Here is a 576716-nt window from a genome sequence, read left to right as displayed (position 1 = left end):
ACATACAGTGGTCTCAGAATCACCCTATAGCATTCACAGCAGGCTGAAACACTACAACAACAAGATTCTGCGATTGTGACTCCTTGAGAAACGGTCTACAAATGCATCAAGGTTCAAAGCCTTGGACCTTCTGGATTCAATGCTGAGCACACCAAGATTGCTTAGACGCTCCTCACTAATGGTGAATCGGAGGTAGGTCTTCACCAGTTTCAAAGTGGAGAAACTCCACTCACAAGAGGCAGATCTCACTGGGAGTGCCACAGCTATTTTGCATAGTCTAAAGAGCTCAAAAAATACTTCTTTATATGGCTCAGTGAAACGTGTCAACGCTACTGTATCTGATGGCTTTTCAATCAAAAAACTTCAGACGTGACAGCTGTTATCACTCACGTCCGAAGTTTACAATTCGCGCTGCTGCTGGTCTTTCTGCTGCAGGTAACAGTGTGCGTGTAGCGCTTTAAGGAGTCCGTGTAGAACACTCCGTCATGTCAGTTCCGATCTTCGAGCCAGCGCACGTCGAAATTAATAAATCTTATTATCTGTTCAGCACAGGGGCCACAACAGGGGCCAGGAGCAATTTTACAGGGGCACTGGCCCCCTCTGGCCCCCGTTTAAAACCGCCTATGGACCCCAAACTTTTGAACGGTAGTGTAAGCTCAGCAGTCACAAACACACCTCACGAAGTATTGTTCTGTGTCCTGTGCCTGACTATACTGAGCTGTTTGGTTTCCTGAGACCACTGGTTTTGTTACTTTTTGACCTCATTTCCTTGTCTCTCCTGCATTGCCCTGTTTACTGATTAATCAACTTCTGCCTGTTTCCTGACTACAATTTCTGCCTCACGATTTGGCTACAGCTGCAGTTTGTGCTGCACCCGCTCTCCGCTGCACCTGTAAATGCCTGCACTTTGACGCTTATCATCTTAATAATATCATCTCTGTGTTGGATCCCAGTCTAGACTCAACTTCCCAAAACACATCACGGCCTACAGACATGACCACCCTGGACTACAACTCCTACATGATTTCATATCAGATTTACAGTAACTTCCCTTGGTCCAATTTCACTTTGGTTTGTATTTCCTGCATATACAGGCTTGATAGTGTAATGCAGCAGGTAGAACTCAAAATCCATAATCTGAGCATCTGGTTGTCAGTAACGACCAGTGGCGGCTGGTAGTCTTTCAAACAGGGGAGGCTGGTCGGTTACGATATTTCCAGATTTTAAAAGAAAAAACATCAATTTTGCCCATACTCTTGCCTCTGATCTGGCTGATTGTTGGCAGGGTCACAAACTGTGAAATAACAGGTTCTTTTGGCCCATTAGCCTACTGTCCAATATACATGATGGTGGTGTTGGGGGGGGTATATTTTAACATTTTATATTTTAAAATTGTGGCATGTTGTTTAAAAATTTATCATTATTGAAAGCAGCTCTTTGTCAGGAACCTCAGCAGTAGAGCTGGATGCCACACATTTCATTCAATGACACTTTCCCTATATTTTACTTATTTTGGCTGAGAAATGTTTTATTGACAATTTTGATAACCCTTCACTTTTAATCCAGGTCTGTAGTGTGAAATGTTCTCGGCTGTGTTTTTGTTTAAAAATGTTTTCCAAATTGTAGCTGTGTTTAATTCATATCCAGAAAAATATATATTCCAATATAATATACTCAGCATAAACATTTTAAATAGATTCTATATTTTTGGTCCATCCATGACATATTACTAAAGTAGCCTATTTACTGTTGTTGATGTGGGTCACTTGCTGTTAGCCAATTCACTTTCTCGTACCAGGAGAGCTGAAAGGAACGAGTATTATTCCCTACCTTTTTCACCAAGTCAATTTGAGGTGTTGGTCTACCCTGTTCTTTAATTTTAATTTTTTCCTCGAAAGGAAGACTGGCAAATGGTTTCGCCAAAATTAAATCAGCAATGCTTGGCATCCGTGCGCAGCTTTCTTGCTAGCTGACTAGCCCCCTCAAGTTCAAGTTCAGTCACTCAAATAAATGAAATTTCTGGAACTAAGATAGCAAACTTGACAACACTATATTTACACTTTATTTACAATGAAAATATCTCATCTCATTATCTCTAGCCGCTTTATCCTTCTACAGGGTCGCAGGCAAGCTGGAGCCTATCCCAGCTGACTACGGGCGAAAGGCGGGGTACACCCTGGACAAGTCGCCAGGTCATCACAGGGCTGACACATAGACACAGACAACCATTCACACTCACACCTATGGTCAATTTAGAGTCACCAGTTAACCTAACCTGCATGTCTTTGGACTGTGGGGGAAACCGGAGCACCCGGAGGAAACCCACGCGGACACGGGGAGAACATGCAAACTCCACACAGAAAGGCCCTCGCCGGCCCCGGGGCTCGAACCCGGACCTTCTTGCTGTGAGGCGACAGCGCTAACCACTACACCACCGTGCCACCCACAATGAAAATATATACAAACTAAAAAAGCTGGTAGAAACCGTATGTAATGAATGAAATCGAAATGTAAGCTGATCTCTTACAATACACCACAGCACTTGCGAATCCGCATGGGACTGAACTGAAATTCACCACTGCCTGTCTATAGTTGAAACGAGCTGTCAATCCAAGAAAATATCCGGCCGCTTTCACCAATCACCAGTCTCCTCGCGGAAACTGCCATGTCCCTCCCATGTGAGGCTGGGAGTCCGTGGGCGGGCATTTTCGCAGTATTTGTCCAATAACCGTCTTGCATTTTGAGATTGAAAAGCGCATAGCTCCCAAATGCCATTGAAGTCCACTGAGGCTGGGCTGCATCGCGCTGTCACGAGGGGGAAAAACTCACGCACACATTAAAGTTATAAGGGAATGATTTCGCACTGTAGTTGGGTTGAGCACATATATTTCTATGATTCTGGATCTGAAATAGCAATGTTATAAGGTCGGCTATAACATAAGCCTAGCGCAATTCATCCTACATGATGTTCATCATTTTTAGAGGAGGCTGAGCCTCCCTCGTTGTCTTAGAGCAATCGCCCGTGGTAACGACGCTGAAAGCATGAGTTCGGAGTAGTCTCCAAACATGGCTGCTCCGGACTACACTTCCTAAGAGCCACAGCGCCCCCCCCTCCCGTCACCAGAATTCTAATTCGAATTCTAATTCATCACCTGTCATCAATCTGCCTGCAATCGCCGCGCATGCATATATATATATATATATATATATATATATATATATATATATATATATATATATATATATATGCTCTGTCAGAGCAAAGTATCATTCTGTGTCACTGTACCTGACTTTACTGAGCCATTTGATTACTGCCTGACTTCCAGTTAAGATCCCTGTTTACGTTTAGTTCCAACTGTGTCTTCTCGTCTTTCCGGCATTATCCTGTTTGCCAATCGCCTGACTTCTGCCCGTCCCTGACTGTGATTCTAGTTTCCCTGATTTGGCTCAGTTTGCAGTTTGCGACGTAATCGGTCTCCCCTGTGATTGCATCCGTAAGTGCCCACACCCTGACACTGGTATGAAAATCTGGTGGACTGACACATATTTAAGTGTTGCAAAATGTTTATTAAAGGCAGGTACTGTATAAAGCTAGACACAGTTTCCATTGTTCAATGTATTTTTACATTTTATGTCATCTATCCATCCATTATATATCATAGTTGGCTGTCCATCGCTAGCAATGATGACTGCTTCATTAGGATGCGCCGAAATGCAGATGGGCTGCAAGGCCTGCAACAGAGTCACCCGCAGCGGCGGCATGAATGGCCTGGCCCATACTCGCATACTATTCTCCTCTCTTAATGATGCACCTTGCACAGTAAGGTAAGACAAACAATGTTGTGCCCCCATCGTGTTCCCTCTCTGGACCTCTAGACCTGATGCCAAGTGGTTCACAAAAATGCCACAGACCTGATGGGTATGGAAGTTGCCCTGCAGTGACAACTGACTTGCTGAGTGATGCCATCCATTGGCCATTTGAGTGGCTCTTCCACATGCCATCTGGTGGTGCGCCATTGACCCTGTTGAGTTCATCTGCCACATTGCACAGAAAAGTGCCCTGCTGCCAGTGCCTTATTGGTAATGTACTATTTAACCCATAGCTGGAACCCAGGCAGGTGCTACCACTCCGGGTCAGAGCGGACCTGGGAGCAATGATGATTAAAGGGTAACTCCACTTTCCCCAATACTCAAGTCCTCCCAGACCTGAGACTCTTCACCGGTTGCAGTTTAAAGTCATACCAGGACCATATCACTTATATTGCTGGGTTTCAGTCACGCAATTTTTCTTAGAGGTTTTACCGGAAGTGAAATAGCTGATGGCCTAAATGGCTGCCGTAGTGCAAACAACTAGCGATAACTTATCAGAGTATGCTCATAATCTAGAAGCCACTGCTCGCTTTAGATATATTCAGAAGATTGCTATGTGCAATGGAATTGACCCCTACAGTCTGGGAAAGAAGGATTTGTCATACGATCTCGAAAACTACCCTTCAGTTAAGTTCCCCGACATCTCTAAATATCTGGTGTTGCAGACATCCTTCTACACCATAAAACAGATGAAAGCGTGGAAGAGTATAGAGGCGTACAACTTTTTTCTATGTGGCTGGGTAAAGGACCTCGGTATCAAGTCGCTGCCGAATGAATCCTGGATTGGTTTTGCCGGTGTAAGTATGTGTGTTTTTTTTTTTTTTTATAAAAGCTTTTTGTTCATCTTTACAATGAAGTGCTGCAAGTTGAAGTGTAAAACAAACAGTTGGCTTGATTTCTCACTTGTATTGGCTCTTATCTCTCAGGTAAATCATTCACAAAGATCATCAGGAACCCCTTTAAAGACCTGGATTTTAGTTAAACGAGATGGAGAAGTGATCACGGTGCATTGTACCGGTAACTGTACGGCTGGGGAAGAATTTTGTCGCGACCTTCATGCATATGGACTTTGTGAGGAGTAAACAAAGAAACAGCTGGGGACTTTAACGCTTCGTGACTAAAAAAAAAGTACTGTAAAATAACAACACATAGCAATAAAAGTACTTGGAAAACACTAAGGACGTAGCTGAGAGGGAGATACAAACCTTTCACCAAGTGATCACTGCAAACTCAAGCATGCTTCGACTTGGCTCCCTTCGATTTCAGTGAGGGGTTCAAAAGCCACCTTTCTCGACGTCTTTTTGTGAAATCCTGTGTTCATTCACCCTTTTTTATTAGTTCACGGTGAACCCTGAAGGAACTTTTATCAGTTTCATGGTTTGATCGATTCGAACAGCCTAAAACAATACACACGTAAGGCATTTTCATGCGAGCAATGTACCTTCTCCGTACAAATGCTTTGTCAACTAAACTTTGGTTGACCACCAGCTAAAGTTTTGAGTAACTAATGAGGCGGATGTGACGTCCTGTGAAACCCAGCTGGTGCCAATCCCACTTGACTTTGGGCGAGAGGTGGGGTTCATCCTGGGAAGGTCACCAATCCATCACAGGACCAATACAGAGATGAGCAACCATTCACACACTCATTCACACCCATGGGCAATTTAGAGTAGCCAGTTGACTGAATCCACATGTTTTTGGACTGTAGAAGGAAACCAGAGCCCCAGGAGGAAACCCATGCAGGCATGAGGAGAACATGAAAACTCCACATAGAAGTTGGCTGTGAGCTTCGAACCCAGAACCTTCTCACTGTGAGGTGACAGTGCTAACCACTGCACCACCATGTTCAAAAAAATGGAAAAAGTGAAGGTTTTTCTCAGGCCATTTCACAAACTGTTTATGGATGCACAGAAGGTTTTGGCGGGGGGATAAATAAATAAAGTTCCCTGATGTGACCAAGAACTTTTCCACTCCTGGTTTGCTACAGCACCTGAAAGCACAATGCCCTGGTCCATACCGGTATGTAGTGCATATAATAGTTTCATTTTTTTGAAGAATCTTTATCTGTTTGATTTGACATCAGATCTGTTTTTTTTTCTTTTAAATAGTGTCCCTTTGAAAGGATTTCCATGCCATTAATTAAAGTGTATATTCATTACCCAGATTTTAATCAACTATTAAAGGGAACTGAAGTCATTTTTAAACTTGCTTTATTTCTTAATTAACGTGTTATTCAATGACGTTTTTGGTTTTGGTAACCTTATACTGTGACTTGTATTGACAACTAATTGCAATTAAATATGATACTTATCGGCCTATTCGGTTTTTAGCCGTGTTGAATTTAGTTAATTTGGTCCACGGCAGGCGTCGCTTATCTGCGCAATCTTCATGAGACTTGTGCGAGACTTCGAAATGTGAAGTGTCAGCCAGGTGTCGGTGCCGCCATTTTGAAAACTGCTTTCCAAATGAAATATTGCACAAAAACGAGTTTAAATGACGATTACTGCCTACTTTTTTTTCAAACTTTCCTGATTGCTATCAAAACAAACAAAACTTCCAGCTTGATTACGTCAGCATTCGAAAGAGGGCGCGTGCATCTTTTGACAGCGTTGGCAGATGTTGGTCACTTTTGATTTCCGCTGTCCGTTTTACTTCCGTCCTACGATGTCTCGCACAGGTCTCGACGAATCTCGTTTACGGCCATTGCTTTGACATATGGACTGATATATTCCATAGCATATTTCAAACACTCATAACTTGCTATAGCAGCGACAAAATAGCGATCAAAAATGCATTCCTATATTTAATAAAATGAGAAATAGAATTTTGATGAGGCGGCACAGTGGTGTAGTGGTTAGCACTGTCGCCTCACAGCAAGAAGGTCCTGGGTTCGAGCCCCATGGCCGGCGAGGGCCTTTCTGTGCGGAGTTTGCATGTTCTCCCCGTGTCCGCGTGGGTTTCCTCCGGGTGCTCCAGTTTCCCCCACAGTCCAAAGACATGCAGGTTAGGTTAACTGGTGACTCTAAATTGACCGTAGGTGTGAATGTGAGTGTGAATGGTTGTCTGTGTCTATGTGTCAGCCCTGTGATGACCTGGCGACTTGTCCAGGGTGTACCCCGCCTTTCGTCTGTAGTCAGCTGGGATAGGCTCCAGCTTGCCTGCGACCCTGTAGAACAGGATAAAGCGGCTAGAGATAATGAGATGAGATGAGAATTTTGATGATAAACTTTGCCTTCAGTTCTCCTTTAATGAATCAGTCCTGTTTATTCATGTTTTACAAAAGCATAAAAGACAGTGCATGATTACAATTTGTCTAAAAGTTAAAAGCCCAGCAGATATTTTTTCACTCTTCAGTTATGATTCTCAGTCCTGACTTCCCTCAGTGTCTGTCTTTCTCATTCATGAATTCTCATTTCAGTGCACAGTAATACAGACAGCATGACCAGGAGCCCAAATTTGATCAGTTCAGCATAGGGCCAGATCTAATTTAATCATTTCATCCTACACTGTACCATATCGATGGCAGAAACACACAGAAGTCCCAAACACTGTAAATAATATGCTTGAGGCAAAATGAAAAACTCCGAAATTAAATTCTGAAAGTCCCTGCAGTTTTTGATCCCTGTTTTTGTACAGCTGATGCACAAGTTTGCATGCCTTTACTTTGAAATGATGAAACCATCAAGAAATTTCATGCAAGTTATTGTAAATTTTATAGAACATATATGGGATTATGTGGTAAACAAAGTGTGATCCAAATTATATTTCATATTTTAGATTCTTCAAAGTAGCCAGTGTTTACCAGTAGCCAGTTCTTTTTTTCTTTTTTTACCTTGATAACGCGGTGGCACGGTGGTGTAGTGGTTAGCGCTGTCGCCTCACAGCAAGAAGGTCCAGGTTCGAGCCCCATGGCCGGCGAGGGCCTTTCTGTGCGGAGTTTGCATGTTCTCCCCGTGTCCGCGTGGGTTTCCTCTGGGTGCTCCGGTTTCCCCCACAGTCCAAAGACATGCAGGTTAGGTTAACTGGTGACTCTAATGCCGCTTTTCCACTACAAACGCGGCTGTGCCGTGCTGAGTCGAGCTGAGCGGGGCTATTGAAGTTGCATTTCGACTACAACCGCGCTGAACCGTGCTGGCTGGAAGTGGGTGGACACATTGGGTGGAGTTAGCGAAAGTGGGTGGACATCACGTGATGTCGTTAAGCAGCGCAAACAGTGACATCAGTGATCTTTTAAGCGGTAGTCTCACGACCCGAATAGTAAACAATAAACATGGAGGACATGGAGTCGTTAGTGTTGCTGGTCTTGGTGCTGTGGCTTGTTGTCACCGACAACGCCAACAGACACTGGCAAGAGCGTATAGATGAGGCGAGGCGCATAAGGCTTCAGAAATTCTCGTAATTCGTAATTCTTCTTCTTCTGGGTTTGCGGTGTTTACAGATCCCAGCGTGCTCGCGGGGCGTGTGTGGGCATGTGAGGACACTCCTCCTCATCAATCAGTGCACAGGGGAGTGTCTGCTCACGCCCCCAGCCTCACTCGGCTCGGTTGGGCTCGCTTCAGCCCCACTCCAAAACGGTTCGAGTTTTAGGGGCTAAGCAGGGCTGAAGCGAGCTGAGTCGTGCTGTTTTTTGGTAGTCGAAACGCGAGCCGTGTTGGGCTGAAGTGAGCTGAAGCGAGCTGAAGTGAGCTGAAAAAGGGTAGTGGAAAAGGGCCATAAATTGAGCGTAGGTGTGAATGTGAGTGTGAATGGTTGTCTGTGTCTATGTGTCAGCCCTGTGATGACCTGGCGACTTGTCCAGGGTGTACCCCGCCTTTCGCCCGTAGTCAGCTGGGATAGGCTCCAGCTTGCCTGCGACCCTGTAGAACAGGATAAAGCGGCTAGAGATGATGAGATGAGACCTTGATAATGCTTTGTATACAACTGCCATTATCTTAACCAGCTTCATAAGGTCGTCACCTGGAACGCGTTTCAATTAACAGTTGTGCCTCGTCAAAAGTTAATTAGTGCAATTTCTTGCCTCCTTAATGCGTTTGAGATCAAATAGTAAATAATAAAATACAGCAAACAGCCCTAGTCCACACCACAACTGTAGTAATCCATCGTATGTCACCTAAGTAAAGAGAAACAACATCCATCATTACTTTAAGACATGAAGTGTCTTTTTAAATTAATAAAAATAAAGAAAAACACTGAATTAGAAGTTGGCCAAATGTTTGATTGGTACTATCTTCTTTTTCCGGCTGCTCCCAACAAGGGTCATCACAGCAGACCTGTATCGCATAGGTTTTACACCAGGTGCCCTTCCTGACGCAACCCTCCCCGATCTATCCAGGCTTGGGACCGGTACTAAATATGCACTGGCTTGTACAACCTCACTGGCTGGGTAGTTTCCCTAATCTGCATGTCTTTGAACTGTGGAGGAAACCCATGCAGACATGGGGAGAACATGCAAACTCCACACGGAAAGGCTTCTATCAGCCATGAGGTTAAAACCCAGAACCTTCTTACTGTGAGGTGACAGTGCTAACCACTACACCACCATGCCACCCTTTTGACTGGTACTATATGTTAAGATCTTAGTCATGACAAAGGACATATTATTAATAATAATCACCATGATCATTGTCAATTTAAATTTAGAAAGAATACCCTTTCTTTTTAACTTTTGCTGGCTGTTAACTGTAAATAATACATTGTCACTTTGATCACAGTTCAAAATGGGAATTTCAGTGTAATACATAAGGTTAGAAAATATCCAGTATGAAGAGGTACATCACTTATTAGTGTAGACAATTAATAGTACTGTATGTTAACTGTAATCATAATTGTTGGCTTCCCTACTTAAAGCTAGACGGCCTTTCGATTTCATAAAATCAGTGAAATTTAGTTCGGTCTGAAATTTGGTCATTGTGATACATGTTTATTTCTGTAATATCACAAAAAAAACAGGCCATTCTGTGGCTGGGAAGTTATTTAATTTGAGGGGATTAAAGAAAATAATGTGCATGAAATCGCTCGCTTCAAGCAGACAGAGGAAGTCCATGTGCACATGTGCAGGTTTACATTTTTCTTTTGGGTTTTACAGCAGCTGGCATCCACAGGTTTACCTTTGACTATGCACTGACGGTTACACTGATATTCTGTCACTAAACGAACAGCTGATCACACCGAGGTGCTTGCTGACCGCCGATATTTATTAGTTTGGTCCTGCGTTTCCTTTCCTTCGTATATAACATAACATCTTTTCTTCTCGCTTTCCGTTACTGTAGTCGGTCTTTCACGTTTCATTTGCACACTCACATCCTCCATTTTTCTCTCCTGTTTCAAATTTGTATCCCACAATGCCTTGTGCAAATGGGGAAAGCCCACCACGTGATGCATGACGTAGTATCTTGAATTGGGTCATGGTGAAGCAGGAAAAAATAGCGGAGAATTTAGGGCCACGTGGCCTTAAATTCATTCATTGTTCAATTAAAAAAAAAAACTAAACTAAAAATTGGAAGTCTGTGACTTGAATTCAGTAGCTTTTGGTCCACTAAACAAAAATAATCGGGTATCAGGGAAAATTCTTTTTATGACCTACACTTGAAAAATCTGAAACGCAGTCTACAGTACCTTTAACTGTAACCAACTGCATGACTGGTGTCATGAGCAACAGCGAAGTGGCAAAAATGAAATATAATTTCATAATTATGGCACCAAATTTAATATCCCTTCAAAATGAAAGTTTATTCTAAAATAATTTTTCAACATAGAATTTAAGAAAACGTGCATTTAAACATTTAGAAATTTTCCTCAGACACATTATTCGATTTACCTCTAATTTTCTCTGCTGACAGGGTGTATGTGGCTCTTAAATGTATAACGGGGTCAAGTAAACTAGCATCTATACTAATAGCATGAGGATATTGAGGATTTTCTAATAATTTACTGAAAATAAGGTGTGGTTTCTCATCTCATCTCATTATCTCTAGCCACTTTATCCTGTTCTACAGGGTCACAGGCAAGCTGGAGCCTATCCCAGCTGACTACGAGCGAAAGGCGGGGTACACCCTGGACAAGTCGCCAGGTCATCACAGGGCTGACACATAGACACAGACAACCATTCACACTCACATTCACACCTACGGTCAATTTAGAGTCACCAGTTAACCTAACCTGCATGTCTTTGGACTGTGGGGGAAACCGGAGCACCCGGAGGAAACCCACACGGACACGGGGAGAACATGCAAACTCCACACAGAAAGGCCCTCGCCGGCCCCGGGGCTCGAACCCAGGACCTTCTTGCTGTGAGGCGACAGCGCTAACCACTACACCACCGTGCCGCCCAAGGTGTGTTTTTTTTTTATTTAATTTAAATCAGCTACTTTCAGTCTATATAATTAGGTAAGAAGGTTGTAATTTGAAAATGACCTCATCAGTCAATATCACAAAATAAATTAAAAAAACAAGAGCGCGAACACAATTTTCTTGTTCCCATGACCTTCAGGAAATTCAGACTTTCTGTTGAACATGTGACTTGAGAAATCATCCAGATATTTCACATGGGTGACTGTGTTCATTCAAGTTAAAGTTGTGGGACATAAATGCATTTTGAAATAGATTATATTTCAAGATTATAAAAGTGTACTTGTATTGTGCTGGGACAGGAAAAAAAGTACTGCAGAGGATTTATTAATGTTTTAAGTTATTTATCTGAAATACACACATACAGTACTGCAGGCAGCACGGTGTTGTAGTGGTTAGCACTGTCGCCTCACAGCAAGAAGGTTCTGGGTTCAAGTCGAGTGGTTGACGGGGGCCTTCCTGTGTGGAGTTTGCATGTTCTCGCCGTGTCTGTGTGGGTTTCCTCCGGGGGCTCCAGTTTCCCCTACAGTCCAAAGACATGCAGGTTAGGTTAACTGGTGACTCTAAATTGACCGTAGGTGTGAATGTGAGTGTGAATGGTTGGTTTTCTCTGTGTCAGCCCTGCGATGATCTGTTGACTTGCCCAGGGTGTACCCCGTCTTTCGCCCGTAGTCAGCTGGGATCCCGCTTACAACCCTGCACAGGATAAGTGGTTGCAGATTATGGATAGACTTCTACATTATCGAGTCAGTACAAACACATTTTAGAGTTCCAAACGTTTGTTTCCCAGCACAAAATTAAATGTTACAGAAAGTTTGTATCTGAGCGGTACATTACATGAGAGCACTTTTCAGATTAAAAAAAGTGTCCAGAAGAACTGTGGTTGGTTCTGTAAGATGCTCAGTAAAATCTACAGCTCATTACCTTATAAAACTGCACTCATTGGACCTGAGACGACAATTTTTATTTTATTTATTTATTTATTTATTTATTTAAAGCAAAGGGTCGTGTCACACCAAATATTGACTGTTTCATTTATTATGGCTTACTGATTTACTGTTTTGTGTGTGTGTGTGTGTGTGTTTTTAATGTTTTCATTTCATTATTTTTTAGCCATTTTTGGTCTCCAGCAATCCTTTTATATATGTACATACATACAATATGTATAGTACCACTTCAGCCACTTTAGTATCTGATTTGGGTTAAAGTCTCGACGGATTTGTGACGTGACCTCATTCCACTCCCATCTCTCCACGGCTGTATTGTGTAACTCCTCCAGCTTAAATAGTGGAGGGATTTGAATCAAGTTGAGAGGCTGAAACTGAAACCAGAGAAAGAAAGAGAACACGGCCGGTCAGTCCAGGTGTCCACTCGCAGTATAGTGTGTGTGTTTGAATAGGAAATGGAGCTCTGTGAAAATAGCCAGTGAAACAGTAGAGCTCAGGCTTCCGTTCGTCTGCGTTCTCACACTTAGCCCATGGGACTGCAACGATTGTGGGGTTTCTGCTTGAGTTTGCTCTCGGATCAGCACCAAAAACAAGGACAGAAAAGAGAAATTAAAGGAATGCTTCAGGAATTTTTAACCTGGGCCATATTTTCCCATCTCTTTGGGGTCACATATTTATTTGGGATGAAAATGATTGAAATCGGTACAGTATTGAGTTGGAACACTGTAACCAGCAAGCACAAAATGGCTGTAATCCTATCGGGCAAACATCTGTGTCAGAGTAAACATTTCCATGTTCCACTTATAACAACGTTGAGCCTGTCAGTGGCAAAAACAAGCGGTTTACTTTTACACAGATGTTTGCCTTATAGGGGCCTTTCACATGACATCATGACTGCAGGCTTGTTTATGTGGCCATATTGCTGGCTTTGTGTTTGACAATGACTGGCATAGTAGTGCCACAAGTGTACGTGAGTGATTGTAAGCCCAATTCAGTAAACATCTACAGATAAATGTGTAGAAGTTACATCTAAAAGAACAATGCCAGAGACCTGTAGTGCTTTTGGATGTAATAACAGACGTGGAGATAAGGCTGGTTTCACTTTTCACCGCTTCCCGGAGAACTGGGAAAAATGGTGAGCTGCAGTTAAACTGGAAGATCGGATCTCAACAAAACATCCACATGTGTGTGGAGAACATTTTATATCAGGTTAATATGAAAGCCCTGTGCCCCTGTTATTTCTCCTAACACTCTTTCTAGCTCAAAGCCATTCTTTTATTAAAATCCCATACAGTGCCTTGCAAAAGTATTCATCCCCCTTGGTGTTTGTCCTGTTTTGTTGCATTACAAGCTGGAATTACAGTAGGTTTTTGGGAGGTTAGCATCATTTGTTTTACACAACATGCCTACCACTTTAAAGGTGCACTTTTTTATTTTATTTAAATTTTTTTTTTTTATTGTGACACAAACAATAATTAAGATGAATAAACAGAAATCTGGAGTGTGCATAAGTATTCCCCCAAAAGTCAGTACTTTATAAAGCCACCTTTTGCTACAATTATAGCTGCAAGTCTCTTGGGGTGTGTCTCTATTAGCTTAGCACATCTAGCCACTGGGATTTTTGCCCATTCCTCAAGGCAAAACTGCTCTAACTCCTTCAAATGTACAGCAATCTTCAAGTTATGCCACAGATTCTCAATTGGATTGTGGTCTGGGCTTTGATTAGGCCATTCCAAGACATTTAAATGTTTCCCTTTACTGCACTCCAGTGAAGCTTTAGCAGTATGTTTAGGGTCATTGTTCTGCTGGAACGTGAACCTTTGACCGAGTCTCAAACCTCTGGCTGACTCAAACAGGTTTTCCTCCAGAATTGCCCTTTATTTAGTGCCATCCATCTTTCCTTTAGTCCTGACCAGCTTTCCTGTCCCTGTAGATGAAAAACATCCCCACAGCATGATGCTGCCACCACCATGCTTCACCGTAGGGATGGTGTTCTCAGGGTGTTGGGTTTGCACCACACATGGCATTTCCCATGATGGCTAAAAACTTCAGTCTCATTTTTGTCAACTTTCAATTTTTGTTTCATTGTCTCAGATAATCATCTTCCATGTGTTTGGGGAGTCTGCCACATGCTGTTGGGCAAACTCCAAACGTGATTTATTTTTTTTAAGCAATTGCTTTTTTTCTGGCCACTCTTCCATAAAGCCCTGCTCTGTGGAGTGTACGGCTTAAAGTGGTCCTATGGACAGATACTCCCCTCTCCACTGTGGGTCTCTGCAGCTCCTTCAGTGTTATCTTTGGTGTCTTTGTTGCATCTCTGATTAATGCCCTCCTTGCCCAGTCTGTGAGTTTTGGTGGGCGGCCTTCTCTTGTCAGGTTTGTAGTGATGCCATATTCTTTCCATTGTGCTATAATGAATTTAATGATGCTCCATGGGGTATTCAAAGTTTGGGATATTTTTTATAACCCAACCCTGATCTATACTTCTCCACAACTTTTTTAGTCTGACCTGTTTGGAGGCTACTTGGTCCTCATGTTGCTTGTTTAGTAGTGTAGCAGAGTCGGGGTCCTTCCAGAACAGGTTGATTTATACAGACATCATGTGACAGATCATGTGACACTTTGATTGCACACAGGTGGATCTTAACCAACTAATTATGTGACTTATGAAGTGAATTGGGGCGGCACGGTGGTGTAGTGGTTAGCGCTGTCACCTCACAGCAAGAAGGTCCGGGTTCGAGCCCCGTGGCCGACGAGGGCCTTTCTGTGTGGAGTTTGCATGTTCTCCCCGTGGGTTTCCTCCGGGTGCTCCGGTTTCCCCCACAGTCCAAAGACATGCAGGTTAGGTTAACTGGTGACTCTAAATTGACCGTAGGTGTGAATGGTTGTCTATGTGTCAGCCCTGCGATGACCTGGCAACTTGTCCAGGGTGTACCCCGCCTTTCGCCCGTAGTCAGCTGGGATAGGCTCCAGCTTGCCTGCGACCCTGTAGAACAGGATAAAGCAGCTAGAGATAATGAGATGAGATGAAGTGAATTGGTTGGACCAGCTCTTATTTAGGAGTTTTATATGAAAGGGGGTGAATACCTATGCACACTCCAGATTTCTGTTTTTTTCATCTTATTGTTTGTGTCACAATAAAAAACAATGTGCACCTTTAAAGTGATAGTCATGTTGTGTAAATCAAATGGTGCTCACCCCCCCAAAAAAAAATCCATTTTAATTACAGCTTGTAATGTGACAAAACAGGATAAACACCAAGGGAGATGAATACTTTTGCAAGTTATTGTAGATCTAGATATAGCCTCAGCCTACTCAAACTTTCAGCAAGTCTGTAAATTGGTGTAACATGGACAGAACTTTGCTCTAGATAGTAAGGCTTTTAACAGGTTGCATGGTCTGGTACATACACAAGCGTGTCATACTTAGCAGCTCTACTGCACTACAAACATATGCCAATTGTATGAATGTTAAATGTCTGTCTGGATGTGGACTTTGGACACAGTATATTTAAATAATATTGGCTGGCTTTGAGTGGTATATCAGATATATTCCATTCAGTTAGCATGATATTGAACCAGTCGAAGATGAGTAGCTGAATGGAAAATATTTGATATACCACAAAAAAAGCCAACCATTAATAATTAATATTATATGCTCTCTTCATATCAGCATACTCGAAGGCCAACACTAGCTTACCCATGACTTGGGGCTGTTAGCGCAGCAATGAAGTCACCTTCCAGCCAGTGTAGCGTTCATCAGTAGTGTTAGCGAAGGCCAATAAAGTGGTCAAGCCAATGCTATCGAGAGCAAGTAGCACAGGCTAACGGCCAAGAAACTAAGATTTCTGTCTCCAGACTCTTCTTCCACACTGCACGCTTGCTACAGTATTTTTCACTCAGACTTAAGTATTAATCTCATCTCATCTCATTATCTCTAGCCGCTTTATCCTTCTACAGGGTCACAGGCAAGCTGGAGCCTATCCCAGCTGACTACGGGCGAAAGGCAGGGTACACCCTGGACAAGTCACTTAAGTATTAATTTCCCTATAATTTACTTAGTTACTTTTAAAATCAACATCGACAGCTACACACAATGGAGCAACCTGCCAGCCAAAATTCTCTCAAAATCTTCCGTATTTAACAAAGCAAACCTGGTGGCCATGTTTTGTTTTGCTAATTGTCAGTCGCTTGCTAGCACAGAAGTCTTACATCTCCTACGTCTCTCTTCCAGTTTTTTGATATCCTTTAGTTTGTTTTCCTCTTGTAAATATGCGTGACTATCTAATGAAGTTCTAGTAGCCTTTTGAGTGATCAACGCATCTTTCTCTTTCCCGGCAAACACAGAAATGATTGTGCGCATGCACAGCAGAAAAGTTTCTCATTGGATATTCGCATCAGCTTCGATGTGTGACGTTGTGTTGTCTTGAAAATGTGCAATATCGTAACAATACTGCACGCTCATTCTCCACTGGGTAGAATGATGTAATACAGTGGGGCAAAAAAGTATTTAGTCAGTCACCAATTGTGCAAGTTCTCCCACTTAAAAAGATGAGAGAGGCCTATAATTTTCATCATAGGTACACTTCAACTATGAGAGACAGAATGGGGGGGGGAAAGAATCCAGGAAATCACATTGTAGGATTTTTAATGAATTTATTTGGAAATTATGGTGGAAAATAAGTATTTGGTCAATAACAAAAGTTCATCTCAATACTTTGTTATATACCCTTTGTTGGCAATGACAGAGGTCAAACGTTTTCTGTAAGTCTTCGCAAGGTTTTCACACACTGTTGCTGGTATTTTGGCCCATTCCTCCATGCAGATCTCCTCTAGAGCGGTGATGTTTTGGGGCTGTCGCTGGGCAACACGGACTTTCAACTCCCTCCAAAGATTTTCTATGGGGTTGAGATCTGGAGACTGGCTAGGCCACTCCAGGACCTTGAAATGCTTCTTATGAAGCCACTCCTTCGTTGCCCGGGCGGTGTGTTTGGGATCATTGTCATGCTGAAAGACCCAGCCATGTTTCATCTTCAATGCCCTTGCAGATGGAAGGAGGTTTTCACTCAAAATCTCACGATACATGGCCTCATTCATTCTTTCCTTTACACGGATCAGTCGTCCTGGTCCCTTTGCAGAAAAACAGCCCCAAAGCATGATGTTTCCACCCCCATGCTTCACAGTAGGTATGGTGTTCTTTGGATGCAACTCAGCATTCTTTCTCCTCCAAACACGACAAGTTGAGTTTTTACCAAAAAGTTCTATTTTGCTTTCATCTGACCATATGACATTCTCCCAATCCTCTTCTGGATCATCCAAATGCTCTCTAGCAAACTTCAGACGGGCCTGGACATGTACTGGCTTAAGCAGGGGGACACGTCTGGCACTGCAGGATTTGAGTTCCTGGCGGCGTAGTGTGTTACTGATGGTAGCCTTTGTTACTTTGGTCCCAGCTCTCTGCAGGTCATTCACTAGGTCCCCCCATGTGGTTCTGGGATTTTTGCTCACTGTTCTTGTGATCATTTTGACCCCACGGGGTGAGATCTTGCGTGGAGCCCCAGATCGAGGGAGATTATCAGTGGTCTTGTATGTCTTCCATTTTCTAATAATTGCTCCCACAGTTGATTTCTTCACACCAAGCTGCTTACCTATTGCAGATTCAGTCTTCCCAGCCTGGTGCAGGTCTACAATTTTGTTTCTGGTGTCCTTTGACAGCTCTTTGGTCTTGGCCATAGTGGAGTTTGGAGTGTGACTGTTTGAGGTTGTGGACAGGTGTCTTTTATACTGATAACGAGTTCAATCAGGTGCCATTAATACAGGTAACGAGTGGAGGACAGAGGAGCCTCTTAAAGAAGTTACAGGTCTGTGAGAGCCAGAAATCTTGCTTGTTTGTAGGTGACCAAATACTTATTTTACCGAGGAATTTACCAATTAATTCATTAAAAATCCTACAATGTGATTTCCTGGATTCTTTCCCCCCATTCTGTCTCTCATAGTTGAAGTGTACCTATGATGAAAATTACAGGCCTCTCTCATCTTTTTAAGTGGGAGAACTTGCACAATTGGTGGCTGACTAAATACTTTTTTGCCCCACTGTACATGAAGGATAAGCGATATGATAACAATATTGCATGCTATGAAACCCGCTAGAAGGGAATAGAATACATATTTTTATTCCATGGAAAAAGTGTCCTATCTGTATAATTTATTAGACCTAATGCTTGGCGAGACTAGCAGCATGTTTTTATGTACTGATAATGTAGATGAGGTTAAAGACCATAAAATATGCTATATCTAGGCCCTGGCTTGTTCACAAGTCCACATTTGAGATTACCTTTATCATAATAAGGTATTTTTTTTTATTGGGAATTTCGCATTACAATCCGGCATGAACCGTGCATCAGAATATTAGTCGGCATCTGTATTTTTGGATACCTTTAGCATCTCCGGTGTATTTAGAAGTCTCAAATATTAAATAGTTCAGGATGTCATAGTGTCCCAAATCTGGTAGCTGGTTTGCTGTACACTTTTCAAGTGAAATAAATACATTTTGTAGGTAAATTATATGGATCTGTGATGCCTGCATGTTTCAGCATTTGGATGTAATGCAATCTGCTGGTATAATTAAAAAAAAAAATCATTTCAGAGATATTGTACTGACTGCAGTCATCTCGATTTTCATTATTAACCGTCACAGTCGTGTTTCTTTGTTTGCCCGGCAATATGGTGGACGCTGCATGATAAATAAAAATCTGTGATGTCAATGAAAAGCCCCCATAGGACTGTATGGCCATTTTGCAGTAGCTGGTTATAGTGTACCAACTCAATACTGAACCAGTTTCAATCGTTTTGTCCCTAGTAAATACTTAGACCCAAAGAGATGGGAAAATAGGGCCCAGGTTAAAAAATCCCAGCGCTTTCCTTTAAGCCTTCGATTGTCTCAATGTTGGGATGAAAATGAAATTCAGTAAACTGAATGCTTGAAAGCTCAGGCATTTAGATGCGGTTAAATCAAGTGCACCATCTGTGACAGCTCTGAAAGCAATTATGTACCATCACATGCACAGGCACAGATCTGTAATAAAAAAAAAAAAAAAAGCCTCCACAGTGCCTGAGATTGAGCTTTGCGTCCACACCCATAACCCTGTCCTTTATGCAAGACTTCTACAGTGTGCAGTACCCAGTGGTCGAGTTGTAAAATCAAACCAGGGGGGATGGTGAAATTTTTAGTCGCGTGTCGACCCATCGGTCGGGCCGTCGGTGGGAAACTGGTTTGCTTTTAGGAGGGTTTGCACACACAATGGACCTTGTTCATTTACCAGACATACAGTATTTTGTGCTGATAAAGTGTGTAGTACACACTGTGTACCCTTTTTATTGTTGTAAAAAAACATAATACACTGGTATTTTACTGTAAAACATGCACAGTGTGGATGTCATGTGTCATATTTAGTCAGTCTCCTGGCTGACATACCGACCACATTCTCCATATTAGGGTGAAATGCAAATGACAAATTTGAAGTGTAACTTCATAGTCATGGTAGGCTCCTTTTAAATCGTTTGGTAAATAATTTATTAAAACCTCAGCAGGCAATGTAAATGAACAACTGAATCTTTTCATATCAGGTCAGTAGAATTTTTATTCAAAGCTGAACATTGGGAACATTGAGTTAAATACAGAGGTAGGTAGGGAACCAATAAGCTAAAACAAGCAACAGTAAATTGTAAATCAGACTAAACTTCCTAAAAGATGTTTGAGGCATTATGCATTTTTTTTTTTTTTTTCCTTTGTTATTATTATTATTATTATTGTGTTTATTCTTATGAGTAATGCAAATTATACATGTCCATACCGGTTATTATTTTAATGGAAAGAAAAGTACTTATTGTTTCTGATTTATTTATTATCTGAACGAGGATTTGAGCTTTGAAAAATGACCGGATTCTTTCTGTAACGTTGATTCCCGCTGTTATCTAGGTCACGTGACACCTTAACGTTGACGGTTACCAAGGAGCTGCCTTGGATACTTTGATACTTTGCTTCGATACATAGCAGCACTTTGATACATACTGGATACAAGCTAGCAAAATGAGTTAAAAGCAGGCATCTTTGGAAAGTTTCTTTGGAAAGGAGAAAAGGCCCATTGAGGAGACAGAAGAAGAGCCTATGATGAAGAAAAAGAAAGCTGCATTTTAGCAGACACTTTGTCGAGTCCTACACCAATCCTGCTCTGCCTTACATGTTGTGACCGGCTCTCTAATGAGGCAGTGAAGCCTTCAAAACTGCCAGTGTCGTTTATTTTAGCCTTCCTGTCTTGAATAACACTTTTTGTTGCCTGAAGAATAACAAACAAACGTCCAGGCTGATTAAATTAATGGCCTTATACAAGAAATCAAAGCTAACATGAACCTGAGTAAGCTATCGATAGCTGGCTAGACTCCAAACTAACATTCATTATGATAGCTGTGTTGTTATCCGCCGCCCACAAATTAGGCTACATATCGGTAACTTTACAGCATGATAGTGGGCTCACAGAAAGTGTGACTGATATTCGTAACTCTTGACTTACCTCCTGAAATGTTTTTTCTTGCGATCTTAAATCCGAACTTGCTTAGGTCTTGCTGTCCACTCCGCTTGGCCATGATGCTGCAATCCGCTGCTGTCACTGACGCCGAATGAAATAAAAAATAACAGAACCCCAACTGAATGTCACCTCCTCAAACGCTTCGCTTGCGTGTGCCCTCTCTCGCGGTAGCTTATTGTATGCTCAGTTTCAGCAAAGCTACGTGGAATGGCATTTCTAATTCCAATGTTAAATAGAAGTAATGTCCACATTTATTGATAAAATTGCTCAGGGGAAGGGAGGGGGGATGCCCGTTTTAGAGGGGGGATGATTTTGACCATTTTTTATTCCAGGGGGGATGGCATCCCCCTCATCCCCCCTCAACTCAAGTACAGGCAGTACCAGTCCAGGGTCAGATCCCTTCATGTCGTAGGGTGCTAGTAACTCGTCCTCAGTCAAGGGAGTGAAGCTTGTAAAGACAAACGCTGAATGCTGGCTATCAGCTGCAGGATGACAAGCAGAGCCACACACAAGCTGTAAATGTGTCACAGCTGGCCACACAGTGTAGAAGGTCAGGAAAGGCTTGTTCTTACTTTCTCACTTCTTCTTCTCTATATGAAATAAAACAAAGGTAGCGATCATTAATTGCGAGCTAAATTGCTTTTGAGATTCCTTTTTGATGGAAGTATATGTTTATGGTCAGTGAATGGCTAGCGTTTGTTCTTTGTTGGCATTAACGGGGCTGTCGATCACCTCTGACCTCATGGCAGCTGTGAATGTTGCTGTCACTGCTTTAGTGAACTCAGTAGTTTAAAGGTGAAGCTAAGGACATTGCATGGAGAAGATGAATGAATATATTGCATCAATACAGCATGCCATAAAACCTTTTTTTTTTTTTAATTCCGTTGTCCATTTACACATTACAAGGTTGTCTAGATTGGTCCATTGGCCATAGAAGAAATCCTATTCTGAGTTTCAGCTTAAATAAGGCTGTGGTTGGGCATAAATAAACATACACCAACTGTCTGAGTCTATACTACTTTGGGTGAGGAGAACTGGGGCAAACTGAAACATTCAAGGTGTATTGGAGATCAAGCAAGTGGGAAGTAACCTGATATGAGAATAAAACTGTTCCTGTGGGATTTTTATCATTTAACTTTGGAACAACTTAATTTCCTTTCTTACCTTTTTAGACATAAAGGCTCAGAGTTGTCCCTTTAGACGTCATAGCCTTAGGTCGATGGCTCAGTGAGTATTATAAAAAAGTGAACGAACTGAGCTGAACATACTGCCTCCTTGGTGGTAATTGTACCAGGCGTGAATTTAGAAAGCTAAGTTTAAATATGTTATAACGACTCTCTCTGTCCTGCTAGTCTTGTGCTACACGTTTCCCTCTGTAAAGGGCCATTAAGCTATCAGGGACGAGGCCTGCGCGAAGTGAAACACTGTCCAGAGCTGATGGATTCCTTGGAGCTGTGGGAGGCCTGAGGGAGGGCAGTGGGGTGGGCTGATGAGGGACAGACATGGGTGAAGCATCCTATCAAAGTCAGAGGAATGCAGGAGCAGACAATGGCCATGTGGAGTGCCATCTGACCTTCATATACTTAATTACAACCAGAAAAACAGACACAGAGAGACTGAACAGCGCTTAGAAATGATGGCGTGGATGCAGCAGATGTGAATATGTGTATATAATATGTATATAAGCATAACCTAAAACACCAATGGCTTTTTGTCATGGCTGAAAATGTTTTTTGCCTTATGTTGAGGTTACAATAGCCAAATATTTATTGTCTTTCTACCCATGGGGGAAGAAGGGGGAAGGTATTTACAGGGAATGTTTGTCTTTTTATCATGCCCACTCTAGTTTGGATAAGTATGGTCACTAAACATGACATTACATTAATGGCATTTAGTAGACACTCTTATCCAGAGCAACTTACAACATACGCAGAGCAGCCTGGGAAGCGGTTGGGGGTTAGGTGCCTTGCTCAAGGGCACTTTAGCCATTCCTGATGGTCCAAGGAATCAAACCAGCGACCTTTTGGTCCCAAAGCTGCTTCTTTAATCATTAGTCCATGGCATAAGGTTTATATGGCTTGTCCAAGACATCATGGTACATCACTATAGTGTTATGTTCAGGCTTAGCTGGTCTTCAAACATCCTTTGCTTATTCTTCTTGGAAAAAGCCATGCTCTTCAAATCAGAAAAAGTTGAGATAGTATGGAAAATGCAAATAAAGAAAGCAATCATTGATAAATTGACTTTGACTTAAGATATTTCATGTTTTTTACTGGTCGACTTCATTTCATTTGTTAATATACATCCATTCCTGCATTTCAGGTCTGCAACACATTCCAAAAAATGATGAGACGAGGGCAATTTAGGGTTAGTAATGAGGTAAAACAATTAAATAATGATGTGATTTGAAACAGGTGACTGTAATCATGATTTGGTATAAAATCAGGGTCCTGGGTATGACTTTAAACTGCAACTGGTGGTGAGTCTCAGGTCCAGGAGGACTTGAGTACTGGAGAAAGTGGAGTTACCCCTTAATCACCATTGTTCCCAGGTCCTCTCTGACCCACAGTGGTAGCACCTGCCTGGGTTCCAGCTATGGGTTAAATAGTACATCACCAATAAGGCGCTGGCAGCAGAGTGCTTTTCAGTGCAATGTGGCAGATGAACCCAACAGGGTCAGTGGCGGACCGCCTGATGGCATACGGAAGAGCCACTCAAATGGCCAACGGATGGCATCACTCAGCAAGTCAGTTGTCACTGCAGGGCAACTTCCATACCCATCAGATCTGTGGCACTTTTGTGCACCACTTGGTATCAGGTCTGGAGGTCCAGAGAGACAACACAATAGGGTCACATCACTTGTCTTACCTTACTGTGCACAGCACTTCGTTAGAAGAGATGAGTCGTTTGTGCCAGTGCTGTGGACGACTCTGTCGCTCTGGTGCAGGCCTTGTGGTCCATCTACGTTTCTGTGCATCCTCGTGAAGCAATCATCATCACTAGCAAGTATCCAGGAAAGGCCTAGTCTTTGAGGAGCAGAGATGGGCCGAGGATCTCCAGTTTGTCAACAAGTGCATGATAAAATTATTGAAACATTGTTTTCAAATGTTCCTTAAAGAAAGATAGGAAGGAATTTGGATATTTCACCATCTCCAGTGCATAATATCATTAAACAATTCAAGGAATCTGAAGGACGTTTGGTGTGTAAAGGGCAAGGGTGCAAACCTAAGCTGAACACCCATGATCTCCAATCCCTGCATCAAGAACCGTGGATTGGCTCCAGCTTCCCCTATTACCCTGATGGATATGTAGAATAGATGATAGATGGGTGGATTGGGAGAGGGAAAAGTTGAACAAAGGTACATTTGAAACAAGTTGCTGGACTGGATGTTGAATGACTGTATGCTGTTGAGTTATAACTGCCAATTATGGGATTATTCTAAAAATTCACTAAATAGTAGTCCGAGTCAAATGTAATAGCTTCTTGACTCAAAGTCCCTCTCACGCCAGAATCTGGTCTTCCCAGGCAGTCTCCTGTGCCAGTACTAACCAACTCTTTAAGGCACACTGGTGCGGCACCGATCTCCATTTCAACAGCCCTCAGCCTCTCGCCTATACAGCTAAGGTTACAATGGGGGACTGGTCCTCTGGTAACCGCGAGAGTTTGACTTCCCCACTTGCATCTGTATTGCAGCATGTCTTGCCAGATGGTAGTAGCTACAATTTTTATGACTGTCTTTGGTATGACCTGACCACGAGTAGAACTCACGATTTCCCAGTCAAGAGATGGACACGCTAACCACTAGGCCAACTCGTGGTCAGCCACTTGACTATGTTGCTATTAATGTTGTCCTTCCCCAACAAAAGCCATGGTCATGAACCAGTGCTGAGAACAGTGTAGAGAAGGTTCAGCTTTTTAGACTGACATTGGGTAATTTGTTGTATAATGATGCCTAAATAATTGGGCATAATTAGATCCCTAATTGAGCTGGCAGACCACATTTCTGTCATTAGTGGATTTAGTTCATAGCTGTTCATTAATTTTATTATTTCTATTTCCATCTTGCACTGAGGAATTCCAATAGTAAACCGTATTTCTGCTTAGCTTTGCTCATACACCTTATTGCCTGCTAATAGGCAAGTGAGAATTTTTGGCCTTTTCTTCCCTCGTTTTTTTTGTGGTACAAGGAGGAAAAACATTCAATAATTATTGATCAGCAGACATTCAACTTTTACTACAGCCCCTATTTAATCACAAAAGCTGATTTATTGTTGCTTCTCCAACAATCCCATTACATTGCTGTCTAGCTAATCAAGTCTATTCACTCTCCTGGAGGACTAATCTTTTACAAGGCTAGCAGAACAAATCCCTGTGGTAACAGGATTGCCGTGGAGCCAGGAGGCCTGTTCTCCTGCCTCGGCCCATAAATGAGGACCCAAGTTTACAAGACTTTCTGATTCCGCGGCAAATCCATGAGGTGATTTGTCTTCATGACAAACGCGTTCAGTGGGACTTGGATGATTTTAGTAAACACCTTTTAATAGATGACCATTTCTTCTTTTCCTCTGTACATGGGGTCTGGATGAGGGCTCATCATCCGAATTTGCGCTTTGGTGTGTGTGTGTGTGTGTGTGTGTGTGTGTGTGTGTGTGTGTGTTTTCAGAAGCATAGTGAACAGGTCACTGTTGTGCAGAGTATCTGAGATGCCTGAGATGAGGCAAATACCACCCCACACATACATATCTACACCCTGTACATTCTTTCAGGAGAATTTAGTACTTTACTATCTGAGCTATGTGACTGGAGGTAATATTTGCAAAGTAACCTTAAAAATCAGCAGTGTGCATCTATGTGGGTGGTTTTCTGTTTATATGCCTGTGTAATATATGCACGCACAAGCACGTATGGTCACATTTTCATAACAGGCGTCTGTTTTGAGGGAAAATAAATTGATCCCAGTGCAGCCATGGAAAGCCTTAAACCCAGCCGTAATGAAATTGTACTATTAAAAGCCTTCAGTTTTCTCCTCACTGGGCATATTTGAGGGGAAGGCCAGCTTTATGAGGTTTTCATAGTGTGTGGGGGTTCCATCCACTAAATGAAATGAGAAGCCTGTATAGATGATGAAACTGGAGGTACTCAGTGAGCTTTATGACTTGGTAGGAGCGGTTCTTGCTGTTTTCACATACAGAATCCTTGTATTTCTTCATTGTGCTCTTAAAACGGATCAGGATTGGAAATGTGGAATGTCTGCACATTAAATGTGGCCTCTTTGAAATTGAAACTCTGGCTTCCTGGTTAGAAAAATATGTAAGGATTAAAATAAAACTGGGGGGGGGGAGGGGAGATCGCAGACAGGCCTGCTTAACTCCAGTTGCAACAGAAACTTTGTTAGCTTATCTAAGTGCTATCCCCCTTCTTATTCCTGTTGGCAATTGATTGGATCATGAGGAAAACAACACAAGGAAAGAGGAATGGAATACAATGGACCATTTGGCATCGATTGGGTGACTTGGTCTTAATTTCTAGTAACAACAAACAAATGCAGGACAAGTCATCTCTCCTGTCGACCACGTCAATAAAACTTGGCCTAAAGCCAAATACAGTGGAAACTAAATTGCTGAAGGTAAATTGTTAGGACAGACGGCCAATAACAATGATGGACAACACCATGGAAGAAGGGAACTCCTTTGTGCATCTTGGAAGTGTGGTAAGTGTAGCTGGAGGAATGGACAAGGATGTTAAAACAAGGGTTAACAAAGCCAGAATGGTCTCCAAGAATCTGGGGAACATCTGGGCGTCAAAGGTGCTGTCTAAGATTACCAAGTTAAAGATTTTTGAATCGAATGTTAAATCCATCCTCTTGTATGGAACAGAGACTTGGAGAACAACAAAAGCTATGCTTAGGAAAATTCAAACATTCCTTAATTACTGTCTGAGGAGAATAATGAATGTTAGATGGTCAGATAAAATGAAGAACTATGGGAATTAACCAACCAACAACCAGTAGAGATGCAAGTCCAGAAGAAGTGGTGGAGCTGGATAGGACGTACACTCAGGAAGTCACCAAAGAACAACAGTAAGCAAGCTTTAAAATGGACCCCACAAGGAAAAGAATTCATCTGAAAAGCACCTGGAGGAGAGGCGTTGAAGGCGAAATGAAAGCCAGGGGGTATTCATGGTCAACACTGGAGAAACCGGCACGGAATAGAATGAGATAGAAAGCTCTTGTTGGTGGCCTGTGCTTCTAGGGAGCTAAGGGCTTAAGAAAATAAAACAAGATGGGGTGTGCCGTTATAGAAGAATAATCAATGATGGGGTGTTGTGATGGCACTATGTGATCCTGTGATTTTTGCCAATGATTGCATTTTTATTTATTTATTAATTATGCACTTTTTGCTATCAGTTTATAATTAATGTTTAACATTGTGGAACTTTCACAAAACAACTTGGGCTACGATCACACTGTCCTGTCTTGTATCTTGCCACGTAAGCAGCATGTGGGTCAAATGCCAAGAAATGAGGCGTATTTTGTCCAAAATTAAAGTCCTGTGATGCCACACATATGCCGTGTACGTTACTGTGGTGTATCTGGGGTTTGTATGGGGTTCAAGGGACGTAAAGTTATGGCATACTGAGGTGTATATGTGGCGTATGATGCGTTGCTGCGGTGTAACCGTTTCATTGGCGTGGCGTTTTGTTCTTACATGTGACGTTACTGCTGAGTATCTGGCATTCACAGGTGGGTATAAAAGGGGGCCCCATGCTGCGTTTGTCATTTGTCACAGTCAAGAAAGCATCATACCAGTGAAGGAGTCAAGACCCAAGAAGGGCAAGGGAAGAGGGAAGATGCCAGCCCCGGAGCCACCTTCAACTAAAGCGTTCGCATGGTGTAATAGGTGTTCAAGCAAAGTTCCTGCTGCGTCGCTGCATCACTGCTGCGTAGCTTTCGTTTTTATGGCGTACACATGACATACAGTGGTGCTTGAAAGTTTGTGAACCCTTTAGAATTTTCTATATTTCTGCATAAATATGACCTAAAACATCATCAGATTTTCACACAAGTCCTAAAAGTAGATAAAGAGAACCCAGTTAAACAAACGAGACAAAAATATAATACTTGGTCATTTATTTATTGAGGAAAATCATCCAGTGTTACATATCTGTGCGTGGCAAAAGTATGTGAACCTCTAGGATTAGCAGTTAATTTGAAGGTGAAATTAGAGTCAGGTGTTTTCAATCAATGGGATGACAATGAGGAGTGAGTGGGCACCCTGTTTTATTTAAAGAACAGGGATCTATCAAAGTCTGATCTTCACAACACATGTTTGTGGAAGTGTATCATGGCACGAACAAAGGAGATTTCTGAGGACCTCAGAAAAAAGTGTTGTTGATGCTCATCAGGCTGAAAAAGGTTATAAAAGCATCTCTAAAGAGTTTGGACTCCACCAATCCACAGTCAGAGAGACTGTGTACAAATGGAGGAAATTCAAGACCATTGTTACCCTCCCCAGGAGTGGTAGACCAACAAAGATCACTCCAAGAACAAGGCATGTAATAGTCGGTGAGGTCACAAAGGACCCCAGGGTAACTTCTAAGCAACTGAAGGCCTCTCTCACATTGGCTAATGTTAATGTTCATGAGTCCAACATCAGGAGAACACTGAACAACAATGGTGTGCATGGCAGGGTTGCAAGGAGAAAGCCACTGCTCCCCAAAAAGAACATTGCTGCTCATCTGCAGTTTGCTAAAGATCATGTGGACAAGCCAGAAGGCTATTGGAAAAATGTTTTGTGGATGGATGAGACCAAAACAGAACTTTTTGGTTTAAATGAGAAGTGTTATGTTTGGAGAAAGGAAAACACTGCATTCCAGCAGAAGAACCTTATCCCATCTGTGAAACATGGTGGTGGTAGTATCATGGTTTGGGCCTGTTTTGCTGCATCTGGGTCAGGACGGCTTGCCATCATTGATGGAACAATGAATTCTGAATTATACCAGCGAATTCTAAAGGAAAATGTCAGGACATCTGTCCATGAACTGAATCTCAAGAGAAGGTGGGTCATGCAGTAAGACAATGACCCTAAGCACACAAGTCGTTCTACCAAAGAATGGTTAAAGAAGAATAAAGTTAATGTTTTGGAATGGCCAAGTCAAAGTCCTGACCTTAATCCAATGGAAATGTTGTGGAAGGACCTGAAGTGAGCAGTTCATGTGAGGAAACCCACCAACATCCCAGAGTTGAAGCTGTTCTCTATGGAGGAATAGGCTAAAATTCCTCCAAGCCAGTGTGCAGGACTGATCAACAGTTACCGGAAATGTTTAGTTGCAGTTATTGCTGCACAAGGGGGTCACACCAGATACTGAAAGCAAAGGTTCACATACTTTTGGCCCTCACAGATATGTAATATTGGCTCATTTTCCTCAATAAATAAATGACCAAGTATAATATTTTTGTCTCATTTATTTAATTGGGTTCTCTTTATCTACTTTTAGGACTTGTGTGAAATCTGATGATGTTTTAGGTCATATTTATACAGAAATATAGAAAATTCTAAAGGGTTCACCCCTCCTAGAACTGCCACCTTATTGTGGTGGAGGGGTTTGTGTGCTTGAATGATCCTAGGAGCTATGTTGTCGGGGGCATTATGCCCCTGTTAGGGTTTCCCAAGGCAGACAGGTCCTAGGTGACAGGCCAGACCAAGAGCAGTTCACCAAAAAACCCCTATGGAGAAAAAATCCAGGACCGTGACGTCGCCCGGTAGGACGCAGCCGGGGCCCCACCCTGGAGCCAGGCCTGGGGTTGGGGCTCGTATGCGAGCGCTTGGTGGTCGGGCCTTTGCCCATGGGGCCCGGCCGGGCTCAGCCCGAAGAGGCGACGTGGGCCCGACCTCCTGTGGGTTCACCACCCACAGAGGTAGCAGTAGGGGTTTGGTGCAGTGTGGATTGGGTGGCAGTCGAAGGCAGGGGCCTCGACGACCTGATCCCCGGACACAGCGGCTGGCTGTTGGGACATGGAATGTCACTTCGCTGGGGGGGAAGGAGCCTGAGCTTGTGTGGGAGGTTGAGAGGTACCGGCTAGAGATAGTCGGGCTCACCTCCACGCACAGCTTGGGCTCTGGAACCCAGCTCCTCGAGAGGGGCTGGACTTTCCACTTCTCTGGAGTCGCCCGTGGTGAGCGGCGGTGGGCTGGTGTGGGCTTCCTTATAGCTCCCCAGCTCAGCCGCCATGTGTTGGAGTTTACCCCAGTGAACGAGAGGGTCGCCTCTCTGCGCCTTCGGATTGGGGAGAGGGCTCTTGCTGTTGTTTGTGCCTACGGGCCAAATAGCAGTATAGAGTATCCGGCCTTCTTGGAGTCCCTGGGAGAGGTACTGAGGGGTGCTCAGACTGGGGACTCCATTGTGCTACTGGGGGACTTCAATGCTCACGTGGGCGATGACAGTGACACCTGGAGGGGCGTGGTTGGGAGGAACGGCCTCCCCGATCTGAACCCGAGTGGTGTTTTGTTATTGGACTTCTGTGCTAGTCACAGTTTGTCCATAACGAACACCATGTTCGAGCATAGGGGTGTCCATAAGTGCACGTGGCACCAGGACACCTTAGGTCGGAGGTCGATGATCGACTTTGTAGTCGTGTCATCTGATCTCCGACCCTATGTCTTGGACACTCGGGTGAAGAGAGGGGCTGAGTTGTCAACTGATCACCACCTGGTGGTGAGTTGGATCCGCTGGCGGAGGAGGAAGCTGGACAGACCTGGCAGGCCCAAACGTATGGTGAGGGTCTGCTGGGAACGTCTGGCCGAGCACTCTGTTGGGGAGGTCTTTAACTCCCACCTCCGGGAGAGCTTTTCCCAGCTTCCGAGGGAGGCGGGGGACATTGAGTCTGAGTGGACCATGTTCTCTACCTCCATTGTGGACGCAGCTGTTCGGAGCTGTGGCCGCAAGGTCTCCGGTGCCTGTCGTGGCGGCAATCCCCGAACCCGGTGGTGGACACCGGAAGTAAGGGATGCCGTCAAGCTGAAGAAGGAGTCCTATCGGGCCATGTTGACCTCCGGGACTCCTGAGGCAGCCGACGGGTATCGGCAGGCCAGGCGTGCTGCAGCTCGGGCAGTTGCGGAGGCAAAAACTCGGAACTGGGAGGAGTTCGGGGAGGCCATGGAGAAGAACTATCGGTCGGCCTCGAAGAAATTCTGGCAAACCGTCCGGCGCCTCAGGAGGGGGAAGCAGTACTCTGCCAACACTGTTTACAGTGCGGGTGGGGAGCTGTTGACCTCAACTGGGGACATTGTCGGGCAGTGGAAGGAATACTTTGAGGATCTCCTCAATCCCACCGTCATGTCTTCCACTGAGGAGACTGAGGCTGATGACTCAGAGGTGGACTCGTCCATTACCCAAGCCGAAGTCACTGAGGTGGTTTGCAAGCTCCTCGGTGGCAAGGCACCGGGGGTGGATGAGATCCGCCCTGAGTATCTCAAGTCTCTGGATGTTGTGGGGCTGTCTTGGTTGACACGCCTCTGCAACATCGCGTGGCGGTCGGGGACAGTGCCTCTGGAGTGGCAGACTGGGGTGGTGGTCCCTCTTTTTAAGAAAGGGGACCGGAGAGTGTGCTCCAATTATAGGGGAATCACACTTCTCAGCCTCCCAGGGAAAGTTTACTCCAGGGTACTGGAGAGGAGAATTCGACCAATAGTCGAACCTCGGATCCAGGAGGAACAATGCGGTTTTCGTCCTGGTCGCGGAACACTGGACCAGCTCTATACCCTTCATAGGGTGCTCGAGGGTTCATGGGAGTTTGCCCAACCAGTCCACATGTGCTTTGTGGATCTGGAGAAGGCATTCGACCGTGTCCCCCGTGGTATTCTGTGGGGGGTGCTTCGGGAGTATGGGGTTCGGGGCTCTTTGCTAAGGGCTGTCCGGTCCCTGTACGAACGGAGCAGGAGTCTGGTTCGCATTGCCGGCAGTAAGTCAGACCTGTTCCCAGTGCATGTTGGACTCCGTCAGGGCTGCCCTTTGTCACCGGTTCTGTTCATAATTTTTATGGACAGAATTTCTAGGCGCAGCCAGGGGCCGGAAGGAATCCTGTTTGGGAACCACAGGATTTCATCTCTGCTTTTTGCGGATGATGTTGTCCTGTTGGCTTCTTCAAACCAGGACCTTCAGCATGCACTGGGGCGGTTTGCAGTTGAGTGTGAAGCGGCTGGGATGAGAATCAGCACCTCCAAGTCCAAGGCCATGGTTCTCGACCGGAAAAGGGTGGCTTGCCCTCTCCAGGTTGGTGGAGAAGTCCTGCCTCAAGTGGAGGAGTTTAAGTATCTCGGGATCTTGTTCACGAGTGAGGGAAGGATGGAGCGTGAGATCGACAGGCGGATCAGTGCAGCCTCCGCAGTGATGCGGTCGCTTTACCGGTCCGTCGTGGTGAAGAAGGAGCTGAGCCAAAAGGCGAAGCTCTCAATTTACCGGTCGATCTACGTTCCGACTCTCACCTATAGTCATGAGCTTTGGGTAATGACAGAAAGAACAAGATCGCGGATACAAGCGGCTGAAATGAGTTTCCTTCGCAGGGTGGCTGGGCGCTCCCTTAGAGATAGGGTGAGAAGCACAGTCACTCGGGAGGAGCTCGGAGTAGAGCCGCTGCTCCTCCACATCGAGAGGAACCAGCTGAGGTGGCTCGGGCATCTTTTTCGGATGCCTCCTGGACGCCTCCCTGGGGAGGTGTTCCAGGCATGTCCCCCCGGGAGGAGGCCCCGGGGAAGACCCAGGACACGCTGGAGGGACTATGTCTCTCGGCTGGCCTGGGAACGCCTCGGTGTTCTTCCCGAGGAGCTGGCCGAGGTGTCTGGGGAAAGGGAAGTTTGGGCTTCCATGCTTAGACTGCTGCCTGCGCGACCCGGTCCTGGATAAGCGGAAGAAGACGAGACGAGACTAAAGGGTTCACAAACTTTCAAGCACCATTGTATGTGTGACGTATCAAAGCTGCTACATATGTGCTACAGATTTTTAAGTGCGGACTTAAAAATACGCCGCACCCTGGCATACAAGGAAATCGTGTTACGCATCCTAGAGTATTAGCTACGCAAGCTGGCGATGCTGTGATGTTCCTTTCTTACTGCCACATATCCTGATATGCCATACATACGCAAGGCTGAAACGCCAATGTGTGAACCAAGCATTAGTTCCTGCATCACTACTGTTACAGCAGCTAGTGGCACAATGGGGCACGTTAGAGGAAAATAATCCATGAAAGAATAACAAACCTTTTATTTGTCACATGCACACTTCAAGCACAGTGAGATTTCATCCTCTGCATTTAACCCATCAGAAGCAGTGAACACACGCGCATGCGCACGCACACACCCAGAGCAGTGGGCAGCTACACTACAGGGCTCGGGGAGAAGTTAGGTACTTTTGCTCAAGGGCACTTCAGCCCAAGGCCGCCCCATGTCAACCTACAGTAACTGCATGTCTTTGGACTGTGGGGGAAACCGGAGCACCTGGAGGAAGCCCACACAGACACGGGGAGAACATGCAAACTCCACACAGAAAGGCCTCCACCAGCTGCTGGGCTCAAACCCAGAACCTTCTTGCTGTGAGGCAACCGTGCTAACCACTACATCACCGTGAAAGGCTGGGGTGGTGTGGTGTGGCCTGACACGAAGCAGAGTTACTGTTATGATCCCAAAATTGATTGATTATTTTCCTGTAAGAGCATGTCCTGAAGTGTGAAATTCAGTGAGAGAGTGAAAAGGCCCATAAATGCTAGTGGAGTGTGGAGATGGTGTATCTTCATGCACATTTTGTTTTATATGAGGCACTCTCTAATTGTGATGGTGTCCTTTTCTTTACCTCACTAGCCATCTAATATGCCGATGGAGCTCATATCCAGTTTAAGCACTGTAGAGATTTCTATTCAAGTTATATCTGATTTGTTCAATACCTCTGGCGGTGTGTGTGTGTGTGTGTGTGTGTGTGTGTGTGTGTGTGTGTGTGTGTAGGACTATTATTAAATTGTGTTTGGAGTCTTTCAGTCAGTTTGAGAATAGGAGAGTGCACTGCTGCCTCATAATCAATGCTTGTTATAGGAAGAGGTATTGATTTCCTGCTTATTGGCATCAGATACTCAGATGATTGTTCCTCTGCTCTGCCTGAGATAGAAACATTGCTACTCACCCTGCAGTAACATGCCACAACACTCAACACAGTGGTGCAGTGGTTAGTGTTGTCATCTCACAGCAAGAAGGTTCCGAGTTCAAGCCCAGGGGGCCTTTCTGTGTGGAGTTTGAATGCTCTCCCCGTGTCTGCATGGGTTTCCTCCGAGTGCTCCGGTTTCCCCCACAGTCCAAGGACATGTAGGTTAGGCTAACTGGCTACTTTAAATTGTCTATGACCAAAAGCAGTGCATCAGAGGAATGGCTAGCTGGCTGCACTTACTTAGCCAAGAAACCCTAGGAAAGGAACCCAACACATTGGATGGGCGAAGAAGAACATGAGAGAGGATGTTACATGTTTTCATGAAGATATGAAGTTTATCTTCGAGTGGTGAATATATTCATGAGTAAGCAAAAGAGTGAAATTATTTTCAGCATGAGAAGATAACTTCATATCTTTGCGTAACCATAGATTATATGGACACATCCACACAAAAAAATACGTAAGTTAATCAAAAGGATGTTAATTTTGAACCAGTTTGCCATTTTGACAATGCCTGTCCAGTCAGCAAGAAAACACTGGGAGTGACGTCATTGGAGAGAAATATCGGGATTATTATACATACAGGACCCTTTTTTCTCCGTCAAATAAAAACCTGTAATTCTATTCCTTTCTAGTGGGTTTATTGATGGCATGCAATATCATATTGCTTATCCTCCATGTATTACGCCACTCTCCCCAATGGAGAATGAGCGTGTAATATTATAATATTGCATGTTGTGAAGACAACACGATGTCACACGTCGGAGCTCGTGATGATCCAATAACAATTTTTCTGCTGTACGTGTGCACAATCATTTCTTTGTCGGCTGGGAAAGAGAGAAGATCCAGTGCTAGGTTTAAGCACTAAATAAATAAACTGAAAACTGAAACTAAAGACGTGTTGAGCACCTGAAAGGCTACCAAAACTTCATGGCATATTCTTCATGCATATTTAAAAGAGAAACATATCAACGGACATCGAAAAACTGGAAAAGAGACACGTCGGAGATATTAAACTTCTCTGCTAGCTTTTGACTGTGACAGTTTGTATACGATCATAGCCATGAGGTTTGCTTCATTAAAAGCAGAAGAGATATTTTGAAAGTGAAAGATGCGCTGAACACCTGAAAGGCTCCCAAAACTTCACTGGATATTCATGTATATTTACAAGAGAAAAACATACCAATGGACATCGAAAAACTGGAAAAGAAGGCAATAGCGGAAATATTGCCAAAGTTCTACTTAGAGGTGAGGAAAGGTGACGGAGACTTTTACAAGAGAACTTCACTCATGGACTTCACTCAGCAAAGCCCTTTTGTTTTGAACAACTGCAATGTAGCAATTAACTACGACTAAAAGTAACTCTGAACTTGAACTGTCAGCCTGGATACAACTTTTATATATATATATATATATATATATATATATATATATATATATATATATATATATATATATATATATATATATATATATATAGATAGATAGATAGATAGATAGATAGATAGATAGATAGATAGATAGATAGAGTGGTTGTTCAGGCTTTTTGGACTTGTATCATTTTTGTTAGAACTTTCACTTTGTACATGTAAATTGGATTGACAGAACATTGAATTACATTCGATCAGCATTCAATATTTGGTCATTAACCCCCCCCCCCCCCCCCCCCATTCTTATCTTTTTGTAAAATATATAATTGTTCCATCGACAGTGTATTATTAATAATAATGGCTTTTTTCATGGTATATTAGATATATATTCCATTCAGCTACTCGTCTTTGACTTGTTCAATATCATGCTAGCTGAATGGAATAGATATTTGATAGACCACTCCATGCCAGCCAATATTATTTAAATATGTCACTCAGATCTGCAATGTATTTCATATGAAAAATTAGTTTTCCAAAATGTGAAGATAAACTTCATATCTTCAAGATAAACTTCATATCTTGTGTTTTTTTATTTATTATTATATATTTTTAATTATATCGACACATTCACAAACAAAGTACCCAAATTTATCAAAAAAATTCATCTATTTCCTCATGAGTGGCAGAGATTTAGGTCATGGTTTTGAATCTCCATGTCCCGGATGAAGCTTGAATGAAAAATACGAGTGGTGTATTTCCCAATAAAACACTCGTGTCCATATTGTTATTGCTCATCTCTGCAAAAGAAGCTTGATAACCAGATTTACACAATTCAGAAAGTACAATGCAAAGAGAATTTCAAATCCTTACAGGTAAAAGTCTGAAAAAAAAAAAGAAACAGTTAGGACTCTCATCACCTTCCCAATTAAAAGCTTTTTCAAATCATGGATTACATTTTAAATAAGCCATTCATGTCACTGAACTTAAAGTTCAGTCTTATGTGACGCCCAATGATTTATTTTCCCTGAAAGCACATCTCCGTTATTATTTTTATACCACAGTGCTGTTGAGTTCCTGAATCTGATTGGTCAGAAGGTTTTGATTCATTTTCTATAACAGTAGCTCTGATTATGATGCTGGATAAGAAGCAAATCAAAGGTTTATGTTAATGCACATAGCCTAAGATAATACGGTTCCTATATTAACAGCTCATTCACAGGGACTTTTCATATGTTGGATGCTCTACGTAATCTAAGAATAACAAACTTTTTTTTAAATAAAATGCTGTTATTTAACAAGGAACAAATGTATAATCATTAATATGGTTAAGCTTTCTGTAAAGAGACATCTATTTAACATTTTATGGAAGAACTCTCCAGTGTCAGTGCTTTGTAACAGTCACTTTGTAACAGTGCTTTTTAACTTTTAAGCTTTATGATTATAGGAAAGTCAAGATGAAGGGCTTGGAGTTTTTTGGTAACATGACTCCTGTGTCCATTGTCAGTGGTTTATAACAGCAAGTTTTCCACCATGGGGGAGGCTCCAGGACAGAGGACTTGCACTTTCTGGTTTCTCTGTAGCACAAAAACACAGGCTGGTGAGGGGGTGACTGTTTTTTTGCTGCTGTAATGTAAGTGACAATAGAAATGAACTTGTTTTGTAGATGTAGCACATTAAACACAAGAGTGCTCTGAGAGCACAATATCCCCTGCTGGAAACTCTGCCATAACTCTGGTAAAATGTGACTGAATTGAACGAAATTGCAATATGTGTATTACCGAAATATAACAAAGAATACTGTCAAGTTTTGTGAAATTCCTCCAAAAACTGTGAGAGGAGTTGATTTCAGAAGGTGAGCACCTTTCCTGGGATGGACGAATGGACATCGCCACGACATAATCCCCCTTCGGGCCTTTCGGCCAGCAGGGGATAATAAAAATTGTGAGGGAAGTTGATTCCAGAAAGCAAGCACACCTTGATGAAATTGCCAAAGTACAAGTTTATTAATAATCAAGGGCATAACTCTGGTAAAATTTGCCCAAATTAAACAAAATTTCAATATGCGTATAACTGTCATATAACAAAGCCTTTTGCCAAGTTTGGTGAAATTCCTCCACAAATTGTGAGAGGAGTTGATTTCAGAAGGAAAACACACACTCATGAAATTGTCAAGTTATAATTTTGTTAAATCAAGGGCTTTAACTCTGGTACAATTTTCACAAACAAAATTAAATTGCAATATGTGTATTACCATCATATAACAAGGTCTTTTGCCAAGTTTCAAGAAATTCATCCAAAAATTGTGAGAGGAGTTGAGGAAGGCGAGCACACCTTCATGAAAATGTGAAAGTACAAGGTTGTTAACCAAGGGCTGTAACTCTGGTAAAATGCAACTGAATTGAACAAAATAACAATATGTGTACTACCGACATATAACAATGCCTTTTGCTAAGTTTGGTGAAATTCCTTCAAAAATTGTGGGATGAGTTGATTCCAGAAGGAAAACACACTTTCATGAAATTTGTCAAATTATAATTTTGATAATCAAGGGCTGTAACTCTGGTAAAATGTGACCCAATTTAACGAAATTGCAATATGCATATTACCAACATAGAATCCTGCCAAGTTTCATGAAATTCCTCCAAAAATTGTGAAAGGAGTTGATTTCAGAAGGTGAGCACCCTTCCCGGGATGGATGGACAGACAGAAATCACCATAACCTAATCCCTGTTCGGGCCTTTCAGCCAGCAGGGGACAATAACTATAAATGGTTAAAACAAGACGTTATTTAAACAATAAAAATGTAATCATTGGGAAATTGCTGTGGTATAAAAGAAATAAAACACTTCTGTTTTATTTTTGTTCTAAAACACAGTCACTCTCATGCCAGAATCTGGTCTTCCCAGGCAGTCTCCTGTCCCAGTACTAACCAACTCTTTAAGGCATATGGGTGCGGCGCCAATCTCTATTTCGATAGCCCTCGGTCTCTCGCCTATACAGCTAGGGTTACAGTGGGGGGCTGGTCCTCTGGTAACCGCGAGAGTTTGACTTCCCCACTTGCATCTATATTGCAGCGTGCCTTGCCAGACGGTAGTAGGTACCATTTTTTTATGATGATCTTTGGTATGACCTGACCGCAAGTAGAAATCTCAATCTCCCAGTCGAGAGGTGGAGACGCTAACCACAAGGCCAACTCGCGATTTATTCTTGTCCTATAGCACTTAATATTGAAGAGACAATTCCTTGACCTTTGAAACATCATTGCTCTCAGAGAAGATCTGGGAGCCATTACAGATTTGTATATCGATAAAGAGTGCGCAGAAATTTCTAAATTGGTTTCATTCAGAGTGTACTGCACCGCAGCATGGACATGTTCGCTGTAGTTCTGGTTTAATTTTACTCCATCTCTACTTGTATCAAATGTATAACGATGGCCATCTTATTTTCCCTGGATGTGTGTTTTTGTTAAATTTCTTGCCTTCTCCATGTGACAAATACAATGCCTGTATGAATGCAAAGACTGCAAGCATTGAAATCTAATCTAATAGGAATGGATGGCATTGCCCAGATATTCCTGCATGAATAGTCCTAGATGTAATTATTACATTAATCACTGCAAATTTGGGTTAATTTAAAAATATGGCTTCCATCCTCATTAATCAGTCGCTTATAAAATAGCACAGGATCCAGCTTATTATTATTATTATTATCCATTATCCATAGCCGCTTATCATGTGCAGGGTCGCAGGCAAGTTGGAGCCTATCCCAGCTGACTATGGGCAAGAGGCGGGGTATACCCTGGACAAGTCGCCACATCATCACAGGGCTGACACATAGAGACAAACAACCATTCACACCTACAGTCAATTTAGAGCCACCAATTAGCCTAACCTGCATGTCTTTGGACTGTGGGGGAAACTGGAGCACCCGGAGGAAGCCCATGCAGACACGGGGAGAACATGCAAACTCCACACAGAAAGGCCGCCATTGGCCACTGGGCTTGAACCCAGAACCTACTTGCCAGGAGGCGACAGTGCTAACCACTACACCACATTGTTGTTGTTTATTAGGGCCTGAGCCCTATGGGCGAAGGCCCTATTGTTCTTGTAAGAGTTCACTATTATTATTCTTCCGTCTTCTTCTTCTTCTTCTTCTTCTTTATTTTTCTCCGCTGTTGGGCCATTTTCGGGGCGCTTGCCATCGGCGAAAACGCACGAAATTTGGCACCACTTCCGAGAATTGCCACCGCTACTCAGAACCAAAAGCCCAAACTTGGCCGGGGCTCAGGGCCTCTATAGCGCCCCCTAAGTCGTTGTGATTTTGGCCTCCCGCATTAAGGTGCCTGGTTGCCATATAGTTTGTAGTAGTGGCATGCCTTTTGGTACGCATATGTATCTCACTACGCCGGACAAAAATGTAATGCCAATGCATTAGCCACGCCCAACAGGAAGTGAGGTAATTTCACTTTTGTGCGAAATGCATGGCCACGAAGACGGCGCAACTCCTCCTAGACCGTTCATAGGAATGTCGCCAAAATTGATACACATCATCTACAGACATGGCTGACAAAAGTTACTAAATACGTTTCACGTAGGATAAACCGTTCAGAAGTTATACGTCAATCAATTTTCACTTCAAAATTTTACATACTAAAAAATTCATAACAAATCTTCTAATTGCTCAAAACTGCTCATACTTCACACGCTAATCACTCATTGGGCTTCTGACATGTTACCCAATTTCTGCGATATTTCGCCACTGGGGGCGCTATTTTTGGGCAAAAAATCCAATCTTTCCTCAAATTTGGTCAAACTTCACGGCCACCCTCTTTCTACCTCCCATGTCATGTATACCACATTCTGGGAATTTTCGTCCATGGGGGGCGCTGTTTTTGGCCGACGCAATTTCTCCAAAATGGGTTTTTGGTTAATAATTCCATAATGCTTTTCCTTCACACCACTACCTTGTGAAAGGACGTTGCTGTTGTAGACACTTATTTTTCCAACTCATAATCGCTCATGTACAGCATAGCGCCACCTACTGACATGGGAAAAACCAAAAAATTTATTCTTCAAAAATCTATATCTCATCTTCTATTTACTCAATTGTCATCAAACTTCATACGCAAACTCTTCATAGCTCACCTGATATATACGCCAAATTTTGTGCACTTTTGCCCCCGGGGGTTCTGGTTATGGCAGAAATGATATTGCAGCTTCTGATTTGTCAACCTTGGCAAGCAAACTCTTTACAAGACCCTTATTGGGGCGCTTGCCATGGTCGACAACGCTCGAAATTTGGCACCTTTTTCTTAGACTGCCACCGCTACGGAGAACCAGAAGCCCAGATCCAGGCGGGCCTCAAGGCCTCTATAGCGCCCCCTAACGTGTTGTGATTTTTGCCTCTCGCATTAAGGTGCCTGGTTGCCTTGTAGTTTGTAGTAGTGGCATGCCCTTTGGTACGCCTATGTATCTCACCAAGCCGGACAAAAATGTAATGCCAATGCATTAGCCACGCCCTACAGGAAGTGAGGTAATTTCATTTTTGTGCGAAATGCATGGCCACGAAGACGGCGCAACTCCTCCTAGACCGTTCATAGGAACGTCACCAAAATTGATACGCATCATCTACAGACATGGCTGACTAAAGTTGCTAAATACGTTTCACGTAGCGTAAACCGTTCAGAGGTTATACGTCAATCATTTTTCAATGCAGAATTTTACATGCTTAAAAATTCATAACAAATCTTCTAATTGCTCAACACTGCTCATACTTCACACGCAAATCACTCATTGGGCTTCTGACATGTTACCCAATTTCTGTGATGTTTCGCCACTGGGGGCGCTATTTTTGGGCAAAAAATCCAATCTTTCCTCAAATTTGGTCAAACTTCACGGCCACCCTCTTACTACCTCCCATGTCATGTATACCACATTTTGGGAATTTTCGTCCATGGGGGGCGCTGTTTTTGGCCCACGCAATTGCTCCAAAACGGGTTTTTGGTAAATAATTCCATAATGCTTTTCCTTCACACCACTACCTTGTGATTGTACGTTGCTGTTGTAGACACTTATTTTTCCAACTCATAATCGCTCATGTACAGCATAGCGCCACCTACTGACATGGGAAAAACCAAAAAATTTATTCTTCAAAAATCTATATCTCATCTTCTACTTACTCAATTGTCATCAAACTTCATACGCAAACTCTTCATAGCTCACCTGACATATAGGCCAAATTTTGTGCACTTTCGCCCCTGGGGGTGCTGAATATAGCAAAAATGATATTGCAGCTTCTGATTTGTCAAACTTGGCAAGCAAACTCTTTTCAAGACCCTTATTGAGGCGCTTGCCATGGTCGACAACGCACGAAGTGCGAGACCCTATTGTTGCCATGTGTCCAATTCTGTGCTTTGTCGCCATTGTGGGAGTAATGTCTCTTGCCAAAGAAGCTGTGGAAGGTATTTCGCGGGGACGCATGCCCCCGCCCCCCTTGGCCGCTGGCGCGAGGGCCCGTCGAGGCCGCTTGCGGCTTTAATTATTATTATTATTATTAGGGCCCGAGCCCTATGGGCGAAGGCCCTATTGTTCTTGTAAGAGTTCACTATTATTATTCTTCCGTCTTCTTCTTCTTCTTCTTCTTCTTCCGTCTTCTTCTTCTTCTTTATTTTTCTCCGCTGTTGGGCCATTTTCGGGGCACTTGCCATGGGCGAAAACGCACGAAATTTGGCGCCAGTTCCGAGAATTGCCACCGCTACTCAGAACCAGAAGCCCAAACTTGGCCGGGGCTCAGGGCCTCTATAGCGCCCCCTAAGTCATTGTGATTTTGGCCTCCCGCATTTAGGTGCCTGGGTGCCATGTAGTTTGTAGTAGTGCCATGCCATTTGGTACGCATATGTATCTCACTAAGCCGGACAAAAATGTAATGCCAATGCATTAGCCACGCCCAACAGGAAGTGAGGTAATTTCACTTTTGTGCGAAATGCATGGCCACGAAAACGGCGCAACTCCTCCTAGACCGTTCATAGGAATGTCACCAAAATTGATACACATCATCTACAGACATGGCTGACAAAAGTTACTAAATACGTTTCACGTAGGATAAACCGTTCAGAAGTTATACGTCAATCAATTTTCGATGCAAAATTTTACATGCTTAAAAATTCATAACAAATCTTCTGATTGCTCAAAACTGCTCATACTTCACACGCAAATCACTCATTGGGCTTCTGACATGTTACCCAATTTCTGTGATATTTCGCCACTGGGGGCGCTATTTTTGGGCAAAAGTTCCAATCTTTCCTCAAATTTGGTCAAACTTCACGGCCACCCTCTTTCTACCTCCCATGTCATGTATACCACATTTTGGAAATTTTCGTCCATGGGGGGCGCTGTTTTTGGCCGACGCAATTGCTCCAAAACGGGTTTTTGGTTAATAATTCCATAATGCTTTTCCTTCACGCCACTACCTTGTGATAGTACGTTGCTGTTGTAGACACTTATTTTTCCAACTCATTTTCGCTCATGTACAGCATAGCGCCACCTACTGACATGCCAAAAACCAAAAAATTTATTCTTCAAAAATCTATATCTCATCTTCTATTTGCTCAATTATCATCAAACTTCATAAGCAAACTCTTCATAGCTCACCTGACATATACGCCAAATTTTGTGCACTTTCGCCACTGGGGGCGCTATTTTTGGGCAAAAAATACAATCTTTCCTCAAATTTGGTCAAACTTCACGGCCACCCTCTTCCTACCTCCCATGTCATGTACACCACATTTTGGGAATTTTCGTCCATGGGGGGCACTGTTTTTGGCCGACGCAATTGCTCCAAAACGGGTTTTTGGTACATAATTCCATAATGCTTTTCCTTCACACCACTACATTGTGAAAGTACGTTGCTGTTGTAGACACTTATTTTTCCAACTCATAATCGCTCATGTACAGCATAGCGCCACCTACTGACATGGCAAAAACCCAAAAATTTATTCTTCAAAAATCTATATCTCATCTTCTATTTGCTCAATTGTCATCAAACTTCATAAGCAAACTCTTCATAGCTCACCTGACATATACGCCAAATTTTGTGCACTTTCGCCACTGGGGGCGCTATTTTTGGGCAAAAAATACAATCTTTCCTCAAATTTGGTCAAACTTCACGGCCACCCTCTTCCTACCTCCCATGTCATGTATACCATATTTTGGGAATTTTCGTCCATGGGGGGCGCTGTTTTTGGCCGACGCAATTGCTCCAAAACGGGTTTTTGGTAAATAATTCCATAATGCTTTTCCTTCACACCACTACCTTGTGAAATTACGTTGCTGTTGTAGACACTTATTTTTCCAACTCATAATCGCTCATGTACAGCATAGCGCCACCTACTGACATGGGAAAAACCAAAAAATTTATTCTTCAAAAATCTATATCTCATCTTCTATTTACTCAATTGTCATCAAACTTCATACGCAATCTCTTCATAGCTCACCTGACATATACGCCAAATTTTGTGCACTTTCGCCCCTGGGGGTGCAGGTTATGGCAAAAATGATATTGCAGCTTCTGATTTGTCAAACTTGGCAAGCAAACTCTTTACAAGACCCTTATTGGGGCGCTTGCCATGGTCGACAACGCACGAAATTTGGCTCCTTTTTCTTAGACTGCCACCGCTACTGAGAACCAGAAGCCCAGATCCAGGCGGGCCTCAGGGCCTCTATAGCGCCCCCCGAGCACTGTTCAGTGCGAGACCCTATTGTTGCCATGTGTCCATTTCTGTGGTTTGTTGCCATTGTGGGAATAATGTCTCTTGCCGAAGAAGCTGTGGAAGGTATTTCGCGGGGACGCATGCCCCCGCCCCCCTTGGCCGCTGGCGCGAGGGCCCGTCGAGGCCGCTAGTTATTATTATTATTATTATTTTAAACTATTTCATTTTTATAGGTAAATGTGCTATGTGATACTAAATTGAGGTTGTGAAATCATAATAATAATAACAATAATGACTGTGCAGGATGTGGGTTAAGGTGGCAAGGTGTTGTAGTGGTTAGCACTGTCACCTCACAGCAAGAAGGTTCTTGGTTTGAGCCCAGTGGCAGACAGGGGCCTTTCTGTCTGGCGTCTGCATGGGTTTCCTCCGGGTGCTCCGGTTTCCCTCACAGTCCAAAGACATGCAGGTTAGGTTAACTGGTGACTCTAAATTGACCGTAGGTGTGAATGTGAGTGTGAATGGTTGTTTGTCTCTATGTGTCAGCCCTGCAATCATGTGGCGACTTGTCCAGGGTGTACCCCGCCTTTCGCCCATAGTCAGCTGGGATAGGCTCCAGCTTGCCTGCGACCCTGTGCAGGATAAGCAGTTACAGATAATGGATGGAGGATGTGGGTTATTTTATGATGCTTTTAATTTTTTTAGTTGTTAAAATGTTATATCATAAAATAATTTGGTGGTACTGTGGTGTAGGGGTTAGCACTGTCACCTGACAGCAAGAAGGCTCTGGGTTCAAGCCCAGTGGTCGACGGGGGCCTTTCTGTGTGGAGTTTGCATGTTCTCCCCGTGTCTGTGCGAGTTTCCTCCAGGTGCTCCGGTTTCCCCCAAAGACATGAGGTTAGGTTAACGTGGGGTGGCCTTGGGCCGAAGTGCCCTTGCGCAAGGCACCTAAACCCCAACTGCTCCCCGGGTGCTGTAGCATAGCTGCCCACTGCTCTGGGTACGTGTGTGTGCTCATTGCTCACTTGTGTGTGTTCACTACTTCAGATGGGTTAAATGCAGAGGACGAATTTCACTGTGTTTGAGTGTGCATGTGACCACGGGCGCAGATAGAGGGGGGGACAGGGGGGATTCGTCCCACCCAGATTTAAATTCACCTCGTTCGGTCCTCCCCCCCCACTTATAGGGAGGAAAAAACGTCTATGCTGTCTTTCTTTGCATAAGGCAAACCTCACGGAAAAATCAAAAGACTAATTACCATTCGGTTTATTGAGGTGCACAGCAGTACATACATAGTTGCAACTGCGCAGACTGCACAGGTTGCGAGCTCGAGCTTGGTTGCTATGGTTACCCACAACAAGTTTGACAGGCATATCGGGGACAGCTCCTCCTAGTTCAGGACCCCAACACGGCATGATGAAGGGTGCCAAAAGGCAGAAAACGATTGCATCGTTTTTTTTTCAAAAAAAAAAAACAACGACTGTAAGTAAACTGTGCCTTACTTTATCATATCACCTTGCAATTTTTTGATAGTCTGTTCAAAGTAATGTCGTAGTGAAAGTAAAATCGTGCAGAGTAGAGAAGCCTTTCTGGTAGCCTCCTTCTTTCGGTGGTAGCCTGTAGATACAGTGCTCAGAAGGCAGTTTTAATGTTTAATCTGGCGTTCCCTGCTATAATTTCAGCGAGCATATTGTTTCATAATGAAACTTTGCGAAGAGTTGTTGACTGACTGCCGCTCACGCAACACACAGGCATAGTTAGAAAGTCAGGATGCACTGGTTTACACCTTACACACACACACGTAGCCCAGCCTCTCGCTATGTTTAACAGTTGGAACTTAGCAGTTTTAAAACTGGTTTTGCAATTTCTGTGCGTGATGATAATGTGTAAACTTTGGATTTCCATAGGCTATGTTAAAATGTTATCATTGTCCTGGCCTGCAGGTAGTTCCTGGTGATGGCAGTGAGGGAGGTGAAATAACATGTATACACACTACCGTTCAAAAGTTTGGGGTCACCCAGACAATTTTGTGTTTTCCATGAAAAGTCACACTTTTATTTACCACCATAAGTTGTAAACTGAATAGAAAATATAGTCAAGACATTTTTCTGGCCATTTTGAGCATTTAATCGACCCCACAAATGTGATGCTCCAGAAACTCAATCTGCTCAAAGGAAGGTCAGTTTTATAGCTTCTCTAAAGAGCTCAACTGTTTTCAGCTGTGCTAACATGATTGTACAAGGGTTTTCTAATCATCCATTAGCCTTCTGAGGCAATGAGCAAACACATTGTACCATTAGAACACTGGAGTGAGAGTTGCTGGAAATGGGCCTCTATACACCTATGGAGATATTGCACCAAAAACCAGACATTTGCAGCTAGAATAGTCATTTAGCACATTAGCAATGTATAGAGTGGATTTCTGATTAGTTTAAAGTGACCTTCATTGAAAAGAACAGTGCTTTTCTTTCAGAAATATATATATATATATATATATATATATATATACACACACTATATATATATCTATCTATCTCATCTCATCTCATCTCTCATTATCTCTAGCCGCTTTATCCTTCTACAGGGTCGCAGGCAAGCTGGAGCCTATCCCAGCTGACTACAGGCGAAAGGCGGGGTACACCCTGGACAAGTCGCCAGGTCATCACAGGGCTGACACATAGACACAGACAACCATTCACACTCACATTCACACCTACGGTCAATTTAGAGTCACCAGTTAACCTAACCTGCATGTCTTTGGACTGTGGGGGAAACCGGAGCACCCGGAGGAAACCCACGCGGACACGGGGAGAACATGCAAACTCCGCACAGAAAGGCCCTCGCCGGCCCCGGGGCTCGAACCCAGGACCTTCTTGCTGTGAGGCGACAGCGCTAACCACTACACCACCGTGCCGCCTTTTATATATATATATATATATATATATATATACACAGAATGGAATCATTTGCTGACAGCTCAGTCCCCCCCAGTTCAAAAATCCTATCTGTGCCCCTACATGTGACAAAGGCTTCTTCTTCTAGTTTCTTTTTTTTGTTGTTAATTTCTTGCACTCTCCAGTAAAGGAAACATGCCCATGGTTTGAAGGATAAGCTGACAGAGTAGGTTATCTATAAGAAATTCAGTCTTTGACATAAACAATGTCTCCAATTAAGATGTCCTTAACTTAATGGATGATGATACTATAATTCATTAATGACTGGTTTGCAGTGAGACAGACTGCTTAACCCTGGTGTGACATCAGTGCCTGCAAACAAAAGCCTTCCCCATTCCATTAAAAGTGGGGAAAGATGTTTGTCATTACCCTTATTGAAAACTGTACAGTCAATACTGTGATTTATTCGACAGGGACAAGCGAAGCTTTAGTCACAAGTTTAAATGTGACTTAATCAATAGCATACAACGAACAAAGCTAACACACATGAAGTGAAAGAAACAGAAGGAGCCTTTCAATACCAGAAATCACTGGATTGGGTCTTAATTATCTTAATTGCTTTTCTGTTCTGCTTTATGAAACATTGTAATCTGTAATTATAACAGATTTCACTACATAACTGTTCAGATGCCTTGATACACTGATTTATGAGAACACTCGACTTACTGCCAATTTCTAGCGTGTTACACAATCCAAATGTGTGAAAAGACAACAATGTGTGCAACATAAAGGTTAGGGCAAGAGTAGGAGCTTGGAGTAGAAATCCTATTAAAATTACCCTTACATAAGCTAACAATGTGTGCTAATTCGTTGTATTGATTGGTTCAGAGAAAAATTACTTCAGCTATGGTTGTTTTAACCCAAATGAGTGAGGTTAAAATACTTCCTGTTCACCCTTACATTTGTGTAATACAGAATATATGTTTAAAGGTAGACCGCCTTTCAGTTTTTTCAAGTGTAGGTCATAAAAAGAATTTTCCCTGACACCTAATTATTTTTGTTTAGTGAACTGAAAGCTACTAAATTCAAATCACTGACTTCCAATTTTATTAGGTTTTTAAAAAAAAATAGAACAATTAATGAATTTAAGGCCATGTGGCCCTAAATTTTCCATTATTTTTTCCTGCTTCACCATGACCCAATTCAAGATACTACATCATGCATCATGTGGTGGGCTTTCCCTGACTACAGTAATGGAAAGCGAGAAGAAAAGACGTTGTTATATACGAAGGAAAGGAAACGCAGGACCAAACTAATAAATATCGGCGGTCAGCGAGCACCTCGGTGTGATCAGCTGTTCGTTTAGCGACAGAATGATAGAACTGTCAGTGCATGGTAAAGGTAAACCTGTAGATGGCAGTAATGCAACACTGTGGATGCCAGCTGCTGTAAAATCCAAAAGAAGGTAAGCCTGCGCATGCGCACACGGACTTCCTCTGTCTGCTTGACTGTGCGAAGCAAGCGATTTCATGCACTTCATTTGCTTTAATCCCCTCAAATTAAATAACTTCCCAGTCACAGAATGGCTGTTTAAAAAAAAAAAAAGATATTGCAGAAATAAACATATCACAATGACAAAATTTCAGAGGAAACTAAATTTCATAGATTTCATGAAATCGAAAGGCCGTCTGGCTTTAAAAAATGTTTCAATTTTCGTCAGCCCAATCCCAGCGTGTGCTAGCATTAGTGTTGTTCATATGTGTTGTATTTATTGATTAGGTTGTAGATGTCCAAAAATGGACAAAGTTTCAACACACACAGGTATGAAGAAATAGTTTAGCGGACATATTAGTTTTGCTAATGAATAAACATAACCAGCAGTTAGTCATGCAAACAATCCATGCTAACTGATGGTTGTTAGCCATTATTAATGCTAAGATTTTCAGTTAAATTATGTCCATAAAACAAAATGAGACCTGAAGTTCGATGAAAATATCTCTCAACGACATCCTAGTCCTCCAGAAAACACATATATATGTATATTACACAACAGATACATTACACAAGTTGTCCATCCATCTATTCATTATCTGTAGCCGCTTATCCTGTGCAGGGTCGCGGGCAAGCTGGAGCCTATCCCAGCTGACTATGGGCAAGAGGCGGGGTACACCCTTGACAAGTCACCAGGTCATCGCAGGGCTGACACACATACCCCTTTTCCACCAAATCAGTTCCAGGGCTGGTTCGGGGCCAGTGCTGGTGCTGGTTCACAACTCGTTCAACTTGCGAGCCAGCTGAGAACCAGTTTGCTTTTCCATAGCTCGCGGTGCTAAGGGGAGCCACGTCATTACGTCACTGTATACGTCAGTTACGTCGTTGTATACGTCAGTTACGTCGCTACGTTTGCATAAACCTTGGCGCAAATATCGAAGCAAAAACTGCACTGAAGAAGCAGCAGCAGCAGCAACAACAATAACAATAATAATGGATGACTTCGCGTTTGTACAGCTGCTGCTTCTCATCGCTTAAAAATGGCGATCTTTCGCAGTCTTGTTATTGTTGTTGGTCTTAACAACTCCGCCCCCCTGCTGACGTAAGCGGTTCTTTCCTCTGGCCCAGCAGAGAGTTGGTGCTAGCCTGGAACCGGTTTTTCTGGCCCCAGAGCCAGTTCTTTGTCAGTGGAAACAGAAAACCCGGTTCCAAACTAAGCACTGGCCCCGAACCAGCCCTGGAACTGCTTTGGTGGAAAAGGGGCAATAGAGACACAACCATTCACACTCACATTCACACCTACGGTCAATTTAGAGCCACCAATTAGCCTAACCGCATGCTTTTGAACTGTGGAGGAAACTGAAGCACCCGGAGGAAACCTACGCAGAGAACATGCAGACTTCACACGGAAAGGCTCCCCAGCAGCCGGTGGGCTTGAACCCAGAACCTCCTTGCTGTGAGGCGACAGTGCTAACCACTACACCACCGTCCTGCCATTACACAAGTTGTGACAGCGATAATTGCAGTGCTACTTCACAGAGGTCCATTACCTGCCAGTGCTGCACGTTCCAGAAATAGAACCTCTAGGCACCCTGCTTTTTAGGTCACTGACAATGACTTCGGTATGTAATTGGCTCTAAGTGAACTCATTTTCTTAAAGTACTTGTTAAAAAAAAAGACAGTTGCAGGTTTGATGGCAGAACTGAAACAAATGAGATGTATAGATATGAACAGTACTGGTGAACTGGAAAACATTTTGAAATCTAACAATTTCATGACTTCCTGTTTTTTACCTCATGAATGTTTTGTTAATTATTGAGGATGTACCGGAGTAGCAATATTTCTATGGAAACCATAAACTCTTGTGCTGAGAAGAGACTGTGAGCACAACGTAATTACTGAGGACTCAGTGTCATGGAGAATAAGGAAGTGAGTGGATTTAATTTCACTGTGGCAGCACTGCTGACCCATGGAATAGGAAATTCATCTCCACTGTGCAGGCTACAAGGTGGCACGGTGGTGTAGTGGTTAGCACTGTCTCCTCACAGTAAGAAGGTTCGAGCCCAGCAGCCGATGAGGGCCTTTCTGTGTGGAGTTTGCATGGTCTCGCCGTGTCTGTGTGGGTTTCCTCCGGGTGCTCTGGTTTCCCCCACAGTCTAAAGACATGCAAGTTAGGCTAATTGGTGGCTCTAAATTGATCGTAGATGTGAATGGCTGTTTGTCTGTGTGTTAGCCCTGTGATAGATTGGTGACCTGTCAAGGGTGTACCCCGCCTCTTGCCCATAGTCAGCTGGGATAGGCTCCAGCTTGCCTGCGACCCTGCATAGGATAAGTTACAGATAATGGATGGATGGATATACCGTATAGGCTACAACATCCATCCATTGTCTAAACCGTTTATCCTACTGAGGATTGTGGGTGAGCTGGAGCCAATTCCAACTGACTTTGGGCAAGAAGTGGGGTACACCCTGGACAGGTCACCAATCTATCACAGGGCTAACAAACAGTCATTCACTCTCACTTTCATACCTATGGGCAATTTAGAGTAGTGAGTCGACCTTATCTGCATGTCTTTGGACTGTGGGAGGAAACCGGAGCATCCGGAGGAAATCTACACAGGCATGGAGAGAACCTGCAAGCTCCACACAGAAAGGTCCTGCCTGGTTGACTGGCATGTTCAAACCCAGAACCTGCTTGCTGTGAGGCAACAATGATAACAACTGTCCTGCTGTGCTAGACAGTATTCCTAGGCTATAAGAATAATATATAAATACAGTACTGTATAGCTTCAAGTGTCAATCTGCTTGGTCCCTTGCACTACATGCAAATAGTGCCCCCACTGGCCAGTTCTTTCAAAGATACTGTACTTAGAAACATAAAGAGACAATACATGAAAATACTTGACTTGCCTGAGAGTGGTGATGTCCATCCATTATCCTTAACCGCTTATCCTGTGCAGGGTCGTGGACAAGCTGGAGCCTATCCCAGCTGTCTATGGGCGAGAGGCAGGGTACACTCTGGACAAGTTGCCAGGTCTTCGCAGGGCTGACACATATGGCCCTTTTCCACTACCCTTTTTCAGCTCACTTCAGCTTGCTTCAGTTCACTTCAGCCCGACACGGCTCGCGTTTCGACTACCAAAAAACAGCACAACTCAGCTCGCTTCAGCCCTGCTTAGCCCCTAAAACTCGCACCGTTTTGGAGTAGGGCTGAAGCGAGCCAAACCGAGCCGAGTGAGACTGGGGGCGTGAGCAGACACTCCCCTGTGCACTGATTGGTGAGGAGGAGTGTCCTCACATGCCCACACACGCCCCGCGAGCACGCTGGGATCTGTAAACACCGCAAACCCGGAAGAAGAAGAATTACGAATTACGAGAATTTCTGAAGCCTTATGCGCCTCGCCTCATCTATACGCTCTTGCCAGTATCTGTTGGCGTTGTCGGTGACAACAAGCCACAGCACCAAGACCAGCAACACTAACGACTCCATGTCCTCCATGTTTATTGTTTACTATTCGGGTCGTGAGACTACCGCTTAAAAGCTCACTGATGTCACTGTTTGCGCTGCTTAACGACATCACGTGACGTCCACCCACTTTCGCTAACTCCACCCAATGTGTCCACCCACTTCCAGCCAGCACGGTTCAGCGCGGTTGTAGTCGAAATGCAACTCCAACAGCCCCGCTCAGCTCGACTCAGCTCGACTCAGCACGGCACGGCTCAGCCGCGTTTGTAGTGGAAAAGCAGCAAGAGAGATAAACAAACAGGATTTTTTTTTAACTTCCATGCAGGTGAGCATTAGATATGAACAAAGACCACATTCATTAACATGGATATACAGCATCCATTCATACATCTTTAGTAACCGCCTGGTCAGGGTTGGAGTGGTTTAATTTAGGTTACTGGTTTGTTTATCCATCCATCCATTCATTATCCATAACCGCTTATCCTGTGCAGGGTCGTGGGCTAGCTGGAGCCTATCCCAGCTGACTATGGGCGAGAGGCAGCTACATGCAACGGAGCGACCTGGCAGCCTGCCTTACAAAATCCTTTGCCCTGTTGCTTTTTTTGGTGTGTCTGGCTAAGTTTTGGCTGAGCTCAAGTCCCAGCTCTAATAGCTGGGTTCACCACTGAATACTGCTATATGCATAGACAGTGTTGTGTACACTGTAAAAATACACTGTATTTACAGATAGTGTTTTGAGTAAACTACATTCCATTCATGTATTGCTTGCTACAAATACACTATTCAATTTATCTTTATGTCCTAATTAAGTTACAACAGTCCGAAACATCATCTTTAAAAGAAGCAGACTATAGCTATGAACTATTTTTGCATTTTATTTTCCACTTTTTGTATGCTTTTAGAAAGAAAATAAAATCATAATTCATAACCAGGTAATTTGGGATATTAATGTTATTAAGGTTATTCAATTTCCAAAGGTTGTAGTCAAGTCACCAAACCTTGAGTCCCCAGTGTTCATGTCCAAGTCATTAAAGAAAATTTTCGAGTCGAGTCAGCGAACAAGACTCCAACCGTACCATTTGACAATGTCTGTTGCTGTCTTTATGTGAAAGCATCTCTGCTTATTGTGTTAGACTAATGTTACTGCTCGACTGCGCCATTTTAGTTAACAGGCTACAAATAAAAAGCTTGTTCATCGCTCAGCAAGCCCCGCCCACTATCAACAGGCCAAATAACATGAGAGGGTTAACACTAGCTAGTTCATCGCTCAGCAAGCCCCGCTATCAACAGAGCAATGAACATAACGTGTCACTTCCTTCTCTGGGTGGAGTCTTAGCAAATGACAGTTGAAGTTCGAGGTTGTCCCCGTTGTCTCCTCGATAGTTCTTCTACATAGCTGTGCATTTTTTCCCACTGCACGAGAAGTCTGTATAAGCAAAGCGGACAATCCTAGGGATGTTCTCTGCAGGCATTTTAGCACCATTAACGTTAGTTTGTTCCTGAACATGACGTATGAACAGGTGAATGTGCTTCTCTTGGACAAAATTAGCATAAAAATTAACCTCCTAAGGCCCAAGCTGTTCTTTTACATGCATTTTTTTATTTCTCTTTGCTATTTGGGCTTATTAGAACCTGATTAGAATAAAAACTAAGCATCATCTTTTGATAATATGTACTTTTAGAGAAAAAGTATGTCCACATATGTGGATTTTTGTTCCGAATTTCCATAAAGTGCTGTCCACGCATGTGACCGCTAAGCCCTAGGAGGTTAATGTAAATATAAATATCTCATGCCAAATTATGACATGTTAGAAAAAATAAAGAAAAAATCCAAGTCCTCGTCTCCAATTTATGAGTCCGAATGTAGTTAATGCAAGAGTCCAAGTCATCAGTGCTAGAGTCCAAGTCGAGTCACGAGTCCTTAAAATTAGGACACGAGTTGGACTCGAGTCTGAGTCCTGGACTTGAGTACTACAGTACAAGCCTGGCATACTGTGCTGTTCAGAGGTGTACAGTAACAAAGTACATTTACTTGAGTACTATACTTAAGTACACTTTTGAGTACCTGTACTTTACTTGAGTATATATATTTTTGGAAACTTATGACTTTAACTTCACTACATTTGAAAGGCAAATATCGTACTTTTTACTCCACTACATTTCTGTCAAGGTCCTCGTTACTATGAAGCAGCTTTGAAAATGGATGTTTTTTCTTTTCTTTTCTTAAACATAATTGTTTTTTTCACAGGTGACACTGAGGCAGCCTATCAGTAATCACTAGGGTCAGGTCATGTCCATAGACTGTATAAAATCAAGTTCATTTATTTTTCAACAACATTATTTGAACACCTGTGATGACCTGGCGACTTGTCCAGGGTGTACCCCGCCTTTCGCCCGTAGTCAGCTGGGATAGGCTCCAGCTTGCCTGCGACCCTGTAGAAGGATAAAGCGGCTAGAGATAATGAGATGAGATGAGATTATTTGAACACAGTTAGTTGATGGCAGAATGGAAGGAGGTGAATCTTCTGGGGAATGCATACAACCATGGCTTTACCTAAAACCCATGTTTCAGTTTTCTGAAAGGATTAAAGATACGTTTCATTTGAAATGTTTGCTTTGTTTGTCGATAACAAACCACATCACGGCCGACAAAAACTTGCCATCCAACCTGCGGAAGCATATCGAGGTATATAAACTTTTATTCCAAGAGAAAGCTTGCAATGAAGCTAGCGATCACGTTGCAAATGTAGCTATGCAGTCTGGTTAGTCAAATTACTTTCTATGGATTTGCCCGCCAAGTTGCCACAGTCTTGTCCACGGCTAACGTTAACACATAGCTAGTTAACTTGAACACTGTTAGTTCATCTCATCTCATCTCATTATCTCTAGCTGCTTTATCCTGTTCTACAGGGTCGCAGGCAAGCTGGAGCCTATCCCAGCTGACTACGGGCGAAAGGCGGGGTACACCCTGGACAAGTCGCCAGGTCATCACAGGGCTGACACATAGACACAGACAACCATTCACACTCACATTCACACCTACGGTCAATTTAGAGTCACCAGTTAACCTAACCTGCACGTCTTTGGACTGTGGGGGAAACCGGAGCACCCGGAGGAAACCCACGCGGACACCATGCAAACTCCACACAGAAAGGCCCTCGCCGGCCACGGGGCTCGAACCCAGACCTTCTTGCTGTGAGGCGACAGTGCTAACCACTACACCACCGTGCCGCCCACACTGTTAGTTAGCATGTAAAAACAGAGTTAGGCTAACATGAATAATGTTAACTTATCTGAAGTGCTTTCAGAAATATGATTCAGCATAATCTTGTCAAATAAACAGAACGTAGAAATTTTTCTTTTCTAGTAACATTAGCTACCCAATATGATTTTGAGTTTGAAAAGAGTTTGCTAGCATGTCAGGTGGAGCTTCACTGACTAGCTAGCTTAACATTAAACCACCATGATGGCACAGCATGCGTTCATTTTGTGAATTCACATTTCTGTCTTTGGTAACAGCATTAGGTTTTGTAAGCGTTGTGGCAATAATACAACCATGCGTTGACAGAAAATGTACTTTTAATACTTAAGTATTTTTAAAAGCAAGTACTTCAATACTTCGGCACGGTGGTGTAGTGGTTAGTGCTGTCGCCTCACAGCAAGAAGGTCCTGGGTTCGAGCCCCGGGGCCGGCGAGGGCCTTTCTGTGCGGAGTTTGCATGTTCTCCCCGTGTCCGTGTGGGTTTCCTCCGGGTGCTCCGGTTTCCCCCACAGTCCAAAGACATGCAGGTTAGGTTAACTGGTGACTCTAAATTGAGCGTAGGTGTGAATGTGAGTGTGAATGGTTGTCTGTGTCTATGTGTCAGCCCTGTGATGACCTGGCGACTTGTCCAGGGTGTACCCCGCCTTTCGCCCGTAGTCAGCTGGGATAGGCTCCAGCTTGCCTGCGACCCTGTAGAAGGATAAAGCGGCTAGAGATAATGAGATGAGATGAGACTTCAATACTTTAACTTAAGTAAAAATTTGACTGGACAACTTTCACTTGTATTGGAATAACATTTGACCAGTGGGATCTGTACTTTGACTTAAGTAATGAAGTTGGGTACTTTGTCCACCTCTGGTGCTGTTTACCTTCACAATTTGCTTTTATTATGAACACTGAACTAAGAGCCATTCTTTGATAGATAAAGTAAATCAAGGAACAGCTTGAAATGTCTGCAGGATAGTAAATAACTGACTATACTGAATAACCCTTTGCAGCTCTATAGCAGTGTCTGTATGTCTGTAATTGAAAATCATTCACACAACTGTACAGTTTAACCTTGAAACTGCCTCGCTTTTAAACTAATCGAAGACATGACAATGGAAAATAACAATAGTATAGATGTTGACAGATACAAAGAGAAAAAAAACTACAGTTCATTTTTTTTCAGTTTGTCTTCTTTATGATGGACTCTTTCAGCCTTGCATTTGTTTCTTCCACTCTATAAAGAAAAGAAATCCTTAGAATTAAGTAATCTGTCCATATATTTAAGCATCAATTTATAGCAGTTTTTCTGTTTTGTTGCAACTGCAATTGTTGCATCTGTAATTCCTGTAAGTGGGCTGCAATTATTGGAAGCCAGAACGTGTTTCAGTACAAACGATGGTCCTTTTGGACACTGATCATCAGAGTTCACCACAATATGGATCTTGCAGACCACCGTGCTGTCACTGTAACTGTGGATCAGATTAATCACTGATGGATGACTTATTCAGAACTCAATTAAAGACAAATGATTGGGGAAGAAGGACACTGGGAAACTGAAAGGGTGATTGATTTGCTTGAAGTAGAAGGGGGGGGGGGTATGTACTTCTGAGCAGTCCCGTCCCTCCAGGATCAACCAGGGGTTTGAGACACTTCCATTCATTTCTCGACAGTATTGTGATTTCAGTTCAAGTTGAAGAACTGAGAAACTCACCATGTGATTTTGTGCAAACTGAAGAAATAATAAAACCCTTTAATTTTTTTTAGAAATAATGTGATACAATATTCTTTGATAATTGATTTTATTCACTCTTTGCTGCTGTACAACATTCAGTACATCGTAGAGCAGTGGCGTCCGTGAAGCATAACCGACAGGGGGGGACTGTGATTTGTCATCGGAATGAAATCCCAAAGGATGCACACACAAAAAAAGTTGCACGAGTGGCAGATTTTTACTTTCATAGTTCATAGTGGAGAGGGTGAGCAGCACCAAGTTTCTGGGTGTGCACATCTCTGAAGACCTGTCCTGGAACAACAACACCGCATCACTGGCCAGAAAAGCCCAACAGCGTCTGTACTTCCTCCGCAAACTGAGGAGAGCAAGAGCCCCGGCCCCCATCATGCACACATTCTACAGAGGCACCATCGAGAACATCCTGACCAGCTGCATCACCGTGTGGTACAGCGCCTGCACCGTGTCCTGCTGCAAGACTCTGCAGCGCATCGTGAGAGCAGCTGAGAGGATCATTGGTGTCTCTCTCCCTTCTCTTATGGATATCTATAACTCCCGCCTCACCCGCAAAGCCATCAGGATTGCAGGTGACCCCACCCACCCATCTCACAGCCTCTTCAGCCTGCTGCCGTCGGGGAGGAGACTGCGGAGTCTCCGGGCCAAAACCAGCAGGCTCAAGGACAGTTTCTTTCACCAGGCGGTCAGGAGGCTCAACTCCCTCCCTGTTCTGCCCCTCCTCCCCCCTCTGCCCCCTGCCACAGATTCTGCTCGCACACCCCCCTTCAGCATCTGACATGTCATCCTCGCAGTCCCCCCCCCAACACACACACACACACATACATACATCTCATCGTACATTAACACACTGAACTCAGGGACCGCACATCTCACTTTACCTCGCCCATTTGCACTATTCCGCACTACCTCACCTTAACAGCTGCTAGTTTGTTTATACTGCTTATTTCATGTTTCATGTTTACCTGCGGGCGGCACGGTGGTGTAGTGGTTAGCGCTGTCGCCTCACAGCAAGAAGGTCCTGGGTTCGAGCCCCGGGGCCGGCGGGGGCCTTTCTGTGTGGAGTTTGCATGTTCTCCCCATGTCCGCGTGGGTTTCCTCCGGGTGCTCCGGTTTCCCCCACAGTCCAAAGACATGCAGGTTAGGTTAACTGGTGACTCTAAATTGACCGTAGGTGTGAATGTGGGTGTGAATGGTTGTCTGTGTCTATGTGTCAGCCCTGTGATGACCTGGCGACTTGTCCAGGGTGTACCCCGCCTTTCGCCCGTAGTCAGCTGGGATAGGCTCCAGCTTGCCTGCGACCCTGTAGAAGGATAAAGCGGCTAGAGATAATGAGATGAGATGAGATGTTTACCTGCTATACCTCAAGTGCCCTTGACTGTTTGGTTATTTGTACCAATTTATATGTGTGTGTGTGTGTGTTTAGTCTAGTTAATATCTAGTGTGTTTATACTGTTTATATTGTCTGAGTGTTTAGTCTGTCTTGTTCTTATCTAGTGTTTATACTGTTTATTTATTCTGTTTATATTGTTTGAGTGTTTAGTCTATCACTACGTTCAGGCTACGTTTACATTAGACCGTATCTGTCTCGTTTTCTTCGCGGATGCACTGTCCGTTTACATTAAACCGCCTGGAAACGCCGGGAAACGGGAATCCGCCAGCGTCCACGTATTCAATCCAGATCATGTCAGCTCCGGTGCTGTGTAAACATTCAGAATACGTGGATACGCTGTGCTGAGCTCTAGCTGGCGTCTCATTGGACAACGTCACTGTGACATCCACCTTCCTGATTCGCTGGCGTTGGTCATGTGACGCGACTGCTGAAAAACGGCGCGGACTTCCGCCTTGTATCACCTTTCATTAAAGAGTATAAAAGTATGAAAATACTGCAAATACTGATGCAAATACTGCCCATTGTGTAGTTATGATTGTCTTTAGGCTTGCCATCCTTCCACTTGCAAGTGTTGAGTGATATGCGCTGGGATCACACACACAGCGGCTCAGTCCCGAATCACAGCTTGTTCACTTCACTCGCGTGCTCTGTGAGCTGCGCAAGGCCGGAGTGCGCACCCTCCAGAGGGCACTCGCTGTTCAGGGCGGAGTGATTTGGAGCGCAGGATGCCTGCGGAGCCGAGCGTATCCGTGTATTGGTATGGCTGTGTGCACGCAAATCGTGTATTGGTGTTGCTGTGTGCACACTAATCGTTTTAAAAACGTTAATCTGATGATCCGCTGATACGGTCTAATGTAAACATGGGCTCAGACTACAACCTGAAACGACCCATATCCGATTTGTTGTGAAATCCGATTTCTTTGTTAGGCCGTTCACATTACCAATTCTATGAGACTTGTATGCGATCTCCAATATGAACGGAAAACGACCCAAAAGTGTCCCGCATGCGCAAATTGACACGTAATAAGCACATCTACGTAATACGTAAACAAAAAAAAGCGCACTCTTCATGTTTAATGATTTCTTTTTTTTTTGTTTAATTATCTGGTTAGTGTTAAAGTGTGAGGTCTCGTGTGTGTTTTTGTTTCTGAACTGAAATGAAAACGTGTAGCCTGGTAACGAGGGTTGACTCCTAAATGTCTCTCTAATTTCTATATAAGTGCACTACATGTTACTAGGAAGTAATGGATTTTTAAACTCTATATAGTGCACTCGAGCTTCAGTAGGCAGTCATTTGGGATACGGCCGCTATATTACCAAACTCTTAATTCAGGCTTAATAATTTGCACATATTTATTTCGTCATATTAATAAACTTTTTTTCTACATTTTTATAAATATTTATTTAGATTGTTTGTTTAGATTGGCTCAAGGTGCAGAAACACCAGTGCAGTTTGCTATGGAGATGAGGCAAGACCTTGTGATGTGGTTTTTGTGGCGGAACTCACACAATAATCTGATTAATGTGGGCAGCAGACTAATGAGACCGAAGGTGTCAAATTACTGGAAATTTCCAGAACAATCTTATAATCTTGTAATACAGGATGGTTTAAGTTATAAATCAGTTATAGAAACTGTTTTATTTAATCAGGCTAACAGATCAACATCCAGGTCCCTACCAAATCCACCATTAGCTTAACCAATTCTATAAAAGTCTATTTAAATTCTGAAAACTGTACAAATGTTGTTGTTTTCCACCAAAGAGGCGGGATTAGCCAACGCAGAATAATGACGTTTGTCTCTTGTTGATGACGTGTAGGTCGCATGAATGCGACCTGTCCGGTCAGACTGCAGTCGCATGTGAAAATAACGGATATGCATCGGATTTAGGACCACATATCCAAGCGGCCTGGGTCGCATGTGAAAAAATCGGATCTGTGTCATTCAGATTGTCAATAACAAATCGGATACAGGTGCATATGGGCAAAAAAATCGGATATGGGTCTTTTCAGGGTGCAGTCTGAACGTAGTCCATGTCTAGTTCCTATCTAGAGTGTTTATACTGTTTATATTGTTTTTTTTTTCAATTATTCTATTCTATTTTTATTTATTGCATTGCCTGTTTGCAGCGTGGGTCAGAGAGGACTGATATTTCATCTGTGCTGTATGTCGAGCATGTATAGCATATTTGACAATAAAGTTGACTTGACTTGATAGTTAATATTCGCTAAGGGATGAAGAGTTCATAGGACAAGGATAACATTCATTTACAAACAGGAGGTGCACAAATTTTTTGTGTGTCTCTCTCAGCTGTGTTTTCCTCAATAGCCTGTGCTAAATAGTACCATATTTCTGTACAAACTAAGCTGAAATTCACAAAATAAATATTTTTTAAATTATTTTTTAAAATAATTTTAAAACATTGAATTGTATGTTGGGTGGCATGGTAGTGTAGTGATTAACACTGTCACCTCCTGGCAAGAAGGTCCTGGGTTCAAGCTCAGTGACTGACAGGGGCCTTTCTGTGTGGAGTTTGCATCTTGTCTGCGTGGGTTTCCTCCGGGTGCTCCGGTTTCCCCCACAGTCCAAAGACATGCAGGTTAGGTTAATTGGTGACTCTAAATTGACCGTAGGTGTGAATGTGAGTGTGAATGGTTATTTGACTCTATGTGTCAACCCTGTGATGATCTGGCGACTTGTCCAGGGTGTACCCCGCCTCTCACCCATAGTCAGCTGGGATAGGCTCCAGCTTGCCCGCAACCCTGCACAGGATAAGTGGTTGCAGAGAATGGATGAATGGATGAATTGTATGTTCCTTCTGCGTGTTTTCTGGTGATCGTTCTAGAACTTAGAAAACCCCAAAATTAAAGTGAATCCATAAAAATATTATTAGGTGGCAGTTCCCTTATTTGGTAAAGACGCCATTGTAGCTCCTTAGTTCATTCAGTCACACTAAAAAAGAAAGGTTGCCATAAAGTTTCACAGAGCATTTGATTGAGACAAATTATGAAAGTAAGTGATGCAGCTGAGGTTGAAGTTGAAATCCAAGAGTTGTATAAGCTTATGAATGGCAAATTTCGATTTGTTAATATAATTTTCAGTTTTTGCAGGGGCATGGTGGTAAGATTTACATTTAAAAAATAAACATCCATCCATTATCTGTAGCCGCTTATCCTGCACAGGGTCGCAGGCAAGCTGGAGCCTATCCCAGCTGACTACGGGCGAAAGGCGGGGTACACCCTGGACAAGTCGCCAGGTCATCACAGGGCTGACACATAGACACAGACAACCATTCACACTCACATTCACACCTACGGTCAATTTAGAGTCACCAGTTAACCTAACCTGCATGTCTTTGGACTGTGGGGGAAACCGGAGCACCCGGAGGAAACCCACACAGACACTGGGAGAACATGCAAACGTCACACAGAAAGGCTCCTGTCGGCCACTGGGCTTGAACCCAGAACCTTCTTGCTGTGAGGCTACAGTGCTAACCACTACACCACTGTGCCACCAAGTGGTGATGTTTATGTAATTTGGCTCTTATTAAAAATCCAGCTCCAGATTCATAGATCAATGCAGCACACAAAATTTCAGCTCAGCTGGACTTTTGGTTCCTGAGAAACAGCTAATTGAACTTCCAACCCCTATGGGTATGAATAGCGCTCAGCTTTTTGCGTCTGCACTGCAGGGACTGAGGACGATTATGGCCCGTGCGAGCGGAGCACCATACCTAAGAAAAAATGGTAAACCCATCGAGTCGATTTTTTTGTGGTGTGTACATGTACGTGTACCACCACTCATACACACCGCCTAGTGGCCAGTGTTAGTAATTACCAGTCATACACACCGCCTAGTGGCCAGTGTTAGTAATTACCAGTCATACACACCGCCTAGTGGTCAGTGTTAGTAATTACCAGTCATACACACCGCCTAGTGGCCAGTGTTAGTACTTACCAGTCATACACACCGCCTAGGTCAGCACTGTCGCCTCACAGCAAGAAGGTCCGGGTTCGAGCCCCGTGGCCGGCGAGGGCCTTTCTGTGTGGAGTTTGCATGTTCTTCCCGTGTCTGCGTGGGTTTCCTCCGGGTGCTCCGGTTTCCCCCATAGTCCAAAGACATGCAGGTTAGGTTAACTGGTGACTCTAAATTGACCGTAGGTGTGAATGTGAGTGTGAATGGTTGTCTGTGTCTATGTGTCAGCCCTGTGATGACCTGGCAACTTGTCCAGGGTGTACCCCGCCTTTCGCCCGTAGTCAGCTGGGATAGGCTCCAGCTTGCCTGTGACCCTGTAGAACAGGATAAAGCGGCTAGAGATAATGAGATGAGATGAGATGAGATAATGAGATGAGATGAGACACACCGCCTAGTGGCCAGTGTTAGTAATTACCAGTCATACACACCGCCTAGTGGCCAGTGCTAGCCAGTAAAGAAATAAAATAAAAGAGACTGGCTATGATATAAGAAAATTCTACAACCCAGAAACAGATGGGAGCTCTGCTTTTAGGCAGTGCCTAAATCTATATATTAGTTCTTTAAATGCTGTTTTGAGGGACTTTATACCTCCTACTTCAGGGTAGGTACTCTCCCAGCACATGAGGAACCATGAGTGACATATATGTATGGTGATTGGTCCAGATGTAAGTGTATGTTGATTGGTTCATATTTGACCAATGTGGCACCAGCAGCCACCATTGCCAACTGCATATCTTTGGACTGTGGGGGAAACCGGAGCACCCGGAGGAAACCCATGCAGACATGGGGAGAACATGCAAACTCCACACAGGAAGGCCCCCGTTGGCCGTTGGGCTCAAACCCAGAACCTTCTTGCTGTGAGGCTACAGTGCTAACCACTACACCACCGTGCTGCCAACAAACAAAAACCTTCCACTCTAGATGACACCCACTTACGTTTTAAATCTAAATGCAGATCAGGATACAAATAGTTGGAGCACAAGCCACCATTATCAAAGTTATTATTCTTAAAATAATTACTGAATCTTTTTAGCTTTTTTTTTTAACTATTTGATTCATCACTTGAATTGAAGGGCTTTAACCCAAATCTCAAAAACTTGAATGAATGAATGAATGAATGAATGTAGGACTATAAATAATGTCTACTTGGATCTAATGTATTCTGGCAGTAGAAATTCAGGAATAAAAAGCTCTAATGAATAGATAAAATATTATTGTATACATTTAAATAACGTTCAGGAAACAAATTTCTTCTGAAGGGGTCAGTGGAATTTAATTTACATTTAAAGGCTTCTCTAGATTTAAAAAAAAAAAAAAAGACATTTGAGAATGCCTGCTATATCCAAATAACGTATTCAGAGTAAACATGGAAATTGAGACTTCATGACACGAGCCAACACCTTGATCAAATGTATTAATATTCCATGTAGGTACAGACTGTGTGTGTGTGTCTGCAGATTTGGAAATATTTCCTGAATATCTGTCAGTAGCAACTGGTTCATCCTCGAAAGCAGAACATGTGCAATAATGCTACACAGTCAGAATGTATGTGCATAAATATTGGCATTTGTGGAAAACTCATTCATATAACATGGCTCACTGAATTGGAATTATGCCTTGCAGGGCTGGAAGCTATTACAGGTTTAATGTGGCGATCAGGTCTGAGTGCAACACTGGAGAGAGCGGGCTGACTGAATTGGAGACATTTATCTTTTTTTTTTCTATTGGGCAGCAATTGAGGAGGGGAAAAAGGTTGCTGATTATGAGGAAAAGCTTTATTGAACAAATCTATTTCAGTCAGACGTCAAACACCTGCTGCACATTCTCAGAGATAGAGAAAACGAATGCCAAGTACTTGTGTTGACCAGATCTGTTGGCTTGGGACAGGTTTTTGGAGGACAAACCTCATATTGCCTCAGCTCATCTGCCTCAGTCATTTAAACTCATTGCATTTTATACCTATGGATGATTTAATTATCACAGAGCAAATTTATAGCAACTACAGACCTCTTTTATCATAAACATTTGTTATAGGATCCATTTTCCACAGCAGCAGTCTTTCTTCTGTCTTTTCTGATCATTTCTCAGGATGTGACAAGAAAGTGAGCCCTGAAACAGGATGCCTGTTTGAGCGCCGTCAATGGAAACAATGACTGAGATGGACCAAATGAGCTCGAGCTTTTGTTGTTGTTTTTTTTAACTCTTCTAGAATGTTCCTTTCTGATTCCAACCAAATCATCCATTCTTCATCATGCAGTCATGTGTATATGCTTCATGTTGATATGCATGGAAGAGTAATATTTCCAATATATGCATATGAAACATTTATATTTTTTGCAATATTTTATTTTTGTATACAGGCTATATAGCCTGTACACAAACCATGATACTACCACCACCATGTTTCACAGATGGGATAAGGTTCTTATGCTGGAATGCAGTGTTTTCCTTTCTCCAAACATAACGCTTCTCATTTAAACCAAAAAGTTCTATTTTGGTCTCATCTGTCCACAAAACATTATTCCAGTAGCCTTCTGGCTTGTCCACGGGATCTTTAGCAAACTGCAGACGAGCAGCAATGTTCTTTTTGGAGGGCAGTGGCTTTCTCCTTGCAATCCTGCCATGCACACCATTGTTGTTCAGTGTTCTCCTGATGGTAGACTCATGAACATTAACATTAGCCAATGTGAGAGAGGCCTTCAGTTGCTTAGAAATTACCCTGGGCTCCTTTGTGACCTCGCCGACTATTACACGCCTTGCTCTTGGAGTGATCTTTGTTGGTCGACCACTCTTGGGGAGGGTAACAATGGTCATGAATTTCCTCAATTTGTACACAATCCAAACTCTTTAGGGATGGTTTTGTAACCTTTTCCAGCCTGATGAGCATCAGCAACACTTTTTCTGAGGTCCTCAGAAATCTCCTTTGTTCGTGCCATGATACACTTCCACAAACATGTGTTGTGAAGATCAGACTTTGAGAGATCCCTGTTCTTTAAGTAAAACAGGGTGCCCACTCACACCAGATTGTCATCCCATTGACTGAAAACACACCTGACTCTAATTTCACCTTCAAATTAACTGCTAATCCTAGAGGTTCGCATAGTTTTGCCATTCACAGATACGGTATGTCATATTGGATCATTTTCCTCAATAAATAAATGACCAAGTATAATATTTTTGTCTCATTTGTTTAACTGGGTTCTCTTTATCTACTTTTAGGACTTGTGTGAAAATTTGATGTTGTTTTAGGTCATATTTATGCAGAAATACAGAAAATTTGTAAACGCTTCACAAACTTTCAAGCACCACTGTATGTGTGAGATATATATACTGTGTATAAACTGTGTGTATATGTATTAGTAATTGTAATAGCAGTAATAGTATTGATGTGTAAAATGTGATTTGTATGCTTGTATTTTCTGTATTTTTATATATTTTTTTTATATTTAGATATTTTTTAATGCTGTCAATATGCTGAAAATACTGTGCAACATCATTGAAACTGTGACTTATGTTATTCTGGTGTATTTTTAAGTAGGTACGCACACTGCTGTTTCTCTACAGCACAAATGATTTTGGTAGCTAATCTGGATTTCAGTTTGCATTTTTGTCAGGGAAAAAAAACATACTTTTCATCTTTTTTTCATTAGTTATTGTTAGTTTTAGTTTATGTTGAGTTAGTTAACAATTTCGTCAGCTAACACAGCACTGTACGATTATTGAGCTGCAAGAAAAATAATAAAAGTAAATAAACATGCTTGACTGTGGTGATTTATGCTAGTTGCAGTTAGTTATTATATTAGCTTAACAGGCCACTAAAAAAAAGCAGAATTAAAACAGCAGAGATAAAACTGTCTGTCTAAAAAACCAGACAGTTTATCGTTTAAAGAAAAAAAAACCTATCCCCAGTGTATAGTTATAAATTCTCTCTCATCAGTGCAACAACAGCTTAGCAGCTTCCAGACCTGAGGGGGGGAAAGGGCAGACTGTAACTCTGTCAAACACGTTTCAGAAATTATGAAATGATGTTACTGCTTGATGTTTTAAAATATTAGAGTGTTCAAAATGTTTCAGATGTTTAGCAATGTTTATTAGTCATATTCTTTATTTGCTTTTTGTTAACTAGCAAGTCAGATGCTAGTTAGTGGGCTGGAGGCTAGCTAACAGGTCATGCTGCTACAACATTTTAGCTGTATTAAGTTGACAAAAAAAAAGCCCCATATATAACAACAAATTAACAACAATGGTGCAGTAGCACTTTAGAAACCAAAGTAATGGTATAATGCTTCGGAGTATGGCTTATGAAGGATAGTGCTAGCATTAGCTAGCATATTCAGAATGCTAACATTGCATTTACAGTGGATATAAAGTGTACGCACCCCGTTAAAATGACTGGTTTTTCTGATGAAAAAAAAATGAGACAATGATAAATAATTTCAAAACTTTTGCCACCTTTAATGTGACCTACCGTATAACCTGTACAATTCAACTGAAAAACAAACAAATATGTTAGGGGAAAAAACATTAAAAATAAAAAGCGTAATACATCAACTCTCCCAAAAGCATGTGGGAAAATGTGTTATGGTCGGATGAAACCAAGGTTGAACTTTTTGGCCACAATTCCAAAAGGTATGTTTGGCGCAAAAACAACACTGCGCATCACCAAAAGAACCCCATACCCACGGTGAAGCATGGTGGTGGTGGTGGCGGCATCATGCTTTGGGGTTGCTTTTCTTCAGCTGGAACAGGGGCTTTAGTCAAGGTGGAGTGAATTATGAACAGTTCTAAATACCAGTCGATTTTGACCCAAAACCTTCAGGTGTCTGCTAGAAAGATGAAGATGAAGAGGAATTTCATCTTTCAGCATGACAATGACCCTATAAAAGTTTTGGAACGGCCCAGCCAGAGCCCAGACCTAAACCCAATTGAAAATCTTTGGGGTGACCTGAAGAGGGCTGTGCATAAGAGACGCCCTCGCAATCTGACAGATTTGGAGCGCTTTTGCAAGGAAGAGTGGGCAAATATTGCCAAGTCTAGATGTGGCAGGCTGATAGACTCCGACCCAAAAAGACTGAATGCTGTAATTAAATCAAAAGGTACTTCAACAAAGTATTAGTTTAAGGGTGTGCACACTTATGCAACCAGCTTATTGCACTTTAAAAAAAAAAAAATGTTTTCCCCCTAACAGATTTGTTTGTTTTTCAATTGAATTGTACAGGTCACATTAAAGGTGGGAAAAGTTTTTTTGAAATTATTTATCATGGTCTCTGTTTTTTCTGATGTAAAAAAAATTATCATTTTAATGGGGTGTGTACACTTTTTTTTTTATATCCACTGTATAACTGAAATAAAACTCCTGGCCTTTTGTGGCTCTGACAAAATGATTTCTGTATTTCTAGAATTCAAATTTTTATTTGTTTGTTTGTTTGTTTATTTTAACCTTTGGACTCCTTTGTGTTGCATGTGGATATATTTTCAGTTATTTTTTCCATGCCTATTAATTGGCTTTAGGACTCTATTCTCCTAATCTAAACGCTTGTAGTTATTGATAAACCACTGTTAAGTTGCCGATATAGGCTCAGCACAGAGCCCTCGGCAAGATCAGCTCCATTCCTCGGTTTCCTCAGCACTGTGGCTTTCACAGTGCCGTCTCTGTGTCTTTTTCCAGCCGGCTGTATAGGCCCCTGTGTCTCACAGCTTCAGGCTCCGTCCTGAAGAGCGATGGCTCTCCACGTCATCGATCTCTGCTTGTTAGTGCCATTCATCAGATAAAATCCTGACAGATGAATTGTCTTTTGTGAAACGGAATCTATCCCTGATCAATATGTCAGTAGCGTACCTCCTCGGCTATCCGTCATGGAGAAATGGAGAGAAAATCGACAGCACTTGACTTGATGGCACGTGATTTTGCTCATTTTCTTCAAATAGCACATGAATCTTGAGATAACATATGCTTTCCAGGAACGTTCACCATGATTGGATGTGTGGCACACTTAATTAAGGTAATGTATTCAATATGAAAATGTCAGTAAAGTGAAGGAATAAGCACAAATTATTTGTTCATTTTCGTTTATGAGTACCTGTGACTCTGGATAAGATAGATATGCACTAGATATAAATATACGGCAGTGCCATTCTTTAGTAAATATTCCTCTGTCCCCTGCTGTCTTATGTCAGCTCATATGGACAGCTATATTTAGAGTTCCTGCCATCAGGTGCTGCGATGAGAGCGGTAACTCAACGGCCCAGATGAAGTTCCAATAGTCAGCACGTCTCAAATAACACACAGGCAACTGCGACGCTGGAGTCGGTCCTCACTCTTTGGTTTATTGGGGAGAAAAAAAACTTGTGGAGAATCAAAATGTAAAAATGATTTCTTCCTTTTTATTTTGACTACTTAGGCAGCATTAATTCTATCCCATAATTTCAACATAGACTAGACCTTAAAACCTACAGGACCTGTCTGTTTCTTATCTTTTCTCTCTGTTCACTGTACTTACTGAATAATTCATAGTAGTTCCTGAATAATATGCTTTCATATGAATAACAGAAGAGATAGGAGTTTATGGGATTAATGATTCATTAGTTAGATAGATTGTCTAGCTAATTTTATAATTATTACCTTCTACCATATTCCATTGCCATAGGCAGAATAAAAATAATCATGAAATTGTGATAAGATTTTTTTCTGTACTCTACTTTCAGAAATGTATGACTAAATGAAACAGTGCCTGTTTTTCTTTTCTTCATTCTATCCCTTTCTTACACACCCTGACCCACAATGTGATACTTATTGTTGAGCTAAACCTTTTGCTAATGGTAATAGTGGGAATGGTTAGCTAGAGTAACTGGAGTCGAGCCCTGGAGCTGGTGGATTAGGCCACCTCTGTCTTTAATTAGAGCTTTAAAGCCGCCTGATCTGACTCCTCTTTCAGCTCGACGAGGAGCTCTGCCACTTCAATCACCGGACATTCAACTCTGCCTGAAACACTTTGGGAGGGAATAACCCCGAGCTTTGCTTCACGTTTTCCATTAAAGAGATCTCGATTTCAGTTTGATGGAGTGATAAGAGCAGCAGCTTTATGCCTAATACTACAACCACACCAAATGAATGCATTCACATGCACTGAAAAAAGTGATCAAATGAACGTTTGAATTCATTTAAACATGTATAAAAAATATTGTGTATTTACATTGCAAAAAAGCATCATTTTGTTGATTTTACTAATGTGGAAATGTGCATAATTGAATCAAGTAAATTTAATGTATAGTTTAGTTTGAAATATCCGGCAAAACCATCTCCGGATTCTGGGGTATTTTGTACAGTGCTTGCTCTCCTGTGTGGAAAAAAAACTACCGATCTTCTGTTTTATTTAAGATCTAGACACGCTAACTGTTTACATATACACTTTTGGGTGGCACGATGGTGTAGTGGTTAGCGCTGTCACCTCACAGCAAGAAGGTTCTGGGTTTGAGCCCAGTGGCCAATGTGGACCTTTCTGTCTGGAGTTTGCATGTTCTTTCCGTGTCTGTGTGGGTTTCCTCTGGGTGCTCCGGTTTCCCCTACAGTTCAAAGACATGCAGGTTAGGCTAATTGGTGATTCTTTAAATTGACCGTAGGTGTGAATGTGAATGGCCCTTTTCCACTACCCTTTTTCAGCTCACTTCAGCTCGCTTCAGCTCACTTCAGCCCGACACGGCTCGCGTTTCGACTACCAAAGAACAGCACGACTCAGCTCGCTTCAGCCCTGCTTAGCCCCTAAAACTCGCACCGTTTTGAAGTGGGGCTGAAGCGAGCCAAAGCGAGCCGAGTGAGACTGGGGGCGTGAGCAGACACTCCCCTGTGCACTGATTGGTGAGGAGGAGTGTCCTCACATGCCCACACACGCCCCACGAGCACGCTGGGATCTGTAAACACTGTAAACCCGGAAGAAGAATAATTACGAATTACGAGAATTTCTGAAGCCTTATGCGCCTTGCCTCATCTATACGCTCTTGCCAGTGTCTGTTGGCGTTGTCGGTGACAACAAGCCACAGCACCAAGACCAGCAACACTAACGACTCCATGTCCTCCATGTTTATTGTTTACTATCCGGGTCGTGAGACTACCGCTTAAAAGATCACTGATGTCACTGTTTGCGCTGCTTAACGACATCACGTGATGTCCACCCACTTTCGCTAACTCCACCCAATGTGTCCACCCACTTCCAGCCAGCACGGTTCAGCACGGTTGTAGTCGAAATGCAACTCCAACAGCCCTGCTCAGCTCGACTCAGCACGGCACGGCTCAGCCCGACTCAGTCGCGTTTGTAGTGGAAAAGCGGCATATGTGTCACCTGATGACCTGTTGACTTGTCCAGGGTGTACCCCGCCTCTTGCCCATAGTCAGCTGGGATAGGCTCCAGCTTGCCCGTGACCCTGCACAGGATAAGTGGCTACGGACAATGGATGGATATACACTTTTGTACTGATTACTCCATGTAACATCTTTCTCTTCGAATAGAATGTGTGCTTGTATAAAGCCCAGTTTCTACCTTAGAAAAATTGTCAATAGACTATATTGAAAATGTACTACTGGGAAAAGTTTCGAAAATAATGAAAAGCAATTTCTTTTGGATGGATTTTTCAAATATTCTAAAATCCTGTTCTACATCAGCAGTAGCTGTTGGTATGGGCAATAATAATGGTATGGACAATCATATCTTGTTGACACTGGAAAGCTCCATTGTCTTTATTAGCAATGAGCTTATTAGCTTTAGGTGCCTCCATGAATGTGAGTGGAATTAGTGGAGAGGGTCCTGTAGATTCATGGCAGCGCTCCTTCCATCTCTATGGTCAATATGGGAGCTGTGATCGAAACATAGGGAATAAATGGGAAAAAAAGACCCTAACGTTTGATCCTTTTATCCTTTAGAACCCCTTAACAGAGGTGGACAGTACCGAAGTACATTTACTTGAGTACTGTACTTAAGTACACTTTTTGAGTATTTGTACTTTATCTGAGGTTTTTTTTTTTGGAAACTCATGACTTTAACTTCACTACATTTGAAAGGCAAATAACGTACTTTTCACTCCACTACATTCCTGTCAAGGTCCTCGTTACTCGTTACTATGAAGCAGATTTGAAAGTGGATGTTTTTTTCTTTTCTTTTCTAAAATGTGATTGCTTTTTTTCACAGGTGACACTGAGACAGTCGATCAGTAATCACTAGGGTCACGCCACATCTATAGACTGTATAAAATCAAGCTCAATTATTTCTCAACAGTATTATTTAAACAAAATCAGTTGATGGCAGAATGGAAGGAGGCGGTTCTTCTGGGGAATGCATGCACCCATGGCTATACCTAGAACCCATGTTTCAGTTTTCTGAAAGGATTAAAGATTTGTTTTGTTTTAAATGTTTGCTTTGTTTGCCGAAAATGTACCACATCACGGCCTACAAAAACTCATCGTCCAACCTGCGGGAGCATATTGAGCAACGTAAATGTTCTATTCCAAGAGAAAGTGCGCAATGAAGTGGTCTGTGCTTTTAGAGCTAGCGATAATGTTGCAAACGTAGCTATACAGTCTGGTTAGTCAAATGACTTTCTATGGATTTTCCCACCAAGTTGCTGTAGCCTTATCCACGGCTAACGTTTACACATAGCTAGTTAACTTGGACACTGTTAGTTAGCATGTAAACACGGAGTTACGCTAAAATGAATAACTTATCTGAAGTCCTTTCAGAAATATGTTTTAGCATAATCTTGCCAAGTAAACAGAATGTCGAAATCTTTCTTTTTCTAGTAGTGTTAGCTACCCAAAATGATTTTGAGTTTGAAAAGAGTTTGCTAGCATGTCAGGTGGAGCTTCACTGACTAGCTAGCTTAACGTTAAACCACCATGATGCACAGCGTGCGTTTATTTTGTGAATTCACATTTCTGTCTTTGGTAACAGCATTAGGTTTTGTAAGCGTTGTGGCAATAATACAATGATGCGTTGACAGAAAATGTACTTTTAATACATAAGTATTTTTAAAAGCAAGTACTTCAGTATTTTAACTTAAGTAAAAATTTGACTGGACAACTTTCACTTGTATCAGAGTAACATTTGACCAGTGAGACTGTACTTTGACTTCAGTAATGAAGTTGGGTACTTTGTCCACCTCTGTCCCATAACCTATAGTTCTGTACATTAGTAATTACAAATCATCCTCTTTCTGTGGTGTGCGGCTCCGAGTTGCTGCACAATGGTTCAATTTTCAGCTATTCAAGATGAAATTGGAATAATAAACAGCTGAAACACCTAGTAATAATCTGGCTGACCCTTCTCTCCCCTTGCCCCTCAGAACAGCCCCAATGGCCAGGGCAACTGGTGCCGGGTTTGGATTTCAGCCAGGGCTAATCTCCACCACGGCCCCCGACACTCGCTCAGCTCCACTAATGAAATCATATCACCACACTGGTGCTGCCTGCAAATGATTATCACCCCAAAGTCACACACACACGCTTACTTTCGCACATGCTTTGGATAAACACTGACAGATTACTTCTGTTTGTGCACGTTTGCTGCTGGGAAAATGGGGAAAAAAAAATAACTCAAGCCCACAAAACCAATAAAACTCCACCTCACAGCATGACTGCAAAGACAAATATGGTTACACCTCCAGGATCTTGTGTTCGATCCTGAGCTCAGATTACTGCTGTATGGAGTATTGCATGTTCTTCCATGTCTGTGGGTTTCCTTCAGGTTCTCCGATTTCTTTTCATGTCCCCCCAAAAAAAAAAAAATTACAGTAGGTTGACTGACTAATATAATTGCCCCTAGATGTGAATGTGTCTGCATGATGCCATGCGATGAACTAGCATTGAATTCTGAATGCATTTATCCGCCCCATGTTTGGTGTTTTGGGGATACACTTCCTATCCACAGAGTAACTGTGACCAAGATAAATTGGTTCCTGAAGATAAATGAATGAATGAATGAATGACAGAGCTGTTATCTGTTATTTAGCACCATTTTGAACAAAGCAAGAACAAGAGCATGGTCAACACGTGTCTCTATTTCTAAGCAGAAGTCTTTCAGGCTTTTTGTTTTTAGTTTTAAAAATACATCCCCTCTCTCTCTCTCTCTCTCTCTGCAGACATTATATATTTAACAGTTATTCCACAAAATCGAGTCGTACATGTACTGTAAAAAAAAATCCGTTGTTTTTACGGAAAAACACTGGCAGCTGTGGTTGCCAGAATAATCCTGTTAAAAATACAGTGAAATGTAAACAACATTACAGAATAACTTGTACATTTCACTGGGATTCCATGTACAATTAATGATAACTAAATGTAAATTTTACAGGTATTCAATGTACAATAATCAATACATAACTGTTAATTTTACGGATATTCATTGTAAAATAAACAATGATTCAAAATGGTTACAAGCAATGATCTACTAGACAGATATTTTTGGGGGGGCTTTTTTCACCTTTATTGGATAGGACAGTGTAGAGACAGGAAATGAGCTGGAGAGAGATCGGGAAATGACCTTGGGTCAGAATCGAACCCAGGTCCCCGGATTCATGGTACAGCGCCTTAGTCGACTGAGCCACAATGGTGGCCATTTTTAAATTTTTTTAACAGGGCAATGATGTAATTTTAACTATCACATTCTGTTTTAGTATTACAGTTTGTCTGTGAGGGCGGCACGGTGGTGTAGTGGTTAGCACTGTCGCCTCACAGCAAGAAGGTCCGGGTTCGAGCCCCATAGCCGGCGAGGGCCTTTCTGTGCGGAGTTTGCATGTTCTCCCCGTGTCCGCGTGGGTTTCCTCCGGGTGCTCCGGTTTCCCCCACAGTCCAAAGACATGCAGGTTAGGTTAACTGGTGACTCTAAATTGACCGTAGGTGTGAATGTGAGTGTGAATGGTTGTGTCTATGTGTCAGCCCTGTGATGACCTGGCGACTTGTCCAGGGTGTACCCCGCCTTTCACCCGTAGTCAGCTGGGATAGGCTCCAGCTTGCCTGCAACCCTGTAGAAGGATAAAGCGGCTACAGATAATGAGATGAGATGAGTTTGTCTGTGTTTAAACTACAACAATTTGTAAATTCTACAAAAAAAATGATCAATTCAACATATTCTTACTGTTAAATTAACAGTGGTATTTGGTTAGGAGTTTTACAGTATATTGATGTAAATTACACACTGCTTCATTGGTTTGTATTTACAGTTTTTTTATGTCATGATTTTACATAAAGTCACTGTTAATTCTACAGACATTTTTTACAGTGTGAGCTGATTGCTGACATGCCAAGTAGCGCCGAGTTGGCTATAATCCATGTACGAATAGACTGAGTGGAATAACTGTTTTATTCTATCCGCATTCATTGGATTTTGAGAAACAGCTTTTGAACCAGTCTAAAAAAAATTCAACAAATTTTAATGCTTAAAGATGAACAATGTAAACAAACCAGCGAAATGACACTAGCAGTTTGTGAAAAATGCTATGATGATTATTCTTTACAAATAAAAAAAGATGTTCTTACCATCCATACCATCTTCATCTCATTATCTCTAGCCGCTTTATCCTTCTACAGGGTCGCAGGCAAGCTGGAGCCTATCCCAGCTGACTACAGGCGAAAGGCAGGGTACACCCTGGACAAGTCGCCAGGTCATCACAGGGCTGACACATAGACACAGACAACCATTCACACTCACACCTACGGTCAATTTAGAGTCACCAGTTAACCTAACCTGCATGTCTTTGGACTGTGGGGGAAACCGGAGCACCCGGAGGAAACCCACGCGGACAACATGCAAACTCCACACAGAAAGGCCCTCGCCGGCCCCGGGGCTTGAACCCAGAACCTTCTTGCTGTGAGGCGACAGCGCTAACCACTACACCACCGTGCCGCCCCCATACCATCTTACCATCAATATTTTGTTGCTTTCTTTAGGGTTTTGTTTTCGAGTCAAGTTTTTATTTCGTCCTCAGTTGGTTCAGCAACATGCTCGGCCATTTTGTTTTTCTCTACTCACAGTATATGAGCTGATAGTCTAGTAGTAGAGTAGCCAATCAGAGCATGTGATTGCTCATATTCAGTGAATGTGGGTAGAATAAAAGTGATTGTTTGAATAAATAAAATCAATTTATATAAGTTATTCCACAAAATCGAGTCGTACATGAGCTGATAATTGGTTATAATGCATGTACAACGAGATTGAGTGGAATAACTGTTTTTTATTCTATCCACATTCACTACATTTTGAGAAACAGCATTTTTAATTTTATTTTTTTGCAAATTCAATCAATAAAACCTTTATACAAAACGTCCGACAAAATCATTTCCGCTTAGAATGTAAACAAACCGGCGAAATGACAGGAGTGATTTGTGAAAAATGTGATAATTCTTGGGAAAAAAAAGATATGCTCTTACCATCAAATACTTTTATTCCATATTTTGTTGCTTTTTGTATTTTGGGGGGTTTAGTTTTCAAATAGTTTTTTTGATCCTCGGTTGGTTCAGCAACACGCTCTACCATTTTGTTTTTCTCTACTCGCGGTATATAAGCTGATAGCTTAGTAGTAGAGTAGACAATCAGAGCGCGCGCTTGCTTATATCCAGTGAATGTGGATAGAAATACATTATATACATATATAATATAATATAGGCGGCACGGTGGTGTAGTGGTTAGCGCTGTCGCCTCACAGCAAGAAGGTCCTGGGTTCAAGCCCCATGGCCAGCGAGGGCCTTTCTGTGCGGAGTTTGCATGTTCTCCCCGTGTCCGCGTGGGTTTCCTCCGGGTGCTCTGGTTTCCCCCACAGTCCAAAGACATGCAGGTTAGGTTAACTGGTGACTCTAAATTGACCGTAGGTGTGAGTGTGAATGGTTGCCTGTGTCTATGTGTCAGCCCTGTGATGACCTGGCGACTTGTCCAGGGTGTACCCCGCCTTTCGCCCATAGTCAGCTGGGATAGGCTCCAGCTTGCCTGCGACCCTGTAGAAGGATAAAGCGGCTAGAGATAATGAGATGAGATAATATAATATATGTGTGTGTGTGTAATGTCAACTTCCAGGTTGTGGCCTCTTTGCATGACCAAGTGTGTTAGTCCTATTTTTGAACTCTCAACCTTGATTCAGATCGAGCTGTTTATAGTTCGAGCACATCTCAGGCACACAGAGAGAGAGAGAGAGAGAGCAAGCGCTCATGTCTTCAGCAGGGACATTCTCTCCAGAATGGTTTGACCTAATAATAGACTCCTTATTTTCAGATCAAGCCAAGCCAAGCAAAAGAAAAAAAAAAAACAGCTTGACATTATTTCCTAAACCTAGCAAACTGTGTGCAGCTGTCACCCAGGGGCTGCGGTCTAAAAGGAAACCAAGTCTGACACGTTCTCTTGGAATTTCAGACAGCAGCACCTATGCTGCTAAAACACAGAGAACATAAATAAAATAGAGAGTACGTCAGCATGGCTGTGTCTTCATTGAGGGGGTTGTCTGAAAAGCTTGGTTCATCTGGCTAGCTAATGAGTAGCAGTGGGGGGTGATCACAGAGCACGGATGAGCTCACTCTGCCAAATGAATTATTAGCCTGATTCATCATGAGGCCATTATCAGAGCAGCCCAACCCAGGCACTGTACGGCAGGCGGCACAGAAACCTGACAAACACCGAGTGCAGAATGACCAAGGTCATGCTCCGATCATTGTCAGTCATGACCTACAAGCCTGGCTGTGCTGTGGGTCAGTAAGCCAGTTCTGTTTGATCCTTCACACTCCTAAGCTTCCCGTGCAGCCCTGGATATAGTGTTCGGCGCCTTCGAGGAAATGTTCACAAAACAAATTTCAGCAATCTCAAACATAACGATAACGTTCAGGTTTTGCTGTTAGCTCTGAGAAACAAGAGGAAGGGTTTTTTTTTCTCATCATTTTTCAGTAATGTTCAATGTCCATATTAAAGGGGGACTGAAGTCATTTTTAAACTTGCTTTATTTCTTAATTAACGTGTTATTCAATGACGTTTTCGGTTTTAGTAACCTTGTATCGTGACTCGTATTGGCAATTAAATATTATACTTATCGGCTTATTTGGTTTTTAGCCATGTTGAATTTAGTTCGTTTGGTCCACAGCAGGCGTCACTTATCCGTGCGATCTTCACAAGACTTGTGTGAGACTTCGAAACGTGAAGTGTCAGCCAGGTGTCAGTGCCGCCATTTTGAAAACTGTTTTCCAAATGAAATATTGCACAAAAACGAGTTTAAATGACGATTACTGCCTACTTTTTTCAAACTTTCCTGATTGCTATCAAAACAAACAAAACTTCCAGCTTGATTACATCAGCATTCGAAAGAGAGCGCGCGCGTCTTTTGACAACGTTAACAGATGTTGCCCTGTGTCTGAAATCGTTCCCTCCTCACAATACAGGGCACTATAGTGGGGATGCCATTTTGTAGTGCTGTCCGAAACCTTAGTGAGGATTATTTACACCCTATATAGTGCACTCAAAGTATCCCACAATGCATCACGGAAAGTAGTGTACAATGATGGCTACGAACCAAAACAATATATCCCATCATGCACTGCGGTCGCGCTGAAAGAAATCAAATTAAAAGTCTCAAATTTGATTTAATAAAAGGCAGCGGCAAAGAAGAAAGTATTCAGCCTTGATTTAAAAAGAACTGAAAGATGCAGGGACTTTGTATTGATTAATGTGGGAAATACGCTCAGGATAATATGGATTTATCACAAAAATACATGCATGTATTTATTATTTTGAAACCCACCAGCCGACTGATCTGGCATGTTTTAAGTCAAGTTTATTTGTACAGCGCTTTTAACAATAAACATTGTTGCAAAGCAGCTTTACAGAATTTGAACGACTTAAAATATGAGCTAATTTTATCCCTACTCTATCCCCAATGAGCAAGCCTGTGGCGACAGTAGCAAGGAAAAACTCCCTCAGACGACATGAGGAAGAAACCTCGAGAGGAACCAGACTCAAAAGGGAACCCATCCTCATTTGGGCAACAACAGACATGACTATAACATTAGCAGTCCTAACATAAAGTCAGCTTCGTTGATGCTATAAAAAACCCCACTGACGGAAACCCGAGCGCAAAACCGTTCATGACAACTGCAGCCCTAAAGTCAGCAAGTCAACTGCAGTCCCCAGCCACAAAAGCACCACTGCAAGAGTCCAGAGCGTCCTCCAGGCGTGACCCCCAACTGTCCACATGGGGCCGCCCTCCACAGGAGCGATGCAATGAGATTCCAACCAGATGCAGGGCACCAGGATGGATCAGGCAGGTCTGAGGAGCAGAAGAGGTCAGCATCTTGATCCCAGGACTGACATGTAACTCAGAGGGGCAGATTTGGGGGGGGGGGGGGAACACAGGTTGTTAGGTATGCCCAATGTCACCTGAATAAGTAGGAACAGTATACATATTGCACTGAGCACAAGCAGGGACTCCAGCAACTAACTATGACAGCCAGAAAGGGGAGAGCCAGAAGGTAACACAGGCATGAGGGAGCTCCGGGACATAAAGCAGCAGCCACTACACCATCAACAAACTCGAGTGAGCAAGCGAATGGGGACTGACAGCATCCATACATCCCAGTTTACCAAAACACTCTGTCTGAGGACCCTCCAGATCTACACCTTTACCTCATAAACAGCATTAACAAAAGGCTTGATGAAACAGATGTGTTTTCAGCCGAGACTTAAATGCTGAGACTGTGTCTGATTCCTGAACACTACTTGGAAGGCTGTTCCATAGCTGTGGGGCTTTGTGAGAAAAGGCTCTGCCCCCTGATGTCACCTTCACTATACGAGGTACCAGCAGATAGCCTGCACCTTTTGATCTAAGTAGGCATGGTGGGTCATAGAGGACCAGAAGTTCACTCAGGTACTGTGGTGCGAGACCATTCAGTGCTTTAAAGGTCAATAGTAATATTTTATAATCAATACAAAATTTGATTGGAAGCCAATGCAGTGTGGATAAGACAGGGGTGATGTGGTCATATTTTCTAGTTCTAGTAAGGACTCTTGCTGCTGCATTTTGAACTAACTGGAGCTTGTTTATGCACTTATTGGAACATCCAGACAGTAAGGCATTACAATAATCCAACCTGGAGGTAACGAAAGCATGAACTAGTTTTTCTGCGTCGTGTAGTGACATTAAATTTCTTATCTTAGCAATATTTCTGAGATGAAAGAAAGCTATCTGGGTGATGTTATCAATGTGAGTTTCGAATGAAAGCCTGGGGTCAATAATCACCCCGAGGTCTTTTACTGCTGCACGTGAAGAAACAGAAAGGCCATCCAGAGTTACTGTGTAATCAGAAAACCTACTTCTAGCTGCATGTGGTCCTAGTACAAGTACTTCAGTCTTGTCAGAGTTAAGCAGAAGGAAGTTAATAAGCATCCAGTGTCTAATGTCCTTTACACATTCCTCAATTCTATTAAGCTGGTGTCTCTCATCAGGTTTTGCAGAAACGTACAACTGTGTGTCATCAGCATAACAGTGGAAACTAATACAATGTTTATGAATAATATCACCCAGAGGTAACATGTATAAAGAGAAAAGCAGTGGACCCAAGACAGAACCTTGTGGAACACCAAACTTTACCTCAGTATGTCTAGAAAAATCACCATTTACGTCAACATACTGATGGCGATCAGTTAAATAAGAGCTGAGCCAGGAGAGGGCCGTTCCCTTAACTCCCACAACATTTTCTAGTCTATCCAGAAGAATGGAATGATCAGTGGTATCAAATGCTGCACTAAGGTCAAGCAACACAAGCAGCAAGACACAGCCCGGATCAGACGCCAGCAGTAGGTCGTTTACTACTTTAACCAGAGCTGTATCTGTGCTATGATGAGGTCTAAATCCTGACTGATACATTTCATGGATGTTATTCCGATGTAAATATGAGCATAACATGCTGTGCCGCAGCTTTTTCAAGGATCTTGGAGATAAAGGGGAGGTTTGATATTGGCCGATAATTGGACAGCTGACAGGGATCAAGGTCAGGTTTTTTAATCAGGGGTTTGATAACTGCTAGTTTAAAGGATTTGGGTACATAGCCAATCGTAAGAGAAGAATTTATTATTTTTAGAAGCGGTTCAATTACTTCAGGTATTATCTGTTTGAATAGACGTGTAGGTAAGGGATCTAGTACGCAAGTTGAGGCTTTTGATGCCGAGATTAATGAAAGTAATTCAGTTTCTCTAAGGGGAGTAAAGCGTTCTAATTGCTGATCTGATACAGTTATATTGTTAACTACAGGGTCACTTATATTGTCTGACCTTAAATTAGTAGTTTGAATTTTTTTGTCAGATATTCTCAATTTTGTCATTAAAAAAATTCATGAAATCGTTGCTACTACATACTGCAGATGTGCATGTGTCTATAGTGGACTTATTCCTGGTTATTTTTGCTACAGTCTTAAATAGGAATCTAGGATTATTTTTGTTATCTTCTATTAGGGAGGAGAAATATGTTGATCTCGCAGCACTAAGAGCTTTTCTATACTTCAGGAAGCTCTCCTTCCACGCTAATTTGAACACTACCAATTTTGTTTGACGCCATTTACGTTCCAATTTTCGAGTGGTCTGTTTTAAAGTGCGAGTGTCATCATTATACCAGGGTGCTAATTTTTTGTCTCTGACCATTTTCCTTTTAAGAGGAGCTACATTATCTAAAGTATAGCGGAACGTTGACTCTAAGCATTCAGTTGCCTGATCAAGTTCTGCAGGGGCTGACAGTGACCCAATCAAAGTTGATAACTCTGGGAGATCATTTATAAAGCTCTGTGCAGTAGTTGACGTGAATGTACGTTTAATACAGTAGCGTGGTGAGGTGCATATATTATTACTCAGACATATTATGAATGAGATGAGATAATGATCTGAGAACTTCAGACTGTGGAAGTATGACTGACTATATTTTCTACGTTTAACCTGAATGTTAGTATTAGATCGAGAGTTTGACCACCATTATGGGTCGGTTCTATGACATTCTGATTAATCCCTACTGAATCTAAAATGGACACAAACGCTGTTTTCAAAGGGTCTTTTAATTTAATTGTACGATAGTAATGACGTAAATACCAGTGCGACGGACAAGTGTCTGAAAGTGTTTTTTCATTTTACCAATGAGCTCACTATATAGTCCTCTATATAGTAATTCCCTATATAGGGTGTAGGGAGTCATGAACGAGTGAGCGATTTCGGACACAGGGTTGGTCACTTTGATTTCTGCTGTATGTTTTACTTCCATCCTACGATGTCTCGCACAGGTCTCAACGAATCTCGTTTACGGCCATTGCTTTGACATATGGACTGATATATCTCATCTCATCATCTCTAGCCACTTTATCCTGTTCTACAGGGTCGCAGGCAAGCTGGAGCCTATCCCAGCTGACTACGGGCGAAAAGCGGGGTACACCCTGGACAAGTCGCCAGGTCATCACAGGGCTGACACATAGACACAGACAACCATTCACACTCACATTCACACCTACGCTCAATTTAGAGTCACCAGTTAACCTAACCTGCATGTCTTTGGACTGTGGGGGAAACCGGAGCACCCGGAGGAAACTCACACGGACATGGGGAGAACATGCAAACTCCGCACAGAAAGGCCCTCGCCGGCCACGGGGCTCGAACCCGGACCTTCTTGCTGTGAGGCGACAGCGCTAACCACTACACCACCGTGCTGCCCCGGACTGATATATTACATAGCATATTTCAAACACTCATAACTTGCTATAGCACTGACAAAATAGCTATCAAAATGCATTCCTACATTTAATAAAATGAGAGAAATAGAATTTTGATAATAAAAAAAATTTGCCTTCAGTTCTCCTTTAAAGAGAAATGCAGCAGAGAAGTCATGGAGATGGCAAATGTTTGACTCAAAGTTCCACAAAGCAATGCAGCAATACAACACAGTCATGCTGAGTTCCAGAAGAGATTCGACTCCACGAGTTAGAAATCTACAGCACGACAAGCACAATGGCGCTGATGGTGGTCTTTGTGTTAAAGTCGATGCTTTGCAAGCCGATCTGTTTGAGCAGAGTGTCAGGTGACAAAGCTGGACAGACTGAAGGACTAAAGTGCTGCTGCATCACACTCTACAGATAGAGATGAAGCAAAGGCTCAATCCCACTGACACCACTACCAGCAGGTAGTCGAATGGCATTGTGGGTACTACAGGAAACCGTTAACCAAAGTGAAACCAAATCATCATTTCACAAAAAAAGTGAATCATAAAATAAATTCACAGAATATCGATTCTAAATATTGATATGTGGGTCACCGAGGGTGGATTTTTACTTTAAGAGCTTGTTTTAAGTCCCGTGCTTTTGTGTTGCACTGCTGGGTGATGTGGTGGAGTGACACCTGTCACACTCACTCACACTAGCTGAAGCTTCTCTCTGTGTCTTTCTCTGATCTCTCCTCGGCTGTAGTGCTGCGCTCAGCAAGCTTGCAGTTGTCAGACTGCTTGGCTCAGCACAAATGGCAGATTTTGGGGGTTTTTTTTCTCCTCTGGTCTGTGATACACATCTTCATGCAACCCTGCTAACATGCCACTAAACACTCACAATCATCCGTGTATTACACTCAGCCTGGGGAAACAAAACTGCATGACTAATCACTAATGCAGAATAAAGCCCAGCTCTCGAATCACTGTGCTGATAACATTCATGTAAGGCAAATTGGATATTACCTGACCGAGCATGTCTTCTCGGAGCTGTGGTAAAAAAAAAAAAAAGAGTACCCCTTTTTATCCAAGTGAATTGGGCCTGAAAATTTGTTTTGAGTTTGCAAAATATTGGCATGTTGGTTTTTAACAAAAAAAAAAAGAAAAAAAACCCTGAAAACTTTCTTCATATTAGCTTAATAGCATTTTACTTTAAAACATATAATTGTAATTTATCACAATATTTTACATTAGCTTTTCTCTCAGTCTCTTTTCTCTTGTTATATCCTTTCATATTTTTGAGCATTTTCAAATGAAAGTTAATTTTATTGTATTTTGTTAACGCTCTTATTTTTGGTATGCATAATTCCCTCACACAAATCTTTTATTATTATTATTATTATTATTATTATTATTATTATTTTTTAGACTCGATATTAGATGTTTGTTACTTTTATATGGTTCTTCCCTTATATGCTGTTTTCAGTTGTTATTGTTTTTCATTCTGAGTCATCTCATCTCATCTCATCTCATCTCATTATCTCTAGCCGCTTTATCCTGTTCTACAGGGTCGCAGGCAAGCTGGAGCCTATCCCAGCTGACTACAGGCGAAAGGCGGGGTACACCCTGGACAAGTCGCCAGGTCATCACAGGGCTATTATTATTACTATTATTATTGCTGTTGTTGTTGTTGCTTACTTACTGTCCACATTGTACTAAACCCATTAATGGTGTGCCCCAGGTGCTAAATATGCTCGTTTTGTTTTTTTTTTCATCAAGGAAATATAATTGATTGATGCAGGAAAACACTGTGCCACAAAGCAGAGTTGCTACAACAAAGAACATCATAAGTTCAGTAGGTGGCTAGTAGGCTAACTAGCAGTTAACTAGCCTTACTAGAGTTAACTAGAGCTAGCGCTCAAGATGAATTGGTACACTCATCAGCTGAATACTGACCGAGGAGCCAGAGATCTCGCATTACACTTTATTTCATTCCTGAGTTCATGTGATTTTAACACTTGTAAAAAAATTTCTGGGTTAAAACCGATATGCACACATTGCATTATGGGTAATACACAGGTTCCTTGGCCACCAAAACTATGTGACCTGAATAATAATAATAAAATTAATTACTATCAAGATATTTTGTTTGTATATTCCAGCATTTAGGACATTTCTTAAAGGGTTGCGTTAGAACACTAAGTAGAAATGAGAGTGTAGTGTTTGCGGAGCTGGAGCAGAGTGGAGAATAGTGCCGACTAAGTCTTTTTGTGCGGAACTTTCTTTTGAATTGGAGCAGTGCTGAATAGAGGCATCTGAATAAAAGGCCTGGGTTAGACAAAGGGCTAGTTTTTATAGATGCTGATGAAGCGAGTTGCTGTGTGGAGTTGGCGTGGAAACTGACCATGTGCTCACTCTGTACCTCGCTTGGGGGTAGAACACCAAACACTAAACATCAAACACCAAATGCCAAAAACCAAGCACCAAACACTAAAACCCAAACACCTAGCACCAAACACCTAAGTATCAAATACCAAACACCTAACACCAAACACTAAGCCTCAAATACCAGAAACCAATCACCTAGCACCAAACGCTAAGCATCAAACACCAAAACCAAACACCTAGCATCAAACATCAAATACCAAAAACCAAACACTAAACATGAAACACAAATAGCAAAAACTACACACCTATGGGACGGCCTTGGGCTGAGGTGCCCTTGAGCGAGGCACCTAACTCCCAACTGCTCCCCGGGCTCTGTTAGCATGGCTGCCCACTGCTCTGGTTATGTGTGAGCGCTCATTGCTCACATGTGTGTGCATGTGTGTGTTCACTGCTTTAAATGCAGAGAGGAATTTCACAAGTGTGTGATGAATAAAGTTGTGCTTCTTTCTTTCTTTCTTTCTTTCTTTCTTTCTTTCTTTCTTTCTTTCTTTCTTTCTTTCTTTCTTTCTAACACTAAACAACAAACACTAAACAAACACCAAATGCCAACAACCAAACACCTAACAGCAAGCAACAAACACTAAACATCAAACACCAAATGGCAGAAACTGAACACATAAAACCAAACATCAAAGACTAAACATCAAACACCAAAAAGTCAACACCTACGGTAACATCAAACAATAAACATCAAACACAAATACCAAAAACCAAACACTAAACATCAAACAACAAATGCTAAAAAAACACTAAATGCCAAAAATCAACCATCTAACATCAAACATGGAACACAAATACCAAACACCAAACATCAAACACCAAAATCCAAACACATAACACCAAACAACAAACAATAAATGCCAAACATCAAACTCCAAACACCTTACGCCAAACACTAAACATCAAAACACTGAACAAATCACAACTAATCACTGAACCTTAAACCCCCAAAACCAAACTCCTAACACCAAACATCAAACGCTAAACATTAAATTGAACATCAAACAAACACCAAAATTTTTTTTTCTATATGTTATTGTCTGGCGGCATGGTGGTGTAGTGGTTAGCGTTGTCGCCTCACAGCAAGAAGGTCCTGGGTTCGAGCCCCAGGGCCGGCGAGGGCCTTTCTGTGCGGAGTTTGCATGTTCTCCCCGTGTCCGCGTGGGTTTTCTCCGGGTGCTCCGGTTTCCCCCAAAGACATGCAGGTTAGGTTAACTGGTGACTCTAAATTGACCGTGAATGTGAGTGTGAATGGTTGTCTGTGTCTATGTGTCAGCCCTGTGATGACCTGGCGACTTGTCCAGGGTGTACCCCGCCTTTCGCCCGTAGTCAGCTGGGATAGGCTCCAGCTTGCCTGCGACCCTGTAGAACAGGATAAAGCGGCTAGAGATAATGAGATGAGATGTTATTGTCCCATCCATTTAGGTGGAAATCAGTCTTGACATTGAGAAGGTGCGAGTAAAGTAACGAGCCTGATTTGAAAACGTAGGAATGGATGTATAAGTACTGATATTCATGTTCAAACATAGTGGATAAAAGTAAAAAGTTGTCAGAAAAATAAATGCTTAGGTAAAGTACAGATACCTGAAAACTACTTAAGTACAGTCATGAAGTATTTGTACTTAGCTACTTCCCACATCTATCTATCTATCTGTCTACACTACCGTTCAAAAGTTTTGGGTCACTTTGAAATGTCCTTATTTTTGAAAGAAAAGCACTGTTCTTTTCAATGAAGATCACTTTAAACTAATCAGAAATCCACTCTATACATTGCTAATGTGCTAAATGACTATTCTAGCTGCAAATGTCTGGTTTTTGGTGCAATATCTCCATAGGTGTATAGAGGCCCATTTCCAGCAACTCTCACTCCAGTGTTCTAATGGTACAATGTGTTTGCTCATTGCCTCAGAAGGCTAATGGATGATTAGAAAACCCTTGTACAATCATGTTAGCACAGCTGAAAACAGTTGAGCTCTTTAGAGAAGCTATAAAACTGACCTTCCTTTGAGCAGATTGAGTTTCTGGAGCATCACATTTGTGGGGTCGATTAAATGCTCTAAATGGCCAGAAAAATGTCTCGACTATATTTTCTATTCATTTTACAACTTATGGTGGTAAATAAAAGTGTGACTTTTCATGGAAAACACAAAATTGTCTGGGTGACCCCAAACTTTTGAACGGTAGTGTGTCTATCTATCTATCTATCTATCTATCTATCTATCTATCTATCTATCTATCTATCTATCTATCTATCTATCTATCTATCTCTTTTTTCTGTCCCTATCCTTTTTAGAATGTGTGTGTGTGCGTGCGTGCCCAGGTTTGAAGTGTTCAGGCATGTGTGTAACAGGATCAGTAGAAGTAGTAAGATATACAGCAGAGTGTTCCAAAAACAGACTTTCAGCTGTGCTACAGTGACACACACACACACACACACACACACACACACACACACACACACAAAATGCTAAAGACTCCAAATAAATTTCAGAGCATAGATCTCAGCCCATGTGGAAATCCTTCCACACTGAGTGGCATGCAGAGGTAGTTCTGTCTCACACACACACGCACACGTATAGGTAGGTTCATGCTCTTGGATACATGGGAAGCCATAGCCATGGTTTTATGCATTTGAAGAGGAAAACCTCAAACCAAAGCAATAATCCTGGAGTTATAAAACACTTTGCATGACTGTTAGAGCGGCTCGCTGAAGTTGCACCATTTACCGTCAGGAGAAAGTGCTGCACATGAAATAATTTACATTTATTTGGTCCGTTATTGTAGAGTTACATTTCTGTCACACACTGAATGTTTTGTGTCAGGAAGAATACACACTGCTCTGGTGTCAGTGGAAATCATGGATGATATTCTTCAGCTCAAAACTAAACCTCTCTGAAGTAAGGACACTTTCAATCCTGGCGTCTCTTTAAAAATTTAATGCAATTAATGAATATTGATATTGTTTATCAAACATAATTTGATACTAAACTGTACATTCCTTGTTGCTGGGGTGGTTTCCTCAAGGGAACGTCTTTTTGTACCTTTAATATGTATATTTCACTGGGGATATAGTGTACCTTTAAAACGATCTGAAATAGTTTTAATTCGAATAAAACTTTAAAGGTACACTATGTAAACTTTTCTATCTATAAAAAATTAAATACATGCTAAAAGTAAAAACAGGTGTACACTTGATGGTGCCACCACAGCAAGAAGGACGTGTATAGTTTTGTAGGCATGCAACGATTCACCAAATTCACGATTCGGTTCGATTCACGAGCTTGGCTTCATGATTTGATTTTCCAGCAATATTTTTGAAAAAAAATTTAATTGACACCCCCCCCCCCCCCCCCAAAAAAAAAAAAAACAGCCCTTGTTCTTTGTCAACTGAAATATTCCTTTTGTTCAATTTAAAAAAAAAAAAACTTTTGTTTTATTTTCTTAATAACCAACAATAATTACTGACAAACATTCAAAAAATTTGGAGTAAAATATAATCGCCTATTAACTAAAATATTCCTTTTATTAAAAATGAAAGAAAAAAGTGAATAACTGGCTGGAGCTTGTTGTTCTGATGGCGTTTTAAGTGCTGAAATGTATTTGTAGCAGGGCTTTGAACCAGAATTTTTTTCCTATTGGTTTGTTCCAAACAGAAACGGAATTTTAACGTTTCTGGTTTTGGGTTCCACCATTAAATAGACGTTCCCGAACCGGTTAGAACAAAAAAAAATTCGTTCCCGGAACGGTTAATTACGTTCCCTGTCAGCTGTTTAACAAATGGCTATAAAATTATGTCTCTGTCTCATCCAGCTTAAGCCAAATGTAGGCTAATTCTATTACAACCTTCATTAAATAAGACAAGAAATAATTCAAAACAATTATTATTTCAAATGTTGGCGATTTGGATTCTCAGTATGTCTTCCCATCTACACAAACAGAAAAAGTGCCAAAAATGAAAGATAATTCGTTTAGTGTGTTACCAAAGGCTAGTCAGGCCCTATAGAGGGCTACCGCATGACGTCACCGTGCCGCGAGATTTTGTTAGGCGCCATATTGGAAGACCAAGTACACATCTATGCTAGTACATACATACATAAAACAAACTACACCTGAAATGTAGCCAGGGCCGATTCTGCCCTAATCTGGACCTGGGCGCAACCCCCCCCCCCCAAAAAAAAAAACAGTCTAAATCAGGACAACCATCACATAACTGTAACTATAAACATTTTTTATCAACAATTTTAACTAAATGGGCTATAATAAATAAGCCTGCAGGCAGCCACGGCGGGCTGCCTCAGAAAAGTAACCATTCAATGACCCAACTGGAAGCCTGCAGCCACGGCGGGCTGCCTCAGAAAAGTAACCATTTGTCCTACCTTAAAACTCGTTTTGCATTTTCTGCCTCCTTTTTTGTATTTTCGACCCTCCGTTTATTTTCTTTCCTTTTCTGAAAACCTGATTTGTGTCCAGACATTTTGTTCTGCTACCAACGAACTAACTCGTCAGGTCTCATCCCTCGAGTCCGCGATGATTCCCGTGGGAAGGGCAACAATTGATACATTTTTACAAACAGCCAATAGGGAGGTTGCAACGTTCAGGCTCTTCTTTGCTCAGACACTCAGTAATGCACTTACTCACTTATTATCACGTGGAGACATGATAGTAGTCCACCTTCCCGCTCTCTCCATTCAGTCAGCGAACGTCACACAGGAAGTGAACCCCAGCGGGTCATAGAAACTTGCGCAGGAGAAGAATGACTTTTTTATTTGTAGGCTACGGAAACTTTGAGGAACGAAATAAAAACCGGTATTAACCGTTACCATTATTTTTAATAAGCGTTTCTGTTCCGGAACATAAAAAATAATAAAGTTTCTGGTTTCGTTTCTGTTCCATGTGAAATAGAAAAAGTTCCCGGTTTTCGTTCCTTGAACCGGTTCAAAGCCCTGATTTGTAGTGTTCGGAGAATTGTATGTCAGCGTTGTCTTGAAATATTTGTAAATGCTTTTTGTTTTGTCCATCACCTTGTCTCTTTTGTCATTTCTTGACATTGGGAAATTAAAATGTGTCCAGATTTAAATGAGGATGGTGTCAGGAATGCAGGCGACAGACGGATGTAAAAGAGGCAGGTAAACTGGCAAACAAGTCCTAATCATGAAGCAAAGTCAGAGTCAAAAAACAGGCAATGGTCAGACAAGGCACAAACTGGATATCACAGGCAAAGATAAAAATCGCACACCAAAATACAAACATCAATATAAACAACCAGGAAGTCAAAACGAGTATAAAAGCGGGTGCAGACGTGACAGATATGGCATCTTCAGTTTCATTTTGGTCACTATCTTCGCTCGCCATCCTGTAGTGTTTTGTCTGCAGGCTTCATTAGCTGGTTGCTGGTAGGGTGGAAGGGGGGGGGAGGTCTAGTTATTGTGCCTTCTGCTGTCTAAACAACATAATTACAGCTAAGAAAAACTAAGAGCTGAATAATAACGTGAGCTATTTCATGGTTCATTGTTTATTTCCACAATTTGAATCATAAAGTTGTACCGTGATTTATCATCACACGATATATCAGTTCAGTTCAGTTTTATTTGTCATATATATGTTAGGGATCAAGGTCAACTTTGCAATAAAATGTGTTGGATGAGAGAAACAAGTCTCTTAGCATTGGACCTCTACAGGAGTTTAACAATATATCAATATTAAAATTCAAAGTCCTAAATATAAAACAGAAGTAAAATTAAAGTAAAAATAGAGATAGAAATAAATAAGAAATGTGCATGCATTATCTCAGGGGGTAGTGTGGGGAGGGGGTGTAGCACAAGCACCAGTATGGCACCAGTATCGTAACATATCAACAAGCGCCAGTATTCTAACAGACCAACAAGCACCAGGATCGTAACATACTGACAAGCAGCAGGATCATAACATACTGACAAGCACCAGGATCATAACATACAATCAAGTGGCAGTATCATAACGTACCATCAAGCGCCAGTATCGTAACATACCATCAAGCGCCAGGATCGTAACATACCATCAAGCAACAGTATCGTAACATACCATCAAGCGCCAGGATCGTAATATACCTTCAAGCGCCAGGATTGTAACATACCATCAAGTGCCAGTATCACAACATACCGACAAGCGCCGGTATTGCAACATACCGACAAGCGCTGGTATCGCAACATACCGACAAGCGCCAGCATCGCAACATACCGACAAGCGCCAGTATCGTAATATACTGACAAGCGCCAGTATCATAACATACCAACAAGTGCTAGTATTGTAACATATCAACGAGCGCCAGGATCGTAAAATACCATCAAGCGCCAGGATCGTAAAATACCATCAAGCGCCAGGATCGTAAAATACAATCAAGTGCCAGGACTGTAAGATACCATCAAGCGCCAGTATCATAACATACCGACAAGCACCAGTATCGTAACATATCAAGAAGCAGCAGTATCGTAACATACTATCAAGCGCCAGGATCGTAAAATACCATCAAGCTCCAGGATCGTAACATACCGACAAGCGCCAGGATTGTAACATACCATCAAGCGCCAGGATCGTAATATACCGACAAGAGCCAGTATCATAACATACCAACAAGCGCTAGTATTGTAACATATCAACGAGCGCCAGGATCGTAAAATACCATCAAGCGCCAGGATCGTAAAATACCATCAAGCGCCAGGATCGTAAAATACAATCAAGCGCCAGGACTGTAAGATACCGACAAACAACAGTATCATAACATACCGACAAGCACCAGTATCGTAACATATCAACAAGCAGCAGTATCATAACATACTATCAAGCGCCAGGATCATAACATACCGACAAGCGCCAGTATTGTAACCTATCTACAAGCGCCAGTACTGTAACATGCCGACAAGCGCCAGTATCGTAACATACCACCAAGTGCCAGTATCGTAACATACCATCAAGCACCAGGATCGTAACATACCATCAAGCAACAGTATCGTAACATACCATCAAGTGCCAGGATCGTAACATACCATCAAGCACCAGTATCGTAATATGCCATCAAGTGCCAGTATCGCAACATACCGACAAGCACCAGTATCACAACATACCGACAAGCGCCAGTATCGCAACATACTGACAAGCGCCAGTATCGCAACATACCGACAAGCGCCAGTATTGTAACATATCTACAAGCGCCAGTATTGTAACATACCGACAATTGCCAGGATCGTAATATACCATCAAGCGCCAGGATCGTAATATGCCATCAAGTGCCAGTATCGCAACATACCGACAAGCACCAGTATTGCAACATACTGACAAGCACCAGTATCGCAACATACCGACAAGCACCAGTATCGCAACATACCGACAAGCGCCAGTATCGCAACATACCGACAAGCGCCAGTATTGTAACATATCTACAAGCGCCAGTATTGTAAAATACCGACAAGCGCCAGTATTGTAACATATCTACAAGCGCCAGTATCGCAACATACCATCAAGCGCCAGTATCGTAACATATCGACAAGCGCGAGGATCGTAACATACCATCAAGCAACAGTATCGTAACATACCATCAAGTGCCAGGATCGTAATATACCATCAAGCGCCAGGATCGTAATATACCATCAAGTGCCAGTATCGCAACATACCAACAAGCGCCAGTATCGCAACATACCGACAAGCGCCAGTATCGCAACATACCGACAAGCACCAGTATCGCAACATACCGACAAGCGCCAGTATTACAACATACTGACAAGCACCAGTATCGTAACATACTGACAAGCGCTAGTATCGTAACATACCATCAAGCGCCAGGATCGTAAAATACAATCAAGCGCCAGGATCGTAACATACCGACAAGCACCAGTATCATAACATACCGACAAGCACCAGTATCGTAACATATCAACAAGCAGCAGTATCATAACATACCATCAAGCGCCAGTATCGTAACATATCTACAAGCGCCAGTATCGTAACATTCCGTCAAGCGCCAAGATCGTAACATACCATCAAGCAACAGTATCGTAACATACCATCAAGCACCAGTATTGTAACATATCTACAAGCGCCAGTATTGTAACATACCATCAAGCAACAGTATCGTAACATACCATCAAGCGCCAGGATCGTAACATACCATCAAGCGCCATTATCGTAACATACCGACAAGCACCAGTACCGTAACATACCAACAAGTGCCAGTATCGTAACCTACCAACAAGCAGCAGTATCGTAACATACCAACAAGTGGCAGTATCATAACATACCAACAAGTGCCAGTTTCGTAACATACCAACAAGCAGCAGTATCGTAACATACCAACAAGTGGCAGTATCGTAACATACAAGCGCCAGTATCGTAACATACTGACAAGCACCAGTATCGTAACATATCAACAAGCACCAGTATCGTAACATACCAACAAGTGCCAGGATTGTAACATACCATCAAGCGCCAGGATCGTAACATACCAACAAGTGCCATTATCATAACATAACAATAGCAGTATCCTAACATATTAACAAGCACCAGTATCGTAACATATTAACAAGCATCACTATCGCAACAGACCAACAAGCAGCAGTATCATAACATATCGACAAGCGCCAGTATCGTAACATATCGACAAGCGCCAGCATCGTAACATACCATCAAGCGCCAGTATCATAACATACCATCAAGCACCAGGATTGTAACATACCATCAAGCAACAGTATCGTAACATACCATCAAGTGCCAGGATCGTAACATACCATCAAGTGCCAGGATCGTAATATGCCATCAAGTGCCAGTATCGCAACATACCGACAAGCACCAGTATCGCAACATACCGACAAGCGCCAGTATCGCAACATACTGACAAGCGCCAGTATCGCAACATACCGACAAGCGCCAGGATCGTAACATACCATCAAGCACCAGGATCGTAAAAAACAATCAAGTGCCAGGATCGTAACATACCATCAAGCGCCAGGATCGTAAAATACAATCAAGCGCCAGGATCGTAACATACCGACAAGCGCCAGTATCATAACATACCGACAAGCACCAGTATCGTAACATATCAACAAGCAGCAGTATCATAACATACCATCAAGCGCCAGTATCGTAACATATCTACAAGCGCCAGTATCGTAACATACCATCAAGCGCCAGGATCGTAACATACCATCAAGCAACAGTATCGTAACATACCATCAAGCACCAGTATTGTAACATATCTACAAGCGCCAGTATCGTAACATACCATCAAGCAACAGTATCGTAACATACCATCAAGCGCCAGGATCGTAACATACCATCAAGCGCCATTATCGTAACATACTGACAAGCGCCAGTACCGTAACATACCGACAAGCGCCAGTATCGTAACATACCGACAAGCACCAGTATCGTAACATACCGGCAAGCGCCAGTATTGCAATATACTGACAAGTGCCAGTATCGCAACATACCGACAAGCGCCAGTATCGCACCATACCGACAAGCGCCAGTATCGCAACATACCATCAAGCGCCAGGATCATAAAATACCATCAAGCACCAGGATCGTAAAATACGATCAAGCGCCAGGATCATAACATACCGACAAGCGTCAGGATCGTAACATACCATCAAGCGCCAGAATCGTAACATACCATCAAGCGCCAGGATCGTAAAATACAATCAAGCGCCAGGATCGTAACATACCGACAAGCGCCAGTATCATAACATACCGACAAGCACCAGTATCGTAACATATCAACAAGCGCCAGTATCGTAACATACCATCAAGCGCCAGGATCGTAACATACCAACAAGCGCCATTATCGTAACATAACAATAGCAGTATCATAACATATTAACGAGCCCCAGTATTGTAACATATCTACAAGCGCCAGTATCGTACCATATCGACAAGCGCCAGTATCGTAACGTATCTACAAGCGCCAGTATCGTAACATACGTGACATGTAAGTGACACAGATAATTACTGTAATTAAACAAGAGTTAAAAAGTCTCAAATGGTTGATTTTGTTGTACAATTCTTGAAATCCAAGTTTCTGTAGAAATGGCACATTTCCTTTTGTGTATGTGCGAGAAAACTTTTCAAAGCAGCGATATCAGGATATGAGGATGATATTACTGGGACTTGGATCGAAAATAAAACCAATACTACCATCCATCCTTACTCTGATGGCAAACTGAGCCTTGGTGCTTTCTCTGTGATTGGTTAGCGTCCCCCACTCTGCTGCCCACCTCTCTCTCTCTCTCTCTCTCTCTCTCTCTGCTTAAATACTTTTAACAAAAAGGACTGAAGGAGGTTGGAGAGGGGGTTGGGAATGGTGGGGGAAGGGAATTGTGTGTGTGTGTGTGTGTGTGTGTGTGTGTGTGTTGTCACTAGAGAGAGAGAGAGAGAGAGAGTGTGGCATTGAGTCCGTACTTGGAAAAACGTAGCCGTGTATACACACACACACACACACACACACTAACAGGGATTATCTGTCTGTTCTGAATCTGATAGAGAAATGCAGGCATGAATAGGTAAGTCAGGTTCTCTCCATCCTCCATTCTCTCTCTTTTTCTTTACCTGATAGATTGATTGATTCAGGTTGCATTGAAAGAAAGCATGCTCTGAGCTTTGGGTTGGTTCGAAAATATGCCGTGTTGTGTGAGTTCTTCTCGCACCTCCTCACCTTCTGGTTTCTGAATTTGACTGTTTTTCTCCTTTCCTGAACACAGGTACAGTTTATGCACTCTCTCACGAGCACTGTTTAAAGTTCCTCAGCTTGAAGAAGTCTGCATTTGTGTTTCAGGAGTTGGAGAGACCAGATAGAACAGTGTCAGGGCTCAAGCTTCTGAACTTTCTCCCAGACGTCTGAGAAAATGAGCCAAAGTCGAAATTATGTCAAAATTTTTGCCACGTGTGCATGGATGTTTCCTGTAGTATTTGCATGATGCAAGGTTTTTACTTTAGTTTAGAGTTTATTGCCATTTGCGCAAATACACTGTAGTACAGGTACATTGGAATTCTTGAGCGTTTTCCATGAGTCAGCTTCATAGACATTTTTTTTTTAAAGGGGGGGTTACAAATATATGAAACAACATACATTCTAAAATAAAAAACACACTATAATACAAAATTATAACAATATCAAATAAACAGTGAGAGTACTAGATAGAGCTATGTAAGGCTGTCATTAAACTGAGTGCAACTGTATAGCAATAAATATAGAAAAAAGTAATAAATATCTATGTGAAGTGGTATTGCACATATTGACATTTTCAATGCAATTTGCACACACAAAAAAGTTGGATCAATTTAAAAAAATGTTCGCAAGTGATTGTATGTTGTACGACGTTGACATAAATGTTAATTTAGATTACAGGTTAAGCTACATAAATTATTTGCATTGAGTCAATGTCAAATATTTTGTGTGATATATCACACAAAATATTTGAACACAAAATATGTGAACTTTGAACGCAAAATATTTGACACTTTGGTGATTCCAGTCCCTTTCATATATATATATATATATATATATATATATATATATATATATATATATATATATATATATGAAAGGGACTGGAATCACCAAAGTGCAAACTAAAGATCCATCTATATTTCTGAGTTCATCGATAAACAGTGCTTTATGATCCAACAGTCCTGACTGATTGAATGTTTTAATGCCAGAGGAAGTGTGTGTTGTCCTGTATAGCGTGTCAGAGCGGAGCGAGTGGCTTCCAGAAGCAGCGTGAGAAGCCACATTGTTTGACTGGCACGATTATGTAATATTTTTCATTCATGTGTGAGCTCTTCTGCGCTCTCACTTGAAAGGGAACCGCATTCCTCCCTGAGATCCACAAGACGAGCTGCTCGAGTGTAGCGTTTCACAAAAGTACTGGTTTCGCCCTCTGTGTTTTTGTTTTTTGTTTTAAGTATTAAGACTGTTACTTACACTACATACTACTTACACTGTTACTTAAGGACTCCGTAATTATGGTTCCATGATTATTTGCTGATTTGACTATTTGATGTAGTTGTGATTTAAGCATGACATTCAACATTCAGACATTTCTATGTCAGTAAAATGTTTCATTTATTATTCTTGGTTTATTATTATTGCGATATAAAGGAGTGTTTAATGGAGTAATAATATCAGGAAAGTACAAGACGTTTTGTTTTCTCAGGTATTTAGCTGCTAGGACCTTGTTTATTGTACCACGCTTACATATTTACTGTCTGGTAAAGAGTTCAAACACAATTCATTCATCACAGTTCTGTGTTTGATGATCACAAACCCATATTTTATCATCATGACAGGCACAATTTCAGTGTTTTAGATGTCAGTGTTTCAAATTTTGGTCCTTTAGAGTGTTGTGTTCTGAAGCTTAGTGTTTAAGTTCAATGTTTTATAATTTTGTGTTTGAGGTATTTGTTTATACTCAAGGCTTTAAATTTTAGTGTTTGAAGTTCAGTGTTTTATATTCGAGTGTTTTATATTTCAGTCTTTAATCTCAGTGGTTTATATCACAGTGTTTATATTTATTGTTTGAGTTCAGTGTTTATATTTTAGTGTTTAAGTTCAGTGTTTTATAATTTTGTGTTTGAGGTATGTGTTTATAGTCAAGGCTTTACATTTTAGTGTTTGAAGTTCAGTGTTTTATATTTGAGTGTTTTATATTTTAGTCTCTGAGCTTGGTGGTTTAGATCTAAATGTTTATATTTATTGTTTGAGTTCAGTGTTTATATTTTAGTGTTTGAGTTCAGTGTTTTATATTTTAGTCTTTGAGCTCGGTGGTTTAGATCTAAGTATTTATATTTGTTGTTTGAGTTCAATGTTTATATTTTAGTTTTTGAGTTCACTGTTTTATATTTGAATGTTTTATATTTTAGTCTTTGAGCTCGGTGGTTTAGATCTAAGTATTTATATTTATTGTTTGAGTTCAGTGTTTATATTTGAGTGTTTTATATTTTAGTCTCTGAGCTCAGTGGTTTAGATCTAAGTATTTATATTTATTGTTTGAGTTCAGTGTTTATATTTTAGTTTTTGAGTTCAATGTTTTATATTTAAATGTTTTATATTTCAGTCTTTGAGCTCAGTGGTTTAAATCTAAGTATTTATATTTATTGTTTGAGTTCAGTGTTTATATTTTAGTCTTTGAGCTCAGTGGTTTAGATCTAAGTGTTTATTTCTTCTTTTTCAGTGTTTATATTTTAGTCTTTTAAGTTTTATATTTGAGTGTTTCATATTTTAGTTTTTGAGCAGAGTGGTTTAGATCTAAGTGTTTATATTTATTGTTTGAGTTCAGTATTGATATTTTAGTGCTTGAGTTCAGTGTTTTATATTTGAGTGTTTTATATTTTAGTCTTTGAGCTCAGTAGTTTAGATCGCAGTGTTTATATTTTAGTACTCAAGCTTTGTATTATGCTTTAGTGTTTCGGTTCAGTGTTTTGGTGTTTGAGTGTAATGCTTAATATTTTTGTGTTTAAGTTCTGTTTTCGATTTATTATCCTTTAAGTTCAGTGTTTTATATTGTAGCATTTGAGTTCAGTGTTTTATTTTAGTGTGTGAGGTTCCTGCTTTAGATCTTAGCGTTTCTATTTTTCTGTTTGAGTTCAATGTTTCATATTTTAGTGTTTAAGCTCAGTTTTGAATTATTTTTAGTCTTTGAGCAGTGTTCTATATTTTAGTGTTAAAGTTCAGTGTTTTATATTGTAATGTTTGGGCTTTTTTTTATTTGAGCATTTGAGTAGTGTTTTTATATTTTAGTGTTTGAGTTAATTGTTGTGTATTTTTAGTGTTTTACAGGGGAATTTCAGTGTCAGTTTCTCAGAGCTCAGTGTTTTAGACTGTCTTGTTGTAAAATAATAGTCTTTTAATTCTCAGTATATTATCTCAGTCTTTCAGTGTTATAGAGCTTTTATTATTATTATTATTATTATTATTATTATTATTATTTCGTGGACACAGGACAATCACTTTTAATTTGCTTGCTTTTTTAATAACATGATATAAATGTGAAAAGTGTCAGTAAATCAGAAATGAGAACTTTTTCCTTTGTAAGTGATGCTTATATACATTTCTCTATTTATAGCTTCATCAGTACCTTGATGAGAATTGATCAATTTGGGTTATTTGTTGATGTTTAAAACCCATTAAAGTTTTCTTTAATTACTTTTGTTTAAAAAATTAAAGATTTTTTAAATGTTCTTAAAATTACACATTATCTGCATTTTTAACAAAATTCAAAACACTTAAATTTCAGGGAAATACAAATTAGAGCTTCAGTTTTCTCAGCATTATGTTTATATCGGATCCCTTCAAGTCAGTTGGATTCATATGAATGAATCATTTATTAATATTAATAACCTTTATTTATTAGTTGCATATTATTATTATTATTATTATTTTTCATTTATTGAATGTGTTTGTCTTTATTACACTTAGGTGTTTTAGGGGGAAAAATGTGTTACTGTGTTGAAGTGAAAATGTGGGTTGTAAAGCGAGTGGTGAGATGTGTGAACAGCGTGGTTCGAAATGTGCGCAGTCTTGCGATAGTGCTCTCTTTATTGCGGTTGGCTGCTGCACTGTGGTATGCATGGGGCTTTTTGTGAGGCAGATTTAGAAAGGCCTCTTTAGAGGCTGGACACAGCCATACAATCAGCTTAATGCCTACGTGCAGGCTCTTAATGAATACCCCCTGTGTGTGTCCAGCCCACAGAGGGAGCGAGTCCGAGTGCAAGTCTCCATGACTATCAGATTCCGTTTGGAGTCGGATTTGTTGATTAAACATTGGTCATTTTGCGTAGTAGCGTAATACACACCGGTGTTTGAGTGCATTAGATCTCTTTTGTCGCTAAACCGTGTCTCGTCCTGTCCCAGGAAGTGGATCTGGATGTGTAATGTCCTAGCACAAGCCGGTGATGGACTACAGACACACAGACGCTAATCTGGCTTTCTCTGCAGAAGTGTCACCTTAAACCAGACCACGTCCGCAGAATGCTGAGTCCTATTGTTCCCTATAGTAAGTTCACGCATGCTTTATATTTAACATCATTTCCATATGTTGCTTGTAGTGAGAAGTTTGGACTGAGGTCCTGCTGCTGCTGCTGCGACACTCCAGGTGGAAAATCAATAACACAGAACAAATAAGATGAATACGCCGTATAGGATTAATTTACTATTTAAGAGTTATTCCACTAAATCGAGTGTACATGAGCTGATACTCGACGAGGCGCGTAGCACCGAGTCAGCTATAATCCATGTACGACGAGGTCGAGTAGAATAACTGTTTTTATTCTATCCATGTTCACTGGATGTTGAGAAAGAGAGCATTTTTATTGTTACTTTTTGCAAATTCAATAAATGAAAACTTTATACAAAACATCCGACAAAATCATTTCCACTTAGAATGTAAACAAACCGGCGAAATGACACGAGCAGTTTGTGAAAAATGCAATAATAATAATAATAATAATAATAATAATAATAATAATTCTTGAAAATAAAAAAGATATGTTCTTACTATCAAATACTTTTATTCCATAATTTGTTGCTTTTTTAGATATATTTTTTTGGAGTTTTGTTTTCGAGTAGAGTATTTATTTCATCCTCGGTTGGTTCAGCAACACGCTCCGCCATTTTCTTTTCTTCTTTTTTCAGCGGTTGGCAAACCAACTTATAGGTGCATTACCGCCCCCGACTGTGCTGGAGTGTGGAACAGGAGATATTGGGGGGGGGGGGGGGGGGACGGGACACCTATATTCTTTTATTTAGCTCTTTCTGTTTCTTTTAAATACTTGATAACTAAGTGACTTGATGTGCTCCGCCATTTTTTTCTCTACTCACGGTATATGAGCTGATAGCCTAGTAGTAGAGTAGCCAATCAGAGCGCACGGTTGCTCATATTCAGTGAATGTGGATAGAATAATTTTGCGTATCTTTAATCTGACAAAGTGTGCATGCTGGAGGGAAAAAGCAAAGGGTGTATAGTTGTGTGTCTCTGTGTATCCGTGTGTGTGTGTGTGGGAGGTAAGGAGGGGGGTTCGTTGATGACTTTAGCAGTAGAATCCCTGCAGTTCTGACAGTGTCATCTCACAAATCCCTCTCACCCTCCCAGTTTCCCCTGCTCTGTCCACTCGGTCGACCTAATAACTTACATGTCCAGTTTTAGTCCCTGTTCCACATCTCCACAACCCCCTCCCTCTGTGCCGCTCTTCATTTGAGCTCCCTCACCAAAACAGCATTGTTTGTTCGCCAGCATGGTGCTTTTTTTTCTCAGCGAGCAGCCTGAGGAGCCGCTTTAACCCGACTCTCCGGCTCACCTCCTCTGCGCTTTATCGGAGTGACAGCTACATGAAAAGAGGGAGAGAAATCCAACCGCCACGCCACATCTGATCAATTGGAGATGTAATTCCATAATAATGAACAGAGGCCTTTGGATGCTTGGATGGGATGTGTGTCCTGGAGCTGTTTGTCGTGCTCACGTTGTGAAGAGTTTGGTTCCAAAACGCGATAAATGGCAAATTTGAAAAATTGAAACTCCCGCCACCAAACCATCGGCAATTATCATATCTTACTCGGACCATATTCAGTTTTCGCCAAAACATGATATCTGCCATTGATTTACACACTGCATTACAGCCTTTCATTCCAAAACGCAACAAGCACCATCACTGATTTTTCTCAAAACCAGACATATCCATTTGTCCAATCAGAGGCTGCTATTGGCGTGAAGTCTTCTAAGATGGCTGCGCCCATGAAGTAGGAAATCGATTAATCACTTCTCGCATTTACTGGACAATTTCATGCTGAAATATGAATAATTTTGATAAAATAATCTATAAAATAAAATAATCTGTCATGAAAGAACACAGTTAAATACACTTTAAATAGAAAGGGATATGTAGCATTTTGGGGAAAAATGCCACGGTGTGGATATGTAGCGACTTGACAAAAAAAATTAATGACTTGGTTCAGTTAAAAGCTGTTAATTAGTTCTGGATTTCATTTTTTAAGTTTATTATCATTAAGGAGTTGGTCAATAAATTTTAAAACAGGATACAGTGGTTTTCCTTTTATCACGTCCCGTAATCAGAAAAAGTGATTTTTCTTGAAACAATGGAACTGGATATATTGCGTTTTGGAACCAAACTCTTCTTATATTGTTTAATTGAAATACTGTACTTTTCACTTACTGGAGAATGACATGCACACAGGATTGTGTTGTATGTTAATTCAAAGAAGCATGGCATCAGACAAGGTGTGTGTTGCATTTATCAGTCCTAGTAATTATCAGCTCGTTTTTGTTTTTAAAACTTAGCGAGGCTGTAATTGCTCAGAGCATCTTTTACGCTGGAATTCACTTACTGGCGTCAGCCCAGACTTGTCATTTTAGTCATTCTGATGGATGGTTCTTTACTGAACGGTTCTCGACAGGCCACATTTTTCTCTCGCCCAGAATGACATAATTGCAATGGAAGCATTCTTTTTCCTCCTCGTTATAATGCCATAAACACAGCAGGATGTCACAAATATATTTCATATATTCAATAAATCAAAGCTCTCACTTTTTACTTCACAAGCCGTCTCAGTTTGGGTATTGATTTGTAAGAATGTCACAAACGCTTGGTGGAATAGCTTGCATTCCTCAGAGAGGCATCATATTTGAGCCTTTTAGCCCACTCTGAATTGACCTGTGGACTCGGACAGAGCCTGCTCGTCCTGTGTTGCCATGCGCTGATGAGAACAGGCTGTTCTTGTGCGCGTGCGTTGTGTGTGTGTGTGTGTGTGTGTGTGTGTGTGTGTGTGTGCTCTTGAGCATGTAGTGTGAATGTTAGGACTGCACATGCAGGTGTTATATATCCCTCATGTTTACACTCTAACCACTTAAACACATGCAGATTCCTTCCTTAAGACATTAGGCTAGGACTAAACGGTCATTTATTTTTCACGCCACCTGATATGTTCTGATTATAACTCAACAGTTTACATATAATTTAATGAGAGAGAGAGAGAGAGAGAGAGAGAGAGAGAGAGAATTGTAACCGATTGCATAGTAAAATTGATTTTTGTGTTCTAGTTTTTTTCTCCTCCTCTCCTGTTTAATGACCACAGACAAGAATTTCTACACATTTCCACATCCTGAAGCTTGTTTCATCACAAAATCACTTTTATTCTATCCACATTCACCGGATATGAGCAATCGTGCGCTCTGATTGGCTACTCTATTACTATTCCTACTACTACTACTACTACTACTACTACTACTAGGATATCAGCTCATATACTGTGAGTAGAGAAAAACAAAATGGCAGAACGTCTTGCTGAACCAACCGAGGATGAAATAAAAACTCTACTCAAAAACAAAACCCCAAAAAATACAAAATAAAAAAGCAACAAAATATGTAATAAAAGTAGTTGATAGTAAGAACGTATCTTTTTTAAAGAATTATTATTATTATTATTATTATTATTATTATTATTGCATTTTTCACAAATTGCTCCTGTCATTTCGCCGGTTTGCTTACATTCTAAGCGGAAATGATTTTATCGGACGTTTTGTATAAAGTTTTTATTGATCGAATTTGCAAAAAATAAAAATGCTCCATTTCTCAAAATCCAGTAATGTGGACAGAATAACAGTTATTCCACTCAATCTCGTCGTACACGGCTTATAGCCGATAGCGATCAGCTCATGTACGACTTGATTTTATGGAATAACTTAAATAAACAATGTCTAAGGGAAGCTGTTGTGACACAAAATAAACTTTTATGGACGTTTTATAGAGCATGGTCACAAATTTTTCATGCAAATATATGTGTAATTCGTTCTTTCGAGGTTTATAGATGGAGAATTTGTGCGAAAGGCGGATATTTCATTACCGTGTAAAAGTGATGTGTTTAAAAATGTGTTTTTCAAAAAAAAATTAATTTCACAACTACCCTTAAGGTGATGATACACGGAGCAATTGTGCTTCGACACTTTCCCATTGAGATCGGGCAACGTCATTTCTGAACGATCTGAACGATTCTGATCGTTTTGGGCAACTTTTTAAGATCATCCAATCAGAGTGCTAGCAGCGAATCACATGACCATCTGAGAGCTTCTGAAATTTTCAACAAAGATGGTGGCATCTCCAGCAGTGGAGCAAGGAAAAAGACAGACGACTTGTATCTTTTTATGACGGTAAGTTGTTCTGTGTAAACCCAAAGTGGTGACTTTACCTCATGAAATGTTTAACCAACAGATTTTTATTTTTATGGCTCAGGTTGTAATTAAGGCATTGATTTTTTTTTCAGCTAAGTGTAAAATGCCGTTAGCTAACCACCACTCAACAGAGATTGAATGGGATTTAGTGAACTAGCGGTGATTTTTGCTAACATAGTTAGCTGAAAGTTAGCAAAAGCTAGCTATGTCAGGATAACGTTAGCTCTCTTGCGTCAAGTTAAAGTGCCATTCCACCATTGGATGTATTCTTTGGCATAAGACGTGGCACATATTATCAGCAATGGCGGATAGAACGCGATAAAAATAATACCAATAAATCTAGCTAATACCAATAAATCTAGCTAACTGAAAGATTAACTCAAAATTTTTCGCAATTTTTTTGGCCCCCATATACAAGGAGAAATGACTCTCTCACTTTGGGGGTTTCCTGGTCTAAAAATAGACCGACACGTGGTACACAAGAAGGGGAACCTGCCGATGACATCACGTTTCACTACCGCGCGGAAATTAAAAGGGTAGGTGACTTTGGTCGCAAAATTAATATACTTGTCGTTGTCAAAAAATTATGTTTGATATATCATTTTGAAGCTAAAAGATTTCTCTGTCTAGTCATGTTGTCATAAAATATATTGTATTTTATGCCAAAGAATACATCCAATGGTGGAATGGCACTTTAAAAGTGATGGGCAGCTCATAATTTTTTTTTTTTGAGTTGCTCTTATCTGATTGGTTGTTGTCAATTGTCTGTTGCTCTAGTTAGTCTCACCTGGTTGCACGTTGTCGGCAACATTGTCCAAAAAATTGCCCCGTGTATCATCACCTTTAGATTTTCATAATTAGTAACTTCCAAGGAAATGAATTTTCTTTCTTTCTTTCTTTCTTTCTTTCTTTCTTTCTTTCTTTCTTTCTTTCTTTTTTCTCAATACAGAGAATTCTTGCCTTTGCTATTCCTTTGGTGTTCAAACTGAAACACGCTGGAGTATTTCTTAAAATCTTGCGACGTGCTATATCCACCTGTAAGCTACACATGAGAAAGCCCAGCCCGTGTGGTACACATGTGAATAGTGTCACATCCTTGCTTGAATTTTCTTTGTGGCCCAGTTGAACATTCCCACCATCAGGATTTGTTCCTGACCACATATCACAGACATTAGTGGTTTCCACATACACACCCTTGCATGCATGGACACTCTCTCTCTCTCTCTCTCTCTCTCTCTCTCTCTCTCTCTCTCTCTCACACATACACACATTCAGTTTCTTTTCCAGCCATTTCTACACATTGTCTCCTCACACCGCCCATGTGCATTACCTCTACTTACACTTTTAAACAGACAAACCTGAAGGAAATCTGAGAGCGATTCCTGGGGCCACGGATACTCCTGTAGGGATTTGGTGCAAAGAATCTGTAATCTGCACTTCAAACACGCTCCTAAATCAGTCCCAGGCCAGCAGCTCACAAGTGCCCTAACTCTTGTTGCTCAGAGGCCCGCTGTCCAGCAGATCCTTTTTGCTTTTGAAGAGCGAAACGAATACAGCCGCCACCTCTTCTTCACAATGACCTCATTTCTTTTCTGCCTTACACACACACACACACATGCACACACACAAAAAAAAATGCCAGGCCTGTCGAAGCACTCTGATTACATCTGTTAAGTCATTAAAGCTCTGAAACTCTGAGGAAAGGGGGCATGCTGGGTACTTCTGGATGAGTGGTACATCTCAGATGCCTCCAACAACCCTAACGAGAGCGACCGAGAGCTGAATACGGCTCTGGAGGGGCCCTTGAGTAAACAGGCGCCATGCTGAAGTGTCTGTGTGAATGAGCGCAGGGTCATTAGTGGCGAGTGTGAATGGGGTTTAATTAGCCCTCACGGAGGTGCGTGCGATGTGGGATGGGGAGCTAACAGGGTGACGGGAGGGGGAAAGAAGAGAAGCTCTCCTTCCTTCTACTCTCCTTCGCACTTCTCTCATCAACTCACTGTCATGCCGGAGAGCTCATTAAGGCCCAGCGCTGTTGCAATTACGCTCCTAATTAAGGCTCTGACTCATTTGGGTGGCCTGCCTGCCTGCCTCATCTCTGTAGAGCTGCAGTTTCACCCCCATACGTTGAGCTCCTAATTACGGCATAGACATCAAGTCGACTACTTCTTCACGTAGTGCCTCGGGGATCCAATTTTAGGGCCGCTCACATTTCGTTTTGTTGCCGCGCAAACAGAAAAATCCCCCCTCGGTTGTAGAGTCAATAAATAAACAAAGAGAGCGAAAGAGAGGGCAGAGGATTTAGCCAAGTGGGAATGAAGCATGCAGGGTGGGATTGGAAGCGGAGGGGGCAAGAAGGATTCAGATAAGGGGATGAAGGAAGAAAAGGGGGAGATGGAGGAGAGATTTGGTGGTAGGGAGACAGATGGAGGGGGGTGATTGGTCATCACCGAGCCTTAGGACAGCTGTTCTTTGATATATTAGTGGACACAATGACCTAAACCTAGCCTGCAGCCACACAAAATAGGGACCCTGTTTTTCTTAAAGGGGAGGGGTTGCCTGGCTTTTGGCCATTTGTGGACACAAATTAGCAGATTGAAGTTGGGGGGGGTCTAAAATTATGAGCATCTATCAATGCATCTAGCTGTTTCATGCAGCTGAGCACTAATCATCAGCTACAAGGTGGCACATACAGAATCATCAACATTAAAGCATGTACATTCAATCCCTCATTTTGTTAAAAAAAACATAAGTCGATGATGTAATTTTATTCAAATGCAGGACGTGTGAAGATTCTCAATATGTACAACGTACAAAATCCATACAGAATTTTTTTTTTTTCTGAAAGCACTCTAGTTCTCAAAATGGGGTTCAATGGACTGGACTGTAATGTGTCCATACTGTATCCTCCAGGCCTCCGGTTTCATTTATTTATATTTCACAATGTTATGATGGCGATAAATATCAACGACTATCAAAGTTACTATAAAATAGTTATTATTATTCTATCCACATTCACTGGATATGAGCAATCGCACGCTCTGATTGGCTACTCTACTACCAGGATATCAGCTCATATACCGTGAGTAGAGAAAAACAAAATGGCGGCTTTGTTATCAAGAATTTAAAAGAAACAGAAATAGCTAAAAGAATATAGTTGTTTTTTTCCTCCCCAGTATCGCCTGTTCCACACTCCAGCCCAGTCGGTGGCAGTAATGCACCTTTAAGTTGGTTTGCCTACCGCCAAAGAATGTGAAAGAAGGAGAAAAAACAAAATAGTGGAGCATGTTGCTGAACTAACTGAAGACGAAATAAAAACTCTACTCGAAAACAAATCCCAAAAAAATACAACAAAAAACTGCAACAAAATATGGAATAAAAGTATTTGATGGTAAGAGCATATCTTTTTTTCATTTTTCAAGAATTATTATTATAGCATTTTTCACAAATTGCTACTGTCATATATTTATATTCTATCCACATTCGCTGGATATGAGCAGTCACGCACTCTGATTGGCTACTCCACTACCAGGATATCAGCTCATATATTGTGAGTAGAGAAAAACAAAATGGTGGAGCGTGTTGCTAAACCAACCGAGGACGAAATAAAAAATCTACTTGAAAACAAAACCCCAAAAAATACAAAGCAACAAAATATGAAATGAAAGTATTTGATAGTCAGAACACATCTTTTTTAAATTTTTATTTATCAAGGATTACATATTATTATTATTATTATTATTATTATAGCAAAGTTTTTATTTATCGAATTTGCAAAAAATAAAAATGCTGTGTTTTCTCAAAATCCGGTGAATGTGGATAGAATAAAACAGTTATTCCACTCAATCTTGTCGTACATGGATTATAGCCAACTCGGTGCAACATGCTTCGTCGGCTATCAGCTCATGTACGACTCGATTTTGTGGAATAACTGTTAAATATATACACTCACTGGACACTTTATTAGGAACACCCATACAGCCACCTTCTGTTTGATGCAGTTCTGTAATCAGCCAATCCCTCGACAGCAGCACAATACATCAAATCATGCAGATACAAATAAATCAAGAACTTCAGTTAATGTTCACGATGTTCAAACATCAGAACGGGAAAAATTGTGATCTCAAAGTGTGACTTACTTTCTTTCACTGTGGCATGGGTGTTGGTTTGAGCCAGATGGACTGCTGGTTTGTTTGAGTATTTCAGAAACTGCTGATCTCCTGGGGTTTTCACACACAACCATCTCTAGAGTTTAGACAGAATGATACGAAAAACAAAAAACATCAACCGAGTGGGTGACAGTTCTGTGGGTGGAAACAAATGCCTTGTTGATAAGAGAGATCAGAGGAAAATGGCCAGATTGGTTCGAGCTCTTTTGCCAGGAAGGACATAGCAACTCATAGCAACTCTTTACAACCGTGGTGAGCAGAAAAGCATCTCAGCATGCAACAGCAGAAAGAAGAACACATTGGGTTCCACTCCTGCAGCCAAGAACAGGAATCTTAGAATCAAGAACAAGTTCCTATTAAAGTGGCCAGTGAGTGTAGATATATATTTTTCAATCAGTGATTTTCCCAATGTCAACTTGAAATTAATAATAACTTTCAAAAGGTTAAAACTAGAAAAAATGACATTGATATGATACAAATCACATGCAAATACGGTTAGTTCTGTGGGTTCAGGAATAATAATAATAATAGCTTCAATAAATAAATATAATTGCCTGATATTTAAATATTTTAAATGGATCTTAATGGGTGCTGTGATCATATGCTACGCCGCAAAATGCTCCAGGAGTGCACTTATCATTCTGTGTTCCTCTCAGAGCAAGTCGCTTACATCATGGTTTTGTGGTTCTAGTAGCTAATCAGGAATGATCTAACATGCCTGCATGCACTTACAGTGCGACCTACGGAGGAGTGATAATGCCTTCAAAAGCTACGAGATTACAGAGAGCTGGCAGAGGGAGGGAGGGGTGGGGCGAGAGTGAGGATAGAGAAGCTCCTTCACTGCCACTTCAGTAGATAGGCTCCCTCCTCTAGGGATCTCACATGGGTTGTGTGAATAGATGCATGCACGTCTGGGAGGGCGCTGGGCAGCAGGTGTGAAAACTCGTAAGAGCCCTCCAACTCTTCTGTTATTACATCTTTTTAGGGCCATGAAAAGAAAGAGCAGATGAGCTCCGGGGAGAAAGCGTGAACGCTGCCCAGGGATTGGGTTTCCCTTGATTGATCACATCGCTGTGACTAATGCATAGATTTATAATAATTTTCTCAGCAATGCTCAATTAGACATGGCCTATAAGTAATGACTGGGTATTGTGTGAGGTGCGTTTGCTTGGACTTTGGGATTATTTTCCAGCCTGCCTTACAACCTTACGAGCTGCTGTATTTAGCCAAGAAATACATGTAAAATAATCACATATTCTGAATGTTACTTGAAGAATGGTGAAATTTGCTGCTATATAGTGTATTTATTTATTTATTTATTTATTTATTTTAAATACAGCTTGTCCTGAACTGAAATGCTTCTCTTTTGAACATCTCAATCACAAGTCCTTGCATTTTTTAATCTGGTTACCGGCAAAAGACACACAAACACCGTCTAAAACCAGTTACTATTTATTGATTTAACATGCATTGTATTAGATCGGTGTTTGCCTGCTTTTAGACTGGATTCTTACTGACCTAACATAATCTTTATAAATAACCTTGCATAAGTTATAAAATATTTCTAAATTATTTTTAGTGAAACATATTTCTTTTCTTGTATTTGAGGTCCCAGAGTACCGTATTTCTGCAGAAGCCTCCAATTTTGGTCAAAAACCCAACATCTCTGAATACAAGTCAAAATTAAAAGCAGATGTGCAACATTCCTTCGTACACACTTACTCAAATCTGATTTTATTAAAATTCGCTTAAATTTGTGTGAATTTAAATGAATAATGACAGTGTGATGACCGTCAACTGTAGACAAAGTTCTGAATTTGCAGATGTTAGACTGCGTCGGTTTGAATGTAGCTGTAGCCTAATCCTCCATTTTGCACCCTACAAACATTATACACTACCGTTCAAAAGTTTGGGGTCACCCAGACAATTTTGTGTTTTCCATGAAAAGTCACACTTTTATTTACCACCATAAGTTGTAAAATGAACAGAAAATATAGTCGAGACATTTTTCTGGCCATTTTGAGCATTTAATCGACCCCACAAATGTGATGCTCCAGAAACTCAATCTGCTCAAAGGAAGGTCAGTTTTATAGCTTCTCTAAAGAGCTCAACTGTTTTCAGCTGTGCTAACATGATTGTACAAGGGTTTTCTAATCATCCATTAGCCTTCTGAGGCAATGAGCAAACACATTGTACCATTAGAACACTGGAGTGATAGTTGCTGGAAATGGGCCTCTATACACCTATGGAGATATTGCACCAAAAACCAGACATTTGCAGCTAGAATAGTCATTTACCACATTAGCAATGTATAGAGTGGATTTCTGATTAGTTTAAAGTGAGCTTCATTGAAAAGAACAGTGCTTTTCTTTCAAAAATAAGGACATTTCAAAGTGACCCCAAACTTTTGAACGGTAGTGTAATGGATTCTAGGTGTGACTTGGTATCATCTATAAACCATAAAAGAATTAAACAAGGTAGGCAAAATGATCTAATTGGATATACCAGTGCAACCAGCATCATATAAGATAAACAATATGAGAGAGAGCGGGGAGACTTGGGATGAGGGAGACTTGGGACAGTTTGTATTCTCATAAATTAATTTCAACCAATCAGGTTTTAGATGACATCAGAAGTTAGATGTTGCCCCTGAGAGTAACCTACCTCCTTTGGAGCCATGAAGTTGGACACTGCAGTAAGGTTTGTGCAGTTCAATATTTTCATCAACCAAAACTTGTATTTTCTACTTCACAATCCACCTCCATTCTATGGTGTAATGTATGCTGGTGAATTGGTGATTTGTTAGGAATTAAAGCTAGTCGGCCTTTCGATTTCATAAAATCGGTGAAATTTAATTTCCTCTGAATTATTTGGTCATTGTGATGTATGTTTATTTCTGTAATATCTCACAAAAAAAAAAAAACAGGCCATTTTGTGGCCGGGAAGTTATTTAATTTGAGGGGATTAAAGCAAATAATGTGCATGAAATCGCTCGCTTCGCGCAGTCAAGCAGACAGAGGAAGTCTGTGTGCGCATGCGCAGGTTTACCTTTGAGTGTGCACTGACAGTTACACTGACATTCTGGCGCTAAACGAACAGCTGATCACACCGAGGTGCTCGCTGAGCGCCGATATTTATTAGTTTGGTCCTGCGTTTCCTTTCCTTCGTATATAACATAACGTCTTTTCTTCTCGCTTTCTTTCCGTTACTGTAGTCGGTCTTTCACGTTTCATTCGCACACTCACGTCCTCCATTTTTCTCTCCTGTTTCAAATTTGTATCCCACAATGCCTTGTGCAAACAGGGAAAGCCCACCATGTGATGCATGACGTAGTATCTTGTATTGCGTCATGGTGAAGCAGGAAAAAATAGCAGTGAATTTAGGGCCACGTGGCCTTAAATTAATTAATTGTTCTATTTTTAAAAAACAAATAAAATTGGAAGTCTGTGATTTGAGTTCAGTAGCGTTCGGTTTACTAAACAAAAATAATTGCGTGTTGGGGGAAAATTCTTTTTATGACCTGCGCTTAAAAAATCTGAAAGGCAGTCTAGCTTTTTCCTTCTTAAGAATGGGACTGTTTTGTCCCATCAGGTTTTCCGTAAACTGACATTTTTCTATCACTGTGTATTCATATAGTTCATATGTTACAAGTTTATAAGATAATAAATAAAAATTAAACATGTAGGACTAGGTATTTTATTTTTGTCCCGTCTCCCACCATAACGTCCCATGTCTCCTGTCAATGTCTCATGTCTCTCCATAAAACATAATGACAGAAAAAGTGAAGCCTGAAGGCCAGTATATGTGACAAGCTGAGAAACTAATGTTGTGGTAAGAGGGTACAGTACATACTCTTTAATGCAATGCGTGTGTGACACGACCTGCGAAGAATTTCGTGCGATCTACAAAAGCTGAAAACTTGTCGCAAGTCTCCCTGCTCTCCACTAGGGCTTTTTTTTTTTTTAATAGATATTAAATATGCCTTTTCATTTTGGTCAGAAAGCAAAGTTGATGTAAATCCTAAAAAATACTTGTACTTTCATTCCACACTCTCGCTTCATACTTAAAAGTCCTGTAGAGTCTTTTTTGCCTACATCATTGATTCTCCAACATCTGAACTGAATATAAATCAGCTAATGATTGGAGCTCAGGCTCTTGTCTTATCTTTCGAGCTCTGAAATGATCAATTCATGTAAACAACCCAACCTCCCTCTGTTTTCTTCTTCTTCTCTTTTACTATTTGCAACTTTTTTTTCCATATTGCTTCTAATCCCTGTTTCTGAACTCTTTGTCCAAAAAAGGGCTTCCTGTATGACATTTAGGAACTGTATTCCACAAGGAGAGCTGCAAACATGTGGAAAATTTGACTTCATTCAAGCATTTTCACTCAGATACTGTTCTCTTGGGGTCTCTTGAGGTTAAATTATAATTAGTGCTGTTTAAAAACTGACATACGGATTTTAAATAAAATTTGGTTTTATATATATATATATATGAGTGATTCCACGCTTATGGGTACTGAAATGGGGACATGAACTTATTTTTAAAAATTCACCTAAAACCATTTCTTTTTTTCACCATCAGGTCACAAAACATGTAATCTTTAATGAATGATATGTTAAAAGATAACTTTAATTTTCTGAGATGTAATAAAAACATATTTATATGCCAAAGTCAGAACGTAACAGAAGTGTTGTGGACATATATATTCTCAATTTTAACAATGTAGAATTACTTTTTGAAACATAGGAAGGTGATGTTTTAGCAAATATAATTAATAAACATGTGTAGTAGAATAAACATACACATTCTTTCAATAAGATTAACATGGTATATAGCTAGATTGTAATTAATTTGTAACAGACGCGAGATGGACAATCGTAACAGAAGTAATGTAACAGACATCATTTTGGAACTCATAGGCTTGACTTTGGCATATAAATATGTTTTTATTACATCTCAGAAAATTAAAGTTATCTTTTAACATATCATTCATTAAAGATTACATGTTTTGTGACCTGATGGTAAAAAAAGAAATGGTTTTAGGTGAATTTTTAAAAATAAGTTCATGTCCCCATTTCAGTACCCATAAGCGTGGAATCACTCATATATATATATATATATATATATATATATATATATATATATATATATATATATATATATATATATATATATATATATGTGTGTCTCCATCTTTAGGGTGGTTTATGAGGACATGTGGGGGAAGGAGTGTGTGGAGTGTGTGAGCGATCCTGTTTGATTGGATTGATTCTTCCTGCTCGCACTCAAAGCAGCTCTCTCCACACTCTGCCAACTTTAATGGTCGCCTATCCCAGAAGGCATGTCGCATGTAAGCAGGTTTTGTTCCTTGAGACAGGAAAACAAAAGCAGACAGAGAGAAAGAGGGAGAGAGAGATGGCTTGTGGACCCCTCGGGAGCTGTGAAACTGCTTCTGGCCTGCTCTTCTCACGTTACAGAAAACTAGAGTTGCTTGTACACACACGTTCTGCTGCAAGAGTAACATTGTTATGGGTAAAAAAAAGGGCTTAGTTTATCACAGTGGGAAATTTGACTGAGGTGGAATTAATTCCAAGTGGTAAAGCTAGACGGCCTTTCGATTGCATAAAATCGGTGAAATTTAGTTCCCTCTGAAATTTGGTCATTGTGATATATTTATTTCTATAATATCTTACAAAATATCAGACTATTCTGTGGCTGGGAAGTTATTTAATTTGGGGGGATTAAAGCAAATAATGTGCATGAAATTGTTCGCTTCGTGCAGTCAAGCAGACAGGGGAAGTCCGTGTGTGTGTGTGTGTGTGTGTGTGTGTGTGTGTGCGCATGCGCAGGTTTATCTTTGACCGTGCACTGACAGTTCCATCATTCTGTCGCTAAACGAACAGCTGATCACACCGAGGTGCTCGCTGACCGCCGATATTTATTAGTTTGGTTCTGCGTTTCCTTTCCTTCGTATATAACATAACGTCTTTTCTTCTCGCTTTCTTTCCGTTACTGTAGTCGGTCTTTCACGTTTCATTCGCACACTCACGTCCCCTGTTTTTCTCTCCTGTTTCAAATTTGTATCCCACAATGCCTTGTGCGAACGGAGAAAGCCCAACACGTGACGCATGACATAGTATCTTGTATTGCGTCATGGTGAAGCAGGAAAAAATAGCAGAGAATTTAGGGCCACTTGGCCTTAAATTCATTAATTGTTCTTTTTTTTTTTAAATAATAAAATTGGAAGTCTGTGATTCAAATTCAGTAGCTTTCAGTCCACTAAACAAAATAATTGGGTGTCGGGGAAAATTCTTTTTATGACCTACACTTGAAAAATCTGAAAGGCAGTCTAGCTTTAAGCATTTGAAGATGATGTGACTAAGTTGTTTTTCCATACAACAGGGCAAATCTGGTTTCTTCCTTAAATCAGATTTTTAGAGTTTTAGTTTCCAAATTGCAAATGAACGAATCTGAGCCGTAATCGCATCTGTATATCAACATGTTAGTTGTCATAGTAACTACGTATCCATATGTATGATGAGTACCACAGTGCAGGTACATTTTAGACAAAAAAAATTCTTCTTTTTTTTTAACAATGTAAGGGAACAGGCAACATTCATTGCTTTCCACCCTTTACTTACTAATTTTTGATTTTAGGAAAAAAAAAGAGAAATAAATTTAGTTTGATTGGTTAAACTAAGTCACATGTTTGGAAAATCAGATACTGATTTGAAAACGCACATGTGGCTAGAGTTTCACTGGGAAAAAAAAAATCTTGTCTTTATTTGCTGTTGAGTTTGCAGAAAATATCTGCCTTTTACCAACTGCCGAACAGCAAGGGCAAAATAATCTAGAGACTGTGACTAAAGTCACAGTAATTTGCGCTAGCCATTATAAACCGGGACGTCTGATCACCGTAGTCTATAGATCCGGAATGGTAAGATATAGAGAACGACACTTAGTGAGGAAAAGTTGCACCCTGCTGCCCTGAACAAAATTCAGAGAACTGATTGAAAAAATCCTGTTTTTCATGGATCACTCCGGATCAGTGATCCAGATCAGCACCAAAAGTTATAGCAGCGTAATTCAGCCCAGAGTTATTCTTCATGTGAAATTTGGTGATTGGCTGAAAACTGAGGGAGAAATAGCATCCTAAAAGACATTAGGAGGAGGAGAAGAAGAAGAAAGTAGAAAGATCCTGAGGGAGCGTAATAATTTGCGCCAGTGCCGCTAGCGCAAATTAATTATGGTAAGAACAGAAGGAACAGCAACTAAACACAATAACTGGAGAAAGAGAGTAAGAGTGAGTACATAGGAATGCTACAAACATGAGTCAGGAAGCTGTCGATGAAGAAATGATTTCTCTAATAGTACACACAAATAAAACAAACTGAAAGAGGAACCACAAAGTGCTTAGGTTTATTTTAAAAAGGGAAGAACTTCAGCATTGGTGAACAGCCTTCAGAGTGATGAGTCTTGAAGGCAAGACTTCTGCTTTACTAAAAGCAGTGGCATTGACTTCTATCTAAAATTGGACAGCAGGTGGTTTGACTGTGGGCTTGTGGTTCACACCTCCCCAACACATTCCACGCTGAACTCGAACACTGTCAGCCCCAAAATAGTGCTCGTGCACTATCTTCATTACACACTCCTTAGAAAGAAAAAAAAGAGACGCAATACGAAGTGCACACACAACACACCCCGAACTCCCTCAATAAATCCCAGAGCACCACAAAAGCTGTCGGTGGACCTCGGTTGAATAGATTAATAAGATTTCCATAATTAGGCAGGCTTCTGACAATAGGATCCCTCTCCTTTGTCTCAGAACCAACAGAATTGTCAGGCTAAGGGGACGTCTGCTGGACTGGACATTGCAACAATGGACACCGAGACAGTAAGGCGGTCAGTGGAAACATCTGTCTCTCTACCCGGCCTGGAGTCTTGTGCAGAGTGGCTGCGTCAGGCCCTCAGAGTCTGCTTCCCACAAAGCGGCGGCTGCAAGGGTCCATGTGGACAATAGGGCCTGGTGGCGAGAGAACCCTTCTTTTCTTAATCCAACTGCTACGCCTGTGTTTACTCGCCAGCTTCCCATGTTGATTGCCGCTACAGAGGGTGACATGTAAGCCAGAGATGGTCATATGGATATCGCTGTGTTTGGAATGGCATACATGGAACGAGATTAAGAGTTTTTCCATCTCTGTTAGCGAATCTAACCGCAATGAGAGTCGCTGAGGTATGCTTGAGCTTTATTAATGTAGTGTTTTACAATTATGAAAGCTGCACTACAGGACACTGCATAACATTTAATCTAATAATACATCTCAATGTATAGTTGCCAGAAATGAAATCTACACAGCTTTCCTTAAAGCTAGATGGCCTTGCGATTTCATAAAATCGGTGAAATTTAGTTCCCTCTGAAATTTGGTCATTGTGATATATGTTTATTTCTGTAATATCTGAGAAAAACAGGCCATTCTCTGGCTGGGAAGTTATTTAATTTGAGGGGATTCCTGGGCAAATAATGTGCATGAAATCACTTGCTTCGCGCAGTCAAGCAGACAGAGGAAGTCCGTGTGCGCATGTGCAGGTTTACCTTCTTCTTCTTTTGGGTTTTACGGCAGCTGGCATCCACAGTGTTACATTACTGCCATCTACTGTACAGGTTTACCTTTGACCGTGCACTGACAGTTCCATCATTCTATCGCTAAACAAACAGCTGATCGCACCAAGGTGCTTGCTGAGCGCCAATATTTATTAGTTTGGTCCTGCGTTTCCTTTCCTTCGTCTATAACATAACGTCTTTTCTTCTCGCTTTCTTTCCGTTACTGTAGTCGGTCTTTCACGTTTCATTCGCACACTCACGTCCTCTATTTTTCTCTCCTGTTTCAAATTTGTATCCCACAATGCCTTGCACGAACGGGGAAAACCCACCACGTAATGCATGACATAGTATCTTGTATTGCGTCATGGTGAAACAGGAAAAAATAGCAGAGAATTTAGGGCGACATGGCCTTAAATTCATTAATTGTTCTATTTTTTTTTTTTTAAATAATAAAATTGAAAGTCTGTGATTTGAATTCAGTGGCTTTCGGTCCAGTAAACAAAAATAATTGGGTGTCGGGGAAAATTCTTTTTTTGACCTACACTTGAAAAATCTGAAAGGCAGTCTAGCTTTAAACAATTTAGTTTGGTGTCCAAGATTCGTCACAACTGACTTTGCTAATAATGTAATGCTAATCTTACTTTAAAGCCTTTTTAGCTATATTTGTAGCTTAAATTAAAATAGAAGCAAATTTCAGACACCATACTTTGAAGTAAACCATCTCCATTTCATTTATGCTGATCACGTTAGCTGTTTGCTCTTTGACAAAACGATTTTGTTGTCTAAAATCCACCATACTGTACTCACGAGTAGTTCTCCAGGGCTAGAATAAATGAATCTTCAGCACACCTATGACTGAATCATGAGCATGGATTAAACCCCAGTCAGATTACAGCAGGGTCTAAGCACACGCCGAGGTGTAATTGCGAGCTGCAGCTTGTGTCCGGTTCATTTAATGCTGGATGGAATAGTGTTCAGTGAGGTTAGAGGACAAAAGGTGGAGGTGCTCTGGATGAAGGTCAGTGCCTGGTCTTTATCATACGCTTCATGGGAGAAGGTATATATCCTTCCATCCCAAATGGCTCATCCGTGAGATTGTGTCTGGGGAAGGGAGGGGTTCGTGGGGGGCGGGGGGAGTGGAGAGCAGGCGCTCTGGCCGGAGAGCGTGTCCGTGTGTGAGTGTGCATGCATATGGGATCCGGTGTGCACAACCTCGTGTATATTGATGGAGTGGACAGCAGTTTGGCTGCTCGGCTGAGTTGCTTAATGTCAAGGCTTGTCCGCACACACACACACACACACACACACACACACACACACTGGCCAGTGTGCCTGCTGTCCACTCTCTCCCCTCCCCTCCCCTCCCCTCCTCTCCCTGCTGCAGGTTTTATGAGCTCCCCTGGGCTGCCATCCATCTCTGTCACACACTGGCCCCATTATTGGGCTCCACACAGCTCTGCTTCTACCAGCCTGCAGATGGGAATGTCCTGCAGGACGTCTACTGTTTCTGCAGTCTGGACAATGACCTCCAACTCCAAGCCCCAAACCCACTTCATGCTCTCTTTCTCATTTTTTTTTTTTAATAGTTAGACATATAGTGTATATATATATAATTCAGGACTTCTTTGCAATGTGGGAAAGATGAAGCCCTTGGCATTACCATGAAGCACAAGGTAATGCACTGACCATCTGGAGAAAAGAGAAAGAAAGAAAGAAAGAAAGAAAGAAAGAAAGAAAGAAAGAGAGAGAGAGAGAGGAACGGGGGAGGGCAAAGTTTAGGAGAAAGCCTGAAGGAGAACGCACGCAGCATATTAGCCTGAGGTTTGATTTAAATGGCAATAAAGCAGGGGGCGCCCCCCCCCCCCACACACACACACACATACGCACACACACTTGCAGAAGTATGAATAATGAATCATAACTTTCTGAATAAAAAATTAAATAAAAAATTCCACCTGTAATAAAGGCTCACAGACTTTATTCTTTTACTTCTACATTTTCCTGTTGTAGGTCTCACCTCGGGCCGGTTTGTGACAGTTCAATAATGCTGAGTTATGCAAGGAATTTCAAGCTATTATCTCTGCAAAGAGAAGTAAATCACTTTCCAATATGGGCTTCAATGTGGTTTCTTTCAACTTGCTGAAAATGCATACACCACAGAAACACACTGATCAATGGTTTATAATAAAAATTGTATCCAAGGACAAAACTTGGAGTTTCACCGAGATGGAGTGTAGAGAGAAATTTCTCTTTTGTTTTTCACCCCAGTCATTATTCTATCGGTCTCTCTTTCATCCCTTCAACATTAAGGCAGCGTAATGAATCACAGGGTCCAGAGCCGCAGATAGCCAGAGGAAAAGACATTCCACGCTCCCAGTGTTTCATGGGAAGCAGTCGATGAATAGCACAACTATTCTGTGCCGCTTGCCCATCCCCCCCCCCATTTTTTTTTCTTTACTCCGCCGTCTCCCTCCCCATTCTCTCTCCAGCTCTGTCCTGGCTGCACAGGGCTTTTAGAGAATTGCTTTGTGGACAAGCCGATGTGGCGCAGGGGATGGACAGCAGGCGTTCAGTCAAACATACACTGGGTGATAACAATGGCTCCTCAGGGAGGGCTGCAGATGCTAGCACATGGCAGCTATGCACTCTAAGTGGGGAAAGAACAAGTCCACCCCTTTTACACTCAGGGGAATACAAATATATTATTTCTTTCTTTCTTCCTTTCTTTCTGTGTTTGTGTTTGTGTAAGTTTGGTCCCATCGACTAGCAATGACAAAACGCAACCTTCAATAGCCACTAGAGCTGGGCAAAATTCTAGTACTTAATATATAATACCTCCATATACAGATGATGCATAAATATATAGTTCATAATAGTTGAATTATCAAAATTTAAAGGAATATGCAATGATTTTTTTTGGTCTAATCTCTACCCACTGTATTTGTAATGCATGAATAATGACCACAGACCAAAAGAATGGACACATATTAACTCAAAACAATCATCATGGGCAGTTGCTGAATAACGAAATGCCTTACAAAACTGTACTCTTATTCAACTTTTGAACACTAAAAAGAATAAAAAGTAATACAGTACACTGGAGCAGCACAGTAAAAATAATTTCCTACTCTTTTTATAAGGTTTTGTGGTGTTTATTTGCAACTAGGTTTTACCATGTTTAAGTTAAACGAGGTTGACTACTATGGGGCAAAGCAATGAGTCAGTACCTTTGTCTGATCTACAGCTTTCACGTCATTCAAAAGATTAAAATGGATTTGAAAATGGGCTTAACTTTAGTTAAAATATTATTTTAGCATCTCAGAGCCACCTAGTAACAACCGCCCAGAATTCCCAACATATAATTTTGCCCCTTCAGTGTTCTGTGTTGTGACATGGGTTGTTTGTATCCAACAGGTCTATTGAAGATGCACTGGAACCCGGAGCATGCCCAGCCCCTGAGCCAGTGGCCCGAGCAGCATTTGGATGTGTCCTCCACCACCTCCTCACCCGCCCACAAACCTGACCTGTATTCGGCACGTGGCCGTGGCTCCTACAGCTATGCCTGGGCCAATGATGATATCTCAGCCCTCACTGCCTCCAACCTGCTTAAGCGCTATGCTGAAAAGTACTCAGGTGTGCTGGACTCAGCCTACGAGCGCCCTACTGTGGGTGCCTACCCCGACCCTGGCGCCTTTGGGGCTCTCAGTGGCAGCCAGAAGAGTGAACTGGAGCCCTGGCCCCTTTCACACAGCACTGATTCAACTTACCCTTTGGTTCCACCCTCTACCCACGATGGTCTGAAGGTGGCACCAGCACCCACGATGCCACCTGGCTCAGGCAGTGTATCTGCAGGCAGCAGTAACCTGTCAGACTCAGGCTACAGTGGGAGCAGTTCATGCAGTGGTCCCCACTCCAGTGACTACCCGCCCAGCTACAATGGCACCTACCTCTCGTCAGGATACTGCCCCCAAGGCAGCTCAGCACTTCCCCCAGCACCACTTCATGCCCTGCAGTCTGGTCCCACCCTCTTGCCCAGCTACACACCCTCTGCACCTGTCTATAACTACCCCCCTGCCACCTACCCCCACCAGACCAGCCTTGCGCCCACCTATGGCCACCCAACTCCCCCTTACCTTCCCTCTGGTATAGCAGCTCCAACCCCCATCACTTCACGGCCCACGGTGGTAGGAGGCAGCTACAGTTACCAGAACAGTAGCCTGGGTAGCTCAGAGACAGGAGGTTCACTGAAGAGGAAGGCATTTGAAATGACCCCTGAAGAGGAAGAGGGGGACGGGAGTTCACGCTATAGGAAATATAGCTATGAAGCCTTAAAGTCTGGTGGAGACTCGCCATATAGTGTGGGTGACAAAGCAGAATGTAGAGGGAATGGGTTTGTTGCTACAAATGCAGACCCACAAGCATTCAAGCCCAACAAACCTGGGTCACAGCCAGGCATTGCAAGTGATGAGGTGGGCAAATACAGTGGCCTGAAGCCCCTGCTTTCGCCAGCATATGGAACAGCTGGTGACTACAGCCCTCCAACAGCCATAACAGGAGAGAGCGGAGGAGCCGAGCATGGTTTTCCACAGCAACAACGTTCACTAAAGCACTCTGAACCACTGAAAAGTACAGAGCAGCACCTGCTGGAGGTGGTAAATAATGAGCTACAGGACTGCACGTTGCCTCCACTGTGGTCAGATCTAGTTGGCCATGCTCGTCTTAAAGCAGTTCTGGAAGAGGAACTGCTGTGGCCAGTACTGCGCTCTGACAGCTCTGTTCGTCCGCCACGAACTGTGCTACTGTTTGGTCCACGAGGGGGTGGCAAGACCACACTGGCGCACTCCATGGCCACCCAGCTTGGTGCCACTTTCTTCAGACTGAGCGGCGCCACGTTGGTATCCAAGTGGAAGGCTGAAGCTGAGCAGCTTCTTGGCATGCTATTCTCTGTGGCTGCAGCACGCCAGCCAGCAGTGGTGCTACTAAGTGAGTTAGAGGCCTTTGAGGATGATGAGGGTCTCAGACAGCAGCTACAGGTCCAGTTGGAGAAGGTACAGCGTGGATTGGTACTGGTGATGTGTTCCACACGCCACCCAGAGCTTCTGAAAGAGCCTCTGCTACGCTGCATGGCCAAGCGCTACCATGTCAGCCTACCGGACGGAAGTGGGCGCAGGCAGCTGCTGCTGCAAGCTCTTGGGCCTCATGGCTGCAGTCTGAGTGAACAGGAGCTGGCTGCTGTCTTGCAGCGTTGCGATGGATTCTCTGTATGTGAGCTGCTGCAACTCGGTCAGCAAGCCCTGGCTTCAGCATCAGCTTCAGGCACTGGTCAGATGCATGGCCTTGGCGCACCCCTCTCCTCACCAGCCTTCAAAGACTTCGAGAGCGCTTTCTGTAAGGTGCGACCACATGGGGCCCCCAAAGAAATGGACACTTGTATGGAATGGAGCAAGGTGTATAGCCACTAAGAGACAGTTCAGCCACTGGAATCAGGACTGCTTATGTTTGTGCAGAGGTAAAAAGCCTCATGGATACTTTTTTTGCTTTTATTCTTTCTGTTTTCTTTTTGTAGCTACATACTTCGCAGCCAAAAAGGGGGGTTATTTTGGGAGATTACATTTTACGGTGAAAAGGCATTTTAGAATGAACACCTTTTTGTCTTGGAAACATGCCATGGTGTGCTGTTTTTCTATAAATAAACATATACTTTATTTTTTTCCCCAAAGAAATTAAAAATATTAGGCATTTATCAGAAGGGGAAATTGTTAGCTGTTTGCTGTTAGAAAATCTGAAATATTTTCTGGAATTTCACTCGAATTCCGATCAGCCTTGATCCTGGAATGACCCTGGATTATATGAATAATGCCCCATTAACTGTAATTCTCAGGATGCTATTTATTGCCTCTCTGCTCCAATGGCATTATATTTTTTATTATTTTGATTGACTCTAAATTGATGTTTTGGAGTTTCTGATTTCTGATCTTGGGACATATTGGAGCAAATGAATTAATTGTTTTTGACCAAAAAAGATAAAAGAGCACCATATCCCTTTTTTAAAAGATACCTGCCCTATTGACAGCATTTTACCAAAAGGCAACCACCGTTATGCAACCTGCTTGAAACCAACAATATTGTGCAAAACGAGTTCATTGTTAGACCGTGCTCATATTGTGTGCACTTTGTCAAAGCACGGTCTTTTCATGAAAGGTGTATGCATCGCTACCCAAATAGTATTAAGACATAAGAAGTAAGAGAGAAAGAGAGAGAGAGAGAGAGAAACTGGCCCTTACTGTCTGCACAATCTGCTCTGTACACTGTACAAACCAAACACACACGGAAAATAGAGTCCACAGTCTTCTGGGGCGTTAAACACACAACCTCTAACCACCAATCCCCGTAGTCCATCTCACATTCCTCATCCAGATTTCTGATTTCCTGACACAGTGTTTTTGGACCCTGGAAATGCAAGAGCAAAAAAAGTCTAATATTCTCTTCTGCTTACTATTTTTTTTCTTAGTATATGTAGTCTTGTTTGAAATACTCAGGAAGAAGTTCTTTACCTCAGAAATGATAACGAATGTATGTAACCTTAGGGTCTTAGTAGTGAATATTGAGGTGGTTCAGAGTTGTGTGTGTGTGTATGTGTGTGTGTGTGTGTGTGTGTGAGAGAGAGAGAGAGAGAGAGAGACCTGTACACACACTGCAGCTATGGTATTACCTCATAGAAGAAAACTTGAAAATGCTACAAAGACTAACATTGAATGTAATTCAGGTATTTCAGGGGATATCTGATGCCATAAAAATCCACAATTTTTTTGTAATTCTATATAAAAACATATTTCCTTCATCCTTTCCATTTATATTGGATGTAGATTTTGATCGCGTGATGATTGTCTTCATGGAACGTTCTTATAGATGGCAGATTGGATGCTTGATTTTGTTGGACAAACTGTTTAGAACCTGATCATTTTTTTTTTCACATTCAATTTACGGATAGTTTTTATAAACACGCTACATACGTAATGCATTATGACTCTTCAGATAATAGAAACCAGCCCAAAGATTAATCGGCGCAGATTTGTATGCAACTGGCAGCTAATCATGTCTAATAACTGATTGTGTCATGCAGATTCTTGTACACACACTGCTGATACACTCGACATGTAGACAATCCAGAAGCTTGTACCAATGTTAATGACTTTGGCTTTTACTCCACGCCAAATGCTACTGATTGCGCCAATGCCATCTCATCTCATCTGATCTCATCTCATCTCATCTCATTATCTCTAGCCGCTTTATCCTGTTCTACAGGGTCACAGGCAAGCTGGAGCCCATCCCAGCTGACTACGGGCGAAAAGCGGGGTACACCCTGGACAAGTCGCCAGGTCATCACAGGGCTGACACATAGACACAGACAACCATTCACACTCACATTCACACCTACGGTCAATTTAGAGTCACCAGTTAACCTAACCTGCATGTCTTTGGACTGTGGGGGAAACCGGAGCACCCGGAGGAAACCCACGCGGACACGGGGAGAACATGCAAACTCCGCACAGAAAGGCCCTCGCCGGCCACGGGGCTCGAACCCGGACCTTCTTGCTGCAAGGCAACAGCGCTAACCACTACACCACCGTGCCGCCCCGCCAATGCCATTGTTCTGCAAAAGTTACACAATTTTTGAACATACATATAATAATATACAGTGCTGTGCAAAAGTCTTAGGCATATGTAAAGAAATGCTGTCGACCAAAAATGGCTTAAAAGTAATGAAATGAAATGTTTCAACATTAAAAAAATACTATAGTCAGCAGTAAGCCATAATAAATGAAACAAAGTCAATATTTGATGTGAGACGAGTCGACCCTTTGCTTTAAAAAAAAAAATTGTAGTCTCAGGTACAATGAGTGCAGTTTTATGCGGAAATGAGCTGTAGGTTTTACTGAGCGTCTTACAGAACCAGCCACAGTTCTTCTGGACATTTTGACTGTCACACTCGCTTCTTCATTTCACACCAAAACCCAACAGCCTTCATTATGTTTTCTTTTTTAATCTGAAATGTGCTCTCTTATGTAATACTCTGCTCAGATTTTTTTTTTTCCTGTAACGTTTAATTTTGTGCTGGAAAAAAAACGAACGTTTGGAACCGTAAAATGTTTTTGTACTGACTCGATAATGTAGAAGTCATAAAATAGAAATCGATAACAAAGTTTGTATGAAAAAATAGGGTGCCTAAAACTTTTGCACAGTTTTATATATATACAGGGTGTTTAAAAAAAAAAATTTATATCATTTTTGCAATCCAATAACTTTGCCAATTTTCATTCAGTTGACCTCAAATTTTAACAGCATGTGTGGAAACAGGTCAAAATTTTAAGTTTAATGTTTTTTGTTTTTGTCTTTTTAGGTATAGAAATGCCATTCACTGGAAAAGAAAAGGCGTTTTGTGTGTTAGAGTACGCTCGAACACAGTCGAACAAGTCGAAAATTTGTGAAATCGTTCATGGATTCCACATACCTTTGAATTTCTCATTCAAATTTTGCGGAATAAATCTTATACTGCTCAACCTTAAGCCTGTTCAGTTTCATTTGCCAAGACTATGAAGTTTCTGGGATATTTACATGTCAAATAATATCACATTTTTTTGAAACACCCTGTATATATACAGTACATATATATATACAAGGGTACGTCAAAAAGTTCTAAGACAGATGTTGTTATAATTTCGAAAGGTGTGAAAGAGATCCCCCAGAGTTCTACAAAGAAGGAATTCTCTGTTGGAAACACCGCTTGCAGAAGTGTTTAGATTTAAATGGAGGATATGTAGAGAAATAGCTTTGTTATTTTCATAAATAAAGATTTTTTTTTCAATTTGTCTTAGAACTTTTTGACTTACCCTCGTGTGTGTGTGTACACAAATAGCACTCTTTAGTACTTGTAGTACTCTTTCCTTCCCATCCTCTTTTTTTTTTTTTTTGCATTTGGTCATCATTCAAGCTTAATTGGTGGCTTCTGACATGACACCGAATGCAGGTCAACCATAATGATCTTCTGCATACACATTGATTGGGACATACGTTAAAGTACAAAACCCAGACGTCTGGCACTCTGACTACACACGTTATAGTGTAGACACAATACAGAGCACTGCCCGCTTCTAGTCACACAATCTGAGAGACGACGTTTTATACAAGACTCGTGAGATTTGTATCCTTTTTGCTCCAAATACACGCATACCAAATCTTCACTTTCCAAAGGTATTCAGGCATGTTCAGCTCGCAGTTTGTTCAACAAAATTAGCATTTATTAGCTGTTTTGACTCTATTAGTACAGTAACTTTGATCTAGGTTCTTGTTCTTGTACATTTTCTGTAACCATTTCTACCTCATTTTTTTTTGCAACATATTGTACATGAAAGTATTTATTTCATGTCTTTTTTGATGTCTGTTTTGAAAATGATAATGTTCTTGAACTGTAATAGTCTACCTCAAAAAAGGCTGTATTTTAAGAGAAAATATCACACATTATTAAAGAGAATATGTCAACCTTTTGACCCAGGTTTATTTCTCACGCTGTGTGTGGTGAAGGAGCTTACATCACTGCAGCTGGCAGGCTACCAAGATAGGCGGCCTGACCTTGTTCAGCACTTCTATCCTCAATTGACCTCGGCGTACGGAGCAGGGGAAAACCATCTAGATTTATTAAGAAAAGATTTACAGAAAACAAGGATTAGTTTCAGGAGTTTCAGGCATTTGATTAGGTCAGTAGGGAAATAATAGCTGTAATTCCTGTAATAGTTGGACATGCTGAATGTCTGTATATAAAGTACCACAGTATTGCTACAGGGTTTTTGTGCTAAAAAGCAGAAAATCTCGTGTATTATTTTTTTATCCAGCTGTCTACGGAAAGTCAAAGCATTTATCTATCTGCATTAGTGAGTAGATTCCAGCTTATAGAAGAAATGCTGCATTGTGCAGAAATGGCTTGTTATACATTACTGGATAATGTAAAAGCGGCAGCTACAGTTACACTGGGGAACACAATTTTTGTTGAGTTTGGTCTGACAGCTGTTTTTAACTAATTTTTGGGTGCGGAATCCAAAACTGGTCTCAGTTTTTCTCTATCACGTCAAGTTTTTGAACTATAGGGTCCCCGTTTTCTTAAAGAATATGAAAAATACTGTACTTAACAGATATGTGCTTGTTTTATAAAAATTTACAAATATTGACATACAATGAAATATGAAAGAAACAGGCATGACTGCAATGTTTATTTAACATTATTATGTTTTTACAAAGGATATGGCTACTGTAATTATAATTGTGTGCAAGAAGAAGAAACCTTTATTCGTCACATGCACACTTCAAGCACAGTGAAATTCATTCTCTGCATTTAACCCATCTGGGGCAGTGAACACGCACGCACACACTCAGAGCAGTGGGCAGCCACACCAGAGCGCCCAGGGAGCAGGTACCTTGCTCAAGGGCACCTCAGCCCAAGGCCAACCCACCTGCATGTCTTTGGATTGTGGGGAAAACCGGAGCATGCAGAGGAAACCCATGCAGAACATGCAAACTCCACACAGAAAGGCCCTTGCCGACCACTGGGTTTGAACCCAGAACCTTCTTGCTGTGAGGCAACCGTGCTAACCACTACACCACCGTGCCACCTGTGCAAGTAGTTAAGGTAAAAATTTACGTTTATAGCTCTTTCTGGAGTGTTCAACTTGAGGACTATCGCGTTTGATGCTCCAACAATAGTCAGCCATCATATGTACATCCCATCTACCCTGATAACGTTCTTCCATAACCTTCAAATAGTCTTACTACAGTGGAATTTTGCTTATCTGGAGGGTAAGCTGTGGAGAAAAAACTTGACGTGCTAGAAAAAAACTGACTGCAATTTTGGAATCAGCATGCTAATTTTAGTTTTAATCAGCATAAAAATCTAACTCAACAGAAAAAATTTTTAAAATTGTTCCCCAGTGTTATCGACAGCTTAACGATCTTTTGGCCGTTGCAAAAGTAGAAAAGACTTTCAATACGTAAATTGTGCATGAATAATTACTCAAACTTCCACTGGAAAAAACAACAACAACGAGTTGATTCCCGATTACTTAGCGTATCAGATCACATGACACCATTCCACAAGTATCGACACCTTGGTTCACAGTTATCGACACCATTCCACAATTTTCGACATCCAGATGATTATTAATAAAAAATAATAATCGGTATGTGGTATTAAGTTAACAAAACAGTTTTTATTTAAAATTTGTTTTACATAGACTTACATTTAGTCCAAAATATGTTTTATATAAATATATGGATGTCGGTGTTTACGTAAATGAGGAAGTAATTCTAATGTTTGTAAACAAATGAACTGATAATGTTTAACCTGCATCAGAAAATCTTTTTGTTCCGCTTTCTAAGTATTTTCGTAGATCGTATTTTGTTAATCATTTGTTGTTGTTTGTATTAATTTCTAGTTTTGTAGTTTACCCATAAATGTCAACAGGCAATTGATATTGTAACCACATGAAAATCCAGGTCAAAGGTCACATGTCATTCCTCGAACCAAAATATAAAACGTCCACTGATATTGTAGTATGTGGTAGATATTTACAACAAACTGCAAAAAATACTTTCTGAATGGAATAGAAACATCTCAGTATTTCAAGCATGTAATTTTTTCTATACTAGGAATTTAATTCTGGTCTAATTCTATTTATTGCAATCGGATTCCACATACCCTATAAACATTCCATCCTGTTATGAATCAGAAAAAAATTATTATAAATCACAGCACTTTTATTTTTTTAAAGTACTTCATCTATGTTACACAAAGATCGATCCATAACAGTTGTAAATGTCACTTAATTCTACAGGGTGTCGATAATGGTGGACACCGGTGAAAGTGATCACTATTATCGACACCTCACATGACTTCTCAAACACGCGTTTAGATACAAAATGGCGACTGTCAAATGTAAGAAACAAAGTAGGTTTCGATGAGGAGATCATGAAATATCGGTGAATTTGATCAGTAAAAACATGTCCATGATCTTTCCACCATGCTTACTTGCGATGATAACGAACGGGCTTTCCTGAAATTGCTGATCGTGCTGAAAAATACTCCATCTCCGGTAACGAGCTGTGTCATCAGACGACAAGATCAAAGGGCGAGGGGGGGGGGGTCTTCTGGTTGATTACTTAACCAATAATAACTGTTGTAACTGAAACTCACCTTTGTAAAATAGTTTTTATTGGTAAATCTGAAAAGGTGTCGATAATTATGAACTGTCGATAATTGTAGCTGCCGCTTTAGCTGTTTAAAACTTTTTTGATGGAAATTAGTTTAATTGAGGTCAAAATCTTTGTTAAAAAATCACAAAGGACTTTGAAGGCTCCAGGCTTTTTCATAATAGTATCTGTTCTCTATTAGATTAAAAATAATAGCCATAATAGCCAAAAAAAAAAAACAAGTCACATCTACGGTACAAATCGTGGCATATTAGTATACAATCTCAATATGTTGCTCATGTAAATTAACACAAAACAGGATTGTCAGTTCTTGGCCAACCTCTGAGGCTGCCTTTTGTGTTTCATGTCCAGATGACGCACTGACATTTTTCATAATGACTGTTAGGTTGCTTTGGGCCAAATCTGTATGTTTGACAAGTACAAGAACACAGTCTCATCGAAAACGTCCACACTGAAGTATCCAGTTTGAATTACTGTTAATGTTAAAGAAACATGGTTTGAAGAATATAACACAATAGTAAGGCAAATCTCAAATATTTATTGTATAAATAATGTACCATTTGGCAAAGAGTGTCTACAGTTTGACCAGCTGTGCCAAGCCGGTAGCTTGCCAAACCAAGCTGGATTATTCAGCAGGATTGACACTGTTACCAAAGCAAGGGAAGCAGGGGCGTGGCCACCGGGGTGGCCGGGGGTGTCATTGGCTACCCCTGAAATTTGGTTGGCCACCCTAAGTGGCCCCCCCTCCCCACCTCAGTAAGGGAGAAAAAAGGAGGGTTTAATTAATTGCAAAATTTATTTTTCCACGCATATGTATAAAAGTACAATTTAAAAGTGTTTTGATGTTGGGCAATATTATTTTTAATTATTTTGTACGCAACAGTATAACTGCTTTTGCGAATAGGTTATTAGCCGCACAGGAAGAACGTCAATTTCATCCAATCACAACAGAAGAAGTTGGACCTCTTTCATAATCCGGCCCGCGGAAGACAATCATATAAACGCGATTGAGCAGATCTATAAACTATAAGCGTCAGTGTTATCACGTAGACAGGTGTTCTAGAGATCCGTCTTTCCAGTCAGTCGTATTCACGCGAGATTACATTTGCAGAGTGGTGCAGCGCGTGCCATGGAAGTCATTCTGGCGCCCGTGCCACTGATGATCTCGAGAACACAGGATAAAACTTTACAGTGAGTGGCCCTAAAAAAAGAAAAGTGGACAGTGAGTGCAGGGTGTTCAATAAAGAATGGACAACTAAGTATTTTTTTGCTGAAGTCCGATCAAAGGCTGTATGCCTTATTTGCAAAGAAACCGTTGCAGTTTTAAAGGAATATAAAATCAAACGGCACTTTTCCTCCAAGCATGCTAATTATGCTAACAACCAGTCAGCGCAAGAACGGACGAATACAGCTCAGCGGTTGCTGAGTGAATGTGAGTATTAACACTTTCTCTTTTTAAAACTATGTTGGAGCTGTAATAAGATGGTAGTCACATGTTTACAGACATAATAATATAAAAAGTATAAATTATATAAAAAGTATAAATTTTGGTTGTCGTGGGTGGCTGCTGTAGTGCTGGGGTTTGTTTTTAAAGCCTAGGTCACAACCAGCCGTACGCGCTCCTACGGCCGGTCTATGTGCAAAAAATGCAAGAAATGCACAGAGGGCGCGCGTGATGTGCTGATTTTCGAGCCGTAGACTGGCCGCAGACCGTCTGCAGAGGTTCTTTGTCATGTCAAACAAACTCTACGGGCGCTTACGTTTTTTTCAGGTTGCAAGACAAACTTACGGCCAACGCGCTTCTTTCTCCATGAACAAAAAAAAATCGCATGCCCAAAAAATCGTACGTCCGGTTGTGACCTAGGCTTAAGTACCATGTGCTTTTGGGTGTCTGCTCCGCCCCTCATTTATGTCCCTGTCTGCTATTATAGGTGTATTATGAGCAGCTGACCTTGCTTCTGCTTATATCTGTTCCTGGACTTTTGCCTGTGGAGGTTATTCTGATCTATGAGTGGCCTTTTGGAATATGAAAACCTGTTTGGAACCTGTGTTTTGATTTTTTGAGGACTGGAAATATTTCAGTGAGTGACTTTGAACCTGAAAACCAGTTTGGAATTTTTTGCTTTCTTGAGCTGTTTTGTTTGATTTTGTGGGCTGGATGGATCCAGTGCCAAACCACTGAACTGCAAACATGTTGGCATGGTGTGGTACCCAAACTGTTGAACTGCAAACATTTTGGAATGGTGTGGTGCCTCTCCTACTAATGGTGGTTGGTTGTACTGGCAGGCTGGAAGTGGATGGTTAAAAAAAAAAAAACACTCAGGTGTAAATCTACGAGTTCAGTGAAATGTACAAAAATGATATGTACTGATATGTAATTTAGTTCAATTTAATGATATGCAATTTAGTTGTATGTATAAAATGATACAAATATACAAATACACTGGCATCCTACTCATCCTGGCAGCTCAAAGATATAATTTAAGAATTAAGTGTGCTACTTTTCTTACTGTCACGTGTGTGTGTGTGTGTGTGTGTGTGTGTGTGTGTGTGTGTGTGTTACTTTTCTGGATGGATCCATTGCCAATCTATTGAACTGCAAGCATTTTTCTGCTCTGCCTTTGTTGACTGAAAACTAAAATAAATGTCAATCTGATCTGCATTTGGGTCTCTGTCAGTGAAGGCCTTACAATAACACTTAAGCTTTTCCAGTTTATGTTTGATATGTATGAATTTGGTGCTGGCCCAGCCCGCCTGGCAAATTTCAAAAGTCAATGTGGCCCCTGAGCCAAAAAGTTTGCCCACCCCTGGTTTAACATGTTATTCCTATACTGTACCGAAACGAATCGTGACCCCAAAACCGAGGTAATCGTGATTTTTGTGTATCGTTACACCCCTACAATACAATATGCCACCCCTCTACAGATTGTGACCCTATTTGGCCCCCCCAAGAAAAAAATCCTAGACACGCCCCTGAAGGGAAGGTGTAGCCAAGTGTTAAAGCAGAAATGACACGTTACTATTATCCTGTCATAAATATGCTGGCTCGTTCACCTTATGGAGGCTGTGATGAAAGAAAACCACCAGTTTCTCCATAACAGGATTTCCTCATCAAGACTTTCTCAGCATTTTGAGTTGGCATGAAGTGTTGCTTAACACACTGAATATTTCAGAAGTATTCAAGGTAAGACATGCTTGATCTAGAGCTCGGTGAGTTTTTTTTTTCTCGTTATATCCTGTAGCAGTGAATTATTTAGACTTCTCAAAGGGGGGCTGGGTACATCCAGTGGGTGTGTGATTTTTGTTTTTTAATGTAAGCTGCTCTTACAGATGTGGAAATTCCAACCTATCATTATCAAAGTTATTATTATACATATGGCCCACTTTTTCCATGGAATAAAAACATGTATTCTATTCCCTTCTAGTGGGTTTATTGATGAAATGCAATATTGTTATCATATCGCTTATCCTCCGTGTATTACGCCACTCTCCTCCATGGAGAATGAGCGTGCAATATTGTTATAATATTGCACGTTGTCAAGACAACACAACATCACACATCGGAGCTCATGTGAAGATCTAATGACAAAACTTTTCTGCTGTGCATGCGCAGAATCATTTCTTTGTTGGCTGAGACAGAGAGAAGACGAGGCTAATCCAGTGCTAGGTTTAAAGTGCCATTCCACCATTGGATGTATTCTTTGGCATAAAATACAATATATTTTATGACAACATGACTAGACAGAGAAATCTTTTAGCTTCAAAATGATATATCAAACATAATTTTTTGACAATGACAAGTATATTAATTTTGCGACCAAAGTCACCTACCCTTTTAATTTCCGCGCGGTAGTGAAACGTGATGTCATCGGCAGGTCCCCCTTCTTGTGTACCATGTCACGTGTGACGTGGCACAGATTATCAGCAATGGCGGATAGAACACGATTTCCACTTGTTGACTGCTGTGCCGATATTCACCATCGACCGTCTCCTTTGGGCATCACTTGCTATTTTCCTTCGCTTCTTTTCTGAAGCTGACAATCGCGTTCTATCCGCCATTGCTGATGATCTGTGCCACGTCACACGTGACGTGGTACACAAGAAGGGGAACCTGCCGATGACATCACGTTTCACTACCGCGCGGAAATTAAAAGGGTAGGTGACTTTGGTCGCAAAATTAATATACTTGTCGTTGTCAAAAAATTATGTCTGATATATCATTTTGAAGCTAAAAGATTTCTCTGTCTAGTCATGTTGTCATAAAATATATTGTATTTTATGCCAAAAAAATACATCCAATGGTGGAATGGCACTTTAAGCACTAAATAAATAAACTGAAAACTGAAACTAAAGACGCGCCGAACACCCGAAAGGCTACCAGAACTTCATTATATATTCTTCACACATATTTACAAGCGAAAAACATACCAATAGACACTGAAATACTGGAAAAGAGACATGTCGGAGATGTAAAACTTCTGCATTAGCAAGTGACTGTGACAGTTTGTAAACAAAAATGGCCATGAGATTTGCTTCATTAAAAGCAGAAGATTTAGAGAGAATTTTGAAAGTGAAAGATGCGCTGAACACTCGAAAGGCTACCAAAACTTCACTGGATATTCTTCACGCATATTTACAAGAGAAAAACATGCCAACGGACATCGAAAAACTGGAAAAGATAGCAATAGCGGAAATATTGTCAACGTTCTAATTGGAGGTGAGGAAACGTGATGGAGACTTTTACAAGTGGACTTCACTCGTGGACTTCACTCAGCAAAGCCCTTTTGTTTTGAACAACTGCAATGTAACAATTAACTACAACCAAAAGTAAATCTGAACTTGAACCGTTAACCTGTATATAGCTTGTATATAACTTGGGTTGTTGTTCAGGCTTTTTGGACTTGTACCATTTTTATTGTGTGAACTTTGACTTTGTACAGCACATTGAATTGACAGAACATTGAATTACATTCAATCAGAATCAGCATTCAATATTGGTAAGTTACCGCCCTGTTCTTAACTTTTTGTAAAATCTATAATTGTTCCATCAAATTTGTATGTATAATAATAAAATTGGCTGGCTTTTTTTTCATGGTATTATCAGATATATTCCATTCAGCTACTTGTCTTCGACTCATTCATTATCATGCTAGTTGAATGGAGTATATGTGATATACCATGAAAAAAGCCAGCCAATATTATTTATTTATTCTATCTACATTCACTGGATATGAGCAATCGTGCGCTCTGATTGGCTACTCTACTACTAGGATATCAGCTCATATACTATGAGTAGAGAAAAACAAAATGGTGGAGCGTGTTGCTGAACCAACCGAGGACGAAATAAAAACTACTCAAAAACAAAACCCCAAAAAATACAAAAAAAGCAACAAAATATGGAATGGAAGTATTTGATGGTAAGAACGTACCTTTTTTATTTTTCAATAATTATTATCATTATAGCATTTTTCACAAATTGCTCCTGTCATTTCTCTGGTTTGTTAAGCGGAAACGATTTTGTCAGACGTTTTGTGTAAAGTTTTTATTTATCGAATTTGCAAAAAATAAAAATTAAAAAATGCTCTGTTTCTCAAAATCCAGTGAATGTGGCTAGGATTATTTATCAATCTCGTTGTACATGGTTTACAGCCAACTTGGAGCTACGCGCCTCATCGGCTATCAGCTCATGTACGACTCGATTTTGTGGAATAACTGTTAGTGTTTTTATAGCTATTCGCCTGTTTGACTGCTCACTCAAATTGAAGGGCTTGAATCCAGATCTCAGTAACTCAAAAGCTAGTCAGCCTGTTTAGAAATTCAACTTGGACCTAGTATGTTCTGTTGGAGAAAAGATCTGGAATACCAGCCTAAAGAGACAAAATATTATTGTCCACTTTGAAATTATGTGACATGAAATAAATGTATTGGAATTTATATGATAGTTAGAAATTAAAGATGTGATGATGCTGGCATTTTATTAACACATTTACAAAAACAAAAATATCATACAGTAGGTGAGATTGAATCGATACAGGTTTTCATGAGCATCATGGTTTATCATTATTAGGAAAGATAAGCTGCAAGAAGATAGAAAAAAACCAGCACATTTAATTCTTTGCATATGTTTTTGCAGATTGCTGTCTGTATCTAATATCTAATAACATTGGAGGATGACATGCATACATCTAGGACATACATCTGTATCCTTCTTTTGTATCTCCAAAAGTTGAAACCGTACTATTACATGAATCTAAATTGAAATTTATCTAATAAGCATGAAGCATTTGTGTATCTGCTACACCATAACCCTTTTCGTCATGGTAACCATTTGTGCCAGTGTATTATGATGAATATCTGTCCTGTTCAGCATGAACTCGACCTTCTGAACCTCTGAGCTGATTTATATGATGATGCACTCAGCAATTTTCAGCTGAAATCACAATTCACTGACGCGGAAGGAAGGAATTAAATCAGCATTTAAAGGCATACTACAAGAGCAGGAAAGGGAAAGAAAGACAATGGGAGTCACAGATGAATCAGGTTATTTGGTTTTTAACAAAAATGCACTGGATTTACTCTATGGCACTCTCTTCCTGTACTTTTTTTTTTAATGAGAAATGACAGAGAGCATGGGCTTAGCAACTGCTCATTTGCTCCTGGTGTACATATTTTCTAATCATGCAGAATAAAGTCCATATTTTATGCCCTTTTGCATAATCAAATGATTTCATATCTTTTACCAAGCATTCGGTAGATCTTAGAACATGCTGTTTTTTTTTCTACTTTAGTAAAATAGGAAATCATGGAAATGTGCTGAAAAATGAGTGCTGAAGAATACTTATAATGAACTATGAACACATTCATAGTATGACATTCATGATATGACATTCATCTCATTATCTCTAGCCGCTTTATCCTGTTCTACAGGGTCGCAGGCAAGCTGGAGCCTATCCCAGCTGACTACGGGCGAAAGGTGGGGTACACCCTGGACAAGTCGCCAGGTCATCACAGGGCTGACACATAGACACAGACAACCATTCACACTCACATTCACACCTACGCTCAATTTAGAGTCACCAGTTAACCTAACCTGCATGTCTTTGGACTGTGGGGGAAACCGGAGCACCCGGAGGAAACCCACGCGGACACGGGGAGAACATGCAAACTCCACACAGAAAGGCCCTCGCCGGCCACGGGGCTCGAACCCGGACCTTCTTGCTGTGAGGCGACAGCGCTAACCACTACACCACCGTGCCGCCTATGACATTCATATCATGTCATAATGCATTCATATCTTTATTACGTATTTAGCAGTTATTCCACGAAATCGAGTCGTACGTGAGCTGATAGCCGACAAGCCATATACGACGAGATTGAGTGGAGTTGCTGTTTTATTCTATCCAAATTCACTGTATTTTGAGAAACAGAGCATTTTTATTTTTATTTTTTTTGCAAATTTGAGAAATAAAAACTTTATACAAAACGTCCGACAAAATCATTTCTGCTTAGAATGTAAACAAACCGGCGAAATGACAGGAGCAATTTGTGAAAAATGCTATAATGATAATAATTCTTGAAAAAAAAAAAGATATGTTCTTACCACCTGGCGACTTGTCCAGGGTGTACCCCGCCTTTCGCCCGTAGTCAGCTGGGATAGGCTCCAGCTTGCCTGCGACCCTGTAGAACAGGATAAAGCAGCTAGAGATGATGAGATGAGATGAGATGAGATGAGATGAGATGAGATGATGAGATGAGATGTTCTTACCATCAAATACTTTAATTCTATATTTTGTTCCTTTTTTGGGGGGAGGTTGCTTCTTTTTCTTCTTCTTCTTTTGGATTTTTTGGCAGTTAAACTTAAAGGTGCATTACCGCCACTGACTGGGCTGGAGTGTGGAACAGCAGATGGGGGGGACGACAAAAATCTATATTCTTTTAGCTATTTATGTTTCTTTTAAATACTTGATAATTTCTGGGGTTTTGTTTTCGAGTAGAGTTTTTATTTCGTCCTCGGTTGGTTCATCAACACGCTCCACCATTTTGTTTTTCTCTCCTCATGGTATATGAGCTGATGCCCTCATAGTAGAGTAGCCAATCAGAGCGTGCGATTGCTCATATCCAGTGAATGTCAATAGAATAAACAGTATTATAAGTGCTGTTCATGACACATTACAAAACCACTACCAAGGAAGCTGAACCCTTTAGTACAATGCATTCTGAGACCTGTTTTTTATTCAATAAATTGATTACACTAGAGAGTTTATAAGGAAATCATACTACATACGGTAAGTCTTGTTAAAAACTTTACCAAGAACTTGTTGGTGTATCTACACTGCCTGGCTACTTTAATAGGAACTTGCTCTTGATTCTAAGGTTCCTGTTCTTGGCTGCAGGACTGGAACCCAGTGTGGTCTTGATGCAGCTGCTGTTGCATGCTGAGATGCTTTTCTGCTCACCACGGTTGTAAAGAGTGATTATATGAGTTGCTATATCCTTCCTGGCAGCTCGAACTGCTCAATCTGGCCATTTTCCTCTGACCTCTCTTATCAACAAGGCGTTTGTTTCCACCCACAGAACTGTTGCTCACTCACTCAATGTTTTTTGCACCATTCTGTGTAAACTCTAGAGACTGTCATGTGTGAAAACCCCATGAGATCAGCAATTTCTGAAATACTCAAACCAACACCCATGCCACAGTGAAAGAAAGTCACACTTTGAGATCGCAATTTTTCCTATTCAGACGTTTGAGCATTGTGAACATTAACTGAAGCTCTTGATTTGTACAGTATCTGCATGATTCCACTGTGCTGCTGTCAAGAGATTGGCTGATTACAGAACTGCATTAAACAGAATAGCAGGTGTATGGTTGTTCCAAATGAAGTGGCTGGTGAGTGTATGACTAAACATAATGCGTTAATAAACTGGGGCGGAATTGATTTGGTATTGGTAATATAGCGTGTTATAAACACTGCTTATAATGCATCATGTTAGCAGTTTATAAATATATTATAAAGATCACTATGAACTGTGATGCCTTTTCAGAAATAATTCCAAGGATGTACAGTATATAATGATTTATGGAGGCATTAGAGCAAGCTATAAATATATTCATAGATCAGTATATGTGTGGGCTTGACACAAAGTGTTACCGAATTACCTCCTCAACAATTAGTAGGCTATAAATGTAATTTGGAGACTTTTATTACGTACTACGTAGTAAGAAGCACTTTGGTGCATAAATAATACTGATCAACTGTAATGAAAGAGAAGCATTTTGTGCATCTTTGCTTATCAGATTTGTTTCATTGTCTCCTGTATTATGTAACGATACTGTTTGTGGACGTAGACTATCATTCAGAGTAGCTGTCTGAAAATTTAGAGCCTGAGAGTTATCCTATCATTTTGAACAAAGGGAGGGAATTGATACGAAGTCCAACCCTGAAGTTTTCCCTCCAATAATATACCGCAGCCAAAAAAAAAAAAAAAAAACGTATCTCTGCACATATGTCTCCATATTGCTGTTTTGTCTCTGGTTCTACATTGTCCTGTCTAGCCTTGATACTGACAAGGTTGACATCAGAGGAGAGCTCTGACACCGAGTGAGTTAGGGCTGCCAGCTGGGAGCAATCAAGTCTATTTTGAAGTCAGGGACATACGGACCCCCAGGGCCAAAGCTGTAACTAGCCTAACCTGTAGACCCTTCTCCCCCCAAAACCTCTAGTTACCCAGCCTAGCGCTATTGATTCCAGATGTGCTAACCCCTCCGTAAAGGGACTTTACCTAAGAGGACCCTGAAATAATCACAGCTTCACAAGCGCTGATGAAGGGGCCAAAGAATGTAACAGAGCCAGCTTTAACATAAATAAGCCTACTTCTGCCCACTTCATTAGTGTGGTAAAGGACCCCAAATGGTCAATTAACCCTACTGCATGGTTTATGGTTGACCAAAATAATATCTTTCCGCAAATTTTCCCGTCTGTGAAAATCATTATTCGGGTTATTGATTATTTATTTATGTAAGTAAAGGATTTCTAAAAGGCTGGGATTTGAACATTATTTTTTTAAATGAACTCATGCCCCAGGATGTCCATCCAACATATTTACAAGTCGTAAAAATAAAATTGTGTCCTTACTAAAGGCTGTAGTTATGCATCCTGGGAAAAAAAATAAATAAATCTGATGTTTACCAACTGTGTAACCTGATGTGGGATCCTGTCACAACCCATCAGTGAGAGATTGATCAGGTTAACCACTGGTTTTGTTTAAGTTTGCATGGGACATGAAAAACATCTCATGAAGGTTGCGTTCGGTTCTGCTGACCTATCCCAACACGCAGGCCAAAGTCATCACGATGCTATCAGGAAATGAGCAGTGATATGAGGAATGCCCTCAAACGGACCTCTTCAACCTTACACCCCCAACAAAACACACACACACACACACACACACACACACACACACACACACACACACACACACACACACACAGAGGATATTTTACTCCCAAAACTTTTACTAAATTTGGATAAAGATATGTCTAAAAAAATCAACAGTGTATTGTCAGATTTTTCACTACACTATTAAAGTCATTTTCATTTCTGGCTTTTTAAAATATCTTAGTGATCCATGAAACCTTTTTTAGTAAGTTTTACAGGCTACTGGATTGTATTTCTTGGACATTCCCACAGTTTTTTTTTTTTACAGATGACCTGACTGAAAGCTCTGTGTACCAGATGTAGGCAGTGGATGATTCATCCAATTTCTCATCATCTGATAAATCACTCCCAAACGTTAAATATCAGTGAACCAACACACCATTTTAGGTCAATGTATCCATTCAGGCTTTATTTATTTATATATTTATTTATTTAAATTCCTAAACTTTCCACTTTTTTCCCCGAAACCATATCCTGTACACTGTGTTGTTAACAGCACCTTTCCCAGGTTGATTAAAATGGTTTAGATTCAAGCTGAAATTATGCGTACTTCCTTTTTATTGTGGTTTAAATTCTCATCTCATTATCTCTAGCCGCTTTATCCTGTTCTACAGGGTCGCAGGCAAGCTGGAGCCTATCCCAGCTGACTACGGGCGAAAGGCGGGGTACACCCTGGACAAGTCGCCAGGTCATCACAGGGCCGACACATAGACACAGACAACCATTCACACTCACATTCACACCTACGGTCAACTTAGAGTCACCAGTTAACCTAACCTGCATGTCTTTGGACTGTGGGGGAAACCGGAGCACCCGGAGGAAACCCACGCAGACACGGGGAGAACATGCAAACTCCGCACAGAAAGGCCCTCGCCGGCCACGGGGCTCGAACCCGGACCTTCTTGCTGTGAGGCGACAGCACTAACCACTACACCACCGTGCCGCCCCCATTTCAGGTCATGGGCCTGAAATTACACTTAATCCAATGTTCAATGGGCTGTATCAAAATAAAATCAGTTTAGTGACCAATAGCGCATATAAATACTGTAAAGTATTCACCCCTGTCATATTCATATACAGTGAGGTCCAAAAATCTGAGACCACATTGAAAACCTGGCAGAATCAATATAGTTCAAAATTATTTACCCCTTAAAAAACAACAACATCAAAAAGGTGACTGCATAAGTATTCATCCCCAGTGTCAGTAGCTAAGGTCATGGCCCTGAGTTTATTGCTCTATTTTCCTCTCTAGTTATATATGAGACCCACTGTTGTTGTTGTTTTCAATTCACAAAATGATTTTAATTTAGACCTTTTTTTTGGATAGGACAGTGTAGAGAGACAGGAAATGAGCAGGAGAGAGACGGGGAGGGATTGGGAAATGACCTCGGGCCGGAATCGAACCCAGGTCCCCGGATTTATGGTATGGTGCCTTAGCCATCTGAGCCACAACACCCCATGATTTTAATTTAGGAAAAGGATTCTAAATTTATTTGGTGGCCCAGATTATTGGACCAATCGGTGGCATGGTGGTGTAGTGGTTAGCACGGTCGCCTCACAGCAAGAAGGTTCAGGGTTCGAGCTTAGCGGCCGGTGGGGACCTTTCTGTGTAGAGTTTGTTCCGCATGTTCCCCTGTGTCTGTGTGGGTTTCCTCTGGGTGCTCCCCCACAGCACAAAGACATGCAGTTAGGTTAATATGGGACGACCTTGGGCTGAGGTGCCCTTGAGCGAGACACCGAACTCCTAACTGCTCCCTAGGCACTATTAGCATGGTTGCCCACTGCTCTGGGTATGTATGTGTGTGTGCTCATTGCTCACGTGTGTCTTCACTGCTTCAGATGGGTTAAATGCAGAGAGGAATTTCACAAGCATGTGATGAATAAAGTCATACTTCTTCTTCAGTCCCAGCCAAAAGGCTGTATATTTTGACACCCCTTCTATAACCAATAATATATACACTAATAATTATTGAGGTGGCATAGTTGGGACCCTTACAGCACCTCTGAGTTCTCAGGTTCGCGCCACATCATGGGTTACTGTCTGTGTACTCTTGCAGTGGTGCTTTTGTGGCTGGGGACTGCAGTTGACATGCTGACTTTGGAACTACGGTCGTCGTGAACGGTTTTGCGCTCGGGTTTCTGTCGGTGGGGGGTTTATAGCATCAACGAAGCTGACTTTATGTCAGGACTGTTAATGTTATAGTCAGGTTGTCTGTTGTTGCCCGGATGAGGATGGGTTCCCTTTTGAGTCTGGTTCCTCTCGAGGTTTCTTCCTCATGTCGTCTGAGGGAGTTTTTCCTTGCCACGGTCGCCACAGGCTTGCTCATTGGGGATAGATTAGGGATAGAATTAGCTCATATTTTAAGTCGTTCAAATTCCGTAAAGCTGCTTTGCGACAGTGTTTATTGTTAAAAGCGCTATACAAATAAACTTCACTTGTGTGGAGTTACACTACTGTTCAAAGGTTTGGGGTCACCCAGACAATTTTGTGTTTTCCATGAAAAGTCACACTTTTATTTACCACCATAAGTTGTAAAATGAATAGAAAATATAGTCAAGACATTTTTCTGGCCATTTTGAGCATTTAATCGACCCCACAAACGTGATGCTCCAGAAACTCAATCTGCTCAAAGGAAGGTCAGTTTTATAGCTTCTCTAAAGAGCTAAACTGTTTTCAGCTGTGCTAACATGATTGTACAAGGGTTTTCTAATCATCCATTAGCCTTCTGAGGCAATGAGCAAACACATTGTACCATTAGAACACTGGAGTGAGAGTTGCTGGAAATGGGCCTCTATACACCTATGGAGATATTGCACCAAAAACCAGACATTTGCAGCTAGAATAGTCATTTACCACATTAGCAACGTATAGAGTGGATTTCTGATTAGTTTAAAGTGATCTTCATTGAAAAGAACAGTGCTTTTCTTTCAAAAATAAGGACATTTCAAAGTGACCCCAAACTGTTCTCTTTGTGCTCGTGTGGGTTTCCTCAAGGTTCTCTGGTTTCCTCCCAGACATGTTGGTAAATTGGTTCGACTAAAATTCTCCAGAGGTGTGAACGGGTGTGTGGGTTTGTGTTCATGTCCCTGCAATGGGGCGAATTGTCCAACCTTGCTCAGTGTTCCTGAGATCCACTTCAACCCTGCGGCTGAATGAACTCGCCTCGTATTTAACACATGATCTGCTGCCCTCTTTCGGAACTGATAGGATATTGCATCTGGATCACACACTCATCCCATTTTTTACTTTCGCTCTCTTCATTTTTAGGATATTAAATACTTGCAAATTTCACGCACTTACTCATGCTGAAGGGGAAACGTGAAATGTGATCAACAGTAAGGGCTTCTTATAAAGTATAAACCGACATTTCAGTAATTTCTGAACTGTTTGTAGTAGAAGAAGAAGAAAAGGGGAGAAAAAAGTAAGGCGTATGTATGTATGCTCTCTCTCTCATGCTCTCACTTCGAGTCTGAAGTGGGCATTTCCGACAGAAAGGGGGAAAAGAGTGAACAAACAAACAAACAAACAAACAAACCAGAAATACTTCGAAACAACCCTCTTACTGGAAATGGTTGAGCTGAAAATGGTTTCTCGCTCCGCCCACACAATGACGTCAGAGTCAGTACTTTAATCAGTTCTAATATTACAGACATTCCGGTAATGTGACTGTAGTTACTGTAGTTTGGTTTGCTGGAACACTGTGCCAGCTCAGACTTCCGGTCAATTATTTCATGATGTGTTAGGAGCAACAAAACGAAGTGTTTTTTTGACTGGGTGTTTAAAACCTTTTCAGGGTCTTTAAAAAGACAAGGAATGTTTTATCTGTCTGAATAACTTGCTTTTATTCTGTTATGGATGTACAGATATTAATATTAAACATATTAATGTCTCAAATAGATAGGGGTTGTTTTACAATCAGGGTACAAAGTTTGTGTCACAGGGGTCCAAAATTCAAATTGATTCAAACTGGTTCTTGTACCAGTTTTTAAGTGAAGGACAAGTTAAAGAACAGATAGGCATGTGTAGATAATAGTTTGTATTATAACAAGATTAAGTGTAGCTTTAAGCAGGGCTGAGAGAAACAAATGAAGTGATTCTCGGAGAGGACTTTTTTTTTTTTTTTGACAATTCAGAATCCACTACTTCCACAGTGCTTTTAAATATAAGGCTGTAAGCTTTGTGTTAGTTGTCTCTAATATTTATGTCCCAATATCTTGACCACATTTTAGGATGAAAATCATCATTTTAGATATGTTATTTTATATTGAAAAATTAGCTGTCTCGGAGAGGACATTTTTTTTTGACACGATTACATACTAATTTGATCAAAATAGTCTGAAAACTTACTGGCATTCAACATTAAAACTTAACTATGTTTCCAATGATATATGGAACCAAATATTTGTTTTATGGTATAAAGAATGATTTAAGTGCATCCCTTTTGGAGCTACCTGTGGTCAAAAAAGCACTTTTTCTAAATGATACGAGTAATTTTGCTAAATATGACATATGCCATACATTCACCAAAAATAACGTTATCACCTTTTTTTTTTTTTTGCATGGTAACTAGAGCTATCACAGGGCTACAATAAACAGACAAGTTTACACTACCGTTCAAAAGTTTGGGGTCACTTTGAAATGTCCTTATTTTTGAAAGAAAAGCACTGTTCTTTTCAATGAAGGTCACTTTAAACTAATCAGAAATCCACTCTATACATTGCTAATGTGCTAAATGACTATTCTAGCTGCAAATGTCTGATTTTTGGTGCAATATCTCCGTAGGTGTATAGAGGCCCATTTCCAGCAACTCTCACTCCAGTGTTCTAATGGTACAATGTGTTTGCTCATTGCCTCAGAAGGCTAATGGATGATTAGAAAACCCTTGTACAATCATGTTAGCACAGCTGAAAACAGTTGAGCTCTTTAGAGAAGCTATAAAACTGACCTTCCTTTGAGCAGATTGAGTTTCTGGAGCATCACGTTTGTGGGGTCGATTAAATGCTCAAAATGTCCAGAAAAATGTCTTGACTATATCTCATCTCACCTCATCTCATTATCTCTAGCCGCTTTATCCTTCTACAGGGTCGCAGGCAAGCTGGAGCCTATCCCAGCTGACTACGGGCGAAAGGCGGGGTACACCCTGGACAAGTCGCCAGGTCATCACAGGGCTGACACATAGACACAGACAACCATTCACACTCACATTCACACCTACGCTCAATTTAGAGTCACCAGTTAACCTAACCTGCATGTCTTTGGACTGTGGGGGAAACCGGAGCACCCGGAGGAAACCCACACGGACACGGGGAGAACATGCAAACTCCACACAGAAAGGCCCTCACCGGCCACGGGGCTCGAACCCAGGACCTTCTTGCTGTGAGGCGACAGCGCTCACCGTGCCGCCCATTTTACAACTTATGGTGGTAAATAAAAGTGTGACTTTTCATGGAAAACACAAAATTGTCTGGGTGACCCCAAACTTTTGAACGGTAGTGTATTTAGTCAAGCCTTTTGATATTGAAGATAATAAGTGTTAAATGTGATTTTTAGCTTGCGTACCCTGATTGTAAAACAACCCATAGGTGTGTGTGTGTGTGTGTGTGTCCTGTGGGTGGCAGAATGAGCTCTTGAATGTGCCATTGACAGGAAAGTGAAAGTAGAGCCTAGTTGGAAAGGGAAACAACACACACACACACACACGGAAGGAGCTCTCTCACTCACACACACACACACACACACACACACACTTCTTATTTCTCTTACATGCTTTTAAGAACTGGCGACAACCAAAGGTAAGTTTAACAAGGACACAATTTTCTCTTCATTTTCTCTTTGCAGAATATCCAGGCATTTATTTCACTCTGTACAGTAAAAACAGACTCCATAATAAAGGGGAAAAAGCTAAAACACGGACCTACCGACGCGTTTTGCTCGTATTAAAGCTCGACTGGTTTTATAAGAGCGATGACACCAGCGACAAACACTCACAACACTGATAAACACGTGTTTATTTTGCTGTATTGCAGTTATGTAAGTTCAGCTTGTTTACATTAAAGCGACTTCACTTTAACTAAACCCTTTGAGATGACGCTGATGAGAAAGACAGGCCTCAAAAAACAGGCCGTTTTCGGAATGATGATCTTTTCGTGAAATGGAAACCTGACAGATCTTTACACTAAACGGCTGTGAAGTTTACTGAACTGTCACCAGTTTACTGTAACAGGGCCTGAAGTCGGAGCGTTAGGGAGTCATTTGTACCTTACCATGAAACAAGTCGTTTTTAGAGAAACTGACAGCACTGACTACTTTCTGTTCCCTCTCAACTACATGTGCTGTAGGTTCTCTGTATTTCTTTCTCTCCGAGTCCCACCCAGCTTTTATACAGGACTTTGTTTATCCTGCATTTCAGGATGTTGTTTAGCACAGCAAAAAATAGACTGTTTTCAGTATTGAACGCTGCATTAGTAGGATACATGACGAGTCGTTTATTCAGTATAGTCAGAGGAAAAAATAATTTAAAAAAAGCTTATAAAAAGGCACAAGGTCTGAGAGCTTTACCTGACTTGAGGTCAGTTTATTAAGTGTACTTTAGATAAACCATGATTTGGTTTATCCTGCACTTCATACTACACATCTGTACAGCAAAAATAGACTGTTTTCGGTATTGAACACTGCATTAGTAGGATACATGACTAGTCATTTATTCAGTATAGTCAGAGGAAAAAATAAAAGAAAAGCTTATAAAAAGGCACAAGGTCTGAGACTTTTACCTGACTTGAGGTCAGTTTATTAAGTGTACTTTAGATAAACCATGATTTGGTTTATCCTGCACTTCATACTACACATCTGTACAGCAAAAAATAGACCATTTTCAGTATTGAACACTGCATTAGTAGGATACATGATGAGTCATTTATTCAGTACAGTCAGAGTAAAAGCTTATAAAAAGGCACAAGGTCTGAGACTTTTACCTGACTTGAGGTCAGTTTATTAAGTGTACTTTAGATAAGCCATAATCTGGTTTATCCTGCACTTCATACTGCACATCTGTACAGCAAAAATAGACTGTTTTCAGTATTGAATGCTGCATTAGTAGGATACATGACTAGTCATTTATTCAGTATAGTCAGAGGAAAAAATAAAAAAAAAAGCTTATAAAAAGGCACAAGGTCTGAGACTTTTACCTGACTTGGGATCAGTTTATTAAGTGTACTTTAGATAAACCATGATTTGGTTTATCCTGCACTTCATGCTACACATCTGTACAGCAAAAATAGACTGTTTTCAGTATTGAACGCTGCATTAGTAGGATACATGACTAGTCATTTATTCAGTATAGTCAGAGGAAAAAATAAAAATAAAGCTTATAAAAAGGCACAAGGTCTGAGACTTTTACCTGACTTGAGATCAGTTTATTAAGTGTACTTTAGATAAACTGGACAATGTGCAATATCTCTCCTGCCGCCCCCCAGGGCCATAACCAGGATTTTTCAAATACCAAGGTCAAACATTGCAAAACATCTTATTTGCCAAAAAAAAAAAATGTCCTAATATGGTGACTTTTCATACATTTTAGAAACGAGTCAAAATCACAAGCCCAACAAGATGAACATGTAGGTGAACATGTTTATTTTAACAATTTCAAAACTGCACGATCACAAAAGTATTCTGTGTGTGTGAGTGAGAGAGAGAGAGTGAGAGAGAGTGAGTGAGTGAGTGAGTGAGTGAGTGAGAGTGACAACGCAATCTAGCCGAGCCTGAATGGACTTCAATTGCTTTTTAAAAAATATATGCCCTTTTCAATAGCAAAATACTAGACGGTTATTGGACAAAACCGACTAAAACGCTACATTCGGAGACTGAGCCTCACTGGAGATGGGAGTCAATAAGAGGGGCGGGACAAGACTTCCCGAGAGGAGGCTCATCTCCAGCTGCTGATCGGAGGAGGAGCTGTGAACGCGGCTGGGCTGTTCATGATTGACAGAAAGCAGTCAGAGGCGGTACATCATGTTGTAAATAAAATGTGAACATAATAAGTTTGCTACCCGTTTTCATTTCCGTTCGAGAATACAACCAATGATCAAAACAATAGTGTCTTGTGTTCACGTTAGCCTATAGTCTGGTAAGTTAGCAAAATAGCTCAAGTCTCGTCAGCACCCAATAACTTCATAAACAACAGGTCACGACTGTCCAGCCTTTTCTGATCTGAAACGCACCAAATCAAATCGAAAGAGAGAATAAAAAAGTTTGTGCCGCCTGGAAAACGAAAATCCTATCTAGCTAAGTGGCTTCGACTGTTATTGCTTGAAATGCTAATTAAAATTGCACTGTTAATGATCATAAGCCTTCCGGACAGGCCCGGCGCCAGGAACAGTTTACTAAGGGGGCAATTAGAAATCTCAAGGGGGCAAATATTTTTTCATATAGTGTGTAGTAGTGATGGCGGTCTGACAACGTGTTTCAAACAATTAACTGCGCCAACCACAAAACCACGGCCCCGAAGGTTGCTTTAGTCCGGGAAAATCATGTGGCATATTACCAGGGCAGTTGCGCTTTATCAACCCCCGTGCCCACCTGTTAACCCTCCCCTCCAATTTTCTCACAGACACGCGTTACAACCAGAAAGATGCCAAACATAAAACAACACACACAAACCTACAGGCAAGTCCTTTACATTTAAAATACATACAAATAGCTCCGCGGCATGAAAACAAAACGTCAATGCAAGTCTAAGGTACTTGGCTCGGCGGCCAAAATCATAATTTAAAAAAATCAACAGACCCCGCGGCTGCACCAGTAATAGCCTTCCTGACTCGCACCGAGTCAACGCTAACCACTTAATCCGCGATCCCAGTTTAGGCATGTAGGGGACTAAACACTCTGAAGTGATGAATTTTCACCCCCGCTGCATGGGGGGTGACGTCAACGACACATATTCTTACGCTATTTGCGCACAAAGCGGACCATATATGAACACATACACCAACATAAACGGAGATAAACTTAGCCTACAAAGAAAGAAAATGGATTCACAATATTGTGATTGAATTCGTTTAATTCAGTGGGGGAAAGACTACTCCTGTAAACTGACTGCATATTGCAGAGACAGTGCACTTGTAAGTGTGCATGTAAAACCCCCGCCCGCCCGCACGACCCTTGTCCTTATCACAGGTCTGTGTGTGCGCGGCTGTGTCAGCATTTCACACATACACCCACAATAACTAGTCCCCAGTAGTTAGGATTGATACATATGTCTAAAACAGGGTTAATATTAAATTCAGGCTTTTTGAAATAATCCTACCTTAATACAGTTGAATTCTATGATTGCAACGTAAGAATCATAACAACCAATCAGATTTGTTCTACTGTGCCAGTTTTAGTAGTGATTTATGTGAAATGTATTTTTGTGCAATGCGCAACCACTTAATATTTCGTATTTGATAATACAAATTATTAATACGTCTATAATACATTATATTTTCATAAGAAAACAATTAAGTGATCTGAGTCTCCGTTGAGGGGGCGGGGCTGTAGCCACGAGGGGGCGACGCCCCCTTTCGCCCCCCCCATGGCGCCGGGCCTGATTCCGGACTGGCAAAATTAACTCACCTTCTTCCCTCTTTCTTTTTCTCTCACTTGTTGACTTTCCAAAGCTGAGTTTGGTTTGTTTTAGTGTAGTAGACTTCTTCATCTTATGCCAATTTTCAGATTCCACGACTAATTGACAAACTGACTGGCTGCGGAGTCGGACCTTGATGAGAACATGTCTCAGCTCTTGTATATCCCGTGGTGCTTAGCTGACTATCGCGAGGCTGCCTAATATGAAATGTTTCCAATGTCGGATATTTCAGCTTCGTTTAAAAATGATTATGTGGACTTTATTTTTAGACAAACAAATGAGAACAGGGGGATGCAAGCTGAATTTAGAATTTTCCACCGATCAAAGTCAGAACGATTTTCATCATATATTAATTTCACATTTCTGAGTGAAAAAAAAAATACCGTGGGAAAAAATGCCGAGGACATGACCTCGGTGTCCTCAATGGTAGTTACAGCCCTGCCGCCCCCCCCTTTTTTCTCCTTCTCCTCTTCCCCCCTTCCTCTCTTCCCCATATCTTATTCTTTTTATATTTGTATATGTAAATACTTAATTTATTTTAATTTATCTAGAAGTTTTCCTCTATTTCTTTTCTCTGTTTATCTGTAATGATGCTGCTGGAATCTTAATTTCCCTGAGGGAACCCTCCCAAAGGGATCAATAAAGTTTTATCTAATCTAATCTAATCTAATCTAATCTAATCTAATCTAATCTAATCTAATCTAATCTAATCTAATCTAATCTAATCTCTAAACCATGATCTGGTTTATCCTGCACTTCATACTACACATCTGTACAGCAAAAAACAGACTGTTTTCAATATTGAACGCTGCATTATTAGGATACATGACTGCTCAGAGGACTAGCTTTTATAAAGACACAAAGCCTGCCAGCTTTGCCTGACTTGAGGTCAGTTTATTCAGTGTACTTGAGACTTTTTTTGTGGTGAACAGAAAGCACCTTTAATGCCAACAACTGACCAAGAATTGTCCAATAAAGGTCACAGAACTTAAGCCCAAATATAGTGGGTTGGTATCAGGACCTGATCTAACTGTTTTGACTCTTTATCAAAGTATATCTGTGGACATGAAATGTCATGTAGCATTAAGATAGCAGTTTATACATTTCAGTCACCAGTTTGGGAAAGTATCCACTTCGAGTATTTCTGATCTGATATTTGCTCTTATGACTGGATCCACTCCACAATCACACGATGTTTTTGGCTTTCACAACGGTCACCATGTCAGATTCGGCAATCCTATCAGTGCCATAAGTTCTTGCCATCCATGTCTTGGTCAGGAGACTGGCAACAAGACAAGTTTGATTCCGACCAGTCGTTGTTCACGTCCTCACATGTCGTCAAGTATGAGCTTGTCAATCAAAGCAACAGAGCGTAGGAGTCGTCAAACTTATGCCCCTTTTCCACCAAATCAGTTCCAGGGCTGGTTCGGGGCCAGTGCTGGTGCTGGTTCACAACTCGTTCAACTTGCGAGCCAGCTGAGAACCAGTTTGCTTTTCCATAGCTCGCGGTGCTAAGGGAAGCCACATCATTACGTCGCTGTATACGTCAGTTACGTCGTTATATACGTCAGTTACGTCGCTACGTTTGCATAAACCTTGGCGCGAATATCGAAGCAAAAACAACACAGAAGAAGCAGCAGCAGCAACAACAACAGCAATAATAATAATGGATGACTTCGCATTTGTACAGCTGCTGCTTCTCGTCGCTTAAAAATGGCGATCTTTCACGGTCTTGTTATTGTTGTTGGTCTCAACAACTCCGCCCCCCCACTGACGTAAGCGGGTCTTTCCTCTGGCCCAGCAGAGAGTTGGTGCTAGTCTGGAACCGGTTTTTCTGGCCCCAGAGCCAGTTCTTTGTCAGTGGAAACAGAAAACCCGGTTCCAAACTAAGCACTGGCCCCGAACCAGCCCTGGAACTGCTTTGGTGGAAAAGGGGTATTAGTGAGAAAATACAAAAGCAAAACATTCTGACATACTCGACTGTTCCTCATGGTGTCTCTGGGTGTCCCATATACAGTACCATATCTCTGTTATCTGATTATGTCACACTACAAGGCTTATTTGTTCTTCCTGATGTTCATTCATGCCCGACGCTCAAAATTTGTCAACTGTAACAACTTCGTGCCAAATTTGGGCAAAGCATCTGCAGTTGTTTGTAATAATAACGTTTTGGGTGTAATACAATATGAGTGCATGTTAAATGTTATATAACATGATGGCATTTCAAACATTTTAAGCACGTCTTTGGGAGCATACTAGAATATTGATTAAGTCCAACTTACTCTCAGGTTTCCATAATTTATAAAAAAAAAAAAATTCCTTCTGCTTTCTTTTTTCTGCTATTTATTCATCAAAACCCTGAGCATATTTTAAGTGGTTCAGCTTGACTAAGAACAAACTCATCATTATCTATATAGCATCATGCATCACATTACATGTACTTTCACATTGCAAAAAATCCTAAATATACTACTATACGTTGTACAGAAATGTGGATGATAGTAGATGATTACCCCATACTGTACATTCCTTTTTTCTATACGCGTTCACATTATGGATTCTATTAAATATGTTTATGCTGAGATTCAGCAAACTGTTCTATTCAAATAACTTTAAAACTCTAAAACAGGTGCTTATATTGAAACAACATATGTACAGTGGTGCTTGAAAGTTTGTGAACCCTTTAGAATTGTCTATATTTCTGCATAAATATGACCTAAAACATCATCAGATTTTCACACAAGTCCTAAAAGTAGATAAAGAGAACCCAGTTAAACAAATGAGACAAAAATATTACACTTGGTCATTTATTTACTGAGGAAAATGATCCAATATTACATATCTGTGAATAGCAAAAGTATGTGAACCTCTAGGATTAGCAGTTAATTTGAAGGTGAAATTAGAGTCAGGTGTTTTCAATCAATGGGATGACAATCAGGTGTGAGTGGGCACCCTGTTTTATTTAAAGAACAGGGATCTATCAAAGTCTGATCTTCACAACACATGTTTGTGGAAGTGTATCATGGCACGGACAAAGGAGATTTCTGAGGACCTCAGAAAAAGCGTTGTTGATGCTCATCAGGCTGGAAAAGGTTACAGAACCATCTCTAAAGAGTTTGGACTCCACCAATCCACAGTCAGACAGATTGTGTACAAATGGGGGAAATTCAAGACCATTGTTACCCTCCCCAGGAGTGGTCGACCAACAAAGATCACTCCAAGAGCAAGGCGTGTAATAGTCGGTGAGGTCACAAAGGACCCCAGGGTAACTTCTAAGCAACTGAAGGTCTCTCTCACATTGACTAATGTTAATGTTCATGAGTCCACCATCAGGAGAACACCGAACAACAATGGTGTGCATGGCAAGGTTGCCAGGAGAAAGCCACTGCTCTCCAAAAAGAACATTGCTGTTCATCTGCAGTTTGCGAAAGATCACGTGGACAAGCCAGAAGGCTATTGGAAAAATGTTTTGTGGATGGATGAGACCAAAATAGAACTTTTTGGTTTAAATGAGAAGCATTATGTTTGGAGAAAGGAAAACACTGCATTCCAGCATAAGAACCTTATCCAATCTGTGAAACATGGTGGTGGTAGTATCATGGTTTGGGCCTGTTTTGCTGCATCTGGGCCAGGACGGCTTGCCATCATTGATGGAACAATGAATTCTGTATTATACCAGCGAATTCTAAAGGAAAATGTCAGGACATCTGTCCATGAACTGAAGCTCAAGAGAAGGTGGGTCATGCAGCAAGACAACAACCCTAAGCACTCAAGTCGTTCTACCAAAGGATGGTTAAAGAAGAATAAAGTTAATGTTTTGGAATGGCCAAGTCAAAGTCCTGACCTTAATCCAATGGAAACGTTGTGGAAGGACCTGAAGCGAGCAGTTCATGTGAGGAAACCCACCAACATCCCAGAGTTGAAGCTGTTCTGTACGGAGGAATGGGCTAAAATTCCTCCAAGCTGGTGTGCAGGACTGATCAACAGTTACCGGAAACGTTTAGTTGCAGTTATTGCTGCACAAGGGGGTCACACCAGATACTGAAAGCAAAGGTTCACATACTTTTGCCACTCACAGATATGTAATATTGGCTCATTTTCCTCAATAAATAAATGATGAAGTATAATATTTTTGTCTCATTTGTTTAACTGGGCTCTCTTTATCTACTTTTAGAACTTGAGTGAAAATCTGATGTTTTAGGTCATATTTATGCAGAAATATAGAAAATTTAAAGGGTTCACAAACTTTCAAGCACCACTGTATGCAAAGTTGAATGCATGTAAGGCAGCTATGTCAGGTGTGGACCTTGGGATTTGCATCTATCAGTTATCGTTTCTGCTTTTCATGTGGTACAACATGGAACAACAGTATAGAATTTCATCACAACATGTGTTTTGCATTGCAACTAGGACTGGGTGATGTGAAAAAACAAATCCTGATATTTGAAGACACTTCTGAGATATATGAAGATCCGGTACAAAATGTTAACATCAAATAAGCTGCTTTAAACCTTCAAATCTGATTGTAATATTATGTGAAAGAAACTGTATTGGGATACAGCATTATCTCAGAAAACTGTAATGATTGTGATGATTTCTAGCAATGTTTTAATATTGTGTCATCATTTTTCCCAGCTTTGAATGCAACTAATGACAAAGCAAAGCTATAACATGTGATTAATATACACTCAGAGGCATGCAACCAAGTGCTAATGCTGCACCTTTGGCATCTCTCTGGGACTCCCCTCACTAAAAGCATCTGTTGATGATTCATCCGAGATACGTTCTTGTGTGCTTTGCTTTTGCTATGCTGCTAACATTACTGCCACGTCATACGAATGATGGAAAACAAAGCAGTTGTGTGGTGTAGTTGAGATTTGGTTTATTGAAGCAGAATTTACCATTGAATTTTTGCCATGTGTTTACTTCACATAAAAAAAAAAAGGATGGTTTGTGGGCCTCTAATTTCTACCAATGTTCAGTTTAGCTGCAATGTAATCAACCATGCAGGACATTTTCCCCTGTCATATTATACCTCCTCAATTTGGTCACATACCAGTTCCCACCCATGAACCTGATCACCCATATCATATGACAGTTAACAACCGAGGAGGGCGAAGGCTAAAGGCCAATTTATGCTGACAACGCAGTCCTCGCAGATGGCGTCTGCGTAGCCCCCCCCTTCGCAGACGCTCTGCGCGCACCTCCCAAAAATTGTGACCACCGCAGAAGCCTCGCAGACAGCGTCGCAGACAAGAGGGCTCTGATTGGTCCACTCTACATCCGCTGTACATGCACTTCCGCTTCCCTACTTTCCCGGTTTGGTTTGTTTTCACTACCGCCATTTTTAAAAACACGAGCAAAGATGGAGCAGCATGAAGAGCGGTTGATCGTGGAAGTGAGGAAGTACGTACATCTATACGACTCCAGTTCTAGTCATTATAAGTAACCGGAGGATAAACACTCCACTAACCACACCCACCAACTACTCCTAGCGATTTCGCGACTTCGCGCCCCCTTGCGTTGTGGCGGTGAATAACATCGCGCACGCCTATTACTCCCCGCTCAACGATAAATTACAACTGTCTGCGAAAAGCTATCTGCGAAAGCCTTGTCGCAAGAGCATGCAGAGGCCCTTAGATATGCTTCCTCCAACACACTTGAAGTCCACCACTCTACCACATACAGTGGATATAATTCTAACATGGTCCTGTAAACATGGTAGGATTCTGTGATATATAACCCCAATTCCAAAAAAAGTTGGGACGCTGTGCAAACTGTAAATAAAAACAGAATGCGATAATTTGCAAATCATGGAAACCTGACATTTCATTGAAAATAGTACAAAGACAACATATCAAATGTTGAAACTGAGAAATTTTTTTGTTTTTTGAAAAATACTTGTTCCTTTTGAATTTGATGTCAGCAACACGTTTCAGAAAAAGTTGGGACGGGGCCCACTTTTTACCACTGTGTTTCATTTCATCACCTCTACTTTTAACAACACTGTAAACATTTGGGAACTGAGGAGACCAATTACTGTAGTTTTGAAAGAGAAATGTCGTCCCATTCTTGCCTGATATACAATTTCAGTTGCTCAACAGGTCGGGGTCTCCTTTGTTGTATTTTGTGCCAAATGTTTTAAATAGGAGACAGGTCTGGACTGCAGGCAGGCCAGTTTAGCACCCGGACTCTTTTACTATGGAGCCATGCAGTTTTAATATGCGCAGAAAGCGGTTTGGGATTGTCTTGGTGAAAGAAGGAAGGCCTTCCCTGAAAAAGATTTTGTCTGGATGGTAGCTCTGAAACGTGTATATATCATTCAGCATTAATGATGCTTTCCCAGATGTACAAGCTACCCATGTCATGTTTACTAATGCACCGTCATACCATCACAGATGCTGGCTTTTGAACTGTGCACTGATAACAAGCCGGATGGTCGCTCTCCTCTTTAGCCTGGAGGACGTGGTGTCCATGATTTCTAAAAAGAATTTCTACTTTTGATTAGTCAGACCTCGGGACAGTTTTCCACTTCGCCTCAGTCCATCGTAAAAGAGCTCGGGCTAAGAGAAAGTGGCGGTGTTTCTGGATATTGTTTATATCTGGTTTTAACTTGCATTTGTGGATGCAGTAATGAACTGTTTTCACAGACGATGGTTTTCTGAAGTGTTCCTGAGCCTATACAGCGATTTCCACTACAGACACATGTCTGCTTTTAATGCAGTGTCTCCTGAGGGCCTGAAGATCACAGGCATCCAATGTCAGTTTTCAGCCTTGTCTCTTGCATGCAGAGATTTCTCCAGATTCTCTGAATCTTTTAATGATATTATGGACCATAGATGATATGATCCCCAAATTCTTTGCAGTTTTACATTTGAGGAACGTTATTCTTAAATTGTTGCACTGTTTGCCCACGCAGTCTTTCACAGAGCGATGAACTCCTCCCCGTCTTTACTTCTGAGAGACTCCGCCTCTCTGGGATGCTCTTTTTATACCCAATCATGTTATTGACCTGTTGCCAATTAACCAAATTAGTTATTTTTAGCATGACACAACTTTTTCAGTCTTTCGTTGCCCCGTCCCAACTTTTCTGAAACATGTTGCTGACATCAAATTCAAAATGAGTATACAAAAAACAATAACATTTTTCAGGTTCAATATTTGATATGTTGTCTTTGAACTATTTTCAATGCAATATAGGCTTTCCGTGATTTGTAAATTATCATATTTTGTTTTTATTTACAGTTTGCACAGCATTCTGATTTTTTTTTTTTGAATTGGGGTTGTAAAAAACGAAACCAAGATAAATTATTTCAGATCATTTCTTGGTGCAGCAGTCAACGAAATTCTGGGAAAAAAAAATCAAAAGATTTTAAGGAAAGAAAAAGAACATGCTTACATCAACTAGGCTGCATAACTATGTACACCCTTTTACTTATAATTTTAAAACATGTTTTTCGTCTATTACAGCACTCAGAATTTTCAGGTAAGAGTCTACCAACTTGATGCATCTTGATTTAGCAGTTTTATTCCATTGTTCCTTGAAAAAAAAATGCTCCAGATCTGTCAAATTGCAAGGAGATGTCCTCTGCACAGCCCTCTTCAAGTCATTCAACAGATTTTCAAGAGAATTAAATTCTAGGCTATTCCAAAACATTAATCTCCTTCGTCTAAAGCCATTCCTTTGTTGACTTGGATTTGTGCTTTAGGTTGTTATCCTGTTGGAAGGTGAAATCATTAGCTCATACATGTCAGCCTTTGGTCAATCAAACCTGTATAACCAACCTCCAAAATCCTTATTTCCCTTATAAAATCCTTATAAGATGCAAATTAAAGTAATTTACCTAAAATTTGAATGATAATTAACAATGATATATCCCAGTTACTTTTTATTCAATATTAATAACAATAAACCTTCAGAATGAATACAAAGCTCCAATGTTTGACAAAAACACAAAGTGTCACTCTGATGTTCTGAATTGTACTCCATGACAGCTTTTTTAGCACTCTGCACCAATACCTCACTAGGCTGCATGTCACAGCAAGTGTCTAGCTGTGTTGATCTTACACTGCAGTAGGCCAGGTTAGTGTGTCTGCATTCAGGTTCTTTCTGCTCTCTGTGTGTATCTTCCTGACTTGAGAGAAAACTCTCTCACAGTCAGCATTACTGTGGGGTAAACAGAGCACTGCCTAACTTGAACTAAAACTCCCACTACCTTGTGTTTTCTGTCTTTTCCAGTTGTTGGCATATCAGTTTTTGAGCACGCAAATACTGTCATCAGTGGCTGATTTTGCCTTTGGCTTGCATTCCACTGATGTTTAGTTTCGATTTGAAATGTTCTTTCACATCATACACTCCCGATGCTGCAACTTTGATGTCACGCACACACAGTGTGCAGTGTGCGTATTCGTCGTTTTTGGAGGCTGCCAGTTGGATTATGCCATTGAAAAGGTCCTTCTATTCAGGGAGAAACCTATCGCTGTATTGTGTTTTGAATTTCTTTGCCGGAGTGCCCATTCAGAATCTTTTCAGTCGCTATTGAAAGTCGCTCAGGTGGAAATACGCTTTTCAAACAAAATGTTACTTCACGGTTGGCGGGATTCTCGCAATGCGGTGTGCGCATGATCAGAAGTGGAACGAAGTCTCGCTACCACAAGATAACGCGCAATTTCATAAGACTCTTTACTGGCTGGCTGTACTTTCTGTGGTGTACAGTACATTTGTAAATGTTATGCGCTCTTTTATCATCGTGGGAATTGATTATAGCTCTAAATAAATATTTAAGTTTTTTTAAAGAATCCGTATAACTTTATTTGCACGCCCGTATACTACGTTTATTGAATCAAATCCGTATAAAATACGGACATTCCGTATAGGTTGACATATGTTAGCTGTCTAACAGAAGGCTGCAGATTTTGTGCCAAAATAGATTAGTATCTGTGTGTGTCTCTCACTTGACTAGAGCCCCAGCCCCAGTTGAAAGGAAACAAATCCAGAGCATGATGGTACCACCCCCATGCTTCACCATGGGTATGGTGTTCTTGGGCAATAATTGGTCTCATCAGACCATAATTCATAACACACTGCAATGTAAATATTTAGGCAGGTGTGGATGTTTTGTGTGTGTGTGTGTGTGTGTGTGTGTGTAAACCACCAGATCCCCATATCCCACACATGTTGCAAACACATGAGATTGTTGACATGTGCATGGATTGAGCAGTACTTGCCAGATATTCTTCCCATAGTCTCTTCTCAGCCTACCTGATAAGTTTTTGTACTGTTATTTTGTCTATTTTGTCTGGGCTTTCTGTTCTTGGTCTTGTCACTGTGAAAAAAGGATCTGACATGCTCGATCTTGTTTTCAAACTGCACTTCTAACATGGGCGTGTAGACTTTTTACATCCATTATGTATGAGCCCACCGAGGCTCACAATTGGCTATTGTCAACATTTAAGTTGTTTAAAATATATGATCCATGGCACTAGTTTGCTGTTAAGCTTCTGTTACTTTTTAATGACATTAGCATCTGAATTGCACTATAAAACAAACAAACAAACAAACAAACAAACACAATTGATTCATTGACTACATTTAAGGTTCAAATCTGAATTCCTACTTTTTTTTTCTTTTTTTCTTTAATAGACCAGCCAGTGTACTTGGTCTGAACATGTCATGTGTACCAGACACTAGTCTGGCTTGGTTCTTAATGATGAATGGTTGCCTATTCTTAAAATAAACACCTATAAACTGGTATTATACAAAAAATCCTGCCAGCCAACATTCAATTTGGCAGGGACAAGCTAAAAAAGGAAACATTCTTGTTGCTTGATGTTTTTGTTTGCGTGCATGCCATCAGAGAGCACACTCTTTTAAGATGGACGAATACCCTTTCTTTCACGCCTGCACACTGAAGACATAAACGCTTAGTTTTATGTTGCCGAGAAACATGGTCAAGGCAACATGTAAAGAAGATTTGCTTAGTTAAAAAAAAAAACTTTTTACGATTTGATCACTTGCCGATTCTCACTACCAGCCAGCTCTCCTTTAACCTCCTAGGGCTTAGCGGTCACATGCGTGGACAGCACTTTTTAGAAATTCGGAACAAGAATCCACATATGTGGACATACTTTTTCTCTAAAAGTACATCTTATTAAAAGATGATGCTTAGTTTTTATTCTAATCAGGTTCTAATAAGCCCAAATAGCAAAGAGAAATAAAAAATGCATGTAAAAAAACAGCTTGGGCCTTAGGAGGTTAAGGCGTGATCTTTTCCAGCTGCTGCTCATGCTGTCACAAGGCAATATAACACACTCGGAGGAAGGTGTGATCTGCTGCACACTTCCTCATTCATGAGCTCACACGCAACCATGATTGACGGAGTTTAATTTGCTTGTGTGGATGCTTACTTTTTTTTTTTAATCTGTGTAGAGTTACATTTCATGTTGTGGACCAGCCTCAGGTTAGTTCCTGTTCTAGAACATGAATGTTTGTTTATATATAAACAGTCGTTCTCTCACCAGGCCATGTCAGAAAACTTTAAAGCGATTAACCAGGAAATTTTGAAATTACCAGGTTATGAAATGTCATCATTATACGTTAATACAAGATGTTCTAGACGACGGACTTTAGCTTAAAAAAACGTTAAAGTTGTAACATCAGTCCATTGGGCTATTTCCCCGGGCGTGGTCGTACTGAATTACAATAATAATAGATGTATTAGGAGACGAAAACAAGGGTGGCGCTGCCTGATGTAGGATTCCACACGACAGCATACCGTGTCACGCTTCAAACAGATGGAAGATAAGCAGGTAAATAGTTTTAAATGAACAGGCAATAAACTAGCCACTACTTTATTTTGATTCCTTTTCTAATACTGTATTGGCATAATTTTTGTAGAGAAATGCAAACAAATTGACCTAGAAGTCACGCTAGACCATAATATTATACTATTCTCCGTTTCCAACCACGTGACCAAAATTGCTTGCGTCATTGACCGCCGCCATGTACATAGTGGTAAGATATACAGTGGTAAGAGTACAGACAGGAAGGTAAAAAGGAGTTACAGTGGTGCTTGAAAGTTTGTGAACCCTTTAGAATTTTCTATATTCCTGCAGAAATATGACCTAAAACATCATCAGATTTTCACACAAGTCCTAAAAGTAGATAAAGAGAACCCAGTTAAACAAACGAGACAAAAATATAATACTTGGTCATTTATTTATTGAGGAAAATCATCCAGTGTTACATATCTGTGAGTGGCAAAAGTATGTGAACCTCTAGGATTAGCAGTTAATTTGAAGGTGAAATTAAAGTCAGGTGTTTTCAATCAATGGGATGACAATGAGGAGTGAGTGGGCACCCTGTTTTATTTAAAGAACAGGGATCTATCAAAGTCTGATCTTCACAACACATGTTTGTGGAAGTGCATCATGGCACAAACAAAGGAGATTTCTGAGGACCTCAGAAAAAAGTATTGTTGATGCTCATTAGGGATGTGACTTTTGATCAAAAACACTATTCGAAATTCGCTAAAAGATATTCGAAATTCGATTCGAAAATCGACAGAACCCCGCCTGCCCCACCCAAACGCGCGCACACATGACAGACAGGGTGAAAGTGGTAACGGTTTAATGAGTCATCAAAAAACAAACTTCCATTCACCTCACATAGCCTACAGTATCAAACAATAATATAGGCTTCCAATTTTATTGTACATTTCTATGCAGCCACGACTATTTTCGTCTGTTAGAAGGAACCGCGGGTGAAACTGCCCGTTTAGGAAACGATAATGAAAGCATTCGAACAGTCAGAGCAGAATAAACTTAAGACATATTTTTGTTCAAAAAAATTAACATGTCGACGTGGTCGGGATGGAGACGGGTACGCAGCCTATTGACAATTAGACCGGCTGTGGAGAACACACGCTCCGATGGCACGGACGTTGCAGGCACACACAGGTAGGCGCTGGCCAACTTTGCCAGGCGAGGGTATTTCTGTTGATTGTCTTTCCACCATGTCATCGGGTCAGTGTGGAGCGGTGGGCATGTATCCTGGCAGTACTGAGTCAATTCAGTCACGCATGTTGCCCTCTCTGTGCTGTAATCCTCGCCAAATATGACAGCAATTGCTGCTGTTAATGGGCCATCCTTTCGGGAATGTTTCGGTTCGCTGGGCCCTTCATGCGATTCCGCCGCCTCTCCGGCCTCTTCATCATCTGCCATGGACAGAAGGTTTCTCACCTCGGCCTGCACTGTGTTTCTCACCTCGTCAGTTGCGAACCTCAGGTGTTTGTGTCTGGGATCCAAAAATGAGGCAATGTATGCGACCTTGCGTGCGCTGCTGGCATTTTCAGGTGCAAGGCGCTCTTTCAATGAGGCAGACACCACTTTTTTGAAATCGGTGACTTTGGAAGATTCTTCTGGGAGTTCTTTGAGATGTTTGGACAGTAGGTTTGCAACCACTGGAAAAATCATAGAGAGCGACACATTCGACTCTCCACATAACGCAGTGGTGGCGCATTTGAGTGAGTACAGCACAGGCAAAATTTCCTCCATCACACCCCAGCTATCATCGGCCAATTCCAGGGTGCGCGCATCCGATAATTTGGTGACATTTCTGTCTGACAAGACAGCGCACACAGCCCATCTCTGTTCTAACAAGCGCTCGAACATGTCATGTATCGAATTCCATCTCGTCCGGCAGCTTTGCACTAACTTGTGTGCAGGCACGTTTAGGAGCTGTTGCTTTTGCTTCAGAGCTTCTGTTGCCACCGTGCTATGATGGAAGTGAGACACCAGATGATTGGCAGCTTTTACGACGTGGTTTATGTTTTGCAGTTTGAAACCGTCGTTTGTAGCCAGTTGAAGAGTGTGTGCAAAACAAGGCTGCGAGTCCCACCCCAGCCCGGCGTCGGAATTGGCTAGAACCATGTTACTGGCGTTATCATGCACGCACGCGATGACTTTTCCAGTGAGACCCCAGTGGTCCCTCGCGTTAGACAGTACATTTGCGAGATTCTCAGCCGTATGTCTCTCGGGCATGGCTTTGGTCTGCAGAACAGCACTCTGCATCTCCCAGTCTAGCATGTAATGGCAGGTGATGGTGACATAGGATTCCGTTGTCAGCGCCGTCCACGAATCTGTAGTTATGGACACTTTATGGGCATTCGCTAATTTCCTTTGTAGGATGCTTGCATTTTCATCACGAAGTTTTTCCAGCCTGCTAGTGATTGTTTTTCGACATGGAACTCTGTATTCAGGCTCAAGAAAGTTCATCAACTCTCGAAAGCCTTCTCCTTCCACAAAGCTAACAGGCAGCATATCTTTAGCTATCATCTTAGTGAGGAGAGTTGATATTTTTTCGGCACGGGCGGCATTCAACTTAGATGACCTCACCATGAAAGCGGCAACTGACTGCTGGCCCGAAGTCACTTCTATTGGATGTCTCGCTTTCAGGTGGTTGTGCATGGTGGTGGTTGATCTGTGGTATGCCAGCTTTACCTGACAGATGTTGCATTCCACTTCATTTTCATTTATCAAAGTAAATGAGGACCATACGGAACTTTTGCTACCTTGCTGCATCTCTGCATCGCACCGCATGTTGCAAATTGCAATTCTTCTTCTGTTATTTTGACTACCTTTACTGTACGATAGCGGCACCCTCTGGCCGAATTAATGCAACAGAGTATGTTAGGAACAAGGAAACGCCTTTCCGCGCTCATTTTTTTTTTTAGTGGAATGTAACGTAAGCCAAAACGGCATTCGAAATTACTATTCATTATTCGAACTCGTCACGAATATTCGACTATTCGAAAATCATGTCCCATCCCTAATGCTCATCAGGCTGAAAAAGGTTATAAAAGCATCTCTAAAGAGTTTGGACTCCACCAATCCACAGTCAGAGAGACTGTGTACAAATGGAGGAAATTCAAGACCATTGTTACCCTCCCCAGGAGTGGTAGACCAACAAAGATCACTCCAAGAACAAGGCGTATAATAGTCGGTGAGGTCATAAAGGACCCCAGGGTAACTTCTAAGCAACTGAAGGCCTCTCTCCCATTGGCTAATGTTAATGCTCATGAGTCCACCATTAGGAGAACACTGAACAACAATGGTGTGCATGGCAGGGTTGCAAGGAGAAAGCCACTGCTCCCCCAAAAAAACATTGCTGCTCGTCTGCAGTTTGCTAAAGATCACGTGGACAAGCCAGAAGGCTATTGGAAAAATGTTTTGTGGATGGGTGAGACCAAAACAAAACTTTTTGGTTTAAATGAGAAGTGTTATGTTTGGAGAAAGGAAAACACTGCATTCCAGCAGAAGAACCTTATCCCATCTGTGAAACATGGTGGTGGTAGTATCATGGTTTGGGCCTGTTTTGCTGCAGCTGAGCCAGGATGGCTTGCCATCATTGATGGAACAATGAATTCTGAATTATACCAGCGAATTCTAAAGGAAAATGTCAGGACATCTGGCCATGAACTGAATCTCAAGAGAAGGTGGGTCATGCAGCAAGACAACAACCCTAAGCACACAAGTCGTTCTACCAAAGAATGGTTAAAGAAGAATAAAGTTAATGTTTTGGAATGGCCAAGTCAAAGTCCTGACCTTAATCCAATGGAAATGTTGTGGAAGGACCTGAAGCGAGCAGTTCATGTGAGGAAACCCACCAACATCCCAGAGTTGAAGCTGTTCTGTACGGAGGAATGGGCTAAAATTCCTCCAAGCCGGTGTGCAGGACTGATCAACAGTTACCGGAAATGTTTAGTTGCAGTTATTGCTGCACAAGGGGGTCACACCAGATACTGAAAGCAAAGGTTCACATACTTTTGCCCCTCACAGATATGTAATATTGGCTCATTTTCCTCAGTAAATAAATGACCAAGTATAATATTTTTGTCTCATTTATTTAATTGGGTTCTCTTTATCTACTTTTAGGACTTGTGTGAAAATCTGATGATGTTTTAGGTCATATTTATACAGAAATATAGAAAATTCTAAAGGGTTCACAAACTTTCAAGCACCACTGTACATTTAGAAGCTTGTAGTCATTTCTCAAATCTATTTTAAAAACAATCATTTTGACTGCTTCAAAAAATAGGTATCTAACGTACACTATAGAACACATTTAGTTATAAAAGAGCCCTCACCGGGCGAGGAGGCTGCAGTATTTGAGGTCGGAGATTGACATGAATCTTGTTCGACTGACTCTGTGATCGTTTGGAAAGATTCTTCAATAATTTTGTGTTTCATTCTACTCTCTGTAGGTCGAGCATTTCGAGCTTCCGCTTTCGTACCATCTTTGATTTTGTTGTGGCCCGTATTTTGTTTTGGAGCCCAGTCTGGATCTGGAAAATTGTAGCGCTCGGCTGGTTCCCTAATGGAAAGAAAAAGCAAAATAAAAGCAGCGTCATCAAAATTATATACAGCTCTTTTTAAAATGAAATAATCGTAGAAGCCTTTGATTGTCGGATCACGCACTCGATGATCACGGCTTTGTCATGTTTGACAGCGGCGAGTTTCTGCACGACCAGGCTATTAAACGATCCAATATTTCAAATATATTGTGATCTTTCATTAATTACTAGTTTGTAGCACTTTGCATTGATAAAATGTTCACTGCAGACTCGTGTGGTTTTTGCTTTCTCATCGCTGAAATCAGCCCGGTTTATGTTGGACAGCCAGTGACATCTACGCTCCGTGGACAACTCTCTTGTTTTTTCTCCTTGGTTATTTATAATTGCTGGAATTCTGAAGAACTCATAAGTCCCCTTATCTCACATAGAGTTGTTCCCACATCCAATTACAGCACAAAGAGTCAGCATAGCGAAGAAACAAAAGGAATTCTTGAGCGTGACAACCTCTCGAGGATATCTTTGATAGTAAATGTGCACCACATGCGTTTGTGTATATCCTTCAACATGGCCCACTTCTGGTTCAAAGCCTCATGCTTAATTAGCTATGATGTCATGTACAAACAAAGAAAAGTCTAGTTGTCACAACAGGACTCTCAGGCGCGCTCTGGACAGTGAATGACACACACCTGCACGGGATTAAGCCGCAATCAGCGCGCCTAAATAAGGACTCAGAATGTCGGCTTACTTTGCGAAGTATTGCGTTGTTGTGACACATTACCGAACCTTGTTTCCTGACTGATTTCCTGGTTTCTATTTCCTGTTTCCTGCTCCTCATTTTTGACCCTGCTTCTGTGTACGATATTCTGTTTGTGCCTCGTGCCTGTTTTACCATTCACGATATACGCCTGCCGATTTGGACTGTTTGCCTGTTTGCACTTTTCTTTCTAATAAAGATCTTCTGCACTTACATTCGTCTCCAACCATCCCTGACAGAATACTTCGCCCCGCTCATAGACATATAAACATAGACGCCGCATTGAGCTGGTGGCCCGTTGCTGGGATACGTTAGAGTGTCCGCCATATTGGATGTGGCAAATCTTCCCCGTAAACCAATGCAAGTAAATGGACTGAACTTCATAAAGCCCCTTTCTACAATAATATTTAACTCGATGCCTTTTATTCAACCATTAAGACACACACGTATATATTTGGGAAACAAACAGGCATCAAAACAACATATATAACTTTTAATGTGATGGTTATAAATAGTGTGCGTCATACCAAAACAAAATACATCACTGATTCCTTCACATTCAGAAAGGTTAAAAACATTCATCATATGTTCAAAAACGTTCATCATAGTGTGGAACTGTATTATCTAATTCTCACTGCTTATAACTCTACACCTACCCGGTGGAGATGAGCTGGGAAACTGAAGACTGAAGGAACAGCTCCCTCTCTGATCCTGACTGTCTGACCTGTTCTGTCCAAATCCTCCGTTCTGAAGTGTTCACTGCAGAGCATGGATGACGGAGTAGCAGAAAACCCTTCCCGTCGCACAGCTATCTCCCACTGCTTTTTCATTTCTTTATTTTTGGGAAACCTACATAGTATGTGAAAAGTTAGCTAAGCAACTAACAACAATCAGCGTAGTTACGAAGGAAATACTTCGTTGTTTGGAGACAGGTTTCACCGAGTGGCTATTATGCGCGAGACTTCATATTAGCCACAAAGTCAGAAAAATCTGTTCGTAAAATTACGTTATAATGACCAAATACAATGAAAAGTATTTTTCCAGTCTCACCTGTGAAAGGTAATCCCATGTGATCTCGTTTGGACGGTAAACCTGTTGGTACAGTTAAACGCAGGGCATCTTTATTCTCGGCTACTGTCTAGACGCTATACCAGAGACGGTTGAAGAATCTCCACTTTGCCACATCCAATATGGCGGCGAGGATGACGTATGATTCTACGCAGAAGGCGGCGTCTATGTTTATATGTCTATGGCCCCGCTGACACGAGTATAGCATGCACTTGTACGCCTCCGCTGTGCTCGCGGAAAATGACATCACGCACGATGGAGTTATGGCAGCCTTCCTGACAAAAAAATAGTCCCGTCTGTTTTCATCACTTTATTGGTTATAGCGTTAAGAATGAATTCAACTTGCAGCTTTTTTATAAAGGACAGACATAAAGAGTGACTTTTAGCTCAATTTGTTTATTTGCGAGAAATTTTCTTTAAAGGTACAGCTTTACTGCTGACACTTACAGCGTACTTACTCATAGTTAAGACTCCTTACATAAATGCGAAGTTTCACCAAATATGCAATTACATACGTTTTTATTATCCCCCACTGGCCGAAAGGCCTGAAGGGGGATTATGTCGTGGCGATTTCCGTCCGTCCGTCTGTCCATCCATCCTGGGAAGGGTACTCACCTTCTGAAATCAACTCCTCTCACAGTTTTTGGATGAATTTCATGAAACTTGGCAGGATTCTTTGTTATGTGTTGGTAATACCCATATTGTAATTTCGTTAAATTGGGTCACATTTTATCAGAGTTTACAGCCCTTGAGTAACAAAATTATAATTTGACAATTTCATGAGAGTGTATTTTCCTTCTGAAATCAACTCCTCTCACAATTTTTGGAGGAATTTCATGAAACTTGACAGGATTCTTTGTTATATGTCGGTAATACGCATATTGTAATTTTGTTCAATTGGGTCACATTTTACCAGAGTTATAGCCCTTGATTAACAAAATTATAATCTGACAATTTCATGAGAGTGTGTTTTCCTTCTGAAATCAACTCCTCTCACAATTTTTGGAGGAATTTCACCAAACTTGGTAAAAGGCCTTGTTATATGTCGGTAGTACGTATATTGTTATTTTGTTCAATTCAGTCGCATTTTACCAGAGTTACAGCCCTTGATTAACAACCTTGTACTTTGACAATTTCATGAAGGTGTGCTCGCCTTCTGACATCAACTCCTCTCACAATTTTTGCACAGATTTCTCGAAGCTTGGCAAAAGCCCTTGTTATATGACAGTAATGCACATATTGCGATTTAATTTCATTTGTGAAAATTTTCCCAGAGTTTTGACCCTGGATTAAATAACTTGTACTTTGACAATTTCATGAGGGTGTACGTTCTTCTGAAATCAACTCCTCTCACAATTTGTGGAGGAATTTCACCAAACTTGGCAAAAGGCTGTGTTATATGACAGTTATACGCATATTGAAATTTTGTATAATTTGGGTAAATTTTACCAGAGTTATGCCCTTGATTATTAACAAACTTGTACTTTGGCAATTTCATCAAGGTGTCCTTACTTTCTGAAATCAACTTCCCTCGCAATTTTTATCCCCTGCTGGCTGAAAGGCCCAGATGGGGATTATTTCATGGCGATGTCCATCCATCCCGGGAAGGGTACTCACCTTTTGAAATCAACTCCTCTCTCTCAATGTTTGGAGGAATTTCATGAAACTTGGCAGGATTCTTTGTTATATGTCGGTAATACGCATATTGTAATTTAATTCAATTCAGTTGCATTTTACCAGAGTTATGGCATCGTTGCCAGCGGGGGGATATTGTGCTCTCAGAGCACTCTTGTCTCATTTATGTGGAATGTCCATCTTACAAGCCCCTGTATAAGCTCTTACTATAGAAACAATAACCTATTAATACAAGGACATTAATATGAAACTGTGATCTACTTTCGAGTCAAACTACTGCCAGAGCTGCTATTACAGAAAATTAATCAAGACATTCTGACCAATCAAGTTAGCAAATTTAAAAGCTGTGGTGTAAGTGAAATACAGGAACCCTTCCCCCCCAAAAAAAAAAAAAATCACCATTAACCGTGCTGTTGTGTGCCCGTTAGTCATTCTGACCCAGTCATCACGAGTGGAAAAATTTGGGCCAGTTCTATATCTGCTGCTATTGCTCATTTGCACTACTGTTCATATACACCTCATAAGCTGCTCTTCTAAGCACCTTCTCCGTTAGATATTGTACTGTATTTGCACTACTGCTATTTTGTACATTGATTTTAGAGTGTATTTTTATCTATATTATCTATATTTATAAATATTTATATATATTGTTTTTCTGAAATTTTTTTTGTAATCTTTATCTGTTTTTACAAGTAAGGTGAGAGAGAAACGGCATTTTGATTCTCCTATATGTCCTGGATATATAGTGAACTGACAATAAAAAATCTTTGAATCTTTGACCCAAACCATCCCTTTAAAGCCTCAATAAGTGATTTTGCAGAAACCACTAATGCTGTGTTCACACTTATACCGGTACGAAAGTGGTATAACTGTATCGATACAAAGCATACCGGTACAGTTTAGTGCATCTGTCCACACTAGCGAGAAATGTTTGCGGTTTTCTTTCACGGAAGTTGAAATGCACGTGCGCGAAATGTTTCCGTGGTTACCGAGTAACTTCCTTCCGAGAATATGGCGGATGAAACAACGTGTGTGTGCTTTTTGTTGTCAGTGTACGGTCTGTATTTCTGGTGGTCATTTATTCAGTCGAATCGTATAAAACGCGCGAGGCAGTTGAGAAAGAAACAAAGAAAACGAATCTCCCTTTCTCCCCCCTCGCTTTCTCCCTCTTCCCTTCTCTTCCCCTCCCTTTCTCCCTCTTTCCTTCTCTTCCCCTCCCTTTCTCTCCCTTTTCCCCTCTTCCTCCTTTCTTCCTCCCTCTTTCCCCCTCCCTCCCTCACCCTCTCCCTTTCTCCCCCCTTTCTTTGCTCCATGTAGCTCCACGGTCGTTTTGAGCCATTTTACAGCTGGAAAGCACGGGCATATTGTATTGTATGAATAACCCGGAAGACGTAGGAATGGTTCATTGTGCTTGCGCATTATATTTGTATCGACACAGAGCCGCTTCATCTGTCCACACTACAGCGAAGCGCTACAGTACATTTATGGGTTTCGTACCGATACAGTTATACCGCTACAGTACCGGTATTGAGGTATTTCACTCACGTGACCAAGTCATGTGATGCTGCCATTTTGGACGGCACGGCTCGAATCAGTTTGAATGCGAGGAAGGCGACAAACGAAAAACATAAAAGAAAAAGGAGCGAGATGCAGAAAACACCTTCACTATCCAGCGACGTAGGGCATTTACAGGGCGAGCAGAGGGAGAGGTATTTGCGAAAATTGAGTTTAGCAGGCTTAGAGAACGACGTTTACCTGCTTCCACCAGGATTGCTCACTGACGTACGGAAGTACACGAAGCCCTCGTCTTTACCTGACTTCGGCCCACATGATCTGTATACCTATGTCGTTAAAAACCCATCGCCATACACAGGTATTGATCTGAAAGCGTATAAGAGTTTGGATGCCTACAAATATTTTGTGTCAGGCTGGGTAACATGCCTACATCAGTGGGCCGTCCCTGGAGCCGGTGGTCGCCATCTTATTACAGCTAAGGTTTGTTCACATTTTCATTTACTTTCGGTCCTCAGGATAAACAAAATGTTATTAAATGTCATTGAAATAACTTCTTAGTCTGTTGAGACATGGCCCGTTATAAATTTGCTGTTACCAGGCAATGATGAAGAACTGTATTATTAGGGTCGGTGTAGTTGTAGCAGTGTATTAGCAACTAGCTGTTAGCACTAGCTAATGTCAACAACATTATAGCTAGTATGTTACTGTCGCAATGTTTACGTTCAGTCATTTGGATGACTGTTAAAACCTTTCAGTCTCAAGTTTTTCCTTTACTGGATTTACTAGTTTACTGAGCTAGCGCGCTCGGGCAAGCTGGGAGCTAGCGCGCGCTAGCCTGCCGGCCGGCCGGCGCACTAGCCTGCCGGCCGGCCGGCGCTTGCGCTAGCTCAGTAAACTAGTAAATCCAGTAAAGGAAAAACTTGAGACTGAAAGGTTTTAACAGTCATCCAAATGACTGAACGTAAACATTGCTACAGTAACATACCAGCTACTGTTGTTGACATTAGCTAGCTTGACGTTCAAAATGGTGGACACCGGGGCGTCACGTGACCCTGTGACGTCAGGTGAAATACCTCAATAGTTGCTAGTGTGGACAGGTGTTGCGGTAAGAAAGTAGTTTCGTATCGGTACAAAGTCCCTAGTGTGGACAGGGTATTAGAGTCAACTAGATTTTTCAAGCATCCAACTGAAAAATCCCACCCCCTCACTTCAGTGCTCTCTCAAGCCCTTTTCCAAAACACATGCTACGAAGGTCAAGTCCATGAGAGAGCCTTGGGAAGAAAACAAACCAGAGAACTCCCTCAGTACTCTACTACTAGAATAGCAGATCATAGGTCATAGATCACATGTAGAGAAAAACAAAATGGTGGAGCATGTTGCTAAACCAACCGAGGACGAAATAAAAACTCTACTCGAAAACAAAACCCCCAAAAATACAAAAAAAAGCAACAAAATATGGAAAGATGGTAAAGATGTATCTTTTTTTAATTTTCAATAATTATTATTATTATTATTGCATTTTTCACAAATTGCTCCTGTCATTTCGCCAGTTTGTTTACATTCTAAACGGAAATGATTTCGTCAGACATTTTGTATAAAGTTTTTATTTATTAAATTTGCAAAAAATAAAATATAAAAGCTGTTTCTCAAAATCCAGTGAATGTGGATAGAATAAAATGGTCATTCCATTCAATCTCGTCATACATGGGGGCACAGTGGTATAGTGGTTCGTACTGCCGCCTCACAGCAAGAAGGTTCTGGGTTCGAGCCCAGTGGTCGATGAGGGCCTTTCTGTGTGGAGTTTGCATGTTCTCTCCGTGTCTGCGTGGGGGTGCTCTGGTTTCCCCCACAGTACAAAGATATGTGATTAGGTTAACATGGGGCAGCCATGGGCTGAAGTACGCTTGAGCAAGGCACCTAATCCCCCAACTGCTCCCCGGGTGCTGTAGCATAGCTGCCTACTGCTCTGGGTATGTGTGTGTTCATTGCTCACTTGTGTGTGCATGTGTGTGTTCACTGCTTCAGATGGGTTAAATGCAGAGGAGAAATTTCACTGTGCTTAAGTCTGTACTTGAGTGTACTTTTGGTTCGGCCTCCGTCCGTCTACGTAGACGATGGTGAGTTGTGCCTTCCACAAAGATGGAGTGGCTTCTCCATGGTGCAACATGCCTGGGCAAGTTTATGGAGGTCCTGTGTTGCCCCAGCGACAGGGCCCCCCTCTCGACCTCACTAGCGTAATCCAGAGGAAAGCAAAGCAGTATGTCTGGTACCAGTTTGGTTGCAGGAGTTGCAGAGCAGACTGACAAGTAGACAAGTCTTGCCGCCAGCACTCACAAGGCAGTGAGATCCCATGGGATTTTGGGTGGTGCAGGTGCTATTAGCCAGCAGCAGCTCCCCTGGGATCCGTCCCACCTTGGCTGAACCTGCGAGGAGCAGGGGGAATCAAGCAGGACTAGGCCTGATGGTTCGCCACCGTGCTCCCGATGGTATCGCAGCCCAGGGTCATTGCTGTAGTCGTTGCCTGGGGAATACCACTAGGAGGTTAGCACTCTGATTTAATCCCCATTGAGTGTACATGTGACAAATAAAGGCTTCTTCTTTATAGCCAATTCGGTGCTATGTGCCTCGTCGGCTATCAGCTCACGTACGACTCGATTTCGTGGAATAACTGTTAAATAGCGAAAGTAAGATTCCTTCTCACTTGATTCTTAGGGAATCCTATTTTGATTCCATAACACACATGCTAAATAGCATTGTTCTATATCAAGTAAAGCGTCCACAGATTAGATTATGTACACTAATAACAGTTAATGATTAAAAAAAAAAATCCCACATCTTGTTAAATGTAGGAAAATGAAAGCCAACCGTGGAAAAAAACGTCCAGTAAAATAATTTATTGTTTGAGAAAACAGGCAGACACATATCATTTGACATTCCTTCTCCAATGTTCCATACCACTTGTTTAGTTGGAAACCAGTTTATAGAAATTTATAGGAAGCTTGGGGTAACAGGTATTTATTTTTAAAAAATTATGAATTATTTCTTTATTTATTTATTTTGCATGCAGAATTGTCGGCAAAATACTTTAAACATGGATTTTCTTCATGTAGTAAGGACTAGAGTTAGTGACTATTTCTGGATAGGAATTTTGTCGAATTTGGAAAATGTTTTTGTTTCGGCTTCACTTTCTTGACATCACTATGGAATCGGAAAAATAACTTTATCAACCAGTTAAACTCTTCTCAAAACATTTTCACTCTGGAACATTTTAAATTTGTTTGCGTTTTCGATTCCATGCAGTGAATAAATTCGTTCGTTTTCGGTTTTCATTTTCTGTTTCCTGTAACATTTCATATTCCTACTTCTACAGCAGGTCTTACAACAGCATGCATTATTACAGTTTACCTGTTAAAACTGTTAATATTATAGTCAGGCTGTCTGTTGTTGCCCAAATGAGGATGGGTTCCCTTTTGAGTCTGGTTCCTCTCGAGGTTTCTTCCTCATGTCGTCTGAGGGAGTTTTTCCTCACCACAGGCTTGCTCATTGGGGATAGATTAGGGATAAAATTAGCTCATGTTTTAAGTCGTTCAAATTCTGTAAAGCTGCTTTGCGACAATGTTTATTGTTAAAAGCGCTATACAAATAAACTTGATTTGATTTGATACAGTTAAGATCCGAGAGGTGTTCTTATGTTTGTTTTATTGTGACAGAGACATGCATCATCTTATAACAACAAGAAGCCAATAAGCACTTGCACAACCACTTGAAGCAAAATTACATAGAATTATATGAGTCATATAAAACAAGAGAATATAAGATGATGTGAACTCAGTGGTTGTTGTCTTGTGTTTATATCTCAGTTGGTTTCATTGCACACTGTGTTCTCATACCATGGCTGCATCTCAAACACTGCCAAGACAAACCATCTATTATATGGTGTGGTTGGTCTCCTTATGTTAAATCTAGACGACCTTTTGATTTCATAAAATCGATTAAATTTAGTTCCCTCTGAAATTTGGTCGTTGTGATATATGTTTATTTCTGTAATAGCTCACAAAATATGAGGCCATTCTGTGGCTGAGAAGTTATTTAATTTGAGGGGATTAAAGCAAATAACGTGCATGAAATCATGCAGTCAAACAGACTAGGGGTCGACCGATAATCGGCCTGGCCGATATATCGGGCCGATATTCTGCATTTTTAGGGTTATCGGTATCGGCCATAATTTCCACCGATATGCCGATAACATGCCTTTTTGCAGCCATTTCGTTCCTAACGCGACTGTCACTGCACGTCCTTTCCTGCACTCGCCTCTCTGAGTTCAAGAACACGGTCCCGCCCACCACAACATCTGATTTGTTTGGCACAAGAGATATAGCCAATCGACACGCGCAGCTAAACACTCTGAACTGTTTCAAGGCGCCCGTATCAAGGTTGCTTTTGCCGCAATAAGTCACAAACGCACAAGTTGCAAAAGCACAACATCATTACATGTTTACATTCTTCATCTACTACTCATTAAAATTGTCCATTTGCATCTGTGTAGCCAGGCAAACTTAGCTTACGGAAGGAAGCACTTGAATTAGCCTACAACCAACTAGCCTCGCTGAAACAGCATAACGTAGGCTACAGTCATTTTTAAATCCCCGTCTGGAAACGTTGTGAATGTGTCAGTAGTTCTACTCGAACAGTAGAATGACAGCCATACAGAGAGGTGGTCAAGGCAACTTTATAAAGCGCTGTTTGAACATTTAAACAAGCCAGGCGTGACTAGTATTTATAATTCTTGCGCAAGTGATTCTCCTCGCTAGCGCTTCTGATTCGGAAAGCGATATACTCTTAAAGGAGCAGCCGCTCCTAATAGGGAGTGATAGCCGACTTTACTGTATGTTTGATTTTACTTTTTAAAAAATGCTGCAGGCAGCTCCCTACACTTGGACCCCGTCCACACGTAGCCGGGTATCTGCTAAATCGAAGATATTTTTCTCTGTTTTGGCCTGTCATCCACATGAAAACACATCAAAAACGAATATTTAAAAAAACTCCGGGCAAAGTGAAGATTTTTGAAAACTCCGTGTATGCCTTTTCGTGTAGACAGAGATAACCGGAGGTTTGCGTTTTAGAACGTCACAATCTGCGCCAAAAAAATGACAACAAATCTGCCCTGACGTCAAACATGCGACCTTTGTTTACTGCAGAAGCCAGATTAAGCATGGACTTAAGCTAGCCGCACACCACGGCGATCCACGCGGTACCGAACCGACCCATTTCAGAGCCGACTCCCAACAGGGCACGCACATATCCCCCGACTGTTTACGAGTGCAGTCGCGATTGAAGCGACACGTGACAACTTAATAGCTTTGTGACTGGCTATTGGATATAGTTACTGTTAAATCCAACACTTGAAGATGCTACAGGCTGAATTACAAATGACACAACATGGAATATGTAGCGCACTATCTAGGCTGCATGAGCTATTATTCCCAACCTTAAATAGTGCACTTATATAGGGGAGTTAAAGCGATTTGGAATTCAGCCACACAACTTGAGCAGAGTGGCTTTCCAGCCCACTGTGTCTATGGATAAAGCTTCAGTCTATGGAATTACAGTATATACCTGCATTAGGTGCTACCAACACGCATTTCTCGCACTAGAAATTGTTTAATGATGTCACGTGTTATATGCGAAAGATATGATTGGCTATTGCTAGCGACTCTTGCCGATCAGTCTGGCTCCCGATTAGTTTTTCGAATCGGCTGTGAGATGAGTCGGTACCATCGAAAACTAGTCTTTACGCCTGACTCGCGACTTCAGTTGGCTCGGTACGCTGAAAATCGGCGTAGTGTGCGGCTAGCTAAAGAGTAATGGATCGGAGTAGTGCCTTGAAAGCGTTAATTATTGTGCAGGTGCTATTTACATGTTTAATTTTAGAAGCCCAACTACTGCTCCAAGAGCGCAGGCGATGTGATTAGGGGGTAGGATTTGGGGAAATAGCCATCTACAGGTTTGGAATGCTTATGAATGTGATTGAAAACGCAGATGTTCGGTTATGTGTGGAAGGGATTTTTTTCGAAGACGAGGTGGTGTGGATAAAACATTTTTATAAACGGAGGGGGGGGGAAAATGTTCGGTTTTAAAAATACCCGGCTACGTGTGTACATGGCATTGGTTTGTTATTTAAAAACTACTTGAAGTTGGTAAGTCTTACTTAGTTCTTAGTGTAAAAGAATCCAGAGTGTATTTTCATTTATTTTCCACTGAAAATGGTGAGCTGTAATATAGTAGGGAGTGATTTATTTTTTTATTGGTGAATATTTATTTTATTATTATTTTATTTCTCATTTTATTCTAACTAATGTTTGACTTTATTGTACAAATGCTGCTGGCATCTCCCTGCACAAAATTTCATGTTCAATTTTACAATTAAACATACATTTCATGGATCTGAAGGTCTGTGTCAGTGTGTGCTATGTTTAATTTCATATGAATTATGTTTACATTTATCGGTTGCACATATCGGTTATCGGCATCCCAATTCCATAATAATCGGTATTGGTATCGGCCCTGAAAAAAACATATCGGTCGATCCCTAAAACAGACAGAGGAAGTCCGTGTGTGTGTGTGTGTGCACGTGCAGGTTTACCTTTGACTGTGCACTGACCGTTACACTGACATTCTGTCGCTAAACGAACAGCTGATCACACCGAGGTGCTCGCTGAGCGCCGATATTTATTAGTTTGGTCCTGCGTTTCCTTTCCTTCGTATATAACATAACGTCTTTTCTTCTCGCTTTCTTTCCGTTACTGTAGTCGGTCTTTCACGTTTCATTCGCACACTCATGTCTTCCATTTTTCTCTCCTGTTTCAAATTTGTATCCCACAATGCCTTGCGCAAACAGGGAAAGCCCACCACGTGATGCATGATGTAGTATCTTGTATTGCGTCATGGTGAAGCAGGAAAAAATAGCAGAGAATTTAGGGCCACGTGGCCTTAAATTCATTCATTGTTCTATTTTAAAAAAAAAAGAATAAGTTTGGAAGTCTGTAATTCGAATCCAGTAGCTTTCAGTCAACTAAACAAAAATAATTGACTGTCGGGGAAAATTATTTTTATGACCTACACTTGAAAAATCTGAAAGGCAGTCTAGCTTTAACTGGGGATAAAGCTGGCAGGATGTGCCTCTTTTTTGAGCGCGAATCAAAGTAAGGACAAGCCTTGTTCCTGTTTGTACACTGCAAGTGCAGACCACGCACTGTTAACTAAGCCTGACATGCTGATCTTTTTTAATCCTGTGATTCAGAAAAGAACAGAAACCTCTTTTGTGTGATAGTGTTATTAAGTCTGGGTTTTGTGGGGTTTTTTTTTTTGCTATTGATGTTTTAAGCTCAGCCTTTAAGACATAGTCACACCTCTACAGTTAGTCAAAGTACCAGAATAACATTCATCAACCTACCGAGCCAGTGCAGAACGCCCAACATCATACCTAAAGAACTTTTCTTGGCATTTTGTTGAGTGCATGACATGAGAGAGCATGTTTCTGCAAGACAGAGGATTACTTTTTTGCACATGTGCACATGCATAGCCTTTTGCTATAATTTTGAGTCATAGAGCAAGGTGTTAAAGCAACATGTAAAGCAGGCTTGCTTTTTAAAATTAAGTATAAAGCACGTACAAGAGACCTTAGATAAATGCTCGCAGCTGATCTGTAAGAATTTTTTTTTCTGCCTATTATTGTAAAGCGACCTTGGGTTTTGAGAAAGGCGCTATAGAAATTGAACGTATTATCTCATCTCATCTCATTATCTCTAGCCGCTTTATCCTGTTCTACAGGGTCGCAGGCAAGCTGGAGCCTATCCCAGCTGACTACGGGCGAAAGGCGGGGTACACCCTGGACAAGTCGCCAGGTCATCACAGGGCTGACACATAGACACAGACAACCATTCACACTCACATTCACACCTACGCTCAATTTAGAGTCACCAGTTAACCTAACCTGCATGTCTTTGGACTGTGGGGGAAACCGGAGCACCCGGAGGAAACCCACGCGGACACGGGGAGAACATGCAAACTCCACACAGAAAGGCCCTCGCCGGCCACGGGGCTCGAACCCGGACATTCTTGCTGTGAGGCGACTGCGCTAACCACTACACCACCGTGCAGCCTGAACATATTATTATTATAAGAAAGAGTCCTTAAAGTCCGAAATGACTTATTTTATTAGTCTTCATCGATGAAGACTATTGTTTTTGGTGATTTTGTTTTTTTTCTTCCAAAAGTTGTTTGGTTTCGGATGAAATTTTAACCGCTGGTCGCCAAATTTGACATTTGACCTACTTTTAGAGGTCAAAAAGATCATTTTCTGTTTCTGACTGTACTATTTTAAAAAAAAAGTCATAAAAATAGTTTAATATTTACATACAGCAACCTGTATTTTTTCTTTAGTGCATATTCTTTTGTAGATTATTCACAAATTGATATATTTTATCAAAAGCTATATATAAAATGGCGCTTGGCGCGAGGCTGTTAACGTTAACGTTGTCAGTTTACGTTTGAAATAGACGATGGCTCAAAATTATCAGTGGCAATTTCACGTTTCTAGTTAATTTAGTGTTTTCCTAAATTTCATGATATACAGTGCAGATTTCCTGATAATACCAGCTACCACAAAACAGCTAGAATGTTTTTCTTTTGCTTATTTCAGAATGGAATGTAACTCGTTAAAAATTATGCATCAAGATGATGGTTTTTGCATTTTAATTTTCATGCTATTTACAAACATACACGAGGCAACAGGTGCTGAACTTTACACTGATTTGCAAATCATGTGGTCAGACTTTCACATGACAGTAAATTGACCTGTGACCTCTAAGATTATGAAACAGTGTGTGGATAATTCATGTACAGTTGGATCCATAAGTATTTGGACAGTGACATAATTTTTCTTAGTTTTTCCTCAAAACCACCACAATGGATTTGAAATGAAGCAACCAATATGTGATCGAAGCAAGCTTGTAGTACTCGAGTCCAGGACTCAGACTCGAGTCTGACTCGTGACCTAATTTTAAGGACTCGTGACTTGACTTGGACTTGAGCACTGATGCCTCGGACTTGGACTCGGACTCGTGCATTAACTGCATTCGGACTCGTAAATTGGAGACGAGGACTCAGATTTTTGCTTTATTTTTTGTAACATGCCATAATAATTTGGCATAAGATATTTATATTTATATCTACATTCATTTTTGTACTAATTCCATGCCAGAGTGTCCACGCCTTGGCGCGTGCATCAGATAGACTCTCGGGTGCGCTCCGGACAGCACGCCCACCAAGCGGACTCTCTCTTGCGCCGTAAACGACTCGCACCTGCACAGGATTAAGGCGCAATCAGCGCATCTATATAAAAACTGTGAAAACACACTTACTTTGCGAAGTATTGAGTTGCGTTGCTGATACATTACTGAGCCTTATTTCCTTGTTTGGTTTCCTGATCCCTAATTTCCTGTTTCTCGTCTTTGATTCTGCCGAGTCTACGATAGCCTGTTTGTGCCTCGCTTGACCTATTGCCTGTTTCACTGTTTTACGATTTTGCCTGCCGTTCTGGATTGTTTACCGTCTTCACTTGGATTAATAAACACACCTTCTGCACTTACATCCGTCTCCCAACCATCTCTGACAGAATACTTCACACTCCCTGATAAAGAGAAGCACATTCACCTGTTCATACGTCATGTTCAGGAACAAACTAATATTAATGGCGCTAAAACAGCCACCGTCAAATGGTGTGGTTGGTGTCTTGTTCTCGAACTCGACTCGGATCAATAGTGGACTCGACTCGAAATTTTTTTTAATGACTTCGACTTGACTCAGACTTGAACACTGGGGACTCGAGACTGGACTCGGACTCGAGGTTTTGTGACTCGACTACAACACTGGATTGAAGTGCATTAACTGTTTAGAAACTACAGCTATTTTTTTAACATTTTTTTTAGTCCCTCCATTTTCACAGGCTCACAAGTAATTATATAACTGACTGATAAGCAGGATTCCCACTGTTGCTCGTCACGCTCATCAGTGATGAACATAATCCATTAGTGATGAAGCGAAAATTACTAACAGTCGTCACAGTGACAAATGTATTTGTCATCATTATCATAAATCATCTTTTTTAGAAATCCCTCCACAAATCCCTCCGTTTGCCAAAGTCTAACCCCAGTGAAGAGATGGCGGGAAGCCAGAGTGTAAACAATGGGTACATGCTTGTGACCAATAAATATCGCCTACACAGAATGACCAAATGGGTGCCAAACTTGTGACCAATCGCAGTGCGTCTTAATCGGCCTGGTGTGTTGGTGTAATTATCTCTGCGTGAAATGAAAAATGACGCAGTCTAAACTGATGGAGTTTTTTGGACGAGCTTCTTCAAGCACTGAGGATGATTTAAGGGCTGAAACAGCCACAGGGAGGCACACTCAGAGCCCCGACTGTCCCCGAGCACACCAGACAGTGTCAGTAAAAAAAAAAAAAATGTGAAAGTGCTGTCAGTCAGCAAGCGACTGAAGGGAGCTACGTTTCAGGCAGCATGGCGTCTTGAGTTCCTGCGGTGAATGTATGATGTAAAACGCTGTGTCATTCTGTGTTCGGTTCGTAAATCGTCGGGAAACTCAAATTCCTTCACTGTTGGTTGGTCCCAGACTCTTCTCAACTCTGTTCAATTGTAAATCAAGTTTTGTGTTGAAGTAAAGGCTAAAGGGAGTCCTAATACCTCTTTTGAATGATTCAATGCTAAAAATAACCTTCAGTAAGCTCAAACTAAAGAGGTTTAGTTTGGCTTGATGGTTCACAGGCGGCCCAAAATCAAGCCTTTCTGATTAGAGGCTGGAGTGGAGCCCGAATTTTATATGTGATGGTGAGGCCTAGCTATATCTGTACAAATATTTGAATTGTGCCAGTTTGGTTGGCATAAACCTGTACTAAGTCCACTTTGATAAGTCAGTAACTAGGAAAAAATACAGACTAAGAAAAAGTGAAGCATACTTATTATGGCACTATTGTTCAAGGAAAAAAAGTGGAGAATATTTTTCAGAACCCAGGGGGAACCCTGGATAAGCAGTTTCTTGGCCGGGTTTGGCCTGTTTCCTCATTATCCCGCACTGGCCGAAAGGCCCAAAGGGGGATTACGTTGTGGCGATGTCCGTCTGTCCGTCCGTCCCGGGAAGGGTACTCACCTTCTGGAATCAACTCCTCTCACAATTTTTGGAGGAATTTCACGAAACTTGGCAGGATTCTTTGTTATATGTCACTAATGGCCCTTTTCCACTACCCTTTTTCAGCTCACTTCAGCTCACTTCAGCCCGACACGGCTCGCGTTTCGACTACCAAAAACCAGCACGACTCAGCTCGTTTCAGCCCTGCTTAGCCCCTAAAACTCGCACCGTTTTGGAGTGGGGCTGAAGCGAGCCAAAGCGAGCCGAGTGAGGCTGGGGGCGTGAGCAGACACTCCCCTGTGCACTGATTGGTGAGGAGGAGTGTCCTCACATGCCCACACACACCCCGCGAGCGCGCTGGGATCTGTAAACACCGTAAACCCGGAAGAAGAAGAATTACGAATTACGAGAATTTCTGAAGCCTTATGCGCCTCGCCTCAACTATACGCTCTTGCCAGTATCTGTCCGCGTTGTCGGTGACAACAAGCCACAGCACCAAGACCAGCAACACTAACGACTCCATGTCCTCCATGTTTATTGTTTACTATTCGGGTCGTGAGACTACCGCTTAAAAGCTCACTGATGTCACTGTTTGCGCTGCTTAATGACATCACCTGACGTCCACCCACTTTCACTAACTCCACCCAATGTGTCCACCCACTTCCAGCCAGCACGGTTCAGCGCGGTTGTAGTCGAAATGCAACTCCAACAGCCCCACTCAGCTCGACTCAGCACGGCACGGCTCAGCCCGACTCAGCCGCGTTTGTAGTGGAAAAGCGGCATAATATGCATATTCTAATTTTGTTAAATTGGGTTACATTTTACCAGAGTTACAGCCCTTGATTAGCAAATTATACTTTGACAATTTCCTGAAGGTGTGCTTGCCTTCTGACATCAACTCCTCTCACAATTTTTGGACGAATTTCTCGAAGCTTGGCAAAAGGCCTTGTTATATGACAGTAATACGCATATAGCAATTTAATTTCGTTTGTGAAAATTTTCCCAGAGTTTTGACCCTTGATTAAATAACTCATACTTTGACAATTTCACGAGGGTGGACGTTCTTCTGAAATCAACTCCTCTCACAATTTGTGGAGGAATTTCACCAAACTTGGCAAAAGGCTTTGTTATATGACAGTTATATGCATATTAAAATTTCGTTTATTTTAGGCAATTTATTTTTATCTTGCTTTCTGAAATCAACTTCCCTCACAATTTTTATTATCCCCCGCTGGCTGAAAGGCCCAAAGGGGGATTATGTCGTGGCGATGTCCGTCCATCCTGGGAAGGGTACTCACCTTCTGAAATCAACTCCTCTAACAATATTTGGAGGAATTTCACGAAACTTGGCAGGATTCTTTGTTATATGTGGGTAATACACATATTGCAATTTCGTTCAATTCAGTCACATTTTACCAGAGTTATGGCCTAGTTGCCAGCGGGGGATATTGTGCTCTCAGAGCACTCTTGTTATTTCATGACACATTAAAGAAAGTAAAGATCTGGAGATGCATTTGGAAGCTGTTCATGGAAACTCTCAGTATGTGATCCCAAAGGGTGTTGATGCAAGTGAGGAAGGACATAATGAGGGTGCAAAAACTAAACAGAGATATCGCAGAGAAACTTTAGAAGTAGCCAAATCAACAATTTGGGATATTGTTGAAAAGAAAGAAAGAATGCACTGATGAGCTAAGCAACACCAGAAGGCCTGGAAGACCACGGAGGACAACTGAAGTGGATGATCATAGAATTCTTTCTTTGGTGAAGAAAAACCCCTTTATGATGTCGAGCCAAGTCAAGAACACTCTCAAGGAGGTGGGGTATCATTGTCAAAGTCTACAATCAAGAGACCTTCTCATCTCATCTCGTCTCATTTTCTTCCGCTTATCCGGGGCCAGGTCGCGGAGGCAGCAGTCTGAGCATGGAAGCCCAAACTTCCCTCTCCCCAGACACCTTGGCCAGCTCCTCGGGAAGAACACTGAGGCGTTCCCAGGCCAGCCAAGAGACATAGCCCCTCCAGCGTGTCCTGGGTCTTCCCCGGGGCCTCCTCAAGGTCCGTCAAGAGGCCTTCAGGAATGTAAATACAGGGGGTTTAGTTCAAGACGCAAAATCACTGGTAATGCTCAAGAACAGAAATGCCAGATTAGACTTTGATAGAAATCATGTATAAAAGTCTGCACAGTTCTGGAACAAGATTTTTTGGACGGATGAAACTGACATTAACTTGTACCAAAATGATGGGAAGAGAAGTGTACGGTGAAAGAAAGGAAAGGCTCATAATCCAAAGCATACTACATCATCTGTCAAACATGGTGGAGATGGTGTTATGGCATGAGCACATATGGCTGCCAATGCAGTAAAGGCCTGGCAAAGCATCTCAAGGGAGGAAACTCTGCATTTGATGATGTTCATGGGTTCCAGACTTCAGGCAGTCATTGACTGCAAAGGATTTGAACCCAAGTATTAAAGGAGAACTGAAGGCAAATTTTTCATAACCACTACACCACTGTGGGCGGCACAGTGGTGTAGTGGTTAGTGCTGTCGCCTCACAGCAAGAAGGTTCCAGGTTCGTGGCCGGCGAGGGCCTTTCTGTGTGGAGTTTGCATGTTCTTCCTATGTCTGCATGGGTTTCCTCCGGGTGCTCCGGTTTCCCCCACAATCCAAAAACATGCAGTTAGGTTGACGTGGGGCGGCCTTGGGCTGAGGTGCCCTTGAGCAAGGTACCTGACCCCTGACTGCTCCCTGGGCGCTCTGGTGTGGCTGCCCACTGCTCTGTGTGTGCGCGCGTGTTCACTGCTTCAGATGGGTTAAATGCAGAGGATGAATTTCACTGTGCTTGAAGTGTGCATGTGACAAATAAAAGTTTCTTATTATTATTATCATCAAAATTCTATTTATCTCATTTTATTAAATATCGGAATGCATTTTTTCTCGCTATTTTGTCGCTGCTATAGCAAGTTATGAGTGTTTGAAATACAGTATGCTCTGTAATATATCAGTCCATATGTCAAAGCAATGGCCGTAAACGAGATTCGTTGAGACCTGTGCGAGACATCGTAGGACGGAAGTAAAACGTACAGCGGAAATCAAAGTGACCAACATCTGCGAACGTTGTCAAAAGACGCGCGCGCCCTCTTTCGAATGCTGATGTAATCAAGCTGGAAGTTTTGTTTGTTTTGATAGCAATCAGGAAGGTTTGAAAAAAGTAGGCAGTAATCGTCATTTAAACTCGTTTTTGTGCAATATTTCGTTTGGAAAACAGTTTTCAAAATGGCGGCACTGACACCTGGCTGACGCGTCACGTTTCGAAGTCTTGCACAAGTCTCGTGAAGATCGCGCGGATAAGCGACGCCTGCCGTGGACCAAACGAACTAAATTCAACACGGCTAAAAACCGAATAGGCCGATAAGTATAATATTTAATTGCAATTTAATTGTGATACGAGTCACGATATAAGGTTACTAAAACCGAAAACGTAATTGAATAACACGTTAATTAAGAAATAAAGCAAGTTTAAAAATGACTTCAGGTCTCCTTAAAAAATAGGACTGTCAAGCAATTAAAAAATTAATGAATTAATTACATAATCTGATTAATTAATCTAAATGAATCACATACATCAACTTTTGCTGTGAAAGCATTTAAAAATATTTCAATTCAAATGAATTTTGGCAGATCAGTGAATAATCAACATTATTGACTTTAAAAGTTATTAGTATTTTCACTGTTCAATAATGGCCATAACAGTCAAAAATACAGTATTTGCAAAGGAAATAAATTGAAAAATGCTTCAGCAAGAACAATTCATTTCACTGTACATACAAGGCATCGAAATTTGCGTCTGAACGCCTGGTCGAGTGTGGCTTGACAAGGCTGGCTGCTAGCATTAGCATCAAGGGGTGTGCTAGCTCGTACCTCCGAGTTTGCTTCTAAAAGCTTTGTGTTGAGGTGATATTTCAGACTTGACGAACTCCTATGGTACGAAAATTCCTTATTGCAGAAATCGCAGAGAACAACGCTCCTGTCAACAATTCCGTCTGGGCGTTTTTTAAACAGAAATGCTTCATTCACTGGACCATAGGGCTGGGCGATATGGAGAAAAAAAAATATCTCGATATATTTTTGCTATATCTCGATATACGATATATATCTCGATATCTATGCAGGAAAAACAACCCCCAAAAAACAGACACACCAAATTCAGCAAGGTGTTTTTTTTATTGAAGTGCAAACAGGTAGGCAGCCAAGTGCCTAGAGGTAGACAGGTACTAGTAACAAAGTGCTTGTGCACCATTTTTAACATGAATTATCAAACCAAGGAAGTAGTATATTGCCTTATTTTAATTACAAACATAAAATCTGAGGGTAGGCAGTTCTTATAAAGTGCGTCTTAAACATTTAAGATAACAAAAAAAAACCTCATTTCATAAATAATAATTTGACTTATAGAAATAATACATATTGCCTTCCTTTTCCTTAAAAACAAAACTCAAACTCATCTCACTGCATTAACTCTCAGCCTGGCACACTCCTCGTACAAAAGTTTGTGGCGTACCTGTAAATGGTTGAACAGGTTTGTGGTGCTCGACGCTTTGGTTGCCACCAATTTCTTGCATTTCCGGCAGTAGACCTCTTTCTGTTGTTCGTCCGACGGTTTAAAACCAAAATATCTCCATATAATGGAGCCATTTGTCCTTTTTTTGGTACGAGTTCTGCCACCTCCGGGCTTTCTGTGGGCGCCGCCATGTTGAATGAGTTAACACGCCGCCTACACGCGAGGGGAGGGGGTACAAACACACGAAGGAGGCGGGGCGGGCAGCACCATAGCACAGTGAAGGAAATTAAGCACAGTGGCGAAATCATATTAATTTAGAGCATTATCTCGATATATACGATATGCCAAAATCTTTTTCGTGTTCATAAAACATAACGATATATCGCAAATCTCGATATATCGCCCACCCCTACTGGACCAAGCAGCGCGTTTTGGTCTACCTCCTTCATTTCATAGTCACTTGTGGCCAGAACGGCACTGGGTCAAAGGCCACTACAGAATGTGATTACCGTATTTTCTGGACTATAAGCCGCTACTTTTTTCCTAGGTTTTGAACCATGCGGCTTATACAAAGGTGCGGCTATTCTGTGGATTTTTCTTCCACCGCTAGGGGCGCTCTAACCGGAAGTAGAATCAAAAATAAGATAGACGAAAAATCAATGCAAAGAAGAATTAGCAGATCTTTAGCAGATAGAACACGCACGACAAATTACTAACTGGTAATTATTTTCAAATCCAGCAAAGATGATTAAAGTGACTTGTGGTTTCAAACACAGGAGAAATGAAGGTAAATAAATACCGGTTATTTTCTCTTGGTTCTGTTCCGTTTTAATCAGCAAAGTTGCTGCCGTGTTAAAAGGCACTGTTCGGAAAGAATCTGTTCAGGTACATACATGTACATTTACAGTACAAAATCGTTCTGTACATGCAGTAAATATCTAATTTTTCAACATAGATATCTGCGGCTTATAGCCCGGTGCGGCTTGTATATCTTTTTTTTTAATTTTTTTAAAAAATAGAGCGGATGCGGCTTATATACAGGTGCGCTCTATAGTCCAGAAAATACGGTAATCAGAGTTAATTTTTTTAACGTTATTTTTTTCTGTGATTAGTTAATCGAAATTAACACGTTATTTTGACAGCCCTGATTAAAGCTATACAGCCTTTCAATTTCACAAAATCGGTGAGATTTAGTTCCATCTGAAATGTACTCTTTGTGACACGTTTATTTCTGTCATATCTTAAAAAAAAGGCGGGGTACACCCTGGACAAGTCGCCAGGTCATCACAGGGCTGACACATAGGCCAAGTTTACATTAGACCGTATCTGTCTCGTTTTCTTCGTGGATGCACTGTCCGTTTACATTAAAACGCCTGGAAACGCCGGGAAACGGGAATCCGCCAGGGTCCACGTATTCAATCCAGATCGTGTCTGGTCCGGTGCTGTGTAAACATTGAGAATACGTGGATACGCTGTGCTGAGCTCTAGCTGGCGTCGTCATTGGACAACGTCACTGTGACATCCACCTTCCTGATTCGCTGGCGTTGGTCATGTGACGCGACTGCTGAAAAACGGCGCGGACTTCCGCCTTGTATCACCTTTCATTAAAGAGTATAAAAGTATGAAAATACTGCAAATACTGATGCAAATACTGCCCATTGTGTAGTTATGATTGTCTTTAGGCTTGCCATCCTTCCACTTGCAAGTGGTAAGTGATATGCACTGAGATCACACACACAGCGGCTCAGTCCCGAATCACTGCTCGTGCGCTTCACTCGCGCGCTCTGTGAGCTGCGCAGGGCCGGAGTGCGCACCCTCCAGAGGGCACTCGCTGTTCAGGGCGGAGTGATTTGGAGCGCAGGATGCCTGCGGAGCCGAGCGTATCCGTGTATTGGCGTTGCTGTGTGCACGCGAATCGTGTATTGGTGTTGCTGTGTGCACGCTAATCGTTTTAAAAACGTTAATCTGATGATCCGCTGATACGGTCTAATGTAAACCCCACCATAGACACAGACAACCATTCACACTCACATTCACACCTACGGTCAATTTAGAGTCACCAGTTAACCTAACCTGCATGTCAGGGTGTACCCCGCCTTTCGCCCGTAGTCAGCTGGGATAGGCTCCAGCTTGCCTGCGACCCTGTAGAAGGATAAAGCGGCTAGAGATAATGAGAATGAGATCTTAAAAAAAATAAAAATAAATTAAAAAAACCCCAGGTCATTCTGTGGCTGGGAAGTTATTTAATTTGAGGGGCTTTCCGAGCAAATAATGTGCATAAAGTCACTCAGTTTGCACAGTCAAACAGACAGAGGAAGTCTGTGTGTGTGTGCATGCACAGGTTTACCTTGACCGTGCACTGACAGTGACATCATTCTGTCGCTAAACGAACAGCCGATCACACTGAGGTGCTCGCTGACCGCCGATATTTATTAGTTTGGTCCTGCGTTTCTTTTCCTTCATATATAACATAACGTCTTTTCTTCTCGCTTTCTTTCCGTTACTGTAGTCGGTCTTTCACGTTTCATTCGCACACTCACGTCCTCCATTTTTCTCTCCTGTTTCAAATTTGTATCCCACAATGCCTTGTGCGAACAGGGAAAGCCCGCCACGTGATGCATGACTTAGTATCTTGAATTGGGTCAAAAAAATAGTGGAGAATTTAGGGCCACGTGGCCTTAAATTCATTAATTGTTCTAGAAAAAAAAAACTAATAAAATTGGAAGTCTGCGATTCGAATCCAGTAGCTTTTGGTTCACTAAACAAAAATAACTGAGTGTCGGGGAAAATTCTTTTTATGACCTACACTTGAAAAATCTGAAAGGCAGTCTAGCTTTAAAAATAATTGTGATATTTATAATGATGTTAATTTCTGGTGGCACGGTGGTGTAGTGGTTAGCGCTGTCGCCTCACAGCAAGAAGGTCCTGGGTTCGAGCCCCAGGGCCGGCGAGGGCCTTTCTGTGCGGAGTTTGCATGTTCTCCCCGTGTCCGCGTGGGTTTCCTCCGGGTGCTCCGGTTTCCCCCACAGTCCAAAGACATGCAGGTTAGGTTAACTGGTGACTCTAAATTGACCGTAGGTGTGAATGTGAGTGTGAATGGTTGTCTGTGTCTATGTGTCGGCCCTGTGATGACCTGGCGACTTGTCCAGGGTGTACCCCGCCTTTCGCCCGTAGTCAGCTGGGATAGGCTCCAGCTTGCCTGCGACCCTGTAGAAGGATAAAGCGGCTAGAGATAATGAGATGAGATGAGATGAGATGTTAATTTCTCTGGTTACTTCTGAGCCTGTGAAAATGGAGGGACTGTGTAAAAAAATGGCTGTAATTACGAACTGGTGACTGCAATATTTTTGTTAAACGCCTTGAACTAAAGCTGGAAGTCTACACTTCACTCACATCTTGATTACTTCACTCTAGATCCACTGTCGTGGTGTACAGAGACAAAATAATGAAAACTGTCTTCTTGTCTAATTGTTCAAAGTGCTTATGGAGCCCAAAGGAAGCACACTTCCTTTCTTACACACATCTGGGTGCATGAGTCAAGCAGCTGGTATGCATAACATCAATAATCAACAGTGTTCCAGCGAGCTTTCCAAGAGGGCAGGACACCAGTGATTATCACAGGCAAATTTTCATGCATTTAAGGCAATTTTACCCGCATTATTATCAACAAAGGCTCTAACATCTATTATCCCCCTCAAGTCCCGTGTTTAAAGTGTACTTGTGTTGTTGTGTGCTTATGCAAAGGTTTTTTAAATGTTCCCACACTGTACTCCTGACAGGAGCATAGCGGGGGGGGTTCTTTTTTTCCTTATCTCTCCTCATGTTGTTTTCCTTTTTATCTTTATCCCTGTCTTCCTGTCCTGTCTACCCTATGTCAATTGTATGTTGTATATGTACGGACAGGTTGATGGCTAATTTCGCTGGTACACGTGACTAGTGACAATAAAGGGCATCATCATCATCATCATCAACATGCAAAATTAGTCAAACTGGGCAAATATGCATGGTAGATTACTTTTGGAAAATAAAGAGAGCAAATCTGAAGCTAGAGTTAACCAGTTTAATACAGTGCTTCATAATAGTATTATAGTATTATTAATACTATATAGAACTACACACTTTTACATAATGCATACATTCAGGAATGCAATTTCTCTCCTGTTCTATTTGTTACTGTCAGTTTCATTGAGCTCTAAAGAATCCCTGCGTTCAGCTGCAGACCTGCTGAGAATAAGTTTCATAACCTGAGTGGTTTTTTTCCCCAAAACGCTGACTATTTGTAAAATTTTGCAAAGCACTGCAGGCCATTCTATATAAAATACTCCCCAATCCGGAATGTCAACTTTGCTGCCAGTCAACATCTCTGTTTGTCACAGGCTCAGGATAACTGTATTACACTGAATGTTATTATCCTGTTTAATACAATATTATTAAAGAAAAATGCATCATGCTGAATGCGGATGTTACAGTAAAGACAGACAGCTTTGATAAGTCCACCGATGGGTTTTCACATTCAAATAATCAGTCAATTTGTGCAAAATTTAAAATGCATTAAAGGAGAACTGAAGTCATTTTTAAACTTGCTTTATTTCTTAATTAACGTCTCATCTTATCTCATTATCTCTAGCCGCTTTATCCTTCTACAGGGTCGCAGGCAAGCTGGAGCCTATCCCAGCTGACTATGGGCGAAAGGCGGGGTACACCCTGGACAAGTCGCCAGGTCATCACAGGGCTGACACATAGACACAGACAACCATTCACACTCACATTCACACCTACGGTCAATTTAGAGTCACCAGTTAACCTAACCTGCATGTCTTTGGACTGTGGGGGAAACCGGAGCACCCGGAGGAAACCCACGCGGACACGGGGAGAACATGCAAACTCCGCACAGAAAGGCCCTCGCCGGCCCCAGGGCTCGAACCCGGACCTTCTTGCTGTGAGGCGACAGCGCTAACCACTACACCACCGTGCCGCCCCCTTAACCCATTGATGCCTGAAACGCCTGCAAAAAAAACGTCTGCAAATGCGTAAGCCAGTTTTTAGAAAAGGTCCCCATCTGCCTGAGGGTTTTCTGAAATAAAAATAATTAATTGAAAACGCCTATGAAAAATTCAATATCTCAGCCTCTGAAGCACATAAAGACATGAAATAAGTTGCATTTAAAAGATAAAATTTTCTGCTTTTATTGGATCATGCTCATTCAGCATTAACACTAACACATTTTTATAAAAAAAAACAAATCTGGCATGCGTCTTGAAAACAATGACAAATCAACAATGCTGCGTTATGCAGCAACCAGCATTTGGGGCAAGGTTGCATTATGCAACAACCGGCGCTAGGGGCAATGTTGCGCGACGCAGCATCCGGCGTCAATGGGTTAATTAACGTGTTATTCGATTATGTTTTTGGTTTTAGTAACCTTATATCGCAACTCGTACTGGCAACTAATTGCAATTAAATATTATACTTATCGGCCTATTCGGTTTTTAGCCGTGTTGAATTTAGTTCGTTTGGTCCACGGCAGACGTCGCTTATCCGCGCGATCTTCACGAGACTTGTGCAAGACTTCGAAACGTGAAGTGTCAGCCAGGTGTCAGTGCCGACATTTTGAAAACTGTTTTCCAAACGAAATATTGCACAAAAATGAGTTTAAATGACGATTACTGCCTACTTTTTTCAAACTTTCCTGATTGCTATCAAAACAAACAAAACTTCCGGCTTGATTACGTCAGCATTCGAAAGAAGGCGCACGCGTCTTTTGACAACGTTGACAGATGTCGGTGACTTTGATTTCCGCTGTACGTTTTACTTCCGTCCTACGATGTCTCGCACAGGTCTCAACGAATCTCGTTTACGGCCATTGCTTTGACATATGGACTGATATATTACAGAGCATATTTCAAACACTCATAACTTGCTATAGCAGCGACAAAATAGCCGTCAGAAATGCATTCCGATATTTAATAAAATGAGATAAATAGAATTTTGATAATAAAAAATTTGCCTTCACTTCTCCTTTAAACGAATTTAAAGGAAAAGTTTGAAAGATGATCAAGGATTCATTCGTGCTGACTGTCGGTGTTGATCTAATAAATTTAGCTTCAATCATGTCTGTATTTTGCACAAATCACCGATAAAATGGTGCATTAGGATTATTATTTTTAATTAATATTAACGCAAAAATATTAGAGAACGTAGATCTGTAAATCATCACCTAAAACAAGATCATGTGCCAAATACAGACCAATAATGTTAGGCCTATTGACCTGCAGCAACCTAACTGAAACTAGCTAACATTTAGATTTACTGCTGTACTATATAGAGGGCTACCGCATGACGTCACCGCGCCGCGAGATTTTGTTAGGCGCCATATTGGAAGACCAAGTACATGCACTTACAATATAAAACAAAGTACAAGCGAGAGTAAAGTGACACGATGGCTGATAATTCGGGTTATGCGAGTACATTACCAGCTGCAGAAAGGGCACGGTATGTGGAGAAACTGGCTGTGATTGATGGGTTTGACCCATATGATAAGACTCGCGGCAAGGGAGAATGGAAACATAAGGAGGACCGGACACCAATTCTGCCATCTGTTTGCTACCCAGACATTGTAAACTATTTGTTGTTTACACCCAGTGCCTATACTGCTGATGACTTGAAAGCCTACAAAGGGCTACAGGCTTACAATTATGTTGTTAGTGGCTTGGTTCGTGATATTACAGCTGTTATTAAGAATAACCTACACATAGTTATGGCCAAGGTAATCTTGTTGATATTTATCTTTTAATAATATATCTTTTCAGTTGAAAAATTAATACTTTTTGTTACTATTAAGGTATCCATAATTTAGGTTAATTTATCCAAATTATACATATGTATTTATGATATCTGCCTACACAACAACTATGCTTTATTTATATAATAGGAGGGAGAGCAAGCCCCAAACCATCCTAAATTATTATTATTATTATTATTATTATTATTATTATTATTAAATTGTAGAAGTCTGGGAGACTTGCTGCTCATACAGTTATCAACTTGGGGCCAATTTAGCATGTTTTAAATCTGAATTTCTTGCGTTTGCTTACCTCAAAGTGTCCACAGATCATGCACAGACTTATCCATTATATCCACAGTTTTTTGCCAAGTCTCACACAGGTTTCTTTCAAGTCTACTGTTGGGCCAATAAATCATAAATAAAACAGCTCAGATTTGTTTGTTTAAGTCGTTTGCCACTCCACTTTATTCTCGTGGGTTCACATACCGCTGCCGTTATTTCCCCCTAATCACGAGTTTGTCGGTCTTCCAAAATGGCGCAGGGTCTGTTTACTTCCGGTTTCGGGTGACGTCAGTGAAATCCCTCTATATTCACTGGATATGAGCAGTTGTGCGCTCTGATTGGCTACTCTACTTCTAGGCTATCAGCTCATATACCGTGAGTAGAGAAAAACAGAATGGTGGAGCACATCAGTCAGATATATCACTTTGTTATCAAGTATTTAAAAGAAACAGAAATAGCTAAAAGAATATAGTTTTTTTTCCTCCCAGTATCTTGTGTTCCACACTCCAGACCAGTTGGTGGCAGTAATGCGCCTTTAAGTTGGTTTGCCAACCGCAAAAAAAAAAACCCTAAAGAAGAAGAAAAACAAAATGGCTGAGTGTGTTATTGAACCAACTGAGGACGAAATAAAAATTACTCGAAAACAAAACCCCCCCCAAAAAAAGCAACAAAATATAGATTAAAAGTCTTTGATGGTAAGATCGTATCTTTTTTATTTTTCAAGAATTATTATTATAGCATTTTTCACAAATTGCTCCTGTCATTTCGCCGTTTTGTTTACATTCTAAGCGGAAATGATTTTGCCGGACGTTTTGTATAAAGTTTTTATTGATTGAATTTGCAAAAAATGAAAATTAAAATGCGGCACGGTGGTGTAGTGGTTAGCGCTGTCACCTCACAGCAAGAAGGTTTGAGTTCGAGCCCCGGGGCCGGCGAGGGCCTTTCTGTGCGGAGTTTGCATGTTCTCCCCGTGTCCGCGTGGGTTTCCTCCGGGTGCTCCGGTTTCCCCCACAGTCCAAAGACATGCAGGTTAGGTTAACTGGTGACTCTAAATTGACCGTAGGTGTGAATGTGAGTGTGAATGGTTGTCTGTGTGTCAGCCCTGTGATGACCTGGTGACTTGTCCAGGGTGTACCCCGCCTTTCGCCCGTAGTCAGCTGGGATAGGCTCCAGCTTGCCTGCGACCCTGTAGAACAGGATAAAGCGGCTACAGATAATGAGATGAGATGAGATGAAAATTAAAATGCTCCGTTTCTCAAAATCCAGTGAATGTGGATAGAATAAAACAGTTATTCCACTAAATCTCGTCATACATGGATTATAGCTGACTCGGAGCTACGCGCCTCGTCGGCTATCAGCTCACGTACAATTCGATTTCATGGAATAACTCTTAAATATACAGTACTGTGCAAAAGTCTTTTATGACTTCTGCGTTATCGAGTCAGTACAAAAACATTTTAGAGTTCCAAATGTTAGGTTTTTTTCCAGCACAAAATAAAATGTTACAGAAAAAAAAGTTTGTATCTGAGCAGCATGTTCCATAAGAGAGCTCTTTTCAGATTAAAAAAGAAAACATAATGAAGGCTCCTGGGTTTTGGTGCGAAATGAAGAAGCGAGTGTGACAGTCAAAGTGTCCAGAAGAACTGTGGCTGGTTCTGTAAGATGCTCAGTTAAACCTACAGCTCATTTCCGCATAAAACTGCACTCATTGTACCTGAGACTACTATTTATTTTTTTCAGGCAAAGGGTCGACTCCAAATATTGACTTCGTTTCATTTATTACGGCTTACTGCTTACTGTTTATAGTATTTTTTTTAACGTTGAAACATTTCATTATTTTTAAGCCGTATTTGGTCGACAGCATTTCTTTACACGTGCCTACGACTTTTGCACAGGACTGTATATTTCAGCAGTCCCTCAACGCAGAGCTCCCAATGAGTGTATGAGCAAAATATTTGAAAGGGCACAAAGCGAATAGAATAATAAAAGAATAATAAATAAGCTTAAATAATCCAGTGTCTTCACAAGACTTGAAAGTCAAACTTGAGTCCGCTTAATTCATTTGCAGGCATGGAGAATTCTCGCATTGTAATTTCAAAGGATTAAACAAAAAAAAAAAAAGATAACTCACCATTTCGTTGTGATTTTTCCTCAAGCAACTCCAAGATAGTTATGGACTTTTATTCTGTTGTATTGTTGTGATTGTAAGAAAGCAAGACACTAGAAGTGTTTCAGTACCCAGCTTATAAGTACGAAAACAAAAAGTAATTAAAAAAACGCTCAAACTAATTTTGTTGCTTACCTGGATTTACACGCACGTTGGGGAATCCCGCCAAAACCACAGGTTTATTTTTTTCACCAGCATATCATCTTGGAAATTTGTAAAGAAGAACTGAAACTGTCATGTATATTTTCCATAAAATGTGCTAGTAAATAATCCCAGGTTCTTTTTTCAAAAGTAGATTAAAAGTAAGCGCTGGATAAAACCTCATCTATTTTATGTAAATAAAGATGCAAATTTCGTTGTCTGGTGGTCAAGTGTTTATAAGATACATTGCTTTGCACTTACGATCAGGTTCCCGACGGTCACAAAAGCCATCAAAAATCAAGTCGGTGCATGACCATATTCTCTTAATATGGAGCTGCGCTTCGCTAATAAGACAAAATGGTCGACAGAGTATGACGGTTTACAGTCATTTAGCACAAAAGTCTTTTCGCACAAGTCATGTAGCACAAATCTAAAGACAATGGGATAGATGGTGAAGATTTTTAAGCTTAACAAATTATGTCTCGTGTTGTTAAATTGTTTGGAAGGAGGATTGGTGACTAACTAAGGTGACCATCTGTCCGGTTTTAGGTCGGACAGTCCGGGTTTGAAATAACACATCCATCCATTGGTGCAGTTTTGAGCCGGACGCTCATTTGTCTTCCTTTTGAGATCATCTCAATTTTATACTTTCTCTAATGGTATAAAATGAATGAATGAATCGACTTGAACAAAAAATAAAGGAGTAATGTAAAATATTCAAAGAGAGATGAAGGCAAATGTTTTATTATCAAAATCCGATTTATCTCATTTTATTAAATATGCCAGCGTTGTCAAAAGACGCGCGCGCACTCTTTCGAATGCTGATGTAATCAAGCCGGAAGTTTTGTTTTTTTGATAGCAATCAGGAAAGTTTGAAAAAAAGTAGGCAGTAATTGTCATTTAAACTCGTTTTTGTGCAATATTTCGTTTGGAAAACAGTTTTCAAAATGGCGGCACTGACACCTGGCTGACACTTCACGTTTCGAAGTCTCGCACAAGTCTCGTGAAGATCACACGGATAAGCGACGCCTGCCGTGGACCAAACGAACTAAATTCAACACGGCTAAAAACCGAAATGGCCGATAAGTATAATATTTAATTGCAATTAGTTGCCAATACAAGTCACGATATAAGGTTACTAAAACCGAAAACGTAATTGAATAACATGTTAATTAAGAAATAAAGCAAGTTTAAAAATGACTTCAGTTCTCCTTTAATACATAGGTTTTGACTAATTATACACTCCATAAACACTTTTGATTTCACAAATCTTTAGATGGTGTCAAATATTTGAAATTTGATTGGTCAATAGGGCAGCACGGTGGTGTAGTGGTTAGCACTGTCAACTCACAGCAAAAAGGTTCTGGGTTCGAGCCCGGTGGCTGATGGGGGCCTTTCTATGTGGAGTTTGCATGTTCTCCCTGTGTCTGCGTGGGTTTCCTCCGGGTGCTCCGGTTTCCCCCACAGTCCAAAGACATGCAGGTTAGGTTAATTGGTGGCTCCAAATTGACCGTAGATGTGAGTGTGAATGGTTGTTTGTTTCTATGTGTCAGCCCTGCAATGATCTGGCGACTTATACCCCGCCTCTCACCCATAGTCAGCTGGGATAGGCTCCAGCTTGCTCGCGACCCTGTACAGGATAAGCGGCTAAGGATAATGGATGGATGTTCTTATAACTTGTGTGAAATGCCTTCAGATTTGTGCGAAATGACCGGATACCAAGCATGAGTATGACCCACGCTAATAATGTGCTGTGATTGGTCAACATGCGTTACTTTCATTGGAAGTCAGGAACATTTGTTCGTACTCAGTAGAGCACAGTTTGTTTCTGTGGCGGAACGTATGTGGCAGGTGCTTTGATGAGCAGGGCGCATGTAAATTTGGGCATGACATTGGCATTTCAGGGCAGGGCGTAAGCTCTGTAGGGCAGGGCGAGGTGTTCTGGGAAAATAAACTCAGTGGAACACTTACAGACAGTATCCCACAAACAAATCATGTCTCAAGTCATCATTATGTCATTTAAGAATGGTACCACGCTGAGGACAAAATTATATTCTTGGCAACAAGCTTTCCAGTGATATAATGGCTAAATATGGAGAGATTTACAACCCCGATTCCAAAAAAGTTGGGACAAAGTACAAATTGTAAATAAAAACGGAATGCAATGATGTGGAAGTTTCAAAATTCCATATTTTATTCAGAATAGAACATAGATGACACATCAAATGTTTAAACTGAGAAAATGTATCGTTTAAAGAGAAAAATTAGGTGATTTTAAATTTCATGACAACAACACATCTCAAAAAAGTTGGGACAAGGCCATGTTTACCACTGTGAGACATCCCCTTTTCTTTTTACAACAGTCTGTAAACGTCTGGGGACTAAGGAGACAAGCTGCTCAAGTTTAGGGATAGGAATGTTAACCCATTCTTGTCTAATGTAGGATTCTAGTTGCTCAACTGTCTTAGGTCTTTTTTGTCGTATCTTCCGTTTTATGATGCGCCAAATGTTTTCTATGGGTGAAAGATCTGGACTGCAGGCTGGCCAGTTCAGTACCCGGACCCTTCTTCTACACAGCCATGATGCTATATTTGATGCAGTATGTGGTTTGGTATTGTCATGTTGGAAAATGCAAGGTCTTCCCTGAAAGAGACGTCGTCTGGATGGGAGCATATGTTGCTCTAGAACCTGGATATACCTTTCAGCATTGATGGTGTCTTTCCAGATGTGTAAGCTGCCCATGCCACACGCACTAATGCAACTCCATACCATCAGAGATGCAGGCTAAAAGCTCGTGCTAGCCGACCACCCCTACCCAACCGCCTGCTAGCCAACATGCAGTCTCTGGAAAACAAACTGAATGAATTAAGAGCCAGAATCACATCTCAGCAGGCAATAAGAGAGTGCTGCGCTCTGATTTTCACCAAGACCTGGCTCTCAGACAAAATCCCAGAGTGCGCCATTCAGCTACAGATTCACTCTGTACACCGAGGAGACCAGACCGCAGCCTCCGGTAAGGCTAAAGTGGGAGGTGTGTGTGTGTTTATTAACAACTCTTGGTGTGGAGATATACTGACTGTTTATAAGCACTGTTCGCCAGAAGTGGAGCTATTATTGCTGAAATGCCACCCCTATTATCTCCCAAGGGAATTCACTGCTGTGTTTTTGGCCGCTGTTTACATCCCCCCATGAGCTAACTCCACGGCAGCACTCAGTAAACTCCACGATGACATCAGCATGTTAGGGATGGTTTATCCCGACGCTGCTTTTATCATCGCCGGTGACTTTAATCCGTGCAATTTACGGACTGTATTCCCTAAATATTATCAACATGTGGACATCCCCACCCGTGATAAGAACACACTGGACCATGTTTACAGCAACATATGCAGTGCATACAGGGCCGCACCCCGTGCCCACTTCGGACACTCGGACCACATCTCTTTGTTCCTGTATCCGGCCTACAGACAAAGACTAAAACAAACAAATCCTGTCACCAAACAAGTCAAACTCTGGAGCCCAGAGACTGAGAGCACCCTTCAGGACTGTTTTGCTTGGACAGACTGGAATGTGTTTAAAGCTGCAGCCACTTTGGAGGACTCTTCTGTCAATATACAGGACTATGCTGAGTATGTGACTGGGTACATCAGCATATGTGTCTGCAACATCATGCCCACCATACAGATCAGGAAGTTCCCCAATCAAAAGCCCTGGGTAAACAATCAGGTACGACACATGCTGCGTGCTCACTCTCTTGCATTTAGATCAGGCAATGAGACAGAGTACAAAGCGGCGAAGTACGGACTGAGGAAAGCCATTACAGCGGCCAAGAGGCAGTACAGAGAGAAGCTGGACAGCTTCTATTTTACTGCTGACCCCGGGTGAATGTGGCAAGGCCTGCACCAGGACCACCACCAGCACCATCAGCTCCACAGACAGCCTGGCAGATGACCACAACACTTTCTACACCCACTTTGAGACCACCAGCTACAGCACAGAGATGAGGCATACACACACCTGGACCACCCAACCCCCCCGCCCCACACACACACACACCAACAGTCTCATCAGGCCAGGTACACAAAGCTCTGAGGAGGATCAACCCCAGGAAGGCAGCAGGACCAGACAACATCCCTGGGCGGGCCCTCAGAGTATGTGCCAATGAGCTGGCTGATGTTTTCACCACCATCTTTAACCTTTCCCTCAGCCAGAGCACCGTTCCCTCCTGCTTCAAGACCACAACCATCGTCCCTCTTCCCAATAAGAGCCCACCCACCTGCCTGAATGATTACAGGCTGATAGCACTCACTCCAATCATCTCAAAGTGCTTTGAGAGAGTGGTACTGGCCCACATTCAGAACAGCATACCGGAAACCCTGGACCCCCTGCAGTATGCCTACAGGCCCAGCAGGTCCACCTCAGATGCCATCACTGCTGCCCTCCATTATGCCCTCTCCCACCTGGAAAACAAAGACTCTTACATCAGGATGCTCTTTGTTGACTACAGCTCTGCCTTCAACAGGGTCATCCCCCACAAACTCATCCATAAACTGTTCACACTTGGTTTGCACCCCACCCTCTGTGACTGGCTCATCGACTTCCTGACTGGAAGGCCCCAGACTGTCAGGATTGGTAATAGGACTTCATCCAGCATCATCACAAACATTGGCACCCCACAGGGATGCATCCTCAGCCCCATCCTCTACACTCTGTTCACTCATGACTGTGTCGCCTCCCACAAGGACAACATCATCCTAAAGTTTGCGGACGACACCACAGTGATAGGACGCATCATTGGCGGTGAAGAAACGGCCTACAGGAGGGAGGTGACCTGTCTGGTGTCATGGTGTGAGGACAACAACCTTATCCTCAACACGGACAAGATGAAGGAGATGATAGTGGATATGAGGAAGGAGAGGAGACCTCATCGGCCACTGTTCATCCAGGAGCTTGAGGTGGAGAGGATGAGCAGCTTCAAATACCTGGGTGTTCACATCAGTGAGGACCTCACATGAACACTTAACACCACACAGCTGGTTAGGAAGGCTCAACAGCGACTGTACTTTCTGAGGAGGCTGAGGAAGTTTGGTATGTCACCCAAGACCCTCAGCAACTTCTACAGCTGCGTGATTGAGAGCATCCTGACCAACTGCATCGCTGTGTGGTATGACAGCACTACAGCAATGGACCGCAAATGCCTGCAGAGGGTGGTAAAGACTGCTGAGAGGATCACCAAAACTCCACTGCCCTCTCTGCAGAGCATCTACCACTGCAGAGTCCACAGGAGAGCTGCCTCCATCCTCAAAGACCCCACCCACCCCCAGCACAGACTGTTCACACTCCTACCCTCAGGCCGGAGGTACAGAAGTGTGAAATGTAAGACTGTCAAACGAAAGAACTCTTTCTTTCCCATCGCCATCAGACTCCTGAACAGCTGACAGGAGTCAACCTCCCTGTAAACTGTCCTTGACTCTTTGCATTTATTTGCATGTTCCTTGACCGTTTACATCTGGTTACATTGTTTGCACATATTTGCACATTACCGCTATTTTGCTGCTGTTTCCTTGACTGTTTACATCTGGTTACATTGTTTCCACATTCGCACATTACTGCCCTTCTGCTGCTACGTCTGATCATTGCCTTATTTTTGTATTACACAACCTATTTTGCACTACATTTACCTTTATTTTGTACTACACTTGGTGTTTTTGTTGCTTTTGCTTTACTTTGCTTTTATTTTTGCACTATATTGCCTTTACTGCGTATTACTTCTTCCGCCTATTTATTAGTGTGCTTGCTCAAGCACACAGCAGCCAAGGGCAAGCACACTAGTGTTGTTCTTAAGTTTACTTATTCTGCCTTATTCTCACACGTTTTTTTGGATCCACTACTCCTCCTAGGGCATTCGAGATAGAGACACCGTTCCAACTCTGAGACGTCTGGCCCGAAGTGGTGTAGTGTGCTTGTATACAGCTTTTGGATCAACGCGCCCGTTCTCTTGTTCTTGTCGTTTTTCTTTTGTTTTTTTCCCATAGAGAATGAATAGGGCTCATGAATCGAATCGTCCTACTCGGACACGCTCCATCGTAGATGCACCAAACCTCATGTGATACTTCAGGCCAACTCCCCCAACACATACCGTATTTTCTGGACTATAAGCCGCTACTTTTTTCCTAGGTTTTGAACCATGCGGCTTATACAAAGGTGCGGCTATTCTGTGGATTTTTCTTCCACCGCTAGGGGCACTCTAACCGGAAGTAGAATCAAAAATAAGATAGACGAAAAATCAATGCAAAGAAGAATTAGCAGATCTTTAGCAGATAGAACACGCACGACAAATTACTAACTGGTAATTATTTTCAAATCCAGCGAAGATGATTCAAGTGACTTGTGGTTTCAAACACAGGAGAAATGAAGGTAAATAAATACCGGTTATTTTCTCTTGGTTCTGTTCCGTTTTAATCAGCAAAGTTGCTGCCGTGTTAAAAGGCACTGTTCGGAAAGAATCTATTCAGGTACATACATGTACATTTACAGTACAAAATCGTTCTGTACATGCAGTAAATATCTAATTTTTCACCATAGATATCTGCGGCTTATAGCCCGGTGCGGCTTGTATATCTTTTTTTAAATTTTTTTTTTAAAATAGAGCGGATGCGGCTTATATACAGGTGCGCTCTATAGTCCAGAAAATACGGTACATGCAATCGGTTCTGATCCGCACTCATATTTTTCCTTTCTTTTTGCTCATCCCTTTTTCCTCCATAGGCTTGCATTGATTTTTGGCCCCATTGAAAATGAATGGTGTTTCAGGAGAAAAACTTTCACTCTCCATCAGTTTTTTTAACCAAGTGACCAAACTTCAAGAAACTTCACTTGATGCCTCATGCCAAGTCCCCGCACAGATCCATCCCCTCATCTGAGACCTGTACTCGTCTTTTTCTTGGCTTTCACGCATCTCTTTTTACCTCCATAGGCTTCCATTGATTTTTGGCCCCATTCAAATGAATGGAGTTTTGCTCAGTAACACTTCACCACACATCCACCAAACTTCATACGGCACCTCAGGCCAAATCACCCATCACACACATATCAGTTCTGACCCGCACTCGGCTTTGTCTCACCTTTTATCCGTCCATTTTTTCTTCATTTTGCCGCTAATCAATGGAAGCTTGACTGCGTCATTCCTCCCTTCCCTCATAGGTGGTGATGCATTTGGGAAGGATCTGCTCATTTGAGACTTTGACAGCAAATCAACTTCAACTCAATGGCCACTTTATTAGGAATACTTACACGCACACACGATAACAATTAGCATATAAGCATTCATGTGTTACCATGCTAGCTGTTAGCATGTTACCCATTACGATATCATGCCTGCTGTTAGCTCGCGAGTTGTTAGCATGTTCACCATTAGCATGTTATCATGAGAGCTGTTAACATGTTAGGATTAGCATGGTAGCATGCAGAGTTCACATGTTTGCTGTTAGCGAGTTCGCCTGAGCATGTTAGCATGCTAACTGTTAGCATGTTAGCTGTTAGCATGTCACCCTCGGCGTGTTAGCATGCTAAAAGTTAACATACTAGCCATTAGCCTGTTAGCTGTTAGCATGATAGCTGTCAGCATATTAGCCTGAAAGTGTTAAAATTCTAACAAATAGCATGTTAATCATTAGCATGTTAAAATGCTAGCTGTCAGCATGTTATCTATTAGCATGTTAGCATTAACATGTTAACATGCTAGCTTTTAGCTAGTTAGTATGCTGTTAGCATGTTAGTATGCTAACTGTTAGCATGCTAGTTGTTAGCATGTTGGCATTAGCATGTTGGCATGCTAGCTTTTAGCATGCTAGCATGATAGCTGTTCTGCTACAGCTCAGCAAGCACACTTTGCATTTTCTCTGCGGAAATGCAGTCTAGTTTGTAACTGGCATTCATGGTGGACAGCAAACTAAGAATTTCATTGTGCAAGTGGACATGTCCTTACTGTGCATATGACAATAAACACTTTGAACTTGAACTTACAGTCCTCTGGTAACTGCATAAGTTTGACTCCCTACTCATATCTTTATTATGGCACGACTCATCAGAGACATCTATATCCCCCGCCCTATATACCAACTATATACGAAGTTTCAAGATATTATTTGTCACATTTTTCATGTTCTGCTACAGGAAACCAACCCTACCTCTTTACATTGAACTCAGCAGCCCATGGCATAAACCCACCGGACCTTTGGTCCAGGCGAGCTAAAAATTACAATTTCTTACATTTCTTAGTATTAAAAGGCACATTTACATTACTTAATCAACACATATACCAACTTTCAAGACCATACCACTCGTAGTTTTCAAGTTCCATTCCGGAAACAAAACCTAACCTGAGAGACTAAGTCTGAAATTGTTTCCATGGAAACATCTCATCTCATTATCTCTAGCCGCTTTATCCTGTTCTACAGGGTCACAGGCAAGCTGCAGCCTATCCCAGCTGACTATGGGCGAAAGGCGGGGTACACCCTGGACAAGTCACCAGGTCATCACAGGGCTGACACATAGACACAGACAACCATTCACACTCACATTCACACCTACGCTCAATTTAGAGTCACCAGTTAACCTAACCTGCATGTCTTTGGACTGTGGGGGAAACCGGAGCACCCGGAGGAAACTCATGCGGACACGGGGAGAACATGCAAACTCCGCACAGAAAGGCCCTCGCCAGCTACAGGGCTCGAACCCGGACCTTCTTGCTGTGAGGCGACAGCGCTAACCACTACACCACCGTGCCGCCCTCCATGGAAACATGAAATGTTTAAATTTCTCAGATTTCTTAGTATGAAAAGGCACATCTATGTCACCTTGTTAACATGTATACCAAGTTTCAAATCTGTATCATCAATAGTTTTGGATAGATTAGATTAGATTAGATTAGATTAGATTAGATTAGATTAGATTAGATTAGATTAGATAAAACTTTATTGATCCCTTTGGGAGGGTTCCCTCAGGGAAATTAAAATTCCAGCAGCGTCATTACAGATAAACAGAGAAAAGAAATAGAGAAAAACTTCTAGATAAATTAAAATAAATTAATTATTTACACAAATATAAAAGAATAAGATATGGGGAAGAGAGGAAGAGGGGAGGGGGGAAAGGGGGGAGAAGTGGGATTAGGGTAAGTGTGTGTGTGTGTGTGGGGGGGGGGGAGCAGGAAAGATATTGCACTTTATATTGCACATTATATTGCACATTGTCCGGTATAGCTTATTGTTAGGCTAGGCTACTGCTCCTTCCCGTCCTCTGTCCTCCTGTTACCCCCCCCCCCCCCCCCCCCCCCCCCCCCAGAGAGGAGTTGTACAGTCTGATGACGTGAGGGACAAAGGAGTTTTTAAGTCTGTTCGTCCTGCACTTGGGAAGGAGCATTCTGTCACTGAACAGGCTCCTCTGGTTGCTGATGACGGTGTGCAGAGGGTGACTGGCATCATCCATGATGTTCAATAGTTTGTCCATAGACCTCTTCTCTGCCACCGTCACCAGAGAGTCCAGCTTCATGCCAACCGTAGAGCCGGCCCGCTTGATCAGTTTTTCCAGCCTGGATGTGTCCTTCTTGGATGTGCTGCCCCCCCCAGCACACCACGGTGTAAAACAGGACACTGGCGACCCCAGACTTATGGAACAGCCACAGGAATTTCCTGCAGATGTTAAAGGACCGCAGCCTCCTAAGGAAGTATAGCCTGCTCTGTCCCTTCCTGTACAGGTGGTTGGTATTGCAAGTCCAGTCCAGCTTGCTGTCCAGCCACAGCCCAAGGTACTTGTAGGAATCCACAGCCTCCACCTCAACTCCCTCGATCAGAACTGGTCGTGACCTTGGTCTGGACCTCCCGTGGCATGTTATTAGGGTAATACCATACAGTCTTAGCGGGGGAGACCACGTCTGCACAGAAGTTGAGGTAATCTGTCAGACAGTGTGTCAGCCCCTCTATGTCCTCACAGTGTGGGCTAAGCAGCACATCCCAGTCCGTGATGTCATAGCATACTGTATATGCTTCGGAAACAAACATTGCTCTTAGAAGCTAAGTCAAAATCTCATCTCATCTCATCATCTCTAGCCGCTTTATCCTTCTACAGGGTCGCAGGCAAGCTGGAGCCTATCCCAGCTGACTACGGGCGAAAGGCGGGGTACACCCTGGACAAGTCGCCAGGTCATCACAGGGCTGACACATAGACACAGACAACCATTCACACTCACATTCACACCTACGGTCAATTTAGAGTCACCAGTTAACCTAACCTGCATGTCTTTGGACTGTGGGGGAAACCGGAGCACCCGGAGGAAACCCACGCGGACACGGGGAGAACATGCAAACTCTGCACAGAAAGGCCCTCGCCGGCCCCAGGGCTCGAACCCAGGACCTTCTTGCTGTGAGGCGACAGCGCTAACCACTACACCACCGTGCCGCCCGCTAAGTCAAAATCTATTTTTTAATGTAAAAATTAGAAAAATACTTCTTTCTTTTTTTTTTTCAAAAATCCAAAATAGCAAAAAGCACCAGTTCACATGTTGCTTGATATGTATACAAAGTTTCATGAAGATATCTTCAGTTGTTTTAAAGATATGGCCCGGAAACGAAAATGTGACCGGACAGACAGAACCCATTTCTGTATCCCCCGCCAAACTACCAGCAAGTCAAGTCAAGTCAAGTTTGTGTTTATAGCGCTTTTAACAATAGACATTGTCGCAAAGCAGCTTTATAGAATTTAAGTGACTTTAAACATGAGCTAATTTTATCCCTAATCTATCCGCAGTGAGTAAGCGTGTGGCAACGTTGGCAAGGAAAACCTCCCTCAGACGACATTAGGAAGAAACCTCGAAATGAACCAGACTCAAAAGGGAACCCATCCCCTTTTGGGTGATATCAGATAGCGTGATTATAACATTAACAGCACATTACAGTACCCTGGTAACTGCATAAGTTTGACTCCCTACTCATATCTGTATTGCGGCATGACTTATCAGATGGCAGCAGGTACCGTTTTGATCATGGTCTTTGGCATGCCCCGACCATGAGTAGAACTAACGATCTCCCAGTCGAGAGGCAGGCACGCTAACCACTAGGTCAACTCATGGGCTTATGATAGCACTAGTTGGAGATTATTCTTTTTACATATTGTAAATGAACTCAAGAGATAGAAATTGGGGGGAAAGAAAATCTAAAATTGATTAGATTAGATTCAACTTTATTGTCATTGCACATGTCACAGGTACAAGGCAACGAAATGCAGATTGCATCTAACCAGAAGTGCATAGCAGTAAATAACATAAGTGTAATATACATAAATATAAATATAAATACAAATGTACAGGAATTACAGGGTATGGAATGGTATAATGATATGATAGATATTTACAGTATGTTCAAAATGTGCAATATGAATGAAAATGTGCAATATGAATGAACTGTAGTGCAATGGTATGATACATAGATATTTGCAGTATATACAAAACACGATATGAATAAACAGTAGTGCAAATAGTGATAGTGAGCAATTCCAGCGTTATGGACGTGACACTTGAACTCAAACGCTACGTTCACACTGCAAGGCTTAATGCTCAATTCCGATTTTTTTGTGAAATCCGATTTTTTTGTGAGGTCGTTCACATTAACAAATATATGCGACTTGTATGTGATCCTCAGTATGAACGAAAAGCGACCTAAAAGTGTTCCGCATGCGCACTGCAGGATACGACGACGTCACACGCAGTGAGCATGGCCAGTGTTTACGGAAGTAAAACCGCCCGGTTGCGGTATGACTCATCCAATCTAGCTTGAATAGCTGCATCCCCCCAAATGGAAATCAGCTCCCTAACCTCTGCGTCCTTCCATTGAGAAGATTCAGAACCTTCACAGCCCGAAGCGTCCCTCGCACTGATGTCATGCGCAGGGGCGCAGATACGTTTTTTGAACTGGGGGGGACAAAAAACTGGGGGGACAAAGCTGCCAGCAAACCAACCCCAACCCCGATATGCCTGTCAAACTTGTTGTTAGTAACCATAGCAACCAAGCTCGAGCTCGCAACCTGTGCAGTCTGCGCAGCTCAACCAACCGAATATCAGTCTTTGTTTTGTTTTATGTGAGTTGTTGCAACTATATGTATACACTGCTGTGCACCTTAATAAACCGAATGGTAATTAGTCTTTTGATTTTTCCGTGAGGTTTGCCTTATGCAAAGAAAGACAGCATAGACGTTTTTTCCTCCCTATAAGTGGGGGGGGGGACCGAACGAGGTGAATTTAAATATGACGAGTCCCACCCTCTATCTGCGCCCGTGATTATGCGCCATGTTGTTGTAACTTTTTTGAGAGACCCGCCGCCTACTTCAGTGCAGAATAGTGACGTTTGTGGCTTGTTGATGACGTGTAAGTCGGATGAATGCGACCTGGCGGTTCAGACTGAAGTCGCATATGAAAAGAGCGGATAGGAATCGGAATTAGCACCACATATCCAAACGGCCTGGGTCGGATTTGAAAAAATCGGATCTGTGTCGTTCATATTGTCAATAAAAGATCGGATACAGGTCACATATGGGCGAAAAGATCGGATTTGAGTCACTTCAGCCTGCAGTGTGAACGTAGCCAAAATGGCAACAAATGACCCAGTGCATGTTTTATTGTCTCCCAGTATTTAAACAGGTGTTGCATATTTTAAGGCTGTACCATACTGGAGAAGTGATAGAACAAGAACAATTCCCATAGTACATCTAGGGCATGCCAGAAAACGCCAATAAAAGATGCGTTATGGATGTGACAGAAAAAGTATCACTTTTCTTGGGTGACTGTACATTTTTATCAAACTCTGTGAAATTGTAAACCTAATGTCGAAATGGAGATATCCGTTTGATAGAGGGGTCCAAGGTGAATATTAAAAAATCTTTGTTTAAAATATTTTGTATTTCATGCAGAGTTTCGGAAGGAAAAGTCAGCGTTATGGATGTGACGAAATTCCGTTATGGATGTGACGCGTCTGAAATAGACATGGCATACGTTTAGAAAATCAGCAATTTAACCACCATAACCCTTTGAAAAACTCTCTAAATATCAGCTAAAACTATCAAAGTTCTTAAATATTATTTAGGATGGCTATTGTTTTGCTGTTTTGTGGATTTTAGCATACATTTCTGTGGCTTGTGGCAATAATATAGAATTGTACATGATCAAAGTTGATTTTAGCTTGGGTTTTACATTATAAGAAAGAAAGACTGACATATTAAGGCGAAGGGAACAATTCTTGTGACAAATTGGTTCAACTTATTCACATCTGTAAAATACAGGCCTAGGTGATATCTCTGGGAGTGGTTTTGATGTATTACATGTTGCTTTATTCTTGCATGGTGAGGTTGACATTTACATGGAATTGCCCTAGTGCAGTGAAGTCTGTTCAAGTCAATTCAGTTTGTTGGGGGGGTTGTTGATGAGTGTGTGTGTGGAGGGAGGGACTGTGGGGGGTGGAGTTCAGCAGTGAGACAGCTGAAGGAAAAAACTTGGTGGTTTTGGTCTGAAGGCTCCTGTAGCGCCTTCCAGAGGGCAGGAGAGTGAACAGTTTGTGTGCTGGATGGCAGGAGTCTTTGATGATGTTTATGGCTCTCCTGAGACATCGCTTCCTGTAAATATCCTCAATAGGAGGAAGCGAGGCTCTCACGACACGCTGGGTGATCTTCACCACCCTCTGCAGTGCCTTCCGGTCCGAGACAGAGCAGTTCCCATACCTCACTGTAATACAGTTGGTTAGGATGCTCTCGATGGTACAACAGTAGAAGTTCACCAGGATGTCTGAAGAGAGGTGTTTTTTCTTCAGAGTCCTCAAGAAAAAGAGACGCTGGTGAGCCTTCTTGATCAAGTTGGAGCAGTTGGTTGTCCAGGTGAGGTCCTGCGAGATGTGGATCCCCAGGAATTTGAAGCTGGTCACACGCTCCACTGCTGCATCGTTGATGTGGATGGGTGTGTGCATGTCAGCATTCCTGGGTGGTTCTCCACTATGGAGCACTTGCATGTGACGTCACAGCCGATCCAGATTGTGACAGACGCCATCTTGTCGGTCAAACGCCATATTCCGCCTTCTACTTCAACTTCTGGGTCTACTTCTGCTTTTACTTCTACCTTTTCTTCTGAAAAACCCTACTATATACAATTCTACTACAACGGCTGCGGCTACAAGCTCTCCCTACCTGTGCATGTTTTTTATGTTTTTTGTGTGTATTTTTGCGTGTTGTTCGTCTGTACCGGACTTCAATATCCACTACAACCGTATGGACTTACTGGACATTGGTTTCCAGCAGAAAATGACGGTTTGTAGCGATTTCCATCGCATGCACAACATTCCGGACGAGAAAAAAAAAAAAAACATTCCGGACGAGATAGCGAGACCAGCGGGGTCTCCGTGGATTGTTATCGGAAGCAAAGCGAAGGAGGCGGTGCCGGGAGCGGAAGCAAAAGCGAGGCTGCAGAGCCGGCCTGTTGACTAAGCTCAGAAAACAGCCACTCAAATCTCCACTGCCGCCTCTACCTCTCCAATGCCAGATCCATGTAAACAACACGGACGAGCTGGAATTACAGCTGGAATTACCTTATTCTATTCTATAATCGGCTGGTCAGTGCTGTACTCAATACTTAAGTGACTTACCCATCCAATGAGGATTCTTGTTTACAAGATGCCACATCTGAGTCGCTGACAAATCCTGAATTTCTGTAGAGATAACTGTCCAGAGATTTATAAGCACGCAGCTTCACAACAGCGAGGGAAAGTTAATGAGGTAATTATACACGTCCGGGTATTCCGCTGGCAGTTCAAAATCCGGTCGTGAAAACTCCGTCTGGTAAGCCATAAGGGTCACAAATCTGTAGATCGTTTATTTTAGACATATATCTAGTTATCTGTTCATTAGAAAAATGAGCCGTGTAGTCCGTCGGTTGAAATTGATCCATTCTGTACACGAGTGCAGCAGTATTCAGCGGTGTTTTTTACCGACAAGATGGCGGTTGTGTACTTTCCGGTCACGTGACTGCAAGATCTCTATAGTTGCAAATTGGGATATGGACCTTGAGCAAACTGATAAGTTCATAAGGCAGAATTCTGGTAGCCAATTTTGGAGTTTTATCAAAGTATCTTCTTATTGCTCGATATGGCAAAATTCAAGGTCAAAGTCATTTCAAGGTCAAGGTTGCCCTTGTCTCTGTCAGTACACAAACAGGTCTCTGAAATGCCTAATAAATCCATAATCTCTGACCAAAATCAAAATGTAATTGACCCCAATTACAAATCTGGGCCTTATTATAAATAATTCTATTTGACAATGTATATTTGTCACAATAGAACAATAAATATATGTATTAAAATGGTGCAGCGTTTGTGTACTGACAGCATGTTTGTGTACTGACGTTCAAAAATAAGACAACGAAGTTGATTATTTGAGCAGAACAGTAAAGATCAATCATTCAACCAGGTAGTAAGTAGGGGAAGCTGGAAGTAAAATTAACAGTTTGTAAAAGGTGAGTACGGGGGGGGGCAAATTCAAATTTTTAAGTCAGGACACAGACACTGACTTAAAATTGACTAGGCCTAATCAGAAAACCTTTAAAGATATCCTGGTAGGATACATGTACTAGGTATAGGCCTATATACTAGTAGGTTAACTAAAGGGATCGAGAGACATCAAACTGTCATCCTATCAAATTGGTCAATACACTAACACAATAGTCAGTACACAAACAGACCCCGGTGTTAGTGTATGGACTGTTAGTGTATGGACAAATAGTTCATCATCTGGTCACCAGGGTGCAGATGTGTATATGATCCCTGTGCATTGTAGTCTAGTTGAAAGGTCTTCTAACTCACATTCATGGCACAAACATGTTTTCATGACAAAGCTGGGCCTACATCATTCTAGAAGTGTTAGTGTATTGACTGCTATTATAAATTCTGTTAAAAATTGCCATACAAACCTGAACAATGCTGGAAAACTACCACAATATGAAATTCAATGTTTCCCTCCCTTGAACTTGTGGGATTCCCACAATGCACTGCAGTCATCTCATTAGAATAGTTCTGTCCATTTTCCCCAGGTGTCTCTAGTAGTTAGTACTGTTAGTGTACTGACTTAGGGCCCGTTTACACGAGGACGCTGTCGGGTAAAAACGACTAAATATTTTTTCAGAAGTGCCTTTCGTTTACACGGGGACGGCGTTTCCGAGGCTGAAAAACGGATAAAATTGAAAACGCCTTCCAAAGTGGATAAGTTAAAAACGGCCCCCGTTGCATATCCGTCTAAACTACCCAATACACGAAACTTGGCTCGGATCTGCTCACGTCGGGTACGCGTTTACGTCATACATATGTCATATACTGCACATGCCAGCCCGGGAAGTAAGAACGTAAGTAAAAAAGTAAGAGCATGTCTGATTACATCGATCCAACGGACCTTCAAGCTGCTCTGTGTTTTAATGCAGTAGATGTGTTTTCCTGCTCACCCGCCCGGCTGGAGCTCCTCAGTTTGGTGTCGCCAAGTTACACACACACGCACGCACGCACGCGCCGCCTATTCAAGCCGCTCGTGAAACCATAAACCCGAGACTGAAAACAAAACTAGCAGCCGAACGGGTTTATTTTGCTGAGATGGACACTGCCTTTTCTCTTCTTCACCGAAACAAGAGTGAGTGTTACTTAATAAAGGCAGATTAAAAGAGTTTCGGTTTGCTCCTGCTCCTCCCTCGAGCACTACAGTACCTCAGCCGGACCGGTGTTCTGTAAAGTTATCCTAGCAAGTTCTCATACAGACCGTTTTATTATTTAAAACAAGTCATTACAAATTATTTGACTCGGCCAAAGACTCGACCAATACGCACAAAACATAAAAATCGGCAAATGCGTGAAATTCTCACCGATTTTCTATCAGCCCAGCTGATCGGTGGGACAAAACTACTGTTAAATTTTCCTACCCTCCTGGATTTCGCGCATGTGTAGTAGGCTTGGTAGGATAACTTGACAGAACAGCGGCGCAGATGTGCAGATCAGACAAGACGGAAGATGTTGCGCATGCGTGCAGACATAGCGGAGACATTTATGCGTCACCGTATAGACGCAGATTTCCTCCTTGAAAACGGTCGTGTAGACACGGAAAAAAGTGAGAACGAAAACGCACTTTTGCGTTTTTGTTTTATACCGTCCCCGTGTAAAGTGGGCCTTAATTACTTAGGACACCAAAAATCAATTTCTCGGCGGGAAAATTTCTGACTAGTATTGGAAATATTTTCAAAATGTGCTTTTCTTCATGCTGCATGGACAATATTGATCATATTTAAATGGGTGACACAAAATAATAACACCCAGGGGCGCCGCTAGGGGGGGAAAGTTAGGACGATTCTAAGGGCCTGGCACTGACAGGGGGCCCTGTGAGGGATATTAATATTATTTTAATAGTATTGCCTTGTGTAAGTTTTTGAAATAAAATATTTCATTTAATCTGTTAAAATATGCAAATTATACATGGTTATGATTTGCTATCACATTTTCCTTGAATTATTTATGATATTGTCATTTCACCCCTCCTCCCTTTTTAGTAATGGTACAGTCTGATTGTGGGCGGGGACAGTGAACTGTGTAGCTCCGTGTGCGCACAGCGCGGCTATTAGCGCCGCTCAGATCAGTTGTCGGCTTCTTTCCGCGCGCAACAGAGCTGAACATTCTAGAAGTTGCTAAGCAGGAGCAGGAGTGCTGGTGGTGAGATAAATTATGAAGTCTGGATATCAAAAACAGAAGGAGAAGCAGCAGAAAGCTGAAAGGGAGAAAAAGGGTCGACAATTGGTGACTTAGTTTTTCCCAGAGAAAGCTCGCCTATTATTCACTGACACTCGATGCCATTACAGCATGCTAGCTAATGATAGGCTAGCAGATTTCATTTTAACCGAGTTGGAATATCAAGACAACACTTTTCAATAAGCAGTGCCGTGTCATTTTATTTAAATACTTCACGTTTATTGCCATGGAAGAGCAGATGAATGTAATGTAGAAGTTCTGCACAGAACTAGCTAAACTTGTGCAGTAAACTAGCTTACTGGGCTAACACGTGAGGTAAAATATTCGGCTAGCCTACATGATACTGGGGCTAATAACTGGTTTCAAAACTAATGACAGGGATGGGAATTTTCCGCGGATCCGCGGAATTCCGCGGATTTTATCAACCCAGGGGTCATTTTTGTGAATCGTCTAAATCCGAGGAGAAAATATTTAGGGGGGGTTAGGTATGTGTTGACCCGGTCAACCATCGGGAACAAGGCTCTGTTTACATCGGCAGTTCAGAACGTACACTGTATTTGATTGGCCGTTGAGAGAGAAATATCGCGATTTGACGAATGGTAAACGAGCATAGATAGGAAAGGCCAAAATGTCACATGTAAGCTTCGTTCTGATTGGTTCTTCGCATTTCGCTTTCTTACTCATTCAACACGGCGCTCCACGAGGCCGGAGATTGAGGATGTAACAGCGAATAAGAGCTTCAAAATGGTGAAAATTATCACAAAAGAAAACGAATCGCTTATTCAGATTAGCTGCTAAAAGGAAAAAAACATCTCTGCAATGAAGCATTCCTAGAAAAAGAACAAGTACTTTGTAAATATGTTGAAAACTTAGAGTAGTGTTGCTAGTTATATGTGATTGTGACTTTGGGAGCTGAGAGAACTGTTCAACAGGGAAATTGTGTTTCTGTTGAGACAAGTTCACTGCAAAAAAGGTAACTGCATTCTTTAATAAAGTAACTGAAACATTTACAGGATTATGTCAAATATTCTGTCTTTGTGTTTAATTTATATTCATCATTCCTTTCATTCTAGCATGAAGTTAAAAATTCTTTTTAGCTGAGCATTATTGAGACTATTTTTGTTTATTAGTGTCCAAAACTCAAGCTTCTTTGGACTGAAAATATTATTCAACTGAGCAATCTGAGACCATTTCTAGTGGTCTAAAATGTATAAAACTCATTAGCTTCCGGGGGCCTTCGGCCCCCTGGACCCCCGACCAGGCTCCGCCCTGGACCTGGCTGGGGGCCGATGGCCCCCAGACCCCCGATTAAATTTTCAGCTGAAAATACAATTTCTCATTCTCATCCCTGTAATGAGGTGCCCTCAACATCCACAGATTCAGCCTCAGGAATAGGACCCCAGCCCTCAACCCAAATCCTAGGAGAGGGAGGTGAGCAATACAATCCATGAATAAAGGATTTAGGGTTAAAAACTATTTTAATTGCTAGGCTACAGTAAGCAGCATTAGGCTATTAAGACTTGCAATAAAATGAAAAGACATTTCTTTTTTTTATGAGCAACTATTCTTAGGTAACTTGGTATGGAGTTCATTCAATCAAAATGTTCATGTGTTAAATCTCGCTGGGGTACACGCTGCAGGATCAAGTGAGGAAGTGTCAGCTTTTTTTTGGCTTCATCAATTGTCTTTACAAATTTGTAAGTGCCAGTCCAGAACGATGGGCCATATACAAAGAAACTACCGGCTGCTCTCTCTACAGCTTGTCTGACACTTGCTGGAGTGCAAGAATTGATGCTGTTAAACCGGCAACAGTCTATTCCAGGGGTCACCAAACTTTTTTTCTCTGGGGGCCACATTGTCGTTCCTGACTGTGATGGGGGGCCGGGGTCGAGTCAGCTATATAACATAGAATTGTATGACCCAGACAAATATGACCACCAGCAGGCCTCACTGTGTAGTAGAGATTACTAGCCTGGCACAGCCATCCCCACTACTATATCCCCACTACTATATCAACACTTGATTCCTGGCACATATTTGTTTATCTTTACTAGTGGTTTGCAAAAGTAGTAATCAAGTCTTCACACTTTGTTTTAATTTGAAATACCACTGATATTCCATTTATTTATTTTCTAATAAAAATAACATCAAAGCTGTCAAGGTAAGAAACATCTGCCTAGTTGAGGTGATTGACACTGGCAAAGGTGAGTGGAAAATTATAAATTGTAGGTAGGCCTGTTGATATTATTAATAATAATTGTGTGCAGCACTTAATAAAGGTCAAATAAATAGGCCTATAAAATAAATACACTTAAAAAAACAGTGAAATTATAATATGAGCAATAGATCACAGCAGTTGTGCTGTGTCCTGCACGTCATTGCTCTCATCCATGGCCAAAGCAAAAAACTTGAATTCTGACGCTTTCTCATTCAGCTGGTCATACACGTTGCCCCCCAAATCTTTGGTTCGCCTGGTCATAGTAGGTGCGGAGAGACTCACCGCATTGAGCGCATCCTTCTTGTCGGGACACACCTCCTCGGCCACAGCAAGCATGCATACTTTAACAAAGTCCCCATCAGTAAACGGCTTTCCATGGGTAGCTAGTAGGTGAGCTACCTTATAGCTAGCTCGGACAGCAGCCTGGTTGATCTGGGTTTGGCGAAGGAATACATTCTGTTGTGCAGCCAGTCCGCATTTCATCCTCCGAATCCTGTCTTCTCTTGTTTGCCCTCGCAAACTAGCATACTCTTTGTGGCGGGTTTCATAGTGACGACGCAGATTGTATTCTTTGAAAACCGACACTTTCTGTACACACAAGACAAACTGCACGGTCCTTACACTGAATGAAAAAATAATCAGTGGTCCACTGTTCTTTAAAAACTCTGAACTCTCTGTCGACTTTTCGCTGACCGCTCGCCATTTTGCTGTCCAGAACACTAACAGTTCTCTGCGCGTGCGCTGCCTGTCACTGCTTGATCGCGAGCATATGACGAAAATTCGGAAAATATGAATAGCTCATTTTATAACTAAATATCAATTTGAATTGATAAAATCAACAAAATACAAGATGCAGACATGTTATTTGCCAAAAAGCACTTTAAAAAAATACGCCATGACCACTTTTGGGGATTGTCTCATAGGGCTGGTTCAAGTGGTGGGGGGCTGGGGGGCCGGTCAAAGGGGGGTGGCGGGCTGTAGTTTGGTGACCCCTGGTCTATTCAGTCTAATTCTGACAGTTCTGCATTTAAAATGTTCATATACCAAATAATTGCATCACCTAAACTTGCTCGGCAGCTGATCACATGCATAGTAAAGTAGAAGTGCCAGCCAAAAACAGACTTCAAATTCAGTTGCTTGCGCTTGAAAATTTTACGGGGGGGCCCTAAATTGTAATCTTCGATAGGGCCCAAGATTTCTAGCGGCGCCCCTGATAACACCAATAAATATTTTTCAGCAAGGGTTTATTTTCCTTCTGGGATGTATGAGACACGCATTTTGGACCCCCTTGGGTACTTCCAATGAAAAATTCTACCAACACTATTATATTTGAGTGGATAAAATTTAATATCAATTAAATTTTATAATCAATAGGAAGGCATATGAACACAGACACCCTGATTTTATTTAAAGGCCTGGTCTCAGAATACTTGTTAAGTGAGGTGACACCAATTTGCAACTACAGTGGAGAACCACCCCCCTCCTGAAGTCCACGATGAGGTTGTTCTCGCTGGACCACACCACACAATTGGCAGTTGGCCTCGGATTATGTGTTATGTTTATGTTGGCAGGGGAAGTTTTCAGGTGACTTGATGTTTCTGATTTATTTCCTCAAAAGAAACACGCAATGTAGTCAGGTACTGCTTTGCCAGTGTTGTGCTTTTCTGTTCAGAAATACAGGCTGAACAACATTGTTCCTGAATTGATGACAGCAGCTACGCAGAAGAACAAAACAATGAGCTAGGGTACCTGTTCCGTGTAGGCTGCTTTAATTCAGTTTTCCTTTCAAAATGGAAAAAGGAAAACAGGGAAGTGTTTATTTTTTTTATTCAGATACTGTTTATCTTGGCAATTTGAAATTATATAATTTGTCCAAAAAAATGGAAATAATCTTATAAATATTTTTTGTCAGATTTTCTTTTTTAAACCTGTCTGTTTCACCAAACAAAGTTTATTAATGCAATTATTTATTCTTTGGATAAAATGCGTATCCTGGTTCTGTATTCTGTTTTCATTAAAGATATAATAAAAATGGGATCAGCATACAGTTGTGGTCAGAAGTTTACATACAGTGACATGAATGTCATCTTGGATATGAATGTCATGGCAATATTTGGGCTTTCAGTAATTTCTCTGAACTATTCTTTTACTGTAGCAGAATGATTGTACAGCATACAGCTTTAATAAAAAAAACAGAATTTGGTGCACAAGTTTTAATTTTCTTTGGGTTTTCTGAAATCAACACAGGGTCAAAATTATACATACAGAAGAAAGAAGAAGAAGAAACCTTTATTCGTCACATGCACACTTCAAGCACAGTGAAATTCATCCTCTGCATTTAACCCATCTGAAGCAGTGAACACACACACACACACACACACACACACACACACACACACACACACACACACACACACACAGAGCAGTGGGCAGCCACACCAGAGCGCCCGGGGAGCAGTCAGGGGTTCGGTACCTTGCTCAAGGGCACCTCAGCCCAAGGCCGCCCCACGTCAACCTAATCACGCGTCTTTGGATTGTGGGGGAAACCGGAGCACCCGGAGGAAACCCACACAGACACGGGGAGAACATGCAAACTCCACACAGAAAGGCCCTTGCCGGCTGCTGGGTTCGAAGCTGGAACCTTCTTGCTGTGAGGCGACCGTGCTAACAGGGTCAAAAATAAACAGACAGCACACCTAATACAGGGTTAGTCAAAATTATGTTAACACTTAAATGGTAGAAACCATTTATTCACAAAACATACATCATATGTGTAAGAGGATTTACAGGACAGTCTCAACCTGTTCGCCATCGTGTTCAACACACAAAAACCAGCGAGCAACGGTACCATTTAAAGAATAATAATAATAAAAATAATCCCTTAGTGTTAAGATAATTTTGACTAACCCTGTATTTGGGTAAAATGTCTCTTCTCAAGATTCACCGTGACCAAACATTTTTGTTTACCATGAACAAGCTTCTGGCAAAATTCTGGTTGGATATTTCACGGCTCTTCATGGTAGAATTGGTAGAGTTCATTTAAATTATTATTTTTTTCTTGGCATGAACTTGACTTATAAGCACGGTCCATATATTTTCAATAGGGTTGAAGTCAGGACTTGTTTTAAGCTTAATATTAGCCTGCTTTATCCTCCACAACCAGCTCTGATGCGTGTTTGGGTTCATTGTCCTGTTGTAAGTCCCAAGTCGTGTTCAAGTTTCTGATGGTTTATGCTGAAGAATTCTGAGGGAGTCCTCCTTCTTCATTATTCCATCCACTTTGTGCAATGAACCAGTTCCACTGGCAGCAAAACAGGCCCAGAGCATGATGATCCTACCACCACTACCAGCTGGTACAGTGTCCCTCTGTACATGGTGGTCATTATGGCCAAACAACTCAGTCTTTGTCTCATCTGACCATACAGCTTTCCTCCAGAAGGCCTTTTCTTTGTCCGTGTGGTCAGCTTCAAACTTTAGTTAAACTTGAAGATGTCAATTTTGGAGCAGGGGGTTATTTCTTATAGCAGCCTCTTAGTGCATGGTGATTTGAACTGTAGACAGTGATCCATCAGCTTCCAGTTCATGGCAGGGCTGTGCCATGGTAGTTCCCAGTTTGTTCCTGATCATCCAAACCAATTTCCTTTCAGCTGAGGGTGACAGTTTGGGTTTTCTTGAAGCAAAGTGGCTTGGCAAAGTGACTACACCTCACAATAACTTGGATACAATTGTTTGAACTGATCTTGGAATTTGCAGTTGTTTAGAAATGGCTCCAAGAGACATTCTGGAGTTGTATATATCTACGATCCTCTTTCTAAGATCTGCACTGAGCTCCTTGGACTTTCCCATTTTACTGTGTGTTGGTCAATCCAATGAGTGCTGTAAACAAACCCGTTTTATGAAGGCACAGAGAAGCTACCAGCTGTAGTCAATCATGATCACTAACAGGAAGTTAAGAGACCTCGGTCTTGGCAAGACAAGAGACATTTTGGAAGTTTCAGCACCTCTGAATTAATAATCTAAGTGAGCGTATGTAAATTTTTGACCTTGTATGTATAATTTTGACCCTGTGTTGATTTCAGAAAACCCAAAGAAAATTAAAACTTGTGCACCAAATTCTGTTTTTTTTTTAATTAAAGATGTATTCTGTACAATCATTCTGCCACTGAAAAAGAACAGTTCAAAGAAATGACTGAAAGCCCAAATATTGCCATGACATTCATATCCAAGATGACATTCATGTCACTGCATGTAACCATCTGACCACAATTGTATGTGTAAATAAATCATGTGTTATGCAAATTCTGTATTATTGCAACATATGGAAAATCCCGCTCATTCTTTCAGCTGTTGTGTCATACTGCTTTGCTGGCATCCTCTTGCTATTTTTGAAAAATATGTAGTAGAGAGTATTAGCAGCACACAGGCAGTAACAGCAATCTGTAATTTATCCAGTACTGGTGAGACACACGGGCCATTGCGTAATAATTTTTACCCCCAAAATGAACCTGAAAGGATCAAAAATGAGCAAAAGAGAATGTTGAGAGTTGATGTTTATTGTTTTGAAACAATTTGCGTGTATGTATGTTGTTGCACAACCGTGTAATATTTTCTCTCTCTCTCTTTCTTTAATGCACTTGAGATAATCAAACAGTAAAGAATAAATAATTAAACTACAGTGAAAGCATATATGTGTGTGTGCTGTATATAAATACAGTAAATATACAGTACTCTGCAAAACTCTTTGGCACCCTTTTTTTCCATACAAACTTTGTTACAGATTTCTATTTTATGACTTCTACATTATCGAGTCAACAACACAAAAACATTTTAGAGTTCCAAACGTTCAGGGGGGTTTTCCAGCACAAAATTAAATGTTCCAGAAAAATTGTTTGTCTCTGGCCAGCATATTACAGAAGAGAGCACTTTTCAGATTAAAAAAGAAAACATAATAAAGGCTGCTGGGTTTTGGTGCAAAATTAAGAAGTGAGTGTGGTGGTGCAGTGGTTAGCACTGTTGCCTCACAGCAAGAAGGTTCTGGGTTTGAGCCCAGTGGCAGATGGGGGCTTTTCTGTGTGGAGTTTGCATGTTCTCCTTGTGTCTGCTCTGGTTTCCCCCAAAGACATGTGGTTATGCTCATTTCCTTATAAAACTGCACTGATTGTACTTGAGAATGCTATTTAAAAAAAAAAGCAAAGGACTTTGCATCTCACATCAAATACTGACTTTATTTCATTTACTATGGCTTACTGATTATTGTTTATAGGATTTTTTCATGTTGAAACATTTCAGTGCATTATTTTTAAGCCAGGCGGCACGGTGGTGTAGTGGTTAGCGCTGTCGCCTCACAGCAAGAAGGTCCTGGGTTCGAGCCCCAGGGCCGGCGAGGGCCTTTCTGTGTGGAGTTTGCATGTTCTGTCCGTGTGGGTTTCCTCCAGGTGCTCTGGTTTCCCCCACAGTCCAAAGACATGCAGGTTAGGTTAACTGGTGACTCTAAATTGACTGTGAGTGTGAATGGTTGTCTGTGTCAGCCCTGTGATGACCTGGTGACTTGTCCAGGGTGTACCCTGCCTTTCGCCTGTAGTCAGCTGGGATAGGCTCCTGCGACCCTGTAGAAGGATAAAGTGGCTACAGATAATGAGATTTTTAAGCCATTTTTGGGCAACAGCATTTCTTTACACGTGCCTAAGACTTTTGCACACTACTGTGTGTGTGTATATATATATATATATATATATATATATACTGGGTGCGATTTGCTGGGGGGGTATCATCCCCCCCTCTGGTTTTTATCTCTGCTGAAAAAAAATCCTCGGGGACAACCCCGTCAATAAAACAAACAAACCAAAAAAAAAGTTGACATGACAGGCATGTTGTGACACAGTTTTCTATGGTCTACATTGCACTCACTTTCAAAATGACCCGAAGTGGCAGCTTTGATGTTCACGAACGTCCCCAGCAAATAGATACATTGTAGATAATAACAATATCTTTGCGTTCTCATAGAACGCAAAGATATTGTTATTATCTACAATGTATCAATGTATCTGCAGGGATGCAAACAGCGTGCCTTTTGGCGGATGCCGCCTTTTTCACGGCCGATTTTTTTTTTTTTTTTTAGGGGGGGCGTTGGAGTGTCTGATTATAATTTCAAAGTAAATTCTGTATTAAAATTACTAAATAAGCAAATCCGTTACAGTCCATGAAACAGGAAGTATAAGGATGAGAAAAAAACAGTTTAAATCGGAAAGCTGCGCACAATGTGAACTGCGCCATCAGAGCAAACTGTTCATTTAGTATTCATGTATTTTAGTGATTTTCGAGTCACTGTCCATTTAATCCGGAGGGAGAGAAACATCACAGCAACGTGACAAGCAATGCGAACTTTGTTGTGTTAGTGTTCGTGTATTTAGTCAGAGAGATAGGAAGATGAATTTACTGTACTATCTCTGGTTTAGTGTTCGTTTTAATTTAGTGTTATTCATTTGATATCATCGGATGTTATTGAGCTGTTAGCCTATTGTTACCTTAATTTTGTGACCTTTCATGATTTAAAAAAAAATAACATCCCCCCTTCTGTTTTTTTGACAAATTGCACCCTATATATATATATATATATATATATAACGTAGTACCAGTCAAATTTGGGATTTGGGACACACCTTTCTCTTTACTTTACTTAGTTGAGTTTCTCTTGACATAATATGGATTACTACAATTGTGGAATGGAGCTATTTACTGTATACAGGTAGTCGTCGACTTACGACCTATGCGACTTACGACCGATCGACTTTACGACCGTCTGGTTATGACTGGCAAGTGTTTCCCAGCTGAGCTAACTGAGCGTACGACAGTTTCCGCCCCAGCTCCCGGCAGCGCCTCTCGCCGTGTACAACAGTTTCCGCCCCAGCTCCAGGCATATGCGCAGTCTCTCTCACGCTCCCTCGCGCACTCCGTCATACAGTTTCCGCCCCAGCTCCTGGTTTATGAAACGAGCAAATGCTCCCGCCAGCCCGAGTGCTGCAACAGCTGATGACGACGTAGACGACCCACAGCCAAGCACCAGTGATGCCAGCGGTCACTAAATTTTGTATTTTGCTATGTTTTACATTTGTATTTTGGTATGTTTCAAACTAAAATGTTTTCTATTTTTCACACCTGTATTTTGTATTTTTTGTTTTGCACATATTAAACGAATTGTACTGTACGCAGTGTTTGACTTAAACCAAATAATGAGCCAAGGTAATGAAATAAGAAAATTTTGATAAAATAAGACTTTAAGATGATTACAATATCATTACACATCACAATATACTTACGTTCATTTAACATAGGCCGACTTACGACCAGATCGGTTTACAACCGGTCAGTCGTAACCAAACGCAGTCGTAAGTCGACGACTACCTGTATTTATTATTTACTATTTACCGTTTGATCTCAAACGCATTATGAAGGCAAGAAATTCCACTCATCTATATAATAAGCGGCAAAGTTTGTTTGTTTGTCTTGAGCTAACGTCGCCATTTCTCAACGGATTTTCACCAAATTTGGCAAGTAGGTCGGGGGATGACCCGGAATTTTGCAGATATAAACAAAATTCATGTACAGGCCACAGGGAGGTCCCTGGGGGGCACAACATCCATCCACCCGCTCCCTCAATGCCTTTCATGTTATATTTATCAACACAAACTCTTGACAGATCTTCACTAAACTTGGCATGTAGGTACAGGAGATAGTCACAATTTGGCAGAACTCAGAAATTCCATATTTGGGCCCCAGGGGGTCCCTGGTGGGCCCCTGGGTGGTAGATGTTTGGATTTTTGTTTGTCTTGGGTTAACATCACCATTTCTCGACAAATCTTCATCAAATTTGACATGGAAGTCTGGGGGCAACCCAGAATTTTCAAAACCCCGGCAACGCTGGGTAACCTGTTAGTTAACTTATATATATATATATATATATATATATATATATATATATATATATATATATATAATAACATAATATTCTTTGTGGAAGTAAGTCCTCTGGAAGAAGACATTTCTGAGCTTCAGAGAATTAGGAAGAGGGAAAAACATTTTATGACCTCCAGCCTCCTAAGACAGCTCTATAAGCCTAACATGGGTGTGTTTTTCTGTGACAGCTGCAGCTTCGCCTCAGTATGGCGCTCTGGATGCAGATTTCCCAGAAGCTCCCTTATTTTCTCAATGAGACCCTGCTGGAGCTCTACCCCACAGAGACGTTCCCCATAGATGTCAGGCACTATCTGGCCAACTGGATTGAGGAGCAGAGATGGTGTGACTCTATTCTCTCACTCATGATATTCATGAAAAAGGTGCTAATTTTAGAATGATCATCCAGCATGTGCTCTGTGTGTGTGTGTTTGGCCTCAGGGAGGACTTTGACGTCGATAACCCGGAACAAGAACCACAGGCTCTCCAGCTGCTGGAGCGAATGATGGAGCTTCTGCAGGAAGTGGCGTTCCAAAACCCCAATGTGGTGGAGAAGGTCAAGCTCCAACACATCTGCAGGAACATGGTACTCGTCATATTCATCTTTCATCAAGTATTAAAGCAATATTTATGTCATAATATTTGAATTTAACTGATATGGGTGGCGCTGTGGTGCAGCAGGTAGATTTGTTGTATTACAGCTCCAGGAGTCAGTTTTCATATGCTGTCGAGTAGGAGGATTGATGATAATAAATTGCCCCTAAGAATGAAGCCGTGTCAGTTCTGGCATCCCATTCCAGAAGTTTCTCTGCCCTGCACCAGAACATGAAGCAGGATAAAGTGGTTATATTATGAATGAATATAATTCATGTCAGGGCGGCACGGTGGTGTAGTGGTTAGCGCTGTCGCCTCACAGCAAGAAGGTCCGGGTTCGAGCCCCGTGGCCGGCGAGGGCCTTTCTGTGTGGAGTTTGCATGTTCTTCCTGTGTCCGCGTGGGTTTCCTCGGGTGCTCCGGTTTCCCCCACAGTCCAAAGACATGCAGGTTAGGTTAACTGGTGACTCTAAATTGACCGTGAGTGTGAATGGTTGTCTGTGTCTATGTGTCAGCCCTGTGATGACCTGGTGACTTGTCCAGGGTGTACCCCGCCTTTCGCCCGTAGTCAGCTGGGATAGGCTCCAGCTTGCCTGTGACCCTGTAGAAGGATAAAGTGGCTAGAGATAATGAGATGAGATAATTCATGTCAAAAACTTTGGCAGATTACCATACAGCTAAGGAGAATTTGTACCTATACAGGTGAGGCCAAACGTTTATATAGTTTACACCCAATTACTTTTGTTTAGTGGACCGAAAGCTACTGAATTTGAATCACAGACTTCCAATTTTATTAGTTTTTTTAAAAATAGAACACTTATTAAATTTAAGGCCGCGTGGCACTAAATTCTCCGCTATTTTTTCCTGCTTCACCATGACCCAATTCAAGATACTATAGTACGTCATGCATCACGTGGTGGGCTTTCCCTGTTCGTGCAAGGCATTGTGGGATACAAATTTGAAGCAGGAGAGAAAAATGGGGGCGTGAGTGTGCGAATGAAACATGAAAGACCGACTACAGTAACAAAAAGCGAGAAGAAAAGACGTTATGTTATATACGAAGGAAAGGAAACGCAGGGCCAAACTACAACCCCAATTCCAAAAAAGTTGGGACAAAGTACAAATTGTAAATAAAAATGGAATGCAATAATTTACAAATCTCAAAAACTGATATTGGATTCACAATAGAACATAGACAACATATCAAATGTCGAAAGTGAGACATTTTGAAATTTCATGCCAGATATTGGCTCATTTGAAATATCATGACAGCAACACATCTCAAAAAAGTTGGGACAGGGGCAATAAGAGGCTGGAAAAGTTAAAGGTACAAAAAAGGAACAGCTGGAGGACCAAATTGCAACTCATTAGGTCAATTGGCAATAGGTCATTAACATGACTGGGTATAAAAAGAGCATCTTGGAGTGGCAGCGGCTCTCAGAAGTAAAGATGGGAAGAGGATCACCAATCCCCCTAATTCTGCACCGACAAATAGTGGAGCAATATCAGAAAGGAGTTCGACAGTGTAAAATTGCAAAGAGTTTGAACATATCATCATCTACAGTGCATAATATCATCAAAAGATTCAGAGAATCTGGAAGAATCTCTGTGCTTAAGGGTCAAGGCCGGAAAACCATACTGGGTGCCCATGATCATCGGGCCCTTAGATGGCACTGCATCACATACACGCATGCTTCTGTATTGGAAATCACAGAATGGGCTCAGGAATATTTCCAGAGAACATTATCTGTGAACACAATTCACCGTGCCATCCGCCGTTGCCAGCTAAAACTCTATAGTTCAAAGAAGAAGCCGTATCTAAACATGATCCAGAAGTGCAGACGTCTTCTCTGGGCCAAGGCTCATTTAAAATGGACTGTGGCAAAGTGGAAAACTGTTCTGTGGTCAGATGAATCAAAATTTGAAGTTCTTTATGGAAATCAGGGACGCCGTGTCATTTGGACTAAAGAGGAGAAGGACGACCCAAGTTGTTATCAGCGCTCAGTTCAGAAGCCTGCATCTCTGATGGTATGGGGTTGCATTAGTGCGTGTGGCATGGGCAGCTTACACATCTGGAAAGACACCATCAATGCTGAAAGGTATATCCAGGTTCTAGAGCAACATATGCTCCCATCCAGACGACGTCTCTTTCAGGGAAGACCTTGCATTTTCCAACATGACAATGCCAAACCACATACTGCATCAATTACAGCATCATGGCTGCGTAGAAGAAGGGTCCGGGTACTGAACTGGCCAGCCTGCAGTCCAGATCTTTCACCCATAGAAAACATTTGTTGCATCATAAAACGGAAGATATGACAAAAAAGACCCTATCCCCAGTTGAGCAACTAGAATCCTACATTAGACAAGAATGGGTTAACATTCCTATCCCTAAACTTGAGCAGCTTGTCTCCTCAGTCCCCAGACGTTTACAGACTGTTGTAAAGAGAAAAGGGGATGTCTCACAGTGGGAAACATGCCCTTGTCCCAACTTTTTTGAGATGTGTTGTTGTCATAAAATTTAAAATCACCTAATTTTTCTCTTTAAATGATACATTTTCTCAGTTTAAACATTTGATATGTCATCTATGTTCTATTCTGAATAAAATATGGAATTTTGAAACTTCCACATCATTGCATTCCGTTTTTCTTTACAATTTGTACTTTGTCCCAACTTTTTTGGAATCGGGGTTGTAATAAATATCGACGCTCAGCGAGCACCTCGGTGTGATCAGCTGTTCATTTAGCGACAGAATGTCAGTGTAACTGTCAGTGCACGGGCAAAGGGAAACCTGCGCATGCGCACACACACGGACTTCCTCTGTCTGCTTGACTGCACAAAGCAAGTGATTTCATGCAAATTATTTGCTTGGGAATCCCCTCAAATTAAATAACTTCCCAGCCACAGAATGGCCTGATATTTTGTGAAATATTACAGAAATAAACATATATATATATATATATATATATATATATATATATTTTTTTTTTTTGCGGGCCGGTTTCCATCAAATCCTGCGCTCTGATTGGCTAGTGAGCCGGTCCGTATCCTACGATATGGACCCTAGTTACGGACCCCGGTTACGGACCTCTGGCGACTCGTTCGTTCACAACAACAACAAACCTAGTAGCAATTTTTGTCAACATTTATCTTTTTTTATAAGATTTATTTAGATTTTTATCAAAAATCTTATAATTTTTTGCCAGCATTTCTCAGCATAATAGCATTAATTTTACATCATGGATAGTGGTAACGACAGCGTTCACAGCGAAAGCGAGTTTTACTATCCTGAGGAAGAAGAAATAAAAGGAAACATTTCAGGAGAAAGCTAAAAACCTGTAACTGTTGCTAACGCCGAGCAAAAACATGGCTGAATCCTGAATGACTCAATTTTGTATAAATAGGGGACTACATAGGCGGCACAATGTAAGTTTTTTTCCTGCCATGGAAGTGCACTTGTATACCGAGGAGGAAGCAATTTGCATTACAGTCGTGAATGAGGATTCAAAACAGCGCCTCGCCTCGCCTCGGTTTTCCCTTTTGGGCGCTCTCGTTTTCTGTGAGAATTTGGTAAAGAAAAAAATAAATATATTATTTACCAGCTTAAGGTCGGTCTGTATGGTGAAATACCGTGACCTCGACCTTAAATACTGACCTCGGCCCAGAGGGCCTCACTCAGTACTTTCAAAACCTCGGTCACAGTATTTCACGATACGGAACTCCCAGCTGGTAAATAACATGTATATCACAATGACCAAATTTCAGAGGAAACTAAATTTCACCGATTTTATGAAATTGAAAGGCCATCTAGCTTTAATAGCAGACCTAACAGTTAGTCCTGTTTAAAATAAAAAATGAAATGGTTGCAATCCAAGTGCAATTAGCATTGATTAGGTCTAACGATAGTTAATACTACTAATAATAATAGTATTACTCATAGTGTTAATCGATAATTAACATTAGTCTGGGATATTAATGCTAGATTAGATATACACTCACTGGTCACTTTAATAGGAACTTGTTCTTGATTCTAAGATTTCTGTTCTTGGCTGCAGGACTGGAACCCAATGTGGTTTTCTCTCTCTGTTGTATGCTGAGATGCTTTTCTGCTCACCACGATTGTAAAGAGTGATTATATGAGTTGCCATATCCTTCCTGGCAGCTCGAACCAATCTGGCCATTTTCCTCTGACCTCTCTTATCAACAAGGCGTTTGTTTCCACCCACAGAACTCTCACTCACTCACTCACTTGATGTTTTTTGTTTTTCGCACCATTCTGTGTAACCTCTAGAGACTGTTGTGTGTGAAAACCCAAGGAGATCAGCAGTTTCTGAAATACTCAAACCAATCCATCTGGCTCAAACCAACACCCATGCCACAGTGAAAGAAAGTCACACTTTTGCCGCTTTTCCACTACCAACGCGGCTGAGCCGTGCTGTGCTGAGTCGGGCTGAGTCGAGCCGAGCGGGGCTGTTGGAGTTGCATTTCGACTACAACCGCGCTGAACCGTGCTGGCTGGAAGTGGGTGGACACATTGGGTGGAGTTAGCGAAAGTTGGTGGACGTCAGGTGATGTCGTTAGGCGGCGCAAACAGTGACATCAGTGATCTTTTAAGCGGTAGTCTCACAACCCGGAGAGTAAACAATAAACATGGAGGACATGGAGTCGTTAGTGTTGCTGGTCTTGGTGCTGTGGCTTGTTGTCACCGACAACGCCAACAGATACTGGCAAGAGCGTATAGATGAGGCGAGGCGCATAAGGCTTCATAATTCGTAATTCTCCTTCTTCCGGGTTTACGGTGTTTACAGATCCCAGCGTGCTCGCGGGGCGTGTGAGGACACTCCTCCTCACCAATCAGTGCACAGGGGAGTGTCTCCTCACGCCCCTAGCCTCACTCAGCTCGGTTTGGCTCGCTTCAGCCCCACTCCAAAACGGTGCGAGTTTTGGGTGCTAAGCAGGGCTGAAGCGAGCTGAGTCGTGCTGTTTTTAGATAGTCGAAACGCGAGCCGTGTCGGGCTGAAGTGAGCTGAAGTGAGCTGAAAAAGGGTAGTGGAAAAGGGCCATTTGAGATCACAATTTTTCCTGTTCTGATGTTTGAAGATTGTGAACATTAACTGAACCTCTTGATTTGTATCTGCACAATTTGATGCATTGTGCTGCTGTCAAGGGACTGGCAGATTAGAGAACTGCGTAAAACAGCAGGTGGCTGTATGGGTGTTCCTAATAAAGTGACTGGTGAGTGTTGCCTTAACACGTTAACGTTCGTGACTAGATTTTCTATCGCTCTATATACAGGTCCTAACTTTTTGATTGAATTTGTTTAGTTCTCAACTTCTATATCTAGTTACAACCCCGATTCCAAAAAAGTTGGGACAAAGTACAAATTGTAAAGAAAAACGGAATGCAATGATGTGGAAGTTTCAAAATTCCATATTTTATTCAGAATAGAACATAGATGACATATCAAATGTTTAACCCTCATCCTACCATGCTATTTTACACCTTAATCTTACCATGTGGGGTCCGTTTGGACCCCAATACTTTTCTTTAAAATTAAAGCTTATAAAGACAAAATCACCAGATAAGTTTTGTTCAGAACATCTTGTATTAATAACAGCAATACACTAAAGGGCCCAAGGCATAAAGAACACACTTAACCTTCATCCTACCAGCCAATTTTACATACACAAACTACCAGGCGGGGTCCGTATGGACCCCAGGAGGGAATACCTTGAAATCAATGCAGTAAGAACCAATTCAGTGCAGCAAACAGACATAACTTTATTGAAGAACAAAATCCACTATGGCTGAATATCAATGATGTATTATAAATGCAATAACATTGCAATAATATTGCAATAACTAGCATACATGTAGCAAATTATAGCGCCACAAAAAAAATTGGCATTATATACATGATTTTTGCAGCTCATGCAGCTGTAAAACATTCTGGATTACAACTTAGGTCTTTTCTTACAGAATTTAAAACAAAAAAAGTAATTGTAAAATAATTTAGGGCTTTTGTTTTGCAGCCTGTGCTTATTGCAGCAGTGGGGTCCACACGGACCCCAAGAAGGAATGCCTTGGTAGTTTCATTATGGAACATAAAAGAAGTTAACTTTCAGTGTGCTATTCAATTATAAAATGAAAGACAGATAAACTTTACTCTGGGGTCCGGTTGGACCCCAGTAACAAATTAATTATACCTTCACAATGCAAAAAGCTGATCTTCCGGTGCTTTAGTGTTTTAATTAAGACATAAATTCCGACAAATTCATAAAACGGTGAGGCAGTATGTAAAATATTTTTAAAATGGCAAACAAACATATAGGTGCGGGGTCCAGATGGATCCCACTTGGTAGGATGAAGGTTAAACTGAGAAAATGTATCATTTAAAGAGAAAAATTAGGTGATTTTAAATTTCATGACAGCAACACATCTCAAAAAAGTTGGAGCAAGGCCATGTTTACCACTGTGAGACATCCCCTTTTCTCTTTACAACAGTCTGTAAATGTCTGGGGACTGAGGAGACAAGTTGCTCAAGTTTAGGGATAGGAATGTTAACCCATTCTTGTCTAATGTAGGATTCTAGTTGCTCAACTGTCTTAGGTCTTTTTTGTCGTATCTTCCGTTTTATGATGCGCCAAATGTTTTCTATGGGTGAAAGATCTGGACTGCAGGCTGGCCAGTTCAGTACCCGGACCCTTCTTCTACGCAGCCATGATGCTGTAATTGATGCAGTATGTGGTTTGGCATTGTCATGTTGGAAAATGCAAGGTCTTCCCTGAAAGAGACGTCGTCTATATGGGAGCATATGTTGCTCTAGAACCTGGATATACCTTTCAGCATTGATGGTGTCTTTCCAGATGTGTAAGCTGCCCATGCCACACGCACTAAAGCAACCCCATACCATCAGAGATGCAGGCTTCTGAACTGAGCGCTGATAACAACTTGGGTCGTCCTTCTCCTCTTTAGTCCGAATGACACGGCGTCCCTGATTTCCATAAAGAACTTCAAATTTTGATTCGTCTGACCACAGAACAGTTTTCCACTTTGCCACAGTCCATTTTAAATGAGCCTTGGCCCAGAGAAGACGTCTGCGCTTCTGGATCATGTTTAGATACGGCTTCTTCTTTGAACTATAGAGTTTTAGCTGGCAACGGCGGATGGCACGGTGAATTGTGTTCACAGATAATGTTCTCTGGAAATATTCCTGAGCCCATTTTGTGATTTCCAATACAGAAGCATGTGTGTATGTGATGCAGTGCCGTCTAAGGGCCCGAAGATCACGGGCACCCAGTATGGTTTTCCGGCCTTGACTCTTAAGCACAGAGATTCTTCCAGATTCTCTGAATCTTTTGATGATATTATGCACTGTAGATGATGATATGTTCAAACTCTTTGCAATTTTACACTGTCGAACTCCTTTCTGATATTGCTCCACTATTTGTCGGCGCAGAATTAGGGGGATTGGTGATCCTCTTCCCATCTTTACTTCTGAGAGCCGCTGCCACTCCAAGATGCTCTTTTTATACCCAGTCATGTTAATGACCAATTGCCAATTGACCTAATGAGTTGCAATTTGGTCCTCCAGCTGTTCCTTTTTTGTACCTTTAACTTTTCCAGCCTCTTATTGCCCCTGTCCCAACTTTTTTGAGATGTGTTGCTGTCATGAAATTTCAAATGAGGCAATATTTGGCATGAAATTTCAAAATGTCTCACTTTCGACATTTGATATGTTGTGTATGTTCTATTGTGAATCCAATATCAGTTTTTGAGATTTGTAAATTATTGCATTCCGTTTTAATTTACAATTTGTACTTTGTCCCAACTTTTTTGGAATCGGGGTTGTACGTCCTAGCAGAGATATTAAGTGCTCTTTAACTCTTTTAACCAATTCTTTTCTCCTTTTCGCGTTTGTAGGCATCACTGTTTTTTAGACTCAGGTTTACGTTGCCTCACTAACTCATTATTGTAATAAGACAACATGGTCAACAGAGCATGACTATGACCTACGCTAATAGTGTTATGATTGGTCAGCATGCGTTACTTTCACTGGAAGTCAGCAGCACTCATTAGTACTCGCGAGGGCACTTGGAAAGTTCTGGAAAATTATAAGCAGAGCACATATAAATTTGGGCATGATGTTGATATTTGAGGGCAAGGGCGTAAAGTGTGGAGGGCAGGGTGTGGCACCTTGGTAAAATAAACTGGTTGGAGCACTTTCATTTTGTTGTATTTAAGCCAGCTTTTACAGTTTTTGATATACGTTTACAAGCATTGTCTTGCTGAAAGAGCCACCTTCAGCCAACTTATATTTTCTAGGTGGTTCATAAGTATTTCTGCGTAACCCTGTTCCTCATGATACCATCTGTTTTCTAAAGTGAGCCAGTTTCTTTTCCAGCAAAACTTGGGGGTGGCGTGATATTGCCACTCCCATGTTTCACAGTCAGAATGATGTTCTTCTGATTAAAAGTCTAGCCCTTTTCCCTCCTTACATACTGCTAATCATTATAGCTGAACAGTTCAATCTCTGACTAGAGAACATTGCTCCAAAAGGCTGGTGATCAATCGCAAACTTCAGTCTGGCTTTGTTATTCCGGTCTTAAAATCTTCCTTTATTATAGACTTTCAGGCCATGGCAATGTAAGACATTCTTAATGGTTGATGTAGGCCTTTTGGTACCTGATGCCTCCATCTCCTTGATATTTATACCCCCGCTCCAAAGGAGGGGAGTATACTGTTGTTTTTTGGTTTTTTACCTCTGTCTATCCATCCATATCTCCGTCCATCCGAAACACCCTTTTTCTCAGCAACCACAAATCATAGCCACTTGGTACTGGGTACCAAACTTCAGCTTGGGGTTCCATACCGTGTATACCGTTTTCAGGTCTGTCGCACATCGACTTCCTGTTTACCAACTGAATGTATTTACGAAACATATAGGATGGATTTACAAAATTTCCATAACACTTTTCTGAGCAACTACAAATCACAAGTGCTTGATATTTGGTACCGAGCTTCAGCTTGGGGTTCTATACCGTGTATACCGTTTTCAGGTCTGTCACGTTTTCAGTTTTAGTATCCTTATATCGCGACTCGTATTGGCAACTAACTGCAATTAAATATTATACTTATCGGCCTATTCGGTTTTTAGCCATGTTGAATTTAGTTCGTTTGGTCCACGGTAGGCGTCGCTTATCCACGCAATCTTCACGAGACTTGTGCGAGACTTCAAAACGTGAAGTGTCAGCCAGGTGTCAGTGCCGCCATTTTGAAAACTGTTTTCCAAACGAAATATTGCCCAAAAGTGACGATTACTGCCTACTTTTTCAAACTTTCCTGATTGCTAACAAAACTTCCAGCTTGATTACGTCAGCATTCGAAAGAGGGCGCATGCGTCTTTTGACAATGTTGGCAGATGTTGGTCACTTTAATTTCTGCTGCTGTACGTTTTACTTCCGTCCTACGATGTCTCGCACAGGTCTCAATGAATCTCGTTTACGGCCATCGCTTTGACATATGGACTGATATATTACAGAGCATATTTCAAACACTCATAACTTGCTATAACAGTGACAAAATAGCAATCAAAAATGCATTCCTATATTTAATAAAATGAGATAAATAGAATTTTGATTAGGGATCGACCGATATGTTTTTTTCAGGGCCGATACCGATACCGATTATTATGGAATTGGGATGCCGATAACCGATATGTGCAACCGATAAATGTAAACATTATAATTCACATGAAATTAAACATAGCACACACTGACACAGACCTTCATATCCATGAAATGTATGTTTAACTGTAAAATTGAACATGAAATTTTGTGCAGGGAGATGCCAGCAGCATGTGTACAATAAAGTCAAACATTAGTTAGAATAAAATGAGAAATAAAATAATAATAAAATAAATATTCACCAATAAAAAAATAAATCACTCCCTACAGCTCACCATTTTCAGTGGAAAATAAATGAAAATACACTCTGGATTCTTTTACACTAAGAACTAAGTAAGACCTTCCAACTTCAAGTAGTTTTTAAATAACAAACCAAGTGTAGGGAGCTGCCTGCAGCATTTTTTAAAAAGTAAAATCAAACATACAGTAAAGTAGGCTATCACTCCCTATTAGGAGCGGCTGCTCCTTTAAGAGTATATCGCTTTCCGAATCAGAAGCGCTAGCGAGGAGAATCGCTTGCGCAAGAATTATAAATACTAGTCACACCTGGCTTGTTTAAATGTTAAAACAGCGCTTTATAAAGTTACCTAACATATACAAGTGCAATGCGCTTTCTGAGCACGAGTCACGTCATGAAGTTTACTCATCACCATAACAAATAGCCAGTAGGCTTGCGCTAGCCTACAGAACACAAACACTATGTTTTATTTCATCTTCCCTTGACCACCTCTCTGTATGGCTGTCATTCTACTGTTCGAGTAGAACTACTGACACATTCACAACGTTTCCAGACGGGGATTTAAAAATGACTGCAGCCTACGTTATGCTGGGGACTGCTTACTATGGACGTTACATGTACAGTTTCAGCCAGACTAGTTGGTTGTAGGCTAATTCAAGTGCTTCCTTCCGTAAGCTAAGTTTGCCTGGCTACACAGATGCAAATGGACAATTTTAACGAGTAGTAGATGAAGAATGTAAACATATAATGATGTTGTGCTTTTGCAACTTGTGTGTTTGTGACTTATTGCGGCAAAAGCAGCGTGTCCTTACCTTGATACGGGCGCCTTGAAACAGTTCAGAGTGTTTAGCTGCACGTGTTGATTGGCTATATCTCTTGTGCCAAACAAATCAGATGTTGTGGTGGGCGGGACCGTGTTCTTGAACTCAGAGAGGCAAGTGCAGGAAAGGATGTGCAGTGACAGTCGCGTTAGGAACGAAATGGCTGCAAAAAGGCATGTTATCGGCATATCGGTGGAAATTATGGCCGATACCGATAACCCTAAAAATGCAGAATATCGGCCCGATATATCGGCCAGGCCGATTATCGGTCGACCCCTAATTTTGATAATAAAAAAATTTGCCTTCAGTTCTCCTTTAACTGCATGATGTGATGGTACATTGACAGTACAGGGTATACGTAGACAACCTAATCAAGGACTTACACGGAACAGGTGAACACATCCAGGTAACAAACCAATGACATGACAGTGGAGGAGACAGTCCTCGAACAAAAAAAACAAAACAAGAGAACAGGTTATTTGTCATCAAATAATGGTGCTATATTATTTCACCAATGCGACTACAGCTAATAGTATGTTTTATGTGAACTTTTATATATTATATGCAATACAGAAGTTTTTTTTTAATAAGCTGTATTCACTTTAATGGAATTTGAAATGCATTTTGGCAATAATACAGTGGTATAAGGAAACATCCCAATCCCATCTAGTATAAGTGTATAAGGGGCCAACTTGGTATGTGAAAACCTTTTGACCCACTGGAATTCGGATATAGTAAATTAAAGCTGAAATGCATCATATATACATATCGCCACGATGTTAATTAATAACGGAGCGAATCTTCATACTTAAGAGAATATGGTACTGCGTCAACCTGATTTTTGATGGCTTTTGTGACTGTATGTACGTGTACCACCACAGGGAACCTGATCGTAAGTGCGAGGTGATGTACAGTGCTGTGCAAAACTCTTAGGCACCCTGTTTTTTTTTCTTCATACAAACTTTGTTATAGATTTCTATTTTATAACTTCTACATTATCGAGCCAACAACACAAAAACATTTTAGAGTTCCAAACGTTCGGTTTTTTCCACCATAAAATTAAATGTTCCAGAAAAAAAAGTTTGTACCTGAGTGGCATATTACATAAGAGAGCACTTTTCAGATTAAAAAAGAAGACATAATGAAGGCTGCTGGGTTTTGGTGCAAAATGAAGACGCGACCGTGACAGTCAAAGTGTCTGGAAGAACTGTGGCTGGTTCTGTAAGATGCTCAGTAAAACCTACAGCTCATTTCCGCATAAAACTGCACTAAGGGCCCGGTCCCACAACGCTGATAACTATAACTATACCTATAACTCCAACTCTGACTATACCTCTGCCTGAATTTAGTTCCAGTCTGGAGCAGAAACACCACAACTATAATCCCGACTATAATATCGCTTGGTCCTGACACTCAGGGAAATAAATGCATGCAACTTAGGAATAGTTATGGAAGTTTTCTCCAAGTAGTAGCACATTATTCCGGGTCGTACTGTACAGCTTGGACTCCAAAACAACCCATGTACACACTCCGGTGGTTGATATAATACGGATAGGTCACGGACTACGGAAATATAATGTTTTTTAAAAACGATACAAAATACGGCATGGTTACGGATTTTACTACGGATGCTAATAATTTACGGATTGGTCACGGACGTTTCAGTATATTACAGATTGGTTACCGATTTCATAAGGATGATGCATCACGGTTAAAAAATGAAGAAGTCTGGGGGTGTTGTGGATAAGGCGCCATACCATAAATCTGGGGACCCAGGTTTGATTCCGACCCGAGGTCATTTCCCGATCCCTCCCCATCTCTCTCCCCTGCTCATTTCCTGTCTCTACACTGTCCTATCCAATAAGGATGAAAAAAGCCCAAAAAAATATTAAAAAAAAAAAAATGAAGTCTAAAACAATTAAATGTTTGGACTGCTGAAGGTCATAATTAAAGTGTCTTCTCTGCATTTATGTGTTTACTTTATTCATTTACTATTGATATTTCACGGAAAATAATCAAATATCCGTGAATAAAAGATCCGTGCTTTGGTTTTGTTCCCTTGAATCCATATTCCGTCATTTCATGATGCAACAAGGATGTACAAAGATCTCATCTCATTATCTCTAGCCGCTTTATCCTGTTCTACAGGGTCGCAGGCAAGCTGGAGCCTATCCCAGCTGACTACGGGCGAAAGGCGGGGTACACCCTGGACAAGTCACCAGGTCATCACAGGGCTGACACATAGACAACCATTCACACCTACGGTCAATTTAGAGTCACCAGTTAACCTAACCTGCATCTTCTTTGGACTGTGGGGGAAACCAGAGCACCCAGAGGAAACCCACACGGGGAGAACATGCAAACTCCACACAGAAAGGCCCTCGCTGGCCACGGGGCTCGAACCCGGACCTTCTTGCTGTGAGGCGACAGCGCTAACCACTACACCACCATGCCACCCATGTACAAAGATGTTCAGGAAATATAGCACGTTCTCAGACAACGTCACATGTAAACTATTACCTGATTGCTTAGATGTTTTATCGGATCAGGTCCAGACCCGGAAAAATGGCTCCAGAAGCAAGCTCACCGATACGGATAAACCCAGGCCTGGGCTATAGGGATCGTTATCGGTCTGGCATGAGCACCGACCACATAAACTTTAGGGGGCTGATTTATTTATAGTTATTATTATTGTTATAAGCCCTGTGATGACCTGGCAACTTGTCCAGGGTGTACCCCGCCTTTTGCCCCTAGTCAGCTGGGATAGGCTCCAGCTTGCCTGCGACCCTGTAGAACAGGATAAAGCGGCTAGAAATAATGAGATGAGATGAGATTATTGTTATAATTATAGTTATCAGTCTTGTAGGACCGGGCCTTAATTGTACCTGCAAGTACTTTTTTTTTTTTTTAAAGCAAAGGGTCGTCTCACACCAAATATTGACTTTGGTTCATTTATTATGGCTTATTGATTACTGTTTATAGTATGTTTTTAATGTTAAAATTTTATTTTGTTATTTTTTTAAGCCATATTTGTTCTACAGCAATCCTTTGTGCCTAAGACTTTTGCACAGTACTATATCTCATAAACACTTGACCACCAGGCAACAAAATTTATATCATTATTTACGTAAGACAGATGTTTTTTTTTCCAGTGCTTGTTTTTAATTTGCTTTCTTTAAAAATAATGTTGGGTTATTTACTCACACATTTTACGCTGTAATATTATTATTCTATTCAGGTTGATTGTGTGCCCTTGCAAATATTTTGCGCATACACTCATCTGCTTTTAGGCACTGCCGAAATATGTATATTATTACAGAATATTTATGTTCTTTTGTTTTTCTAAGGAAAAGCGATTTGATTCGTATTCGCTGTGTTTTTAAATTTAGACAGTACCAAAGCTCTTTTGCGTTCTACCTAAAGGCGTGAATATTCTGTCCATATTTCAGTTTACCATCTTCTATTAATCGGCTTTTCCTTCTGCACATGTGATGCTTGTGAAGCTTGAAAATGTTTGCATTTATACCAACTGTACTGTTTACTGTCGTTGCAGTTAGTGTGAGAAAATGTAGCCTAACCTGCTGAACCACTTTTCAGGGGATATTTCAGTCGCAACCTTTGGAACTGGTGAGGACCGTGCGAGATATTCTGAGGAAAGAGAGACACCTGCTTCGACAGGTAGGCCAATCCTCTTTCTCCCAGCCAAGACTGACTAGTTCACACTAAAGCCTAGATCAGATGTGTGTTGGTTAAATGTCAGACGAGAGACATCTCATCGCAGATATTTGCAACTTTTCAGCCTTTGCAGGTCTTTCCACAAATGCCTGCACCAGTAAATGGTACCCCACGGCACCCCAGAGAAGCCAGCAGCCATGACGTGGACAGCCTGGTGCTAAAGGTGTTGGAGATTCAGAGCTGCCGTCAGCAGATTCACCAGCTCCAGGAAGAACTCAACTGGGAGAAGCAAGAAGCAGAGCCCATGCAGGGTACATGAGTTCTTATGGACTTTTAATTTGCTTTTAGTTCATGGTTGTGCGTTAAGAGCTTTATTAGTTGAGCGTATTGACCAGTTGAGCGTATTGACCAGTTGAGCGTATTGACCAGTTGAGCGTATTGCATTTTCAGACAGTGAGGCAAGTCACAGAGTTGCCAACAACGAAAGTCGCTATATGAGAAAAATAGGGCTGTAACGATACACCCAACTCACGATTCGATTCGTATCGCGATTTTTGACCCACGATTCGATACGCCCACGATTTTTTTTAAAATGTTTTTTTAAAGTAGTAAATTTGACTTATTAACATTTACTTACTTACATTAACTATTTAATAACAAATAATTCAGACCACTGCAGAGAATGAGTAATATGTATGCAAAAATGAACAAATGTATATCCAAAGATTGTTTTATTTCTCAAAATAATACTGTTGAGCCGGAAGCTCTGTTTTTTTCGGTTCTGAAAAAGTCATTTTTCCAAATCGTGTAAATCCGTTAAGATTTTTTTTTTTTGGGGGGGGGGGTGGCTCTCTCACTGTCTCACTCTCATAGGGCCAATGATTTTCTGTGATCGCGGAAAACAGATGGAAATTACGGAATTTTTATGGTGAAACATTGCTCGCGTGTCAAAATGTAACTGCCGCAGAAGGCTTCTGCCCAAGCAGACATGCCTTCAGTGTTGCCAGATATTGCTAACGTTTTCCACCCCAAAATATGTTCAAAACCAGCCAAAAAGCACCTAAACCTGCCCAATCTGGCAACACTGCATGCCTTTCCGGTCAAGTGATTGGCTTGTGGCACACCTAGCCAGCCAATGAGCTGCTTGTTTACAGATTCGCTCCCCGCGTCGCAACCAGAATGGCGACCGCTTAAAAGAAATGAATGCTCTGCCAGTGGCGAGTGTGGACGTTGCGTGACTCGCAGAAGATTGTCGCAGGTCGGCGAAAAAACGACTTACTAATAGATATAAAAAATAAAAGTAATTTAAGTAAGTTTAAAATGTAATTTAAATAAAAAGTAAAGTATTCATAAATTGAAGTTTGGAAGCGCCTCTGTTTTTGGGCTGAGGAGAAGTTTGAAAGGGTGTACCGCGATTCTGCCTTCTTGTATCGCGATACGGATCGTGGCTCTGCGTATCACGATTTCGATTTCGATACGCATATCGTTACAGCCCTAGAGAAAAACTATATTTAGCTCACCGGCCGTAGGGCGATGAGTTATTGCCATCACACGGCGTCCGATGTCTGTCCGTCCGTCTGTCCATTCGTCCATCCATGATTCACAAAAATCGCTACTCCTCCCTGAGTTTTTACTGGATTTTGATTGTGATTGTTTAGTCTGGAAGATCTAATCAGTCTGCACCAAAGTTACTCGCTGGTTTTGTGGTTTCTCATGAACAAGTTGTAAATTAAACTGGCGAACCAACTTTGAGGAAAACCGCTCCTCCTCCCTGAGTTTTCACTGGATTGTGATTCAGATTGTTTTGTTTGGAAGCTCTAATTGTTCTCATGAAGAGCAACTGGGTTAATTATAAATGAGTCTGGTTTCTCAAGGTACAGCCGTGTGAGCTACTGCGTCGCTGATGCTCTGGTTTTTGCTGATGTAGCTAAAGCAGTGTTCAGACTGAACGTGAATAAAAATGAGCCCTGTCAAAAATCCAATCCATGAAGGACGCAAGATGTGAAAGAGGCATAAGCGAGAACATTATCGAAGTGAACTTTGTGTTATGAATCCTTCAGCTTTGGTCTTGTTAGCCAAAAGAAAACAAAAGAGCTTTGTCGCCAAAATGCACTGTGTCGCCATGAAATATTTTCTCTCAATATGTATTGTATACATGCTGTATACAGGTTTTCTTGTGCACTTGCAGTTTTGTAACAGTTGTATAAAATAAGCTTATGGATGCAGCCATGGCCTGAAGGTTAGAGAAGTTAGTCTGGCTAACGCGACAAAGCTCTACGAGCTATTGGTCTGGCCAAGATATTAAGCCCAACCGTTTCCCAGAGCCCGTGGTTGACCCGCCTCCCTGAAATGCCTCAGTTTGCTACTGGTCGAAGCCAGAAAAGGCTGTGACAAAGCTTAAACCAATCACATAACTCTTTCCTCTGACGTATGCGACGCGACGGGGCTAACTGGTAGATTAAACTCTTACCGAAGCCGGTCGGGAGCAAGACGAAAACGTCCTTCCTTTCAATAAATACCTCCAGGGCTGCTCTTTGCTCCGTTTTCAATGAGAACTTCCCGTTGAATGCTTTCAATACAGCATCTATGCGGAATAGATGCGGAAGCGTGAATGAAGCGCTTCCGGCATAGATTCTGTAAACAATCTATGGCTTCCGGTCGCAGTTCTACTACGTCAGTGCCTTGAAGACGCCTCTACCCAGGGCCGTTGGAGATGCTCAAAGTTGATTGGTTCCCGATTTTTCGGGAGCTTGGAAGAGCTGTAGATAGCTTGCCTGGCCAGACTAAGCTCGCAACAGGCCCTCGTGTTGCGTCACGCTTAGGATGGGCGGGCCCAGGCTATAGAGAAGTAGCTGTGGGCCCAAAGGGTTGCTGGTTTGATTCCCTGGACCAGCAGGAATAGCTGAAGTGCCTTTGGGCAAGGCACCTAACCCCCAACTGCTCTCCAGGCTGTACGTCGATATGGAAAAATGTGAGGAGAGTTGAGTGAATGAACAGCACTCCCTCTGTATCATGGCTGAAGTTCCCTTGAGCAAGGCACCTAACCCCCAATTGCTCCCTGGGTGCTCTAGCATAGCCACCCACTGCTCTGGGTGTGTGGGTGTGTGCGTGCGCGCTCGTGCTCATTTGCTTTTTTACTTGTGTGTGCATGTGTTCAGATGGGTTAAATGCAGAGGAGTAATTTTGCTGTGCTTGACTGTGCATCAGGGCTTTACATTAGCACCCGCCCACCTGCCAAATGCGGGTAAAATTCGGCTTTGGCGGGTAATGACTTTAGTCCCACTAGCCACTTTGGCGGGTGGTTTATTCTGTGGTATGACAATATATTTTAATTGTAGTTTTCTCTGAAGGCATCTGATATAATAAACGCATTGCAATGTAATATTACACGCCTACAACTCCCATGAGCACCTGCATAAACATTCTGACAACATGTTAGAATTGTTTAGAACAGGGGTTTTCAAAGTGTGGGAGAGTCAGCCCCCTCTCGGAGAGCAAATAAACAACAGCCCCCCCCCCCCCCCCAATTTTTGTTGTTGCTATACTTAATGTTCCATTCGTATTTTTAAAAAATGGTTGTTGTACACATTTTTATTTTTTTCTTTTTCACATTTTAAACATCTGTGCTTTTTAAAACATCTTTTTTTTTACACATTTTAAACATCTCATAGCATCGTTAGCTAGCACCTCTTGGCAGACAACACACTGTGGCAGTGGAGCATCTTCAGATCCAGTCCATGAAAATCCAAACTTTAAATAATCGTGGTCATACTTCCTTCTTTTTTCAGTCCCCCCAGGATTCTGCGAGCCTTTTGTGTGATTGTTGCGGGCTAAAACGTCTGTTGCGGGGGTTTTCCAAAAAAATTGCGATGAAAGTTGCAGTGTTTAGGTTTTTGTTGCGATTACATTGCGGGAGGAAGTGAAAGTTGCGAGAAATTGTTGCGATTTTCTCTTTTTGTGATTAAAATTGAGTGATATGTTAAATATTAAGTTATTACTGAAAAACTATTGATTAAAAAACAAAGACACTGAGAAATGGTCCTATAAACAACTTTACCAATACAAAAGATTACCAGGACTACAAAAATGCAGAAAAATAGGCTTTACTTATCCAAATGCACCTGTTGGTTCAAAAGTTAAAGTGCAGAGAACCTCACAGCACAACATGAAGTTACCTTAAAATATAATATAAATGCCTCAGCTTTCATGTAAGAAAAAAAAAACTATTAATACTAGTACTGTGTGCAGGCAGTCTCTCCTGAAGACTAAATTAAACAATAATTTTAAACTAATAAAATAAATGGCTCAGGCTTCATAGAAGAAAAAAAAACAATTTGAACAGAATCTCACAGTATGATGCTGAAGCTGCCTAAACAATGGAAAATAAAATACCATTTTAGCAAAAATGTTGGCATCCATTAATTTCTTGTATTAAGTAAAAAAAAAATAATAAAGTGCACACAGTGCTTCACTGTAAACATCACACACTTTCAGTAACAGAATTTAAGCCTATATAAACACTGACTCGCACATCATGCAATGTTGCCAGATACTGCTGACGTTTTCCAGTCCAAAATATGTTCAAAACCCGCCAAAATGCACTTAAAACTAATCTGGCAACACTGCACGCATGCTGCTTCTCTTGAACGTAAACACGGAAGTAAGGCGGAAGGTAGTTTGTCGACGTCACCTCAAGACGACGCCAACGATTGGTCAAATTTGTGGGAAAGTTGCGATGATTGGATATAATTGTAACACCGCCCTGAATTCGCGGGGATTGGTTGAATTTGCGCTGAAGTTGCAAATCGCAACATCCTGGAGGCTCTGGGGTTTTTTGCTTGGCCCAAACTCTGTCTCCTCACTCACTGTAGCTTTAGGTACTAAAAATCAATCCATTTTGTCTCTGGTAAAGGCTCCTCACGTTGCACCCCCCCGAAGAACTCTGGCGCCCCCCAGGGGGGGCGCGCCCCACACTTTGAAAAGCCCTGGTTTAGAACATCTCAGATAAAATCAATGATACGGTAACCTGCGGTTAATGAACGGAGCAACAAAGTTGCTGACGAGTGACAAGCGCACTATGTGGCGGCATAGAGCTGGAGTTTCAAACCCTGCTGCTTGGGGAAAAAAGGGGCAGAGATGAGCAGGGCCGGAGCAGCATTTTAAAATCACAGAGGTCCGTGATGCGCAAAGCGCGCGCCGAAAATTTTTTGACATATTTAAATGAGAGAGGTGAATTACACGCCAGACGAGATCTCATTTCATCTCATTATCTCTCGCCGCTTTATCCTGTTCTACAGGGTCGCAGGCAAGCTGGAGCCTATCCCAGCTGACTACGGGCGAAAGGCGGGGTACACCCTGGACAAGTCGCCAGGTCATCACAGGGCTGACACATAGACACAGACAACCATTCACACTCACATTCACACCTACGCTCAATTTAGAGTCACCAGTTAACCTAACCTGCATGTCTTTGGACTGTGGGGGAAACCGGAGCACCCGGAGGAAACCCACGCGGATACGGGGAGAACATGCAAACTCCACACAGAAAGGCCCTCGTCGGCCACGGGGCTCGAACCCGGACCTTCTTGCTGTGAGGCGACAGCGCTAACCACTACACCACCGTGCCGCCCAGATTGGCTAGTTCATAGCAAAATCAAAAATACCATGTACTGCGAAGACTGTAGAAAGTATGGCAAAGACAGGCACCAGTAATTTTAAACTCGAAACTATAAAGGACCACGAAAAGTCGGTACTATAACATCAAAACAGGCGGAGACGGCTGGTTCACTACAGGACAGCATTGCTTTCCAGTCCCTGGCTGTCATGAAGTCGGCTGAGCTGGAGAGGATGGAGCTGCTGTTTAGAAACGTTCACGCGATTGGAAAGAAGTTGATCTCGCCCCAGCTATCAACTTATGGCCTGCTGGAAGCCTCAGGTCACGAAGACCATTTTTCATGGACCATTCAGACTCATCTGATGATGAATGTAATAAGGACATTTAATGTCTCTCTCTACACATGTTCACACACACACACACACACACACTATTAATAATACATAATACACATAATAATACTTGATAATACACAATACTTGCATATCAAAACATCAAATGTTTTTCAGTGATAAATGTTTTGAATTGGACTTTTAATATTAGAATCAGTTCAGTTGTACTGAATGTTATTTTTCATATTATACGATATTTCATATTGTAAGGGGCTTGAATTTGAGTTCAATAAACAGAATACTCTGTTTATATTTTCATCTGAATTGGTTCCATGTTTTCATATAGGGAGCTACCTTAACAGCACTGAATACTTGAGTGCTACTGTAGAGATACATTACACGCTGCCATTCATAATTAAATCTAGATCTTCCGAACTTTAACGTCTCATGGTGAAAAAAAACCTGCCATTTCCTGGCAACAGAATTGTGGCTAGTGAAAAGGCTGAATGGCTAGTGACTCGGGAAAACCACTAGCCACAGTGGCCGGTGAGCAAAAAAGTTAATGTAAAGCCCTGCTGTGCATGTGACAAAAATAAAGGCTTCTTATTCTTAAATGCTTCGCTTAAAAAGCAGAACATGTCTGCATGGGGAAGTCATGTCCTAAAGGTTAGAGGAGCAGCTTTGGGACCAAAAGGTTGCCGGTTTAATTCCCTGGACCAGCAGGAATGGCTGAAGTGCCCTTGATCAAGGCACCTAACTCTCGACTGCTCTGGGTATGTTGTATGTCGCTCTGGATAAGAGAATCTGCTAAATGCCTGTAATGTAATGCATATACTGTATAAGTCTAGCTTTTCTGTCTGCCTGCTAGAAACATCTTGTTGTTCGAGCAGTGCTGGTGCCTCTAAACCACAGACCCAACATAGGACAGTGGGCTCTTAGCAAGCTAATTACTTACACACACTTCCTCACGGAAACCATCATATACCACAATATCTGACCTGAAATAGATCGAAGCATGTCGTTCATGTCATTTGCAGCAAGCACACTGTTATTATAAGTGTTCTCTCATTAAAGGAGAACTGAAGACAATTTTTTTTATCATCAACATTCTATTTCTCTCATTTTATTAAATATAGGAATGCATTTTTGATCGCTATTTTGTCGCTGCTATAGCAAGTTATGAGTGTTTGAAATATGCTATGTAATATATCAGTCCAGATATCAAAGCAATGGCCGTAAACGAGATTCGTTGAGACCTCATGTTTTTTGTTTTTTTTTAATAGTTTATGCTTCAGTGTGGTGTGTAATATTTATTGTAGCATGCTTAAAAGTTGGAATAGAAAGTTGTATCAGCAGCAAGGATATCAGCAAGACACTCGAATCAGAGGAATTTTTTCAGATATATACATATTCCAACAAAGCAAAGCCATGTTATTATTGCTAAAAGAGCAGATGCTACTTCCTTAACCCTCTAAAGTCAACATAGTCAAAAATACCTGAACATAGTTTGATATTTTTGCCAATTCTAAGCTTATTCTTTCAGTCAGAACCAAGTATTATTGTATCCACATTCACTGGATATGAGCAATCGCGCACTCTGATTGGCTACTCTACTACTAGGATATCAGCTCGTATGCCATGAGTAGAGAAAAACAAAATGGTGGAGCGTGTTGCTGAACCAACTGAGGACGAAATAAAAACTACTTGAAAACAAAAATCCCCAAAAATAAAATAATAAAAAAGCAGCAAAATATGGAATAAAAGTATTTGATGGTAAGAACGTATCTTTTTTTTAAGTTTTCAAGAATTATTATTATAGCTTTTTTTATCCCCCACTGGCTGAAAGGCCCGAAGGGGGATTATGTCGTGGCGATTTCTGTCCGTCCGTCCCGGGAAGGGTGCTCACCTTCTGAAATCAACTCCTCTCACAATTTTTGGAGGAATTTCACGAAACTTGACAGGATTCTTTGTTATATGTTGGTAATACGCATACTGTAATTCCGTTCCGTTCTGTCACATTTTATCAGTTACAGCCCTTGATTAACAAAATTATACTTTGACAATTTCATGAGAGTGTGTTTTCCTTCTGAAATCAACTCCTCTCATAATTTTTGGAGGAATGTCACCAAACTTGGTAAAAGGCCTTGTTATATGACCGTAATATTCATATTGCTATTTTGTTCAATTCAGTCGCATTTTACCAGAGTTACAGCCCTTGATTAACAACCTCGTACTTTCACAATTTCATGAAGGTGTGCTCGCCTTCTGACATCAACTCTTCTCACAATTTTTGAACGAATTTCTCAAAGCTTGGCAAAATGCCTTGTTATATGACGGTAATACGCATATAGTGATTTAATTTCATCTGTGAAAATTTTACCAGAGTTTTGACCCTTGATTAAATAACTTGTACTTTGACAGTTTCATGAGGCTGTACGTTCTTCTGAAATCAACTCCTCTCACAATTTGTGGAGGAATTTCACCAAACTTGCCAAAAAGCTTTGTTATATGACAGTTATACGCATGAAATTTCATTTAATTTGGGCAAATTTTGCCAGAGTTATGCCCTTGATTATTAACAAACTTGTACTTGAGCAATTTCATCAAAGTGTGCTCGCTTTCTGAAATCAACTTCCCTCACAATTTTTATCCCCCGCTGGCTGAAAGGCCCGAAGGGGCATTATGTCGTGGCGATGTCCATCCATCCCAGGAAGGGTACTCACCTTCTGAAATCAACTCCTCTCACAGTTTTTGGAGGAATTTCACAAAACTTGGCAAGATTCTTTGTTATATGTCAGTAATACGCAAATTGTAATTTCGTTCAATTCAGTCGCATTTTACCAGAGTTATGGCATCGTTGCCAGCGGAGGATATTGTGCTCTCAGAGCACTCTTGTCACAAATTGCTCCTGTCATTTCACTGGTTGGGCGGCACAGTGGTGTAGTGGTTAGTGCTGTCGCCTCACAGCAAGAAGGTCCGGGTTCAAGCCCCGTGGCCAGCGAGGGCCTTTCTGTACAGAGTTTGCATGTTCAGAAGCACTTTATTGCCAGGTATGTTACACACACGAGGAATTTGACTCCAGTTCGACTTAGCTTTCATAGTACAGACAGAAAGAAAGTATAGGAAAAAAACACACACAGAGTCTCACTGCAGTGAACTCCATGGGGAGAATCGCGTTTCTACAGCGACGGCCTTGAAGGCAGTGCTGGCTAGGAGAACCAAGATAAGATTGGAATTTGTTTAGACTTAAGATGGGTCGACGTGTCCTTTTTCGCTTAACCCGCTTGTCCATTCTGGCCACCAAAATGATCCATTTCTCTTTGCAAAGCCATCAACTTCTCCATGATGTTATCAATGTTGTGACTCAAGTTCTGAATAGCTACAGTCTGAGTGCTAACAGCTCTGCCCACCGCCTCAATCATGTCGGGCAGCTTTGTGGGGCTTTGAACAGCTGCCACCATTAACTGATTTCCTTGATACACCAGGGCAATGCCAAGTCCAATCAGCAAAAATCCTGTGATCATGGTTCCGAATAGGTAAATATCCTCAATGTCCTCCACGGAAAGAATCGCCAAGCACACCACATGCCACTTCTCCCAGGCATCCATGGTGTATCCAGCTGCAAACGTTCCGGCAGGACAGGCAGGTTCCCCCGAACTCAAACTTCTAGTCGAGAAGATTGTGTCAATTGCGTGCAGGGCCGGCTCTAGGTCTTTGGCTGCCCTAGGCGAGATTGAGTTTTGGTGCGCCCCCCCCCCCCAAGAAAAAAAACCCTCTAATAACATCTAAATAACACTTTAATCTAATCACTCTATTCTATTACTATTAAACAATGTACGGTGCATGGACAATAAACAAGAAGTCATTTTTATCTTTTTCATTATTGTTATTATTGTTATCATTATTCACATAAAGTGTCACAAAGTAAAATGACCACACAAATTCAATACATATCTCCATATAATGGGCAAAAACTCTTCCGCACCCTGTTCAAAGTGTAGTGCATGGACAATAAACAAGAAATTATTTTTAGTTTCTTTTTTGCTATTAAAAGTTAAGCCATCTCTGAAGAATTAACAAATTAAATGAATAAAAAATTCTACAATTCTAAATTGTGCAAACTTAAGCACGCTGTTAGGACATCAATGGGCTGTATTTTCAAACAAAAGTGCTATTATGGGTACTTTGTTATTGAAGTAACATTACAATGGGACTCATCTGGTCTTCCTAATGGCAAATTAATATCATCAAATGATATTTCTCTTGAGATATCTTGGTTGATGCTCATCAGAGCAAGCCCATTCAGACGTTCTTGACTCATTGTTGACCTTAAGTATGTCTTCAGCAGTTTTAATTTTGAAAATCTTCTTTCAGCAGAAGCTACTGTCACAGGTAGTGTAACAGCAGAGGTAAGGAGCGCGTATTTCTACATCCCCAGCCGCATCAGAGGTGTTGTAAAAAAGGTTTTCAACCTTTCATGAGCCAGGGCGCACTTTTTTCAATGAAAAAATCTCAAGGCACATCACCAATAGAAAATGTTGACTGAAACTAAAACGCTGTTGCCAATATTTACAATATACAGCCATTCTATAATTTTCCACGGTACACTTGGTGATCTCTCACGGCACACTAGTGTTCCGCGGTACTAGAGTTCGGCAGCACAGTGGTTGAAAACACTGTACACCACTGATGCACTTGGTAACATCTCCATTCAATAACTCCATCCCTCCTTTTTGGTGGGGTTTTGGTCGCTCTTGGCGCCCCTGGGCACACTTTGCGCTCTAGGCAATTGCCTAGGTCGCCTATAGCAATCGCCGGCGCTGCAACCCCGCTTTTTTTGACAAATCGCACCCTGACTACATGCTTTGCTGTACAATTAAATTAGGCTAAGACATTATAATGCTGACTCGTTTTCAGAATAGTGGAAGTCATAATTTTTCTCCCCCCGTTTCTGCGCCCCGGATGGACGCAGCGCCCTTAGCATTTGCCTATATTGCCTATGCCACGGGCCGGCTCTGATTGCGTGAAGTGACCAGTTGATCAAATCCATAATTTTGATTCGGAGAACAGTGCAGGAAGGGTCTCTCAGACAAGACGAGTCCGCAGAAGCAAAGCAGGAGAGAGGCTTGTCAGGAAGGGAGAGGCTGAGAGATGAGAGGAAAAAACACCCACACATTTCGCTCCTATCAGGACCGGAATGTGTAGGCATCAAAAAAACCCTCAGCGCAGCATTCCGTGAAGCACGGAGAAGAATTAACACAACAATTACACAAAAACATAGAAAGTACGAGAGAGCAAAGTCCCGTGGCAGCCGTCTGCGGCGCCATCTTGGATGGAAAATATGTTCTCCCCGTGTCCGCGTGGGTTTCCTCCGGGTGCTCCGGTTTCCCCCACAGTCCAAAGACATGCAGGTTAGGTTAACTGGTGACTCTAAATTGACCGTAGGTGTGAATGTGAGTGTGAATGGTTGTCTGTGTCTATGTGTCAGGCCTGTGATGACCTGGCGACTTGTCCAGGGTGTACCCCGCCTTTCGCCCGTAGTCAGCTGGGATAGGCTTCAGCTTGCCTGCGACCCTGTAGAGCAGGATAAAGCGGCGAGAGATAACGAGATTTCGCTGGTTTGTTTACATTATAAAATAAAATAAAATGCTCTGTTTCTCAAAATCCAGTGAATGTGAATAGAATAAAACAGTTATTCCACTCAATCTCATCGTACACGGCTTATAACCAATTTGACGCTACACGTTTTGTCGGCTATCAGCTCATGTATGACTCGATTTCGTGGAATAACTGTTAAATATACATCATATGCGGCACCAAGGGAGGAGACTGGCAGGGGTTTCCTTGGAGTTGCATCGAGCTGCCGATCACCCAGTCTGTCGGATGCCACCTTGTAGTTAGCCCGCCTGGCATAGCCTCCTTCTGCTTTCACAGCTGTTGGGTATTTCAATAAAGTTCACCTCCTCTGCCTGATCCGCCATTGAGGACTTTCACCAGAGCCCCTTTCGCCGTCTCATTTTCAGGGTTCCTGTTGAGCCTTCATGGCTACTGTAGATCCCACCATTCTTCACCCCAACAGACGTTCCCCTACTTGACTCCTATTTTTAGAAAACTCACTGCAGAGAGAGTTATAAAATAAGGGTCTATGACAGTTAGTATTTTATTCCTGTTTACAAAGATTGTGTCCTCAGATTCAGATTAGTAGAAATCTATGCACTTGAATGTGACTTTTCAGTAAAATCAGTTCTGCGTGAACTTTTTTCAAGCACTTTTCTTACATTTACGGAAGAAAGACTCAACAGTGGATAAATAAGTAGGCTTCTAAATACAAATGCGTAAAGGGAAATGAGAGGGCAGTAAGTAAAAATAAATGCACAAGAAGGTTAAATGAAATGGGAGTAAAAATATTTAACTAGTATCCACCTGAATATAAAAGGCAGAACTTTCATTCACTTTAAAAACACAAACCATGAGTTTTGAAAGGTTTTTTTTCTTTACTTGTAATATGATAAATATTTAAGTGTTGGAAATAAGAAATCCAAGAAGTAACCACAGCGTACTTCAGTACAGAGAACAGGTGTCGAAATAGTCGCTGGCACGCTGGATTGTGGCCAACAGCTTTTTTGGAAAAGCCAAAAGAAGTTTTAAGTTGCCAGCCTGTCTGGCCAGTTGTTTTTTTTATCGCGTATATACATGATACATGTATATAGATGACATTTGCTTGCGTAACTTGTCTAGGGTGTACCCCACCTCTCGCCCATAGTCAGCTGGGATAGGCTCCAGCTTGCCTGCGACCCTGTACAGGATAAGTGGCTACAGATAATGGGTGGATTTGCTTGCGTATGTTAACTACATTTATGAATGAGATCGCGACATTGCCAATCACGTTGCATGTATTTATTACCCTGCTTAGTGCATTTCAGTTCCTGTTTTTGTCATCTTGCCCATGATTGGTCACCGTGCATACTGCAAACGGCAGCCCTTGTGTTTCACTACGAAGCTGTTAGCGACAATTCATTTATCTATTTTAAAAATTATTCTTTTTTAATCTTCTGGACAGAAGGTAGACATAGTGCAAAAAGAAGTTTCTGGACAAAATTGTCACAGTGCTGGAGGAAGTTTCTGGAGAGAAGGTGGCGTCACGTGAACAGGCAATAAGTGCAGGAAGAGTTTATTTGAAAGGCTAACAGTTTCAAAATGTGAGGCAAAGAGCAGAACTAGGGACAGGCAATGATCAGGCAAGGCGCAAACAGTATAAACAAATCAAGGCAAAACGTGGTCATGAAAACAGAAAGCAAAGTCGAAACCAGAGTAGCAAAACAGGAATCAAGGCTTCATAACGTCAGATACATGGAACAGATCGTATACTTCACAAAGTCTTTTGCCGTGTCCAAAATCACTCACTCGTTCACTACTCCCTACTCACTGTCTAGGGAATTCTAGATAGAGGACTATATAGTAAGCTCATTGGTAAAATGGAAAAAAAAAAAAAAACACTTTCAGACACTAATCTGCCGTGCTGTTATTTAAATCATTACTGTTGCACAATTAAAACATGCCAGATCAGTCAGCTGGTGGGTTTCACAATAATAAATGCATCTTATACTGAGCATATTTCCCGCATTAATAAATACAAAGCACTTTGTGTCCGCTGCATCGTTCAGTTCTTTTAAATCAAGGCTGAATACTTTCTTCTTTGCTGCTGCCTTCTGTTAAATCAAATTTGAGGCTTTTGATTAATTCCTTGCGCTGCACTCAAACATTTATTCTTGTATTTTATCTGTCTTTTAGCATGACCAAAATGCATGATGGTATATATTGCCTGGTTAGTGACCATTGATTGTACAGTACTTTTTATGATGCACTGTGGGATACTATGAGTCCACGATCTACAGTTGTGGTCAGACGTTTACATACACTGACATGAATGTCATTTTGGATATGAATGTCATGGCATATGTCATGGCTTTCAGTAATTTCTTTGAACTGTTCTTTTTCTGTGGCAGAATGATTGTATAGCATACATCTTTAATTAAATTTTTTTCGACATATGCTCACTTAGATTATTAATTCAGAGGTGCTGAAACTTCCAAAATGTCTCTTACCTTGCCAAGACCGAGGTCTCTTAACTTCCTGTTACTGATCATGATTGACTACAGTTGGTAGCTTCTCTGTGCCTTCATAAAAAGGGTTTGTTTACAACACTCATTGGATTGACCAATACACAGTAAAATGGCAAAGTCCAAGGAACTCAGTGCAGATCTGAGAGAGAGGATCGCAGATATATACAACTCTGGAATGTCTCTTGGAGCCATTTCTAAACAACTGCAAATTCCAAGATCAGTTCAAACAATTGTATCCAAGTTATTGTGAGGGGTAGTCACTTTCCCAAGGTACTTTGCTTCAAGGAAACCCAAATTGTCACCCTCAGCTGAAAGGAAAATTGGTTTGGATGGTCAGGAACAAACTGGGAACCACCATGGCACAGCCCTGCCATGAACTGGAAGCTGATGGATCACTGTCTACAGTTCAGATCACCACTGACTAAGAGGCTGCTATCCAAGAAATAACCCCCTGCTCCAAAATCGACAGGTTCAAGCTTAACTAAAGTTTGAAGCTGACCACACGGACAAATAAAAAGCCTTCTGGAGGATAGCTGTATGGTCAGATGAGACAAAGACTGATTTGTTTGGCCACAATGACCACCATGTAGAGAGGGACACTGTACTAGCTGGTGGTGGTGGTAGTAGCATCATGCTTTGAGGTTGTTTTGCTGCCAGTGGAAGTGGTTCATTGCACAAAGTGGTTCATTGCACAAAGAAGGAGGACTACCTCAGAATTCTTCAGCATAAGAAACTTGAACATGACTTGGGACTTACAACAGAACAATGAACCCAAACACTCATCAGAGCTGGTTGTGGAGGATAAAGCAGGCTAACATTAAGCTTAAAACAAGTCCTGACTTCAACCCTATTGAAAATATATGGACCATGCTTTTAAGTTGAGTCCATGCCAAGAAAAAAAAATTTAACTGAACTCTTCCAATTCTACCATGAAGAGTCGTGAAATATCCAACCAGAATTTTGCCAGAAGCTTGTCCATGGTAAACAAAAATGTTTGATCAAGGTGAATCTTGTGAAGAGACATTTTACCCAAATATTAGGTGTGCTGTATGTATATTTTTGACCCTTTATGTGTAGTTTTGACCCTGTGTTGATTTCAGAAAACCCAAAGAAAATTAAAACTTGTGCACCAAATTCTAGTGTTTTTTTTATTAAAGATGTATGCTGTACAATCATTCTGCCACAGAAAAAGAACAGTTCAAAGAAATTACTGAAAGCCCAAATATTGCCATGACATTCATATCCAAGATGACATTCATGTCACTGTATGTAAACTTCTGACCACAACTGTATATAGGGTGTAATAATTCTCACTGTACAACCCTGATTCCAAAAAAGTTGGGACAAAGTACAAATTGTAAATAAAAATGGAATGCAATAATTTGCAAATCTCAAAAACTGATATTGTATTCACAATAGAACATAGACAACATATCAAATGTCGAAAGTGAGACATTTTGAAATTTCATGCCAAATATTGGCTCATTTGAAATTTCATGACAGCAACACATCTCAAAAAAGTTGGGACAGGGGCAATAAGAGGCTGGAAAAGTTAAAGGTACAAAAAAGGAACAGCTGGAGGACCAAATTGCAACTCATTAGGTCATTTGGCAATAGGTCATTAACATGACTGGGTATAAAAAGAGCATCTTGGAGTGGCAGCGGCTCTCAGAAGTAAAGATGGGAAGAGGATCACCAATCCCCCTAATTCTGCACCGACAAATAGTGGAGATTATCAGAAAGGAGTTCGACAGTGTAAAATTGCAAAGAGTTTGAACATATCATCATCTACAGTGCATAATATCATCAAAAGATTCAGAGAATCTGGAAGAATCTCTGTGCGTAAGGGTCAAGGCCGGAAAACCATACTGGGTGCCTGTGATCTTCGGGCCCTTAGATGTCACTGCATTACATACAGGCATGCTTCTGTATTGGAAATCACAAAATGGGCTCAGGAATATTTCCAGAGGACATTATCTGTGAACATCAGTGCCGCGTTTGACTAAATGTTTCGCACTGTAGAAAAGGTAATGTGAGTGGAGGGCAGCGATTGGGACTGAATGTGCGGATGCTCGCGGTTAGATTTAGAATAGATTCTAATAATTCCAATTCTAGAATTTTAAACTCATAGGTTAACCGACTTTAACCGGCTAATGAGGCTCGGTGGTTGGTCAAGATTTTTTTTAGATTTCGCCATCCCTAGTGCGGCCCCATCTTCGTTAGGGTGAGGTGGGGAGGGTCTGCGGCGGTGGTGATGGTGGACCCTGCCGACGCGAGCAGGTGCCGGAACGCCTGGCGGTCTTCCTGCTGCGCCAGCACCAGGGCTTCAAACCGTTCTTCCTGCTCCTTCTGGAGGGTGACCAGCGCCTGGTGCTGGCTCTGTTGGGCCGTGGCGAGGGCATCCCGGGTTTCGGCACCACTGTTGCAATCGTTTAGGGTGGGTGGAGCACAGAAGCACGGCAGGCCAGAACTGAGTTCTCAAACTCTTTATTATAGCTTTTCAGCTTTAAACTATTCACGCACACACACACACACACACACACACACAAGCCTCCTGGCAGAAGAGAGTCTCCCTCCTCTGCTCTCTCTCTCCTTTTTTATAGGGCGTGGTCACTGGGGAAGACACACAAACACAGGTTAAGTAACATCAGGTGTAGTGATTCTGCCACTTACCTTCCCTGACTCCGCCCTCCGTTCACAGACTGACGCTTGACCACACCCCCGCTGCCACACATAGGTATACCTCAACTATGAGAGACAAAATGAGAAAAAAAAATCCAGAAAATCACATTGTCTGATTTTTAAAGAATTTATTTGCAAATTATGGTGGAAAATAAGTATTTGGTCAATAACAAAAGTTCATCTCAATACTTTGTTATATACCCTTTGTTGGCAATGGCAGAGGTCAAACGTTTTCTGTAAGTCTTCACAAGGTTTTCACACACTGTTGCTGGTATTTTGGCCCATTCCTCCATGCAGATCTCCTCTAGAGCAGTGATGTTTTGGGGCTGTCGCTGGGCAACACGGACTTTCAACTCCCTCCAAAGATTTTCTATGGGGTTGAGATCTGGAGACTGGCTAGGCCACTCCAGGACCTTGAAATGCTTCTTACGAAGCCACTCCTTCGTTGCCCGGGCGGTGTGTTTGGGATCATTGTCATGCTGAAAGACCCAGCCACGTTTCATCTTCAATGCCCTTGCTGATGGAAGGAGGTTTTCACTTAAAATCTCATGATACATGGCCCCATTCATTCTTTCCTTTACACGGATCAGTCGTCCTGGTCCCTTTGCAGAAAAACAGCCCCAAAGCATGATGTTTCCACCCCCATGCTTCACAGTAGGTATGGTGTTCTTTGGATGCAACTCAGCATTCTTTCTCCTCCAAACATGACAAGTCGAGTTTTTACCAAAAAGTTCTATTTTGGTTTCATCTGACCATATGACATTCTCCCAATCCTCTTCTGGATCATCCAAATGCTCTGTAGCAAACTTCAGACGGGCCTGGACGTGTACTGGCTTAAGCAGGGGGACACGTCTGGCACTGCAGAATTTGAGTCCCTGGCGGCGTAGTGTGTTACTGATGGTAGCCTTTGTTACTTTGGTCCCAGTTCTCTGCAGGTCATTCACTAGGTCCCCCCGTGTGGTTCTGGGATTTTTGCTCACCGTTCTTGTGATCATTTTGACCCCACGGGGTGAGATCTTGTATGGAGCCCCAGATCGAGGGAGATTATCAGTGGTCTTGTATGTCTTCCATTTTCTAATAATTGCTCCCACAGTTGATTTCTTCACACCAAGCTGCTTACCTATCGCAGATTCAGTCTTCCCAGCCTGGTGCAGGTCTACAATTTTGTTTCTGGTGTCCTTTGACAGCTCTTTGGTCTTGGCCATAGTGGAGTTTGGAGTGTGACTGTTTGAGGTTGTGGACAGGTGTCTTTTATACTGATAACGAGTTCAAACAGGTGCCATTAATACAGGTAACGAGTGGAGGACAGAGGAGCCTCTTAAAGAAGTTGTTACAGGTCTGTGAGAGCCAGAAATCTTGCTTGTTTGTAGGTGACCAAATACTTATTTTACCGAGGAATTTAACAATTAATTCATTAAAAATCCTACAGTGTGATTTCCTGGATTCTTTCCCCCCATTCTGTCTCTCATAGTTGAAGTGTACCAATGATGAAAATTACAGGCCTCTCTCATCTTTTTAAGTGGGAGAACTTGCACAATTGGTGGCCGACTAAATACTTTTTTGCCCCACTGTAAGTTACCACAATCAGATAGCTAATCGGATCACAATCAGATAATCTATCACAATTAAGTGCAGTCTCTACATAATGTGGCCAAAATGTTCTGTAATATATTCTACTCAGATACTTAATTTAAAAAACTGTACTACAGATTTAAGTACTGTACATCTACTAATTCTAATGTCCTTTAGTTTGGGCACTTTTGGAAAAGTCAGTACATTTGTGTAATAAAAGAACCATAGAATGATGGTGGTGAATTGTGAAATTCTACTTTTTTTTATTTATTATACCAAAATTATCATTAGCACAACTTAATGTTAGCAAATTTTCAGTTAACTTCAGTTTTCTAAAAATGCCAAAATAGCTAAAATAAAGTGATCACTTATATTTCTAGATTTACAGACCTCACTCTGACCCCTCTTTGGTCTGTCCCTGATCTCACGCGAGACAGACTGAAGGGCCACTTGGAATTGGGAAGGGCCAAGAGTTTGCTAAACCAACTCTCCCTTCTGGCCAGTGACAAAAACTGATTTATTTCTACCCCGAGATAGTGGATTTAGTAAAAGTGAAGCAGTAAAAATGAAACAAAACCCAAAATTAAACGCTGTTTGCCGATTACAGCAAGTGCCCTGATGTGAATCGCCGCCGCACATTTAAATTAAAAATAAAACTTTATAACAACAATTTATCAATCTTAACAGTTATGATATTGCTAAAAATTGGCTTACCAGGACGCAACCATTTGCAACAAAACCGGATATCCACCTGTGATGTAACTGGATCGCTAGAACGCCGTTTCCTTTCATAACACAGAGCCATCAAATATAGACTTCTAATTCTAAAAAAAATCCCTGGGCACAACTGCTCTCTCTCTCTCTCTCTCTCTCTCTCTCTCTCTCTCTCTCTCTCTCCGTGTGTGTGATTTCACTGTTTCAGATGGGTTGAATACAGAGAAAGAACTTCACTGTGCTGTAATGTACATGTGACAAATAAAGGCTTCTAATTCTAAAACTAATCAGAAATTTTCTGTAACCATGTTATTTTTACTGGCAGCAAAATATACGAATCCACAGACTTCACTTTTATGGAGTCTGAATCTCACTCGGCTAGGTAACGCATATGCAGTACTGACACAGATACTGGTACACAGTGTATGTTGTCATAGCAGCGTGATTCTTGCCGTCGAAAAAGATCGCCTTTCTCAGTGAATAAAAACAAACAAAAGGATGTCACATCAAAATACAGGGAAAAATTTTGTTTTTTTGGAAAAAAAAAGGACAGAGTAGCCAACGATTGAGTGTTTATATAGACAGCAAAAGGCTCCCAAAGGCACTGTGTGTGAGTATGTGTGTGTGTTCACTGCTTCAGTGATAGGGCTTATTTTTAACCCCAAACTCTTGACATTCGGGCATCTTCAGGGTTGTTTACAACCATTTAGAAGCGATGTATCCTGGGTGCGATTTGCTGGGGGGGACGGTGGGGATCATCCCCCCCTCTGGTTTTTATCTCTGCTGAAAAAAAAATCCTCGGGGACAACCCCGTCAATAAAACAAACAAACCAAAAAAAAAGTTGACATGACAGGCATGTTGTGACACAGTTTTCTATGGTCTACATTGCACTCACTTTCAAAATGACCCGAAGTGGCAGCTTTGATGTTCACGAACGTCCCCAGCAAATAGATACATTGTAGATAATAACAACATCTGTGGAGCGCAGGCTGGACGACAACGGTGTGCTTGCTGCGTGTGCTGCGCTGTGCCCCTTAAGCTGGCCGAAGGATGAAGGCGAGCGCATTCTGTTTGGGGAAGACAAACTTGTCAGAATTCAAAAAACCCTGGCAGCTGAGGTCTCTGACACCGCTCTGCTGCTGAAAGAATTTCGACAGTACAAGTTCAACGGAGTCCAAGGAGAAAATCTCCTCAACTTGCTTTCTGTCATCTCCACGCTTCCCGTGTCAACAGCAGAGTGTGAACGTGGATTTAGCGCCATGAATCACATCCTTACTGATGAGCGCAACAGAATGAATGTATCCACACTGACAGCCTTCTTTTCCTCGCTGTCAATGGGCCAGACGTGCGTTCCTTCCCTGCTGAGAAATTCGCAGAAATGTGGATTAAAGAAGGGCGAAACGCGGCGGATAGCGCACCGACGGGAAAGCAGAAAAGGCCACATGAACTGCGCCATCAGAGCAAACTGTTCATTTAGTATTCATGTATTTTAGTGATTTTCGAGTCACTGTCCATTTAATCCGGAGGGAGAGAAACATCACAGCAACGCGACAAGCAATGCGAACTTTGTTGTGTTAGTGTTCGTGTATTTAGTCGGAGAGATAGGAAGATGAATTTACTATCTCTGGTTTAGTGTTCGTTTTCATTTAGTGTTATTCATTTGATATCATCGGATGTTATTGAGCTGTTAGCCTATTGTTACCTTAATTTTGTGACCTCATCTCATCTCATCTCATTATCTCTAGCCGCTTTATCCTTCTACAGGGTCGCAGGCAAGCTGGAGCCTATCCCAGCTGACTACGGGCGAAAGGCGGGGTACACCCTGGACAAGTCGCCAGGTCATCACAGGGCTGACACATAGACACAGACAACCATTCACACTCACATTCACACCTACGCTCAATTTAGAGTCACCAGTTAACCTAACCTGCATGTCTTTGGACTGTGGGGGAAACCGGAGCACCCGGAGGAAACCCACGCGGACACGGGGAGAACATGCAAACTCCACACAGAAAGGCCCTCGCCGGCCCCGGGGCTCGAACCCAGGACCTTCTTGCTGTGAGGCGACAGCGCTAATTTTGTGACCTTTCATGATTAAAAAAAAAAAAACATCCCCCCCTTCTGGTTTTTTGACAAATCGCACCCTGGATGTATCCACTATATCTCAGTCTCGGTAAGTCATGTAGCGTGTAATGCCGCTTTTCCACTACAAACGCGGCTGAGCCGTGCCGTGCTGAGTCGAGCTGAGCGGGGCTGTTGGAGTTGCATTTCAACTACAACCGCGCTGAACCGTGCTGGCTGGAAGTGGGTGGACACATTGGGTGGAGTTAGCGAAAGTGGGTGGACGTCACGTGATGTCGTTAAGCAGCGCAAACAGTGACATCAGTGAGCTTTTAAGCGGTAGTCTCACCACCCGGATAGTAAACAATAAACATGGAGGACATGGAGTCGTTAGTGTTGCTGGTCTTGGTGCTGTGGCTTGTTGTCACCGACAACGCCAACAGATACTGGCAAGAGCGTATAGATGAGGCGAGGCACATAAGGCTTCAGAAATTCTCGTAATTCGTAATTCTTCTTCTTCCAGGTTTGCGGTGTTTACAGATCCCAGCGTGCTCGCGGGGCGTGTGTGGGCATGTGAGGACACTCCTCCTCACCAATCAGTGCACAGGGGAGTGTCTGCTCATGCCCCCAGCCTCACTCGGCACGGTTTGGCTCGCTTCAGCCCCACTCCAAAACGGTGCGAGTTTTAGGGGCTAAGCAGGGCTGAAGCGAGCTGAGTCGTGCTGTTTTTTGGTAGTCGAAACGCGAGCCGTGTCGGGCTGAAGTGAGCTGAAGCGAGCTGAAGTGAGCTGAAAAAGGGTAGTGGAAAAGGGCCATATGTGACATCCCAATCCTAGATTCTCTAGCGTAATTTGTACTCAGAGCATGATTTTTGAACCTCAGAGGGAGTAAGATGTCAGTGCCTAGGGACACTGTGAACACTCAAACATGTCTTGTATGTATATTATCTGTCAGTATAAAGGAGTTACTTTTTAGTTTTTGTTTGGCTTTAAGAATCGTACATAAAACCTTTCCAGGGAAATAGGATGTTTGGGGAAAAGCGACTTCTCATCTCATCTCATTATCTCTCGCCACTTTATCCTGTTCTACAGGGTCGCAGGCAAGCTGGAGCCTATCCCAGCTGACTACGGGCGAAAGGCGGGTTATCACAGGGCTGACACATAGACACAGACACCCATTCACACCTACAGTCAATCTAGAGTAACCAGTTAACCAACCTGCATGTCTTTGAACTGTGGGGGAAACCCACACAGACAACATGCAAACCCTGCACAGAAAGGCCCTCGCTGCCACGGGGCTCGAACCCAGGCCTTCTTGCTGTGAGGCGACAGCGCTAACCACTACACCACCGTGACTGCCGAAACGCAACTTGTACATGTAAATTTGTCGGAAACGTCCTGCTTCTCTGGAAACTGCTTGTGTACTATGCTATGACTACACCGACACTCAACTTTATAATGAACTCCTGTACACCTGCACATGCATGCATTTATCCAGTCAGCCAATCACGTAGCAGCAGCACAGTGCAAACAAGTGTTGCCAGGCAAAACAAACCTTACCCGGTAGCACTTTTTTTTGGGGTTGTTTTTAAGTGCAACTAAAGAGCTATTCAAAGGAGCTAAGATTTCCTTACATATAATTATGTAGTGAGGGCGGTGTAGTGGTTAGTACTGTTGCCTCACAGCAAGGAAGTCCTGAGTTCGAGCCCAGTAGTTGGTGAGGACCTTTCTGTGTGGGGTTTGCATGTTCTCCCCAGCAAAATGCTGTTTCAAAATGACAGTTTACCAGGATGCTATTTGAAATCCCTGGGGAGAGACACTGCTTTTTACTTACTTGTTTCAGGGTTCATTATTTGTTGAAGTCAACATTCATAATAAGTGTCCTATTCCTTCGATTGCTTGCGTTCTGATATAAGCGAGAGCGGGGGGATCACTGTCGATCTTGTTTTGTTACTGTCTATTCCTGACTCTTTCTATATGTGAGCTGCTGGCACATGTAAATTTCCCCACCAAGGGATGAATAAAGTTTATCTTATGTACACACATGTCTAAAGTACATATAGTACAAAGTATAATACTTTTGAATGTGTTTATGTGGGATTTATCTGCAGTGGAATTGATCTTCTCATCTCATCATCTCTCGCCACTTTATCCTGTTCTACAGGGTCGCAGGCAAGCTGGAGCCTATCCCAGCTGGCTACGGGCGAAAGGCGGGGTACACCCTGGACAAATCGCCAGCTCATCTCAGGGCTGACACATAGACACAGACAACCATTCACACTCACATTCACACATACGGTCAATTTAGAGTCACCAGTTAACCTAACCTGCATATCTTTGGACTGTGGGGGAAACCGGAGCACCCGGAGGAAACCCATGCGGACACGGGAGAACATGCAAACTCCGTACAGAAAGGCCCTCGCTGGCCACGGGGCTCAAACCCGGACCTTCTTGCTGTGAGGTGACAGCGCTAACCACCGTGCCGCCCGGAATTGATCTTGAAGTATAAATTTAAAAAAAGGTGATTTGATAAAAGAGATTTAATATGAATTAAGGCATAAGAAATTAGTACTACCTATGAACCATACCACTCCCTTAATATTAAATATTTGTAACTTATGGAAGTTATTGTCAGTTTTCAATTAAGACAATGTTGATGAATCATGTAAACATGATTCTTAACAAGGTTTTGACTGTAATTTCTAATATTTGTGTCAGTCCGCCAGATTTTCATCCCAGATACTCAGATTATGGATTTTGAGTTCTTCCTGCTGCATTACACTACCAAGCCTGTGTATTCAGGAAATACAAACCAAAGTGAAATTGGACCGAGGGAATTTACTGTAAATCTGACATGACATCATGTGCACGCAACCCAAAATGGTCCATTTTCCAAGCACTCACTACAGATTAGATAGATTAGATTAGATAGAACTTTATTGAGCCCTTTGGGAGGGTTCCCTCAGGGAGATTAAGATTCCAGCAGCATCATTACAGGATAAACAGAGAATAGAAAATAGAGAAAAAACTTCTAGATAAATTAAGTATTTACAGTGGTGCTTGAAAGTTTGTGAACCCTTTAGAATTTTCTATATTTCTGCATAAATATGACCTAAAGCATCATCAGATTTTCACACAAGTCCTAAAAGTAGATAAAGAGAACCCAGTTAAACAAACGAGACAAAAATATTATACTTGGTCATTTATTTATTGAGGAAAATCATCCAGTGTTACATATCTGTGAGTGGCAAAAGTATGTGAACCTCTAGGATTAGCAGTTAATTTGAAGGTGAAATTAGAGTCAGGTGTTTTCAATCAGTGGGATGACAATGAGGAGTGAGTGGGCACCCTGTTTTATTTAAAGAACAGGGATCTATCAAAGTCTGATCTTCACAACACATGTTTGTGGAAGTGTATTATGGCACGAACAAAGGAGATTTCTGAGGACCTCAGAAAAAAGTGTTGTTGATGCTCATCAGGCTGAAAAAGGTTATAAAAGCATCTCTAAAGAGTTTGGACTCCACCAATCCACAGTCAGAGAGACTGTGTACAAATGGAGGAAATTCAAGACCATTGTTACCCTCCCCAGGAGTGGTAGACCAACAAAGATCACTCCAAGAGCAAGGCGTGTAATAGTTGGTGAGGTCACAAAGGACCCCAGGGTAACTTCTAAGCAACTGAAGGCCTCTCTCACATTGGCTAATGTTAATGTTCATGAGTCCACCATCAGGAGAACACTGAACAACAATGGTGTGCATGGCAGGGTTGCAAGGAGAAAGCCACTGCTCCCCAAAAAGAACATTGCTGCTCGTCTGCAGTTTGCTAAAGATCACGTGGACAAGCCAGAAGGCTATTGAAAAAAATGTTTTGTGGATGGATGAGATCAAAACAGAACTTTCTGGTTTAAATGAGAAGTGTTATGTTTGGAGAAAGGAAAACACTGCATTCCAGCAGAAGAACCTTATCCCATCTGTGAAACATGGTGGTGGTAGTATCGTGGTTTGGGCCTGTTTTGCTGCAGCTGAGCCAGGACGGCTTGCCATCATTGATGGAACAATGAATTCTGAATTTTACCAGTGAATTCTAAAGGAAAATGTCAGGACATCTGTCCGTCAACTGAAGCTCAAGAGAAGGTGGGTCATGCAGCAAGATAACGACCCTAAGCACACAAGTCGTTCTACCAAAGAATGGTTAAAGAAGAATAAAGTTAATGTTTTGGAATGGCCAAGTCAAAGTCCTGACCTTAATCCAATGGAAATGTTGTGGAAGGACCTGAAGCGAGCAGTTCATGTGAGGAAACCCACCAACATCCCAGAGTTGAAGCTGTTCTGTATGGAGGAACGGGCTAAAATTCCTCCAAGCCGGTGTGCAGGACTGATCAACAGTTACCGGAAATGTTTAGTTGCAGTTATTGCTGCACAAGGGGGTCACACCAGATACTGAAAGCAAAGGTTCACATACTTTTGCCCCTCACAGATATGTAATATTGGCTCATTTTCCTCAATAAATAAATGACCAAGTATAATATTTTTGTCTCATTTATTTAATTGGGTTCTCTTTATCTACTTTTAGGACTTGTGTGAAAATCTGATGATGTTTTAGGTCATATTTATACAGAAATATAGAAAATTCTAAAGGGTTCACAAACTTTCAAGCACCACTGTACATATACAAATATAAAAAGAATAAGATATGGGGAAGAGAGGAAGGGGGGGAAATGATACAGAACCTAGTGAATCCATCAAGAGACAATCTCGACTGTAGATTATTGGCGAATTTCCCAGATTTGTTGAGCAACAGGCCACAAAATGCTGCTCGGAAGGTCAAGAAAACACGTTGAACTATTAGCGCTGCCAAGCGCATGTTGCACGAAAACTGCGCTCGCACGATCAATCTATGCATTTTCACTACAAATCATAATGTCATTGGGCGATTTTTATGGTAGAAGGAAGATCTATACTTGTCTCAGTCATGGATGATGATGTTAAAAGTGGTAAATGTATCCCGTAGAGGCGCTATTGAAGTGATTATTCGTTGATAGTTACTGGATCTGGCAGCAAAACAATGCAAAATATTGCACACTTTTCAACGCCATTTCTACGCATTCTGTAAACAGAGCATCTGGGACAAAAATCCTGCGGCGTGACACATATAGTGTAATTTTTAACCATTAGGTTCACCCAGTAATATATTTTCTTGATAGATAGAATAAGTGGAAATGATTGCATACAGCACTGTGTAAAAGTCTTCTGCATGTCTAAAGAAATGCTGTAGACCAAAGACGTGTTCAAAAATAATGAAATTAAATGCTTCTGTAGGTTGAATTGGGATTAATTAAATTATAAATTATGTAATAATTGATAATTAAATTAATCAATTTATAAATAAAGATCAGTCTCATAAAATCTTAAATTATTAATCTTAATACTCACCGTGAATGGTTACACTCAAGATTAATGGTAGCTCTGTATTAGATGGGAAACCCAGTTGTATACAAAAGCTAAATTCTGAAGGAAAAAGGAGTTCTAAATAGTTGACCTTGTGAATAAACAACAGGAACAAGTAAAATGCAATTCAATTTTATTAGCTTTTATTTGTCTACTACTCACTAATAATAATAAACTCAAAATACATTCAATGTCAGCAAAGGTAATAACAAGACAAAACAATGGAACAATTACACCTGGACTATAAATTTGAGGGAAAGAGAGAGAGAAAGAGATAGAAGGAAAAAGAAAAGAATCCCTTGTGTGTGCGTGTGTGAGGCTAGGGCAAGCCGATGCATGTGTGTGTGTGTGACCTAGCTTGTCGTTAGCTAAAACAAAGGAATGTTAGCTAAATAGAACAAAGGATTAGCTCTGTGGCTAATGTGTGCTTTGTGTAGGTATCTGTGGGCAGATGCTAATGACTAGCCACTCTGGCAATGCTTAAACAAAATGGCGGTCAGTGCCTAGGTGTCGTATCACAGGTAACTCAATGAGGAAGGTATCAAAATGGCGTCGGAAAAATGGCGCCTGCAGGCCTAGTCGAGAACACAAGCCTACCAGCTAGCGTATCACCCTGAGGTAGCTAGCAATAAGTTGCTAAGGAGAATCTGACCACGCTACAGCTGGATCCAAACACTGCACTTAACAACAATTTCCAACAGACTATCTAGGCAAAGAACTCAACGCGAGAGAGAGAGAGAGAGAGAAAGAGTGTGAGAGAGTGTGTATATGTGTTGGATGGAGAGAACTAGGCCTTGTAGCGGTCTAGCCTCGGAGCTTAAAATAACAAACTTGTCGCTGCGCTGCTAATCAGATAGGGAAGCTAGCAATGGAGTTAAGGAAAGATATCATGCAAGATACCCTGTCTAACAAGTTCAAAGAAAAAAAACAGAACCAAAACAAACAATAAAAACAAACAAACAAACAATAAAAACAAACAAACACCTTCCGTGTCTGAGCGGGTATGCTAAATAGCTCAAAGCTTAAACATGACCCTAACAACCATCTGAATAAGCTACAAATTAAAAATTTGCCCAAGTGCCTACTCAATGCGATGGAAGTTCTTTCTCCGATGTCCGCGCTGAGGGTCGCAGTCCGAGGAGAGGAGGTTAGCGGCGCGTTGCGTCCAACCGCGGCTAACGAAGCAGGGAGATGAAGGCCTAGCTGGCCCACGGTGCTTCAGGAGAAACCTCCGGTGATGCGTCGACGAGAAAAAGGCTGAGAGGAGCGAAGCTGTCCGCAAATGCCTCTTAGCGTGGAAAACTACTTAACTGTAGTTAAACTTTGCAAAGGTTTAGAATCGAAACCACTATATCGCTGAAACTTAGCGGGTCGTTCAAAAGTTCGGCCGAAACTAATTTGAACAGGCTGTTCTCAGACAATAGCGGTTAGTCTCAACACTGTAGGCGAGCGTGCCTACAGTCCGTCCGACCACTCCAGTAGTCAGAACATGAGAGAGCGAATCGAGGCGCTCTCGATACAGTTAAAGCAGTTCCACTTTACATCACATCCGGGTGGAGCGCGCAAGGAATTGTGGGATCGTTATAGGGGGCGCTGGCGAGTTACCAACATTCCCCCCTTGGCCATAGGCGCTGAAAGGAGTGATACCCTATGGGCACATGGTGTTTAGTCTGCGGCCCACGGTCCCTAGTAATCCACAATGAGGTAGTTCCACAATGAGGTAGTTCCAAGGGTCCTTTCTGTGAAAAGTCTTTCAGACACAGTTCAACAGTTCAATTCATTTCATACAGTCCATAAGATGCATAGGCACTTGGGCATGAAAGCATAGGCACTTGGACATGAAAACAATTACACTATGGCTACTTAACTACCTTCTACATACAATATTTCACACAGCAAACAAAAATAATCAAAACTCCATAAAGGAAAATGGAAAAGAGGGGTTAGTTAGCGTGTTAGCAAGCCTACTCTTCAAGAAAGTTAGTGGAGGCCTTAGGCCTGATGGAGAATCGGACAATGCCACGATCTAATTTCTCAGGTGCGTAGATCATTTTGTCCAGTTTGCGGTGTAGTGTCAGTATGTACCTATGTAGAGTGATGGCTATGAAGACTGTGATAACCCAACCGCTAGCTAGAAATCCCAGCGCAATTCGGCTTATTAAAGATCCTTGATCGGAAGAAGGGTTTGCGCGGTTATTCAAGAAAGTGGTAGCGATGCCAGTGGGCTTAAGATCGAATTGCACGGTTTTGGTCCCTTCCAGCAGTAGTTGTGCTTGGAGGGTGGAGTTTATCTCAAGTTCGTGACCTGGGAAGGCATCGGGCATTTCTATCTCGGTCTCATACTGGTCAGCGCTAAGGTGATGGAGGGTGATGTCACCCACGTGAACAGTGGCTCCTAGTGGGACACTTAGGAGAGAGGTTTCGTTAGGGATCTTCATTCTAGTGGCAGTGTTATGTTGATCATATGATACCAGAATCTCAGTTTGGGGAGTGTTGATTAGCCACCGATTACCAGCTCTTTCTACTCTAGTTCCTATTCCTTCATCTTTAATAGACAATTTGCCTGCACACTTCTGCTCGGGGACTTTTGTCAATCCACAGAGACGGTCTGTGGTGTCTCGGATAAAGGGATTGCTGGGGCAGACCCAGTGGATATCTTTGGTAGAGGTGCACATGTCTAAATTAGGGACGAGGTAGATAGAGGGGTTGTCATCGTGATAGGCTATGGTGGAAGGTGTCTGCAAACGTACGTGTACGTCGTTGTTCCAGAAACCTACATTCAGGACAGATTTGATTCTGTATATGTTTTGCCGTTCAATAACGGGGAGATTGAGGATGAAGCCTATTTCTAGGTTTTGAGGGTTCACAAAAATGGGGATAGCACTGCCAAGACTATAAGCCAGATGAATCTGTGATGAGTAAACGTTAGTCGTGGTAGTAGATCGGAGTATGCTGTCAACCATGCTGAGGGGTATCAAATATGGTGGGATTTTACCTCCACTCAGGGTGCTGAGAGAGCTACTTACTTCTCTCATCAGGTCCTGCATTAGGTCTCGGATTACTCGGACGTACTTGACTTCGCTTCTCATGATTGCTGCTAGCCTGTCTACGGCATGTACTGTGTTCTTGATTAATGTAGAATGCATGTTAACGGTTAGTATGGTTCCCTGCAGGGTTTTGCCTAGGCCCTGCAGCTCCTCCTGTTGAGTTAGTAGTCTACCCTGGATTTCTGGCATTTCTTCCTTAAGAATGTTCATTTCTCGTTTGACCGCGGTTAGGCTAACGGTGTTAACGGCAGAGAGGCCCATTGAGAACAGAGAGCCAATGGCGGATGCAGCAGTAAGTAGTCCTCCGAGGAACCGTTTAGGGCGTGTTTTGCCGCTGAGTTCCTCCTCAGTGACTATGAACTTCTGTAACTGTTCGAGCATGTGAACTGTGGTACGCTTGGCGTGTTCGATGTTGGACCCAATCTCGGAGTCAGGCCCGGTTTCGAGGTTTGTTTGTGTGGGCGATCTAAAATGCTTACGGTACACGTCCCAAGGATCGAGGCGGGTGTACACGCGCTGGGTATGGACGCGGCAATTGGTGAGGAGCAGTCCTGGGGCATCTTGGAGAACAATGCCACTCGGCGGACCTGGTTCCACTATGTTACCGGCCAATGTGGTCTGCAGGACTAGGAAGATACCGAGGATCCAGAGAGGGGCCATTCTGCAACATACAGGAGTTTGTTATTCCGATTTGAGTGATAACGAGGGTGGTTACTTATAGATGCACGCTTATGGATTGAGAGGCATGCAACTAAGTTGGGCAGGCTATAACTTATTGTTTGTCCACCCCCCTATGGAGTGTGGACTGCTCAAAAAGCTTTATTTGGTTGCTATGGACCCATCTATACGAAGGCGCCTGGCTGGGCTTCGAAGTTTTGATGCGGTAGGCGACGGGGGACAGTTTACCGACGATTTCGAAAGGGCCGGACCAACGGGGTAAGAATTTTCTGGCTACTCCTACCGGTTTGGTGAAATTGAAGTATAGGACTCTGTCGCCTACTTCGTACTCACGGTGTGTCGCCTTTCTGTCGTAGTAAGCTTTCTGTCCTTTCGCACTCTTTTCGAGGTGTTCCTGGGCCCACGCAAACGTGGCCTGCAAGTGGCGTTGCAAGTCGGTGACGTACTGGTGTGCAGTGTACGCGGTGGCAACGCTTAGGTCCTCTGGTCGGTAGAGGAGGTGTAAGGGAAGAACCATTTCACGGCCAGTCATCATTTCGAACGGGGTGACTCCGGTGGTGCGGTGAGGAGTGGACCGAATGGCCATCAGCACCAGAGGGAGTTTGATGTCCCAATCTTTGCCATGGTGACTCACATACTTGCGAAGCATGCTCACGATGGTTTGGTTGGCGCGTTCGACCTGACCGGAAGACTGAGGATGATACGCGATGTGGAATTTTGCCTCGACTCCGAGCATCTCCCACAACACTCTCATGACCTCTGCGGTGAAATGAGTACCTCGGTCGGAATCAATGGATAGGGGCAAGCCCCAACGGCTGAACACATGGTTCATAAGAAGGAGAGCGGTGGTCTCTGCGGTTTCGTTTGGGGCGGGCAAGCATTCCACCCACTTCGTGAACGCGCAAGTGACGGTCAGGAGATACTTATTACCTCGAGCTGATTTCGGCACCGGTCCGACCCAGTCTATCTGGAGATTAGACCAGGGGAATGAGATGCCTTTGCTTTGCAGTGGGGCGCGGTTCAACGGTTGGGCTGGTCGGAATTGGCAGCAAATCAAGCACCCTTTAACATACTCAGTAACGTCCTGAATCATGAAGGGCCAATAGACAATCTGTTGGAGTGTCTGGTAGGTCGCCTGAGCGTTCCTATGGCCCCCGCACGGGCTGTCGTGAGCGTACTGCAACATGACCCCCCTATGATCTGTGGGCACGACCCACCGGGGAGGTCCCTGGTTGCGTGGTGTGTACACCAGGAGTCCTTTCTCGAGTTTTAAGCAGTTTTTGAGATTGTGAAGGTGGTTTAAGTCTCGGGACTGTTGCAACTCTTGTGGGGAAATTGGGGACGCCACGGGGTCCGCAAGGAACTTACGGATTTGGTGGATCACGGGATCCCTTTCCTGCATAGACACCAGGTCGGCGTCCTGGGGCAGTCGGCCGAGTTGCACGGTTCCTGCTTGGGGTACTGCGTCAGTTTGACCTGCTCTAGCCTGTCGGCGAGTAATCGCGGTTACGTTATGGCGTGGCGTCTCGGGAAGCCATGACGGCTGGAATTCCCAAAGGGGGCCGTCTACGGCTCCCGCTTTGGCGAGGCCATCTGCCTCATCGTTACCGACTTTGTCAGGTCCTGGGACTTGAGAATGTCCCTTCACCTTCTTCCAATAGACGCACATTCCCTGTTCGGTTATGAGTCGATCGCATGCTAGGAAGAGTTCGGAGTGTTTCACTTCCTTGCCCCTTGCGTTTTTCATGTCCTGCACCTTCCACGAGGGAAAGTGTGAGACGAAGCTATGCCTGGCATAATTTGAATCAGAGCAGAGGACTAACCGCTTGATGTTCTCACGGGCAGCTTGTTGCAGGACGATGAGCACGGCTGCTACCTCCGCATATTGGCTAGTCTTAGCCCCAAGTCGGTGTTGGTATTTCCCTTGTATAGGGCCGTTCGCCCATACGATACCGACACCGGCTTGGACTTTGCGTTCATGATGGAATGAGCATCCATCTATGTAAGCGGTGGGGAGGTCTTTGCAGACGTTCTCGTCATAGTAGTGGTGGTCGGAGGGGAGAGCAGGTACGGTTGTTAGTTCGGTTTGATCCGGACTATTCTCGCAGTCGCAATGCTGGCATTCCGCCAGCCCTCGGCCAAGCACCATCTTGTGGTTCTGGGCGTACTTCACCTCGACGTCGTAGCCCTGTAGTGCCATCATCCAAGCTGCGATGCAACTGTTCGAAACTCTTCCCTCTCTCAGCCTCTGGCTGTTCAAGAACGAGACCGGTTGATGATTGGTCTCTATCACCACCTTCTGGCCACCAATGTAACTGCGAAAGTGTTCAACGGCCCAGACCGTGGCCAGCAGGGCTTTTTCGCAGTCTGAAAATTTCAACTCCACAGCACTGAGGGGCCGACTGGCGTATGCTACGACACGGCGATCTTTGTCATGCTGCTGTGACAGTGCAGCGCTCAGGCAGTGGGTGGAGAAACTAGCCTCCAAGAAGAACGGTTTGTCTTTGTCGGGATACGCGAGGCAGGGAGCAGAGCAGAGCTTCTGCTTCATGCTCTTGAACGCGAGTTCTTGAGGCTCACTCCACTGGAAGGGTTTATCCTTCCGGAGGAGCTCGGTGAGCGGTCGTGCTATCTCCGCGTAGTCCTCGATGAACTGTCGGGAGTAGTTGCAGACCCCTAAGAAGCTCCTGAGTTCGGGTACGTTGGATGGGGCTTTGATATCTTGGATAGCCCGCACCCTCCCTGACTGGGGTTCAATGCCATCTGGCCCGACGCACAGTCCAACGTATTCAACTTTGGTGCGACACCACTGCCCTTTGGTGACAGAGAGCTTCGCTCCTGCTCTGGACAGCTGAGACAGAACATGGCGTATCTCTTCGAGGTGTGCATCAAAAGTCTGTGACCTAATGAGGATGTCATCGACATAGATCAAGTTGCCACGAGCTGCGGCATCGCTCATTGCCTTATGCAAGAAGATGTTGAATTCAGCGGGGGAGTTCGCGTAGCCGAACGGACATCGGTTGAAAGTTAGCTGGCGGTTCCCAAAGGAAAAGGCCAGCTTGTGCTGGTCAGCTGGATCCACGCGCATGGTCCAGAATCCACTCGCCACGTCGGCGGTGGAGAAGAACTTTGCACCCTTCACCTTGGCAAGTTCTTGATCCAGATGGATCATGGGCCATCTTGACAAGGGCACTTGCTTGTTCAGCTGCCTATAGTCAATGGTGAGACGCCACTTGCCGTTCGGTTTCAGCACCGGCCACAAGGGGGAGTTGTAAGTCGAGTTACACTCGCGAATGATCTGCTTTTCCAGCAGAGTGTCCAGTGTTTCTTGTATTGAGTCGTATGCGGCTAATGGGATTTTGTATTGCCACACGAACGTCGGTGGAGCGTTCGGATCTGTTGGGATTCGGACGGTGTGGATGTCCGTGACTCCGCAGTCATTGGAATCTCGCGCCCAGATCGCCTTGAAGTCGTAGAACAGTTCACGGAGCTGTCGTCTCTGGGTGTCCGTGGTCAGGCTGTCAGCTTTCACCAGCTGTTGTTGAACTTCTCGTTCGAAGCCTGGGTACGGTTCACCTAGAGCTGAATCGACGACCTCAGTTGCAGGGGTGTCGTTGCTCAATTGCGTGGCAAGAGCGTACACCAGCATGTGTTTCGGGGTGTCAGTTTTGGTCATGACTATGCGCTCGTCGCAAAGCATGTCGTGAGGTTCGACGCGGATCATGTGGAAAGGAAGAGTGATCCAGGGAGGTTCCACTGGATCGGAATGAGTGTCCGGCGTTGGCAGCTCACCAATGACTGGAATGGTGAGTTCAAAGTCATGGAATGCCTGGTCTATCAGAAGGCCTAAAGGCCGACGGGCGGGGATCGTGATGGCGTCCCGCGTGGAGTTTTGAACCAGGAGGTAAGCGGAACGATGACTCACTTCAAGCAGCGGAGTCCCACACACGGCTAAATCGAGCTCCATGAAGAATCTGAGAGGCTGGAAGAACGCCTGGGGGCTACGAAACTGTTGGTCTTTCATGATGACCAGCTTAAGAGGGGAACCAGCAGTCCTAGCGGGAATGACAATGTCAAATTCGCTAGTGACATGGCAGGCTTGGGGAATCGTTTGTCCTGACCGCATTTGTTCCGGGTCAGCTTGGAACGGGTGCTTAGCAGCGTCGGCTTGGGTCCAGATGACCCGGTTGACTAGGTCCAGTTGGGCTCCCAGTCTGACCAAGATGTCTGCCCCAATGACCAGTGGGTCAGGAAGTCCGGGGACGACACTCAAGAAATGAAGGAATTCTCTCTGACCGATGGCGAGCGACACGGCGCAGACGCCTGTGGCTTTGATGGGGCTCTGGGGTTGTTCGGCTGACAGTAGCCGGTGGCTCTTCTGCACAAAGACAGGGGAAGGAGTGCTCTGACGCACTATGTCGAACCACGTTTGGCTGATGGCTGACTTCTCTGACCAAAGCGCTAACCTGACGCCAGGTGCCGTGACGCCGTTGACAGCAATGTTGCCAGATATCCAGGGGTAGTACCTGGTTGGGGCAGATTCGCCAAAAAAGCAAAGGAAAGACGGGTGGCCATCAAGCGCGTTGCGGTTGAGAAGAGTGTCGGTTGAGTTTGGTGCGTCTTGACTCGGCTCAGGGGGGAGCGGAGTGGTCTCGAGGTTCTCGGGGACCTGCCCTGACTCAGCTATCGGTGGAGTAGCCTCCACCCTAACTTCATCGCAACAGGCTCGATCGTGACGACGAGGATCTGGGGTCTGTGGGGACGCGACCTGGGCCCACAGTTGCCCACGACGACAGTCAATGAGGGGCGCTAGCCTATCTAGTAGGTCTTGGCCAATGAGGAACGGTTCTACACCAACAGAGCAGATGTAAGTGGGGTGAGTGATGGACATGCCCTGGAAAGTGAGTTCTAACCATGCAATGGTTGTTACTGGGGCTTGATTCTGGGTGAAGCTAACCAAGTTGACGTCACAACGTTCGGTTCTGATGGGTCTACCTTGCGCGCGCCGCGCATCAGAAACCTCTGCAAAGACTTTGGAACACATCAGGGTGATTTCTGACCCGGTATCCAAGAGAGCTTGGAGGGAAACGTTGCCTTCTACCACCACTGGGGTATAGATACGCTTGGCGTTGCCTTTCCTAACCAAATCTCCAAGAAACTGCGTCAGGGGTGCATCCTGCGGGTCAGGCTTCACTAACGGAGGGGGTGGTTTCAACTCATCGCTGCCTATTGGGCAGGGGTCCTTTCCCCACCCCACGAGGTAGACACGCGGTGGTGGTGGGGATGGGTCCCGGCCTAGTCATGCTGACGGTTCGTCCCTGTCCTTGCTCGGCTTACCCTTCCTGTTCTTATTGCTCAGCAGTTGTTTAACCCGTGCTAATTCGGTCCTCAATTCTGCCATCCCAAGCGGCTCTTGGTTGGCTTGTTTAATCCGTGCTAATTCAGCCCTCAGTTCTGCCATCCCAAGCGGCTCTTGGTTGGCTTGTTTAGCGGTAGCTAGCTTAGGGCTCCGCTCCCTTCGAGAGGAGTTGCGATGGGGCCTTGACTGTCCGCTATTCTGAGATTTAGGGCCGTGACTGCCAGGTTTGCGGTTACCTTGCCCTTTGGCGTTGGGGCCCTGTTCCCCCTTGGCTCCAGCTTGTCGAACTTTCCAGTTACCTTTGGGTTGACTCGACGTCTGGTGGCCGGGGTTTGGGTTCGCCCAAGGGGGCCCGCGGTTTGGGGCTTCACCCCCTTCTAGGCCTAAGGACTGACCTTCCTGCTCATATAGGCTGAGGACTCTGGGATCGTCCTCGTGGCGGTCCGTGGGTCGGACGAACGTCTCCCACGTTAGTTGTGCGGTGCGACGCATTTCTCTCATAGTATGGGGGCGCTGGCGACACGCGAGTGTTACTTGGTTACGGATGCACGGGTGAAGGTTATGGAGGAAGAGGGACTTGAAGTTGCGATCTTCCTCTAGCCCGGGCTCGCTTCTGCCCTGAAAGTACGCTGCACGGAGCCGACGGTAGTACTCGCGAGGGTGTTCGCTTCGTTTCTGTCTGATCAGAATAGCACCCATCGTCGCAGCAGTCTCGTCCTCGTACAACGAGTATTCCTCTTTCAAGTACTTGCGTATCTTCTTGTAGTTGTCGAGGACTGACTGCGGTAAGGTCTCAACGAATGCTCGTACGCCACTACCTAAAGTTTTCCAGACTAGTCTGGCCTTTTCATGCGACGTAGCCTCTGGCAGGTCCAGGAGGCTACGCTCGATTTCCCGGAAATAATCATTAACGCTTCGGTGTCTATGATTTTCCGGCTCAAAACGCTCTATGTCTTTCGCAAGGACGTCGATTTGGCGGATCCTAGTTTTGCGTTCTGCGACGAGGCGTTTTGATTTTGACCCGTAGGGGTCCTCGCTGTCTTCGCTATTTGAGCTGCTCTCATATCGCCTATGTCTGCGTTTCGGCTTGTAGGCGGCCTCTCCGTCAGAGGAGTCCGAGGGTACATAGCGCGGCGTTTTCTGCGGGCTAGAGGCTGCAGCGATATTGAAGCGCGAGGGGGTGTAGTGGGGAGTAAAGTAAAAACTCCCAGCGCCACGAGGTGGCGATCGCGCGACTTTCACGCGAGTTGAGCTTGAGTGCGGTGTCTGATCTACCGTTCTAAGCTCAGGTTCTTCCTCCTCCAGAGCGGAACTCTGTTCTTGGGAGGGTTTGGCCGATCCCTCATCTGAGCGACGTGCTTGCGTCACTTCTTCTCTGAGGTATTCTATTTCGCGCTTTAGTTCATCTTGTGTGGCTCTCAGGCCCACGAGGCTACTCTCCGCGCTTTCTGCTCTCCTTTGAGCTTCGGCCAGTTGTCGTTTTAGTGTTCTTTTCTCTTGTTCGAGGGTCATACACACATGTTCCATTTCCTTATAGTAGATCATGAACAATTTGGGTAGCCCTTCTGGGAGAGTCATAGTACGCTCCTTAAGTTCCCTAACGGCTATGTGTATTTCATCAAAGCGAGCCTTTTGGTCCAGATCACAGAAGTAATTTCTCCTATCCTCCGGGACTTGGCCTAAATCGCCTACAACGTCGAAGAGAGAGAGGAGGGGCCCTTCTGACTCCCTTGATGGGGAACGCGACATTTTGTTCGAAATGTATTAATTAACTTAAAGGAAATTAATACTAGGTGTTGATTAGGTTAGAATTTAATTTAATCCAAGTTGCTAAATAATTGATGTGGTTTCTTAGCTACTTTGTTTTCACTAATGTTTCACTTGTATTAATTAGCTCAATTAATAATTAGTTAACAATAATGATTATTATTATTAATAATATTAATTAAGTACTTGGATTAGATATTACTCTAATGTACTAATCAATTAAACCAGTTTATCAGCTAACTGTGGTTGGCAGCTGAATTTCAGTTCTGTGATTAACACACTGTTAATGATTCACCATTAAAGTCATCTGTGTTATACCTTGGCAGTTGATTTTGGGTATACAGCAGTTTACAAGTTATTGTTGAGAAATTCACAAGGTCATTAAACTATTCCTCACACGGGGCACCACTTTAATGTAGGTTGAATTGGGATTAATTAAATTATAAATTATGTAATAATTGATAATTAAATTAATCAATTTATAAATAAAGATCAGTCTCATAAAATCTTAAATTATTAATCTTAATACTCACCGTGAATGGTTACACTCAAGATTAATGGTAGCTCTGTATTAGATGGGAAACCCAGTTGTATACAAAAGCTAAATTCTGAAGGAAAAAGGAGTTCTAAATAGTTGACCTTGTGAATAAACAACAGGAACAAGTAAAATGCAATTCAATTTTATTAGCTTTTATTTGTCTACTACTCACTAATAATAATAAACTCAAAATACATTCAATGTCAGCAAAGGTAATAACAAGACAAAACAATGGAACAATTACACCTGGACTATAAATTTGAGGGAAAGAGAGAGAGAAAGAGATAGAAGGAAAAAGAAAAGAATCCCTTGTGTGTGCGTGTGTGAGGCTAGGGCAAGCCGATGCATGTGTGTGTGTGTGACCTAGCTTGTCGTTAGCTAAAACAAAGGAATGTTAGCTAAATAGAACAAAGGATTAGCTCTGTGGCTAATGTGTGCTTTGTGTAGGTATCTGTGGGCAGATGCTAATGACTAGCCACTCTGGCAATGCTTAAACAAAATGGCGGTCAGTGCCTAGGTGTCGTATCACAGGTAACTCAATGAGGAAGGTATCAAAATGGCGTCGGAAAAATGGCGCCTGCAGGCCTAGTCGAGAACACAAGCCTACCAGCTAGCGTATCACCCTGAGGTAGCTAGCAATAAGTTGCTAAGGAGAATCTGACCACGCTACAGCTGGATCCAAACACTGCACTTAACAACAATTTCCAACAGACTATCTAGGCAAAGAACTCAACGCGAGAGAGAGAGAGAGAGAGAAAGAGTGTGAGAGAGTGTGTATATGTGTTGGATGGAGAGAACTAGGCCTTGTAGCGGTCTAGCCTCGGAGCTTAAAATAACAAACTTGTCGCTGCGCTGCTAATCAGATAGGGAAGCTAGCAATGGAGTTAAGGAAAGATATCATGCAAGATACCCTGTCTAACAAGTTCAAAGAAAAAAAACAGAACCAAAACAAACAATAAAAACAAACAAACAAACAATAAAAACAAACAAACACCTTCCGTGTCTGAGCGGGTATGCTAAATAGCTCAAAGCTTAAACATGACCCTAACAACCATCTGAATAAGCTACAAATTAAAAATTTGCCCAAGTGCCTACTCAATGCGATGGAAGTTCTTTCTCCGATGTCCGCGCTGAGGGTCGCAGTCCGAGGAGAGGAGGTTAGCGGCGCGTTGCGTCCAACCGCGGCTAACGAAGCAGGGAGATGAAGGCCTAGCTGGCCCACGGTGCTTCAGGAGAAACCTCCGGTGATGCGTCGACGAGAAAAAGGCTGAGAGGAGCGAAGCTGTCCGCAAATGCCTCTTAGCGTGGAAAACTACTTAACTGTAGTTAAACTTTGCAAAGGTTTAGAATCGAAACCACTATATCGCTGAAACTTAGCGGGTCGTTCAAAAGTTCGGCCGAAACTAATTTGAACAGGCTGTTCTCAGACAATAGCGGTTAGTCTCAACACTGTAGGCGAGCGTGCCTACAGTCCGTCCGACCACTCCAGTAGTCAGAACATGAGAGAGCGAATCGAGGCGCTCTCGATACAGTTAAAGCAGTTCCACTTTACATCACATCCGGGTGGAGCGCGCAAGGAATTGTGGGATCGTTATAGGGGGCGCTGGCGAGTTACCAACACTTCTATGTTTAAAAAAATATGATGAAGAGCAGTAAACAGTAATACATGAAACAAAGTCGAGATCTGGTATGAGACAACCCTTTGCTTGAAAAAAAAATAGCAGTCTCAGGTACTATGAGTGCAGTTTTATGCGGAAATGAGCTGTAGGTCTTACTGAGCATCTTCCAGAACCAGCCACAGTTCCTCTGGACACTTTGACTGTCACACTCGCGTCTTCATTTTGCACCAAAACCCAGTAGCCTTCAGCATGTTTTCTTTTTTAATCTGAAAAGTGGGCTCTTACATAATATTTAACAGTTATTCCATGAAATCGAGTCGTGCATGAGCTGATAGTCAGCTATAAGCCATGTACGATGAGACTGAGTGGAATAACTGTTTTATTCTATCCACAGTCACTGGATTTTGAGAAACAGAGCATTTTTATTTTTTGCAAATTCGATCAATATTTATATTTATACAAAATGTCCGACAACATCATTTCCGCTTAGAATGTAAACAAACTGGCGAAATGATGGGAGCAATTTGTGAAAAATGCTATAATAATTATAATAATAATAATAATAATAATCATCCATCCATTATCTGTAGCTGCTTATCCTGTTCTACAGGGTCACACTCGAGCTGGATCCTATCCCAGCTAACTATGAGCGAGAGGCGGGGTACACCCTGGACAAGTCGCCAGGTTATCGCAGAGCTGACACATAGAGACAAACAACCATTCACACCTACTGTCAATTTGGAGCCACCAATTAACGTAACCTGCATGTCTTTGGGGGAAACTGGAGCACCCGGTGGGGACCCATGCAGACACGGGGAGAACATGCAAACTCCACACAGAAAGGCCCTCGCCGGCTGCTGGTCTCGAACCCAGAACCTTTTTGTTGTGAGGCAACAGTGCTAACCACTACACCACTGTGCCGCCCTTAATAATAATAATAATAATAATAATTCTTCTTGAACATTAAAAAAATAAATAAAAAGCTATGTTCTTACAAGGGCGGCACGGTGGTGTAGTGGTTAGCGCTGTCGCCTCACAGCAAGAAGGTCCTGGGTTCAAGCCCCGGGGCCGGCGAGGGCCTTTCTGTGCGGAGTTTGCATGTTCTCCCCGTGTCCGTGTGGGTTTCCTCCGGGTGCTCCGATTTCCCCCACAGTCCAAAGACATGCAGGTTAGGTTAACTGGTGACTCTAAATTGACCGTAGGTGTGAATGTGAGTGTGAATGGTTGTCTGTGTCTATGTGTCAGCCCTGTGATGACCTGGCGACTTGTCCAGGGTGTACCCCGCCTTTCGCCCATAGTCAGCTGGGATAGGCTCCAGCTTGCCTGTGACCCTGTAGAAGGATAAAGCGGCTACAGATAATGAGATGAGATGTTCTTACAAGCCCATGAGGCTCGCTCATTGGGGATAGATTAAGGATAAAATTAGCTCATATTTTAAGTTGTTCAAATTCTGTAAAGCTGCTTTGCGACAATGTTTATTGTTAAAAGCGCTATACAAATTGACTTGACTTGACTTGACCATCAAATAATTTCATTCCATATTTTGTTGCTTTTTTTTTGTATTTTTTACAGTTTTGTTTTCGAGTTGAGTTTTTATTTCGTCCTTGGTTGGTTCAGCAACACAATCCACCATTTTGTTTTTCTCTACTCACAGTATATGAGCTGATATCCTAGTAGCAGAGTAGCCCATCAGAGCACACGATTGCTCATATCCAGTGAATGTGGATAGAATAAGCTGCTTTATTTACTGACATCCAAACATTTTTCTGTAACATTTAATTTTGTCCTGGAAAACTAATATTGAGATCTCATCTCATCTCCTCTAGCCGCTTTATCCTGTTCTACAGGGTCGCAGGCAAGCTGGAGCCTATCCCAGCTGACTACGGGCGAAAGGCGGGGTACACCCTGGACCAGTCGCCAGGTCATCACAGGGCTGACACATAGACAACCATTCACACCTACGGTCAATTTAGAGTCACCAGTTAACCTAACCTGCATGTCTTTGGACTGTGAGGGAAACCGGAGCACCCGGAGGAAACCCACGCGGACACGGGGAGAACATGCAAACTCCACACAGAAAGGCCTTCGCTGGCCACGGGGCTCGAACCCGGACCTTCTTGCTGTGAGGCGACAGCGCTAACCACTACACCACCGTGCCACCCAATATTGAGATCTAAAAAAAATAATAATAATTTACTGAGTTGATAATGTAGAAGTCATAAAAAAAATCCCATAACAAAATTTGTACAAAAAAAGATTTCCGAAGACTTTTGCACAGTAAGTGTTACCGCACGAATATGTATATCGTTCCTGTTTACTTCCCCCTGACCAGTTTGTTGATTTGTACCTCATTTTCCTGTTTGTGCTGTTGTGAATAGCTTGTTGTTTCAGCGTGATTCTCAGTCTCAATCTGTCCTTCTCTGTGTATTTCTCCACAGGCCAAAACGAGCTGGAAGTCAAACAGCCAGATCAGGTCACTAAACAGAATCGCATAGCACAGCTGGAGTGGAAATATCAAGGCTTTACGAAGGTAAACACTCGACACAAACGTCCATTCACTGAGCCTAAGGTATGCTTTGGAGACAGACCAGATGCAAACATAAGCATCTATAGTAGCTCTAGTAGGTGAATGGAGTGGTTTGTGTGTGTTTACACAGAAGCGTCTGCAGTTGCTGCAGGAGGCAGTGTGTAATCTGGAGCAGTGCCAAACCCGTCTCATTCACTGCATTAAATCTTGGCGCTGGGAGCAGCTCCGCTCCACCATTGGCCGTAGTTTCGACGACAATCTCCTCCCTTTGCAAACAAGGTAAGCTTAGGAAAACATTCTAATCTGACTCCAGGTTGCACCTACCACAAAGAATGTGTAATACTCATTTACGTGTATGAATGTGGTTGTGCAATCTGCTTTGCGCGGGACTGTCACACCCACATTTTTTCACACCTTAAAGTTAAGGTTAAGGTTTTTGTTTTGTTTTTTAATTTGTCATTTCAACCATATACAGTTGGTACAGCACACAGTTAAAACGAAGCAATGTTTCTCCATGACCTTGGTGCTCCATTAAACATCACAGTAGAGCCCTGCACTCCCGCGGGACCCGACGCAAAGCAGTGCGGCGCGGGACAAATTTTGAAAGCTCATTGCGGGAGGGGGCGTGCACAATGCGGGAGCGGGCGGGAGAGGTGATAAGCTGCAGTCCCGCTAACTAAAAACGTGTTTAAAATAAAATTTATAAATTATTAATTTATGTCTATCATATATAATTTGTGCTGGATATTTTATTTGGCATTAACGGTCATTTAATGGTGAAATACCATTCGCACTGTCAGCCAACTTCGGGTTGTTTCTCTGAATTCCGACAATAAACGAGACCATCCGAACACATCTGAAAACATCGTGGTTTGAACTGTGTTGGTTCAAATCAACTTGGTTCAGACCAAGTTGGTACTACAGCTTTGGGAAACAGTCGTTTTTTGGATGTTAGTTAGTTCAAACTTGCATCGTACCATATTGGTTTAATGCTAACTTGGTTGGTTGTTTGGGAAACGCACCCCTGAACGTGAGCTGTAGATATTTATGCTCAAATCCACTCAAAGTAGGGGGCGGGGCACCATCACGCTGTGTCTTTAAATTATATTAATTTCTTATAGGCCTACTTGTATTTCCTAGAATGTAAATGTGAGGCGTGACATATAAGCTATGTGCAATGTACAACATTCTTAATATCCACTGTAGATTTTGGTAGGTGTGTTGGGTATCTCTGTAAAGCCTCAGCTGCGCATGCCGCCTGGCAACGCGCACCCTCGCTACGTGCGCTAGGTGAAGGATTGGTCAGTGGAGAGCTCAGCTAAGCTCAGCATGTTTAATTCCCCAAGCCAATGACAAGAACTTTCGTGAGAAATAACGTGAACGTCTGCATCATGCGGGATTTGCGGGCGGGAACGGGACAAAATATGGCAGGCGCGGGTGGGAGCGGGACTCAAAATCATAATTCTTTGCGGGAGCGGGCGGGAGCGGGACTGCACAATGCGGGAGCGGGCGGGAACGGGACTGAAAATTCTGTCCCGCGCAGACCTCTACATCACAGGACTACAATCTACAATACAACATAAAGTGCAAGAGTGCAACACTGCAGACAGTAAGCGACACGATAGACAAACAATAAACGGATAATAAACAACACAAACAATGTAAGGTGCAGAGTTGAGTGTGCATATTACAGCAGTTTACCAAGTCGTTTTTTTTCATTTAAAAAACGGCCCATCATACCTTTTATCCATTTATAGTTGCATTTAATGTTGAACATCCCTGAAACAAGTTGAGTACGTTATTTAAAGCTATAAAGTCTTTTTTTTTTAAACTAGCCTCTCTTTTTCTCTCTGTTGAAGTTAAAGGTGTCATTCCACGACAAACCGTTTAATACTTGCTCTTTTTTGAAATACCATAGGTCACTCCGAGTTGCATATGCATGCTGCACGTGAAAATGTTCTTCTACCCCCATTCCCTGTATTAGCCTATGAAAGAAAATAGACAGAAACACGAGCTAATCAGAAAAAGCCCTACGAACTTACGGCACTTCGAAAATTAGTAGTCATGGCCTCGCCCATAACCCACTGGAGGGAGCATCTCAGTGCTGTTAGCCAATCAGAAGCGATATTTTTACTGTCATGAATATTCATGAGTAAGAGCTGAAATCCTGTCGTTCTCTCCCCACCCACTCCTCCACCAAACTAGAACAGCCTGAAACAGGAGCACCACAGCATTTTTTTCACCAAAACCGGCTCACAGGGCATTCATTCATACTAGACCCCACCGCACAATTAATGAAAAAACGATGCAATGACACCTTTAATAAGACAAAAAAAAAAAAAGAGTCCTGAAGACTTTCCCCATGCTAACTGTCACTAGACATTGAGATTGGAGTCTTTTTTTTTTTTCAAAAATGTTAATCCCTGTGTCCGAAATCACTCACTCATTCACTACTCCCTATTCACTATCTAGGGAATTACTATATAGAGGACTATATAGTGAGCTCATTGGTAAAATGAAAAAAAAAAAAAACACTTTCGGACACTACTCCGTCGTGCCGTTATTTATGTCATTATTGTCGCACAATTAAAACGTGCCAGATCAGTCGGCTGGTGGGTTTTCAAAATAATAAATCCATATTATACTGAGCGTATTTCCCACGTTAATAAATACAAAGTACTTTGTGTCTGCTGCATCTTTCAGTTCTTTAAAATCAAGGCTGAATACTTTTTCTTCTTTGCCGTTGCATTTGATTAAATCAAATTTGAGGCTTTTGATTTGATTTCTTTCAGTGCAAGCGCAATGCATGATGGGATATATTGCTTTGGTTAGTGACCATCGGTTGTACACTACTTTTTGTGATGCATTGTGGGATACTTTGAGTGCACTATACAGGGTGTAATTGTTGGGGTTCACCCAGAAAGAGACCCCGATTCCTTCGTGGGCCACCCTCGGATCCGGGACGAATGATAGAACGATAGAAACAGACAAGGGAACACCTGAGTTGTTCACATGCCAGTTTATTCGCACAGTCACTTCGTCAAAGATGAAAGATTACAAACACCTTTTATAACAAATCATAATCTCTCCAAACGGCTATTGTGTCTGTCAAATGTGTGTGTGTTTGTATGTGACCTCAGAGAGGGGTGTGTGTGTGTGTGTGTGTGTGTCTATGGGAGGGTGTGAGTGAGTGACATCATTTTGATATCTGTGTCTATGTGCTAGGTCAGCAAATCACATCTTAATTCCATATGTATGTGTGTGTGTGAATGAAACCTTCAATCATAAGCAAAATAATATTTCAGCAATTCAGCAATTTCATTTACATATGTCAAAGCGCGTGAGATGTTTTTACGACAATGTTTTAAACAAAGACTATGTTTGGTCTAACAAAGAAGTGTTATTCTCCACTGGACGAAGGTCAGGCTACACAGGAACAGTTTACTGTCATAGTATATGCAATAGTCCAAAATAATAAAGGATCTTAAAAAGCTCTAAAATATACTATAAGTAATATATACTATAATATATACTATAAAAATATAATATAAGAGTCTTAACTCTTTGTTCAGCAATAAGGCTACCATTACATCCAACATTAAAGTGTGTGTGGGTCGATCTGACACTAAAACAGACCTTGGTGGGTCCTTCAGACACTTCTCTGTTCAAAATACACATTTCATAAACAAAATGTTCCCAAACAATGTCCAGCCGAGACAGAAGGTCATTTTTAACTGAACCTTAAGTTAACTCTTAATTTTGTCACCATTTTAATAATAATACTTATAAGAATAATAAGAATAATACTTATATATAACCCTAACAGTAATAATGCTCACTATACATTCGGACAGCACTACAAAATGGTAAACTCACTATATAGTGAGTAGGGAGTGATTTCGGACACAGGGAACGTCTGCGAAAGCATAATAAATTATTATTCCTTTTTATTTCTTAAATAACAACACAGTTTGTTCCATCCATCCATTATCTGTAGCCGCTTATCCTGTGCAAGGTCACGGGCAAGCTGGAGCCTGTCTATCCCAGCTGACTATGGATGAGAGGCGGGGTACACCCTGGACAAGTTGCCAGATCATCACAGGGCTGACAAATAGAGACAAACAACCATTCAAACGCCTTCACATTCACACCTACAGTCAATTTAGAGTCACCAATTAACCTAACCTGCATGTCTTTGGACTGTAGGGGAAACCAGAGCACCTGGAGGAAACCCACACAGACACCATGCAAACTCTACAGAAAAATGTCTGTGAAGATTCTCAGTCATCCAGGTACATAGTAATCTGTGGTTGGTAGAAGAGAGCAACTGGACTTGCTTGAAGATTCTTGAAAACGTTTCACCTCTCATCCGAAAGGCTTCCTCAGTTCTGTCTGACTCTGTTCAGTGATGGTCATTCCAGGTTGACAAAAATGAACGATCCTCTCTGGCTAAGATGTCTGCCAGTTTTCTGGAAGTCCTCTCATACTCCCGCACCAGTCGAAGGGATCTCATCCCAAAGTGCGTAGAAACATGTCTGTGAAGATTCTCAGTCAAGAATCTTCAAGCAAGTCCAGTTGCTCTCTTCTACCAACCACAGATTACTATGTATCTGGATGACTGAGAATCTTCACAGACATGTTTCTACGCACTTTGGGATGAGATCCTTTCGACTGGTGCGGGAGTATGAGAGGACTTCCAGAAAACTGGCAGACATCTTAGCCAGAGAGGATCGTTCATTTTTGTCAACCTGGAACGACCATCACTGAACAGAGTCAGACAGAACTGAGGATGCCTTTCGGATGAGAGGTGAAACGTTTTCAAGAATCTTCAAGCAAGTCCAGTTGCTCATTTCTACCAACCACAGATCTCTACAGTAAAAGGCTTCCATCAGCCACAAGGCTCAAACCCAGAACCTTCTTGCTGTGAGGCGACAGGGCTAACCACTACGCCGCCCCAGCACAGGTTATTGTTAGTCTTATGGCAAGATCTGAAGTCTTTCATTTTCTATGTGAGCCAACGTCTCTAGGCAGTGAGCAGTGTCATGATTGTTGGTGGTGTGTCTTGGCCACTGAGGGCATCAGAATAAAGTTGAGGTCTGGGCAGATTTATATAGTAATGAGCTATGATGCAGTTTGGCAGAAACAAATCAGAAATTAAAGCCGCTGGCGGCCTTGACGGGCCCTTGCACATGTGGTTCTGCAACCCAAGACATTCCGCTACCCAACAAAACAGTCACATGTCATATATTCATCAAATGTTCAAAGGTGATGTGCATGTTGCCCAATCCCTTCTTAAGATCTTATGAGGTTGCTAGGACAACTATCATGATTCATGTCATTTTTGTACTGATCTAAGGGTTCTGAGTAAGATTCTAGCCATAAGTTCTAAAGGGTTTTGTTTCAATTAGGGGGCGCTATGAAGTCCCTGGGACAAACGTCTGTGGCTGAGAAGCGGTTACAATGATTGATGTGTGTATCAAATTTCATGAGTTTTCGTGCATGGGAAATGCCTCAAAAAAGGCCAAGCGTGACAGAAAAATAATAATAAGAATAATAATCCTTCGAAAAACAATAGGGTCTTTGCACCGAACAGTGCTCGGGCCCTAATTAGAAGTGCTCTGCTCTAGAGAATACGAGAGAACACAACTCTTGCGAACCTTTTGGTTCAGTTCAAACTCTAGCACAGTGGAAGAGAAATTAATAAGTGTGGCAGGTTTCCACATTACTGGCTCAGACTTTGGCTGAAGCCTATAGAGGCGCCTGTCTGGATGTGTATGTTTAACCAAGTTCAAGGATGTTTAAGAATGGAATCAGTATGCCAGCCTCAGGTAGTGATTCCACTGCCAACTAACCACCACTGCCAACTAACTATGTACATGCTATGTTATATAACGTCAGGTCACAATGTAACACACCAGTGTGGCATGCTCTAGGGCCAAGTTTACATTAGACCGTATCTGTCTCGTTTTCTTCGCGGATGCACTGTCCGTTTACATTAAAACGCCTGGAAACGCCGGGAAACGGGAATCCGCCAGGGTCCACGTATTCAATCCAGATCGTGTCTGGTCCGGTGCTGTGTAAACATTGAGAATACGCGGATACGCAGTGCTGAGCTCTAGCTGGCGTCGTCATTGGACAACGTCACTGTGACATCCACCTTCCTGATTTGCTGGCGTTGGTCATGTGACGCGACTGCTGAAAAACGGCGCGGACTTCCGCCTTGTATCACCTTTCATTAAAGAGTATAAAAGTATGAAAATACTGCAAATACTGATGCAAATACTGCCCATTGTGTAGTTATGATTGTCTTTAGGCTTGCCATCCTTCCACTTGCAAGTGGTAAGTGACGCGCATGCCCGACATGCACTGAGATCACACACACAGCGGGTCAGTCCCGAATCACAGCTCGCGCGCTCTGTGAGCTGCGCAGGGCTGGAGTGCGCACCCTCCAGAGGGCACTCGCTGTTCAGGGCGGAGTGATTTGGAGCGCAGGATGCCTGCGGAGCCGAGCGTATCCGTGTATTGGCGTTGCTGTGTGCACGCGAATCGTGTATTGGTGTTGCTGTGTGCACACTAATCGTTTTAAAAACGTTAATCTGATGATCCGCTGATACGGTCTAATGCAAACCCCACCTAGGATACTATCCAGGAATGGAACAGGTTTTGCAACATTGGTTTGAATCCTGATGTTGACATAAAAGGCTGAGTTCAGACCTGCCCAGGTCTCTAGTTTATGGTGTATCTTGTTTGCTTACAGGAACATAAATACAAAGAAAAAAAAACAAAACTGCATGTTGAAATTTGACTTAGCAGCACAAAAAAAATCACACCACAAATTTATTTTAATTCGCTTATTTTCTTCGCAAATATGTATCATAATTGTTCATTATGTTCCTTTTTTGATCGATTTCTTACCTTCACATTTAAAAGATTTCCTGAGGTTAACTTATCACCTACTTGTGGTCATTCTATATCATTCAATGTTACCAGTTGACATGGGGGTTTTGCTTTGCAGGCCTTTGAAATAAAGTTTGTAAGACGGAAGTATTCCAACCATGGTGACATGATGTCAGATGCTGAAGGGGGGGCAGGGGGTGTACGGGCAGAATCTGTGGCAGGGGGAGGAGGGGCAGAACAGGGAGGGAGTTGAGCCTCCTGACCGTCTGGTGAAAGAAACTGTCCTTGAGCCTGCTGGTTTTGGCCCGGAGACTCTGCAGTCTCCTCCCCGACGGCAGCAGACTGAAGAGGCTGTGAGATGGGTGGGTGGGGTCACCTGCAATCCTGATGGCTTTGCGGGTGAGGCGGGAGTTATAGATATCCATAAGAGAAGGGAGAGAGACACCAATGATCCTCTCAGCTGCTCTCACGATGTGCTGCAGAGTCTTGCAGCAGGACACGGTGCAGGCGCCGTACCACACGATGATGCAGCTGGTCAGGATGTTCTCGATGGTGCCTCTGTAGAATGTGTGCATGATGGGGGCCAGGGCTCTTGCTCTCCTCAGTTTGCGGAGGAAGTACAGATGCTGTTGGGCTTTTTTGGCCAGTGATGTGGTGTTGTTGCTCCAGGACAGGTCTTCAGAGATGTGCACACCCAGAAACTTGGTGCTGCTCACCCTCTCCACTGCAGCACCGTTGAAGCTGTGCCAGGCCCTCAATTCTCTGCTATTTTTTCCTGCTTCACCATGACGCAATTCAAGATACTACATCATGCGTCACGTGGTGGGCTTTACAGCTGATCACACCAAGGTGCTTGCTGACCGCCGATATTTATTAGTTTGGTCCTACGTTTCCTTTCCTTCATATGTAACATAACGTCTTTCCTTCTCACTTTCTGTTATTGTAGTTGGTCTTTCACGTTTCATTCACGCACTCATGTCCGCCATTTTTCTCTTCTGTTTCAAATTTGTATCCCACAATGCCTTGCACGAACGGGGAAAGCCCACCACGTGACGCATGATGATGTATCTTGAATTGCGTCATGGTGAAGCAGGAAAAAATAGCAGAGAATTGAGGGCCTGGCACAGCTTCATAAATATATGAAGATAAACTTCATATCTGGTAGTGACCGAAAGAATGAGATCACGGATACAAGCGGTAGAAATGAGTTTTCTCCGCAGGGTGGCTGGGCTATCCCTTAGAGACAGGGTGAGAAGCCTGGTAATTCGGGAGAGACTCAGAGTAGAACTGCTGCTCCTCCACATCGAAAGGAGTCAGTTGAGGTGGTTTGGGCACCTTGTTAGGATGCTCCCTGGACGTCTCCCAAGGGAGGTTTTCTGGGCATGCTCCACTGGGAGGAGACCCCGGGGTAGACCCAGGACACGCTGGAGAGATTACATCTCCTGGCTGGCCTGGGAACACCTCGGTATTCCTCCAGAAGAGCTGGTGGAGGTGGCCGGGGAGAGGGAAGTCTGGGCTGCTCTGCTTAGGCTGCTACCCCCGTGACCCGGATCCGGATAAGCGGTAGAAGATATATATATCTTCTTCGGCCTCCGTCCGTCTACGTAAACGATGGTGAGTTGCACCTTGTGCAGCATCTGCGGTGTCTGTAGAGTCCAATTCTTGAGTGACCGTCCTTATTGCAGATGGAGCAGATAAAGTCTGTGTCATGATGTGGTGTTTTTTTTCTTCTGTTTTTGGCATCTGTGCTCTCTTAGCTGGCTCTGGTCATCTTCCGCTCGTTTTACTCCGATTTTGACAACATGCCTCCATGCGGAACGGTCTAGGGCAATGTCCTCCCAAGACTGAGTGTCAGTGTGTGCTGCCTTGAGGTCTCTTTTGCATGTGTCACTGTATCTCAGATGTGGGCGGCCAGTTGGACGTGTTCCACACTCCAGCTGTCCATATAGTAGGTCCTTGGGAATGCGGCCTTTGTCCATGCGGCACACGTGGCCGAGCCACCTGAGTCGGCGTTCACTGAGCATTGCGGAAATGGTCACTGATCTTGTCCTTTTGAGGACCTCAGAGTTGGTGACCCTATATACAGTATATAACTTCTTTGCGTAAAGTGTTATAGTAACATGTAACCAGAAAAGCTATTAAATTCTGTTTACTCAAGCAAATATAATCTACTTTACCACGAATAACAAAGGAACAATCAGGTCATTCTCATACACTAAATTCTCTGTTCAGTTAGTGGACAAAAACAAGACATCAGCAAGACGTTTCCACCCACAGAACTGCCGCTCACTCTGTTTTTTGTTTTTCACACCATTCTGTGTAAACTCTAGAGGCTGTTGTGTGTGAAAACCCCAGGAGATCAGCAGTTTCTGAAATACTCAAACCAGCAGCCCATCTGGCTCAAACCGACACCCATGCCCCAGTGAAACAAAGTCACATTTTGAGATCACAATTTTCCCGTTCTGATGTTTGAAGTGAACTTGAACTGAAGCTCTTGAATTGTATCTGCATGATTTTATGCATCGTGCCGCTGTCAAGGGATCGGCTGATTAAAACAGCAGGTCTATAAAGTGGCCGGCGAGTGTATAAGCAAGCGAACGCACCATAAAGAACAATCAAGATTGTAAAAACGTCAGAGAGAGCACTGAGTCTGTTGAAGTTTAATTGCTGGTTTAAGCACAGAAAAGTGTTTGTTCTGCCGTGAGGAGATCCTGATGATCCCAGAGCTGTTTGTAGCCAGGAGCCAAGGGAGCAAAATTGGCTGTGCTCTTTGGATGGGAGAGATGGCATAGTCTCGCTGTCCTGTTAATCGGAGTGACACCAGACAGACCCAGGTGTCTGTGAGCTCATGGATGTGGAAGAGGGTAGATAGCGCGTCTTCCGAGGCAGCAAGAGCAGCAGTTTGAAAAGATGCAGTGGTTAACTTCATATGTCTCAGAGGAGATATTGTATATGTTTGTCCCACTTGCCCTGGTTGGTTAGTTAGTGGGTGGGAGATGCCAAGACCTACATACCTGTCAACCTTCTTTTTTTTCTTTTGGCTTGTTTAATAATGTGCAGTGTGAATCCAAACCAAATACCAAACGAACCCAAGGTATCAATCATTAAACTTTTTTTTTCTTCCCATTTATGATAATTTTTCTTTCTACTGCCTTTATCTGCCGAATGCAACCCTTTCGGTTTCACATTCTCAAATTCTCTCTTGCTATCTCTTTAGGTGTGAACAGTTGCTGGGTGTGAATGGCAATTTGAGACAGGAGCTCATGTTGGTGAAAAGGGAACATGGAAGTGGTGAACACATTCACAAGCTGGAAGAAAGCCTGAACCGCCTTCTGCAGACTCTCATCCAAAAGTACATCCACACTCAAATATATTCAGTTTGGACTTACCGTATTTTCTGGACTATAAGCCGCTACTTTTTTCCTAGGTTTTGAACCATGCGGCTTATACAAAGGTGCGGCTATTCTGTGGATTTTTCTTCCACCGCTAGGGGCGCTCTAACCAGAAGTAGAATCAAAAATAAGATAGACGGAAAATCAATGCAAAGAAGAATTAGCAGATCTTTAGCAGATAGAACACGCACGACAAATTACTAACTGGTAATTATTTTCAAATCCAGCGAAGATGATTAAAGTGACTTGTGGTTTCAAACACAGGAGAAATGAAGGTAAATAAATACCGGTTATTTTCTCTTGGTTCTGTTCCGTTTTAATCAGCAAAGTTGCTGCCGTGTTAAAAGGCACTGTTCGGAAAGAATCTGTTCAGGTACATACATGTACATTTACAGTACAAAATCATTCTGTACATGCAGTAAATATCAACATAGATATCTGCGGCTTATAGCCCGGTGCGGCTTGTATATCTTTTTTTTTTTTTTTTTTTTTAAATAGAGCGGATGCGGCTTATATACAGGTGCGCTCTATAGTCCAGAAAATACGGTATTCCTCTTCTTTAGTCTTTGGGCTGGGTTTTTCCCCAACAGGTTTTTTTTTTTTTACTCTTAATAGTACTTTTAATCCTTGACGTAGTGAACTATTATCACAATGCATTTATTGATAGAGACTTCAGAGCGCTTCTGTCGCTCTGGATAAAGGTACGGGTATCTGCCAGATACCATAAAATGTAATTGTAGTCAATAAAGTGTCTGGCACAGTTATTTGCCTTTTTGAATTTTGATTAAAATCAGTAGGGGAGAGCAGGGAGACTTGGGACAAGTTTTCAGCTTTTGTAGATTGTGTGAAACTCTTTGCAGGTTGCGTCACATTTGCACTGCATTAGAGAGTATTTCCTGTACCCTCTTACCACAGCATTAGTTTCTCAACTCATCACATATACTGGCCTTCAGGCTTCAGTATTTCTGTCATTATTTTTTGTGGGAAGATATGAGACATTCAAGGGAGATATGGGACATGATGTTGGGAGACATGGAACAAAAATAAAATACATAGGTTTACATGTTTAACTTTTAGTTAATTATCAAAACTCGTAACGTATGAACTGTATGAACACATGATGCTGGTGCAGCTATAGAAAAATGTCAGTTTACCCAAACCTGTCACATCGTCGCATGCTCGAGCCTGCCGCAGCTCGAGCGGCCGCTGTCATTCATGCGCATGGAGCGTGTTGTGTGCACCTTTTGACACATGATCATTGGATCCACCTGTTGCTGCTTTGAGTGCAATCAGCACGCTCATAAAAGGATGCTGGCAACACAACAGCACAAAGTATTATCACAAGTACCATAGTCAGTCCAGAGCCCAAGTCCATGCCTAGTCCGGAGCCCAAGTCCAAGTCCATATCTAGTCTGGAGCCCAAGTCCATGCCTAATCCGGAGCCCAAGTCCATGCCTAGTCCGGAGCCCAAATCCAAGTCCATGCTTAGTCCGGAGCCCAAGCCCAAGTCCATGCCTAGTCCGGAGCCCAAGCCCAAGTCCATGCCTAATACAGAGCCCAAGTCCATGTCTAGTCCAGAGCCCAAGTCCATGCCTAGTCCGGAGCCCAAGTCCATGCCTAGTCTGGAGCCCAAGTCCAACTCTATGCCTAGTACAGAGCCCAAGTCCATGTCTGTTCTGGAGCCCAAGCCCCCATCCATGTCTAGTCCGGAGCCCAAGTCCAAATCCATGCCTAGTCTGGAGCCCAAGTCCATGTCTAATCCAGAGCCCAAGCCCTCATCCATGTCTATTCCCGAGCCTTCATCCATGTCTAGGCTGGAGCCACCATGTCCAGGCCTATGCCCAGGCCCATGATGATGCCTGAATCTATACCAGAGTCCATGCCCAAGCCCATGTCTATGCCTGAGCCCCCGACCATCCTTATACCCTGGTTTAAGGCTCGAACGGAACCCAAGCCTCCACTTAACCCCAAGTTCTGGTGCCATGTCTGCCCAGTGCCTGAGCGGCGCTCTGAAAGGACTTCTGCTCATACCAGGTCCTTAACCTCGAGGCAGCCTAAGGAGGATTTTAGCTCCCGGAGGGACCCTCTTGGGGGGTGTTTCTCTCACACTGTTACATACTCAAGCCTGGGGCAGCTCTAGCGGCTGCTCTCTGCTACTTTGAGCACAATTAGCACATTCATCAAAGGACGCTGGTAACACAACATCAGCACCAAGAATTATCATGAATACCATTTGCATGTTTGTTTTTAGCCATGTTTATGACTCTGGTTAAAACACTCTTTCTGTTTGCATTTGGTTTTGTTGGTGTTTTTGTTACTCTGACCTTGCCTCATATTTTGTTTTTATAATCTGTATAACACGCCTGTAAAATAAACCTCTTTCTGCACTTACATCCATCTACCGGTGCTTACCTGACAAAACCTGATTAGACAAAATGGTTCTGTTCTCAAGAAGGAATGAAATAAGCTTAATCCTCATGCAGGTACACGCCCACATTTAAAAAAAAATTAAACAATTTTCTATTTGTGAACCAGAAGAAAAAACCTGTAACATGATGAACTGTCCCAACTCTCCCCATCTGGCCATTTTGAAAAAAAAAATCCTTAAATATATTTTCCCCAAAATTTAAGTTTAATAAATAATGCTTTATCTGGTAACTCTAGGCTCCATACTTTAATTCCTAACAAATCCCAGATTCACCAGCGTACATTACAATGTAGAATGGAGGTGGAGGCAAAGTAGAAAATACAAGGTTTGATTGACAAAAATATTTAACTGCACAATCCTTACTGCAGTCTCCAGCGTCATGACTCCAAAGGAAGTAGGTTGCTCTAAGGGCCAACATCTAACTTCTGATGGAATCTAAAACCTGATTGGTTGAAATTAATTAATGGGAATGCAAACTGTCCCAAGTCTCCCCTATACATTTAAATGTAAAAAATGTTATAAAAGCCTGTATATTTGTTTCTCATTCTATTTTATGGTTCCTCAGCTCCTTGGTGGTGGAGAAGCAGCCCCCTCAGGTGATTAAGACCCAATCCAAGTTCTCCAGCACTGTGCGCTATCTTCTGGGAGAGAAAGTGGCTCCTGGGAAGCCGGTGCTCCTGAAGGCACAGATCATCACGGAGTCACAGGCCAGAAACATCGGACAAGGGCTTATACCAAAGTAGGTATTTTATCATATATTTTATTTCAGCTATATTTTTTGTGCCATGGTTTACTTCATAGGTGCAAGTTCGTATAATAGGATTAATGGGGAAGTGATTAATGGGATGCATTTTGCCCCACGGCTTGTTTATTTATGGGAAATTATGAAGTGCAAAATGTTGGACAGAGATTATTATCTGAACCTGTTTCCATTTATCAAGGTTGCTGGCCATTCTCTTGCGTTCTAGAAAACATAATCAATCTGAGAAATGTGCTTTGATGCAGTCCTTGGTCTTGAAATGTTTTTTTTTTTTTTGTGGATGATTTAAAGACATTTCAGCTTTTAGATAAGTAATTTTAAACCTTTTAAACTTATCCAGCCGCTGGTCTCTGACAAGGAGTAAGCAAATATACTTCACATTTAATATTTCAGCAAAACAGTTGTGTTTCAGGAAGTAACAGGTCATTAGTGGTTGCATTATTCATGCTGTTGTTGTGGATGCCAGCAATCTGAGTGACTGACAAACTTGTATACCATATACAGTCATGGAACCATTTAGAAAATGGACTTCTAACGAGATTGGGAACTTTAGACAAATTAACTCTCTGATTGCATGTGTTATTTACTGCCTGTGATAAACTGGTGTTGGTTTTGGTACAAATATGGAAAATGCCATGGGTTGTATGGAGCATTATCAAATGCTAAGTTAGATAATTACAAAATTAGGGGAAGAAATCAAAACACGTAATGAACATCAACATGGATTATTGCCAGATTCACAAATGTCCAATAGGAGCAACTCATACCAGACCAACACCCAGACAGAAAGCACACACACACTCCTTAAAGGAACAGTCCACCGTACTTCCATAATGAAATATGCTCTTATCTGAATTGAGACGAGCTGCTCCGTACCTGTCCGAGCTTTGCGCGACCTCCCAGTCAGTCAGACACAGTCAGACGCGCTGTCACTCCTGTTAGCAATGTAGCTAGGCTCAGTATGGCCAATGGTATTTTTTGGGGCTGTAGTTAGATGCGACCAAACTCTTCCGCGTTTTTCCTGTTTACATAGGTTTATATGACCAGTGATAGGAAACAAGTTCAGTTACACAAATTGAAACGTAGTGATTTTCTATGCTATGGAAAGTCCGCACTATAATGACAGGCGTACTAACACCTTCTGCGCGCTTCGACAGCGCATTGATATCTGAGCTCCGTATCAGTGCGCTGCTGAAGCGCGCAGAAGGTGTTAGTGTTAGGTGTTACTACGTTTCAATTTGTGTAACTGAACTTGTTTCATATCACTGGTCATATAAACCTATGTAAACAGGAAAAACGCGGAAGAGTTTGGTCGCATCTAACTACAGCCCCAAAAAATACCATTGGCCATGCTGAGCCTAGCTACATTGCTAACAGGAATGACAGCGCGTCTGACTGCGTCTGACTGACTGGGAGGTCGCGCAAAGCTCGGACAGGTACGGAGCAGCTCGTCTCAATTCAGATAAGAGCATATTTCATTATGGAAGTACGGTGGACTGTTCCTTTAAACTCTCAGGTAGTGTGAGATTTAAAAACAGCGAGCCATTTAATAGGCATATCAGATACTCGCTGGCTGTGCTGTGAAAATTGTCCATGCAGGCACTCATGTAAGTTTCTGAATCTGTCATTGCTTAACTCTTGAATATTTTCTATCGTGAATACTATCATTAAAAAGCTTATAATTTCCGCTTTCCAAATAAATTTATATCATTAAGATCTGTTCAGTACTTTGGGAGTAACGGCAGGTTGAATTCAGTACAACAGAGTAAAACTCTGCTCACGTGACGTCGGGAAACTGCCAGTGCTTCTCTTTTTGAGTCATGAGAACATGCTCGCTCTCTCTCTCTCTCTCTCCTGATCAATTTCCGACTGGATTACTCATAAATATCAATCAGATAACTTTTATAGGGATGTTCTCTAAATTTTCCATCTGCTAGTTTTGATGTTATGATTCACGGGAGACTTTGAAGTGAGTTTTCGTAGCTTTACCTACTTATTTTTTTTTCAAATCAAACTGATTCAGGGAAATAAATAACTATTTTAGAATACAACTGGAGTTATATATTTTTGATGAAAAATATTGAGATCTTAGTGGTTGGAATGATATTTTAAAGAACCGGACATCAGAAACGTGAGTGTCAATTTCAATTCAATGAATGTGAATTGGTTATCGGATGTGGATCAGACAGTTTTTTCAAGGTTCACTTTGAAAGCTGTGAATATTAATCGAAATAATAATTTATATTCTTTCATATAAACACTAGTAGGCCCTACTTTTGAGAAGTACGTATAAAGCCCTACAGAGCACAAAGAGGGTATTAGAAATAATCTTTTATGACTTTTTTATTGAGTGTACCGATTTCACGCTTTTACCTAATTAGCAGAATTAATATTAATTAAATACTGTTTTTAAGAAAAAAAAACATTTGATCTCATTGGTTAATGAGGCCCATTTTGGACCATGTGATCCTAATACATAATATTACAGCAGTTTTCTAAAAATTAAGCTGTTTTTTCAATCTTTAATTTGTAATATCTCAACAACGGATACATATATTTTGATTCTGTCAAAAAGTAAGTTGTTCTGCATTAAATTCTGAATTCATTGAGAGCAGTTTCAAGCAATTTGGATTGAATTGAAAGTTTCACCTGATATACTTACATTTAGTAAAACATGTAAACAGTGACATAAAGCACCAAGTGCATCTGCAAGAATTCATAACCTGAAAGAGAAAAGTGTTCGAGTGTGTATATGCAACAAAAAAGTCAAACAGCCACAAAATAGACCAATTCAAACCCAAGTTTATGAGTAATAATAACAAATATTGAAAAGAAATAATACAAAAGGTGATCGATGTAATCAGTTTTAAAATGTTTGGACGTGTCCAGTTATACAACCATTTTGGTACAGCTAGAAATAATTAGTAAAGACATTGTACGAAGGGACAAGTAGCTTATCGTGCTCTTTATACTGACATACAGGACCAGTCAAAAGTTTGGACACACTTTCTAAGTCAGTGGTTATTCTTTATTGCTATTAATTAAAAGTCACGTCATGTCTTAAAGTAATGATGGATGTCATTTCTCTTTACTTAGTTGAGTGGTTCTTGACAAAATATGAATTACTACAGTTGTGGTTTTAGGGCTATTTACTGTATTTTTATTATTTACTGGTTACTGTTAGATCTCAAACGCATTAAGAAGGCAAGAAATTGCACTAATTAATTTTTGACGAAGCACACGTGTTAATTGAAAAGCATTCCAGGTGACTACCTCATGAAGCTGGTTCAGATAACGCCAGTAGTGTGTGAAGCGTCGTCAAGGTAAACACTGGCTACTTTGAAGAATCTAATTTAAAAAAAAAAAAAGGATGGTTCGTGTTGAACACTTTTTATTCACCACATAATTCCATCTACACTCACTGGCCACTTTAATAGGAACTTTTAAAGTTCCTATTAAAGAAATCTTAGGATCTTGATCCGAAGATTCCTGTTCTTGGCTGCAGGACTGGAACCCAATGTGTTCTTCTTTCTGCTGTTGCATGCTGAGATGCTTTTCTGTTTACCACGGTTGTAAAGAGTTGCTATGAGTTACTATATCCTTCCTGGCAAAAAAGCTCAAACCAGTCTGGCCAGTTTCCTCTGACCTCTCTGATCAACAAGGCGTTTGTATCCACCCACAGAACTGTCGCCCACTCACTTCATGTTTTTTTTGCACCATTCTGTGTAAACTCTAGAGACTGTTGTGTGTGAAAACCCCAGGAGATCAGCAGTTTCTGAAATACTCAAACAAACAAGCAGTCCATCTGGCTCAAATCAACACCCATGCCACAGTGAAAGAAATCACACTTTGAGATCACAGTTTTTCCCGTTCTGATGTTTGAACATTGTGAACATTAACCGAAGCTCTTGATTTGTATCTGCGTGATTTGATGCATTGTGTTGCTGTCAAGGGATTGGCGGATTAGAGAACCGCATAAAACAGCAGATGGCCGGTGAGTGTATGTTCCATGTGTTATTTCATAGTTTTGATGTCTTCAGTATTGTTCTACAATGTAGAAAATAGTCAAAATACAGAAAAACCTATGAATGAGTAGGTGTGTCCAAAGTTTTGACTGATGCAGTATATATCAGAATCAAAATTAGCTGCAGAGAACCCTCAGTTATTTTAGGGTAATCTGGCTACTTTTATTTTAAACTCTTATCTTGGTCATTATAAGGGCTAACTATACATGCTGTAGCTTTTTTTTTTTTCTCCAAGAACAGTCTAGGCCAGGGGTTTTTAAAGTGTGGGAGAGTCAGCCCCCCCTCGGAGAGCAAATAAACAACAGCGCCCCCCCTTACAATTTTTGTTGTTGCTATACTTAATGTTCCATTTGTATTTAAAAAAAAAAAGGTTGTTGTACACATTATTTTTTTCTTTTTCACATTTTAAACATCTGTGCTTTTTAAAACATCTTGTTTTACACATTTTAAACATCTCATAGCATCGTTAGCTAGCACCTCTTGGCAGACAACACACTGTGGCAGTGGAGCATCTTCAGATCCAGTCCATGAAAATCCAAACTTTAAATAATCGTGGTCATACTTCCTTCTTTTTCCAGTCCCCCAGGATTCCGCGGGCCTTTTTTGTGATTGTTGCGGGCTAAAATGTCTGATGTTGCGGGGGTTTCCAAAAAAATTGCGATGAAAGTTGCGGTGTTTAGGTTTTTGTTGTGATTACATTGCGGGAGGAAGTGAAAGTTGCGAGAAATTGTTGCGATTTTCTCTTTTTGTGATTAAAATTGAGTGATATGTTAAATATTAAGTTATTACTGAAAAACTATTGATTAAAAAAAACAAAGACACTGAGAAATGGTCCTATAAACAACTTTACCAATATAAAAGATTACCAGGACTACAAAAATGCAGAAAAATAGGCTTTACTTATCCAAATGCACCTGTTGGTTCAAAAGTTAAAGTGCATAGAACCTCACAGCACAACATGAAGTTACCTTAAAATATAATATAAATGCCTCAGCTTTCATGTAAGAAAAAAAACTATTAATACTAGTACCGTGTGCAGGCAGTCTCTCCTGAATACTAAATTAAACAGTAATTATAAACTAATAAAATAAATGGCTCAGGCTTCATAGAAGAAAAAAAAAACAATTTGAACAGAATCTCACAGTATGATGCTGAAGCTGCCTAAACAATGGAAAATAAAATACCATTTTGGCAAAAATGTTGGCATCCATTAATTTCTTGTATTAAGTAAAAAAAAATAAAGTGCACACAGTCCTTCACTGTAAACATAACACACTTTCAGCAACAGAATTTAAGCCTATATAAACATTGTCTCGCACATCATGCAATGTTGCCAGATACTGCTGACGTTTTCCATTCCAAAATATGTTCAAAACCCGCCAAAATGCACTTGAAACCGCCAATCTGGCAACACTGCGGCGCATGCTGCTTCTCTTGAACATAGACATCCGGAAGTAAGGCGGAAGGTAGTTTGTCGATGTCACCTCAAGACGACGCCAACGATTGTTCAAATTTGCGGGAAAGTTGTGGTGATTGGATATAATTGCAACACCGCCCTGAATTCGCGGGGATTGGTTGAATTTGCGCTGAAGTTGCAAATCGCAACATCCTGGAGGCTCTGTTTTTTTGCTTGGCTGTCTCCTCACTCCCTGTAGCTTCAGGTACTAAAAATCGATCCATTTTGTCTCTCACGTTGCGCCCCCCCTGAAGAACTCTGGCGCCCCCCAGGGGGGGGCGCGCCCCACACTTTGAAAAGCCCTGGTCTAGGCAATCGAGTGCTTTCATCATTTAATATGATAATACTTGCACATTTTTAATATTAACCTTAAAGCTAGACGGCCTTTCGATTTCATAAAATCGATTAAATTTCGTTCCCTCTGAAATTTGGTCATTGTGATATATGTTTATTTCTGTAATATCTCACAAATTATCAGACCATTCTGTGGCTGGGAAGTTATTTAGTTTGAGGGGATTCCTGAGCAAATAACGTGCATGAAATCACTCGCTTCGTGTAGCCAAGCAGACAGAGGAAGTCCGTGTGCGCATACGCAGGTTTACCTTCTTCTTCTTCTTCTTTGGGTTTTACAGCAGCTGGCATCCACAGTGTTGCATTACTGCCATCTACAGGTTTACCTTTGAGCGTGCACTGACAGTTCCATCATTCTGTCGGTAAACAAACAGCTGATCACACCGAGGTGCTCTCTGACCGCCGATATTTACACTACCGTTCAAAAGTTTGGGGTCACCCAGACAATTTTGTGTTTTCCATGAAAAGTCACACTTTTATTTACCACCATAAGTTGTAAAATGAATAGAAAAAATATAGTCAAGACATTTTTCTGGCCATTTTGAGCATTTAATCGACCCCACAAATGTGATGCTCCAGAAACTCAATCTGCTCAAAGGAAGGTCAGTTTTATAGCTTCTCTAAAGAGCTCAACTGTTTTCAGCTGTGCTAACATGATTGTACAAGGGTTTTCTCATCATCCATTAGCCTTCTGAGGCAATGAGCAAACACATTGTACCATTAGAACACTGGAGCGATAGTTGCTGGAAATGGGCCTCTATACACCTATGGAGATATTGCACCAAAAACCAGACATTTAGTAGAATTTAGCTAGAATAGTCATTTACCACATTAGCAATGTATAGAGTGGATTTCTGATTAGTTTAAAGTGATCTTCATTGAAAAGAACAGTGCTTTTCTTTCAAAAATAAGGACATTTCAAAGTGACCCCAAACTTTTGAACGGTAGTGTATTAGTTTGGTTCTGCGTTTCCTTTCCTTCGTATATAACATAACGTCTTTTCTTCTTGCTTCCCGTGACTGTAGTCGGTCTTTCACGTTTCATTCGCACATTCACGTCCTCTATTTTTCCCTCTTGTTTCAAATTTGTATCCCACAATGCCTTGCACGAACGGGGAAAGCCCACCACGTGATGCACGACATAGTATCTTGAATTGGGTCATGGTGAAGCAGGAAAAAATAGCAGAGAATTTAGGGCCATGTGGCCTTAAATTCATTAATTGTTCTATTTTAAAAATAATAATAAAATTGGAAGTCTGTGATTCGAATTCAGTCACTTTCAGTCCACTAAACAAAAATAATTGAATGTCAGGGAAAAAATTTTTTATGACCTCCACTTGAAAAATCTGAAAGGCAGTCTAGCTTTAATGTCAAGGGAGAAAAAAGGATTGAATCTTATGAAATTGTTAGGTTTTTACATGTATCTCACCATAAAATGCTGGCAGTAGAGATGTCTTTTGACTGTGTCGGGAAGATTGTCTGGAATCTGGTAATATCAGAACCATGATGGTGGGATACTCTGGCTTAGAAATTTGCAAAGATATGTGCGTAGTGCCTAATGGGGGAGAAAAGGTCATTGTTTTATTTGATGTGAATTCAAAGCTGGATGACTGGACAAGTAATAAGTTACACAGTGAAACAACTAGTTTCATCAGAAAGGGTACATTCTACTATTTATTTTGATATGTGGTATGTTGTGCAGCGATATGGACTTATTCATCTTATTCACCCAGAGAATTACGAGTGTGAAAATTGGTGACAAAATTAGTAAAGATATAACTTTGTAGACATTTGACCAGTTTCCTAACGCAATTACAGTGAAACCTCATGTTACGATCACTTCAAAATTACGACCACCTCAAAATTACGAACAGTTTTTCACGGTCCCGATTGCTTGCTTATATATTTCATTGGTCACGGCCTTCAATAATGCGACCGCCTCAATATTGCGTATTACGACCATTAATTTCGGTCCCACCCGTCGAAAATCAATGTAATTAAACCTCGAAAATACGGGCACCCCCCCGTCATGTCAAAACATGGGGCACAAGAGCTTTCACGACATCTGGTTTATGTCATGCCACAAAATTTTTTACGTCATGCTGCAAAATTAAGATCGACTTGTACGACAATGAGTAGAAAACATAATGAGTTGTCTTTGAAAGAAAAAATTGATCTGATTAACGAAAGTGCGGGTAAAAGTCAGCGTCAGCTAGCAGAAAAGTTTGGAATTGGCAAAACGCAGGTAATCTATGCAACGAGGTGTGAAGTGAGCTTTAGTAGATCGATTTGAATAGAAAAAGCTCAAGTTGTTAAAAGTGTCATAAGGCCACACCAATTTAATTAGTTGGTTCTCGGATTTTTTCAGGAAAAATATGAAGCGAGCGGGCGAAATAAAAATAAAATTAAAAAAATGCTCTGATGGTAAAATTAGCGGTGGAAATAGACCAAACAATACAAGCAAACCAGTAAACAGAATTTCAACATACCTGTCAAAGATTTTATGCTTCTGTTTGCTGAATATCCTAACAATCACTAACACAGGCTTTGCAGGATTCCCCTCCACAGGCATGTTTCTTCCACAAGTCTTTATCTAAAGTGAAAGGGGCGATTTGATTGGTTTTCGATGTCACGTGACCTCACGTCACGTGCAGGGCTCTACACTAACTTTTTTTTTCAGGAGCACACGTGCTCCTAAGTTAAAAAATTTAGGAGCACAGGGAAAAAAATGGGGGCACAAGCACAAGTAGGTTTTCATTTTAAAGGTTTATTGCAGCGCAAACCTTAGACGCACCAACACATAAAACGCAAAATTCAATTGAGAATGAATGAATGAATGAATGAATGAATAACGAACAACTGAATGAATGAACAAACAGTAGCTAAACAGAGAGCAGAGCTCAGCAGAGCTAACAACATCATCAAGGACAGCTCCCACCCTGGCTCTGAGTTCTTTGACTTGCTGCCCTCAGGCAGGCGTTACAGGTGCATCAAAGCAAGGACCAACAGACTCAAAAACAGTTTTTTCCCACAGGCCATAACCACCTTGAACAATTAGCCTTTTTCACATTACGTCACTTGCAGGGGAACTCATATCCGTTTTCAGCCTTTTGAATGGAAGAAGAGGTATACGGCGGCAACACATGTTAACAAAACTGTGTCATTCACAGATAAGATTGATAATAATATTGCGCATTGTTGTTTATCATTACGTATAGTTAGCGACCATTCCAGTCACCTATCTGCCTTGTTTTGGAAAGGAAGTTTACTGACTTTCTATGGTTGCTACTTGTTAGCCAGCAGATTAGCATGCCGCCTCTTCTTCCATTCAAAAGGCTGAAAATGGATGTGAGGTTCTTCTGCAAGTGACGTAATGTGAAAAAGGCTAATTACATGCACTGACTGATGCCACTTCTGGCAGGTGCAACAATGCACCAACAAGGACCTAAAAGGACAATATTCTCACACTTACCTGATACAGTGCAATACTTATTACTAGGGGTGGGTATTGGCAAAGAAGTCACTATTCAATTCGAATCACGATTCACATGCTACGATGCGATACTATCACGATGCATCACGATTCTTGAATTATTGCGATGCATTGCGATATATTCAACATACTTCAGTGAAAATGTAAAAAAAAAAGCATAATTACCAGTGGCTGTGTACGATCTGGATAGCGTCTCCAATTGATGCATAACTCAGAGCAACTCAGTTCATAACTGAATTTATTGAAACGACTTTGGAGGTAGTTGCCATTAAAACAAATATTACTGTTTCCATACTTAACAAGTGGACACACTAATGACAAAAAGTGCATAGGATTTATAAAACTAAAAATAATAAAAGAAAACTAATAGCAGCAGTTTTCAATTTCTTTGCAGCACCTGCAGTATGGGAGGACAAGGCAATAATAAATATCAAAATATATATACTATATTACTCAGTACATTAAATTATCATCATCATCATTATATTATTTGTTACATTACTTTACATTATATTTAAATGCCTTATGCATTTATAGTTTGTGGAGCATCCTCAAATTAGGAAACAATACACTCACTTAGCATATTTCTTTTAGCATGTTGTAGTACCGCAGCAGTTATGTCAGACTCGGTGAGTGTGCAGATGTCCTTCTCAGATTTACGTATTTCTGCAGACAGGAGTGCAGCGTGGATGGCAGGCTGTTGCTCTAAAAAGCGCTCAAGCATGTCATGCGCGCTGTTCCAGCGAGATTTGTAAACAGAGTCACAGTCGCATATGATGTCTATGCAGAATGTCTAGGTCGCAGTAGCCTGCCGCCGGAAATGCCACTGGCATGAAGGCAGCGGGCGTCAAAAACTCCACGGCGACATCTACAGGACTGGAAGTTGTATTCTACTTGTTTTTGGCTGATGTTCGCCAACCATTCATACAATTTTATTTATTCATTTTTTAAAATTAATAATCGATATTTGGCATCAAGAATCAATGCAGTATATCGTGAAAGTTAGTATCGCGATGCATTGTCATGACGATTATTTTGCACACCCCTACTTATTACAGTGCAACCTCACAGAGCAACTTTTTAGTTTTTATAGCTTTTGTATATTTCATATTTATATTTCTACACTTTTACATCCATACCCAATACAATGCAATACCAAATACAGTGCAATATCCTGAGTTTTGTAGCTGAACTGAGTTTCTATAACTAATGTGCAATTAACATCTGCAACTCAACACGCCCAGTTGTGTATATATATTCTTTGTTTTTCTGCTGTGTTGTGACATGCACCATTTGTATATACTGTATATCATTTGTTTTTCTGCTGTGTTGTATGTTCCCATCTAAATGTTTGCACTGGGGTGTGTGCTTTCCATCTCATTATATAATTTTCCCGCACCTTCTGCCGTCGTTCTAGCTTTCTTCACTACACTTTCTTCCACGTCCATTCTTTTATTCTTGTTTCCACCATCATTGCTTTTAAAAAACGCCGTTATTCTCTGCATAGCGAATATATTTCTCAGCTCGGTCCGAACCAGCTCTCAGTTATCGCTCAGCTGAATGATCTGATGAATCCCTAAAAAGCACTTTTCCCACCTAATGCCACACCCACAACATACAACTGTGGGAAAGAGGGGCAATCACAGAAAGATGAGTAGAAAACGGGAAATGTTACGGTGGATATTTATTGTGATGGCAGGCTATTGTAGCGTCAGCACAAAAGCACCAGACTCAACTTTAACTGAAAGTGTTATTCAGTAGCCTAAGAGGCTGTCCACACGGCAACGGATTCAGGTGAATCTGATAAAATTGTTTATCGTTTCGGCCTGGTGTCCACACAGCACCGGCGTTTTGGGTGCCCCAAAACGAGAACGAGTTCCAGAGTGTAAAAATCTGGCAACGGCGCCGTTGCGAAGTCGTCTGGATGAGTAGAACAGATTTGTTTACAATGACGTCACAACCACATGACTAGAACAAGCAGCACTCGCTGTTTTGTATGAACCACTGCATTGCATTCACTTTTGTATACAGCTTTTCTTTTAAATAAACAAGTAACTGAACCATTTCTTGAATTTCTTTTTTTATTGGATAAGACTGCTTCTCAAAATGTTCACACACAATATAAAAAGTTATATAAATTATATAAAAATGCTTTTCAAAATGTTCACACACAATAAGAAAATTAAGTTATATAAAACTATGCACACTAATAAAACTAATTTGTACACACAGAAGGCACGATTTCCTCGCGTAGTCGCAGCCATCTTCTTCTTGTTGTTGTGTGCTTGTTCCTGTGAGTGCTTCACGCCGGGTAGAAGAAGGGGTTTATGCGCATGCGTCCTACTTCTTCTATTGTTCTGGTGTAGCGCATGTAGAGGTGTGGCATGTGTATTGCATCGTTTTCAGCAAGCGTTGCGTTGCCATATGTACCTGATATTTTACTGATCCTTTGCCCATGTGGACGCAATATTTTTTTTAATAAAATCTCGTTGCCATTGTCGTGTGGATGTAGCCTAAACTTATTCAAGCTACAGACCAAGAAGAATAAAAATGCTGAAATCTCATGTCCCGGTAAAACGCACTAGCATGGCAGAACGGCAAAAAAAATGTAACTTTTTCACACACACACCCCCCCCCCCCCCCCCCGGCTACCATGGGAACCACCGCAGTGCAAGACAGAGGCAATGCACGCAACTACAGACAGGGAGCAAGGCGCAGGCAGAACACACACACACACGTACACAACACTGAACACACACACTTACAACAATACAGGCCGTTACTCGTCACACTATATTAGGTAGGCTATCCAGCGCTGGATTTACATACTTTACAGTTTAACGTTTGATACATTTTAGAATGTTAAACTCGTCGCGTCTGTGCTCAGTGCTTTCCTAAATTGTCGGCCGCAAGAAGCCCTCGCACGAATGCGCGTTTTTTTTTTTCTTCGTTCGCATGCCGAAAAATTCGCTCGCAAATGCGAGTGAAATGTGCGCACTGTAGAGCCCTGGTCACTTGACCTTTTCTGTTGGCGGGAGTTTGATTTCTATTTTTTTTTTTTTCATTTTGCATTTTTTTCAAGCGGCGATTCCGAGAACCAACTAATTAAATTGGTGTGGCCTAATTATGAAAGAGTATTCAGAACGAGATTTTAATTTCTTGTTTCAATGACTTGTGTAAGTTTGCTGTATGGTTTACATTTAAAAATGGTATGGTTTTAATTATGATTAATTCTATTACAAGTTTATTAAAAGTTTAAATGAAAACTTAGTTATATTGTTTTTTACATGTTGTATTACATGTACATTTGTACTTGCTAGACACACAAACCACACACATGCTATACTTTTGTTTAAATTTAGCTTGTTGATTTAATCATTTATCAATGAAATACAATAAACTAGTTCATAAATTTATTACATGTAATACAACATTATTAAGAACATCATGCATGCACGTTGCTATGCAACAGCTCAGCAACTGTCAGTATATCTTGCCAACTCAATATTAAGACCACTTCGACCTGGTCCCAATGGTGGTCTTAATATTGAGGTTTCACTGTACTTTGGTATGTACAAATGCGACTCGCCTCATGACAGAGCTCCACTTCTGCTCTTTCTTGTGAAGTGTGTTTCATTTCATTTCTATGCCGTAACGAGTTCATGAGTAATTCAGTCAAGAGTAACATGTATGGATATGAACACAGAGCTGTATGCAGATTGTAATTATTATGAAATTTGATGTAAATTCTTTTTCTTTTTTTTTTTTTTGCTAATGCTTCGTGGTGCAAAGAAGCATCCAGTATCAGTGGAAAGGCCAAGTCATGCCGTATCATGTGATATGTGACACACCTCACTGTGATGAACAATTTATAAGCAGTTCAACTGAAAATAGGGGGTGGGAATTTGGACACAGTTTGGGTTCAAAAGGTGAACATAAACTTGTCAGCGGGCAGAAATGCTGTTGTTCAAACGGTTGCAGTAGAGTTTAAACAATGAACGGTGACGTGACTTAACAGTGTTTTTGGAAAAAGTCGTACCACGTTTCCTAGCTGTGTGTGTGTGTGCATTTGGTTTTGTCAACACTGAGTTTTTAGATGGTGGTTCGCCATCCAAGAAGACACACAGGGCTGAAAGACAATATGAAGAGTTTGGTTCCAAAACGCTATATATCCAATTCCATAGTTTTGAGAAAAATCACTTTTTCTGATTACGGGAAGTGATAAAAGGAAAACCACTGTATCCTGTTTTAAAATGTATTGACTAACTCCTTAATGATAATAAACTTCAAAAATGAAATCCAGAACTAATTAACAGCTTTCAACCGAACCAAGTAATTCTTTTTTTGTCAAGTCGCTACATATCCACGCCACGGCATTTTTCCTCAAAATGCTACATATCCCTTTCTATTTAAAGTGCATTTAACTGTGTTCTTTCATGACAGATTATTTTATTATTTTATTTTTTGAGATTATTTTATCGAAATTGTTCATAATTCAGCATGAAATTGTCCAATAAATGCGAGAAGTGACAAAGCGATTTCCTACTTCATGGGCGCAGCCATCTTCACACCGATGGCGGCCTCTGATTGGCTAAATGGATATGTCTAGTTTTGAGAAAAATCAGTGATGGTGCTTGTTGTGTTTTGGAATGAAAGGCCGTAATGCAGTGTGTAAATCAATGGCAGATATCATGTTTTGGCGAAAACTGAATATGGTATGAGCAGGGCTCCACGCTAACTTTTTTTTTTCAGGAGCACACATGCTCCTAAGTTAAAAATTTTAGGAGTACAGGGAAAAAAATGGGGGCACAAGCACAAGTAGGTTTTCATTTTAAAGGTTTATTGCAGCGCAAACCTTAGACACACCAACACATAAAACGCAAAATTCAATTGAGAATGAGACCCCTTCCTGCCCTTGAAGACAGTCAAGGAACCTGCATAGCATGCCTCCTCTCTGAGGTGCTGTCTTCATTCCCTGCAGTACCATGACTGTCTTCCTGACTGCTGAGATGGCCTGAGGTAGAATGAAGTCATTCTTTTGCAGGATGCAGCTTAGAGAGGCCAGCTCATTAAAAACATCTGCCAGGAAATGGCTAAATGCGCAGAAGGTTACCGCCTGCATTTCCTTCATAATCTGAATAGGTAAAAAAAGAACAGTTAAAAAATGCCTTGTTAACAGTAGTGATATTGATTATAATATGCCAAGCAACTATCATATGGAATGTCTTACAATTTCAGAAAAACTCACCTTCTTTGCCCGACCTTTGACCTCAGCACTGTCTGCTGAGCAGGCAAGGTGCTCCATGTGGTGCAGCACTACGGCATACTGGCCACTGTCGGTGGCCAGGCTCCCTCCTTTGGCTGACCGGAGGAGAACAGACAGTGCCCGGTGCACATGAGGTATCCACCTTGTCCCCTTTACACTAGAAGGAGTTAGGGTCTTAACTCCTAGCTCCTCACCCAGTGTATTTAACTCTCGCCTCAATTTGGGGCTGGTGTGGTACGTTTTCCACACAAGGTGGAGAAGGTCATAGACCTTGGCCACCATTGGCTCACTCCTCTGAACGTTGAGAATGGCCAATTCCAACCTAGATATTGAAAACAAATCAATTAATCACTGCATACATCAAGCATGAGATTCTGTAATATAGTCCGGATAAACTGTACATTAACCTGTGAGGCATGCAATGAATCGGGATGATGTGATTCCCGGCTGTCTCTTTCAAAAGAGCGCTCACTCCCCTGTGAACACCCATGTTCACTGATGCCCCATCTGCCCCAAAAGCCACACACTTGGCCTTCCAGTTGGGTGCGTTTAGAGCATCAAATGCCGCATTTGTTCCATCCAGGACGCCTTAAGTTATATAAAAGGGAAAATTCAATCTCAAAGAGTAGCCATTTTAATTAACAATTATGTATATTATTTGCCCATGTGGGGCGGCACGGTGGTGTAGTGGTTAGCGCTGTCGCCTCACAGCAAGAAGGTCCTGGGTTCGAGCCCTGGGGCCGGCGAGGGCCTTTCTGTGTGGAGTTTGCATGTTCTCCCCGTGTCCGTGTGGGTTTCCTCCGGGTGCTCCGGTTTCCCCCACAGTCCAAAGACATGCAGGTTAGGTTAACTGGTGACTCTAAATTGACCGTAGGTGTGACTGTGAGTGTGAATGGTTGTCTGTGTCTATGTGTCAGCCCTGTGATGACCTGGCGACTTGTCCAGGGTATACCCCGCCTTTCGCCCGTAGTCAGCTGGGATAGGCTCCAGCTTGCCTGCGACCCTGTAGAAGGATAAAGTGGCTAGAGATAATGAGATGAGATTTGTCCATGTAGGTCTGAATCATGTTGTAATTAAACCAATAATGTCTATTTATAATACTTACAATAATGTTATTTATAATATTTATAATAAATCTATGTATTTATACATTTATCTATTTGTGTACCTATCTATTTGTGAGTATGCACTGTGTGTGTGTGTGTGTGTGTGTGTGTGTGTGTGTGTGTGTGTGTGTGTGTGTGTGTGCAGTGTTGCCAACTCAGTGAGTAAAGTTGCTAAAAGGCTGACTTCTCTAAATGACATAATTTGCATGTCCCAATGGTTGGGGAAAATAATAATACAGATAGTATTGGCTGTAAAAAAAAAAATTTCACTGTCTCTAAGGAACCAGCAAACATTAACGTGCAAGCTACTCACCTTGAGAATGAGCATGTGTCAGAGCCTGCTGGCCGACAAGACGCGTCACTGGTCTGCCATCCTCTACAAACTGCACGTAGATTATCTCACACTCTTGGTTGGATATGTCGGTGTCGCCGTCAATAAGGATAGAGAGGTAGGACGCCGCTTGTACCTGGGCAGCCAGAGCGTCTCTCATGCCTTCAGCTATCTGGCCGATCATTTCGGCGCACCTGACGTCATTGTCATAAGTCGGATTTATATCTAGTCCGTTTTTATGATGCAAGGCAATCAATGCTGGGAACTTTGTGAATGTCATTTCTTCCTTTGCAATCACGTATGCTATGTTGAACTTAATTTTTAGTTGCCGCAGCGCTTCCTGATTGGCTATGGCCACTTGTTTGGTGACAGCAGCTTGAAGCGTACCTGCATTATTGGTCTGTGTACGGTCAATATATACATCGCGACAGCGACAATGCCTACCAGACTCGCCGTGCTTCACCACTCCATCACGCTTCAGGAGCGGGTTCCCGGTCACAAACAATGTGGAGCCTGCCATTGCTGACGGGGCTGCCCTACAAAATTTGCAGAACATCTCCTTCATAGTAGCATCATATTCCAGCCACTCGAAATCTTTTAACCACTGAGGGTTGAATTTATATAATTTTCCCGCACCTTCTCCCGTCGTTCTAGCTTTCTTCACTACACTTTCTTCCTCGTCCGCTCTTTTATTCTTGTTTCCACCATCATTGCTTTTAAAAAACGCCGTTATTCTCTGCATAGCGAATATATTTCTCAGCTCGGTCCGAACCAGCTCTCAGTTCTCTCTCAGTTGAATGATCTGATGAATCCCTAAAAAGCACTTTTCCTACCTAATGCCACACCCACAACATACAACCGTGGGAAAGAGGGGCAATCACAGAAAGATGAGTAGAAAACGGGAAATGTTACGGTGGATATTTATTGTGATGGCAGGCTATTGTAGCGTCAGCACAAAAGCACCAGACTCAACTTTAACTGAAAGTGTTATTCAGTAGCCTAAACTTATTCAAGCTACAGACCGAGAAGAATAAAAATGCTGAAATCTCATGTCCCGGTAAAACGCACTAGCATGGCAGAACAGCAAAAAAAATTTAACTTTTTCACTCTCCCCCCCGGCTACCGTGGGAACCACCGCAGTGCAAGACAGAGGCAATGCACGCAACTACAGACAGGGAGCAAGGCGCAGGCAGAACACACACACACATACACAACACTGAACACACACACTTACAACAATACAGGCCATTACTCATCTCATCTCATCTCATTATCTCTAGCCGCTTTATCCTGTTCTACAGGGTCGCAGGCAAGCTGGAGCCTATCCCAGCTGACTACGGGCGAAAGGCAGGGTACACCCTGGACAAGTCGCCAGGTCATCAGGCCATTACTCATTACACTATATTAGGTAGGCTATCCAGCGCTGGATTTACATACTTTGCAGTTTAACGTTTGATACATTTTAGAATGTTAAACTCGTCGCGTCTGTGCTCAGTGCTTTCCTAAATTGTCGGCCGCAAGAAGCCCTCGCACGAATGCACGGTTTTTTTTCGTCGTTCGCATGCCGAAAAATTCGCTCGCAAATGCGAGCGAAATCTGCGCACTGTAGAGCCCTGGGTATGAGTAAGATATGATAATTACTGATGGTTTGGTGGCGGGAGTTTCAATTTTTCAAATTTGGCATTTATCGCGTTTTGGAACCAAACTCTTCATGTATAGTAGAAGAAAATGAAGATGGGATCTCATCTCATCTCATTATCTCTAGCCGCTTTATCCTTCTACAGGGTCGCAGGCAAGCTGGAGCCTATCCCAGCTGACTACGGGCGAAAGGCGGGGTACACCCTGGACAAGTCGCCAGGTCATCACAGGGCTGACACATAGACACAGACAACCATTCACACTCACATTCACACCTATGGTCAATTTAGAGTCACCAGTTAACCTAACCTGCATGTCTTTGGACTGTGGGGGAAACCGGAGCACCCGGAGGAAACCCACGCGGACACGGGGAGAACATGCAAACTCCGCACAGAAAGGCCCTCGCCGGCCCCGGGGCTCGAACCCAGGACCTTCTTGCTGTGAGGCGACAGCGCTAACCACTACACCACCGTGCCACCCTGAAGATGGGATGTTACGTATAAAAGTAGCAATACAAGCAGAGGGAACTCGAGAGTCTTATATGTGAAGATGTATGACTGTCAGATTTAATGTGGTTGAGCTCTTGGTGATGACAGCATCGGATTCTGGTGCGTTTTAGGTTGGTGGTTCAGTGATGATGGTGCTGCTGGCTTGGAGATTGAAGCGTCTAAGTAAGAGTCATAGCTCTGTGTGTTTGAATACCTGGAGGATAAAAGACCACAAGGGTTTTATTTTGGGGTTTTTACCCCATTGTTGGCGGCACGGTTAGCGCTGTTTAGGGCTGCAACGATTCACCACGGTGCACTGAAAATTGAGTTCATACCTGCCGTTCCGATTACCAATCCATACAGTTGTATTTTCGTTTCGATTTGGCAACATTTTTTAGTTCACTTTTTACTGATTTATAAATGCACTTTTACCCCGTCACCATTACACTTACATTGTTAAATCAATGCGAGAAAGCGATCGGCTGGAATAGAGCACAAATTTGCTTCTAAATAAAACGTGTAATTTGATTGGTTTAGGTCCTTGTTCTTATCCAATCAGAGTAGCTGACACTTTATATGGCATCACTGTTGCTGGGTACCAAAATGGCAGAAGCCAAGCTTAAAGATCCTTCGTCTCATCTTAAATCGAAAGTTTGGCTACATTTTGGGTTTCGAGAAGACACGAAGGACATTGCAACATGCCGCACATGTTATGTTGATGTGAAGTATAAGGGAGGGTCAACTACAAACCCCGTAAATCATTTAAAGGGAAAACACAACCTGGATGTAAACGAACTAAGTGCCGCCAAATTGAAAATTGAAAGTGTTACGAAAGTAGTAAAACCAGGTATGCAGGGATGGTTAAAACTGACTGATGTTGTCAACAGACCAAAATTGAATGAAACTAGAAATAAAACTATTTCGAAGGCTGTTGGTGGCTACCTTGCCTATGATATTCGGCCATACTCTACCGTACAGAATGATGGGTTTAAAAACATGATAAATGCCCTTGAGCCAGGATATTCCATTCCTAGTAGGACATGTTTCAGCAAATGCTCAGGAATTCATCAATTTAAGTTGCCAAAATATCCTTATTTTAACTTGTTTTATTTGTTTTAAGCATTTTACACTTACATATCCTGTTCCCTAATCAGCATTTGGAAAGTTTTCATCTTTCCAGACAAATTTCAATGGGATTTTGTTAATTAAAGTTTAAAATCTGAGGTTTGTCAATGTCATGTCAATACGCTGTCGTCGCTTTGTGATGGTAGGCTACATGGATGAGTGAATGCTGTCTAATGCCTTCTATCTCTTGTAGCTGCTAATAAATTTACTCCTGATAAGCCAGTCCATGCCCGGATGTTGTCGTACCAGCATATATAGGGTCTTCCACGTTGTCTGTTGCTTCCAACAAGACCTGTCATTGTGCTCCTTTTGATGGTGTCATGTGGTTTCGTCATCATATGACCAAAATACCTCAACTTGTGGGATTTAACATAGTTTATTTGTATAGTGCTTTTAACAACAGACATTGTCGCAAAGTAGCTTTACAGAATTGTAATGACTTTAAACTTGAGCTAATTTTGTCCCTAATCTATCCGCAATGAGCAAGCCTGTGGTGACAGTGGCAAGGAAACACTCCCTCAGACGACACGAGGAAGAAACCTCAAGAGGAACCAGACTCTAACGGGAACCCATCCTCATTTGGGTGATAACAGATAACTGTAAACTGTAAATAAAAACAGAATGCGATAATTTGCAAATCATGGAAACCCTGTATTTCATGGAAAATAGTACAAAGACAACATATCAAATGATGAAACTGAGAAAGTTTGTTTTTTGAAAAATATTTGCTCATTTTGAATTTGATGCCAGCGACACATTTCAAAAAAGTTGGGACAGGGGCATGTTTAGCACTGTATTGCGTCACTTCTACTTTTAGCAACACTTTGTAAACATTTGGGAACTGAAGAGACCAATTGCTGTAGTTTTGAAAGAGAAACGTTGCCTGATATACAATTTCAGTTGATCAACAGTTTGGGGTCTCCTTTGTCGTATTTTGCACTTCATAATGCACCAGATGTTTTAAATGGGAGACAGGTCTGGACTGTAGGCAGGCCAGTTTAGCACCCGGACTCTTCTACTATGGAGCCATGCAGTTTTATGTGCAGAAAGCGGTTTGGCATTGTCTTGCTGAAAGAAGGAAGGCCTGCCCTGAAAAAGATTTTGTCTGGATGGCAGCGTATTGCTCTGAAACGTGTTTATATCATCCAGCATTAATGATGCTTTCCCAGATGTAAAAGTTACCCATGTCATGTGCATTAATGCACCCTCATACCATCACAGATGCTGGCTTTTGAACTGTGCACTGATAACAAGCCGGATGGTCCCTCTCCTCTTTAGCCTGGAGGACGTGGTATCCATGATTTCTAAAAAGAATTTCTACTTTTGATTCATCAGACCTCGGGACAATTTTTCACTTCGCCTCAGTCCATCGTAAAAGAGCTCGGACCCAGAGAAGGTGGTGATGTTTCTGGATACTATTTATATCTGGTTTTAACTTGCATTTGTGGATGCAGTAATGAACTGTTTTCACAAACGATGGTTTTCTGAAGTGTTCCTGAGCCCATACAGTGATTTCCACTACAGACACATGTCTGCTTTTAATGCAGTGTCTCCTGAGAGCCTGAAAATCACAGGCATCCAATGTCAGTTTTCAGCCTTGTCTCTTGCATACAGAGATTTCTCCAGATTCTCTGAATCTTTTAATGATATTATGTACCACAGATGATGCGATCCCCAAATTCTTTACTATTTTACATTGAGAAACGTTATTCTTAAATTGTTGCACTGTTTGCCCACGCAGTCTTTCACAGAGCAGTGAACCCCTCCCTATCTTTACTTCTGAGAGACTCCGCCTCTCTGGGATGCTCTTTTTATACCCAATCATGATACTGACCTGTTGCCAATTAACCAAATTAGTTTATCTTTAACATTACACAACTTTTTCAGTCTTTTGTTGCCCCGTCCCAATTTTTCTGAAACGTGTTGCTGAGATCAAATTCAAAATAAGCATGTATTTTCAAAAAGCAATAAAATTTCTCAGTTTCAACATTTGATATGTTGTCTTGGTACTATTTTCGATGAAATATAGAGTTTCCATCATTTGCAAATCTTCACATTCTGTTTTTATTTTTGTTTTACACAGTGTCCCAACTTTCTGGGAATTGGGGTTGTATTTATTTGCAGAACCTAATTGAAATGAATCAAATCGAAGGGTCTGAATCGTGAATCGAATTGAATCGGTGTCTTAGTGAATCGTTGCAACCCTAGCACTGTTGCCTCACAGCAAGACGGCTCTGGGTTCAAGCCCAGTGGCTGACGGGGGCCTTTCTGTATGGAGTTTGCATGTTCTTCCCGTGTCTGCGTGGGTTTCCTCAGGGTGCTCCGGTTTCACCCACAGTCCAAAGACATGCGGTTAGGTTACCTGGCTACTCTAAATTGTCCATGTGTGTGAAAGAGGTTCAGATGGAAAATCCAGTAGAAGGCAACGGGAACCCACTACTGTAATGTTCCCTAGAAACTTTGATGGCTGGAGCTGTCAGAGTGGAACCTGCCATCAGTCAGAACACTAAAGAAGAAGATCCCATCGTCCTCCAGTTTGGTCATTTGCCAATTCCCACCAAACAAGAGCTACCAAATGAGGCTAGTAAGTGCTTCCTTTAAGACAGGTGAAGTCAGCCACTGCATGTTCTCAAAACTGCTGCTCATGCTACGTTACAGGACTCTTCTACATACACAAGCTCAAAAAGCCTATGATTGGTTTGTGTCACTCTGATTGATTGATGGGGAGAGAGTAACGCTATCCCTCCCACCCAGACAGCATGCAGACTACTGGCAGTCCGTGGTATCGTAAGGATTTGAGCTCATGATCTTCCAGTAATGGGGTACATACTTTTTCTGTTTGTGGCACTTGAGAGCACAGATATGTTTTTTTTTTTTTCCATGAATGAAATTCCAGTGAAGAGATTTGAAGTTCAGGAAGAGAAGCACGGTATTTCCAAGAAAAGGTGATAAGCAGTGAGAGAAAGAGGAAGCTGTAAAGAGTGCAGCATGACGTGTTATGTGAGTATCAGGGAGTGAATGGAGAGATGAGCAGCGTGGGTGGTGATAGAGTCAGGAGCGCCACAGCTGCAGATCTGAGTGGGCAGATAAGATGAAATGAGGCCTTTGTGAGCCAGGAATTTATTTCTACTGGTTGTAGAAATGTAGTAAATGTGCTGTGATGATATGCTGATATACTATTTTGGCTGGATGGTGATGGCATCAATTTGTCATTTAAGGAATGATCTACCATGTTCTGCTAATCTTTAACTCTTAATTAGCTTGCCAAGAAATGCCTTTATGCCATTTACACTGACAATACTACTACTACTACTACTACTAATAATAATAATAATAATAATAATAATAATAAGTTCAATTTATATAGCGCCTTTCACAAACCCCAAGAGTTACCACCAAAAAAAAAACAACTAGGAAGAATAGTGTGAGGTAAAGAGAAAAGTTTTCAAGTTAGCTTTGAAGGAAGAGAGAGTGGAACAGTCACAAAGTGATTGTGGTAACGAGTTCCAAAGTTTAGGAGCAGCAACACTAAATGATCTGCCACCCATAGATGCCAGTTTAAAACGTGGAACAGTCAGAAGTCCACAGACAGAAGATCTGAGGGAGCGGGAGGGACAGTACAAATGAATTAGCTCACAGAGATAGGAAGGGGCGAAACCATGAAGAGCTTTATAGGTTAAAAGCAAGATTTTGTATTTGATCCGAGAGATAACTGGCAACCAGTGCAGTTGCTGTAAAACAGGAGTGATGTGAGCAGTGCGCTTGGTGAGTGTGAGGACTCTTGCTGCTGAATTTTGGGTGTACTGCAGGCGATTGAGCAATGTGGCAAGGAGACCATAAAAGAGAGAATTGCAATAGTCAAGACGAGAAAAAATAAATGCATTGACCAACAGTTTCCAAGAGAAAAGGGCGAAGACGTGCAATAATGCGGAGGTGAAAGAAAGCATTCTTAGTAATTAGTTTAAGATGGAGTTCAAACGTAAGGGTGGAGTCAAAGATAACTCCAAGGTTTTTTATAACTTGGGAAGGATGAATAGACACACCATCAACATCAATAGTAAAACTGGAGAAATTCTGAACCTGTCTTTTGGTACCTACTGATAGAACCTCCGTTTTGCCAGCATTAAGTGCATGACAGTGGCGAAGCGTTACTTTTAGAGCTGGGACTTGAGCTCAGCCATAACTTAGCCAGACACACCAAAAAAGCAACAGGGAAAGGATTTTGTAAGGGATTAGCGGCAGGGTGCCGGGTCGCGCCGTTGTGTGTAGCTGTCGATGTTGATATTAAAAGTAACAAAGTAAATTACAGAGGGAAATGAATACTTAAGTCTGAGTGAAAAATACTGTAGCGAGCGTGCAGCGTGGAAGAAGAGTCTGGAGACAGAAATCTTAATTTCTCGGTCGTCAGTCTGTGCTGCTTGCTCTCGATAGCACTGGCTTGACTGCTTTATTAGCATTCGCTAACACTACTGATGAACGCTACACCAGCTGGAAGGTGACTTCACTGGTGCGCTGACAGTGCCGACTCGCGGTTAAACTCGCATTGGGCTTCGAGCAGGCCGAGGGCAATAAATTTTTGGTCCCTCCCACTATAAATCAAAATCTGATTGGTTAATTCATCTGTCACTTCCTACATAAACATACACTGCCATGGCCTTCTGGTCCCAGCAATGAAGTCCTAACCAATGAGTGAGCAGCTCTAAACTCTTCTCAGCTTAGAGACAACAAACAAGCAAACAAATCTCATTGGATAACTCAATTTTAATGTTTTCAGGACAGTAACCCTTTCATTTCTGAAGCAAATTTATAATGAAATTATAAAAGAATGACAGAAATTAAATATAACATTTGAAATACTGATATGTTTGGGCCGTCTCTGAAGACCTAGAAGGCCCTGACGGTTCCCCTCTGATTAATATATCATGCTCATAATGGGGGAAATTATATTTAACAATTATTCGGATAACTGTTTTAGTATGAATGCACAGGTGATTATTTAAAAAATAAATCAATCATATTAAAAAATAATTTATTTCAAACTTCAAAAGCAGCATGCAAATGCAATAATGGCGTGGCGCAGACTCATGTCACTTATCTATGCCAAGTCACATAAAATACCTTGTTTTGAAATCGATAAAATATATCACAATTCCGCCTTACCTTTGAATAATTTTAGACCAAACTTCGTAGCATCTTTAGTGCTTTTAGGAACAACATTTTCTTTCATCATTTGTAATTCTTCCTCACTTACAGTGATAAAGTGATTGGCCGCCATTTTACCGAGTCGCTCGAGGTGATTATCGAGAAATAGTCCGAATCTCTCGAGCAATCAGCGCACGATTTTCGATAATCGCTTCTAAATTATATTATAAATCCAGACTTCTTCTTTTTTCCCTCCTGACTAAATCTCCATCCAGTACTTTGTCAACTGTCAGCCCAACTTGCCAATCCTCAGAGTGGAGTAACAATGACTGACTGCTTGATTCTGATTGGCTAATCCTGTTTTGCACCATAACAGCTAGTAGCTAATAAACAATCGGACATGCTGTATGCATTGGTTAAAATCATAATGATTACTTGGTTTATGAACACCATTAAAGAGCGATTACTGTGAAAAACATGTTATTTGACTATTATTATTATTATTATTATCACCTGAGCTGAATGAATGTTACGTTAGCAAGCCACGAATGTTATGTTAACACTGAACAAGGTTTATTCTTAGTTGATTACCTGTGAAATTAGCCACTCCCACTGCAAAAATGGTTGCTAATACTGCAGTAATTACTTCTCTTCGTAAATATGGCCCTTATATTTTTATATCTTTGTTGGCAAAAAAATAATGAATTTAATAAAAATGCATGTGGTGGAAAATTGAGTTGATGACAGTGCAAGCAAATGAAGGATAAACAGTCAATCTGAAGTGAAGCTGATTAAAAAAGATGTGGTTTTGTTAAACATTTAACATTTATCACTATATTCTGTTCATTTATTTATAACCATCACAAATCTACTGCTCACAAGTGGAGGGAATTCGAAACGGGGGTAATGCTGTCTCAGGAGGCTGTCTAACATGACTGCTAAGCATCACGTAGCATTCGAAACTGATTAAACTCATGTTTCCTGTTTTCTCAGATGCCTTCAAACTTCCTCCTAGTTGAAGGCATCATTGATGTATCATCAGTGCTACGTTCTACCCATAAACCTGTATGGCAGCTCCTTCAGGCAGTGGGGGAAAAAACGGCGACGAAACCTTTCAGAAAAGCAGATCATATTATACAAATGTACTTTGGGGGAGGCTTTTTTTTTGCTTATATTTTTGAAAGGTTGCCAAGAAATAAACATTGTACAATCTTAACTACATGACTGTAACCAACTAATTTTGTTTGAAATGATTTCTGAGGCCTCTGTTAGTTAACTAGCTAATTAACAGTTATTCCATGAAATCCAGTCGTACATGAGCTGATAGCTGACAAAGCACGTAGCACCGAGTCGGCTATAAGCCATGTACAATGAGATTGAGTGGAGTAACTGTTTTATTTTATCCACATTCACTGGTTTTTGAGAAACAGAGCATTTTTATTTTTAATTTTTGCAAATTCGGTAAATAAAAACTTCATACAAAACATCCGACAAAATAAACAAACCGGTGAAATGGCAGGAGCAATTTGTGAAAAATGCGATGATAATAATAATAATCCATCCATCCATTATCTGTAGCCGCTTATCCTGTTCTACAGGGTTGCAGGCAAGCTGGAGCCTATCCCAGCTGACTATGGGCGAGAGGCAGGGTACACCCTGGACAAGTCGCCAGGTCATCACAGGGCTGACACATAGACACAGACAACCATTCACACTCACATTCACACCTACGGTCAATTTAGAGCCACCAATTAGCCTAACCTTCATGTCTTTGGACTGTGGGGGAAACCGGAGCACCCGGAGGAAACCCACGCGGACACGGGGAGAACATGCAAACTCCGCACAGAAAGGCCCCCGTCAGCCGCTGGGCTCGAACCCGGACCTTTTTGCTGTGAAGCAACAGCACTAATCACTATACCACCGTGCCGCCCAATAATAATAATAATTGAATTTTTTTTAAAAAAGATACATTCTTACCATCAAATACTTTCATTCCATATTTTGTTGCTTTTTTTGTATTTTTTTTGGGTTTTGTTTTCGAGTAGTTTTTATTTTGTCCTCGGTTGGTTCAGCAACACGCTCCACCATTTTGTTTTTCTCTACTCACAGCATATGAGCTGATATCCTAGTAGTAGAGTAGCCAATCAGAGTGCACGATTGCTCATATCCCGTGAATGTAGATAGAATAATATTTGTTAGCTGGCTCAGAATGAACACGTTTAGTTCCAGCATGCTGACGTCACGTTACTGTAATTGTTATTCTAAAAGGTGGTTCGAAACAAACGTTCTTAGAAGATGCCTTCAGTCAGAAGTCATGCCTTATGAGACACCTGTTTTTTACAGCAGCATGGTAATAAGGCAACAACCTCTCATTTCAAACACACCCATAAGAACAGTGGTGCTTCAAAGTTTGTGAACCCTTTAGAATTGTCTATATTTCTGCATAAATATGACCTAAAACATCATCAGATTTTCAGACAAGTCCTAAAAGTAGATAAAGAGAACCCAGTTAAACAAATGAGACAAAAATATTATACTTGGTCATTTATTTATGAAGGAAAATGATCCAGTATTACATATCTGTGAGTGGCAAAAGTATGTGAACCTTTGCTTTCAGTATCTGGTGTGACCCCCTTGTGCAGCAATAACTGCAACTAAATGTTTCCGGTAACTGTTGATCAGTCCTGCACACCGGCTTGGAGGAATTTTAGCCCGTTCCTCCGTACAGAACAGCTTCAACTCTGGGATGTTGGTGGGTTTCCTCACATGAACTGCTCGCTTCAGGTCCTTCCACAACATTTTGATTGGATTAAGGTCAGGACTTTGACTTGGCCATTACAAAACATTAACTTTATTCTTCTTTAACCATTCTTTGGTAGAACGACTTGTGTGCTTAGGGTCGTTGTCTTGCTGCATGACCCACCTTCTCTTGAGCTTCAGTTCATGGACAGATGTCCTGACATTTTCCTTTAGAATTCGCTGGTATAATTCAGAATTCATTGTTCCATCAATGATGGCAAGCCGTCCTGGCCCAGATGCAGCAAACCAGGCCCAAACCATGATACTACCACCACCATGTTTCACAGATGGGATAAGGTTCTTATGCTGGAATGCGGTGTTTTCCTTTCTCCAAACATAACGCTTCTCATTTAAACCAAAAAGTTCTATTTTGGTCTCATCCATCCACAAAACATTTTTCCAATAGCCTTCTGGCTTGTCCAGGTGATCTTTAGCAAACTGCAGACAAGCAGCAATGTTCTTTTTGGAGAGCAATGGCTTTCTCCTTGCAGCCCTGCTATGTACGCCATTGTTGTTCAGTGTTCTCCTGATGATGGACTCATGAACATTAACATTAGCCAATGTGAGAGAGGCCTTCAGTTGCTTAGAAGTTACCCTGGGGTCCTTTGTGACCTCGCCGACTATTACATGCCTTGCTCTTGGAGTGATCTTTGTTGGTCGACCACTCCTGGGGAGGGTAACAATGGCCTTGAATTTCCTCCATTTGTACACAATCTGTCTGATGCCCCTTTTCCACCAAAGCAGTTCCAGGGCTGGTTCGTGTTAGGACTGGGACTGTTTTGGCCTCTAGAGGCCGCTGTTATTTCCTTTTCTTGTCATGTTTGTTTTGGCCTCTAGAGGCCGCCACTGTTCCTGTGTTTTTTGTTTGTGTTGATTACCTGTTTGTCTTCATTATCGTCACCTGTGTTCAATTTATTTTGTGTATAAATACTCCTCTGTTTGTTCCCTAGTCACGGAGTCTTTATGCTATGCTGTCTAGTGCTAGTTTCCTCTGTCCCATGTACCTTGCCTGTGCCCTTGTGTTTTTGATATTTTTTGCTTTCTTTGAACTTTGTACTTTTGGATCTTCTGAGCGTTTTGCATTTTTGCCTTTTCCTTTTTTTTGGACTTTGAATTGTTGGATTTTTTATTTTTCCCTTTGTCTTCTCAGTGTTGGATTATAGTTTTTGTTTTTTTGCCCTGGATTGTATATAGTGTAAATAAACTGTTTTTTTTTGATACTCTACTTTCGCCTCACGCCTCTGCACTTGAGTCATTCCCCTGGTGGCCTAGTGGGGGTTTGCTGGATCACTACACCAGCGACCCGGGTTTGATTCCCAGCAAAACCCTAACAGAAAGACTCCGTCATGACCAACTCAGCAGAGGCTGCTTCAGCTGTCTACCCGGCCAACCTTCAGGGAATTATGGCAGCTTTGACACGCTTCGGAGCGACCATGGACGAACGCTCGCAAGCCAACGTGGGGCCCTTGCTCGCCACGAAGTACTGCTCCAGCAAATTGGGAAAACCCTGGCACAGCTGACTCCTCTGCCCGCATCTCCTCATCCTGCTCCCGCTCCAGTGCCTCCCGCCACGCTGTCTCCTTCACCTCGCGAACCCAGCCTTCCTGCACCACAGAGGTATGACGGCAAGCACGGTGAGTGCCGGGAGTTCCTTACTCAGTGCCAGCTCACCTTTGAGCTCCAGCCTACCACCTACACTACGGATTGCCACAAGATTGCCTTTGTGATAACCTTGTTAGCTGGTAAGGCACAAGCTTGGGCAACAGCTATCTGGCAGAGACGGGGACCCGAGTGCTCCGATTTCGAACTGTTTACAGAAGAGATGCTTCGGGTCTTCGATCAGGCGGACATCAGTACAGATGCAGCCAGAAAGCTCATGTCCATCCGGCAAGGAGGAAGCGTTGCAGACTACGCCATATCGTTCCGGACGCTCGCAGCAGTCAACAGATGGAACGAGGCTGCCCTGGTTTCAGCCTTTCACCATGGTTTGTCTGACCCCATCAAAGATGGCCTGGCCTCTATCGGATGCCCAAGTGACCTCGAAACTCTGATCTCACATGCTATTCGTCTTGACAACAGGATTAGAGAACGCCGCCAAGTCCTGAGCCTCCCCGGCCTCACTGCCTCAACATGGAGCCCGTCTACCCCCTCCAGTGACTGTCCAGAGCCCATGCAAGTGGGTCGTACTTGTCTCTCCGCATCTGAGAGGGAGCGCAGAAGGAGGGACAAGTGCTGCATCTACTGTGGCAAGCCTGGTCATTTCCGAGCATCATGTCCCGAGCTCTCGGGAAAAGGACCGCCCCGTCCAGCTGAGGGAGGGTTGTGACGGGGCCTACCCTCTCTCCCGAACTCCCTGGCCAAGGAGTCTACATCCCGGTCTCCATCTCCTGGGGTGAGTCTGTCCACTCTTGTCAAGCCTTGTTAGACTCCGGGGCGGCTGGAAACTTTATGGATGTTCACTTCGCCCAAAGTATCAATGTCCCGACTGCTCCTCTTGAAATCCCGCTGTCTGTGTCTGCCCTCGATGGCCAAGCTTTAGGTGACGGAAGAGTCACCCAAGTTACTTCTCCAGGCTTTCTCCAGTCTCAAGCTCACAAAGAAGAAATATCCCTGCACCTTATTCACTCACCAGAGTTCCCGGTGATTCTAGGCCTTCCTTGGCTTACCCGCCACAACCCTCGTATAGACTGGGTAACAAGCCAGGTTGTGGAATGGGGACCTGCATGCCATGCTTCTTGTCTGCTCTCCTGTGTCTCCTGCCGAGCCTCCTGATCTCACCGAGTAATCTCAAGTTCCCACAGAGTACTGGGACCTCAAAGAAGTCTTTAGCAAAAGCAAGGCCGCCATTCTTCCTCCGCACCGTGCCTACGACTGTGCCATCGACTTGCTCCCTGGGACTACCCCTCCTCGGGGCAGACTGTTCTCCCTCTCTCAGCCAGAACGCAAGGCCATGGAGGAATACCTCAAGGACGCCCTGGTCTCTGGGTTCATTCGACCCTCCACCTCACCTGCTGGTGCCGGCTTCTTCTTTGTCGGCAAGAAGGATGGGGGGCTCCGACCATGTATTGACTACAGGGGCCTGAACAAGATCACTGTGTGCAACTGCTATCCCCTTCCGCTGATGTCCACAGCATTCGACCTGCTCCAAGGCGCCACCGTCTTCACCAAGTTGGAACTACGGAACGCATACCACCTCATCCGTATCCGACAGGGAGACGAGTGGAAGACTGCCTTTAACACCCCGTCAGGGCACTACGAGTACCAGGTGATGCCCTTCGGACTCACCAACGCACCAGCTGTTTTTCAGGCCCTAATCAACGACGTCTTGAGGGGCATGATTAACCAGTATGTTTTTGTCTACCTCGATGACATCTTGGTATTTTCCAAGACCTTGCAGGAGCACCGCTACCATGTCCGCCAGGTTCTCCAGAGGCTGCTACGGAACAATCTGTTTGCGAAGGCCCAGAAATGCGAGTTTCATGTCCCCGAGGTCTCCTTCCTGGGATTTATTGTTTGGACGGGACAACTCCAAATGGACCCAGCCAAGACCCTGGCCATCTGGGACTGGCCCACTCCCAAGTCCGTCAAGGAGGTGCAGCGGTTCTTAGGATTCGCTAACTTTTACCGCAAGTTCGTCAGGAACTTCAGTTCCGTAGCAGCACCCATGTCAGATCTCACCAAAGGGACTGGTGGATCTTATGTCTGGTCTCCTCAGGCGGAAAAGGCGTTTAAAGACCTCAAGCACCGCTTCTGCACGGCACCCATTCTGGTCCTCCCGGACACCTCCCAACCATTCATCGTGGAGGTGGACGCCTCGGCCAGTGGTGTCGGCGCGGTGCTCTCTCAATGTTCGGAAGGAAAGTTGCACCCCTGCGCATACTTCTCCCACCGCCTGAGCCCTGCGGAGTCCCGGTACGATGTGGGGGATCGAGAACTGCTAGCGGTCAAACTGGCCCTTGAGGAGTGGAGGCACTGGCTGGAGGGAGCGCAACATCCATTCCTGGTTTGGACGGACCACAAGAACCTGGAGTACCTCCAGCAAGCCAAGATACTGAACTCACGACAGGCTAGGTGGGCCCTGTTTTTCAGTCTTTTTGACTTCACCCTATCGTACTGCCCCGGCTCCAAGAACACCAAACCTGACGCACTGTCCAGGCTGTTCTCTGCCACTAACAGGGAGAGTGAATTTGGGCCTATTATCCCTGTGTCCCGGATTGTGGCCCCTGTCCGCTGGGGTGTCGAGGAGGTTGTCCGACGAGCTCAACGCCAGGACCCGGGTCCTGGGACGGGGCCACCGGGCCTCTTGTACGTCCCTTGTCAAGCCCGGGCCAAGGTTCTCCAGTGGGGTCATTCGTCCCCTCTCACCGCCCACCCGGGAGCTCGGAGGATCCTGGACTTCTTGAAAAGACGCTTCTGGTGGCCAAGCATGGAGAAGGAGGTGAGGTCATTCGTCCTGTCCTGCGAAGTGTGCACCAGAAACAAGAATCCACGACAGCATCCCCAGGGCCTCCTGCACCCTCTGCCTATTCCCCGGCGTCCCTGGTCTCATGTGGCGGTCGACTTTATCACGGGCCTTCCAGACTCACAAGGTAACATTGTCATTTGGGTAATAGTCGACAGATTCTCTAAGGCCTGCCGCTTCATACCACTGTACAAACTCCCTTCTGCTCTTGAAACAACCAAACTCATTTTCACTCATGTCTTCCGAGTCTTTGGTCTCCCATAGGACATCATCTCAGACCGGGGGCCCCAGTTCTCCTCCCGAGTGTGGCGCGGGTTCTGCAAGCTTATCAGAGTCACTGCCAGCCTCTCTTCTGGGTTCCACCCCCAGTCCAATGGTCAGACGGAGAGGCTCAACCAGGACCTGGAAACCACCCTGCGAGGCCTGGCGATGGATAACCCGACTACATGGAGCACCTGGCTGCCATGGGCAGAGTACGCTCACAACACCCTGCAGTCATCGGCCACCAGGTTATCACCGTTCCAGTGCCAGTTCGGGTTCCAGCCATCTCTGTTTCCGGACCAGGAGGAGGACGCTGGGGTGCCCTCGGTCAATCACTACATGAGACGGTGTCGCAAGACCTGGAACAAGGTCAGGAGGACCCTCATCCAGACTTCCAGGTCCAACCAGATTCAGGCCAACCGCCATAGAAGGCCTGCCCACGTTTTCCGCCCGGGGCAGCGGGTTTGGTTGTCCACCAAGGACCTTCCACTGCGGGTGGAGAACCGCAAGCTTACTCCTCACTACATTGGCCCCTTCAAAGTTGTGCGCAGGGTGAACCCTGTCTCCTACCGGCTCCAGTTACCACGAACTCTTAGGATCAACCCTACATTCCATGTTTCCCTGTTGCGGCCCGTACTGTCGTCCACGTATGCCCCTGCTCCTAGGAATCCCCCGCCCCCCCGAATCTTCCAGGGTCAGACTGTGTTCACTGTGCACCGTCTGCTGGACTCCCGCCGGCTCCGTGGCGGGCTTCAATATCTGGTGGACTGGGAGGGCTATGGCCCTGAGGAACGCTGTTGGGTCCCCGCCTGGGACATTTTAGATAAGGAACTTTGTCGGGACTTCCATTCGGCCCATCCGGATCGCCCTGGGAACGTCAGGAGACGCTCCTCGAGGGGGGGAGGGGGGTCCTGTTAGGACTGGGACTGTTTTGGCCTCTAGAGGCCGTTGTTATTTCCTTTTTTTGTCATGTTTGTTTTGGCCTCTAGAGGCCGCCACTGTTCCTGTGTTTTGTGTTGATTACCTGTTTGTCTTCATTATCGTCACCTGTGTTCAATTTATTTTGTGTATAAATACTCCTCTGTTTGTTCCCTAGTCACGGAGTCTTTATGCTATGCTGTCTAGTGCTAGTTTCCTCTGTCCCATGTACCTTGCCTGTGCCCTTGTGTTTTTGATATTTTTTGCTTTCTTTGAACTTTGTACTTTTGGATCTTCTGAGTGTTTTGCATTTTTGCCTTTTCTTTTTTTTTTGGACTTTGAATTGTTGGATTTTTTATTTTTCCCTTTGTCTTCTCAGCGTTGGATTATACTTTTTGTTTTTTTGCCCTGGATTGTATATAGTGTAAATAAACTGGTTTTTTTGATACTCTACTTTCGCCTCACGCCTCTGCTCTTGAGTCATTTCCCTGGTGGCCTAGTGGGGGTTTGTTGGATCACTACACCAGCAACCTAGGTTTGATTCCCAGCAAAACCCTAACAGTTCGGGGCCAGTGCTTAGTTTGGAACTGGGTTTTCTGTTTCCACTGACAAAGAACTGGCTCTGGGACCAGAAAAACCAGTTCCAGGCTAGCACCAGCTCTTTGCTGGGCCAGAGGAAAGAACCGCTTATGTCATCGGGGGGGTGGAGTTGTTAAGACCAACAACAATCGCAAGACTGCGAAAGGTCGCCATTTTTAAGCGCTGAGAAGCAGCAGCTGTACAAACGCGAAGTCATCCATTATTGTTGTTGTTGCTGCTTCTTCTTCTCCGTGTTGTTGTTGCTTCGATATTCACGCCAAGGTTTATGCAAACGCAGTGACGTAACTGACGTATACAGCAACGTAATGATGTGGCTCCCCTTAGCACCACGAGCTATGGAAAAGCAAACTGGTTCTCAGCTGGCTCGCAAGTTGAACGAGTTGTGAACCAGCACTGGCCCCGAACCAGCCCTGGAACTGATTTGGTGGAAAAGGGGTATGACTGTGGATTGGTGGAGTCCAAACTCTCTAGAGATAGTTTTGTAACCTTTTCCAGCCTGTTGAGCATCAACAACGCTTTTTCTGAGGTCCTCAGAAATCTCCTTTGTTCGTGCCATGATGCACTTCCACAAACATGTGTTGTGAAGATCAGACTTTGATAGATCCCTGTTCTTTAAATAAAACAGGGTGCCCACTCACACCTGATTGTCATCCCATTGATTGAAAACACCCGACTCTAATTTCACCTTCAAATTAACTGCTAATCCTAGAGGTTCCCATACTTTTGCCACTCACAGATATGTAATATTGGATCATTTTCCTCAATAAATAAATGACCAAGTATAATATTTTTGTCTCATTTGTTTAACTGGGTTCCCTTTCTCTACTTTTAGGACTTGTCTGAAAATCTGATGATGTTTTAGGTCATATTTATGCAGAAATATAGAAAATTCTAAAGGGTTCACAAATTTTCAAGCACCACTGTACGTTCATAAGTGTGGAATTTTTCAAAATAAACATTGGCTGGAAAAAAAAACCTTATTATTTCGAAAGGAAATTGGTGATCAGAAATGTGATTCGCCTAACTATTTCTTGGCAAACTCATTCCCTCACCTCACTGGCTGTAGGCAATGAGTTATTGCCATCACGCAGCATCAGTCCATCTTCTGTCTGTCCATCCGTCTGTCCGTCCACAATTCATAAAAATCGCTACTCTTCCCTGAGTTTTCAATGGATTTTGATTCTGATTGTTTTGTATGGAAGATCAAATTGTTCTCATGAAGAGCAACTTGGCTAATCACAAACGAGTCTGGTTTCTCATGGTACAGCCATGTGAGCTGCTGTGTCACTCACACTCTGGTTCGCAGTTTGCTGTGGGTTCACTTCATTTTTTTTAACCACTTGCCAGGAGATTAGTTTTACTTCCACCTTTTTACCACTACCATTTTGTTTGACATGATTCGTGTCTTTTGCTCATGACCTGCAAGTAAGAAAATTTACCCGGAGCAAACAACAAAGGTAACAAAATGGAAACTTTTTTTTACTTCACGTGCATTTTATCTAATCTTTTTTTTTTTTTTTTTAACAAACAGCTTATTTTTACCTTCCTGTGAAACTAATCTCATAAGTACTCTGAGATCCAAACAGGCCAAAAATGCAATTTTGAAATATTTCACAGTTCATGAGTGCTTGCAAGGAAGAAACGTTGGTGTACATGCTGTACCAAACCTAATGTGGTAAATATTACGTGTGCACTTTCCAGCTCATCCACCCCCACCCCTAAGCGTGCACACGCATGCATGCACGCACACACGTGTATACACACATTCCAGTATTGCTTCAGTACCTTAGACACAATCGTACATTTGGATCTTTAGTACTTGCATACCCAAAATGCTTCATACTGGTTCCTTTAGATGAATTGAAGATACACCATGCACATTATATGTGGCAATAGCAGGCATGTACAGTTGTGTAACCGCCCACAGCTCAAATGTCGTAATACCTCATTACGACACCTGACACCACACAGAAGCGGCGAAAACTCCTCAGCCTGCATGCATACCCACCGCCTTGGAGTCTGAACATTTGCATTGCTTCCAATGTATTACGCTTGACCTTTTAACGCTACACTGCGACATCACTACAACAAGCAAACACACTCACTAAGGCTTACAGAATGTAAACAGTTTATTTCCAGAAATAGGAATGAAACACTTTTGAGGACACCTCCAACACCTCCAGAAATGAAGTACTGTAACTAGTGTTGTGTTCTGCCTTCTACTATACTACTCTTTCAAAGTTCACATTCCGCTTTTTGTTATCACCTTCTTTCCTGTTGCTGGCCACAGAAGCTGACAGCGCTTACAAATTGCCACCACATGACTCGTCATAGGCCATTTAGGGGAAGTAGGCTGCTGTGAATGTTTTCAGATTTGAGAAAAATGCAAGTACGGGTCATATTTCTTTCTGCAGCTGATTGTACATGCACAATCTGTGGCACTACAGTGACACATCTTACTGAAAAATGAGAACTCAACCCATGATGTGATTTATTGCACAGAACTACAGACACACTGGCATTTAAAGTGCCATCTTCAATCCGATACCTATCATGACATTACCCAGATAATCAACATATTAGTGTTTTTGCTGTTCAGGCACGCTCTTAGTGTTTTCGGAGAATGTAGCATCTATAAATATCGCTGCAGCATGTTTAGTTGAACCAACTGAAGAAAAGTTGACGTGGACTTTCAAGAAAGTGTGCCTACAGTGTGTCTGCATCTTACTGTAACTAAAACAGACAAGGAAGTAGCTTTTTTCCTCGAAACACCGATTGGTTACTGTAAAAACGTTTCTACTGCGACAGGCTTCACAGCACTCTTCCAATACATCTGACTTAACCGGTGCAAACAATTTTTTAATCACTTTCATTATCATTAAGCTTGGACACCCCTACTCATTCAGAGGTTTTTCAGTATTTTGCCTATTTCCTACATTGTAGAACAATACTGAAGACATCAAAACTATGAAAGCATACATGGGACATGTATGGAATTATGTGGTAAACAAAAAAATGTTAATAAACAAGATATGCTTCATATTTTATATTCTTCAACGGAGCCAGCGTTTATCTTGATGACAGTTTGCACACTACTGGCATTATCTTAACCAGCTTCATGAGAGTCACCTGGAATGCTTTTCAGTTAACACGTGTGCCTCGTCAAAAGCTAATGAGTGCAATTTCTTGCCTTCTTAATGCATTCGAGATCAAACAGTAAATAATAAAAATACAGTAAATAGCCCAATTCCACAACTGCAGTAATCAATATTATGTCAAGAAACTCTCACCTAAGTAAAGAGAAATGACATCCATCATTACTTTAACCCTTTGATGCAAAACATATGCACACCCCTTCTAATGCACAACATGGGTCAAAAATGACCCGCATTCATTTTCCAGGTTATTTCATGCTGAGTTTTTCTCTGCTCTATCTTTTGAAATCAATTTATTTTATGATTGAATATTCCAAGTATTCTTTAAATATCTTGTTTTTAATTACCACAAATCATTAATTTAATTTTTTCTTTCCTACTTTATGAACAAAAATACTTTTTTATATTACTACACATGGGTCATCCAAGTGTGATTTAAAATTAAATGTTTTAATACTATAATAATAATTTGTTTCAAGTAATTACTTTAGCAGTGAATGGGGCCAGTTATTTATTTATTAACTATGTAGTTAGCTAAGCCAACTGCAATAAAATTAGCTAACTAAAGTAGAATACGTCAACAGCTCGGTAGCTAATAGTAATTACTTGTAACTTTCTGACAAGTAATCGACTCACTCTCAAGGTAACCTAAACATAATCAATTTTTTTCTAAGGTAATGTTAGAACAATTGAAAAACATTACTTGCATGTATTAGATGGGCAAAGGGCGCTGTGCTGAGCTGTGAAATGTCTGACACAAGCACAATTCACAGTTCCCACCAAACGCTGGAGTAAATGCATGCGGGTCGGTTCTGACCCATGTGTGTAAACTTGATGTAGAATTACAAAAGCTGTGCTTGTTCATAACTTAAGAAAGGAAAAATAAAAATGATGATTTGTGCTAAACAGAAACAAGATATTTACTGCATATTTGGAAAAGTAAATGACAAAATGAATTTATTTCAAAAGTATATCATAGAAACACTCAGCCATACATACATTCCAATAACCTGGAAAATGAATGCAGGTCGTTTTTGACCCATGTTGTGCATTAGAAGGGTAGTGAACCAAAAAGGGTTTTTATTCAAAAAGTAAGAAAGGAAAAAATAAAATAAGGATGTATGATGATCAAAAACAAGTTAATTGAGGAACACCTTGAATACTGAATGATGGAATTAATTTATTGCAAAGATATAGAAGATAAAAACTCAGCCGGGTCACTTTTGACCCATGTTTTGCATCAAAGGGTTAAGACATGAAGTGACTTTTAATTAATAGCAATAAAGAATAATCACTGAATTAGAAAGTGTGTCCAAACTTTTGACTGGTCCTGTATGTCAGTATAAAGAGCACGATAAGCTACATGTCCCTTCGTATAATGTCCTTACTAATTATTTCTAGCTGTACCAAAATGGTTGTATAACTGGGCATGTCCAAACATTTTAAAACTGATTACATCGATCACCTTTTGTATTATTTCTTTTCAATATTTATCATTACTCATAAACTTGGGTTTGAATTGGTCTGTTTTGTGGCTGATTGACTTTTTTGTTGCGTATACACACTCGAACACTTTTCTCTTTCAGGTTATGAATTCTGGAAGATACACTAGGTGCTTTATTTAATTAACAGAAATAAAGAAAAAAACATATATATATAAAAGCCCTGTGATGAGCTGGCGACTTGTCCAGGGTGTACCCCGCCTTTCGCCCGTAGTCAGCTGGGATAGGCTCCAGCTTGCCTGCGACCCTGTAGAACAGGATAAAGCAGCTAGAGATAATGAGATATTATATATATATATATATATGAGACAGAGAGAATATTACACTGTTGTGTGAAGATATGAAAGTTATCTTGAAGTGTTGAAGTGTTGACCCTATTCACAAGTGAGCGAAGCGAACGATATCTTATCTTCACGCCATCGTGTAGATATTCTTTATGTTATATGGATGCATCCACAAGAAAAAAAAAAACATACATTTGGACATGAGTGTTTTACTGGGAAATTTTTCATATGAGCTCCATCCAGGACTTGGAGAACCAAAACCATGACATAAATTTCATTATTTTTTTCACGGTCCAGCTTCCATCAAATCCTGAACTCTGATTGGCTTGCAAGCGGTCCGGAATCCTACAATCCTGACCTCGGTTACGGACCTTTGGCAACTCGCTCGTTCACAACAACAACAAACATAGTAGCAATTTTTTTGTCGACATTTATTTTCGCATTTCTCAGTATAATAGCATTAATTTTACAGCATGGATAGAGATAACGACAGTGTTCACAGCGAAAGCAAGTTTTACTACCCTGATGAAGACGAAATAAAGGAAAACATTTCGGGGGAAAGCCGAAAACGAGCTTGTAGCAGGTTTGTTCTAAATATGGTTTCCCTTTCGGGCGCTCTCATTTTCTGTTAGAATTTGGTAAAGAAAAAAATAAATATATTATTTACCAGCTTAAGGTTGGTCCATATCGTGAAATACCGTGACCTCGGCCTTGAAAATATTGACCTCGGCCCGGAGGCTTTGGTCAGTATTTTCAAGACCTCTTTCACGGTATTTCACGATACGGACCTCCCAGTTGGTAAATAATATATATGTCACTCATGAGGAAGTCGATGAATTGTTTTGATAAATTTGGGTACTTTTTGATTGCGAATGTGTCTATATCATAAAAAGAAAATCACATATTGGCTTGAAGATATGAAGTTTATCTTCTCGTGTTGAAAAACTCACATTTTTTAAAATATGAATCTGAGTGACGTATTTCCCGATGTTTCACTCTGATGACATCACTCCCGGTGTTTTCCCGTTGACTAGATGCGCATTGTCAAAATAGCGAACCAGTTCAAAATTAAAACTCTAATTTTTTTTTTTGCAGATGTGTTCATATAATGTAAAGAATATATATAGTATAACACAAACATTACAGGGTGGCATGAAGATATGAAGTTTATCTTCTCATGTTGAACATATTTTCACTTGTTCACGTCAGTCACTTGTGAATATGTTCAACACTCGAAGATAAACTTCATATCTTTGCACAACCATGTAATATATATACACACACAGTACTGTGCAAAAATGTTCGGCATCCAATTATTTTATACCATTACTTTACCTTACAGACACTTAGCAGGCGCTCTTATCCAGAGCAACGCACAACAAGGGGGTATATGACACAGTGCTCCTGGAGCAGAAGAGGGTTAAGGGCCTTGCTCAAGGGCCCAACAGTGCCAGCTTGGCAGTGAGCGACGCGATACCAATTTCGTTTTTATTTGCTTCATTTTTTTATTTTACTTATGAATTAAAAATGTAATTTCTAAACATTCCAAGTTTTCAACCAAAATTAAATGTTACATCCATTTCCATTTCCTTCGATATGCTTTGGACTTTTGCACAGTACTGCAATTAACTGATGTTAGCTATTTACCTGTTGAAGCTTATAGCTAAAAATATAATGATAGATATTATTTCAAGGGGTGGCACGGTGGTGTAGTGGTTAGCGCTGTCGCCTCACAGCAAGAAGGTCCTGGGTTCGAGCCCCGGGGCCGGCGAGGGCCTTTCTGTGTGGAGTTTGCATGTTCTCCCCGTGTCCGCGTGGGTTTCCTCCGGGTGCTCCGGTTTCCCCCACAGTCCAAAGACATGCAGGTTAGGTTAACTGGTGACTCTAAATTGAGCGTAGGTGTGAATGGTTGTCTGTGTCTATGTGTCAGCCCTGTGATGACCTGGCGACTTGTCCAGGGTGTACCCCGCCTTTCGCCCGTAGTCAGCTGGGATAGGCTCCAGCTTGCCTGCGACCCTGTAGAACAGGATAAAGCGGCGAGAGATAATGAGAATGAGATGAGATATTATTTCACATCAATGAGCACAAAACATTGTCCTTTTACCTTGACCCAAAGTAATAGTGCAACATTTTTTTCAAACAGGAAAATCAAGTTGAGATTTCCAGGAAAAAAAAACATTCTTAATGTGAAATGTTTGAAGGGAGTAGGGTTTCCAAGGGTTTCAAGGCTAATAGGAGCTAATTTCCTCTCCCTGTGATTTTTATTTTTCAGTGAGAACGTAGGAGACCTGATTAACAGCACCGCCATTTTGGAACACAACACAACCAGCAAGAGCACATGTGCGACTTTCAGGAATATGGTTTGTACAACATGAGCTCCTTTTAACAACACGCGGAAAACTTTCGAATAAAAGTTAGCCCTCTGCTCTCCGTGTTGTATGAGATTTAGCGAGCAGTGACGTGATCACGTGATTTTGGTGGAAAGAGCACCAAAATCAGGATTCTGCTGGTCATTGTTGTAAATGGTTATTGTTTCTCTTTCACAGTCCATCAGGAAGATCAAGCGTGCAGACAGGAAGGGCTCGGAGTCAGTAACGGAGGAGAAGTTCGCTTTGCTTTTCACTTCAGAGATAACCATCACAGGCTGTGACAGTCCTTACAGTGTCCAGGTATCTTTTGTGGTATTTTTTTTTATTATTTTGTTGTTGTTGTTGTTGGGTTTTTTGTTTGTTTGTTTGTTTGTTTGTTTGTTTGCTTTCTCAGTTAATCAGACTGCACCATATGTGTTGCTTTGTGATTGTTTGCACTGTAAAGCTCAGTCAGTGAGTGTGTTTACACACTAAACAGTCTTATTACTAAGATAAATCATAGTTTGGCATTCATTTGATGAACATGTTTACATACATGCAAATTAATTAATTGCTCGGTTTCCATCGCAGGCATCAAACTCAAAACCAACGCATGGCCTGCTGCCTCGTTTCACTCAACCTGCTCAAACTTGCAAATAGTAATATCATAACAGCCGCTGGTTCCTATGACTCAGCATTTTAGCATGAACGAGAATTCACACCAGACCCATAGCGTAGTAATTTCACACATTCTATGCTGCATAAAACCTACACCTGTTTATTGGGTTTGATATAACTCAGACCTGTGACCTCCCAAACACAGATTCATTACATTAGGCAGTTGGGCCATAGAAGGTTCACGCTGCATGCTGCACGCTACACGCTACACGTTCACGTGAAGAACCGGACCCTGGGCCATTAAACTTCAACTTTTCTCGGTAGTCGTCCATTTTATCTCCCTAGACCCGTTCTGATTGGCTGGCGCGGTGGTGACCTTGGGGTCGTGCATGCATTGACTGGAATTTCCATCTTCACGCCTAGAAAAAAGTGTGCATGTTCATTTCTCACTTCACGCGTGAAGTGTGCAGCGTGCAGCGTGCAACGTGAACGCCGTTCTATGGCCCAGAGCAAGTCATGCTACGTTTGTCCACTTTTCTTTACACGCGTGTAGCGTGTAGCGTGCCGCATGCAGCGTGCAGCGTGAACCTTCTATGGCCCAGCTGCCTTAAAGGCATTTAGCAGACACTCTTATCCAGTACTACATACCCAGAGCACCCTGGGGTTAGGTGCCTTGCTCAAAGGCACTTCAGCCATTCCTGCTGGTCCAGGGAATTGAACTACTACAAATCTACTTCTCTAACCATTAGGCCATATGTTAGTGCTGTGAGCGGCCATTTTGGTTTGACTCACTGACTTCAGGACTGAAGAGACTGTACCGGGTTCCCAAGTAGGAATTCCATGTCCTTTGGGTTTTTCTTAGTCGGAGGTTGGGAATTTCAGGTTTAAATACACTTTAAGGTCCCAAGTTTACTTTAGAGGATGTGGCTTCGTGCAGTTCAGACCCGGACGTGTGCATGGGTGTATCCAAAGCATAGTCAATATTAGGGCTGTAATGATACACCCAACTCTCGATTCGATTCGTATCGCGATTTTTGACCCACGATTCGATACACCCACGATTTTTTTTAAAATGTTTTTTTAAAGTAGTAAATTTGACTTATTAACATTTACTTACTTACATTAACTATTTAATAACAAATAATTCAGACCACTGCAGAGAATGAGTAATATGTATGCAAAAATGAACAAATGTATATCCAAAGATTGTTTTATTTCTCAAAATAATACTGTTGAGCCGGAAGCTCTGTTTTTTTCAGTTCTGAAAAAGTCATTTTTCCAAATCGTGTAAATCCGTTAAGATTTTTTTTTGGGGGGGGGGTGGCTCTCTCACTGTCTCACTCTCATAGGGCCAATGATTTTCTGTGATCGCGGAAAACAAATGGAAATTACGGAATTTTTATGGTGAAACATTGCTCGCGTGTCAAAATGTAACTACCGCAGAAGGCTTCTGCCCAAGCAGACACGCCTTCAGTGTTGCCAGATATTGCTAACGTTTTCCACCCCAAAATATGTTCAAAACCAGCCAAAAAGCACCTAAACCTGCCCAATCTGGCAACACTGCATGCCTTTCCGGTCAAGTGATTGTGATTGGCTTGTGGCACACCTAGCCAGCCAATGAGCTGCTTGTTTACAGATTCGCTCCCCGCGTCGCAACCAGAATGGCGACCGCTTAAAAGAAATGAATGCTCTGCCAGTGGCGAGTGTGGACGTCGCGTGACTCGCAGAAGATTGTCGCAGGTCGGCGAAAAAACGACTTACTAATAGATATTAAAAAAAAAAGTAATTTAAGTAAGTTTAAAATGTAATTTAAATAAAAAGTAAAGTATTCATAAATTGAAGTTTGGAAGTGCCTCTGTTTTTGGGCTGAGGAGAAGTTTGAAAGGGTGTACCGCGATTCTGCCTTCTTGTATCGCAATACGGATCGTGGCTCTGCATATCGCAATTTCGATTTTGATACGCATATCGTTACAGCCCTAGTCAATATTGCAGACACATCAGTGTACACGCTGAGGGGGAAGCCACAGCCTAATGGTTAGAGAAGCAGCTTTAGGGTGAGAAGGTTGCTGGTTCAATTCCCTGGACCAGTAGGAATGGTTGAAGTGCCCTTGAGCAAGACACCTAACCCCCTACCAACTGTCCCTAGGCTGCTCTGGATAAGACCTGTGATTTAGAGGCACCAATGTTGTTCATCAACAGGGCATTTTTAGCAGGCAAAATACACATTACATTACAGGCATTTAGCAGATGCTCTTATCCAGAGCAACATAAGCAGGGCAGTTGGGGTTTCAGTGTCTTACTCAAGGGCACTTCAGCCATTCCTGCTGGTCCAGGGAACCAAAGTAGCAACCTTTTGATCCCAAAGCTGCTTCTGTTACCATTAGACCATGGCTTCCCCATGGCTTCAGACCCATGCCCAGTGTTGGCCTTTAGTGCAATTGAGTAACTGGCTCCAAATCCCAAATTGTATCACACACAGTGGTAATTTTGACAAGAATCTTAATTGTAGTTTTAGTCTCAGTTGCTTAGTGAAAATTGTCATTGGTTTTAGTCACATTTTAGCGGAGCTGCCCATGCGCACAAAGCATCTACCTGATTTTTGGTGGTTTTTGATCATAGGACATCCATCCATACATGTACCACCACAGGGAACCCGATTATAAGTGCAAGGCAATGTATCTCATAATCATTTGACCACTGGACAAGGGAATTTATATCTTTATTTCCACAAGATAGATGGGTTTTTATCCAGCACTTATTTTTAATTAGTTTTTTTTAAATAACGTGATTATTTACTAACACCTTTTACGGAAAAAATTCACGACAGTTTCATATAAAACTGGTTTAAACAGTTTTATATGAAACTACACCGCACCCAGTGTTGGATTAGTCTTGTTACAAGTAACCTGCTCTGTAAGTGTTCAAAGGAAACAGAAGAGCCGCTACATGTACTTCTTTCATACATCATTAGCTCTCTGTCCATACGGTCGATGACTGATTACCACTGCGTGGCGTCCGTCGTCCACAATTCAATTAAAGCGTATTTCCTTCATTAATTCTCCATGGGTTTCCATTCCGATTGTTATGTTTGAAAGAACTCATCACTCCGCACAAAACTTGGTCATTGTTTTGTCAAATTTTTTTGCTAACGAGTTACTAATTAGGCCAAATTAACGAATTAGGCCAACTTTTCCAGGCCTCTCACTAGAATTCTATCTCCTCTCACAGTTCTCATCCGATTTCAGTTCTGATCGATGTTTTGGGTAGATCTTTCCATGACGAACAAAACTTGTTTGATTCTTGATTTTCTTGTTTACAACTTTGTTTATTTTCAGTTAAATCGTATCTCCTCTCTCAGTTCTCAGTGGATTTCAGTTCTGATTGTTTTAGTTGAAAGAACTAGTCCTTCTGCACAAAACATGGTCATTGTATTGTCAATTTTTTTCTAACAAATTAGTAATTAGGTCAACTTAAGAACTTTTCTTCTGACTAGAATTGGATCTCCTCTCTCATTTATCATGCGAATTCAGTTCTGATCGATGTTTTGGGTCGATCTTCCCTTCTTTGGGGAACAAAATTTAGTCCTTTGTTGATTTTCCTGTTGAAGAGAATGATGTGGAGGTTGGTCCTCTCTCACATCGTCACATTTCAGTTCTGTTTGATGTTTTGGTCGTCATGGTTGTTTTGATGGAAGGTCAGATGAGCTACTATGTCCTTGATGTTCTGGTATAAAAATGAATTTCGTCTCGTCTTTACCAGGGTTCCCGCGGGTCCTTAAAAAGTCTTAAAAAGTCTTAAATCCAACTTTCGGTTTTCAAGGCCTAAAAACGTCTTAAATTGTTTGGAATGACTGGAATTTTCGAAAGGGAGGTATTAAATTTAATACTGGACCGAACGAGTGAAATGTCTCCATCCGGTTTGGGGTATTTTTTTAACCGTAATTTTAAAAGTGACCAGCGTACCTTTTGGGGGCAGCATTGGTTCTGTGCGTTCTGTGCATTCCGTAGCTCAAGAACTAACGTTAGGAGGCTACTGGAGGCGGTGTGGTGTGGTGTGGTGGTTGTGAAGAGTGAGAGATGCGCAGGGAGCTTACGTGGGTGCTAGAAAGCGTTGATAATTATGGGAAGATGTCTGTTTAACGACAAGTAGTTGGGGGATGACAAATACACACAGAAAAAGAACAATGGATTTCCTGTTACTGTTTAATATATTGTCATCATTCTGCATGTTTAGTATCTATTGTGCCATAGTCAAATCTGTTCAGACTGTATCAGTTGTGCGGTTGTCTTGTGATCATTGGGCAAGAAACAAAAGAATCCATTGAGGTTCTTCATGAAGTGGTGTGTCAGCAATGCTATGACAAACAACACATACCTGAGGTATTAGACGAGCAAACAAAATGTTCTTGTGTGGTTCTTTCTAACAGGCACAGAAACCAGACTTGTGCTGGTTTTTTTTTTTCACCAGTATGACACAGGATTAGAAAGATTAAATTATAAAGAAGTAGTACAACTTGTTTGAGGTAGTAATAATAACAAGGGTTTGCTATTATATAGTGATGACAAGCATTTATACCTTTCTGATGATGTTCATCAGAAAGATCAGGTTGATGGGACACAAATTATCAGCTTATCTGATGGATTTGTCATTCCATTATCATTCCGGTCATGAATTTGGTTGCTTGTCAACCGTTTCGTAAAGAACCTGAAGAAATGTTAATATGAAAGAAAGCAACATACTACGTAATGCCACCTGTAGGGAGGCTAAGGAGAGGGTAAAGAGCTCAACATGTAGTGAAACCCACCTGTACTTTTGGTACTAATTGTACGTTTGGTCTTCTAGGCTTTCAGAGACAACCGAAGGGTTTCTGGGAGCTAAAACTTTTAAAATGTACAATCAGGTCTATAAATATTTGGACATAGTTCCAGTGAATTGTGGCAACAATTTAAGGAAGGCCCAACTATGGGTGTCCACAAACTTTTGGCCACATAGTATACTGTATGTGGGCCTTCCTTTTTAAGGGACCAGAAGTGATCGGACAATTGGGTACTCGGCTGTTCCATGGCCAGGTGTGTGTGTTATTCTGTCATTAATTACATCATGTGTTGTCCGTTGTCCGTTCGGTGTTGTCCACATTCCACGAAAATCACTTCTTCTCTCTCAGTTCTTCACCAATTTTTATTCTTTTTGGCAGGAAGGTAGGTGGGGTGCATATATATATATATATATATATATATATATATATATATATATATATATATATATATATATCTTCTACCCAAATTTGCATAATTGCAATTAATAATGAAGATATGGAATAATTTAGCCCTAATGAGTAGTTTCCACACAAATCGCTGCTTCTCCCTCAATTCATCACCGATTTTGATTCTTTCTGGTATGAAGGTCGGGGTACCTAGGGTGCATAAAACTTCTACCCAGATTTGCTTCATTACAATTATTAATGAAGTTATGGACTAATTAAGCCTTAATGAGTGAGCAGTTCAACAAAATTTGCTTCTTCTCAGTCAATTCCTTGCCGTTTTGTATTCTTTCTGACAAATAGGTCGGTATTCCTAGGGTGGATAGAGCGTCTATATATAGCTTGAATATAGTGTATATAGCTTGTATATAGCTTGCAACATTTATTGCACAAGGTGGCCCACTTTAGATTGTTCCTTCTGGACTAGATGGGGCCAGAGTGAGCTACGCTGTCACTGATTAATTGTTTAATTTTTTTGTACTGTATCACATACTACAACTGCGAGTTGCCCTAGTGGTTAGCATGTCATCTCGATTGGGAGATCACAAGTTCTCAAGTTCTTTTTGCGGTCAGGTCATACCAACAACCATCACAAAAATGGTACCTACTGCTGTCCGGTAAGGCACGCTGCAATACAGATGCATGTGGGGAGTCAAACTCTCGCGGTTACCAGAGGACTAACCCCCCACTGTGACCCTAGCCGTATAATAGCCGAGAGGCTGAGGGCTATAGAAACAGAGATTGGCGCCACCCAATGTGCTTTAAGGATTTGGTTAGTACTGGGTCAGGAGACTGCCTGGGAAGACCAGATTCTGGCACGGGAACGACTTTGACTTTGGTATCACATACTAGGCATTGAGATGTGTATCATATCATATGAAAGAACAAGATTCATGCCCCCAATAGTTCCAACCAAGATCAATGAGCTCACACTGATTAGATTTTCAGCCGCTGCACTGAACACCTTACATCTCCAAATAACCGTCGACCTAATCTGGAAGGATAGTGGAATTACAGGATTAGTCAAAATTATGTTAACACTTAAATGGTAGAAACCAATCGGATCTGTAGTGGACGTTCATCAATGGCGTACTGCTGCACCATCTGTAAGTAGACGTCTGATGTCACTGTTGGGGTGTCAAAAAAGTAGGGCCCAATTACGCCAGCAGCAGTCACGGCGCACCACATTCAGGAGAAAAATAATCCATTAGTGTTAACATAATTTTGACTAACCCTGTATTTTGGACCACATACTGAGAAGAAGTGTCACTCCAGCACTTGGGAAGATCAGGATGCATTGGAGACATTACTCATAGACAGACAGCATGCTGACCATAGTCTCATTGGGAATACACGTTAGATTACAGTGTGCCCATTATAATAAGAACTGCATGGATAAAAGTGCTATAGTGCCCGAGGGAGACGATGCAGATTTACCTGTCTGTTTGCTCACGATGCAGAAAACAAATGACAATAAGTAGCCCAGGAGTAATAGGGTTATACCCAGAACAAATTAGTAACAAGCTGAAAATTTCAGAATATGTTCAGAATACCTTTAGGAATAACATACTAAAAGTCCCCAGAAATCCCCCTTGTGCTCTCTGAGAAATTCAAGATGGCGTCCAAAATGGCCGCCAAATGGAGATCTGCCCATATCTCAGGCCCAAAACAAAATATTAATTCAATTAAAAGGTCAGAATATATGTTTTCTAGGGTAGGAGAGTAAATTCCAACATGTGTGTATTAACATTATATAATAACAATGTACACATTATTATAACAGTATATTTGTGTATAGTGTGGATCCATTGGTTACTCGTTCACTCCGTATCATCCTATTCTGTTCACAAAACAACAAACACAATTACTACGGGTTGGAGCACTTATTTTCATTAATATTAATTAAAGTAAATTGGTGGTGTAAAATGAAAAATGGCATGTTAAAAGGTCATGCTGAGTTCAGTCATTTTTAAAAGGTCATGCTGAGTTTAGTCATTTTTTGTCCGAACACACTGGCATTGCTAGTAGTAAAGACTGGCGCTAGAAACTCAAAGATGAATTTTTTTCCACCCTTAAACAAGCTTGAATAAATTCCCTACTTCACTGATGGTACAACAAAGGTCCAAGCATTACAACTGAGGCACTGAGAAGTGCTTAAGTCTACTCATTGTTTATAAGCAAGAGCTTTTATTGAGGCAGACCTTTTTGTCATGAAAGTCACCGGAATGTTGAAGAAGTGTACTGAAACAGCTTGCCATTGTAGTTTTAGAAGATAGAGTTCTCAAATTTAATTTCCCTTTAATATTTTATCAAAGCTTAAAGATGCACTAAATATTAAGGAAATTGATGTCTAATTGTTGTCTTACATTATGTTCATGTATGTAGGTAGCCTACTAAGCTAATCTGTCAATCATGTCAACCATCAAATTCCATGTAATTTCCACATTAATGACCTTGTAACCTTGGTTAATTTTAATTTTAACAGTGTGACAATGGTGAATTTGCATTGCTTGTATGAGAGAACGTATAATTTAACATTTTAATTGCATTTATATTATGTTTTATCCCTGAGATATTGAAAAGTCTCCAATCGGCGGCCATTTGGGACGCCATCTTGAATTTCTCAGAGAGCACAAGGGGGATTTCTGGGGACTTTTAGTATGTTATTCCTAAGGGTATTCTGAAAAATTCAGCTTGTTACTAGTTGTTCCGGGTTGGACTCAATTTTGAGCTAATGCTCTTGAGCTAATGCTCTTGAGCTAATGCTCTTGGGCTAAAGTAGGAGTGCCACTATTTATACAGCTGTTTCACATTCATACTGAATTACTGGTTTGCTTTTATGGGATTTAAACAGCCTGATATAATCAGAATCCGTGTTCTTACTTGGTGGGCTGTGTGGTATTTTCCAGCCAGGATAACAGCTATGTGTAACATCCTAAAAGCCATGCTGAATGGTTGAATTGAACATGCTTTTATTAAAGGTTTTGTAAAGGCTTTTTTGTTTTCAAAGGCTTTTTTGTTTGCGGCATAAAAAGCACTGAGCGTCTCGGATACTGCATCAGTGCAATGAAAACTTAAATTTTAGAAAAAGGTTTTATAAAATTGTGTCCAAGACTGTTGTTGTTTTTTGACAGGTGTTTCTTTTCCTCTTGCAGGTGATCTCACTTCCTGTTGTTGTAATCGTACATGGCAGTCAGGAGAACAATGCTATGGCCACCATCATTTGGGACTGTGCATTCTCTGAAGCTGTGAGTAGCACAGTCTAGGTTTCTTATTAAATAATTAAGGAATAAACTACAGCAGTCCGTACTGTGATAGGAAAATAATCAACAATCGGGGGGGTGAGGCAGCCTAACGTGAAACAGAGTTACTGTGAGCATCCTAACATTGATTATTTTCCCGTAACAGTATGTCAGGACACATTTTATCCTTTTAATTCTTGCCACAGCAGTTTGTCAATGTTAACTAAAATATACCTTGTTAGTCCTGAAGACTTTGCAGTGTTGGAAAACTTACATTTTCACCTTTAGCTCTGACTGTTACACAGTGTTGTCACTGGAGACTCCTTCCCAAAGTGTTAAATAGAGGCTTTGAACCATCACATGACCCCCATAGCAACGGTAACTATGCTGCCATGACAGGAGGCAGCATGTAGTGCTTCATTCACACGAGTTAGCTGTTATTGATTGGTACAGGAAGGTTTTGGACTTGCAAATCGTTCTGAACAAAACAAAGACATCAGATTTTTTAATTTACCAAAAGTAATTCATCATCAGGGGAAAAACTAGAGAGATTTCTAAATGTACAGTGGTGCTTGAAAGTTTGTGAACCCTTTAGAATTTTCTATATTTCTACATAAATATGACCTAAAACATCATCAGATTTTCACACAAGTCCTAAAAGTAGATAAAGATAACCCAGTTAAACAAATGAGACAAAAATATTATACTTGGTCATTTATTTATTGAGGAAAATGTTCCAATATTACACATCTGTGAGTGGCAAAAGGATGTGACCCTTTGCTTTCAGTATCTGGTGTGACCCCCTTGTGCAGCAATAACTGCAACTAAACGTTTGCGGTAACTGTTGATCAGTCCTGCACACCGGCTTGGAGGAATTTTAGCCCAATCCTCCGTACAGAACAGCTTCAACTCTGGGATGTTGGTGGGTTTCCTCACATGAACTGCTCGCTTCAGGTCCTTCCACAACATTTCCATTGGATTAAGGTCAGGACTTTGACTTGGCCATTCCAAAACATTAACTTCATTCTTCTTTAACCATTCTTTGGTAAAATGACTTGTTTGCTTAGGGTCGTTGTCTTGCTGCATGACCCACCTTCTCTTGAGATTCAGTTCATGGACAGATGTCCTGACATTTTCCTTTAGAATTCACTGGTATAATTCAGAATTCATTGTTCCATCAATGATGGCAAGCCGTCCTGGCCCAGATGCAGCAAAACAGGCCCAAACCATGATACTACCACCACCATGTTTCACAGATGGGATAAGGTTCTTATGCTGGAATGCAGTGTTTTCCTTTCTCCAAACATAACACTTCTCATTTAAACCAAAAAGTTCTATTTTGGTCTCATCCATCCACAAAACATTTTTCCAAGAGCCTTCTGGGTTGTCCACGTGATCTTTAGCAAACTGCAGACGAGCAGCAATGTTCTTTTTGGAGAGCAGTGGCTTTCTCCTTGCAACCCTGTCATGCACACCATTGTTGTTCAGTGTTTTCCTGATGGTGGACTCATGAACATTAACATTAGTCAATGTGAGAGAGGCCTACAGTTGCTTAGAAGTTACCCTGGGGTCCTTTGTGACCTCATCGACTATTACATGCCTTGCTCTTGGAGTGATCTTTGTTGGTCGACCACTCCTGGGGAGGGTAACAATGGTCTTGAATTTCCTCCATTTGTACACAATCTGTCTGACTGTGGATTGGTGGAGTCCAAACTCTTTAGAGATGGTTTTGTAACCTTTTCCAGCCTGATGAGCATCAACAACGCTTTTTCTGAGGTCCTCAGAAATCTCCTTTGTTCATGCCATGATACACTTCCACAAACATGTGTTGTGAAGATCAGACTTTGATAGATCCCTGTTCTTTAAATAAAACAGGGTGCCCACTCACACCTGATTGTCATCCCACTGATTGAAAACACCTGACTCTAATTTAAAATTCAAATTAACTGCTAATCCTAGAGGTTCACATACTTTTGCCACTCACAGATATGGAATATTGGATCATTTTCCTCAATAAATAAATGACCAAGTATAATATTTTTGTCTCATTTGTTTAACTGGGTTCTCTTTATCTACTTTTAGGACTTGTGTGAAAATCTGATGATGTTTTAGGCCGTATTTATGCAGAAATATAGAACATTCTTAAGGGTTCACAAACTTTCAAGCACCACTGTAGAAGGGAAAAATGGGGAAAAAACATTCAGTTGGAACTCGGTGTCGAATGGAGAGGTCAAAAACCCAGCGGTATGCTTTTCCACGAAACTAATAATTCCAAAAAAAATTATTTCACAACTGCAGCGTGGTGCTCATTCTTATCCAATGAAGTAAACATGAGCATCAACAGAGCAGCTCTGCACAGCCTTAACTTCTAACCTTCACAGAGATTTAAAAAGTGCATTTACATTTGGGGATCCTTCGGAGCGCGTTGTGCACGCACTTGGGACCCAGTCATTATGGGAAACACCTGATGCTGATTTCAGTGCAATCAGCACGTGCATGTAAGGATACAGAGGCTTTGTGAAATATTATCATTATCACTGTCATGTTTGTTTCTAGCCATGATTATGACTCTGCTTTCGGTTTTGCTTGTATTTTGTTTTTGTAAATATCACACCTGCTAATAAACACTCTTCCTGCACTTAGATCCGTCTACTGCCACGTACCTGACAGAATACTTCACAAAGTCTCTGTGAAAACAGCGTCCTTATCTGTGCACACTGATTGCGCTCAAATCAGCATCAGGTGTTTCCCATAACGACTGGGTCCCAAGTGCACGTATAACACGCTCTGAAGGATCCACGAATGTAAGCGCACTTTTTAAATCTCAGTGAAGGTTAGACTCTGCAGAGCCACTGTGTTGATGCTCATGTTCACTTCACTGTACAAGCATGAGCACCTTGCTGCGGCTGTGAAATTACATTTTTTTTTAAATCCTTACCTTCGTGGAAATGAAGTGAGCATACCGTCGGGTTTTTGACCTTTCCATTCGACATCGAGTCCCACTGAATGTTTTTTTCCCATTTTCCTTTTTTACGTTTAGAAATCTCTATAGTGTTTTTCCCTGGATGATGAATTACTTTTGGTAAATTAAAAATCTGATGTCTTTGTTTTGTTAAAAATGATTTGCATGTCCAAAAACGCAGCAAAATCTTCCCATACCAATCAATAACAACTAACTCGGCTGAAGGAAGCACTACAAGCGTGCACCCTGTCATGGCGGCATAGTTACCGTTGCTATGGGGTCACATGACAATGTAAAGCCTCTATACACACCTCCTCCCAGAGAACTTTACCATATCACTAATGCACAAGTGCCTGTGCAAGCTGTTAATATAGAAACAATAATGTATTACAAGTGCATTAACATGATATAAACCCGTAAATATAGTTCTAACATTGAGCTTTTCTAGAAAATGACAACAAAACCAACATCTAATTCAAGATTCAGACTCAAGAATGAACAGCGCTGTGGTATAAGAAGTGTGATTAAATAGTGTTTTTGTGTCGTCATGTCTACAGAACAGGATCCCATTCGTGGTGCCTGATCGAGTGCCCTGGAGCCAGATGTCTGATGCTCTGAACTGTAAGTTCATGTCCGAGGTGCAGACCACGCACGCGTTAGACATAGGCAACTTACACTGCCTCGCTCAGAAGATCTTCGACAAGCCGGACAATTCAGAGGACTTCAGCAACACACCGGTGTCCTGGGCTCAGTTCAACAAGGTATTATTTCTGTTATTAATGAAGTGTGGACATGTGCAGTAGTGTCAAAAGTCCATGAAACTCTTTTTTTGTAAATTTCATTTAACAGTATTACCGTAATTCAACATTTTATTCAGCTGATACATTTGTTTTTTGTCTAACAGCATGTTTCATTTCATTTTCTACACCGCTTATCTATTGCGGGTCGCAGGGAAGCTGGAGCTAATCCAGCTGACATCGGGCACATCCCGGGACAGGTCACTAATCCATCACAGGGCCAACACAGAGAGACAGACAGCCATTCATGCTCACATACACACCTATGGGTAAATTAGCGTAGCCAGTTGACCTAATCCACATGTCTTTGGACTGTGGGGGAAACCGGAGCACCCGGAGAAAACCCACGCTGGCATGAGGAAAACATGCAAACTCCACACAGAAAGGCCTCAGTCCGGCTACGAGGTTCGAACCTTGTAGCTGTGAGGTGACGGTGCTAACCACCGTGCCACCCTTAATAGCATATATTTAATTCAAATCTTAATACATATCCTCTCGGTGACATTTTAGGGTAGTTCTTCAGTAACAGAATTACATTCACAGAAAAATGTGGTAACTTTTTTTAGTTGCAGTACTCAAGATCCATCCATCATCTGTAGCCGCTTATCCTGTCCTACAGGGTCGCAGGCAAGCTGGAGCCTATCCCAGCTGACTACGGGCGAAAGGCGGGGTACACCCTGGACAAGTCGCCAGGTCATCACAGGGCTGACACATAGACACAGACAACCATTCACACTCACATTCACACCTACGGTCAATTTAGAGTCACCAGTTAACCTAACCTGCATGTCTTTGGACTGTGGGGGAAACCGGAGCACCCGGAGGAAACCCACACGGACACGGGGAGAACATGCAAACTCCGCACAGAAAGGCCCTCGCCGGCCATTGGGCTCGAACCCAGGACTTTCTTGCTGTGAGGCGACAGCGCTAACCACTACACCACCGTGCTGCCAGTACTCAAGATAATGGTATTAAATAAAAATTTCACACTGTATGGGGTATCTTTTGACCCGAAACAAAGCATAGAAAAATTGGCTATGCTGAACTCTGAACACAAAATCTTTTATGAGGAAAGAAAAGTCAGTCACGGAATTACATCAGAAAAAAACTGAACTTTCATTTCTTAAAATTCAACCCAAAATTTCTCTGAAATGACATTGCTATAATTGGGGTGATGATTTTTAAATATGGTTTTCAGGACATTTTGCCTTGGATTCCATACTTTAACAATATCCCTGAGCTGACCAGGCAATCTTAATAATTTCATAATTTTGACCTCTCTGCTGAAGAATTACCCTTTAAGTGTAGAACTTGATTCCAGTCTCGAGACATTTACTGCATTAACTTGGACTTGTTCCGGAATTATTGGCGGTTGTACTTGGACTTTGTGAAAATAATGTTCATGATTTCTTTTACATGCACAAAGTTTTGCAAGAAGTTTCTATCTTCTAGGAAATAGACTAATCCTTGACACAATGCATGAATAAAGAAGAGTGAAAGGAGCTGAGTCACACTTCCCAGAATCCAGTTGGTTATTTTTGTTTGGAAATCACGTAGCCCTACTCTGCTAGCTTTCTGTACAGCAAAACCTCTGCAAATTCACTGTTTATGATCCCTTCGAAATCCATCTCAAGTTTTCCTCATCCCCTCATCTGGGGAAGCCATGGCCTAATGCACGGGCGATTGCTCTAAGACAACGAGGGAGGCTCAGCCTCCTCTAAAAATGACGAACATCGTGTAGGATGAATTGCGCTAGGCTTATGTTATAGCCGACCTTATAACATTGCTATTTCAGATCCAGAATCATAGAAATATATGTGCTCAACCCAACTACAGTGTGAAATCATTCCGTTGTAACTTTCCCCAGTTCGCCTAATGTGTGCGTGAGTTTTTCCCCCTCGTGACAGCGCGATGCAGCCCAGCCTCAGTGGACTTCAATGGCATTTGGGAGCTGTGCGCTTTTCAATCTCAAAATGCAAGACGATTATTGGACAAATACTGCGAAAACGCCCGCCCCACGGAGTCCCACGGACTCCCAGCCTCAGTGGACTTCAATGGCATTTGGGAGCTATGCGCTTTTCAATATCAAAATGCAAGACGGTTATTGGACAAATACTGCGAAAACGCCCGCCCACGGACTCCGAGGCTCACAGTGGGAGGGACATGTCAGTTTCCGCGAGGAGACTGGTGATTGGTGAAAGCGGCCGGATATTTTCTTTGATTGACAGCTCATTTCAAATGTAGACAGGCAGCGGTGAATTTCAGTTCAGTCCCATGCGGATTCGCAAGTGCTGTGGTGTATTGTAAGAGATCAGCTTACATTTCGATTTCATTCATTACATACGGTTTCTACCAGCTTTTTTGTTTGTATATATTTTCATTGTAAATAAAGTGTAAATATAGTGTTGTCAAGTTTGCTATCTTAGTTCCAGAAATTTCGTTTATTTGAGTGACTGAACTTGAACTTGAGGGGGCTAGTCAGCTAGCAAGAAAGCTGCACACGGATGCCAAGCATTGCTGATCTAATTTTGGCGAAGCCATTTGCCAGTCTTCCTTTCGAGGAAAAAATTAAAATTAAAGAGCAGGGTAGACCAACGCCTCAAATTGACTTGGTGAAAAAGGTAGGGAATAATACTCGTTCCTTTCAGCTCTCCTGGTACGAGAAAGTGAATTGGCTAACAGCAAGTGACCCACATCAACAACAGTAAATAGGCTACTTTAGTAATATGTCATGGATGGACCAAAAATATAGAATCTATTTAAAATGTTTATGCTGAGTGTATTATATTGGAATATATATATTTCTCTGGATATGAATTAAACACATCTACAATTTGGAAAACATTTTTAAACAAAAACACAGCCGAGAACATTTCACACTACAGACCTGGATTAAAAGTGAAGGGTTATCAAAATTGTCAATAAAACATTTCTCAGTCAAAATAAGTAAAACATAGGGAAAGTGTCATTGAATGAAATGTGTGGCACCCAGCTCTATGTTTGGCTCCCCAAGGTCAGTGCTTGTGCCTATTCCAGAACACTCTGCTGTTACTGCTGAGGTTCCTGACAAAGAGCTGCTTTCAATAATGATCAATTTTTAAACAACATGCCACAATTTTAAAATATAAAATGTTAAAATATACCCCCCCCAACACCACCATCATGTATATTGGACAGTAGGCTAATGGGCCAAAAGAACCTGTTATTTCACAGTTTGTGACCCTGCCAACAATCAGCCAGATCAGAGGCAAGAGTATGGGCAAAATTGATGTGTTTTTTCTTTTTTCTTTTAAAATCTGGAAATATCGTAACCGACCAGCCTCCCCTGTTTGAAAGACTACCAGCCGACACTGGCCTAATGGTTAGAGAAGCAGCTTTAGGACCAAAAGGTTGCCATTTGATTCCCTGGACCAGCAGGAGTGACTGAAGTGCCCTTGAGCAAAGCACCAAACCCACAACTGCTCCCTGGTTACTCTGGATAAGAGTGTCTCTTAAATGCCTGTAATGTAATCTATATATCACACATGGAAGTTTTAAGTACATTATGACTGATATTTTTCATTACATTAACTTATCCAGAGCGACATACAACATACCCAAAGCAGCCTGAGGAGCAGTTGGGGGTTGGGTCAAGTCAAGTTTATTTGTATAGTGCTTTTAACAATAGCCATTGTCGCAAAGCAGCTTTACAGAATTTTAATGACTTTAACCATGAACTAATTTTATCCCTAATCTATACCCAATGAACAAGCCTGTGGCGACAGTGGCAAGGAAAAACTCCTTGAGACGACATGAGGAAGAAACCTTGAGAGGAACCAGACTCAAAAGGGAACCCATCCTCATTTGGGTGATAACAGATAACATGATTATAAATAACTTGTTTCTATAACTGCATTCTATATAATCACAAATTGTAACTGTGCAACCAGGAAAATCATTATAGTTTTAACATGAAATCTGTTTTGTTGACATTATAAACTGTTCATTGATGTAAACTTGAGTGCAAATCTGTTGGGTACCTTGCTCAATGGCACTTCAGCCATTCCTGCTGGTCCAGGGAATCAAACTGCGAACCTTTTAGTTCCAAAGCTGCTTCTCTAGCCATTAGGCCATGGCTTCCCGGGGTCTTGCACTCATGGCCGCCCATGAGACAGCCACATCTGGTTCTGGTCCATCACAATGGAATAACCATATGAAAACAGAATGAATCAGTGAAAAGAATTTAAAATATAACTACTTTGACAACTCTAAATTGACGGTAGGTGTGAATGTGAGTGTGAATGGTTGTCTGTGTCTATGTGTCAGCCCTGTGATGACCTGGCGACTTGTCCAGGGTGTACCCCACCTTTCGCCCGTAGTCAGCTGGGATAGGCTCCAGCTTGCCTGTGACCCTGTAGAACAGGATAAAGCGGCTACAGATAATGAGATGAGATGAGAACTACTTTGACAATCTATCCATCCATCCATCCATCCATCCATCCATCCATCCATCCATCCATCCATCTTCTTCTGCTTATCTGAAGTCAGGTCGCAGTTGCAGCAGGCTAAGCAGGGTATTCCAACCCTGCCACCTGGCTCACAATGCACTCGACCCCAGTGCCTGTCCTTGGGGTTGGTGAGCCCACATGGCAGTGGCTCCATGTAATTTCTTCAGGCTGTACCCGGCTGGGTCCCATGGACCAAGGCCCAGCCACCAGACACTTGCCAGCGAGCTCCCCTCCCAGGTCTGGCTCCAGGAGGAGGCCTTGGTTTCCACTCCTGGGTGAGGTGTTGCAGCTCCTTTTTTGCCATTTCATCGAGGTCTTGAATCGCTCTTTGTCTGGCCTCTCTCCTGGAACCAGTTTGCCTTGGGAGACCCTACCAGGGGTTAATGCCCCCGACAACACAGCTCCCAGGATCACCGAGACACCCAAACCCCTCCACCGCATTAAGGTGGCGATTCTTCGGAGGGGAATACTTTGACAAATTATCTTCAATTTCATGTAACAGTTTAGGCTTAGGATGTTGGTGGATTGTTGAGGATTGTTTTTTAAACAGTGGAATATCCATGGATACGAAAACGGCGACTTGCTACTTGACGCACAGCCTTCTGGGAAGCATGAGCTGGCCCCTTTAAAGTAAAATCTTGACCTAACAAAACATTTGATAGTCTTCTGTCTCGATCTTTACTCTGGCTTGCTTCATTTAAACTCAATCTCACTTAGTCCTTACCTTGATCAGTGTTCATCTATACATACTCCATGAGATCCTATGCAGCCAAAGATGTAATATTTCATTATTTCCAATACAGGAAGTTCTGCCTGGGCGAAACTTCACCTTCTGGCAGTGGTTTGAAGGAGTGATTGATCTGACCAAAAAATGCCTAAAGGCTTACTGGAGTGATGGGTAAAAGAAGCTTCAGTGGTCTCAGATTAACCAGTAAACTTCATATAACATCATCATTGTTTTTCAATAATCTGTGCTGTTGTCCACTGCAGACTCATCCTTGGCTTTATTGGGAAGCAGCACCTTCACATCATTTTGCAGGACCAACCCAGCGGCACGTTTCTGCTGCGCTTCAGTGACTCGGAAATCGGTGGCATCACCATTGCCTACGTCGGCCTCAGTGATGGTATGTATGAGTCATATTTAATTGAGTAAAAACATTTCAAAGGTCTATTTTGTGTCACTTTTCTGCTGTATTGGCCTTAATTCTGGCATCCGTATGTTTAGACCTTGGTTTATGTTGTCCGTCATCTCTCTCTCTCTCTCTCTCTCTCTCTCTCTGTATCTCCAGGTGGATGCAGGAAAATCCAGAACATCCAACCTTTCACCAAAAAAGACCTGGACTCAGTCGGCCTTGGCGATCGTATTCGGGACATCGGCTTGATCTCACAAGTATATTCACATGCACCAGGACGATCTGCACGACTCATGTCAAAAAATGAAGCATTTAAAAAATTTTATACAGGCAAGTATGCATGGCACAGTATGATGCCATCACATCTTTATGTTAGAGACAGAGGAGAATTTGTGACTTTGTTAAATGTTGTGTGATCATAGAAAAGATTTATTTTTCCTGAAACGTAATGCAGTGGTCAATATGTGATCAGCAATCTGTTCAATATGATCAGAATCGTCTGAACTAGTAGTTATTGCCCGTGAACCTGATTTCCTCTGAATGGTGCTCATTTACTAAACGGAGCGGAATGTCCAAATAACACAGGTCTAGAAGGCCCAGTGGAGAGTTGAGTGGACACATGTGATATCTCTGTTTTCACTGTGTTCTGTCAGAATGACGTAAATCGCTCCCCACGTCTCTTCAGTGACATAGACTCAGCCCTAGCGGAAGTCTCCGGCGAGGTCCCATATGATTGAAACTCTCAGGCGAGTGGGGGAGGGGATTTCCTGCCGAGGCTGCGCGCAGTGTGCTAACACGAGCATGTAGCCTACGGGAAATGAATAGTGCGTTGGAAAATTCCCAAAGCCCCGACCTGAACCCTATTGGAAATTTGTGGACTACTCTTAAAAGCCAGGTCCATGCCAGGAAACCAACCAATTTAAATGACAATTCTGCCAAGAAGAGCGGTCAAATATCCAGCCAGAATTACGCCAGAAGCTTGTTGATGGCTACCAAAAGTGTCTGGTCGAGGTGCAACTTCCTAAGGGACATTTAACCAAATATTAGTGGGGTGTATGTATATAATTGAGCCTGTATGTATAATTTTGACCCTGTGTGGATTAGAGAAAATCCAAAACAAATTCAAACTTGTGCACTCAATTCTTGTTTTTTTTTTTTTGAAGTCATTAAAGGTGTACGCTGTACAATCATTCCACCCTGGAAAAAGAACAGTTCAAGGAAAGCATTAACAGCCCAAAATTACCATGACATTCATGCCCATGATGAGTGTATGTAAACTTCTGACCACAACTGTATGTGCGTCAATTTGCATAGGTGAACAGATAGAGAGACAGAGAGACAGGCAGCCTTCCTTTAGTAGTATAGAGGATGTGCAGTCACGTGACCCGCACGTGTGTACTCTGCCATATTGGATGGCATCAGGATTGTTTACCTTGCGCGAGCGTAATGGATCCAGGGAGTAATCCCCAAGAAAATTCGGAAAATACCCCATCTACATCGCGCGATAACTTGTCTAAGTTTGTTCAGCATCTTGAAGGTGACGTGAGGCAGCGTTACGTGGAAAAGTGTTCCAGGTTGGGGATTGCAGATCCGTACAACTTGCCGCAATCCTTGTTCAGGGAAATTCGGAGCTGCGGTGCCGGCGATTTGCCCGATCTGGCCTACCACGACATTTACAATTTTCTTGTTAATCGTGAATCGTGTTACACTGGCAAAGCCCTCAAAGCTTACAAGAGCCTGGAAGCTTATAAATATTTTGTTGCGGGATGGGTATCCCAACTATACCTCTGGAATGGTCCGAAGAAGAATGTCTACTTGATAACCTCACAGGTAAGTGGCATTAAGATGTTTATCATAAAGAGACTATGCAGGACGTTTTATTGTAAGAATGTTCGAAATCTAAACTCAGTTCCAGATAATGACAGGGTTGTAAATATGTTTTTGTCTGAAAAACAGTAAATCAGAAAGCTGCGCATGTTTGCGCGGAAGCTGCGCAAATGTGCGCAGCTTTCTGATTTACTGTTTTCTTCTCATACTTCCTGTTTCATGGACTGTAACGGCATTTGCTCATTTAGTAATTTTAATACAGAATTTACTTTGATGAAATTATTCAGACACTCCAACGCCCCCCCTAAAAAAAAAATCGGATCTGCACGATTCAGCCGTGAAAAAGGCGCATCCGCCGTTTGCATCCCTGTTTAAACTCATAGGTTAACCAACTTTAACCGGCTAATGAGGCTCGGTGGTCAGTCAAGATTTTTTTTAGTTTTCGCCATCCCTACTATGGATTGGCCTGAGCCAAAAAGATGAAACATTGTCATAGACTAGGCCAGGGTAGTAGGGCTAGGCATAGCCATTTTAAACGTTAGAGACTGTCTAGTTTCTAAGTATGCAGTTATCATTCAATCCGAAAATCAACTTAACAGATGTACTAGGAGTATTGAATTAGAAGATTACACCTACCTGATATGAAGTGTTCACTACAAATTCGGCTGGTAGAACTGGGGTACCAGTTTTCTCTTCGCACAGCGGACACCCATTTTGCGGGTCTCTCCTCGTCTGCGGGGAATCTATAAAATGACAGGCCCTCCTTTTTACCCTGTCTATTGGTACAACCAAATGCTGAACAAGATATAACCATTCTCGAAAGATCTACTCCCACACGCTTGATAATTAGAACGGGTTCGTCTAAGTTCTATGCGCGGCCATGCCGTCCAAGATGGCAGATAAACAAATATCACGTGACCTTGTGACGTCACGTGCACACTCTCTATAGATAGTGCAGCTTCAGTTCTAAAGAGAGGTCACACCTCCTTCTAGACTGACAAACATACGAGTAGAGGCTCCATCTTACTCACGGGGACTGAAAGGCACAGGGGCCACGACTTCTTTTTTAAGATTTCACAGAAGCATGGAGGGGGAGAGAAAGTGAGCAAGAATGAATGATAAGGAATGAAAGGAATGAAAGGAATGAATAATAATGTGCAGCCGTATCGTAAATATTGTGACTGGTGCACCAGTTTGCATTCATATTATTGCTGAGAATGAGTAAAATGAGGAAGACTGTACTTGTGCATGACAGGAAGTTTCATACTAGGCATTCTTCAGTATTTGCAGTGACGGTTATTATATTTAACAGTTATTCCACGAAATCGAGTCGTACATGAGCTGACACCCGACGAGGGACGTAGCACCGAGTTGTCTATAAGCCGTGTATGACGAGATTGAGTGGAATAACTGTTTTATTCTATCCACATTCACTGGGTTTTGAGAAACAGAGCATTTTTATTTTTATTTTTTGCAAATTCCATAAAAAAACTTGATACAAAACGTCCGACAAAATAATTTCCGCTTAGAATGTAAACAAACCGGTGAAATGACAGGAGCAATTTGTGAAAAATGCTATAATAATAATTCTTGAAAAATAAAAAAAGATACGTTCTTACCATGAAATATACATTTATTCCATATTTCATTGCTTTCCTTTTGTATTTTTACCTCGCACGCGACAGAGTAAGCGGGGCGAGGTCTTGTAATCAGTGCGGTTTGTTTGTGTGTCTGTTAACAATCTAGCATCTAGACGGTTGCAACCGATTGACTTCAAATTTTCAGAGTGGGTGTGCAATGGTCCATAGATTACCTGATTAAATTTTGGGGGTAATCGGGTCAAGGTGAAGGTCAAGGTCACCGGAAAGGTCAACCTTTCGGTCAAAATAACATATTTTCCATTATAACTCAAAAACAGTTGCCCGATAGACAAACGTTTACTGTTATGAGCATATAGGAACTCCCAAATGGCCTTTCATTTGGCACCATGATCTTTGACCTTGATTAACCTTGAAAGGTCAAACTCAATGTCACGGATTTTCAGAGGGCTGTAACTTGAAAACGGTTGATGCTAGACAGATATTTACTATTATCAACTTATAGGAAGTGCCATATGGGCTTTCATTTGGCACCATGATCTTTGACCCTGAGTGACCTTGAAAGGTCAAACTGAAGGTCATGGGTTTTCAAAAGATACAAACCTTCAACTTTAAAATGGTTCATGATAGCCAGATGTTTACCATTATCAACATATAAGAAGTCCCATATGGGCTTTCAGTTGCTGCCATGACCTTTGACCTTGAATGACTTTGAAATGTCAAACTCAAAGTCATGGATTTATGACTATAACCTGACAGCTGATGATTGAGAAATCTTACCATTATCAACATATAGGTATAAAATAGAGGTCTGCGCGGGACAGAATTTTCAGTCCCGCTCCTGCATTGTGCAGTCCCGTTCCCGCCCGCTCCCGCAAAGAATTATGATTTTCAGTCCCGCTCCCGCCCGCGCCTGCCATATTTTGTCCTTCTCCCGCCCGCAAATCCCGCATGATGCAGATGTTCACGTTATTTCTCACGAAAGTTCTTGTCATTGTTCATGTCATCAACAACAGCTCTTCTAAATTTGAGTGCCCTATCATCTACATGACGTGACACAGTTGTTGGATGGGGCAGAATATCTCGCACATCGAATTTGCCTATTGTGGCTGCCGTGTCAACTAAGTGTTGGGCTAACTGAACTAATCCCCGACCAGTGATGCTGTCATACGGGCGGAGGTCCGCAGCAACAAAATCAACGCATTTCTCCACGGTTTTTGCCTTCAACGCATCTGTCACTTTTGCGTTGTTCCCTCTGAACTCCAACAATTGTTGTCCTTTTAAGACAGTACATACATGGCGATTCAGGCCTGATGTACCTGATTTATGGCCGTTGTATGTCAGAACCTTTTGGCACTTATCACAACAAGCAAAGGGCAGCTGATTTCCCTCTGCGTCATACACGAGTGAGAACGATTTCCAAATGTCTGATTTCAGGACTCTTGACTTTTTAACGGTAAATGTACCTCTTTTTAAAGCAGCACTTACTTCTGAAGCACTGTGAGCTTCACTAGAGGAGCTCTGCTCTTCTGCCATGATCGGAGATCTCAAACACGGAAGAACGGAAAGGAATCGGAAACATACGCGAGATTAGACCACATCCGCAAATTTAGGCATCTTAAAATGTTTTTATTAATGCCAAATAAAATATCCAGCACAAAATATATATGATAGACATAAATTAATAATTTATAAATTTTATTTTAAACACGTTTTTAGTTAGCGGGACTGCAGCTTATCACCTCTCCCGCCCGCTCCCGCATTGTGCACTCCCGCCCGCGCCCGCAATGAGCTTTCAAAATTTGTCCTGCACCGCACTGCTTTGCGTCGGGTCCCGCGGGTCCCTCGGGACTCCCGCGGGAGTGCAGGGCTCTAGTATAAAATAAGTGCTGCCGGGCGAGGTTTGTTTTTGGGGGGTTTTGTTTTCGAATAGAGTTTTTATTTCATCCTCGGTTAGTTCAGCAACACGATCCGCCTTTTTTTTTCTCTACTCACAGTATATGAGCCGATAGCCTAGTTGTACCGTAAATTAGCCAATCAGAGCATGCGATTGCTCATATCCAGTGAATGTGGATAGAATAAGAAAAAAATTATTTGTGCACAATATGTTTCAACCACTTATGAAAAAAACATACATTTTTCACAGGATGCAGATCTAATTTGTGTTTCGCACTCTTTGTTCTCACGTCCCTGACACTCTGTCTGCACCGAGGCAGAGTTTATTCACTAGCAGTTTGCTTTGTTTATTTCCTCTTCCTGAAATATAGAACAGCTGCACATGGGATTCCTATGTGTTGTTTTATTCTAATGTTCGGAACAGTGTGTGGGAGTGCCCTGTGGTGCCACTAGTGATAGAGCATGTTATCTTTGTTATTTTTAGCATCAGTAGTCTCAGTTTCAGAGCTACGGTATATCTCCTGGATTTTCTTTGGAGCAAATACTTGTGTCTTCTGTTGCTTCATTTATTACAAGTGTACTGACATTGACATTTTAACTGCTAAATTTGAGCAGCATGCTCTTTTCTGTGCTTCTTTGTGCAAGTCACCCTCCATAACATTGAGCCTGTATCATTGTGGTGTTTAGATCTGATTGTCATTTTATAATTCGCTACAGAGCGAGTGATTCATGTGGGAAACCCTGAGTTTTCAAATGTGTGCTTTGAATGTGCACGCCATAAAACTACACGCAGAGCTTTCCTATTTGCTCTGTGATGCATGACTGGAACGGTATAAAATTAACACTATGATTTTGTTAACCAGACATAACTCGCAGTATTACAACTTTTCGTAGATCGCAGTAGTTGCGTACAGCTACACATTTTCAAAAAGGACACCATTAAAAGTAGACTGCCTTTCAGATTTTTCGAGTGCAGGTCATAAAAATAATTTTCCCTGACACTAAGTTATTTTTGTTTAGTGAACCGCAAGCTACCAAATTTGAGTCACAGACTTCCAATTTTATTAGGTTTTTTAATAGAACAATAAATGAATTTAGAGCCATGTGGCCTTAAATTCTCCGCTATTTTTTCCTGCTTCACCATGACGCAATTCAAGATACTACGTCATGGTGGGCTTTCCCCATTCGCGCAAGGGCATTGTGGGATACAAATTTGTAACAGGAGAGAAAAATGGAGGACGTGAGTGTGCGAATGAAACGTGAAAGGCCGACTACAGTAACGGAAAGCGAGAAGAAAAGACATTATGTTGCGAAGGAAAGGATACGCAGGACCAAACTAATAAATATTGGCGGTCAGCGAGCACCTCGGTGTGATCAGCTGTTCGTTTAGTGATGAAAAAGAAGGGAAACCTGTGCATGCGCACACAGACTTCCTCTGTCTGCTTGACTGCGCGAAGCGAGTGATTTCATGCACATTATTTGCTCTGGAATCCCCTCAAATTAAATAACTTCCCAACCACAGAATGGTCTGGGGGTTTTTTTTGTGGTTTTTTTTTTTAGATATTACAGAAATAAACATGACCAAATTTGAGAGGGAGATAAATTTCACCGATTTTATGAACTCGAAAGGCCGTCTAGCTTTAAATGCTGTCCTACCGCTACATTACTTTGAAAGAGAAGGAGGGATAAAATAAAGTAAGGAAGGGCAAAGGGAAATGGAAAATAAATAAATAAATAAATAGTGAGAAAGAACCAGACAGAAAAAAAATTAAGAAAGTCAGGAAAAAGGCAGTCGGTGAAAGTAATACCTTGTAAAATGCACCGAGCAAAGCCGAGCTGCTGATTGGTCCACTGTGAAGCCCAACAGATCATGAGTAGATGAAAGTTGGATATCAGACTGACAGAAGTTCAATGTGTTTCAGTGGAAAAGATTCAAACCTTCAGCTTTATCTGTATGCGATTACAGAGGTGTTATTCTGTTCCAAGATTTCCATATCACATTATACCATCATGAATTCACAACCATGCAGTGAAGTAAAACAAAGCGCTTTCTTTTCCCACAGTTCCATCTGCGCCACACCCAGACGGATACCTGCCCTTCAAGCTCACCACTGTGGTCGATCAGTAAGTAACACAACATAATTTGTCTCTTTATAATAAACCGCCAGGTACTACAAAGCGAGTCAACTTTCAAATTATTCACGTCCTTCAAATGAATAGGCAAAATGTTTGGTTAAAATGATGACACATTTAAAATTTTATATTCAAACTACTGCAGAAACTGGGTCTAGCTTTCCTGTAGGAAAAGCATTTGCATAAAAAAAAAAAAAAACTTTTGGATTTTCTTCCTAATTTGGTCACTTTCCCATCCGGACCTTTTCTCCCCCCCCCCCTTTTTTTTTACACTACTGTTCAAAAGTTTGGGGTCACTTTGAAATGTCCTTATTTTTGAAAGAAAAGTACTGTTCTTTTCAATGAAGATCACTTTAAACTAATCAGAAATCCACTCTATACATTGCTAATGTGGTAAATGACTATTCTAGCTGCAAATGTCTGGTTTTTGGTGCAATATCTCCATAGGTGTATAGAGGCCCATTTCCAGCAACTCTCACTCCAGTGTTCTAATGGTACAATGTGTTTGCTCATTGCATCAGAAGGCTAATGGATGATTAGAAAACCCTTGTATAATCATGTTAGCACAGCTGAAAACAGTTGAGCTCTTTAGAGAAGCTATAAAACTGACCTTCCTTTGAGCAGATTGAGTTACTGGAGCATCACATTTGTGGGGTCGATTAAATGCTCAAAATGGCCAGAAAAATGTCTTGACTATATTTTCTATTCATTTTACAACTTATGGTGGTAAATAAAAGTGTGACTTTTCATGGAAAACACAAAGTTGTCTGGGTGACCCCAAACTTTTGAACAGTAGTGTACCTCCGCCAAAGAGGTTATGTTTTCGGTAGCGTTTGTTTGTTTATTTGTTGGTTTGTCTGTTAGCAACATTACAGAAAAAGTAATGAACGGATTGCTCTGAAATTTTTTCCAGAGGTGTGACTGGGCACAAGTAACAATCCATTAAATTTTGGCGGTGATCCGGATCACCTTCTGGATCCCGGATTTTTTTAAAGGATTCTTGGCGGAGGTCCGCGCTCTCCGAGTGCTTTTCTAGTTTTTGGTATGGTTTGATGCTATACCCTCACTCCAAAGGAAGGCGGTATACTGGTTTACATCTGTCTGTCTGTCCGTCCAGAACACCCTTTTTCTCAGCAACCACAAATCATAGCCACTTGGTACTTGGTACCAAACTTCAGCTTGGGGTTTTATACCATGTATACCGTTTTCAGGTCTGTTGCCCATCAACTTCCTGTTTACCGACTGAATGTATTTATGAAACATATAGTGTGGGTTTACAAAATTTTTGTAACATATTTCTCAGCAACTACAAATCACAACTGCTTAACATTTGATACCGAGCTTCAGCTTGGGGTTCGATACCGTGTATACCGTTTTCAGGTCTGTCCAACATCAACTTCCTGTTTACCAACTGAATGTAATTACGAAACATAGCATGGATTTACACAATTTTTGTAACAAATTTCTCAACAGGGCGGCACGGTGGTGTAGTGGTTAGCACTGTCGCTTCACAGCAAGAAGGTCCGAGTTTGAGCCCCGTGGCCGACGAGGGCCTTTCTGTGTGGAGTTTGCATGTTCTCCCCGCGTCCGCGTGGGTTTCCTCCAGGTGCTCCGGTTTCCCCCACAGTCCAAAGACATGCAGGTTAGGTTAACTGGTGACTCTAAATTGACCGTAGGTGTGAGTGTGAGTGTGAATGGTTGTCTGTGTCTATGTGTCAGCCCTGTGATGACCTGGCGACTTGTCCAGGGTGTACCCCGCCTTTCGCCCGTAGTCAGCTGGGATAGGCTCCAGCTTGCCTGCGACCCTGTAGAACAGGATAAAGCGGCTAGAGATGATGAGATGAATGTTTTGTCCGCCAGTTGTGGCATTGCTCCAGACCCAGTTTTGGGCTTTGGTTTCCTCAGGCCTTGGTCCACCATGGGTGATGTGTCTTCTGCTCACTGTGGACTGGAATGAGTTTGTTGTTCTCTTTTAACATCAGGTTTGTCCAGCTCTCTGTGCAGTGGTGCTTCTGTCCTCGCTTTGTGAATCCAGTTCTGAGTGATGTTGCCAGGTGGCGTCATAGTAGCTGTGCAGGTGGTGTGGGACATACCTTCATATGCCTTTTGGTGGGATTGTGGGCAGCTACGCCACTGAAATTACATCCTGACCCTCTTTTTGTGGACTTTTTTTGTAATTGTAAAGCGACCTTGGGTATGAGAAAGACACTATATAAGTTGAAATTATTGTTATTATTATTATCTACCCACCAGCCAGCTATCCTCCATCGCATGACATCTACCAACCAGGGGGGTGAAAGCTTGCTCTGACACACATGAATCCAGCCATCGCATCTTTTCAAACTGCTGCTCATGTTACATCACAGGGCAGTGTAACACGCTTAAAGGAAAGTGCTATCCACCCACTTCTGCATATATGAGATCACAGATGCCGGTGATTGGCTAGTGTTGTCCTAATTGACAGCTGAGAAAATGATCCCATCCCTCTCACCCAGAAAACATGGTCAAAGGCATATAACAATTCAATCGATTCATGAATCGATTTGATTCATTATATTGGGTTTATAATTCAATTTTCCCACAATATTTTTGAAAAAAATTAAATGAAGAAAATTTTAATACCAAATAAATGCAACATTTATCTTCCTTTGATCAATTCAAATATTCCTTTTGTTAAATAAAAAAAAACACTTTTGTTTCATTTTCTTAATAACAACAATAATTATTTAACCATATTTGTAAAGGTTGGAGTAAAATATAATCACCTATTAACTAAAATAGTTCTTTTATTAAAAATGAAAAATGTTACAAACAACTAGGCCTTTTCTTAATAAACTTTTTTGACCGTTTGTCGAGGTGGTAGTCAGGCTTCAGCAGAAAACAACTACCTCCTTTTCTTTTCTTTTCTTTAGCTTTTGGCGGTCTGTAAAACAAGAGCTCTGATTTTGTGCGAAATCTATTTGTACAGTCAATCTCAGAACAGCTCTTTCCCATTTTAGATCTGTTTTTTTGTGTGTTTTCACGCCATGTATTTCGAGCTGTGTTACTTCCGCCTAAGGTGAAGTCTCACGTATTCCCGCAATTTAAATAATATTGGCTGGCGTTGAGTGGTATATCAGATATATTCCATTCAGCGAGCATGATATTGAACAAGTCGAAGACGAGTAGCTGAACGGAATATATCTGATATACCAAGAAAAAAGCCAGCCAATATTATTATTATACATACACACTCTTCATATCAGCATACTCGAAGGCTAGTGCAAGCTTACCTGAGACGTGGTGCTGTTAACGCGGCAGTCCAGTTACCTTCTAGCCAGTGTAGTGTTAGCAAAGGCCAGTGCTAGTGCAGTCAAGCCAAATATTTTTATTATTACTATTTTCACAGTGTAATTTACTTACTTACTTTTAAAATCAACACTGACAGCTACACACAACAGAGCGACCTGGCCAAAATTTGCTCAAAATTTTCCACTTTTAACGAAGCAAACCTGGCGGTCATGTGTGTTTACAAACTGTCACAGTCATTCGCGAGCACGGAAGTTTTACATCTCCAATGTGTCTCTTTTCCAGTTCTTCAATGTCCGTTGGTATGTTTTTTCTCTTGTAAATGTGCATGAAGAATATCTAATGAAGTTTTGGTAGCCTTTTGGGTGTTCAGCACGTCTTTAGTTTTAGTTTTCAGTTTGTTTACTTCTTTAGTGCTTAAACCTAGTACTAAATTAGCCTCGTCTTCTCTCTTTCCCGGCTGACAAAGAAATGATTCTGCGCATGTGCAGCAAAAAAGTTTTGTCACTGGATATTCTCACGAGCTCCAATGTGTGATGTCATGTTGTCTTGACAGCGTGCAATATTATCACAACATTGCACACTCATTCTCCATTGGGGAGAGTGGCGTAATACAACCCCGATTCCAAAAAAGTTGGGACAAAGTACAAATTGTAAATAAAAACGGAATACAATGATGTGGAAGTTTCAAAATTCCATATTTTATTCAGAATAGAACATAGATGACATATCAAATGTTTAAACTGAGAAAATGTTTCATTTAAAGAGAAAAATGAGGTGATTTTACATTTCATGACAACAACACATCTCAAAAAAGTTGGGACAAGGCCATGTTTACCACTGTGAGACATCCCCTTTTCTCTTTACAACAGTCTGTAAACGTCTGGGGACTGAGGAGACAAGTTGCTCAAGTTTAGGGATAGGAATGTTAACCCATTCTTGTCTAATATAGGATTCTAGTTGCTCAACTGTCTTAGGTCTTTTTTGTCGTATCTTCCGTTTTATGATGCGCCAAATGTTTTCTATGGGTGAAAGATCTGGACTGCAGGCTGGCCAGTTCAGTACCCGGACCCTTCTTCTACGCAGCCATGATGCTGTAATTGATGCAGTATGTGGTTTGGCATTGTCATGTTGGAAAATGCAAGGTCTTCCCTGAAATAGACGTCGTCTGGATGGGAGCATATGTTGCTCTAGAACCTGGATATACCTTTCAGCATTGATGGTGTCTTTCCAGATGTGTAAGCTGCCCATGCCACATGCACTAATGCAACCCCGTACCATCAGAGATGCAGGCTTCTGAACTGAGTGCTGATAACAACTTGGGTCGTCCTTCTCCTCGTTAGTCCGAGTGACACGGTGTTCCTGATTTCCATAAAGAACTTCATATTTTGATTCATCTGACCACAGAACAGTTTTCCAATTTGCCACAGTCCATTTTAAATGAGCCTTGGCCCAGAGAAGACGTCTGCGCTTCTGGATCATGTTTAGATACGGCTTCTTCTTTGAACTATAGAGTTTTAGCTGGCAACGGCGGATGGCACGGTGAATTGTGTTCACAGATAATGTTCTCTGGAAATATTCCTGAGCCCATTCTGTGATTTCCAATACAGAAGCATGCCTGTATGTGATGCAGTGCCGTCTAAGGGCCCGAAGATCACGGGCACCCAGTATGGTTTTCCGGCCTTGACCCTTACGCACAGAGATTCTTCCAGATTCTCTGAATCTTTTGATGATATTATGCACTGTAGATGATGATATGTTCAAACTCTTTGCAATTTTACACTGTCGAACTCCTTTCTGATATTGCTCCACTATTTGTCGGCGCAGAATTAGGGGGATTGGTGATCCTCTTCCCATCTTTACTTCTGAGAGCCGCTGCCACTCCAAGATGCTCTTTTTATACCCAGTCATGTTAATGACCTATTGCCAATTGACCTAATGAGTTGCAATTTGGTCCTCCAGCTGTTCCTTTTTTGTACCTTTAACTTTTCCAGCCTCTTATTGCCCCTGTCCCAACTTTTTTGAGATGTGTTGCTGTCATGAAATTTCAAATGAGGCAATATTTGGCATGAAATTTCAAAATGTCTCACTTTCGACATTTGATATGTTGTCTATGTTCTATTGTGAATACAATATCAGTTTTTGAGATTTGTAAATTATTGCATTCCGTTTTTACTTACAATTTGTACTTTGTCCCAACTTTTTTGGAATCGGGGTTGTACATGGAGGATTAGCGATGTGATAACAGTATTGCATGCTATCAGTAAACCCGCTAGAAGGGAATAGAATACGTTTTTATTCCATAGAAAAAATCTCTCAAAAATATATTAGGTAAAATTATTGAAGCCAATAGGCAGGGATCGGATAGATATTAAATTAGTGTATTTGTCGTATTTATGGTGGACTTGTGTGTTTGTTTTGTGTCTAGGGAACCTGGATCTGTCATGGTACCTCAGGCTGAATCAATGCAGGAACCATTCTGCATGTAAATATTTAAACACACACAATTTGCTCACACACTGTCTCTAGTGGTTGGTATAAGAGCCCTCGCCTGGTGAATGTAAATCCAGCTCGAGGAAGTTTGTCCCTAACCCTAACCCTAGTGTTAGCATTTCACTACAAATGACATCTTAGTCTTACTAAGCATTAGTCAATAAACAGTTATAAGTAATTAGTGAGACTGTCAGATTTTTTTGTTGTTCATGACCGAGTCCACATAAATGTTGTGACTTTTTAACCTGTTGGATGTCATTTTTTAATCACTATTTTTACTTCTTTAGGTCCCAGGATACAATGTTTAATATGCAAACGTAAGTATAACTGTTTATACAACTGTTACACCTTAATAATGCTGCTATTGGGAGGTAGAAACAGTAGCACAAAGCATGTCAGTGATTTACTGAAGCACGGCTTAATACACTGCCTGACCAAAAAAAAAAAGAACCACCTTTACCTTTGATTACAGCGCACATTCACCATGGCATTGTTTTCACAACCTTATGCAACGCCACAACGTTTATTTCCATCCATTAGTTTTTTCACCAAGATCTTGTATTGACGACAGGAGAGTTGAACCAATCTGTAAAGTCTTCTCCTGCACATCCCAAAGACTCTCAATTAGGGTTAAGGTCGCGACTCTGTGGTGGCCAAATCATGTGTGAAAATGATTCCTTATGCTCCCTGAACCACTCTTTCACTATTTGAGCCCTAATTTTATGTCCATGGCATCAGAGAAGAAAAAAATCCATTGATGCGAATGTGATCACCTGGTCATTCAGTACATTCAGGTCATCAGCTGACTTTCATTTTATTGCCTCATAACGTTGCTGGGCCTCGAGCTGACCAACTGAATCAACCCCAGATCTTAACTCCGCCTCCAGAGGCTTGGACAGTGGCCACTATGCATGACGGGTGCATCGCTTCATGAGCTTCCCTTCTTACCCTGACACGCCCACCATTCAGGAATAGGGTCAATCTGGACTCATCAGACCCACATGACCTTTTCCACTGATCCAGAGTCCAATCTTTATGCTCCCTAGCAAATTGAAGCTTTTTCTCCTAACAAGTCTCACTAACAAGAGGTTTTCTTATTGCCACACGGTTGTTTCGTCCCAATCCTGTGCGTTCTCATCACATAGTGAGCGTGGAAATGCACTCAGTTTCACTATTAAACATAGCCGTGGGTTCTACTGTTGATTTTTTTGTTTAAACGAATAGACTTCACTCAGCATTTCAGTGATCTCTGATCATGGTCAGTCAGGATCTTTTTCCAACCACATTTTTTCCGCGAAGTTGATGGTTCACCACTGTCCTTCCAGGTTTTAATAATGCTTTAAGTTCTTAACCCAATTCCAAACATTTCATTAATTTCCTTAGTTGTTTTCTTTGCTTGATCCAGGTCAATAATTTGACCTTCTGAAACACAGTAACATCTTTTCCATGATACATCTTCTGATATAGTTGTTAAAGAAATGAGAAGCTACTCACTGCATCAGTGAGGGTTAAGAGAATTGTTGCCAGCTGGAACACATTAATCACTGCAGTAATTATCTAATCAGAGACTCTTCAGTCTTTGCTCATTTAAATATAAGTGGTGACACTTTTTGGCCAGGCAGTGTATGTTAGAAGACAAGCATGTGCCGATCATCATCTATAATGATATACAGTGTTATTTAAAGGGATCCTCCAGCAGATTTATTCTCAAACTTATCTTTGTTGAAGTGTGTCTGAGCAGGACGATTCGATTCGTGAGCCCCATTCATTCTCTATGGGGAAAAAATGACAGAAAAACGACAAGAACGAGAGAATGGGTGTGTCTATCCAGAAGCTGTATACAAGCGCACTAGATCGTGTAAAAAAAGATTTTAGAGTATGAAGTGTCATGTGGCGCTGCGAGTTGAGCCGTTTAAACTGAGATTTTAGAGTGCGCAGGCACACACACACACTACACACACACACACACTCTACACACACTACACACACTCTACACCCACACACACTACGCACAGTACACACGCACACACTACACACACACCATGCACACACTACACACAGTACACACTCTCTACGCACACTACACATACACACACACACACACTATACACACACAGTGCACACACAGTCCGCACAGTACACATACACTACACACAGTACACACACATACAGTACACACACACACTACGCACAGTACACACAAACACACACACTATACACACACACACTACACACAGTATACACACACACTACACACAGTATACACACACACGCACACCACACACACACACACACACACACACTATACACACTACACACACACACACACTGCAGACAGTACACACACACTATACACACTACACACCCACACTACACACACACACACACACTATACACAGTACACACACACTCTACACACACACACACTATACACACTACACACACTCCGCACAGTATACACACACGATACACACTACACACACACACTCCGCACACTACACACAGTATACACACACACACACACACACACACACAATACACATTATACACTCACACACTACGCACAATATATACACACACACAATACACACTACACACACACTCCGCACAGTACACACACACACACAGTACACACACTATGTACAGTACACACACACACACACACACTCTCCACACTACACACACACACACACAGACACACACACTACGCACAGTACACACACACACTATACACACTACACACACACTCTACACACAATACACACACACACACACACACTACACTACACACATACTTTCTGTAGATCGTGTAAAAAAGGTTTTGCAGCGCGACGTCTTGTGTCTGATCCAGTTTCTGTCGGTGAGCCTCTGCTACAGCTGATCAAGCACACTTTGCATTTTCTCTGTGGAAATGCAGTCTAGTTCCAGCTTGTGCTTTCTTTTTAGCATCCCTGTGGGATTTTTACACTACACAATGAGGCATACTTATTTAAAAACTGATAAATTCAGTAAAAATACTTGTAAAACTAGCAAAACTACAATGTAAACAGAGAATATAAACAGCTGAGTTGCTCCAAGCGACCGCTACATGACGTCATCACATATGTCACCACCGCAGGAAGCCCATCTGACATTTTAAAGAAAATTCATTTTTCTCGAACAGTGTTTGGTCTCCGAGAATTAAAGTTTGATTTTTGAAATCTGTGACTACTTTTGCTTTAAATAAGTTTGAGAATAAATCTGCTGGAGAACCCCTTTAATGCATATATTTTTACCACTGCAAAATATAGTTTTCACTCAGTTTTACATGTTTTAGTAACTTATTCTAAGAGTCATGGATAGAATTTTCAGTTCTTCTTAAAAATTCTCTTTTTCATTTTATATAGTTAGTTTCTTTAAAATAGTAGACATAAATGTTGACATGATAAAAACATGATTTAGGATTAGGAAGTAATTGTGATGTGAAAATGTATGCATCTGTATTTACCTGTGAAAGGAAATGTTTGGTGAAAAATCAAACCTCGAGTGTTGTCAGTTAGCCAGATATTAAATGTCCATTCCGTGTTTTCTTTATTAGTTTTGGAATGAAGCTATAAAGATTTTGTCGCAAAATTCGTTCAGTAAATATATTGACACTATGTTATCAGTGTTGTTGGTGTCCGATGTCGTCAGTGTCCATATTTTACTTGTAGCTGAAAACCGTAATGTTATGGAGGCGGACAGTTTAGATAACCCTTGGTATCATTTAACTCCCTAGACGCAACCTACCAAAGACTGAAAGCAGATGTGTACCAGAAAGATGGAAGTTATGCAGATAATATAACCCTATAGTTCCCCATAGTAAGATGTTTAACATGGTGTTTTATAAAACTGTTTCTTTACAAATGAGATTTTATGACTTAATGATGTCATTTCATGTAACTAAATGAAGATTTGGGAAAGATTTTGGGTGACATTCTACAGTGTTTGAGGTGACATTGCAACTTGTAAGTGACATCGAATCAGCCTGGCACACAATGCGAACAGTGTTAAGTGCCCCTTCTCTACTTTTCGATTAGTTTATTATTTTGATTAGGAAGCATATCAGGTGAAAATTCAAATTCAACCCAAATTGCTTGAACATGCTCTCACTGAATTCAGAATTGAACACAGAACAACATACTTTTTACAGAATTAAAATGTGTTTATCCATTCTTGAAATATTACAAATCAAAGATTGAAAAAAAAACGGCTTAATTTTTAGAAAGCTGCCGTAATATTCTGTATGAGGATCACATGGTCCAAAATGAGCCTCATTAACCAGTGAGATCACGTTTTTTTCTTAATAACATTTATATTTTTCAAGATGTTTACATGGAAATTGTCAGGCACATCAATGGTTGTATACTGAATACAAAGTTTGAAAAAGTAGTAAAAACAAATTATGCAAATTAGCACTTAATTAATATTAATTATGCTAATTAGGTAAACCCATTAAATCGGTACACTCAATAAAAAAGTAATAATGATTATTTGCAGTACCCTCTTTTTGCTCTGTAGGGCTTTACATTTCTTAAAAGTAGAGCCTACTAGTTTTTATATGAAAGAATATAAATGATTATTTCGATTAATGTTCACAGCTTTCAAGGCGAACCTCGAAAAAACTGTCTGAGCCACATCCAATAAATAATTCACATTAACTGAATTGAAATTGACACTCATGTTTCTGACTTCCGTTTTTTAAAATATCATTCCGACCACGAAGATCTCAATATTTTTCATCAAAACAACGACAGTTCTATTCTAAAATAGTTATTTATTTACATGAATCAGTTTGATTTGAAAAAATAAGTAGGTAAAGCTATGAAAACTCACTTCAAAGTGTCCCATGAATCAGAACATCAAAACTAGCAGACGGAAAATTTTGCTGAAAACTTCATCAGAAACAGTGAGAGCTGTTTTGGAGAACATTCCTATAAAAGTTATCTGACTGATATTCACGAGTAATTCAGTTGGAAACCGATCAGAAGAGAGCAAGAGCCTGAGCACTTTCCCATGACTCAAAATGAAAAGCACCAGCAGTTTCCTGACGTCACGCGAGCAGAGTTTTTACTCTGTTGTACCAACTTCAACCTGCTGTTACTTTTAAAGTACTGAACAGATCTTAGTCAGATACATTTCTTTGGAAAGCAGAGATTATAAGCTTTTTAATTATAGTATTCACGATAGGAAATAGGGCGGCACAGTGGTGTAGTGGTTAGCGCTGTCGCCTCACAGCAAGAAGGTCCGGGTTCGAGCCCCGTGGCCGGCGAGGGCCTTTCTGTGTGGAGTTTGCATGTTCTCCCCGTGTCCGCGTGGGTTTCCTCCGGGTGCTCCGGTTTCCCCCACAGTCCAAAGACATGCAGGTTAGGTTAACTGGTGACTCTAAATTGACCGTAGGTGTGAATGGTTGTCTGTGTCTATGTGTCAGCCCTGTGATGACCTGGCGACTTGTCCAGGGTGTACCCCGCCTTTCGCCTGTAGTCAGCTGGGATAGGCTCCAGCTTGCCTGAGGTGGTGTTTACATTAGACCGTATCATCAGATTAACGTTTTTAAAACGATTCGCATGCACACAGCAACGCCAATACACGATTCGCGTGCACACAGCAACGCCAATACACGGATACGCTCGGCTCCGCAGGCATCCTGCGCTCCAAATCACTCCACCCTGAACAGCGAGTGCCCTCTGGAGGGTGCGCACTCCGGCCCTGCGCAGCTCACAGAGCGCGCGAGTGAAGCGCACGAGCAGTGATTCGGGACAAATAGCAGGAAGTGAAAGTCCACGCTGTTTTTCAGCAGTCGCGTCACATGACCAACGTGGCATGACCAACGCCAGCGAATCAGGAAGGTGGATGTCACAGTGACGTTGTCCAATGACGACGTCAGCTAGAGCTCAGCACAGCGTATCCTCGTTCCTCAATGTTTACACAGCACCGGATCAGATACGTAATGGATTGAATACGTGGGCCCTGGCGGATTCAAGTTGTTCCGCCTGTGGAGTCGTTTCCCGGCGTTTTAATGTGAATGGACAGTGCATCCGCGATGAAAACGAGACGGATACGGTCTCATGTAAACACCACCTGAGACCCTGTAGAAGGATAAAGCGGCTAGAGATGATGAGATGAGATGAGATGATAGGAAATATTCAAGAGTTAAGCAATGACAGATTTGGGAAAATCTGTTGAGCTTATAGCAGTATTGGTTTTAGATCAGTTAATATACAGACACATTACTTGGTTGAATCTCTAACACTGACCATATTAGTCATATCAACATTAATGACACTCGCTGTTGTTGCTTTTCTGCAATTTCAGTCCAAAATGTTGCCGAAAGTTCACTATAGTAGAACAGTACCGATAGCTGCTCAGGCCTGTAACGGTGAAAGTGCAGTCAAAGTAGCTTTTTTATGAGATTTACATCCTGACAGAGCAAACAAAAGACTTGCTTTTGTAGAGGCGTCCATGTTTTTCCCCCCCTCCATTTTGCACGTTGAACATCCAGAGCTGGGAAATGACATTATTACAACTTGTAAATGACCACTTACAAGGTAGAAAGTAAAAATGAATACAGCAGACATGTCATGACTAACTGACTACATTTGAGGAAAAGGAGAAAATTGTGTAAAATTGATTGATTTTCACACCAAACTATACCTGTAAAGCTGTGTCTAATGAACCAACATTATAGCTGCCATGTTTAAAACGGATGACACGCTTTTTGCACAGTTCTGTCTCTCTCCCCCCGACTTCATTCGCTCCGTCATATCCCGATGTCACCATGAATAACCAAGGAGAAATGTACCCTTCTGTCTACAGCAGTAGCATGTGAGTCATCACACACTGCTCATATTCACACATGCTTCCAGCCCAAACCATACGCTTGCTTTTCATTTTCACACTGCATATCGTCTTATTATTATTCTATCTCATCTCATTCAGGGATTTTAATTACCAACAATAAAAAAAAATCAGCTGCAAATATCAGATTTGGTAAGTCGGAACCCCTTTTTGTTATCAGGACACAAGAAGCACCAAGTATGGATCTGGAGGAAATTCTCTCCAATTTGAACACTCAGTTATGATACGAAAGACTGCAGGCTGCAGCAGAAGCCCCATGCAGAAGCAGAAGCAGAGCATTATGTGCAAAAACACACGCTAACATGCTTTGGGGCATAGAATGAGTTATTAAAGCTCCCTGGGGATGGATCTTGGCTCTTCTCCATTGTATCAACGATATCCAGTGGCCTGCTACACTAAGGATGTACAGAACAGTGCACATGCTTTTGCCAGAACTTTATTTATCACACCTGTGATATTGAAGTTTGGGTTATACATGCAGGCTTAAAGGCACATTTAAGATGAAATTTCCATTAAAAGAGTAAATAAATACGAAATGAGAAATGAATTGGTCTGAACAGTAACCGATGGTAAATGCAGAAGTGAATAATGGAGCCTAATATTGGCTGCTTTCTGTTTTCCACACTGGGCATGTACGTTGTTTACTTTTCTTTCGTACAGTTTGGCCAGTGGAGCGACTCGTAAATGAAAACTCAAAATGTTGTTTCGAGTACCTTTAAGCCTGTAAATGGTGTGATGGTAAAAACCAAGGACAATCGTTCTATGTTTCTTTTTTCTTTTGCCAAATAGGAAGGAAATTACACACATTTCTCAGAGGAACTGAGAAATTCAGCTTGCACAGTTCCTGACATACGCCAAACTCTCTTAAAGCCACAGTGAGGACTTTGCAGTGTCATCTTTCATAGTGTTTATAAAAAAAAGGGATAGATCAGAATTTGTATTTCACTGGCTGTTGGTTTTTTAATTTATTTACACTTAGTCATTTGGCACGTGCTCTTACAAAATGTGCAATCCGAAGAACTTGGAGAATCTGTACGATTTCAAAGTCTGAAACATCAGAGACTAAGCTTTATGCCCGTTTATACATTTTTGCCTTTTTGACAGTTTTACAAGTTTGTATTAATGAATATGCAGTATGTGGCACAAACTGTCGATGAAGGTGAATTGATTTAACAGCTTCAGTGTGATTTCCTGCAGATTAAAGTCATTGTCACAGAGCAAGAATTAAAGCTAGACGGCCTTTCGAGTTCATAAAATCGATGAAATTTAGTTCCCTTTGAAATTTGGTCATTGTGATGTATGTTTATTTCTGTAATATCTCACAAAATATCAGGCCATTCTGTGGCTGGGAAGTTATTTAATTTGAGGGGATTAAAGCAAATAATGTGCATGAACTCGCTCGCTTCACGCAGTCAAGCAGACAGAGGAAGTCCGTATGTGTGCGCATGCGCAGGTTTACCTTCTTCTTCATCGCTAAACGAACAAGCTGATCACACTGAGGTGCTCACTGACTGCCGATAATTATTAGTTTGGGCCTGCGTTTCCTTTCCTTCGTATATGACATAACGTCTTTTCTTCTCGCTTTCTTTCCGTTACTGTAGTCGGTCTTTCATGTTTCATTCGCACACTCACGTCCTCCATTTTTCTCTCCTGCTTCAAATTTGTATCCCACAATGCCTTGTGCGAGCAGGAAAGCCCACCACGTGATGCATCTTGAATTGGGTCGTGGTGAAGCAGGAAAAAATAGCGGAGAATTTAGGGCCACGTGGCCTTAAATTCATTAATTGTTCTTTTTTTTTTAATTAATAAAATTGTAAGTCTGTGATTCGAATCCAGTAGCTTTTGGTCCACTAAACAAAAATAACTGGGTGTCAGGGAAAATTCTTTTAATGACCTACACTTGAAAAATCTGAAAGGCAGTCTAGCTTTAAATTTGCTCACAACCATTGTGCCTTAGTATGTCGAAATGATATATACAGTATACATATCGATCAGCCATAAAATTAAAAACCCTGACGGATGAAGTAAATTACACTGATGATCTCATTACAGTGGCACTTGTCAAGGAGTGGGATATATTAGGCAGCAAGAGAACAGTCAGTTCTTGAAGTTGATGTGTTGGAAGCAGGAAAAATGGGCAAGCGTAAGGAGCGACTTTGACAAGGGCCAAACTGTGATGGCGAGATGACTGGGTCTGAGCATCTCCAAAATGGCACGTCTTGTAGGGTGTTCCCGGTATGCACTGATTCGTACCTTCCAAAAGTGGTCCAAGGATCCAAAGGGCAACCGGTGAACCGGCGACAGGGTCGAAGACTCATTCATTCGCATGGGGCACGAAGCCTAGCCCATATGATCCAATCCAACAGAACTGCAGAAAAAGTTCATGCTGACACCTTTCTGTTTAGTGATTTTACCGATCAGCCATAATAATAAAACCACCCGCCTAATATTGTGTAGGTCCCCCTTTGTGCCACCAAAACATCTCAGACCTGCTGAGGCATGGATTCACAAGAACTCTGAAGGTGTGCTGTGGTATCTGGCACCAAGACACACACACACACACTGCTGATTTTGTTCTCAGTAAATCAGAACCTGAGTATGTGAAAAGAAATGGCCAGTACAGAAATACAAACCAGTTCTGTATACAAACATTAGGTAAATCAGTGTTGATCTTCCACTTGTTTAATATAAAATTCCTGACTGTGGCTTTAAGCAAGCTTTCATTCTTTTCATTCCTCTTCATGCCTGTTCCTTTTTGGCGTGGATGTACCATGTCATACTATAAGGGTTTCCAAGATTTTCACATTGAGGGGGCAGCTAAGCAGCTTGATCCTGAAATAAAAGGTATTCAGAGGAACTAAACATTGTAGAGTAACTCTGATCATGATGCTCCTGGATTGACTCCTGTGTCCGTGAGATGGATATTTATCAGGTGGTCTGGGAAAACCCTTCTGGAAAACAGACAGAAACGATGAAAACGGGTTTCTAGCAATTTTTTTTTAATCTACTTTGAGATCTCTTCTTTAAAGAAACAAATATTTTACCAAAACAATGTGGAAATCTTTTTTTTTTTTTTTTAAATTTAGGGTACTTTCTATCCTTGCTTTGGTGATTGCCTGAATGTGCTCAGTCTGCTAAAGCTCCCTTAAACCACTGCTAGCTATGCGCTATGTATGTCCTCATTCCACACAATGAATATCATGCTTTGATCAAGTTCTTCTATAGCTACGTGCTGAAATGAACCAGATCACAGCTGTCAAAATGTCCGTGATGCTCCTGTTCCATCACATCATCAGCAGCAGCAGCAGCATCAAAACAGAGAAGAGCATGTACACAGTGTCCAACAGATGACAGCGGACAAAGTAAAAATGTTTAAATGGCCTACAAGACGTTAATAACAAAACAGAATTCATCGGCGATATTATAACCGCTGATGAAAAGAGATCGTTCGAGCGGAGAGATGACGACGAGGCTCGTGTTTAAACACCGTGAATGACTTTTATCTCAAGTGATGAAGCAGAGCCTGATACGGATAATGCTCATAATCCAATCGAGATCCCTAACATCCCTTTGTAAATGTGTAATTCGTCAGGAATGCCTGTCCATGGAGCGGAATCAAGAAAAGAGAAAGGGAAATATATTTCAGTTCGTGAAATCTGTATAGTAGAGTATGTGAAAGGTTTTCCCAGGCTGCCACACATATCAAATATTATTCTCGAGTTTGAGAGTTGGCAGGCAGTTCAGTAACTTTCCGTGTCTTTAATTCATCACATCCATTTAGTCAAATAAAATACTATTAAATCAGGACAGCAGTATAAAATCTGACGCACTTCCTGTACTCTCCATCTGGGGTTTTGATGCCTTCATTTCATTCCTCTTCAGGACATTTGTAAAATTCAGTATTGACAGAGTTTGTCTCTGCAAATATAATAAAATTCACTCATAATAAAAGTGACAGTATGTGAAAAGATATAATCTATGCAGTACATCTATACAACCTATCTGTATTTTTGTTATTTCTGTCTTTATAAAGGGATTTATGCAAGAAATGTTAATAAGCTTCGACTTGTTCATCCATAGGCTCGACTAGTAATAAATCTTCGAGGTGCATGTTCTGTCTTACACACACACACGTGTTTCACATTAAGGGGATCTTTAATCATAATGCAGTGTTTTACGTGTAGCCTTTAGTTTGTCTCTTTTTTATTATTTTTTAATTATTATTATTACCAAATCTGAAATAATCATGTCTTTTCTGCCATGAAATGTGACATTGCTTTGTAATGATACTGTTTTGTTTTGTTATGTAAAATATTCTTTGGTGCCATGAGTGATTTGTAAAGAGGAAGCGTGGAGCGGAAATGAAATGCAAATAAATATATATAAGTGGTATCCTTCTGTAATCTGACACACACACACACACACTGCAATCGCCTTTAAATCGCTCATAATTTTTTCCCGCTGATACATTTCTGTTTTTATGGAACAGAAGCTGTGTATTAAAAAATAAATAAATAATAAATAAAAATGTTCCTTGTTCAGGTGTAACTCGTAAACTAATGCAAGTGCAAAAATGAATGCTTTCTTCTTCTTCTTCTTCAAAAATGCTATATAGACTTTCAAGAATAAAGTTAAAAATGAAATATGCAGTAATGTAACTTTATATTAAAAATTATTCCAAGAAATCGAGTCGTACATGAGCTGAGAGCCGACGAGGAGCGTAGCACCGAGTCGGCTATAAGCCATGTACGACAAGATTGAATGGAATAACTATTTTATTCGAGCCACATTCACTGGATTTTGAGAAACAGAGCATTTTTATTTTTATTTTTTGCAAATTCGATAAATAAAATCTTTATACAAGACATCTGACAAAATAATTTCCTCTTAGAATGTAAACAAACCAGCGAAATGACAGTAGCAAATTGTGAAAAATATGAAAATAATTCTTGGGGGAAAAAAAAGATACGTTCTTACCACCAAATTCCATATTTTGTTGCTTTTTTTGTATTTTTGGGAGTTTTGTTTTCGAGTAGAGTTTTTATTTCATCCTCAGTTGGTTCAGCAACACGCTCCGCCATTTTTTTTCTCTACTCACGGTATATGAGCTGATATCCTAGTAGTAGAGTAGCCAATCGGAGCGCACGATTGCTCGTATCCAGTGAATGTGGATAGAATAGAATAAAATAAATTATCAAAAGATTTTCTGTCTAGTTCAGAAAAAGACACGAATACCATTTTGTAACAATTACAGAACAGTGTAGTTGTATAAATAACGCAGTCCTCACTCTGATATTATTAAATAAGAGACATTTGATGACATGAAATGATCATTAAAGTATATTTGTCTAGTTCGAACACTTGGAATTACAAAAAAAGGAAATCTTTACACTGTACATCTCGAGCACAAAATGATTTCTATTTATGTAAACACGTGAGAATGTGACAAATGTCCACTGGATGAAACATTCATGTTAGAAAGATAAAAAGCAACACATAACCACTCAAACGGAGAATGCATTCGTTTGTGTATTTACTGCTCCTGGAACAGCAGGACCCGTGCAGGGAGGGAAATGAAGACAAATGAAGAAATAAGCCAAGGATTTACGTCGAACATCAGTAGAAGTGAAGCTGTGGAGAAACCTCGAGCTCTTACCAGCGTCACCTTTTTGGGTAGGAAAAGCTGGTGCTGATGATCCAAAAAGGGGGAAAAAAAAATCTCCTCCTCTCCAACAGTAAGAGAAAAAAGAAAAAAAAAAAGATATCAATCACTGCACCTGCATGCACTCGATTTGCATTCTAAACAACATTTGCTCAACTTAAGTATAATCATGCATTTTCACCAAAAGAACACAAATATGCTGAGGTTCATGACAAATCAGATCGTATCTATTCAACTTCTACTCAGTACACGAGATGGAACCAAACCGGTTAAAAGAAACAATAAGCCTACGCATGCCAAGTCTTAGAGCAACAGATGTTTAAGAATCACTAGGAAATGCATGCCAAAAAAAAAGAGCAATCTGAATACAGTCCAAAATCCTCGAGGTACAAAAACATTAGTTTGAAATAATACACAAAGTTACACATGGCACATTTCATTTTCTGTGGTTGTGTTTATGAGAAATTATTGAGATTAGAAACTGAAAGTTTAGAAGATTTATAATAATGACTTCAAACTGTTGGAACCTATGAATATAATGTGAATTATATTAATATTAAACGGATAGTTTCAGCTCGCTAAATTCTGATTGGCTGAGCTGTGTTCTAAGCCGTTTCGAAAATCCTTACTACAGGCACACCTGAGACCACGTCACAATAATAGAATCGGTTCTGTCGATATAAAATACCCGAATCTTCATTTGTTGCTTATCAAACAATGTTTACTGTTAAGAGACTACAGTGCATGGTGGACAGTTTACAGTAAATATTATTAATAATGATTGAAAAAAAAAGAGTAGTCATGGCCTAATGGTTAGAGAAGCAGCTTTGGGACCAAAAGGGTGCTGGTTTGAGTCCCTGGACCAGCAGGAACGGCTGAAGAACCCTTGAGCAAGGCGCCTAGCCCCTAACTGCTCCCAAGGTTGCTGTTGTATGTCACTCTGGATCTGCTAAATGCCTGTAATGTAAATCTCATCAGGAGATTGCAAGTTTTAATCCCGATCATGCTACAGCCACCTGTAGCTGGAAGAAAAGGTAGTAAAATTATGTTATAGGCATTTAGCAGACACTCGTATCCAGAGCAATCTACAACATGCCTGGAGAGCAGGTACCTTGTTTCAGCCATTCCTGCTGATCTAGGGACTCAAACCAGCAACCTTTTGGCCCTAAAGCTGCTTCTCTAACCATTAGGCCATGGCTTCACACAAAATTAGATGGTATAACTACTATATTTGTCAATCAGAGCGGAACTAAGCAATCATGGGCATCTGTGAGCTCATGTATGAGGAAGAGGGTAGAAAGCACTTTCCTCTGAGTATGTGATCCTGCCCTGTGACGCAGCATGAGCAGCAGTTCAAAAAAGATTCAGTCGTTGGCTTTACATGGGTTTTATCATATTGCTTTCGTCACCATTTTAGAAAAGCAATGAGCTACTCGAGGACGTGCGTTAGAGTGATTTTATCGTGGATGGGGGGGGGGGGGGTTAGGCACTCCTCTATACGTCATTCCTAAGAACTCCCTCATCCATGACAAAATCACTGTCATGGATGGGCTTTTTTTTTTTTTAAGACACCAAAATGTACCCATGGATAAAGTAGGAGTGTCTTTTACTTAGAAAAACAAAATCTTATATAAACACAGTATAATGGAAATTAAAAAGCCAAAATAAAAACTCATTAAAACACACACACACACAACTGGAAATATGCCTCAGTTGCCTTGAAATTACCTTAAACTTCTAAAATAGAGTAAAAGATCAAAACAAAACAAAAGCAAAAAGTTGCTAAAACAATATTGAACACTCAAGAACACTGTGAAACCGGAAAGCGTGCAGAATGAAGTCCACTACTGTAGCGCACTCGTAGTCAACTACAACTCAGAGAGACGCCCCTGTCCTGAGCAGATTTAGCCACAGAGCGCCGCCCTACGTGCCAAAGTCTTCTACTAAGCCTCATTCTAGGCCGTGCAGTCTGAAGGGATGAGGTGAAGGTGATGTGGGAGATGTTTCAACACACCCAGGTTCTGGATGCAGAGTGAGGATGAAAAGGGTATGCGCAGAGGATCGTGAAGAATGATTGGATTTGATGAGGTGATAAGGGTGAGAATGCCAACCTTTCCTGTCTGTCTGTTTATAGAGCTTGTGTTTTGAGCTCGATGGGCTCGCCCCGCGTGTCCTGCTGGCCCTCAGTTTTGGCAGGTTGACTGCCTTTGAGCACGGCGAGTCTTTCAGCCAGGCCACGCCAACGTGGGAACAGCATGAAGTCGTAGAGCAGAGCTCCCAGACCACCACCAATAAAAGGGCCAACCCAGTACACCTGTCAAAGAGGTTTAAAAATAGATAAGGATTTGATCTCCAATATTTCAGTTGATGCCGTTGAAATTCAGTTAAAGGTGTAATGTTTTCAAGTGTTTCAAAGTTTCAGTGTAATATTTCAAATATATGTTAGAGCAGCTGTATCTGTAGGGGAGAGTGGGGAGACTAGAGACAGGGAGACATGGGACAGTTTGCATTCCCATAAATTAATTTCAGCTAGGTTTTAGAAGTTTGATGTTGCCCCTTAGAGTAACCCACTTCCTTCGGAGCCATGAAGCTGGACACTGCAGTAAGGTTTGTGCATTTCAATATTTTCATCAACTAAAACTTGTATTTTCTACTTCGCCTCCGCCTCCATTCTATGGTGTAATGAATGCTGGTGAATTGGGGATTTGTTCAGAATTAAAGTATGTAGCCTAGAGTTACCGTATATAGTATTATTTATTAATCTTAAATTCTGGGGGGAAAACATTTAAGGATTTTTTTTAAATGGCCAGATAGGGAAAGTTGGGACAGTTCGTCATGTTACAGGGTTTTTCTTGTGGTTTACAAATATAAAATTGGTTAAAAATGATTGCTAATAAAGGGTGGCATGGTGGTGTAGTGGTTAGCACTGTCACCTCACAGGAAGAAGGGTCTGGGTTTAAGCCCAGTGGCTGACGGAGGCCTTTCTGTGTGGAGTTTGCATGTTCTCCCCATATCTGTGTGGGGTTCCTCCAGATGCTCTGGTTTCCCCCACAGTCCAAAGACATGCAGGTTAGGCTAATCGGTGGCTCTAAATTGACCGTAGGTGTGAATGTGAGTGTGAATGGTTGTTTGTCTCTATGTGTCAGCCCTGCGATGATTTGGCAACTTGTCCAGGGTGTACCCCACCTCTCACCCATAGTCAGCTGGGATAGGCTCCAGTTTGCCCACGACCATGACAGGATAAGTGGTTAATAATAATGGATGTTGTTAAAAATGTGGGTGTGTCCCTGCATGAGAATTAAGATTATCTTGTTCCTTTTTGAGAATGGAACTGTTTTGTTGAGTCAGGTTTTGGGTAAACTGACATTTTTTCTATCACTGTACCAGCACTGTGTGTTCATACAGTTCATATGTTACAAGTTTACAAGATAATAAATCAAAATTAAACATGTAGGCTGAGGTATTTTATTTTTGTCCCATGTCTCCCTACTATGTTCCAAGTTTCCCAACATAAAGTCCCATGTCTCCCATCAATGTCTCATGTCTCCCCGCAAAAAATAATGACAGACAAAATGAAGGCCAGTATATGTGACAAGCTGAGAAACTAATGTTGTGGTAAGAGGGTACAGGAAATACTCTCTAATACAATATGAACGTGACACTACCTGCAAAGAATTTCACACAATCTACAAAAGCTGAAAATGTGCCCCAAGTCTCTCTGCTCTCTTCTACAATATATACAATAGATCTTCACTTCCAGCTTCTGTGTATTTTTTTTTTTTTTGTGGCCCAGAATTTAGCTCCAACCCAAACCAGAATAGACTTGCTCAACTCTGAACCTTTTCACAAAATAGCAACTCTCAATGCAAAGGAAATGGGATCTTAAGTCCTTCTCACACATGGTATTAACATTCTTCTTGAGTTATCTGATCACAAGTGGACAGTTGAAACCTGGCATTTGGAAAATGTCTCCAGTGACTGCTTGTGATTGGATTTCGTACAGCATTTCTGTTGGAGAAAGGACGTTGTGGACATTTATTATGTCAGTCTTCCTCTACATTTGTAAGCATGGCTAATGGCCTAATGGTTAGAGAAGCACCTTTGGGACCAAAAGGTTTCTGGTTCAATTCCATGGCCCAGCAGGAATGGCTGAAGTGCCCTTGAGCAAGGCACCTAACCCCCAACTGTTCCCAAGGCTGCTCTGGGTATGTTGTATGTCAGTCTGGATAAGAATGCCTGCTAAATGCCTGTAATGTTTTCAGGCAAGAATGTTTTGCGAATCCTCTCTCCTGTATGGATCAGGACTGTTTCAAACATTTCGGTCATGTGGTCTGCTAACAAAACTTCTAAATAAACAGGAAATGAGGTGACAAAAGGTAGCTCCTTTTGTCACTGCTGTTATATGTGCTATGTTTTTATCCTTTAGCCTAGTGGATTTCCAAACATTCTTGCAATGATTGTGTATTTTCCATCTCTGGCAATGACACACTCACTTAGGTGGTTCTTTGCTGTCCGGGGCACATCAGGACGCTTTTGCATTCACACTACACTGTTATGTGGTTATGTGTGTCCCAGACTACCTCCAAAGGTTCTTTGAGTGATCGGATCATAGAGCATCTCTGAAATACATTGGGTCCAAGCGCTGTCCACTTCAGATCAAATCACCCAGAATGAATGTTAGTACCTGGTGTGAACTAGGCCGCATAACATTGTCAATGTTTTCATTCTAAATGCAACTCATTTTGCAGGCGCCAGGGGGCTCAAGAAATTATAAACTGCTCCTTTAAAGCTCTGTGCAAGTGACTTGTAGGTTATAAGTTCAAATCCCACTGAACAGGTTTTAGGTAATTCCGCTCACATTCTCTTTACTTATATTCTCTTTTATTTGTAATTCACTTTGGATAAAATCACCTGCTAAATCCATACTCACCCAGTGGTTGACAAAGTTCCTGACAAGAACAGCAGGCGCAAAGGACCTGGCAGGGTTCATTCCAGCACCAGTGTAGTACATCTAAAAAGTTTCAAAAGTTTCAGAAACTTTAGTGTTTATACAGCTCAATAAATTATGGTAAAAAATTTCCTAGCTTGGTTATGAAAAGGGCAGTTATGCTTTTAGAGCTTGTGACAATAGAATGCTAATAGTAGGAGAGTCTCTCCAGGCTGCACTCTTACCCCAAGAAGATGGCCCATGAGCACGGAGAAGCCGATGGCTAGAGCAGCAGAGCCCAGACGGCCATTACGTCGATCATCGGTTACAGCAAAGACACACACCACCAGCTGCAGAGTCAGGAACACCTCCATGGTAGTGGCCATGCCGAGGCTAACACCAGGCTGCAGCTAGCCATAGGAAGTCATACGGATAGAGTAGAGTCAGCATCAGCGTTTCTGTCATGGTAATTAAACTCTGAGTTTGCAATAGTATCAGTGTGGCTACACCAACAGCAATCATGGCCAGATTGTCATTTTGTAATCCATGTCAATTATGTTTGCGTTCATTCAGTTTACAATACATGTAACTATAAATGCATGGCTCAGTTAATGAAACTTATTACACATTGACTGGATTCAGTCACACATTGGACAGTCTATTTCAGAATGAACAATCCCTCAAAATGTCCAACATAGATTTTGTCCACAATTTGTACCATCATTTTTGTTCAGGAAAACCTGATTTCCCAATGCATGGACACCCCCTACACTTTTTCAAGATCAAACTTGAAAACTGAAGTCATGCTCAGTTTACTTACTGTGTTGAGAGCCAGGTTGCCCCTCATGTTGCCCGGTGTCACCCCATACAGAACAGCGGCACCAGCCAGAGCCCCCAAACACTGAGCACAGATGTAGAAGAAAGCACGGAACAGGGACATCTGGGAACTGACCAAATAGGCGAAGGTGACAGCCGGGTTGATATGGCCACCACTGATGTGACCGATGGACTGGATGAACGTAGCAGCTGCCAGCCCAAAGCAGAAGGACACATGAAGCACATAGTAAGCGCCACTGGTCCAGCGCAACGCAGAACCAAGCCCAAAGAAGATGAAGAACATTGTGCCATAGAACTCGGCAAAAACTGCCCGCCAGAAAGACATGGATCGGAACTCCCACATGGCTGCAGTAGAGGTTAGCTCACAACACTGGAGGGGTGTAAACTGAGAATAATGTGTGTCTGAGTGAAAAAAGAAATATCACCTCTAAATTTACCTGTAGGACCCTGATCTATTTTGGTGGAAGGATACAAAAAAATAACAGTTGGTAACTTTTAAAGCACAAACGCTTCTCTAATACCTCACTTTAGAGTGAAATCATCTATTTTTGTCATAAAGATTTGTGTCTGGGACTGGCGGCTGTTGGTGTCTGCATCTGTCTGAATGCAGGGTAGTGTTAATAAAAATAGACAGACAAAGGTTGAGCATGTCCTGCAGACATTCAGCCCCAGTGTTGGGGCCAGTGGTGCAGGGGGTATTTATAATGCCCTTGGGCTAGAGTGACGCCATCAACCCCCTGTAGGCCCATGGGAGGGGTGTGTGAACAATACGAGTCAAAACAGAAATACTTAACTCTTCTCCCACCCATGTGGTCCAGCCTCTAGTTCATGGTCAGGTGTAATGGGACCGATGTACTTTCACTTCAGGTTTATAGGTGTGTTCTTTTTCTTACACTTCCACAATCGCTGTCCTCAGTTCAGCCCTACTGGGGTTAGATAATATATCTGAAACAGAAACTTGCCTTTGTTGATCCTTTATAACATTTATAGAGGGCCTTGATTACTTTTCAGATTTTTTGACCATTGGTTAAACTAGGCATGCACAAAAACAATGGAAAATCTCTATTAACTGTGTTATTATATTCAGAACTCAGCCTATCCTGGAGAAGAGGCCCCAAATGATCCAGGACATCATGAAGAGAAAACTAAATTAGTAAAGAAAATGGTCTAGTGGTGACTTTCCCAAGACTGCAGTGTAAATCCTTGGCCTCGAAAAGCTCTAGTGCCCTCATAGTGAGGATTAAGTGCTGACAAAAAGGTGAAAGAAGTGTGCAATCTTATTAAGTCTTGTTAAGCAGGAGAACATGGACATACACAGCCCTATATGTGGCAAAGGGAATTCAAGTCAAGTTTATTTGTATAGCGCTTTTAACAACAGACATTGTCGCAAAGCAGCTTTACAGAAAATTAAAGACTTTAAGCATATAAGCTAATTTTATCCCTAATAAATTTATTTCTCCCGGATGAGCAAACCTGAGGCAATGGTGGAAAGGAAAAACTCCCTCAGACAACATGAGGAAGAAACCTTGAGAGAAACCAGACTCAAAAGGGAACCTATCTTCATCTGGGTGATAACAGATAGCATGATTATAAATAACTCACTTCTATAACTGTGTCCTATAGAGTCACAAAGTACCAGCAAATTAATTATAGTTTTAGCATGAAGTCTATTTTGCTGAAGTTATAAATTGTTCATTGATGGAGATTTGAGTGTAAAACTGTTCATGACAGGGCAGCACGGTGGTGTAGTGGTTAGCGCTGTCGCCTCACAGTGAGAAGGTCCGGGTTCGAGCCCCGTGGCCGGCGAGGGCCTTTCTGTGCGGAGTTTGCATGTTCTCCCCGTGTCCGTGTGGGTTTCCTCCAGGTGCTCCGGTTTCCCCCACAGTCCAAAGACATGCAGGTTAGGTTAACTGGTGACTCTAAATTGGCCGTAGGTGTGAATGTGAGTGTGAATGGTTGTCGGTGTCTATGTGTCAGCCCTGTGATGACCTGGCGACTTGTCCAGGGTGCACCCCGCCTTTCGCCCATAGTCAGCTGGGATAGGCTCCAGCTTGCCTGTGACCCCGTAGAACAGGATAAAGTGGCTAGAGATAATGAGATGAACTGTTCATGACAAGTGCAGTCCTAAACTTATCATGGCAATTGTAGTCCTCAGTCATCATAGCAAAACTGTAAGTGTCCAGAGCTGTCTTCCCAGTGTGACTTTCAACTGTCCGTAAAGCGGCCGTCCTCAACAGAAGCAATGTGATGAGACTCCAGCCAAACGTAGGGCATCAGGATGGATCAGGCAGGTTCAAGGGGCAAAAGAGGTCACCATCACCAGTGGAATTCTGAAATACTAATACATGTAAATAGGTTTTTAATAGAACTTTCACCGAAATGTGATCTTTGGAATTCTTCATCCAGAAAAATTAATTACCCACATTCACATAAGCAATAGTGTAGTAGTCATGGAAGGCTTTTCTTGTAAAAACAACCAACCAACCAAAAAAAATAACTGTAAAAGTTCTGATTTCATTTTGCCATGAGATGGGCTAGCATCCCATCCATGGTGTATTCCCACCTCACACTTAGTCTTCCTGGGATAGGTTCTGGATCCACTGCAACCCTGACCAGGATAAAGCGGTTACTGAAGATGAAGAAAGGAATGATTTAACCAAACTCATAAATCATTATATTTCTGATCAGTAAACTTATATATATTGTCAACTTCAATCTAATAACAATTTTATTAAAATGTGTTTTGTAACTGAAAGGTTAAGAGTTTTAAAAGTTCTAAGGTGCCAATAAAGATTAAAAAATTTGCACAAATTTAAATAATATGTCAGAAATTTGAAAAGTCTGTACAACCCCAAATCAGAAAAAGTTGGGATGGTATGGAAAATGCAAATTAAAAAGAAAGCCGTGATTTCAAAATTTACTTTGACTTGTATTTAATTGCAGGTTGCACAAAACAAGATATTTCATGTTTTGTCTGGTCAACTTCATTTCATTTGTTAATATTCCTGCATTTCAGGCCTGCAACACATTATAAAAAAGAAAAAGTTGGGACGGGGCAATTTTGGGCTAGTAATGAGAGAAAATATTTTAATTATGATCTGATTTGAAACAGGTGATGTCAACAGGTGATTGCAATCTTGATTTCACACAAAATCAGTATCCAGGAAAGGCCTAGTCTTTGAGGAGCAATGATGGGCCGAAGATCTCCAGTTTATTTATAAATGCATGAAAAAATTATTCCATTGTTTAAAAACAATGATCCTCAAAGAAAAACAGGAAGGGATTTGGATATTTCACCCTCTATGGTGCATAATATCATTAAACATTTCAAGGAATCTCGGTGAGGAATTTCGGCGAGTAAAGGGCACAAGCCTAAGCTGAACACCCGGGATCTCTGATCCCTCAGATGGCACTGCATCAAGAACCATTATTCATCTACAACCCCGATTCCAAAAAAGTTGGGACAAAGTACAAACTGTAAATAAAAACGGAATGCAATGATGTGGAAGTTTCAAAATTCCATATTTTATTCAGAATAGAACATAGATGACATATCAAATGTTTAAACTGAGAAAATGTATCATTTAAAGAGAAAAATTAGGTGATTTTAAATTTCATGACAACAACACATCTCAAAAAAGTTGGGACAAGGCCATGTTTACCACTGTGAGACATCCCCTTTTCTCTTTACAACAGTCTGTAAACGTCTGGGGACTGAGGAGACAAGTTGCTCAAGTTTAGGGATAGGAATGTTAACCCATTCTTGTCTAATGTAGGATTCTAGTTGCTCAGCTGTCTTAGGTCTTTTTTGTTGTATCTTCCGTTTTATGATGCGCCAAATGTTTTCTATGGGTGAAAGATCTGGACTGCAGGCTGGCCAGTTCAGTACCCGGACCCTTCTTCTACGCAGCCATGATGCTGTAATTGATGCAGTATGTGGTTTGGCATTGTCATGTTGGAAAATGCAAGGTCTTCCCTGAAAGAGACGTCGTCTGGATGGGAGCATATGTTGCTCTAGAACCTGGATATACCTTTCAGCATTGATGGTGTCTTTCCAGATGTGTAAGCTGCCCATGCCACACACAGTAATGCAACCCCATACCATCAGAGATGCAGGCTTCTGAACTGAGCACTGATAACAACTTGGGTCGTCCTTCTCCTCTTTAGTCTGAATGACACGGCGTCCCTGATTTCCATAAAGAACTTCACATTTTGATTCGTCTGACCACAGAACAGTTTTCCACTTTGCCACAGTCCATTTTAAATGAGCCTTGGCCCAGAGAAGACGTCTGTGCTTCTGGATCATGTTTAGATACGGCTTCTTCTTTGAACTATAGAGTTTTAGCTGGCAACGGCTGATGGCACGGTGAATTGTGTTCACAGATAATGTTCTCTGGAAATATTCCTGAGCCCATTTTGTGATTTCCAATACAGAAGCATGCCTGTACGTGATGCAGTGCCGTCTAAGGGCCCGAAGATCACAGGCACCCGGTATGGTTTTCCGGCCTTGACCCTTACGCACAGAGATTCTTCCAGATTCTCTGAATCTTTTGATGATATTATGCACTGTAGATGATGATATGTTCAAACTCTTTGCAATTTTACACTGTCAAACTCCTTTCTGATAATCTCCACTATTTGTCGGCGCAGAATTAGGGAGATTGGTGATCCTCTTCCCATCTTTACTTCTGAGAGCCGCTGCCACTCCAAGATGCTCTTTTTATACCCAGTCATGTTAATGACCTATTGCCAATTGACCTAATGAGTTGCAATTTGGTCCTCCAGCTGTTCCTTTTTTTGTACCTTTAACTTTTCCAGCCTCTTATTGCCCCTGTCCCAACTTTTTTGAGATGTGTTGCTGTCATGAAATTTCAAATGAGGCAATATTTGGCATAAAATTTCAAAATGTCTCACTTTCGACATTTGATATGTTGTCTATGTTCTATTATGAATACAATATCAGTTTTGGAGATTTGTAAATTATTGCATTCCGTTTTTATTTACAATTTGTACTTTGTCCCAACTTTTTTGGAATCGGGGTTGTATAGCTGATCTAACCACATGGGCTCAGAATTACTTTGATAAACTTTTGTCAAGCACTACAATACAGAATTACATCTACAAATGTGAGTTAAAACTTTACTGTGCAAAAAGGAAGCCTTATGTTAACTCTGTCCAGAAGCGCCATCAACTTCTCTGGGCTTGGAGGTGTCTGGAATGGATCATCACAAAGTGGAAACGTATACTGTGATCAGATGAATCAGTATTCCAGGTCTATTTTGGAAGAAATGGATGCCGTGTGCTCTGGACCAAAGATGAAAAAGAACATCTAGACTCTTCCCAGGGACAAGTCCAAAAGCCAGGGTCTGTCATGGTATGGGGTTGTGTCAGTGCCCTTGGTGAAGGTGACTTACACTTCGGTGATGGAGCATTAATGCAGAAAAGTACACTGAGATTTTGGAGCAACAAATCCTGCCTTCAAGATGACATCTTTTCCAGAGATATTTCAACAAGACAATGCAAAACCACATTCTGCACACATTACAAACACATAGCTGTGGAAGAAGAGGGTGCCTGTCCCCTCTGTCCACAATAGAGAACGTGTGGTAAATTTAGGCCCTGTCCACACGGCAACGGATTCAGGTGAATCCGATAAAAATATTTATCGTTTCGGCCTGGCGTCCACACGGCACCGGCGTTTTGGGTGCCCCAAAACGATATTTTTTGAGAACGGTTTCCAGAGTGGAAAAATCTGGCAACGGCACCGTTGCGAAGTCTTCTGGATGAGTAGAACAGATTTGTTTACGATGACGACATAACCACATGACTAGAACAAGCAGCACTCACTCACTCACGCCGGGTAGAAGAAGGGGTTTATGCGCATGCGTCCTACTTCTTCTATTGTTCTGGTAATAATAATAATAATAATAATAATAATAATAATAATAAGTTACATTTATATAGCGCCTTTCAAAAAACCCAAGGACGCTTTAAAATTATAGACAAGGAAAGAAAAAATAAATAAATAAAAAATATAATAAAAATAAAAAGTAAAAAAGTCCACCAAGTAGGGGTCAGGATGTAATTCCCGTGGTGTAGCAGCCACAGTCCCACCAAAAGGCGCACAAAAACAAGTCCCACATCTCCAGCACCACCGCCGTGACACCGTCAGCAACATCGCTCGAACACCACGCTCTGGATCCACACAGCGAGCAGAGAAGCTCCGCCACGCAGAGCGCTGGTGTGTCCCAAACCGCCTGCACAGCCGCCGCGACGCCACCGAGCAACATCGCTCGGAACATCACGCCAAGCGTTAAAGTACAGAGCACTGGACAACGACGATGTAAATTGAGCAACAGTCTCACTGCAGTCCACAGCTGGGAGCACAGGCATCACCCACAGCGAACCAAGGCCTGGAGGGAACCGACGCCCCAAACTGGGTCTGGAGCTACACCACAACCGGCGGACAAAACACTCAAACAAACACCAAACTACACAAACACACAGGAAAGAAAAAAAAATAGAAAAAGAAATAAAATAAGAACTCCGGTGAGAAGCGGCAGCCAGAACGCGCACGACGTACTCTCAACCGGAAACAGAAACGAAACTGGTGTCTCCGATGGGACCATCTTACAGCGCACGTAGAGGTGTTGCATGTGTATTGCATCGTTTTCAGCAAGCGTTGCGTTGCCATATGTACCTGATATTTTACTGATCCGTTGCCCATGTGGACGAGATATTTTTTTTACCCGCTAAAAAAAAAAAATCTCATTGCTGTTGTCGTGTGGATGTAGCCTTAGAAATGAAAACTCTGACGATGGCTCTGTACTGTTGCCGGGGAACATTAGGCCTAATGGGGAAGCGATGGCCTACTGGTTAGAGAAGCAGCTTTGGGACCAAAAAGTGGCTGGTTCAAGTTCCTGGACCAGCAGGAATGGCTGAAGTGCCCTTGAGCAAGACACCTAACCCCTAGGCTGCTCTAGGTACACTGTATGTCGCTCTGGATAAAAGTGTCTGCTAAATGCCATTAATGTAACTTAATTAATTGCACATCTTAAGAGCTGTTTGTAGGATGAATGGGACAAAATATCACTTGGTATCTTCAGTCCCTAAACATCTTTTAAGTGTTGTGAGAAGGAATGGCAACATTATAAAGTAGCAAATCCTTTACCATCCCAATTTTTTTCAAATTTGTTGCAAGGATCAAAATTGAAATAAGTGCCTGTTTTGAAAAATTGATAAAATTCATGAGGTGCAAAATCAAATAATGTGCTGTTGTATTGTTTTAAGTGCAATGCAGGTCAAAGATTATTTATAAATCATCGTTTCCAGTTTTAATTTCAATCTCAACATACAGTCTCGATTTTTTTCTGATTTGGGGTCGTAAAATAAATATGCACTGAAAGTGTCTGAGGAATTTTTTTTTTTTACAGTTATTTGAAAACCCCTGGTGTAAAGAACATTTGCCACACAGCCTGTCTGGTCAAGACTGTGCCAGTTTGTTTGGCGTAGAATTGATTAGGCAGAGTTTTACATTGTGTGTGCTGACCACTGCTATGCAATAAAGCTCTGGAAAATCCATGTTTGGAGAGGAACGGGGGGTGCAGGACGGGCTGGAACTGAGCCTCCCTCATCCAGAGCAGGACAGCACTGAAAGAATACTGCTGCCCTCATCCATTTGTCTTTTAATCATAGGGTTAACAAAATGCTGGCAGTTTCCTTCTCTGATTCATGTTGTCCTTGTTAGAGAACATATTTATCAGAGAAATAACTGCTGTCATAGAGTAAAACCATCAGAACATTTAGCTTGAACTGCACCAGAAGAGTATGCTCATTCTGTACATTTGAAAGGTATAGTATTACAAGTATTATCTCCTGTCCAAGAGATAATAAAGGAAGGTGTGAATAGTTTTGGGCAGGTATGGTTTTCTTAGACTTTTCCAAGAGCTTAAGATCAGTGACACTAATGACTAACTAAAACACACACTCTCTCTCTCTCTCTCTATCTCTCTCTCTCCTACACTGTGCAATTTTGCTTCACAAGTCCTTCTGAAACAGTTAATAAGGTCGTGGCTTGGTGGTGAAGTTCTGCTCTAGTGGCTGGGAAGGATGTGAGTTCAATCCACAAAACTATCAATTACCCATTAGCTTCAACTCTTCAGCCAAAACCTGGGACTGAATCCTGCCTCATTTACAAGTCATTTGCTTCACAGGATCTGGAGAACAGATTCTGGGAACACTGGACACAAAGTAAGAGAATTGACCCCAGATTGGATGCCAGTCACACACACACACACACACACACATTCACACACTCATTCATAGCTATGGGTAAATTAGTGTAGGCTGTAAGGTTTTGCACAGTGGGAGTTAACTTGGGAAGCTGGAGGTAATCCATGTGAACAGGGTGAGAACATGTGAAACTCTGCACAGACAGCAACCTGAGTTCAGGATCGAATCCTGGAGCTGTGAGGTGGCAGTGCTACCCACTATGCCACTTTACTGTCCCCAAGTCACTCTGCTTAAAAGTTTTCCAAATGCGCACGCGTGCACACACACACATGCACACAGGAATGAAAATAGAAAAAAAACTGAAATAATGAGAGACACTGTTTGTGAAGAGATATATTTTAACTGCAGAGTCCAATTAATTACCACTGAATTTTATTCATCCAGAGGTTTTACATTTACATTTATGGCATTTGGCAGATGCCCTTACCCATAGTGATTTATAAGTGTTTTTAACAATAGACATTGTGATAAAGCAGCTTCACCAATTTCCTAACAAAGAGCAAGCCAGATGCAGTAATGGCAAGGGAAAGTCCCTGAGCAAGTTCTGGTTCCTTGAGAGGAACCAGATGGGAGAATGGATGAGATGTATCCCATTCCTTGAGAGGAACCAGACGGGAGAATGGATGAGATATTGTTCTTGTATACAGTTGTAGAAGATTAAAGGCAAGTAGTACTGATTGGGTCTAAAGGATGCAGGACATGGATAAAGTTTGGTGGCTCAGGTCATTTTAAGTCATTCAGGTCAGTAATGTTTAGTAACTTTCAAAATCAAATTTTGTATTGTTTATAAAATACTACTACTGACCTTTAAAGCACTGAATGGTATCACACCAAAGTACCTGAGCGAACTTCTGGTCCTTTATGACCCACCATGCCTACTTACCATAGATCAAAAGGTGCAGGCTATCTGCTGGTACCCCATATAGTGAAGGCTACATCAGGGGCCAGAGCCTTTTTTTTTTTTTTTTACAAAGCCCCACAATTATGGAACCACCTTCCAAGTAGTGTTTGGGACTCAGACACAGTCTCAGTGTTTAAGTCTAGGCTGAAAACATATCTGTTTAGTCAAGCCTTTTGTTAATGGTGTTTATGAGGTTAAGGAGGAGATCTGGAGGATCCTCAGGCATAGAGTGTTTTGGTAAACTGGGATGTTTGAATGCTGTCAGTCCCCCACTCACTCGAGTTTGTTGACGGTGTAGTGGCTGTTGCTTTATGTCCTGGGGCTCCCTCATGCTTGTGTTACCTTCTGGTTCTCCCCTTTTAGTTATGCTGTCATAGTTAGTTTTTTCGGAGTCCCTGCTTGCACTCAGCGCAAAATGTATCCCATTCCTACTCATCAGGTGACATTCGGCATACCTAACAACCTGTGCTCTCTCTCTCTCCGCCCTCCCCCCACTCTGTCTGTCCCTCTGAGATACATGTCAATCCTGAGATCGAGATAATGACCTCTTTTGCTCCTTGGACCTGCCTGATCCATCCTGATGCCCTATGTTTGGCTGGAGTCTCATCACATCGCTCCTGTAGAGGATGGCCCCATATGGACAGTTGAAAGTCGCACTTGGAAGATGCTCCAGACACTTACAGTAACGCTTTAATGGCTTAGGACTACAGTTGACTTCCTAACTTTAGGACTGCAGTTGTCACACTGAAAAAAAAAGATATCTTAGCAAGTGAAAATATCTTGAAAATAGTTGAAACAGGGCGGCACGGTGGTGTAGTGGTTAGCGCTGTCGCCTCACAGCAAGAAGGTCCTGGGTTCGAGCCCCGGGGCCAGCGAGGGCTTTTCTGTGTGGAGTTTGCATGTTCTCCCCGTGTCCGCGTGGGTTTCCTCCGGGTGCTCCGGTTTCCCCCACAGTCCAAAGACATGCAGGTTAGGTTAACTGGTGACTCTAAATTGACCGTAGGTGTGAATGTGAGTATGAATGGTTGTCTGTGTCTATGTGTCAGCCCTGTGATGACCTGGTGACTTGTCCAGGGTGTACCCCGCCTTTCGTCCGTAGTCAGCTGGGATAGGCTCCAGCTTGCCTGCGACCCTGTAGAAGGATAAAGCGGCTAGAGATAATGAGATGAGATGAGTTCTAGATTGCAACCAACTTATTCTAAGATGTCTTATCAAGTAAAAATATCTGTCCATGCAGCAAGAAAATTTCACTTGTATTAAATAATTTTCTCCTCAAATTCAGTTTTCGATTTTTTGCAGTGCATGAACAGTTTTGCACTCAAGTTTCCATCAATGAAGAGTTTATAACATTAACGGAACAGACTTCATGTTAAAACTGTTCAAAATGTTATAATCACATTGTCTGTTATCACCCAAATGAGGATGGGTTCCCTTTTGAGTCTGGTTCCTCTCGAGGTTTCTTCCTCATGTTGTCTGAGGGAGTTTTTTCTTGCCCCCGTCACCACAGGCTTGCTCATTGGGGATAGATTAGGGATAAAATTAGCTCATGTTTAAAGTCATTAAAATTCTGTAAAGCTGCTTTGCGACAATGTCTATTGTTAAAAGCGCTACACAAATCAACTTGACTTGAACTTATAAGCAATATGAGGAGTAAATTATAATGACTGGAAGTGACTGGAACCTCACACAAAGCTGATGAAGCACAATTCAGTAACTAAGGCTACATCCACACGACAACGGCAACGAGATTTTTTTTTTAGCGGGTAAAAAAAATATCGCGTCCACTTGGGCAACGGATCAGTAAAATATCAGGTACATATGGCAACGCAACGCTTGCTGAAAATGATGCAATACACGTGCCACACCTCTACGTGCGCTGTAAGACGGTCCCATCGGAGACACCAGAACAATAGAAGGAGTAGGACGCATGCGCATAAACCCCTTCTTCTACCTGGCGTGAAGCACTCACAGGAACAAACACACAACAACAAGAAGAAGATGGCTGTGACTACGCGAGGAAAAACCGACTTTTTTGTCTGCTAAACTTAGCAGCGACTGCAGCACTGAAACTACTACTACTCTGGGGTCCGCCATTGTTGCTGTTGTTGTTACGAATGATGCGCGCGAGAGTGCTGCTTGTTCTAGTCATGTGGTTGTGACGTCATCGTAAACAAATCCGTTCTACTCATCCAGATGACTTCGCAACAGCGCCGTTGCCAGATTTTTCCACTCTGGAAACCGTTCTCAAAAAATATCATTTTGGGGCACCCAAAACGCCGGTGCCGTGTGGACGCCAGGCTGAAACGATAAAAAATTTTATCGGATTCACCTGAATCCGTTGCCGTGTGGACAGGGCCTAAAACTATGTCTTGTGTAAAATGTTGAAAAAAAAAGTTGCAGATGTGCAGGCATATGAAGGATTGACTCACACAACCTTAAGAACCAGTCAATACCAAGGTCTAGAGCTTAGACTGTTAAGAACTAATATACAACAACATCTGCCTCAAATCACACTCTGATTTTTGTGATTCATGGTAAATTAATGCCCTTTCACCATCCATCCATTATCTGTAGCCACTTATCCTGTACAGGGTCACAGACAAGCTGGAGCCTATCCCAGCTGACTATGTGCAAGAGGCAGCTTACACCTTGGACAAGTCACCAGATCATCACAGGGCTGACACATAGTGACGCACACAACCATTCATACACCTTCATATTCACATCTACGGTCAATTTAGAGTCACCGGTTAGCCTAACCTGCATGTCTTTGGACTGTGGGGGAAACCGGAGCACCCGAAGGAAACCCACGCAGACATGGGGAGAACATGCAAACTCCACACAGAAAGGCCCTCGCCAGCCGCTGGGCTCGAACCCAGAACCTTCTTGCTGTGAGACAAAATGTTTCAATATTTAAAAAAAAAATACTATAAACAGTAATCAGTAAGACATAATAAATGAAACAAAGTCAGTATTTGGTGTGAGACGAGTTGACCCTTTGCTTAAAAAAAAAAGTATTCTCAGGTACAGTGAGTGCAGTTTTATGCGGAAATGAGCTGTAGGTTTTACTGAGCATCTTGCAGAACCAGCCACAGTTCTTCCGGACACTTTGACTCTCACACTTGCTTCTTCATTTTGCACCAAAACCCAGAAGCCTTCATTATATTTTCTGTTTTAATCTGAAAAGTGCTCTCTTGTGTAATATGCTGCTCAGATACAAACATTTTTTTTTTCCTGTAACATTTAATTTTGTGCTGGAAAACGAATGTTTGGAACTCTAAAATGTTTTTTGTGTTGTTGACACGATAATGTAGAAATCATAAAATAGAAATCAATGACAAAGTTTGTATGAAACACACACACACACACACACACACAAAAAAAAAAAACAAAAAAACTGGTGCCTAAGACTTTTGCACAGTACCGTATAATTATTTGGAAATGTGTTTGAAAATGAAGTGATGTCGAAAGTGCAAATGTCTGCACAGTAAGTCAGTCAAAATTACTAGGTGAAAGAAAAGCAGATACAACTGTATTTAAAAACCAGTGAGAAAGTAATTGTACCATGTTACTTTTGTCAAAAACAGGCATTTTGTAGGACAAAGTTGTGATGAGTTTGCAGAGGCAACCAGTTTGTGCATTTCTATTGTGTTGTGGATTTACATTGCTCATGTGTTGGTAAGCCACCTTTTGTGGACGGAGCATCCAGAGCATGAGGCAGGCTTGGAAAAACCTGCTTGCGTGTTATTAACTCTCCCACAGAATGCTGACACTAACCCAGCATGTCATCAATCCTCCCAAACCCCACACTGCCATTAGCAGATCTTCAGTTAACCATCAACTCAGGGATCACAATGCTGAGAGAGAGAGAGAGAGAGACTTCTCTTACAATGGGGAAAATGTGGGAGTCCATGTGCTAAAAAAAAAAAAAAAAAAATCCGATTTTTTAAAACTAATTTGACAGCTTTGTTAAATATTTTGCTAGACTTTATCATCAAGTCTGTAGGATAACATTCCAGCAGGTAAACAACTAAAACTTACAGAACTTGTTCAGAGGACCAGATGTCCTCAAAGCAAATGAGTAACACTGAATGAGACATGCTGAACACTTTATTTGCTTAATCCAATATGCTTCATTTGCTCCACACATTGCTGTAAAATGTCAACAATGAGCTCATCTAAACCTAACTTCTAGAACACATCCACTTTTACATTTCAGCCAATTTAAAAACTGAAATGCTAAGACAAAATGTTGTTGCATTTGGGATATTTTGGCCCACTTTCCAAATGCTATTAAAAACATTAAACCTACCATAACTGACTGCTGACTATTGGGGTCATGTTTGGCCTACAATATGGCTATTACCATAACTGACCTTTCTATGTATAAACTCCAACTTTGGCCTGGATTTCGTTGCTATCTGATTGCATTAGCGTAGCTAAGAGATGGCCAAGGCCACCCTAAATTGATGCATTAGCACATTAAGGTCAATGACGTGTTAAGGCCTCTGCATGCTCTTGCGACAAGGCTTTCGTAGATAGCTTTTCACAGACAGTTGTAATTTATCGTTGAGCGGGGAGTAATAGGCGTGCGCGATGTTATTCACCGCCACAACGCAAGGGGGCGCGAAGTCGCGAAATCGCTAGGAGTAGTTGGTGGGTGTGGTTAGTGGAGTGTTTATCCTCCGGTTACTTATAATGACTAGAACTGGAGTCGTATAGATGTACGTACTTCCTCACTTCCGCGATCAACCGCTCTTCGTGCTGGTCCATCTTCGCTCGTGTTTTTAAAAATGGCGGCCGTGAAAACAAAACAAACCGGGAAAGTAGGGAAGCGGAAGTGCATGTACAGCGGATGTAGAGTGGACCAATCAGAGCCCTCTTGTCTGCGACGCTGTCTGCGAGGCTTCTGCGGTGGTCACAATTTTTGGGAGGTGCGCGCAGAGCGTCTGCGAAGGTGGGGGGGCTACGCAGACACTATCTGCGACGCCGTCTGCGAGGACTGCGTTGTCAGCATAAATTGGCCTTTATGATACAAAAGTGAATGTTTTTGTTAAATTTCACTGTAATAGGCTAGTTACAATAACCTAAACCTTGTGACAGCATCTCTAAGGTATTTGAAAGTTAATTTTATTATTGTCCAATGGCAAGGATTGTCAACAATGTTCACAATTTCTTTTGCTAACAATATGAATTATGTGGAGACATAACATTGCATTCCTTTCTGTTGGTTATTAGCTATGGTTAGCATATGGTATTGAATTCGTAAATGCTAGTATATTTCATAAGATGTAGCCTAATATTATGTTCGCTGTGACTTTTTTTTGTAGGTTGCAAGACACAAACGAATGTTGCTTAGCTGTGTGCCTTTTGTCTGATGGAGATCCTACTCAAGCTATACACAGATAGTTGAGCCACATTATGTATAGATATGGATTAGTACTTGGCCCTGGTCAGGATTGCTACAGCAGTAAAATGATTGGGTCTAACCTGGACACCCCGTTGTAAAATGTTTGGCCATGCCTCTCTCTTAAGTGCAGTCTATAGTTACTGAATAATATGCTTAAAGCTAGACAGCCTTTCGATTTCATAAAATCGATGAAATTTAGTTCCGTCTGAAATTTGGTCATTGTGATATATGTTTATTTTTATAATATCTAAAAAAAAAAAGCCATTCTGTGGCTGGGAAGTTATTTAATTTGAAGGGATTCCCTACAAATAATGTGCATGAAATCACTCGCTTCACGCAGTCGAGCAGAAAGAGGAAGTCCATGCACGCATACGCAGGTTTACCTTTTTCTTCCTCTTTCGGGTTTTATGGCAGCTGGCATCCACAGTGCTGCATTACTGCCATCTACAGGTTTACCTTTGAGCGTGCACTGACAGTTCCATCATTCTGTCGCGAAACAAACAGCTGATCACACCGAGGTGCTCGCTGACCGCCGATATTTATTAGTTTGGTCCTGCGTTTCCTTTCCTTCGTATATAACATAACATCTTTTCTTCTCGCTTTCTTTCCGTTACTGTAGTCAGTCTTTCACGTTTCATTCGCACACTCACGTCCTCCATTTTTCTCTCCTGTTTCAAATTTGTTTCCCACAATGCCTTGTGTGAACAGGGAAAGCCCACCACATCATGCATGACGTAGTATCTTGAATTGGGTCATGGTGAAGCAGGAAAAAAATATCGGAGAATTTAGGGCCATGTGGCCTTAAATTCATGAATTGTTCTATTAAAAAAACAAAACTAAATTAATAAAATTTGGAAGTCTGTGATTTGAATTCAGTAGCTTTTGGTCTACTAAACAAAAATAATTGGGTGTCGGGAAAATACTTTTTATGATATAAACTTGAAAAATCTGAAAGGCAGTCTAGCTTTAAGCTGAATAGCTGAAAAATAAGCCAAATAACAAGCTGCACGATGGAGTTTAATGGGTTAAACTTGTACCTTTCCCATGTTTGTGCCTTCAGCACAGAAGGGTTCTGTTCAGTGGATGGCTCATACAGGAAATGACTTCTCCATCTGCTGGGTGAGAAAACGATGATTCGACACCCTCTGGTGGTTGGTTTGTCAGCACCTAGAAAAAGCCGCCTTGCTACTGTCTGGATCTAGTTTACTGCAAAAAGTTTACATCCCCTCAGAACAACATCTCATCTCATCTCATTATCTCTAGCCGCTTTATCCTTCTACAGGGTCGCAGGCAAGCTGGAGCCTATCCCAGCTGACTACGGGCGAAAGGCGGGGTACACCCTGGACAAGTCGCCAGGTCATCACAGGGCTGACACATAGACACAGACAACCATTCACACTCACACCTACGCTCAATTTAGAGTCACCAGTTAACCTAACCTGCATGTCTTTGGACTGTGGGGGAAACCGGAGCACCCGGAGGAAACCCACGCGGACACGGGGAGAACATGCAAACTCCGCACAGAAAGGCCCTCGCCGGCCGCGGGGCTCGAACCCAGGACCTTCTTGCTGTGAGGCGACAGCGCTAACCACTACACCACCGTGCCGCCGCCCTCAGAACAACATGAAAAAGAAAATATTTTACCAAATAAGATATTGGGATTCACAGGCTTTTTTTTTTTGCATTATCACAAAGAACAAAATGTACGTTCAAATGTTCAAAAGTTTCGGAATGTGATATACAGATGGGTCCATAAATATTTGGACAGTGGCACGATTTGTGATTTCACCTCTGTACACCTCCACAATGGATATGAAATGAAGTAATCAAGATGTGATTGAAGTGAAGACTTTTTTTTTGAAGTGAAGAATTACGGGCGGCACGGTGGTTAGCACTGTCGCCTCACAGCAAGAAGGTCTGGGTTCAAGCCCAGTGGCTGGCGATGGCCTTTCTGTGTGGAGTTTGCATGTTCTCCCTGTGTCCGCGTGGGTTTCCTCCAGGTGCTCCGGTTTCCCCCACAGTCCAAAGACATGCAGGTTAGGCTAACTGGTGGCTCTAAATTGGCCGTAGGTGTGAATGTGAGTGTGAATGGTTGTTTGCCTCTATGTGTCAGCCCTGCGATAACTTGGTGACTTGTCCAGGGTGTACCCCACCTCTCGCCCATAGTCAGGTGGGATAGGCGTCAGCTTGCCTGCAACCCTGTAGAACAGGATAAGCAGCTACAGATAATGGATGGATGGATATGAGGAATTACAGCCATTTTCACAGGCTCAAAATAAACTGGACAAAATAACAGTTATAAATATAAGGATTATTTTTAATACCCATGCCAGAACACTGCCTCCACCATGTTTGACAGATGATGTGCTATGGTTTGGATCATGAGCCTTTCCTTTCCTTGTCCATACTCATCCCTTCCCATCATTCTGGTACAAATTAATCTCGGTTTCATCTCTCCAGGACTGGGCAGGGTTTGTTTGTGTTTGTTTATTTGTTTGCTTGTTTTAAATGTTTTCTATCAGAGTCAAAGTGTGTTTCCATTGGGCTCCACAAGCACTTCGGCAATAAGACAATTTTCATCATTTTGTCTCTGTACACCACAACAATGGCTCTGAAATGAAGTAATCAAGATGTGAGTGAAGTGTAGACTTCTGGCTTTAATTCACGGGGTTTAACAAAAATATTGCATTAGCCATTTTTTTTTCACAGTCCCTCCACTTTCACAGGCTCAAAATTAACTGGAGAGATTAACATAATTATCTCATTCTCATTATCTCTAGCCGCTTTATCCTGTTCTACAGGGTCGCAGGCAAGCTGGAGCCTATCCCAGCTGACTACGGGCGAAAGGCGGGGTACACCCTGGACAAGTCGCCAGGTCATCACAGGGCTGACACATAGACACAGACAACCATTCACACTCACACCTACGGTCAATTTAGAGTCACCAGTTAACCTAACCTGCATGTCTTTGGACTGTGGGGGAAACCGGAGCACCCGGAGGAAACCCACGCAGACACGGGGAGAACATGCAAACTCCACACAGAAAGGCCCTCGCCGGCCACGGGGCTTGAACCCGGACCTTCTTGATGTGAGGCGACAGCGCTAACCACTACACCACCGTGCTGCCCATCATCTCATCTCATCTCATCTCATCTCATCTCATCTCATTATCTCTAGCCGCTTTATCCTTCTACAGGGTCGCAGGCAAGCTGGAGCCTATCCCAGCTGACTATGGGCGAAAGGCGGGGTACACCCTGGACAAGTCGCCAGGTCATCACAGGGCTGACACATAGACACAGACAACCATTCACACTCACATTCACACCTACGGTCAATTTAGAGTCACCAGTTAACCTAACCTGCATGTCTTTGGACTGTGGGGGAAACCGGAGCACCCGGAGGAAACCCACGCAGACACGGGGAGAACATGCAAACTCCACACAGAAAGGCCCTCGCCGGCCACGGGGCTTGAACCCGGACCTTCTTGATGTGAGGCGACAGCGCTAACCACTACACCACCGTGCTGCCCATCATAATTATTAATATAACAATTATTTTTAATACTTGGATTCAAATCCACTAGTCTGCGCTGCCAAGGATCAGCACACCTAGGCTCCCGCCTTTGCCTGTCACCCGGCTCACAGTGCACCTGACCCCAGTGCCTGTCCTTGCAGGTGGTGAGCCCACATGGCGGCAGTTCCATGTAATTTCTTTGGGCTGTGTGTGGAGCATGAAATGGACAGGCGGATTGGGGTGGCATCAGCAGTAACGCGGGTGTTGTACTGGTCCGTCGTGGTGAGGAGGGAGCTGAGCCGGAAGGCAAAGCTTTCAATTTACCAGTCAATCTGCGTTCCAACCCTCACCTGTAGTCATGAGCTGTGTGTAGTGACCAAAAAAATGAGATCACAGATACAAGCGGCTGAAATGAGCCTTCTCTGTAGGGTGGCTGGGCTCATCCTGAGAGATAGGGTGAGGAGCTCAGACATCCAGAGGGATCTCGGAGTAGAGCCACTGATCCTTCATGTCGAAAGGAGTCAGCTGAGGTGGTTTGGGCATCTGATTAGGATGCCTCCTGGGCGCTTTCCTTTCGAGGTTTTCCGGGCACGTCCAACTGGGAGGAGACCTCGGGGTAGACCCAGAACATCTCATCTCATCTCATTATCTCTAGCTGCTTTATCCTGTTCTACAGGGTCGCAGGCAACCTGGAGCCTATCCCAGCTGACTACGGGCGAAAGGCGGGGTACACCCTGGACAAGTTGCCAGGTCATCACAGGGCTGACACATAGACACAGACAACCATTCACACTCACACCTACGGTCAATTTAGAGTCATCAGTTAACCTAACCTGCATGTCTTTGGACTGTGGGGGAAAACGGAGCACCCGGAGGAGACCTACGCAGACATGGGGAGAACATGCAAACTCCGCACAGAAAGGCCCTCGCTGGCCACGGGGCTCGAACCCAGACCTTCTTGCTGTGAGGTGACAGCGCTAACCACTACACCACTGTGCCACCAGACCCAGAACATGCTGGAGAGATTATACATCTCATCTGGCCTGGGAGCAGCTTGGGATCCCCCATAAGGAACTAGAAAGTGTTGCTGGGAAGAGGGACACCTGGAATACTTTGCTTAGCCTGCTGCCACAGCGACAAGAAAATGGATGGATGAATTCAAATCCTTTGCAGTCAATGACTGCCTGAAGTCTGGAACCCATGGACATCATCAAATGCAGAGTTTCCTCCCTTGAGATGCTTTGCCAGGCCTTTACTGCATTGGCAGCCATACGTGCCCATGCCATGACACCATCTCCACCATGTTTGACAGATGATGTACAACCCTGATTCTAAAAAAGTTGGGACAAAGTACAAATTGTAAATAAAAACGGAATGCAATAATTTACAAATCTCAAAAACTGATATTGTATTCTCAATAGAACGTAGACAACATATCAAATGTTGAAAGTGAGACATTTTGAAATTTCATGCCAAATATTGGCTCATTTGAAATTTCATGACAGCAACACATCTCAAAAAAGTTGGGACAGGGGCAATAAGAGGCTGGAAAAGTTAAAGGTACAAAAAAGGAACAGCTGGAGGACCAAATTGCAGCTCATTAGGTCAATTGGCAATAGGTCATTAACATGACTGGGTATAAAAAGAGCATCTTGGAGTGGCAGCGGCTCTCAGAAGTAAAGATGGGAAGATGATCACCAATCCCCCTAATTCTGCACCGACAAATAGTGGAGCAATATCAGAAAGGAGTTTGACAGTGTAAAATTGCAAAGAGTTTGAACATATCATCATCTACAGTGCATAATATCATCAAAAGATTCAGAGAATCTGGAAGAATCTCTGTGCGTAAGGGTCAAGGCCGGAAAACCATACTGGGTGCCCATGATCTTCGGGCCCTTAGACAGCACTGCATCACATACAGGCATGCTTCTGTATTGGAAATCACAAAATGGGCTCAGGAATATTTCCAGAGAACATTATCTGTGAACAGAATTCACCGTGCCATCCGCCGTTGCCAGCTAAAACTCTATAGTTCAAAGAAGAAGCCGTATCTAAACATGATCCAGAAGCGCAGACATCTTCTCTGGGCCAAGGCTCATTTAAAATGGACTGTGGCAAAGTGGAAAACTGTTCTGTGGGCAGACGAATCAAAATTTGAAGTTCTTTATGGAAATCAGGGATGACGTGTCATTCGGACTAAAGAGGAGAAGGACGACCCAAGATGTTATCAGCGCTCAGTTCAGAAGCCTGCATCTCTGATGGTATGGGGTTGCATTACTGTGTGTGGCATGGGCAGCTTACGCATCTGGAAAGACACCATCAATGCTGAAAGGTATATCCAGGTTCTAGAGCAACATTATGCTCCCATCCAGACGACGTCTCTTTCAGGGAAGACCTTGCATTTTCCAACATGACAATGCCAAACCACATACTGCATCAATTACAGCATCGTGGCTGCATAGAAGGGTCCGGGTACTGAACTGGCCAGCCTGCAGTCCAGATCTTTCACCCATAGAAAACATTTGGCGCATCATAAAACGGAAGATACGACAAAAAAGACCTAAGACAGTTGAGCAACTAGAATCCTACATTAGACAAGAATGGGTTAACATTCCTATCCCTAAACTTGAGCAACTTGTCTCCTCAGTCCCCAGACGTTTACAGACTGTTGTAAAGAGAAAAGGGGATGTCTCACAGTGGTAAACATGGCCTTGTCCCAACTTTTTTGAGATGTGTTGTTGTCATGAAATTTAAAATCACCTAACTTTTCTCTTTAAATGATACATTTTCTCAGTTTAAACATTTGATATGTCATCTATGTTCTATCCTGAATAAAATATGGAATTTTGAAACTTCCACATCATTGCATTCCATTTTGATTTACAATTTGTACTTTGTCCCAACTTTTTTGGCATCGGGGTTGTAGTATGCTTTGGATTATGAGCCTTTCCTTTCCTTCACTGTACGCTTCTCTTCCCAGCATTTTGGTACAAGTTAATCTTAGTTTCATCCGTCCAAAATAATCTTGTTCCAGAACTGAGCAGACTTTTATACATGATTTCTATCAAAGTCTAATCTGGCATTTCTGTTCTTGAGCATTACTGGTGGTTTGCATCTTGAACTAAACCCACTGTATTTGCATTCACAAAGGCGTCTCTTGATTGTAGACTTTGACAATGATACCCCGACCTCCTTGAGAGTGTTCTTGGCATCATAAAGGGGTTTTTCTTCACCAAAGGAAGAATTCTATGATCATCCACTTCAGTTGTCCTCCATGGTCTTCCAGGCCTTTTGTTGTTCCTGAGGTCGCCAGTGTATTACTTCTTTCTAAGAATGTACCAAATTGTTGATTTGGCCACTCCTACACTCTCATAAAATAAAGTACATTATTGTACCTTTCGGGGTACAATGGCTTGTTACTGGGGCACTACCCTCCCTCTTAGTGGAGCGGATAGCTGGTAAAATATTTCACTTGGTGAGCAAAGCACCAAATTTTGCATGAAACTTTGTCTGCATGTACCTGACCAAAAATCATCGTTGGCCACTCAAGTTTCCACCATTTTCAAGATGGCTGCCATGATTTTCAAAATGGTGTCATTTTTACAGTTTTCGCCTACTAGTTTTATTATTATATGCACCATTTTTAATTTAAATTCTTTTCTTTTGCTAATATCTACCTCAATATGACTCCCCATAGCCATAATAGTTATTTTGTACAAAACTAACGTGAATACGCACTGCGCATGCGCAAGACATTCCAGAAATACAGACTTTTTTTTATAAATAGCCGTTTACACTAAGACTCAGCGGATCTAATCTTCTGAGCAGTTACAACTACAGAGAGCAGTGCAAGACAGTCCTGATTTAAAGCATTTACAGGTGCCAGAACAGTTTATTCTACATCCACACTTGACCAGTTCCTGACATGATGCTGCTATAGGTGCTACTGACGTCCAATACGGCACCCAAACCCCATCATTTTTTGTCCAACCCCAACTTGATGGTGATGGTAAGTCCTGCGTTTTACAAAGTGACTGACCCCATGTGTGTCCAGCCTGTAGAATTGATCTTTTGATGTGTTCGACTAGGGCAGCTCTGGATGGTGGGATGTTGTTATAAGGCCGTTGTTTGCGGGCAAAAAGATCAAGACGAGTCTCATTAACTTTTGTTGAAATGCTTGACCGATCGTACATGATGACAACAAATTCCTCAATGACATCAATGTCTTGCTCTGTCAAAGAGTCACATGGTTTGCTTAGACTACGGAACGTTTCTGTGGCGTTGTCACACACATTCCAGGCCTGCCATGCTGTCTTTTTCCCTTTTCCAACAAACGCGGAAACGGTATCACAACCCGTGAATGCATGGAAAAAAGGCAATGCCTTTGATCTTGGACCCAGGTTGGCTACAATGGTATGAATTGGTAACCATCTCATATCTTTCCCTTTTCCAAATGTTATCCATAACTGTTCTAAACCCAAATCATCAAACACAGACACACCAATTACAACAACATCTGTGTCGGAGGAAACGATATTGACGGATTTACAACCACTAATCGCTGCATGCTTTGCATGCAGAAACATCCTAGTATCGGCCTCTTCGTGAGTACAGGGTGTCAATTCAGATATGACATCACGACCTGTATATACGGGGCGGATCGTAATGTATTTGGGAGACTTTGTATCAATAATGAACAAAGCTTACACTGAACCCCATGCCGAGTTTAACGGCAGTAAATTGCACCATTGTGCCCTGGTAGTGTTTGCAATTTACTCTTTTGAGAATATAAAACAACAGTTTCTTAGTTGGGCGGCACGGTGGTGTAGTGGTTAGCACTGTCGCCTCACAGCAAGAAGGTCCTGGGTTCGAGCCCCGGGGCCGGCGAGGGCCTTTCTGTGCGGAGTTTGCATGTTGTCCGCGTGGGTTTCCTCCGGGTGCTCCGGTTTCCCCCACAGTCCAAAGACATGCAGGTTAGGTTAACTGGTGACTCTAAATTGACTGTGAGTGTGAATGGTTGTCTGTGTCTATGTGTCAGCCCTGTGATGACCTGGCAAATTGTCCAGGGTGTACCCCGCCTTTCGCCCATAGTCAGCTGGGATAGGCTCCAGCTTGCCTGCGACCCTGTAGAAGGATAAAGCGGCTAGAGATAATGAGATGAGATGAGTTTCTTAGTTGCCCTTTTGAATCAAACTTTTATCATGCTCCTGGACAGTTTTGATCCAGGTTGAATTATTTTTGAAAGAATAGTCATTATAACTTCACTCACATAATAACCAAAGCCTTCTACATTAAAATTGTGAAAATCTGGCCAAAAAAACGACCACGATAAAGATATATGTCCATATTTCGGAAATTTGGTTGTTGAAAATGACGCCATTTTGAAAACGGCGGCGGCCATTAAAATGGCGGAAATCGCGGTGGCCAACGATTGTTTTGGAAACAGTATGGTTTGATCTACATGTGTGCCAATTTTCATGCTTTGCTCACCAAGTGAAATATTCTGGTGAAAATTTCATGTTAGCTGCTACACTATCTAAGGTACTTATTTGTACCCTTTATATGCTGCTTGGGAACATATATGTACTTTTGGTCCTAAAAAGGTACACATAGTTACCTTGAGGTCCAATAATGAGCCCTGGGGGTACATTCGTGTAGATTGTACCTTGGGGGATAGAACTGAACTCATACTGCACCCCTATTTCTGACAGTGTAAAGTCTGTTATCTCTCTGATAGGTATGTTTTGTGTGTTTTTTCACCTTAATGATGTCCTCCTTCACTTTCATCAACACCTCTTTGGACCACATATTGAGAGTTCCCATGAACAGCTTCCATATGAAAGTTCAACACTTGGAATGAACTCCAGACCTTTTAGCTCTTTAATTTGTCATGAAACTGCTAAACAGTCCATTGTTCAATGACTTTCAGGCCTGTGAAAATGGATGGAATGTGTAATAAATGGCTATAATTCCTGAAAGTCTACACTTTATTCGTATCTTGATTGCTTCATTTCAAATCCATTGTGGTGGTGTACAGATTATACCAAACTTACAAAAATTGTGACACTATTCATATACTTATGAACATGACTGTAAATATTGTTTAATAATTTGTCACCTTTTAGATCTCCTCAGTTTCTCCTCTGTATTATACTGTATGTCAGAGAACACTCGGTTAAAACACTGCTAAATGCGAATGAAATGCAAAGAACTCAAGCTCTTGGATTTGGAGAGGAAATAATTCTTATCCTCATTTTCACTAACTTGGCTCATCATGTGTGTTCAGGTATGCAAGTGATTGTTTCTGTTCTAACACACACACACACACACACACACACACACACACAAAATAAAACAGATCACTGTCTTCTTTGTCCTTACATTGAAGTGGGATTTCCTGTCTGTTTTAAGCTGAAACACTGTGTGTGTGTGTGTGTGTGTGTGTGTGTGTGTGTGTGTGTGTGTGTGTGTGTGTGTGTTGTTCTTGCAAAGACCTGAATCTTGCAATTAACTGCAAGGCTCAAGTGATAAATGAAGTTCACACTATTTTCTATTAAACCAAACATTGTGTCTTTTGCAACAAATATGTCATCACATGACTTTCCGGATTCTATGCAAATAGACAAAAATACATTGTCGCTGACGATGGGAATTTCGCAAGATTTCTGCATCTGGAGTTGTATTTGGATTTAAACCTCATGTGCATGTGTCCTAAACCTTTTTTAATTAAAATGAACAGATATATATATAATTTTTTTTAATATAAATATGAACTTTTTCCACAGAAGCACTAGAAACAGACTAACACTCATCAGCATGGTGTGTGAATTCTGGCTCTGAGAGTTCCTCAACGTCAGCTACATCATGTTCATAATTGGGCTCAACTAGTGATGGTGTGGGACTGTTCTTATATATATATATATATATATATATATATATATATATATATATATATATATATAAAGAGAGAGAGAGAGAGAGAGCGGCAGCTACAATTATTGACACCTTAACGATCTTTTGGCTGTTGCAAAAGTAGAAAAGACTTTCAATACGTAAATTGTGCATGAATAATTACTCAAACTTCTACTGGAAAAAAAAAGAGTTGATTCTCAATTACTTAGCGTATCAGATCACGTGACACCATTCCACAATTATCGACACCTTTGTCCACAGTTATCAACACCGTTCCACAATTATCGACACCCAGATTATTATTTATAAAAAATAATCGGTATGTGGTATTAAGTTAACAAACATTGTTTTTATTTAAAATTTGTTTTACATAGAATTATATTTAGGGGCGGCACGGTGGTGTAGTGGTTAGCGCTGTCGTCTCACAGCAAGAAGGTCCTGGGTTCGAGCCCCGGGGCCGGCGAGGGCCTTTCTGTGCGGAGTTTGCATGTTCTCCCCGTGTCCGTGTGGGTTTCCTCCGGGTGCTCCGGTTTCCCCCACAGTCCAAAGACATGCAGGTTAGGTTAACTGGTGACTCTAAATTGACCGTAGGTGTGAACGTGAGTGTGAATGGTTGTCTGTGTCTATGTGTCAGCCCTGTGATGACCTGGCCACTTGTCCAGGGTGTACCCCGCCTTTCGCCCGTAGTCAGCTGGGATAGGCTCCAGCTTGCCTGCGACCCTGTAGAAGGATAAAGCGGCTAGAGATAATGAGATGAGAATTATATTTAGTCCAAAATATATTTTATATAAATATATGGATGTCGGTGCTTACGTAAATGTGGAAGTAATTCTAATGTTTGTAAACAAATGAACTGATAATGTTTAACCTGTCAGAAAATCTTTGTTCCACATTCTACCCACTTTCTAAGTATTTTCATAGATCATATTTTGTTAATCATTCATTGTCATGGCGGCATGGTGGTGTAGTGGTTAGCGCTGTCACCTCACAGCAAGAAGGTCCTGGGTTCGAGCCCCGGGGCCGGCGAGGGCCTTTCTGTGCGGAGTTTGCATGTTCTCCCCGTGTCCGCGTGGGTTTCCTCCGGGTGCTCCGGTTTCCCCCACAGTCCAAAGACATGCAGGTTAGGTTAACTGGTGACTCTAAATTGACCGTAGGTGTGAATGTGAGTGTGAATGGTTGTCTGTGTCTATGTGTCAGCCCTGTGATGACCTGGTGACTTGTCCAGGGTGTACCCCGCCTTTCGCCCGTAGTCAACTGGGATAGGCTCCAGCTCGCCTGCGACCCTGTAGAACAGGATAAAGTGGCTACAGATAATGAGATGAGAATAGAAAAATCTGAATATTTCAAGCATGTAATTTTTATATACTTGGAATTTAATTCTGGTCTAATTCTATTTATTGCAGTAGGATTCCAAATACTCTATAAACATTCCATTCTGTTATGAATCAGAAAAAAAATTATTATAAATCACAGCACTTTTAATTTTTTTAAAGTACTTCATCTACTTCAACAATGTTACACAAAGATCGATCCATAACAGTTGTAAATGTCTCTTAATTCCACAGGGTGTCGATAATGGTGGACACCGGTGAAAGTGATCACTATTATCGACACCTCACATGACTGCTCAAACGCGTGTTTAGATACAAAATGGCGCCTGTCAAATGAAAGAGTAAGAAACGAAGTAGGTTTCAACAAGAAGATCATGAAATATCGATGATTTTGATCAGTAAAAACATGTCCATGATCTTTCCACCATGCTTACCTGTGATGATAACGTCTAGGTTTTTCTCAGATTGCTGATTGTGCTGAAAAAATCCATCTCAGGTAACGAGCTGTGTCATCAGAGGACAAAATCAAAGGGCGAGGTAGGTCTTCCGGTTCATTAATTAACCAATAATAACTGTTGGAACTGAAACTCACCTTTGTAAAATTGTTTTTTATTGGTAAATCTGAAAAGGTGTCGATAATTATGGACTGTCAGTAATTGTAGCCGCCACTCTCTTTCTGTCATATATATATATATATATATATATATATAATCATCTCTAGCCGCTTTATCCTGTTCTACAGGGTCGCAGGAGCCTATCCCAGCTGACTACGGGCAAAAGGCAGGGTACACTCTGGACAAGTCGCCAGGTCATCACAGGGCTGACACATAGACAACCATTCACACTCACGGTCAATTTAGAGTCACCAGTTAGCCTAACCTGCATGTCTTTGGACTGTGGGGGAAACCAGAGCACCCAGAGGAAACCCACGCGGACAACATGCAAACTCCACACAGAAAGGCCCTCGCCGGCCACGGGGCTCGAACCCGGACCTTCTTGCTGTGAGGCAACAGCGCTAACCACTACACCACCGTGCCACCCCTGCTTGCAATATTTTCAAATAAATTTAATTGGTTCTATGTTCCACAGGTAGGTCTACATGAACATAATTGAACTATCTGCCCTGTCCTCTGAACCTGCAGATACCCCTTCACATTTCTTCTTCAGTGAGAGTGCTTCTATGACATATTTCCTAGAATGCCATGATTTATATACACAGTGAAATGCAGAAAATACAAACCTGATGTGATAACATTTGCACAGCAGGACAGACATTATGAATGGTTCGAACTGTTGGATCTGGAGGCCCCAAGAGGTCTGTGAAGCATAGCCTGGGGGTCTGGAATCCTCCACACCATTTTGGTGGAACCCATTTTTCTCTAAACCTCAATAATTTCAAAAATCAACTTATAACTTGGGTCATAACTCAGCTACAATGAGGTCAACTTGGATCAAATGTGTTTGGAAATTTCAGGAGTAATAAAATTGAGTATAAATATGGAGACAATCATAGGAAATTGTGCGTGCTGATTGGTTGAGAAATTCAGACTATTTCTCGATAATCATCTCAAGCGTCCCAGCAAAATGGCGGCCAATCGTTTTGTCACCGTAAGTGAGGAAGAATTACAAATGATGAAAGAAAACACTGTTCCTGAAAGCACTAAAGATGCTACGACATTTGATCTAATACTATTCAAAGGTAAGGTGGAATTGTGATTTATTTTATCTATTTCAAAACAAAAATATTTTATGTGACTTGGCGTAGATAAGTGACATAAGTCTACATGCCGTTATTACATTTGCATGCCGCTTTTGAAGTTTGAAATAAATTAATTTTTAAATACATTTTTTTAAATAATCACCTGTGTATTTATACTAAAACAATTATCCACGGGGGCGTCGTGGCTCGGGTGGTTGGGGCGCCATGCCATGAATGCGGGCGACCTGGGTTCGATTCCGGCCCGAGGTCATTTCCCGATCCTTTCCTGTCTCTCTCTCCCGCTCATTTCCTGTCTCTACACTGTCCTATCCAATAAAGGTGCAAAAAGCCCAAAAAAATATCTTTAAAAAAAAAAAAAAACAATTATCCACCTCAGGCAATATCGGTGAATAATAACCTCGACTTTGTTTCGGTTATCTCATCTCATCTCATAGGGCGGCACGGTGGTGTAGTGGTTAGCGCTGTCGCCTCACAGCAAGAAGGTCCTGGGTTCGAGCCCAGGGCCGGCGAGGGCCTTTCTGTGCGGAGTTTGCATGTTCTCCCCGTGTCCGCGTGGGTTTCCTCCGGGTGCTCCGGTTTCCCCCACAGTCCAAAGACATGCAGGTTAGGTTAACTGGTGACTCTAAATTGACCATAGGTGTGAATGTGAGTGTGAATGGTTGTCTGTGTCTATGTGTCAGCCCTGTGATGACCTGGCGACTTGTCCAGGGTGTACCCCGCCTTTCGCCCGTAGTCAGCTGGGATAGGCTCCAGCTTGCCTGCGACCCTGTAGAAGGATAAAGCGGCTAGAGATAATGTGATGTGTGATGTGTGATCTCATCTCATTATCTCTAGCCGCTTTATCCTGTTCTACAGGGTCGCAGGCAAGCTGGAGCCTATCCCAGCTGACTACGGGTGAAAGGCGGGGTACACCCTGGACAAGTCGCCAGGTCATCACAGGGCTGACACATAGACACAGACAACCATTCACACTCACATTCACACCTACGGTCAATTTAGAGTCACCAGTTAACCTAACCTGCATGTCTTTGGACTGTGGGGGAAACCGGAGCACCCGGAGGAAACCCACGCGGACACGGGGAGAACATGCAAACTCCGCATAGAAAGGCCCTCGCCGGCCATGGGGCTCGAACCCGGACCTTCTTGCTGTGAGGCGACAGCGCTAACCACTACACCACCATGCCGCCCTGTTTCGGTTATTATTGAAATAATATTGGCTGGCGTTGAGTGATATATCAGACATATTCCATTCAACTAGCATGATATCTCCGTAAAGACAGTTTTATGTTGCCCGGACTTGGAGCTGCTAGCCGTTAGCCTGCGGCCATATTATCTGCCGAGGGAGTTCAGTCACGTGATCACCATCTGTGCTTACATTCCTCCGAAGGCAGATGCAGCCGCTGCATGTGAGAGGATTCACTCTGTCACAGCAAGGCTGCAGACACAGCACCCTGAGACATTTATGATAATTTCTGGGGACTGAAGGAAGCTGAAGGAGAAGCTGAAGGAGAACAGCATGAGGGAGGTCTGGGAAGGTGTGAAAACCATCACAGGCCACAATACAAAGACCAGAGTCGTTGAGGGGACAGTGGAGAGGGCGAACGAGTTGAATGACTTCTTCAATCGGTTCAACCAGCCCACGTCCCCCCCACCCTCTCCCTCACTGCAGCCATCTCTCCTTCTTCCCTCAACACACCTTCCCCCAGTCATCACAGCAGCCCCCTCCTCAACACAGACTCCTCTATGCATTACTGCAGACCAGGTCAGAGGTCAACTGAGGAAGCTTCACCCCAGGAAAGCAGCAGGCCCGGACAAGGTGTGTCCACGACTACTGAAGACCTGCGCTGCTGAACTGGGTGAACCACTCCAACACATCTTCAACCTCAGCCTGCAGCTGGGAAGAGTGCTAACCCTCTGGAAGACATCATGTATCGTTCCAGTTCCCAAAAAGAATCAGCCCAGCGAGCTGAACGACTTCCGACCGGTGGCGCTCACTTCACATCTGATGAAGATGTTAGAGCGGCTCTTCCTCAGCCTCCTCAGACCCCAGGTACAACATGCCTAGGTCTGTCTGCAGTTTGCGTACCAGGCAGGTGTTGGTGTGGAAGACTCCATCCTCTACCTGCTACACCGAGCCCACTCGCATCTGGATAAGGGAAATGGCACAGTGAGGATCCTCTTCTTGGACTTCTCGAGTGCCTTCAACACCATCCAGCCCTTACTGCTTCAGGACAAACTGAACAGGATGCGAGTGGACCCCTGCCTGGTCACCTGGATCTCCAGCTACCTCACTGACAGGCCGTAGTACGTCAGGCTGAAGAACATCACGTCTGGCACTGTAATTAGCAGCACTGGAACACCCCAGGGCACGGTGCTGGCCCCTCTTCTCTTCACCCTGTACACCGCGGACTTCTGCTACAACTCGGAGCTGTGTCACATTCAGAAGTTTGCCGATGACACAGCCATCATTGGGTGTATCAGTGACGACAGAGAGGAGGAGTATAGAAGCCTGGTGAGGGACTTTGCTGTGTGGTGCAACAGGAACCATCTGCAGCTCAACACCTCGAAGACCAAGGAGCTGGTCATTGACTTTGGGAGGTCCAGACCAAGGTCACGACCAGTTCTGATCGAGGGAGTCGAGGTGGAGGCTGTGGATTCCTACAAGTACCTCAGGCTGTGGCTGGACAGCAAGCTGGACTGGACTTGGAACACCAATCACTTATACAGGAAGGGACAGAGCAGGCTATACTTCCTTAGGAGGCTGCGGTCCTTTAACATCTGCAGGAAACTTCTGTGGATGTTCTATCAGTCTGTGGTTGCCAGTGTCCTGTTTTACACCGTGGTGTGCTGGCGGGGCAGCACATCCAAGAAGGACACATCCAGGCTGGACAAACTGATCAGGCGGGCCGGCTCTATGGTCAGCATGAAGCTAGACTCTCTGGTGACGGTGGCAGAGGTCTATGGACAAACTATTGAACATCATGGATGATGCCAGTCACCCTCTGCACACCGTCATCAGCAACCAGAGGAGCCTGTTCAGTGACAGAATGCTTCTTTCCAAGTGCAGGACGAACAGACTCAAAAACTCCTTTGTCCCTCATGCCATCAGACTGTACAACTCCTCTCTGGGGGAGAGGAGGGGTAACAGGAGGACAGAGGACGGGAAGGAGCAGTAGCCTAGCCTAACAATAAGCAATACCGGACAATGTGCAATATAATGTGCAACATCTTTCCTGCTTCCCCACACACACACACACACACTTACCCTAACCCCGCTTCTCCCCCCTTTCCCCCCTCCTCTCTTCCCCATATCTTATTCTTTTATATTTGTATATGTAAATACTTAAGGGCGGCACGGTGGTGTAGTGGTTAGCGCTGTCGCCTCACAGCAAGAAGGTCCTGGGTTCGAGCCCCGGGGCCGGCGAGGGCCTTTCTGTGTGGAGTTTGCATGTTCTCCCCGTGTCCGCGTGGGTTTCCTCCGGGTGCTCCGGTTTCCCCCACAGTCCAAAGACATGCAGGTTAGGTTGACTGGTGACTCTAAATTGACCGTGAGTGTGAATGGTTGTCTGTGTCTATGTGTCAGCCCTGTGATGACCTGGCGACTTGTCCAGGGTGTACCCTGCCTTTCGCCCGTAGTCAGCTGGGATAGGCTCCAGCTTGCCTGTGACCCTGTAGAAGGATAAAGCGGCGAGAGATAATGAGATGAGATGTAAATACTTAATTTATTTTAATTTATCTAGAAGTTTTTCTCTATTTCTTTTCTCTGTTTATCTGTAATGATGCTGCTGGAATCTTAATTTCCCTGAGGGAACCCTCCCAAAGAGATCAATAAAGTTTTATCTAATCTAATCTAATCTAATCTAATGATATGGGACGAGTCAAAGACGAATAGCTGAATGGAATATATCTGATATACCACGAAAAAAGCTAACCAATATCCATCCATCCATCCATTATCCGTAGCCGCTTATCCTGTCCTACAGGGTCTCGGGCAAGCTGGAGCCAGTTTGAGGTTTGTTATCAAGTTCCTAACAAAGTGTCCCGTATGTATAATAATCACTGATATTCACTTCACCTTCGACGAATAGTTGTTAATTATTTGGCTCTAATAAACAGACACTAATGTTCATGAAATGAATATTATACAAAGAGGGTCCATGGAACTTATGTTGCAATCAAATAGATCTTTGGCTACAAAGAAGGGTTTGAGAACCCCTGCTTTAGATCATGTAAACCCAGTTTGTTAAATTTTTTTTTTGAGTAATTAGCTCCCCCTACATGGTAAAGTAGTGAACAGGAGAAAATGAGAATAATTTGTATCAGAGACTGTATCAAAAGTCATACTGCACTCCAGAGACTGTCGGAAAATAAATCTGATGATGTCAATGGAAAATATTTGTACTCTAGACATATCAAAATATGTAATTTATCTTGTCTTAACTTGAAACCTGAGTCAGTTCACTGATTCATTCAAGTTTGGAAGACACAGGATGTTAGAGTTGTGACATCTGGATTTTTGTTTAGGCAAGGAGTTTAATTTTAGGCATGTGTATACTGGCTAATCCTACACACGCAGTCTTTCTGTTCAGAATGCTGAGTTTAAATTAAATATCTTGACCATCATATAATCAAAGTCCTATGTAATCATCCATCCATCATCTGTAGTCAATTATCCTGTGCAGGGTCACAGGCAAGCTGGAGCCTATCCCAGCTGACTACGGGCGAAAGGCAGGGTACATCCTGGACAAGTCACCAGGTCATCGCAGGGCTGACACACAGACACACAACCATTCACACTCACGGTCAATTTAGAGCCACCAATTAACCTAACCTGCATGTCTTTGGATTGTGGGGGAAACCGGAGCACCCTAGGAAACCCACGCAGACACAGGGAGAACATGCAAACTCCACACAGAAAGGCCCTCATCAGCTGCTGGGCTCGAACCCAGGACCTTCTTGCTGTGAGGCAACAGCACTAACCACTACACCACCGTGCCACCCCTATGTAATCATATACTGACAAAATGTGCACCGTGTTTTAGCGTTTCAGAGCCTCCTTTGGGCTTTTGAACAAGGCCCTGCCCCTTTAACTGCTTAGTTATATGCTGAAATTGGATTCTGTGTCACTAATTTGACAGAAATGAGCTTAAAGCTAGATATTTACAAGAAGAGGAGTTTTCTGCATTGGCCATTGGTGGGCCACCATACATATTCTCTCCCATTCACAGAGCACACAGAGTACAGACTCAGGGAATGGATGGTGAACGGCCAATCCCACCATAACGAGCCTATCCCCAAACCCAGTGAGGGTGGCACGGTGGTGTAAGTGGTTAGCACTGGTGCCTTACAGCAAGAGGGGTCTGGGTTCGAGCCCAGCAGCCAACAGGGGCCTTTCTGTGTGGAGTTTGCATGTTCTCCCCATGTCTGCGTAGGTTTTCTGTAGGTGCTCCGGTTTCCCCCACAGTCCAAAGACATGCAGTTAGGTCAACATGGGATGGCCTTGGGCTCAAGTGCCCAAGAGTGGCAGCGCACACGTATGCAGTAGCTTTGCTCTCCTATGACAAACTAAATTTCATTGTGCAGTGACAATAAAGGCATTCTATCTATCCATTTTCCCAGTGGAACTTCCCTCTGCAGGAAAGACTGGGTCACATTAAATCGTGAGAGAGCCAAGGTTGGCAAAACAGGAGAGAACTTTCTGAATTGGGGACTCACTGCAAGCGCTGCATGCCCCTGTGGTGAACCTGTCCAAACCATGGATCACCTACTCCGAGGATGCCCCTGGGCCCAAGTTGCTCTGACCAAGACCTGCTGGAAGCTAACAAAGCTGCTCTAGTTTGGATACAGTGGTGGCGTGATAAGATATGATGAGGACAGAGCACACAAACTGGATTTTTTCTTCTTGGCAGATATTGAAAAAAAAAGTCCATTTGTGATGTGATATTAGTACTAATGTATTGTATATTGATGCAGTATTTTCATCATTATTGCTGCGAGAAGTTAGTGGTTGTGCCACAATGATGTCACAGGAACATTGCTAACAGTTACGATGGAAAAAAATTGAGAAAACATTTCAACACCTTCAAAGATAATGACCAAGTTTCATTATCAACTTGTAAAAACTATTGAGCAAGAGCTTCTTTTATTACTCACCATTTTCCAGTCATATTCATGGGCATATTTATGAGAAATCCAATAATCTACAAGATGGCAAGCATGACGGTGTTGACTGCAGTATTGGCATGAAAGTCAAACCTTTGGAACTGGTGTTTTTGCAGGAGGTACAGATGAGGAGGTGACTGAGATGGACAGACTGCTGCGAACAATCTGACCTCCATCTTGGAAAAACCAAAGAAAATTCCCCCCTCAACTCAGAATTCCTACTTGGAAGTTTGGCACGGTCTTCTCAACCCTGAGTTCAACAAGTAATGTCAAATCAACATGGCTTACAGCATCAATAGTAAACAAAGCAGCACTTTTTACTGTTAAATGAGTTATTCTGTATATGCACACACAAGTATTTGCTTCAGATAAATCAACATAGACAGGTTAGCTTGTTAAAGCTATAACATTGACTATACAGTTGTTTTGAGGAAGTAAATATGAGTGTTTCTGTGAATACTGAGAAATTTGTGTCCCAGAGCCATCTCTAGGCCTGTCTAATGTGGAGAGATCTAAAACCTATACATACAGCAAGAACTCCCTGTGAAAAGATTCAGCAGATCTCTCTGATATTTCATAGTTGTTGGGGGAAAAAAATCAAAATAAGTGTGAAAATGGCCAACTTGGCTTGTCCGACCTGCAACCTTGGTTTGAACAAACAGTGTTATTTCTCCACTGAAAGACAGCAGACAAGATGACCCTCTGTGCATGTCATGGATATGAGTGTTTAAAGAAAATACAACTAAACTTGATGCAGTTTTTAATCATTTCGAATGCAGCTCAGCCAAAGTAGGTGTCCCACTAGGGTTGCCACCCGTCCAGTATAAATAGCAGTGGTTCTCAACCGGGGGGGCGCGCCCCCCTGGTGGGGCGCGGAGGTACTCCAGGGGGGTCGCGAGTAGGCTTCATGTATGGAGGAAAAAAAAATCTGGGGCTAACAGGCTATAGTAGCTAAGCAGATGCAAAACATTTACCCATGTCAAAATGCAGGACATTGGACTATTATATACAAATCAATACTATTATAAAATCTATCATCAATCTATCATAAAATCTTGTGTGTAGGTTATTTTAAGCCCGTGACGCGAACATGATGCAACGTCACGTGAGTGAGTCTGCATACCGTGGCCACCGTGTGAGTGCTTGCCACACACACACTAGTCTGGTTTCTTGCCGAGTTAACTCGTGCCGACTCTCGCTAGTCTACTATCATCAATCCATCGATACAGCGCAAAACCCAAACAGTCTTTTTAAAGACTACTACCCCACTCTGTATTTTTGCTTTCCCCATTTCAGCTCTACCCAAATAATTTGTTGTTTTTGTTGTTTTCTTACTGCTAGTCTACTACCCCTTTGCCTTTTTCACCCTGCGTGTGAAAAATCCAACTGTCCCACACACACACACTCAAACGAGTAAGTACACCATTCACACCTCGTTAAAATTTGCAACTATAAAATCCCCGAATAAAGATATCGATCGTGTTTCTCACTGATAAGCCCCATACGTTCCCTCTGGTTAGCCCCCTTAGCCTACTACAGACTTAGCCTACTACAGACTTATCGTTACAACTTTATTACACACGTTTATTCACAAATACTTTAACAAAATGGATAGATTTCTTGTCAAAAAACCCAAGACAACTGACGTAGGTCTACCACCAGCTGCGAGAAAGCTTCGGAGGTATGATGAATCATACCTGCAGTTTGGTTTTACTGTCACCTCTGATCTTCGTCCTCAGTGTGTCGTGTGTGCCGAGGTGCTGGCAAACGAAAGCATGAAGCCATGCAAACTTAAAAGGCACCTCGAAACGAAGCATGCTGGCCTGAAGGACAAACCACTTGAATACTTTCAAAGAAAGCGTGATGGCCTGCATCAGCAACAGGCAACAATTTCCGTGCACAGCACTGTATCTAAGCAGTGCCTGGAGGCATCATATGTGGTGGCAAAAAGAATAGGTAAGCTAGGCAAACCGCACACTGATGCCGAGAAATTCGTTTTGCCAGCTGCGCAGGACATGTGCAGAATATTCTTCGGGGATAGTGCAGCAGCCAAATTAGGCACCGTGCCACTTTCAAATGACACAGTTGCTCGGAGAATTGCTGATATGTCCAATGATATCAGAGAGCAATTAATACAGTTTATTAAAAATAGTCCATACTATGCCTTGCAGTTGGATGAGTCTACCGATATTGCTGGACAGGCACAGCTTCTTACATATGTCAGGTATGTCAGGGATAAATTAATTGAGGAGGATGTCCTTTTTTGCCGCCCTCTTCAGTCACACACAACTGGAGAGGCCATCTTCAATGTCCTTGATTCATTTATTCGCGAGAATGGGTTGGCGTGGGACCGATGCGTTGGCTTGTGCATGGATGGCGCACGAGCAATGACGGGCCGTGAGCAAGGTCTAGCTGCTCGCGTTAAGCAGGTAGCTCCACTTGTAAAATGGACCCATTGCATGGTTCATCGCGAAGCACTCGCTGCAAAAAAAATGCCGTCTCTGTTGGAATCCGTGCTGAACCAATCAGTAAAAATGATCAACCTCATCAAGTCACGGCCGCTAAACTCTCGCTTGTTTGAGGTCCTCTGTCAGGAGATGAGGTCAGAGCACGAACAGCTGCTTCTGCACACTGAGGCTCGCTGGCTGTCCAGGGGGCGGGTGTTACAACGTTTGTATGAGCTGCGAGATGAGGTGAAGCGGTTTTTGACACAAATCAATTCAGACCTGGCGAAAAATCTGGATGACCCTTTGTGGCTGGCGTGTCTCTCCTATTTGGTCGATATATTTGACCGCTTGAATGGCTTGAACCTGTCTTTGCAAGGCCGAGAAACTCACATTTTGCTTCTCGCAGAGAAAGTGGATGCCTTCAAGCAAAAACTTGACCTCTGGTGTGGCCGCATCAGTCGGGGGAACTGTGATATGTTCCCAAGCCTTGCAGACTTTATCAGTAATGCAGGCACTTCCCACGATTTCTCATCTGTCTTTCAAGCAGCGTCAGAGCACCTGTCGGTAATGAGAAAACAGTTTGCGGCATACTTCACAGAGGATTATCGCTCTTTTGCGTGGGTTCGAGATCCATTTGTGTGTACTGCTGACGAACTTCCAGTTGACATGCAGGAACAGCTTATTGAGCTGAAGAGTGACAGTAGACTTAAGGCAGTCTTCACCTCATGCCCTCTTTCGACATTCTGGGCAGCATTGATGCAGGAGTACCCGCAACTGTGTGACGTAGCCTTGAAACTGCTCATCCCATTCGCATCGACCTACTTGTGTGAGGCAGGATTTTCAAAAATGACTGCGCTCAAAACGAAATATCGCAATCGTGCGCAAATTGAGGATGACTTGAGACTGTGCTTGTCAAACATTTCGCCAAGAATCGAGGATCTTTGTAAGGCAAAGCAGGCTCAGGTCTCGCATTAACGCAAATGCAGATCACAAAGGCACAGTAAAAAGTAAAACCTAAATTCACGCCTGGTCCCAATTCCCAATGATATCAATAGCCAGCTAATGATAAGCCTAATAAAATACCTAATAAAAACACTAATAATAATAATAATAATAATAATAATAATAATATCAACAACCAACAACAGCAATAATAATAATAATAATAATAATAATAATGCCTGAAAGAACATAAGTCTTGTACTACTGCCAACAGCTTAGTAATGATAATAGGCCATAATAATAATAATAATAATAATTATAATAATTATAGGGGCGGCACGGTGGTGTAGTGGTTAGCGCTGTCGCCTCACAGCAAGAAGGTCCTGGGTTCGAGCCCCGGGGCCGGCGAGGGCCTTTCTGTGTGGAGTTTGCATGTTGTCCGCGTGGGTTTCCTCCGGGTGCTCTGGTTTCCCCCACAGTCCAAAGACATGCAGGTTAGGTTAACTGGTGACTCTAAATTGACCGTAGGTGTGAATGTGAGTGTGAATGGTTGTCTGTGTCTATGTGTCAGCCCTGTGATGACCTGGCCACTTGTCCAGGGTGTACCCCGCCTTTCGCCCATAGTCAGCTGGGATAGGCTCCAGCTTGCCTGCGACCCTGTAGAAGGATAAAGCGGCTAGAGATGATGAGATGAGAGATTATAATTATAATAATGCCCGAAAGCAGATTAGAAATGTGGTGCTACTGCCAATTATAACAATAGCCTAATAATGATAATAGGCCTATGTATTTCTATGGAATGGATAATGCTACTACTGCTGCTACTGCTACTACTACTAATAATAATCTAGCCCAGGGCTATCTATCTATCTATCTATCTATCTATCTATCGGTCGATATAAGGTGCTGTAGGTCGGGTGGATTCACTGCGGGTGAGTGTGTTTGGGGGCGGGGCGAGAAGAGGGGCCCCCAACTGCAATGAACCAGCTTTGGTGGGGCCCAGGTTGCAAAAGGTTGAGAACCCCTGCTTTAAGGTGTATGGGTGTGGCGCCGATCTCCGTTTCAATAGCCCTTGGCCTCTTGGCTATACAGCTAGGGTTACAGTGGGGAGGGCTAGTCCTCTGGTAACCGCAAGGGTTTGACTTCCCTACTTGTATCTGTATTGTAGCGTGCCTTGCCAGACGGTAGTAGGTAACACTTTTATGATGGTCTTTGGTATGACCCGACTACGAGTAGAACTCGCGACCTCCTGGTCAAGAGGCGGACACGCAAACCACTAGGCCAACTCGTGGTGGTTCAACATAGGTAGCTTTGCAATAATTAGCAAATTGATCATGTCCCTATTCCATGCATTCTCATAAGGTTAGGATAGTTATTTTATAATTAATAAATATGATACAATATGGGGCGGCACGGTGGTGTAGTGGTTAGCGCTGTCGCCTCACAGCAAGAATGTCCGGGTTCGAGCCCCGTGGCCGGCGAGGGCCTTTCTGTGCAGAGTTTGCATGTTCTCCCCGTGTCCGCATTGGTTTCCACCGGGTGCTCCGGTTTCCCCCACAGTCCAAAGACATGCAGGTTAGGTTAACTGGTGACTCTAAATTGACCGTAGGTGTGAATGTGAGTGTGAATGGTTGTCTGTGTCTATGTGTCAGCCCTGTGATGACCTGGCCACTTGTCCAGGGTGTACCCCGCCTTTCGCCCGTAGTCAGCTGGGATAGGCTCTAGCTTGCCTGCGACCCTGTAGAACAGGATAAAGCAGCTAGAGATAATGAGATGAGATGATACAATATGTGAATATGACAACGTACAATTTAAAAAAAAATTAAACCTTAGTCTACTCTGTGTCATCCATAATCATGATTCACATTCATTTTTTTTCTAGCTCAGGAAAAAAAAGGATCAAACTATCTTGTAGTATTTAATAGCCCAGTCCATACATATTTTTAATCTAATTAATAACTCTTCTTCAGGTAACTGATGCAGAGTTGACACATGTATACTACACTGTTAAGCACAACCTGAGCTTTAACAATGCTGATTGTGCACAGAAGCTGATCTAGAAAATCTTTCAAGACTCAACAAGATCAACTGTGAGCTACTGCTCACTTACGTATCCCCCCGCTCTCGCTTATATCAGAATACAAGCAATCGAAGGAATAGGACACTTATTATGAATGTTGACTTCAACAAATAATGAACCCTGAAACAAGTAAGTAAAGAGCCGTGTCTCACCCCAGGGATTTCAAATAGCATCCTGGTAAACTGTCATTTTGAAATAGCATTTTGCTTCCTGAAATAGTGTCAAAATCCACCCTATATATTTCGTAAATAAATTCAGTTGGTAAACAGGAAATCGACGTGGGACAGACGTGAAAATGGTATACACGGTATAGAACCCCAAGCTGAAGCTTGGTACCAAATATCAAGCAGTTGTGATTTAGAGTTGCTGAGAAAAGTGTTATGAAAATTTTGTAAATCCACCCTATATGTTTTGTAAATACATCCATTATCCGTAGCCGCTTATCCTGTTCTACAGGGTTGCAGGCCAGCTGGAGCCTATCCCAGCTCGCCCAGCTGACTATGGGCAAGAGGCAGGGTACACCCTGGACAAGTCGCCAGGTCATTGCAAAGCTGACGCACAGAGACAAATAACCATTCACACTCGCGGTCAATTTAGAGTCACCAGTTAACCTAACCTGCATGTCTTTGGTCTGTGGGGGAAACCGGAGCACCCGGAGGAAACCCACGCGGACACGGGGAGAACATGCAAACTCCACAGAGAAAGGGCCTCGCCGGCTGTTGGGCTCGAACCTAGGACCTTCTTGCTGTGAGGCGACAGCGCTAACCACTACACCACTGTGCCGCCCCATTTCGTAAATACATTTTCGGTAAACAGGAAGTTGATGTTGGACAGACGTGAAAACGGTATACACGGTATAGAACCCCAAGCTGAAGCTGGGTACCAAATATCAAGCAGTTGTGATTTGCAGTTGCTGAGAAAAGTGTTATGAAAATTTTGTAAATCCACCCTATATGATTTGTAAGTACATTCCGTCAGTAAACAGGAAGTTGATGTGCGATAGACGTGAAAACGGTAAACACAGTATAGAGCCCCAAGCTGAAGTTTGGTACCAAGTGGCTATGATTTGTGGTTGCTCAGAAAAAAAGGTGTTTCGGACAGACAGAGGTAAACCAATATACACCCCTCCCTCTTTCAGATCAGGGGTATAATAATAAAAATTGCCATTTCTTGTGAGAGAACAAAATCAGAGGCATTAGTAAAATGTGTCCTTGCACCAAAGGCAGTGGAGGATGTGGTGAAAATTTTGACATCAGAAAGACCTCCCACTTTTTTTTGTTGTTGTTGCTTGGGGGCGTCCCTTATTTCTCCACACAGAAGGTGGCAACCCTATGTCCCACTAACTTGAGGCCAACTATGTGATAGTGCTGAATTCAGCCCCAGCGTTGCAACAGTTACTCAGATACAAGGTTCGCCTGCCTCATGTTATCTGGCAGGGAGGGCAACAGAACACCATCTCATACACATGATCGTGTGTACTGCTTTTGGTATGTTTTTTTTGTGTGGAGTTGAGTGTATAAAAATTGAAGCGTACCTTTTTTACATGTCAACTGACAGGGGTGGCACGGTGGCGTAGTGGTTAGCGCTGTCGCCTCACAGCAAGAAGGTCCGGGTTCGAGCCCCGTGGCCGGCGAGGGCCTTTCTGTGCAGAGTTTGCATGTTCTCCCCGTGTCCGCGTGGGTTTCCTCCGGGTGCTCCGGTTTCCCCCACAGTCCAAAGACATGCAGGTTAGGTTAACTGGTGACTCTAAATTGACCGTAGGTGTGAATGTGAGTGTGAATGGTTGTCTGTGTCTATGTGTCAGCCCTGTGATGACCTGGCGACTTGTTCAGGGTGTACCCCGCCTTTCGCCCGTAGTCAGCTGGGACAGGCTCCAGGTTGCCTGCGACCCTGTAGAACAGGATAAAGCGGCTAGAGATAATGAGATGAGAACTATGTGACACTGATTACATCTGCGTGATTAACTGGGGGAAGTAGTCAGTATGATGAAACAAAGTGGCAGCCCAGTCCCTTCACGCACATGAACCTGGGCACTAATAAGTTGATACCAATGGACATGGCAAGCCAAAAAGCCCAAAATTTGTCAACTATGTGACATCTAACTGAAGGTAGATTTAGCATGCTGCTGGATACTGCAGAGCAGGCTACAATTTCGCCATCAATGTCTACTGATGAAGCCAAATTCAAGACAAGAAGCCATTTGATTTTAACTTTAAAGGAGAGGGTGCACAAAAAGTAACAGGCCTAGCTTAGTTATTATTGGCTTAAATATTTTGACTACACTTAGTCCCAAATTAAGATAAAGTTCGTATTTTTGTCATTTATACAAAATACTTAAGAATTACAGGCACCAGGATTGTATTACAGGCAGGAACAGATAGTAGCTGGTCTATCACATAGTTGACATCTCACAAAATGATGCATGTGATTAGTGTTGTATACCGATAAATATAAAAGCACTTGAGTGCAGCTCTACTGTGTACCTTTCGCTTGGGATGTGGTACTATCATTTGGCAGTATTTATACCAAAACCCAACATATTTCATTTTTGTCAAATTGCCCACACCAAATTTATCAGTATTCAGAGAAACACTCGTATACAGTGTCATGCAAAAGAATTCATTCCCCTTTGTGTTTGTCCTGTTTTGTCGTATTACAAGCTGGAATTAAAATGGATTTTTGGAGTGTTAGCACCATTTCATTTACACAACATGCTTACCACTTTAAAGGTGAAAATTGTTCTTTTATTGTGACAAACAATAATTAAGATGAAAAAAAAAAACAGAAATCTGGAGTGTGCACAGGTATTCAGCCCCTTTCATATGAAACCCCTAAATAAGAGCTGGTCCAACCAGTTCACTTTATCCTGTTCTACAGGGTCGCAGGCAAGCTGGAGCCGATCCCAGCTGACTACGGGCGAAAGGCAGGGTACACCCTGGACAAGTCGCCAGATCATCACAGGGCTGACACATAGACACAGACAACCATTCACACTCACATTCACACCTACGGTCAATTTAGAGTCACCAGTTAACCTAACCTGCATGTCTTTGGACTGTGGGGGAAACCGGAGCACCCGGAGGAAACCCACGCGGACACGGGGAGAACATGCAAACTCTGCACAGAAAGGCCCTCGCCGGCCACGGGGCTCGAACCCGTACCTTCTTGCTGTGAGGCGACAGCGCTAACCACTACACCACCGTGCCGCCCCAGTTCACTTCATAAGTCACATAATTAGTTGATTAAGAGCCACCTGTGTGCAAAGTGTCACATGATGTCTGTATAAATCAGCCTGTTCTGGAAGGACCCTGACTCTGCAACATTACTAAGCAAGCAACATGAGAACCAAGGAGCCTCCAAACAGGTCAGAGACAAAGCTGTGGAGAAGTATAGATCAGGGTTGGGTTTTAAAAAATATCCCAAAGAGCACCATTAAATCCATCATAGCAAAATAGAAAGAATATAGCACCACTACAAACCTGACAAGAGAAGGCCAGCCACCAAAACTCTCAGACTGGGCAAGGACAGCATTAATCACAACTGTAACAAAGACGCCAAAGATAATGCTGAAGGAGCTGCAAAGATCCACAGGGGAGATGGAAGTATCTGTCCATAGGACCACTTTAAGCTGTACCCTTCACAGAGTGGAGCTTTCTGGAAGAGTGGCCCCCCAAAAAAGTAATTGCTTAAGAAAACACATTTGAAGTTTGCCCAGCAGCATGTGGCAGACTCCCCACACACGTGGAAGATGATTCTCTGGTCAAATGAAACTAAAATTAATCTTTTTAGCCATCATGGCAAATGCCATGTGTGGTGCAAACCCAACACCCTGAGAACACCATTCCTCCAGTGAAGCATGGTGGTGGCAGCATCATGCTGTGTGGATATTTTTCACCTGCAGGGACAAGAAAGCTGGTCAGGACTAAAGGAAAGATGGATGGCACTAAATCCAGGGCAATTCTGGAGGAAAACCTGTTTGAGTCAGCCAGAGGTTTGAGACTGGGATGAAGGTTCACGTTCCAGCAGGACAATGACCCTAAACATACTGCTAAAGCTACATTGGAATGGCTTAAAAGGAAACATTTAAATGTCGTGGAATGGCCTAGTCAAAGCCCAGACAGCAATCCAATTGAGAATCTGTGGCCCAACTTGAAGGAGTTGGAACAGTTTTGCCTTGAGGAATGGGCAAAAATCCCAAGGGCTAGATGTGCTAAGCTAATAGAGACATACCCCAAAAGACTTGCAACTGTAATTGCAGCAAAAGGTGGCTCTATAAAGTATTGACTTTGTGGGGGTGAATACCCATGCACACTCCGGATTTCATGTTTTTTTTTTTTTTCCATCTTTGCTTGAGGCGCAAAAAAAAAAAAAACCTTTAAATGTTATAAGCATGTTGTGTAACTCAAATGGTGCTAACCCTCCAAAAATCCATTTTAATTCCAGCTTATAATGCGACAAAAGAAACACTGAGAGGGGGTTGAATACTCTTGCAAGATACTGTACATCGCTCCTCTAAAGCTGTCACAGTTAGCTGGCTAGGTCATTGCTAACAAAAGATGAACGTCGAGGATCCATCCATGTTCTTTCCCTCCACTTTTGAAGCTTGAATGCAGAGAAGAAAATGATGCAATTTTGACTTCTATGGTCAAGTCAAACACCGCACAATGGGCCATTTGCACAAACACTCCTGCATTAAAACCAAAACAGCATAACAGCATGCTGCTGTTTTACACCCTGCAGGAGCTCCAGAAAAACGAACATTAACAATTCCTATTTTATAATTAATATAATACCATATTTTTATATTATACACACACTAGTGTATATAAAAAGGCATCTTTGGAGAAAGGTGTCAGACTGTATGCCTAGTTATACACAGATTACCATGAAGATAAGAAAATAACTTAATTGAAAAACACCCAGGATAAGATTAGCCCAACTAGAACTTTATTGTAAGACCAGGGTGGTGGTGCTGTGACATTGTCGTCTTGCCAAATGTAAACAATGCTACAGGAAATATGAGTCATACTATTTCAAAATGGACTGTCATAACCCTGAGTGCAAGTAGCACATTCCACTATCATGAGTATCAGTAGATAGTCAAACAGCATTATGGGAAATATAGGAAACTGCTAACCAGAGTAAAATTAGACTAACGTGGATGAAATTAGTTAAAAACTCAATTTCCTAACAAAATTAATCTGCCACCATTAAAGATCACATGTTCATTATAAAGATTAATATGCAAGCCGTTGAGGGTGGATTTTCTTTTAATTGACAGCTGCCAGAATGTGAAGATTGTTCTCACCTTGAAGCTGCACTGGATTAAACATGAACAAGGAAACTGGACTTACATGGGTTACTCGACACATGTGAAAGAGTTGTTTAGAGACAGTTTATTAGAAATATGTAGACAAAACCCCACTGTGTTTAACAAACAAGTTCTTCAACCTGTGGTGGCAGGTTAGCACAACAAATATTTTTAGTCACACTTGCATTGATATTAGGAGTGCAATCACAATTTGGTCAGCTATTGATAACTTATCCTTTTGTTCTGTACAGCGGTGAAGCTTACATTATATATCACTTCACATCAATGGAAGATATCAGTGCTCAAATGCCTGCTACACGGTCAAGTGTGACAATGGATTACTAACTTAATCAATCATTCAGGAAAGCCATGTGTACAGACAGGACTATGTATGTTGAACATATTGGGAGTTACACAAAAATCAACCTATTTCCTGGATTGGGTGGGGGAAGAAAAATATATCTAGAATGACAACGAAACAGGTTTCCCTGCTGTATTTAAATCCAGTAAATGATTTGGCTAGTATTTGCAGTTGAGTAAAAGAAGCACAGATCTGGGAAAAGAATGTGTGCTTCACTCCCATACACACACGCAAAACAGGCTTGAATTAACATAAAAAAAAAACAAAACTGAAATAAGATGATTCACTGTCAAACAGGAATTGGGTAATGGGGTCTAATGTGGATTGGGGGGGGAGAGAACAATAATTTTCCAATCACTGGTAATTATAATGTGCATATGTTATATAATGGTTTGTCACAGACACTGGTGGAAAGTGATCTCTCCCTCTCTCAGCCACTGTTGATTAAATGGACGATAACTAGAATCCACAAAACATGATGGAGAACTTGAATTGTCCATGCAGAATAAAAAGGTAGAGAAAACAGTGCTGATGACTTGACATTCATCAGCACAATGGGACGCTCTGATGAGACACTCAAAGCCTGGAAAACAGCTTCAGTTTAGGCATTCTGTTGTATTGGTTGTTGATCCATTTTTTTTGTTTTGTTTTTTTTAAATTAAATGTTCACCCCCACAAAAAAAAAAACCAAAAACCGTATCTCCCCCCCTCCCCTCCAAATAACTTTAAGCAATGAGCCTTGTTTTCTGCCACGGCATTTCCTTTGCAGCTTCACTCAAGATCTGGCATCTCTGTAAATAATTTAGACATTATGGTTAATTACATCACCTTGCACACACATTATCCACACAGTGTGATAGACTTCTGCACGTTTTATGGCATGAGACCATTTCTGATGTGGGAGGAAAAAAAAGGAGGGGGTGCCCACTTACTTTCATCGTCGCTATCTGCAGATTCTTCCTGTAATTGCAAATAAAAGACAAATTCATCCAAGATGCATTGGAATTTGTGTCAAATTTATTTCTGGGGCTGCTTGCAAGAACAAAAACCATAAGTGCCATACAAAGTAGGTCATGGGAGTTTTTGTAGCGAATAAAAAAATAAATTTAAGAGCCCATTCAAAGTGCATTAGACTAAGCAAAGATGCACAAAAAATAAAAATCAAGACTAATCATGTCTTCTTTCTTACCGTCCTTTTAATCTTCCCAAAAATCAAACAATTTACGCAAGGCTAATTTATGCTTTAGAAATCAGCATTTGGTTTCCAGTCCAGCATGTTCTGAATTTTTGAACAGGGTTTCTCATTTCAGCGCATTACTTTTAATACGACTACAAAGTGAAGTGCTCTTTCAGACAACGAGAAAACGATCTTACATCATCTGCACCATCCATGTCAGGCAAATCGTCTTCCCCTCCCATGTTGTTCATCATCTGTAGAAACACAAGAAAACATTCATTCATTCATTCAGCGCCATTTATTTTGGCAAAAAACTTTTCATAGCACTTCTGAGTAGCAGTTATATTTTACACTTACCTCTGAGAATCGGTCATAGCTGGACAACTCTTCATCTGAATCGTCTTCCCAGTCTTTCCAGTTGTTGAAGTCAACGCTGAGCCAATTAAACTACAAAAAATACAATTCAGCATCCCTTGACCACAAATTATTTTTATCCTGAATTCATTCAAGCAATAAAGAAACAAAAATCCCACCTTTGCTTTGTCTTTTGTTAACCTCGGCCACGACTTGCCAGGTTCTGCTTTTCGTAGACAGCAGTACACCGACCTGTCTGTACGTTTGTGTTTTGACTCCTGGGTGGGTATAAAAACATTTTTTTTTTAAAATCACAAAAACCAGCTTTATCAACAGCAGCAGCAAAAAAAAAAAAAAAAGCCCTAGTACACTTACATTTGGGTCAATGGCCTCAAATAGTTCTACTTCATTATGATATTTGATGCTGTCGACTCCACCTACACAACTGAACAGAAAAAAACATAAGCGTAATGAGAAAGGATACCGGCATCTACAATCTACACAACAAATCCATTTCATTTACGTACTGGCATTTGACAACCAACCTGAAGTTAAGCTTTGATTTGTCGAGTTTCACATCAACATCTTTGCTGTCTTCTACACAGAATTCAATAAAGACAGAGTCCCGTCTGTCATACCACTTAGCAGTTGATGGCTGCCTGTTGAATAAAGACAGACGTACAGGATTTAGGGCATGTCTGTGCAAGAGAACGTGAACATGCATAAAAAGCGCACCTCAGGACTAAACCGCATACGCCGGATTTATAAATATAAACCAAGCATGCAACAATCTTTTTTTTTTCTCTTTACTTTTTCTGAGACGTATCAAGGTGCTGTCACATCTATAGATAGTCAGTTTGAACGAAACCCTGGTGTCGTTTCCCCTTTTGGTGCTGTTTGTTTAGGCAGGTGAGAACAGAAGTAGTGATGCAAAACAGCAGGTTAGGAGCGAAATGGGCTCAATTCGGTCCAACAACAGTAATAAAGCGATTCGATCCTGAATTACAGGAAACGAACCAAACACCATAGGAAATTTAAAGATATCCAAATGCACAGTATTTTTTAACCTAGATATTTACATCATTACATAATCATTTATTCAGTACCAACTCTGCACTCTTCAAGCATGGGTAATTACGATTTCTAGGTGTCCTTGGCTAAGGATTGTTTACTCTTTTCTTCCTGCTACTGTACTTCTGTCCAACGATAAAGTACTTTTTTCAAAGTTATACACCCTCAGAAAAATTTTAGTTAATCAAGCTGTGCATCATATGAAACCAGGAGCATAAATTTTGCTCGGGTTCAGTCACAAATGTTTCCCTTCCTATCTTATTGCCCCACGCACACATTTTAAGGGGGAAAAAAATTCCCCAGGAGTGCAGTTCTATTGTGTTCTACTTATCGTTCTAAAATAAATGTGAAGGCTTAAATATGAATCCTTTAACTGTTTGTTCAGGTCCAAAAGCTCTGCAATAGGAGCCACAGGAAGGGGTCTGCAGGTCACCATTCTCATCCAGTAAACCCCCTCCCCCCAAAAAAGTAAACTCGGGGGGGGGGGGACGGACGGACGCACAACGACACTGGTCACGTGTGAAAATACCATTCGAGATCCCTGCATCAGAGGCACAGTGATCACCACCACGTGGGAGGCACTCTGTTTTGGGTCACTCAGCACCACATTCGCTTTAATACATCAGTGGATCCATTTTGAAATTTGATCAGATATCAATCCAGAGCTTCCAGCTCGTAATGATTTGAACATTCCTGTTTCTTATGTTCTGTGGAATGGCACACAGGTCCACTGGAGTAACCCCTGTGAGTAACTGGGCTGCGACAAATTGCGAACATCATTCACGAAAGAGTTTCAAAAGTGTCTCGAAACATTCACGGGGCTTCTCAGTTTCCTCACGAGTCGCAAAGTGTCGCTCTTTCATTGCTGAAATTTTGAACATGTTCAAAAAATTCGTGCGACAAAATGCATCGCGAACCCTTCAAGTCAGTTTCCGTGAGGCTTCCTCTACTTCCCTGCCTGCTGAAGGAAAGCTGGGCTGCGACAGCCTGCGACTAGTTGGAAACACAACAATTGCGATAAAATATGCGAATTAGTGACAATTTTCACTTGGAATCACACCGAATTGATATTCGCATATTTTACCGCAATTGTGTCTCCAACTAGCCGCAGGCCGTCGCAGCCCGGCTTTCCTTCGGCAGGCAGGGAAGTACAGGAAGCCTCATGGAAACCGACTTGAGAAGGGTTCGCGACACCAGCGACGCATTTTGTCGCACGAATTTTTTGAACATGTTCAAAATTTCAGCGGCGAAAGAGCGACACTCATGCGAGGAAACCGAGAACCCCCGCGAATGTTTTGAGACACCTGAAACTCTCTCACGAATGACGTTAGCAATTTGTCCCAGCCCAGTGAGATACTGGCTTAACGCTTTCTCTGCTAACACACCTTCTTTAACTTAAGTAGCTGTAATTCAGTTTAAGCCTAGGTCACAACCGGACGTACGATTTTTTTGCGTTTCACAAATCGCTGCGTTTTTTTTGTTCGTGGAGAAAGACGCACGTTGGCCGCAAGTTTGTCTTGCAACCTGAAAAAACCGTAAGCGCCCGTAGAGTTTGTTTGACATGACAAAGAACCTCTGCGCCTCGAAAATCAGCACGCCACACGCGCGCCCTCCGTGCGTTTCTTGCACGTACGGCCGGTTGTGACCGAGGCATTAGGTGCATCAAAGCAAGGAAAGCACTAAAATGTGCAGGACATGGTGTAATCCTGGATCAGGGGTTGAGAACCTGTGACCTCGAGTAACCCGAAGACCAGCCTTCATGCAGTCCTGGTGCGTGTTTCATCCTGTTAGCACCACACATACATGAGCTCTCATTCACGGTTTGGACTTGGATGTCGCGTGACCCTGATGGCCTGGGGATAGCGGACGTTACCTTGGCAACCCGAGCCACCTGTCTACCGCTCACGCATGGTGGCTAGAAATTAAACACCGACACGGTGCAGCTACAAACACACACACACTACAATAAGTGGTCCTGTTAACCTGACTATACTTATTATCACTATTGATGACGTCGTTCTTGACGCCGTACGTCACCTCAAGGTCGCCTGTTTAAATAAACGGAGCTCGCGCTAAGCCGCTTTGAGATGAACGAGCGTCATCTGGCGTCGCTCCGATACTGCAACATCACGCTTTCATGGCAAAACTGACTAGCTAACAATGGAGCTAATGCATAGCACAGAATGAATTGTAAAACGCCGGAGTCTGTGGAAAACTTCATAAAAGTACACATGAATTAAGCAGGCTTGGAAAGCCACGCAGAAAGAGGATTAGTAACTTAAGCGGGAACAACAAAGCCTGCTAATGCTAATTCGCATTCGGCGTACAGTAGGCGTTAGCTATCTAGCATTTTTCTCGTGCTTTCCATGTGGCTCAGACACCACCAATTCAATAAAGTATGAAGAAGTGCGATTAGAAAAAAAAAAACCACTAACTCACTCACATGGATTAGTACAGTTAGTAAACTAGCTAGCTAGCTAGCTAAGACGCTAAGCACAGGCCACACCAATTTCTAGCATGTTCAGTCAGCTGAATTAGCTAGCGTTAGCATGCTAGCAGTAAACCGCTCAACCTTCCCAGGCCTTAAGATATTACTTTTAAATATATTCTGTTTTATATACGTGTGTGTGTGCGTATACATAAATAAATATTGGTGTTGTGTTCTGTTCTACTCTACAGTTTTGAACTAAAAGCTCGGCTAATATTCTTTGCTAGCTGGCTAAATACGCGCTAATAAATTAGCATCTCTTTCGCTAAGAGAACACTTACATGTCGGGATCAACTTTCAGCTTCCAACAAAATTACACTTGCTTTTTTTTTTTTTTTAAGCGAAAGCCTTGTGCCTTAAAGATGGAGCTGATGTTTGCTTGCTCTGATTCACACGCAGGCAAAATACAGCGGCTAGTGCAACTCTCTCTCTCTCTTGCTGACTCCTCGCGTGTCTCCGTCCGCCGTGCACGCGCGCTATGACGCAGCTCGTACTTTCTGGCGTCTTCTACGGCGCGTTCAGGAAGGCTGCGCGCGCACAGAGCTTGCCAAGTCGCCATAGCAACACTGCCGCTTTTCTCAACAGTCATGGCGGAAGAGTGAGATGGATGGATGGATGGATGTCTCGGGTCAGTTTACAGCGTGTCTCATGAGGTTAATTAGACCTTTAACAGGAGAACTGGTTTGTATGGAAGCCCTAACCCGAGTGGACTACATACAGTACCGTTCAAAAGTTTGGGGTCACTTTGAAATGTCCTTATTTTTGAAAGAAAAGCACTGTTCTTTTCAATGAAGATCACTTTAAACTAATCAGAAATCCACTCTATACATTGCTAATGTGGGCGGCACGGTGGTGTAGTGGTTAGCGCTGTCGCCTCACAGCAAGAAGGTCCTGGGTTCGAGCCCCGGGGCCGGCGAGGGCCTTTCTGTGCGGAGTTTGCATGTTCTCCCCGTGTCCGCATTGGTTTCCACCGGGTGCTCCGGTTTCCCCCACAGTCCAAAGACATGCAGGTTAGGTTAACTGGTGACTCTAAATCAGGGGTGTCAAACCTGATCCATAAAGGGCCTTGTGGCTGCAGGTTTTCATTCCAGCCATGCAGCAGCACACCTGACTTGGCTCATTCAATCAACTGAACTGTCTTCACACAGTCAAATACTTGCAGCCACACCCACCCTTGATTAAAGGGTGGGTGTGTCAGTTGATTGCATAAGCCAAATCAGGGTGCTGCTGCATGGCTGGAATGAAAACCTGCAGCCACACGGCCCTTTATGGATCAGGTTTGACACCCCTGCTCTAAATTGACCGTAGGTGTGAATGTGAGTGTGAATGGTTGTCTGTGTCTATGTGTCAGCCCTGTGATGACCTGGCGACTTGTCCAGGGTGTACCCCGCCTTTCGCCCGTAGTCAGCTGGGATAGGCTCCAGCTTGCCTGCGACCCTGTAGAAGGATAAAGCGGCTAGAGATAATGAGATGAGATGAGAGACATTGCTAATGTGGTAAATGACTATTCTAGCTGCAAATGTCTGTTTTTTGGTGCAATATCTCCATAGGTGTATAGAGGCCCATTTCCAGCAACTCTCACTCCAGTGTTCTAATGGTACAATGTGTTTGCTCATTGCCTCAGAAGGCTAATGGATGATTAGAAAACCCTTGTACAATCATGTTAGCACAGCTGAAAACAGTTGAGCTCTTTAGAGAAGCTATAAAACCGACCTTCCTTTGAGCAGATTGAGGTGGGGTTTACATTAGACCGTATCAGCGGATCATCAGATTAACGTTTTTAAAAACGATTAGCGTGCACACAGCAACGCCAATACACGATTCGCATGCACACAGCAACGCCAATACACGGATACGCTAATCACATGACTAATTAGATGGCACATAAGTTGAAATGTGTAATGTGTACATTTCTCCTCAGCGGCTCGGCTCCGCAGGCATCCTGCGCTCCAAATCACTCCGCCCTGAACAGCGAGTGCCCTCTGGAGGGTGCGCACTCCGGCCCTGCGCAGCTCACAGAGCGCGCGAGTGAAGCGCACGAGCAGTGATTCGGGACTGAGCCGCTGTGTGTGTGATCCCAGTGCATATCGGGCATGGGCAAGTCACTCACCACTTGCAAGTGGAAGGATGGCAAGCCTAAAGACAATCATAACTACACAATGGGCAGTATTTGCATCAGTATTTGCAGTATTTTCATACTTTTATACTCTTTAATGAAAGGTGATACAAGGCGGAAGTCCGCGCCGTTTTTCAGCAGTCACATCACATGACCAACGCCAGCGAATCAGGAAGGTGGATGTCACAGTGACGTTGTCCAATGACGACGTCAGCTAGAGCTCAGCACAGCGTATCCGCGCATCTCAATGTTTACACAGCACCGGACCAGACACGAACTGGGTTGAATACGTGGGCCCTGGCGGATTCCCGTTTCCCGGCGTTTTAATGTGAACGGACAGTGCATCCGCGAAGAAAACGAGACAGATACGGTCTAATGTAAACTTGGCCTGAGTTTCTGGAGCATCACATTTGTGGGGTCGATTAAATGCTCAAAATGGCCAGAAAAATGTCTTGACTATATTTTCTATTCATTTTTTAACTTATGGTGGTAAATAAAAGTGTGACTTTTCATGGAAAACACAAAATTGTTTGGGTGACCCCAAACTTTTGAACGGTAGTGTATAGTCAGAATCATCCATCCATCCATCCATTATCTCTAGCCGCTTTATCCTGTTCTGCAGGGTCGCAGGCAAGCTGGAGCCTATCCCAGCTGACTATGGGTGAGAGGCAGGGTACACCCTGGACAAGTCATCAGATCATCACAGGCTGACACTAAGAGACAAACAACCATTCACACACCTTCACATTCACACCTACGGTCAATTTAGAGCCACCAATTAGCCTAACCTGCATGTCTTTGGACTGTAGGGGAAACTGGCGCACCCGGAGGAAGCCCACGTAGACATGGGGAGAACATGCAAACTTCGCACAGAAAGGCCCTTGGTGGCTGCTGGGCTCGAACCCAGGACCTTGCTGTGAGGCAATGGGAATTAATCAAAAGCCTCAAATTTGATTTAATAAAATGCAGCAGCAAAGAAGAAAGTATTCAACCTTGATTAAAGATGCAGCAGACACAAACTACTTTGTATTTATTAATTAATCCCCCCCCCCAAAAAAAAAAAATCTGTCCCTCTGAGTTACTTGTCGGTCCTGGGATCAAGATGCTGACCTCTTCTGCTCCTCAGACCTGCCTGATCCATCCTGGTGCCCTGTGTCTGGTTGAAGTCTCATCACATCGCTCCTGTGGAGGGCGGCCCCACGTGGACAGTTGGAGGTCACGCCTGGAGGACTCTCTGGACTCTTGCAGTGGTGCTTTTGTGGCTGGGGACTGCAGTTGACTTGCTGACTTTGGGACTACGGTTGTCGTGAATGGTTTTGCGCTCGGGTTTCCGTCAGTGGGGGGTTTATAGCATCAACGAAGCTGACTTTATGTCAGGACTGTTAATGTTATAGTCATGTTGTCTGTTGTTGCCCGGATAGGGATGGGTTCCCTTTTGAGTCTGGTTCCTCTCGAGGTTTCTTCCTCATGTCGTCTGAGGGAGTTTTTCCTTGCCACCATCGCCACAGGCTTGCTCATTGGGGATAGATTAGGGATAAAATTAGCTCATATTTTAAGTCATTCAAATTCCGTAAAGCTGCTTTGCGACAATGTTCATTGTTAAAAGCGCTATATAAATAAACTTGACTTGACTTAATGTCAGAAATACGCTCAGTATAATATGTATTTATTATTTTGAAAACCCACCAGCCGACTGAGCTGACACATTTTAATCATGCAACAATAATGACATAAATAACGGCACAGCGGAATAGTGTCCGAAAGTGGTTTTTTTTCCCCATTTTACCAATGAGCTCACTATATAGTCTTCTATATAGATGATGACTTGCAACCACATGATCAAAATGTGCTACGTCATGAGCGTCCACCATGACGGTAGATATACAAAGCAACTAGGATGGCAGCTGCTGAAAGCATGTCTGTAAACAATGCTGAATTTTCTCAGTATTACCATGATTTGAAAGATCGAGCGAAGATAGATATGTGTGGTTTTGACCCATATTATTTAAAAAAGTCAGACTTTTCTGAAGATAAGACGCTTCTGCCGACCATCGAGTACAAATACAGGTCATTTCGTCCAATCGTTAAGACATTCGTCCAAAGCTTTTTTCATACACACTGTCAATTATTTTACAAGGAAAAAAGGAGGAATTCTCAATGGAATTTGACCAAAGCAACTTCGCCACTAAAGAGTGTATTAAGGGGGGTAACCATGTTGGCCCGTGCCACTTGCTGACCCTGGGATGATTTAACTCCCTTGTCATTGCAGGCTGCTCGCTTGCATGTCTGTTTCCAGCTGGATCATATTAAATCTTTAGACACTGAGCAGCGCTCTCACAAGGGCTTCATTCACGACCACCGGAATACCTGAAATATAAAATAATTGATAGTGCGTATGAAAAAGGCTTTGGACAAAATTGTTATTGGATGAAGTGTCCTGATCCCCTTGTCTCCTCTCTGTACTAAGCCTCAGAGTTTCCTCGCCCTCTTTCCGAATCATGGACGGAATTCTAAAAAATTGGAACGTGCTACGGTCACGAGTACTGTTGTGACCACAACCATATACAGCACAAAGATATGGCATAGCTAAAAGAACACTTAAAGCAGTGGAAAAACAAGGAGAGTTGTGCACGCGTGACTGTTGCGTATGGACTGTCACTTGACCCCGCATTTGTATATCCACCGACATCCGGGTTTCTATTTTGCTTTGACATCACTTGCAAGTCAAGGATAGTAATTCCCTATATAGTGAGTAGGGAGTAGTGAATGAGTGAGTGATTCCGGAGACAGCAAATATTGCATTATTATGAGCTACTAAGTTATTATTATGGGATAGAAAGTCATATTTATGAGACAGTCATCGTTATGAGATAGGGGCTAATTCTTATGAGATGAAAAGTCATACTTATGTGAAAATTCTTGTGAAGAAGAAGCCTTTATTTGTCACATGTACACAAGGACAGGGAAATTCCTCCTCTGCATTTAACCCATCTGAAGCAGTGAGCACACGTGCATACCCAGAGCAGTGGGCAGCTATGCTACAACACCCAAGGAGCAGTTAGGGGTAAGGTGCTTTGCTCAAGAGGGAGGGAAAAGTGCTGTTCATTCAAACAAGACGGAGAAGTGATCACAACGCATTGTAACTGTATGGCTGGGTAAGAATTTTGTCACGGCCTTCATGCATATGGGCTTCGTGAGGAGTAAACAAAGAAACAGCTGGGGACTTTAGCGCTTCGTGACAAAAAAAAGGTACCGTAAAATAACGACACATAGCAAGAAAAGTACTTGGAAAACACTAAGGACATCGCTGAGAGGGAAATACAAACCTTTCACCAAGTGATCACTGCAAACTCGAGCATGCTTTGACTCGGCTCCCTTCGATTTCAGTGAGAGCTTCAAAAGCCACCTTTCTCCACGTCTTTTTGTGAAATCCTGTGTTCGTTCACCCTTTTTTATTAGTTCATGGGGAACCCTGAAGAAACGTTTATGTTTCACAGTTTGATTGATTCGAACAACCTAAAACAACGCAAACGTAAGGCATTTTTCATGCGAGCAATGCAGCTTCTCCGTACAAACACTTTGTAAACTAAGCTTTGGTTGACCACCAGCTAAAGTTTTGAATAACTAATGATGCGAATGTGACGTCATGTGAAACCCAAGAATATCCCACTGCGCACTTTGTGGCAGGGGATAATAATATTGGTTGGCTTTTTTTCGTGGTATATCAGGTATATTCCATTCAGCTACGAGCACGATATTGAACTTGACTTTGACTTGTCTGATATCTGATATACCACGGAAAAGAAGAACAACTTTTATTCATCACATGCTTGTGAAATTCCTCTCTGCACTGAACACATAAGCAGTGAACACACACATGCACACGCAATGAGTACACACACATACCCAGAGCAGTGGGCAGCCATGCTAACAGTGCCTGGGGAGCAGTTGGGAGTTACAGTGGTGCTTGAAAGTTTGTGAACCTTTTAGAATTTTCGATATTTCTGCATAAATATGACCTAAAACATCATCAGATTTTCACACAAGTCCTAAAAGTAGATAAAGAGAACCCAGTTAAACAAATGAGACAAAATATTATACTTGGTCATTTATTTATTGAGGAAAATGATCCAATATTACATATCTGTGAGTGGCAAAAGTATGTGAACCTCTAGGATTAGCAGTTCATTTGAAGGTGAAATTAGAGTCAGTTGTTTTCAATCAGTGGGATGACAATCAGGTGTGAGTGGGCACCCTGTTTTATTTAAAGAACAGGGATTTATCAAAGTCTGATCTTCACAACACATGTTTGTGGAAGTGTATTATGGCATGAACAAAGGAGATTTCTGAGGACCTCAGAAAAAGTGTTGTTGATGCTCATCAGGCTGGAAAAGGTTACAAAACCATCTCTAAAGAGTTTGGACTCCACCAATCCACAGTCAGACAGACTGTGTACAAATGGAGGAAATTCAAGACCATCGTTACCTTCCCCAGGAGTGGTCGACCAACAAAGATCACTCCAAGAGCAAGGCGTGTAATAGTTGGCGAGGTCACAAAGGACCCCAGGGTAACATCTAAGTAACTGAAGGCCTGTCTCACATTGGCTAATGTTCATGAGTCCACCATCAGGAGAACACTGAACAACAATGGTGTGCATGGCAGGATTGCAAGGAGAAAGCCACTGCTCTCCAAAAAGAACATTGCTGCTCGTCTGCAGTTTGCTAAAGATCACGTGGACAAGCCAGAAGGCTATTGGAAAAATGTTTTGTGGATGGATGAGACCAAAATAGAACTTTTTGGTTTAAATGAGAAGCGTTATGTTTGGAGAAAGGAAACCACTGCATTCCAGCATAAGTGCCTTATCCCGTCTGTGAAACATGATGGTGGTAGTATCATGGTTTGGGCCTGTTTTGCTGCATCTGGGCCAGGACGGCTTGCCATCATTGATGGAACAATGAATTCTGAATTATACCAGCGAATTCTAAAGGAAAATGTCAGGACATCTGTCCATGAACTGAATCTCAAAAGAAGGTGGGTCATGCAGCAAGACAACGACCCTAAGCACACAAGTCGTTCTACCAAAGAATGGTTAAAGAAGAATAAAGTGAATGTTTTGGAATGGCCAAGTCAAAGTCCTGACCTGAATCCAATCGAAATGTTGTGGGAGGACCTGAAGCGAGCAGTTCATGTGAGGAAACACGCCAACATCCCAGAATTGAAGCTGTTCTGTATGGAGGAATGGGCTAAAATTCCTCCAAGCTGGTGTGCAGGACTGATCAACAGTTAGCGGAAACGTTTAGTTGCAGTTATTGCTGCACAAGGGGGTCACACCAGATACTGAAAGCAAAGGTTCATATACTTTTGACACTCACAAATATGTAATATTGGATTATTTTCCTCAATAAATAAATGACCAAGTATAATATTTTTGTCTCATTTTTTTAACTGGGTTCTGTTTATCTACTTTTAGGACTTGTGTGAAAATCTGATGATGTTTTAGGTCATATTTATGCAGAAATATAAAAAATTCTAAAGGGTTCACAAACTTTCAAGCACCACTGTATACCCTGTCCACACTAGGGATTTTGTACCGATACGAAACTACTTTCATACTGTACCGCAACACCTGTCCACACTAGCAACTATACCGGTACTGTAGCGGTATAACTGTATCGGTACGAAACCCATAAATGTATGGGTTTCGTACCGGTACAGTATCGGTACTGTAGCGCTTCGCTGTAGTGTGGACAGATGAAGCGGCTCTGTATCGATACAAATATAATGCGCAAGCGCAATGAACCATTCCTACGTCTTCCGGGTTATTCATACAATACAATATGCCCGTGCTTTCCAGCTGTAAATAAAACATCAAAATGGCTCAAAACGACCATGGAGCTACATTGAGCAAAGAAAGGGGGGAGAAAGGGAGAGGGGGAAAGAGGGAGGAAGAAAGGAGGAAGAGGGGAAAAGGGAGAGAAAGGGAGGGGAAGAGAAGGGAAGAGGGAGAAAGTGAGGGGGGGAGAAAGGGAGATTCATTTTCTTTGTTTCTTTCTCAACTGCCTCGCGCATTTTATACGATTCGACTGAATAAATGACCACCAGAAATACAGACTGTACATTGACAACAAAAAGCACATACACGTTGTTTCATCCGCCATATTCTCGGAAGGAAGTTACTCGGTAACCACGGAAACATTTCGCGCACGTGCATTTCAACTACCGTGAAAGAAAACCGCAAACATTTCTCGCTAGTGTGGACAGATGCACTAAACTGTACCGGTATACTTTGTATCGATACAGTTATACCACTATCGTACCGGTATGTGTGAACACAGCAATAGACACAGACAACTATTCACATTCACACCTACAGTCAATTTAGAGTCACCAGTTAACCTAACCTGCATGTCTTTGGACTGTGGGGGAAACCGGAGCACCCGGAGGAAACCCACGCGAACACGGGGAGAACATGCAAACCCCGCACAGAAAGGCCCTCGCCGGCCTCGAACCCGGACCTTCTTGCTGTGAGGCTACAGCGAATAAGCACTACACCACCATGCTGCCCATATTATATTTATAAAATATTATCTCATCTCATTATCTCTAGCCGCTTTATCCTTCTACAGGGTCGCAGGCAAGCTGGAGCCTATCCCAGCTGACTACGGGCGAAAGGCGGGGTACACCCTGGACAAGTCGCCAGGTCATCACAGGGCTGACACATAGACACAGACAACCATTCACACTCACATTCACACCTACGCTCAATTTAGAGTCACCAGTTAACCTAACCTGCATGCCTTTGGACTGTGGGGGAAACCGGAGCACCCGGAGGAAACCCACGCGAACACGGGGAGAACATGCAAACTCCACACAGAAAGGCCCTCGCCGGCCTCGAACCCGGACCTTCTTGCTGTGAGGCTACAGCGAATAAGCACTACACCACCATGCTGCCCATATTATATTTATAAAATATTATTTAAAAAACAATTAAAATATATTTTTTTCAATAATATTGGCTGGCTTTTTTTTTATTTAAAAAAATAAATCTGAACGAATGATTTTTCTGAAGTGATGTACTTTAGAAGTGCTTGTTCAGCCACAAAATGTAGGTCATATTCAAAACAAAAATCCCTATGAATGAGATATATTCCAGACTGAAGCTGAAATCTTCATTTTTGACTCAGTAAATACAGTTAGACCGCTCGAACATGTCGCCACTAAGCTAAAATCTAGCTAATCTGACAGATTTATTGAAAAGCTGCTATTCAAAATGGCGCCGTGCAGCGGCCAGACTCTGGACTTTAATCCGCTGTGAGCCGAGTGACGAACTTCCTGTTTCCTTCATCACTGGTTGTGAAACTCGCTCAAGGAAATGACACCTACTACACGGTCCGGATTACTAATCGTGCAGGGGTAAAAGAAGGATAATAATAATAATAGGACAGGGTTATCCGCCTGACAGTGTGTGTGTGTGAGAGATAAACTCGGACATGGTTTCATGCGTCCGAAAGGAAAGAACCGGACAGGAACCTCAACACCAAAACACCGCGCTCGTGCGTGAACATGGACTGAAGATGTTGTGCACAGCTTGGCGTTTGCTTTAACTAAAATGCATCGGATACACGGCCATGATCCGGTGTGATTCCTGCGGTGTTATAAAGGTAGACCTAATGCAACGCTTGTCTTTATGCTTCCATCAGACTTGAACCGCTTTCCGGCTGCTGTAGATTACCGACCAAATACCGAGCTCGAGCTCTTCCGGCAGCACAGGAGGTGAGGTTAAAGACAGACAATGCATGTCTTTTTTTTTTTTGCTTTAAAAAAATAGTAATAATAATAATATTAATAATAACGGAAAGTTGTAACACGTCTTGTTTCTTTTATCTTTTGATCTGATGTGTCAATTAAATTTATTTATTTTTTTTCCGCAACAGGGTGATATCCAAACCTGGTGTTAAGGGCGAATTTATGGGATCACAAGGTAATAATAATAATAATAATAATAATAATAAATGCGGATGTTTGCAGTTGGTGGAGGAGGGGGCGGAGCGAGGAGCGCGAGCTCTTTGTTTATCCGGTGTGTTTTTGTGCTGTTCGGAAACAGCTGATTCGGTTCTGCGCCGTGCGCGCGCGCCTGTTGATATTTGACGTCTGCTGGTGCCATGACCCCTCCCCCCCCCAAACACACACCTTTTTAAGAAGTCTAGAATATTCGGTGAAGAGCTCAGGTGCGCTGATAGTCCATGACATCACACAAAAGGTAACGTCGCGCGCGCTACTCTTATGATTTGTGTTGTTGTTGTTGTTTACTCCAGCGCAGTTCAGAGTATGTACGTACACTACCGTTCAAAAGTTTGGGGTCACCCAGACAATTTTGTGTTTTCCATGAAAAGTCACACTTTTTTTTTATTTCCCACCATAAGTTGTAAAATGAATAGAAAAAATATAGTCAAGACATTTTTCTGGCCATTTTGAGCATTTAATCGACCCCACAAATGTGAAGCTCCAGAAACTCAATCTGCTCAAAGGAAGGTCAGTTTTATAGCTTCTCTAAAGAGCTCAACTGTTTTCAGCTGTGCTAACATGATTGTACAAGGGTTTTCTAATCATCCATTAGCCTTCTGAGGCAATGAGCAAACACATTGTACCATTAGAACACTGGAGTGAGAGTTGCTGGAAATGGAGCACTTGCATGTGACGTCACAGCTGATCCAGATTGTGACAGACGCCATCTTGTCGGTCAAACGCCATATTTCCGGCTTTTACTTCTACCTTTTCTTCTGGAAAACCCTACTATATACAATTCTACTACAACGGCTGCGGCTACAAGCTCTCCCTACCTGTGCACGTTTATGTTTTTTGTGTGTATTTTTGCGTGTTGTTCGTCTGTACCGGACTTCAATATCCACTACAACTGTATGGACTTACTGGACATTGGTTTCCAGCAGAAAATGATGGTTTGTAGCGATTTCCATCGCATGCACAACATTCCGGACGAGATAGCGAGACCAGCGGGGTCTCCGTGGATTGTTATCGGAAGCAAAGCGAAGGAGGCGGCGCCGGGAGCGGAAGCAAAAGCGAGGCTGCAGAGCCGGCCTGTTGACTAAGCTCAGAAAACAGCCACTCAAACCTCCACTGCTAAGCCTCTACCTCTCCAACGCCAGATCCATGGTAAACAACACGGACGATTTGGAATTACAGCTGGAATTACCTTATTCTATTCTATAATCGGCTGGTCAGTGCTATACTCAATACTTAAGTGACTTACCCGTCCAATGAGGATTCTTGTTTACAAGATGCCACATCTGAGTCGCTGACAAATCCTGAATTTCTGTAAAGATAACTGTCCAGAGATTTATAAGCACGCAGTGCTTCACCACTGAACAGCGAGGGAAAGTTGATGAGGTAATTATACACGTCCGGGTATTCCGCTGGCAGTTCAAAATCCGGTCGTGAAAACTCCGTCCGGTAAGCCATAAGGGTCACTAATCTGTAGATCGTTTATTTTAGACATATATCTAGTTATCTGTTCATTAGAAAAATGAGCCGTGTAGTCCGTCGGTTGAAATTAATCCATTCTGTACACGAGTGCAGCAGTATTCAGCGGTGTTTTTTACCGACGAGATGGCGGCTGTGTACTTTCCGGTCACGTGACTGCAAGATCTCTATACACCTATGTAGATATTGCACCAAAAACCAGACATTTGCAGCTAGAATAGTCATTTACCAGATTAGCAATGTATAGAGTGTATTTCTGATTAGTTTAAAGTGATCTTCATTGAAAAGAACAGTGCTTTTCTTTCAAAAATAAGGACATTTCAAAGTGACCCCAAACTTCTGAACGGTAGTGTATGTGTTTTTAAGTCTTGCTATGACCTGGATTGTGTAAAAGTAACCTACCGAGTTGTACAGTTGTGTAAATGTTCACTTTTTAGTTCACACTCAGGCCTGATTTTGCTGATGCAGTTTGTTTTGATTAGATTAGATAAAACTTTTATTGATCCCTTTGGGAGGGTTCCCTCAGGGAAATTAAGATTCCAGCAGCATCATTACAAATAAACAGAGAAAAGAAATGGAGGAAAATTTCTAGATAAATTAAGTTATTTACATATGGGACATTCCACCGAATGGGTGGCATTTGCTTGTTGTACCACTCCCAAATTAAACTTAATTTGTTACATCTTTTCAACACACACATTTAACTATTCAAAATGTGTATTAGTCAACCTCAGGCTACGTTACAAGGTTTGGAAGTCAAAGATGGCTGCATTTTTTTCAGTCCTGTGACCAAAACTCTGAAAGTAACAGGACTGAGTTTTTAGCCTAGGAATTGCATGACCACACTTGGCACATTCTAGTGATTTACCAAAAATCTGTATTTTTAAAATAAACATATCATCTAAGAAATAATTTAAGTAACAGGACAGTATGTTGACATTGACCTTATCAGTCAAAGTTTTAAAAAATTATCAAATATACAGAAAAGTAAATGAGAGAATTAACTTTTAGTATTCCCATGGCCTTCAGAAGACACAACTGATGTAACTTCCTGTTGAGCATGTGATTTATGGAACGTTCCAAATTTGTCAGATGGGGTAATATGTTTGGGTAACAGGACTGAGTGAAAACCCAGGGACACGACTAAAATGTGTATTTTAACTAAGATATTGTGGATTTCTTATGAAAAAAATATATTTAAACCATGGATAGGATATGGAGTCACACAACCGTGCAAAAGAAATACTGTTTCTGAAGGATTTTAATCATAATATTTCATAGTTAAGTATAAAGTTAGAGTGCAGGGACAGGTAACGCATGCTATTTTTCAGTGTTTTAGGTAGTTTTTATTAATCCTTACAATTATACATCTTAAATTTGAAATCAGATCAATGTGCAGGACATTCTGCGTAATAAGGAAATGTATTTTAGAGTACATTTTTATGTGCATTTATACATATAATTTTCTAGGGACGGAAATGGCACTGATTCGGTGGAATGGCTCATATACAAATATAAAAAGAATAGGAGGGGAAAAAAGAGGAGGGGGGAAGGAGGGGGGCGGCGGCAGCAGGAGAGATATTGCACATTACATTGCACATTGTCCGGTATTGCTTATTGTTAGGCTAGGCTACTGCTCCTTCCCGTCCTCTGTCCTCCTGTTACCCCTCCTCCCCCCCAGAGAGGAGTTGTACAGTCTGATGGCGTGAGGGACAAAGGAGTTTTTAAGTCTGTTCGTCCTGCACTTGGGAAGGAGCATTCTGTCACTGAACAGGCTCCTCTGGTTGCTGATGATGGTGTGCACAGGGTGACTGGCATCATCCATGATGTTCAATAGTTTGTCCATAGACCTCTTCTCTGCCACCGTCACCAGAGAGTCCAGCTTCATGCCAACCACAGAGCCGGCTCGCCTGATCAGTTTGTCCAGCCGGGATGTGTCCTCCTTGGATGTGCTGCCCCCGCCCCCAGCACACCATGGTGTAAAACAGGACACTGGCGACCACAGACTGATAAAACATCCACAGGAGTTTCCTGCAGATGTTAAAGGCCCACAGCCTTTTAAGGAAGTATAGCCTGCTCTGTCCCTTCCTGTATAAGTGTTTGGTGTTGCAAGTTTTGAGAAGTGTCTCGAGCTCTGATGAAAATTGCACCGTTTACAAAATTTACACGAGTCACTTTTTTTTTGGTATAAAAAAAGAGAGTACATTAGATACATCAACTCACAAATTGCAAACTATACAATAGTCTTCTTCTTTTGTCTGCTCCCGATTGGGGTCGCCACAGTGGCTCTTCCGTCTCCATTGCTCCCTGTCTTCCGCATCCTTCTCTACCACACCTGCCACTTTCATGTATCTCCTCTTTGGCCTTCCTCGTTTTCGTTTGCCTGGCAGCTCCATCCTCAACTTGCTGTGCATCTCTTCTCAGGATGTGCCAATACCATCTCGGTCTCGTCTCTCTTAGATTAATTCCCAAGCTCTCTACATGTGCTGTCCCTCTGGTGTGCTCGTTCCTTATCCTGTCCAACCTCCCATTGCAAACCTTAACATCCTCAACTGCGCCACCTCCAACTTTGCCTCTTGTCTCTTCGTTAAGGGTACGGTCTCCAGTCCATTACATCACAGCTGGTCTCACTACCAGCCACTGGGAGTGCATAAGCGTACTCTTGGTGCCGGTCCCAAGCCTGGATAAATTGGAGAGGGTTGCGTCAGGAAGGGCATCTGGCGTAAAACTGTGCCAAATCTAACATGCGGAATGCAAACTATACAATAGTGAATGAGTGAAAATTGTACCGCAGTATGTTATTCCAAGGATTACTCAAAAAAAAGTCCAATAGGAGACTTGGAGTGGATATAAAAAGTATACACACCCGGTTAAAATGACAAGTTTTTCGGATGTAAAAAAGATACCACAATAAATAATTTCAGAACTTTTCCAACCTTTAATGTAACCTATGACTGAGTGAGTATCTGAGACTGAGTGTCTGAACTTTATTTGGGGTTAATCAGAGAGTCATTTTAAATGATAGCAGGTGTGAACCCAAAAAGAAGCCCCATGTTAACCTAACCGCATGTCTTAATAAAGTTTACTACTACTAACCTGTACAATTCAACTGAAAAACAAATCTGTGGGAAAAACATAAATGTACAATAAACTGGTTGTATAAGTGTGCACAGCCTTAAACTAATACTTTATTGAAGCACCTTTTGATTTTATTACAGCATTCAGTCTTTTTGGGCAAAATTGGGCGGCACGGTCGTGTAATGATTAGCACTGTCGCCTCATAGCAAGAAGGTTCTGGGTTTGAGCCTAGCGGCTGACGAGGGCCTTTCTGTGTGGAGTTTGCATGTTCTCTCCGTGTCTGCATGGGTTTCCTTCGGGTGCTCCGGTTTCCCTCCACAGTTCAAAGACATGCGGTTAGGTTAACATGGGGCGGCCTTGGGTTGAAGTGCACTTGAGCAAGGTACCTAACTTCTAACTTCTCCCCAGGCACTGTCGTGTGGCTGCGTGTGTGTTCACTGCTTCAGATGGATTAAATGTAGAGGATGAATTTCACTGTGCTTGAGTGTGCATGTGACAAAGGCTTCTTTTTGGGTTCACATCTGCTATCAATTAAAATGACTCTGATTAACCCCAAATAAAGTTCAGACATTTACTCAGTTGCATCCTCCAGCAAAAGTGACAGTTCACAGAGAGCGTACAAAGCATCAAAGGGATCTCATTGTTGAAAGGTATCAGTCAGGAGAAGGGGACAAAAATTTTTCCACGGCATTAGATATACCATGGAGCACAGTGAAGACAGTCATCAAGAAGTGGAGAAAATATGAGACAACAGTGACTTTACTGAGAACTGGATGTCCTTCCAAGATTGATGAAAAGACGAAAACTGGTCAGGGAGGCTGCCAAGAGGCCTACAGCAACACTGAAGGAGCTGCAGGAATTTCTGACAAGTATTGGTTGTGTACTACATGTGACAACAATCGCCTGGATTCTCCATATGTCTGGACTATGAGGTAGGGTCAAAGAAAACCATCCAGGCCCGGCTAAATTTTGCAAAAAAAAAAAAATCAACTCTCCCGAAAGCATGTGGGAAAATGTGTTATGGTCTGATGAAACCAAGGTTGAACTTTTTGGCCACAGTTCCAAAAGGTATGTTTGGGGCAAAAACACCACTGCGCATCACCAAAAGAACACCATACCCACGGTGAAGCATGGTGGTGGCAGCATCATGTTTTGGGGTTGTTTTTCTTCAGCTGGAACAGGGGCTTTAGTCAAGGTGGAGGGAATTATGAACAGTTCTAAATACCAGTCAATTTTGGCCCCAAACCTTCAGGTGTCTGCTAGAAAGATGAAGAGGAATTTCATCTTTCAGCATGACAATGACCCCAAAAAAGTTTTGGAACGGCCCAGCCAGAGCCCAGACCTAAACCCAATTGAAAATCTGTGGGGTGACCTGAAGAGGGCTGTGCACAAGAGACGCCCTCGCAATCTGACAGATTTGGAGCGCTTTTGCAAGGAAGAGTGGGCAAATATTGCCAAGTCTAGATGTGTCAGGCTGATAGACTCCGACCCAAAAAGACTGAATGCTGTAATTAAATCAAAAGGTGCTTCAACAAAGTATTAGTGTAATGGTGTGCACACTTATGCAACCAGCTTATTGTACGCTTTTTTTTTTTTTTTTATTTATGTTTTCCCTCCTAACAGATTTGCTTGTTTTTCAATTGAATTGTACAGGTTCTAGGTCACATTAAAGGTGGGAAGACTTTTGAAGTTATTTATCATGGTCGCTTTTTTTTTTTTACATCAGAAAAACCTGTCATTTTAATGGGGTGTGTACACTTTTTATATCCACTGTATTTCAGTTGAGGTCCTCATGTGTAGTGGAAATAAAATGACCTGGGTGTACAAAGAATTATAAAATACAACAATAAAAAAAATATAATTACGACTTAAAGAAACTAAACATTAAAAAAAGTAATATTAAGAAAAATGAACAAAAATGTCCTCTAATACAGCTAGAAAGTTATCAACTAAAACTCTTTTGCACATATATAAATACATTTACCAAAAATGGTACAAACACGCGGTAAAACAAGAGAAGAACTGCTCGATCTTGTGGCATGACCTGTGGTATGGACCTGACCTGCATGAAGTTGTTCCATAAATATGAAAGAGCCTCAGCAGAAACAATATTTTTGACATGAAGTAATTTCTTGTAGGAAACTATATTCCGCAGGAAGCCACTGAAGAGTTTTAAAATGACTGAGTTATATGTGACCTTGAATCCAGGTTTAGTAGAAGTCTGATTCATTTATTTTGACATATTTGCAGTTTTTCCCTTTAGCAAATTTGACAAACCTGAGTACCATGCACACGAGCCATAATCAAGATGACACTGAGCCAGAGAATAAAACACATAACACACAACACGGCTCTTTTATTCACAGATATGAGATTTTCCGTGAAATATCAATAGTAAGTTAATAATCCAGCGGCGGCACGGTGGTGTAGTGGTTAGTGCTGTCGCCTCACAGCAAGAAGGTCCGGGTTTGAGCCCCGTGGCCAGCGAGGGCCTTTCTGTGCAGAGTTTGCATGTTCTCCCTGTGTCTGCGTGGGTTTCCTCCGGGTGCTCCGGTTTCCCCCACAGTCCAAAGACATGCAGGTTAGGTTAACTGGTGACTCTAAATTGACCTGTGAGTGTGAATGGTTGTCTGTGTCTATGTGTCGGCCCTGTGATGACCTGGCGACTTGTCCAGGGTGTACCCCGCCTTTCGCCCGTAGTCAGCTGGGATGGGCTCCAGCTTGCCTGCGACCCTGTAGAACAGGATAAAGCGGCTAGAGATAATGAGAATGAGTTAATAATCCTATAAATGCAGGTAAGAGATTTTAATTATGAACTTCGGCAGTGCAAACATTTTTAAGAATTTTTTTTAAAGACTTTTTTTAAAATTTGCTTTAAGAAGTTGAAGACTTGGTTTAATTCGTTCAACATGTCTTCCATGTCTAAAAGTACAATGAGATCTGAAAAAGTCGCAAACAAGTCCTTTGTCTTCATATGCAATTGCTTGCAAATTTATTATGGCATCTTTTAGTCAGCCTTTCTTCATCATCGTTGTCCAGTGTTGTTGCCAGGTATTGATCCACATGTCATATTAATTGGAGCATTGTTTTACACCAGATGCCCTTCCTGCTGCAACACTCCCATTTCTGGACTTGGGGAAACAGCCATTCACACACATGGACGATTTAGAGTAACTGATTAAACTAACTGCATGTCTTTGGGCTGTGGAGGAAGCCCACGTAGACACGGGGAGAACGTGGAAACTTCACACAGAAAGGTCCCTGTCAGCCATGAGATTTGAACCCAGAACCTTCTTGCTGTGACGCACCAGTGCTAACCGCTACATCACCATGCTGCCCTGTACTAGTCGGCCTTTCTTTCGTTTTGTTTTTCTCTTTGAGGGAATGGATTTGACGGATAATCAGAATCGGGTTTATTGGCCAAGTATGTTGAGACACACACACAAGGAATTTGGTTCTGGCAGTTGGTGTCTATCTAGCAATATGGGTCAGGGGAAAGTGTGAATATTTGTCTGTCAGATATGTATATGTAATATAAAGACACTATAAAAAATAATAAATATGCAATCTATAATATACAATACTTGTACACAATGGGCAGCACTGTGGTGCAGTGGTTAGTACTGTCATCTCATAGCAAGAAGGTTCTGGGTTCGAACCTCATGGCCCCTCACTGGGGGCCTTTCTGTGTGGAGTTTGCATGTTCTCCCTGTGTCTGCATGGGTTTCCTCTGGGTGCTCTGGTTTCACCCACAGTCCAAAGACATGTGATTTAGGTTAACTGGCTACTCTAAATTGTCCATAGGTGTGAGAGTGGTTGAGGGGAGAAAAAAAATCCAGTAGAAGGCAATGGGAAACCACTACTGTAATAGCGCCCAAGCATAACTACATCACTTGTTTAAAACAATGCATTATAAGGGATAGCCGGGGTCAGTAGCTGTGCAATATAATGGATGTTAGATTAATTTTACCTGAGGGTGATGTGAGAGGAGCGATTTTGCCGTGATCTGTCATGGAAGACAATGAAATTGGTGATTTAAAGAGGTGGAGAACATGTCGAGGGTTTACAGGAGGAAAATCGGAATCCAAATCAAGCTTGGTGAGAAGGGAAGACGCAAGTGACAAGAATTCGTACAACCTAGAGATTGACCGAGTCGACCACACTGTACATCATCAAATCTCAGAATGTCTTATCAAAACATTTATAAATGAGTGATTAGTTAAATAAAACTTGATATCAGGAAACATAAAAAAAAAAAAACAACTTTGGAAACCCGCTGATCTGCCGTGTCATGTTCAGTGTAAATGCAGTTACTTCAATAAACACCGTTAGTGAGGTACACTGAACATTATACATACCTGAAAGAGAATCCTTGGTGGTTTGGGAGTTTTATCGGTCCGACGGGCTCGTTTGGCTGCCGAGTGCTTTGGTACGTTTAGAGGCAATGGCCGAAGAACGCTTCTTTGTTTTACAGGTTTTGAAATATCGCTAGTTTCAGATGATGAACAGTGTCGATTGTTATAAATTTCTATAACCGAAGGCCGTTCCGCAGACCATGGAAATATTGCTGGGTCACAGTTTAAGTATGTCTTTTTCCCACTAGAGAAATGGAAGCTACAAACACTTGTCTATTTCAATTCACTTCGAAGGTTTTCGTTGCGGATTAAACTTATCTACTTCTTTCTTCTTGACTGGCAGCTGATAAAAGCACAAATGAAGCGTTCTCTTTGTTCTTGAAGACACAGTAAGGCACACAGCAATTCATTTTAGGCACAGTTAAAACCGGTTAGACAGAACAATGCAGTGTTTTTAACAAAGGCGAAAGTAAACAATATAGCGGAGCTGATCCAAGCTATCGCCCATAATGCATTGCGGTAAACAAACGATGACGTAGTTATGGGTGAGGGTTATTCTTCCCTAGAAACTTTGATGGCTGAAGCTATCAGCACGGACCTGGTATCATGCAGAACACTGAAGATGATGTTATACACAATGTCTAAAATACCTGTCTTATGTCTGTCTATAATAAACACTATCTATAATATGCATAAAAACCCCAATATATAATATCTATAATGTAGAGTGCATATTATAAATGTAAACAGTACACCATATACAGACAACATGCAGGATATTTACAGACAGGACGTCCATGGCATGTCTGATTTCCGCTTTCTTTTCTGTGACTGCGGACTCTTTGTATAATTTCTGGGCACGTGTTGCTTTTTACCGTCTCTTCCATCTTTTTAATGACTGAAGGCTTTGTTTGCTTTATTTATGCAATTTCCTGTGCCTTCGGTTTAGATAGAGATTCATCACTGATGTTCTTCAAGTTTGGCGACAATGGGACGTAAACTTCTTTTTTACAACAGTCTTTGGCTGAAATCCTTAAACTTCACCCCCTTTTGGCCAAAATGGCATTACAGAGTTGTGTTCTCTGTATATTATTGGATGTTCCACATCTCTTATCGAAAGACTCGTCTGCCAGTTGGCGAGTATTGGTTCAACTTTTATCTGGCGTTTCTACCTCCATCATGGAGACGATCTTTGGACGTCCGTGTTGTTGTTCCGTAGACTCATAGCAATGTCTGTAAAATTAACCATCCACGATGCATCATCTGTATGAAATCCGTAACATTCTGAAACGTCTGTGATCGATCCATAAATTACTAGTGTTCATGTTAAAATCCGTAACAACGCCATATTTTGTATCTGGTTGTTTTTTAAATTATATTTCCGTAGTCCGTGACCTATCCGTATTTTGTCAACCACCTAAAATCTGAAATTAGTTAGCTTTGGGGGCGGGGGGAAAGAGAGAGAGCATGGTGAGGGGATGACTAATGCAACTCGTACCAGGAATTAACTTGTTTTATTCGTGGACGTTTCACAACAGTAACACACTAAACGGATAAAATGTATAATTTGTCATGATTTCATTAAAATATATCTATACAGTTGCAACCAAAAGTTTATATACAGTTTAGAAAAAAATATATACATATTGTGTGTGTATGTCTGACAGTAAACAGTTAGGATCCCCCTATTATATTTCTTTATTTTTAAAAGAGAATTTTTAATGACTTTTATCAAAGTCAGGAGTTTACATACACTTGGTTAGTATTTGGTAGAATTGCCTTTGAACTGTTTAACTTGGATCAAGCGTTTTGGGTTTCCTTCCACAAGTTTCTCACTATCTTGCTGGAAATTTGGTCCGTTCCTCTTGACAGAACTGTGGTGGCGTTGTCAAATTTGTGGGCCTTCTTGCTCGCACACGTCTTTTCAGTGCCACCCAGAAACGTTCTATAGGATTGAGGTCGGGGCTTTGTGCTGGGCACTCCAATACCTTCACTTTGTTGTCCTTAAAGTGCATATCCTGGACCAAATTCGGGTTGTTTTTTTTTTAAATATATGAAAGAATGTCCCTTTACACACATCCAGAAGGGTAATTTTGCACAAGGCCATCTGTCTACAGTAGACAAAAATAAAATAACAAAATGTGTCTGGAAGAATCCCAAGGGAGTCTGGAGCCAGATTCGTGACATCACCTGCAGAAGTGCCAGCAGGCTGCAAGAGCTTGCACGGTTTCAGTGTACAGCCTGTGTAGACCAAGTTTAGCAGCTAGCGATTTTGCATTGAAATATGGAATTGTCACCTGAGCGCAATGCTACTTCACCTTTGGATGAAGAATGTAATGTATTGTAGAAGGGTGTAGCAACATCTGTTAACCATTTTAATAATTACGTGATAACGTTGAAGAAATTTGCAGAAAACCACCAGGTCGTTTTCTCACAAACAAACCAGCGCTGATGTAGGATTCAGAGGGAGGCGTCCCACACGTGACATCACGAAAATCAATGTTTGCCGGGAAATCCAAATGCCAAGTTTTTTCAGAGGCGGACCAATTCGCCTCAAATGGCTTGATTTCAACTGAATTTTTCTGGTATTGTGCAAGGTAAAAAAAAAATTGCACAAAATGCAAAATGTGATGGATATTTGACCAAAGTTTAATATAAAATAGGCTAATTACATTGATCTTGCTCCTGAATTTACCCGTGATGTGCACTTGTAAGCCACTTTGCAAATAATTTGCAATGACCCCAATGCATGGGGTCATTGTCCATTTGGAAGACCCATTTACCCAAGCTTTAACTTTTTGACTGATCTCGTGAGATGTTGCTTCAAAATATCCATGTTTTCTTTTGTCTATTTTGTGAAGTGCATCAGTCCTTCCTGCAGCAAAGCAGCTCCACAGCATGACACTGCCACCTCCAGACTTCATGCTTGGGATGGTGTTCTCAGGCTTGCAAGCTTCCCCCTTTCTCCTCCAAACATAACGATGATCACTGTGACCAAACTTCCATTTTTGTTTCATCAGACCACAGGATATGTCTCCAGAAATGAAGATCTTTGTCCCCATGTGCAGCTGCAAACTGTAATCCTGCTCTTTTATGGTGGTTTTTGAGCAGTGGCTTTCTCCTCGTGAGTGGCCTTTCAGCTCTTGTTTATACTTGCGTATTATTGTTTGAATAGATGGACGTGGGACCTTCAGGCATGTGGAAATTGTCCCCAAGGATGAACCGGACTTGTGAAGAGCCACAATTCCTTTCCTGATGTCTTGGTTGGTTTCTTTGGATTTCCCCATGATGTCATGCAAAGAGGCCCTTGTGTTTTGAAGGTGTGCCTAAAAATACATCCACATGTGTGCCTCCAGTTAACTCAAATGATGTCTGTGAGCCTATCAGAAGCCTCTAATGCCAAAACATCATCAGATCCAAGCTGTTTAAAGTCACGATCAACTTGGTGTATGTAAACTTCTGACTTGGATGAAAGTAGTTAAAAATTCTCTCTGATTATTCTGACATGTATTACAAAAAAAAAAAAAAAATTGGGGATCCTAACTGATCTAAAACAAGAAGTTTCCTCAATTTTACTGTCCAACATGGATAGAGAAATTTTTGATGTCTTTTTCTAAACTGTATGTAAACTTCTGGTTGCGACTGTATCTTGTCGAAAAGGCGACCTTGCGTCTACTCGTATTCTCTCGAGTGTAGTTTGAAGTGGATTACGTGCGTATGCATGTATGTTTTGATCCAAGTAGAGCTTGGAGGGTTTAAAAGTAGGCTAATAAGTGTGAATTTAGTTCACATTAGTTTACATTTAAGCTGAATTTTTGCTGATGTAATTCGTGGATGTATTGCTGAGGAATGTCTGGGGGGGACCTTGAAATACTATCGCCTTGATAGAATAATCATGGGCAGGCTTGTTTCTTTAGTAGTAGTACATACAATGTGAAGAGATTTGATGGAACCATGCTGCATCTGTATTGGTAATATAGTAAAAAAAAAAAAAAACAGTGAAATTTTTTTTTTTTTTGGCATCTCCACTTACCTTCTTGGTTTCTGTGCCTAGTTTCATCTGATGAGATGAGTGTGCGCACAGGCCAGGGCAGTGATGAGGTACTGGTGTCTCAGGCTGTGTGGGATTACCTGGCAGCAGCTGGCAGGCCGTGGCTGCTTGACTTTGAGGATAAACAGGGACTGAGCGCTGGAATCGTGCGCCGTGGGGAGCGCGGAGGCTGCTGTGCTGTAAGACTCTCGCCAGTGGAGGGCAGGACCGGGTTAATGGAAGGCCCAGTCTCACCTGCCACACGCAAAGCCTTTATAGACCTATGCCGCTGTGCCCGCAAGGAGATGACCAAACAGGAAGCTGCGCCAAAGAGGAAGCGCTGTCTTTTACCCTGTATTGGGGTGGTAGAAACAGACACCGAGGGCAGTTTGCTTCCTCCTCCTCCTCCACAGCCACGTCGATCCCAGAGGCAGCAGCAGCAAAAATGCAGGAAAAGCACCGAGATGGAGCCCTGCGCCGTTCTGCCCATGTTGCACGAAGCCCCAGTAAACACGGATTGTGATTCAGGAGCAGGCCGGTCAAGCGAAGAAGACAGCGCCATCTGCTCCATCTGCATGGGAGAGATGGTGGAGAAGACCACTTTGGAGAAGTGTGGCCACTCGTTCTGCTGCTCTTGCCTGGAACAGGCATTCCAGGTGAAGAAGGCTTGTCCTGTATGCAGGCTCGTTTATGGCCAGCTCATTGGGAATCAGCCAGCAGATGGTAGCATGATGGTGGAAAGAGACCCCGATTTGGAGTTGCCTGGACATGAAGGCTATGGCTGCATATGCATTATCTATAGCTTCCCTCCAGGGTTCCAGTCAGTAAGTATATTGACTCAACTATGATTTAAAGTCTTATTTTGCCATTTGGCTGCATTAATAGTCATCACCACCACCAGTGCAGTGTTCCTTTTAGTTTGTATGTATTATTCTATTTTTTTCCAGCAAGAGCACCCGAACCCTGGGGTGCGGTATCCAGGCACTGATCGGGTGGCCTACCTCCCGGACAGCCCCGAGGGAAACCGTGTGTTGCGACTACTTCGGCGGGCTTTTGAACAGCGGCTCATCTTCACTATAGGAACGTCCATGACCACAGGCATGCATAATGTCATCACATGGAACGATATCCACCACAAGACCTCTATATGGGGTGGACCACGATGGTATGCCATCTTGTATGAATGTATTGTTGATAAAACCAGATGTGCTAATCACTGTTTTATAGTCATGTAGGAGAGCCATAGGTTTATTGTTCTCCTTCAAGCACAGCGAGGCTCATCAGGAGTACAAGATTACTTGATTAGACACAGGGGTAGGCTTAATGCACATTAGCAATGACTATTACTGTCTTTACCTTCACTGTTTAATGGATATTGGTACACCGTAATCATGTTAGGACTAAACCAAGATAAAAATGAACATGGATAATTATTGTAATTGTCCGACTGTATTGGTCAAGAAACTTTTCTGAAAGGAGGTGGTCTTCCATGGCCAGGTCATAGAAGTGGATGCTGAACTGTATATGGACTGCTTATCACGATCTGAATGCTGTACATCTACAGTGGTGCTTGAAAGTTTGTGAACCCTTTAGAATTTTCTATATTTCTGTATAAATATGACCTAAAACAACATTAGATTTTCACACAAGTCCTAAAAGTAGATAAAGAGAACCCAATTAAATAAATGAGACAAAAATATTATACTTGGTCATTTATTTATTGAGGAAAATGAGCCAATATTACATATCTGTGAGGGGCAAAAGTATGTGAACCTTTGCTTTCAGTATCCGGTGTGACCCCCTTGTGCAGCAATAACTGCAACTAAACATTTCCGGTAACTGTTGATCAGTCCTGCACACCGGCTTGGAGGAATTTTAGCCCGTTCCTCCGTACAGAACAGCTTCAACTCTGGGGATGTTGGTGGGTTTCCTCACATGAACTGCTCGCTTCAGGTCCTTCCACAACATTTCCATTGGATTAAGGTCAGGACTTTGACTTGGCCATTCCAAAACATTAACTTTATTCTTCTTTAACCATTCTTTGGTAGAACGACTTGTGTGCTTAGGGTCGTTGTCTTGCTGCATGACCCACCTTCTCTTGAGATTCAGTTCATGGACAGATGTCCTGACGTTTTCCTTTAGAATTCGCTGGTATAATTCAGAATTCATTGTTCCATCAATGATGGCAAGCCGTCCTGGCTCAGCTGCAGCAAAACGGGCCCAAACCATGATACTACCACCACCATGTTTCACAGATGGGATAAGGTTCTTCTGCTGGAATGCAGTGTTTTCCTTTTTCCAAACATAACACTTCTCATTTAAACCAAAAAGTTCTGTTTTGGTCTCATCCATCCACAAAACATTTTTCCAATAGCCTTCTGGCTTGTCTACGTGATCTTTAGCAGACTGCAGACGAGCAGCAATGTTCTTTTTGGGGAGCAGTGGCTTTCTCCTTGCAACCCTGCCATGCACACCATTGTTGTTCAGTGTTCTCCTGATGGTGGACTCATGAACATTAACATTAGCCAATGTAAGAGAGGCCTTCAGTTGCTTAGAAGTTACCCTGGGGTCCTTTATGACCTCACCGACTATTACACGCCTTGTTCTTGGAGTGATCTTTGTTGGTCTACCACTCCTGGGGAGGGTAACAATGGTCTTGAATTTCCTCCATTTGTATACAATCTGTCTGACTGTGGATTGGTGGAGTCCAAACACTTTAGAGATGCTTTTATAACCTTTTTCAGCCTGATGAGCATCAACAACACTTTTTTCTGAGGTCCTCAGAAATCTCCTTTGTTCGTGCCATAATACACTTCCACAAACATGTGTTGTGAAGATCAGACTTTGATAGATCCCTGTTCTTTAAATAAAACAGGGTGCCCACTCACTCCTCATTGTCATCCCATTGATTGAAAACACCTGACTCTAATTTCACCTTCAAATTAACTGCTAATCCTAGAGGTTCACATACTTTTGCCACGCACAGATATGTAACACTGGATGATTTTCCTCAATAAATAAATGACCAAGTATTATATTTTGTCTCGTTTGTTTAACTGGGTTCTCTTTATCTACTTTTAGGACTTGTGTGAAAATCTGATGATGTTTTAGGTCATATTTATGCAGAAATATAGAAAATTCTAAAGGGTTCACAAACTTTCAAGCACCACTGTATAGTGTAGTTACTAATCTTGTGGAAGCAGTGGCAGAGAAGTCAACGAGATTCAGTTCCATGATTACAGCCTAAGAAAATTTAAGGATATTTGAGAGATTTGAACCCAGTAAGACCCAACTCATGAACAATGTCCAGTACTGGTCTGAGTGGCCTGACCAATAAAAGTCATTATTCTATCCACGTTCACTGGATATGAGCAATCATGTGCTCTGATTGGCTACTCTACTACTAGGATATCAGCTCATATACTATGAGTAGGAAAAAAACCCAAAATGGCGGCGCGTGTTGCTAAACAAACTGAGGGCGAAATGAAAACTACTCGAAAACAACCCCACCCCCACCCAAAAAAAAAATAAAAGCAACAAAATATGGAATGAAAGTATTTGATGGTCAGAAACTTATCTTTATTATAGCATTTTTCACAAATTGCTACTGTCCTTTTGCTGGTTTGTTAACCGGAAATGATTTTGTCAGAGGTTTTGTATAAAGTTTTTATTTATCGAATTTGCAAAAACTAAAAATGCTCCATTTCTCAAAATCCAGTGAATATGGATAGAATAAAACAATTATTCCACCCAGTTTTGTCATACATGGCTTATAGCCAACTCAGTGCTACGTGCCTTGTCGGCTATCAGCTCATGTACAACTTGATTTCGTGGAATAACTGTTAAATATCTTGATACAGTTGTGTACGCATGTCTTTGAAGGAAGGGGTTTTATAAACAAGGCTGGAGGGCAAAGTTGGCAAAAATAGCAAACATAACTTACGGCAGCTTTAAAGCAAGATCTTTTATATAAATAAAAATCTGTTCTTTCTTTGACAGCTTTGGTTACCCAGATCCTACATACCTCGTGCGGGTGACGGAGGAGTTGCGGGAAAAAGGAATAACGGCTGACTGATCCCTTTGGTACTCAGCACTTTGGGACAGCTAGCGACCTGGCAAGTGGACCAGATTGACCACAGACTTATCCAGTGATTCACTGTGTTAATGTAAATCACAGCCATTCTACAGAACCAGTTTGGCTAGGTGGCTTTTACAAACACCAAGATTGTGTTGATTTTTAAATTTTTTTTTCTTTTCTCTTTTTGTTTGAACAAAAAGTAATTGCTTTCTTGCAATAAGTGACGTGTTATAATTGAGCGCAGTGCATTCCGCACTTTAATTTGTTTCAGAGACGGCACTTTGAAAAGTTAAGGGCGAAATCAAAAGCTCTGTGGTTTGCTGAACTTTTGAGATGGCGACTAACTTCTTTCTGCTGTTGTAGTAGGGAAGGAAACTGTTTTTATGTTCTGGGCAAATGGCTTTCCTCTCTGTTTTCTCTCCGTTTCTTCCATCCAGAAGGTTTTCTGTGACCTTGTTCATGTTTTGTGTGGAATAAGAAAGCAAGCCGTAATAGTACAGATAACTGGGCCAATTTTTGTTAGTTTACTGTAAGCAGCACTACAAGGCACTTTGCAGTTGTATGTATGTTAATTGTTCCAGTTTGGAGCTGATTTCTGGTCTGTTTCCAGATGCACAGCATTTTGCGGTTGTAGAGACCAGTACAGCGGGTACGAGCTGAGGTCAATCCCTATATGCTTTATTTTTATTTTTTTGCTTCCTCTTTATCTTCCCCAGAAAGATCTTTGTGTTTCAAAATACAGAAAAAAAACCCTTTCTCGTGTGTGTGTGTATTATTATTATTATTATTATTATTATTAATAATAATAATAATAATAATAATTAATCAATCTGTAATTTGTGTACTGGTTAATGGTTGGAAAACCCCAGTTAAGAATTGCTGCTGAGATTAGATCAGCTTTTTGGGCGGGGGACGATTCTTTGAAGGTTCATTCGCATGTCTGTTGTTGGTTTGAATGTGCAAACTTCTGTATGATGTAATGAAAAAAAAGATCTGTAGACTATCCCAAATTTAAATGAAAAGTATATCCATGGAGGAATCACATTATAAAATGGCAAGTGCTTGTGGTGTGTGTGTGTTTTTTTTTTTTTTAAACAACCCCCCCCCCCCCCCCCCCCCCCCCCCCCAAATGTCAGTAGGCTTTCTTCATTTATACTGACACACTCCTGGTGTGATTCTATGGCCAGGTGATTAGTTCAAATTTATCTCAGCAGTAAAATGGAAAAGAAATATGCAGTAGTATTTATTTCCTCAGTCTGTTATTGTACTGTTAACTAAAGACCGCAGCATGTTCTGACAAGTGATTAAAGACTCCTCTGTAGTAGGTGGTCACTGGTTATAGCCAGAAACCCGAAGCACGCTCTGCCAGTAAGCTGAGTACCTGTACGATTCGGTTCATTATTACAGACTTGAATTCTTTTCTGCTATATAAAAATGTTAGGATTGTGTCTATTTGACTCTTAAATAGTTTAACGATATTATCGTGGAATGGAAAGAAGAACACTGAATATGTCTAAAGGTGTCAAATGTTTTCTTTTTGTTTCATTTCCCTCCTCCGTTGTGTTAAGGGACCAACACATGATTCTTTTGGATGATCTAGTGACACCAATCATGCAAAATTCTATGCAGTTCATGTTAGATGAGGAAGAAATAAACCTCTTAAAAGATAATCGATTGTTATTCAAAGTTCATGATTTGCCTTTGACTGTGTTGATTTGTACATGACAGACCTGTCTGCTACAATATGTGCTTTATGTTTTCATACTTGAATAAAGAGTTCTGTTCAGTTGCTCTGCAGCCTGAGAGTTTTATTACTTGCTGGAGTCTTTGCACAAATGGTGTTTTTGTAAATTTTGACAGGAAGTGAAGGCTATCGCTGCATAATTGGTTGATCTGCAGATCTGCTCTCTCGGGAAGTCATTAAGACCTCAGTAGTCAAGCCAGACAGTTGAAGAATGGTGTGTAAACTCGTGATTCAGAACAGGAAGTGATACACATGCAGAAGACTGAATTCTATGGGACAGTCATACCGTAATATCCTGTACAGCTAGCATGCTGACCTTGAGGCACAAGTGAACACATCATGTGTTTACTTGTGCCTTAATGATGTATAGAATGTTCTGTTGACCTGAATTTGCTGACATTTATGAGAATTTCAGTCGAAACCTCAAGACACTCTCTTTAGTTAGTAGTTATGTTCCTTTGTGCTCATAGCCCACAGCGGTTGCGCTCTTAATGGTCAACAGGATGTGGGTTCAGATTCCAGACATTGGAAGTCAGAGCGCTACTGTTGGACTTTTAGTAAAGTCTCTGAACCTACAGCTGATTAGCTTTTCCTGGATTCCTTTTGGATTAAAGTGGCTGGCTGATCGGGCATTCAGTATAGAATATGATGTGTAAGGCAATAAATAAATGACTCTGTTACAAAATTGGAGTCACAGCTACATTTTTATTTTTTATAGCCCAGTTACCTGCCTAAACTGATAATCACGTCACGAGTTTTCCTTTGGCTAATCAGACACAAGGTATACAACCACACTTGCTGGAGCAGTTGGGGATGAGGTGCCTTGCTCAAGGGCACTTAAACGAGTCCTGCTGGTCCAGGGAATCAAACCAGCAACATTTTGATCCTAAAGCTGTTTCTCTAACCATTAGACTATGGCTTCCTCTAACCACATGTGCAGATTTAAAAATAGGGTTGTGAAAGAAACTCCCAGTTTCCGCTTTCGTTTTATTCATTTGCTTTAGAAACAGATATTACAAATAACACTTTTTATAAAGGTAGATTATTGCAGCATTATGGGGCATAACACTCAAACCACTTCAATTAAGAGTGTGGTAATTTTAGTCTTTGTCAATATCCCAACATCTATCCATTATCCATAACCACTTATCCTGTGCAGGGTTATGGGCAAGCTGGAGCCTATCCCAGCTGACTACGGGTGAGAGGCAGAGTACGCCCTGGATAAGTCACCAGATCATCGCAGGGCTGATATATAGAGACAACCATTCATATTCACACCTACAGTCAATTTAGAGCCATTGATTAGCCTGGGAGGAAACCCATGCAGACATTGGGAGAACATGCAAACTCCACACAGGAAGGTCCCCGTCAGCCACTGGGCTCAAACCCAGAACCTTCTTGCTGTGAGGCAACAGTGCTAACCACTACACCACTGTGCCACCCCAATATCCTGACATGGTAAACAATTTTCTTTCATTAGTTCCTCGACAACATCGAGTGACTCTGATTCAGGAAACCACAGAAAACAAAATCCAAAAACATTTACTGAATTTGATTTTAGGAGTGGCGGCACGGTGGTGTAGTGGTTAGCACTGTCACCTCACAGCAAGAAGGTCCTGGGTTCGAGCCCCAGGGCCGGCAAGGGCCTTTCTGTGTGGAGTTTGCATGTTCTCCCCGTGTCCACGTGGGTTTCCTCCGGGTGCTCCGGTTTCCCCCACAGTCCAAAGACATGCAGGTTAGGTTAACTGGTGACTCTAAATTGACCGTAGGTGTGAATGCGAGTGTGAATGGTTGTCTGTGTCTATGTGTCAGCCCTGTGATGACCTGGCGACTTGTCCAGGGTGTACCCCGCCTTTCGCCCGTAGTCAGCTGGGATAGGCTCCAGCTTGCCTGCGACCCTGTAGAAGGATAAAGCGGCTAGAGATAATGAGATGAGATGAGATTTTAGGAGTCCTAAATTTTTTCAGCCTGCTCGTACGGCTTTCTGACCACCAGGGAATGTGTTCTTGAACAAGTTTTGTTCAGTATTCTTTGAACCTTGGTACCAGTACCACCTAGCAAGCCTTTAAAGTTACACAGGTCGATGTGCTGGTTCAGGAATCATTTAATCCACTCCCCTTTCTGAATTGTTTGAGCTAATACCCATCCCCATAGCTGGTATGCATCATCTTGTTTCAATACATTTTATTTCTTAATGCGGGGCGTCCTTACCACGTGTTAGTTTGTTTACAAACCACTCACTCAGCAGCCAGTTCGGAAAAGTCACATGAGGCCATGTGTGGGTCAGAAATCGTGACCACGGAGCCACAGCAAACATGGTGGATCACCCAGATCGAACGAAGACTACTAAATCGAGACAAAAATCAATGATTTTAAGGAAGTATCTGACATTGTCAGAGGCAAGAATGCGCCAGAAAAAAGAGGGAAAAAACATGGCAGACAAGCCGAGTACATATTCCTGGCCAGCTTTCCCAATGGAGGGCTGAAAAGGCAAAAACAAATGCGGCATCTGATGCCAACTTTGCCAAGATGCTACCGGACAGGTGAGTGACAGGCAATGACCGCTTACAAAATAAAGCTAATTGGTATCTTTACTTATTACATCAACTTTTATACAGGTTAGAATTGAAATATTCCAAATCTAAACGCACCTGTGAGCTTGAAGGCTCTCAAGCGCTCACTTCTGTGTCGGAGGCCACTGGTTCCACCATGTTTGTTGCGACCTCACTCATTATAATATTATAATGAGGATGTTACACATATTATTTTTTTTAGAACTCATCATTTTTTAAAAACTCATCAGAGTTGGAGGTAGACGGCCAGATTCAAGCTGCTACCAAAGGCTTCGGTGCATTACAAAAGCAATGGTCTCGCCATGACATCAAAAGAACCACCAAGTTGAAAGTATACAATGCCCAGTCTTACCATCTCTGCTTTACACCACCACATGCATGACGCTCTACTGTAAACATTTCAAGAAACTGACCAAGATACAACTCCGACACCTGCATCAAATCCTCAAAATAAGATGGCAGGACAAGGTTAAACTCTCAAGGCCTCTGCATGCTCTTGCGACAAGGCTTTCGCAGATAGCTTTTCACAGACAGTTGTAATTTATCGTTGAGCGGGGAGTAATAGGCGTATGCAATGTTATTCACTGCCACAACGCAAGGGGGCGCGAAGTCGCGAAATCGCTAGGAGTAGTTGGTGGGTGTGGTTAGTGGAGTGTTTATTCTCCAGTTACTTATAATGACTAGAACTGGAGTCGTATAGATGTACGTACTTCCTCACTTCCGCGATCAACCGCTCTTCGTGCTGCTCCATCTTCGCTCGTGTTTTTAAAAATGGCGGTCGTGAAAACAAAACAAACCGGGAAAGTAGGGAAGCGGAAGTGCGTGTACAGCAGATGTAGAGTGGACCAATCAGAGCCCTCTTGTCTGTGACGCTGTCTGCAAGGCTGTCTGCGGTGGTCACAATTTTTGGGAGGTGCGCGCAGAGCGTCTGCGAAGGGGGGGGGCTTCGCAGACGCCATCTGCGATGCCATCTGCGAGGACTGGGTTGTCAGCATAAATTGGCCTTCACAGTTACCAGATGACTAGCCCCTCACTGTAACCCTAGCTATATACTAGGCGAGAGGCTGAGGGCTATTGAAACAGAAATCAGCGCCACACCCATGCACCTCAAGCAGTTGGGTAATACTGGGACAGGAGACTGTCTGGGAAGACCAGATCCTGGCACGAGAGGGACTTTGAGGACAAGGTCCCCAATGTAGAAGTCCTTAGGTGAGCCAGTACAGTAAGCGTGGAAGCCCTTATCACAGCCTCCCAATTTCAGTGGGCTGGACACATCTGGCACATGCCTGACATGCAACTACCCACAGCCATTTTCTACGGAGAACTGAGCCGAGGAAAGAGGAGATAAGGAGGACAGAAACTGAGGTACAAAGATGTCTTGAAGAGGAACATGAAGAATGCTGGAATTATTCATCAGACGTGGGAAAGGAATGCCTCGGATAGAGCAACATGGGGAAGCGTAGTTAAAAGCTCAGTGTCTGCAATTGAAGACAAGCATCAAAGGGAGTATATGAGGGCTTACGAAGGCAGGCATTCCATGGCAGCTCAGCCAGGCCGTTTGTGCTACCGCTGTGGATAACTCTGTCGCTCTGGTGTGGGCCTTGCAGCCCATCTGTGTTTCTGCGCATCCTAATGAAGCAGTCATCATCGCTAGTGATGGACAGCTGACGATGATAATGAGGATAAACTTCGGCCGTTTCCGTACCCAAGCGTAAACATTAGTGTGTGGTGTTTTTCCAGCTCATTCTCCTTCACAGGCATGAGGCAGCGGGCATGAGTTATTCTAACTCCACAGGGTACTATTCATCTTTTTAATACATCAACCTGTGTCACTTTAATTTTTTTTAAATGTTAAGTTGGGTTGTTTATTGGATTTGATTTTAGGAGTCCTAAATTATAAATCCAGAATAAAAAAAACACAAGGTGGTCAGGAGTTGGGGTCAGAAAAAATGTAAAATGTTCTTTTGGGGCCAGTTGTTCAAAAAAGGTGAACCCTTGATATAAACAAAGAAACGGGGTGATGACTTTTATAGCTGTCCACCAGGCATTACTGATTCTGAATCTTTTCAAATGAACTACAGTGTATATACTCTGTAGTTAGTTTATTATGCCCTGGAATGGACTGCCGTTCCATCCAGGGAGTATTCCCACCTCAGGTCCAGTGTTCCCGGGAGAGACTCTGGGATATACCACAACCCTGACCAGGATCAAGAGGTTACTGAAAGTGAGTGAGTGAGTGAGTGAGCCAGTTTATTATTAGATACAGTGGTGCTTGAAAGTTTGTGAACCCTTTAGAATTTTCGATATTTCTGCATAAATATGATCTAAAACATCATCAGATTTTCACACAAGTCCTAAAAGGAGATAAAGAGAACCCAGTTAAACAAATGAGACAAAAATATTATACTTGGTCATTTATTCATTGAGGAAAATGATCCAATATTACATATCTGTCAGTGGCAAAAGTATGTGAACCTCTAGGATTAGCAGTTAATTTGAAGGTGAAATTAGAGTCAGGTGTTTTCAATCAATGGGATGACAATCAGGTGTGAGTGGGCATTCTGTTTTATTTAAAGAACAGGGATCTATCAAAGTCTGATCTTCACAACACATGTTTGTGGAAATGTATCATGGCACAAACAAAGGAGATTTCTGAGGACCTCAGAAAAAGTGTTGTTGATGCTCATCAGGCTGGAAAAGGTTACAAAACCATCTCTAAAGTGTTTGGACTCCACCAATCCACAGTCAGACAGATTGTATACAAATGGAGGAAATTCAAGACCATTGTTAACCTCCCTAGGAGTGGTCGACCAACAAAGATCACTCCAAGAGCAAGGCGTGTAATAGTTGGCGAGGTCACAAAGGACCCCAGGGTAACTTTTAAGCAACTGAAGGCCTCTATCACATTGGCTAACGTTAATGTTCATGAGTCCACCATCAGGAGAACACTGAACAACAATGGTATGCATGGCAGGGTTGCAAGGAGAAAGCCACTGCTCTCCAAAAAGAACACTGCTGCTCGTCTGCAGTTTGCTAAAGATCATGTGGAAAAGCCAAAAGGCTACTGGAAAAATGTTTTGTGGATGGATGAGACCAAAATAGAACTTTTTGGTTTGGAGAAAGGAAAACACTGCATTCCAGCATAAGAACCTTATCCCATCTGTGAAACATGGTGGTAGTAGTATCATGGTTTGGGCCTGTTTTGCTGTATCTGGGCCAGGACAGCCTGCCATCATTGATGGAACAATGAATTCTGAATTACACCAGCAAATTCTAAAGGAAAATGTCAGGACATCTGTCCATGAACTGAATCTCAAGAGAAGGTGGATCATGCAGCAAGACAGCGACCCTAAGCACACAAGTTGTTCTACCAAAGAATGGTTAAAGAAGAATAAAGTTAATGTTTTGGAATGGCCAAGTCAAAGTCCTGACCTTAATCCAATCGAAATGTTGTGGAAGGACCTGAAGCGAGCAGTTCATGTGAAGAAACCCACTGACATCCCAGAGTTGAAGCTGTTCTGTATGGAGGAATGGGCTAAAATTCCTCCAAGCTAGTGTGCAGGACTGATCAACAGTTACTGGAAACGTTTAGTTGCAGTTATTGCTGCACAAGGGGGGGTCACACCAGATACTGAAAGCAAAGGTTCACATACTTTTGCCACTCACAGATATGCAGATCATTTTCCTCAATAAATAAATGACCAAGTATAATATTTTTGTCTTATTTGTTTAACTGGGTTCTCTTTATCTACAATTAGGACTTGTGTGAAAATCTGGTGATGTTTTAGGTCATATTTATGCAGAAATATAGAAAATTCTAAAGGGTTCACAAACTTTCAAGCACCACTGTAAAGTGCAAGAGTGCAGCGAGTGCAAACATTGCAGACAATAAACTACACACAACATAAAATGCAGACAACGAGGACAGTGCAAAAACGACAACAACAGTATATTGCCAACCATTTCCTGTTACTGTTAATGTGCGGAAAGTTGAGTGTGTGTTGAGGTAGTGTGTATAAAAAGGAATAAGTAAGTGTAAACATTGTGTGTGTGAGAAACATTGTAAACATTGTAAAAGTAACAGTGCATTATTGTTCACTGTGCAAAGACTGCAGTGGGAATCGTGTGATCAACAGTTCATGTGTATCAGTCCAGTCCCTCAGAGCTGAGAAGTCTGATAGCATGTGGGAAGAAACTGTTACAGTCTGGCTGTGAAGGCCCAAATCCTCCGGTACCTTTTTCCAGATGGCAGGAGGGTGAAGAGATTGTATGAGGGGTGTGTGGGGTCGTCCACAATGCTGGTAGCTTTCCGGAAGCAGCGTGTGGTGTAAATGTCCTTGATGGAGGGAAGAGAGACTCCAGTAATCTTCTCAGCTGTCCTCACTATCCGCTGTAGGGTCTTGCGATCTGAGAGTGCAATTCCCAAACCAAACTGTGATGCAGCTGCTCAGAATGCTCTCAGTAGTCCCTCTGGAGAATATTGTTAGGATGAGTGATGGGAGATGGGTTTTCCTCAGCCTTCATAGGAAATAATTACCTCGCCCGCGATGGAGTAAGCGGGGCAAGGTATTATAATTATTGCGGGTTATTTGTTTGTTTGTGTGTTTGTGTGTGAGTCTGTCTGTTAACAAGCTAGCATCTAGATGGTTGCACTGATTGACTTCAAATTTTCAGGGTAGGTGGGCAATGATCCATAGATTACCTGATTACATTTGGGGGGTAATCGGGTCAAGGTGAAGGTCAAGGTCACCGGAAAGATCAATCTTTCGGTCAAAATAACATTTTCCATTATAACTCAAAAACGGTTGCCGATAGACAAATGTTTACTATTATGAGCATACAGGAACTCCCAAATGGCCTTTCATTTGGCACCATGATCTGTGACCTTGAGTAACCTTGAAAGGTCAAACTCAAGGTCACGGATTTTCATAGGACTATAACCTGACAGCTGATGATTGAGAAATATTACCATTATCAACATATAGGTATAAAATAAATGGGCAGCACGGTGTTGTAGTGGTTAGCACTGTTGCCTCACAGCAAGAAGATCCTGGGTTCGAGCCCAGTGGCCAATGAAGGCCTTTCTGTGTGGAGTTTGCATGTTCTCCCCGTGTCTGTGTGGGTTTCCTCCAGGTGCTCTGGTTTCCCCCGCAGTCCAAAGACATGCAGGTTAGGGTAATTGGTGGCTCTAAATTGACTGTAAGTGTGAATGTGAGTGTGAATGGTTGTTTGTCTCTATGTGTCAGCCCTGCGATGACCTGGTGACTTGTCCAGGGTGTAGCCTGCCTCTCACCCATAGTTAGCTGGGATAGGCTCCAGCTTGCCTGCGACCCTGCACAGGATAAGTGGTTACAGATAATGGATGGATGGAAGGTATAAAATAAGTGCTGCTGGGTGAGGTTTGTCTTGCCTGGCAACACTTGTTTATATTGCACCTTTCACCAAACCGAGGGCACTTTACAGAGTAATTTCATTACCAAAAGACAAAACAGAAAGACAAACAAATCAACCAAAAGAAGACATCACAAATAAGAGACACAGAAAAGGAAAACACCAAAAAAGACAATTAAGATGAGTCGAACCTAGCTGTAAATCATATCAGTGGTGGTTTCTTTCTACTGATGAACGAACTACACATGGTGCAAAGCAACAGATGGGCTATATTGTAAACTTGAGTACAAAGGTTTACCAGCCCTTAGGACATAACGAAGAAGACCAGTTAAATTTGTAGAGATAACAAGTTAAGCTTTCACAGATGTTCTTGCATTTTGCATTATATAAGGCTATGATGGCCACAGCCACACAGGGTAATATCATTCTACATTCTACCTTTGCACCTTATTAGTTTGCTGCACAGTCTTTCATTTGCAGTCATCTATATGATCAGACTCAAATAATTAACCCAACACAGTTTATTTGATTTACAATTTATTTGCTTTAACCTTACATTGTTTTATATGGCGCGCACACATTTTAACACAGCAGGGTTGTGAAAGCTATGTTTGTTTGTCGCTAATTGTGTGTTTCTTTTTTGAGTTTTCTTTGAGTTACCTTGAGTGTTGGGGCGGTCCCTTCCTGGTTGGGCAAAACCAGGAGGCATGGCTGAGGGCTGAGGAGACCTAAATCTTGGAGCCTGCTCATTTGGCCGTATGATGTCTCATCATGTGCCCGAGGAGGATTTTGGCTTGAGTTAATTTTGCTTTGTATCTGTTTATAGTCAGTGTTTATTTTTGTTTACCCCTTCTGTGTGATTTGGTTTGGTCAAGCCACTATACAAAGCCCCACAGTTATAAAACAGCCTTCCAAGTAGTGTTCGGGAATCAGACACAGTCTCAGTGTTTAAGTCTAGGCTGAAAACATATCTGTTTAGTCAAGCCTTTTGTTAATAGTTTTATTTGGTAAAGGAGTAGATCTGGAGGGTCCTCAGGCATAGAGTGTTTTGGTAAACTGGGATGTTTGGTTGCTGTCAGTCCCCCACTCACTCGCTCACTCGGGTTTGTTGACGGTGTAGTGGTTGCTGCTTTATGTCCCGGGGTGCCCTCATGTCTGTGTTACTTTCTGGCTCTCCCCTTTTAGTTATGCTGTCATATGTTGTTTTGCGGGGCGGCACGGTGGTGTAGTGGTTAGCGTTGTCGCCTCACAGCAAGAAGATCCGGGTTTGAGCCCCGTGGCCGGCGAGGGCCTTTCTGTGCGGAGTTTGCATGTTCTCCCCGTGTCCGCGTGGGTTTCCTCCGGGTGCTCCGGTTTCCCCCACAGTCCAAAGACATGCAGGTTAGGTTAACTGGTGACTCTAAATTGACCGTAGGTGTGAGTGTGAATGGTTGTCTGTGTCTATGTGTCAGCCCTGTGATGACCTGGCGACTTGTCCAGGGTGTACTCCGCCTTTCGCCCATAGTCAGCTGGGATAGGCTCCAGCTTGCCTGCGACCCTGTAGAACAGGATAAAGCGGCTAGAGATAATGAGATGAGATGTTGTTTTGCCAGAGTCCCTGCTTGCGCTCAGCGCAAAATGTATACTGTTCTTACTCATAAGGTGACACTGGGCATACTTAACAACCTGTGTTTTCTTCCCCCATCGGTCCCTCTGAGTTACATGTCTATCCTGAGATCAAGATGCTGACCTCTTCTGCTCCTTGGACCTACCTGATCCATCCTGATGCCCTATGTCTGGCTGGAGTCTCATCACATTGCCCCGTAGAGGATGGCCCCATATGGACAGTCGAAAGTCACACTTGGAAGATGGTCTGGACACTTACAGTAATGCTTTTTTGGCTGAGGACTACAGTTAACTTGCTAATTCTAGGACTGCAGTTGCCATGAACAGTTTTGCACTCAAGTTTCCATCAAGTTTATAACTTCAACAAAACAGACTTCATGTTAAAACTATAATGAATTCCCTGGTTACACAGTTGTACTTTGTGACTATATAGGACACTGTTATAGAAGCAAGTTATTTATAATCACGTTGTCTGTTATCACTCAAATGAGGATGGGTTCCTTTTTGAGTTTGGTTCCTCTTGAGGTTTCTTCCTCGTGTCGTCTGAGGAAGTTTTTCTTGTCACCATTGCCACAGGCTTGCTCACTGGGGATAGATTAGGGATAAAATTAGCTTATGTTTACAGTCTTTAAATTTCTGTAATGCTGCTTTGCGACAATGTCTGTTGTTAAAAGCGCTATAAAAATAAACTTGACCTGAAACTTGACTATACATGTACCCCTTTTGTTTCATTGTGTGAGGTCAGTTTTGTTCAGTTAACGTTATGTCAGATGTCTATGTCTCAAGTCAAGTTATATTTTGTTGACCTCTTTTATAGGCCTAGTTATTATTAATTTTGGTCTTTGTAAACTTTTTTAAAACATTTTTTGGTAAATAAAACCCTGCCTTTTGAACCAAAAACTCCTGTGTCCTCTTGCTTCGCTGTTTGGTCCCTGACAAAGGCATAACTATCCATTCAAAGTCTAAATATAATTTTCTGAATGTAATAAGCACAAAAGGGCATGCTGTTAAAGGAAAATAAGCAATGACAGGGTGGTGTAATGTGGCCCGATGTGATGAAGTATGAGTTACTGTAACCTTATTGAAGATACTAAGTAAGTAAGTAAATTTTATTTACAGAGCATATTTAAACACAGCTTACACTGACGTTATGTTTGTCTTATGGCAACTGGTTCCACAAACAAGGAGCAGCAACTGCAAAAGCTCTATCACCTTTATTGACTATGGGACATGTAAAAGAACTTCACTGACAGATTTGAGATTCCTAAGGGCTAAATGTAGACAGATAAGGTCTGAGATATAAAATGGGAGCCTACACATTAAGAGCCTTTAAAAACAATCAGTAGTGTCTTAAACTGAATTCAGAATGGACAGGAAGCCGATGAAGAGAGGCCAAAACTGGGGTAATACATTCACGTTGGTTAGTCGTTGATTATTTTCCTGTAAATGCACTTCCCAAAATGTTTTATTCCTCCAATGCTACAATAATTTGCCAATGTTTACAATTTTTATTAATTAAAAGAATGACGTTTTTAAAAAATCAATTTAAAGTTACATTGAATGCTGTTGAACGTCCACAGAACAAGTTTGTTATCAACTACCATTGAACAGTTATTCCACAAAATCAAGTCATACATGAGCTGATAGCTGACAATGTGCATAGCTTCGAGTCAGCTATAGACCCTTTTCACGTGACGTCACGACAAACGTGGCCGCCATTTTGGACATGTACTACCAGTAGTTTACCACAGCCAACATTGAGGAACGGCAGCAAAGAAAGTTTTTACTTTCAGCAAGACTTCCATCATGCCACTATATTGTTGTGCACCTGGATGTAGTAATCATCAACAAACAAGGCAAGGTTTATCATTTTATCGGATCCCGACAGAGAAGATGGATAGCGGCCATTAACAGGAAAGATTGTCAGCCCTCGGCATACCAACGCTTGTGTAGTGACCACTTTGTTGGCGGTAAGACGAATAAAATTAGCCAGAAAAGGCATTACATTGCTGTTAACATTCTGTGGCGGCGAGTGTGTAACCAAATAGGTTAAAATAACCCATTGTAACCTCTTTGTTCTTCTGTAGTAGCTATTGTTGACTAGCTAATGCCAACAACATAGTAGCTAGTATGTTACTGTAGCAATGTTTACGTTCAGTCATTTGGATGACTGTTAAAACCTTTCAGTCTCAAGTTTTTCCTTTACTGTATTTACTAGTTTACTGTAATTATGATCTGGCAGCTATTTACACCGGATCCAGTGTAAATAGCTGCCGGAGCCAATGTCCGAGGTTCTGGAGCGCGCTCCGGCTTGCTCCCCCTCAAATTAAGCCCACAGCGCTTAATTTGAGGGGGAGCAAGCCGGAGCGCGCTCCGGAACCTCAGACGTTGGCTCCAGCAGCTATTTACCTGTACAGGGCTTAATTTGAGGGGGAGCAAGCCGGAGCACGCTCCGGAACCTCGGACGTTGGCTCCGGCAGCTATTTACCTGTACTGGGCTTAATTTGAGGGGGAGCAAGCCGGAGCACGCTCCGGAACCTCGGACGTTGGCTCCGGCAGCTATTTACCTGTACTGGGCTTAATTTGAGGGGGAGCAAGCCGGAGCGTGCTCCGGAACCTCGGACGTTGGCTCCGGCAGCTATTTACCTGTACAGGGCTTAATTTGAGGGAGAGCAAGCCGGAGCACGCTCCGGAACCTCGGACGTTGGCTCCGGCAGCTATTTACCTGTACTGGGCTTAATTTGAGGGGGAGCAAGCCGGAGCGCGCTCCGGAACCTCGGACGTTGGCTCTGGCAGCTATTTACACTGGATCCGGTGTAAATAGCTGCCGGATCATAATTACAGTAAACTAGTAAATACAGTAAAGGAAAAACTTGAGACTGAAAGGTTTTAACAGTCATCCAAATGACTGAACATTAACATTGCTACAGTAACATACTAGCTACTATGTTGTTGACATTAGCTAGTGCTAACAGCTAGCTGCTAGTACACTGCTACAACACAGACACTGACCCTAATAATACAGTTCTTGGTCATCGCCTGGTAACAGCAAATTTATAATGGGCCATGTCTCAACAGACTAAGAAGTTATTTCAATGACATTTAATAACATTTTGTTTATCCTGAGAACTGAAAGTAAATGAAAATGTGAACAAACCTTAGCTGTAATAAGATGGCGACCACTGGCTCCAGGGACGACCCGCTGATGTAGGCATGTTACCCAGCCTGACACAAAATATTTGTAGGCATCCAAACTCTTATACGCTTTCAGATCAATACCTGTGTATGGCGATGGGTTTTTAACGACATAGGTATACAGATCATGTGGGCCGAAGTCAGGTAAAGACGAGGGCTTCGTGTACTTCCGTACGTCAGTGAACAATCCTGGTGGAAACAGGTAAACATCGTTCTCTAAGCCTGCTAACCTCAATTTTTGCAAATACCTCTCCCTCTGCTCGCCCTGTAAATGCCCTACGTCGCTGGATAGTGAAGGTGTTTTCTGCATCTCGCTCCTTTTTCTTTTATGTTTTTCGTTTGTCGCCTTCCTCACATTCAAACCGATTCGAGCCGAAGTCCACTACATGTCCAAAATGGTGGTCGCGTTTACGAAGGTCACGTGACTGAAAAGGGTCTATAAGCCATGCCCGACAAGATTGAGTGGAATCACTGTTTTATTCTATCCACATTCACTGAATTTTGAGAAACAGAGCATTTTTATTTTTTTTTTCAAATTCAATAAATAAAAACTTTCTAGAAAACGTCCGACAAAATAATTTCCACTTAGAATGTAAACAAACCGGCGAAATTACAGTAGCAATTAGTGAAAATTGCTATAATAATTCTTGAAAAATAAAAGATATTTTCTTTCTATCAAATACTTTTATTCCATATTTTGTTGCTTTTTTATTTTTGGGCGTTTTGTTTTCAAGTAGAGTGTGGCAGCGGGGGCGTGGTCAAGCGCCGGTCTGTGACAGGAGGGCGGAGTCAGGGAAGGTAAGTGGCAGAATCACTACACCTGACTCCAATTAACCTGTGTTTGTGTGTGTCTTCCCAGTGGCTGCGCCCTATTTAGGCAGGGAGAGCAGACAGCAGAGGAGCTCATCCCTGAACAAGACGCCAGTTGTGTGTGTCTGTTTGAGTGAAGTATTGTTAAACTGAAAAGTCTAGCAATAAACGCTATTTTGAACCTGATCTCTGTCCTGCCGTCCTCTGTGCTCCACCCACCAATACTGAACCACTACAGTGGTACCGAAACCCAGGAGAATTTGTGGAGCACAGCAGCCGATCAGCCCCATGGAGTCCTCCCCCTTCGCCAACCTGGTCCACGCCCTCACCATGGCCCAGTAAAGCCAGCACCAGGCGCTAGTCACCCTCCGAAAGGAACAAGAATGCCGCTTTGAGGCCCTGGTGCTGGCCCAGCAAGAAGATCGGGAGGCGTTCCGGCACCTCCTCGTGGCGGCGGGGTCCACCAGCGCTCCCACCGCGGGCCCGTCCCCCCTCACCGTAACCAAGATGGGTCCGCAGGATGACCCCGAGGCTTTTATCACGCTCTTCGAGCAAGTCGCAGAGGCCTTGGGGTGGCCGATGGAGCAGCGCGCGGCGCGCCTCCTCCCCCTGCTAATGGGAGAGGCGCAGCTGGCCGCGCTACAGCTCCCCGCCGACCGCCGGCTGGCCTACGCAGACCTCTGCCAGGCCGTCCTCCAGCGTGTGGAGTGCACCCCGGAACAGCAGCGCCAGCGCTTCTGCGCTTTGCGCTTGGAGGAAGTCTGCCGGCTGTTCGCGTTTGGCCAGCAACTCCGGGATGCCTGCTGGTGGTGGCTGAGGGCCAACAACCGCGATGCCGAGCAGATCGTCGTGCGCTTGCCAGCAGGAACCGCGGAGTGGGTCCAGTGCCACCGCCCGGCATCGCTGGATCAGGCCATCGAGCTGGCGGAGGACCATTTGGCGGCTGTTCCAGCGGCAGGACAGCAGACCGCCTCTTCTCTTCTCTCTTCTTCTCTCTCTCTCCCTCCTCCTGTGTCCCGTCCTCGCCCCATTCCCCCACCGTGGAGGCGGGGGCCGGCACCACCCCAGCCGGCCCGCCGCACCCGCGGTGCCCTCCCGTTTCTCCTGTGTCTGTCTCTCCCCCCCCTCAGATAAGTGAGCCCCAGAACACCGGTGCGGAGAGGAAGCCTGGGACAGTTTGCTGGCACTGCGGGGAACCGGGCCACCTCCAACAGCAGTGCATGGCAATGGAGGTGGGCGCGGTGGTTCGGATCCCCGATGCGCCAGAAGCCGCCCTCGATCGGGCCGGAGCGTATCGCTTACTGGTGAGTATCCAAGGGGATACATATCAGGCGTTGGTGGATTCTGGTTGTAATCAGACCTCAATTCACCAAAGCCTGGTGCAACACGAGGCATTGGGGGGAGCACAGGGGGTGAAGGTGTTGTGTGTGCACGGGGACATTCACAGCTACCCTTTGGTGTCAGTCCACATTTTTTTCCGAGGGGAAAAATTTATAGTGAAGGCGGCAGTTAATCCTCGCCTTACCCACTCTTTAATTTTGGGGACTGATTGGCCGGGATTTCAGGGTTTAATGACACGCTTAGTAGAGAGTGGGTCCTGCCATTTAACAGGGGGAGGTCCCGGTGTCGCTTTGGCGGGAGCAGCTGTCACAGAGCCGTCTACGTCATCTCCACGTCAGAGTGAGGAGCCGCCAGCCCCTCCTCTCTCTATTGGGGAATCCCTTGCAGATTTCCCATTAGAGCAGTCACGAGACAAGACTCTGCGACATGCGTTTGACCAAGTGAGAGTAATCGATGGTCAAACGCTCCAGCTGAACGCCGCCCCGTCCTTCCCCTACTTCGTGATTATGAAGGATAGGTTATACTGAGTGACACAGGACACTCAAACTAAAGAGCGAGTCATGCAGCTTTTAATTCCAAAGAGCCACTGGGAATTGGTATTCCAGGCGGCTCACTTTAATCCCATGGCTGGACACTTAGGGCAGGATAAGACACTAGCCCGAATAATGGTCCGATTCTATTGGCCGGGGATTTGCGGCGATGTTCGTAGGTGGTGTATGGCGTGCCGCAAATGCCAGTTAGTAAATCCAGCAGCCATTCCAAAAGCGCCTTTGTGCTCTCTACCATTAATCGAGACCCCGTTCGAAAGGATTGGGATGGATCTCGTCGGGCCATTAGATCGGTCAGCACGAGGGTACCGCTTTATATTAGTTCTGGTGGACTATGCAACGCGATACCCGGAAGCAGTGCCTCTTCGCAATATCTCAGCACGCAGTATTGCGGAGGCGCTCTTCCGCATTATCTCCTGAGTTGGAATCCTGAAAGAGATTCTGACTGATCAAGGCACCACATTTATGTCACGGACACTGCGCGAACTGTATGGGTTATTGGGGATTAAGCCGATCCACACCAGCGTGTATCACCCACAAACGGATGGTTTAGTGGAACGATTCAATCACACCCTCAAGAACATCATTAAAAAATTCATAAGTGAGGACGCACGTAATTGGGATAAGTGGCTCTAGCCCTTGTTGTTTTCAGTGTGAGAGGTCCCCCAAGCCTCCACGGGGTTCTCCCCGTTCGAATTATTATATGGGCGTAAGCCGCGCGGCATTCTAGACATGCTGCGGGAAAATTGGGAGGAGGGACCTTCACAAAGTAAGAACGAAATTCAATACGTTATGGACCTGCGCGCAAAACTCCACACACTCACCCACCTAACTCAGGAGAATTTGCGGCAGGCCCAAGAACGGCAAGCCCACCTGTACAACAAGGGTACGCGCCTTAGGGAGTTCACACCGGGAGAGAAAGTACTCGTACTGTTGCCCACATCTAGCTCCAAATTGATCGCCAAGTGGCAAGGACCCTTTGAGGTCACACGGCGAGTCGGGGACGTCGACTACGAGGTGAGGCGAACGGACAGGGGTGGGGCGCTACAGATTTACCACCTCAATCTGCTTAAACTCTGGAATGAGGAGGTCCCCGTGGCGTTGGTGTCGGTGGTTCCGGAGAAAGCGGAGCTGGGGCCGGAGGTTCAAAAAGGGGCAGTGACATCACGTACCTCTCCGGTCCCCTGTGGAGACCACCTCTCCCCGACCCAACTCACAGAGGTCGCCCAGTTACAGACCGAGTTTTCGGATGTGTTCTCGTCCCTGCCTGGTCGCACTAACCTCATAGAGCACCACATAGAGACGCCCCCGGGGGTGGTAGTGCGCAGCCGCCCTTACAGGCTACCCGAACACAAAAAAAGGTGGTTCGGGAAGAACTTGAGACTATGCTCGAAATGGGCATCGTCGAGGAGTCCCACAGTGACTGGAGCAGCCCGGTGGTCTTGGTACCCAAGGCCGACGGGTCGGTCCGGTTCTGTATGGACTATAGAAAAGTCAACGCGGTGTCTAAATTCGACGCGTACCCAATGCCTCGTATTGATGAGTTGCTCGATCGACTCGGCACTGCTTGCTTTTATTCGACACTGGATTTGACGAAGGGATATTGGCAGATCCCCTTGACTCCATTATCCCAAGAAAAAACGGCCTTTTCCACACCGTTTGGTTTACACCAATTTGTCACACTTCCGTTTGGGCTGTTTGGGGTGCCCACTCCGTTTCAGCGACTGATGAACAGGGTCCTCCGCCCCCACACCACCTATGTGGCCGCCTATCTCGACGACATCATCATCTATAGTAATGACTGGCCGAGGCACCTTGAACATCTAAGGGCCGTCCTTAGGTCGCTGAGGCGAGCGGGTCTCACAGCCAACCCGAAGAAGTGTGCGATTGGGCAGGTGGAAGTACGGTATCTGGGCTTCCACTTGGGCAACGGGCAGGTGCGTCCCCAAATTAACAAGACCGCAGCAATTGCGGCCTGCCTGAGGCCCAAGACCAAAAAGGGGGTGAGACAGTTCCTGGGGCTGGCTGGCTATTATCGTAGGTTTATACCTAATTATTCGGATGTCACCAGCCCGCTGACTGATCTCACTAAAAAGGGGGCACCAGATCTGGTCCAGTGGACGGAGCAGTACCAGCGGGCTTTTTCTGAGGTAAAGGCTGCACTGTGTGGGGGGCCACTTTTACACTCCCCTGACTTTTCTCTCCCCTTTACGTTGCAGACCAATGCGTCAGACAGAGGGCTGGGGGCAGTTTTGTCCCAGGAGGTGGAGGGGCAGGACCACCCCGTCCTGTACATCAGCAGGAAGCTGTCGGTGCGTGAGGGGCGCTACAGCACCATAGAGAAAGAGTGTCTGGCCATCAAGTGGGCGGTCCTCGCCCTCCCGTACTACCTGCTGGGGCGCCCTTTCACCCTCTGTTCGGACCACGCGCCCCTCCAGTGGCTCCACCGCATGAAAGATGTCAACGCGCGGATCACCCGTTGGTATCTGGCACTCCAACCCTTTAATTTCAAGGTGGTCCACAGGCCGGGGGCGCAGATGGTCGTGGCGGACTTCCTCTCCCGTCAAGGTGGGGGGGGAGTCAGCTGCAGGCTGGACGGCCGCCCGGCCTGAGTCGGGCGGTGGGGGTATGTGGCAGCAGGGGTGTGGTCAAGCACCGGTCTGTGACAGGAAGGCAGAGTCAGGGAAGGTAAGTGGCAGAATCACTACACCTGACTCCAATTAACCTGTGTTTGTGTGTGTCTTCCAAGTGACCGCGCCCTATTTAGGCAGGGAGAGCAGAGAGCAGAGGAGCTCATCCCTGAACAAGACGCCAGTTGTGTGTGTCTGTTTGAGTGAAGTATTGTTAAACTGAAAAGTCTAGCAATAAATGCTATTTTGAACCTGATCTCTGTCCTGCCGTCCTCTGTGCTCCACCCACCAATACTGAACCGCTACATAGAGTTTTTATTTTGTCCTTGGTTGGTTCAGCAACATGCGCCGCCATTTTGTTTTTCACTACTCACGGTATATGAGCTGATATCCTAGTAGCAGAGTAGCCAATCAGGGTGTGCGATTGCTTACGTATATCCAGTGAATGTGGATAGAGTAAAACATGTTATCAATTATGTTATAGTAGCTAGAAACGTTCATCCCTTTATCAGGCTAAAAAAACCCCAGCTTGTTACCAATTCTGTTACAGAGAACCTGGAAACTGCAAAGTGAAGACTTTCCTAAAGCAGAAAACATACTGACACTGGAGACTCTTTCCAAAAATGTTTAATATACGTCTCCTTTCAGAAACAATGACACATTTTTCTTTGTTCAGTAACAAATCGTATGTAGAACATCAGCTATATAAGCTCCCTGTGTAAGTCAAGTCAAGTCAACTTTATTGTCAAATATGCTATACATGCTCGACATACAGCACAGATGAAATTTCAGTCCTCTCTGACCCACGGTGCAAACAGGCAATGCAATACATAAAAGTAGTGTTAGGACTGGGATTGTTTTGGCCTCTAGAGGTCGCCACTGTGTCCTGTGTTTTGGGTTGGTGTTGATTGCCTGTTTTCATTAGTGTCACCTGTTTCCAATTTATTTTGTGTATTTATACCCCCTGAGTTCAGTCCTCTTGTCACGGAGTCTTTGTGCTGTTATGTTTAAGCTCCAGTTACCTCTGTTCCGATTTCCTCGTCCATGTCCTTGTGTTCTTTGTATTTTTGCTTTCTTTTGGACTTTGTGGATTTTGTTTTTTGACTTTGTGAATCTCCTGAGCATTTGGTATTTTTGCCTTTTCTTTTCTAGTTTGTTGGCTTTTGTATTAACTTCGAACTTTTGGATTTTTTTATTTTTTCCCTTAAGATCTTCTGAGTGTTTTGGATTATGCTTTTTGGATTTTTTTGTAAATATTGTAAATAAACCTTTTGATACTTTTTCTACTTCCGCCTCACACCTCTGCATTTGAGTTATTCCCCTGGTGGACTAGTGGGGGTTTGCTGGATTATCACACCAGCGAACCAGGTTCGAATCCCAGCAAAGCCCTAACAGAAAGCAGAGGCTGCTTCAACTGTCTACCCGGCCAACCTTCAGGGAATTATGGCAGCTTTGACATGCTTCGGAGCGACCATGGAAGCTCATGGATGAATGCTCACCAGCCAACATGAGGCCCTTGCTCGCCATGAGGAACTGCTTCAGCAAATTGGGAAAACCCTGGCACAGCTGACACCTCTGCCTGCATCTCCTCATCCTGCTCCAGTGCCTCCCGCCACACTGTCTCCTTCACCTCGCGAACCCAGCCTTCCTGCACCACAGAGGTATGACGGCAAGCACGGTGAGTGCCGGGAGTTCCTTACTCAGTGCCAACTCACCTTTGAGCTACAGCCTACCACCTACACTACGGATCGCCGCAAGATCGCCTTTGTGATAACCTTGTTAGCTGGTAAGGCACGAGCTTGGGCAACAGCTATCTGGCAGAGACAGGGACCCGAGTGCTCTGATTTTGAACTATTTACTGAAGAGATGCTTCGGGTCTTCGACCAGGCGCACATCAGTACCGACGCAGCCAGAAAGCTCATGTCCATCCGGCAAGGAGGAAGCGTCACAGATTACGCCATCTCGTTCCGGACGCTCGCAGCAGTAAGTGGCTGGAACGAGACTGCCCTGGTGTCAGCCTTCCACCATGGTCTGTCTGACCCCATCAAGGATGGCCTGGCCTCTATTGGATGCCCAAGTGACCTCGAAACTCTCATCTCACATTCTACTCATCTGGACAACAGGATGAGAGAACGCCGCCAAGTCCTGAGCCCCCCCAGCCTCCCTACCTCTACCTGGAGCCCGTCTACCTCCTCCAGTGACTGTCCAGAACCCATGCAAGTGGGTCGTACTCGCCTCTCCGCATCTGAGAGGGAGCGCAGAAGGAGGGACAAGTGCTGCATCTACTGTGGCAAGCCTGGTCACTTCCGAGCATCATGTCCCGAACTCTCGGGAAAAGGACCACCCCGTCCAGCCGAGGGAGGGTTGTGACGGGGCCTACCCTCTCTCCCGGACTCCCTGGCCAAGGAATCTACATCCCGGTCTCCATCTCCTGGGGTGAGTCTGTCCACTCTTGTCAAGCTTTGTTAGACTCAGGGGCGGCTGGGAACTTTATGGATATTCACTTCGCCCAAAGTATCAATGTCCCGACTGCACCTCTTGAAGTCCCACTGTCTGTGTCTGCCCTCAATGGCCAAGCGTTAGGTAATGGAAGAGTCACCCAAGTTACTTCTCCAGTCTTCCTCCAGTCTCAAGGTCACAAGGAAGAAATATCCCTGCACCTGATTCCTTCACCTGAGTTCCCAGTTATTCTAGGCCTTCCTTGGCTTACTCGCCACAACCCTCGCATAGACTGGGTAACAAGCCAGGTTGTGGAATGGGGCCCTGCATGCCATGCCTCTTGTCTGCTCTCTAGCTCTCCTGTGTCTCCTGCTGAGCCCCCTGATCTCACCGAGTTATCTCAAGTTCCCACAGAGTACTGGGATCTCAAGGAGGTCTTCAGCAAGAGCAGGGCCGCCGTTCTTCCTCCGCACCGGGCCTACAACTGTGCCATCGACTTGCTCCCTGGGACTACCCTTCCTCGTGGCAGACTGTTTTCCCTCTCTCAGCCAGAACGCAAGGCCATGGAGGAATACCTCAAAGACGCCCTGGTCTCTGGGTTCATTTGACCCTCCACCTCACCTGCTGGTGCCAGCTTCTTCTTTGTCGGCAAGAAGGATGGGGGGCTCCGACCATGTATTGACTACAGGGGCCTGAACAAGATCACTGTGCGCAACCGATATCCCCTTCCGCTGATGTCCACAGCTTTCGACCTGCTCCAAGGCGCCACCGTCTTCACCAAGTTGGACCTACAGAATGCATACCACCTCATCCATATCCGACAGGGAGATGAGTGGAAGACTGCCTTTAACACCCTGTCTGGGCACTATGAATACCAGGTGATGCCCTTCGGACTCACCAATGCACCAGCTGTTTTTCAGGTCCTAATCAACGACGTCTTGAGGGACATGATTAACCTGTACGTTTTTGTCTACCTCGACGACATCCTTATCTTTTCCAAGACCGTGCAGGAGCACCGCCACCATGTCCGCCAGGTTCTCCAGAGGCTGCTACAGAACAATCTGTTCGCCAAGGTCCAGAAATGCGAATTTCATGTTCCCGAGGTCTCCTTTCTGGGTTTTATTGTACGGACAGGCCAACTCCAAATGGACCCAGCCAAGACCCTGGCTGTCCGGGACTGGCCCACTCCCAAGTCCGTCAAAGAGGTTCAGCGGTTCTTAGGATTTGCTAACTTCTACCACAAGTTTATCAGGAACTTTAGTTCTGTAGCAGCACCCATGTCGGACCTCACCAAAGGGACAGGTGGATCTTATGTCTGGTCTCCTCAGGCGGAAAAGGCGTTCAAAGACCTCAAGGATCGCTTCTGCATGGCACCCATTCTGGTCCTCCTGGACACCTCCCAACCATTCATCGTGGAGGTGGACGCCTTGGACAGTGGTGTCGGCACGGTGCTCTCTCAATGTTCGGAAGGAAAGCTGCACCCCTGCGCTTACTTCTCCCACCGCCTGAGTCCTGCGGAGTCCCGGCATGATGTGGGGGATCGAGAACTGCTAGCGGTCAAATTGGCCCTTGAGGAGTGGAGGCACTGGCTGGAGGGAGCCAACATCCATTCCTGGTTTGGACTGACCACAAGAACCTGGAGTACCTCCAGCAAGCCAAAAGACTGAACCCACGACAGGCTAGGTGGGCCCTGTTTTTCAGTCGGTTTGACTTCACCCTCTCGTACCGCCCCGGCTCCAAGAACACCAAACCTGACGCACTGTCCAGGCTGTTCTCTGCCACTAACAGGGAGAGTGAAGTCGGGCCTATCATCCCTGTGTCCCGGATTGTGGCCCCTGTCCGCTGGGGTATTGAGGAGGCTGTCCGACGAGCCCAACGCCAGGACCCCGGTCCTGGGACGGGGCCACCAGGCCTCTTGAATGTCCCACATCAAGCCCGGGCCAAGGTTCTCCAGTGGGGTCACTCTTCCCCTCTCACTGCCCACCAGGGAGCTCGGAGGACCCTGGACTTCCTGAAAAGATGCTTCTGGTGGCCTAACATGGAGAAGGAAGTAAGGTCATTTGTCCTGTCCTGTGAGGTCTGCACCAGAACCAAGAACCCACGACAGCATCCCCAGGGCCTCCTGCATCCTCTGACCATTCCCCGGCGTCCCTGGTCCCACATGGCAGTCGACTTCATCACGGGTCTCCCTGAGTCTCAAGGTAACACTGTCATTTTGGTTTTAGTCGACAGATTCTCGAAGGCCTGCCGCTTCATACCACTGTGCAAACTCCCTTCCGCTCTTGAAACAGCGAAACTTATTTTTAATCATGTCTTCCGAGTCTTTGGTCTCCCACAGGACATCGTCTCAGACCGAGGGCCCCAGTTCTCCTCCCGAGTGTGGCACGGGTTCTGCAAGGTCATCGGAGCCACTGCCAGCCTCTCCTCTGGGTTTCACCCACAGTCCAATGGTCAGATGGAGAGGCTCAACCAGGACCTGGAAACCACCCTGCGAGGCCGGGCTATGGATAACCCGACATCATGGAGCACCTGGCTGCCATGGGCAGAGTACGCCCACAACACCCTGCAGTCATTGGCCACCAAGCTGTCGCCATTCCAGTGCCAATTCGGGTTCCAGCCACCTCTGTTCCTGGACCAGGAGGAGGACGCGGGGGTGCCCTCGGTCAACCAATATGTGAGACGGTGTCGCAAGACCTGGAGCAAGGTCAGGAAGACCCTCATCCAGACCTCCAGAACCAACCAGACTCAGGCCAACCGCCATAGAAGACCTGCCCACGCTTTCCGCCCTGGGCAGCGGGTTTGGCTGTCCACTAAGGACCTTCCGCTGCGGGTGGAGAACCTCAAGCTGGCTCCTCGCTACATTGGCCCCTTCAAGGTGGTGTGCAGGGTGAACCCTGTCTCCTACTGGCTCCAGTTGCCCCGGACTCTGAGGATCAACCCCACATTCCATGTTTCCCTGTTGCGGCCTGTACTGACGTCCACGTATGCCCCTGCCCCTAGGAACCCCTCACCCCCCCACATTTTCCAGGGTCAGACTGTGTTCACCGTGCATCACCTGCTTGACTCCCGCCGGGTCCGCGGCGGGCTGCAATATCTTGTGGACTGGGAGGGCTATGGTCCTGAGGAGCGCTGCTGGGTTCCCGCTCGGGATGTCTTAGATAAAGAACTGTGTCGGGACTTCCATTCGGCCCATCTGGATCGCCCTGGGAACATCAGGAGACGCTCCTAGAGGGGGGGGTCCTGTTAGGACTGGGATTGTTTTGGCCTCTAGAGGTCACCACTGTGTCCTGTGTTTTGGGTTGGTGTTGATTGCCTGTTTTCATTAGTGTCACCTGTTTCCAATTTATTTTGTGTATTTATACCCCCTGAGTTCAGTCCTCTTGTCACGGAGTCTTTGTGCTGTTATGTTTAAACTCCAGTTACCTCTGTTCCGATTTCCTCGTCCATGTCCTTGTGTTCTTTGTATTTTTGCTTTCTTTTGGACTTTGTGGATTTTGTTTTTTGACTTTGTGAATCTTCTGAGCGTTTGGTATTTTTGCCTTTTCTTTTCTAGTTTGTTGGCTTTTGTATTAACTTTGAACTTTTGGATTTTTTTATTTTTTCCCTTAAGATCCTCTGAGCGTTTTGGATTATGCTTTTTGGATTTTTTGTAAATATTGTAAATAAACCTTTTGATACTTTTTCTACTTCCGCCTCACGCCTCTGCGTTTGAGTCATCCCCCTGGTGGACTAGTGGGGGTTTGCTGGATTATCACACCAGTGAACCAGGTTCGAATCCCAGCAAAACCCTAACAAGTAGAATAATTTAAATAAACAATATAAGCAGTATGAATACTCTAGATTAGACATAGACTAAACACTCATATATATATATACACACACATAAATTGGAGCAAAAGGACATAAAATAAACAGTCAAGGGCACTTGAGGTATAGCAGGTAAACATGAAATAAACAGTATAAACAATAAACTAATAGCTGTTAAGGTGAGGTCGTGTGGAATAGTGCAAATGAGCGAGGTAAAGTGAAATGTGCAGTCCCTGAGTTCAGTGTGCGAATGAATGTTGAGAGTATATGTGTGTGTGTTGGGGGGGAACTGTGAGGGTGACATGATGTCAGATGCTGAAGGGGGGGCAGGGGGGTGTGTGGGCAGAATCTGGGGGAGGGAGTTGAGCCTCCTGACTGCCTGGTGAAAGAAACTGTCCTTGAGCCTGCTAGTTTTGGCCTGGAGACTCCGCAGTCTCCTCCCCGACAGCAGGAGGCTGTGAGGTGGGTGGGGTCACCTGCAATCCTGATGGCTTTGCGGGTGAGGCGGGAGTTATAGATATCCATAAGAGAAGGGAGAGAGACACCAATGATCCTCTCAGCTGCTCTCATGATGTGCTGCAGAATCTTGCAGCAGGACATGGTGCAGGCACCGTACCACATGGTGATGCAGCTGGTCAGGATGTTCTCGATGGTGCCTCTGTAGAATGTGTGCATGACGGGGGCCGGGACTCTTGCTCTCCTCAGTTTGCGGAGGAAGTACAGATGCTGTTGGGCTTTTTTGGCCAGTGATGCGGTGTTGCTGCTCCAGGACAGGTCTTCAGAGATGTGCACACCCAGAAACTTGGTGCTGCTAACCCTCTCCACTGCAGCACCGTCGATAGTTAGTGGAGCATGCTGGGTGTGTGCTCTCCTGAAGTCCACAACAATCTCCTTCATCTTCTTGTTGTCCTTGCACCACATGGCCAGGCAGCTCACCTCACTCCTGTAGATTGTCTCATCGCCATTGTTGATGAGACCCACCACAGTCGTGTCATCCGCAAACTTAATGAAGAGGTTGGAGCTGGATGTTGGTGTGCAGTCGTGGGTCAGCAGAGTGAAGAGGAGGGGGCTCAGCACACATCCTTGGGGGGCCCCCATGTTCAATGTGATGGTGCTGGAGGAGTTGCTGCTGACCCATACAGCCTGTGGTCTCCCTGTCAGGAGGTCCAGCAGCCAGTTGCACAGGGAGGTGTTGAATCCCAGCTGGTCCAGTTTATGAATGAGCTGCTGAGGAATGATTGTGTTGAATGCTGAGCTAAAGTCTCATCCCATCCTCATTATCTCTAGCCACTTTATCCTTCTACAAGGTCGCAGGCAAGCTGGAGCCTATCCCAGCTGACTACGGGCGAAAGGCGGGGTACACCCTGGACAAGTTGCCAGGTCATCACAGGGCCGACACATAGACACAGACAACCATTCACACTCACATTCACACCTACGGTCAATTTAGAGTCACCAGTTAACCTAACCTGCATGTCTTTGGACTGTGGGGGAAACCAGAGCACCCGGAGGAAACCCACGTGGACACGGGGAGAACATGCAAACTCCGCACAGAAAGGCCCTCGCTGGCCACGGGGCTCGAACCCGGACCTTCTTGCTGTGAGGTGACAGCGCTAACCACTACACCACTGTGCCGCCCTGAGCTAAAGTCTATGAACAGCATTCTGACATATGAGTCTTTTGACTCCAGGTGGGTGAGGGCTGAGTGGAGGGCAGTGGAGATGGCGTCATCGGTAGAACGGTTGGACTGATATGCAAACTGGAAAGGGTCAAGGGCAGGGGGGAGGGCAGACTTGATATGCTGCATGACTAGCTGCTCGAAGCACTTCATGAGGATGGGAGTGAGTGCGACCGGGCGTTAGTCATTGAAGCAGGAAGGAGACGGCTTCTTTGGGACCGGGATGATGGTGGTGGCTTTGAGGCACGTGGGGACAACAGCCTGGCTCAACGAGATATTGAAGATGTCTGTAAAGACATCTGTGAGCTCCTCAGCACAGTCTCTCAGGACATGACCAGGAATGTTATCAGGACCCAGGGCTTTCCATGTCGTCCTGAGAGCTCTCCTCACACTGTCTGGGGACAGCTTCAACACCTGGTCACTGGGATGTGGTGGGGTCTTCTGTGCCGTGGTGCTGTTGTCTGCCTCAAAATGAGCGAAGAAGTTGTTCAACTGATTCAGCAGAGAGGTGGAGTTATCACAGGTCTGTGGCGAGGGCTTGTAGTTTGTGATGGTCTGAATCCCCCGCCACAGGTTCTTGGTGTCTCTGCTGTCATTGAAGTAGTCAGCAATGTTCTTGGAATACTGTCTCTTGGCCACCCTGATGCCTCGTGACAGGTTGGCCCTAGCTGTCCTCAGGCCCACCTCGTACCCAGCTCTGAAGGCGGCGTTCCGAGCACTCAGGAGCCTGTGGACTTCCCTTGTCAGCCATGGCTTCTGGTTTGCCTGAATGGAGATGGTTCTGGTGACTATAACGTTGTCCATGCACTTCCTCATGTAGGCAGTGACGGTCTCCATGTACTCCTGGAGATCTGTAGTGTTGCAGGTGGCCGCCTGTCTGAATATGCTCCAGTCAGTGGTGGAAAAACAGTCCTGGAGTGCCTCTGAGGACCCCTCTGGCCACACACGTACCTGCTTTGTAGCTGGTTTGGTGACTTTAACCAGCGGCCTGTATGCTGGCATTAGCATAACAGTGGAGTGATCTAAGGCCCCAAGGTGGGGGAGGGGGAGGGCTTTGTAGGCACCTTTATGCATAGTGTAAACATTGTCCAGAGTATTGTTTCCACGTGTGGGAAAGTTGATATGTCCATAGAGTTTTGGAAACACGCTCTTGGGGTTTGCATGGTTGAAATCCCCAGCCAGGATGAGGAAAGCATCTGGGTGGGCTGTCTGCTGCTCACTGATGTGCTGATAGAGTTCATTCAGTGCTTCACTCCTGTTGTTATTGGAGCTGGGAGGGATGTATATTGCTACCAGCAATTTGGCTGTAAATTCCCTCGGAAGGTAGAATGGTCAGCATTTAATAAGTATAAACTCCACCAGTGGTGAGCAGTGTTTGCAGACCACGACAGCATCGCAGCACCAGGCATCACTGATGTAAACACAGAGTCCTCCGCCACGAGTCTTCCCCCCCTCGACTAGCGCTCTGTCTGACCGGTAGCATGTTAGCCGGGCTAGCTGAATGGCACAGTCCGGGACGCTGTCGTTAAGCCACGTTTCCACAAACACAAGGACACAACACTCACTCACAGACTTAAGTTACTATGGAAGCAATAACTTATTTGAACAAGTGAATTCATATAATCCTGGGATTTGAATCATAGCACTATCATCAGAGCTGCTTTTGTAGAAAATAATTCAACCCCTTCTGACCAATCTGAATTGAGATTTGACCATCACTGTGGTAATCTCCAAGAACTTGTACTGTATATTACATTGCAGGTATTTACAGTATGAATCCACCCATTTATGAAGCCAGGTATTTATGAACCTGTAAGTATGAACCCACACCTCCATTCTATCTCCAAATGGAGGTGTGGGTTCATATCCCACTTATGACATGTGATTTTGGGTGGCGCAGTGGTTAGCACTGTCGCCTTACAGCAAGAAGGTTCTGGGTTCAAGCCCAGCGGCTGACAGGGACCTTTCTGTGTGGAGTTTGCATGTTCTTCCTGTGGCTGCATGGGTTTCCTCCGGGTGCTCCAGTTTCCCCCACAGTCCAAAGACATGCAGGTTAAGTTAACTTGGGGCAGCCTTGGCCTGAGGTTGGGCTGAAGTGCCCTTGAGCAATGCACCTAACCACCAACTGCTCCCTGGGCACTGTAGCATAGCTGTCCACTGCTCTGGGTATATGTGTGTGCTCATTGCTCACATGTGTGTGTGAGGAGGAATTTCACTGTGTGCTTAAATCTGTGCTTGAGTGTACATGTAACAAATGAAGGCTTCTTCTTCTTCCTCCTCCTCATTTATCAGACACTCTTATCCAAAGCGACATACAACATACCCAGAGCAGTTTGGGGAGCATTTGGGGGTTAGGTGCCTTGCTCAAGGGCACTTCAGCCATTCCTGCTGGTCCAGGGAATCATACCAGCGACCTTTTGGTCCCAAAGCTGCTTCTCGAACCTTTAGGCCATGGCTTCCCCATATGTATCCACCATTTGCGTATATAACTGCTCGTAATGTCTTTCATATCCTCTGATCAGCTTCAAATTATAAGATTTGTATCTCACTGTAGCCCACATATTTCCAACATTACCTGATAACACTTACAGATGTCATACCCTGCCTTTGTTACCTCTGTTCTGCAGATCAAGAAGGTTGTGGAAAAACAATATGATTTTTTTTTCACCAAAAAAACACTGCTTATTTGAAAATGCATAACAAAGCACACAAGTTTCTGCTCACTGTATTTGATATTCTAACAGTATACCACTTTAAAATGTGACTCTAACGTGATCATTCACAATCGGCTCACACAATTGACTAAACGTCTGTATTGTGTCTTGCATTTTTTAGTTCCTTTATGAATACCTCGAATTTTTTTAATGCCTTGTAAAAATATAACTCTAACATCCCACAGTCTTAGCGAAGGCTCGTCATTGAGCGTGTAAGAGTGCCTACAAATTATTCAGCTTAGAAGTGGTATTCAGATTTCAGTGGTGCATTTCTAAGGGCTGGACTCAACACTCTTGCCTATGTAAACTCTAGACATTAAACAGACAGGAAAAAGGAAATATATAATGACTAGTTTTTGAAATCAGGGCCTTCAAGCGCATCAAAGATACTCTTATTGCATCTAAATTGCATTGCTGATGAACACACTGCTGCATTTGGGATGGCCACTAGAGTGTGGAAGAGAGTGGCTGGAGCTGTGTGCATGGTGAAAACGTGATGTTGTTGCCAACAATGCTTCTTCTGTCCCCATATGTTTGGAGCATTAGTAGATCTATTACAAATGCCAGCATTAGTCTGGGAGATGAATCACGGGGGTGTTTGAAGTAATAGCTGCTATTTACCATCTGCATTTTGAGTTTTATCCCACTTTTGGCGTACGTTTATTGAAATTAGCACCACGTCCTGATCCCATGTAGATTCAAATGCCAAGCACAGGCCAAAACCACTCAAGCTCATACTGAGAGCTGACCAGATGAATGCAGCAGTGTTCCATGACACTAACGGCAATGTGTTTGGGTGTGCATGTATGTGTGTGGACCTGGAGAAGATGTTAGAAGTCTCAGGATGGACTACGCTGTCATTCACAATCTCTGTAAAGATGAGCTGGACTCAAGGGCAATCGCAGAATGTGAAAGCTTCTCTGGACATCTGCTGTTTTATCATTGTGCATCCTGGCCCATCTGGGCATCTCTCCTGACTGTACTCATCTTCTCATCCTGCTTCATCTCTCTCTCTCTCTCTCTCTCTCTCTCTCTCTCTCTCTCAGTGGTGGTAGATGGATCTTAATATCATTATGCGAACATTCATTTTGCCACAAGAACAAATCAAATACTCGGCAAATTCACTCTTCACTCTTGTATTATATAATTAGATGCCATCTAATGCCTAAAACCCTGGACGTGCCACTGCTGACAAGTGATGTGAAATAACGTGAATGCTTTATTGAAGCTTTAGCTGTTTCTAGAAATCCATGTATAATAGACATCCAGTGGACTAGCCACTGTCATCATCAATTGTTTCAAAAAGGAAACAGTCCAAATCATTGATGCAATGTGTGTGTGTGTGTGTGTGTGTGTGTGTGTGTGTGTGTGTGTGTGTGTGTGTGTGTTTATATACTACTGAGGACCAAATGTCCCCACAAGGATAGTAAAGTCTGGCAATTTCAACCTTGTGGGGACATTTGGATGGTCCCCACAAGGAAATTGTTGTTGTGTTTTTTAAACAAAAAAAAAAGGTCCTCACAAGGATAGTGAGACAAACGTGTGTGTGTGTGTGTGTGTGTGTGTGTGTGTGTGTGTGTGTGTGTGTGTTTATATACTACTGAGGACCAAATGTCCCCACAAGGATAGTAAAATCTGGCAATTTCAACCTTGCGGGGATATTTAGATGGTCCCCACAAGGAAATTGCTGCTGTGTTTTTTAAACAAAACAAACAAACAAACAAACAAACAAACAAACAAAGAGCCAAAAAGTTTCCTTTTCATTACTGAGGTTAAGGTTAGGGTTAGGTTGAGGTGCAGGCACAGCATTAATTAACTACAATAATAATTATGTCAGTGGAAAGTCCTCACAAGGATAGTGAGACAAATATGTGTGTGTTTTAAAAAAAAATGCACAGCATTTGAGTCTGCTGTTGCTCGGCCTGCATGTTTCCCCAGGAAACCTCCCTCATGTCATTATCCAGCTGGCTATACGAGAGGACTGGAGCAGGGAGCTGTTGAAATGCAGCCAGAATGCAAATACGGCTTTGATTGTTCTAAGCATCTCCGTGCATGTGTTTGGAATTAAAACAGCAGATTTTGTTTCAATCGCAATAAGCAGATAGATCATGTCGAACAGAATAAAAAACAATAGAATACATTACACATGATATCTGTAGACTGAGGTGAATTCGGCTGGCACCTTCTTCCATTAAGCTTGTTACTTTTAAAGGCATTCTTATGAGTCCTTTGATGGAAATTGTATTTTTAGCTCAAACTTAATTTAAGTCCTCCAGCACAGACCTGCTGGCTCGCTCCATGCCTTCCTTGGCATCTCCCTGCTGCTGTCTGTCTCTGTCACACTCTGAGCCAGTTGTGCTGAAGATTTCAACAGTGTTTTATGAGCGTGGTTGACATTTGTGTGCTGCTTCACTGAGATGCCAGTTTCTGCAGGGATACCTTGTGCACCCTCCCCATTGTGCTATTTAATTACATGATCTGAGCTCCAGCAGCCCTGGCATAGTGCCTCCTGCCTCCATCTCTCTATCTACTCTGTAGATCCTCTCCTAGCTACATCACCCCTTGCTGAAACTGAAACACATTCTGGATTTGAAATGAACTTCGTAGCTCATCAATCACTGTGGTTAACTTGAGGTTTGCATACACTGAGGACAAAGTGAAGAAAACAAAGCAATTTCATTTATACCGATGACATGTTTATGTGTTAGATGTTACTTCAGTATCCCAAGTAAAAAAAAAATATTCATAGTAAAGGGTTATCTGATATTATTCTATCCACATTTACTGGATATGAGCAATCGCGCGCTCCGATTGGCTACTCTACTATTAGGATATCAGCTCATATACTGTGAGTAGAGAAAAACAATGGCAGTGTGTTGCTCAACCAAGCGAGGATGAAATAAAAACTCTACTCAAAAACAAAACCCCCAAAATTTTTATCATGTATTTAAAAGAAACAGAAATAGCGAAAAGAATATAGTCCCCCAGTATCTCCTGTTCCACACTCCAGCCCAGTCGGTGGCAGTAATGCACCGTTAAGTTGGTTTGCCAACCGGCAAAAAAAAAAAAAATCACAAACAAAACAAAGAACACCCCCCCAAAAAAAAACCACAAAAAAGCAACAAAATATGAAATAAAAGTATTTAATGGTAAGAACGTATATATTTTTTTATTTTTCAAGAATTATTATTATAGCGTTTTTCAGAAATTGCTCCTGTCATTTCGCTGGTTTGTTTACATTCTAAGCGGAAATGATTTTGTCGGACGTCTTCTAGAAAGTTTTTATTTATCGAATTTGCAAAAAATAAAAAAAAACACTCTCTCAAAATACAGTCAATGTGGATAGAATAAAAACGTTATTCCACTCAATCTCGTCATACATGGCTTATAGCCAACTCAGCGCTACACGCCTCATCGGCTATCAGCTCATGTACGACTTGATTTTGTAGAATAACTGTTAATTGTTTCCAAACTTTGCATTTCCCTTACTGAATATGATATAAATGTTCTTTTATAACTTCTAGGTACACCCTTTGCCTTTATTACCGTCTCCAACCTCTTTTGTATTCTCTGAGCAGCTTTTAGATTGTCTAAGTCAGGGCTTTTCAAAGTGTGGGGCGTGGCTCCCCTAGGGGGCGCCAGAGTTCTTCAGGGGGGCGCAACATGAGGAAAAATAAACCAGAATAAGTTACTATTGCGGTGGCACGGTGGTGTAGTGGTTAGTGCTGTCGCCTCACAGCAAGAAGGTCCAGGTTCGAGCCCTGCGGCCAGCGTGGGCCTTTCTGTGCGGAGTTTGCATGTTCTCCCTGTGTCCACGTGGGTTTCCTCCGGGTGCTCCGGTTTCCCCCACAGTCCAAAGACATGCAGGTTAGGTTAACTGGTGACTCTAAATTGACCGTAGGTGTGAGTGTGAATGGTTGTCTGTGTCTATGTGTCAGCCCTGTGATGACCTGGCGACTTGTCCAGGGTGTACCCTGCCTTTTGCCCGTAGTCAGCTGGGATAGGCTCCAGCTTGCCCGTGACCCTGTAGAACAGGATAAAGCGGCTAGAGGAGATGAGATGAGAAGTTACTATTGCGGACATTTAGCGAACTTCAGCTAGCCTTTGCCAGAGACAAAATGGATCGATTTTTAGTACGTAAAGCTACAGTGAGTGAGGAGACAGTGTCTGGGCCAAGCAAAAAAAGAAGGAAGTATGACCACGATTATTCAAAGTTTGGATTTTCATGGACTGGATCTGAAGATGCTCCACTGCCACAGTGTGTTGTCTGCCAAGAGGTGAGAGCTAACAATGCTATGAGATGTTTAAAATGTGTAAAAAAGAGGTTTTAAAAAAGCACAGATGTTTAAAATGTGTAAAACAAGATGCTTTAAAAAAGCACAGATGTTTAAAATGTGTAAAACAAGATGTTTTAAAAAAGCACAGATGTTTAAAATGTGTAAAAAAAATACGTTTTAAAAAAGCACATATGTTTAAAATGTGTAAAAAAAAAGATGTTTTAAAAACCACAGATGTTTAAAATGTGTAAAACAAGATGTTTTAAAAAAGCACAGATGTTTAAAATGTGTAAAAAAAAGATATTTTAAAAAAGCACAGATGTTTAAAATGTGTAAAACAAGATGCTTTAAAAAAGCACAGATGTTTAAAATGTGTAAAACAAGATGTTTTAAAAAAGCACAGATGTTTAAAATGTGTAAAAAAAAAATACGTTTTAAAAAAGCACAGATGTTTAAAATGTGTAAAAAAAAAAGATGTTTTAAAAACCACAGATGTTTAAAATGTGTAAAACAAGATGTTTTAAAAAAGCACAGATGTTTAAAATGTGTAAAAAAAGATGTTTTAAAAAAGCACAGATGTTTAAAATGTGTAAAACAAGATGTTTTAAAAAGCACAGATGTTTAAAATGTGTAAAAAAAAAGAGGTTTTAAAAACACAGATGTTTAAAATGTGTAAAAAAAGATGTTTTAATAAAGCTCATATGTTTTAAATGTGTAAAAAAAGATGTTTTAAAAAAGCACAGATGTTTAAAATGTGTAAAACCAGATGTTTTAAAAAGCACAAATGTTTAAAATGTGTAAAAAAAGAGGTTTTAATAAAGCTCATATGTTTTAAATGTGTAAAAAAAGATGTTTTCAAAAAGCACAGATGTTTAAAATGTGTAAAAGAAAAAAATAAAAATGTGTACAACAACCTTTTTTTTTTTAAATACGAATGGAACATTAAGTATAGCAACAACAAAAATTGTAAGGGGGGGGGGGGGGGGGGCGCTGTTGTTTATTTGCTCTCTGGGGGGGGCTGACTCTCCCACACTTTGAAAACACCTGGTCTAAGTTGTAATATCCGGCCCCTTGTAACACACTCACCCCTCATACATTCTTCCTGACATTTCTGTTCCAACTCTGCTAGATATCATACACTTTTACTTTTGATGTTTTCAAATCAGGTTAGAAAATTGGGGAAAAAACTGCCGTGATTCTCCTAATGTTTAGGAATAGTTAGAAACACACACACACACACACACACACACACACACACACACACACACACACATATATACAGTGATGCTTGAAAGTTTGTGAACCCTTTAGAATTTTCTATATTTCTGCATAAATATGACCTAAAACATCATCAGATTTTCACACAAGTCTTAAAAGTAGATAAAGAGAACCAAGTTAAACAAATGAGTCAAAAATATTATACTTGGTCATTTATTTATTGAGGAAAACGATCCAATATTACATATCTGTGAGTGGCAAAAGTATGTGAACCTCTAGGATTAGCAGTTAATTTGAAGGTGAAATTAGAGTCAGGTGTTTTCAAATCAATGGGATGACGATCAGGGGTGAGTGGGCACCCGGTTTTATTTAAAGAACAGGGATCTATAAAAGTCTGATCTTCACAACAAATGTTTGTGGAAGTGTATCATGGCACGAACAAAGGAGATTTCTGAGGACCTCAGAAAAAGCATTGTTGACGCTCCTCAGGCTGGAAAAGGTTACAAAACCATCTCTAAAGAGTTTGGACTCCACCAATCCACAGTCAGACAGATTGTGTACAAATGGAGGAAATTCAAAACCATTGTTACCCTCCTCAGGAGTGGTCGACCAACAAAGATCACTCCAAGACCAAGGCATGTAATAGTCAGCGAGGTCACAAAGGACCCCAGGGTAACTTCTAAGCAACTGAAGGCCTCTCTCACATTGGCTAATGTTAATGTTCATGAGTCCACCATCAGCAGAACACTGAACAACAATGGTGTGCATGGCAGGGTTGCAAGGAGAAAGCCACTGCTCTCCAAAAAGAACATTGCTGCTCGTCTGCAGTTTGCTAAAGATCATGTGGACAAGACAGAAGGCTATTGGAAAAACATTTTGTGGATGGATGAGACCAAAATAGAACTTTTCTGTTTAAATGAGAAGCGTTATGTTTGGAGAAAGGAAAACACTGCATTCCAGCATAAGAACCTTATCCCATCTGTGAAACATGGTGGTGGTAGTATCATGGTTTGGGTCTGTTTTGCTGCATCTGGGCCAGGACGGCTTGCCATCATTGATGGAACAATGAATTCTGAATTATACCAGCGAATTCTAAAGGAAAATGTCAGGACATCTATCCATGAACTGAATCTCAAGAGAAGGTGGGTCATGCAGCAAGACAAGACAACGACCCTAAGCACACAAGTCGTTCAACCAAAGAATGGTTAAAGAAGAATAAAGTTAATGCTTTGGAATGGCCAAGTCAAAGTCCTGACCTTAATCCAGTGGAAATGTTGTGGAAGGACCTGAAGCGAGCAGTTCATGTGAGGAAACCCACCAACATCCCAGAGTTGAAGCTGTTCTGTACGGAGGAATGGGCTAAAATTCCTCCAAGCCGGTGTGCAGGACTGATCAACAGTTACCGCAAATGTTTAATTGCAGTTATTGCTGCACAAGGGGGTCACACCAGATACTGAAAGCAAAGGTTCACATACTTTTGTCCCTCACAGATATGTAATATTGGATCATTTTCCTCAATAAATAAATTACCAAGTATAATATTTTTGTCTGATTTCTTTAACCGGGTTCTCTTTGTCTACTTTTAAGACTTGTGTGAAAATCTGATGACGTTTTAGGTCATATTTATGCAGAAATATAGAAAATTCTAAAGGGTTCACAAACTTTCAAGCACCACTGCATATATATATATATATATATATATATATATATATATATATATATATTAGTGCTGTCAAGCGATTCAAATATTTAATCGCGATTAATGTCGTGACTGTCATAGTTAACTCACGATTAATCGCAACTTAATCGCACATTTTTGTCACATGAAAAACCATTGCAATTCTCTTATCAGCATAAAAATGTGAATGGGCTTGCTTTGTACCAATGTTTTTTTTTATTGCAAAGCATAACACGTCTTGACACAGCCACTGCAAAGTGAAACCTAAGCCGAGCACCGTGGCTAGCAAAAGAACCATGAGTGAAGTGATCTACTGCTTGAGTTAGTCTACAACTCTAATCAGAGAGACAGGTTACACAGTGACGGTAGGCTTGACATGCTTGATTATAATATAAAGTACACTATTATATTAACTTTAAGTTGTTCGTTGATAAATATTGCATTGAATCTGATCTTTACTGTTTCAGCTCACTTAACACATTTTGTACTTTTACACTTTCTGCCTGTTGATGCGTCGCGCTGTCCAATCAGAGGCGGCCAAATTTGCATATTACAGGAAGGATTTCTGGGATAGCATTGAGTTTACAGTTCAGAGGGATCTGGCTTCTTTAGATGCTGTCTTCTTAAAACTGAATAAATATTTAAAAAGAGCCAAATTAGCCAGTCTTTTGAACGGCTCTTTTCAAAGAACGGATCACAAAGATGCGGATCCCATCAAAGAGCCATAAATCCCATCTCTACTAGCGCGCCCTGCCCGCGCTGATTCTTGGGGGGGGGGGGGGGAGGGCAGAGGACTCTGGCTGTGCGGGGCGTGGCATTACAGTCTAGCTGCTATCGTTTTTCTAAGCAAAGTCTCTGTTCCAAGTTCCTGGCAGTTTCAAAAGCTTATGAAAAACCTACATCATGTCACAGAGCATTAATCTCGCGATAAAAAAATTATCGCCGTTAAAATTGAGTCAAGTTAACGCGTTAATAACGTGACATTTTTGACTGCACTAATATATATATATATATATGTGTGTGTGTGTGTGTGTAAACTTGTAGACAGGTTTGCTAGCAAGAGTTAGCTGTCAGCTTCACAGACTGGTGGCCATTGTCCGATTTGTACAGTATTTTCAATTTTCCTCATTTTTTTCTTTTTAAAAAATGTGTGTGATCTTTGTCGGCTCACTATTTGACCCAGTGTTTTTACGCTAACGATATGTCTTCAGATTTATGCTAAAATAGAGCTTAATAAAATCATGATTTTTATTTATCTCTACACTGAATGGAGAACAATCAAACTGGGTGAAGAAAATGAGCAAGACCATAAGGTTATCCACCAAAGTGACTGGTAAATTATACAAACCACCGGTTGCCAAATTTTACCCGAAATTGGTGGGTGGGAGGATGTTAATTTCAAACCCTGCGCACACTGATTGTGCAAACTGCTTATTATCAGGCAGTTCCAGCCAACTGTGATTCTTTTATTCAATATATTTTGCAGCACATGCTCAATTATAACATATTATAAACCTGCAGCTAGACAGAGAAAAGCTAATAAAGGATCCTACAGCCCCACACTGATGAGATATTCTCCTCCTACTCTCCTCCACATACGCACATGCAAACACACACATGCACTGAGCCAACTCAGGCAGTTTACTTAACACCACTGAAGGTGTGTTTCTTTCTGCACATGTCCCTTTGCTAGCATGTTGGGGGCGTTTGTGTGTATTTATTCAAGCGTCTGTCTCCCTCTGTGTTTGCTTCAATTCTTTGCATTGTATTTCTGTGCACGTGTGCATACTTGCACGTGCATCCTTGTGTGTTTCTGTTCATTCCTTCTGTTACACTCTGGCCTCTGATTCATAGCTGTGTGCTGTTTTTCTCTGGCTGATGTACTGTAGCTCAGCCAACCCTCGCCATCTAAAAGATTTACACACACACACACACACACACACACACACACACACACACACACACACACACACACACACACACACACACTTCAGTGTTAAGGTAGCACTAATACAAAATGGGGTTTGCCTCCAGGCAGAATGAATGAAGACCCTGTACAAGCTGTTTGTCATTAATAAAAGCCATTGTTTCCTCTTGTGATTGTTACGGTGGTAGCTTCGTTTTGCTGAGTGTGTGCATGAGAAAGGGGGCAGAGGGAGATACAATACTGACCTGTAATTACTGCTTTAAATGACTTTTACATAAATAACTGTGGGAGGCTATTGTTGGCAAGGAGTGTTTGTTATAATGTGCAAAGGAATTGTTTAAAGGTATGCAGCCTTTCAGATTTTTCAAGTGTAGGTCATAAAAAGAATTTTCCCTGACACCCAATTACTTTTGTTTAGTGGATTTGAAACAGGAGAGAAAAATGGAGGACGTGAGTGTGCGAATGAAACGTGAAAGAGTGACTACAGTAACGGAAAGAGAGAAGAAAAGACATTATGTTATAGACGAAGGAAAGGAAACGCAGGACCAAACTAATAAATATCGGCGGTCAGCGAGCACCTCGGTGTGATCAGCTGTTCGTTTAGCGACAGAATGATGGAACTGTCAGTGCACGGTCAAAAGTAAACCTGTAGATGGCAGTAATACAACACTGTGGATGCCAGCTGCTGTAAAACCCAAATGAAGAAGAAGAAGGTAAACCTGTGCATGCGCACATGGACTTCCTCTGTCTGCTTGACTGCGCGAAGTGAGTGATTTTATGCACATTATTTGCTCAGGAATCCCCTCAAATTAAATAACTTCCCAGCCACAGAATGGCCTGGGTTTTTGTGAGATATTATAGAAATAAACATATATCACAATGACCAAATATCAGACGGAACTAAATTTCACCGATTTTATGAACTTGAAAGGCCGTCTAGCTTTAAGATGGTTACACACGTGGACACACATTTCACATTTCATAATCAGTCTGTGCTGGGATTCTGAAACTGGTCATAATACAACCCCGATTCCAGAAAAGTTGGGACAAAGTACAAATTGTAAATAAAAACGGAATGCAATAATTTACAAATCTCAAAAACTGCTATTGTATTCACAATAGAACATAGACAACATATCAAATGTCGAAAGTGAGACATTTTGAAATTTCATGCCAAATATTGCCTCATTTGAAATTTCATGACAGCAACACATCTCAAAAAAGATGGGACAGGGGCAATAAGAGGCTGGAAAAGTTAAAGGTACAAAAAAGGAACAGCTGGAGGACCAAATTGCAACTCATTAGGTCAATTGGCAATAGGTCATTAACATGACTGGGTATAAAAAGAGTATCTTGGAGTGGCAGAGGCTCTCAGAAGTAAAGATGGGAAGAGGATCACCAATCCCCCTAATTCTGCGCCGACAAATAGTGGAGCAATATCAGAAAGGAGTTCGACAGTGTAAAATTGCAAAGAGTTTGAACATATCATCATCTACAGTGCATAATATCATCAAAAGATTCAGAGAATCTGGAAGAATCTCTGTGCGTAAGGGTCAAGGCTGGAAAACCATACTGGGTGCCCGTGATCTTCGGGCCCTTAGACGGCACTGCATCACATACAGGCATGCTTCTGTATTGGAAATCACAAAACGGGCTCAGGAATATTTCCAGAGAACATTATCTGTGAACACAATTCACCGTGGCATCCACCGTTGCCAGCTAAAACTCTATAATTCAAAGAAGAAGCCATATCTAAACATGATCCAGAAACGCAGACGTCTTCTCTGGGCCAAGGCTCATTTAAAATGGACTGTGGCAAAGTGGAAAACTGTTCTGTGGGCAGACGAATCAAAATTTGAAGTTCTTTATGGAAATCGGGGACGCCGTGTCATTCGGACTAAAGAGGAGGAAGACAACCCAAGTTGTTATCAGCGCTCAGTTCAGAAGCCTGCATCTCTGATGGTATGGGGTTGCATTAGTGCGTGTGGCATGGGCAGCTTACACATCTGGAAAGACACCATCAATGCTGAAAGGTATATCCAGGTTCTAGAGCAACATATGCTCCCATCCAGATGACGTCTCTTTCAGGGAAGACCTTGCATTTTCCAACATGACAATGCCAAACCACATACTGCATCAATTACAGCATCATGGCTGCGTAGAAGAAGGGTCCGGGTACTGAACTGGCCAGCCTGCAGTCCAGATCTTTCACCCATAGAAAACATTTGGTGCATCATAAAACGGAAGATACGACAAAAAAGACCTAAGATAGTTGAGCAACTAGAATCCTACATTAGACAAGAATGGGTTAACATTCCTATCCCTAAACTTGAGCAACTTGTCTCCTCAGTCCCCAGACGTTTACAGACTGTTGTAAAGAGAAAAGGGGATGTCTCACAGTGGTAAACATGGCCTTGTCCCAACTTTTTTGAGATGTGTTGTTGTCATGAAATTTAAAATCACCTAATTTTTCTCTTTAAATGATACATTTTCTCAGTTTAAACATTTGATATGTCATCTATGTTCTATTCTGAATAAAATATGGAATTTTGAAACTTCCACATCATTGCATTCCATTTTTCTTTACAATTTGTACTTTGTCCCAACTTTTTTGGAATCGGGGTTGTATTAATAAGATTATTAAATGCAAAAGTCTTAGGCACATGTAAAGAAATGCTGTTGACCAAAATTGGCTTAAAAATAATGAAATTAAATGTTTCAACATTAAAAAAGTACTATAAACAGTAAGCAGTAAGCCATAATAAATGAAACAAAGTCAATATTTGATGTGAGACGAGTCGACCCTTTGCTTTAAAAATAAATAGTAGTCTCAGGTCCAATGAGTGCAGTTTTATGCGGAAATGAGCTGTAGGTTTTACTGAGCATCTTACAGAACCAGCCACAGTTCTTCTGGACACTTTGACTGTCACACTCGCTTCTTCATTTTGCACCAAAACCCAGCAGCCTTCGTTATTTTCTTTTTTAATCTGAAAAATGGTCTGTTATGTAATATGCTGCTCAGATACAAACATTGTTTTCCCCTGTAACATTTAATTTTGTGCTGGAAAATGAACATTTGGACTCTAAAATGTTTTTGTACTGACTTGATAATGTAGAAGTCATAAAATAGAAATCTATAAAGTTTGTATGAAAACAAAAACCATAAGGTGCCTAAGACTTTTGCACAGTACTGTATATAAAAGCATTAAACTGTTTAAGCATAAAATATAAGATCTGTCGAGTAAAAAATGATTTGATGTGTTTTTAATGCCTGCGATGGCACATTTTAATGGCCCGTGAGCCACTCTACACCTGTACCCTCATAAAGAATGCACGGCTCTATGAATATTAAGAAACATATATAGCCTCGCAATAATCCAGGTCATAGTATGCCATTACCTGTGCTATACTAGCCTATTACAGAATGGAGATATGACACTTTGGAGAAATGTGGCTCTACATACGTATGTGTGAAAAATTAAACTAGGTCCAAATGTTCACTAAAATGCATGCGACAGTTATTCTGTTTTTAATATCCATTTACTGAACCTGCTTGTTGTTATTGCGTAACTGTACTATATTTTACAGTGGATTATTTACTTATTGCATCGCTATACTGTTACTTAACTACCAATAAACTAGTTCATATGTGTTACAGATAGAGATAAGTGATATTTCAGTTTACACTGTCATATTCTGAGTTACTTACTTACTGTACCAGGAGTCAAATTGTTTAGCAGTTTGGGAAAATTAGATTTCACCATGAACAGACAAAATGAAATGACAGAAAAGCTAGTTTTGACCAAAAATATACTTTGACATCTCTACTTTAAAAAAAATGTAAATGTATTTGATCAAAGCATTGCTTTTAAATGTAGGCTACTTTCTAACCTTTCCTTGCCACCTGCTTGCTAAGATCACACTGGATAAAGAGCCAGTTTAAAAAATACAGCAATAAACAGGCTTGTAGTACTCGAATCTGACTCGTGTCCTAATTTTAAGGGCTTGTGACTTGACTTGGACTTGAGCACTGATGACTCAGACTTGGACTTGTATATTAACTGCATTCGGACTCGTAAATTGGGGACGAGGATGAGGATTATTTTCTTTATTTTTTGTAACATGCCATAATAATTTGGCATAAGATATTTATATCGACGTTAATTTTTGTACAAATTTCGTGCAAGAGTGTCACACCTGTGCGCCTTAGTGTGTGCATCAGATAGACTCTCAGGTGTGTTCTGGACAGCGCGTACGCCAAGCAGAATTTTTGAGTGCGTGCCGTAAACGGTTTCACATAAAAGCAGGAACAGACACTGTCAAATGGTGCGGTTGGAGTCTTGTTCTCAGACTTGACTCAGATCAGCAGTGGACTCGACTCGAAATTTTCTTTAATGACTTGGACTTGACTCGGACTTGAACACCAGGGACTTGAGACTGGACTCAGACTCGAGGTTTAGTGACTCAACTACAACACTAGCAGTAAATGCAGTCAGTCTTCCTAAATATCTCTAAAACCTTACTAACTAAGGGCTCAACTATACTTGCTTTTAACTATGCTGAGTGATGAACTAGCTAGTGTTAACCCTCTCTCATGTTATTTGCCCTGTTGATAGCGGGCGAGGCTTGCTGAGCGATGAACAGGCTTTTTATCTGCAGCCTATTAACTAAAATGGGGCAGTCAAGCAGTAATGTTAGTCCAACACAGTAGCAGAGACGCTTTCACATAATGGCAGCAACAGACACCGTCAAATGGTGCGGTTGGAGTCTTGCTCTCAGATTTGACTTGAACTCGACTCAGATCAATAGTGGACTTGACTCAGACTTGACAAATTTTCTTTAATGACTTGGACTTGACTCGGACTTGAACACTGGGGACTCTAGACTGCACTCAGACTCGAGGTTTAGTGACTCGACTACAACACTGTGTGACAATGATGAGACTTGTGTTTAACTGGAAGTGATTTTTGCATCAGGTGATACGACAGAGGCTCATCAGAATGATTATTTATTTCCCATTTTAAATTTACAAATTCTTAAAAAATTTAAATTAATGTAATGTTTGCCATAAGTACAGTAGATTATAAATGTTCAGGAAAGTCTGTAGATTTCACACACACACACACACACACACACACACACACACACACACACATTATATATATATATATATATATATATATATATATATATATATATATATATATATATATATATATATATATATATATATTACCGTTCAAAAGTTTGGGGTCACGCAGACAATTTTGTGTTTTCCATGAAAAGTCACACTTTTATTTACCACCATAAGTTGTAAAATGAATAGAAAATATAGTCAAGACATTTTTCTGGCCATTTTGAGCATTTAATCGACCCCACAAATGTGATGCTCCAGAAACTCAATCTGCTCAAAGGAAGGTCAGTTTTATAGCTTCTCTAAAGAGCTCAACTGTTTTCAGCTGTGCTAACATGATTGTACAAGGGTTTTCTAATCATCCATTAGCCTTCTGAGGCAATGAGCAAACACATTGTACCATTAGAACACTGGAGTGAGAGTTGCTGGAAATGGGCCTCTATACACCTATGGAGATATTGCACCAAAAACCAGACATTTGCAGCTAGAATAGTCATTTACCACATTAGCAATGTATAGAGTGTATTTCTGATTAGTTTAAAGTGATCTTCATTGAAAAGAACAGTGCTTTTCTTTCAAAAATAAGGACATTTCAAAGTGACCCCAAACTTTTGAACGGTAGTGTATATGAGAGAGAGAGAGAGAGAGAGAGAGTCGAAAATGAAGAGTTTTTCCAGCCTGCCACACAAATATGCAATAAGGACTAGTCATTACAATTATTATTCAGATTCTTTAGTTTAATGCTATTGTTTACCATACCATCATTTCATAACATTGGACATCAAACCACGATTGGAGCTTATTTTGTGATACAAAGTGAATTGAATTGAACTCGGTGTTTTACAGGAGTAGTGAGAAGTCTTTTTAAAATGTGAATTTAGCACTTTGATAACAAATTCATCCCAAACACCAATCTGTATAATCAGAATCAACCATTTTTTTGGAGTTAAGTCACATATGTAAATGCAGGGTACAGCTATTTTTTTATACAATAGCAGATGATAAATAGAAAAGCACGTGTAAGAAATATGAACAAAGTGTATTACTTTCTCAGTAACTGATTTCTCTAAATACATTTGGAACACAAAATACACTATAAGCTGTCTGGTTTAGTACAAATTACAAAAGTGTAATGTTTTGTGTTTTTGGCAATTTATTTATTATTTACGTACTTGAAGCAAAGCCGTGATGACAGTGACCAGCAGCATCTGAATCTAGATTTTCTCAGTTCTATCCAAATTGTGTAAGATGAAGTAAAGTGACACACCCTTGAATCCTTGACTTACAAGTGACGTCAAAGCAAAATAGAAACTCAGATGTCGGCCATGTTGGTGGATATACAAATGTGGAGTCAAGCGATGTTCCATACAAAACATAGTCATGCATGTGCAACTCTCTTTGTTTTTCCACTGCTTTAAGTGTTCTTTTAGCTCTGCCACATCTTTGTGCTGTAGTGGTCACAACAGTACTCGTGACCGTGGCACGTTCCCATTTTTTAGAATTCCGTCCGTGATTCGTAAAGAGGGCGAGGAAACTCTGAGGCTTAGTATGGAGAGGAGACGAGCACGGCTGAACAACATCAACAGGGCTGATCTAACAGAGCCTAAAACCAAAACAGCTCATGTTTGCAGTAATCATTTTATCTCAAGTGAGATTCAAAAGCTTTCTCGATAATATCATGGAAGAATTTTATTTCATGTTGCTAGAATTTTGCTATAAAATGAGCGTTCTCTCTTGTCGTGGTTCACTCAGTCGTTGTTATAATTTTAACACGTGTATTACCATTTCACTTCTAGGAGCGCCAGCAAAATTATATGATAGAAACAATCCAGACTGGGCACCCACTCAGAACATGGGCTATGTTTCATCCAAGGTCGGACTTGATTCTTCGGTAGCCAAACCAGATAGAATGCGATATCTGGGTACTTGATGGTCAGTAGAAGTATCTTATCTTCAGAAAAGTCTGACTTTTTAAAATCATATGGGTCAAAACCACACATATCTATCTTCAGTTTGTATCAAATCTTTGCTCGACCGTTCAAATAGTGGTAATACTGTGAAAGTTCAGCATTGTTTACAGACACGCTTTCAGCAGCTGCCATCCGAGTTGCTTTGTATATCCACCATAATGGCGGACACTCATGACGTAGCATATTTTGGTTGCAAGTCATCTATAATTCCTCATCCCAATCCTATATGTGGTCCCATGTTTCATCAGTTCCCCACTAATATACATCCTACCTGCCATTAGTTCCTCCTTCACACGACTGTGTGATCACATTAGTGCATTCTTTCATTTGTTTTGAAAGTAGTATACTATATAGCTGCTACACTTTCTATTTGGATTAAAAAAAAAAAAAACACTATACAGTGCACACCTACAAGTGACAACCATAGCTCTCGCTACACACCCACAACAGACAAACTACAAGTGACACGAGCGTAGAGTAATCATTTCATAATAGTATGGGCGAGTTACTGATATTTTTTTAATCCCAGCCTTCACTGTATCTTATGTAATTCCATTTAAATGACATGGAAGAATTATTTTTAATACTTTAATTGGAAGCAACTCTGAATAACCTTTTAATAGAGTGACGTGAATAAATTGCATCATCATCAAAACAGATTTCCAATTTGTCCCATGTTTAATGTTTATATGGTATTAAGAAAGAAAACTACCAAAGACAAATAAATCTATTAAATCTTATTGTCAAGGGGGCTAATTAGCTGCAAGTGGTTATACAAGTGTTAATAATAACATTGTTTCATAAGCAAACAATGGAGGAGGATGAGTAATCCATTTTTTTCCATTTCAAAGCCACGTTTTTAACACCTCTCACAAAATATGACAAGTAAAGATGAAACATTTGTGCTTCTAGCTCTTTTCCATTATTTGCATATCAACATGTGGTGGCATTTATTTTACATTTACATCTACATGTATTTATCTGGCAGATGCTTTATTCAAAGTAAGGAAGAATACAGTTCATGCACTGAGCTGACAGTGATACAAGCGATGCATGACTGAGTCCAAAAAGGAAGTGTGAGATAGATACAGGAGATAGATATAGCAGGAAAGAAAGAGAGATACGACAGTGCATGAGGGTTCTGATTGTGATACAATTCTGATGCATAAAAATTCACATCAATATCAATCACAGGATAACACGAATGATATGAATAAGTACAGAAAATGGGAGTCTTATTTTTGGAAAGTGAATAAAACTGGTCAATCCAAACCATTTTTGTAGAACCATTTCTACTCTTAGTACCACAAGTGAAGGCCTAATGGTTAGAGAAGTAGCTTTGGGACCAAAAGGTTGCTGGTTCGATTCCCTGGATCAGCAGGAATGTCTAAAGTGCCCTTGAGCAAGGCATCTAACCCCCAACTGCTCCCCAGGCTGCTCTGGGTATGTTGTACATTGCTCTGGACAAGAGCGTCTGCTAAATGCCTGTAATGTAATGTAATGGTCCAGTCACTCTGACTCACAGACTGGAGCAATCACAATTCTTAAATATCACTTCCAAATACCACCAACATACTCACTGTGGTCATATCGTCATCATCGGCTGTCCATTGCTAGTGATGATGACTGCTTCATTACAATGCACAGAAACGCAGATGGGCCGTGATTTCCTAAGGAAGCACCTTGCACAGTAAGGTAAGCCAAATGGTGTCATGCCCCCATCGCGTTGTCTCTCTGGACGTCCAGACCTGATGCCAAGTGGTGTACAAAAGTGCCACATATTTGACGGATATGGAAGTTGCCCCGCAGTGACAACTAACTTGCCGAGTGAGGCCATCCATTGGCCATTTGAGTGGCTCTTCCGCATGCCATCTGGTGGTGCGCCATTGACCCTGTTGGTCAATGTTGTCTTCCACATTGCACTGAAAAGTGCCCTGCTGCCAGCGCCTAATTGGTGATGTACTATTTAACCCATAGCTGGAACCCAGGCAGGTGCTATCACTCCGGGTCAGAGCGGACCTGGGAGCAATGGTGATTAAGGGGTAACTCCACTTTCCCCAATACTCAAGTCATCCTGGACTTGAGACTCACCACTAATTGCAGTTTAAAGTCATACCCAGGACTAAACTGTGGTCATGTGATTTCATTTTATCCAATTTAAAGGTTCCTGGTCCCTTGTAGAGCACCGAACTGATGTATCTGATCTCCTGACACGTGTCTGGGATTAACCTCTGAAGGCTCAACATGTTCTAGAGGTAATAAATGTCAGCACTTTTACAATATATACAGTTTAGCTGTAGCATTTATCATTTTTCTACAAGAGAGACAGTTGAACCACTCTTTTTTTGCATGTCATCTCATCTCATTATCTCTAGCCGCTTTATCCTTCTACAGGGTCGCAGGCAAGCTGGAGCCTATCCCAGCTGGCTACGGGCGAAAGGCAGGGTACACCCTGGACAAGTCGCCAGGTCATCACAGGGCCGACACATAGACACAGACAACCATTCACACTCACATTCACACCTACGGTCAATTTAGAGTCACCAGTTAGCCTAACCTGCATGTCTTTGGACTGTGGGGGAAACCGGAGCACCCGGAGGAAACCCACGCGGACACAGGGAGAACATGCAAACTCCACACAGAAAGGCCCTCGTCGGCCCCGGGGCTCAAACCCAGGACCTTCTTGCTGTGAGGCGACAGCGCTAACCACTACACCACCGTGCCGCCCCTTTTTTTGCATGTGATTTATTTATTTTATTTATTTTTATTTTTTAGATTTATTTGCACAGACCAAATGGGAATAAAATTATCCTGGCAGAAACAGTAATTCACTGAAGGGGAAACGACATGAGATTTGAAAGACACACATTTAACCATTCAAAAATGTGTTTGAAAATGTTTGATGTTGATTCGTCAGTTAATATCACTGAAAATATTTTTAAAAATGAATGAGAAAACTTACTTTTCTTCTTCCAAGGATCTTCAGGAAGTTTAAATGATGCACCTTCCTGTTGGATGTATGGCTTTTGGAAAACAACATGGTTGAGTGAATGTTGTAGGACAGTAAAATGTAAACATTTCATAAACTATAATGAATGACTCATGGAAAAGGATGTTTGAAGCATGAGATAATAAATGGATCCATACATTAATGCAAATTTTATTAATGTTTAAAATATCTTTTGTCTTTGTGTTTGTTAATGTAATATCAGTGGGACACAAATGGCACCTCAGTTGTAGAACCACACATTACTTTTGCTACAAGATAAGTTTATTTAGCTGAACTTTGACCAGTGAATTTAGGAGCCTCAAATGAAAGTAAGTTGTTGAGACTCAGGCTGCCTTCAAAAGAGAAGTTTTTGCCTTGCTGTCATAATAGACAGGCGTCTCATAAGGCAGAACTTTCGACTGAAAGCATGTTCTAAGAATATTCGTTTCGAATTACCTTTTAGGATCGCATTTATGGTAATGTGTGATATCAGTACACTGTTTAACTAAACCAAAGAGTTAGCTAGTTGGCTAACAGATGCCTCACAAATCATGTCAAACAAATTTATTTGGTTACAGTCACAGGGTTATAAGATAGTACAATATTTATTTCTTGGTAAATTAAAAAAAAAAAAAATCTAAGTGAAAAAAACCCCAAAACTCATACAGTGCAACCCCGCTATAACAAACTCTTTTACTATGAGCTTTTGCATATAATGAACTAAGTTTGTGTCCCCTAATGACAATGAGTCGGAGTCTTCAAAAAAACATCACTGAGCCATGTGCTCTTCTTCCCCCCAGAGACAAACAATAGTCAAGTTAACAATACATTTTAACGCCATAAAGCAAAGGCTTAATGAGCCTTGCTTGGGTGTCGATCACTAACAATATCGAGAACGGTGATTATTGAGTTCAGAAAATCCCTTAAAATAATTTTCTTTTACAAGCTAAAACCAGTTTTACTCGAGTCTTTACTCTGAAAGCACTGTTGTCATGGCTACTCATAAACATAAGATGCTCTCCGTTTGTCAGAAAATGCAGGCGATTGATGGATGTAATCACTGGAAGAGTTTTATTTAAAAACACGCTGGCAAACAGATTGAAATCAGTGATCAAAAATCAGAGTTGAAAAACAGGCAATGGTCAAACAAGGCACAGACAAAATATCAAAGGCGGAGACAAAGGGCAAAATCCAAAATACAAAGCAGAGTCGGAAACCAGAATATCAACACAGTGTAACAAAGGCTTGGTAATGTGAGACATAAGGTACAGCATGTATACTTCACAAAGTCTGTGTGTAGTGGGGATCCTTATAAGTGCATGCTGTGATTGCACTCTAATCTGGAACAGGTGCATGGTAATTAGTCTGAATGGCGCTCTGGGCATGTACATTAGTAGCACATCGAGGTGCGTCGCTGCACACGGGTGGATGTGACACCATTGAAGAACCGTAGGTGCTGAAGCAGGCAACTGGACTTGTTTGAAATCCTTGAAGATGTTTCACCTCTCATCCGAAAGGCTTTTTCAGTTCTGTCTGGCTAGTGGGGAGTTCCAGGTATTTATCCTCTAGTGGACCAAAAGCAACCTAAGGAGAGTCACATGGGTTGTTGAGGTCACATGGGTCATTGACCCTCTTCGATGAGCCAGCTTTGTCAACCTGTAACGACCATCACTGAATAGAGGAGGTGGTCTGAGACACCACTTATCGGCCGCCTACAATGCAGTCCTTGGCACACTTCCCAGAAAACTGAATACACATCCACACCAAGACTCAACTGACTTCAATGATTCACATGATGGCAGAAAGAGCCAACAACCCACCAATGACCCTAACGACCCTCTAGGCTGCTAACACCGTTCACACCCAGCCTCCAGTGACCCTAACACCTACAGGATGACCTACAGGATGACTGAAAGGGTCAGTGACCCATGTGACTTCAACGGCTCTCCTTAGGGTTGCTTTTTGTCCACTAGAGGATAAATACCTGGAACTCCCCACTAGTCAGACAGAAGTGAAGAAGCCTTTTGGGTGACAGGTGAAATGTCTTCAAGGGTTTCAAGCAAGTCCAGTTGCCTTCTTTAGCACCCATGGTTTACGATGACCTGGACAACTGAGAACCTTCACAGACATAACATCGAAGACAAACTTCATATCCTGGACCATCTAAAGCATGGTGAGAAAGCAACAAATTTATCTAAAGAATATGGCATCCTCCATGCATAACCACTTATCCTGTGCAGAGTCATGGGCAAGTTGGAACCTATCCCAGTTGACTATGGGTGAGAGGCGGGGTACACCCTAGACAAGTCGCCAGGTCATCACAGGACTGACACATAGAGAGAAACAACCATTCACACCTACGGTGAGTTTAGACCCACCAATTAGCTTAACCTGCATGTGTTTGAACTGTGGGGGAAACCAGAGCACCTGGAGGAAACCCATGCAGACACGGGGAGAACATGCAAACTCCACACAGAAAGGCCCCTGTCGGCCACTGGGCTCAAACCCAGAACCTTCTTGCTTTGAGGCAACAGTGCTAACCACTACACTACTGTGCTGCCTAATATGGCATCCTGAAAAATTCAATTTCAACTTTAAAGCAAAAGAGTGGTGTAGTGGTTAGCACTGTTGCCTCACAGCAAGAAGGTTCTTGGTTCAAGCCCAGCGGCCAACGGGGGCCTTTCTGTGTGGAGTTTGCATGTTCTCATTGTGTCTGCATGGGTTTCCTCCGAGTGCTCTGGTTTCCCCCAAAGTCCAAAGACATGCAGTTAGGTTAACTTGGGGCAGCCATGGCCTGAAGGTTGGGCTGAAGTGCCCTTGAGCAAGGCACCTAACCCCCTACTGCTCCCTGGGCACTGTAGCATAGCTGCCCACTGGGCGCTGTAGCATAGCTGCCCACTGCTCTGGGTATGTGTGTGTGCTCATTGCTCACTTGTGTTGCATGTGTGTGTTCACTGCTTCAGATGGGTTAAATGCAGAGGTTAAATTTCACTGTGTGCTTAAGTCTGTGTTTGAGTGCACATATGACAAATAAAGGCTTCTTGGCTTCTTCTTCTTCTTCTTCTTCTTCTTCTTCCAAGACTTCCTCCATAACTGCAATCAATATGATGGGCTGAAAAGAAAGAAGATGCAGCAAGGAAACGACAGTGAGTGTGACTTCTTTTCTTTACTTAAGAGTGACTTATTTCCTTTACTTTGTAAATATGTAAGTGAATTAAGTGCAAATATAAATTAAACACAGTCGGTCTTGTCTTATGTAAGGGTGAGTGTTTGGTGTGACAAGTGGGTCCATTTCAGTATTACGTACTTTTAGTGTAACAAGCTATTTGGACTTCTCCCAAGGAGTTTGTTACAGCAGGGTTGCAGTGCATTTGTATACAAAATACACTTTTCTGTGAAGTTCAGTCCACCATCTTTTTTTTCTTTTTTTTTTCCATTGCTTGAGGGAGCTCTCACACAGATTTATGGGCAATAGGTAATAGCTTCAAGGATACATTGATGTTGCCTTCAACTGGGGCAGTTTGATAGCATCTTAGAAGACAGGAAATGACAATTTAATGAGTTTCGAATGGTCCTTGATGCCTCGCTGTCTTTTTAGACATACTCCTGAGGCAGCATTTTCCCTGGTTCGAATGAATGTTTAGTCTTGTTGGTCAGGAAAAAATGGAGGAGCTATTTATTATCCTTGACTTGCACATGACGTCGAAGCAAAATAGAAACCTGGATGTCGGCCATGTTGGTGGATATACAGATGCGGGGTCAAGCGACATTCCATACAAAACATAGTCACACGTGCATAACTCTCTTTGTTTTTCCACTGCTTTAAGCGTTCTTTTAGCAACGCCATATCTTTGTGCTGTATATGGTTGTGGTCACAACAGTACTCGTGACTGTGGCAAGTTCCGATTTTTTAGAATTCTGTCCGTGATTCGGAAAGAGGGCGAGGAAACTCTGAGGCTTAGTATGGAGAGGAGGCGAGCACGGCTGAACAACATCGGCAGGGCTGATCTAACATAGGCTAAAACCAAAACAGCTCGTGTTTGCAGTAATCATTTTATCTCAGGTGAGATTCAAAAGCTTTCTCAATAATATCGTGGAAGAATTTTATTTTGTGTTGCTAGAATTTTGCTATAAAATGAGTGTTCTTTTGTCGTGGTTCACTCGGTTGTTGTTATAATTTTAACACGTGTATTACCATTTCACTTCTAGGAGCGTCAGCAAAATTATATGATAGAAACAATCCAGACTGGGCACCCACTCAGAACATGGGCTATGTTTCGTCCAAGGTCGGACTTGATTCTTCGGCATCCAAACCAGATAGAACGTGATATCTGGGTACTCGATGGTCGGTAGAAGCGTCTTATCTTCAGAAAAGTCAGACTTTTTTCAAGAATATGGGTCAAAACCACACACATCTATCTTCTCTTTGTATCGAATCTTTGCTCGACCGTTCAAATCATGGTAATACTGAGAAAATTCAGCATTTTTTACAGACACACTTTCAGTGGCTGCCATCCGAGTTGCTTTGTATATCCACCATCATGGCGGATGCTCATGACATAGCATATTTTGCTCACTTGGTTGCAAGTCATCTATTAGGTAGAGGCCACACCCTTTTTCCTTACAGTTTTCTTGGTGTTGCTCTAAAGAGTTTGTGGTGAAATTCTGTTGTTGTTGTTTTTTTCTTTCTGGACTGTCTTGTTAGCATTGTTTTATCACCAGGTTAAAAATATATTTCCCACACAAATTTACATTTACAACATTTGACAGATGCCCTTATCTCGAGCAACTTACGTTTATGTCTTTTATTCCACAGTGCAGTTAAGGTTAAAGGTCTTGCTCAAGGGCCTTTAATGACTTAGGTACTACTTCTCCAAATTTCCACATACATACATACATACATACATACATACATACATACATACTTTAAAGTCAAATACATACCTAAAGTCAATCATACTGATAACTAATCATTAATCATATGAGCATGCTGATTAATTATAAGAGCTAAATAGAGAAAACCATGAGTCAGGTCCCCATTTCTTATGCCATTGGGATTCAGTGAGCGAGGTAATAAATCTCTGCTCAGCACACGCTGTGCCAGGCATGACTGTCTCCCAGTCTCTGTGTTGCATAGTAACAGGGGTTTTATCATCCCAGCCGACTGTGCCGTTGATTAAACTCATCTCTTTTATCGGTCAGTGGCATTCCTTTTGTGCCGTGGTGATAGAGGCTCATCGGAGGCCGCCTTATTTATGGCTCCAATTACTGCATTGCCATTAGAAAGGCCTTCAGCCTAATGAGCGATGCAGTGGAAGGGAGATATGACCCTTGGAGTTGGATAGATAACTGTGAAGACACTGTATATTGGACCACAGGGAACGATGAAGTCTCTTGTTAATGTATTATGATGTAGAAAATGTGATAAAATGCAACATAACGAGCCTGTTTTTCACACAGGGATTAAGGCTGAAGTAAATGGGGAGTATCCTGCTGTAAAGAAGCCTATTTAATGTAATGCTGAGGGTAATCTGTGTTTAGAAAACAAGTACATTTAGTTCTTAATCATTTAACATGGCCAGATCTTAAATTCCCCCTATTGTTCTCGGGTTCAGCAAGTGTGTAGCACGTGTGAGCTTTTCTGACCTTAACGCAGATATCCGACACCTGCTGCATCTGATCCGATAGGTGTACTAGAGTGAGGTCAAGATGCGGGACACGACTGCAACCATTAGTTATTCAAATGCCATGAGCCCTACAGTGTGTTCTGAGCAGAGGCCACAGAAATATCATCTAAATGTAATGCTGTTAAAGGTTACAATGAGATTAGAGCTCAGTGTGGTCAACTCTCAGAGAGTTTAGGCTGCACAAGTAAGAGGATGGGGAAAACAATTACAGTTCATCATGATTAGGGATAATATCAAATATTCTATCCACATTCACTGGATATGAGCAATCACACGCTCTGATCGGCTACTATACGACTAGGCTATCAGCTCATATACAGTGGTGCTTGAAAGTTTGTGAACCCTTTAGAATTTTCTATAGTTCTGCATAAATATGACCTAAAACATCATTAGATTTTCACACAAGTCCTAAAAGTAGATAAAGAGAACCCAGTTAAACAAATGAGACAAAAATATTATACTTGGTCATTTATTTATTGAGGAAAATGATCCAATATTACACATCTGTGAGTGGCAAAAGTATGTGAACCTTTGCTTTCAGTATCTGGTGTGACCCCCTTGTGCAGCAATAACTGCAACTAATGTTTCCGGTAACTGTTGATCAGTCCTGCACACCGGCTTGGAGGAATTTTAGCCCATTCCTCCGTACAGAACAGCTTCAACTCTGGGATGTTGGTGGGTTTCCTCACATGAACTGCTCGCTTCAGGTCCTTCCACAACATTTCGATTGGATTAAGGTCAGGACTTTGACTTGGCCATTACAAAACATTAACTTTATTCTTCTTTAACCATTCTTTAGTAGAACAACTTGTGTGCTTAGGGTTGTTATCTTGCTGCATGACTCACCTTCTCTTGAGATTCAGTTCATGGACAGATGTCCTGACATTTTCCTTTAGAATTCGCTGGTATAATTCAGAATTCATTGTTCCATCAATAATGGCAAGCCGTCCTGGCCCAGATGCAGCAAAACAGGCCCAAACCATGATACTACCACCACCATGTTTCACAGATAGGATAAGGTTCTTATGCTGGAATGCAGTGGTTTCCTTTCTCCAAACATAACCCATTTAAACCAAAAAGTTCTATTTTGGTCTCATCTGTCCATAAAACATGTTTCCGATAGCCTTCTGGCTTGTCCACATGATCCTTAACAAACTGCAGACAAGCAGCAATGTTCTTTTTGGAGAGCAGTGGCTTTCCCCTTGCAACCCTGCCATGCACACCATTGTTCTTCAGTGTTCTCCTGATGGTGGACTCATGAACATTAACATTAGCCAATGTGAGAGAGACCTTCAGTTGCTTAGAAGTTATCCTGGGGTCCTTTGTGACCTCGACGACTATTACACGCCTTGCTCTTGGAGTGATCTTTGTTGGTCGACCACTCCTGGGGAGGGTAATAATGGTCATGAATTTCCTCCATTTGTACACAATCTGTCTGACTGTGGATTGGTGGAGTCCAAACTCTTTAGAGATGGTTTTGTAACCTTTTCCAGCCTGATGAGCATCAACAACGCTTTTTCTGAGGTCCTCAGAAATCTCCTTTGTTCGTGCCATGATATGCTTCCACAAATGTGTTGTGAAGATCAGACTTTGATAGATCCCTGTTCTTTAAATAAAACAGGGTGCCCACTCCCACCTGATTGTCATCCCATTGATTGAAAACACCTGACTCTAATTTCACCTTCAAATTAACTGCTAATCGTAGAGGTTCACATACTTTTGCCACTGACAGATATGTAATATTGGATCATTTTCCTCAATAAATAAATGACCAAGTATAATATTTTCATCTCATTTGTTTAACTGGGTTCTCTTTATCTACTTTTAGGACTTGTGTGAAATTATGATAATGTTTTAGGTCATATTTATGCAGAAATATAGAAAATTCTAAAGGATTCACAAACTTTCAAGCACCACTGTACCATGAGTAGAGAAAAACAAAATGGCAGAGTGTGTTGATGAACCAACCGAGTAGAAATAAAAACTCTACTCGAAAACAACCCCCCCCCAAAAAAAATTATCAAGTATTTAAAAGAAACAGAAATAGCTAAAAGAATATAGGTTTTTGTTTGTCCCCCCCATATATCGCCTGTTCCTCACTCCAGCCCAGTTGTTGGCAGTAATGCACCTTTAAGTTGGTTTGCCAACCGCCAAAAAACCCTAAAGAAGAAGAACCCCCCCAAAAAAAATACAAAAATAAAGCAACAAAATATGGAATGAAAGTAACTGATGGTAAGAGCGTATCTTTTTTATTTGTCAAGAAATATAATTCTCGCGCTTTCACAAATTGCTCCTGTCATTTCGCCGGTTTGTTTACATTCTAAGCAAAAATTATTTTGTCGGATGTTTTGTATAAAGTTTTTATTTATCAAATTTGCAAGAAATAAAAATGCTCCATTTCTCAAAATCCAGTGCATGTGGATAGAATAAAACAGCCATTTCACTCAATCTTGTCGTACATGGCTTATAGCCAACTCAGTGCTATGCGCCTCGTCGGCTATCAGCTCATGTACGACTCGATTTCGTGGAATAACTCTTAAATGTAGCACATCTTAGCACAGATGAACATTGTAAGAGTGAGTTCTGTATGCAGGGCTTAATTGGGTTAATTCAGTATTAATTTGGCTGGCTACAAAGTGTTTATTTTACACACAGTGGTTGAAACGTGTACATATAAGCAGGGGTACATGGGTCATTAGAGTGACTTAATGCCTATGAGCTCAATAGGATCGACTCTGGTTGAGGCCGCTTGCTACACCTCACACCCAGTGAGTGTACTGAACCTTTTGGCTACTGTGGCTATATATTAGTTCTGTTAATGTGTGCTGCTAATCAGATTATATGATTAAAATACTCTTATAATTGTGCTATGATGAAATAAAGTGATAGTATTCTGCTACTTGTGGGTTTTTTTATGGCTGTGCATTGCAGTGATCATCTTAATCCATTATTTCTTATTTATTGCTGTTTCAAGTGAAAATTTGCACCAGTAATCTACTATACGCTCATAAAGAGCAGAGGCAGGCACAGTCAGGGCAATAACACATATCTCCTCCTTTCAGTCTTCAAAACATCTCAGTAGAGCGTTTTGTAAAACGACACAACCTCAAACCCTCAAAATACTATAAACAGTCTGCCAAAACTAGTCTTGACTCAGTGCATTTGGATAAGTGTTTGCGCTTTGAACTAATGTGAAATTTATTATTCTATGCAATGAAGATGTTTGAAGAAAAAAAAGCAGGGGAAAAAAATCATTCCTTCACTCATGTTCCCATGACAACAGACTTACAGAAGGGAAGATGGAGAGGGGATTTGTGCCCAGGCAAAGGAATCCAGCTCTGCTTTTTTTGGTCCATGTAGGAATAACATTCAAAGGAAATGTGTTGCTCATAGATAGAAAAGAAAAAAAAAATTGCTCCACTGCATAGGGTTATGGCAAAAACATTTCCTCTCAATGCATTTTCTGTACATCAAACCAACTCTGATTCGCAGATGCATCAGGACGCAATGAACTGTAAGCAACCGTTGCTGAAATCTGTCATGTTTCCTGTCATATATACAAAGTGTCTAATTTGTTAGAGGTTTTTTTTTTTCCTCCAGTGCATTTCTTACATAACCCACATTAACATCATGTCATGCTTCACATCTTGTACATCCTCAAAGGACTTGGAAGATGAGATGAGGATTTCTCCAAGACTAATGTCTTGTCTGAACTCAGATGGATGGTTTCTTGATCCTACTTAAGAACAAGATACTGTGTATACATACTGCCAAAAGTGTTGTCAGCAAATCAACTATGAGAAACTAATTTAAAAAAAAAAACCATAAATGTAATACTTGAAGAAGTTTAATAGCATGAAAGTACAGTGCTAGAATGCTTACTAGCTCTGTAGCAATGTTTAATGAATGCCTGCCAAAAGCCAGTCAGATAGCTAGCTAGCTTAGTTCCCATATTCGCTAGCGCTTGCTAGTCACTGTCTAGATAGCTAAAGTGTATTTAGTCTATGTAATCAAAGAGATGCGTAAATCTGTGTGCTGATGTATAAATAGCGGAGCTGGGAGAATCTGTGTGCACAAAGAGCAATTAAAACACTGAAAATTTTAATGGGATAAAATGCAAGATAACATTTTTCCCATGAAGGTGAAATATTAAACAGTGACATAAGTCTAATAGATGTGAAAAGAGTATGAGGGTACTTTAAAAAGTCCTTGGCCTCACCCAGAAACAAAGGGCATAACTCCCGTTTTGGGACATAACTGTATACTATAAAGCTTTATATCACTGTCCATAAAAACTCAAATGAAGGAAGCCATCAAAGAAAAAAAAGAGGAATGCTTCAAGCTGGCATGCTGTTGCTCCAGGACAATGCACCCGTCCACACAGCACAGGTGGCAGTGGCAGAAGCAGCCAAATGTGACTTTTAACTGTTGCCCCTTGCACCTCACTCACCCAACCTGGCACCGTCTGACTTCTAACCAATCCATCCATCCATCCATCCATCCATCCATCATCTGTAATCGCTTATCCTGTGCAAGGTCACGGGCAAGCTGGAGCCTATGCCAGCTGACTATGGGCAAGAGGTGGGGTACACCCTGGACAAGTCGCCAGGTCATCACAGGGCTGACACATAGAGACAAACAACCATTAACACTCACATTCACACCTACAGTCAATTTAGCGACACCAATTAACCTAACCTGCATGTCTTTAGACTGTGGGGGAAACCGGAGCACCTGGACGAAACCCACACAGACACGGGGAGAACATGCAAACTCCACACAGAAAGGCCCCCGTCGGCCACTGGGCTCGAACCCAGAACCTTCTTGCTGTGAGGCAACAGTGCTAACCACTGCACCACCGTGCTGCCATCTGACTTCTATCTGTTTCCCAAACTGAAATCCCACTTGCATGGTCGCCATTTTCAGAGTGATGATGAAGTTATCCATGCTGTTGAGGAGGAGCTGGACGCTCAAGATGTGACCTTCTTCCGCGAAGGAATAGCGAAGCTTGAACATCGGTGGACCAAGTGCATTGAAGTTAAAGGAGACTATGTAGAAAAATAATGCAATAACAATCTTTCTCCTGTGACGTTTTCTGGGTGAGGCTGAGAACTTTTTGAAGTACTCTCATATTCCTTTCTTCCATGCTTAAAAACGTTCTTTACTTTCCACTAGATCCTGCTGGTTTTTCCTAAGTGGTAGAAAGTATCCTTTTCCATAAAGAAGTAATGTTGCCTCAGACAGTTGTCTTTTGTTGATAGTTCTCACCCACTAGCTAACTCTCACTGATCACAGCACAAATGTCCTCTGAGATAGACCTTTTTAACTGTTGCTTATGTTAGATCACAGTGCATCGGAACACCCTCAGAGGAAAGCACTAACTGCCCTCTTCTGCATACATGACCTCACAGGTGACTATGGTTGACTAGTGTCACTCTGATTGAGAGTGGAGAGAGTAATGCCATCCCTCCCACCCAGAGAGCATGGCCAATTACTGTATGCCTTCATGGACTCCTGACCTCAGATGGATGTGTATAGGTTTCTGGTAATGATTCGCTTCCTGTCGAGTTGCCAGTTCATAATGAACTTTAACCCGCACAAATATACCAATCTTGGAAGTATGGGCCAACAGAAAATGAGAACAATGTGAGAGTCATGTCTACATGGAGGAACTTCCTATTACCTTTTTGGTAAGGCAACAAGCTTTTTCTGCTCACCATTGTGTCTCATCACTCACAAGCACTCATTACACTCATCACATCACTTCTGTTGGCTGAAAAAACGTTTGTTTAGTCAAGTCTTTTTTTAATACAGTAGCTTTTTATTAGGTAAAGGAGGAGCTCTGGAGGGTTCTCAGGCATAGAGTGTTTTGGTAAACTGGGATGTTTGGATGTTATCCCCCGCACACACACACACACACACACACACACACACACACACACACACACACACACACTCGTTCACTCGAGTATGTTGATGGTAGAGTGGCTGGTTGTTTTATGTCCCAGGACACCCTTATGTCTGTGTTACTTTCAGGCTCTCCCATTTAGTTATGCTGTCATATGCTATCAGAAAATAAAGTACATTATTGTACCTTTAGGGGTACAACGGCTTGTCATTGGGGCAGTACTCTCTAGGGTACTTATTTGTACCATTTATATACTGCTTGGGAACATATATGTATATTTTTGGCCCTAAAAAAGTACACATAGTTACCTTGAGGTCCAATAATGAGCCCAGGGGGTACATTAGTGTAGACTGTACCTTGGGGGACAGAAATGGACTCCTACTCTACCCCTATTTCTGACAGTGTAGCTAGTCTTGCTGGAGTCCCTGCTTGCACTCAGCACACAATGTACACTGTTCTTAACCATAGCGTGACAATTGGCATACCTAACAATCTGTGCTCTCTCTCTTTCTGAGCTACAAATACCACTCCTGAGATACCAGGGATGCTGACCTCTCTTGCTTTCAGAACCTGCCTGATCCATCCTGATGCCCTACTTCTGGCTTCACTTCGCTCATGTGGAAGATGGCCGCATATGGACAGCCTCAAGATACATTTAGAAGATGGCTTTGGACAATTAATACAAATAGTTTTGCTACATTGGCTTAGGACTTCAATTGTCACGATAATTTAGTACTGCAGTTGTCATGAACAGTCTTGCACCCAAGTCTCCATCAATGAACATTTGATACTTTTGACACAAAGCTTTTGTTGAAGTTCCTCATCTCATCTCATTATCTCTAGCCGCTTTATCCTGTTCTACAGGGTCGCAGGCAAGCTGAAGCCTATCCCAGCTGACTGCGGGCGAAAGGCGGGGTACACCCTGGACAAGTTGCCAGGTCATCACAGGGCTGACACATAGACACAGACAACCATTCACACTCACATTCACACCTATGGTCAAATTAGAGTCACCAGTTAACCTAACCTGTATGTCTTTGGACTGTGGGGAAAACCGGAGCACCCAAAGGAAACCCACGCAGACACGGGGAGAACATGCAAACTCCACACAGAAAGGCCCTCGCCGGCCCCGGGGCTCGAACCCGGACCTTCTTGCTGTGAGGCGACAGCGCTAACCACTACACCACTGTGCTGCCCCTCTGTTGAAGTTATCAGGAATATCCTTTTTACACAATTGCACTTTTTGACCATATAGGACACAGTTATAGAAGTGAGTTATTTATAATCATGCTACCTGTTATCACCCAAATGAGGATGGGTTCCCTTTTGAATCTAGTTCCTCTCAAGGTTTCTTCCTCACGTCATCTCAGGGAGTTTTTCTTTGTCATCGTCACCTGAGGGTTACTCATTAAGGATAAAGTCATATGTTTAAAATGAGATTTTTCTGTAAAGTTGCCCTGCAGGCGGCACGGTGGTGTAGTGGTTAGCACTGTCGCCTCACAGCAAGAAGGTACGGGTTCGAGCCCCGTGGCCGGCGAGGGCCTTTCTGTGCGGAGTTTGCATGTTCTCCCCGTGTCCGCATGGGTTTCCTCCGGGTGCTCCGGTTTCCCCCACAGTCCAAAGACATGCAGGTTAGGTTAACTGGTGACTCTAAATTGACCGTAGGTGTAAATATGAGTGTGAATGGTTGTCTGTGTCTATGTGTCAGCCCTGTGATGACCTGGCGACTTGTCCAGGGTGTACCCCACCTTTCGCCCGTAGTCAGCTGGGATAGGCTCCAGCTTGCCTGCGACCCTGTAGAACAGGATAAAGCGGCTAGAGATAATGAGATGAGCTGCCTTGCGATTAGTCCTGGGTATGACTTTAAACTGCAGCTGGTGGTGAGTCTCAGGTCTGGGAGGACTTGTATATTGGGGAAAGTGGAGTTACCCCTTAATCACCATTGCTCCCAGGTCCGCTCTGACCCGGAGTGGTAGCACCTGCCTGGATTCCAGCTATGGGTTAAATAGTACATCACCAATAAGGCGCTGGCAGCAGGGTGCTTTTCGGTGCAATGTGGCAGATGAACCCAACAGGGTCAATGGCACACCACCAGATGACATGCGGAAGAGCCACTCAAATGGCCAATGGATGGCATCACTCAGCAAGTCAGTTGTCACTGTGGGGCAACTTCCATACCCGTCAGGTCTGTGGCACTTTTGTGCACCACTTGGCATCAGGTCTGGAGGTCCAGAGAGACAATACGATGGGGGCACAACATTGTTTGTCTTACCTTACTGTGCAAGGCACTTCGTTAGGAGAGGAGAATAGTATGCAAGAGCTCACAAGGCCAGGCATTCCATGGCTGTTCGGCCTGGCCATTTGTGCCACCGCTGCGGGCGACTCTGTCGCTCTGGTGTGGGCCTCACGCCTCATCTGCGTTTCTGCGTGTCCTAATGAAGCAGTCATCATCGCTAGCGATAGACAGCCAATGACAACAATTGTTAAAAGTGCTATACAAATAAAAATTTACTTACAAGCAACAGAAGCTATCTGGCTAAGGTTAGCTGTTCATTGAAGCAGTACTTTCCCTCCGAAACTACGTTACACCTGAACCACAGATAAACGCCTGATTTTGTTCCACCCCATTGAATAAATTCACATGGCATAAACCTGCTGCTAAATACAAATGAACAATGTTTTGTAGAATGGGCTTATCATTGGATTCAAAATTAGCATAGATTTATATTGCCAGACTAGATGTGCTGAGCATGCTACTGAAAATTTGGGCCATTTTTGAGACAGGCCTGCTGGCACAGAATTAAAATAAGGATTCAGCAGGTTATCTTTAGATAGAGCAATGGTCTGCTGTACACATTTTGGGATTCATGGCCACATGGCAGAGCAAGAATAGCAGGTCGAGAGCCCATTTCACGCTTCCCTACACCACAAAAGCATGCTTTATTTCTAGATGCGTACTGTTCCAATTTAGTGAGGTGGAAAAAAAGACACCAGATAAACAGAGGTCTATTTTGCCTTTCTGACACCTGTCATCCCCCCTCCTAGGCTGATGATTGGTATAGCCCAAGGGCCTTTAGCACATGTCAGGTCAGTAACCAACTGCAACTGTGTCCGTGTGTGGCACTTAGAGCAAACACACTGCAGTGCTGCTTACATCAGCCTTAGGGGGGACTTAATTGACTTATCAGTTACCTTTTAGATGGAAATAGAAAGCGGAGGGCTGTAACTGCTGTCTTATCGCAGTCAGATCTACACAGACCATAAACAAGAAACATTGGTCTCCTCAGTCCATCACTTGAATCAAAATGGTTTTTACAATAAGCAGGCACCCATTATGAATTGCAGTTGGTCTAATGGTTTCCATTTACAATTTTCTTCATGGTTTCTAATGATTTAAATGGCTAATAGAAACTATTGCACCAATTCCCATGAGGAAGTATTTAAAACAATTTTTTTTTCAGCATGGTAGTCAAGTGCGATCATTACAGGGTCACTGCATAAATCGTCACTCAAGTCAGACAAAACCACTGGAGCTGCGTATGTCACTGCATGTGAAACAGAAGGTAATGATCTAACCTGGAGTTAAAATGGGACTTGGAAGGCAGTGAAACTAACAATTTTGGTTTCTGATGTTCATTACACCGCAGGTATAAGCAGAAAACTCCAATTTTTACCCTCAGCAAGTCACTGAGAGTGAGAAGTTCCAGATCATTCCGACTCACTTTAAGCCCCTGGATGTAACTGTGCAACAATTTATTATATTATCCTGTGGAGTTGTCATAAATTTCACCTTTTTGTTCTTTGCTATCCATTTGCCTTTGTTTCTGTTTTAGTCCTGTATTCACCCCTGTCATGTTATTCATCTGTTACTGGTTGTGTTCACTTCTTCTGTGTATGTTATTAGAACAATATTATGTGGCTTGAAGTCTAGCATAGCTAGCTGAAACTGCTCTTCTCCTCTTAGTAGCTCATCTGGACGATAGGTGATGAGCTTATGCCATCATGTGTTGTCCGTCGTCCATCCGTCGTCTGTCATCTGTCGTCCACATTTCATGAAAATCTCTTCTTCTCTATCATTTCTTCACCGATTTTTATTCTTTTTGGCAGGATGGTAGGTCTGCCTAGGGTGCATGTAGCACCTACCCAAATTTGCATAATTGCAATTAATAATGAAGATATGGAGTAATTAAGCCCTAACGAGCAGTTTCCACACAAATCACTTCTTCTCCCTCAATTCTTCACTGATTTTGATTCTTTCTGGCATGAAGGTCAGGGTACCTAGGGTGCATATAACTTCTACCCAGATTTGCTTAATTACAATTATTAATGAAGTTATGGACTAATTAAGCCTTAATGAGTGAGCTGGTCAACAAAAACTCGCTTCTTCTCGGTCAATTCCTCACCGTTTTGGATTCTTTCTGGCAATAGGTAGGTATTCCTAGGGTGGATATAGCTTCTATATATAGCTTGTATATAGTGTATATAGCTTGCAACATTTATTGTGCAAGGTGGCCCACTTTAGATCGTTCCTTCTGGACTAGACGGGGCTGGAATGAGCTTCGCCGCCACTGACGGTCTCGTTAGAACAATATTACGTACCGTAGTTTGGGGTCTAGCATAGTTAGCTGAAACTGCTTTTCTCCTGTTATTTGTCCTATTTCACTTTACATAATTTCAAATGCACTTTTAACAATAGACATTGCTACAAAGCAGCTTTAAAGAAATCTGGATGTAGGATTAGATGCCTAATGAAAAGCCAAAAGAGATACTGATAAGGGGGGAAAATCCCTGAGACAACATAAGAAAGAAAGAGGAAAGAGACTCTAAAGTAGTCTTCTTTGAGGTGAGTCTTTATAAAATCATTACTCTTCTACAAATGTATACTGTAAAGTAAAACAGGACTTTGTTTGGAATGATGTTAAGTACGACTATATTGCGAATAAGTCCTGTGAGTCCTGGGATGAGTACAAGACAATTATTATGATTACAGCAGCAGTAGTTCTTGGGTACAAATCTCCACTGAAGCAAGGGTGAGTTTCAGACGTAAATTATTTTTCGGAGGTGTAAATCTTTAGGGTATCCATGTTGGACCATCAACAACAGCGTAAAGATACAGAATAGCTCTGGATTGAGATTAGTAACCATAACACGTTACAGTACAAAACAGCTAGCAAATGGTGTCTGTGTTCTACTTGTTTGTTTCTCTGGTAAACAGCTCAGGACATGTTGGCCATGTTTTGTCGTAACCCCTTTCAGCTCACACTTGCTCGCTTCTCTGCATGCTGTTTGGCCGATGCTGCAGTTGGCAGTGGCGAAAGGCCAGGAGTGTGGAACTGAGTGTGTGTGTGTTGAATCTGTCGTTCTTCTGGTCTCTGCCCTGCTCTCACACACTCCCATTTTGAGCCACACCAGCATCACCACTGCTGCCTTTGTATTGTGTGTGCCCTGTTGCCTGGTGATGGTGAGAGTGCAGGCAGAACGTGTGTGTGTGTGTGTGTGTGTGTGTGTGTGTGTGTGTGTGTGTGTGTGTGTGTGTGTGTGTGTCTTTCTACATGTACACGCTTACACCATTGTCTGCACAACATTTTCAGAAAAGAGGAATATCATCATCATCATTGTCAGTAACATTCAATTAGACTGACAATTACATGCATAATTACACGCGATTACACACACATGGTGAAAAGCACTTGTCTAGACCTTGCAATTGCTCATCCAGGTCAAGATTAAATGCAAAGACCTGTCTGACTAATTCCAACATGTTTTTGACTCTCAGTTCAAGAGCTGTGGGTGCGTCATCGAAACACAGAAGTGATTTTGAGCCTTACTGTGTTCCAGGAAATACTAAGTAATAGTTTACATTAAAGTTCCATTAATTAACACTATTTACATCATTAGCGATGTTCAAACCAAGAAGTTTAACATGAAAAAAGTAATTAACACTCATATTATTTGGCGGGTGAATGTTAAAGATAGACTGCCTTTCAGATTTTTTAATGTAGATCATAAAAATAATTTTCCCCAATACCCAGTTATTTTTGTTTAGTGGACCGAAAGCGACTGAATTCGAATCACAGACTTTCAATTTTATTAGGTTTTTAAATAGAACAATTAATGAATTTAGAGCCACGTGGCCCTAAATTCTCCGCTATTTTGTCCTGTTTCACCATGACCCAATACAAGATACTACGTCATGCATCACGTGGTGGGCTTTCCCCGTATGCACAAGGCATTGTGGGATACAAATTTGAAACAGGAGAGAAAAATAGAGAACGTGAGTGTGCGAATGAAATGTGAAAGACCGACTACAGTAACGGAAAGTGAGAAGAAAAGACGTCATGTTATATATGAAGGAAAGGAAACGCAGGACCAAACTAATAAATATCGGCAGTCAGCGAGCACCTCGGTGTGATCAGCTGTTCGTTTAGCGACAGAATGATGGAACTTTCAGTGCACAGTCAAAGGTAAACCTGTCGATGGCAGTAATGCAACACTGTGGATGCCAGCTGCCGTAAAACCCAAAAGAAATCCATAGCAAGCAGAGCATGCATCAATCATGGCGGACCAAGGCCTGGGGAAACCGATGCTCAAGATAGGATCTGAATCTACACCACAACCAGTGTTGTGTTTAAGAAGGATAAAACATCTTCAGGGAGTGCTCATCTCATCTTCTCTAGCCACTTTATCCTGTTCTACAGGGTCGCAGACAAGCTGGAGCCGATCCCAGCTGACTATGGGTGAAAGGTGGGGTACACCCTGGACAAGTCGCCAGGTCATCACAGGGCTGACACATAGACACAGACAACTATTCACACTCACTTTAGAGTCACCAGTTAACCTAACCTGCATGTCTTTGGGGGAAACCAGAGCACCCGGAGGAAACCCACACAGACAGCATGCAAACTCCGCACAGAAAGGCCCTTGCCGGCCATGGGGCTCGAACCCGGACCTTCTTGCGACAGCGCTAACCACTACACCACCGTGCCGCCTTCAGGGAGTGCTGTTATTGGAAAATAATAATCCTGGATAGGAATTATTATATAGTTTATGCATCCCATCATCTCTGTGTTGATTATTTTCCTATAACAGCATGGCCCATCATGTTATTCCTTACTTGGAGGCTGATTTGAGAAATTGATAATGAGGCTGAATGAAATTGCATGAAAATTCATGCTATTTCTTACAGCCTTTGGTAAATGCAGGTTCTCGTTATTTAGTTTACATCTACATACCAATTACTGAAGTGTTAATTACTTTGTTAACATTATTTATGGTGTATTCATGCTGAAATTAATGGTTTGTTAACATTAACAAATGCACTAAATAACGTTCATGCTCATGTGGGTCAAGGTCGCTCAGAGGTCAGAACACCCATGAGGGAACTCAAGGTCAGCAGGCTTAAGGCTAAATTAAATACCAACACTCAGAGCTGAACCAACACACTGAAGCTCTGTTGTGTGATAATTACATAAAATGAATTAGCACTCGGCATCACGGTGTTGTGATGGCAACGGAGTGTAGTAAATAGAACAGCAACGTGACTTGGAACACAATGAGGATTCAGGCCCAAAGAAAACAAGAATATTGAGTTTTTATGATAATAACTTGCTTGCATAATCATATGCACCCCATCAATATCACCTCTGCATGGAATATATTTAGGTGCAGCATCTTCATTGTTGTGCGTTATTTATTTATTTATTTATTTATTTATCTCTTGGAAATGATTCATCATTGCTACGTGAATTCGATTAATATTCATATTTATCAGGGTGAAACGAGGGCACATGTTAGGCACAGAGTGCTACATGCCTCATTAGCCTGCCTGCAGCGCACACACACTCATACACACTGCCACAAATGGGGGTGCCATAACAAATATGTCATATTACTATTTGGGCTGAAACAAAATGGAAAAAGAGAATCTTTGTGCAGACCTCAAATATGTTTGTTTTGGGGTTTTTTTTTTCTGAAACCATATTTCTTAAAAGCTAACCAAGCACCAAACACTTTCAGACAAAAAAGTCCAGTGTGTGTGTGTGTGTGTGTGTGTACTTGCTACATACTGAGGACTGGAATGCTTTTTTTTTTTTACCAGCAGAGTGAGGACATTTTTGGTTAGTGAGGACATTTTGGCCGGTCCTCACTTTTTCAAAGGGCTGTTAGAGGATTAAAGCGATTAACCAGGAAATTTTGAAATTACAGGGTTATGAAATGTCATGGGGCGGCACGGTGGTGTAGTGGTTAGCGCTGTCGCCTCACAGCAAGAAGGTCCGGGTTCGAGCCCCGTGGCCGGCGAGGGCCTTTCTGTGTGGAGTTTGCATGTTCTCCCCGTGTCTGCGTGGGTTTCCTCCGGGTGCTCCGGTTTCCCCCACAGTCCAAAGACATGCAGGTTAGGTTAACTGGTGACTCTAAATTGACCGTAGGTGTGAATGTGAGTGTGAATGGTTGTGTGTCTATGTGTCAGCCCTGTGATGACCTGGCGACTTGTCCAGGGTGTACCCCGCCTTTCGCCCGTAGTCAGCTGGGATAGGCTCCAGCTTGCCTGCGACCCTGTAGAACAGGATAAAGCGGCTAGAGATAATGAGATGAGATGAGATGTCATCATTATACATTAATACAAGATGTTCTATATGAAAGAAATTAAGCGGACTTTGTAACATCAGTCTGTTGGGCTATTTCCCCGGGTGCGGCCGTACTGGATTAGCCAGATACATGGATGTATTGACTATTTTCACATTACCCATAATGCTTTGCACCTGGGGGGGGGGGGGGGGGGTTTAACCAAAATATAAACAAACTAAAACAACACAGCGTCGCACACTGAGTCATCTTTCCAATTTAAATCTCCCTAAAACCTTCAAAGAAGTGTCAAAATTAACGAAAATAAAGCTTAAAGAAATCTGCAAAGCCTTTTCTGAAATCAATCGGTAAAAGAAAAAGCGCTTGTAAATATCGTATCGAAGGCTTTGAACATCTCTACTTCGGGTGACAGTGAGTCAGAAGCCTTCGTCGTCTGTCAGCACGGGTGTTCCAACAATGACTGACCTGCACAAGTTAAAAGATTGGCAGAAGAGCTGAGAAAGATCGACACTGATCATAGAAGAATACACAGTGAAATGGTTCTTGCTAGGTGCTGGTTATGACGAGAAAGCCGTTAGAAAATACAAAATGTTTCATGCACAGGAACACAAGCAAGAAATTCACTCAGTCAAGTAAGTAGATATCTGTAAACACAGCAGAACTGTCAGATTTATTTTTTAAGTTGAAGTTGATTTTGATTTCCTTCACTCTGATTTTCCTCGAGCTCATATGCTAACGGATTACGACAATCTTTGGGCTGTTAGAGGAAGCTGTTCAGATTGCAGGTTCAAATACTACATTCGATCTGCCTACAGAAACACTAAAAGGCGAAGGACATGTAAGCTTACTTACACTGCATCGTCTGCACTTTGTTTTGGGATTTGATCCTTCAATAAAGTCGTCCTTTTCAGTTCTTTGACTTGTCTTTGTTTTTCAGTTTTTGCACTTTTTATGACTAAACACAGACAGAGGGGTTGTAGGCTTCATGACTTGGATCATCAGACTTTACTCCACCACTGAAGTGAGCAGAACACAGTCGCGTGTTGTCTGTCGGTGTAAAATTTTGACAGCGGATTCTGTCCAACCACACTTTTCGAGACTTAGCGTCTTTAGGTATTCTATAAAACTTTAAATCAGGAAAAGTCATTTTCCCCCATGTGAATTCGAAGAAATGACTGAGGTTATGTGACTGAGGAAACAAATATAGTGCCTGACTCCTATATCCTATATCTTCTGTCCCTCTGAGTTACATGTCAATCCTGAGATCGAGATGCTGACCTCTTCTGCTCCTTGGACCTGCCTGATCCATCCTGATCCATCCTGATGCCCTACATCTGGTTCGAGTCTCATCACATCGCTCCTGTGGAGGACGGCCCCATATAGACAGTCAAAAGTCACACTTGGAAGACGCTCTGGACACTTACAGTAATGCTTTTATGGCTGAGGACTACAGTTGACTTGCTAACTTTAGGACTGCAGTTGTCATGAACAGTTTTGCACTCAAGTTTCCATCAATGAAGAGTTTATAACATCAACGAAACAGACTTCATGTTAAAACTGTTAAAAATGTTATAATCACGCTATCTGTTATCACCCAAATGAGGACGGGTTCCCTTTTGAGTCTGGTTCCTCTCGAGGTTTCTTCCTCGTGTCGTCTGAGGGAGTTTTTCCTTGCCACCGTTGCCACAGGCTTGCTCACTGGGGATAAACTAGGGATAAAATTAGCTCATGTTTAAAGTCATTAAAATTCTGTAAAGCTGCTTTGCGACAATGTCTATTGTCAAAAGCGCTATACAAATAAACTTGACTTGACTTGACCTGGTTACTCCCCAAGGCACAGAGTATTATGGGTATGTGAAAGTAGTCAATTAGGAGACGAAAATGAGGGTGGTGCTGTGTGACGTAGGATTTCGCATGTCTTCCTCGTTCCATCCTGGATCAAAGATGTTTGGCCGAGTGGCTTCATCAAGTAAAGCGAGAAAACTTTACTCCTGGAAAAAGCAGCAAATTGTGGTGCAGTGAATATTTTACAGAAGATTGTTTTGTGGAGGACTCGTATGAAAAAAAAATCACTGGGAAGAAGCGAGACATAAGGCAGAAACGACAACTGAATCATCATCATCATCGTCATCATTTCCCCCCTTCCACTGCTTCAGTGGGTTGAGTGCCCAGGATTAAAGGAGATACACAGAACCTTTATTTTAAAATACATTTCTGAGTGGATAGTATCTCCATTCTTGACTCTTGTATGCTGCATAAATGGGAATAAAAAAAACATGTTTTTGAGAGTTAAAATCAACCACAAAGTTGGCATTCGAGCTGCCCCGCTGAGCCAGCCAGCCCTGAGTGCGTGATGTCACAGCGGTAACCAGTTTTAAGACCGAGGCCTTTGACAGCTATAGACCAAAGCCAGACTCTGCAGGCGAGAGTGGTTGCAATGGCCTCTTCGTTCAGATTTATTGGAGATTTTTCGGATTCCTCAGATAGTAAAACATCTGACTGTGATAGTCCTGAAACAGGAGTGTGTGTACATGCTACTGCTATACACATAGAACCGTATCAGTTCAAACCATCGGAAAGTGAATCCGATAGTAACACGTCAGCTATGGAGGCCCCACCTTACGAAATAAAGCCAGAGAACAAAGCCGTCTAGAGAATTGGATGGAATTGAACTGACAGTCTCATGTGACTCTCATTAAAACAGGATAGGCGTTATAACTTATGCAACATGCATGCATTTTCACTGATAAAACATAAAAGGCTAATTAAATAATCAGATGAACTGAGACAATCGCATTCTGAAGCAAATTAAATAATCTTATACCGGTAACTTAAACACACAATACAAGTTACATGTATTAATCTAAATGCAGGTAAACAACGAGTGTTGTGATGTAACCAAATGATAGTCGCATCTTACCCATCTATGTTCTCGCTTCTTGAAGGCTGATTTTGTGGCCAATTGTTTTGAAACAATCTGACTTTCAGTTCTTCGTTCAGTTCTCTGTTTATTCGCTTCTTCCACGTAAGGGCGAGATATTGCTGCTGAGGCAAGCATATCCAGCGGAAAAAAAAAAGCATATCCAGCAGAGAAATCTGATGACTGGTCCACTCATTCTCCATTTTCTCCATACTGGGCACTCCGCCATTACTGCTCGGCTCACACTCCAGGAGAACTGGTGCAACTGAACTTACTTTCCTTTTCTTGTAGTTTTCTTTTCCTTTAATTGTTGGTATTGCACCCTCTTTCAATACAGGCTTATAGCCAACACTCCTCAACAGATCAGAGGTTTCGTACAAGTCATCAGTAAAATGTCCCCGTGAATTTCTCGCAAAACGCATCCAAATCTTTGCAGTTTGAACATTCTTGGGCCATGAATGCAACATAAATACATCTTCTGTTGTGTTGCTACACCCGCCAGCAACACATCTACGTGCCATGGCGATAAATTAGCTCAAAATGGAGGATCAAAGTTGCAGTTAGCTCTGTGTTTTAGTATAGCGGAAATGACGATGAGACCGATAGCCTTCCTGCTGTGACGTCACAGATGTCAAGGTCATTCACTCAGACCGCTACCTATATGAATCATTTTAATCATAAAAATTACTATATTAGATTTATTGTTAATGCTTAAAACTATTCCTATGCCATTCTTGAGGTCTCAAGGCATTTATAAACAAAAAGTGAGGCCATGATTCTGCGTATCTCCTTTAAATGCTGCAACAAAAGCAGGAAACTTGACTTATACTGCATTTCTCTTTGTAGTTGCGTTGCTGCGAGTCCAGTGAGTTTTTCGTAGCTTTACCAGATATTACAAGTATACGGATTATTGTTAGATCAGAACAGAATTTTGTTTCTGGAGGGTAGATTTAGGAAGTCTAGTTATATGGGCAATATACTTCAGGTGTTAAGACAGACAGAAGTTAAGGATTGGTGAGGAGTGGGTGAGGGAGAGTATGTCGTTGTTGGTATATTTGTAGTGGCAGTCCACATAATCTTTGATAAATGAGGTTTTACAGCTGCCTCTTTGTCTTGATGGTGGGGCATTGACACACTTGAAACCATCGCGGACAAGTTTTCTAAGAAAATTTATCCACATGGATTCCAATTTTGCCAGCTGTGAGGCGTTAAGATTACAGGGTTAGGTACTGTAGGTGAGATGACTGCTCACACAAGCAGTTAGAAACTTTACATGCGTGGACAGCTTTATCTGACGGTCCATGAGTACAGTTCTTAACTCATTCCACTTTTTATGAGCTGAAGCAATGCGCTGGATGGTAAATGCTGAATGGCCTTCCTCATTTAATATGGTATGACCAAGATAAGTGAAGCTAGTAACATTCTCGATAGACACATCTTTCATTTTAATATGAGAGCTCGTTACTTTTTTCTCTGAGGGAACATTAAAACACATTGTCTTCATTTTGGCCGCGGAGATTGTTAACCCAAACCTAGTGAACTCCTCATCAAATCTCCTCAGCATGTTTTCCAGTTCAGTTATACTTTTACAGAAGATGGCAATGTCATCTGCATTGCATGAGGTGGGTGTCTCCACTGCAAGTGTGTTCCTTTCGTTGACTTCTATTGGTACAAGTAAATGGAATCTCATATTTTATAAGGACACCAGGATCAGGGAGTTCTCGATTGATTCGGTCAAGGATACACCTCAGAACAAAGTCAAGGAAGATGTTGAAAATACAAGATGTTGAAGCTCGACGTGATCCCGACTTTGTTTCACCACAAAACACCGACACCGGCAGCATGACAGCATAACGTGTCACGCATCAAACGGATGGTAGATAAGCAGGTAAATATATATTTTAAATAAACAGGCAATAAACTAGCCACTGCTTTATTTTGATTCCTTTTCTAATCCTGCATTGCCATAATTTTTACAGAGAAATGCAAACAAATTGACCGAGAAGTCACACTAGACCATAGTCAAGTATAGCATGCACTTGTACACCAACACTGTGCTCGCGGACAATGACATCACGCACGATGGAGTTATGGCGGCCTCCCTGACAAAAAAAAAAAAAAAAGGTCCCATCTATTTTCATCACTTTAGTGGTTATATAGTTAAGAACAAATTCAACATGCAGCTTTTTTTATTTTTATAAAGGACAGATATAAAGAGCGACTTTTAGCTCGATTTGTTTATTTGCGAGATATTTTCTTTTAGACTTAGTTTTAGGGTTTGGGTTAGAAGTAGGTTTGGGTTAGGGTAGGGCATTTCGGGACTAGGAAATGCATTGCCAGTGAGTGTCCTCACAAAGATAGAAGTACAAGAATGTGTGTGAGTGAGTGAGTGTGTGTGTGTGTGTGTGAGAGAGAGAGAGATTTGATTCAGTTTGAGGCAAATCTCTCGCCATCACATACCAAACCAGGAGAGAGAGACAGTGGCCTGGAGGGAAATGGATGGCTGTGTGTGTGCTGGCTGGGCGCTGCACTGCGGCATACCTTGCATATGTGTGTGTGTGTGTGTGAGAGAGAGAGAGAGAGAGAGAGAGAGAGAGAGAATGTATGTATGTCTCTGTGAGCATGCTGCAGAGGCAGACAGCTCATCAGTAATCCGAGAGCGACGCTCACTTCTTCACCACAGGCGGTATGCACACACACACACGTACACATGTTCTCACACACAAAGCAACAGAATAAAACTCTGAGCAGAACAGCGATCTGGTCATGAGTGTGCTGCCTGCTGCTTTGATCTCCGACACACTGAGGTGCACAGCTCTTCAGGTCATGCAGAGCAATAAGACTACACTTGCTTCGTTGAATACGGATGGTTTATGTTGAAGCAGGGACACTTTTCTAACGATAATGCCCCTGTGTCTGCTCAGTAGAATAGAATCCTTACAGCAAAGAAACATTAGTTGACTTCCACTGAGACTCTGATAACTTTGGTGCATGTCTTCGAAAGCAAACATGTCATTTTGAGCCATTAAAATAACGTGTACAATAATTTCAGTCATCCAGCTTGGTCAGGCTTGAGGTGGATCTGGAGACTCTTCTGGAAATACTGGATGTGAAGCTGGAATAGACTCTGGATGTGGGATACTGATCTATCACAGAGCACCATGCAAGCTACACACATTCATTCATGACTACAATGTTGAACAGCTAATCCTGGTGCTTTTTTTGGAAGGAAACTGGAGAAATCGCAGTGAAGAACAGCAAAACTCCACCCAGACAGTAGCTCAAGCTCAGGAGCTGTGAGATGGCAATGCGATCATACTGCCCCGATGTAGAATTATAAATCGTTCAATACTTGAATAGCCAGAAAACTAAAACAAACCAATCATCATCTAAACACCAGGATCTACATTTACTGTATGCAGCTACAGTGCTCAGCGTAAATGAGTACACCCCCTTTGAAAAGTAACATTTTAAACAATATCTCAATGAACACAAACAATTTCCAAAATGTTGACAAGACAAAGTTTAATATAACATCTGTTTAACTTATAATGTGAAAGTAAGGTTAATAATATAAACTTAGATTACACATTTTTCAGTTTTACTCAAATTAGGGTGGTGCAAAAATGAGTACACCCCACAACAAAAACTACTACATCTAGTACTTTGTATGGCCTCCATGATTTTTAATGATGGCACCAAGTCTTCTAGGCATGGAATGAACAAGTTGGTGACATTTTGCAACATCAATCTTTTTCCATTCTTCAACAATGACCTCTTTTAGTGACTGGATGCTGGATGGAGAGTGATGCTCAACTTGTCTTTTTAGAATTCCCCAAAGAAAATAATTTCTTTCCACCACAAAGGTGAAGGCTACAAGAAGATCAGCAAAGCTTTACTTATCAGTCAGAATACGGTAGCAAAAGCGGTACAAAAATTTAAGAAAGCTGGAACTGCAACCATCTCACAGAGGCGTCCAGGTCGTCCACGGAAGTTAACACCTTGACAGGAGCACTTTCTGATGAGAAGGGTTGAAGAAAATCGGCATGCAAGTTCACTTCAGTTATCTAAAGAAGTAGAAAACCAAACTGGGGTGACTATTTCCCGTGACACAATATGGCGTACACTGCAGAGGAATGGCATGCATGGATGTCGTCCACGAAAGAAGCCTCTCCTAAAGCCCAGGCACAAAAAAGCCCGCCTAGAGTTTGCCAGGGCCCATGCTGACAAAGATGAAGACTACTGGGACTCTATACTCTGGAGTGATGAGACCAAGATAAATGTTTTTGGAACTGATGGCTTCAAAACTGTATAGTGTCGCAAAGGTGAGGAATAGAAAGAAAAATGCCTGATGCCTACAGTGAAACATGGTGGTGGCAGTGTCCTTATGTGGGGCTGCATGAGTGCTGCTGGTGTCGGGGAGCTGCATTTCATTGATGGCATCATGAATTCACAGATGTATTGCTCTATACTGAAAGAGAACATGCTACCATCACTCCGTGCCCTTGGTTGTCGTGCACTTTTCCAACATGACTAAACACACATCTAAGGCCACTGTTGGATTTCTGAAGAAGAACAGGGTGAAAGTGATTCAGTGGCCAAGTATGTCTCCTGATCTGAACCCAATCAAACACCTATGGGGAATTCTGAAGAGACAAGTTGAGCATCACTCTCCATCCAGCATCCAGTCACTAAAAGAGGTCATTGTTGAAGAATGGAAAAAGATTGATGTTGTAAAATGTTGCCAACTTGTTCATTCCATGCCTAGAAGACTTGGTGCTGTCATTAAAAATTATGGAGGCCATACAAAGTACTAGATGTAGTAGTTTTTGTTGTGGGGTGTACTCATTTTTGCACCACCCTAATTTGAGTAAAACTGAAAAATGTGTAATCTAAGTTACAACCCCAATTCCAAAAAAGTTGGGACACTGTGTCAACTATAAATAAAAACAGAATGCGATAATTTGTAAATCATGGAAACCCTACATTTCATTGAAAATAGTACAAAGACAACAGATCAAATGTTGAAACTGAGAAATGTTATTGTTTTTTGAAAAATATATGCTCCATTTTGAATTTGATGTCAGCAACGCATTTCAAAAAAGTTGGGAGAGGGGCATGTGATGCACTGTGTCGCATCATCTCTACTTTTAACAACACTATGTAAACATTTGGGAACTGAGGAGACCAATTGCTGTAGTTTTGAAAGAGAAATGTTGTCCCATTCTTGCTTGATATACAATTTCAGTTGCTCAACAGCTCGGGGTCTCCTTTGTCATATTTTGTGCTTCATAATGCACCAAATGTTTTAAATGGGAGACAGGCCTGGACCGCAGGCAGGCCAGTCTAGCACCCAGACTCTTTTACTACAGAGCCATGCAGTTTTAATATGTGCAGAAAACAGTTTGGCATTGTCTTGCTGAAAGAAAGCCTTCGCTGAAAAATATTTTGTCTATATGGCAGCATATTGCTTTGAAACGTGTATATATCATTCAGTATTAATGATGCCTTCCCAGATGTACAAGCTACCCATGTCATGTGGACTGATGAACCCTCATACCATCACAGATGCTGGCTTTTGAGCTGTACACTGATAACAAGCTGGATGGTCCCTCTCCTCTTTAGCCTGGAGGATGTGGTGTCCATGATTTCTAAAAAGAATTTCTACTTTTGATTCGTCAGACCTCGGGACAATTTTCCACTTCGCTTCAGTCCATTATAAAATAGCTCGGGCCCAGAAGGTGGCAGTGTTTCTGGATATTGTTTATATCTGGTTTTAACTTCCATTTGTGGATGCAGTAATAAACTGTTTTCACAGACAGTGGTTTTCTGAAGTGTTCCTGAGCCCATACAGTGATTCCCACTACGGACACGTGTCTGCTTTTAATGCAGTGTTGCCTGAGGGCCTGAAGATCACAGGCATCCAGTGTCAGTTTTCAGCCTTGTCTCTTGCATACAGAGATTTCTCCAGATTCTCTGAATCTTTTAATATTACATACCACAGATGATGTGATCCCCAAATTCTTTACAATTTTATATTGAGGAAAGTTATTCTTAAATTGTTGTACTGTTTGCCCATGCAGTCTTTCACAGAGTGGTGAACCCCTCCCCATCTTAACTTCTGAGAGACTCCGCCTCTCTGGGATGCTCTTTTTATACCCAGTCATGTTACTGACTGTAACACTTCCTGATACGGGTGGAGCACAGAAGCACGGCAGGCGAGAGTTGATGTATATCCAAATTTTATTGAGCTTTTCAGCTTCCTTTTTATCTATCATTTATTTATTTATTTACTCACTCACTCATACACACATGCATTGTGGTTGGGGAGAGAGCTCTCTTCCTCTGCTCTCTCTCTCCTTTTATGCTCCGTCCCTGTAACAAACAGTCTCACACACACACACACACACACACACACACACACACTAATTGACAGCAGGTGGGATGACTTAGCCGCTTACCCTCCCCGACCCCGCCCTCCATTCACAGACTGCTGCTTGGCCACGCCCCCGCTGCCATATACCCCCACCGCCCGACTCAGGCCGGGGAGCCATACGGCCTGAAGCTGACTGCCCCCCCGACGGGACAGGAAGTCTGCCACCACCATCTGCGCCCCCGGCCTGTGGATCACCTCGAACTTAAATGGCTGGAGGGCGAGATACCAACAGGTGATCTGCGCATTGACATCCTTCATGCGGTGGAGCCACTGGAGGGGCGCGTGGTCCGAACAGAGAGTGAAAGGGTGCCCCAGGAGGTAGTATCAGAGGGCGAGGACCGCCCACTTGATGGCGAGACACTCCTTCTCGATTGTGCTGTACCTGCTTTCACGCATCGAGAATTTCTGGCTGATGTACAGCACGGGGCGTTCCTCACCCTCCACCTCCTGGGACAAAACGGCCCCCAGCCTTCTGCCCGATGCATCAGTCTGCAAAATAAATGGGAGAGAGAAGTCAGGGGAGTGTAAAAGTGGCCCCCCACACAGTGCAGCTTTTACCTCTGAGAAGACCTGTTGGCACTGCTCCATCCACTGGACCGGATCTGGAGCCCCCTTTTTAGTGAGATTGGTTAGTGGGCTGGTGACATCCGAATAATTAGGTAGAAACCTATGATAATAGCCAGCCAGCCCCAAGAACCGTCTCACTTCCTTTTTGGTCTTGGGCTTCGGGCAGGCCGCCATTGCTGTGGTCTTGTTAATTTGGGGACGCACCTGCCCATGGCCCAAGTGGAACCCCAGATACCGTACTTCCACCCGCCCAATCGCACACTTTTTTGGGTTAGCTGTGAGGCCCGCTCGCCTCAGTGACTTTAGGACAGTCCTCAGGTGTTCCAAGTGCCGCGGCCAATCATTACTGTAGATTACAATGTCATCTAGATAGGCAGCCATGTAGGCAGCGTGAGGGTGGAGGACCCTGTCCATAAGCTGCTGGAACGTAGCAGGCGCCCCAAACAACCCAAAAGGGAGTGTGACAAATTGGTGTAATCCAAACGGTGTGGAAAAGGCCTTTTTTTCTTGGGATAGAGGAGTCAAAAGGACCTGCCAATATCCCTTTGTTAGATCCAGTGTCGAATAAAAGCGAGCAGCACCTAACCGATCAAGCACCTCATCAATGCGAGGCATTGGGTATGCGTCAGATTTAGACACCGCATTGACCTTTCTATAGTCCACACAGAACCGGACCGACCCGTCGGTCTTGGGAACCAGGACCACTGGGCTGCTCCAGTCACTGTGGGACTCCTCGACTATGCCCATTTCGAGCATGGCCTTGAGTTTGTCCCGAACCACCTTTTTCTTGTGTTCGGGCAAGCAGTAAGGGCGGCTATGCACTACCACCCCCGGGGTCGTTTCGATGTGGTGTTCTATGAGGTGGGTACGACCAGGAAGGGGCGAGAACACGTCGGAAAATTCCTTCTGCAACTTTGCTAACTCCATGAGTTGGGCTGGTGAGAGGTGGTCTCCACAAGGAACCGGAGTGGTCCGAGATGTTATCTTTTTTACCTCTGGCCCCAGCTCTGCCTTCTCTGGGACTACCGACGCCAACGCCATGGGTACCCCCTCATTCCAGCATTTTAAAAGGTTGAGGTGGTAGATTTGCCGTGCCCCACCCCTATCCATTCACTTCACCTCATAGTCGACGTCCCCAACTCACCATGTGACCTCAAAGGGCCCTTGCCACTTGGCGACTAATTTAGAACTTGACGTGGGCAATAATACGAGCACTTTATCTCCCGGCGTGAACTCTCTAAGGTGCGTGCCCCTGTCATACAGCCAGCTTTGACATTCTTGTGCCTGCTGTAAATTCTCCTGGGTTAGGTGCGTGAGGGTGTGGAGTTTTGCGCGCAGATCAAGAACGTACTGGATTTCATTTTTACTCGGTGAAGGTCCCTCCTCCCAATTTTCCCGTAGCACGTCCAGAATGCCATGCGGCTTACGCCCATATAATAATTCAAAGGGAGAAAACCCCGTGGAGGCTTGTGGGACCTCTCATACTGCGAACAACAGGGGCTCGAGCCACTTGTCCCAATTACGCGCATCTTCACTTACGAATTTACGGATTATGTTTTTGAGTGTCTGGTTAAATCGCTCTACTAAGCCATCCGTTTGTGGGTGATAAACACTGGTGCGGATAGACTTGATCCCCAGTAACCCATACAGCTCGTGCAATGTGCGTGACATAAACGAAGTGCCTTGGTCTGTCAGGATTTCTTTCGGAATCCCGACCCGGGAGATAAAGCGGAAGAGTGCTTCCGCAATACTGCATGCTGAGATATTGTGGAGAGGCACTGCTTCCGGATATCGCATTGCATAGTCCACTAGAACTAAAATAAAGCGATATCCCTGTGCTGACCGATCTAATGGCCCGATGAGATCCATCCCAATTCGCTCAAACGGGGTCTCGATTAGAGGAAGAGGGTGCAAAGGCACTTTTGGAGTGGCTGCAGGATTTACTAATTGGCATTCATGGCATGCCACACACCACCGACGGACATCCCTGCGAATCCCTGGCCAATCGAATCGGGCCATTATTTGGGCTAGTGTTTTATCTTGCCCCAAGTGTTCAGCCATGGGATTAAAGTGAGCTGCATGGAACACGAGTTCCCTACGGCTCTTTGGGATTAACAACTGGGTTATTTGTTCCTTGGTTTGAGTGTCCTGCGTCACTCGGTACAATTTATCTTTAATAATGGCAAAATAGGGGAAGGTCAGTGCTGCACTTGGCTGAAGAGTTTGACCATCGATTACTCTCACTTGGTCTAACGCATGCCGCAGAGTCTTGTCTCGCGATTGGTCTAACGGGAAATCCCCAAGGGAATCAAAATAATTAGTTTTCTTTTGTTTCAGACATGTAAAAGCTTTTTACCTTTACCTGACATGTTTCGACGGTGTAACTTCCGTCTTCATCAGAGGGTCACCCGGATGTTGGTTTGTGACGTGCCTTTATAATCAGCTGATGTTATGGAAACATGTCAGGTAAAGGTAAAAAGCTTTTACATGTCTGAAACAAAAGAAAGCTAATTATTTTGATTTAAGAAGAAGACATAATGAACGTAATATATTTATTTTCCCCAAGGGAATCCCTGAGAGAGGGAGGAGGAGCGAGCTGCTCCTCACTCTGTCGCGGTGTTGATGTAGACGGCTCTGCGACAGCTTCTCCAGTCAACGCCACACCAGCACCTTCCCGCAACCTACTTGTGCAGGACCCACTGCGTGTTAAATATTCCATTAGGTTTTTAAATCCCAGCCAAGCTGTACCCAAAATCAACGAGTGGGTGAGACGGGGACTAACCGCCGGCTTTATTCTATGCATTTGGCCCTGGAATAGAATTTGGACAGACACTAGAGGGTAATGGTGAACATCCCCATGCACACACAATACTTTCACCGCTTGTGCTTCCCCAATGCCTCACCTTGCACCAGGCATTGATGAATTGAGGTCTGATTGCAACCGGAATCCACCAAAGCGTGATATGTAGCCCCTTGGATACTCACCGGTATGCAATATGTTCCGGCCCGATTGGGGGCGGTTTCTGGCACGTTGGGGATCTGGATTACAGCACCCACCTCCCTTGCAGAGCTCTGGCCTCGGAGATGCTCCGATTCCCCACTGTGCCAGCACACCGGCCCAGGCTTTCCCCCTGAACTGGTGTTATGGGTGTCACTCACCTGAGGGGGAAACAACACAGACACAGGAGAGGGAGGGGGAGGACACCACGGGTGCGACGGGCTGGCTGGGGAGGGGCCAGCCGCCGCCTCCGTGGCAGGGGAACGGGGTGGGGAGGGGGACGAGAGACAGGGGGAGAAAAGAGAGCGAGAGAAGAGAAGCGAGGGGAAACGCCTCGTCTGCCTGCCGTCGGAGCCGCCTCCAGATGGTCCTCCGCCAGCTCGATGGCTTGCTCCAGCGATGCCGGGTGATGACACTGGACCCATTCCGCCATTCCTTCTGGAAGTCAAAAGACAAACTGCTCCAGTGCCACCAGATCGATGATTCCGTCGGCGTTGCGGTTTCCGCCCTCAGCCACCACCGGCAGGCATCCCGGAGTTGCTGGCCGAATGCAAACGGCCGGCCAACCTCCTCCAGTGCCAGCATCCGGAAGCACTGGCGATGTTGCTCCGGGGAGCGGCCGAGCCGCTGCAGGATGGCTTTTGTCAGGTCAGCGTAGACCAGCTGGCTGTCACCAGGGAGCTGCTGCGCTGCGAGCTGCGCCTTGCCAGTCAGGAGCGGGAGAAGGCACGCCACGCGCTGCTCCTGCGGCCACCCCCACGCCTTGGCTGCTAGCTCGAAAAGAGCGAGGAACGCTTCCGGATCGTCCTGCGGCCCCATCTTTGTGAGGGTGGCAGCAGCGGTGGTTGACGCGCCTGCTGACGTGAGCTGGTGCTGGAACGCCTGGCGATCTTCCTGCTGGGCCAGCATCAAGACTTCGAAGCGTTGCTCCTGCTCCTTTCGGAGGGCGATCAGCGCTTGATGCTGGTTCTGCTGGGCGGTAGCGAGGGCAAGGATGAGCTCTTCGAACGGCGGGGACTCCATGGGGTGGTTCTCTTCTGTGCTCCCGGGTTTTGGCACCACTGTAACACTTCCTGATGTGGGTGGAGCACAGAAGCACGGCAGGCAAGAGTTGATGTTTATCCAAATTTTATTGAGCTTTTCAGCTTCCTTTTTATCTATCTATCTATCTATCTATCTATCTATCTATCTATCATTTATTTATTTATTTACTCACTCACACACACACACATGCATTGTGGTTGGGGAGAGAGCTCCCTTCCTCTGCTCTCTCTCTTCTTTTATGCTCTGTCCCTGTAACAAACAGTGACACACACACACACACACACACTAATTGAAAGCAGGTGGGATGACTCCGCCCTCCATTCACAGACTGCTGCTTGGCCACACCCCCGCTGCCACACTGACCTGTTACCAATTAGTTTTTTTAGCATTACACAACTTTTTCAGTCTATGGTTGCCCCGTCCCAACTTTTCTGAAACATGTTGTTGACATAAAATTCAAAATGAGCATATATTTTTCAAAGAACAAAAAAATTTCTCAGTTTCAATATCTGATATATTTGTACTATTTTCAATGAAATATAGGGTTTCCATGATTTGCAAATCTTCACATTCTGTTTTTACTGATGTTTTACACAGTGTCCCAACTTTTTTGGAATCGGGGTTGTATATTATTAACCTTACTTTTTCCTGTTATAAGTTAAACAGATGTTATATTAAACTTTGTCTTGTCAACATTTTGGAAATTGTTTGTGTTCAGTGAGATATTGTTTAAAATGTTACTTTTCAAAGGGGGTGTACTCATTTACGCTGAGCACTGTATTTAAGTATAAATATAATTATAAACTACTAACTAATATAATGTATAAAATATGGACTATTATATCTATTTAAAAAGACACCTATTTATAAAAACCAATTTAAATCGGTCAGTTAATACTCTAGGAAGTATGTACTGGTGCGCTCTGTCCCTGAGCTGTCTAGTCCTTTTTGGCGGTAATAATTCACTAAGGTCAGTATCAGTGATTGTAATCCTATTCCACAACTTCCAATCTCTGTTGTTCAAAATATTCATAATGAGGTATTTCTTGGAGCAGTACCCAAATTTATAAGCCCTAGCAAATTCTACGTAAATACTGACTATAGAAGGCACTGCCCCAGACCTCTATAGCGTATGTAAAAATGGATAATATTAAACTTTGAAAAAGTAAATCTAAGCTGCTAATAGGAAATTTATAATATTTACAGACTCTAAGGATATATAAACGGCTACTAGCTTTGCTGAGAAGATTTTCAAAATGAGTGTCCCAATTAGTAGGCTTCTCCTCAAATATTACCCCCAACAGTTTATGTTTACATTTAATGATGGTCAGTGGGTCGGGGGAGACTTAGTACTCTTCCCCTTAAGTAGGAGTTTCCACGTTTTCTTGAGATTTATCATTTTGTTTTCATCGGCCCACCTTATGAAAGAGTGCACTTCTAATTCAGAATCATCAACAGAGCTTTTGCTGGCAGAAATGGGCACACTCAGAGTTGTATCATCTGCATATTTAACTAACAGATTCCTAGGATTGACGGCCTTGATATCATTAATCATAATGGAAAATACAACCCCGATTCCAAAAAAGTTGGGACAAAGAACAAATTGTAAATAAAAACGGAATGCAATAATTTACAAATCTCAAAAACTGATATTGTATTCACAATAGAACATAGACAACATATCAAATGTCGAAAGTGAGACATTTGGAAATTTCATGCCAAATATTGGCTCATTTGAAATTTCATGACAGCAACAAATCTCAAAAAAGTTGGGAAAGGGGCAATAAGAGGCTGGAAAAGTTAAAGGTACAAAAAAGGAACAGCTGGAGGACCAAATTGCAACTCATTAGGTCAATTGGCAATAGGTCATTAACATGACTGGGTATAAAAAGAGCATCTTGGAGTGGCAGCGGCTCTCAGAAGTAAAGATGGGAAGAGGATCACCAATCCCCCTAATTCTGCGCCGACAAATAGTGGAGCAATATCAGAAAGGAGTTTGACAGTGTAAAATTGCAAAGAGTTTGAACATATCATCATCTACAGTGCATAATATCATCAAAAGATTCAGAGAATCTGGAAGAATCTCTGTGTGTAAGGGTCAAGGCCGGAAAACCATACTGGGTGCCCATGATCTTCGGGCCCTTAGACGGCACTGCATCACATACAGGCATGCTTCTGTATTGGAAATCACAAAATGGGCTCAGTAATATTTCCAGAGAACATTATTTGTGAACACAATTCACTGTGCCATCTGCCGTTGCCAGCTAAAACTCTATAGTTCAAAGAAGAAGCCGTATCTAAACATGATCCAGAAGTGCAGACGTCTTCTCTGGGCCAAGGCTCATTTAAAATGGACTGTGGCAAAGTGGAAAACTGTTCTGTGGTCAGATGAATCAAAATTTGAAGTTCTTTATGGAAATCAGGGACGCCGTGTCATTCGGACTAAAGAGGAGAAGGAAGACCCAAGTTGTTATCAGCGCTCAGTTCATAAGCCTGCTGTTAGGGTTTTGCTGGGATTCGAACCTGGTTCGTTGGTGTGATAATCCAGCAAACCCCCACTAGGCCACCAGGGGGATGACTCAAATGCAGAGGCGTGAGGCGGAAGTAGAAAAAGAATCAAAAGGTTTATTTAAACTATATACACTATATACAGGGCAAAACAAAAGACAAAAAAAAACCAAAGAGTAAAATCCAAAAGAAAAGCAAAGTGCAAAAATACAAAAGCTAAGAAGATCAAAAAACACAGTACAAAGGAAACTGGAGATAAACATAACAGCACAAAGACTCCGTGACAAGAGGACTGAACTCAGGGGTATAAATAGACAAACTAATTAAGGACACAGGTGAAGATAATTAGGCAATTAACACAAACACAAAACACAGGAACAGTGGCGGCCTCTAGAGGCCAAAATAAACACGACATGAAAAGGAAATAACAGCGGCCTCTAGAGGCCAAAACAGTCCTAGTCCTAACACCTGCATCTCTGATGGTATGGGGTTGCATTAGTGCATGTGGCATGGGCAGCTTACACATCTGGAAAGACACCATCAATGCTGAAAGGTATATCCAGGTTCTAGAGCAACATATGCTCCCATCCAGACGACGTCTCTTTCAGGGAAGACCTTGCATTTTCCAACATGACAATGCCAAACCACATACTGCATCAATTACAGCATCATGGCTGCGTAGAAGAAGGGTCCGGGTACTGAACTGGCCAGCCTGCAGTCCAGATCTTTCACCCATAGAAAACATTTGGCGCATCATAAAACGGAAGATATGACAAAAAAGACCTAAGACAGTTGAGCAACTAGAATCCTACATTAGACAAGAATGGGTTAACATTTCTATCCCTAACCTTGAGCAACTTGTCTCCTCAGTCCCCAGACGTTTACAGACTGCTGTAAAGAGAAAAGGGGATGTCTCACAGTGGTAAACATGGCCTTGTCCCAACTTTTTTGAGATGTGTTGTTGTCATGAAATTTAAAATCACCTAATTTTTTCTCTTTAAATGATACATTTTCTCAGTTTAAACATTTGATATGTCATCTATGTTCTATTCTGAATAAAATATGGAATTTTGAAACTTCCACATCATTGCATTCCATTTTTATTTACAATTTGTACTTTGTCCCAACTTTTTTGGAATCAGGGTTGTAGAATGGGTCTGAGAACAGTTCCCTGTGGAACACCTCTATTGATGGATAAATACCTCGTTTGAATGCCATCAATTACTACCCTTTGCTTCCTGTTATTCAGAAAGCTAATAAGCCAGTTAATGATATATGGATTAATATCCGGAGAGGTATGGAGAGGCCTGAAAACCATCTCTGGCCACACAAAGGACAGTAGGAGGGGCCCTGTATCTGGGGGCCAAGACTGGGCAAATGAGTTGAAATTCTTTTTCAACAGATTTGACTGTGCCACTCCACCCTCCCCCACTCACCATAGTCTTGACCGGTCTGTGATATCACTCCACCACCGCCCCTCCCTTCAAAATACCTCGGACACCAACAGCTCCTTCCCCACACCACATCACCCCCCTCTGATCCCTGCCAGACCAATCCACACACTCCACCCCCGACCTCACTCTACAGGACTCACACCTCGGCTACACCCCTCGCCTCTCCATAACAGGTGATCAGGTGTTGAAGGAGCTGAGGAGGATCAAGACAAGGAAAGCTGCTGGCCCTGATGGTATCAACTCCAGACTGCTTAAGGACTGTGCAGATCAGCTCTGTGGGATTCTTCTGTACATTTTCAACCTGAGCCTCAGTCTGGAGAAAGTTCCACTTCTGTGGAAATCATCATGTGTGGTTCCAGTTCCCAAGACTGCGCACCCCAGGGAGCTCAACCACTTTCGGCCAGTAGCTTTAACATCTCACCTAATGAAGATCATGGAGAGGATTGTTCTCTCCCACCTCCGACACCTGGTGAACAGCGAGATGGACCCCCTGCAGTTTGCATATCGACCGGGCATTGGTGTGGATGACCTGCTACACCGGTCACTTTTGCACCTGGAGGGCACTGGGAGCACTGTGAGAATCATGTTCTTTGACTTCTCCAGTGCTTTCAATACAATCCAGCCATCACTGCTTAGGGGGAAGCTGGAGGGAGCTGGTGTCGACTGCCACCTGGCTGCATGGATCATCGACTACCTCATTAACAGACCGCAGTATGTGAGGCTCCATGACTGTGTGTCTGATGTGGTAGTCTGCAGCACAGGGGCTCCACAGGGTACAGTGCTCTCTCCTTTCCTCTTTACACTTTACACATCTGACTTCAGCTACAACACGGACAGCTGCCACCTCCAAAAGTTCTCAGATGATACAGCCATCATTGGACATGTGCCAGAGGGGGACGATCTGGAGTACAGAGAGGTCATCACCAACTTTGTCACCTGGTGCAAACTGAACCACCTGCGCATCAACGCCAGCAAGACAAAGGAGGTGGTGCTTGATTTCAGAAGGACGGTTCCTCAAATTGCACCAGTGAACATCCAGGGTTTGGACATTGAGATCATGGAGGAGTACAAATACCTGGGTGTTCACCTCAACAACAAACTGGACTGGACTAACAACACAGATGTCCTGTACAAGAAGGGCCAAAGTCGTCTCCACCTCTTGAGAAGACTGAGGTCTTTTGGTGTGTGCAGGACACTGCTTAGGACTTTTTATGACTCTGTGGTAGCATCAGCGATTTTCTACGCTGTGGTCTGCTGGGGCTGTGGAAGTTCAGAGAGGGACAGGAAGAAACTTAATAAACTGGTCAGAAGGGCTGGCTCAGTCTTGGACTGTCCTCTGGACTCCATTGAGGTGGTGCGTGAGAGGAGGATGTTAGACAAGCTGACCTCAATCATGGATAATCCCTCTCACCCCCTACATGAGGCTGTGGGGGCTTTAAGCAGCTCTTTTAGGAGTAGACTGCTACACCCACGGTGTAAGAAGGAGAGATACCGCAGGTCATTCATACCTACTGCTGTCAGACTGTATAACACCCACAACTTGTAACGTAGCACCAATAACCTCTTTGTCATTATATTTGCACTACTTCACCACTACTACCTCTGCCATCTCTCATTGATGCAATTATTATGTGCAATAATATAGGCCTTAAACTATTTTTATGCATACTTTATATATATAAATATTATTTATGTGTATATATGTGTGTGTATATATACAGAGTCTACCTGTAACGTGCAATTTTTCCGAGCCTCTCAATAAGGCAATTTTTCTATACTTTTTCACGGTAGATAATACAAATAGCCCTCTGTATTTAATCCTTCGTTTGTCTAATTTTTATTTCAGTTTTATTTGTTATCTGTTTGACATTTTCTTGCTACTGTAACACGTGAATTTCCCCGATGTGGGATGAATAAAGTGAATCTAATCTAATCTAATCTAATCTAATCTAATCTAATCTAATCAACTTGAACTTGGATTAATATCAACTTGATGGATGGATATGGATTAATATCAACTTGAACTATGAGGTACTATTTATCTCATAGTAAACTAGCTTGTATTTATTGGTTTGTATTAGCTAGCTAACAGGTTCATTCACTAAAAGTTTCTTTAATCATTTGTATATTAGGTTCAAGCTGTTGGGTCTATTTCATCTTTTTTTAACAGTAAAGAAAAAAATGTATTTCAAATAAATGTTCTGAGCTTTTGCTAATAAATCTTTTGTGCAGTGCTAACAAAATTGACACAAACACCAATCTGAGTCACCCATCCAAGAGAAATTAGCTTCATCTTTGAAAAACAAGATATAAGATTTTTATCTAATCTCATCTCATTATCTCTAGCCGCTTTATCCTGTTCTACAGGGTCGCAGGCAAGCTGGAGCCTATCCCAGCTGACTATGGGCGAAAGGCGGGGTACACCCTGGACAAGTCGCCAGGTCATCACAGGGCTGATACATAGACACAGACAACCATTCACACTCACATTCACACCTACGGTCAATTTAGAGTCAACAGTTAACCTAACCTGCATGTCTTTGGACTGTGGGGGAAACCGGAGCACCTGGAGGAAACCCACGCGGACACGGGGAGAACATGCAAACTCCACACAGAAAGGCTCTCGTAGGCCACGGGGCTCGAACACAGACCTTCTTGCTGTGAGGCAACAACGCTAACCACTACACCACTGTGCCGTCCCTGATATAAGATTTTATTGATGAAAATATAACATTTACGATAATCACCTAGGATGGCATGGTGGTGTAGTAGTTAGCACTGTTGCCTCACAGCAAGAAGGTTCTGGGTTTGAGCCCAGTGGCTGACAAGGGCCTTTCTGTGTGGAGTTTGCATGTTCTCCCCGTGTCTGCGTGGGTTTCCTCTGGGTGCTCCGGTTTCCCTCACAGTCCAAAGACATGCAGGTTAGGTTAATTGGTGGCTCTAAATTGACCGTAGGTGCGAATGTGAAGGTGTGTGAATGGTTGTTTGTCTCTGTGTGTCAGCTCTGTGATGATCTGGTGACTTGTCCAGGGTGTACCCTGCCTCTCGCCCATAGTCAGCTGGGATAGGCTCCAGCTTGCCCACAACCTTGTACAGGATAAGAGTTTATGGATAATGGATGGACATTAATGACCTGACCCTGAAGGTAGCTTGTGCTAAGCTAGGAAGGACAGGTAAGTTGAGAAGAACAGAAAGAAATATTATAATATAAATAATAATAATAAATAATATTTGGAAACTATAATAATAATAATAATACTCACACCCAGTGAATACATGAATAGACATGGCAGAAATGAACAATACCTACACTGGAAAATATGCCAACATTATAGCCTTCCATCAGCTGACAAGTGGTATGAGCACAAACCCTCACCAGTCACAGAAAAGGAGCAAGCTACTATTTTATGGGATTTTAGCATAAAGACTGATAGAACCATACAGGCAAATAGACCAGACATAGTACATTACACTATAATGGCATTTAGCAGATGCTCTTATCCAGAGCAACGTACAACATACCCAGAGCAGTCAGGGGCCTTGCTCAAGGGCACTTCAGCCATTCCTGCTGGTCTAGGGAATCAAACCATCAACCTTTTGGTCCCAAAGCTGCTTCTCTAACCATTAGGCCATGACTTCCTGCTTCTTGAACCATTAGGCCATGACTTTAGTAGTTAAGGATCATCAAGGAAACACTTGCCTGCTGATTGATACGGTAGTACCTACAGATAGAAATGTCTCTGCGAATGAATTTGAAAAAAATATCAAAGTATAAAGACCTACAGATTGAAATAGAAAGAATGTGGCACCTTAAAACCACAATTGTACCAGTAGTTGTCGGAGATTTAGGTCTGGTAAAGAAAGATACTGAGAAGCATCTTGAAAAAATCCCAGGGAAGCCAAGGATACAAGAAACATTAAAAAAATGTTTTAAATTGTACTGTTCATATTTTAAGAAAAGACCTCTCACTTTGACATGCTTTTCTCTGGCTAAAGATATAAGTGGCAAGTTTCCCATGGCCTTAGACCTCTGGTTGCGGCCCGGCAGTGGGACTGTAACAAAAGCTGATAAAATGATTTGAAAAATATCTCGTTATCTCTAGCCGCTTTATCCTTCTACAGGGTCGCAGGCAAGCTGGAGCCTATCCCAGCTGACTACGGACGAAAGGCGGGGTACACCCTGGACAAGTCGCCAGGTCATCACAGGGCTGATACATAGACACAGACAACCATTCACACTCACATTCACACCTACAGTCAATTTAGAGTCACCAGTTAACCTAACCTGCATGTCTTTGGACTGTGGGGGAAACCGGAGCACCCGGAGGAAACCCATGCGGACACGGGGAGAACATGCAAACTCCACACAGAAAGGCCCTCGCCGGCCATGGGGCTCGAACCCAGGACCTTCTTGCTGTGAGGCGACAGCGCTAACCACTACACCACCGTGCCACCGATTTGAAAAATATAATCTCATCTCATTATCTCTAGCCGCTTTATCCTTCTACAGGGTCGCAGGCAAGCTGGAGCCTATCCCAGCTGACTACGGGCGAAAGGCGGGGTACACCCTGGACAAGTCACCAGGTCATCACAGGGCTGATACATAGACACAGACAACCATTCACACTCACATTCACACCTACGGTCAATTTAGAGTCACCAGTTAACCTAACCTGCATGTCTTTGGACTGTGGGGGAAACCGGAGCACCCGGAGGAAACCCATGCGGACACGGGGAGAACATGCAAACTCCACACAGAAAGGCCCTCGCCGGCCATGGGGCTCGAACCCAGGACCTTCTTGCTGTGAGGCGACAGTGCTTACCACTACACCACCGTGCCACCGATTTGAAAAATATAATATAATAATAATAATAATAATACATTATCATCTTGGACCAAAGAAAAACACCATCCTTTCATTTAAAGTCACTCAGAAAAATTACAAGAGCGAAATGAAAAAAAAGAAATGAAGAGAAATTATGCGCCATCAAATTTTACTTTAGAGATAATGGTTTCTAAATCAAGATAATCCTCTTCAGTTTCTAAGACTTTAAACATGAATGTGTGAATTTCCTTCTTAGTTGGTATCTCATTCCACAACTTGGCTCCAGCTCTTGAAAAAGATTTCTTTTGAATTTCAAGTTTAGACTGTTTTATGTAAAAATTCCAAGAGGATGAAGATCTAGTATACTACTGATGAACTCTCACCACAGAAAGAAATAGATCTTGTATATTTGAAGAGACTAAATTATTACTGACATCATGCATTGCATCTGCTAACAGTTGCTAGTACAAAAATTTCAGTGACAAGACTCGAGGAGTTTGAAAATAATTTGAAAACGCATTTAATTTGTCATCAAGATGTCTAAAGATGTATAAATACATATACCTGACCTATAGGTTTGACCTATTTAGTGAGCTATGGATGATAAATGCTCAATATTAGCTGAATTAGCGAGCTAACTGGTTTAGCACACAGGTTTTCTGGCTAGTTTCTAAGTTTCTTTCTTTAATAATTGTTGATTTGCTAACAAATCTTTTGTACTCCACTAACAAGTTTGACCCTCACACCAAAAATGTATATTGAATCAGTCATCCAAGAAGAATTACTCTTTAAACAAAATGCATCTTTTATAAAAAAGAAAACATAATGAAAGCTCCTGGGTTTTGGTGCAAAATTAAGAAGCAAGTGTGATAGTCAAAGTGTCCAGGGTCTGGTTGTTCAAGACATGGTTATCTTTTAACCAATGTTTAAATCACTATTTAACATTATGTTAAATATAACCTACCATTAAACTTTTGTTCAAAACTCTGTTAAAGTTAACCAATTGGTTAAAGCCTCTGTTATTTTTTTAACCAAGTGGTTATGTAAACATCAAAATGGCGTTCATCTTATAGGTGAACGCTACTATGTTCCTGATTGTTAATGCACGTTGTCCAAAACAATTCAGAAAAGGACCAAACGAGTTACTTCGATACAATGACACAGAACTTCGACATCGGTACTGATTTGGTAGAGAATCTCTCCATTATCTATTTGATTTGTTGCAAGAAGATTTGGAACGCCCAGCGCGAAGAAGCCATGCATTGTCCATTGAGGAGCAGGTGCTCATTGCCCTTAGATTTTATGCAAGTGGCAGTTTTTTCCAAGTCATCGGTGATACAGTGGGCATCGAGAAAGGAACTGTTTGTTAGTAGAGTAGTTAAAGGAGAACTGAAGGCAAATTTTTTTATTATCAAAATTTTATTTATCTTATTTTATTAAATATAGGAATGCATTTTGATAGCTATTTCATCACTGCTATAGCATGTTATGAGTGTTTGAAATATGCTATGTAATATATCAGTCCATATGTCAAAGCAATGGTCGTAAACGAGATTCGTCGAGATCTGTGCGAGACATCGTAGGACGGAAGTAAAACATACAGTGGAAATCAAAGTGACCGACATCTGCCAACATTGTCAAAATGCTGATGTAATCAAGCCGGAAGTTTTGTTTGTTTTGTTAGCAATCAGGAAAGTTTGAAAAAAGTAGGCAGTAATCGTCATTTTTATGCAATATTTTGTTTGGAAAACAGTTTTCAAAATGGCGGCACTGACACCTAGCTGACACTTCACATTTCAAAGTCTCCCACAAGTCTGGTGAAGATCGCGCGGATAAGCGACGCCTGCCGTGGACCAAACGAACTAAATTCAGCATGGCTAAAAACTGAATAGGCTGATAAGTATAATATTTAATTGCAATTAGTTGCCAATACGAGTCACGATATAAGGTTACTAAAACCGAAAACGTCATTGAATAACACGTTAATTAAGGAATTTTAAAAATGACTTCAATTCTCCTTTAATGAAGTGACAAATGCCCTTGTGTTCCAAGTCTAATCAGTACATTACATGGCCTTGTGACGACATATAGGTGCAGCAAATTAAGGAAGCGTTTTGATATTGACATGGTGTGACATCATAACCAACTACTTAGGGCTAAACCAATTGGTTTGCTAATGGTATGGTTAAATTAGCTTCAAGAAACTATTTTTAATGGCTGGTTAACTAACAGCAGGTTAAAATTTTAATGGATGGTTACAGGTTAACCTGCCATTAAAATAACCATGTTTTGAACAACCGGACTTAGAAGAACTGTGGCTGGTTTTGTAAGATGCTCTGTAAAACCTACAGCTCATTTCCTTATAAAACTGCACTTATCGTACCTGAGACTACTATTTTTTTTTAAAGCAAAGGGTCAACTTGTCTCACACCAAATATTGACTTTGTTTCATTTATTATGGCTTACTGATTACTGTTTATAGTATTTTTTTAATGTTGAAACATTTCATTATTTTTAAGCACAGGTGGACAGTAACAAAGTTTTTTTTTTTTTGCAGTGTGGTTTCCATCAAATCCTGCACTCTGATTGGCTGGCGAGCAGGTCCGTATCCTACGGTACGGACCCCAGTTATGGACCCCTATTTATTTTGTATAAATAGGGGACTACATAGGTGGCAAAATATAGTTTTTTTCCTGCCATGGAAGTGCACTTGTATACCGAGGAGAAAGCAATTTGCATTACAGCCGTGAATGAGGATTCAAAATAGCATTAATTTTACATCATGGATAGTGATGACAGTGTTCACAGCGAAAGTGAGTTTTACTACCCTGAGGAAGAAGAAATAAAAGAAAACATTTCAGGAGAAAGCTAAAAACCTCTAACTTGCTAACGCCGAGCAAAAACATGGCTGAATCCTGAATGACTCAATTTTGTATAAATAGGGGACTACATAGACGGCAAAATGTATTTTTTTTTCCTGCCATGGAAGTGCACTTGTATACCAAGGAGGAAACAATTTGCATTACAGCCATGAATGAGGATTCAAAATAGCATTAATTTTACATCATGGATAGTGATAACGACAGTCTTCACAGCAAAAGCGAGTTTTACTACCCTGAGAAAGACAAAATAAAGGGAGAAAGCTAAAAACCTCTAACTTGCTAACGCTGAGCAAAAACATGGCTGAATCCTGAATGACTCAATTTTGTATAAATAGGGGACTACATAGGTGGCAAAATGTAGTTTTTTTTCCTGCCATGGAAGTGCACTTGTATACCGAGGAGGAAGCCATTTGCATTATAGCCGTGAATGAGGATTCAAAATGGCGGCTCGGCTCAGTTTTCCCTTTCGGACGCTCTCGTTTTCTGTTAGGATTTGGTAAAGAAAAAAAATTAATATATTATTTACCAGCTTAAGGTCGGTCCGTATGGTGAAATACCGTGACCTCGGCCTTAAATACTGACCTCGGCCCAGAGGGCCTCGCTCAGTACTTTCAAGACCTTGTTCACGGTATTTCACGATACGGACCTCCCAGCTGGTAAATAACATGTATATATATTTACTTGAGTACTGCACTTAAGTTCACTTTTTGAGTATCTGTACTTTACTTGAGTATAATTTTTTTGGAAACTTATGACTAACTTCATTACATTTGAAAGACAAATATTGTACTTTTCACTCCACTACATTTCTATCAAGGTCCTCGTTACTCATTACCATGAAGCAGCTTTGAAAGTGGATTTTTTTTTCTTTTCTTTGATAAAATGTGATTGATTTTTTTTCACAGGTGACACTGAGACAGTCTATCAGTAATCACTAGGGTCACGTCACGTCCGTCGACTGTATAAAATCAAGTTCAATGACTTCTCAGTGGTTCTTCTGGGGAATGCACACACCCATGACCTTGAACCCATGTTTCAGTTTTCTGAAAGGATTAAAGATTAATTTCGTTTTAAATGTTTGCTTTGAATGTGAGTGTGAATGGTTGTCTGTGTCTATGTGTCAGCCCTGTGATGACCTGGCAACTTGTCCAGGGTGTACCCCGCCTTTCACCCGTAGTCAGCTGGGATAGGCTCCAGCTTGCCTGCGACCCTGTAGAACAGGATAAAGCAGCTACAGATAATGAGGTGAGATTTTTGCTTTGTTTGTCAAAAACGAACCACATCACGGCCTACAGAAACTCACTGCCCAACCTGTGGAAGTGTATCGAGGTATATAAATGTTTTATTCCAAGAGAGAGCTTGTAATGAAGTTGTCTGTGCTTTTAGAGCTAGCGATAACGTTGCAAACATAGCTATGCAGTCTGGTTAGTCAAATGACTTTCTATGGATTTTCCCGCCAAGTTGCCGTAGCCTTGTCCATGGCTAACGTTTACACATAGCTAGTTAACTTGGACACTGTTAGTTAGCATGTAAACACGGAGTTACGCTAACATGAATAACATTAACTTATCTGAAGTCCTTTCAGAAATATCTTTTAGCATAATCTTGCCAAATAAACAGAATGTGTTTATCTGTGTTTAAAGGCATTTATTCTACAGGTTCTACAAGTTAGTCAGTAAATCCCGTAGGTTGCTTCAGAGGCATTAGGTTTTGTAAGCATTGTGGCAATAATACAACAATGCGCTTACAGAAAATGTACTTTTAAATCTTAAGTATTTTTAAAATCAAGTACTTCAGTACTTTAACTTAAGTAAAAATTTGACTGTACAACTTTCACTTGTATCGGAGTAACATTTGACCAGTGGGATCTGTACTTTGACTTAAGTAATGAAGTTGGGTACTTTGTCCATCTCTGCTTTTAAGCCATTTTTGGTCTACAGCATTTCTTTACATGTGCCTAAGACTTTTTTGTACAGTACTATAAAAATGCAAAGAATAGCTCCAACTGTAGTAAAGTGAAGCAAATGAAACAAAAACCTATCCTGGCTGTCTGTTGCACTGCGGCACAAAACTAGTAGCCCTTAATCCCGCCCTGAAGGTGTCACTCATGCTCGAGTGAGCAATTCCTTTCCCTGTACCCATCCAGATGTTGCCCTAATTCACTGTGACTGCTGGCATATGTGCGCCATTGCCTCTTCTTCAACCTGTATGTGAGTAATAGGTGAGCTTGTTCATGTTTACTGTTAAGCCAGCCCTGACCCAGATAGCACTTGTGTCTATGTGTGTGTGTATGCAAGCATGGCCATAGCTGTGTGGATCCAGGCCACTAAATGTGTTCCCCGTGACCTCCTACATGTCTGTAGGAAGATCTGTGCTTCCTGAACATGCACGCTCAGCTCATGTAGGGTATTTGGTGGCATCTGTTTGCTTGCTTTGTGAAATTCCTGTCTCAGCTTTTGTACAGAATGCTGGATTAAAACATTCCTAACAATGCAAGGGAAGTTATTTCACAGTCAATCAATGCTTTAACATCTACAAAAACCTGTAAGCAATCCAGGCTTTACTTATGAATTATTCTAGCAAGGGTGTATTCAAGGATGACAGCTGAGAGGATTTGTTTAGACTGCATCATGGTATGATAGCTCAACCTTGTCAGCTGCAGATGCATTGCAGTGTCTGTTACGTGGTGTTAACATGTTCAATACATATCAAAGGGAATTTATTTTAATATCGCTGAGGCTCATTTCCTGAACATTATTAAAGGTAGACTGCCTTTCAGATTTTTCAAGTGTAGGTCATAAAAAGAATTTTCCCCGATACCCAATTATTTTTATTTAATGGACCGAAAGCTACTGAATTTGAATCACAGATTTCCAATTTTATGTTTTTTTAAATAGAACAATGAATGAATTTAGAGCCATGTGGCCCTAAATTCTCCGCTATTTTTTCCTGCTTCACTATGACCCAATTCAAGATACTACGTTATGCATCACGTGATGGGCTTTCCCTGTGCGCGCAAGGCATTGTGTGATACAAATTTGAAACAGGAAAGGAAAATGGAGAACGTGAGTGTGCGAATGAAACGTGAAAGACCGACTGCAGTAACGGAAAGAAAACGAGAAGAAAAGACGTGATGTTATATACGAAGGAAAGGAAACGCAGGACCAAACTAATAAATATCGGCGGTCAGCGAGCACCTCGGTGTGATCAGCTGTTCGTTTAGCGACAGAATGATGTAACTGTCAGTGCATGGTCAAAGGGAAACCTGTAGATGGCAGTAATGCAACACTGTGGATGCCATCTGCTGTAAAACCCAAAAGAAGAAGGTAAACCTGCGCATGCACACACAGACTTTCTCTATCTGCTTGGCTGCATGAAGCGAGCGATTTCATGCACATTATTTGCTTTTAATCCCCTCAAATTAAATAACTTCCCAGCCACAGAATGGCCTGATATTTTGTGAGATATTACATAAATAAACATATTTTAATGGCCAAATTTCAGAGGGAACTAAATTTCATCGATTTTATGAAATCGAAAGGCCGTCTCGCTTTAAGTATCATGAAACCTGACGTGCCAATCTGTCAGGATTTGATATTTAAAGAATAAATATCAGTGGAGTCAAACTAAAGATCGCTTCATGTCTTCTGCCAAAAGTTGCACCTGAGCACTGTATTGAAACTGAAGTTTGGAGTGGCTAATCATCCTTCCTTGCAGCTGAATAATGAAGTTCATAGCTCAACATGGCCGAGTCGAAGGCATACAAAGGCGCTGCTTGCAGCTGCCATACTAGTCATGTCTGACCACAGCTCAGATATTCACACCTACAGGCAATTTAGAGTAGCCAGTTAACCTAACTGCATGTCTTTGGACTGTGGAGGAAACCAGAGCACCCTGAGGAAACCAACACAGACACGGGGAAAACATGCAAACTCCACACAGAAAGGCCCCCTGTTGGTCACTGGGCTTGAACTCAGAACCTTCTTGCTGTGAGGCGACAGTGCTTAGCACAGATTTCTACAACAGCTACAGTTTAGCTGCAGCTCTGACATTTTTTTAAGCTAAAGTATTGTTCAGACCACATGCAAATAAAATTCTCCTGGTATAAAAGACACATTAATTTCTGGCATTGGTCATTTTCTTGCTGTGACAACTTTGTCTTGGAGAACTCTGACCTGTGAATTAATGATGTTCAGTTTTCAAGCCAAAAACAAACAAGTGGGTGCTCATAGGGTCAGCCTGAAGGTTAGAGAAGCAGTCTTGGGCCCAAAAGGTCGCTGGTTTGATTAACGGAACCAGCAGGAAAAATGTGAGGGGAGTTGAGGGAATGAACAGCACTTTTCCCTCCCTCTTGAACGAGGCACCTAACCCCTAACTGCTCCCTGGGTGCTGTAGCATAGCTGCCCACTGCTCTGGGTATGTGTGTGTGCTCACTGCTCACTTGTGTGTTCACTGCTTCACATGGGTTAAATGCAGAGGAGGAACTTCGCTGTTCTTGTGGCAAATAAAGGCTTCTTCTTCTTCTAAAATGGAATGGAGGAGCTGCTTAGTAAAAAGGATTTTTGCCTTGTTGTTTTCTTAGTTTTCCTAGACACACACACCCTGCATAAAATGACATCATATGCCAGGATCAGACTAGTTTTGTCTTTATAATAGTGCCATAAATTCTTGCCATATCTTAGTCAGAAGACTGGCAACATGACAAGTTTAACCCTAACCAATCATCATTCACATCCTTACATGTCATCAAGGAGGAAGGTCAAGAAATTGTCAATCATGGTTATCAAGGAAGGTGGCACAGTGGTGTAGTGGTTAGCACTGTCACCTCACAGCAAGAAGATCCTGGGTTCAAGCCCAGTGGCTAACAAGGGGGTTTTTGTGTGGAGTTTGCATGTTCTCCCCATGTCTGTGTGGGGGTGCTCCGGTTTCCCCCACAGTCCAAAGACATGCAGGTTAGGTTAATTCATCTCATCTCATTATCTCTAGCCGCTTTATCCTGTTCTACAGGGTCGCAGGCGAGCTGGAGCCTATCCCAGCTGACTACGGGCGAAAGGCGGGGCACACCCTGGACAAGTCGCCAGGTCATCACAGGGCTGACACATAGACACAGACAACCATTCACACTCACACCTACGGTCAATTTAGAGTCACCAGTTAGCCTAACCTGCATGTCTTTGGACTGTGGGGGAAACCGGAGCACCCGGAGGAAACCCACGGGGAGAACATGCAAACTCCGCACAGAAAGGCCCTCGCCGGCCACGGGGCTCGAACCCGGACCTTCTTGCTGTGAGGCGACAGCGCTAACCACTACACCACGGTGCCGCCCTGGTTAGGTTAATTGGTGGCTCTAAATTGACTGTAGGTGTGAATGTGAAGGTGTGTGAATGGTTGTGTGTCTCTATATGTCAGCCCTGTGATGACCTGGCGACTTGTCCAGGGTGTACCCTGCCTCTCACCCATAGTCAGCTGGGATAGGCTCCAGCTTGCCTGTGACCCTGTACAGGACAAGCAGCTACAGATAATGGCTGAATGGATGGATGGTTATCAAGGAACACATTGTCGGAGTTGGCAAAGAAAGTAGATGAGGGAATAGAAAAAATCTGACATGCTTGACTTTCCGTTGAAGTGTCATGGGGTGTCCCAGAAGCAACAGCATTGTTCTTTGATTATGTCATACTACAAGGCCCATTCGACGTTCATACTTGGGCCAGATGCTGGAAAATTTTTGGACATGCCATAATAACATCATAATTAGGCTGAATTAATCCATTTCCTCTTAGAAAATTACAATAAACCAAATGTAAGATTATTTCAAATTTTTTTAAACAAATTTTCCAGCTCTACATTGTCTTTTGGTTTTATTATTGCTAGATAATTGTGCATTTTTTTTAGATATAATTAAAACAACAAAAATTCAAGTAAGTAAGTAAAATTTATTTATAAAGCACATTTAAACACAGCTACCACTGACCAAAGTGCTGTACAGAATAAGAAAAATAATAATAATAAATGAGCATTCAGTGATAATAAATAAAAGACAAATTTGGAAAATAAACAAATGTGAAAAATAAATGAATGTTAAACCAAACAGAACAGAACCTACAACACAGACACACAAGAACACAAGAAATAAGAGGATTAGGGGACTAGGAAAGCTAGTGAATAGAGGTGAGTTTTTAATCTAGATTTAAAGGTGGGAATAGAGGGGGCGCATCTAATATCTGAGGGTAACTGGTTCTACAGTCGGGGAGCAGCCACAGCAAAGGCCCTATCACCTTTCTGTTTCAGTCATGACCGTGGCACATGTAGTTGTCCTTTGCTAGAGGACCTAAGAGACCTGGTGACTGAATGTGGCTGGAGAAGTTCAGTGATGTAAGTAGGGGCCTGCCCATTTACAGCCTTAAAAACAATAAGTAGAACTTTAAACTGAATTCTAAAATGAATGGGGAGCCAATGCAGGGAAGCCAAGACAGGGGTGATATGTTCACGCTTCCTTGTACCAGTCAACAGTCTCGCCGCTGCATTTTGAACCAACTGCAGACACATTAGTGAAGACAGGGAGGCCGAGGTAGAGGGAATTGCAGTAGTCCAGGCATGATGTAATGAATGCATGGATTACTTTTTCCAGATCATTATAAGATAAAAACGATTTGAGGTGGGAGATGATTCGTAACTGATAAAAACTGTTTTTAACAACAGAGCTTATCTGTCTGTCAAGACAGAGCCCTGAGTCAAGTATGACCCCCAGATTTCTGGCATGGGATTTAACATACGGGGTGAGGTGAACTAATTTGCTCGCAACAGTGCTTATGGATTTGGGAGGACCAAAGATGATGACTTCTGTTTTATCACTGTTTAACTGGAGATAGTTATTAGACATCCAAACTTTAATATCTTCAAGACAGTCCAAGAGAGACTGTACAGAGTCAGTGGATTTTAGTGGGAGATACAATTGTGAGTCATCTGCATATAAATGAAAAGAGATATTATATTTTCTATGATGCCGGGGCGGCATGGTGGTGTAGTGGTTAGCACTGTCGCCTCACAGCAAGAAGGTCCGGGTTCGAGCCCCGTGGCCGGCGAGGGCCTTTCTGTGTGGAGTTTGCATGTTCTCCCCGTGTCCGCGTGGGTTTCCTCCGGGTGCTCCGGTTTCCCCCACAGTCCAAAGACATGCAGGTTAGGTTAACTGGTGACTCTAAATTGACTGTAGGTGTGAATGTGAGTGTGAATGGTTGTCTGTGTCTATGTGTCAGCCCTGTGATGATCTGGCGACTTGTCCAGGGTGTACCCTGCCTTTCGCCCGTAGTCAGCTGGGATAGGCTCCAGCTTGCCTGCGACCCTGTAGAAGGATAAAGCGGCTAGAGATAATGAGATGAGATGATGCCACCAAGGGGGAGCATGTATAGACAAAAGAGCACTGGGCCCAAGATGGACCCCTGAGGGACCCCATAGGAGACAGGAGCAGTGGATGAGGAGAACTGATCAATGGACACAGAAAATGTCCTATGTTTAAGATAGGAGCTGAACCAGTATAGTGCTGTCCCCTTAATGCCTACCTGCTGTTCTAGGCGAGCAAGAAGAATGTTGTGATCCACAGTGTCGAAGGCCGCACTAAGATCCAATAAAATCAGGACTGCATTTTCACCTGAATCTAAAGTGCGTAGCAGATCATTAGTCACTTTAAGTAAGGCTGTTTTGGGACTGTGAAGGGCTCTAAAACCAGTCTGAAAAGGTTCCAGAATATTATGCATGTTTAAAAAGGGGAGCGGTTGAGAGAGAACAGCTTTTTCCAGCACCTTAGAGATAAAAGGAAGCTTAGAGATGGGGCGGTAATTTTTTAGATTAAAATTACTAAGACAAAATACAGTATCTAGAAATAGACTTAATAATCTGATATTTAGTTTATTGTAATCTTAAAATAGGAAATCCTAAAGATAAATTTGACTATATTCAATATATTACTACTTGCTAAGATGTCTTTTTTTATTATTTGTAGTGGACACTCGTGTTTTTTGTGGTGAAATTGTTTTTTCCTCTGCCTGCTAGGATTTTATTGTTAGTAATGCCAGCCTCTGCTCTTAAATACGTTTGGCGCATGTTAAACAAGACATTTTGTTGGGAAAATGGAACTCGCTGCATCAAATATGCATGAAATAGTTGAGCTAATGAACCAAAGTTTTAAAATTCGAGTCTTTATGTGCCCTCATTTTCTTGTCTTGTCCATTTCTGTTTCTTTTCTCCCGCACTATTTCACGAGCCTGAACAGCTATTTCTGGAACCCTCTCTCTATTTCAGTTTAATTTAGCATGCACAATTGGCCAAATGGATTTTGACAAGGGCCAACTAGTGCCAATGGTGTAGGACGGGCAGCCACATTTATCTTGGTGTGTAATAGATTAAGCGAAGTAACAGTGAGGCAAAGAAACAGCTCTCTTTATACAGCAAAGATGATGAGTTGAGAGCAAATTGTCAAACCTCAATCAAGTATTTAAAGCTACTACAACCCCGATTCCAAAATAGTTGGGACAAAGTACAAATTGTAAATAAAAATGGAATGCAATGATGTGGAAGTTTCAAAATTCCATATTTTATTCAGAATAGAACATAGATGACATATCAAATGTTTAAACTGAGAAAATGTATCATTTAAAGAGAAAAATTAGATGATTTTAAATTTCATGACAACAACACATCTCAAAAAAGTTGGGACAAGGCCATGTTTACCACTGTGAGACATCCCCTTTTCTCTTTACAACAGTCTGTAAACGTCTGGGGACTGAGGAGACAAGTTGCTCAAGTTTAGGGATAGGAATGTTAACCCATTCTTGTCTAATGTACTGTAGGATTCTAGTTGCTCAACTGTCTTAGGTCTTTTTTGTTGTATCTTCCGTTTTATGATGCACCAAATGTTTTCTATGGGTGAAAGATCTGGACTGCAGGCTGGCCAGTTCAGTACCCGGACCCTTCTTCTACGCAGCCATGATGCTGTAATTGATGCAGTATGTGGTTTGGCATTGTCATGTTGGAAAATGCAAGGTCTTCCCTGAAAGAGACGTCGTCTGGATGGGAGCATATGTTGCTCTAGAACCTGGATATACCTTTCAGCATTGATGGTGTCTTTCCAGATGTGTAAGCTGCCCATGCCACACGCACTAATGCAACCCCATACCATCAGAGATGCAGGCTTATGAACTGAGTGCTGATAACAACTTGGGTCGTCCTTCTCCTCTTTATTCCGAATGACACGGCGTTCCTGATTTCCATAAAGAACTTCAAATTTTGATTCGTCTGACCACAGAATAGTTTTCCACTTTGCCACAGTCCATTTTAAATGAGCCTTGGCCCAGAGAAGACGTCTGCGCTTCTGGATCATGTTTAGATACGGCTTCTTCTTTGAACTATAGAGTTTTAGCTGGCAACGGCGGATGGCACGGTGAATTGTGTTCACAGATAATGTTCTCTGGAAATATTCCTGAGCCATTTTGTGATTTCCAATACAGAAGCATGCCTGTATGTGATGCAGTGCCGTCTAAGGGCCCGAAGATCACGGGCACCCAGTATGGTTTTCCGGCCTTGACCCTTATGCACAGAGATTCTTCCAGATTCTCTGGATCTTTTGATGATATTATGCACTGTAGATGATGATATGTTCAAACTCTTTGCAATTTTACACTGTCGAACTCCTTTGTGATATTGCTCCACTATTTGTCGGCACAGAATTAGGGGGATTGGTGATCCTCTTCCCATCTTTACTTCTGAGAGCCGCTGCCACTCCAAGATGCTCTTTTTATACCCAGTCATGTTAATGACCTATTGCCAATTGACCTAATGAGTTGCAATTTGGTCCTCCAGCTGTTCCTTTTTTGTACCTTTAACTTTTCCAGCCTCTTATTGCCCCTGTCCCAACTTTTTTGAGATGTGTTGCTGTCATGAAATTTCAAATGAGGCAATATTTGGCATCAAATTTCAAAATGTCTCACTTCGACATTTGATATGTTGTCTATGTTCTATTGTGAATACAATATCAGTTTTTGAGATTTGTAAATTATTGCATTCTGTTTTTATTTACAATTTGTACTTTGTCCCAACTTTTTTGGAATCGGGGTTGTATACTGCATTTGGGGCAGCACGGTGGTGTAGTGGTTAGCACTGTCGCCTCACAGCAAGAAGGTCCTGGGTTCGATCCCAGCGGCTGGCAAGGGCCTTTCTGTGTGGAGTTTGCATGCTCTCCCCGTGTCCACGTGGGTTTCCTCTGGGTGCTCCGGTTTCCCCATGCAGGCATGCAGGTTAGGCTAATTGGTGGCTCTAAATTGACCATAGGTGTGAATGGTTGTCTATGTGTTAGCCCTGCGATGACCTGGTGACTTGTCCAGGGTGTACCCTGCCTTTCACCAGTAGTCAGCTGGGATAGGCTCCAGCTTGCCTGCAACCCTGTAGGACAGGATAAGTGGCTACAGATAATGGATGGATGGATGGATGGATACTGGATTTGCATTGTTATAGAGATCAGGATAACATGTGATACTGTACTTGCTTAAAAGATGGCAGTATATCTGAGACTGACATGTTTGTGATTATTCACCATTGGGCCTCCAAGTTTCAGTTCCTTGAAATCCATGGAAGCAGTGAACATCATGCACAGTGTTTGATGTGTGCAGTTCCTCTGGGATTAAACGTGACACTTCTGGCTGGCAGCAATGAGATCTTCACTTTAGCCACATGTTTGCTGGCAGCATTCACGCCTTGGCCACTTCCATAACCCTACTCCCCCTACAGATGTCATATCGTGAGACAGATGTGTTCCTTTCCCCACTGTGTCTGAAACACTTGAGAGAGTGGGAAATTGAGACTCCTATTGGCTGATAGGATGGATCAGTGTGCCAAAAGAACACACCGCTTGGCCCTCAAGGTCCTGGCCACCTGTGCTATGTTTCTACAGTGTCTCACTTGGAAAACTTTATAAATACAGGAATATGTGAAGTGATGGCTATATCCTGAGTTAGTACTATACTGTGATTTTAATAGATAGATAGATAGATAGATAGATAGATAGATAGATAGATAGATAGATAGATAGATTGATTGATTGATTGATTGATTTACTTTATTGATCCCAAGTTGCGAAATTGTTTTGTTGCAGCAGCATGTTATCAGACATGCGAAAAGAAAAAAGTCACACTGTACAACATAAAATAGAATTAAATTAAAAAAAGATCCCAAGAACAAGCCAACTATATAATATACAGATAAAAATGTAATGATAAAAAATATATATCTACTTTATTACAGTATCAAATGTTTTTATATTTGATATTATATATTTAAAGCTAGACTGCCTTTCAGATTTTTCAAGGGTAGGTCATAAAAATAATTTTTGCCAACACCCAATTATTTTTATTTAATGGACTGAAAGCTACTGAATTTGAATCACAACCTTCTAATTTTATTAGGTTTTTTAAATAGAACAATTAATGAATTTAAGGCCATGTGGCCCTAAATTCTCCGCTATTTTTTCCTGCGTCACCATGACCCAATTCAAGATACTACATCACGCATCACATGGTGGGCTTTCCCCGTTCACGCAAGGCATTGTGGGATACAAATTTGAAACAGGTGAGAAAAATGGAGGACGTGAGTGTGCGAATGAAACGTGAAAGACCGACTACAGTAACGGAAAGCGAGAAGAAAAGACGTTATGTTATATATGAAGGAAAGGAAACACAGGACCAAACTATTAAATATCGGCGGTCAACGAGCACCTCGGTGTGATCAGCTGTTCGTTTAGCGACAGAATGATGGAACTGTCAGCGCACAGTCAAAGGTAAACCTGCACATGTGCACATGGACTTCCTCTGTCTGCTTGACTGCGTGAAGCGAGCAGGTTCATGCACATTATTTGCTCAGGAATCCTCTCAAATTAAATAATTTCCCATCCACGGAATGGACTAGGTTTTTTTTTATATATTACAGAAATAAACGTATATCACAATGACCAAATTTCAGACGGAACTAAATTTCACCGATTTTATGATATCGAAAGGCCGTCTAGCTTTAAATATTATAAATATTTGATGTTATATACTGTATTTGTACTTTGATATTACAATATCTTGTAATAGTGTAGAAAAAGGTGCTGAAAATGTTGCATTTCTACCCATCAGAAGGTTGCAGCTGCAGGTATACTGCACCTCCCGTATGGACAAATCACGTGTACTTTTCACAATTTCACAATGGAATGTGAGAGATGTGACAGTGCATTGTATGTGATATCAAGTACACACCTGTGACATCATGTGAATATATATGATCACAAGCCATACATGTGAAAATAAATGAATCATCATTTTAAAATACATCACGTGGAAAAATGCACAACATGTGAAAACTGGACATGTGAAAAATATGTGAAACATAGGCGGTCGGGTTGGATCGGCACATTGTGTTCCACACAGGCATCCTGGAAACTGCGCAGTGTCTCGGTGAGCTCACCATCCTGCCGCAACACTACTTATTATCTGTCGCCTGTCACCCTACCCTGCTTTCACCCCGCCCCCACTCCCCCAACACATCCATGCTGATGGTACATAGTGCAGGAGTGCGACACTGTGTCTGAAATCACTCCTTCACTTATTCTCTCACTATTTACTCTGTAGACCAATGCAAGGGGTCGTCAAACTGAGCAAAAATGCTGCTGCCGAGTTGATCAATGTATGAAAAAATGTCTGTAATTCAATTACTTTGCTTTGACCAATCGTGGGATTTTTAGTGGTTTATTAAATCGTACACATTTATGTAAATTATGTATCTGAAAGCTCATCAGACCAGAGACCAGTAACTGGGCTAGATACGGTAGCTCAGGCAAGGGAGAGTTTTCACAGATTTTTCATTATATTGACCCTCTCTGGTCAAAAAATTCAAGATGAATACAGTAGTTTTAAAGATAAACATACAGACGTATATCTTTATTCTCCCTGCCTTAAATTCAAAACATGTATGTCTCATCTGTTCAAGATCCATAGCACTAATAAAACTGTTAGCATGAAGTGCCACAACAAAAACAAACCATAACCACATACTGTATCTACAGCTATAACCAGAGCTTATTTGTTTACTGTCATTAGTCACTTTGCACCATTAGTTTGTTTTATTTATTTATTCCATACATCCATCTATCCATCCGTTATCTGTAGCTGCTTATCCTGTTCTACAGGGTCGCAGGCAAACTGGAGCCTATCCCAGCTGACTATGGGCGAGAGGCGGGGTACACCCTGGACAAGTCGCCAGGTCATCACAGGGCTGACACAGAGACAAACAACCATTCACACACCTTCATATTCACACCTATGGTCAATTTAGAGCCACCAATTAGCCTAATCTGCAAGTCTTTGGACTGTAGGGGAAACCAGAGCACCTGGGGGAAACCCACGCAGACACAGGGAGAACATGGAAACGCCACACAGAAAGGCCCTCACCGGCACCTGGGCTCGAACCCAGGACCTTCTTGCTGTGAGGCGACAGTGCTAACCACTACACCACTGTGCCACCCCTATCTATCTATCTATCTATCTATCTATCTATCTATCTATCTATCTATCTATTTTCTGTTCAATACTGCCACTTTTGCAGTTTTTACCTTCATTTATCAAAGTTCTTGTTTTTAGCAATATTAATGCACATTCACATGTACAAAGCACATACATAGATATTTACTTTTTATCGTTTTACTGTATAGTTGGCTTGTTCTTGGGATCTTTTTTTTTCTTCTAAATTCTCCCCGTGTCCGAAACCACTCACTCGTTCACTACTCCCTACTCACTATATAGGGAATTACTATATAGAGGACTATATAGTAAGCTCATTGGTAAAATAAAAAAAAAAACACTTTCATACACTACTCCGCCACGCCGTTATTTACGTCATTACTGTCGCACAATTAAAACGTGCCAGATCAGTCAGCTGGTGGGTTTTCAAAATAATAAATCCATATTATACTGAGCATATTTCCCACATTAATAAATACAAAGTACTTTGTGGCTGCTGCATCAGTTTTTTAAATCAAGGCTGAATACATTCTTCTTTGCCACTGCCTTTTATTAAATCAAATTTGAGACTTTTGATTTGATTTTTTCAGCACGACCGCAATGCATGATGGGATATATTGCTTGGTTAGTGACCATTGGTTGTACACTACTTTTCATGATGCATTGTGGGATACTTTGAGTGCACTATATAGGGTGTAATAATTCTCACTATACATTTGGACAGCACTACAAAATGGCAAACTCACTATATAGTTCATTATATAGTGTGTCTTTTTCTAATCGCATGTCTGATAACTTGCTGCTGTCACAAAACAGTTTCCCAGCTTGTGATCAATAAAGTCTATCTATCTATCTATCTATCTATCTATCTATCTATCTATCTATCTATCTATCTATCTTTTTAATGGTTAAACTGTAACTCTTGTCACCATTCAGTCATGTTAGTTGCTTATTAGGACCCTCATAACCAAGTAGTTTTACATGACATGTATATAACCATTACAAATTTTAGTTGAGTTAGGCAGCAGTGAGGTAGCAGGTTCAGACAACACTTACTAGTCAAGCTGAGTTGTCATGGCTGCCTATTCTGTGGATAATATATGGAGTGTTTTGTCCTGTTCTGTGCCTTTGTGATGCTTTCTATTCTGTCATGTTCCCTTCTTCTTTCTTTTAACCTATTCTGTTGTATCGTCATGACTGTCTAATCTTTTCTACAAACTAAAATGAATATGTGCAGCATTTTGTCATATTCTTTTCTACATCTTCAAAATGCTTTCTATTTGGCCATATTCCCTTCTGGTCTCTTATAATATCCATCCATCCATTATCCATAACCGCTTATCCTGTTCAGGGTCGTGGGCAAGCTGGATCCTATCCCAGCTGACTATGGGCGAGAGGCAGGGTACACCCTGGACAAGTTGCCAGGTCATTGCAGGGCTGACACATAGAGACAAACAACCATTCACACACCTTCACATTCACACCTATGGTCAATTTAGAGTCACCAGTTAGCCTAACCTGCATGTCTTTGGACTGTGGGGGAAACCGGAGCCCCGGAGGAAACCCGCACAGACATGGGGAGAACATGCAAACTCCACACAGAAAGGCCCCTGTCGGCCACTGGGCTTAAACCCAGAACCTTCTTGCTGTGAAGTGACAGTGCTAACCACTACACCACCATGCTGCCCCTTCTCTTATAATATACTCTATTATATTTTCCTAGTGTCTATCCTATTCTATATTATTATCTCATCTCATCTCATTATCTCTAGCAGCTTTATTCTTCTACAGGGTCGCAGGCAAGCTGGAGCCTATCCCAGCTGACTACGGGCGAAAGGCGGGGTACACCCTGGACAAGTCGCCAGGTCATCACAGGGCTTATATTATTATTATCTCATCTCATCTCATTATCTCTAGCCACTTTATCCTGTTCTACAGGGTCGCAGGCAAGCTGGAGCCTATCCCAGCTGACTATGGGCGAAAGGCGGGGTACACCCTGGACAAGTCGCCAGGTCATCACAGGGCTTATATTATTATTTATTTATTTATTTATTTATTATTTTTTTTTTGGTCATGCTCTCTTCTGTTCTGTGCATATGCACTCTATTCTCTATGTTCTATCTTAATAGATACTGATTTGTCATATTCTATTCTATTCTCTCCCAAGTTATCCTACTCTATCCTATTCTTGTCACAGTCTGGTCCAGTCCATCCATGCCTGAATTTGTGGGACTTCCATGCTGGCTCCAGGCTGGATCCCAGACAGGAATTCAGCCCTGCCTTGCTGAAGGCCACTTTCCTGAAGCGGCACTCCCATACCTGCTACCACTCCTCTCCCATCAGCCAGGGCCTTTTTAAGAACTGTTTGGAGCTACTCCAGTTGCCAGACTGTCTCTTGTAGACTTTCCTCACCTCGCTACAGCCCTTTGGTATTGTGTCTTCTTGATTCCCCCTGCCTGAATTGTTCCTTGTTTTTTGTCTAGTTTTCTGTCCAGTTTTTTGCCCCTGCCTGTTCTTTTGGATTGTGCTTTTGTTTCCTCTGCCTGGATTTCCCTTGTCCCTGTGTTCTTCGATTTTTGTGAAGATTTTTCTGTCCTGTTTTTGTCCCTGACTGTGCCTACCTGCTCCTCCATGTTTTTGACCTCCGAGCCCGTTCTTTGACCACTGATTTTTGCCTGAGCCCTACTGTACCTCTGCCCTCTACTTCATTAAGAAGTTTTTCTCTGTACACTACCTGTTTTGAGTCTTCTCTTGGGTCCTCACTTCACCTCAGCTCATCATTTCTGACAGCACAGTCTGGCCAACATGGACCCAGCAGATTTCGCCCAGCTAAGAGTAGCGGTGCAACAACAGGGATCTCTCCTTGGGACCTACCAACAGGACATCCAACAGGTGAACCAAAACCTTGTCGCCATCTCTGACACTCTCAATCTTCTTGCCACTCAGCTACAACAGCTTCAAGTAATGTCTGCTCCTACACAACCCCCTCTGCCTACTGTTCCTCCTGATCCAGCCCTCTTCAGAGAGCCAAGACTTCCCGCCCCACAGCCATACGATGGAGAACCAGGTACCTGCAGATCATTTTTATCTCAATGCTCGCTAACCCTTGAGCTTCAACTACTGGCCTTCCCTACAGAGCGTTCCCGAGTGGCCTACACCATCACTCTCTTCACTGGCAAAGCTAGGGAGTGGAGAAGAGCTATGTGGGACACCAATGCACCATGCTGCACCAGCTTCAAGGATTTCACAGAGGAGATGAGGCGAACCTTTGATCGCTCTCTGTCTGGCAGAGAGGCAGCAAGAGAAATCATGGGGCTGTGGCAGGGTGCCCAGTCCACTTTTGACTATGTGATTGAGTTTCGCACTTCGGCGGCACCTTGTGGCTGGAATGAGAATGCCTTGTTTGATGCATTTTTGAACGGGCTGTCAGACTCCATCAAGGATGAGCCGGTCTCACGAGAACTGCCACCTGATCTCCCCGGTCTCATGGACCTCGTCAGTCATATTGACTCCCGGATCAAACAGTGGGTGAAAAAGAGAACTTGAACTAGTCTTGCTCCCCCTCAGCCTCCCATCCCTTCCGCTGAGCCAATGCAGGTAGACCAAGCCTGCATCTCACCTGAGGAATGACAGCGCCGTCGGGATATGAGGGCATGTTTTTATTGCGGACAGCTGGGGCACTTCTGCCAATCTTGCCCTCTAAAAGGAAGAGCCCACCAGTGAGTTTAGGGGCCCTGGTGGGCAATGTCCAGAATCAGCCCCCTACTGGTCAACCGCTACTCCCAGTGGTCATTATCCATGGCAATCAGCCCCACGACCTCCAGGCACTCATTGATTCAGGAGCTGACAGAAACCTGATCTGCTCGACCACCGCCAAGTGCCTGGGGATTCCACTACTGGCTCTGAACTCGTCCCTCACTGTCCTGACCTTAATGGTACTGGTCTGACCACCATCACCCATAGAACAGCCCCGGTCACCTTAAGAATTTCTGGCAACCACTCTGAATCCATCCAGTTTTTTGTCATGAGTAATCCCCATGTGCCCATAGTTCTTGGTCTGCCCTGGCTAACTCTACATAACCCCCATATCAACTGGACTAACAACTCCATTTTAGGATGGAGTCAATTCTGTTTATCGTCATGCCTGAGATCTGCCCTCCCTCACACCGAGCTGCTCTAGCCCACCATTGGTGAATATCCTGACATCTCTAACGTGCCTCCCGAGTATAATGACTTAAAACCTGTGTTCAGCAAGTCTCAAGCTGTTTCCCTTCCTCCCCATAGGCCCTATGACTGTGGAATTGACCTTCTCCCTGGGACTGCACCACCTAAGGGGCGACTTTACTCTCTCTCTCCTTCTGAAAGGCAAGCCATGGATAAATACATCACTGAGTACTTAGCAGTTGGAATTATTCGTCCCTCCTCTTCTCCTGCAGGGGCAGGATTCTTTTTTGTGGAGAAGAAGGACAAATCCTTGTGCCCTTGCATTGATTACTGGGGGCTAAATGACATCACCATCAAGAACCGTTACCCCCTACCTCTAATGACTATGACATTTGAGTTACTCCAGGGAGCCCAGATTTTCACCAAGCTAGACCTGTGTAATGCTTACCACCTCACAAGGATCAGGGAAGGGGATGAATGGAAGACGGTGTTCAGCCACCACTCTTCCCCATCCAAGAAGAAGTCATCACCATGACCTCTGCCCAGGTGTTTGTGCGCCGCTGCAGGAGAACGTGGGCATTGACCAGGAAAAGCTCCTATGTTCTGTCAAGATGTTTAAAGAGCAAGCCAACAAACACTGCTCAGCAGCTCCCATCTATCGGGTGGGGCAGCGGGTGATGCTCTCCACTTGCCACCTGCCCCTCAAGACGGTCTCCCGCAAATTGGCTCCCAGGTTCATAGGAGCTTTCCCTGTCTCCAAGGTAATTAATCCCTGCTCTGTAAGACAGTCTCTGGCCATAACCATGCACCATATTCACCCAAATTTCCATGTCTCCCAAGTCAAACTTCTTGTCTCTATTTCCCTGTCCCCACCCTCCAAACCCCCTCCTCCTCCCAGGTTCATAGATGGTGGTGAGGTCTTCACTGTCAGGAGGTTGCTGAAGGTATGACGCAGAGGCAGAGAACTCCAGTACCTGGTTGATTGGGAGGGTATGGTCCTGAGGAGAGGAGCTGGGTTCCTGCCAGGTTCATTATGGATCCCACCCTCATCACGGACTTCCACCAACAACACCCTGAGGCACTTCCTAAGGCACCTGGAGGCACCCGTTGAAGGGGAGGGTACTGTCACAGTCCGGTCCAGTCCATCCATGCCAGAGTCTTTGGAACTTCCATGCCAGCTCCAGGCCAGATCCCAGACAGGAATTCAGCCCTGCCTTGCTAAAGGCCACTTTCCTGAAGTGGCACTCCCATACCTGCTACCACTCCTCTCCCATCAGCCAGGGCCTTCTTAAGAACTGTTTGGAGCTACTCCAGTTGCCAGACTGTCTCTTGTAGACTTTCCTCACCTCGCTACAGCCCTTTGGTATTGTGTCTTCTTGATTCCCCCTGCCTGAATTGTTCCTTGTTTTTTTTTTGTCTAGTTTTCTGTCCAGTTTTTTGCCCCTGTTTTACCTGCCTGTTCTTTTGGATTGTGTTTTTGCTTCTTCTGCCTGGATTTCCCTTGTCCCCGTGTTCTTCAGTTTTTGTGAAGATTTTTCTGTCCTGTTTTTTTCCCTGACCGTGCCTACCTGCTCCTCCATTTTTTGACCTCCTGGCCCATTCTTTGACCACTGATTTTTGCCTGAGCTCTACTGTACCTCTGCCCTCTACTTCATTAAAGAAGTTTTTCTCTGTACACTACCTGTTTTGAGTCTGCTCTTGGGTCCTCATTTCACCTCAGCTCACCATTTCTGACAATTCTATTATCTATTTCTATCCGTAATGCACTATACTGTCATTCCTATTCCTGGGTATGACTTTAAACTGTAACTGTTAGAGAGTCTCAGGTCCAGGAGGACTTGAGTATTGGGGAAAGTGGAGTTACACCTTAATCACCATTGCTCCCAGGTCTGCTCTGACCCGGAGTGGTAACACCTGCCTGGGTTCCAGCTATAGGTTAAATGGTACATCACCAATGCTGTTGTTTGTCCCTCGTCATTGAGGATGACCATAGATTCCTAGATTCACTGACAAGAGTCTTGACTTGCGTGATCCTTGGATTATAGTGTGGAAGGACTGTGCTGGTAAATGCCAACCTCACTCTCTCCTCCCACACTTCTGAATCCAGTAGCAAGGCATGGCCAAGACACCTGGGGGAGACTGGGATGCAGTGGGATGACCAGGGCGATCTGTGTGTCACACTGTGCTCTAAGATGCGCGTCCCAATGCTACACAGGTTTGAATTGGGGGTTTCCTTCCCCTAGATGGACTGCCTTCCAAGGCTAATGAGCTCTGTCTACCCGTTTGCTATTTGCCCATAGTTGGGAGACTGATTCATGGGCATCAGGGTGTGTCCACATGCCGGTGGACTGTGCATGCTGCATGTCTGGGGGCCAGACCTCCTTTGGGCTCCCTGCAGTTCAGCCTGGGGCCTTGCCATGCCCAGTTTTCATCTGTAGCCTCGCGAAGGCACTGCATAGGACTTGCTGTGGAGAGGTT

The 576716-nt window shown here is 42.3% G+C and overlaps 6 protein-coding genes across 14 annotated transcripts; 3 read left to right on the top strand and 3 right to left on the bottom strand.

The window, feature by feature from the left end:
• Nucleotides 1-94789: 94789 nt before the first annotated feature.
• Nucleotides 94790-122078, top strand: fignl2 (fidgetin like 2). Its single transcript, XM_060936990.1, has 3 exons — nt 94790-94875; nt 99225-99366; nt 119740-122078. The coding sequence occupies exons 2-3, from the start codon at nt 99342-99344 to the stop codon at nt 121785-121787; spliced, it is 2073 nt and encodes a 690-aa protein (XP_060792973.1). The 5' UTR covers nt 94790-94875; nt 99225-99341; the 3' UTR covers nt 121788-122078.
• Nucleotides 122079-144699: 22621 nt separating this feature from the next.
• On the top strand, nt 144700-376391 carry stat6 (signal transducer and activator of transcription 6, interleukin-4 induced). 4 transcript variants are annotated; one of them, XM_060938425.1, is made up of 21 exons: nt 144700-144812; nt 222261-222412; nt 222511-222655; nt 237006-237086; nt 237208-237394; nt 279075-279166; nt 279294-279442; nt 289278-289412; nt 292446-292619; nt 333314-333401; nt 333588-333710; nt 342423-342515; nt 346029-346232; nt 351559-351653; nt 351746-351879; nt 352045-352218; nt 359273-359333; nt 365059-365115; nt 365411-365440; nt 371868-371966; nt 372081-376391. In XM_060938425.1, the coding sequence occupies exons 2-21, from the start codon at nt 222279-222281 to the stop codon at nt 372100-372102; spliced, it is 2277 nt and encodes a 758-aa protein (XP_060794408.1). In that variant the 5' UTR covers nt 144700-144812; nt 222261-222278; the 3' UTR covers nt 372103-376391. The 4 variants fall into 4 exon arrangements, with proteins under 4 accessions (XP_060794408.1, XP_060794409.1, XP_060794406.1 ...); XM_060938423.1 differs by having other exon boundaries at nt 144701-144812; nt 372160-376391; XM_060938424.1 differs by lacking the exon at nt 144700-144812 and adding an exon at nt 159004-159099 and having other exon boundaries at nt 372160-376391.
• LOC132895949 (E3 SUMO-protein ligase ZBED1-like) lies at nt 160463-161974 on the bottom strand. The gene has a single exon (XM_060936686.1). The coding sequence runs from the start codon at nt 161972-161974 to the stop codon at nt 160463-160465; it is 1512 nt and encodes a 503-aa protein (XP_060792669.1).
• Nucleotides 376392-379789: 3398 nt separating the features above from the next.
• Nucleotides 379790-383804, bottom strand: mipa (major intrinsic protein of lens fiber a). The gene is made up of 4 exons (XM_060936989.1): nt 383409-383804; nt 382834-382998; nt 382592-382672; nt 379790-379975 (listed from the first exon to the last, which is right to left on the bottom strand). The coding sequence occupies exons 1-4, from the start codon at nt 383766-383768 to the stop codon at nt 379790-379792; spliced, it is 792 nt and encodes a 263-aa protein (XP_060792972.1). The 5' UTR covers nt 383769-383804.
• A 44712-nt stretch (nt 383805-428516) lies between these two features.
• ptges3a (prostaglandin E synthase 3a (cytosolic)) lies at nt 428517-434381 on the bottom strand. Its single transcript, XM_060938422.1, has 8 exons — nt 434179-434381; nt 430884-430997; nt 430714-430783; nt 430518-430616; nt 430342-430431; nt 430182-430238; nt 429740-429767; nt 428517-429598 (listed from the first exon to the last, which is right to left on the bottom strand). Coding segments are annotated over exons 1-8 (480 nt in total). The 5' UTR covers nt 434181-434381; the 3' UTR covers nt 428517-429578.
• An 8983-nt stretch (nt 434382-443364) lies between these two features.
• Nucleotides 443365-462162, top strand: dtx3 (deltex E3 ubiquitin ligase 3). Of its 6 annotated transcripts, none has more exons than XM_060938416.1 (5): nt 443365-443786; nt 443948-443994; nt 456999-457798; nt 457922-458139; nt 460974-462162. In XM_060938416.1, the coding sequence occupies exons 1-5, from the start codon at nt 443701-443703 to the stop codon at nt 461047-461049; spliced, it is 1227 nt and encodes a 408-aa protein (XP_060794399.1). In that variant the 5' UTR covers nt 443365-443700; the 3' UTR covers nt 461050-462162. The 6 variants fall into 6 exon arrangements, with proteins under 6 accessions (XP_060794399.1, XP_060794400.1, XP_060794402.1 ...); XM_060938418.1 differs by lacking the exon at nt 443365-443786 and adding an exon at nt 456120-456264 and having other exon boundaries at nt 443962-443994; XM_060938417.1 differs by lacking the exon at nt 443948-443994 and having other exon boundaries at nt 443365-443674.
• The last annotated feature ends 114554 nt before the right edge of the window (nt 462163-576716 follow it).

This window comes from Neoarius graeffei, chromosome 13 (genome assembly GCF_027579695.1).
Source record: "Neoarius graeffei isolate fNeoGra1 chromosome 13, fNeoGra1.pri, whole genome shotgun sequence".
Lineage (NCBI taxonomy): Eukaryota > Metazoa > Chordata > Actinopteri > Siluriformes > Ariidae > Neoarius > Neoarius graeffei.
This window is presented reverse-complemented; position numbering and strand designations above follow the sequence as displayed.

Coding starts and splice junctions, on each gene's coding strand:
- fignl2 (XM_060936990.1), top strand. CDS start 99,342: ATGCTGAGTCCTATTGTTCCCTATA. Junction 99,367..119,739: donor GAGTCCTATTGTTCCCTATA/GTAAGTTCACGC, acceptor TGTATCCAACAG/GTCTATTGAAGATGCACTGG.
- LOC132895949 (XM_060936686.1), bottom strand. CDS start 161,974: ATGATAGCTAAAGATATGCTGCCTGTTAGCTTTGTGGAAGGAGAAGGC.
- stat6 (XM_060938423.1), top strand. CDS start 222,279: ATGGCGCTCTGGATGCAGATTTCCCAGAAGCTCCCTTATTTTCTCAAT. Junction 222,413..222,510: donor TGGATTGAGGAGCAGAGATG/GTGTGACTCTAT, acceptor GTTTGGCCTCAG/GGAGGACTTTGACGTCGATA. Junction 359,334..365,058: donor CTCACCACTGTGGTCGATCA/GTAAGTAACACA, acceptor TTTTGTGTCTAG/GGAACCTGGATCTGTCATGG.
- mipa (XM_060936989.1), bottom strand. CDS start 383,768: ATGTGGGAGTTCCGATCCATGTCTTTCTGGCGGGCAGTTTTTGCCGAG. Junction 382,999..383,408: donor GCAACCTGGCTCTCAACACA/GTAAGTAAACTG, acceptor TCCTATGGCTAG/CTGCAGCCTGGTGTTAGCCT. Junction 379,976..382,591: donor GGAACTTTGTCAACCACTGG/GTGAGTATGGAT, acceptor CCTCTTTGACAG/GTGTACTGGGTTGGCCCTTT.
- ptges3a (XM_060938422.1), bottom strand. Junction 430,239..430,341: donor GCTATGACCGATTCTCAGAG/GTAAGTGTAAAA, acceptor GTGTTTCTACAG/ATGATGAACAACATGGGAGG. Junction 429,768..430,181: donor ACATGGATGGTGCAGATGAT/GTAAGATCGTTT, acceptor TTGCAATTACAG/GAAGAATCTGCAGATAGCGA.
- dtx3 (XM_060938416.1), top strand. CDS start 443,701: ATGCTTCCATCAGACTTGAACCGCTTTCCGGCTGCTGTAGATTACCGA. Junction 443,787..443,947: donor CTCTTCCGGCAGCACAGGAG/GTGAGGTTAAAG, acceptor TTTCCGCAACAG/GGTGATATCCAAACCTGGTG. Junction 458,140..460,973: donor ATATGGGGTGGACCACGATG/GTATGCCATCTT, acceptor TTTCTTTGACAG/CTTTGGTTACCCAGATCCTA.